Source organism: Hesperophylax consimilis, chromosome 11 (genome assembly GCF_061612785.1).
Source record: "Hesperophylax consimilis isolate HC1 chromosome 11, BYU_Hcon_1.0, whole genome shotgun sequence".
Lineage (NCBI taxonomy): Eukaryota > Metazoa > Arthropoda > Insecta > Trichoptera > Limnephilidae > Hesperophylax > Hesperophylax consimilis.
The window spans coordinates 12,192,273-12,766,880 of record NC_142846.1 but is presented as its reverse complement, the minus strand read 5'-3'; the positions used below and the strand labels follow the sequence as shown (position 1 = coordinate 12,766,880).

Here is a 574,608-nt window from a genome sequence, read left to right as displayed (position 1 = left end):
TTTATTGAAATATCTCCACAGACCGCCTGCTAACAGAGCCAGCGAGGCCGACATTTCGTATGTTAAACTGTTACTGCTTATTGTAGTAGAACTCAGCGAATGCTTTATTGTGTTCCATGCTTCCAGGAAGTTCCCGGCTTTAACATTTCACTCGCGAATGACATTTAACGTTTGACTGCGGATGACGTTAATGGTTTGTATGTTTTAAAACTTGTAATGAATGAACGTTGTGTTTGACGACCTTTTGCTACATGCGCATGTTTTTAACATCATTAAAATTAATGCGAACAAGTCTCACTCAATTCAAGCTTATCTGGTTACACGCATAAAAGTTAATCACTAACGTAATAATATATATTTCCACCACCATTTAAATTATTTCGTCACGTAATTAATTATGTTATTAAAAACGATAATAAGCAATTATTCCCGTCACTTACACCAACCTCTAATTGTGCTTTAATGAGACTTGACGAGAAACTAACTTTTAGCAGGAAATACGCGAGGCACGATCAGTTTCAGTTAAAACTGACACGGAGTAAATAGTGGAGGTATATTGCCAGCTCACTACAGGTAACGAATGTACTAACATTTTACTTACTAGGTACTGTGAGGCTAATAGCTAGTTGGATTAGTACCACCGAGTAACATAAACCAGTGTTTTTAAGACAGTAAAAGCCAAAAAGCTTCTATCTTTTTTTATTATTTCGTGACCATTTTTAAAAGCGTCTGCGTTTTATAACAGAAAATGGAGCACAGTTAAAGGATATTTACAGAATTTATCAAACAATATAATTTCGGTTAGGACGTAGTGTGAAGAGTAGTAATATTTAATTCGAATTTCATATTTTCAGAACAAATAATGAATTTATGCCGCCATTCTTAAAATAATGTTCAGTTTAGTTTCCTTCCATACAATTGATCGAGGTTTGATTTTGGCAATGACAAAGTTCGGCCACGACAATTTTTTTATAAAATAAACTTTTTTGTGTTTTTAATGTCAATATTCCCTTGCGTTTAAACACGAAATTTTAATGTAATTTATGATATTGCTGCTGGATGAAATTAATGATTTTAAACACATAACGTTACAGCTCCATCAAAAATTAATTTTTGATCAGATTCCTAATATTAGAAAAAAATATATTTAGTTGACTTATTTTACCTTGCCTTCCGTATTAGGTAAATGAAAAATTCTCATTTTAAGGTATTTCGTATACACCAAATAGAAATTAATTCGATAAAAAATGTTTAGCCATATTATGTTAGTGTCGCACTCCAGACTTTTCATTTTTTGCGATTTATAAGGTAGATCTTCGATTGAAGGAGGTGACAGATTACGCCTAAAGTACCAAGCATTTTATTTAACTCTTTATTGCTCGCCATACAATTCCATACAGGCCTGTCACACCTAAAAAGATGATGTGATATAAGCACTGTGATCTGCTAGCCAGGCTATATTTGAAAATTATGCGACCCTCTCTCCTACCTACGGCAGGAGAAGGGTCAGAACAATTTACGGAGGGCTGTAATTACACGGCTGTCATCTTTCAAAGTGACAGCTCCCATGCAAAGGAATGATATTCCGCGGCAGTCTCCCAATTGATCTGAACCCCTCTCCTGAGCAAGATTATAGGTTTGGTGTTTAATTCGTAGAACTCCATTTAATTTTTTTAAATAAATTTAAAATTAATCAAATTTAATAATGTAATAATAATTATTAAGTTCTGCAAGTATTTCTGATATTTTTACAGTTTTAAATGTGACAACTGTTTCGGCTTTTGAGGCCATTATCAAACTGTGGATATGTCCACACGGCGACGACTTATTTATATGATTTTATCTGTCCACACCCATTTCAATTTCTATAATGTTCAAAAATGATGCATTAAGAATTGGAATAACCAAAATATTTGGGAATCCAGCAGTGTTTGCACACCTGTTAAAATTAATGACCAAAGGGTTTTCTTAATTGTTGGTACGTGGGTGATTATGTTAAGGAATTATATTGTTTGGGTTTTTTGAAAATATTAAGCTGGGGAGAATAATTGATCATTTTTGTTTGATTATTAATTAGGGTTATGTTTGGATCATTAGTTCTTTTATTTATCTCTAATTGTTCTAGTAAATTTAATCTAAAACCCTTTCTTTCTATGTGTAAAGGTTTAGGCTTGTTGTTGTCGTGTCGTTTGGACGTGGTTTTTCTCCAAGAGGTGAGCTGCGAATTTTGAATCAATTTTATTATTTTTATAGGAACGCATATGTTCTTTGAATCTAGTTGAAAAGGCTCTCCCAGTCTGTCCAATATAAGATTATAGCGCTGTTATGTGCCTAAGGCCTGAATCGCTATCGATAGATTTCGGTAAACATTTTACAAAAAATAATTTGATCTCGAATGGTTGTTGCTAGGGATACAAAACTTTTTCTTGAACTTTTTTTTTTTTTGAAATAGCTTCTGAAGGATTCATTATATCTTTGTATTTTACAATGGTGCAGAATAAACAAGCGGAGAGAATTGCCGAAACAAAGATACTTAGGGGTGAACATCGCCCAACAGACATCAACTAAAGCCGTTCTTTTGTCGTCAAAATAAAGTGCCTCTCTGTTATCTTGTTCATGGAACCGTGTAACGAGTGGGCTGCGATGACTTGTAATGGCACCTACCAACTTTGACCGCAATTAGAGCCCTGTACTTAACTCTTAACTTTGAATTCGATTTCGATTATGAGATATTGGTTTATAACGTTCGATTTGTGTTGATTGTTTACATTGCAAAAATGAGAACCAGTTAGTTAAATTTTTTGGGTTGATTTGTTTTTGGCTTCCAATCGTCACTCCATTGCTAATTATAAAGCAAAATATCATAGAAGAGAGTAGGCACCTACATATTTTTTTTATTTGGCAAGGTAATTGTTTTTTACCTTTTGTAAAGGTTAAATGGGTGTTAAAAAATAATAAAAAAAAAACCTTAAAGCTCTTCCTTAGTTGAAAATTTAATTCTTTTATTCGGCTTTTGCAAGGCTTTTGTAATTCCTTTTAGCACTATTTCTGGCGGTTTTAATTTTCTGTGCTATTTTAATTTATGAAGTGAGGTTGATGTAATAAAAAAATTACAGAATGTGGGGGGGGGGGGGGTAAGAGCCAAAATTTTCGAAATTTTTATAAAGCTTAAATTCTTTGCATCTAAAGTTTATTTTGACTAGGATTGCGGTAATTTTATTCTGCAGAAAATCAGGCTAGATTTCGCAAAAATTTTCAGTATTTACATACTATTATGAAATAGATAAATGTGTTTCACCATGACCGTAGCTGTTTTATCAGATTATTAAGCAAATTCAAAAAAATGGAATTTATTAATTTGTAATCTTTTAATGTTCTGACTTCCAAATTTGTCATTTTTGACAGTTTGGTCGATTTGACCTACCCGAAGCTAAAGACTCTTTATGATGTCCATCGCATTTTTTGGTGACCTGTTTTTCTTCAGCACACCATCGGATTTACTCCAATCCCATCAGCTGCCATTCTTTAGTCATGCCATACGTCCAGGATGACCCCCTCTCAATGATAATAACTGACAGTCGACACGTCAACTACTGCTGAAGAGATAAATTAATAGAAATTTGTTGTGGGCGTATTTGTATGCCAGAAATAATGCCAATTTTATCTTCTCATTTCACATGAAATTGACCACAATTTAGCAAATTCAATGGTCTGCTGTCTGGGGCAGAAAGGTCTGATGCAAACTGTCGAAAAGAGTTTTCTTTTAAAAAATGCAATCACGAGGAGTGTGCGTGCCAGAAAAATGTCGATTTTTTCTTACTTCGGGGGAAATCGATTAAAAAAATAGTTTTTGAAATTCTTTAGTGAAGATAATATTATCAATTTAATTGGCCTTTCTAGGGTGTAGGAATTGAAAGATACTTAGATCATACCACTAATGGTTTTTGTCTTCAGTATCAATGTCAGTGTCATCTCCGAAGCAGTATATTTTTGAAAAAAAAAAAATTTTTTGAATACTTTTAACTAAATTAAAATATTTTTTTTATTTTAATATAACAGTTTGGGAGCACAGATAAATGAGACAATGACACCGTCTACAATAGTGGATACAAATCCGTTTTTCCATGGCTTCCTACCGACGCGCTAAGCATATTATCGGACACGAGCTAAACAAACTAACATTTAAGCAAAAAATACTACATTATAATCTACAAAAAGGTAGATACATTTATTCATTACTTAAATTAGATTTTCATGATAACTACTGAAAAAAAATTGCACCCTGGTAAGCTCTTTTGCTAGCACATTTTTCTTGCTGCAATTTGATCGAATAGAAAATCGAAACAAAAAACTTAGGATGGGTTGTTTCAGAAAATTTTATCAATTTATCAAATTTCAAGGTTAAAATTTAAGCATTGGGAAAGCTCTATTCGCGTTTTATTTCATTGCTTTGAAGCAACTGGCTCACAATGATAACAGAACATGACTATAACTTTCTCAGAACCTGAAAATTGACTTTGAAATCCGATGAATTGTTCAAATTCTGCGAAACAACCTGTCCTTGGTAATTGAAACAATTAAACGATGCATTTCGTAGAAACAATATAATCTGCATATTTTTGATTTGAAAATATTTGCGTTCCATCTCTTTGCTCTTGAAGTTTAATGTACTAAGCAAGTATCAAGAACCCATAAAACTATTCCGAAATAAATAATTAACTGGCACTAAATAAATAATTAACTTAATTTACTAGTGTTATTATCCATAAATGGGTGCCGACAAATTTAAGATAATTGTACTAAAATTTTCATTTAAAAATGATTTACAAAAGAAAGTTTTCTTTAAATAAATTATCGGATTTCAACTCTTTTAAGTAAGTTCCATTAATTGTTTGATTCGGATAAATTAAATTGTTAAAGTTTGCATGAAATTACACCAATCTTATTTACACATTAAACAATAAATGCTCCAGAAAAATCATCATTTTCCCGTGTTCTCGTGATTCAATAATGTTTGCTCCAACTCAACTTTAAAAATATATTTCTACTACCTGCAGTCATTTAAACTTTTAATTTGGTAACTTATTCAATGCGCGCTTACAACGGCTCCACTAATTAACATAAATCAGACACATAGATACACACACACGTTCGCATACACAACCAGATATGCACCACTTTATGAAAAAAATGTATATATTTATATTATTTCATAAGATTATGTTATTGGTACTAACCCTAGTAATTATTTATAATACCTTATAAACTGTTTACCCTCATTTTAATATGCTTCAAAAAATAAAAATAACAGAAAATAGATGAAGAAATATTGAATATAATATATTCAAATTTTTTTTTAAATCCCGAATAAAATTAAGATAATGACGGTAATATTATTTTATTTTTCTTTTACCAATAAATTTTTCACAACGATTTAAAATGTTCCGTTTTCGATTTGCCGCTCGAACGTGAATATGGCGGAATTGACGTCACGCCAGGCAACAACGGTGATGACAGCCGTCTTACTAGCCATTGGCTTTTTCTACGTCATAATAACGTTGTAGCCTACAAATATTGATATAATTTTTGGTGAATTCGTATATATTAATTAACATCTAAAATGACTACCTCACGTAGCCGTGAGGCGGGTTATAGAAAACCTCATATTACAATTTTACATTTATTTTTATTACATACTACCTGCATAAATAAATACAAATACAATATATGGGTTTTTCCAATTAGAGGTGTTATTTTATCATGTATATAAATTAAATTTTTATTTATTTTATATACATAAACACTCACTTGCCACAAACTACACATCACTTCTTATCCCTTATCACTTCTTTTATTTTATTATGTATATAAATTAAAAATGACAGCTTCAAAAGTAACGTCTACCGAAATAGCAGGATATTCAAAATAACACCTCTTATTGGAAAACCCTTTACAAAGACATTGTCATTTTATGTTGTTTATTTTATTTACTTACCTGATTTGTAAATAAATGTAAGCTGTGCATATTTTACATGTATTTAATATATGCAGGTAGTATATATTAAATACATGTTAATTAAAAATACTTAACATGTATTTTTAGTTATAGTTTAAAATTTCTTAGACTAAAGATATGTTATTATTATATTATTTCGGAATTTGCAGTTTAGCTCGTTTTTTAAATCAATAATTGAATAATTGAATCAATATGAATGAAAATTACACATTTTATTACAATAGTTACAGTCAGAAAATAAACTTAAAGTCTTACACATATTTTTAACAGTATTTATATTTTGCGAAAACACCCCATTTCAATATGCAACGTATGCGTTGAAGATCTCAGCAAATGGCTTAATTGCAATGAGAATTGTCTGGATTCCAAGTTTTGAATGATGAGGAAATAATTGAGGCGTTATCCAAATTACCGCAGAGGAACAAGACCAAGTAGACAAAGGGAATATCTACATATGAATATAGGCACTAAACATTCTAAAGCTATCCGATGCAAACTTAAATAAGAATGACATTTATTGATTTTTGTGAAAAATCACCTCAAGGCCTATATTACTGACTATTAGAAAATCTATTATTACAATTCTTTCTACATAATCTGCCAAATAATAAAAAAGATAGTCCGAAATCGTTATTGGTTTAACTGTTCCAACGAAGCGTACCAGTCACATTTCACATTTTCGTACAGAAGCCAACAACACTACTACTGCAAATATCTCACTACTAGCGCGAACACAATATATACCCGCTATGAAAAATTACTACATATTTGTCATGATTATTTGCTAACACACAAAGCGTGCTACATTAGCGTGATATAAATTATTTCAAAAACACTTTCAATTATTTTTTCATTAAACTTTTATTAATAGTCAATTACATTTTGTGAGCACGAATTTCTTGATTTCAAAATTTCTCTTCATCTCTCCACACACTTTTTCATGTTTATTATTCTGTTTGTGTTATTATTCATAACCACAGTCGTTAGTTAAGATTGAGAACTATTTGCATCTTATCGTTTAAATAAATATATTGTTGTTTGTCAAAATAAGTAATGTAACAGATTATATACATCGCGACTGGTTCATCGATCACTAATACAAAACTATATATATGTACAGTTCGATTGATCAGTGTACAGTTTTGCATGCAGAGGACATAATTAGAAACACGTGTTATTGCAGATGCTATTTAATCCTGTTGTTTATTTAAATATTTTTTTAGGAAAGCAAAATATAAATTCTGTGGGCGGTACAGATAAGAGTTTGATTATAATTTGTAATTCTAAATTTCATTCGTTCCTCGAAAAGAAACAAATTAAGGTGAAAGACTTCGAATAATGTCAATCCAATAAGAACAATGTATTAAGAAATAGGCCATACAAGAATGGTACACTTTTTTTATTATTTATTGAGTTAGTTTCTACAAAATTTGAATATAAACTGATATAAACAAGATAATATTTCATTTTGAAACTTTAAATATTTTTACAACAAACATAACATTTCTATTTAAATACATTAATTCTTCAGACTTTCAGGCATTTCATCATACATCTTTAGTCCTTTGAACATTAGGCAGTTCTGTGATTTTGATTTCTTTATATGTGGCAATCTAATTCTATTTACAGTTTCGTAATTATGAACATCTCTATTAAAAACAATTTCATCCTTAAAATATTTTGGAATTTGGTTGTTCATGACTTTATGCACAAAAATCAATACATTAAATAAGTCTCTTTTTTTATTTGAATCCAATTTAGCTGATCTCTCATTTGATTAATGCTTGCGTATTTGTCTTTTCCCAGTATACATCTCATAGCTCTATTTTGTATAACATCTAGTTTGTTCAAATTTCCGTCATTGGCCAAATATAATATACTCGTAGTAGGTATTTGGTATTTTAGGTATCTCAGGTAGGTATATTGAATTTTTGAAGATATAAAATTCCAACATGGAAAGTTTTTATACATTTAGTTCCTGAGGCTGTTCATACTGTTCATTTCAAGCCCTGATACTTAGAAAGCGCAATCTCAAAATTTAGTATTTGGCTTGTGCTTAGGTTCCATCAGCTTCCCGATATCTGATGATATTTCTGATAAAAGAATTGATTGCCTTAGACCAGTGTTTTCTGGAACACATAGTTCGAAGATGTCAAGTTGGGTCATTTCATTGATGGATTTGAACACCATCCAGCCTAGTTTGAATTGGATTCGTTTAGGACATTTGCGCCAGTAAGTTTTCGAAGGTGTTAAGAAGGTGAAGTTTGTTAATATAAAATGATATTGGTGAACTGATTTTTTATGAAAGAATAAAATGACTAGAATTAACATATCATGGTCCTAAAAGTGCAGATGATGTAGTAGATTCAAGAAAATAAATAATCAAATCTTACACCGAGCAATAATTTTCTATGGGTTAGAAAACCTTCCCTATCCAAGATGACGACAGACGTTGCCTAATAATTTAATTATTAATCACACCCAACAGCAGTCTAAAATTTGAGCTATTAATATATATTTTTATAGCTACTTTATTTACTTCTACAATTGAAAAATCTTTAAAAAAAATGTTTTCGCAATCAGCCTCGAAATATCTACATTTTTAAATTATTGAAATGTGTTTGTATGTTCAATACAATTCAATTCAAGAAAACTACGAAAAGATTGATAGGTATATAATTCAAATAAGCAGTTGAATGACTTTCGGTACTTCGGTTTTTGGTGCATATTATAATAAATACAGTATTGTAGAACATTGATTCCTTTACATAAAAAAAACTATTTTAATAAATTTTCCACATTTCTATGTATATTTCTGTGTGTAAGTAGCTCAAATAACGTAATGCTGGCGTGTCACATTAGTGTCTAAAGGAAGTTCAACCAATTTGGTAGCTATTAATTAGTAGTCATCATCTAAATTTCCAGAAAATTGTATTATTTGGACCAACTGAGGCAAGCTCGAGGTTCTAGTGCAATTTTTATTCAACAAAAATAAAATAAGGTAAGGTTTTTAAATTTTATTTGACTAAGTTTTCCCAAGCCAATCACTTTTTCTTGCTTTGAGCTACGATTTCATAAAATTAATTGAAAAAGTTATAAGTCAACTCCTTATCGACTTTCACTAAAGTATTCCTGTTTTCTGCTATTGGTTTTGATTTCTTTTAGTTTTACCAATTACTTTACATCATACGGCTTTGCACCAGAATAATTGAGCGTTGTTCTGCGAAACGAAGTTACGCCGAAAAGAATCGTGCGGAGAAATTATCTTTTTTGTGAATGTAAATTACATTTTTGTCATAAAATATGTAACATTTTTTGTCATAAAATATATTGCATGTTTTGTCATAAAGTATATTACATTTTTGTGAAAAATAAGTAATTTTTTAGTTTTCTGACTCTGCAAAAATGTTTATATATCCAAAAGGATTTTATCGTTTTATTTTTAAATTTTATGTTGCATAGGTTTCTTCGGCATCAGCAGCTGAGAAACTGTAATAATTATTATTAATAATATGATCAATTCAAATTTAATTTTTCCACCTGATTCCCCACTTTAAAATCCACTCTGATTCCATTGAAAAAAATAAATTTCTAAGATTTAATATAAAATACAACCAATTGACCAATACCTTGCAAAAGCGTATTTAAACAAAATTAATTCATTAACGCCATCTGTGAACACGTAGAATACAACGAGCGTTGCGTTTAACCTTAAGACAAATTATTTGTTTGCGCATATAAACTGAATTCTTTCGAGAAAGGGATACATATACAATATTGTACCAATGATTCAATCCATTTCTGTTGGTTAGTTTCAGTAGGTCTAATAAGGCTGTATTATATACAGCCTTATTAGACGTAATCTATCGTATCTTTAATCACCCCTTGAAGTTGGCGCAATTTACCCCTGGACACCCAGTATAACTTTAAATTATAAAGGAGATGACTTGGTTTATTTTTAGATTCAACTTTGGGTAATATAATTTTTTTTGTTTCATTAGTTTTTCTATTTCGCTGTATGAATGTTATTAATATCGTAACAAAATAAATAGTCAGTTCACTTGTAATCAACGATATAAAACGTTGTTTTATATTAACAACTACACGAAGTAATATTAATTGTACCATGTTTGCCAAAATATATTACAACTATTGCATGAAGAGCGCCAATTACAACTAGAAGTATTATTACAATGAACTATGTAATCATCAATATTAATTACAGTGAAATATGAAAGCATCAATAATAATTATTGTGGTTTCCCAATAATGGTCATTCCCACTATTATTAATACCCGTTCGGCAGCACAGCGACAACCTTCGATAACGACACGAAAACGAATGGAAGACACATAATTTTTCCCAATAACGACGTCGTTAAGGAGGCTTCGAAGCCGTTAGGCACTCGTTAATTAACGGACAATAAAACCATTTAAACTGGTTGCAGGATAATGTCTCCTAGAATTCATTTTTTATTCCACGAAATGAATATTAGTTACGGTGGAGGTAATTAGAAGATGAAGTCAAGCAGGTTTTATAAAAAAATCAAAAGCAAAACTAAATTAAAAACTTATAGTTTGACCCATAATTGTGGAAATAAATGTAGGTGCGGCAGTTGTTTAAGGCGATGCCATACGTAGTAATGCAAAATCATGTGTTTTTGGTTTGAAAATTTGGTCGCCTAGAAATGTTTTAGATGCTTTAATTAAATACTGCGAGTAGAATACATTTTGGCCTTTGAAATGATCGAGTATTTTTTAGATGAGCCCAGAAAAAAATAATGTATAAGGCCTATGAAAACTGCTTTAAAGTTCAAAATCTCCTACTTACGAAACTATTTTCGATTACGTTTTTATTGTATAATGTGGCGAATTAAGGTATTTATAAAATGATCGAAAAAAAAATTAAATATTCACGCCTGAACATCCACAAAATAAAATAAAAGGCACTTTTTGGCCATGTTTTATTCTTGCATAAATCAAAACAGGCGGATGGTGTTAAGCGGGAATTTAAACCTTATCGTCATCTACGTAAGGGTTGTTATTGATAGCGGCTTAATTTAAAATATTACACGACGTAGTGCATCGCCTTAAAATGTTGTGACAAGACTATGTTTTAAAAGTATAATAGTGTGTAATGTTGATAAATAGTTGTAGTTTCAACAGCGTTCAACAGATGTCGGAAGAGTGCGTAGATCTAATTTATTGATATTTAGTTTATGTATAAGTCACAAAAAATTACTCTACAAGCTTAACAAAATAGGAATTATAGATAATGCCAAAATGTGGATAGAAAGTTTCCTGAACTCTAGAAGTCAATATGTAAAAATAAATAACACTCTCAGTGAACCGAACACAAGTGACTTTGGAATACCACAAGGCACCATATTGGGCCCTCTTCTATTCATATTATATGTTAATAATATCTTTAAATTACCATTAACAGGAAAACTCATTTCATATGCAGATGATACTGCAATTATATTTCAAGCGAATTCATTGAATGAACTTGAAATAATTGCTAACAATGATATCAATACGTTAAAAGAATGGTTTGATAAAAACTTATTAACATTAAATATTGAAAAAACATTTTATATAATTTTTAGTATAAACAAAATAAACCCTTTTATTACATTAAATATTAAAATACATTCAAAAAAATGCATATCAAAAAAATCTACTTGCCAAAATAATGACTGTTTATCCATAGGAAATAAAAATGAAATTAAATATTTAGGTGTAATAATAGATAGTCAACTTAAGTGGAAAACTCACATAAACAATATCATAAATAGATTAAGAAAACTCATTTACATATTTATTAGTCTAAGAAATATACTTAACTTAAGAATTCTTAAAAATATTTACTACGCTCTAGCCCATTCAATAATACAGTATGGTATCGTTGCGTGGGGGGGAGCTTACAAATCATCACTTTTACCGCTGGAAATCACTCAAAGGCTGTTAATAAAAATTTTAATAAAAAAACCATCAGACTACCCAACCTTACAACTTTTCCAAGATTTTCAAGTCCCATCACTAAAAAATACATATACGAAAAATACGCTACTTCAAATCCACAAAGATCTGTATAAGAAGTCACACCATGCCATGGTTCGTGTCGAGAGCAATAGGCAAAATACAATGGGTCGCTTATGGACTCCATTAATGCATACCAGTTTTGCACAACACTATTACACGTACACTGGAGTGGTATGGTTTAATAAATTAACGACTGAGATGAGATTAGAACCGGATTTTAATAAATTTAAAAATAAAATTAACTTCACTACAATAAATAATTTAACGAATTAGAATGACGATGATATCTCACTATATTATTTTATAAATTATTGTATAAAAAAACTAAAATCTCTTCACTTTATATGTTTTTATGATTCTTTTTTTCTTCTATTTACATATGTATGTTAAGTTTTTATTATTTTCCCTTTACACACGAGTTTTAGACTCTTGTAAAGGTAAACATGTTAATTTTTATTGACATATGTTCTTACTATGTAAATTTAAACATTATACTGTATTTTATAAAATAAATAAAAATATTAAAAAAAAAAAAAAATGTATTTTTAAGATATTTCCATAGGTGTCAGTAGTAACGCCACATGACAGAGAGAACATGTCGTCTATACTCGAATAGTTACGAGTACAGCCGATGGTAGCAGATCTCCAGGCTAGCAGCTCAGTATGAGTTCCTTCTATCGTCAGAATAACTGACGTATGTCTTGCTAAATATTCATTTTAATTATTTAACGATAGCAAATAAACCCGTAAACTTTTACAGACTGAAGTATTTATTTTAAATCCCCGATCATCAAGTGTATTCCAATAAAGAGATTTAGCAGTACACTACATGGTGTAACTATTTAAAAGCACTGTCCCAAAGCATATTTATTATACGCGGTGTTTAGAAATTAGTGTTACTTTTCAAAAATAAATTTTTCTACATATTTTATAGTTTATCATATTTTTAAATTCCAATTCTTTAATTATATTACTAACTTTTTGTACGCTAGATAATAACATGAAAAGGAGTATTTTTTAACGTAAATTAAAATTAAAACTAAAACAATGTTTTAAGATAAAAAGAAGGCATGGCACGATCAAGTGAACCAGATACTTGAGTCGGGCCATATCAAGAGCGGGAATAACAGAAGAGTGTATATGAGATGATGTGTGAAATTTAATGAGGCAAGGAGTTTGTGCCAAAACAGAGATTTTTGGCGGTACATCCTCTATGCCTACGCCTGTAGGAAATACAGCGTGATGGTTAGTTAGTTAGTTATGTGGTAGAAACATTCACTAACAACTTGAAATAATGTACATTAAAATCATCAAACTTTCAATTTCGAAGACAACATAACCTCACATCTGAAGGTACATTTTTTTACTCTAAAACTGATGTTACCTGGTTTATATTGTCATAGTTATGACAATAATAATGCCGCTTTATTGTATTTTACTTTCACACTGAATGCCTGAATTACACCTGCCGAGATGCCGAGACAGTACATTCGGCCGAGTGTTCTGCTGACGTAATCAATACATTCAGTACTCGGCCTAGTGGCGAGCGAGTGATTTCTGCGAGATAGTGGATAGAAGCAAGTCCCAGTGACTCAGTCAATTAAATACCACCTTCATACTCAACTCAGCGCTTCACTCGCTCTCCACTCGATCAGTGCGATCAGCCGAGTCAGTCAATGAAATAAAAATAACTTTAAAAATAATCATTATTAGTGGGTGTATGAGGTTTTTTGCTATCAAATTTCTCTTAATTTTGTTTTTTTTTCTCAGTTGCGAAACCATGTTAACTAAACTGACTGAACTGACTTGCCCACTGTATCTTCCATTCTCTCTCTTATTTATTTATATATATATATAAGCCTAAAAAGGCTTTTACATAAAAGTGATACATTATGCAGTGTACATAGGAGAATATCTGTATTACACAGGAGATACTGATAGTAAATAGATGTAATCCGTTGTAAAGTAGGTACAAAATACACAGTTGTAAAATTGTGATTACAAGTATAATGAGAAAATATAAAGAAACATTAAAAAAAAAGAAAAAACCAAATAAAAAATACTTAATATGAAGCAATATTAGTAAAATCTTACTTTTTACGTTTTATTAAGAAATAATAAAAAAAAAAACTAAATAAAAAAAAACAACTAAATATGAAGCAATATTAGTAAAACGTAAGAGTAACATAAAGTAAAAAAAGAAATTACAACAACATTACATATAAGACAAATCATTAAAACTAATTTACCAACGCTACTCTAATTTGTAGGATTCGACAAAGTGTTTCTATAGATTATGCTTAATTCTATAAATGGAGTAAATAAATAAATCAATAGCATCCCCATACTTATTGCCCAGATCATGCATCCTATTGGTCAGTGAGTGTGTATGTATTGCAGAAGAATGTTATATTTTGTCTTGTATTCCTAGTCGGCACATGGAGTTTAATGGTGTCAACGATGGCAGGACTATCAATTAAGGTGTTAATGACTCTGTGTAACACAACCAGTTCTGAAATAATTCTCCTGTCAGACAGTGTTATTATATGCAATTGATTGATCAAACTGACATAATTAATGTATCCAATAGGAATACGGAGCTTAAAATTTACGTAGAAATTTGTACTGAACTCTTTCTTGTTAATTATTAAGAGTAGTCATACTCGTAGGTTATAGATCATTTCAAAAGAAAAATAAAACAACTATAGTAAATTTAACACACAGTGTAAAATAATTTCTAATATCAATCGTAATGTTAGCTGTTATCTCGGAAAGGACGTATTTATTTTAATTTGAACATTTCATTCCTATTTCCATATAACCCGGCTTTCGTTTTCAGGATTAACCATCCCGAACAAATTAAATAAAAGAAGATACAATTTAATTCGAAATTGGAATCCAGATAAGACGGTCGTGTTCGAAAAAAATATATTGTAAAAATGTGTTTCTCCGCAGTAATTGGAAGCATTTATTAGCTTAAATGATTTTAACTGGCAGATCTTTGAATAGCAGTAGTAGATAAAAAATATGTTTCAAATTTTCTCCAGTTTAATAACTGAATTGAAATAAAAAAAGTACTTGAATACATGTCTATTTTATTGAAGAAGAAGATAATACTAACAATTATGATAATATTAACAAGTCACATTTTTTTAAACACATTAATACTTTGTTCAAACACAATATTCTCTGTTAACTATAGCGTTCTATAATTTAATGGAATTTATTGAATATTAACTACCGACTATTATCATAGACACCTTATAATTCGACTTATGACAGGTCTTATACAAATATACAATCCTAGTATTAGTTCAACTATTGTTACACTGATATGTATTAAATGGGCTTCATTCTACGAATAACAAAACCATTCAATAAACCTTTTACACTTGAACTACTTTATATAGCATACGTAAGATCTCATCTCGAATTTGCATCTGTCATTTTGAATCCACAATACCAAACTTATATTAAACGAATTGAAAATATTCAAACAAAACTCCTGAACACCTGTTAATATATCTTATAATGCCTTAAGCGATATTGACATTTTCCACTGTATCTTTAAATAGTTTAAAATCAAATTAACCTTACTATGTACCTGGTGTCGCGAAGCTGCGACTCCACTATATATTTTAGAGGTGGTGTGATATGCCACACGCCCAAAGGACCAGTCCCAAACTACTCCGAATGATAGGTATGGGACGATATATGCATCCGACAAACCCGATGGACAGTGCAATAATCAAAGGTATAAATCTGGGCTTCTGGAGCACAAGATAAGCCCAGATTGGAATGCAGGAAAGATGGACTCACCCGTTGATGACTATCACACGTCTCCAGGAGCATTAGTTGATTTCACTTCACAAAATATATGTATATTCGCCCTGTCTGATATTAATTATCACTCCGAACTCTGATAAGCAACTGACACCACTTGTCAGATTTTACATGTGTCGCAACAATATTTTTAATATGGTGACATTTTGGGATGGGTAAAAGGGTAGGTAGGACATTTGCAGGATTTTGTATTGACATTACACTTGCCCATTAAGCCTGTGGATGCATACCTAACAATCCCGTATATATTGCGCGAACATTCTCCCGGCGTTGAAAGTACCTTCCGAAATTTTAAGTACTTTCAAATAAAGTAAAGAATTAATTGTAAAACGAAGTAAGATGAAATATAAATATTCTTATCAATACGCTATTAATATTACAAAGTTAAAACGAAAATTAAAAAAAAAATAATGAAATAAAGAAATAATAATTATTGTGTAGGCAAAGGACACAATTTTACGACTGGTCGTTTAAAGTTCCCGGAAGGGGTCCTTACGCGTGCGACACGAACCACTCCGTCTTTACCAGGGAACACCTCCTCAACAACGCCCACCGGCCAATAAAGTGGAGGCGCATCCTCTTGATGCACCAATACTATGGTACCTACTTGAATGTTATTCGCGGGACTATTCCATTTTTTTCTCATCTGCAGAGAGTGAAGATACTCTATATGCCACTTCTTCCAATAAGATTGAACGAGGTGGTCCAAAAGCTCTTTCCTTTTCAGTAGACTAATACGTTCATTAGTCAAATCATAAGCAGGTAGATTCTGAATCGGGGTAGACATCAGAAAATGAGCCGGAGTAAGAGCTTCTGGATAATGAGAACTGCTTAATAAACATAATGGCCGTGAATTAAGTACAGCCTCTATTTGTGTCAGAACTGTGAGAAGCTCTTCATAACATAAAAGTTGAGTACCCACAACCCTATACAGATGCAATTTAATGCATTTAATATTTGACTCCCATAATCCTCCAAAGTGAGGAGCGCGGGGTGGAATCGTCTTCCATTCAATTCTCCGATTGTTAAATTCATTGCGAAGAACTTCTTTAGTTAAATTTGCCTCTAAAAAATTATATAAGTCATCCAGACAATTCTTTGCGCCTATAAAATTTGTCGCATTGTCACTGTACATACACGAAACCGGTCCGCGTCTGGATAGAAAACGCTTAAATGCGTTTAAAAAATTGTCCGTGCTTAGATAGACTGATACCACTTCCATATGTATAGCCTTCGTTGTTAAACAAATAAATAGACATATATATGCCTTTTGATTTTTTACCCCACGACGCCTAGAAAGGGTTATATTTATTGGTCCGGCAAAATCTACACCCGTATGTGTAAATGCCTTTGCTTCCTGAACTCTAGCTGTAGGTAAATCTGCCATTAGTGGTATAATATTAGAAGGTGCAGTTTTAAAACAGAAATTACAAGCATGTACTCTTTTGCGTATTAGATTTCTTCCCGATAAGATCCAATAACGCTGTCTAATTATTGACATAAGGAGATGTGCACCAGTATGACAATTCACACGATGGTGAAAGTCTATAATTATATCGACAATATAATCCTGTCTTGGCAGAAGTACTGGATGTTTGTTTTCAAAAGGTATATTCGCGTTTGTTAATCTACCACCTATACGTAACAAGCCATTATGATCTAAGAACGGGTTAAGTTTTCGGATTGAAGGTGAGCATAATTTATCCCTCTGTATTAATTGTATATCGGCACTAAAATACCTATTCTGTAAAGCTTTTAATACATTCATTTCAGCAATGTTTAATTCCGTGGAACTTATAACTGTTGAGCGTGATAACTTTCGCATAAATCGTAAAATATATACCACAATTCTCAGCAGTTTTGGCCATGAGGAAATTTTTAAAGCGAGATTATATATCGGAGAATTTTCTTCTATTGACGTTATCGTAAATGTATGCGATTTTTTCAATTCCAAAGTATTCTCCTCCTCTCGTGAGGGGGAAAATCTTTCGACAGGCCACTCGGATACTGGGTTCGCAGCCCAGGGCGGACCGTGCCACCAAAGAGAATGATCGACCAGCTGAGCAGGCAGTAGTCCTCGTGATAAACAATCACTAGGATTGGTAACGCCATCTATGTGATAAAAATGTTTCGCGGGTAAATTTTCCTGAATTTCACTAACTCGATTAGCTACAAAAGTTTGCCACCGGTGCGGGGACGAGTGAATCCAAGAAAGTGCAATTTTTGAATCTGAAAAAGCAAATATATCGTTTATCGAAACGCGATTTCTATAATTATCTATAATAGATCTAACGAGTCTAGATAAAATAAGCGCAGCGCATAATTCCAATCGAGCGAGCGACACTGTTTTCAGAGGGGCCACCTTGGATTTAGAACATATCAAATTCATTGTAGTGTTGCCACCCTTATCCGTGATATGAAGATATATTACACAACCGTATGCTTTCATACTCGCATCTGCGAAGGCGATAATATTTATCGTGCAGTCCTCCTTTACTCCCAAATATCGAGGTAAATTTAAATTAGAAAGCATCTGTAATTCTTCCTTGAATTTGACATATCTATTAACAATACTTTGGGGTAGTTCCTCATCCCATCCTACTTTCTCTAACCACAGCTCTTGTAAAAGTAATTTGGCATATAAAATTACCGGAGCAACCAAACCTAATACATCGAATAAACGAGCTATTGTGGAAAGAATTGATCTTTTACATATAGTTTTTCCTCCGTCGGACATATCATAAATCGAAAACAATCAGATATCGGATCCCATTTTAATCCTAAAATGCTACATTTATCCGAAAAATCCATTGTCGCGCGGTGCGACTCTGGTAATTGGGCCAGTAAATGAGGAGAATTACTCGACCATTTGACTAATTCAAATCCTCCACACTTGAACATCGCCATTAAATCTGTAGCCAAAGTGATGCCTTCACTTATAGTATTTACAGAATATACAAAATCGTCCATATATAAATCATTAATTGCAACTTCCGCCGCTTTCGGATAACGATTTCTTTCATCGCTCGCTAGCTGCCGTATAGTTCGCATTGCTAGAAATGGTGAACAGTTCAAACCAAACGCGAGTGAATTAAATTGATAAACTCCGATTTGTTCATCTTCGTGAAATCTATAAAGAATTTTTTGATATTTACGATGGCTTTCCGTTACCATTATACGTAGATACATTTGCTTAACATCCGCGGTTAATGCTACAGCGAATAAGCGAAATTTAATTAAAAGTGTAAATAAATTAGATTGCAAATTTGGACCTGTATTCAAAGTATCATTAAGTGACAACCCTGAACTGGTCTTTGTATTTGCATCTAATACAACACGAGTTTTAGTTGTTGATTTATCTTTACGAATTACTGCGTGATGGGGAATGAAATATCCCTCATCAATATTAGATGAAGACGGAACTTCAACCCTCATATATTCCTTTTCCAGATATTCAGAAACTACTTCATTATAACTGCAATGCAATTCTGGCGACGTATTAAATTTCCGTTCTAAATATTCATATCGACGCTGCGCGACACGGCGCGAATCACCTAAATTATTAGGATCTATCTTAAACGGTAAAGATACAATATACCTTCCCGATTCATCCCGTTGGACTGACTCGAGGTACATTTTTTCACATTCTGCGTCTTCAGCACTCATCAACGACTTAATAGGCATGTCTTCCATTGTCCAAAACTTGGATAACGCATTATATAAATCTACATTGGTTATGGGGCCGAACGTCCACAAAACCTCCGGCGTACACGTAGGTATTTCACCCATTACAATATACCCGAATACTGTCTGTATAGCCGGTGGTGCATTCGTATTATGTTTAGATAAAACCTTATTCCCCAGCAGAATATATGGAAATAACTGTGCACCTAATAAGATATCAACATCGGATGGAACGTTCCAGTATTCATCCGCTAAGTTTAAACCCACTAAATGCTCACATGACTTTGTGTCAACATGTTGTGTAGGAAGCTTATCAGTTATTTTATCGACAACTAATATACTAATTTTATAAGTATCTTCTGAAACGCGGGATTTAATTTTTAACGCAACGTGTCCCAATATTGGTGTCTCTACTGAACCAACACTTTTAACTACTGAATTATTTAAAGGAATTATTTTAAGATTTAATTCATTACAAGTGTTTAAACTGATTAAATTTTGTTGCGAGGCGCAATCAATTAAACACCTTACGGTTACTTGATTATTTTTATTGTCATAAGCAAATAACTGCGCGGTTGACAGTAGTACATTCGTAGCTATATTACCCGCAGAAAAATTATTATAATGTTTATTATTACGCGCTATTAATGTAATGGCTTCGTTTTTTGATTGACTTTCAGTATTCACCGTGCTCTCAAAATGCAGAGCGGTGTGATGTCGTTTTTTACAAATTCTACAATCCGATTTAGATGGACATTTCATAGTTTTATGTTTATCGCTTAAGCAGTTTACACATAAATTATTTAATTTCACAAACTGAAAGCGAGCATTTGGTCTTAATTCGTTAAATTGTTCACATTTAAACAATTCAACATGATCAGAATGATTACATTTCTGACACCTGTTACGATTATTATTACTTGACTTCGGTTCGACCACAGCGAATGAATGCGTAACTTTGTTTTTATTATTAACAACTTTATTATCATTTTGCCCAGTTCGTTCTAGGATTTTGACATGCGACCGAATGTATTCTATTAAATCGGTATATGTAGGTATAGCTTTCTCCCTTTATAGACATTTCGAAATTTTGCACCAACTGTATATCTAATTTTTTCAGTGCAACATGTAATATTATAAAATCGGTTAGGTCATCAATACCTAATTCCTTGAGTGCAGCTATGGAAGACGCAAACCGTTCAATAAAATTATTTAACTCATTTGGGTTACTAGGTGCCAATAATTTTAAATTGATGAAGTTGAACAAACTTTAAACATTTCTTCTTTGGAGAAACGTAGAAGGGACACTGATCTGATTTGCATATTCAAGATTATCAATGGTATTACAGACTCACCTGCTTTGTTGCAACTTATCCAATTCAACATCCCTTCCCGTAGACTCCGAAATAATGAATTGCTGTTTGTCAATCAACATTCTACCAATTATGGATACCATTCTCCTTTGTCCAGAATGTCGAGACTTGTCAACTCACTGTTAAGTCAAAGCATTGAATTTTGTGGTATATGCCTAAATGACTTTCGACAGTCAATACGCAATGTCTAATTTCTAATGCCCTTTGAACCATCTTCATGCTTTGACTTATTATTATCTCCCATTCTTACTTTTATATTATTATTGTCATTGTTATTGTCTTCGCTCCTCATTTATATATGCTCTCCTTTCACTGTCATCTCTGTTTATAAAACTTATTCGTGTAATTAATATGTTGTTAATGGACTATTTGTCCGTAAATAAATAAATAATAATTAATTAATAATTAATAATTAATTTACATTTAGGCACAATCAAGTTTTAAAAATAATTCACCAAAATTTGGTAATTAAACATAACTTGATTGACTGCCGTAATATAGTACCATACTATGAATACGAACCAAATTCATTTTTAGAAAACGAATTTTATAAAATATATTATGATAAAACTATACTAACAGACCGAGCGATTAGTCATAATAGACCCGATATAGTTTTACATGACAAAATTAAAAAAATAACTTATATCATTGATGTCGCTATTCCAAATTCCTGTAACATTCAAAAATCTGTTAATGAAAAAATTAGAAAATACACAGATTTAGGAAACGAAATAAAAAGAATTTGGCATTCTCAGACTATAAAAATATTACCATTCGTTATTTCGGCTACTGGCATTATACCTAGCTCTCTCATTAAAAATTTAGGCGTATTAGATCTATCAAAAAATTTATATATAAAGATGCAAAAGTCGGTCATTTTGAATACATGTAGGATAACGAAAGATTTTTTAAATATTTATGTTGAGGGATCAGTAGGATTTATAGGCCCTGTTAGAAGTACTACCGAGCCGAACCCTCTGATATGAAAATATCTGGAGACGGTGAATTTTTTTTTCCCATTTGATCTCTGGTGAGTTGACGTGTTGTTGTTCTTGTATTGTTTTGTATTTATTTTGCTTATATAATGCACTTACATAATGTTGATTGACTAGATGATCATTTGTGGAAAAGTGAGTGGAAGGGTTAAGTTTTTCCTTTGGGGAAGATTTAACCCGGACAATTAAATCGGAAGTTTAAAAAAAAAAAAAAAAATAAAAATAAATAAATTCAAAATATTGTTCAGATAAAAGGTACCTAGCACGCGTTTGTCCTGATATTTCTTTTCGAGAGCTTCCCAAATTAAAAAATAATTTTGTTCGTTCGGAAGTATTCCCGCAAAAACTGATAACGCCTTTCCTTGGAGTTTCCCTATCAGATATTGCATCTTTTGCGACGTATTCAAATTTTGATTTGAGTGAATGTTTAATTTAAAAGCTTCATAAAATATCGACCAATTCTCTTGATTACCATCGAACGATGGCATCTCGATCGGTGGGGGTTTAATTAATGGTGAATTATTTAACTTCTGTCGATCACGTGATGAATCTTGCTTTGCTATAATGCTTTCGCGTTTAAAAACTACAAAACAGTACTTATTTTCGAATTTACTCCATAAATCGAAATTCATATTGTAATTTGAATCCTTTTTCAACTGAAGTGTATGAAATTCATCACAAAATGTGTTAAATTGTGCATAATATGTAGCTATATTAACCGTTTGTTTCAGAAAATCCTCCGAACTTCTCGTCTCCCTGTCCGCAATACTTTTCGCTTTCTCGTATAATTCATTAACACGATTATGCATCAAATTAATCTTCGATTCTACTAACTTGATTTTAATATCCTGAGTACTATCGCTAGTCGCCATGATTAATTGTATGTAGGAATTTAAACACAACAATAATTACAAATGCAACCTAGTACATACAAATTAACAAAGTATAAAGAGGAAATAATATTTATTTATAACTTTAAATATGTTAATTTTAAATACCCCGTTGGTAATCCGGCACGAAAGAACCAAAAATGGTGTCGCGAAGCTGCGACTCCACTATATATTTTAGAGGTGGTGTGATATGCCACACGCCCAAAGGACCAGTCCCAAACTACTCCGAATGATAGGTATGGGACGATATATGCATCCGACAAACCCGATGGACAGTGCAATAATCAAAGGTATAAATCTGGGCTTCTGGAGCACAAGATAAGCCCAGATTGGAATGCAGGAAAGATGGACTCACCCGTTGATGACTATCACACGTCTCCAGGAGCATTAGTTGATTTCACTTCACAAAATATATGTATATTCGCCCTGTCTGATATTAATTATCACTCCGAACTCTGATAAGCAACTGACACCACTTGTCAGATTTTACATGTGTCGCAACAATATTTTTAATATGGTGACATTTTGGGATGGGTAAAAGGGTAGGTAGGACATTTGCAGGATTTTGTATTGACATTACACTTGCCCATTAAGCCTGTGGATGCATACCTAACAATCCCGTATATATTGCGCGAACAGTACCTAAGATAAAAATATTACTTCTGTATTGTTTAGTATTCTCATTTTTCACACACACTATGTACTTTATTACTTTTAATTAATTTCTAGCTTTTATAAATATTATAAATGGAACTTAACTGGTTTAAATCATGTTCTATATTTGATGTTCAATTATTTTTTTGTAAAACTGTATGTTTCCTAAATAAACTAAAATAAAAAAATATATCTATTTCTATTGAATTATGCAATGTCTTACTGAACTTATATTAATAACTGTATTACTTAAAATAATGTTTTTGTGTACACATTTATTTATGGCGTTTGAATAAATAAATAAAAAAAATAAAACTAATACATCTAAACGAAACATAAAACTGTACAAGACATGGAAAAATAAAAGAAAACGGTCTCAACTAGGAATCGAACCCAGGATAAAGATAAGCCTAGACAGGCGTATTAAACCACTCGATCATCGTGACCGTTATCTTTTTATTTTTTGGTTTCTTGTTTTGTATCATGTTTATAAATTTATTAGTAATATATTTTTCTTCAATGATATTTCACATTGATGGGAAAAACTTTCCTATTTAATTATAAATAAACCTAAACTAATAACTAATGTGCATAATTACAATATTTTCGAAGAAATGTCACTATCGCAATGACAATTATTCACGCCGGTAGGTACAATAATATTTATTATTACGATTTGACAGCTCGTAGTACAATCCATGCTCATGCAAACTCCAGCGGTATTATAATATCCAACACGACCACCATCGTGAACCGGAAACGGAAAGTTACAAACAAATTTTGAGTCAAATAAAATACCAAACGATTGAGTTAAAAGCGGACTTCTCTACGCTCAGTCAATGAACCAGTGAGTTTTGAAAAACCAATGCCTGGACAGTTTCACTCAATGAGGAATTTGAAACAACTTTTATAATTTTTATTTTACGATAAGAGTGTTTTTGTAGTTACTTTTCATAAAATAATTATTTTATGTTTGTTAATTTGTTCCCTGAAAACAGGCTCAATTGGAAGTGATCAGGTGTCATGATAGATGCCGATATATGTCTACATTACTTCACAATGGTGCTGCAGTCGTGGTCGAATGCCGTCAGGGGATTTTTGATTTTGTTTATTTTTATTTTTATAAAAACAAAACTCTCTTACAACACAACTGCACCACCAGAACAATAACCAACGGTCAATACAAAGTACTTTCACTACATACCACGTCAGCTCAAAGATAATTTTTCTTCCTAGCTCCTAAAATCTTTAACCTTATCCCTGAAAACCTAAAAACCGTGAGTCAACCCCATTCCTTTAAAGAAACAAATTACGAAATGGATCATTACACACGGAATACATTACAACTACAATACCCATTCATTCTACACTCTTTCAATTTAATCACCTTTCAGACAAAACATACTATATCCTTATTCCCTAACTTAGCGGTATAGTATGAATATAATTAATTAGTGTGATCTGTATACTAATAATTTCTCAAATTTTTCATCTTTTCATAATTCTCTAACTTCTCCATCCTCTTCTTGCAACCCAAACTAGCTATACATCATTTTTCTTATTTATACTAAAGTAATGTATAGATTCTATGTCCGCAAACTGTAAAATTCACCCGGCATAACACAGGATCATCATAGCATGGAGGGTGAAATATCACAAAAAACCACATGTACTCTCTAAATCATGTATCAATAAAATAAATTTTCAAATCGATACAGTACACAATTGTACGCAGTAGGCACCGTAGTTTTAGAAATTTACTTTAAATTTACCTGTCTGTATTTTACCATAACAGATTGAAACAGGTTTTTATATTTTGTTTATCTTAATTCTTTGTACTGGAACACTATTTCTAAATGACTTTTCAATCAACCTAATCAATAAACGTGATAATAAAACTCAGGATTTTGTTTTGCCATAATACTTTCTATTTCAATATAAGAAGAAGGTTGCAGTAAGAGATTCTGCGTCACTCCAACCCTCTCCCAAATCTCCACTCCTAAAACATCTCACCCCTAAAAGTCTTAACCGTGGAAATCCCACCTCAATCTGTCCGAGATGAGGTCACCTTCTTTCCTTATAAATTTGGATCAGATTTCTCCAACAATTTTTGTGTAGAATTTACGCATTAAGCAATCTAAATATTCTATAGACATAGGGGTAGGTACTAACCATTGGCGCGCATAACTTTAGCTTTAAGCCCCGCATACCCAATTTCTACCGATTAGAACTCTTTAAGTTTTTAACTTCCAAAAAAAAGTTCTTTTTGATGATAATATTCACACATTTGTTCGCCGAAACGTTGATTATATGAAATTCCCACGATAGAAAAAAATCGCATAAGAAACTTCCAAAATTATTAAAAACACGTTTTATTCTGTTTTTGAATATGTTATTGGAATAAAAAAGTCATAGTGTATCTTTAAATACAATATAACGAGAGATTTCTGCTCTATTTCAAACGAGTCGTTTGAATTTTGTAAAATATTTTCAACATTTTCGCTTAATTATAAGCGCGCTCCCTCCAACATTTGTATTTACATATCTCCATTTCAAATCATCTTTGAAGGCTTACTACGGGACCAATGACCAAAGGTAGACTGTTACTGTAATACTGTAGTATTTCGATTGTATGACATTGCTTTTTTGGTGGCCTCGAACGTTGTATTTTTACATTTGATGTATTTAAAAATAGTATCTTGGGCAAGTTAGCATTTTTATTATACGTTTTTTAGCCCTATGACCCAAATGTGTTGACTATGTAATAAGATTGAGTGTGCTGAAGTAGATATTTTTGTTGATAATATAATTTATATTGATTCAGAAAAAAAATTGCTATTGTTAAATAATATGTTTCACTGATTATATTATGTATTGCTTGCGTCTCTTACTTTTCTGTAATATTTGTATTTCATATATATTTTTAATTTTTAATTTTTATTTTTATTTTTATTTTTTTTAAATTTTATCTTTATTTAGGTATATGAAAATTAATGTGTCTTTGTATGTTTATTTGTATGATAATTGAGTTTTTATAGCTGAATTGTTCTCACGTAAGTGAGATCGTCTGTAAAAACCCAGTATGAATAAATAAATAAATAAAGTTAATGGAGGTAGGTTGCTAAAAAAATGTTAAAAATTGTTAAGTAGAAATATTTCATAAGGGTAGAACGATTGATGGTAAAAAAAGTTAAAAATATGGTCCTCGATTTTTGTATTTAATATTTTTTTATTCTATATAAACAATGACGTCACAATACTTCTTGACTTGTAATTGTATCATAAAATTAAAATAAAATTTGGCAAGAAAAAAAAATCTTATATGTCGATCATTTTCATTTTAAACGATGCATGTGATTTTGTTTATATGTGTATGAACGAAATAAACGATGGGATTGGACTCACTTGAGCCGACGTCAAATGTCAGTGCCGTGCCACAAAAGAGAAACCAAAGTTTGCAAATAGCGGAGATTTAGATTGCTGAAACTTTTTATCTGTCGTTTTACCGCAAACATATAAATAAACAGAGTGATTAGACTATTTTAACAGTGAAGTTTAGTTGGCCCACTGACTTCGTAATTTGGTTGTCGCGAGCCCAGACATCTACTCTATTCGGTCTGGCAATTTCTCTAACGACGCATAAAATCTTCGGACTGAAAACAATTTAAATATTTTTAATAATTGAAAAAGTAAATAATTTGTGTGTATTAATTTGTACAAATAAAATGTTAATAAAGTGTTCACGGAGTAATTAAAACACTTTCTCAATCGCTAGCGAAGACGCTAGAGACAAAAAGTTATTTTAATACATTAAAGAGGAAGCTACAAGCCAAAAACGAATTTATTTATATATTCATTTTCGGGAAATCGACAGTTTACATTTAATCAGTTTGTACATAAGTATTATATGGTAAAATAATTACAATTATGGATTTCCTCCTTGTGATTTTACCTCTACTGAGATAGCATAATACGGAATAAGTGAATTAAATTTGTGAGAAAGGAAAATGAATTAAAGAAATTTTACAAAACAAAGATTATATAAACCGAAAAATTTAAAAAACAATACATTTTTAGCCATGGAGAGAGGTTGTAGATATAAAAAATTTCTTGGTATACCTTATATTGCAGGTAATAGGCATTAAAATCGCTTGACAAACGGAGTCCAGAAACGTTCGATTTCAAGTACAAAACTGGTTTTTATTTATTTTGTAAATAATTTTATAAGAAAGAAAAAAAGTTAATCAAATAAAACTGTCAAAGATAATCTTAGCTATAATACTGTATTTTTTAAAAGTTGTTTCCTTTATGCGTTCATATATTTCTATTGAAAAATATTTTTTTAGTAGCTTATATTTATATTTTTAATCGAGTAATTTATTATTTTATTTGTATTCTACTCAAGCGAAACGATAGGAAAACCCTCAATTTTTCTAAAGCATGTTTTCTGGTATTCATAATGTACACCAATTCGTTTTAAAGATTAATCAAAATAGTGATTTAGCATTAAGCTTGTGATGTTTTGAATATCCACATAAATAAACGATAAATAATAAACGAACGTGCTCTAAAATTTTTTTGTCTAGACTAGCAACATGGGATAGATTATAGGCCTTAAGTAAACACATTCCCACAGAAAGGGATAAAATACGGACAGTCAGTTCTTGAACGTGGATACGTTGACAGCTCCGAGAAATCAATACAAATCAGAAGTGTTGTGTGATATTACAGTTAATTAGTGAATTCAGATGGTGTTAGAAAGCTTTGTTGGTTTTTGAATTAAAGTGAAATATTATTGAACCGGTGTTTGTGTGAAGTGAAAGTGGTTCGACTCAGTGAGAATACAATTAATAATAATGACAATAATAATAATTGGATAATTTGTAGAGCACCGTTTTGTGAAAAATCACCCCAGGGGCGCTAAGGGTTGGGCGATCGCGATTATAATATAAAATGTGTTAAATTAAACGTGATTTCGTAAATGTGTAGTTCAAACTAAATTACTTGTCTTAAAAACATGAAAATAATAATAATAATGATTGCGTTTTAAAATAGAGTGAACGTATATAAAAGCAGCAAGTTTTTAATCGGTCTAGGGAGGAATTGATTTGGCGAGATCTATCCACGGAGACCGAAAGCCAGAGGATCGAACAAATTATAAACTCGGGTTCGAATCCCAACAGAGATTAGGGAGGTACAATTGTATTTACGGAATTATTTAATTACCCTTTTATATGCGTAGGGAGGGGACCAAAATTGAACAGATTGCAAGGATTTCGCTAAAATGAGGAAAGAGGCCGATAGGGAGGAGATCGAAAATTAAAGTGATTTAGCTATATAGTGTAACCAGGTAAGCTTCACGCTGAGAATGAGAGATGACTAACTGGGTGAGTTTTTTAATATTATTTATTAAATTTCAGAGGACCCTTTTAAAAGACGGATACAACCAAGGTACAGGAACTAAGTTTACGACACCTGCCGCCCAAATAATGTTATCATTAAAAGGAATGTGCTAGGCGAAATGTCAATCAGCTGTGAGCGAGAGACGAGTCAACGACCTTTTCATATGTAGGCCGATAACTTTTGTTCTAGGGGAACGCCTTGGACCGAGGGTCATAATATCGAGAATTTACCTACCTGCCGATCTGTTATTCTTTTAAAACATTACGAATCAAATCATGACGTTGTCCCTGCGGTAGGTATTGAATCGCCGACGAAACATAAAATACCTATTACAAATTAGGCCAACCAATATAAATTTGCAGTATAAAAATACCTATCTACAGGGTACCTACCACAACACTGGCGTACAATTGAAACAGCGAACACTATGAGGCCGAGAGGCGCGGTGTACAGTCAGTCAAAGGGGAAGTTTTGCTAGCGTATGACCTCCCGAATTGAAAGCGATCGGATGCAACCAGACGGAACAAAATGAAAACTTTTCTTCTGTTATTTGACTTTCTAATTTAATACCTTTCATCTATTGTTTGACTTTCTAAGTTGCGAATTGGGATGCACAAAAACAAATCTAGTGTCAAAAGAGGGAGATGGTAATCTCCGAAATAAAACTACCAACCGAACAACTTTTCTCAACAGGTACCTTTCGAGAGGTAGGCAGCCTCTTTAAATTAAATGCAAAAATCAAATCAATTATCCGTTTATACCTTACCTGAGAGGAAAGGTATTCAGTAGAAGTTACCCATACCTAATACACGAGGATGCTAGTAACCTCATAAAATAATTACTAGAACCAAATATTAAAATACAGACAGTCCTCATCCTAAATTTGGCATTTCGAGTAGACCTTACATATATCTCACACGATAATTGGCTGAATGGGTAGGCACACAACCTATCGCTAAAAGCAGGCTAAATGTCGACAAGATTGTCGTGTGTTATCTATGTTATTGACCTAGAAAGGGATGTAAATCCCCGACGACGAGGGAGTTACAACGTTTTCTAGAGGTGGCACGTAACTTAGGACCTTACGTGTCACATTTTCGCGACTAGATTCGTGACAAGGGATGTCATGGTTTTCCCCTTCTACACTCAGTAAAGTAGATTTTCCTGGAGGTGTTTGAGGTTAGGGCAATTCTGAAATTGGTGATGAGACCTGGTTTTCTTTATTCTGGCGTGACGGTTGCCGATTTGGAACAAGGGGAGACCCGGCCGGTTGTGATATCCACACACGCAGATATCGATCGCCTTGCTCAAATTATCATCCATCGGTTTTGTTTGGTAAAGAGGAGGAGCCAATCTTAACTTGAAAAAAATTTCATTTCCTTTCCTCTCCTTCCCCTCCCAAAATATATACATGGATGGCGCCGACACCTAACACCATAAATTTATCGTATGTATATCACATATATAAAATCTAACACTTTATTATATTCACATTACCCTACGATAGATAGAATCGCGTAGCCAGTTGGGGGAGCAGGCGACTTAGAAGATAAGGTTTATAAAATGGCTTTAAAACACAGCGGTAATGGATTCAACTCACTCTATCTCAAAAGAACCAAGGGATACCACACATACATAGATAACTAGGTTTCTAAACCGAGAAACAAAAAACCAACACAACGTTCGGTGAAACCTTTTTATACTGAACCGTCACGTGAAATGAGTACGTTCAAGGTCGTACGTCACGTAGACAAACTAGGATGTACACACTTGAAGGGGTGTGTAATAAGGAGAGGGACAAAGGCTTGAAAGACGGAAGGGAGGACATTCCTACCCCGGATATATATATTTTTTTTTTTAATTTTTTTATTTATTGAAACATATAAACAAGGTTACAATTTTTTTAACAATATAAACACCAATATATCAATCACTCTCCTAATAAAGCAGCTGCTTGTGTTTAGGAGAGGACAACAAAAATATTTTTACATTTGTTTAAATTAAACAAAAAATATTAGTAATAAAACAAAAAATAACACAAAAATAACAATAAAAGTAATAAAAATATAGGTTAGTTAATAAATGATTCAAAGAATTTAAAAGGCAAAAACATATTTCTAAACAATAAGTAAAGTTATGAGGTGGTACAAGAGTATTTTAATTTAATTTTTTTTTTATATTTTTCGTAGTTTTCTTCCGATCGTATATCAAGGGGTAATTTATTAAATAATTTTACACCCTTGAATATATAGTGATGTTGTGCTGTTGTGGTTCGTGCTAGTGGCACGGTTAGTCCTCCAACAGATATTATTCTTTTGCTAATATTCAATTGTGGTAAATTATTTTTACTAAAGAAATCTTTATGTATTTGTAGAAGTGCAATTTTGTCATAAATTTTTGTAAGTGGGGGAACCGGGAAATCTTGAAAAACATTTATAGTTGGGTGGTAATATGGCTTTTTTAAGATGATTTTTATTAGTATTTTTTTAATAGTTTCCAGTGGGAGTAGGGATGATTTATATGCACCCCCCCAAGCCACGATTCCATATTGTAGGACAGAGTGCGCCAATGCATAATAAATATCTTTTAGTATTTTTAATGATACAATATTTCTTAGTCTAAAAAATATATAGATTAGTTTTCTCATTCTGTCTACTGTGGAATTTATTTGACTTTTCCATTTAATGTTATTATCAATAATTATTCCAAGATATTTTATTTCTTTTTTACTACTAATGTTTATACAGTTTGAATTACAGGGTGCGAATTTAAGGAGGCAATTTCTTTCGTGAATTTTTATGTTTAGATTTACATTTGAGTTATTCCCTGTTAGGCTATAAGGTATAAAATGGGTTTTTTCGACATTCAGTGTCAATAAATTTTCGTCAAACCATAGTTTAACGATATTTATTGCATTATTAGCTGATACTACGACCTCATTCCATGAATTTCCTTCAATAGTTATAACTGTATCATCTGCGTAAGATATGATGTTTCCAATGATTGGGAGTTGAAAAAGTTCATTAACATATAATATAAAAAGTAAAGGTCCCAAAACAGTTCCTTGTGGAATTCCAAAATCTATATTTTCTATTTCACTTAATTCGTTGTTTACTTTAACCTGTTGAGTTCTTTGATAGAGATAACTTTTTAACCATGTTTTAGCTTTGCCAGTAATTCCTATATTATTTACTTTATTAATTAATTTTGAATGTGAGACACTATCAAAAGCTTTACTGAGGTCAATGAATATACTTAAGCATTTTTTGCCTCTATCTAATGTTTTGTAAATAAGCTTAGTTAATTCTGCAATTGCGTCTTGTGTGCTAAGTTTATCTCTAAAACCGTATTGACTAGGGTTAATACTTTTTTGGTTATCTGTATAATCAGTAATTTGTTTTTTTATTACTTTTTCGTGTATTTTTGCAATGTTGGATAATAAGGATATTGGGCGGTAATTGTTTACTTCTTTTGGATCTCCGGATTTATATACTGGGATTATAATGGCTTTTTTGTAGTTAGACGGGAATATTCCGTATTTATTACTTATATTAATTATATGCGTAATCGGTTTGGTTAGAAAATTGCAGTATTTTTTCAAGATTTCTGTAGTTATACCGTCGTATCCTGGCGCACTACCATTTTTAAGTGATTGTATTATGTTTTCAATATTTTTTTCTGAAGTCGGTTTAAAAATTAAAAGATTGCTATTTGTTATTTTATCTTCATGTATGTCATCAGGTTGATAATTTTGGTCAATTTTATATGCAAGTTTTTGACCGACGGTAGCGAAAAATTTGTTGAAAATATTTGCGCACATTTTTGGTTCACGGATAGCATTTATTTTAGTTCCATTATTGTTTATGACATTTATTGTAGACTTATTTTTATTATTTTTATTCATTATTTCATTTATAGTGTTCCATGTTTTTTTAGGGTTTTCTTTTGTGAGGATTATTTTCTCCCTGTAATATTTTTCTTTTGTGTCTTTGATAATTTTAATGAGTTTGTTCCGGAATATTTTGTTTTCGTTTTTTACTTGGCTATTGGTAGGGTTTTTTTTTGTGTCTATGAAAAGTTTTTCTTTTTTCCGGATAGATATGAGTAATCCTTGCGTAATCCATGGTTTGATTTGCCTTAATTTAGAACTTGGTTGATTATTTATAAAGGTTGTACAGTCTGCGATATGAGCATTTAAAGTTTCTTTAAAGAAGTTTGCGCACATGTCTGGGTTTTGGCAATTTAGTATTGAGGACCAAGATTCGTTACTTAATTTATTGTTTAATTTTATATTGTTCAATTTGGAAATTATGTTAATATTTTTTCTAGAGTCATTTAATCCTAAGTTTTTATTGAAATCATAAATAAAAATATTTGTATGGTGATCTGTTATATCATTTTTCCATATAATAGATTTAATTTTTTCTGTGTGTTTAATATTGCTCCATATGTGGTCCAGGCATGATGGCGATTGGTTTGCAAATTCTCTTGTGAAATTATTTACACATGATATAAAGTTCATTTCATTCATAGCATTTATATAATCTAATTTATTTTTACAGTGGTTATTAGGACCAATATTAATATTTAAATCACCTATTACGATACAATTTAGATGGTTTTTGTTACATAGTATTTTTTTTAATTCTTCTATAAATAAAGGTACATCAGAACTGTGTGTTCGATATATTGCGATTATATTGAATGGCATATTATTTAAAACAAAATTTTAAACAAACAGTTTGCTTTGCATATGTGTATTTCGGTAATATTGATATCAGTAAATTTTTCTTTAGCGTATACTACAATTCCACTATTTTTATTAATCTGATAATTTGTATTGTAATTTTTGTAGTTTGGGATGATTGGTATATTTATGTTTGCATGTATGTGCGCCTCGGATAGTATTATGAAATCTGGCTGTGAACATAATGTATTTAGGGATACCAAAAGTTCATCCATGTTTTTATTTATACTTCTAATGTTTAGGTGCAAGATTGTTAGTCTATTTATTATATTGTCATAGATCTTATTGCATTCACTGGCTGCTTCACATACGTATTCTTCTATATTTAGATTTTTATCAATTTCGCTTAAGTTAAAATTTTCCGTTGTATTTATTTAGGTGTGATAAAATATGTATATAAAATTCTACGAGTAAATGAATAAGTAATAATGCTCATAATTAGTGTAACACTATTCTTGCTCGATTTCAGTTCATATCTAAAATTGAAGGTTTTGATTTTTTCTATAAGATTTATTTTATGTTTAGATAATACTCGGAGACATAGTGAGTGTTTGTTTAATTGACAGCAATAATTAATTTGATTCGTTCTTCTTTTTATAATAATTACAATAAAAAATAGCGTTTGGAAGAATATATCAATAGTACAAGTGAACATATAGTGTAGAGATTTATTGCCTATAGAATATTGGCAGCATGATATATGGGTTAGTAATGTATATAATAATAATTTTGACAAATTAATATATCTATAATTAGACTTTAGTATTCTGTAATTTACTAGCATTCGATAAATGCAGTTGTGGATTGTTATTGTATTTTCTATTTTCTGGTAGGAATATACAAATGTAGAACGTAGATGTAATGAATTGTAAAAATAAACATAAAAGTGTATTAAGTAGAGATGTGTTATCATGAAGAAAATATTTAGGTTTTTTATCTTCAATATAGAGAATGATTTAAATTTTTTGGTTTTAAATACATATATCCTGACTTTAAAGTATGTAGAATGATGAAAGATTTGTCGGTTTTTTAATGTATAGACTATATTATTATTATTTTTTATAGCTTGTGGATATTCAAAAGTACATGCATATTTGTAAGACATTGAGAATAGATATGAAATATTTTTATAGACATCTTTAAAATTTATAACAATATTCCAGTTTTTGTTCCGTGAGAGCAAGTATTTTTTTGTAATATTGACAGTTCGTTTGATTATGGACATTTTTTTTTTAATTGTTAGTATCATTTTTGAATATTTCTTAGAATTTTCAGTTTTAATAGTAAGTATACTTGTTTTATATCCTGGAGATTGATAGGGAACATCATGTTTTTTTAAAGAATATATCATAGCATTATTAATTTTGTTAGTTTTTAAAATTTTGAAAGTGCAGGTACATGCATAATATATTGACAATAAACATGAGTTACTATGAAAAATATACCTTGAATCCAAATTAGTATTCAATTTTCTGTTGTGCGAATGCCAGAATTTTTTTATAATATAAACAGTTGGTTTTATCATTCGCATTATGATTGGTAGGAAATGACAGTTGAAACCTGTCATTTTGAAAAGTGCAGTTTACACACCTCGGTTGATTTGTTGAGGCACATTCTTTGAACAATTGAGCAGCTCCACAGTGCGAGCAGGAAGGCGAATTGTTTTTCTCTTTCTGGTTGCAGTTTCTTGATGTATGTCCGTAACGTAGACAGAAGTAGCATTGTATTACTGGGTAGGCGTCGCCAACCGTAACTCGCTGGTAGCCAATGTTTATTTTTTCTTTATTTAATAGAATCTTCCTGGTTGTGCTGTCTACTTCTACTATGTAGTTAGCGGTGTCATTGTATTTGTTTTTAATTATTGCTTTTATGTTAAAAATAGAATTTTTTTCTGTTTCTTGCGTTACAATTTTGATATCCTCATTTTTGTTCAAGATATCGTCAGTAAAATCTTCTTTGATAAAGTCGTTGAAAATTCCCTTGAATATCATTGTTGGTTTTTTCTTTGTTAATTCTTTGCAGTCAATATCATGTAGATCTTTAGTAATTAAAGTTTGTAGTTTTTTAGCGTCTTCTTTATTAACACAATCGATTACAATTCGATTTTGGGAGATTTTTTTAATGCCTTCAATGCATATTCCTAATTGGCTGGTTTTAAAGTGCCTTTGAATTTTATTTTGTATTTCTGTTGATGTATCTTTATTTTTTGGAGTAATTAAGATACTGTACTTGTTTTTTATATTTTTGAAGTGAAACTTCTTTAGGCGCGTAATGGATTTTCGGGGACGGAGTAAAACCGAGTCAGGATCGACACGAAAATGCGGGTACCCCCACCACCGCTCACCGTTCACTGTCCCTCTCTCACCATATGCGCTTGTTGAGGTGGGGGAGCCGCTCACGAACGTTCTCTCTCTTCTCTTCTTTCCTCTCTCTCAGACACCAGCGAACTGCGCCACGCCAAGCATCAGCTGCTTGGTTAGTATACTGCGTCGTGAGTGTAATACGAGTGAAATACGTAATTGATTGTGGTTCATACGGTTTGGTACAGAATTTCAGTGTTAAAAATGAGTAGTGACGAGATAGAGGTGATGAACACATCATTGTCATTGTAATTTCTTTGTAATTTTTAATTGTAATATTGTTATTTATGTAATATTGTATACTTGTGAATAAATTGAAAATTTTTGGAACTATACATTAATCGAACGTCATTCATCTATAAGAAAATATTAGAAAAAGCAAATCCATGCTTCGTCGTTGAATTATTTAACCTCTAATTTTCAAACTAACCTAAGAGAGAAAATAGAGATGATGAAATGAAAATAGAGAGAGAGGAATACTAGAAGTTTCACTTCTGTCTTGCGTAGGCTTGACACACCCACTTTTTTTGTTTTTTTTATATCAGCAGGTTGATTATTCTCCAGAAAGCCCATTTTGGTAGCAACAAGGCTTATATTCCCTAGCAGTTCTGTGAGTTTTGGTGACAATTTCCCCATTTGTTCTTTTGTAAACTTATTGCTTGGGTCCATTATAGTATTTTGTAAGGAATTTATGATTTGGTTTGCCGCAGAGATGAAAGAAAAGGTGTCACTGGTGTCCATGGTACTGCTTCGAAATGTAGAGCGGTAAAAGGTTTAGCGGCCCTGCGTGGACGATGTTGGTCGGCGGTCGAACGTCGTAGCACGTACACACACACAAACACAAACTGAGTTCAACACTGGCCTATTACCGAGGAATCGCTATTTATCAAATGTTTTGAGAGCAAACTTTTTTTTTCAAAAATTCGGATTTTGGTTATTACAGATGTACTAGTACAGCTTGACACTTCTTTACTACACTGCTACTGCAATTCCGTATATATTAGTGCACTATTTTTTGTCAAATACGTTTAGAATATTTACTTGTTTGATTTTAAACAGGAACGAAATTCACTGCGTGTTTCTGTACAGCGGTATTATTGTAAATATATATAGCGGTATTATTGTATATATACATAACCAAAGCCTTATGGAAAAGTTACCTATGGGACTTAAGGAAAATTTATCGTAGAAAGAAGAGAAGAAAAAGTTTGAAGTAGAAAGAGTAGATCATTACAAGCTTCGCCAAAGTTCATCTAATACGCATTTCTTTGAAAGATCAATGCAATTCATAAAATAAACATTATTTTTGTACCAAGTTCTGAAAAACTTTGGTTACCCCATTTAGAGGCAAGAGCCTTTCTTTGCCTCGCCGGGCACGCCCCTTGACAGGTGTTTCACTCAAATATTGGCTTTGTTTCCACGTGGCCTTCACAATATCGCATCAAGAACTACCCCGACTTACCTTATCGCGCGCTATCGCCAACAAGGCTGTTTACTGCTTGGTCGAATGAGGTTTATAGGTTTCATGTTATTTTATAGGATGAATCTAATTTTGTAGGTTGCATGTCATTTTACAGTGTGTATTGTTACGATTTATGTAATTTAACTGGATGCATGTTATTATATAGGATGTATGTAATTTAGCTGGATGCATGTTATTTTATACGATGTATGTAATTTCATAAAATTTTCATTTTTCATAGGATATGAATGTATGTTATTTTATGGGATGTATGTAATTTTATAGAATACTTGTTATTTTTTGGATTCATGTAATTTTATAGAATAATGGTTATTTTCTAGGATGGGTGTTATTTTATGGGATTAATGATATTTTTTTGGGTGTATTTTATAGGATGTAAGTAATTTTACAAAATGGCTATTATTTTGTAGGACGTATGTAATTTTACAGCATATGTACAATTTTACGAGATGGAGGTTATTTTATAGGATTCATAATATTTTGAAAGTTGCATGTTATTTTATAGGATGTATGTAATTTTATAGCATGTTTGCAATTTTAGAGGATGTATGTTATTTTATAGGTATTCTCTTTAAAGGTGCAGCGCAGATGATGTAGATAAAGTTATGAAGAACCAGATCAAGTGTGTCGTTAGAGCATTTTTAATGAAGATGTATCTCGAAATGTTCGAGTGCAGATATTTACGCGATACGAGTGTGAGATTTTTTAGTGTATTTTGACATACTTATAATACGAAGGAGGCTCTCAAAATGTTTGAATAGCGAGTAATGAAGTCATTAAGTACTAAAGGATTATTCTGTTCAATTTTCAACTTAAACTGCACAGATTAAAGAATAATCCTGTTCAATTTGCAACTTAACCTGCACAGATTAAAGAATAATCCTGTTCAATTTGCAACTTCACCTACACAGATTAAAGAATAATCCTGTTCAATTTGCAACTTAACCTAAATATAGTATAGTTTTAATTTTTGCGAATTAGATAAATTGTCAAAATATTAGTATTTTGATATTTGAACGTGTAATTTGGTTCATGTTTACGAGAAGTATTGGAAGTTAAGGAAGTATGTTTACGAGAGATGGAAAGGCTTATAGAGATATTGAAAGAAGGGTAAATGCATGAAACTACGTGGAGGCAAAGAAAGCAAGGCTGATGTAATAGTAATGAGTTAAATTAAGAAAGAGATGCTTAGACAGTTTGGGCATGTAGAGCGAATGAACGAAGAAAGGAGTATAAATATATGACGCGAATTTGAATTGTAGAAGAAATCGGGGAAGCCCGAGGAAGACATGGTACGATCAGGTGAACCAAATACTTAAGTCGGACCATGGAAAGAGTGAGAATAACAGAAGAGTATGTATAAGACAATATAAGAATGTGAATGAGGCAAGGTGTGTGTGCCAAGACCGAGTTGTTTGAAGGTCCGTTCTCTCTGCCTACCTCGTCAGAGAATTAGTTATATTATAGTGGCAGATTCATTTTCAATTTGTTTGCCATTTCTTGCTTAAATTTTCGAGTAATTTATTTATACTGGGTTTTTACAGACGATCTCACTTACGTGAGAAGAATCCAGTTATAAAAACTCAGTTAACACTCCCGTACCGGACGGGGGGAACACACATACACTAACGAGAGTTTTATGCTATATCTAAGTTGTTTTTTACACCACATACTCTATAATTTAGGTATTCCTAAAAAAACTATTTGGTTATCGATCTGCATTTAAAAAAAATATATTGTATTTCTAGTTTCTTAGATATTAAATAGTTTGTACAAAATTCCGGCAAAATTCCTGTCCCCTGCCCCGCACCTCAGCTTCGTAGCATCGGCTAAAATTCCCCCGTCCCCATCCCCACTCTCCGCTCTCCACCGAGAACGATCCAGCGAGCGTAAAAGACGAGCGTATTGGACCGTAAAAGTTGCATTTTATGGAAAGGGCTAACTCCCGGTCGCGTACACTGCACTTCTGGGACTTCCTTTTGCGATGCTAAAATGCTCGCTCGCTGGACTAAGATCGACCTGTCTGGCGTACATCCGGTAAATTTCTCATGTTTAGAAACATTTTTAAAATTAGGTCTGTCTTTGTTTCTCACATGGAAAATAAATCGGTCAGAAAGAGACACATATTTTGTTAACATTTTTAAGTCATTTGAAGGAACTTGAATAAAAACTAAGTACTATATGGTTAAAAAGTCTATCGCAAACTTCTGTTAAATTGTATATTGGGTTTTAGTTGCTAATTCTCTAAATTTTCGTGTTAAATAATTCTCTGTAAAAGCGGACTAGTTTCGCCCTGCTATGGGCATCTTCAGACTGGTAAGCAGTACATTTACACTTATGAAATGGTGTTTATAAATTAATATCTATTTCAGGGTTGTAAAATATTTATTCTGTACTTACAATATTAGAATTTACGTAATCAGTCGGCATGTATTTATTGCAGTTTATTACGGCATATTTACCAATGTTTTAAATTAGATCAGAAAATTCTATCGTTTCAATTAATTTGTGTGAAAACCGCACAAGAGCCGTCCTAGCCAGTGGAATTATGGCATCCCCAATTGGGGTATTTTGTGAGGCTGAAGTTAGTTGGGATAGGGAGGGGGAGGATATGGGAAAGACAAAGGTTGAAGTACATGCATATGCAAATCTAATAACCATAAAGACTTAAGTCATTTAAAGCAACTTTTGGATTCTACATGGTGGTCTTTTACTAGGGCAATACTGAAAGCATCTACCGCCCTGCAACTTGATATTATATATTTTTTCTTTCATAAATATTACAGCATCCGTTGTTGAGGGGTAAGGCTCTAGACTAGTAAACCGGTGGTCGCGGGTTCAAATCCCGGTGTGCGTAAGTAAAATTTAATAGATTACTTTGTGATATTTCACAATTTACTGACCAGAATTCATTTCGAATGTTGCTTGAAATGACTTTGACCTTGTTTGGTGACCAGATCTGAATAGCCAGGTATTTCCCCACCTCCCTCTTTCCCATCTCCTTACCCTCCCCACTACTTTTAGCCTTACAACATAACAGTAGCGGCTCGTGACTTTTGGGTCTACTAATAATTGAAATATTATCACTTAAGTACACCTAAAATTTAGAAGTTTTATTACTCCAACATACCCCATTTGGGAATGTCATAGTCTCACTGGTTCCAGATGATTAGGAGCAGTTGGGACTGTTGTGGTGTTTTCACATAGAAAAATCAAAAACAGGAATATCTGGGGTTACAGTAAAAAATAATTTACTTCACGTTTAAGTTTTAAAAATACCTTATTTTTCACTATTTCCCAAAAATTCGTTTTATCTCGAACCCCTCGACATACAAACGAACCCATTATTTATGGTAAGGCAAACACTACGATTTAACCCTAAATGTAAATATACTATATAAAATAATAAATTAGGAATTATAATCTTCACTTACATCTAAATATTCACATAATGTTCGAAATAACATCCGCACCTAGTTAAGTAGTGCTAGGTTTTTAAAACTTAAAAAATATATATTTATAAATATATCCATCATTTACGGACCACCCTGTGCAACAAACTAGCTACGCTGTAATCGCCAATCGCCAGTCGAGATTCAGAATCGAGGAGTTATGCTCGTTATCGGCCCGCCTTCCCTGTTTTGTATGGAAAAAGGCGCAATATTATCTAAATTCATTAGAATATTAACTACGACTTTATTTATGAAATTATTTTGATAATGACTTCTGAAACACTTTGAATATACTCCCCCCTAATTATTACTAATACAAATTATACAATATTATGCCATTAACATCCTTTAATAAGCAAAACAAATTGGGGTCCCTAGTGACCCCCCTTCGGATCTTATGTGATTTTTTTTTCTCCGGGACGAAAAGGTTAAATCACACGATTTTATAATAATATGGTCGCCATGTGAAGAGCAAAATATTAAGGCATGTAATAACACTAATAACTAACTGAAGTCCCCGACGATTTTCGTAGAGTTTTTTGAAATCAGATTTTGACAGTATTTTTCCACTTATTTTAAGTGTACAAAATTTCATCAATTAGTATCAAAATTCTATTTTAAGGGGTGGTAAAAAGGGATGATGTCGTTTATAGAAATCTTGTGAAGTCAGTGACCCTTCTCTTATTTTGAAGGTCAAATGTGCAAATATCATCTAATTTAAAAAAAATTATAGATTTATCGTATATCATTTTTATGTATATAAGCAAGTTTGTACTTATGTTTTGTTATGTTTTATTAAAAAAAAAATCGTAATTGGAGATAAAAATTAAAAAAATATTACAGATATTTTATCATTAAGAACTTAGATTAACTGTTACTCATTCAGTACTTAAATATTAACAGTTAGTTGTGTGCTCTGTTGCTGGCTTCTGAGAGCCCGAGGCAATTATCCGAAAGGATAAAGGATAAAAGCACACAAAAACCGAATAATTCAAAGGGTTGATTGATTTGCGCTAGTTATTCACGTCTTCTGAATGCGAAGGGATATATTGAGTTCAATTTGTTCGCTAAAAATTTGAAAAATCATTTTTAAATGTGACAACGACACAAGATTCCTAGCTGCCCAGGACGAGAGGAATTAAAAAGTATCTGTCTAATCAAACCTAGTACTTACAAAGAATAAAAATTATTTAGTATGTTCGTTTTCTTTCAAATCTGTACGTATAAAATGTAAAACTTCTTTTACATCATTTTCTATGGACAATGGTCCAGATATAGCAATATGAAAGTGAGACAAAAAATCTTGATCAAGATTTATAAAAACTAATAAAGAACAACACAAGAAGTGCCTAGTGGGTTGATTCACTTGATCTAAATAAGTACATAATCGAGGCTTAAATTTACAATACAAAGCTGTGTTTATGAAAAAAATGGAATTGCGATCTACGCTGCCAGGTGAGCGAAAGTGATACGGCTATGGGGCTAAATGATACATTTTTGTTTTCATTCAAATTTGTATGTACGATAGTGTTATTCTTTTTCATATTTATTTATTGTTCTTAAGTTAGCTCACATCGTCGTGTGTATTTTATATAAAAATTAACACTATTTTGCAAACACCAAATATATTTAAAATTTAAACATATTAAATCACAAACAAGCATCAATATTTGAGGTGGACATACATTCTTAATTACTATTTAAAATTAATTATATTTTCAATCTCAATAATTTCACTCGGGATTTTGTTGTAAATTTGGACGTCCTGGCACATCAGAAATCTAAGTGCATGATTTCTTCCTTGTGGGTAATCTAATTTGTTTTGCATTTCTTGTCCCGTGTCCGTCTATCTCGTGATTTAATTTTTTTTTCATATCCTTAGACATTATCCCTATATTTATCTTATGTATAAAAATAAATACATTCCATTTCATAGTTTTATTCTCTACCATAAAATTAAGCTCCTATAACATATCTCTTTTCCATGTGTATATTTTGCATTTCAGTATTATTCTCATTGCCTTATTATTTGCATGTTTTCATTTTATCAGTACTGCAGAGAATTTTTTTTAATAGTAATTGAAGTATAATGCAATGATTGCATTATATTATATTATCTGACATGTTACATTATTTACTGTTTCTGATTTTGACAAGAAAACATATTTTTGTTTACATTTTCTAAAACAGTATAATGTAATTTTTTTGGGAAGTTTAGCATTGCGTCTATAATGACACCTTGATATTTAATTTCTTCGACTTTTTTTATGATTTCTTCGTTTATATAAACAACTTTACATTTACCACACATAATTAGAATTTCATTATTAAAAGAATCGTGTAATCATGGCGTGCTTGTGATTATATGTTATTTAAATGAAAATACTATTTTAACACTCTTTCAATAATTTCCATATTTTTTTTGTTTGTATGAGTTATAAGGTTTCCTTGCCAAACAAGAGAGTATTTGAGTTATTTCTTTGTTGTAACAAGAGACGATAGCGAAATTGCGTCACGAACTCAAAATCTGTTTTTTTTTACTTGTCTCCGTTCAGAAATATGCCATAATTTTGTTCAGTGAATTACGGCAATTTTTTTGAAGTCACGTAAAAAATAATAATACACATCTTAAATAAGATAATTTCAATAGTACTCATCGAATAGAAACAATTTTCGCAGTTTGACAGTCTTCTTCGAAAAATGTCTTGAACAGAAGAAGTAAATAGTTTGTATGCGAACTTCAATGAACCCCAACCCATATTTTTTCACTGAAGATATTATCGTTAAGCGTTGTATATTGAATAGAGGCGTTAACCCCGAACATCGAACCGTTATGTCTTGGACTGATTTTATCTTAAGCTTAGAATTCACGTGCGGACTTTTCCGGAAGATCATGACGTTACAGGCCGAGCGACGAACATTTCTGTCTGCCGAACACGTAAAGAAATGCTCCTGTGGCACATGGACCTAAAAAGCTCAAGATTTTGAATAAATGGCACTGAAGCCAAATCTAGGGTGAGGGTTGAGAATTGCTTGGCAGCCATCTTGTATGACTACTTTTGAACTGATACGTTTGCTAAGTGGTGCATAGTGAACTATTATTATTCATTTTTTGTATTGTTAGTGCAGTTATATCGGCTTATGATTTTTTTAGTATTTGATGAGACAAAGAATGGAAAACATCATAAAAAATAAAGTTACGGCATTTCTATACATCTTCCCCTAACCCCGCGGCTTCAAATTGTTCTAGAATTGTTCCGTCCGGGGAATTTTATGTTCATGTGTGAAGTTGTGTTCAGCTGTATATGCCCTTACGTGAATACTAGGCTTTAGTTGTCCATATGTGTAAATGTGGCGTAAAATACACTTTTCTCGTTTCTTAAGGGGTAAGAATCCTGAAAATTTTTTTAATTTTCTCTTACGATGTTCCTTTTCAGCCGGTCTTAGGCTGGATATAGTGCCAAGCGTGCAGTTGGTCGACTGACGTGCGACATAGCGCTGACGAGCTGGATCGATGGTGCTCGTAACAAGCGCGTAGCGAATCGCGTGGCACTACAGTTCTTCATCTATTCCCCTACATATTACCGCAAGCGAACGACGTACGCAAAATACTATTACCAGTCTTAGCTCACGGTTTCCACATATTAAAGATTTATAAATTATAAATTGCATATTCCTATACAAAACATAAATTACAACTACCTCTTGGATAAAATGTCTCTATTGAAACTTTCAGAAAGAAGAATAAGCACAGATTTAATACAGTTACAATGAATACTACATTTTAAAATTGACTGTCCCGAATTACTTCAATGTATCAATATCCATGTTCCCAAAAAATCATGCCGACATTTTTTACCTTTTTACTTCAATAACACCAGGACACTAGCTTACCAAAATACTCCGATTCCGAGACTTCACAATCTCGGAAACAAATATTCTGATCTGGGTGATATATTTCATTTGAATCTAATCGAAAACTAATCAGTATAAATGTTGTATATTCTATCACTTTTATTCTTCTATACACAAATAGACCTATGTACCCATATAACTTCTCCGCTTCTATTTTTTTGTTTTGTTGAATCTTTTAAATTCAATTATATGCCCGAGAATTCATTTTCGCCATTATGTTTACATTCTTCTTTATTGTATTAATTTTTAAGTGTTTACTCTGATACAAAATGATTGTATTTTTTTTAAAGAAAAGCCCACTAGGGCGTGTAATAAATAAATAAATAAATATTTAAAAATAATTGTTAAATCTCTGAGTTATATACACTTATCGATTACATTAATAGTGTGGTTTTAAATAATATGGATTATTAAATTTAGAGTCCAGTTAAGAAACCAAACCACGTGATTTTTGGATTTCAAAATATGATTTCTATTATGCAAACCGCTTTTTTCAAGACGTCATAAGATTTTTATATTTTTTTATATGAAGATTGGGTATACAGCCTCGTTTAATAGTTTTTTTTTATTTTTTTTTTATTTAATATTAGAAAAAATATTTTTTTTACATAGATAAATACAGGATATTAACGAGATATAAAACAATAGAAATTATAGCCTTTCATCAACATAAAGAGACAATGCTCTTGTGTTTGGTGAGGGACATCTAGTTCAATTATGTACATGTAGTATTAAAGTAAATAAATTATTTAGAAACAACACAAGATTTAAACAATATTACTTCTAGATGTAAGTAGTGAACGTATTTTGGACTCATAATAGTTTAAGGTAATTTTTTAATTTAAGGTGAAATTCCTGAATGTTTTCGATATTTTTTAAATTTAATGGAAGGTTATTAAAATAAATTATGCCTAGATAAAGATAGGTATTTTGAATGAGCTTAGTGTTAAATTTTGGGATTTTAATAGTTTTCTGGTATCTTGCTGATGTATTGAATTGCAAGTTATGAGTATTTGACTGTATTTCTTTGTAAATTTGAAGTATTGAATTATTAAGTATTAAATTATTTCGAAAAATAATATACAAAGTACGTAATAATTATTATGACTTAAAGTTAAAATAAAATGGAGAACCAATACTGAAAAAAACTCGGAAATCAGCGAGATCAAAATTATTCTCTCCTGAAAATCGTAATAATCGTAATTTTTTCATTTTTTCTCTTCGCAGTATTACGTAAAATTGGACCTTTGTGTATTTTTTTATTCTGGACAGTTCACCTAACAATTTATTTTAATTTTCCAAATAGTTTTAACTAAGATGCGTAACAAACCCAACATAATTCAGGTCCAAACTAAAAACTTACTTTTCTAGGCTCTCATACCCTTAAAATAAATATACCTGCCTAAATATACAGTAGTATTGTTGTATTGCCTACAATATATCCCAATCACACTTTTTATTGGATTTACATTATTCGAAGCCTAGATATACTTATCAATCTGTCATACCGAGGGACCTTTGTACCGCCAAACATAAGTGTTGCTTTTCATCTCCTAAACACGCTCATTAAAGAACACTAACATAATAAATACAATAATTAATAATAGCATTTCCAATTATAAGTGCTCCCATTATGACCTCTGCGTGCGAACTGTATATCACTACCCGCAAAATGACCACAAGATCCACTGCTAAAAAAGGAAAACCGGAGGAAGATCTACATTCCGCTTCCACATCTGCTGCAGCGACGTCTTCTCCTCCACAACCACAGAGTACAATACAGCCTGTTGTGCCCAAGCTGCCAACCCAGCCAATAACATCGTATAGCGATGCCCTCGTCAACGGTAGACGACGATCTCGGCCAATCTGTAAAGGGACAGGGTCTATCGACGACAGCTTGGTCACTATTCCCAAAAACCTACATCTGCATGTATTCATGTTTCACCCGAATACCACAGAAGAAAATATATCTTCATTCTTAAAAAAGAAGAAGCCGGATTTAATTTACACTGTCGAAAAACTGGTTACGAGGCATGAACGTTATGCTGCCTTCAAAATAGGCATACCGGAAAATTACTTCCACTTTTTCCTGGACCCCACGATCTGGCCTGAAAACGTGGCCTTCAACGAATGGTCATTTCGGAGACCACGACCCCAAACTAGGACGGTCGATACGACGTCCGAAAAAGATAGACATTAGTGGAGTATACCAGAACGTTCGAAGTCTGAATAATAAAATTATCGACTTCATGACAAACGTAATGTGCCAGAAACCACTTCTGATTGCTCTTACCGAAACTTGGCTAACTTCAAGCACCTTTTCGTCGGAGCTATTCGAAAACCTATACCACGTCTACAGGAAGGATAGAGGCAGTCGCGGAGGAGGGACTCTCCTAGCCCTCCGAGCTGACAGCCACTCACACGCGGAAAGAATGGACTGCATAGAAACCCAAGGTGAAGACTTGTGGGTGAAAGTATCGCATAGAAATGTCATCATTTATATATGTGTTGTATATTTTCCTCCAAATACAACATCTGAACAGTATCAATTATTTTACGACAAAACTATAAGTGAAAGTGTAAAGTTACAATCAAAAAATATTATTATTTTCGGTGATTTTAACTTTCCCTCAGGGAAAAACCCAATTGACGTTTTCGATTACTTTTGTTCTTTTTATAATTTTACACAATTCAACACTGTTTATAACATAAATGCACACATGTTAGACCTAGTATTAAGTAATGTAAATTCTAAAAATGCTGTTATCTGCCGCCATAACTCCCCATTAGTCAAAGAGGATATTCATCACCCTTCACTTTCATTCACATTCGATTACACAACTCAATCACATATACAAACAGACACATTGCCTCCAGACATAAACATGGGTTGGATTTTCCACGAAAGCTCAGATAACACACTTAAGAATGCCTTAGAACAACATCACTGGAATCATTACGATTGCCTTGACGTAAATCTAGCTGTCGAAATGTTTTATGAACAGCTCAATAATATTTTCAACATTTGTTTTAAGAAAAGATCTACACGTATGCTCAAAGATGTTAGACAATATCCGAAATGGTTTAATGGGGAAATCATTCACCTCATACGAGAAAAAACTAAAATGCACTATCTTTGGAAAAAAACAAAATCCAAACATGCCTTAGCTAACTTTAAAACTTTGCGAAAATCAATCAAACGGTTAATTGGTCAGGCCTACACTGACTTTACACGTGAGGCCGAGAACAGTATAATAACAGACCCAACTCAATTTTGGTCTTACACTAACGATAAACGCCGCGGCTGTGACAAACTTAACCACATGGACTACAAAGACAATAAATATGATGGATCGTCTGAGATCGCCGCAGGTTTCGCACACTATTTTCAATCAGTATTTAGCGACAATATCCCCAAACTTGACATATCCTCTATAGCTTCATTGTCATTTAACTCTTTACCTGTACAAATTCATGAAATTAACGATGACGATATTATTACAGCTTTCCATAAACTAAAACCTAAATACTCCGTCGGCCCAGACTGTATTCCACCTATAATCCTCAAAAGATATTCAAGTTATTTTGTTCAACCTCTAAAACATATTTTTAACCTATCACTTCGCAAAAATATCTTTCCGGAAATGTGGAAACTAACGAAAGTAACGCCTATACATAAAAAAGGAAAAAAGTCAGAAATAGATAATTACAGACCTGTAGCTGTGTTGTCAGCACCCGCAAAACTTTTAGAAACCATAATTTATTCACAGATATATAACCAAACAAAACACGCACTCACCGAAAATCAGCACGGATTTCGTCCCACACTGTCACCTTCAACGAATCTTATGAATCTCATTACCTATATTAATAATTCATTTGAAAATTTTGTACCTGTTGATGTGATTTATACAGACTTCGAGAAAGAATTTGATAAAGTCGACCATGATATTTTATTAAAAAAATTAAGTGACATCGGATTCTCTCAGAATTTCCTCGCTTTTATGGCTAGCTACTTACGCAATCGTCGTCAGTATGTCAGTTACGGACACCATATCTCTCACGAATACAAAACTAACTCCGGGATTAACCAGGGATCGAATCTAGGACCCCTTCTCTTTCTCTTATTCATCAATGACATTGGCAACACTATAAACCACTCAAAATATCTCCTTTTTGCTGACGATATAAAACTTTTCAAAGCAATCAAAAGTTACATCGATTCCATTCTTCTGCAGAACGATCTTGATTCTCTTGTCAAATGGTCGGAACTGAACAACTTACCCTTCAGTATTCAGAAATGCAGTGTCGTTACATTTACAAGGTCCAAAGATACATTCCTGTTCCCCTACCACATTAATAAACATGAATTAACACGTAAAAATGAGATTCGAGACCTTGGCGTAATTTTTGAAGCAAATCTCTCTTTCAAATCCCATATATCTGATATTGTCTCCCGTGCCAACAAAATGCTTGGATTTGTTCTTCGTAATTCAAGATCATTTACCAACGGAATCGCAATCCGAAGAACGTATGAAGCACTTGTTCGCAGTATCTTGGAATATAGCTCCATTATTTGGGCCCCTTCTGAGCAAAACCATATTCTCGAAATAGAAAAAGTACAAAAGAGATTCATGCGTTACCTATATATGAGGGAATATATGTACTACCCTTTCCTGTATCCATCCTTATTCTTAGCAGGAATGCTCGATCTTAATACATTAGAAGCCCGCCGAAAAATATTTTTAGGAAAACATTTTTTTAAGATAATCTCTGGAACTATACATAATCCATCTATTTTGAAAGAGATTAACTTATATGTCCCAGTCAAGTATACTCGTGGAAGGTCCCATACCCTTTTTTATGCTCCAAAAGCGAGGACTTCTGCCTATCAGAACGCCCCAGTCAACAGAGCGACTGAACTGCTCAACGAGTCTGCATTGACCATCGACATTTTTAACGTAACCTACAGGCAGTTTAACAATTATCTTTTGACGTATGTCACAAAGTAGTGAAACTGACCTTTTTATGTGTTTTGCTATACTTTTTGTCTAATTTGTAATCTTCTCCATAATGTATTGGTGAATAACCGTTTTACGGAGAACATGAAAAATAAATAAATAAATAAATAAATAAATTTATCTAATAGACATAGAGAGTGATGATCTCAAGTGACCTCACTGGTAAGTATTATAATTTGGTAGGCGGGAATGGGTACCGCCGCCCTGGGAACCATTTATTGGATGACCACGGTTCTGTCTCCGACTTTGTTTTTGTTGCACATCAATGACCTTTTGACATGTGCACCGATTCATTGCTACGCGGATGACAGTACAGTTCATGATAGCTTTTTGTTTGACAAGCCCCCAAAGGGCACACAAACTCCAACGGCTCGGAGGGTTTTGAAGCAGAGAATGGACGGTTATCTCGAGAGTATTTCCTCCTGAGGTAAAAATAATTTTGTCGAATTTAATGTTTCAAAGACCCAATCCTGTCTGATTACGTCTAAAAGGGATCCAAATGATAATCTAGTCTCCTTCAACGGAAGCAATCTTCCGAACATGCCTTCCATTGATATGCTTGGTGTAACTATTAGTGACCAGCTCAGGTACGGGGGCTCCATCGAAGCCAGAGTAAAGTTGGCCTCTCAGAAGCTGGGCATACTGTACAGGGCCCGCAGATACTTTAATAATACACAACTGCTGACCCTGTACAAATCGCAAGTGCACCCTACTGTCGAATTTGGCAGCCATCTCTGGTCCGGAGCCCCTAAATACCTAAAAAAAAACCCTTGACTCTGTGCAAAAACGGGCGGTCCGTTTGATAAATTCCCCAATCTTAACAAACGGGCTGCAATCTTTAGAGCACAGGCGTCAGGTAGGTATGCTGTCCTTGTTCTATCGGTATTACGATGGAAGATGCTCTGAGGAACTAGCGTCATTGATCCCTTCGGCACCGGTGCGTAGTCGGGATACACGCCAAACGCGCGCCCAACATTTGTACACGGTTGACATTTGTCACATGAGAACGGGTCGCTTCTACGATTCGTTCTTAAGTTCAACAGCTCGGCTGTGAAACGAACTGCCGGCCTCTGTGTTTCCTCCCTCCTACATCATGGGACTCTTCAAGACCCATGTTCACTCCTTCCTCTCCACAAAAAACCCTCCATACAGCATCCCCAAAGATGACATAGGCCCTGAGGGAAATTATTTTCTTCAGGGCCTCCTGTGTGGAGTTTATAAAAAAAAAAAAAAGTATAGTCCAGTCTCTATATTGTCTACCTGTACAGAATATAAATAAATTGTAATAAATGTGAATTGGCAGCATCACGTTCGTTGATCAAATGCATTGTATATATAGTTTTGTATTAGTAATCCACGAACCCATCAGTTATGCAATCAGTTGATAATAGTTTAAAAATTGAAGAAAATATAAGCGATACCTAAATGAAAATCAGAAACAGAAAAGTCAGAAAAAGATAGGTCACATCTAGGACTTGAACCAAGGATCCTTGCCTTGCCGGGGCACCGCTCTACCAACTGAGCTTATGAAACCCTATCGGCTTCGGTCTTATTTAACTGTATCATAAATCGAATAAGAACCACCAACATTGCCTTTATTTTTCTAACCGCACATTTTTATTTGCAGCCATCTTTAATATTGTATTCAATAATTAAATATTACAATTTGAGGCATTACTCACAAAGTTATTCCAAAAAATAAAATGAAAATAGTTTATCTGGTCTAGTTATAGGATAGATCATTGTAAAAATGTACTATATATTTGTAGAGCGCCTTTGAGGTGATTTTTAACAAAAACGGGGCAATACAAATATTATTATTATTAATATTTACGAGGAATTTTTTTTTATTTTATTAAGAGCGTTCATTTCGTCACCTTATAAAAGTAAACAATTATAAAAATGAAATAAATGGAAAAATATCAAAAATTGATTTAATGTATCATTTCAAGTAAACATGATTTTTGTTTGTAGATGCCAACACTTCTGATTGAACTTGGAGATTTTGGTAAATAAAAATTCCTTGATCCAAAGATATGGATTGGGTGAACAGGAGCAAGTTTTTTAAAGTAATCATTGTTTTGAATACTCTCAACCATATGCTTCACTTATAAATAAAAATATAATCTAGATATCTACATTAGGCATCTATATGTTGATACATAGGGTATACTGACAGGTGTTCTCGTATAGAGAAGCAATATCTTTTTATAAAATTCAGGGAATTATGTTATATCATTTTTGTATAGGACGTTTTCAGACCTTGGTAGCAAAGTCTGCAAATCAGGGGTATTAAATTAAAAGAACGTGAACACTAAACAAACTTTTTTAAATAATTTTGTAACAATTATCTTTGATACTACAGTATCATTTTAAAAAGTAATTAAAAAGGTGAGATAGTCAGTTATCTACGATAACTTTTCTGAGCAATCTATCTTGGTTCTAATAATATTAAAAAGTGTATTTAAAAATTAATGTAATAAGTATTTTAAGAAGACTTAAAATACTTATTATACCCGCGCGAGAACGGACATTTGCATTTACCTATCGTCATTGGAAAAACAGGGCTGTTTTATAAGTTACCTCAAAATCTGTGCGGGACACTTTATGGAACCCTCGTTTTATGACAACACCTAAGAAAAGTCACAGCTTTTCTCGCCACGAATCTGCCCAATCTATTAATACAGATTTTCAAATTAAATCGCGTTAGGAATAGTGGCTGTAGACACTAGAGACAGTCTTTCCGCAGAAATGAGTCCACCCCATGTACCAGAGATCCCCCGTTCTATGTACGGATACTCGTTAAGGCGGTTGTCTTCCCCGCTGCAGTTTCACTGAATTTATGTAACGGCAGGGGAGAATTTTTTTTATTTTTTCTCCTTCCTTTTCTGCTCCCCGTTCCCAGCGCCTCTAACCTTACTGCCAATCTGTTCGGAGCACTGAAGAGATAAATCGATAGAAGTGTATTATGGGCATCTGGAAATATATAAAATTTTCCATACTTTTTGAAATTGTTAATTATTTTTTTAAATACCGAAATTCTTTCTTGAACGGATGATCAACTCGTTGGCCCTTAAAGGGACTTAGCATACTGACAATTTGTGCTGGAATTCCATTATACTTAAATGTGGCGCCATGTCGCACTATGCCTGCACCTAAGCCTTGGGACATCTTCGCTAGCCTGCGCCTAGGCCTCGAGAGATCTTCACCAGCCTGCGCCTAGGCCTCGAGAAATCTTCACCGGCCTGCGCCTAAGCCTTGGGACATCTTCGCCGGCCTGCACCTAGGCCTCGAGAGATCTTCGCCAGCCTGCGCCTAGGCCTCGAGAGATCTTCACCAGCCTGCGCCTAGGCCTCGAGAAATCTTCACCGGCCTGCGCCTAAGCCTTGGGACATCTTCGCCGGCCTGCACCTAGGCCTCGAGAGATCTTCGCCAGCCTGCGCCTAGGCCTCGAGAGATCTTCGCCGGCCTGCGCCTAGGTCTCGAGAAATCTTTTCCTGTCTGCGCCTACCGCGTTGCCAGCGCATGGCGATCGCATCATCTGCAGTTCAGTTCCACATCATATCCGTTTTTTTTTTCACACAGGAGCATCACAAGATCTGTGGTTTTAAGCACCAGCGATGCATTTTGCCACGCAGTCTGGCATCTACGCCATTGGGCTACCGACTTTATCGCCTTGACCACTCTGCACTACCGTTCATCTCAGTTTCGTGTCGAGCATCAGCCTAAAGGATTCGCTACCGATCATCTTCACTACAGCAACGAGCATCGGTCCAGAGTAATTCATCGTCAACCACTACTACACTGGTACACTGATTAGGACTCTGTGTACTCTTACTACTTCAATAAAGACACTGTTGTCACCCTCAAAGATATTGCAACAATTTAAAACTTTTACACTTTTCGCTTACTATTTTATTTTATTTTTAAACTTATTATAGCCATCTTCATGAAAGAGAACAAGACTCTTGTGAGGCTAAAAGACTCTTGTAAGGCTACAAGACTCTTGTGAGGCTACAAGACTCTTGTGAGGCTACAAGACTCTTGTGAGGCTACAAGACTCTTGTGAGGCTACAAGACTCTTGTGAGGATATAAGAGTGGTGCACCCTTAATGAACTGTTTCTCAACATTGAAAAATGTCAATCAATAACTTTTACCCGAATCGAAAATCCCATTAAATATCAATATAGGATCAAGACACAAAAATTAAAAATGTAACGGTTAGCTGACCACTCAGCTCTTGAGACCTGATTATTTTCGGTCATTTTTGTCAATCTAATATCTTAATTTAAGAATTGCCAATAGTATCCTTAATTGATTTCATTTTTTCTATTGCGTAGATGTAAACGTCAAGATAGTATCCATTTGCAAAACTGGTTAAAATGTTTGTTGATAAATAATAGTTTAGAAAATACAGTTTCCACCAGTTAAAATTTATCTATGTTCATTAAAAAGCAAGCAACGCATTTTTTCGGACACAATTTTAGGGCCGATGTTTATCGTTATGCAGACAAGCATATCTATGGACTGCCGGGCCATAATAAATTTAGCAGTTGATTTTTTTTTCAATTAAGTATCGTTCACATTTCTTAAAAATATCTATTCAGTGGTTCGGAGGCTCCTTGGATCGGAACTTCTGCTGTGGAAAAATAATTAAATTTCAGAAAAAATGAGAACTGACGATTTTAATAATGCAGTAGACTAAGCGACCAGCATAAAAATATATAATGCAGTTCGAAATGGTGGGGTTTATTCAGGAGGCTTAGAAATGCACAACCTTGGTAAAAGAGAGGTTAAGATCCTTGGTTCCGGATCCGGAGGTCACGTGTTCGAATCCCGGTTTGCACCCACCCCGAAAGTGGGTGTCTTTATTTGTGATGTAAATCTAGAGTTTTAATCGGAGATTGATGAAATTTTGCATAGTTGAATTTCAAACAAGAGTAAGGTCAGATTTCTAAAACACCCCCATCATCTTTTCCAGCTCCTTAAAGAATAATAAAGCCCGGACACACTGCGTAGCTACTTCATCTTGAAACTTTTATAATAATGCGTTACTTTTACTAACATTTAACAATAAATAATAATAAAACCATGTTTTGTATCTTTGCGGTACATTTCAGAGTGGTAGACTCTCAGTATAAACACACTTTAAAATCGAAACGTTGGCTTGAAAAGTTTAATCCGTATTTAGTGACTAAACCTGAGTAGCTAGATACTTCCCAACCTTTCACTTCTCTATCTCCTCCCCCTCCCTAGCTTGTTTTAGCCTCACACACACTCCAATTGAAAATGCCATAATCTAACTAGCTCAGTGAGATTGGTACTCTTCACGTATAAAAATACATCCTTATAATTAATTGATTCTAACACGAATAAAAAATAATCAAAACGAACGAGTTCAACTATGATGTTTCATGAATATAAAGTGACTGATGTTTATATTTTGGAAAGTTAAAATGTTGCTAAATATTATATTACATGAATTATTATATTAAAAGTAAAATATTTCCTTCAACTTCAAAAGGAATCCAAACAATAAAACTGACCTGATCAAGTCCCATATTGCTACGTCAGATACTGTAACAGCCTTCGAGGAAATATTATACGGGCAGGTGTTATTGTAGTTCTGTGGCGTAGCAACCGATTGAGCTACTTGCCGCCGTGAGATCCAGGCCAAGTCTTTAGAATATTCAAAACCTACCCAATACTTTTACAAAAAAAGTGGAAAAGCGAACCCATTATTATCTGCGCGTTTTTGGGTGTACGCATTGTCAAACTTTTTACATCGACTTCTATTCCTAGTTGTAATCATTATCATTTTGCATTCGGTGTCCTGCTCTGTTTCATGTTTTGTTTAAATTTTGTAAGCATTATCTTCTTTAATTTTTCACATTGATTTTATTCTTGTCGTATATGTTAAATGTTATTAGATTTTATTCTTGTCGTATATGCTAAATGTTACTACCTATCTAACTAACCACCACGCCGTTTCCGCAGGGGTAGACAGAGCGGACCGCCAAAAAACTCGGTCTTGGCACACAGTTCTTGCCTCATTCACATTCATAAATCGTCTAAATTTTGATGACAATATTTGATTGGGGGCGAAAAAGTGCTTGGTTACCATATAAAATAAAATCCCTTCATCTTACTAGCTGAATTGCGAACTTTTTAAACATTACCAATTTTATTTTTTCTTAAATTTATTTAATATTTATATATAAATATATGTATAAATTATATATATAAAATTATATATATAAATATACATAAATTACAAACAATACACAACAAAATCAACCTTTGTCTGTCCAACTGGGAAGGATTCCCGTTTCAGGACAGTCAAATTGTGTATAAAGTACATAATATTCTTACAATGGAATGGCGATGCTGTCAAAACAAATTTTGAGACCATTGTTGATTGCTGATTTATTGTTATTGTGTTGTTTTATTTGGTGTTTTTTTGTGTTTTTGTGTTTTTATTTAAAAAATTGTTGATTGCATTCGAAGTGAAAGGATGGTTTCATTATCCTTGAAAGAATCGCAAAGATGTAATTCATTACCAGGGTCAATTTGGATAACATTAGTAATTGCATTCAGAACAGATGAATGGTTTCTTTCGGGATATCACAAGTCTGAGTTTCTTTCCAGGGCATTTTGGAGAACATTTACAATTATTGTATAGTTTGAATTTCCACATTTATAAATCAGTATAAGACATATGAATCTTTTTGTACTATATTTTTAGAATTTCTTAGGTGAAATTACACATTACTAGACCAGAATATATGCCGTATGACAAATGAATTTCCAATTTAAAAATTTCTAATCTTTATTTATTAAATGGCTAGTCATTATTATACAGTAATCGAAATAAAACCGCGCAAAAGATTATTAAATTTAAATAATAACAACAATAAAGATCAAGTATTAGGAACAAAAATGACCATTTTTAAACTTAAAAAAAGTGACTTTAGATCCTTATCTCTCTTAAGTATAGAATAGCCATTTTGAAGATAAAAAATAAAATTTTACATTACGTTATCAACGCTAATATTTATTGTTTTTTCTATCTAAGTACTTAAATAAGTACTAAAAAAAAAAAAAAAATTTTAATTAAACATTTATTAGTTCATATTAGATATGTGAGTTTGTGTTAGCATGAGTTCGCTCTCGACTGTCCACATGTCCAGAAGCCAATTGCTAACCAATTTTCGCAACGCGCTAGCACTTTTCAATTTCCATGCATCGGAAATTATAATATACAATTGTATGCATTATTAAAAGTACAGAATGCTAAAGTTCCAAAATGCGGGTATTGGAGTCTCAACAGCTCACAACCGTACGAAGCCAGTGAGACTATGACGTCCCTAATTGGGGTATGTTGTAAAGCTAAATGTAATTGGTGTGGGAAGGAGATGGGAAAGAGGAAAGTGGGGAAGTACCAGGCTATTCAGATCAGTCACGAAATCTATTTTAATCCACGAATCAATTGCGAATGATGGTCTTACGCCAGGGCAATACTAAAATCTTCTCTCTGAAAAGTGCCTCAAATGAACTATATATATTTTTTCAAATGAATTTATTATGAAATAAAAAAAATAATCATAAAATTTTTCTTTTGCACGCCGGGTATCCAAGTCGAGAACCTTACCCCTCGACCACGGAGTGGTGCACTTTTGGTGACTAACAGGGGTGCCCGGTTTCATAGGGTGGAGTTTGTCAAGATCTTGGCGACGGACGCGCCTGCCAACCAACTGCAATGGCGGACACACTGACCACCGGATTCTTAACCATCCCTCATACGTTTTCCTTCACAGAACCTCCTCGTCCACCTAAACTTGAAAACACCTTCCAAACCGCATCTGAGAATTTCTGAAAAAGTAAAGGTGTATATTTTAATCATATTGGTAGATTTGATACTTAATATTAACACCAAATTGGGTTCATTGTTAATTGCAGTTTACAGCTAAACAAGAAAATTATAGTGCACTGTGCAATGTGGGTTATACTAATAATATAAGTAGTAACATAACAAATAATATAAAATAATGCATGCTGATACCGCGGAACTTTCTGGGTGATTGATTATTCCTGAAAAACTTAGTTATAACTTTTTTTTCACTAATGCCAAGATACAAATTTAAAAAATGATAAATTTCATGTTTTCGTGTGGTTTACAAAGCGTTCATACAAACACACAAATGTAACTATTATTTCTCAGCGTTCGGTCAACTGTTCTATTTTTCTGTTGAAAATAAATTATGTAGATTTTGAATTTTTTAAAATACGTTTACCTTGCGATAGTTGGAACATATTTCCAAATGTGTTTCTTGAGTGAATAATACTCTCAGTATCGACCTGGTGTGCAACAACCATTCAGAAATGAAGCGTTGGTTGACATAAAGCCGTGTTTGGTGACCAGGTCTCAATGGCCAGGTTCTTTCCTATCATTCTCTTCCCCATATCCTTGACCTCCCCACTACCTTCAGCCTGACAATATTACCCAATTGGTGATGCCATAGTCTCACTGGCTCCATACGGTTGGAAGCAGTTATGACTCTTGTGCGATATTCATATTAAAAAAATGAATTACCACTGTTACTCTTCTGCTACGCCGCCTCTCAGGTGTTATGAATAACCGCTGTAACGGCGCCTTTCAGATATCATGAATAACCGCTGTTACGGCGCCTCTCAGATGTTATGAATAACCGCTGCTATGGCGCCTCTCAGATGTTATGAATAACCGTTGCTACGCCGCCTCTCAGATATTATGAATAACCGCTTTTACGGTGCATCTCAGATGTTATGAATAACCACTGTTACGCCGCCTCTCAAATGTTATACAAACATCTGCATTACTCGCAAAAGTAAAACTACGATTACACTGGACAATTTTTGTTTAAAATTAGATTTGTTCTGTTCACAGAATTTTTTTAAAAAATATTAATCAACCCCCAAAGTTTCGCGGTATGAGCGTAGAACAGGTTGTTTTTCAGTAGATCACGATAGTACTGTATCGTGTTTGTATTACAGACATTTTTGTGTAGGAAATTATTGCCAATGTTTCAGTTTATATATCTTTCCAGGCCTTGAGTGAACCGAAAAAAAAAATTTCAGGAAATATAACAAAGAAAGTTACGAGATATCCTGTGTAGAAAACAATACTATTGCACCGCAAGATTCAATACAAAGACCTAGAAAGATGTTTCTTTACTTTTCGTCCTGCCACGGAAAAGTATTTATGTTAGTGCCATCATGTTCTTTATTGTTCCATTCTGCAATTACCTCGTCCTTTCTATTCTTTTATCCCTTGCTCTCTTAGAGCCGAGAATTTTATTTCTGCGTTGTTTATTGTTTCAAAGCAGGAGATTAATGAAACTTTATCCTAGAAGAAAGGATTCAACAAAGTATGAAAGAAAATTTGTATTTTGTTCTTGGTATTTCTATGGAGGAATACTGTTGTTTTTAAGTTTGACGTTTTGTTAACAGTCACAACTTTCTCTTAAATACTTGCATCAGAAATGGTTTTTGTTCAATTATTCCGCTAACACGATTGAAGCCATTTTAAGCATCGTTTCAATTTTGAATGGCGGTCTTACAACAGGGGGATACTGAGAGTATCTTATACTCTGGAACGTGCCAAAATTATACCATGTATTATTTTTAATGAATAAGTTGTAAAATAAAAAATAAATAAACAACCCGCGACCACCAGTTTGCTAGTCGAGAGCCTTACAAAAAAAAGTTAAGTTTGTGTAAAATTCACAAAAGAGTTTATTTCCCATTATAATTTACACAAGATAGGGCGTTTGCGCGAGGCTCAAGTCCATTTTTAATATTTACAATAATGACCATCTAACTTCAATAGGTATATTTTTTTGTTAAAGTAAGTTTTAGTGGTTAAAATAATTAACAAAGTTTTAATTTTTCGGGTCTCCTAAAAACGCATCGCATTTGTGAAAGTGACGCGTGACGTCGCCAGTCAAAAGTCTAGGTTTTTTTTCCAACCGGTGCTGTATTTTGCATGGGAGTCGATAATTTTTTATTCTTAAAATTACCTGCTTATAAAATCGTAAAAAACTATGAATAATATTAGTAAAAAATATTATATTATCAAGGTGAAAAATAGCATCCATGACAGCATCTGAAAAACAATTTACCGGTGTTTAAAAACCTGTTTCAAAACATTTTTATGAATGTGGACCAAAATTGTCAATGCTCTAAAATACCCCCAAGAGATGATTTTCAATTTATTTATTGTTATTAAGTTTAATTTGTAGAACTCCATTTTATTTTTTTATTTTTTATATATACAATAATATTATTATTGGGTTTATAAAAACAGTTTATTTTTAAACAAGTTCTGCTGTGTAATTATTACTACGCGTGACAGCTGTTTCGATTTTCAATTCTTCGTGATTTTCAATTCTTTTCAAAATCCCAACAACTTCCTTTACCTCTAAAATTAAAATAAAATCTATTGAAATTGGCATTTTATTTTTTTATTATCTAGTCATTTTCTCTTTCTTTCAGACTTTAAATATAGACTTTTTTTTTAAATTTGCTGCGAATAAAAACGAAATATAATTAGCGTTCTCACAATTATTATAAATATTATTTTTTTAAATGGTCGTGTAATCAAGAAATGCATTTTGATTTCATAACGAAAAATCTTAGAAATTCCCCACAATTTAGGGAATTCTACATGAATTGGCAAACATGATTTAGAAAATGAACACCATAGATTTTTATTTGGATTAGATTGGTTGTTATTAATCAGCAGATTAGACTTGTAATGATCTGCCCTTTTTACCTCAAACTTTTCCTTCAGTCCCGTAGGAAACTTTTCCATAAGGCTTTGGTTATGTATATCCGGGGTAGGAATATCCTCCCTGTGGTCTTTATAAGCCTTTGCTCCTCTATTTATTACACACCCCTTCAAGTGTGTACATCCTAGATTGTCTACGTGACGTACGACCTTGAACGTACTCATTTCACGTGACGGGTAAGTATAAAAAGGCTTCACCGAACGTTGTGTTGGTTTTTTGTTTCTCGGTTTAGAATCCTAGTTATGTATGTATGTGTGGTATCCCTCGGTTCTTTTGAGATAGAGTGAGTTGAATCCATTACCGCTGTGTTTTAAAACCATTTCACAAACCTTATCTTCTAAGTCGCCTGCTCCCCCAACTAGCTACGCGATTCTATCTACCGTAGGGTTATGTGAGTATAATAAAGTGTTAGATTTTATATATGTGATATACATACGATAAATTTATGGTGTTAGTTGTCGGCGCCATCCATGTATATATTTTGGGAGGGGAAGGAGAGGAAAGGAAATGAATTTTTTTCAAGCTAAGATTGACTCCTCCTCTTACCAAACAAAACTGATGGATGATAATTTGAGCAAGGCGATCGATATCTGCGTGTCTGGATATCACAACCGGCCGGGTCTCCCCTTGTTCCAAATCGGCAACCTTCACGCCAGAATAAAGAAAACCAGGTCTCATCACCAATTTCAGAATTGCCCCAATCTCAAACACCTCCAGGAAAATCTACTTTACTGAGTGTAGAAGGGGAAAACCATGACATCCCTTGTCACGAATCTAGTCGCGAAAATGTGACACGCAAGGTCCTAAGTTACGTGCCACCTCCAGAAAACGTTGTAACTCCCACGCCGTCGGGGATTTACATCCCTTTCTAGGTCAATACATAGATAACACACGACAATCTTGTCGACATTTTGCCTGCTTATTAACGATAGGTTGTGTGCCTACCCATTCAGCCAATTATCATGTGAGATATATGTAAGGTCTACTCGAAATGCCAAATTTGGGATGAGGACTGTCTGTATTTTAATATTTGGTTCCAGTATTTATTTTATGAGGTTACTAGCATCCTCGTGTATTAGGTATGGGTAACTTCTACTGAATACCTGTCCTCTCAGGTAAGGTATAAACGGATAATTGGTTTGATTTTTTGCATTTAATTTAAAGAGGCTGCCTACCTCTCGAAAGATACCTGTTGAGAAAAGTTGTTCGGTTGGTAGTTTTATTTCGGAGATTACCATCTCCCTCTTTCGACTTTAGATTTGTTTTTGTGCATCCCAATTCGTAACTTAGAAAGTCAAATAATAGATGAAAAGTATTAAATTAGAAAGTCAAATAACAGAAGAAAAGTTTTCATTTTGTTCCGTCTGGTTGCATCCGATCGCTTTCAATTTGGGACGGCATACGCTAGCAAAACTTCCCCTTTGACTGACTGTACTCCGCGCCTCTCGGCCTATATATGAAAAGGTCGTTGACTCGTCTCTCGCTCACAGCTGATTGACAATGCGTCTAGCGTATCCCTTCTTATGGGAAGATTATTTGGGTTGCAGGCGTTGCAAACTCGGTTCCTGTACCTCGGTTGTATCCTATTATTAAAAGGGTCCTCTGAAATTTAATAAATAATATAAAAAACTCACCCTGTTAGTCACCTCCAAATCCTCGTGTGAAACTTACCTGGTTACACTATATAGCTAAATCACTTTAATTTTCGACCTCCTCCCTACGCTTATAAAAGGGTAATTAAATATGCCTGTAAATAAAATTGTACCTCCCTAATCTGTTAGGATTCGAACCCACAGTTAATAATCTATTTGATTCTCTGGTTTTCGGTCTCCGTGGATAGAATGCCATCTCGCCAAATCAATAACTTAGCCCGATTAAACACTTCCTGCCTTTAAGTACATTCACTCTATTTTAAAACGCAATCAATATTTTTATTATTTTCATGTTTTTAAGACAAGCAATCTAGTTCGAACTGTATACGAAATCACGTTTAAATCAACACAACTTTATAACACAATCGCGATTGCACAACACCTGGCGCCCCTGAGGTGGGTTTTTACAAAACGGCGCTCTACAAATTATCCAATTATTATTATTGTCATTATTATTAATTGTTTTCCCACTGAGTCGAACCACTTTCACTTCACACAAACACCGGATCAATAATCTTTCACTTTAATTCAATATTCCGCAATATTCTCTAATACCATTTGAATTCAATAATTAACTGCAATTTCAAACAACACTTCTGATTTGTATCCCTTTCTCGGGGCTGTCAATCCACCCAAGTTCAAAACTCGACTGTCACTCCGGTCTCTCCTTTCCCGTGGGAATCTGTTTACTCCAGGCCTGTCTGTCAATAAATCTTCCGTCGTTGTTTAAACAAAAAATTTTTTGAGCACGTTCGTTTAATTATTTATCGTTTATTTTTGTAGATATTCAAAACATCACAGCCTCCCTTTAGTTCTAAGCCCAGCGGGTAATCTCGCTTCCTCGTGTTAGTCGATGGGATTAGAAATAACTATAGGTAATTTACGTTTCTCGAATACCTCTGTATTTATTTTTTATTTTTATTTTAATTTTTATTTTAATTCTTCCAAAATGTTGAGCGCCCCTGTTCTTCGTTTCTAACCTAGCATCTGTTTATTTTTTGGTTCCCGTGATTATCGGCTTGTTCTACTGGTGAGTTTTTTTCCGCCCTCAGCTTTTTCAAGTGGTTTTGTGTCTCTATGGGTAGAAATTCAATATGTCATGTCACACTTGTTTATTTTCGAATTTTAAACTCTGAGTTAATTGTTTAAACAGTGTTGTTTCATCTCAATACGTTATTTGTATTATGTTCGAGTGTTATTTATTTCCATGTTGATTTGTTTTTATTTTGTGTCCTCGGCTGTGATCCGATGGTTTTTTGTCCGTCTGTGTTATTTATGACTTAAACATTCTCTGCCTTTTAGATCTGGAATAAACAATAATTGTTTACAGTTATTCTAATTCTTGTGTTATAATTAATCCGATTTCGATGTTTGTTTATCCTTTGGCTTCGTTGTTTATGAACATTTTAGATGTTTTTTGTCGTCACAATGAATTCAATGTTTTCCGGGTCTGTCTGTTTATTCTATTTTGCCTTTGAAGTACGATGTCTCTGTTATCATTTTTGACGATAGGTACCATTTCTTTTGCTGTTAGTGTGAATTAATAAGGTTTATGAAATCCATTTTTCCCTCAACAACAGTAATGAACTCAAGCCAGCTTTTAAATCTATCTCTCCTGGTCTGCGGCATCAGATGTAATGTTTTCGCCTTTTCCCCATTTTCTTTTATTTTTATTTGTTTAAAACAATATAAAATTTTCTTCTCTCTTGGCTATGACCGATATTTAATTTTTTCTCTAAGGCTTTGCATATGTGTTCGCAGGGATGGAAAATTCCTCCCCTACAACACATAAGCCTCCATGAAAATTGGACCCTTTTCTTTGATATCTACAGAAAGCTACTTAAAGCTCTCTTGTACTATATATCTTCATAGACATATGTACTCAACTAATTAATACGTTATTTACGAACTTGAACGCAAATAATTTTCGTATTTATATTGTAATTAAATTCCATCAAACGTTGTGTAATTTTTTTGATTTATGATATAGGATTTTAATTACCTTCATTTTTGTGGTAACCCCCTTGGTTCTGATCGAGGTGTTGAGTTTCACAATTTAATTGGTCTTTCCATTGCAAACCTAGACTTAAATGAATTCCCTGAATGAGCTAACTTTCCTAATGTAATTATTCTGATTCCCTGCACCCTAACAAAGTCGTAGTTAAACGCTGATAAAAGATATTATACATGTTTATTTGGACAGGTAATTAAATATAACTCAAATGGTTAATTGTTAGTAAATTTGATTTTAGTAAACTCTTGTGTCAGTTTGGCGCCACTCCTTTATGATTCTGCTGCTATAAGGTACATATAAAGATTGATTTAGTAGGTTAATGTAATTAGTTAATTGCATATTTGACGAACTCGGAATAGCCCATTTGCTGGCATAATTTGGCTCCAAATCCTCCTGCAAGTAAACGAGATGATCGTGAGTCAACAAGAAATTTGCACAATCCTTTGACACGGCTCTTTGATTGATACCTAAGTTATCGCGTCCCAAAAAGCCTTCCACGTCATCATGTACTGCATTCAAGTTTCCCCTCGAGTCTCGATACCCCCAAATTCCGACCCCTCCTTGGACTACAATTTACTTAGGGCGAACCGGTTTCGTCCTATATACAATCATATACTCACGGTTGGTGTGGACTTACGGGTCGTGAATCCTCATTCCACGTTTAAGAGAAAATGCGATAGTGGTCTATAAGACCTAAAATGCAAGCTGTATGCAGGTCCGCATTCTCCAGTAAACAGTACATACGAATAAATATATGTATACATACAGTTTGGGAAAGGTTTATAACTCGCAATACGAGGCTATCTACCTCGCATCCCGAACTCGGATCTCGCGCCAAGAACTCTGCGAAGCTCTAGGTCTGGTAACCGAATATATACGTACTAATAAGGTGATACTAATAAATACTAGTAGAATAAGGTCATATTTGATAGTTTGTTTTGGAGAGCTATCGAACTCCAGGCTTTTGTTTGTTTGGTTTTGACGTTTTTATTTAAGAGAATCGCCATCTCTATTTGATTTGGTTAATGGTCTTGTTATAGGAGCGACCACTGCCTCCTATTGATGAACTGTATTTGTTTTAAATTTTACCTCCAGGGTTCAACATTAATTTTTGTTCATCCTATCCCGTGATTTTCCAATTGTTTCAAGTGGATGATTGCCACATTAGAGAGTACTCGACCCTCAAATATCTCAGGCAACTGATGGGGTTTTGTATGAGCACCCAATCAATAAAATTCAAATGTTTCGTATAATTATTCGATATAATCCTACTAGCCCGTGATTTTTCAATTGTCGATTGTGACTGATAGGTATTTGAGAGCACGCATCTTCCAGCTGTTTCGGGTAATTAATAAAAATCTATGCGACTATCTAATCAATGATATTTAAATGTTTCATGTAATTTTTTGATATAAATCTGGCTAACCCGTGATTTTTCAATTGTCGTTTGTGATTGATAAGTATTTGAGAACACGCATCTTCCTGCTGTTTCGGGTAATTAATAAAATCCTTTGTGACTAACTAATTATGGCCAAGGTCGTTTTCAAACTATGCGGTTGACCCAATTCTCCAGTGATCCTTTGTTTTGTAAACAAATAATATAAACATCTCCTGACACACTAACCTAAATGTGAGATTTGTTTATTTTAAAATTCCTTAGAAGTCATTTGTGCCTCTTTACTTTTATTGCGCACTATTTATTAAAATATTTTTAAATCCTTTATTGAAGTTAAACTATTTATTTCATTTCCCGAATTTAGTAAATTTACTAGGTTTAATTGAAGAATAAATATACATATATAAGTACACATATCTCGATTGTTAAAATTCGTTAAAAAAGATTACATATATTAATAAATAAATATAAGGTATATGATTCTACATGGTCTTGAATATTAATAAATACACATTTTCTTTTTCAATAATATAGATATGTCCTCGGGTAGGTATTAAAAATCGCTACCATTTCGATGCTTCGATTAATAAATAAAATACATATATATAATTACATTACTCATATATATATTCTTTATATACAATATTTTACTTTATATTTATAAATATATATACAAATATACAATATACATATATTAATGTGTAATTCTTTGTTTTGTTGTTTTAATTTAATATTCAATTGATATACTTCCACTTCACAGCCCTTCTGTGTCTCCTGGGACCTGAAAATTATTTATAAAAGGAAAACTCACCCACGTCAAGGTATTTCCGGTCGGGTAGTACACAACAACCTTGATGAAGAAATCCTACCTAATTAATTGTATTTTTCAACTAATTTCAAAATAAATCTTTTCGACTATTTATTCCTATTTAATTTTTTATTCTCGCTTGAATCGTATAAATTAGCTGATATTTAATTTTTCTTCCGAACGAAATCCTAATTCAGAAAACCCGTTGATTTAATAACACTTTTCTAGTTTAAGCTTTTGAATGATAACTGTTAAAATACTTTTTTCGAAATGATAGACTGATGATTAAAATTCCGGTTAAAACGACAAACACTTTTAACACTGTCGCTATACGCACGATGGATTTTAATTGAACAATTTATTAATTCTAAATTTCTTTTTATATAAATTGATAAGAAAATTTATTCCAAATTGTGCAAACTTTTAATTTACTCGACTATTAATAAATTAAATTTTTTTCTAACTGTTAATTTTAGAACAAAGATTTAAACGTTTATTATTATCGAATCCTTTTTTTTGTTTTTGTGTTTCTTTTAACCTAAGATGAAGTATTTATTACTATTATTATTATTTTTTAACCAAATTGACGTTAAATTATAATCTATTTTTAAATATCAATACGCGATCACGTTCACTTTAGATTAACGATAACAAACTCTTAAATTTAATTTGAATGTTTTCACTTTGAATGAAATAATTATTTTTAAATTTTTAATTAATTCACAATTCACTTTTTGCACTTCACTTAACACTTTTAAGCACTGAGTTTAAATTATATTTATTTTCACTGTTTAACCAAATTAAACTGATTTAACAAAACTTCACTGGTGGGGTTTTCAGAATTTAGAAACTGAATTTAAGACTTTTTACAAAACTTTCTAAGTCCAGGGACTTGTTCAGAATTTAACACTTAGATTATTTCACTAGAATTTTACCAATAGACGTAGTACTGCCATGTAACAACTTTTCAAACCCTCGGCGCGACTGTCTCCTGACTGATGTGTTCCATCTTTTATACCCCTCTCAGGTTCCAAAAGACGTATCTGAATTTCTCTTGATGCTTAATTCTATCTCCTATCAACTCGTAAATCCGAACATCCCTTCCCCTAATTTCGATCGTTCCTACATACGATCTTCTGTTGTCCGGCTTTGGGTGGCGGTCAATTTTTATCTCACGTCGCTAACTTAATAGGGTCCGAATCGGGTGAGTCTGTGTTAATCGCCCAAGCTCCCTTTGTCCTCTGTTCATACAAAAATGTAGTTAAAATCTCATGATTTTGCGTTCCTTTTTTTTCTCAATTCGCGATAGGTCCGTCCTCAATAATATATATATAGATCTCAATTTTATGCATCTCGTGCGAAAATTGTTTAAATCCATGTCGAAATCTTTACTACGCATTTTTGAATTTCGATTTGTTTAAATTCTACTTAATTTTATTGTTACTTATATGAGCTTTTCCATTTCCACCCGTACTTTCTATCTCCATGACGCAGATTTGAGTTTTTCCTTTATCTTTGAATTTTATTTTTATCCGCGACGTTTTCTTGCACAAATTCTTCTTGATTCTTATGTCATTTCTCATAACTCTTATAATTACTCATTTTCCAAGTCGTATTTATTTATTTCACGGATAAATTTGAATTGTATCACTTTTTTCCACTTGGATTATTCTTTATCTCCGTTCTTTACCCTTCCTTTTATCTTTTCTCCACTTTTCCCGATGTGTGTAGTCTGCTGGAAAATTTCATACTTCATTTATTATTAATTAATATATAGTTTTCCACACTTCCATGGGAGATATACCTAATTAGACTCTGGGATATCTGTCATTTTTATTGCCTGACCCAATCTCCGCCCAATTTTCTATCTTTCTCATACCAGAATTCACATAAAACATATGCATTAACATCTGTTTATGTTTAAAATTTTGGTACTAGACTCGTAAATTTAGTTTAATTTCAAACCTATTAATTTTAATCTCTTTTGACTAATCTAAATACTTCATAAGACCAACGTTAAAGTTAATCGCTTTTCTAATCGTTTATTACCTTAACGTAAATAAAAATCATGTTCAAATTCGGATTGTTTATCCTTCAAAATATACATGAGACCGCCAACCTTTTATCTTGTTTCGATCCCTCCGTAATATTGGGTAACTCTAATATATATCTAACCTAATAATCATGAAAAATGTCTACTTTTCCTGAATCTAATCTATCGCTATTTGTTTAGTTTTACTGTCTTCTTCTGATACTCGATTTTCACGTCCCTAGGACCTTCGTAGCAGCTAAAATCTCTGTATTTTCCTTCCATTTGGTCGCCGCACTTTTCTAAAATGTCTATTTTTTTTGCGAGATTTTCATTCAAGATTGATTTACCAATATGTCCGTTTCATCTTAAATTGATAACGATTAATTTCCATTGTTTCCAAAACTCTCAAATCTCTTTAGTACGATTTTTATCGAACATGACACCCTCCTTCTATCATAAATAATTGTACTACAGTTGAAAATTCTGCCAGTGATTTTCCTTCGCTTTTCCCGTCCTTTTTTATACTATCACGTTTATAATTTTTTTCATTGCATTTTTGTGTGTGCGCTTTACAACTTGTAAAACTTCCAAGCACCCGATTTCAATGGTTCGATACCCCATAAACGTCTCAGTTATTGTAAACATTTCCAGGAGTTTGTCACCTTGAAAGTCGATGTTGACCCTAAAGTGCGTTCACCTCTAATTTCTGTGGGAAAGAAGAAGCCATTAATTATCTTTTTTTATTGCCCGATCCACAGTTCATTCCTTTGTCTGTATTTGGTGTACGCCTCTTCGTTCACTGATTGGTTACTCAAAATTTTATAGCTCTTTGTTCAGATCTATTGGTTGACAAAATTCAATATTTGTTTTTAGGCCTAGAAAAGGGGAAGCCCTGTCTAGTCCTAGACGATTTTACGACCTCTCTGCTTTCGTCTTAGAACCTCGATATAATTTCAACTATTACAGGAGTCTACTGCAAGCAAGCTGGATCAATTCTTTCTCCGCCAGATGTCGTTAGCATGTCCGTTTTCATAAATAATTTGCATATTTTCTTGCAGCTATGGTTTATCTGTTTTTCTTTCACTGTGATTTAAAGCCTTTCATCACAGTTCCCCCCTCTGAACTCAATTTGCTGTGGCTAACGTTGTATACTACTTTAGACATCGAAATTGTGTTCAAAATGTAGTCTAGCTTTTCTCCCCCCCTCGTTCTGTTATTCCCTATCTCTCTTTCCATTCTGTTATTTCCTTTCTCCCCCCCCCTCATTCTGTTATTCCCTATCTCTCTTTCCATTCTGTTATTTCCTTTCTCCCCCCCCTCATTCTGTTATTCCCTATCTCTCTTTCCATTCTGTTATTTCCTTTCTCCCCCCCCTCATTCTGTTATTCCCTATCTCTCCTTCCATTCTGTCATTCCCTATCTCTCTTTCCATTCTGTTTGGATTGTTAACAACATTGACTTTGAATCACATTGTATTTTCTATTTTTTTCTTCGCGTAGATTTTATTTTATGGAATTTTCTCTAATTTTGATAAACTCAAAATTAATCTCTTTTTTTTTCTGGGAAAAAACACGCCCCTCGACTCGCGTGTTTAGGTGGTCCTCAACCTGGTTGGACTAAGACCTCCCTTACAATGATTCAGGTAAAGATTGTTTGCAATCTCGCGGTCTATTGACCAACTGAAGGGCGGGTGGTCTCTTGGTGTGCAAATAATTGTTTGTTTTGGTTTTGTAAGTATTATATTTTTGTGAAATGTATATCTTTGCACGACCTCACCCAATCCGACAATCAGTGGTATACATGTTTCATTTAAACTTTTCCAGCGTTTTGTTTTTTTTTTTTTTTTTTTATTCGCTAAAATTTTTTTTGTGTAATTTCTAATTGTCTTTTCATAGATCATTCAAACAAGTTGTTCTAGCCTAGGTGTTGCCCATCCTAATTTTTAAATTTCATAACTGTTCTTAACTAACCTCCAATTTTCTCATCGTTCCTGTTTCCTTTTAAATTTTTTTTTTTTTTGAAAATTTAACCTAACCATATCGTAATTTCTAATGTTCCCTTTTTATCTTTACCTAATGTCTACTCTAAATCTATAGATAACCTTATTTCAAGTTTTCAAAAAAAATTCTAACTCTATGCATTGTCAATTTAAAATCTTGTTTTATAAAACGTACCCTATCCTATTTATAATATATGTATTTTTTTTTTGTTCCTTTTGTGGGTATATAACTCCCATACGCTTTCCTTCTGTGTTCTTACTTATCTAACAAAATTTTCCTACACACTAACACACAATTTTTTTTCTTATAGAAAATCAATATTATCGAAAAAAATTTTCTCTTACTCTATTAGTAAATTAGAATATGATTGTCGCTTATTAAGAAATTTGTTCACTCAACCTTAAAGACTTAAGGACGACCCGCCCCTCGCAAACAAACTGATAGTCTAATATTTTAGTAATTTTTTCTTTCTCCCTCCCTCCTTAAATTCATATCGTATTCTAACAGATTCTTATTTGTATTTCTCAATCGTTTGTTTATTTAAAATTTCAAATATTTGTAAATTTCGCATTTTATTCGTTGATTTCCACTATCTCTAAACTCGGTTTTTGTTCCTTATTACATGTATAATATTTCGCTAGATGAATTGCGCTATAATCTCCTTTTATTTCCCGAGTTACCGGATCAATTAGCGTATACGTGTTACTATAAACTTCTGACCCAATTACATAAGGTCCATCGTAAAGCAGATTGAATTTTTTTATTTCTTTTTTGAGTAGGTTTGATTGTGTAAATTTTTTCAACTTGACCAAGGTCCCAATCTCATTAGTTATTAATCTTTTGTTGAGATTATAGTATTTCTGTCGATTTGCAGCGCTTTTCTCTAAATTTTTCCGTGCTGCTAATCTTATTTCATTTATTGTTTTCGTAGATTTTCCGCAGCCTTGAGTATACCTGTCTAAACTATAAGTTGGTGATTTCCCAAAAGCTATTTCATTAGGTGAGAACCCTGTTGAACAGTGTATCGAATTATTGTAGGTTTGTTCTATTTCTTTAAGGAAAGCCGCCCACTTGGTATGTTTTTCGTGACAATAAATACGGAAAATTCTACCTAATTCTTTATTCACGCGCTCTGTTATGTTCGGTCCGGGATTTCGTATTGAAGTATGTACGATTCGTATGCCCATCCTATTTAAGTTGCTTTCCCATTTCTTCGATGTAAATTGAGATCCGTTGTCAGTTAACAAAGCATCTATTTGTATTGTTTTATTAAAATCCTCTACACAATTTAACACGGTCTTAGTACTTGCTATCCTCAATTTATATAATTTTACAAATCTACTGAATGAATCTTGGATCACGAAAATGAATCTAACCCCTCCTATTCCTCTCGGTAAAGGTCCGTATAAATCTGCCATAGCTAATTGTCCTACTTCTTTGGTAATTATGGATTTACTCGGCCCTACAGTTGGTCGAATTTCGCGCTTCGCCAGCTGACATAGGTGACACCCTCTCACTATGCGTTTTATATCTCGGTGCATGCCTGGCCAATAATACCTATCTCCCAAAGCTGTCCCTGTTTTAAAAACTCCTCCGTGTCCAATTTCTAAATGTATCATTTTTATTAGTTCTTCAGTCAACTCTTGTGGTACTGCTAACACCGTTTTGTTTAGTCCTGTTGTGTAATATAAAGTCTTGCCTATTTTTTTGTAATTTTTCAAATACCTATTAACATCTTTTGTCGGCGGCCCAAATTTTCCCTTGCGCAAATATCCGGAAATTTCTCCCAAAAATGTGTCTTGTTTTTGTAGTTCAGTTATATTTTCTAAGTGTTTTCGAATCTATTGTCTACCTTTCACTGCAAAAGCTGCTATCTCTGGGCACGTGTTTTTCTCCTCCTGTACATTTTTTGCATCACAAGAATAACGAGATAAAATATCAGGCCCTATATTTTCCTTCCCTTTGACGTACTCTACAGTGAAGTTAAATTGATTTAAATATAAAATCCACCGTGTTAGTCGGCCACTGTACATCTTCCAGCTCTTTAAAAATGTCAATGCTTGATGATCCGTTCTAATTATTAAGTGTACTCCTCTTAAATATGTCTCAAATTTATGTAAAGCATATATTATCGCCCATAACTCTTGCTCTGACGTGGTCCATTTCAACTCCGGTCCTCTTAAAGCTTTGCTAATAAATCCAATAACGTGGTGATTCCCTTCCTCATCCAACTGATATAATTCTCCTCCTATGGCGAACCCCGAACTATCTGTCTGTAAATAATAAGTACTATTTGGGTCATGATGATGTAAAATAACTGTCTCTCAAAATAATGTTTTCACCCTCTCGAATGCGCGCTGTTCTGAGTCACCCCATCGCCAGGTTCTATTTTTCTGAAGTAAATCGCACAAAACCCGTGTTGTTTCCCCATATTTATTCGCGAATCTACGGTAATAATTACAAAGTCCAAGAAAGGCTCTAACTTGTTTTATTTTCTTGGGTACCGGAAAATTTTTTATGGCGTCAATCTTTTCCGGATCCATTTGAACTCCCAAAGGCGTTATAATATGTCCTAACATACGTACTTCTGTGAATAAAAATTGACATTTTTCGAGTTTACAAGTCATGTTTGCTTCCTTTAACCTCTCAAGCACTGCGTTTACATGTTCAAAATGATCTTCTTGACTACCACACGTATATATTATTAAATCATCTAAATAATTAGCGCAGAATTCCCTCACCCCTGGTCCTAGAATTTTGTCCATTCCTCTTGAAAAACTCCCTACTGATGTTTTTAACCCCTGCGGTAATACCTTGTATACGTAAGATTTTCCATTGTATACAAACCCAGTATACTTGCGACTTTCTGGACTGATAGGTATTTGAAAGTAAGCTGAATTTAGATCTATTGTGGTTATGAATTTTACACCATGAAAACGCTGTATAATTTCTGAAGTTAATGGTGGTTTTTCTACTTCCGCCTGCATTCTGGTGTTTAAGAATCTAGCATCTAAGAGTATCCTAACCGTCCCATCTTTTTTCAAGGTAAATGTTAGAGGACTAGAAAACTGCGTGGCCTCTCTACTGATGATTCCTAATGACTCCAATTCTCTAATTTTTTCATCAATCTTATCTCTGTAAGCAAATGGTACTGGGTAGGATCGCTTAACGAAAGGCGTCTCGTCCGTCATTCTTATTTCGTGAGTGTACAAAGTAGTTAGACCCGGTTTGTCTATAAATACATTCTTATGTTTAATTAAAATCTTTTCTAACCCTTCTTTTCCTTTTGAATCTAAATTTAACTCCGACACAAAGGTCGTTATTCTACGCTCGAGGCACGCCGTATTATTTATTTCAGGGTTTACTTCAATACTAATTATTTTTCCACTTGTGCAATTTTGATTTCTAGCCTCCTGTTTAGGTTTCCTATGAATTACGGTTGAATTTACTAACTCTATTTCCTTCTTCCCATTTCCTGTTTTTATTTTTAACTTTCTGTTTTCTCCACATTTAAATTCAGCTGTATATTCGTCTAACCAGTTGATACCCAATATAATTGGCCTAATTAACTTTGGTATTATTAAACACGGCGTATTTATTATAACATCTCCAAATCGCAACGGTACTAGAACCAACCTAGATATTCTCTGACTTTTGTGTCCTATCGCTACTTTAATCTGTATAGTCGTTACAGGCATAATAGGATAAATTGTTTGATCATTTAAATAATTTTCATAAAACTCTTGAGAAACGCACGTGATTTGACTTCCGGTATCTATTAAACAGTGAACTTCCGTGTTATCTATCTGTGCTTTGGCTTCCGGTAATAACGGTAAAGTGCTACCCTTTTCTACTTCCTCATAATCTCTGTCTTCGAAAATGTTGTTGAACCCCCTAATTTCCCTGCTTGTTTTCTCTTCGTTCACTTTCAATTGATTCCATTCATCCGTTATTTGTTGTAAGGAATTGACACATACTTCCACATCTATTTCCGCTTCCGTTCTCGTTTCTTCCGCTCCATCCTTTCGTCTTCTCACATTCCTTTCTGCTTTTATTGGAACAGTCATCCCTTGTTCATTTTTTCCCAGTCCTTTCATTGGATTCCACCCCCATTTCATCATAATCTTCAATGCAGTGTTGTGTTTTGGTGCCGGCGTCCCTCTCCCTGTGTGAGTCGTATTCATGAGGGCTAATGAATCAACCCTCGGCCGTTTCCCGAATTGTTCGCGATGACTAGCTCCTTGCCGCTTGTAGTTATTGTAGAACCTCCCTTTGAAGATGTCGTAGTTTCGGCACACTTGCTGCAGCTAGCGCCTCCTTCCACACTCTCTATTGCGTGAATTCTCTTCTTTATAGCGTGGTAACGGTCACGGTATTTGTCCTTCTTGGCGAACTCCTCCCCACTCCTTTTCTTTGTATTCCGTTCTTCCGGTGTGCAAACCATTGTATCTAGTTTTCGAAGAAACTCAGCAGCGACAATCTCATCTCCTGACTGCCCTGAAAACCATAGCGATTGAACTTCTTTAGGGTAATGTCTCATAATTTCGTCAACTACGCTTAACGGTGCTTCTGTGATTTTTAATGCTTTCGCTAAATCCCAATAATTCGCGAAATGAGTGAGCATGGATATATCTCTCTTGGCATCATATACCCCTTCTGCAAGACGACGGCGAACCTCATTCTTCTTTATGTCTCCCCAATAGGTAGCTAAAAAATCTCTTTCGAAATCCAACATTGTTTCCCATCGCTTGTTGTATAGTTTGGCCCACGTTTTTGCTTCCCCTTTCAAATTCTCCCGCACGACAATTAATGGATCTGTACGTTTCACTTTTCTAGTGTATTCTTTTATATCTTCTAAGAAACTTATGGGGTTTTGATTTCCACCGGAAAATGAAGGTCGTTCTTGCTGCGGTAGCATTTCCACTACTTGGAGAACGTTTTTCGGCGCACTATCCTCTCTTGTCACCGCCACTGTTGTTGGTCTTCCTAATTGTTTCTCAAGTTCCTGCATTTTATCAACAAGCGGTGCTAAGGCTGCTTGAATTATTGTAGTAATATCTCCGATGTTCACTGCTGACGTCCCAGCTGTAGCATTTTCCTCGATTGCCGTCACTAAAGCTTCTGCTCGTCTTCCCATTCCACGTTTTCCCACCATTTTCTTAGCTCTTCCGAGTGTTACCGGCTTATGTATCTATATTTTTTTCTTACTAAGCGACAACCTTAATATTCCTATTTTAACTTCCTTAATTATTTATATATATGTTGCCTTTCTTATTCTATTTTTTTTTTTTTCCAATTTTCTCGTTTTTCTTATTTTTTTTTTTTTTTTTTTTTTGTTTTTCTAGATTTTTTCTGTGTTTTGTCACCTGGCTGTTCCTGTAAAATTTCAAGTTCGTTTATGATTTTCACATCACTCTCTTGTATACCCTCGTCTTGTTTGATATCCGAATATGTTCCAGTCTCCCCCTCTGACTGCCTCATATTTTCAGGTGCCTTCAAATTCTCGACTTGTAACGAACTTTTTCGCGATCGTTTGAAAATTTCTCTTAGTTCATCAACTATAGGAACTGTCTCGGTGCTTACCTTCGCGTCATCGAGTTTTCTTTTCTCTGCCATATTTATTTATTGTTGAGTTCAAATCTATATTCAATTTGCAAAATTTGCAAATTCTATTATGATTTTTTTTGAAATACCTAACATGATTTTTTTTCAATACCTAACATGAATTTCTTTTCAATAGGTATATATATACACATTTATATATCCCATCATAAACATTCGTCAACGACATTAAAATCTCGAGCCAACTCTGAATTGTTTTTTTTTTTTCTTTGAAATTGAAACTCGAATTCTCAACTAACACTTTGTCTTTTCAAAACAACGTTTATTTGTTTGGCCTATACTTGAATTCTTTATCGAATCCATTGACTGGGTTCTCTGTGTCTTAAAATATGTCTTAATAGTCAACAACCTGATCCGAATGTCAACAAAATTATCATGAGTAAATCTTACGTTATTTCAACTTACCCGTTTATATGGTAAATTATATTATGTAAGATTAATCTTACCTCACAAAACAAAACATCAAATGTTTCACCCTCATTAATGTCTCTGCCGTTTATCGAGATTTGTGATCCTGACAACAAGTATCTACATTGGCGGCACGTAGCGCGACCATTTGAATCTAACACGTGGTCCTAATGATTAACTATGATGTAATACAATTACACTTTTCTATTTTGATATTGTTATTATAGATCTATCTATCACATGATATGGGTGTAATATTTCCGCTATTTATTATGTTACAACATGATCATAATAGATTACACCCCAACATCTCAAAATAATTGTTTTTCTTTTGTTTTATAATGATATTGATGTTAAACAAAAAAATTTTTTTTTTTTTTTTTTATCAATTGATATTAATCAATTTTATATTTTTCGTAATTATTATTTTTGCAAAACCAATGATATCTAGTAAGGTACATTGGGTGTTGTAAAACATTAATCAATTTAATTTGTCTAAACCTTTCTATTCTTCTAATAAATCTGTCGAATGTCTAACGATGAAATAATAATTTCTTTTCCTGACTTTGTGAATAATTTGTTAAGTACCACGGCCCGCCGCTGGTCTGTATTTTCGGATATAGATAAACAATAATTGTTTACGTTAATACTTCACGATATCCAAATGCAATGTTTATGTTATATTTGTTCCAGCTATCTCGTTTTGTGTCATTGTTTATTTAATATCGACGTTTGTTATTTAATTTTTTTGTTCCTCGGAGTGATACGTATTATTCAACGATGTTTCCGACTTTTAAAATCTCGATGTTTATCTTATCAATTTTTAGATGTTCTTTGTTGTCCCAATAAGTTCGATGTTTTTCGGGTTTGTCTGTTTATTAAACTTGCTTCATATCAACATTTCGATTCGTTCGGTGAACCCAAAACATAAACAATGTTTTTGTTTACGGAACGCATTCCTCTCGAGTGAATGACATCATTAACCTACTTCTTTCATATTGTTTATATTATCGTATGAAAGGAATTTTTACTGACTCTAAAGTTCACGGTCATTTGAATTAACACATTTTTATTTATAAGGACACTTTTTGTATTATAAGATTTATTCGTTTACTCTTTCTTTTTGGATTTATTGTTTGTTTACGTTAATCTATTATTATTTTTAAATTTTACTGTATATTTATGTAATGTCGCACTTTTCTGATGAAAATTTTTTTTTTCTAATTCTTTAATTAATTTCGTCCTATTTATTATTATTATTTTCTCCGTTTTTGCAATAGGTTGACCAATAACTTTGTTTTTTTTTTTCTCTCAAAGACTTATAAAACCTGAACCTCCTGGACACGGCTATGCAGTTGTAGTGATCTGCCCTTTTTACCTCAAACTTTTCCTTCAGTCCCGTAGGAAACTTTTCCATAAGGCTTTGGTTATGTATATCCGGGGTAGGAATATCCTCCCTGTGGTCTTTATAAGCCTTTGCTCCTCTATTTATTACACACCCCTTCAAGTGTGTACATCCTAGATTGTCTACGTGACGTACGACCTTGAACGTACTCATTTCACGTGACGGGTAAGTATAAAAAGGCTTCACCGAACGTTGTGTTGGTTTTTTTTTCTCGGTTTAGAATCCTAGTTATGTATGTATGTGTGGTATCCCTCGGTTCTTTTGAGATAGAGTGAGTTGAATCCATTACCGCTGTGTTTTAAAACCATTTCACAAACCTTATCTTCTAAGTCGCCTGCTCCCCCAACTAGCTACGCGATTCTATCTATCGTAGGGTTATGTGAGTATAATAAAGTGTTAGATTTTATATATGTGATATACATACGATAAATTTATGGTGTTAGTTGTCGGCGCCATCCATGTATATATTTTGGGAGGGGAAGGAGAGGAAAGGAAATGAATTTTTTTCAAGCTAAGATTGACTCCTCCTCTTACCAAACAAAACTGATGGATGATAATTTGAGCAAGGCGATCGATATCTGCGTGTCTGGATATCACAACCGGCCGGGTCTCCCCTTGTTCCAAATCGGCAACCTTCACGCCAGAATAAAGAAAACCAGGTCTCATCACCAATTTCAGAATTGCCCCAATCTCAAACACCTCCAGGAAAATCTACTTTACTGAGTGTAGAAGGGGAAAACCATGACATCCCTTGTCACGAATCTAGTCGCGAAAATGTGACACGCAAGGTCCTAAGTTACGTGCCACCTCCAGAAAACGTTGTAACTCCCACGCCGTCGGGGATTTACATCCCTTTCTAGGTCAATACATAGATAACACATGACAATCTTGTCGACATTTTGCCTGCTTATTAACGATAGGTTGTGTGCCTACCCATTCAGCCAATTATCATGTGAGATATATGTAAGGTCTACTCGAAATGCCAAATTTGGGATGAGGACTGTCTGTATTTTAATATTTGGTTCCAGTATTTATTTTATGAGGTTACTAGCATCCTCGTGTATTAGGTATGGGTAACTTCTACTGAATACCTGTCCTCTCAGGTAAGGTATAAACGGATAATTGGTTTGATTTTTTGCATTTAATTTAAAGAGGCTGCCTACCTCTCGAAAGATACCTGTTGAGAAAAGTTGTTCGGTTGGTAGTTTTATTTCGGAGATTACCATCTCCCTCTTTCGACTTTAGATTTGTTTTTGTGCATCCCAATTCGTAACTTAGAAAGTCAAATAATAGATGAAAAGTATTAAATTAGAAAGTCAAATAACAGAAGAAAAGTTTTCATTTTGTTCCGTCTGGTTGCATCCGATCGCTTTCAATTTGGGACGGCATACGCTAGCAAAACTTCCCCTTTGACTGACTGTACTCCGCGCCTCTCGGCCTATATATGAAAAGGTCGTTGACTCGTCTCTCGCTCACAGCTGATTGACAATGCGTCTAGCGTATCCTTTCTTATGGGAAGATTATTTGGGTTGCAGGCGTTGCAAACTCGGTTCCTGTACCTCGGTTGTATCCTATTATTAAAAGGGTCCTCTGAAATTTAATAAATAATATAAAAAAACTCACCCTGTTAGTCACCTCCAAATCCTCGTGTGAAACTTACCTGGTTACACTATATAGCTAAATCACTTTAATTTTCGACCTCCTCCCTACGCTTATAAAAGGGTAATTAAATATTCCTGTAAATAAAATTGTACCTCCCTAATCTGTTAGGATTCGAACCCACAGTTAATAATCTATTTGATTCTCTGGTTTTCGGTCTCCGTGGATAGAATGCCATCTCGCCAAATCAATAACTTAGCCCGATTAAACACTTCCTGCCTTTAAGTACATTCACTCTATTTTAAAACGCAATCAATATTTTTATTATTTTCATGTTTTTAAGACAAGCAATCTAGTTCGAACTGTATACGAAATCACGTTTAAATCAACACAACTTTATAACACAATCGCGATTGCACAACACCTGGCGCCCCTGAGGTGGGTTTTTACAAAACGGCGCTCTACAAATTATCCAATTATTATTATTGTCATTATTATTAATTGTTTTCCCACTGAGTCGAACCACTTTCACTTCACACAAACACCGGATCAATAATCTTTCACTTTAATTCAATATTCCGCAATATTCTCTAATACCATTTGAATTCAATAATTAACTGCAATTTCAAACAACACTTCTGATTTGTATCCCTTTCTCGGGGCTGTCAATCCACCCAAGTTCAAAACTCGACTGTCACTCCGGTCTCTCCTTTCCCGTGGGAATCTGTTTACTCCAGGCCTGTCTGTCAATAAATCTTCCGTCGTTGTTTAAACAAAAATTTTTTTGAGCACGTTCGTTTAATTATTTATCGTTTATTTTTGTAGATATTCAAAACATCACAGTGAAAACTGCAATAAAATAAAATAAAAATTCTTCAACTAATATGAATACTTCAAGATTGGTGACACTGTCAGATTAGGCTTATTAATAGTGACTTAGGTACTTCTTTGAATTTTTACGATGGGTCGAAATATAATTAGGGTTTCGATCATTTCTGGGAAAAATTGTCATTTAATCTGTATTGAAACCGAAAAAATTGATTTTTTATTTATTTATCGAAAATCATTTGTATGTAAAATAAAATTAAATGTAATAAATTACAATTGACGAATATTGGACAAAAAACCTCAGAGATATTTGTTTATTCGCCTCGATTGGAGAATAAATTAAACCCAGCTTCTCAGAAACTTTTCCCAGACGGCAAAAACAGACAAAAAATATGTGGCTATTAATTATTTGGGGAACAAAAACCCAGACTGAGTGGAAAAGTAAAATATGAGGTCCTGAAAAATCCTTTCTTGACCGTCTGCGCTCTCGCTACGACTTTTTTGATAACTAAAGAGGATTTCTCTGGAAATTCTAAAAGCTTAAAAGATAATATGAGATATATTTTTACCTAGTAAAGCTCACTTTGCGCCACACTTGGATATGTGCAAGTTTCAAAATGCATTGTATGCAGTAATGGTGTGAGGAATTGAACAATGCACGGAACATGGTCAAAAAGATGTCACTCAAATACAATACCCAGACCCCATAATACCCAGATGTCGTAAGTTCAATTCCTCGACTGGCTAAATTCTCCATCACGACACAAACAAATCTCCGCTTACGTGTTCATGACTTTTTGTAATTCCATATATAAATAATTCAAAATAATCACCATTATTTTCATTATTTCATTACAAAATAATCACCATTATATTCATTATTTCACCAAGTTTCATTATTTTTTCTCTAATTGCGTGTGGATTGTGGATAAGTGGATTCGTAGAAGTGTACATTTTAATTCTTCTTTGTTTAACTGTGAAGACAACGATTTCAATTTTTTTATTTTTTTTATTTTTTTATTTTTTTTATTTTTTATATATTCAATAATATTGGTTTTGGGTTTATAAAAACAGTTTATTTACAGTTTATAACTGTTTTTATAAACCCAATAACAATATTATTGAATATATAAAAAAATAAAAATTAAAATGGAGTTCTACAAATTAAACTTAATAACAATAAAAAACAACGATTTTAATTTAAAATCATCACGATGTTTCATAATTTTTTCTCAAAATCATGGATGTGTAAATTTTATTTCTTGTATGTTCAACTTCTATATTTGAATATAAAGCGTCATGTTTTCTCTTTCTAACTTTTGGGTGATATTTCTCACCATAACAGAAAGAAACAACGATTTATCTTGAAAATAATCACAATTTCATCAATTTTTCTCAAATTGCGTTTGAGTGGTTTCGTAGAGGTGTACATTTTAATTATTCTGTTTTTAACTTCTATATTTGAATATAAAGTGTGATGTTTTCTCTTTCTAGCTTTTGGATCACATTTCTCACCATAACAGAAAGAGACCCAACGATTTCTCTTGAAAATAATCACGAAATTTCATAAATTGCGTTCAAGTGGTTTTGTAGAGGTGTACATTATAATTCTTCTGTTTTTAACTCCTATATTTTAATATAAAGTGTTGTGTTTTCTCTTTCTAGCTTTTGGATCATATTTCTCACCATAACAGAAAGGGAAACAACGATTTTTATTGAAAATAATCACAAAGTTTCATCAACTTTTCTCAAATTCATAGATTTGTACATTTTAATTCTTGTGTGTTCAACTTCTATATTTGAATATAAAGCGTGTTGTATTCTCTTTCTAACTTTTGGATCATATTTCTCACCATAACAGAAAGGGAGACAATGATCTCTTTAAGATCATACTAGTTGTTAGCAAACAAATTAGCCCGAGAGATTCAGATAATGAAAGCTAGTAAATATGTATCTGAAATAAATAGTAAAGTCAAAGATTGTAATAAAGTTGTAAAATCGATACAACTGCCGAATAGCAATATTATGTACTTCAGTAAGATAGACTTATCCGATTGGCTTTTCGTCTGAATAGGAACTCGTAGGTTTTATGACTTGACTGGGATTTTATGTTTTACAACAACTTCGATTCAAAGAGTAAATATTACACAAAAAATGTTTTATTTATATATTTGGGCTTTTGTTAAAATATGAGAGAAGTTTGAAAGTAATGTCCATTATAGTTCTACTCTCGAGAAATGCACAAAAACATGTGATATTTTATGCTTTGGTTACGATTTCCAATCTTATTTTATTAAAATCACTAGATACTTCGCGGTTATTATAGATAATTTGTAACTTTTTATTGAAAATAAAATTTCCATAATATTCATTCATAGCTTAATAATAAAATATATGCAACGAGCACACGATGTATACAAAATTCACATTAAAAAAACTTCTGAACAGTTATCTAGAAATGGTTTTTTTAAAGGAGTTTTACGTTTCATTTTAAAACTATAAATTGACAATGAACATTATTATTATTATTTTTGTTTATTAAGGAAACCGACATTTGTACATGTGCATTAATTTTACGTTTAAGTTGAATATAAGATAAACCAGTTAAGTCCCATTTACAATATTTTTTATGGTTACAGGTTAGGAAGAAAATAGATATTTAAAGACATTGGTAAAGAATGAATCAAAAGAATAGACGAACAATAAAAAAAATCTTTGTAATTAAAGTACATTGTAAGGTTAACTTGTTTTTGAAAGTTTTTAGGTTACAGTGGAAAATATCTTAAGGAAGCCATATTGTAAAACATGAATAAGATATCACGAATATTACATTTTCATAACAATAATAAAAATAATAATATTGTAAAGTAAATGCGAGTTCGATTTATGCAGACAAAAATTGTGCGATGTAAATTTAACATTTTACGAGACGTATTACTTGCGATAACTTGATTAAATTATATAATATTAAACATGAAACATATGTATTTTATCTGTAAATATCTATGTCAAATATCATGTATTTATAAATAAATAAAATAAAATAATCAATTTTACCAAGGACGGTTTATTTCACATAATTTGAAGTTTTGTGAAAATTCTATTCAAGTTCTGTTATTATTTCATCATGAAACGGTTGTTTCATAGTAATTGCATAATAAGGACACTTTAGTAGGACTTTCAGAAAACTTGAATTTTGTAGAATTGTTTGAATTATGAATTCTCAAATCAATCTCTGATTTTTAATTTGTTTGGATCTTTTAAAATTTGATGACATCGTTTTAATATAAATAGATTGCACCCTTGAGATGTCTTTTAAACAGTGGAGGTGACTTTTGAAAATGCCGTGATAATAAGCTTTACCGCATACTTCCTACGGCAGATTTTAATTTATGTAGGGTTTAGTATTTTTATTGGTCTAGCAAAATCTCGCAAGGATTTGCTAATATAAAAGGAAGATAACCGTATTTTTGTCACAGAAACTAATCATTTAAACAGCTTTGATGAAAATCTTCAATACGCCTCCGTCCATTTCATGGCAAAAGTACGGGTCGAAATAAAGTTACCATTCCCCATAATATAAATTGAACAAAAATCATGAATTTTGACGGAGGTTGTTTCATCAGCAAACTTAAGTTTGTATTTTAAAGACGATATGTATCAGAACAGTTATAAATTCCAACCATCTGGTCTCATTTGCTCGCCACTTAGTTATATCGGCTAGTAGTCATCTACAGATATTTGCCACCCGCAACTTCGTTATGTTGGCAAGTAGTCATCTACAGATAATTGCAACCCGCAACTTCGTTATGTCGGCTAGTAGTCATCTACAGATAATTGCTACCCGCAACTTCGTTATGTCGGCTAGTAGTCATCTACAGATAATTGCTACCCGCAACTTCGTTATGTAGGCTAGTAGTCATCTACAGATAATTGCTACCCGCAACTTCGTTATGTAGGCTAGTAGTCATCTACAGATAATTGCTACCCGCAACTTTGTTATGTCGGCTAGTAGTCATCTACAGATAATTGCTACCCGCAACTTCGTTATGTAGGCTAGTAGTCATCTACAGATAATTGCTACCCGCAACTTTGTTATGTAGGCTAGTAGTCATCTACAGATAATTGCTACCCGCCACTTAGTTATATCGGCTAGTAGTCACCTTCTACGAATTGCTACCCGCCACTTAGTTATGTCGGCTTATAGTAATCTTCAAAGACTTGCTACCGCCACTTAGTTACGTCGGCTAGTAGTCATCTTTAAAGAATTGCTACTCGCTACTTAGTTACGTCGGCCTGTAGTCATCTACAGATAATTGCTACCCGCAACTTCGTTATGTAGGCTAGTAGTCATCTACAGATAATTGCTACCCGCAACTTTGTTATGTAGGCTAGTAGTCATCTACAGATAATTGCTACCCGCCACTTAGTTATATCGGCTAGTAGTCACCTTCTACGAATTGCTACCCGCCACTTAGTTATGTCGGCTTATAGTAATCTTCAAAGACTTGCTACCGCCACTTAGTTACGTCGGCTAGTAGTCATCTTTAAAGAATTGCTACTCGCTACTTAGTTACGTCGGCTAGTAGTCATCTTCAAAGAATTGCCACTTAACTATGTCGGCTTACTTCAAAGATTTTTACACTAAATCTGTGACGTATTTATAAGAACCGAAACCAAATTCTATATTGGTCGAACATTACAATAGAATAATCGAATAGAACAATATTTAAGGCATTACTAAAAATTATTAATCATCGTTAGCAACATTATTTTAATTAAATGATACTATGTAAATCACAAATAAATAATTAAATTATGGAATACTTTGCCCATTAGATCTGGTTTTACAACAGATTGTAATGATTTTATCGTGTCAATGTATTTGAAAAAAATGACACAAAAGTATTTTCTACTGTGGAATGAAGTGAAAAACTGAAATTTAATTATATTTTAAAAAAGACCACCCAATCAAATTGAATAGTATTTTGATTTGCAACTTGGTTGTATTATAAACCCACAGCCTCTGAACTAATCGCCAAGAAGTTTTTTGCTCTTACACTTAGGTAGACACATTTTTATTCTCTCCATTTATTTCATAATATTAACCATATGCTTCACTCCCTTTCTTTCTAACTCATAAGCTAAGCACCTCAATTATATTTTAAAGAAATTATGCACTGTACGTGCGTCTGAAAGGCTTTAAAAAGTGTTGGCCACTAAGCGTTGTCCTTCAAGAGTTAAATTATATAATATGTCATGGCGTGTCTCACGTGTGGCACCATGTAAGCCTTAAAGAAGCCAGTTGAAAGTCCATAAATTCTTGCTCTTAAAAGCACTTAGGACATTCTTTGTTTTTGAGTATTGCAGCGTAAAACTTCTCAAGTGAATTTCGCTGAAGTGCTTCCCATCGCACTGCAAGTGCGGGTACAAGCTTCTACTTCTAGTGTCCAAGCTTTTCATAATATGAAGCCATATGTTGCTAACTCTGTACGAATCGAGATCGCTCCAGTAAAGCGCTAAACTAAAGCGCTGAAATTGGGCCACGTGGAAACCCGCTGTGACATCACAGCCAAACCAGTGGTTCGGGCTTGAAAAATCTTAAACAATTATTTATTTTTCAAAAACATTGGACTTAAAAATCGCACAAAAGGTGGATCTATTTACTAATTTATTAATTTATTCCAATTACATATAATATTATATTCACTGTGGGATAAATTGCGAGACAGGTAGGCGATAGAGTTAAAAAAATGAAAGGTAGTAGGTCTCTCACACCCCAGCTGCTAGCTAGTTAAAACATATCCCTTTACTTGTACTCGGTTTAATACACGCAATAAGCCGTCTCGAAGTATTATTGAAATACTATCATGACCATACCACACAAAATAAAAATAACCAAAAATTTACATAAAAATGAAGATCAAGATAAATGATTGAATACTAAGAAATACATGGAATAAATAACAGTAATTGCAATAAATAGAAGAAAAAATAATTAACAAATAACATCATTGGAAATAAATAAAACAAAAAAAATGGAATAATTAACAGCATTGGCAATAAATAGAATAAAAATATATGGAATAAATAACAGCATTAGCAATAAGTGGAACAAAAATATACATCAGGAAGATAATGTCGTGTCAAAGTTGAGTGTTTTTTTTTGTGGTATTCTTGATTTAATGTTAAACGCGTCGTTCGTTATACTCTACGTGTTCATAGATGGCTTTAGTTTAATTAAAATAGGTTTTATGCAAGTTTTGCTTTACAATATTACGACTATTTTTATTTGCGCCCATACATACGCAATATAAATATGAATAAATATTTTTGTCCGTAAAAAACTCAATTCTTTTAAGAAGGGCATGTACGGGACGGCACTGTAGTCGCCGGCCGCACAGACGATATAGCGGGAGTGGCCGGCTGGCCGCTTCGACGCCTTGGAAGGGAAGGTCGGGAAAAAGTAGGGAGAATGTTGAAAAAATGGAAAAAATCGGGAAAAATATGGGGAAAAGGAAAAATGGGGAAAAATGTGGTTAAAAATGGGGAAAAATTAGGATAGGGAAAAATGGGGAAAAGTGTGGGAAAAGTGGGGAAAATATAGGGAAAAGGGAGAAATGGGGAAAATGTGGGAGAAAGGTATAAGGCAGGGGGGAGGAAGGTAGGGGGGAACCTGCGCCCTGACTAGGGACGCTTCGACTATTGTGAAAATGTTTTCTTCTTGATGAGCACCAGGGAGCCGGGTGAAAGGAGAAGGCCAGGTTGCAGTGAAGGTCCAGGGCAGGAGAGGCTTGAAGAAGGCAGTCAGGGGCAGTCCAGGAGAGATGTTGATGGTCCGATCGTTGCTGGCTCTCTGCCGAATTGCACAAGTTGTCCGCCTTTTAAAGGACCAACGGGCCTAGCTCTCCCTTTGTTAGCGACAAATTCCGAGAATTATTTTTGGGTTCCCGGAATTTGTCACAGGAGAGAGCGCCGTTGTTGCGTAACTTGGAAGGGGACGATTTTGACTAGGTCCCTGACTGTTCTTCAACCCACTTTGCCCGGCTCATTTTTATTCAGATACATTTTGTGAGTTTGCACATATTACAGAGAGAAAATATATTTTACAAGGCAGCTTTGCACAATATTTAATTTTGTGCAAACGGCAAGTTTTGTAAAGGAAACTGCGTTTGCACAATTTCAAACTTTCATGCAAAATTAAAGGGAGTTGGTATTTAAAAGGGGAAGATTTGCACAATATTCAATTTTGTGCAAACGGCAAGTTTTGTAAAGGAAACCGCGTCTGCACAATTTCAAATTTCATGCAAATCTTCCATGTTTTGTACAGATTTAATATAAGAAGGTATTTGGGGGGTCAAGCCTTTGTTTTTTGTCTCTAATGATGACTGCTTGACCCCGTGGTTTTATTTATTGATCAGTTTTTCATATAAGCTTTACAGTTTTACACAAGTGCAGATAAGATTACAGATTTTTATAGAGAGAATTTTGTTGCCTAAATTCGAATATGCGCAGAGGTGAGTTTGTAAAGGAACTGCCTCTGCGTAAATTCAGATTTATTAAAATTAATTTAGGTCGATGCAACAATAACATTTGGCTGTCATCAGTTGTTTTGTTTTGCTCTATCTAAAATTAATTTTTTACCATTCTTTTTTGTTTTCTGGCAAAAAAAAAGTGTAGTGTGTTGTGCCTTGAGGTTTCTTCTCCCTCCTGATCTTCCAGGAGTCACTTTTCGCTGCTGATTTCCAGATATTTATAAACTTTTTTACTTCTGTCATTTTTCATACTATTATTGTAGTTGTTTACTTTTGTGAATAATGGAGGAAGATTTCCCTCCTGGACCCCCTACAAAGCCCCCAGATCCCTCTCCAGCCCCCCAGACGGGGAAAATGTAGAAATTTCTGACAGTGATTCTGTCATCTTGACTTCGACCAAAAAAAGGAAATTTACTCCTTCTTCCCCAATAAAACTTGACTCGCCTTCGACTTCACTGTCCCCACCAGCACTTTCTCAACTTCCTCCAACAAACTTTTATTCTCCTCATTCCCGTGGCCCATTCATAGCATACGCCCAAAAAACTGAGCAAAGAAAAACCATCCACCCTCTTGAATTTGGCAAATTCCTATCAAATAGCAAGAATCTTTCAATCAAACCTGGAGGTGTAAAAGCCGAGGGTCGCTTCCGAATCTCTGTCGAATTCCTCTCAGGGCCAGCTGCCAACAGTTTCATCAAAAATATCTTCATTTCATCTAATTCAAAGTTCAAGGCATATATCCCTACTTTCAATGTCACTCGCATGGGCCTGGTCAGAGGTATCTCGACCGATCTGTCCATCGAAGAAATTCTGTCTTCACTTTCAACCCCCCAACACATTGGCAATCCCATAAAAGCCAGGAGGCTAAATTACAAGGACTCCTCTGAGGGTATAATTACCTGGAAGCCCTCCCAATCTGTTGTTATCACCTTTGAAGGTCAATCTCTTCCCTCCCATATATATTTATTCTTCAACTCATTACCAGTTGAAATGTATACATATCCCACCACTCAATGTTTCAATTGCTGCCGTTTTGGTCATACCAAAGCTGCATGCAGATCTCAACCCAGATGTTTTAAATGTGGAGAAAACCACGCAGCTGACCAATTTCCTTCTTCCTCCTCACCTAAATGTTTTAACTGCTCAGGCTCACATACAGCTATCAACACATCTTGCCCAGAACAATCTCGCCAAAAAAATATTAAAATTTCTATGGCCTCTCAGAACTTGTCTTTTCTGCAGGCTTCTAAATTATTCCCGCCTGTCAAAAAATCATTTGCTGAGGCTTTATCCAGCAACTCCTCATCCAACCCTCTTTCCTCCACTACAACAACTTCTTCTCGTTCAACTAAATTCACATACAAAAACGCTATCTCTAAACCGGCTCCTGGATACGATCAGCAACAACACAACTCACTGCTCTTAAATCCCAATGGTTCACCTCTTTCAAATGCCACAAACGGGTGTGCAAATAATTATAATCCGTCCTCAATGAACTCTCTTAAACTTTCTGAAAAACTCTCCCAAGACAATTCTTCATTTATCCAAATTCTTATTATGCTTCTAATTGACCTTATTTCTTCTCAAACTAATCTACCGTCCAACGCTGCTACTATTATTTCCACATTAAAATCATTTATTCAAAATGGCTCTTCAGGATGTCAGAATACTTCAGTGGAATAGCCGAAGTGCTATTTCTAACAAATCTGATCTCCTTAACCTATTAAATTCCAACTTTATTTCTTTGGCTGCTATCTCGGAGACTTGGTTTACTCCATCCACCCACTTTAATGTGGGAGGGTATTCCTGTCTCCGCGACGATCGCCCGGAAGGTTCGGGCGGCGGTGCTGCCCTTTTTATTAAAAAATCCATATCATTTTCCCCAATAAATAATATCAAACCCCCCAATGCTGACTTCCAAATGGTTGCAGCTAAAATAAAGGACACATCCTTTATTTCAGTCTATCTTCCCCCAACAGCCCACTTCAATAAACAAACTTGGTTGCAAATTGTAAGTCAACTAAGCCCTCCTTTCTTTATATTAGGCGATTTTAATGCCCATTCCCCCGTCTGGGGTTCTGCTTTCTCCGACCGAGATGGTCGAAGTGTGATGGATTTCCTAGATTAATCCAACCTTTTCCTTTTGAATGACGGATCTCCTACTAGGATCTCACGCCCCAGCACAAACCCCAGTGCAGTGGATCTCTCGATATGTTCTACTAGTCTGGCTTCTCTCTCCTCGTGGGTGGTGTCCCCCGACCCTTGCTCCAGTGATCATTTCCCGATCATCATTACTTATCAAACTTCTTTCCAATCGGACAAGTCTCATATTTCGACAAAGATTAAAACGAAACACACCAAATGGGATGAATTTAACTCTCATATGGACAAGTTCCTACTAAATTCACCCGTCACCGATATATTTTCCGTCAAAGATGATTATAATAACTTCAAATCAATGCTCATAACTGCAATAAATAAATCAAATCCTCCCCCTAAAACTAAATCTCTCAAAAAACTCCCTCCAACTCCCTGGTGGGATGAGGAATGTTCCAAAGTAGTAAGAATTCGGAAAGCTAAATCTCTTTCCTATCGTTACAATATGACTATGGAGAACTATCTTATATACAAAAACGCTGAATCCAATGCAAAAAGGGTATTGAGGTCAAAAAAAAGATCCGGGTGGTACAACTTTTGCAGTTCAGTATCTCCGAACACTCCAATTTCGGAAGTTTGGTCTATGATCCGAAGATTTCGATCCTCCTTCAGTTCACCATCTCCTCGAGCGTCCCATTCTAAATGGATAGATGAATTCTTGGACAAAATTGCCCCCCCTTCTGTTCCTAACTTAGATGAAATAACGCCCATCTATAATACTCCCATGTCTAATCATTGGCTAGACTCTCCATTCACCTTAATTGAGCTAAAAAATTGTTTATCAACAGTCAAGGACTCATCTCCAGGCAGAGATGGTATACCTTACAGCATAATCAAAAATAGTAATGATAATGTTCTAAACCACTTCTTAAGCATCTTAAATAAAATCTTCCAGACTGGTATAATGCCTGATGACTGGAGTTCTCAAATAATCATCCCTATTTTAAAAACAAACAAATCTCCAAATTTTGGATCCAACTACAGGCCAATCGCTCTTTCATCCACCCTCAGTAAACTTTATGAAAAATTAATTAAAAACCGATTAGAATTTTTTGTCGAGAGTAAACAGCTTCTCTCTCCATCTCAATTTGGATTTAGGAAAAAAAAATCCACTCAGGATAACCTTGCCATCATCAGCACTGATATTAATTTATCAATTTCTAAACAGGAAGTTTGTCTTGCCGTCTTTATAGATATAGAAGGCGCCTTTGACAATGTTTCCATCCCAATCCTGAAAAAAAAACTTCTAGGCCTTGGCCTTCCCCCCATGTTTGTCCAATCAATTATTAATCTATTTCTAGATAGAAAAAATTTCATCGAACTTCCAGATATTTCTCCTCAAAGTAGGTCTATTTGGAAGGGTTTACCACAAGGCGATGTATTGTCCCCCTTACTGTATAATATATACACATATGATATGCATGTCACTATTCCCCCACAAATAAAAATTATCGAGTTCGCAGATGACATAGCTTTCTTCTTATCATCCAAAATCATCCCTCTTGCCGTCAAATATCTTAACGAAGCCATGAATGCCCTTTGCACATGGCTCACGTTAAATGGTCTTGAACTTTCAATCCAAAAGACTCAGTGTGTCACCTTCTCAAACCGCCATAAAAACCCCCCCGTTCAAATTTTATTTAAAAATTCTCCAATCTCCAACGCTTCTGAAGTAAAATTTTTGGGAGTAACATTTGATAGGAAACTTAAATGGTCTTCCCATATTAATAATTTAGTTACTAAATGCGAAAAAAATTTAAATATCATCAGATCATTATCTGGCGTTTGGTGGGGAGCTCACCCTACTTGCATTAAGTTGCTTTACAATGCACTTATTCGAAGCCATCTTGACTATGCCTGCCCACTTTTTAGTACTGCCTCAAAAAATGTACTTAACAAATTAGACAAAATTCAATCTAAATCTTTGCGAATAATAACTGGAGCGATGCAATCGTCACCCATCAATTCCCTTCAAGTAGAATGTTCTGATCCTCCTCTTTATTTAAGGCGTCAACTATTTGCTGACAAATTTGTTCTTAAATGTTTAAATTCTAAATGTCATCAGGTTATCCCCAGCGTCTCGTTGTTCATTGACTCAAACCATTCATCTACAATCAGAGCTTCAACTAAACCTATTCCTGACATCTGTAAAAATTTTAAGTCTCTCTCAGAGCTCCACATCATCCAAAATGATCTACTTCCCTTATACAAACTAAAATATAGTCACGTCACCCTATCCCCAACAATATTAGAAGGGATCGGAATCTTTAAAAGTCATTCCAATCTCCCGGCCCGAACTGTCAATAATATGTTCAATGACATTATTTTATCAAAATGGCCCAACTTTTTTCTTTTATTTACTGATGGATCCAAATCTCCCGACTCTCCTAACTGTGGTATAGGTATTAACGTTTACCACAATAATTCTAATGATAGAATATTTCATTCAATTTCAAATCAATTTTCAATATTTTCAGCTGAGTGCATTGCAATAATAGAATCTCTCAAATATATAATCAAAAATAATTTTGAACATTCCCTCGTTCTCTCTGACTCTCTCAGTTCCCTCCAAAAACTTAAATCCAGTCCTCTTCTTCATCCTGATGATCATTTTGTATGCCTTATTCGAGAGATGATAGCATCCATTCAAAGCTCTGGTAAATCTGTAACTCTGATTTGGATTCCTGGACATGTTGGTGTCATGGGTAATGATATTGCGGATGCCTTGGCAAAACAAGGAGCGTCCAACCCTGTTGTTACCCTCGTAAACCACATTCCCTTATCTGACATTTTTTCCATCATCAAAGAAAGATCCCGCAATGTTTGGTCAGAGTATTGGCACATTGCTAGTCAATCCAAGGGAGCCTGCTATGCCTCAATACAAAGGACTATACCATCAAAACCGTGGTTTCAGCAATTCCCTCATTTTTCCAAAAAAGAAATTTCTTCACTCATTCGAATGAGGATCGGTCATTGTTCCGTTCCTTCCCATCTTTTTAAAATTCACGTCCTTGACTCCCCAGATTGTACATTCTGTGGTCTAGAAGTGGGAACTTTAGATCACATATTTTTTGGTTGTCCCTCTCTAAACAAATATCCTCTCTTCTATCAAGCCTTAACTAAAATTGCCTCCCCTCCATTCAACATTTCATCTCTTTTAAGTCTGAACTCGACTCCAATTTTCATTATAATTTTGAAATTTGCCTATTTAAATAAAATTAATATTTAAATTCACCTTTCAATACACCTTTCTCAATAATTTTAAATGATGGCCAAGAACACCCTTGAAGGGCCAGAAATAATGGAAAAAAAAAAAAAAATAATTTAATTCGGTGGAGGTACGTCCGGTACAATTCTCCCCCCGGTGCAGTCACGGCTGCGCCTAGCGGTCCGGACGTGTAGGTCGGCGGCGTCCTCGACGTCCGGTTCCCCTGGGCCGCTGGGGGTTGTGGCTCCCATGCGGCATCCGTGGTCCGGGTGCTGTAGAGGGCGGCGCTGGTGCTGGTGCCGGTGCGGGCGCTGGTGCTGGTGCGGGGAGGATGAGGGCGAGTTTGACAGCAGGGCGGGTGTACGTTCCTGTGGCTGTTTGGACCCGGGCTGTCCTCACTTGGCCGTCGGCAGCTGGGATGGCCTCAACTATACGTCCGCGCGGCCAGCTGTTGCGTGGCAGCGCGGGGTCTAAGATGACCACCAAATCTCCAGCTTTGAGGGGGTCAGTCGGGTGGTGCCACTTCTGTCGGGCACCCAGGGTGGGGAGGTACTCACGGAGCCACCGCCTCCAGAACATATCGGCGAGTTGTTGGCTGATACGCCACTGGCGACGGAGACATACCTCCTCCTCCTTGCTGTCGTAGAGTGACAGATGCGGGCGGTTCCCGGCAGACCCCATGAGAAAGTGATTCGGGGTGAGGGGCTCTTCGTCCCGCGGGTCGACATAGACATGAGTCAGTGGCCGATTGTTGACCACAAACTCAGCCTCTGCCAATGCTGTGCACAGGGTTTCCTCCCTTGGCGCCCTCTCCTTTAAGGTGGCGCTCAGGGCTCTTTTCACCGAGCGCACCAACCTTTCCCAGGCTCCCCCCATGTGGGGACTGAGGGGGGTGATGAAGCGCCACTCGATGCCCTTGGTAGCCATGGCGTCCGTCATCCTGTCATCCTGCTGCAGGGCTGCCGTGGCATCCCGAATCTCCGCGTCCGCACCATGGAAGTTCGTCCCGTTGTCCGAGTACAACACCTTGGGCTGTCCTCTTCGGGCGGTCATCCGTTATACGGCCATAATCGCTGAGTCGGCAGACAGCGAGACCGCTAGCTCCAGATGGATGGCGCGGGTGGAGAGGCAGGTAAACAACGCTCCATAGCGCTTCTCCCGATGTCTGCCGACGGTGACCTCCATCGGCCCGAAGTAGTCCAGTCCGCAGTGTGTAAAGGGGTGGACGTGGTGCGCCAGGCGGGTCGGCGGGAGAACCCCCATCAGTGGAGGAGAGGGCTTGCTCCGTCGTAAGCGGCAGGTGGGGCAGTCATGGCTGATTTTCCTGCTGATGGTACGGAGGCGCAGGATGAAGAAGCTGCACCGGATCTCGGCCACAGTTTTCTCCGTGCTTGGATGGTCCGCCTTTTCATGGTAGTGGCGGATCAGCAGTCAGGCGTACGGATTGGAGCCATCCAAGATCACGGGGGTCTTCGCCACGCTTGTGCTTCCAGTGAGCTCCCTCAGCCGTGAGCCCATCCGCAAAACGTCATCAGGTCCGAGGAAGGGGGCCAAACTGACGAGACGACTGGCGGCAGGTAGCGCCTGGCTGCGACGAATGGTGTGCAGGTCAGTGGAGAAAGCGTCTTCTTGGGACCTTCTCACCCATCTGCGCTCAGCCTCCGTCAGCTCGTCTGCTCGTAAGGAGCCTTCAGGGGGTCGGCTTGGGCCCGTCCGACAGCGCCTGATAAAGCGTAGCACCCACGCTGTAGCCCGGATCAACCGGCGCCATGACGAGAACCTCTCGACCAGAGGTAGGGCCTCTCCGGCTGTGGTGATGTGCCCGACGTAGTGTCGGGGCCGGGTCTCAAGGGTCTGGTCGTCTGGCTTTGTGAGGGTGCGCTCCTTTGGCCAGTCGCTCTCCGGTGTGGTGAGGAAGGCGGGGCCGTTGAACCATCTTCCTTGGAGAGACAGGTCGGGCAGCTCCAAGTCCCGGGTGCCGATGTCGGCCGGGTTCTGCTTGGTGGGGACCCACCTCCAATTGGCTATGGAGGTGAGTTCATCTATCTCGCCCAACCTGTTGGACACGAACGCAGAGTATGTGCGTGGATCGGTGCGTAACCAGCACAGCACTGTGGTCGAGTCCGTCCAGAAGATGGTTGACGCTATCTTCGCTTGGCTCTCCAACCGGATTATTCTGGCCAATCTAGCCGCCATGAGTGCGGACTGCAGCTCAAGGCGGGGTATGGATAGCGGCTTGAGAGGTGCCACCTTACATTTGCTGGCGATGAAGGTGGCTTTTAGGGTGCCCTGCACTTCCTCCACGAAGTAGGCGACGGCACAGCAAGCTTGCTCCGAGGCGTCGCAGAAGAGGTGCAGGGTCACGCTGCTTGACCTCTGTCGGAGCGACCGTCGTGGGATGGAGACGCTGCTTTCCTGGAGCAGGCTCATCCAGTCCCTCCAGCGTTCAGCGTGCTCCAAGGTGATGTGGTCGTCCCATCCAACGCTCGAACGCCACACGGCTTGCAGTAGGATCTTCGACCGTATGGTGAGGCAGGAGACGAAGCCCACCGGGTCGAAGATCTTCATGACGATGGAGAGGAGCTGCCGCTTTGTAGGCCGTGTGGCTTCCTCTAGACTGGCCGCTTCCAGGAAAGTGTAGATGAAGCGGTCGGTAGATGGGTCCCACACCAGTCCCAGGACCCTCTCGGTCTCGCTGCTCCCGCTGCTGATAGCTACCGTGGAGGTGGCGCGGTCTTCGGGGGGCACATCGGCGATGGCGTCCAGGCTGTTTGAGGCCCAGTTCGTAAGGTAAAACCCTCCCTTTGCAAGGAGGGCCCTTACGTCTCGGACTAGGGCAGCAGCTTCGCCAGGGTTGTCCACTGCGTCCAGGTAATCGTCCATGTAAAACCGTGAACGAATGGCTGCTGCGGCGGCCAGGTACTGGTGCTCGTACTGACCGGCCACCCTGTCCCGCACGTACTGGGCACTGCTAGGCGAGCAGGTAGCCCCAAACATCATGGACGCCAGCTGGTAGGTGTCCGGCTGTTGCCGGTCCGGCGACCTCCACAGGTAAAGTTGCGAAGACTGGTCCTCTTTCCTGATTTGGATCCTCAGGAACATCTCCTGGATGTCGGCGGCGATGGCTATACCGCCTTCCCGGAATCGGAGGATGTTCCCCAGGAGAGAGGACAGCAGGTCAGGGCCAGTGAGCAGTTGGTCGTTAAGTGACGTCCCTCGGCATCGGCTGGCGGCGTCGAATACAACCCTTATCTTCCCTGGCTTGTTCGGGTTGGTGACGGCGAAGTGGGGAAGATACCACTTCCGTGGGGCAGGGAGCGACGCCTCATTGGGGGAGAGGCGTCTGGCGTAGCCTTTGGCGACAAGCTGCGTCATTTTATCATTGTACGCCGCTGCCAGGGTTGCGTCCGCTGCGAGCTTTTTCTCGAGGGACTGGAGCCGCTTCAGCGCACACTGCCGGTTGTCGGGTAGTGTGGCGTCAGGGTGTCTCCACAGGAGGCCAGTTTCCCACCGCCCAGAAGGTAGGGGGCGGGTGGTTTCTGCCATTAATGCCATGGCCTTTGTGTCCATGGCATTGACTCTCGCCGCAGACGTGACGCCGAGGGAGTCGACGGCAAAGTTGGATGTTACCAACTCCCTCAGGCGGGCATCTGCAGCGGTCTCCGACTGGAGGGCCAGTGTGGTAGCTGGCCCGTCATTGCTGAGGCTCGAGCCTCCGTGGGCGATCCACCCCAAAGCGGTCCGTGACACTATTCTAGTAGTGCTATTCTCACGGACCTCTCTTGACACGATAAGGTGGGCATTATCCTGCCCGATCAAGAGTTTTGGGGTGACGCGTCTTCCAGGAACGCGCTGCTCCGGCAGGCTCAGGTCAGCTACTGTGTGGGCGGTGATGGTGAAGGTAGATTCCAATCCAGCGCCCCGGATCGTCAGCTTCACGCGTTGGGAGCGGGCGTCGGAGGTACACATCCCCTTCGCCCCGTGCAGCCGCAGACTGTGGACTGGGCCGCGTGCGCCGATCTGCGTTGCGGTGTCAGCGTCGATGAGGGTGATGGTGGATCCCTCATCCAGAAGAGCGAACGTTGACACTTCCCCGTCCGTGGGGCCCCGCAACACAACCGGCACTATTTTTAGCAGCACGCGGCTGTCCACTGTCTGGCGTCACAGGTTCACCTCCGCGACCGTCTCCCGGTGGAGCAGCCGATGATGCGGGTAGCGGCACTCACCCACACCACACCACACTGTCTCCTTGCAGTCCCTGGAGTGGTGCGCCTCCAGGCACTTGCGGCACAGATTGTTAGTGCGGACTGTCTCCCACCGGAGGGAGAGCGGTTTGGAAATAAACTCGCGGCACTCCCGAGTTCTGTGTGGCTCACCGCACTGAGCGCACGCACTTTTCACTTTGTTTTTGTTTATTGTTCTCACTATGGGTGGTGGTGGGCGGTTGGCCTTCCCCTCTGGCGGTGTGGCCACAGCGTTGGCCAGCACGTGATCCCGGCGCCCTTTGCCGGATCTCAAGGGATCCACCATCCCGCTGACCGGGATCACGCCGGCGACGCCCCTCAGAAATGCTGCCAGCTGGAGGATGGTGGACTGGGTTGTTTGCCCCAGCATCCGCAGCTCCAGCAGCCAGGCCATCCTCAATGTGCATGGCATCTTAGCAGTGATGTCGGCCAGCAGGGCGGGGTTGGTGAGGTAGCCTCCCGTCCTCAAGTCCCGCAGGGAAGCCACCAGGTTCTGGATTGTCCCGGAGAAGTCAGCAATTTCCTCCAAGGTGGCTTCGGCAGACAGGAAGGGCAGCTTCCTCACCTTGTCCAGCATAAGGTTAGCTATCGAACCCGATCCGCCGTACCGCTCCTCCAGGGTCGCAATGATTTCGGGCACGCGGTCCGGGTTCAGTAGGAGCGAGTATACGTTTTCCCTCGCCTTCCCCTTAAGCGCACGCTGCAACCGTATAAGGTTTTCGCTCAGCGTGAGCTTGCAGGTCGAGGTGGATTGCTCGTACTGTGCAATCCAGGCCGGCCATTCGAGGGGGTCGCCTGAGAATATGGGGAGGTCTTTGGCGGTGGACTGCCGGGCAATGAGGGCGGTCATCCGAAGGTCCTCCTCCACTGAGGGACGAGGGCTGTCCTGGGCGCGCATGGAGCGGATGGCGTCAGCCAGCAGGGTGCTCAGCTGTGCCAGTAACGGGTCGGCGCCTTGTTGGACCCACTCGCTGGTGTGATGGGCAGTCTCATCGGCGGTCGGCTGCGGGGGAAACAGCGGCGAGAAGCTCTGAGATGAGGCGCCAGGGTAACCGACAGGAGGTGCGCCAGGGTAGGCACCAGGATGTGCTGCAGCGGGCGCAGCAGGGGGTCCGCCAGGGCGCTCAGCAGGGTAGGCAGCGGGAGGCGCACCAAGGGGCGCGCCAGGGTGCTCGCCAGGGCAGGCGTCAGGATGCGCAGCAGCGGGCGCAGCAGGGGGCCCGCCAGGGTATTGAAGGTTACACCCACCCTGTCCCACCCCGGTATAGGTGACTTATGGTCACCCCTTCGGAGCTCTCGCATGAATCTAATTTTTTTGAATAAACGGCTCTACAAAGTACAAAATGAAGCTAGACCTTCAATGTCCCCGCATACGGTGTTAGGAAGCGGTAATGCGAGCGCTTACAGTTACTAGTCTAAGAACAACACAGAACAATAAACATCAAACAATCAGGTGAAAAGTGTCAGGCAAATAGTTGGTGGAGGGAACCCACACTCCAGTACCTGTAAACACAAAGAAGAAATAAGTGACATAATAGAGTGGCGGGGGAGTTTCGCCGAACCACGACTGGCAGTCCTGTTGAGAGATTGGTGGTGGTTGGGGCGACTGGCGCAGGTCAGGACTTCCACACCCCTTAGCCAACCACCCGGTGGAGCCCTGAAGATAAGTATGGGAAAAAGAGGGATAAACCCTAAAGAACCTAGGGGAAAGAAGCGTCAGGAGGTCGGAGGCAGGGTGGAGGTTACCCCAACCCGCACAGTCGCCCCTCTGACCACCAACGCTCCTCAGGGGTGGCGCAGGTGATTGGCGGAGTCCCCCGGTAAAAAAAAAGGAAATAAAAGAAGCTCCAGCAAGGTAATGCGGGGACGAGGCCCGTTGTCCAACCCCTATTGGGGAGAAGTAAACAATACAAGACAAACAACGGAGTTCAGTTCTAGCCTGTAAACTCGTTGCCGTTACTGAAAAAAGAAAAAAAAATACATATAAAAGAAGAGAAAAGAAAAGAGAAAAGGAAAACAATAAACAATCCAAAAGTGCCAAAAAAACAAAGTTGAAAGTGTAAAAATAAAATCTGCATAGTCTGTAAAGAGGACAGCATGTGAAGTATAAGATAACAAAAAAGTAAAACATAAGAAAAGAAAACTGAAAATAAGAAGAAAAATAAGAGACAAGTTATTTAAAAGAAATTTAAACGAAAGAAAAATCATCTGCAGCAGCTGGTACAGTAAGGAAAGAAAAATAATAAAAATAAGAAGAACAGAATAGCATAAACAATAATCGGAGATTTGTAAAAGAATTAGTCATGGAGCAGGAGCAATACACCAGGGGTTCTCAGTTATCACGCTAGTCAGCGACTCTAAGCTCAGACCATCTCTCAACCCAGATCCTAGTAAACTTCCTCAGACATTCGAAATTAACTCTGTTAGAAACAAGATCGGTGTTCCACACCGGTCTAATGGGGACATTCAGACCGTCTATCATTTCGTCTCTGGCATCCTTCAAGATCTCACAGTGCCACAGAATGTGCTCGGCCGACTGGTAAGTATTGCCACAAGCGCAATTGGGATGGGTAGACAGGGCAAGGCTGTGAAGCCTCCCCCTGAATTCCCCATGTCCTGAGAGGAGCTGCGTCATGTGATGGTCCAGTTTGAGGAAGGCCCCTTCCATTCTGAGTTTAACTGATGGGAAGAAGGAAAAGGTCCATCTTCCCATGCTCGACCTATCCCAACGGACCTGCCACTCTTTAAGCAAAAGGTCCCTCATCGTCCGAAGCAGTCCAGGGAGAGTTCCCGGTCCACCTGGTGTCAGAACGACACCAAGATGGGTTGCCGGGGATCCTCTGGAAAGTCTCTGCTTGGTTAAGACTTCCCTAATCTCCAGATCGATTGGCAAAATGCCGGCCAAAACTGGCAAAGCGTCCGAAGCAACAGTACGGTATGCGCCAGATAGTGCCAGCAAAGAAGTTCGCTGGCCCCTAGTAAGAGCGAGGAGTATAAGGCAGTTATCCAGGCGGTGCTCCCAAACAGAGGCAGCATACGAAACTTGCGCAACGTATACGCCCCTGTACAGAGCACGTAGTGCCGGACTGCGTAGTCCCCATTCAGCGGTGGAGAGTCTCCTCAGCTTTAGGAACAGCGCCTGAGCCTTGCTTGAAACATCTTTAACATGAGCCAGAAATGAGGACGATCGATCGAGTGTTACACCTAGGTACTTGACCGTGTCTGCAAATTTGATGTTGGTGTCTCCCATCCGGATGGTAGGGTTTCTTGTTCTACTGAGAGAGCCCTTCATCAGGAGACCCTTTGTCTTGTGGGGAGCGAAGGTCATCTTATTCCTCTCCCCCCATTTAAGGAGGGTGTTCAAACCATCAACAGCCTTTTCTTCAATTTCCTTTCTGCTGTTCCCCGAGACAAGATACATTTTATCATCCGCGTAGTCGATCATGATACATCCTTCAGGCAAGGGTAACCTAGAGGAGTCGTCAAAGTCAATATTCCAAAATTCAGGTCCCAGAACGGAGCCCTGAGGACAGCCCATATTTACTTCGCGTTCTATAGTAAAATCACCATAGGATATCGAGCCAGTTCGTCCCGATAGGTAGTTGTCAACCGATTTAAACAGGCGTTTTGGACAATTCCTACTTTTAACCTTTGTGCGTATCATGTCCCACCACGCGAAGTCGAAGGCACCAGTTATATCTAAGAAGATTGCTACAACATACCTCTTTGTGCAGACCTTCACCCAGTTAAGCGCAAACGAAATGGCGTGCACAGTGGATTTACCCGGGACGAAACCAAATTGAAGTTCACTGGGCGGTGATAGTGTACTGCGAAGACGCTGCCGAATAAGTAATTCCAGGATCTTACCGAGGACTGGGAGCAAGGTTATCGGGCGATAAGCCTTTACATCGGTGAGTGGTTTTCCGTTCCCTTTAGGTATAATCCTGAGCACGCCCCTCTTCCATTCAGAAGGGAAAATTCCTCTTCTCAGGCACGATTCCATCACTTGAAAGAGCTCCTCTTTAGCGTGGACCCAGACATGCTTCACTATTTCGCCGTTGAGTCTGTCATGCCCTGGTGCCTTCTTTGGACCCAAACCCTTAATTATAGCATCTATTTCAGCTCTAGTGACGGGAGTGATTCTATCCTCTTGGGCGAGGTCTCTAGGTGGAAGCCGTGCTAGATTTCTAATCTGTTTTTGGTGGTCACTTTCCCCAATTACTGACTCTACAGGGACTAACTTGCCCAAAAGTGTGTTGAGAGTAGAGGCCACGTCCACAGTCTCAGCGTCCCTCCCATCAATATTCCCAATCAAACTTGACAAAAACCGATCCGATCCCTTGCCGGATTTTTCAATTGCGCTGTGGATTTCCCACGGGTTGGCGTTGCCCACATCTTTAACCCAATTATGCCAGACAGCTCGTTTCGCAAGGAGAACCGCATGTTTGAAAGTTGCCCTGGATCTCCTGAGAGCGGCCTGAAGGGCAGCTGTCTCCTCTTCCGTACAGCTTCCCCTCCTGGACAGTCCCAAGGCCCTATAGGCTCCTTTGTAGGCCCCCTTTAGCGAAGTCAGCTCAGGTGACCACCACGGCGTTCTTATTTTCGTCTTTGGGTTTGATCTGCCCAGAGAGGAATCAGCCGCAGATACAACGGCAGAATTGAAAAAGTTCCCCAAATTGTCCGGATCATTAGCTGCTACGTGATGAAAATCCCTTAATGTATCTCGTAGCGCCTCCCCAAAGTTATCCCAATTCGCCCTGGAGGTGTTGAAATTCCAGCGACACCAACATCAAACAACAACCAACATCACTTCTTGATGAGCCCGCCAGGGTAGGCGGCAGGGTGCGCACCAGGGGCCGCACCAGGGTAGGCGGCAGGGTGCGCACCAGGGGCCGCACCAGGGTAGGCGGCAGGATGCGCACCAGGGGCCGCACCAGGGTAGGCGGCAGGGTGCGCACCAGGGGCCGCACCAGGGTAGGCGGCAGGGTGGGCACCAGGGGGCGCACCAGGGTAGGCGGCAGGATGCGCACCAGGGGCCGCACCAGGGTAGGCGGCAGGGTGCGCACCAGGGGCCGCACCAGGGTAGACGGCAGGATGCGCACCAGGGGCCGCACCAGGGAAGGCGCCCAGGTGGGTGCCAGGGGGGTCCGCCCCTGGCAGGTACTGCGTCGCGGTGGGGAGGGCTGCGAGCAGCACAGCGAGCTGCCTGCTCATTGTCCGGTTCGCCTTCCGGAGCTGCCTGACCGTGTCCTCTGTTGTGATTGAATCCTCCTCTGCATCGGAGGACGGTGCGCTGTCAGGGCCGGCAAAGTGAGTGTCAGCAGGGCTGAAAGCGCGTGGGGCGGCAGGTCCGGCAGGGTCAGGGCCGGCAGGGCCGGCAGGGTGAGGGCCGGCAGGGTGAGGGCCGGCAGGGCCGGCGGGGTGAGGGCCTGTCACCAGCTCCACGTCGGGTTGTGAATCTGGGGTGGAGGCTGAAGCCTCGCGGCCACTCCGCAGGGACGGCATCTTGGGACGTCACTGGAAGGCGTGAAGGAGTGAAGGCGTGAAGAGGCGATCCGGCTCGAAGGACCATGTACGGGACGGCACTGTAGTCGCCGGCCGCACAGACGATATAGCGGGAGTGGCCGGCTGGCCGCTTCGACGCCTTGGAAGGGAAGGTCGGGAAAAAGTAGGGAGAGTGTTGAAAAAATGGAAAAAATGGGGAAAAATATGGGGAAAAGGAAAAATGGGGAAAAATGTGGTTAAAAATGGGGAAAAATTAGGATAGGGAAAAATGGGGAAAAGTGTGGGAAAAGTGGGGAAAATATAGGGAAAAGGGAGAAATGTGGGAGAAAGGTATAAGGCAGGGGGGAGGAAGGTAGGGGGGAACCTGCGCCCTGACTAGGGACGCTTCGACTATTGTGAAAATGTTTTCTTCTTGATGAGCACCAGGGAGCCGGGTGAAAGGAGAAGGCCAGGTTGCAGTGAAGGTCCAGGGCAGGAGAGGCTTGAAGAAGGCAGTCAGGGGCAGTCCAGGAGAGATGTTGATGGTCCGATCGTTGCTGGCTCTCTGCCGAATTGCACAAGTTGTCCGCCTTTTAAAGGACCAACGGGCCTAGCTCTCCCTTTGTTAGCGACAAATTCCGAGAATTATTTTTGGGTTCCCGGAATTTGTCACAGGAGAGAGCGCCGTTGTTGCGTAACTTGGAAGGGGACGATTTTGACTAGGTCCCTGACTGTTCTTCAACCCACTTTGCCCGGCTCATTTTTATTCAGATACATTTTGTGAGTTTGCACATATTACAGAGAGAAAATATATTTTACAAGGCAGCTTTGCACAATATTTAATTTTGTGCAAACGGCAAGTTTTGTAAAGGAAACTGCGTTTGCACAATTTCAAACTTTCATGCAAAATTAAAGGGAGTTGGTATTTAAAAGGGGAAGATTTGCACAATATTCAATTTTGTGCAAACGGCAAGTTTTGTAAAGGAAACCGCGTCTGCACAATTTCAAATTTCATGCAAATCTTCCATGTTTTGTACAGATTTAATATAAGAAGGTATTTGGGGGGTCAAGCCTTTGTTTTTTGTCTCTAATGATGACTGCTTGACCCCGTGGTTTTATTTATTGATCAGTTTTTCATATAAGCTTTACAGTTTTACACAAGTGCAGATAAGATTACAGATTTTTATAGAGAGAATTTTGTTGCCTAAATTCGAATATGCGCAGAGGTGAGTTTGTAAAGGAACTGCCTCTGCGTAAATTCAGATTTATTAAAATTAATTTAATTCGGTGGAGGTACGTCCGGTACAGGGCATAAAAATATAATTTTGTATCGGCGATTCAATCCAATATTGTAAACTGTGTATGTACGGGAGCAAACAAATAATTCGTCTTATTATCGTACATAATAAAATAATTAAACTAACGCCATCTATGAACACGTAGATTATAACGAGCGTCGCATTTAACCTTAAGTCATGTCAATTAAAAAGTTTACTCTAGTTTCGTTTTAAAAAATGACAAATATCTAAAGAAGAAAAATATGAGACCTTAACAATAAGCTGCAATTCTTATAGATAGAGAATTGTATACATTATCTTAGATATTTAAAAATATTCTTAGTAAGTAAAATTGATTAAAGAAAATCAAAGTAAACATAAATTAGAATTTTTAATTTAAATAAACTGTTAAAATGTTAGACAAACTGTGTTTTTTCCAAAAATTTCTGTGCACACAAAGATATAATCTCTGAGGAATATCTTCCAATAGCAACTCTGCTCTTAAAAACTAGTTTGATAACAAAGAATCAGATTTCTTCAGTCTTAGAATGGAAACATTTCAAGAACAGATGAATGTAATTAACGCCGGGAAATATTTTATTGTTTGTTACTTTGTTGATATCAAATGCACTGTGACAAACAGGCAGCGACTTGTGACATGAAGATTTACTTTAGGTGGCTGTGTTTACATTGCTGAGTACAGTTCTGGTTCCGCTTGGGGAGGGGTTGGGGGGATGCTCTGCGGGCGGTTATGATGGGAGAGAAGGGGGAGGGAGTTGGGGTTGATGGCTGCACCCTAAGAGCCTCCGCGTAGGCTTCGCATACAGCGTCCGCCCCAAAGTGGGTTAGTTTTAAACGCCGTCGCGAGATGACACAATTCCTGTCCCATCCCTTATCCAAGAGGGGATGCACACTTTTTTTTTAATTAGATCTCTTTATCACGGAGAACTGCTGAAAACTCCATAGTAAAACAATTACCGCACTTCTGTTTTACTGTAGTGGTTGGTTCTACATAACGTTAATCGTCACTTTGTAATATGCAAAAAAATCCTAATCTTTTGTCTTTTATTGTTGGAACGGAAATTTGATGGAATTGGCTTTTACAGCTTAGGTAATGTGTATAAATCTAATATTTTCTAAATCTTCAAGCCTTGAAATGACATTACAAGCCACAAACCTCACATTCCATTAGAGCCTCTAAAGAAAAGATCATCCCGGCGTACATACACCTGATTTATCTGTCGTTGGAAAGAAAGATAAATATGTTTTTTAGTTATAATTCAGGATAAAACCTAAAAAGAAAAAAGTATTTAAATTTTTTATTGTGTGAATGGTGCAAACAGTGAAGCCACAGTTTTATTACCAATTCTCTATACTAAGGACGGGATGTTCCACAGAATTTGAACAATTCATCAAATTTCAACGTTCATTTTCGGGTTCTATGAAAGTCCTATTCAAGTTCTGTTATGATATCATTATTGGCCATTCGTTCACAGAACTTGAAAATCAACATTGAAATTCGATTCGAATTGTTCAAATTCTCTGGAACGACCCACCCTATTTGAATGTTTTTTCAAATTGTCGAATTCTTTTAAAATTGTGAATGTTTCATGTAAAAATTGAAAAAAAAGCATTTTTATATTTGCTAATAACATTTTATAACTTAAAAATATCAACGTTCATTTCAAATACAAATATAATTTTATCTATTTTCTAAGTTAGAATTTGGCCGATGATGTAACTATATATTATATAGACGTGTTGTAGAAATAACAAAGTGGCAAGCCAAAAGGAAGACAATTGTATTGCTTCGTAAGTAACTAACGTATTTCCCACTTTTGTTTTAAAGATTTGCTAGGGCAAATTCAACCGTAGGTCTGTCCAATACACCAGAGCCGCGCGTCGCATATTTTTGTGCACAGCTTCTTCACTTATGTCTTTGATAATAGATTTTTTAACCTTATAATCAATAAGTTGAAGAGATTATTAATGTTAAACTTTTGTCTGTTTTGTACACTATAAAATAAAATAATTCATAAGATCAAAATGATTGTTATATTATTTACACATCGTGAAAGATGCATTCGGTATTTATAGTCCTTTGTACTAAACATTTTGTCTAAAACAATTATAAGAAATATAATAAACTATCAGGCTTAAAACATTTTGTGTAATTGATCCATTGTTTTGATTATAAACTGACAGGTTATTGCACGTCCTGTAGTTGACCTTTCATATACAAAGTTACTCAACACTTTAATCTGTGAACATATGCTTCTAAACAATGTTGCATCAAGATAAGCCCGTGGCGACACGTAAAAGCAAATTTAAATAGTTTCGCGTCACGTTATGAAGAATATTAATATACTATAATATCTAATGGCAGATTGGTCGTTATTTTAGGAAGTTACTTGTTGCTTTTTGGACTTTGAATGATTTGTAAATACATCTAATAGATTGAATGTCAATGAAATCATAAAATAAATAATTGCGACCTTCGCTAATTTTGCAATCAAAGTGACTGGATGTTTATGAATGACGTGGTTAGTAATAAAATGCCACGCATTGCGTAAAATGGTGTGGTACCTCTAAGTTAATTGCATTAAAAAAATTAACAAACACTAGTAAAAACCTAAAAATATGATTTCATTCGTAAATACACCCAAATCAATTTATTTTTATTAGTTTATTGTTCGTCTTAGTACAGTATTCCGCGTTCGTCTTATTATTTAACTAGATATAATAGTTGCACACTATATTTTAAATTATTAATTTAAATTTGTTTTGGAATATGGATTTATTTTCAATAATGCAAACACAATCATGTTGTTTCTTTTAAAATTATTTGTTCAAATGAAGCAGATACTTTGAGATGTGGTATTATAAGTAGAATTACACAGCCCTGACCAAGCAACGGTTGGAGCGAAACCCGGTCAATATTATAAAGACAAAATAAAAGTGATGTTTACTAAGTTATTATTTTATTTTAATTTAAAATCAACTGTAAACTCTATCAAATTTGAATTTTCCGTTACATTTTATTTTATTTAACGTACTAAAATATGTTCCTTTTATACTGTTTTATATTGCGAAATGAAATTTCACTCTAAAATACCAGCGAGCACATTAAATAAATAACTGAAATACGCTCTCTAGTTCGTCGATTCGTGTAGAATGCAGAGCATTTCCTAAGCAAACAAAACGGTAGTATACCCGTTTCATCTCATCACAAAACAGGTAAAAGATGAACTTTCCTCGTAGGAAATATTTTCATAGGAAGTATATCTGGCTAGCTCAACAGTGGCAGAGTAATTATTTTTATAGCCAGAGGCGATATGATCCCATTAAAGTAGTGAATGCAGAGCGTACCGTTCTATCCACTATCCAGCCATTGCGCGGTATGACTTGCTTGGCGAAGGGCTTTTGAAAGCTTAGAGTGTCAAGCTTTTACCGCGAAACATGGCCATTTATAATGCAAATGAGAATTTCACTACTTTTGGCTTTATATTAAACGTTCGCTTAGTATTTATTACGACATAAAAAAAGTTTTATTTTTGTGCGGATTCAGGTAAAATATCATTTGTCGTGGATTGTTCAGAGCCTTATGCGAGGATAAAGAGCAGAGCCTGCACTAAGAATGCAGAGACAAAAGTTTTAAGCCCCAACAAGAACAAATAATGATTAATCCGGGGGTCACGGGTTCAAATCCCGACGTGTGAAAGAAAAATGTATTTGTTGAATTCGTGTAATTTTACCATTTACACTACCTTCAGACTAACAACATACACGCCATTGTCTAATTAGCTCCAGATGGTTGTGCCCAACCGGGTGGCGACTTTTTTTATATTACCTTACACAGGAGGCCCGAATGAAAACGATTTCTCTAAGGTTTTCATCTTGGAAGATGCTGTGTGGAGGGTATTTTTATGGAAAGGAAGGAGAAGAAGTTCTGGGAAGGAAAAAGGCATGAGGGTGAGTAGGAATCTAAGGATCAGTGTATTCAGGAGTGACTGATGAATGATCTATCCCTTCCACTGCGGCGCAAGTGAGGCATTAAAAATATCATTAAGACGATACAATACTCTAAAATAAAGCCAGAATCTTAACGACGTAAGTGAAGCGGCCGTGCACAAATATATGCGACGCGCGGTTCTGGTATATTGAACAGACCTACGCACAGTGGTCCCAAATCCCGATCTAGCTAGACAAAAATATTTTTTCATGGCATTGGACGCAAAAGGGTCACAATGCAATAAAAAAAATACTTAAAAAAATATACATTTATTTTAGCCATTGTTACAGATTTTTTAAAACAAAATTAATTACTAATAAAATGCCTATAGTATAATGGTTCGGTTAAATCATAACGAAGTACTTATTTTAAGTTATTAGTTAAAAAAATTTTTTTAGCATAATATAAGAACAAAACCGAATGACATTTTTTGTTTATGAATTACTGGCCGAGTCGCTATCGTCACTATTATTAAATGCTTATGTTCCAACATTGGCTTTGTTAACAGACTTCTGTATTTTCTTCGCTAGAACTTCTGGAATCGATAATAATTTTAAAACACCACTAGGTAAGACATCGCAATGTGTTGTTGATATTTTGGCAGCATCCCGTTTTCGATGTGACCTCAAGCTGATTTGAGTAGTATGAGAGAGTTCTTGTGGACTTCGAGAGTTTAGAAGACATTTAATTTTTCTTGTTTTGCTTTTTGACGAGCATAGACCAAATTATTTTTTTCTGGTCTACTACGTAGTCCCTCATCACGCGTCTCTACAGGATGAATAAAAACTGTGTTAAGCCATTTTGCGTGTTTAAACTTCAATTTTAAAGTACTTCCTCCTACTCCAAACCATTTTCAAAATATTAATATAAACGAAGGGATTTTTTTCTTCAGTAAACTATCCTCGAGATTTTTAAAACTGCTTTTCTTTAATAAATATTTTATATTTTCATAAACACACTGCCGTATTGCAGCACAATTCAACTTTGACGTGCCCTTTACTTCTAGAATCTCCAAAATATCCAAACGATAGATTGTAGGTAGAGGCTCTGTAAAAGACAAAAGAGCAAGTTTGAGCAAAAAAAATTTATAAGATATTATACATAAAAAATGGTTTTATATTAAACTAGTTTTGTTTGGTGGTACAAACCACTGTTACCAATTATTTGCCAAAGTTTGATTAAACTTTCAAAATCGTGTACCGATCACCTGTACCTCAAATCAGCTTGAGGTCACACCGAAAACGGGATGCTGCCAAAATATCAACAACACATTGCGATGTCTTACCTAGTGGTGTTTTAAAATTATTATCGATTCCAGAAGTTCTAGCGAAGAAAATACAGAAGTCTGTTAACAAAGCCAATGTTGGAACATAAGCATTTAATAATAGTGACGATAGCGACTCGGCCAGTAATTCATAAACAAAAAATGTCATTCGGTTTTGTTCTTATATTATGCTAAAAAAATATTTTTATGCTAAAAAAATATTTTTATGGGGGCCTCAGCACGGGTAAACAACCCAGTGAGGCCAACATTACTAAATTGAAATAAAATATTGTAAAAAAAATGTATCAACAATAAAAAAAAAAAAAAAAAAACTAATAACTTAAAATAAGTACTTCGTTATGATTTAACCGAACCATTATACTATAGGCATTTATTAGTAATTAATTTTGTTTTAAAAAATCTGTAACAATGGCTAAAATAAATGTATATTTTTTTAAGTATTTTTTTTATTGCATTGTGACTCTTTTGCGTCCAATGCCATGAAAAAATATTTTTGTCTAGCTAGATCGGGATTTGGGACCACTGTGCGGCGTGACGGATGGACGACTATGGTCGACTTTACCCAAGCAGGCCTATGATTTAATTTAATTATTTTTAATAAACGTTTTACTAGGTTTTCAAATGTTTCTAAAGAGATAAGTTACTAATTCATCGTCTTGAAAAATGAATTCTGGTGCTTATCGCTAATTTTATAGTTCAAAAACGTCTTATAAAATTTTAAAACCACTTTATATAAAACATTTTTATGATAAAGTCCTGTTTGTATTAATTTTAAATATAAATAACTTACATTTTTAAGGATCCCTCTAGAAAAATTTAATATTTTAGTAATACGTTCACCAGAAATAATTAAATGTGAGCGTCAACCAAACCCCCGTTATTAGAGTCTTATATATTTTCTCTGCCTGTAATATTTTGCTAGCGAGGTTTGTAACTTAAGAACAATGTATTTCTAAATATTGTAATCGCATTGATCTCAATCACACAGAATTGACCAAACACATAACAAAGATTCCGTTAATTTTCATTTCATATCATTATCATTAATCATATTATTTGAAAATATTATTACACTTTATGTTGGCGATAATATATTTAACCGATTCCATAATGCCAGAAACTTGGCAATGTAAACAAGACCTTGATCTAGTATTCCGCATAAAAGAGCAAGTGCGGCAGAAACATTACCCGGAAAAATTCGTAGATTTGGGTCAGATCATAGATATTTTTCGATTTAAAAAAAAAGATTAGCAAATACGAATTGCACTTAGGCAAAATAATATATATTATAATTGAATGTTTTTCACTTGTTATTTCAATGTATTTTATAAGGACAAAAAATTTATTAAAAATCTATGTTAACTCCTCAAGCTAATTTATTTATTAATTTTCGGGAAATCAACAGTTTACATTTATTCCAATTTGTACATATGTATTATATAGCCAAAATAAAACCAATTATGGATTTCCTCACTAGTGACTTCACCTCTACTGAGAAAGCATAGTAAGGAATAAGTTATTTAAATTTCTAAGAACGGAATATTATCAAAATTTATGCAAAACAAAAATTACATAAAACGAAAAATTTAGAAAACAAAATATTAATCAATATATTTATAGCCATGGATAGAGGTTGTAGATATAAATAAAATCATGATAGAAATATAAACAATAGAGACATGACATTATTCATCAACAATCAGAGAAATATTCTTTTATGGACCTCTTGTATTTGGTAAGTTTGCAACTGAAAATATCAGCCTTGGATAATACGCTATTGTAATTATTGCATAGTCTGTTCCGGCAAGAATTCTGCTTAGAGTTTATTTTGCATTGATCCACCCTGAACAGGACAGAAAAGCGTGTTGAACGCGCAGGTACATTGAAAAGAATAATAATTTGTTCGCTTTTGGGAAAAGCTGTTATGGTATCATAGAGATCGTTGTCTCCCTTACTGACATGATTAAAAATATTATCTCAACTGTATTAGAAAGAGAAAATAACACGCTTTATGTTCAAATCTAGAAGTTAACCACTGAATGATTAAAATGTACACCTCTATGAAGCCAAAAATTCCGACCAAAATTGAGAAAGACCTTGTGAATTTTTTATCATTTATTTTTATACAATAAAGTGCGATGGCAGATGTTTATAATACATACGTCTAATTTTTTTTATTATCAGAAATATTTAATTTAGTGGGTAGTTGAAAAAAATGTAAGGTAGTAAGACATTTTCCAAACTTGTTTACGTTTGCATAGAAAATTTTAATATTTAAATAATTATATGTCGTTCTCTTTATAAAATTTGGAAACGTATATTATCACCTTTCGAAAAAAGACACATTCAGAAATATTCTATTTATTTGGATTTTACTGCAGAGCGAAATACTCTCACCTTCTGACTGAATATGAGGCATGAGAGGTATTTTATTTAATTTTTTCACATTTCCAGGAGTTAGAAATCCCCACTTTTGTCCAAAAAATCTAGCGATCAGCTATATATATGTACCAATACACACATTATTTCAAGGAATCAAACATACAGAAGCGTTTAAATAAAAATCTACTTTTTTAGAAATATGGAAAATGTTTTCTAAGAAATGACGTGAATCTGCCTCTCTCTCACAAAAGGTATTCGGAATCCCTAGGCGCAGCTATAAGATACTTCCGAGACACTTATGTGATATAAACTGGACTCTAACTTTTCGCATTTCCATTTTATTTCGTGGCACATGATGAAAAGAAAGATTTCTCCTTTCCAAAAACTATTTTCGTAGCAACGAATAAAAAAGTTCGGGTCAGAGAGCAATGATCACGTATGTTTAAAGAAGAAACTCGTGTTCATGAATCCGGAATAACATTTTTTATATTATTATATTCCGGTTTTTTCGGAAAGTATGTACAAAAGAAGTGTGTTCTTAAGAACCCTTGTTCTTACAGAAAAAAAATGAGATGTGTTATATTGCCTATTGCATTAACATCACTAGAATAAATTAGTTTTATTTAAACCATCATAATTTTAGATGTAGGTTCTACATATAATTCGAAAACAGTTTATTTTACTGCCTGCCAGGATGTAAAGGTAGTTAAATAGTAATTTATTAACTTTTGACGTCGGTTTTCATTCGTGTGAATAAATGTAAGTATCAAACCAGTTTGATGATCACAGATAGTCAAAAATGAAATTCAACCAGAATTTTTTATTTTGTCTCGGTTATGGTTAGTTTGAACATAAACAACAGAAATCACAAGTTAAACAAATACTACAGATTGTTCCAACTGCTCCCAATCATTTGAAGCCAGTGAGACTATGGCATCCCCAATTGGAGTATGTTGTAAGGCTGAATGTAGTGGGGAGTGGAAAGAGATGGGTAGAGGAAGGTGGAGAAATACCAGGCTATTCAGATGTGATTACAATAATCAATCAATTAATAAACACGGTTGCACCAGGGTGATACTGAGAGTATCTTCCACTCTGGAAGTTTTATACTGGAAGATGCCGCAAATATACTACATATTATTTTTAATTAGTAAATTATGAAATATCACAAATTAATCAAATAAAATTTACTTGCGCACGCTGGATTTTAATTCGCAACCTCCAGCTTGCTAGTCTAGAGCTTTACCTCTCGATCGCGGAGGCCATCAATAACTTGGCTTAGTGTACAAACTTAAGCATTTTTAAAATTAAATTTTAGGTGACAACTCTGAACAAAAATATAACAAGACACCTAAAATAAAAAAGATAACTGTTGCAAATGGGACTCGTGCCCAGATCCTCTAGTATGGTTTTAGTATCGGAAGCAATACTCTACCATTTGAGCTACTGAGACCTAATTGAATCGGGTCATTTTGATCAATCTCATTTTTCAATTTAAAAATTACAAATATTCCATTATAATTCATATAAATTTCATTTATCATTGGAATTACTGCAAAGAGTTGGTTTTATTATTATAATTTTTTTTGTTTATTATTATTTAACAAATTTACATTTAATTTTTTTTACTGACAGAGATTTTCTTCAGTTTGAAATAAAAACAGATTTTAAATCCATGTTTACTAATTAACATCTTTTATTAAGATTATCGCTAGGATAATGCAGAATATATGAAAAGATATATAAATAGAATATATGAAGAGTAAATATTCATGCACAAATGTAGGTATCTTGAAGTCAAACTCGTGGCACCTGTTTCATTCATACAAGCGTTCAGGGAATGCCGTTTGTCCTTTTTTCAGAAGTCACCTCTGTTGAATTCCCTTACCGCCGCCGCGCCGGTTGGTTTGTAATCAAAGCTGTCTATGATGAGCAATCTCTTGATATGCGGGTCAACTAGAACTAATTATAGTGGAAATGTAATAATTATTTTGAATGCTGCACAATTATTTTTAAAAAACCATCTGAAGAAGCTACAAAGGGTAAGCAACACAACCTCATAAAACTGTTAAAATAAACTAATGAAAACGTCGTGTCAACGTTGTAATTTTTGGGTTTGAGAATGAGCTTGCCTTTGAAACCGTTAGGTAAAAAATTCTACCTAGCAATAATCATTCACGGAGAGTGTGCGCAGTAAAAAAATCCTTTAATTTTATTTTACACATAGGTCAAACACTTAATAACCTGATACTATTTGAGATTTTCACGGTCAAAAATATCATAGTAGTGTATTTTGTGGGTATTATGCCATGTTGTGTTAACTTCTTCGTTAGCCAATATTCGGACACATAATGTAATAATGTCCGAAACGTGGGCTAAAGAAGAAGATAATGCAACACAGCATAAAGCTCCCAAAATAAGTCACTACAGTTAAATAACCTTTTCATAATTTTGACCTTCACATAATGGCCATCGTGTTCACTCCACCCCTGGGCCCTATTTATCACACATTTATTTATTCTCCAGGTGTTTGCGTAGAGTGTATTCAACGCAAATTAAAACGTAACCTTCTTCCCTTTCCTTATTCCCAGAGCAAGTGTAAATATAGTAATTCCTGGTATATAACTTACAAAATACCGTGGAATAGTACAAAGTAATTATCTAAAATATATATTTTCACACAAAATAAACAAAAAAATACGTTGCCTAAACAACGGCATACCTAAGTATGCTGTTATCGCAACATATAATAAAGATACCGTATTTTTTCGGCTAAGCCATTTATTGATTTTAAAAACGAACTTTTTTATCATCCCTTAAAATGACTAGTTCCAGAAACCATGCAAAAGCGCCTCACCATAGAATATGCTTCGCAACTGACCGGCGGGTGCTATAAATTTTACTCGTTTAGGTTTATCAGTAGCAAATATATCTACATCAAGTAACCGGGGGATGTTTCCTTTCCCTAGGGATGCTTTTCTATAATAGAACTATTTTACCGTTTTATTTTCACACTACCCTCGCACAAAGTATTTTTGCTTAGTCGGGTATGTCTCCATCTTCTCGTCGTTAAATATCGCAGAAAAGAATTGAACACACTTTCCGATATATTTTCTGAATCTACGTCTTGTGAAATGACAATAATATAGTCTAGGGATTATTTTAACTGTTCAAATTAATTATTGAAAAAAATATTAGAGAATTTTACAAGAAAATTTAAGCAGAAACAGATTTTCTAGCATCTAGGACTTAGAACCCAGGACAATCGCCTTGCCAGAGCTTGTCGTATCTTTTTCTGTTTCAAATTTTTTTTTACGAATCGCTAATATTGTCTTCAATAATTGTTACAATTTTGATTTTACTCATTAAGTTATTTAAAAATAAATCTTAATCGAAGACTTGAAAAAATTTGATAGATATCGCACATTAACCTTTTCGTCCCGGAGAGAAAAAAATCACATAAGATCCGAAGGGGGGTCACTAGAGACCCCAATTTGTTTTGCTTATTAAAGGATGTTAATGGCATAATATTGTGTAATTTGTTTTAGTAATAATTAGGGGGGAGTATATTCGAAGTGTTTCAGAAGTCATTATCAAAATATTTTCATAAATAAAGTCGTAGTTAATATTCTAATGAATTTAGATAATAATGCGCCTTTTTCCATACAAAACAGGGAAGGCGGGCCGATAACGAGCATAACTCCTCGATTCTGAATGTCGACTGGCGATTGGCGATTACAGCGTAGCTAGTTTGTTGCACAGGGTGGTCCGTAAATGATGGATCTATTTATAAATACATATTTTTAAGTTTTAAAAACCTACCACTACTAAACTAGGTACGGATGTTATTTCGAATATTATGGAATATTTAGATGTTAGTGAAGGTTATAATTCCTAATTTATGATATTATGTAGTATATTTACATTTAGGGTCAAATCGTAGTGTTTGCCTTACCATAAATAATGGGTTCGTTTGTATGTCGAGGGGTTCGAAATACAACGAATTTTTCGAATATAGTGAAAAAAAAGGTATTTTTAGAACTTAAACGTGGAGTAAATTATATTTTACTGTAACCTCAGATATTCCTGTTTTTGATTTTTCTATATAAAACACCACAACAGTCCCAACTGCTCCTATCCAATCCTCTGGAACCAGTGAGACTATGGCATTCCCAAATGGGGTATGTTGGAGTGGCGGCTCGGAACTTTTAGGTGTACTAGAGTTTTTTTTATTTTTTTTATAGTGAATACCTCACAAGAGTCCCAACTGCTCCCGTCTGGAGCCAGTGAGACTATGGCATCCCCAATTGGGGGATGTTGTGAGGTTGAAGGTAAGTGGGGAAGGGAAAGAGGAAGGTGGGGAAGTACCTGGCTATTCAGATCTAGTCACTAAACACGGCTAAAGCCATTTGGAGCAACGTTTCAATTCTGAATGGTGGTCTTACACCAGGGCGATACTTTTTTATTTATTTTTTATAGTGAATACCTCACAAGAGTCCCAACTGCTCCCGTCTGGAGCCAGTGAGACTATGGCATCCCCAATTGGGGGATGTTGTGAGGCTGAAGGTAAGTGGGGAAGGGAAAGAGGAAGGTGAGGAAGTACCTGGCTATTCAGATCTAGTCACTAAACACGGCTAAAGCCATTTGGAGCAACGTTTCAATTCTGAATGGTGGTCTTACACCAGGGCTATACTGATAGTATCTTCCACTCTGGAACGTGCCGCAAATAGACTATATATTATTTTAATTAATTAATTGTGAAATAACACAAATCAATCAAATAAAATTTGAAAGAGTGATAATATTACAATTAATAGTAGACCCAAAAGTCACGAGCCGGTACTGGTATTTTGTAAGGCTAAAGGTAGTGGGGAGGGGAAGAAGATGGAGAAGCGGAAGTTGGGGAAATAGCTGGCTATTCAGTACTGGTCACCAAACAAGGTCAAAGTTATTTCAAGCAACAACCTAAATGAATTCTAGTCAGTAAATTGTGAAATATCACAAAGATTAAAATTTACTTGCGCGCACCGGGATTTGAACCCGCGACCTCCAGTTTACTAGTCTAGAGCCTTACCCTTCGACAACGGATGCTGTAATATTTATGAAAGAAAAAAATATATAATATCAAGTTGCAGGGCGGTAGATGCTTTCAGTATCGCCCTAGTGAAAGACCACCATGTAGAATCCAAACGTTGCTTGAAATGACTTAAGCCTATATGGTAACTAGATGTGAATATGCATGTACTTCCACCTTTGTCTTACCCATATCCTCCCCCTCGCCATCCCCACTATCTTCAGCCTCACAAAATACCCCAATTGGGGATGCCATAGTTCCACTGGATAGGACTGTTGGGGCTCTTGTGCGGCTTTCACACAAATTAATTAAAACCATAGAATTTTATGATCTAATTTAAAACATTGGTAAATATGCCGTAAGAAACTGCAATAAATACATGCCGACTGATTACATAAATTCTAATATTAAAAGTACAGAATAAATATTTTACAATCCTGAAATAGATATTAATTTATAAACACCATTTCATAAGTAGGTGTGAATGAACTACTTACCAGTCTGAAGATGCCCATAGCAGGGCGAAACTAGTCCGGTTTTGCAGAGAATTATTTACCACGAAAATTAAGAGAATTAGCAACTATAACCCAATATAAAATTTAACAAACGTTTGCGATAGACTTTTTAACCATATAGTACTCTGTTTTTATTCAAGTTCCTTCAAATTACTTAAAAATGTATACAAAATATGTGTCTCTTTCTGACCGATTTCTTTTCCATGTGAGAAACAGAGACAGATATAATTTTAATGTTGTCTCTAAACATGAAACATTTACCGGATGCAAGCTAGACAGGCCGATCTTTGTCCGGCAAGTGAACATTTTAGCATCGCAAAAGGAAATACCAGTAGTGCAGTGTACGCGACCGGGAGTTAGCCCTTTCCATAAAATGCAACTTTTACGGTCCAGTTCGTAGCTCGCTGGATCGTTCTCGGTGGTGAGCGGATAGTGGGGATGGGGACGGGGGAATTTTAGCCGATGCTACGAAGCTGAGGTGCGGGGCAGGGGACAGGAATTTTGCCGGAATATTTTACAAATTATTTAATATCTAAGAAACTAGAAATAAAATATATATTTTTTAAATGCAGATCGATAACCAAATAGTTTTTTTAGGATTAACTAAATTACAGAGTATGTGGTGTAAAAAACAACTTAGATATAGCATAAAACTCTCGTTAGTGTAAGTGTGTTCCCCCCGTCCGGTACGGGAGTGTTAAAATAAAAAAAGGATATATTTTTCCAAGACATTGTCTAGATTGTATTTAGTACCAGTTGAATCTTGCGATCGCACATACACAAAAAGCGAAGATTATTATGGTAGTTCTTATTCGAAGTATGATTCAGTTATATATCAATAAAGGAGATAGGGATGAAGGATTAGCTCAGTTGGTAGAGTGGCAAAGCGAGGGCACCGGGTTCAATTCCTAGTTGTGACGGTTTTATTTTTATTTTCTGTATCTTGTTATGTTTCATATTTAATCGAGAATCGTTAGTACAATCTTCTTCTTCAGTGAATAATTATTTTTTTAATTTAGATATTGTGGAGTGGCGTTAATTACCGTTTTGCGATCTTCACATGAAACTACTCATTTTTCAACTTTTGGCAATTATAAATATATTATGTTATGGAATTTGAAAAGTGGTAATCGTATTTTTCTTTCGATCAACCACTCGATCATTGTGATCTAGTAGTCTAACGTCATATTTCAAATTAAATTCAGTTCCTTGGTTCCATTCCTAGTTGTGACTATTATTTTTTTTTTTTTTTTTTGTCTTGTTCTGTTTCATTTTCCGTTTAGATTTGCAAGTATTATCTTCTTATTCAATGATATATCACAGGTGTGGCGAACCTAGGGCACGCGTGCCCGAGGTGGCACGTTTGATCATTTGGATGGCACACTAACGATTTCCAAGTTCAATTTTTTTTTTAAATTTTTAAGTTTAAAAATTTTTTTTTTTTGATTTGACCAGTTGTTTCAAAAATATCTGAACAATCGTTCATATTCTTCTTTTCTTTTCAAATGTAACAGTCATTCTGTTGATTTTTTTCAAACCAGAATTTTGTTGTTTCAACTCAAATTTAACTTATATTTATACTTAATGTTCCCCGCCGAAACTGACAATTTTTCCAGAGAAATCGATAGGAATATTTTTTTTACGCTTGCAAGATGATAGGTTTATTTATGCTTGCAACACTCACAAGTTGTTTATGGAGTTCGCTGCCTGTCAAATTTTACCGGTTTTTATTGTTCGCCGTGCGCACTGTTTTCTACAAATAACACATAAGTGCTGTTTTTATTCGTATTTTTTGTAAAAAAATGTCTAATCCGTATTCAGACATTATTTCTCAAATCAACAAAAATTTGTTGATTTGAGTTATGATTTGGAAATAATTGAAAGCGATCGATTAACGAACATAAATAATAAAAATGCAGAAGAAGAAATAATGAGAACTTGGAAAGCCATCCCAGAAATCTTTAGCGATTTCAAAAAAACTAGCGAGAGCAATATTATCAATTTTCTCTTCTACATATGCTTGTGAGTCATCATTTTCAAAAATGAATTTCATAAAATGTGATTCAAGAACGAGAATGACTGATGAATCCAGTTGGTCGTGTGTGTTACTAAAAGTGACGAAATATGATCCAGATATTAAGAATTTGTCATCGAATGTACAACAGCAACAATCTAATAATATGTACATTTATTGATTATGACTTATTTTTATGAAACTCTATTGTAATTTTTAAGCTTATGAATAAAATTTTAAAAAAAAACTTTTTTTATTTTATCTATTTGGTTAATTTTTTTTACAGCTTGGGCACGCCACACAATCTAGAATTAATATATGAGGATTTTTGGCACGCGGACCCAAAAAGGTTCGCCACACCTGATATATCACATTGATGGGTAAAACCTTTTAAATAAATTTGAAGAAAACGTTGAGAGAATAAATAATATTTTGTAGAAAATATTTTTTTTTAAATTTCTATTCAAATATTTTTGACGCGTACAAAAAACATACAATATCTGTTAAAAAGTGTGTGTTTTTTATTTGAATATTTGATCATGGCTTCGAAACCTTTATGACAGATACGAGCCCTTTTCCAGTCAGCTGTCTGAAGGGTGAAGATCGCCCTTATGGTGAAACTTCCGATACGACAGAGTGCCAAAAGAAGAAGTTTATTCAGACAGGATAACAATATTATTTTAAAATAAGAAAACATTTTGAAATTGTAAACATTTTTCGACCAGCTAAACAAGTTTTCATCTCCACAAAAAATTACCCGCTTTTCATGAAAAGTCACATTACTTTACATTGTGTCCGTCGTCTACACTGTGGCCGCTTTAACTCATGGCTGCACCACCCCATGAAACATCGGCAGGAAACGCCATCTAGCGATATCTTTTTATTCCAGCGTAAACACCATTACACCATAACTTTGCCAGCATTTAGCCATAAATAGCATCCCGTTGAGGCAGGATATTGCGTTACAGTACACATCATGTCATGTTAAACATCGATTAAATGATTTTCATAGCGGTGTGGCGATATGTTTAAGGTTTGAGTATAAGTTTAAAGTTTTATGGGTGCAAAAACTGTTTATGTTTGACCTAACAGCAGTGGTGTGCACCGAGTTTTTGATCAGGGTAGGCAACGAAGAGGAAAACAGCGAATTAAATGACAATAAAAAAACTTAACACCTTAAGTATACTAACTTATTTGGTAAGTTTTTGCTATGGACAATTAAACTGCTGGCTTTAGTCGATATTAAATTGGGTTTACAGGCACATCAAATGTTCAAAACACCGCATCATTTATGAATTTTATAAGCCAACGATACAATAATATTTTGTAAAATTACTACGTCAATAAAAGCCAACGTAATATAATCATTTATTTAGTAAAGTTGTGCTAATTAACAGAGGTACCAACAGATGGCTCTGATTGCTTAATTTGTGATTTTTACCGAAAGGCACGGCTTTTTTAGACTATCACAAACGAAACTTCCCTTAAACGCTTATTTTGCACACAAGAACATTTTTTTGTGTGGAATACTGTCCATGTTTGAATATGACATAAACGTCATTTGGCAAGCTAAGTTTCTGCTTTTGATATGAGTAGGGGGCATTCGTAGCTGGAACTTTTTATTGATTTCTATTTTTACGTGAGCGAGGAAGGGTAGCCACAATAGATTGTTACGTTTAAGTTTTTATAAAACGCTATCAAATGGAATTACTTATTTTGTATGTGTTTTTTCTTCTACAATTTTGCCCTTACACTTAAACAATGTACATAATACAGAATTACCAATATATATATATATATATACGGAATCTGATAGTATTAATACTCCAGCGTCTGGACGATGTAGGCCCTCTGATTGGTCAAATTTAAATTGTCTGTTTCGGTTAAATTCCGCTAACTTGAAAATTAAGACCCGATTTCATACTAAAATAGGATCACCAGATTTCTTCAAAAGCATCTCTTCTGATCATATAATTTTTGGATAATATCGAAGAAAATATGTTTTAGAAAGTTCACAATCCATTGTATTAATTACATTACAGTAAAAATTATAATACAATTACGTATTGAAATTTGACGTTTATCATTATTCACGCGAAAGACACATTGTTCAGTGTTGCCAGCGTATATCGATTTTCAATCAATGTAAAAAGCTTCTATAGCCAGTTAGTGTCAAGCAATGTACAATGTCAGTGTGATTTTTTAAAGTGAGATATATATATACAAATATTTAATTATAAATAATAAATATAATATATAATTATAAATCCACCATTTATAATTATATATTATAAAGCCGGCTGCAAAAATAACCAGTTCCAGTCGATGCTTAAATACGTAATTAATTATTTTTTGATATTACAACACCGACCCCATTCGCTGTCATCAGCTGTCATGTTTAATATGTGATAATTACAGAATTATTATTGAAGTGATAACCGTAGATATTTCTTTTAAAAACTATCGCTGTGAATCGCTAAAAAGAAATATTTTGTTTACAGATTATTATTTCAATTTAATTACTATGGCTAAAAGGTATGTGGACAATATTTTACCAGAATTGGTCAAATTTTGGAATGTTCGAATGAGAGGGAAATTTACCAAGCGATCGAACTGCCACATACCACAAATTTTAGCTTATCCTCCAGCACTTAACGAATGATTGACAGGAGATTGTAGTCAATCTAAAAACTTTAGGAATTTTGTTTGTCAATACAAATGCTACTAGATGTAAACAGTGCTAATAGATTTGCCTCATTTGGAGCGCAAATAGCTAATATTCCAGGTAATGGTCCATATTGTTTAAAAAAAATTTGGTTAGGTTTATCATCTGACTTCCAGAAGTATACAAGTTGCAGGTAAAATACCATCCTTTGCTCAGCTTTATCTATACGATCCTGATGAGGCTGTTAGAGTGCGTATGAGTCATCCATGTAATGCCGATTACTATAAAAATATAATGCGAATAATTGATGATTGAACTAAAAGAAGCTGTCGAGGAAGAAGAAAGACGCATTGCGGCTGAGGGTGGGCAGGTGAGAGATATACGTCTATTATTTAACACGTTCATCAGAGGTACAATGCTCCAACCAGTTCTCACGATATCGCCATGGTTTGCGTAGCAGACAGACGGGAATTGGTCATCGGGTATAGATATCGCTGTTTAACCTAAAAATGTTGAAGGACCTCAAAGGATAGCAACTTTATCAAAGCATTTAGATCCTATGGTTTTCCCACTACTATTTCCATCAGGTGAATGTGGTTGGACCCCAGGTTTTCAGCATCATGCTGATTTCTGTACTGCTCAATGTCATACTGTAACTGCTATGTAGTTTTATCCAAGTAAATTAGCAGTGCGAAGAAACATATTTAATCCAATCCATTTTGCGGGTAAACTTTTTCAACAGTATTTAATTCATGCTTACATTATTTACCAATCTGGTCGCCTAGATTACACTAGGAAAAACCAACGACACCTCAGAGTGGAATGCTATCAAGGTTTGCAAAACCATGTAAGAAATTTAGCCACTGATGAGAGGAGTATGTGCAGGTAATATAGTCATTCTTCCATCTTCATTTACTGGTGGACCACGCCATGTGAATGAACTTTATCAAGTTTCAATGGCAATGGTACGTAAATTTGGTCGTCCTATCGTCGTCATAACTTTTACATGCAATCCCAAATGGCCAGAAATACCAACCGAATTGGAACATTATCAATCGGCCGCGGACAGGCCTGATATAGTAGCCAATGTTTTCCATCTAAAAGTCAAGGAATTTATTCATGATATGACTGAGAAACATGTTTTTGGAAAGGTAATTTGTTGGGTGTATACAATTGAACAGCAAAAAAGAGGACTCCCTCATCTACATGGTGTGTTTACACTTTGCAGCCAAGATAAGTTGTATACAGCTTCTGATATTGATAATGCCGTATCTGCAGAACTACCCCATCCGAAGAACGGCTTTGTACCACATTATTTAAAAAAATAACATTCATGGACCATGTGGCGTACTTAATCCAAGGTCAGTCTGCATGGTAGACGGTAAGTGCTCTAAAAAATTCCCCAAATCATTTAAAGATGCTACTGATAATAATTCCGCAGGCTACCCAGAGTACAGGATACGTGATAATTTTTCTGAAAATCACGTTGTTCGGGATATACGTATCGACAATCGATTTGTTGTTCCATATAATGCATTCCTTAGCAAAAAATATGATGCTCATATTAAAGTTGAAATTTGTTCCTCTTTGGATAGTATTTATTTATTTATACTGGGTTTTTAGAGATGTTCTCACTTATCTATACATGATCAATCTCACTCAATTTTACTTCTGGCTTTACATTTACCCGACAGCCAATCTATTTATTTTGTAGAGGGCGGGAGGAACAGGCTCTTAGGGAAGTATCTACAAGGAACACCTCTTTAACAGCGTGGTTCCAATTAAATCTTAAAGATATTGAAGGACGCTCTATTCTGTATCAAGATGTACCAAATAACTATGTCTTTTCAGCTGGTAAAAAGTGGACGAGGCGACAGCGGGGAGGCGGCAACATCATTGATGACATACGAGAATGGACGCAGTGCATAACAGAGGCTTCATTGTATTTGATGCCTAAAATTCTTAGACATCTATTTGTTTTAATTTTAATACAATGTATCCCTTCGATCTTCGGCTTTTTTTATTTTAAGATTTTTTTCATCGTGGTGTTGCTGAAGTAACAGCTATTAATCTTTGTCTTTTAAACATACAGGATATTCTTATGAAGGAGAATTCATCTTGCAGAATGCAGGGCTTACCTGAACCTGATGAATGCAGCTTTGGACAAGTATCTGATTTTAATGTAATTTCTGAAAACACTTTAGGTGAATTGATGGCTGCCAAACTCAATGACGTACAACTTCAAGCATATAATTCTATTTTGAATAAGTTTTTTCACATGAAAATGATGACAATGAATGTTTCTTCATTCCCATCTTCCCAGGCAAAACAGGGAAAACATACCTTTACTAAACTTTAATTCACACTCTAAGACGAAAAAGTAAAAGAGTTTTATCATACTGCTTTTAATTTACCCCTCAATTTACAGGACAATACAACATGTAAGGTCACATCAAAGAATCGGAAAATTATAACGGAAGCAGATATTATAATATGGGATGAAGCACCGATGGCCCCAGGTGTAGCTTTAGAAGTAATTGAGCGTACTATACGTGATATCATGGGAAGTGATTCTGTCTTTGGTAACAAAGTTATTGTTTTGGGCGGAGACTTTCGTCAGATCCTTCCAGTGTGTCGACGTACTTCACGAGGACAATTAATTGCCGCTTGCATAAAAAGCAGCATACTTTGGTACCATTTGAAAACTTTTCAATTAAAAACAAATGTCAGAGCTTTATAAAGTGAAAATATATTTTCTAAATGGCTTTTGGACTTGGAAGATGGCAAACTTCCTTCTGTAGAAGGAACATTAGAGTCATCTGTGCTTATTCCCAATGTAAATATTTGTCAAGATATTATTCACTATATATACAGTGAGACACATACAACTCCTGATGCCTTAGTGATGAGTCAACGTACCATATTGTGCCCTAAAAATAGTCATGTTTATGCAATCAATGAGGATGTACTTCAACGGAAAGCGCCCCTGAGGTGATATCTCACAAAAGCGGTGCTATAAAAATTTCAGCTGTAACTTAATTCAAGCCAAAATCATTACGGGGAACAGAAAAGGTACAGTACATTTCATTCCTAGAATTTAAAACACTTTGTCGGATGTTACAATATAATTCAATATGTGCAGAAAACAGTTTCCAGTCAAATTAGCTTATGCAATGATCATCAATAAATCTCAAGGACAAACTTTTGAACGGGGAGGAATGTTACTTCCTGAACCAGTATTTTCTCATGGACAGTTTGAGCGCAGTCATCGTTATTTATACAAATTCTGACTGATTGGTATACGGATAATATTGTTTATAAAGAGATTTTTTCCTAATGAAAGTGTATAATATTATGTTGTAGATTGTAAAAATAAAAGTATAATAAATTGTATTTGCTTAAAAAGTTTTGTTTTTTGACTCAATTTATCCCACCTGTAAGGTTTTCCAGCCTAAGAATTAAGAGAGTTTTGGTGTATTTACTTTGACAATCGTTAGGTAAGAGCGTAATATTATTTCACCCAAATATGTAGATTTTTAGGACTTATCCCAATAAAATAATTCATAATATATTTTTAAAAAATGTAATTAGTTTGACAGTCTTTTGGTAAGAGTATATTATTTTACCAAAGTTATATGTAATATTGTAATATGTTGATATTTTTTTTATTTTCGAATTACATATAAATATTTTGCAATTTAATTTCGATTTAAAAATTAAATCATTTCGGTGGTATGGAAGAGGAAACATTTTTCTCATTGACGAGATTTATGTTGGGATGAGGGGTGTTTAATGGTTCAGAATGTCTTTCTTTTATATATCTACCTATTGATCTAATATCTACCTATTAAATGTAACTGTTAGTATCACTCAAACTGGGCGAAGCCCAACGAAGTGCCGCCCGCAGGGCCTAGCAGAAAAAACCCGCGGAGCGGGTTTTTAACTGTTAGTAATAATTAATATAATAAAATATGCACTGCCCGCTATAGAATATCGCTTAATGGATATTATAAACGATTCACTGATGAAAGAAATTATCAAAAATTCAAGGAAAACATCTTTAATAACGCCAATTCCAAAAATAATAAACGCAAAAAAATTTAAAAAATACGAATAATTGCTAGAATTTGTTGTTTAAGAGCTTAGTAAATAAATTGAAAAATATGAAATTTAAGTTAGTGAGCAATCTTGTTTTTAGAAATACATAAATTACATAAAAACAGCAATAAATAATGTAATTAATGAATGGAAAATAAGCATGGAACAAAAACAGTGTACAATAGCAGTTTTTATTGATTTTCGACGTGCTGTTGAAACAATAGACAGGAACATATTAAAATTCAAATTAAAATATAAGGGAATAGTTGGCAAAGAACTAGAATGGTCCCACAAGGATCTGTATTGGGGCCATTACTATTTATATTATATATCAACGATATAGTTCAGTGCTTAAAATACTGTTTCATCAAAATGTTTGCAGATGATATGATGATATTTTTATATTTAACGGAAAATAATTTTGAAGAAGTTATGCTCAAAATACAGTACGACCTGAATCAAATAATGGTAAAAGATAAACAAATTAAAACTAAATGTTACAAAACAGTAAAAATATGGTAGTAGGTAAAAAATTCAACCTACTCGGTAAAATAATCATACACAACAAAGAAATAGATGAAATCAAAAACTTAACAAATGACAATCGACTCAAATTCAACTCTACCTGTGAATTATTAGCTAAGAAAATGGCAAAAAATGTTAGTTATTTAAGAAGAATAAGGAATAGATTAGATGTATAGATGTAGTAAAGTATGTGTGGTAAAACCATGTATGATCGTGTGAGAAATGTGGAGATCCGCAAAAAGTGCAACGAGTAAGATTAAAAAAGGGTCGCTTAGATGGTTTGGGCATCTAGAGGCATGTGAGCGAAGAAAAGAGTGTGAATAAAGGAGGAGTGGTTGGATATATGATGCAAATGCGAATGGTAGCAGAAGTCGGGGACGCCTGAGGAAGACATGGTACAATCAAGTGAATCAGATACTCGAGTCGGGCCATGTCAAGAGTAAGAATAATAGAAGAGTATGAGACGATGTATGAATGTGAATGAGGCAAGTGAGTTGTTTGGCGGTCCGTCCTCAATGTCTACCCTGCGGGAAATGGCGTGATGGTTAGTTAGTTAGATACTTAGAAACATCTCATTTAAATTACTGCTCTAGTATTATTTTCTTGTGCAATCAAACACAGATTAAGAAATTGCGAATAATTCAAAATAGAGGCATGCGAGCAGTATTGAATTGTAGTAGGTATTCTAAGATAATTATTATGCAGAAAATACTAGGAATGTTAAGTGTTAAGACAGGGAATAATTTACAATACCATAATATTTTTATTTTAGCTAAAAAGTAAGATGATCAAGAAATACATGTAAGAATGTACATTTTAATTTCGCAATACTTGGCTACCCCACGAGAAACTGTGGAGATTTTAGACTTCCAAAAACAAATTTGTCGGGAACCCAAAATAATTTCTTTTAGGATTTAGGATTTTTAATGAATTACCTACAGATGTTAAAGAAGCTAAAAGCCTTGCTGCTTTTCATGGGTTATGCCTAAATACAATAAATAATAAGTTTTAGATGTATTGTAAAGTGTCATTAATGTCATAGAAATAAGTTGTTAAAAGGTTTATACTAGATATAAACATGTAGTTTTTTATAACTAAATAAAAACATACAAGTACAAAAAAGCGTGACTTACAGTTTAGTTTTTAATTAGGTTTATAACAATTGGACTGAAGTTTTGTTGCATGTATTTTGGGTGTACTTTTATAAAAATTGTATTTCTATTGTAGAAAATTTCATACCCGAATTTTAAATTTAAAATGGACTTTTCAGAAATAAAATAGTAATTTTTTATATGATTTATATTGTTCTCTTTTGAAAACAGATAATCTAATAAGTTAACCCATCTGGGACCTAAGGGTCAAAAGGTCTTACACAAATTCAGAATTAGCGTAGTTGGTCCATCTTCGACCGGTCAGTGGTTGAGTGGGCATAGCGCTTGGGTCTCACCCGAGCGTCGCGTGTTCGATTCCTCGGCTGGCTAAGTCCTCCATCACAACACAAGCAACATTTTCGGCTTTCTGTGATGGTAGTAGGAGATTTTCAAACATTGTTGGGTTATTCGTAACCCGGGAATGTTTGTCTTTCTTTTTAAAAAAAAAAAAAAAAAATCTATTCGATTTCTTTAATAAAACGGTATTGAACAATTCCCAACAAGCTCAGAGTGTAGATTCCAGACTTTTAATAATCTTAACAATTTTTGTAAATTTAAACACCCGATAAACTATCAAAAGCAGTTTGTCAGTCTGAATACAATATTTTGAAAAATTAAATCAAATAGAGGTAAAGCAAAAGGGCTTTATTTTAATATTTTTGTGTTCACGTGTTCCGAAGTCGTAAAACCAAAAGTTTCTTCTTGGAGAATAACCTCCCCTTTCCCCGCCCACCTTACTTTACTACGACCAAACTTTTCCACTCTCGAGGCTCGAACATAACTCAATTTCTGTCTTACAAACATCTTTACTGCTTGCCCGCTCTTCTCAGCTCTTGATCGGGGTGCATTGTTAGGAAAGAAGCAAAACCATGGCAAATACACTCCAACGCAGAGATTTAACCCCTCAGATCTATAGAAAAAAGCGAAAAATACCCACAATTAGACAATCGAAATTCGATTTCAAATACACGATGATTTTTTTTTCTGTTTTTGATAGCAAATGAATGATTTAAGATAAGGTTCAGATTGTAACGAATGGACAAATGCAATTCATAATATTGTTTTTTTCTTGTAAACAGTTTAAATTTAATTAAAAAATACGTTTAGTTAGACAAATGTACTGTAAACGGTATTATCACTCTACTGTTTTTGTTTAATATAAAAATAATTATTTTTAAATTCGGCAAACTTCACCAGATGAACCATTTGAGCGTCTATGCTAAATATTTAAATGAAAAAAGAATGCTTTGTGTACTCTCTAAATATGTTTATATTATTTGTCTAACCTTTATAGAATGAGTTTTATAAAGACGTCTCATTTGGTGATAGACAGAGCACTCTGAACGGTTAACGGTTTCTCGTTGTTCATATTATTATTACGTAAATTTGGTTAAGAATTTTAGTTTGATAAAGATCATCAATTAAATATCCTATTATTGTACTGTATTTTATGCGAGTACTTCACAAGAGTTCCTATTTACCGGAGCCGAAAATGAGTATGGCTGACTTATTATAACACTGTTAAAAACATGATTGTAATCCATAATTTTATCATATTGTACTGTGTGTAAATCTAAAGGAATAAATATAATTAAAAATCCATTGTATAATAAAGTCCACTCAGAAGATATTGGATCACATGATCATGTAGCTGTGCTTTTCCTGATATTTTTTTCCTAATGAGGAATTGCGACTATATTAAAATTTTTATAAACACGTGTTTTACCGACAGTTTATTAGTATACCTGTCAATTCATTCGTTAATGGCCTGCAGTCCAGTTTTTAACAGAAATACGAATAATTTAACCAGATTGTTAATAAATTAGTAAATTTTCAACGTGTGTAACTACGCCATTGCATCCCCTCTCTGAGAATTTTGTGAGGTTGAAGAAATTGGAGAGAGGAACACCAAAATTATTTTTTTTATCTTTCTCCTTTTCAAATTAATGGCATAATCTGTTGTGTATTTATATTTTTTCATCCTTGTCCTTTTATAATGTAATTCTGTTTTTTTCTTCCTCTGGTCTTTTATAAATTAATACTTTATTATGTTTTTTACAATCAAATATCAACACATAGTCACCCTACACATTTACTACATTATAGCCCTTCATAGTTGTCCTTAATTGTTAATTTATTCTTCTTCTTATAATTTTTGAATTTTTCAAATATCTATTGTACAAAAAATATGTACATGTGGGATTACATTAACCTCCCCACATTCTGGAGATAAAATAATAATAATAATTAATTGATTGGAATTAGCTTAGTAGGTACCACCTAGGTACCCAATTTGTAGAAACATTAATGTGATAATATTTTTCTTTATTTTATGCAGTCATTCATTATGGCTTCCAAATATTCACTCTCTTCAAATAATATATTTTTTGTAACACTAATTAAATAATTAATACTCCTCCCATAAACACGAGCTCCTGGAGTTCAACTTATGTAGTAGTAGAATAATAGTGAACAAAATATAATTTTTCACTTGTAGCAAACACTTTGTGGGAATACATAATTATAATAATTAATAACATATTGTATATATTTTTATTAACCCTGACAAAGGTTAGGGCTGAACTGAAACCGGTTTGTTATAAATATATACAATAAAGTGGTATTCCAACAAAGTAATTTTATTTATTTCTTGGAATAACTTTATTGAGTATGACCTCAAATTGTAATATTTGATTATTAAAGACAATATCAGCGCTTTCTAAACCAAAATATGATATCGCTAAAATTGTCTTCAAAAATTAAAGTTATTTTATTTAAATTATGAAAAAATATCTACATAAGTCTGCATATTGTTATCATTTGTAATGTTAAATAATTTACTTGTAATAAAAAAATACATATATATTAATCTCCGATAAATCACAAACCTTCAATCAGTATTTAATGCAGCAGCACGGCTCATAACCGGGGTTTCAAAATATTCGCACATTTCAGAACACCTTCGCAACCTTCACTGGCTCAAGTGCCTTGAAAGAATCCAGTACAAACTGTGCTGGATGGTGTTTAAATCCATCAATGAAATGGCCCCACCCTACATCTCTGAACTATGCTTCCCGGAAAACACTGGTCTGAGGCAGTCAACGCTTAGATCAGCAACATCAGCAGCTGTAGGCAGACTGATAGAACCTATGCGCAAGCCAAATACTATGTTTCGTGATCGCGCTTTCGGAGTATCTGGGCCGAAGGCTTGGAATAAACTCCCTCCGGAACTAAGATCCATAACAAGTCCAACAAAATTCAGGTCTAAACTAAAAACTTACCTTTTTAAGCTGTCGTACCCTTAAATTAAATATACCAATCCTAAGAGAAAGTCCAGTTATATTCAATTTTTCAATTAAGTCCTAAATCCTGTATCTAAATTTCGCTAATAAACAATTAGATAATGTTAATTAAGTGTTAATCTCAAATGACCTACCAGGTAAGTATTGTACTGTATATTTTCTCCATAAATAGTTAAGGCCGAATGTAGACCTGTCAAAATCAACTATTTTCGACACACAAGAACTCTGTTGTTCATTTCCAAAACAATATTTTTTCTAACTAGAATTTATTTTAAAAACGTTTGCCTGAAAACAGTAAGATGGCGGTAATGTAAATCTTCGTTATCATCGTTATAAAAGTTATGAATTTCAGTTACCAGATGGCACTATTTTTTTGTATTATTACGCATTGTAAAAAATATACCTACATTCCTCTTCCTAGCATCCCATGTTTGTATTGACATAAAAAAGATAGGGCTATGTATTTGTCTTTGAGAAAGGAATGAAGCAACCGCAAACAACGCATAACGCTGCTTGCAGTTGCTTCTTTCCTTTCGTTTCAATGTGTTTATAAATTAATACTGTCACTTTTTCATACAACATTTTACATTTTATCTTTGGTGACACCTATAGCGGAGCGGGTGGGACTTCAACACTTCTCATTTTAAGCAGCCATATAATGTTGGAGATTTATTGCTTTCCCTACTTGAGATAGACAATAGATAAGCCGCCACCATTCTCGCCTTCACCGCCGCCGTTATAGACATCTGTGGGCCATATAGCCTGTCCGTGTTTCCGTCACTGAATCGCCAAAGACCATCGCCCTTACAAGAGAATCATCTGGCGATTCCTGCAACCCCGCTGCACAACCCCCGCGTCCCTACGCCCTTGGAAGTAAGAAATCCAACTGAAGCCGCGCCCTTTGTCTTCTGTCGATACGCAGTAATATTTTCAACAGTGAAATGACGATGAAATTAAAAACCGATTTACTTAGAAAATCATCGAGTGAAGAGTGCCTCACGATGAGTACCGTTAATTTACCCCCCCCCTTCCTTTAATCATAGCTGGTTGATTTTAATTTCTTTGTAATATACAATTACATTTTTACAGCATAACATCCCTTTACTACTTTGTTTTATTGCAAATCATCGATCTTTTACCATGTTCACCAATTCATTACTACGCGGATGACAAAACAGTTCATGATAGATTTTTGTTTTACAAGCCCCCGAAGGGCACGAGGGAAGAGATTTTTTTATTAAATCTATTTTTTTAATTGTTTTATCTACCTATTCTTAATCAAGGTGTCAGATGTTTGTTTAAATAAGCAGAGCTTGGTATGTTTATTTAATTTTTAAATTTGTTTTAAACACTCGAGAATTTTTTGGCGTACAAATATGGCGTGTTTGCAAAACATCTTAGTAGTACTATTAGGTACTACCTAGAGTACTTATAGAACCTGAAAATATAGACGAGCCAATTTTGTAGAAAATCTCCAAGGACAAATAACGGTAAAAGGTCTGTGAATGTTTTTTTTTCATGACCAGATTTTTTCATTATTACTTCGACGGTCTCCGTGGTCGAGGGGTAAGGCTCTCGACAAGCAATCCGAAGGACGCGGGTTCAAATTCCGGAATGTGCAAATAAATTTTATTTGATTATTTGGTGTTATTTCACAATTTAATTAAATATAATATATAAAATATTTGCGGCACGTTCCATAGTGCAAGATACTCTCAGTATCGCCCTGGTGTAACACCACCATTCAGAATATTAAGCTAGCTTGGAATGGCTTTGGCCGTGTTTGGTGACCAGAAATGAATATCCTGGTACTTCCCCACCTTCCTCTTCCTCGTCTCATTCCCCTCACCTACCTTCAGTCTCGCAACATTCTCCAATTGGGGATAGGCCATAGTCTCACTGACTCCAGACGGGAGCGATTGAGACTCTTGTGTGGTATTCAATTCAAAAATGTACTGCTAGACGTAAAAAGTAGAAGAAAAAAATAATATAACTGGAAGTGGGTGTACAAGCGTGTCTCCTGGGCCACGGAAAAAATATCATTGTGGTCCTGCCCCATGGTTGACCTTGGTTAATCTCGGTAAACCATGGTTATCGTAATAAATATTTAGAAAAAAAAAATCTACTTATTTAGCCCTGAGGGGTTTTACATGTAGGTAGTACAATTTTAACATCATTATTTAAATTTAGACCGCAGAACGGGTATTATTTATTGAATAAGTGAATCTACCTGGCTATTCAGATTTGGTCACCAAACACGGCTAAAGCCATTTCAAGCAACGTTTCAACGAAAGATCTGTTTTTGAAAAAATAATAAAATACACAGATTTGGGAAATGAGTTCAAAAGAATTTGGCATTCTCACTATAAAAATATTACCATTTGTAATTTCGGCTACTGGCATTATACCTAGCTCTCTTATAAAAAATTTAGGCGTATTAGATCTATCAAAAAATTTATATATAAAAATGCAAAAGTCAGTCATTTTAAATACATGTAGGATTACAAAATATTATCATATATGGCTTGTAGAGCATTGACAACATGGTCAGGTTCTCTAATTTTCATACCGCGTTGAATTCGGCTATCCGCTAACTCTGGCAAAAGTGATTCGTTGAAAAACTTTGTCAGGCGTGGTAACACTTTTAGCTCAAATTCATTGTCAGGATATATTCTTATTACTTTCAGAATAAATTATAATGTCACAGAAGTCCTTTCTTGTAATGAATAATTGTCCTTGAACTTGAAATGAATAATTATGTGACTTCTTCAACACAAGTATTCCATTCTGCACGGCAACGAAGATATTATCTTCCAGAGCTGCGTCAAAAATAGTTTTGTTTCCGATTGAGGGCAGGCATTTTACTTCCGCTATACCATTCTCTCCAACCAATCCATCTGGACTTGCCCCCAAGTATGGCCATTCCTTTCTCACAAAAATACCACATGGCGACACTTTTACCTTGTATCTTTCTTCGTACAAGTCAATCGCAGTCTTTTCTTTGATTCCAAAATATTATCATATTATTAATATTTTTTTTTTTTTAAATATGGTATAATATCATATAATTTAATAATAATAATATTTTAATATAATTAAAATTATAATATATATTTGAATAATTATCATATATTATTTATTAAATTATATGATAATTATTAAAATATATATTTTAATTTTAATTATAATATATATTTTAATAATTATCATATAATTTAATAAATAATAACTTTATAATATAATCGGTTTGAAAAATAAACGATAACCAAGACTCCGACCATGATAGCGCCATCTGTTGGGATATTTAAAAGAAGCTTTTAGTTCGATGTTCTACCGTATTAAAATTTTCAAATAGGCGCCACCAGACGGCCTATTTTAAAAGTCATTTAAAAATCTAAGTATTCTTTCTTAAATTATAGTATAAAAAATATTAAATTAACTTTAAAAAATGGAAAAATATAATACCAATAATTTATCGTTTAGTTTTGTTAAATAAACGTATCCAAAGTTTTATAATCTGCATTTTAAAAACAAGAACAATTAGTGTTTATGAAAAAATAAAACTACGAACCTCTTTTATTTATTTTTTAGTTTTTTTTTCGTACGTTTAAAAAAAACCCCTTCAGGTATTTTTTGACGATATTCAGCCTTTAATAGTATTTTTTAAAACGCACGTATTACGGTCTGAAAAAGGTCATATTTTCGATTTGATTTTGATAATTACTAAGCCTATGTTAATTTTAACAATGTATAAAAAAAATTTTACTTGTTGAAAACACTATCATTATCGATTTGCTTAATAATATTATCATTATTTTAAATTAATAAACAACTACACTCGGCCTTAAGTAATAACATAGATATAAATTTACATAAATTAATATATACTTAGGGGCATTTTTGTTCCAACATTAATAAAAATATAATTAATAAACCAAAAAAAAAAAAAAAAAAAAAAAAAAAAATAGAAAATGGCAAATACAAGAGGAAAGGGAGTTATAACGGAAACCGAAGAAAAATTTAACATTGATAAAATTATACAGATTATTGAAAAAAAATTTGAATCCATGAAAAAATAAATTATATCAAAAATTGAAAAACAAACCCAGGACACTCAAAAAAGCATTGATTTTATGAGTAGTCAGTACGATGAACTAATAAAAAAACTAGAAATAACAATTCTACAAAATAAAAAAATTGAAAATGATTTTGAAAACATAAAAAAGGAACACCAGGAAAAGAATATCATTATTAAACAACTTGAAATAAAAATTTCAGACCTCGAATACAAATCTCGGTCTAATTTCTTAGAAATAGCGGGCATTCCCCAAAAAAATGGAGAGCAGCAGATGGAGATAGTAAAAAGAGTTGCGGCGGCGGCAGGAATGGAAATCCAGCACAATGATATAATTGATATAAAAAGGACACATGATAGAAGGAACAATGCGCCACCGAAACTGCTAGTGGAATTTGCGGAAAAAAAGACAAGAGACAATCTTCTTTCTTAAAGGAAAAATATTAATTATGCAGCTATAAAAGATATCTCCACCGAACCAATCTATATTGCAGAGGAATTGAGCCCATATCAAAGGGAACTGCTCTGGAAAACGAAAAAATCTGCCAATGAAAAAATGTACTCCTACGTTTGGTTCAAAGATGGAAAAATAATGACGCGAAGAATGCCAACCGAAAAAATAATTTATATAAAACATGTAGATGATATAAAAAATATTGTATAACAAAAGGGCACAAAAACGATTACGAAAAAAATATAAAAATGGCTGACATTATATTAACCTCGGAACCAAATGATCTATCGAATTTAAATAACAACTCTTTCAATATACTACACAAAAACATAAGAAGCATAAGAAAAAAATTTGATGAATTGCAAATTTTATTGAAATATTTAAAAGTTAATTTTCAAATAATAATACTTACTGAATGTTAGATAAATCATAAATACATGAAATTGGAAATTGCTGGATATACAACCTACTCAAGTTTGAATAACAAAAAACAAAACGATGGTGTAATTATATACATTAAAAACGAAATAAAAGCCGAAATTGAAGAAATTATTATCACTTATGCCAATTGTTTAAAAATTAAAATCAGTAAAGAAAAAGCTATATTAGCAATCTATCGATCGCCCTCAACAAGAAACATCGACCCATTCCTTAAATCCGTAGACAAGGAACTCTGCCTTCTTAAAGAAACGAAAAACATATTTATTATTGGAGATGTAAATATAAATATTTTAGAAAATGGACACCCTAAGCGAATTCAATATCTGCAGATGCTAGCAACCCATGGACTGGAAAGCTTAATAAATGTTCCTACTCGAAAAGTGGACAACAGTGAAAGTTGCATAGACCATATAATGAGTAAAACAAAAGACATTACTCAAACTGTTGTATTTAATTCAACTATAACCGATCATTATACAACTATGCTTTCAATAAAAATAAACAAGTCAAATAAAATGAAGAAAAAACCATTAACAACAGAAAAAACAGAAATCAACTGGAATATCATTAAACATAATCTACAATGTACCGATTGGAAAAAACTGCAAAGTATGAACAATACAAATGATGCATGGAATTATTTCATAGAACTTCTTCAGAATAACATACTATATAATACCACAAAAATTACTAAGAAAATCTCACACAAAAATGTACATATTAAACCATGGATTACACAGAATGTTATAAACTGCATAAGAAAAAGAGACGAGTTACACAAGAAACTTAAAAAAATTCCATACGATATACACATGTTAAGATACTACAAAAGATACAGAAACATTTGCAAAAAAGTTATTATGTGTACAAAAGAAACCTACTATAAGAAAAAAAATGTAGATTGTAAACAAAATCCCAGGAAAATGTGGCAAATAATAAATGAAATAACCAGTTCTAAATCTGCCAACGTTACATCAATTGACGTGCTGAATATAAACAATGTTCCCAGGACATACGCTAATAATCCTGACCAAATACTTGAATACGTCAATAATTTTTTCATAAATATAGGATCAAATCTAGCAAAGCAAGTTACAAAATGTAATGAAGATGTACAAATAAACGAACCACCTGAGCAAGGAAATCAGCTCAATTTTAAACAAATTGCAGCTGACGATATCAAAAACACAATTTCTTCTTTAAAATCAAATATTTCTTCAGGGGAGGACACAATCTCAACCAACGCAATAAAATATCTCTGTAAAGAACTTATCGAACCACTTACATACTTAGTCAACATGTCTATAACTAATAGCATATTCCCTACAGCCCTCAAAAAAGCGATTGTTATACCAATATTTAAACAAGGATGTAAAAATGACATAAACAATTACCGACCAATAAGCCTACTAAATACATTTTCAAAAATATTGGAAAGAATACTAAAAAAACAACTCTTATCCTACTTAGAAGACAATAAAAAATTATCAAAAACTCAGTATGGATTTAGGGAGAACTTAAGTACTAGTGACGCCATAGAAAAAATTACCAATATGATCACTAAAAGTTTAGACAGTGGAGAAAAAACTTTGGCAATCTTCATAGACTTACAAAAGGCTTTTGACACAATAGATCACAAAATACTTTTTTCAAAACTTTCAAAAATTGGTATGTCATGTACAACACTAAACTTACTAAAAAGCTATATGACGGAGCGTACACAGAGCGTCCAAATTAATAAGAGAAAAAGCAAACCTCTCCTAATCAACCATGGAGTACCACAAGGAAGCGTACTAGGTCCGATATTATTTTTAATATACATTAATGATATCTGTAACCTAGAAACAAGAGGAAAAATCATTGGTTTTGCTGATGACACAGTAATTTTATTTAAAGAAAAAGATTGGATAAATACCTACAAAGAAGCTGAACACGGACTTGGTCTCCTGCAAAACTGGCTTAAAAGAAACTCCCTGACGCTTAATGTCAATAAAACAAAATATCTGACATTTTCTAAAACAGCCAGAGGGCAGCCGTCAGAGGACCTTAATCTCAAATTACATTCATGCCAAGGAATTTATCAAAAAAATCAAGGCTTATCATGCCTCTGTCCCACTATAGCACACTCCAAAAGCATCAAATATCTTGGAATTGAAATTGATGATAATCTTCGTTGGAACTCACATATAGATGTTATTACAAAAAAACTAACCAGGTACATATACTTCTTTAGAAACATTCGCAATATCCTCAATATAAACGATATTAAAAAAGTATACTATGCTTTGTGTCAATCACAAATAGAGTACGGAATAACTGGATGGGGGTCTGCCTTGAGCACTCACACAGAGCGGCTCAATATAGCACAAAAAGGAGTATTAAAGACTATACTGAAAGTTCCGCTTAGAACTCCGACAGAAGAAATATTCAAAAACTTCAATGTTTACAATGTACAGAAACTATATTCAAAAAATATTTTATTTAAACTGAAAAAAAACATATCCGAATACTCCACTGCCCAACATAAATACACAACCAGGGCAAAAAGCGAAAATATCCTGATTACTCCCAGTTTGAACACATCTTTTGGACAGAGAAATAATAAATTCCATGCTATAAAATTGTTCAATGCTCTACCAAATGAAACCAAAAAAATAAACGAAATGAGTATATTTAAAACAAAAGCCAAAACATGGCTTAGAGATCAAAGTAATAATCAACTTACAAACATTATGAAGACAATGTAAAGACAATTCAAAACTAAATACAAAAATTTAAGAAAAACTACAGGCCGCCTCAGAACAGGAAACCCTAGTGAGGAGGACTGTGAAAAAAATACAAAAAAAATACTTATATTATACTTTAAACCTACATAATGTACAAATTTTGCTATTGATATTAATAAAAAAAAAAAAAAAAAAAAAGATCACTGTAGAAATGTATTATAAGTTTGTACAGCGCCCTTGAGGTGTTTTTGCACAAAAACGGCGCTATACAAGTCATCCAAGTATTATTATTATTTTTATTATATCTTATCTATCTCACATTTCTATTCCTCTTCATTTACCAGAAATTATTGGATTCGCTAAACCTCGCCAAATGGCGATCGATATGAACCGACATTTATTTCATAAATTAACTGCTGTAAAGTCATCTGATTTCAGATTCGGTTGCCACCAAAAGTGGCAAAAGTAGACGAATGCATTGTCGTCGACAACGATTCTATCTGCCGGGTTTCAGCTCGATCGGATATCAGGAAGTGGGTTAATTTCCGCCTCCAAGATTTGCATTAATTCATTACCGAAAACAATAGTGAAATTTAAATATACAAATTAAAATCAAAAATAATATATATCCTTTTTTTATATAAAATTAACATGAGTTTTGTAAATATATATTTCACCACAAGCACCCGCTAAACTGCCTAAATCAAAATAAAATGACGCATTATTTCAATATTGAACAATAAATTCATTTAATGAAACTTTTGTTCTGTTATTGACTTGTTACAAATGCTATATTGAAAATATAATTTTCTTACATAAATTTGAAAATCATACCTGCGTGTTTTGCTTCAAATTTCGATAGAGGCCGCCTTCGGTATCTTCAGCCACTTAAGAACAGAGTGGTTCCGATTTACAAGGGTGTCTATGATATAATTGAGTTTTCGCTTCGGCTAATGGAGGGTAGCAAAACGTTTCCGTTCAAGGGTAGGTTTTTTAACTGTGAAATATGCACGAAATTTGATTATTTTTTGATAGGTCTGACAAGCCCCTAAAGCATTCCTAAATAAGGGTAAGTTTATGCCACCCGCCCTTGGAATTTACACTCGATCATTCAGAATTGAAACTTGGTGAAGTGACTTTACTAAAGTCAAATCTAACCTAGTTCATTATACTTCTTCTTTTTTTCGTTGCTTCACACTCAGGTTGACGCAACTATATACATATCTCTTTAACATATGTTATTTTAACAATTACCTGTATCCGTCTGACGGATATTGCAACAATTTATTATACCTGACCAGTCTGTTATGAAAACCTGTGCAGTGTACACGTTAAGTGTTTGTTAATTCGAGTCTGTTACGGAAGCTTGTACAATGATCATAGCAGTATCCTTCCAGGCCATAAAATCGATTTGTGACAAGATGTATATCAAAGACCATGGGTAAGTCAGAATCCCTTTCCAATTCTAACTGTTAACCACAGCTCCGCAATAGTTTTGGCTCATATTGATTACAGTCAACAATCAAAACCACACACAATATTTGCGACTCCGTGTACAGTAAGCGATGTCGTATGTATATCGCAGTCCAGCAGGTACACTGCCATGAATAAAAATACTTTACACGTGGTTTTATACTGTAGTTAAAGGTTAAATAATACTTCGTGCTTATACTTATTGAAAATACCCACATTTCCGGCGAGAGACTTAATCAACCTAGTAAATCTTCTCAAGGGCATTGGTAAGTTCTAGACATGGAAAGAAGCCTGTGTTGGCGGTCTCGTGTGAAATTATACGGAACGTAGAATCCTATTTTCAGCCAGAATGTCTGATATTGATTTGAAAAGATTCAGTATATCCAGCACCGTAGATCGATAAAACCCTGTATCTATATGATATTGACAAAATCTGCTATCTATAGATAGTTAGCTAACAGTCGGTAGGCGAAAGCCGCTGCTTTTAGCGCCGGCTCCAAGATGTCAGAAAAGCTGTCAATATGCTGATTTTTTTGGATAATATCGTTCGTTATGCAAAATAACGGGCTTACAAATGAATAAAAATGAGCTAACTAAGCTCTTAGAATTGAAAGAAATCGTATACGCGATTTATAAATAGATCTAAGACGCGATCAATTGATTCCGTTCCAGCTTGGAAAAATAAAAGTCGTTAATATGACTACAGACCTTATGAACTAATTAAATCCCTCTTTAGTGTAAAAAAGTACATGTGTATGAAAGTTAATATTTCATTGTGACATCGTTAATTTATGAGTATATATTTTTTTTACTTTTACGTAGATTTTTAAGAATGTCAATAGGGTGTTTTCACAGATTTTTTAATTTTTCGAAAATGATTACCATAATGAAGGTATTTTTATGTTGATGAATACATTTTCAATGATGATTTAAAATGTGCTATTTTAGATTTGCCGCTAAAACAACGTGCTCGTGAATTCGGCGGCATTGGTGACAGCCAGTGGCGGTTTTAGCCGGTTGGAACGGTTTTAGAACTTGCGATTTTTCAAATCAATAATTATGAATGTAAATATTAATAATATTTTAGTACAATGATCTTAATCCGAAAAATAAACTTTAAACATTCCACACATTTTAACGGTATTCCTAGATTTTGAAAATACCTCATCATCAATTTGCTATATTATATAATATTATCAAGTTATCAATTTGATCGTGCTAAACCCCCTGAAACTTACAAGCCATTTGGAACCCTAAACACCATGACATACTCGTAGACTTATATTATATTTCGTGTCAATATCGGTTTGGGTATCGACGGCGCAACCGTGCTCAGGATATTGATTTTAAATCGTCGGATGTTAAGTCTATCGATCCGATATTGTTAAATTATAAATTTGTGCTGGACCCCCGTAAAGCTTATAAGCCATTTGGAATCCTAAGCTCTACAAATAGTCATAATTAATATTTTAAAATTGAAATATATATAAGCGCATATATTCTTTTGAGTGTCAACACGAGTAAATGCATAACCAACAATAATAATGGTTCTAAATCTGGAAGGATTAAGTTAAGTGCTTAAGTACTTGCATTCACAACACCGTAATCGCGTAATCATTCATTACAAATTGTGATGTCCTGGATACTAGTTTAAGAAGTTATCCATAGATACCAATAATAGTCGATTATGCAAGGTTAAAACTAAGATAAACAGATTGTAAACCCATAATCGAGGCCCAGAATAATTCCTACCGCCTGCCAATAAAGCTATAAAAGTCATTGTAATATATCAATAAATAAATGTTCAGTGTTCTGTTGACCCCGGAGTCCTTATATAAAGAGTTTGTGAGACTACCCGGAGTTACAACACAAGTATTTAGCCCAGAAGTTATGTTGGTCGAATTAGCCAATTAGCTCTAAATATTACACATTAAAAGTACGCGACAAGATAAACTTTTCATAAAACTCGAAATTTAATAGGAACGTATCGGAATCCCCATATCTCAATTAGAGCTGTGTTTTCTGTCCTACAACTAACAGAGCATTAACATTACATTTACACTAGTTTCTCTCCAAATCAACCATTTAAAAAAGATCAGTAAATGCGGTAAAAGTGTCTCACAAAAAAATAACTGAAGCAAAACGCGGCCTCTTACAATAAAATCAGCTGGTTTGATGACAGAGCAGAGTTCAAGAAATTGTATCCTAATGAGTTTTTACCAGAAAGGGCCGCCCTCCTGAAGAAAATTCAGTTTTTTTTTTCAGATATAGTTTCAGTGCTGATAAATCGGAATTTAAAATAAATACTACTTTTAAAATATTCTATCTTCCATATAAATAAAAATGTAAATTGAAATTAATAAAAAACTTAGTTTTTACCACTTTTATTGTTTATAAATACCAACATGTTTCATGAGCAACGCTCACTTCTTCAGGGTTTTAATAATACTAATTATAAATAATAGATATAGACAATGGTTTCAATAGAGAAATAATAGACATAGACAATGGTGTCATTAAAAAATAATAGACATAGACAATGGCAACAATGAAAAGATGAGAATGGATAGGGGAAAGAGAGGCAATATGGAACAAGTTACAAAGGGAATAGGTTTAATATTGGGTCATTTAAAAATAATGTTTGATTGTTAAAAATATTCAATTTTGCATTCACACTCTTTCTAATCTCTAAAATTTCTAGTTTATCCAACTGAATGCCATTGAAATTACAACGTATTAATTCTATTCCACTATTGAAGTTAAAGGTATGACTAGTTTCCAACAAATGGTTGGCAAACTCCGAGAAACTGTTACTGTTTAAAGATTTCAAATGTTCTTTAATCCTTATTTCAAAGTTTCTCGAAGTTTTACCTATATAAAAGAAACCACAATCATTACACTTCAATTTATATATTCCAGATTTTTCATTGTTAAATCTCTATCTTTATTATTTACTATGTAATTTTTAAGTTTGTTATTTGCATAAAATACAGGAAGAATTTCATTAGGTATATTTTTTGTTAAGGAATTAGAAATTTTATTATTTAAATACATAGTAAGCAAAATTGAATATTATTAAAAATCAAAAATTATTTTTAAATGACCTAATATTAAACTTATTCCTTTTGTAAATTGTTCCATATTGCCTCTCTTTCCCCTGTCCATTCTCATCTTTTCATTGTTGCCATTGTCTATGTCTATTATTTTTTAATGACACCATTGTCTATGTCTATTATTTCTCTATTGACACCATTGTCTATGTCTATTATTTATAATTAGTATTATTAAAACCCTGAAGAAGTGAGCGTTGCTCATGAAACATGTTTGTATTTATAAACAATAAAAGTGGTAAAAACTAAGTATTTTATTAATTTCTATTAAAATGGTGTCACAAAATAAGTTTGCTGTGTTAGAAGAAGTGAAAAAATGTAAATGTAAAAAGTGAATTATGTTCGTTTGTTCAAAATCTTAAATCTCCGAAAGTTCTTCATCGATTGCTTTAAAATTTTGACACAATTTTACATTCAAATACGCGTACGTTTTTATATACCTGTATTATATTGATGTCACCTGTGACAGGTAACATTACTTTTTTTGACAAACACTGTATTCACAACGTTGTTGGTCGTAAAAGTAACACGCGCTATTGTTTTATATCTGCACAGAGAGACTTAGCCACAACACCGCTTTGCGGGGTAGTGTTAGTTTCATATAAAAAATAACATTACAAGCAGGCACCATAAACAATTTTCTGCCTTAATTAATTGTATTTGGTTTCTTAGGTAACAATTTTAATACCTTTTCATGTTTATGGTAATAATTACTTAAGAAAACTCTTAATAGTTTCCTGTCAAACAGTTGTTTCAGCAATGATATGATCTCACATACATTATAAATCTACAAGAAACGTTCAAAAAGAAGACGAATATCATTTGAAAGGGAAATATGTACATACAAATGTTTGAACTTAGAGTGTTCGAGGGCGGTATGTTATATTTCGGTATAAATTCGTAATGCGGAGTAATTGTATTTTCTACTAAGTGGTGCACTACTAATTCATAAGTTTGATGCTGTGAAGATTATTCGTCGAGCATCCCCAGCGAGCTGAGAAAGGCGGTTTCTTGAGTGGCCCTAACAAGCCTTTAGGCATCTTAGCTTAAATCTCTACACAAACAAGGGCAAATAGACTGACACTTCGTAGAAATGTTATGGTTAACGAAGAAAAATTTGAATTTAATTCTAGAAAATTGAGGCTTTCTTAAGATTTTTTTTTAGATTACGTTGTCAAGTGGTAAATAAAACGAAATTTTAAAATACTTGCAACAAATTAGCAAAATAGAACTGAAAAAGCTGGTTGTTGTATAAGTACTTACCAGGTACCTAAATTAAAGTTCTGCTCGAAGTTTTTAACGACCCTTCACCCCGAATCACTGAAATTCCAGTCAAAGTATTGAGTACTGTGTTTTAATCGAAAACATATCTCTGAAAAATTGAAATAGCAGCAGGACGGTGAAATCATAAATAGGTATGTCCTTTTTCTTTTCATTAACCGTTAAGTTCAAATGTCAATTTATATTCGCTAAATAAGATCTTTTACTTGGCTGAGATGATCATTTTAATGTGTTTATAGAATAAGGAATGTAAATTAAAACGTATTATAATATTGAAGCCTAATATATACCTAATAATAATATACACCTAGTTGTTTTGCAGAAATTCAAACGTAACATTGCCATCAAATGGGCACTAAGCGACTTTTTGTTTTTTTTCGACATTTAGGTGCGTTTCAGCTTTCTATCAAATTGCAATAAGCTGACAAGCTTAATATCATGATAGTTATCCTCTTCTGCTTATCACAATTTGTTCAAAAGTTGAAACGGACTAAGGACGAATAATTTTTTTTTTGAACTTCGAAGAATTTGAACAATTCTTCAAATTCTCATTCAAGTTATGTTATAATATTATTATTATATTAAACTAGCTGCTTGACAAAGATGAAATAATAACAGAACTTGATTAGAACCTTCACAGAACTTGAATATCAACTTTGAAATTTGATGAATTGTTGAAATTTTTGAAACAACTCGTCTTAAAATCGGTATTTAACGAAAACCTTTGGCCAATTGATGACAATTTTTGTTGTTTGTTTTTGGGGTGTTTGGGGCGTTTCGGACAGCGTTGCAGTGTCCATCATCAGGGCAGATCCGGTAGATCCGAAGATGTGACAAACAAGATAAGACGAAGATAAAACAAACAACAAAAATGCTTTTGGCCGTGAGAATCTAAAAACTTACTTAATTGATGACAAAGTTATTTTTGAATTTCTGTGAAATTCAACTAACCATTGAAAAAATAATTAAATTTTAAAATTGTTTTTATTTACACTCATTAAAATGGAATTCTACCAAGAATTAGCAGTTATAAAAAGATACATTTTATGTATGCTGCACAACAGCAAATTTTTTTTTTTTTGATAATTAGCTCTTCGATTGAATCATAAATTAGGTACTTTTACGTGAATTTCGTCGCTATTGTCAAGCTTTTGTAACAAAGTCACCATTAGGTCACATTTCCACTAAAAAAAAGTTGTTATTTAATTCTGTTAATTCCATTCAAAGCTTTTATTAAAAAACCTCAATTTAAATGACAATGACATTACCAGCGGCGTAACCGCAAATGGCGTAAATGTCAGTGTGGGCTCCGCGCGCCTTGGCACACCTCCGGGTTATAAACTTCACTAATGAATAAGTTTTATACAACTTGTATTGAATGCAAGTTAAATAACTTTAACTCATTTTGCCCGCAGTAAGTACAACTCGGAGGAGTGCCAAGTCATGTTGGTAACTAATGAAATATTATTTGTAAAAGTTTCGACTTGATTTATTCATTGCAAATATATTTTTTGCCAAACCTTTTAGCGGTAAAGAAGGAAACTTTTTGCTGAATTACTCTTGCTTTGAGAATATGAATGTACGAAAAGAGTTGTGTAATGTTTTATTTGAGATTATTCTGGCTTTCAAGGTCAATGTTTTAAGTATTTAGGAAAATTTTTACATGAATTATTTCCATAAAAATCAAGGGCTTTTAGACAAACACGAAATTCGTGTCCGAGTGGTTAAGATCTTTGGCTCTGGTGCCACAGGTCGCAGGTTCAAAATCAGGAGCTGCAAAAATTAAAAAAAAAAAAAAAATTATGTGTTTTGTAACGTAATAATTAATATAAAATAATATGTATGTTTGTAGCACGTTCCACAGTGAATCACTAACTCCCTGGTAAACGAACGAAATTTGCTTGAAATGGCTTTAGCTGCATTTTTGACTAGATGTTTATAACCAGGCGCTTTCCAATTTTTCTCTATCCCATCTCCTTTCACTCGTCGCTCACTTCAGTCACACATAATACTCCACATGGGAATGACGTAGTACCCCTGGCTGTAGATAGTTAGACTTATGTGATTATGTGTTACATTTAATAAAATATTTTAATCGAACAATGTTTCAAATTTATCCCTCGCGGATATTTTGTGACTCGTACTCAAGAAGTTTGTTTCGCAAATCTCGACCAGCAATCCGGATATCGCGAGTTCGAATCACCGCCAGGGCAAGTCAATTATATTGAATTATTGAAGACAATATTAGCGATTCCTAAACGAAAATCTGAAACAGAAAAATCAAAAGAACATACGGTAAAATCTAGGACTCGTACCCAGGATTTTGGTCGCACATTAAAATAAAAATAAGATAGGTTTATTGAATCTTGCGATCATACATAAAAATAGTTGCCAATAAAAATGTGCGGTGAGGAAAATGAAGACAATGTTGGTAGTTCTTATTTGAAGTATGATACAGTTAAATATGACCGAAGGAGATAGGGTCCCATTAGCTCAGTTGGTAGAGCGGCGCCCCGGTAAGACAAGGGTCCTGGGTTCGAGTCCTAGATGTGACCTTATCTTATTCTGATTATTCTGTTTCAGATTTTCGTTTAAGAATCGCTAATATTATCTTCAATAATTAAATATTACAGTTTGAGGAAAACAATTATTTTTATTGTTTCCCAATTTGTTAACTATCAATATACAGTAATTATATTTGCGTCACATTTCAGACTGGGAGAAACAAAAAAACGCGGTTTTCACGTGAAAAGTGACAACGCTAAGATTCAATATTATACAATTTACAACATTGAATGCGAAATCGTGTATCTTTTTTGATTCTCTCCAAGCGACTGCTTTATTGGATTCTCTATTTCGAGCTATTCACTCGAAATAATTATTTCAATCGATTTCGAATCAATCACGATAACGCCCATCACTATTGCGAAATAATCACATTATCGTAATATTATTGGTATATATTTAGCCTGTGTATATTTGTGTTTACCGTATTGAACATGAAATCAGATACATATTTACTCAGTACAAATTAATACACTAAACTACTAATGCCTTGAATGTTATGATTTTGCGGCATTATTATTGGGAATAGCAACTATATATGTAGGGAAATACCAAGTTTTGTTGGAAATGTAATTCAATTGATACACAAAATTTGGAGAGAAATATAACGGATATCATGTAAAATAATATTCATAGTAAAATAATTTAGTTTTTACTAATATTACTTATCCTATGAATTGATAGGATGATTTTAAAATACTCAACTGAATTTAAATCTAGCAAGATAGAAATAAATTTTTTGAAAAGAAGCTTTTAATTATGAAATAAAGATTAAAAAATGCATTCAGTTTTGAAATATTTTTCCTCCTTCGAATTATAAATCTTTTACTTATTCAAAACATTTTTTTATATAAGGGTGCAAATCATTTGCTAACTTGATTTCAAATAAAGAAATTAAAAGATATTAAAAAACTGAAACTCACACTGAAGTTAGGAGTAATTAACTAAATAATTGCCTGTTTTCCCCTTTCTTTATATTTATTATCAGTCTATATTCACCTCTACTTTATTTAGATGTTTCTAATAACTTGACTGCCCAGTATTTAGTATGTAACAGAACCCTATATATGTACACCTACACATATAGATGATCCAGAAGTTTTCAATTGTTCCTATTAAATACAGGGTTTTCCAATAAGAGGTGTTATTTTGATATTCAATCGTAAAAGATCAATGGTTTCGTTACTTGTGTGGCACGTAGCGCCGTTTTGTTGAAAGTAAACGTTGTCCAGATCAATACCATCCAATTCCGGCCATAAAAAATCATTAATCATCTCTCGATAGCGCAATCCATTCACCGTAACTGTTGCTTCAGCCTCATTTTCAAAAAAGTAAGGTCCAATGACTCCGCCGGACCATAAACCGCAGCAAACGGTCACAGTTGAAGATAAAAAGGCTTTTTAACAATAATTTTTGGGTTTTCCGAGCCCCAGATGCGACAATTTTGCTTGTTGACGAAATCACCGAGGTAGAGATGGGCCTCATCACTCAAGATGATTTGCATTTGATTCACTCAAGTGAATTTTAATAATTTCAATGCGTTGTTGAAGTGTGTATTGTTCCATTTTTATTAATGGCGTAGTATTTACTTATCAAATGTTAAAAAATGACAGCTTCAAAAGTAACATCTACCGAAATAACGGACTATTTAAAATAACACCTCGTATTGGAAAACCCTATATATACTTACCCATTGCATAGTGTTATTCTATTTTCCTTATAATTAGTGTAACTCGCTCACCAAGCACAAGAACCAGTTTCTTTTTTGGTGAGATTGCGATTATAAATATATTTTGTACCGATATGTAATTTATACAACACCACTGAACCCACTTATATCCATATTAAATAAAAAAAATAACTACCTATTTAAGTGTATATATATTTTTTTAAATATTTTTTTACAAAAAATAATGTTTCATAATTTACAGATAATATAGTAATTATTTCACCTAATTTTAAACATAAGATGTACCACATAATGAATATATACTTGTGTGTATGAGGGATGTGTCATTTGGTTCGTTATGTTTTATGTAATATGCCAAAGTATTCAGTTTGTATAAACAGTGTGTATTTAACGTGAAGTTTAAAATCTTTGTTGTTATTTAATTTATCTTTCGGATACTTTCAGGTAATGCATTTAAAAAAAAATAACATAAAGATATTTATATTCGAATCGACCCATTGTTTTTTTTACATTTCGGTGTTGACAGTATTGACATTTGCCTGAGTAATATATTTTTTTTAAAACGTGCATTTTTATTTAGAATCTTATTTTTGAAATTTTGTAATGTAAGTATAACGTATTTAGTAGTGTGACTTTTAATTCTTTAAGCAGAAGTTTAACCATATACATTACCATATGTAATGTATATGGTTTAAATAGAAATGTTTTTAATATCATTTTTTGTGCTATATAAAGCAGTTGCGTGCGTTTTTTATAAGTTCCATTTATATATGTTGTTATAGTAGTATATAAAAAATTATAACAATATAATAATAATAACCTAACATTTACATAACGCAGTTTTGTGTTATTTCACTTCAATTACGCTTTATCTTATGACACACTTTAAAAAAGTAATTTAGTTTTAGTAGTCGTGTTCTTAAAATTAGTCCTACAGTGTACCTTAACCAATAAAGATCAAATAATATAACACAATATGTACAGTATTATGTACATATTGTGTATGTACATAAAGCGATGACAAGAGAACAAAAAATGAAAAAAAGAGCTATAGCAACCTAGCACAGTACAGTTATAACTAACATGACATAAAAATGTGCTGTACTCACTAAGCGATGATAAGAGAACAAATAATTAACCAAAATTGTGCTATTATAGCACAGGACTATAATAACTAACATGACATAAAAATGTACTGCACACACAAAGCGATGATAAGCAAATAATTAACAATAATAGTGCTTTAATAGCACAGGACAATAATAACTAATATGATATGAAAATATGCTGTACACAAAAAGTGACGATAAGAGAGCAAATAATTAACAACAATAGTGCTATTATTGCACAGGACAATAATAACTAACATGACAAAAAATGTGCTGCACACACAAAGCGATGATAAACAAATAATTAACAATAATAGTTCTATAATAGCACAGGACAATTATAACTAACATGATATAAAAATGTGCTCTACACACAAAGCGATGATAGACTAATAATTAACAACAATAGTGCTATTATAGCACAGGACAATAATAACTAACATGACAAAAAATGTGCTATGCACACAAAGCAATGATAAACAAATAATTAACAATAATAGTGCTATAATAGCACAGGACAATAATAACTAACATAATATAAAAATTTGCTCTACACACAAAGCGATGATAGACTAATAATTAACAACAATAGTGCTATTACAGCACAAAACAATAATAACTAACATGATATAAAAATGTACTGTACACACAAAGAAATGACAAGAGAACAAAAAAATAATAACAATAGTGCTATTATAGCACAAGTAAAAAGTTATATTTATCTAGTTAAGTATTGTGTGAAATTATGGAAATATTGTAGACTAAAGAAGTTAGGTAAGGTCGTTTGTCATCTTGGGTATGGGAGGATTAAATAGAAAGTAAAGACTTTTAAAAAGTTTTGCAGTGCGCACGGCCATCGGAAAGAACATTTCCAACTAAATGAAATGTAAAATGTGAATCTATGTACTCGAATCCCATCAAAAATGATGTCTGCGGAGCTGTAGAGGTATTTCCAAAGCAGTTAAAGTTGAAAAGTTGTGTTCCTTCAATCACCCGTGACGAGGTATGCCTAGCAAAAGTACATTGCAATTCGGGACTTTTACACAAGGGCGTAGCTACTACTTGAATACTTTGGGTAACCGCCTGTGGGTTTGGGCCTTAAGGGGCTTTGACACATAGCGTAACATAATGGACTCACCTGAGCTCACCAAATTTATTTATTGAAGAAAAGGAAAATATTGATTAGGTAGTATTTACATAACAGACAATGTCGTAAAATCAAATTTATCAACATAATTATTTTGATATTTATAATAAATTTAAAAAAATGGTAGACAGACAAGCTGCCATGTGGCACTTAGCGTGACTGATTTTTTTAATATTATTCAAATTCTTGCAAATTATTTTTTTTATAATGAAAATAATAAATTGATAATGTTTTTAAAAATAATATAAATTAACGTATCGTCGTGACCAACCTGAAATTCCAATTTTTTTTTTTTTTTTTTATTCGCATGCATAACCAACATACTAAACTAACTTTTTTTAAATCCCGCATTCATCGTTCACGTATATTCATAAATATGTAACAAAAGTTATGCCTAAGATCACAAATCGACCCAAATTGAAAATACCGAGAGCAACTCCTATCCCCATCCTATCTTCCTATTCCTTTTACCTTAATAGTTTTAAACTAAATAAATTTCGTATCTAAAAACAACATTAGAATTAAGAACTTTTTTGGCAACCTTGTATAATCTCCTTTGTATTAAAAATCTGTTTGTTTCTTAGAAATAAATAAACAACCTTTTCTTTGAGGATATTTTTCACTAAAAACGTTACTTTACAAATGATAATAATATTTGGATATTATAGTTATTGTTTTACAAAAATTTCTTGCCTTTTTTATTTTTTCAAATATAGACATAATCGGTATAAAAACTTAGGTAATTCGCCCTGAAAATATAATCCTGAAATTGTCATCTATCGGTAGGTACCTTTTTTTTTATTTTTTATAGTGAATACCTCACAAGAGTCCCAACTGCTCCCGTCTGGAGCCAGTGAGACTATGGCATCCCCAATTGGGGGATGTTGTGAGGTTGAAGGTAAGTGGGGAAGGGAAAGAGGAAGGTGGGGAAGTACCTGGCTATTCAGATCTAGTCACTAAACACGGCTAAAGCCATTTGGAGCAACGTTTCAATTCTGAATGGTGGTCTTACACCAGGGCGATACTGGTAGTATCTTCCACTCTGGAACGTGCCGCAAATATACTATATATTATTTTAGTAAATTAATTGTGAAATAACACAAATTAATCAAATAAAATTTATTTGCGCACGCCGGGTTCGAACCCGCGACCTTCGGAATGGCAGTCCAATGCGTTACCACTGGACTATGCCGGCCGTCAACTTAATGAAAATAATCTGACATCGCAAATTTATTTATATAATATTCTACTCCAAGCCTCGAGTCAGACTAATGAAATTATCTGTTCCAGAAAGAATTTCAATAAATTATTAAGTTTGATCCATTTCATCAAAAGCAAAGTGAATATAACCTTACTTCATGGGTACCTACTCCGAAACCTTTTCCCTTTATTGACCCCAAAACCCTTTTCTAGAGTCATACTTGGGCGGTATCAAATTTCTTTTTAAAGTACCTCCAAATCTTGTATTGATTTGAGGTGCGAAGTCGTGTTCTCTTTATTCCTCCTTCTTGGAGTAACGCTACAGACAAGTTTTTTTTTCCATCACCACAGCAAATATGCAATAATAATAATTACTAGCAGTTAAAAACCCGCCCCGCGGGTTTTTGCTGCTAGGCCCTGTGGGCGGCACTTGGTTGGGCTGCGCCCAGTTTAAGTGATATTAACAACAGTTACATTTAATAGATAGATATTAGGTCATTCACAGAGAGAGGGTGAGTATATATTGTTAAAACACGGAACAGGAAGGAGTTAATGAATAATAACATGCTCAATTTAGGCATAATAAGAATGACAGTTGTTTGAATAAATGAAATTTTACGTATTTGTGATGGATTATTTCAAATGAAACACTATTATTGACTACATGTCTACAACTGATATTAACTGTTATGGTACCTAATATAATTTGCTCATAGGAGACTTGCAGTGCTTAAATATGTGTTACAACCGTCAATGTCTATAAGTTGAATCAATATCGTATAGTTTGTCACAACAATTAAAGATAGTTACAACAAAGTTGACTGAAATAATACATTATTACATATTGATTAATTGTACCCGTGTTTATGGATAAAAGGAGGGTAATTGTGCAATGTGATTAGCAGTCGGTTTAATTAAAAGGTGTGAATTTTACTCCAACTGGTGGTAATTCTTTTCCTAAAACTGTTACTGTATCTAATAAAGTTTAAAGTTAGATTATATATACACCTTCATCAGGAGAGTAAAAATCTATATATAAAGGTAGATTATTACAATATAGCGCCCCTGAGGTGATATCTCACAAAAGCGGCGCCATGCAAATTGTCCAATTAATAAATAAATATAATGTTTACATTTTATTATGTACGTATGCATTGATATACAATGGAAATAGATAAAATAATGTTATCCGATTAAACTTTATTTTATTAAAAAACAAATAACTTTTTTAACTTCACTTTATTATATACAACCAATACATGTTTCATGAACGAAGTATACACCGAAGTCAAAAATTAAATATAGATTACAATTGGAAAAAAGAAGTGGAAGGAGGGGGGAGGGGTAAGAGTAGGCTGGGTTTATAAGAATTAGGAATTACAATATGAAAGACCAGTTAAGTGGGAAAATATTTAAAAGAGAGTTTATAAAAAAAAATTCTTGTTAATTACATCTACTTTTATAAACATGTTCTCTTATTTCTAAAATTTCGAAATTATTTATTTGTGATGCTTTATATCCTGTGTGAAGTATTTTAAGACATGAATTTTTTTTTTGCATATAACCTTAAAACAATATATTCATAAGACAAATAACATTTAATAACGGTTATTCTAATAAATTGATAGTTGAAATACTAAATAAAATAATTAAACATATTATCTTCAAACGGTATTTTTACCCTAGTTCTTAAGATATAAATAAACAATGGCGTAGAATTCTGTTTGTGGATAACGACACTTCTAAAATTATATATGTATATAAACATTCCTGGTACTATTCAACCGGCGTTTTACACTAATAACAGAATGAATAAATATATTCTTAATAATATAGATTGCGAAAATCAAACAAAAAAATCAGGAGTTTATAAACTCAATTGGGCTGGATTGTAATTTATTTTACAAAGGTAGAACCAATAGAAACTTTGAAGTCAGAACTAAAAAACATCTCAGGGTTCTAAATGGAAATAGTGAATATGAGTTTGCAAATCATCTTTTGAATCACACTTTCGATAAAAATTCAGGTCTTAAAATACTTCACTCAGGATTAAAGCATCGCAAATAAATAATTTAGAAATTTTAGAAATTAGAAAACATGTCAATATAAAATCAGATGTAATTAATAAGCAAAAAAAAAATTATAAATAATAATGAAAAATGCCATTGCAAAGTAGAACTAAACTTCCAGAAGAAATCTTATTATTAAACGCTTGATGTTCAAGTAATTTTGCATATTTAAATATACGCGCCAGTCATTTGATTCGTTTCTTCACCGCCAGAGGGGCGCTCTGTCGGCCACCTAGCCGCGATGCGTATCGGGTATCGGCCATATTGAATTAACGCGTGCATTTTTCGTCAAACGTCAAACGTAATCACGTAATTGTGGATAATTTTCACTGTAATGTAATTAATCCAATGGATTATGAACTTTCTAAGACATATTTTCTTCGATATTATCCAAAAATTGTATGAGCAGAAACGATATTTTTTAAGAAATATCGTATTACATGTGGCGATTCTATTTCAGTATGAAATCGTGTCTTAATCTTTAAAGTCTTATTTAAACACAATTTGAATTTGACCAATCACAAGGCCCACACCGTCCAGACGCTGGAGTAATAATATTATCAGATTATATTATATACCGATGATTGTTGACGATTTCCGGATCAGCTATGAGTAGTTATGCTAGTTGGTTTAAATGCCATTTTACCTTGCCCAGGGGTCCAAGATTTTGTAAGCACGCCACTCACAGTATATTAAGTTTATTCCACTGTTTGTCTGGGAGGTTCCAGGGATGCAATAGCCATAAACTGCACAACTGCAGTGTCAGCAGCGAGGGAACTTTCCGATCCTGCGCACATTACTGTATATGCACTTCCGTTCCTGAGGAGACGGGAATTCTTATCTTCGCCTATATGCAGCCCCGAACAACCTCCCGAAGTATTCGCGGCACTGAAAGACCGAAGATTTATTATTTAATAAATCTGCATGCCGAGTTTGGGTCCGTATCGCAGACTTGCGTGTTGTATTTTGCAGTGTACGGCGAAATAATAGAAAAATTGAGCAATTTTTCAACTTGTTTGAAAGCAGTAAAATCCTAGTTGGGTGTACTAGAAATAGTACTAAAATTTGTTCATTGAATCTCCAGGTAAAAGCGTAGGAAGGTAAAATATTTGATTTAGTAATACAATAAATTATCATCAACAAAATATTTTTATTCCCGTTTTACAATCGGTGACTTTTTATGAATTTGTTAATTGATTCGGCTGAGATGAAACAACGTCATACTAGTGTTGTTTTCTTTTTAAGAAAGGCAATCATTCCCGGGTAACGAACGACCTGAGAATAATTTGGAAATCTCCTGTTGCTTGTGTTGTGGTGGAGGACTAAGCCAGCTGAGGTATTGAACTCATGATTAACCGGACACGAGGTCTTGTTAATTTATTCTCAAATGTTATCAATACTCCTGTTATATAATTATGATGCTAGATTCGTTAATAGCGACCAGCTGCAAGTCCTGTACAAATTTCAAGTACGTCCAACAATTGAATTCGGGAGCCACTTCTAGGATATTTGATAAATCTATTTCACTATGTGCAAAGGAGGGCGGTCCGTCTGTTTGACAATCCGTTGTTAACAGACTGATTGTAATCTCTAATGCCCAGATGCAATGTAAATGCCGCCGACGGGAATTGAACCCGCACCTTCTCATGTCTGGTCAAGTGCTCTGGACCACTGAGCTACGCCGGCTTATTCCCAACACGTCAAATAATTCAATATGTGCTAGTACTTCAATCGAAAATTACTGCTTATTATATTTTTTCACCCGAAAACAACCAACAGTATTTTTATAGGAAAGTCTTTGTTACTGCTAAATTTCCCACTAGATGGCGTCGAGACATATTATATCTACATTTGTTGGTGAAATATTTTGACTTGTCTAATATTATTACTTTTAATGATAATGATATGAACTAATGTTTATAAGGTTTTTTTATGCATAGCACAAAGGTTAACAAATTAATATAAGAAATAATTTGTTTATAATTATTTTCTTATCCTTTGTGCTATGCGTGAAAACCCTTGTCTTATAAACTCTAAACTTTTACAAAAACTATCTAATATTGGTATAAATGGTGATGAACTTACTATTATTAGCGATTACCTGTCAAACCGAAAGCAAAGTGTGAAAATCAACAACTGCAATAGCAATCAATTACCAATTAGCTACGGCGTGCCTCAAGGAAGTGTCTTAGGTCCTACCCTGTTCTTAATATACATAAATGAATTATGTAATCTTCAAATAGATGCCAAAATTGTAAGTTTCGCTGATGATACGATTCTCCTCTTCAAATCAAGCAATTGGAATGATGTATATATAAAAGCTAACAGGGGCATAACTGTGGTTAAAAGATGGTTAAACAATAATACACTAACAATGAATGTGACCAAAACTAAATACATTGAATTTAGTATTAATCCTTCCTTAAGAAACCCAGAAAATCAAATTAAAATTTGTGCTTGCAACCTGACAAATCCGATAATATGTGATTGCCCTTATTTAGAACAGGTAACTAAAATTAAATACTTAGGTATTATTTTTGATAGCAATTTAAAGTGGAAAGAACATATAACCTCTACAGCAAACAAACTTAGAAAATTCATTTATTTTTTTAGACAAACTCGCAACTTTCTCAACCTAAGCCAGCTCAAAACAATCTACTATGCACTTTGTCAATCTTTAATAGAGTATGGTATCATAGCATGGGGAGGAGCAAACGCTGCCGCCATTGATCCAATATCTAAAGCTCAGAAACTTATAATAAAGATTATCCTCAAACTACCAATCACAAGCAGTTCGGATGAAATCTTTAGGAAAATCTGTGTTATGGACATTAGGCAACTTTATGCCAAAAACATACTAACATACCTCTTCAAACACAAAACTACTTTTGACAATATCCAAACTGCTCGTGATACTAGAACAAAAGGACATAATTTCTTACAAATCCCTTTCGCTAAAACAACTTTTGGCCAGAGAAATTTTAGATATTTTGCAACAAGGCTATATAATGCTCTCCCACTAGCCATTAGACTGAACGAATTTTTTCTGAAATATAAAACAGACATCAAATCTTGGATCATCAGCCAAGACAGATCCATGATAAATTTTTTTATAAAAATCCCTACATAAGTATGTACTCCAACTAGATGCTGATTAACAAATGTATCATTTATTATTATTATTTATTATTTTCTATCTTTTTCACAATGTCATTTAATGTAGTGAAATATTTAATGTATCAAAAAATATGTAAACATTTTTAATGTATCAAATACGTCTGTCTCGACACAGGTTTATCCTAGTGAGACAGACATCGAAAAAAAAAACCTGTAAAAGAAACTTTATATTGATAATAAAAATAAAAAATAAATAAAAAAACATTAGTTTATCATTAAAAATAATCCTTAATATAATCCAAGTGTCATCAATTTATACTGCCCTTTCTACTGCCCCTATTTTACTTCTGGGTGGCTTTTGTACAGGCAGTGGTACTCTTGTAAGGTGTCTCATACAAATGTAATATTTATACACATTTGTTTTAAACAAAATAATTAAGAAAAAGGCAAGACTCTGAACGTAATGTAAAGTTAAGTGCAACAATGGCTTCAATTATTATCAAGTACCTACATATAAAATCATACTGATACATTTTACATACACTTGAAAATAAACACACACTTAAGACTACACCTAAACTTTGCATCTTCCGTAAAGCAATTGTTAAGTTATCTGGATTGCAACTTTATATTATCAACAATGGGACGTTGGGTCAGATTTGAAACATAGCTGTGTTCACGTCAAATATTTTTTGCTATAAAATGTGTCAATAAACTTTATATCTAGTAGCAGTAAACCATGTATACATGGTTGATCAGTCATTTTCTTTTCATTAATCTCATGCAGTGCCGAACAACTCTCTGAGAAACTTTATGTAGCTCGTATAACCCGATAGCTTCGTGATAACTCGTTACCAGATTGTTCGACCGACGGTCAGGAAGTCACAGGATTTGTAAAATTATAGCGAACTTGAAACTATCAGAGAGAATTGACTACCTTTTTTATGTAATCAAGGTACGATTTCAATAACAAAAAAAAGATGTGTCCTTATCAGTGGTGGCTTTTCTAAGAAGGTCATTTGGGCAATGACCTCCCAAAAATATGGACCAATTGTTTTAATACAGAAAAAGGATTTAACAAAGTACCCGAGTATTAATTAATTTTTTATTCGTGCAGATTAGTACGTTTTTTCGATTCGTTCAGTGCCGTCTAGCGTCCAAATGAGGAGCTATTACATGTCCTACAGTGGGTCACTTAAAATTTTGTCTCAAACCAATCTCTTTTCTTTTTCTTTGCCATAGAGACAAAGGAGGTAAACACTACCATGTCTGACGTATGCTTAGAATCATACGAAATTAATTTTCAAGGTGTTTTCGGACATGACCGCGGTGAGATAGAAATATCTACGACCTAGGATTATTAAGGTATTAAAGGGATATGTCAAAAAATGTCAGTCAAAAGTTGTTTGTGTTATAAATGGTAGCTATATTGAACTTGAATATTAGTTCGCGAAATTATATTTATCGTTGCGACCTAATTTGCATGGAATAATTTAAAATGACAAATTCTATGGATATCGTATTGAAAGAAATCGCAAACAATTCATTGAATCATGACAAACGTATTAAAATAAACTGACAATTAGTTTATGTTACAATAGAGAAAAATAAATAGATTAAAGACGATATTTTAAATTGAAAAGTTATAATGTTTGTCGGTGAATTTTCGGGTGCAATAAAATGAACGTATAGGTGCTTTTGCTTTCATTGTTTACTTTTTAAATCTACTTATAAACAATGGGCTGAGGTTGGAGTTAGTAATTTAAAAACTTTTAGAAGGAAAAGATCTTTAATAAGTGTAAATAATTTGTTAAATAATCTTTAATTAAACAAAGTTGTACTATCGGCTTCAGAATATGTGAGTACCGGCAAATTAAAAGTATGTCAACATTAAAACATCTGTATTGCTCGTTAGTACGAAGCAAATTAGAATACAATTCCACCGTATGGTCACCGTACTACAAGGTCCATTCTCAATCATTAGAAAAGGTACAAAATAAATTCCTTCGGTACATTAATTTTAAAATGAAAATTCCAATCGAATTTATAAATTACAATAACTTGCTTGCTGAAACTAAACTTCTTAAATTATCTGATAGAAGAGTGTTAATTGATTTGCTATTTTTATTCAAAATTATTAAATCTTTAATTGACAGCCCTAATTTGTTGGAACTTATTTGCATTAATGTTCCTGCTAGGCAAACTCGCAGTAAAGATACTTTTAAATTTAACAAGAACCTCAACACTAATTATTCTATTTTTTCACCAATTCCTAGAATTCACAACCTTGCGAATAAATACTGTGAACTTATAGATATGTTTGGTTTTGACAATTTTGTGAGCTTTAAAAGGCAACTTATTTCGATTCTATCGGCTAATAATTAACTTTTATAGCTTTAATAATTTTATTACATCTTCTCCCATTCGAAACCTTTCAAGTAAATTATATCCATATTTGTTTGTTTTTTATTTGCTCTACTATACACTTATAATTGTATGCATATACCTACTAACTACTTTTTATACATAACACTATGTTCCATCTCAGATCTTATTATTTCTTATTCATGTCGATATTGCTAAATTCTATTAGTTTTTGCTTTTTACAGGTGCAACTCTTATTTTGTTATTTTTTTTTTTTTTTTTTTAAATCTCTGTTATAATGTTCTTTACCTCACGAGTAAGTTACACTCTAATTTATATTGGTTTATCGATTTGTTAAACTCACAATTAATACTGGGTTTAAACACACCCACTTACTTACTTTTTATGTTGAACTTTCTTTTACTTACTATTTCATGCTTGGGTATATTTTATATTGAATCCATCTTATTAGTGTTTTGCTAATTTGCACAAAATTTTATTATATGTGTTGCTTTCTTACAATTAACTCCATTTATCTTCTTATGTTCAATTATTGTAATCAATGTAAATGTATATTTTCATGTAAAAGCCCATTAGGGCGTAAATAAAATAATAAATAAAATAAAATAAATAAATAAATTAATTACATACATTGGTGTTTTTATAATATTTAATACACATTAGCAATATGTGTTAACATTTAATATTATTTTTTCGATTGACCTTCTACTTTTGGACTTCTAGATCTGCCTCTGGTCCTTATAGTTTTCAATTTCTCAGTGCCTACCCATAGAAGAAGCCTTAGACAAAAACCTTGGCCATCCTTATAAACTTAATTTATTCCTTGGCAGAATCTAGTGTTTTCATATTTATCACACGTTTAGTACCTACTATGAAATACTTGTAAAAATGCAACAATGCTAAACTCGTGTAAAAAAACCTTTACTTTGTTTCCATGCAAAGTAAAGAAAATCCATTAGCATCCAGGGGGCGAAAGATACACCATTTATCTTCATATTTCGCAAACAAAACAGTTATCATATTTCTTTTGAAAATGGCAACTTGTGACGTGATACACATTTAAGGTGGAAGTGGAACGATGGAAATAAAAGTTCTCATTTCCACTCGTTTCATTCGTTTCCACAGTTTCACACTTTCTCCTTGAATAGTCCGCACGGTTCGTGTAACATGAAATACCAACACTTCGTTAAATTGTGAATCGATCACAATTTTTCCTAGCAAACTTACCTTTTACTATATTGAAAATATTTCTATAAATAAAGACAATATTATATATGTGACAACTGCTTTAGCTTAGCGATAACGGTTTTGATTCTGGGCTGGTATCACAGTTTCGATTCCCAATAGAGTCTAAAAAAATATTTGGAATTTTTTTTTTGTAAAAATCAAAAAATTTAACACATTTGTGACTATATTAAATAATAGTCTAAAGAAATAAGTGAAAATTGACTTTCTTTTTTTAAAGGGGAGTAAAGCCCTCAACGCTATGACATTTACACTTTTCGTCCCTTGAATATAGATGGGATGAATGTAACCGAAAAGTATGTAAGTATCTATTACTCTTTAAGTCAGATTTATTTATCGATTCGTATAAACAATTGACAATTGACAATTAACAAAAAACAATTACAAATAAATTGTTGAGTTACTTTCTTGCATTATTGCTGTCACCGCATATCTCCGTTTTGATGGAAAGTTAACAATCATTCCCCAGCGGCACAATAAGTAAGGCATGATTTCCATTGCAGAACTTAAATTGACTTCAATATTTTTTTGTTTTTTATTTCTTAGTGAGCAATTCCGATGTGTTATATTACTCATTTTAGATCGGGGGGAACTTATAATGTATAGGTGGAATTAAAAGTTAGTAAGTTAATTTTACATACGTATTTTGACATCAAAATTATAAGTTTCACATACAATATAGTACAAAAATAGAAAAAAGAGAGGTTAAGTGAAACAGTACAAAACCAAGGTAGGAATTCTTAAAAATGTACTTGTCCAGTAAGACAGTAGTGAAAATAAATTTTATATGATTACAAATATAGGGAAGATTGTATGCGAACGTACTATATTTCATTAGATAGAAGTCAAGAGGAATATAATACATAGAAAACATTGTATGCGAACACACTTTATTTCATTAGACAGAAGTCATGTGGAAAATAATACAGAGAAAAGATTTTATGCGAACACACTATATTTCATTAGATAGAAGTCATGTGTAAAATAATACAGACAAAAGATTGTATGCGAACGCACTATATTTCATTTGATAGAAGTCAAGTGGAAAATAATACACAGAAAAAAATGTATGCGAATACACTATATTTCATTTGATAGAAGTCAAGTGGAAAATAATGCGGAGAACGCGCTTTATTTCATTAGATTGAAGTCAAGTGGAATATAATTCACATATTTTTATGTTTTCCTCTATTGCATAATCGTATTATTATTCAATTTATATATATTTTTTTATTTATGAAAAGTTCTGATCTGTAATTATTTCTAATGGTGACAGCAGTTTCGCCTTCTACATAAATTTTAAACTCAAAATTCCAAGTGAAAAGTTCTGACAGCAGAATTATTTCAAACCCGGTTGTATAACATAGAAAAAATTATTAACAACTTAATTGACAGCCTATCGTCGCTATTAAATTCCGTGTACCGACGAGGAACACAAGACAAAATGTAACATTTTTTGCAACACGTATACAACCAACTGTCGGTCATAATCACTAACCAATAGGATGTATGATCTATGCAAGAAGTTTGGGGGTACTATTAATATATTGACTGACTTCATTTATTGAATTGAGCGTCCATATCAGTATCGTTGTGAATCCTACAAAATATAGTAGTATACATAGTTAAGTTTTAGCGATTTGTCTTAAAGTATTGTTTGAGTTTCTGTTTTATTTATTTTACTGTTAAAATATTGTTTCATATTTAGTTAATCAGTTAAATATAACAACATGCTTTAAAAACTTTTTGTATAATTTTCTTTAGTCTTAATGTATATTCTGTTCTTATAATGCATGCAAAAGCCCAGCTGGGCGTAAAATCAAATAAAATTGTATAAAATTAATGTTTTTATTCTCCATATGACGCTCATTATCTGTAAGCTCTTTGATCATTCGAAGTTTGGATTCAGACTGTCGCGCAGTACCGTTTTTGTAGATGTCAGAATTTTTTTTCTATTAATGTTTCAACTGTTTCCCCGGGAAACATCGAAAAATGTAAAAACTAGTGCTGAGAAAAAAAGAGCTTTACTGTTTTTAAGCAAGATTTAATAAAAACACTTTCGTGATGATTTAGAAGTGTTTAAATGAGGTGAAATTGATTTATATATTTTCCGGAATTAATATGAAAACCCAATCCACCTCAACCAAGCTTAAGCTTTTCGAAAAGATTATAAAAATAAATTTAATTCCAGGATGTAGAGAGGTGAGTGTAATCCCACACGTCCCATATAGTTACACATATTGATAAAATAATATAAATTATTTTAAGAAATATAAGTAAATCTTAATAAAATAACCAACATTTACGCGAATACAGTGAATTTATAAGCGATACAAGTAAATTTAAAAATTAACAATTATGAATAATAATGTCGGGCGTGGTCTTGAGTAAGCTCGGGCACAGCGCTCACTCAGAATCAGCGCTTGGTGCTGGAAGGCTGTGGTTGCCACCTTGTTGGCGGAGGCCATTAGCTGCATTCTGGCTCCAGCGACCTAATGTTATGTCAAGCCGGTGAATCCATTCAGCCCTAGTTCCGTAAACATTGTTCATGCGCTGCTGAATCTTCTGTATCTAATATAATTCTGCAGGCGTTATTTGGAGTCATTGCATTCTGAGTCCTTCCATCGAGCAAGTTCGGTAGCGACACCACATCTCATACGTATATAGGCTAGAAGACACTATGCTGATATTTCTCTTTTGTCGCTCAATATCGCCATCGTGCAAGAGGTCTTCGCTGATGATATGCCCCAAGTATTTTATCTTCGTAGATGTATATATTCTTACCACAGTATGGTGTACGGGGAGCATCTTAACGGGATTTTTTCATGGTGAAAAAAAATCAGGTCCATCTTCTTCGGGTTTTATATCATTTTGTGCTCCTTTCCATATTTTTTACAGATATTTAGTAATAATCTCATTCCCTTGATCAACGGCGCTAGGAGAATCATGTGATTTACTCATAAATTGTTAAAAAATAGCTCGTTCTGATGTGCAGGTGAAGATAATTTGTCCATGTATATATTGAACAGGATGGGGGACATACATCCTCCTTGCTTTACTCCTGACCGCAAGTATGTTGACTGGGAGTACGTACCTACTTGCCCAGCGTAAAATGTTTCCTGTTGGGAATGATGATATATACAAAACAAAAAAAGCAAGACTAACACTCATAATGGATTTGAAGTTCTGTCCTTAAATTTACAAGTTCTACTGTTGAATAAAGAGTGGAAAAAAGATAAATTATATTTAATCATAAAGATGAATTTACTTGCAAATCGTCCTTGTTATTATATGTTCCATTTTAAATGCTCCTTAATAAAGCAGAAATGTGTATAGTATACATTATGTTTACCCATAAAAATTATGTTCATCCAAAAAGCCCATGAACGTCGAAAATTGAAATATTAATGCATGTAGTATGTACTTTAAATCTCTCTCAATCTGATCCTGGGAGTACGTTGATATGCCTAATAATTTATGACGCGTTTGCAAAGAGGGGCCGGCTGCGAGATAAATTATCTCTATGTATCTCTACGGCTACAGTGAACGCGGCTACGTCATAGTCATGGGGAGCCCCATGGCATGACATCGTAATACAGTGGATCCGGCCCAAAACTTTTATCAGGGCCCCTTCATCACGTGACTTTAGTTCTAGGTCATAACGGATGAATTGTCGGCTGCCACAGTTAAATAACTTTTAGTCTTATTCTGAACGCGAATAGCTACTAAAGACCTTAGTATAAAAGCAATTAAATACAGTGACGTGCAGTGCTATATGCTTAATGGTAGGCTGTAGGTAGTGTTTTTCAATTTCAGGTATGAATGTGGTGAACTGAATATTGGAAAACGGTGTTTTAAAAATAACCTTCCGAATAAATGAACGTACAAGATCCTTAACAAATCCATGGAAATACAGTAGTACCTACGCACGGAGAAAACATACTTGAATTTTACTAATTTATAAAGAATCTCTTAAAAAATTTCATAATTTGGTTAAAAACGGGACTGCAGGTGCTTAATAATTGATAGGTTTCATGGTAAACTTTTAGTAAAAGAGAAATTTATTATCACGATTTTCGGAACACGTGTTCATTAAAATCATAATATTTTCGCTTTTCGTCATTATGTATTATCAAGGCATGGTACAGGTGCATGATTACGTGCTCCAATATATTAGGAATGTACTCAAATTGTATCAGGAAACCGCATACAATCCCGTTTTGAATCGGATTACGAATATTTTTAATAAATCAGCAATACTCACTCTCCGTCCGGTTAAAACTTAAGGTTTTTTTTTAAATATCTTGATTTATTTTTATGGTTTGTTTTTCTTATGGTAGGCAGCAATTACTTCACGCAACTCGTTGAGGTCCTCCACACTCTTCACTTAGGGTAGGCAGTTTTAAGAAATCTAGGCTTCAATCATAGATAAAAGTTATAAATCGCCGGAAAACCGGATAACTACTGTATCCTAAAATAAATTTTTATATTTTTATCAATTTCTGTATTCCAAATTATGTTGGCTAAATACCTTATAATGAACATCTAAGTATTTCCTGGCTATCTCGGAGAGACAATTGAATTAAGCTTACGATGACGCTAATATAGGACAAGCATAATAGCTTGACAATGGCTAAAACCTAGAGCTTCTTGAAATGATTACACAAAATAATTAAAAACGATATTAAAAACGCAAATAAAATTTATAAAAATGGATTGTAGAGTCACGTGGGGTAATTGAATGCGATGGGAAAGTGTACGCGGCAATTGCGACAAATTCGTGCATGTTTCATCTACGCTTGTTCCTCAAATCTATACTGCTCTGTCTTCATAATATGCTTGTCGCCTTCAATCCGGTTGTGTACAGTGAGTCGTAGTAAAAAATAATAATTGACAGGTAAATTACTCTTGTGGTTTTCTAATTTGTTTTGCGTATTTTACTAATGGATGTTGTTGTGTAACCAATTGTGTCGGAACTCTGTGGTCCATGACCAATTTGAGTAAAATAGTGTTAGTTTCACGGACACAAAAAGGCTTTTTCAAACAGATAATTTTATTTTTGTATAATGGGGTAAGTGTACGCTGTTTTGGGGGTGCGCACACTTACCCTCACACATAATTGATTTTAAATATATGCATACTGTATCTCAATTTTTATCCTTATAGTTAAATATCACCCGAGTACGTTAACGGATAGGTCATTTTGCACACAAGAGCAGATTGAAAACAGAATGCGAACACTTTCACAACAGTGTGGGTATGCTTAACCCGCCAATGGATTAAGTATACGCAATCGAAAAGCATTTGAGCTTCTTAATACAACTTTTTGACTTATGGAACGATTGTGGTTTTAGTATGTTCGATATACCTTAATAAAAATCCTAATGTAAAAATTGCGCACGGTTATCTCACATAACTCTACATAGCGACAGTTGGGTATTTTACCGCCATTAGAATATTGCGTGGGTGATATTTTAACGCAGTTTTATCTAATAAAGCTGAGTTCAGAATAAGCGTGCTGAAAAGCCTAAACCATGATCGTCCAAAGCGTACAGTAGATTTATTAGGTACCCTCTCCGCCCTACTAGATTTATTTGCTTTGTACCGTAGGTAGCATTTAATACGAGAAAACAAAGTAATCTAAAATTTATTTCAAAAATTAATGAATTCGCGCTCTATGCTAGACAAATTTATTGATATTTATGTACTTACCCTCTTTTTAAAAAAGGATAGAGGCGAATCAATATAAACACATAAACATAAGTACGATGAAATCAATTTATTTTACATTTTTATTGTTTCTCACCCTGTCCAGTTTCAGATTTTTAGGTAAAGACTGGTACGTTTTTGTGTAATAATTGTGGAATTAGGTTTAATATTACATTATCTCATGATTTTGTAAATATCGTAGAGAGATCTAATAATATTTGAAATTTCCTCTGTACCTACCTACGGTTTGAAATGTACCTATAATATATAGAGAAGTGCTGTAGAAATCTCAAAGTGGCAAGCAAAAAGTACGTCAATTTTAGTGTTTGATTTCGTAGTTTTGGTAATAAAGTATCATGTGTCGCGTTAGGTCGTGTGCTATCTCTTTGTAAATTGTCTTAAAAAAGTGCCAAAATGCCCTTGACATCAGCAGTGATTTCGTAACGAGTATCAACAATCGCCGCCATTTTTCGACTGCCGTTGCTCTATTATGGCACCGCACTGACTTAATGACTTTACACCTCGATATCCGTCAAGCGCACAGGCCTGTATTCTATTCAGCCTAAACTTAAACACCACCCGATCCTATCGTTTATTTCGTTCATAGGCACACATGTATTTTTTAATGTCTATCTTTGTCATACCTGAAAAAAGTTTGATTAAAGAATTTACTGGAATGTTTCTTACTTGCCACATTTCATCTTAACATTCTCAGACAATAACAAGTCAAGGTGTATTGTTAGGCCTACGAGTAACAAATTTAGAAAATGTATCTTTAAAACACCAGAGCCTTAATTTTTTTCAATTTCAATCTAAATGAGACAAACTTTTGTTTAAATTTTTAAGTTTGCTTTTATTATTATTTTGTTTTAACGGTTAAAATCGTTTACTACGAGTAAACGTGATCTTAGAAGAAATAGGTAAATATAATGCATGATCAAAACAAATATCAATTTCTATATACTTTTAGTGAGTACTTTGGCTTGGCTTTGGGGAAAATTGTCAGCTCCACATTCAAAAACCGCACAAATAAAATGTGCTAATAATTTGTTTGTAGTATTTCACGTAGATTAAGTTAAAAATATACTGGCTTTGCGATATCTTCTAGGGGGGAAGATAGTCTCAGTATCTCCCTGATATAGAAATATAATGTATAATTCAGAAAATATTCATAATTCAGAAAGAAATATAATGTATAATTCAGAAAATATTCATAATTCAGAAAGAAATATAATGTATAATTCAGAAAATATTCATAATTCAGAAAGAAATATAATGTATAATTCAGAAAATATTCATAATTCAGAAAGAAATATAATGTATAATTCAGAAAATATTCATAATTCAGAAAGAAATATAATGTATAATTCAGAAAATATTCATAATTCAGAAAGAAATATCATGTATAATTCAGAAAATATGCATAATTCAGAAAGGTGCTCAATGCAATTTGGGAGAATGGTATGTGTCCCACCGCCCCTGGAACCATTTATTGGATAACCAACACCTCTGCCATAGGTAAACCCCAAGTGGCAAGCTACGTTTGGTGACTTAGCAAAGGTGCCCGGGTTCATGGGATGAGGTTTGTTTGGGTCTTAGCGGCGAACGTGTCTGTCTACCAGCTGCGTACGGGTCAGATCGGGAGAGGCCGGTTGAGGGAGAACCTTTGACTTTTCCAGCCGGACACTTTCGACCCATCGCCTTGCATCGCAGCAGGAGAGACAAATTCATACATCCGTCACTCTAGTACAGACTAACCCCGAGATACCTATCCACCTCCTATATACTTTTCTTTCTCAAAACTTCCTCTTCTTCTTTTATTAAGATAAATGTATAAATAACATAGAATGTAATTAACGTGTTTTGTGATCAAATATCTGAATGGCCAGGTAATTCTTCGATTCTATACCGAATTGAAAGAAATCTGATGTCGCCAAATCACAATAGACCTTTATAATCTTAGGCCCCAAACAGGGGAATGAAATTTATTATCTGTCAAAGAAAGAATTTAGATATTTTGAAATGTTGGATAAATTTTCCCAAAATAAAGCATAATTCTGGCACACAGGCAATAAGAATAAGCTAATAAGAAACTTCCATCGACCTTTTCAGTGTCTAATACTAACCGATAAATAATATAAACAATATCAACGCATTAAAGCTATGAAGAGAAGTTTCCACTATAAACTGAGTTACAAACAAGGTTATAAACAATAGGAATTAGTCATATATAATTTAGGAAGCTAAATATTAATCGAATCATTCTAATGTTGTACTGCTCATCAAATTTGCTTTTTCTTTCCTACACACATTCATTAAAGAACATACGTTATTAACACCAATATCAGGATTAAATAAACTCCAATGATACACGTTTCCAATTGAGTCCTCTTTGTCGGAACTGTATCTAAATTTCTCTAATAAATAATGTAATAGTGTTATTCTCAAGTGCCTTGTAAATACGGTTCTCCCTGTATATAATATACATAAATAAGATGTGTGTTTTAACCCAGCATTACGTTCATTGGTCAAATGCTTTATGCATACCGGTTTAAAATAAATAATCGTATATAATAATAGTAATAAGATAGATCATTAATAAAATTATCTAAGAATTCAAATCATCCAAGTATTATTATTATTATTAAAGGGTTGTTTTTCAACAGTTTCTGTACCCTATCACTCCAATTAGTGGGGAGGTGAATACGCCTGCACAGAATGTCTAATGCGAGCCGCAATCATCCCTTATTCCCTTTGCAAATTTACTACGCACCCCAAACACTGGATCTTCTACGACCACAGATTTTACTGAGACCAACTCGATTAATATCTCAAAAACCAGTTCGCTAGTATGTTTCCGTGGGGTAGATATTGAAATGCTTCAAAAGGTAGATACAATAATGGATAGGTTAAAAGCAAATATTTTTACAAAGGTACCTAATACTAAAATGGATTTTGAATAAAATGAATAATGATGTGTAGTTAGAACATGTTTTACATTTTATTCTACACCAATGTTTAAGACAATAGAGTACTTCGACTCGAGGCCTAGATTTATATGGTTAAAAAAATATTTTTTTTTTAATATTTTCTATACACAATTATTATACTAACCAAAAATGACATTTAAGAAAAGGTCTCTGCATTATAGAAGATAAAGATACTTTTTCAAAAAAAAAAATTTTTTTTGACGCAACTGTTAATCTTCCTTTAACATTGTCCTTGCATTTTTGCCCATTCCATTTTTACCTATCATTATCTAACTTTACCCACGTGTTTGTGTGACATTTTACAACAATAACAGTGACGGTCAGAGCAGTTTATTGATGGTGCCTGTTTGGTGAACGTCTATTTGTGATCAGTGCTGTTTTTAATATCAACTCAGGGTAGAAGGCCTGTGCAGTAAACATATTCGGTTCCCTCAGTGTGTTTCGTATCCAACCTGGATGTTATGGAAACTTGTGCATGAAATAAATCATATCTCCTATGCAGAGATGTACTTTATTTCAAATAAATCCATTTCAAATGGAAATGCAAAATGCAAAATGGGTATTTTCCATTTTGCATTTTAAATGCTTTTCTAAAAACCATTTTGCATTTTGCATTTTAAATGCTTTTCTCAATGCATTTTCCATTTTAAATGCTTTTTTGCAACATTCTTCCTACTATCTCCACTCATCTTTTTTTCATAAGCCCCAAATATCAGTCGTTCCTCAACCTCGCTATGAGAGATAATTTCCATTTGTCAAATTGCTCACTGGTAGAAGCCCTGGCAATTGAGTGATACCATTACAAAAAAATACTTTTTTTTATTGAATAAATAGTTAATACATATCAACAAACAAGTCCTGCTAAGCCAATTTAATTGGCTTGTCAACAGGTGCTTAAAGTTTAGTTTCATATAAGTACATTTTATAAGTTATAATTTACATCTTATATCTACAGAATCAACAATTTTTTCATACAATTTTTCATACATATTAAAGGAAATATTTTTTTCCGATAGCCAATTTTTCACCATATATTTAACCTTATTCATAGATTTACATTGCTTTATAGTGTCAGGTAATAAATTAAATATCTTCGGTATGTTGTATTTAAACGTTCTCTGTCCGTATTTATTATTAAATTTCGGAACTATTAACCCGTCATTGCGCGTGAATCTAGTACTGTATTTATGTTCTAATTTTTCTTTATGCTGTGGGGTAAATATATATTGAATTATGATTTTTTGCCATAGAATAGCCTTAACAGGTAAAATTTTGGCACTCTGAAACAGCAACGGTGTATTATGTCTCTGTTTAAAAATATTAGGGACGACTAGTAATTTTACAATTGCGTTTTGTACAACTTGGACTTGTTTCAGATTGGTTATACTAGTATTTCCCCATATGGTTAATCCATATCTTATAATAGATTCTGCCATTGACATATAAATTATTTTAAGTGTTTCAATTGATGGGAAAAAATTTAATGTGTACATTCTGCCAGCAATTGATCTGAGTCTTTTACAGGTTTTTTTAATATGTTTGTCCCATTTGAAAAGGCAATCTACTGTAACACCAAGATAGACATATTCTGTAACTAATTCTAAGCTTTCACATTTACAATTAGTCGGGATATTTTTATGGATGCAATTAAAATGATGAGAAATAATATTAGGATTAAATTGAAATCTGGCATTAGGTGATCTTATGTGCATAACTTTGGTTTTTTTTAGTATTTATTAATAGTCCTGCATCATGTGACCATTTACAAAGTTGATTAAACTCAATTTGCATGAGTTCAATTGCAATTTTTAGATCTTTATGTGATACCAATGCCGTATAATCTGCAAATACAAAATGTTTAACAAAAGAGAAAAGTTTTTTCATTATAGTTACATAAATTATATATAGTGTAGGTCCCAATATGGAACCTTGTGGAACTCCTGCAGATACATTCTTTGTTTTACTAAAAGTATTATTTATTTTGGTACATATTTTTCTATTTCTAAGATAATCTTTAAATAAATTTAAAACATTTCCTCTTATTCCAATTTTTTCTAAGGTTTCTAGCAGTTTTTTTAGAGTTAATTGTGTCAAAAGCTTTAGAGTTATCGATAAATAACACAATAACATGTAATTTATTATTTAATTGATTATTTATGTAATTTGAAAAATCTTGCAGTAATTTTTCAGTATTTTTTTTCTTTGAAAGCCATATTGATTTGGATCTATGATAGCGAATTTTTCAATGTAATTATTTAATTTATTTGATAAAAATTTTTCGAGAATTTTTTCTAACGCAGGTAGTATACTAATAGGCCTATAATTTCCCAGTTCAATGTGTTTTCCACCTTTAAATATTGGTCTAGTAATGCTACATTTAAATTCTTGTGGAATTTTTGCTTGCTTTATTATCGTATTGATTAAATGAGTAATTATGGCCCTAGAATTTTTATATTTCTTTTTAAATCAAACATTCTTATATTGTCAATACCTGTGCTTTTAGAGTTTTTCTTTTTTTTAACAATGTTTTCAATATCAGTTATAGTAGCTCTTGGTATAAATAAACTGTGAGGCCGTTCTTCCAGTACAATATTAGTAGCTTTGTGATTGCATTTATGTAACATGTTGCTGATGCTATCCGAGAAGTAATTCACAAAATAGAAGTAATTCACAAAATTGAATTGACTGATTCAAATACTGAACATGGGGGCATGACGCTGTAATAAAATGTTAGATAGCAGCTTCTATGTTTTTACGTTGGCAACATTTGTCCCGCGCAAATTTTTTGTGGTTCATAATCCGTAGTCGTGGCATTTTTTGATTTACCATCATGTAATATGTTTGTTCTAGATTGATGTCCATTATTAAATGACAAAACAGTTTAAAAATTCTATAATTATTTTAATTGTTTGACCTGAGAAACCATTTTGCATTTTCAATGCATTTTGAAAATAGGTATTTTGCATTTTGCATTTTAAATGCTTTTCTAAAAACCATTTTGCATTTTGCATTTTCAAATGGAAAAGTTTTGACCCATTTCCATTTTGCATTTCAAATGGTTTTGGGTACCCATTTTGCACATCTCTGCTCCTATGAGTGAAACCAACCATCATTATCTTTAAAAACCGTCAAAGGAGTAAGTCTGATTCTTTCCTTACTCCATGTTCATCATCTCCAACCATAGTTGCGTCAACTTCAAAGTTCATAATTAATATTTATATAAACATATTGTCCTTTAAAAAAATTGTGAAGGTACTAAATGTAATAGTTTTTCTTTTATAAATGTTTAACAACAAAAATTTTCGTTTGTGCAAAACGTAAAACTCACTACAAGAATAAAAAACGAAATAAATGCTCTCTTTCGAAAGAAGTCAAAATTACAGAACAGATCAGTTAAGGGCTTTCAAGAAATATCGTCCATTCGATTTACTTGTTTGTTCCATGTCTTCCTTAGGCGTTCCCGACTTTTTCTGCTATTCACTTTTGCGCTCTATTTCCTCCGTTTCTTCATTAATTTCTTCCATTACATATTAAGTTCATCAAGATTAATATTAAAAGTTCTACATTTAGTTGTTTACCCTGATGCAACATTCGTAAATGCTTCTTGTTTACCTTATCGTCGACAAGTCATATTGTGACATACCCCTCTACTAGCTGAGAGCTTCCATTTATCATACTTCAAGTTTGAGCTTTTGACCGCCGATTTATTATTGGCCGAGCGCGCCATTTATCTAGTTCTAGCCCGCTCTTTAGTTACGACATCTGATGATGGGAGATGAGCTTTATCTCGGTTTGTTTATGGCGGTATACGGCTATTTTGTACTCATAGCTTACTCAACTATTTGCCGAATGAAAAATCAATATTAGATGAAGGACTGAACAGATTTGTTTATTATGTCATATAAATTTTGCTCTTTTTCCTATCTTTACTTATCTTCTCACTTTAAGACATTTATTGTTCATAAAAATATTTTGTAGAATGCCTAAATATTAAAGAAATTAAAATATATTTATTTTTTATACTCTATACATCGTATAACGCGTGTACGCCTTCCGGAGGCATATTCACATTGTCGTGAAGCAACAGACTAACAATATATTTAAATCAACTCTAGATAAGCACCTACCTGCAAAAGAAAAGATCAATTAATTTTGCAATGCTATTGTTATTAACTGTTATTAGCATTTAATAAAAAATGTTAAAATCTTATTAAGTAAGGTTAATTAGTAATTACCTACATTGCGGTACATACTATTGCGAAATGTGGTTTTATAATGTAGAAATTTGACTATTATGAGGCATATATAGTTAACTACTCGATATGCTATCTTTAATATATATATTAAAGATAGCATGGGTTAAAATCCCATTGAAAACTTTGAATTTAAGTTGAAAGACACCGGTGTCGCGAACACAGTTCACAGTTCACAAGTTGTTTGTATATAATATATATATACAAACAACTTTTCTGTGAACTGTGTTCGGGACACCGGTGTCTTTCAACTTAAATTCAAAGTTTTCAATGGGATTTTAACCCATCTGCGTAAGGGAACTCTTTGAAGGATACGATCAGAATCGCTTGCACTAATATCGGTTTAGAAAGAACTTTTTTTTTATATATCTAGTTTCTCTCGCGGTTTTGTAAAAAAATATCTATGGTTTTCCTGAGAGGTAATTTTTTTTTAATGGCCACTGATGAAAAAAATCTCTGCAAAGAAACCCGAATAAACGACGGATTTACCTAATAAAACGGAAGTAATCGTGTTTGCATAGTTATAAAATGAGTGATGTGTTTTGGTACATAATTCATTAACGCACATGATAATGTTAGTTATTCTGGGGAATCGTCTTACAACATGAATTACTCGTATATATAAATAATAAAGTATAAAAAAAAATTTAAAAAAATTTATGCCTATATTTGAGAAAAACCCATCGAGGAAAATTTCGATAAGTTAAGTTTTTTTTTAAGTTTGCCTCCCATCTAATTGTGTTATATTGAGTAAAAGAATTTTTCATGATATCGGTTTCGAATGGTCAACAGAAGTTATAAATAAAATGAAATACTATGCAATATATTGGATTCAAAAATTTCCGATAGTCCCATTAGGAGTAGACCGATTCATCGCATTCGAAATCGTAGGGGTAGTTTCAGGTAGCAACGCGAAACCATCACTGATTTCTGTTCCGGTATTTACCCCGGGGAAAACAGTCCGGTCGAATTAGTCGGCATGACCTCGATATCCCCTGATCCCAAGTCTACCCCGAGGTGGATAGAAAGGGGACGGGGAGCCACAAGTTAGCTGTCAAATTAATCCATTAATATCATAACGTCATAATAAGTCATTTTTTAATTATGGTGTGTGATTTATTATTTTGTTACAAAATATCCAAATTCATTTAACGTATCCCTAATCATTTGAAGTAAATACTTTAGTCAAAGTAATGTAAATGTGTTTTCGTTTTAAAACTTGATCAGACAGATTATAGATTATTGAATAATATACTTAGAGTAGATTACATATTGGCCTAAGAAATAGTCGAGTATTTTTTTGAAAATTCCTTTCGTCAGCCTCAAAAAAGTTATCAGGTCCATAAAAACTGCTTTAGTGCAAAATCTCAAACTAACGAATCCTTTTTATGTTTTAAATATATTCATATATACGTCAGTCTATGCTAATGATTTAATTAATATTTTTGTTCGCAAAATAGCTTTCTGCTATCTCGAAGAACCGGCTGTATTCAGCTATTATTTTAAAAGTATAAAACATTTAGCCATAGAGTTTAGAAGACAAAAAGTGCGATGTGGGTGATATGCAATGTAAAACAAGTTCAAGAGAGGCACAACGCGTGCTAAACAAAAGGTGCTAAGTCAGTTGTGACATTGGTTTCCATTCAAATCTACATGGAAGGCATTTCTTTTTATTTGGTGGAAACCCATTATATCGAACGTAAATCACGATGTTATTGCGTTTAATGAAATGCGTCATTTGAAATAACAATTGCAGCTGAGTCGCATACCTGCGAGTTTGATGTCCGTGTTTTCCAAAATATAATAATAATATTGACAAAGGGAAGGCTATAAAAGAAATAATATTGACAAAATGAAGGAAGAACCAAAAATGCACCTGCATCGAAAGCTGTAAACATGTTTTTGCAAGCTGACGCTGACGTCACACGAACAGTTGTAGAATATATTATAAATACGTTGTTAAAAATATGTATTAATATTCAAGATTTACAACTAGTTGAAGCAACATCGCCGGTGACAATTTACCGGTTTTTTTTTTTTTTTATTTATTTATTTAATTTTTTTTTTTTTAATATATTCAATAATATTTTTATTGAGTTTATAAAAACAGTTTATTTTTAAACAAGATTTGCTGTGTAAGTTGTTTAAAAATAAACTGTTTGTATAAACCCAATAAAAATATTATTGAATATATAAAAAATAAAAAAATAAAATGGAGTTCTACAAATTAAACTTAATAACAATAAATGAATTTACCGTTCCTAAGTCTCAACTAAAAGCATTCGCTTAAGTTCCTACATCACGGAACAATCATTTTAAAGATTATAACTATGTGCAATGAGCTATTTACTGCCGGCACTCCATCAGCTGAGCCGGACACATCTCTCTCAAGATAATACAATAGTGGGGCATCTCCGTATGACGGTCTTTATAATCAAATGACCATGTCACCTTTGACGTCCAGCTGGCTACCGACTGCTGGCCACCTATGCTGAAACATAAAGGCTGTCCAATTACTGCTGCTGGTCACTGATGCTGACAACCTAAAAGCTGGCCAATTTCCGCTGGCTACCAACTGAACTAGCCACCGCTTTTGGAGTGTTGATCACTTAAAGGCTGGCCAATTCCTGCTGCTGCCGATTGCTAGTCACCGATGCTGACAACCTAAAGGCTGGCCAATTTTTGCTGGCTACCGACTAAACTACCTACCTACCAGCACGAAACACGATCACAAAATCAAATACATTTATCGTCATCTACTTACACGACCAAATTTGGAATTGACTCCTTACAATACATTGCTTATAAGCAATATAACGCATTACCTAGTAATTTAAAACTTCCGGCAACGAACAAAAAAACATTGGCAAAAGCTCTTAAAAGCTATTTCCTAAGCAGGTTCATTAATGACTAACACAATCTTTCTCTGGAACTCCATAATAACATCTGCGTTTATTTATTTTAACGTATTTTATGTATTTGTCTTGTCCTTAATCTATTGTTGTCTTTCCCGAAATGAGTTTTTATAAACTCACTGGGAATAATACATTTTAACTTTGTTATCATTTTGTAATATATTGTTATCATCTTGTAATAAAATTAAAATTAAAAAAAAACTATCGACTGATACTGACAACCTAAAGGCTGGCAAATTCCTGCTGGCTACGACTGAATTAGCCACTGATGCTGATAACCTATAGGCTGGCCAATTCCTGCTGCTGCCGATTGCTGGTCACCGATGCTGACAACCTAAAGGCTGGCCAATTTTTGCAGGCTACCGACTGAATTGGCCACTGCTGCAGCAGTCGCTTGCGCCATTTTCTGTATCGTATGGCGCGCTGATGCACAATGTGCACCAATCTAAAAGCATCGCTGAAAGCATTCCGACTGTCTCAGTTTCTATCTGTGTATTAAAACCCAGTTGTACTGAAATACATATAACTATTTCTTGTGAATTGGGTTGGCTGTAAGAAATAGGAAGTACCTAGCTACACCCCCTTTGAACGTTCTGTATACCAGTACAATACATATAATTAAAATGTGAATTTTGATTTGAATCATCTTTGTTTTATGATGGTTTAGATAAAACACCTCACGGTGTTTTACTTAAATCATTACCCAGGTTGAGGGCGGATGTGTGCCGGTGCTTATTATTTAGAGGTTTTTCTTGCACAGGCAAACACGTCCCGTTCACCAACTAAGAATTTAAAACACGAAAAACGGTACCAAAATTTATTTTTTATTGGGGATTATTAGGATCGTAATATCGGGTGTATGAGATAATGTATGAATGTGAATGAAGCAAGGAGGGTGTGCCAGGAAAAAACAAGTTAAGTCCATCCAGTTTAAAAGGAAAAGGCGTGATGGTTACGCGGAGAAAAATAAGTACGGATGATTTATCAAAATACTGTTAAAAATGTGACTGCATGCCCATTTTCTATTGAGATATTAGTCACTCAGCATATATCTGAATACTTGCTCATGCAGATGGCATTGTTTTAATAAATATAACGGACGAAATGCGAAAACCATATCATTTTTAAGAACACGTGTTCCGACTTCCCCTTGACAAATTCGTTTAATGATAGTTTTTTCTGAAACTTGTCAAATCATTCCTTAAAGAACTGCACTCCCGTTTATAACAGGAAAACGAATAATTTGGCCAGATTTTTAATAAATTAACAATATTTTATGTCATTAAGTTTTCTCAGTGTAGTTAGTTAAAATGCATTACCTTTTTTTCAATCTAGACCTTCGATCGAATCCTGGATTGTGCAATATTTTCGAGAGCATTTTTTGATCGTTCGTGTAGTTTGTGAGTGCGGGTAAACCATTTCATGTGTAATTCTGAAAAATAATAATTGCTCGTGGACTATTCTCAATACTTACGTATGAATAAAAAGCAGGAGAAAATAATTGGTTTTGAAATCTTTGTCTTTGAGACCTAATCGGCGCACGTTGGGAATTCCCTGGACAGACCGAGTAGCTAATAATTCAGAAATCGTGACAAGAATACCTAAGATGAGAGAAACTTTCCTGTCAACACTTGGAAAAAGCGCAAGTTGCAGTACTTTGGGCGTGCTACGAGAAATTAAAAGTACGACACATAATGCAGATATGTATATAATATACGAAAAAAAGTTCTGAGTGGTTTGATTTGGCTTTTGCAAAAGATTTATATGCTGGTCAAGGATTTATATATTTGTTCAAAGTTGTTCATTGTTCAATCTCTAAAATAAGAAGTATATTTTTTGCTATTTTAATTTCGCTTTTTAATATCACAAAAAATGTGAAATCTATGGGAAATTATTAATTTATAAAATAGTAAAATATTTATGCATTAAAATCGAGTAAATTTCGAACAACGATTCTTGTTTAAGCTTTTACAAGAAATATCATCAAAGAATATAATATTTTTATTGGCAGTCCTATTTAACATTAATTAATACGCAATAATTTAACAAGCCAGTAAAATCATTTTTGAAAGCTGATTTGATTAAAAATTTAAACATGTCTAAAATTATTTACATAAGAGAACGAGACTTGACAATTTTCCGACATTAAATTTTTGTTTTTTCTAAGAAACCTTTTCAAGATTTAAACGTATTCTGATTCAACTAGTGCTCCACTCAAAACGGACAGATATTAATTCCATGGGAGGGGTGATGTGACAATTCAAGCCGATGCCATTTACTCAACGTCAAAAAGGTACACTATTGTCATCGTTGATGTAATTCATACATTGTTTTTTGGAATAATGTTTCATGTCAAAACTTTTCATAATAGAGCATACTTTCATCATTATGCGAAAATAAAAAATAAAAAAATTATAAAAGAATATCATTTTACAGGGTTATAATTTTCTTCTCACACCATCAAATAACCTATTGCTAAACCTCTCACAAATAAATCTTAGAACTGGTTTGGTAATGCTAGCGATATATCACCCTGATACCCACTTCTTATTGAATGTTGGGATTATTCAATGACATTATAAAAAATCATGTCACCTTATATTCATACTAATCAAACAAAAAACGTAGAACCGCTTTTTAAAATGATAACCATTCATAAAATACTTGTTTATGAATGAAAAAGCTACAGAATTCTGAAGTATGTCCACTGGACCTAGTTCAGAAAAACCACGCACGTTGTCTCTGTAACGTATCTTCACTTTAGTCATTCTTCTAAGGTATTCATTAAATAAATTGTAAATGGAATTCTAGATTTAAAAAAATATTTTTTTGCAGAATATTTGATACAATAAAACTTGATTGCAATTTCCCTAAGAAATTGAGAAGAAAGAAGAAAGGTTTTAACCTGCTGTAATAATGAATTTATTGCATTGCATACCGAAAAATTCTATTGGTAGTATAGTTTACATAACGACTTCAGTTCAACCTAACAAAATAAGTAGGTAATAAAATTAACAGGCCTTTGGCGGACTTTTTTCGCTTTCTCAAAAAATTTCAAGCGGTGATTCTCAAGTAATATTTCAAAGAAATTTGATGCCTCGACCACTTCGGCATAATGTCTTTTTTGACCTTTATTGGGACGAGACCCCTTCAAACCTCGAAATCTGAAAAAGGTAGTGTACTTGGATTTTCAAAGCCTTGTTTACCATATTTTCTATAGTTATAATGGATATTGTTCAGGATACAATGCCAACATTATACGAAATTTAAGGAATTTCATTGCGGTCGTATCATAATAATCTTCGAGGGCGCTTCATGAAAAGTGTAAGGGAGTATTTAACAGCTTATAATATACTTTAAAAATGTACCTAAGTGGCCGCTTTTATAAAAGAAATTACATTTTTTTTTAATTGTATCATATAATTTTTGTAAAATATTGAAGGACTTTGTAGAGGAGACAAAGTTCAAGCAAAATGTTTCATGTGAACATGTTAAAAATTAATTAACATTTACTCGAATGCAAAATCCTGGTATCGTCTACTGTTAATTGCCAATGCGAATGTAAGCGCATTGGCTGTGACTGAGTTATTGGTGAAAGACATTTTTTGTATGGTGTAAAAAATTATCATTTAAAAGTATTATTTGAGGTACACAGATTTAATAAGAGATGCATCCCCAAATCGCTCAACAGACGAATACCTATTGAAAATCCAGGTATTTTTTCATCCCCAGCGATAAGGGTGTATTATTTCCATCTTATTTTCATAGCCGAATCGATTATGTGTTCTGCAAAACTTTATTGTTTGAATTCATATACATATATCCAGTTTCACATTCTTAAACAAGTCGACCCATTTAAAGTATTGCGCAGAATTCACACACGGATCCCCATTCATCTGTCCCCTGTCCGTCTGTTTACCACGGGCCGATCTGTGTGTGATTGTAGGTCCGCAACGGATCGCTTCCCGAGCATGACCTTATTCGCAATCGATGAGCATGGTGACATTCAGTGATGGTATGGGGATTTTTTTTTTAGATTTCAGAGTGAGTTTGCACGAGGTGTTTTACAAAATTTCCAGAATGCCTCAGATCCTTTCAAAAAAATTCCCAAAATTGGCTAGAGAATTTTTACAAACTAAAAAAATTTGAAACTTTCCGTAGAATTTGTGCTTTTCCCTAAAAGTTTATTTTCCACAGATCCGAATGTCCGGATGTCCACGTGGGTGCCGCCGTCAATGGATTTTCTCAGCGGACAGATCCGTCGAGCAGATACGTATGTGAATTTTGCACATTAGTGTAGTAACACTAAATTTAATAAAAAGTTTTCATTGAGAATCCAAACAACAAGAAATATTCCATTCGGTAACAAAGATAAACGTTTATAAACTTCGTCGTTTGTGTAACCTAGAATACATGAAACGCTTTGATGAAAATCACTGGATAATATAATTGAAGGATTTATGATGCTCAAAGTATTTATAAAATATTATACGTGAGGATGTAAGTCCAATTTTAAATTTGGGAGGCGGTTATGGGTACCGCAGCCCCGGGAACCATTCACGTGGTTGGAAAACCAACACTTCTGCCGTAGGTCACTCCAAGTGGTTTGCTGCGTTTGGTGACTTAGCAGGGCTGCCGGCGTTCATGGGGTGAGTATTGTATAGGTCTTTGCGGGGGATGCGCCTGCCCACCTATTGCGTGGTGGGACGGATTTGGAAAGTCTGATTGGGGTATATCTTTTTACCTATCTAGCAGGACTCTCTCGACCCATTGCCTAGTACCGCAGTGGGAGGGTTGAATTAAAAAAACCCCCACACAGCATCCCCAAAGATGACATTGGTCCTGAGGCAAATTATTTTCCTCGGAGTCTTCTATATGGAGCTTAAGTAAAAAAGAGAAAAAAATTAAATAAATTTAACAAGCCCAAAACTTAAAGAACTAAAAACCTTTCGGTTTTTCATATTTAGTAATTAGCTTAATATGATAAAATTAACGCAAAAAAGTTAGCAAAGTAAATTTGAGAATAATAGATCTGTTATCTTTTGAACTTTCTTAACTAAAGTAGTTTTTTAATCTAACACGCAAATATCACGTGCCACATCTTATGTAGAAATTAGACAGGGAGAATGCTTCAGTCGAGACACGTAGTACTAGAAATCTAAATTACTGCTAGATTTAGACATGTTCACAATTGAATGAAAGCCCAATAAAAACCACCCTTCAACCAAAATTCATCACTTGTTTACCCTTTGTCAGCGTCATCATAAAGTATTCATTTGCCCCTTTTTATTCAATCACTTTACTGACCTGAAATTTTCTTTGTGACATCCACGTTTTGGTTGCGCTATCTTTAAGGTTCATTATTGGAGGTCAAGTCACGTGGTTTGAATATATTTTAACACTGGGTCAGTAGCAAGATCTTACTTACTTCATTTCATTTAATGAAAAGGAATCGATCAAAGGCTCAGTGTCATTGACAGATGGTTAAATTGAACAAGTTTTACTACAAAGTGGTTACAAATAAACTTTTGTTTAATTTTTAAAGTTTTAAGGTTAACTTGTTAGTGTTCTAAGGCCACGAGGTTTGTTACAGTTTAACAAAGATAATAGAATTAACGATTGCACTTTGAAAGAAGCCCTTTAATTTTGCGAGTAAGGCAATGTCATCAAAGATTGTTAAATTCTGAGTTTTGAATAATTTATTTTGTTTTTCATTAAAATTTAATCCTTTCTAAATAAGAATCTTAGTGGATTTTTTTACAATATTTTTTAATGAAATGCTAAGAACTTAGTTTGATATTAAATTATGTGATGCAGTGCTTTCTTTTAAATAACATTTCTACAACACATTAATGCCATCACCAAACTTTTTTTATCTAAGGCCCTTCGTACACGAAGATACTTATAAGCTACGTGATTGTGATGCAACCACAAGTAGCCTACCGATATGCTACTCTTTAAAACTGGTTTCCGAACACGGCGCTACGTGACTCTATCGCCGAAGACCGATACAGATATCGCCGATAAATTGCGCCGTGAGAATGATATCAAATACACTTTTCTTTCCAACCTTAATCAGAACCTTCTCCGCTAAATTGACTCTAATTTAACGGGAAATCTTTTTTTAAAAGTGAAACTGCACAAGAGTCCTATATGCTCGCAACAGTCTGGAGCTAGTGTGACTATGTCATCCACAATCATGGTATTTTGTGAGACTGAAGGTATTGTGGTGTGGAAGGAGATGGGGAGGGGGAAGGTGGGGAATCACCTAGCTATTCCGATCTTGTTACCTAACATGGCCAAACCCATTTTAAACCGACTTTTCAATTCGGAATGGTAGTCTTACACCAGGGCTATACTGAGAGTATCTTGCACTCTGAAACGTGCCACAAATATAACATATATTATTTTAAATGAGTAATTTAGTAATTTGTGAAAAAACACAAATAATCAAATAAACATAGTTGCGCGCGCCGGGATTTTAACCCGCGACCTTCAGTTTGTTATTCGAGAGTCTTACCCCTCAACCACGGAGGCCGTCATTCTGTTAGTCGTATTCCGATAAATTACAGTAATATAAACATCGATCTTTTCCCACCTCCGAAACATATTTAACTTTCAAATCAAAAGTAATCGAACAGTTAAAATTGTGGTTGGACGTCATTTCTATCAAACGGGTAGTAGATACGAATACAACTAGCATAACGTGCTACCGGCATTGTTAGTAGCTTGCAACTGACGTTAAACCCGCATTCGATGCGTCGCGTCGTGTAAAAACAATAGCAAAACAGTAGGCGGATGTTCACGAGCGGCGCGTATGCTACGCGAACTAAACTCGGTTCGGTAAGTATCGTGAGTATCGTAAGTTCGTGTGCGAATGACCTAATCCTCTTTTTTTATTTTTTTTCATCTACTTCTGTTTTTAACCACATTTGTCCAAATATTATTGTCATTCTTACTGAAAAATCTCGCTTTAAGGGTTTATTTATTTATTAGTAGGTACATGTTACACGATAAATACATTTATTTAGATAAGATACATTAGAGCACCATATTAGGCAGCTGCCTGTTTCATGGTGCCCAATGGAGGAATGGTTAGTATGAATTTAAGTCTAGTTTAAACATATTTTTGTAGAATTATAAAAAAAAAAATTGAAAATTGGTAAAACGATGTTTTCAATAACTCACAAAAATTGCCAGTTTTTATAAAATAAACACAAATATATAAAGTAGTACATACATACATACACATGCATACGCAACTATAAACATACATACATGCATATATGCATATACATACATACAAAAACATACATATACTTAAATACATGTATCTTTTTCCTCACACATGTAAATAATACATACCTACACCTCTATCGGAGTACGAGAAGCAGGTTACCGACACTATCCCACTCACTCATCAAGAAATCCCCGAGCGCCTTCCTGAAACTGTTGTATTTGGCAATTGACTATTTGTTTCTATTGGTAAATTGTTGAAGATTTTAGGAGCAAGAAAATTAAATTGTGACTGAGCCATTGAGGTTCTTGTTGGTTGGAATATCTCGTGTTATAGGTTGATTAAAAAATGTTTTTTTTCGTATGTTTGAATTTGTAGTAGGAGGATAAGTGTTTGATGTATAGGGATTTTATATTGAGTGCTTTGAAGTTCTTAAATAAGTCCTTCGTGGGGTGAATGTAGTTTACTTTGTAGATTGTCCGCATTATCAATTTTTGAGCATTAATAAATGTTTCTAATATAGTTTTAGAACTTCCTACCCAGACACTATACTGTAAGATATAATTGATTGACATAGGAAAAAGTATACCGTCTTTAGTGTGTTTTTATTTAGAAGAAGGGTTGTTAATATGTTTTTTTTAATTTTTATTTGGGTTATAATAAATTTTATTCTTAATAATCAACTAATTTTACGAGACGTGTAAATCGTTTTAAATATATATACGGAACAGTGCCACTAACAACAAATTTACATATATTTATAAATAAATAATCAGTGTATGAAATCTCAGAGGGGAAAACAATAGCTTGTTAAAAGGATTTGCATAATAAATTAATGCGAAAGTTGTCAGGGCTTCACTGATTCAAAGACGAAATGAAAAATGATTCGAGAACTTTTCAAGTGTACGCCCAAATCACGTAGATACTGAAAAAGATACCTCTGACAAAGGCATTTAAAATTAGAATTGTCAATCAGTTCGATCGGTAAATAGATTTTCATAAAATATTCAACGAAGCGAAATGAACAAGTTAAGAAGACTCGTTTTATAAGGCACCTCAATGTCCGCAAGTTTGCTGGGTTCGGAAGAATATCGTAAAAAAGTTTTCGTCGAGTTAGAATATTAAAAGCAACATCACTTTCCGCTTTATTGATTTGAATAATTCATAAGAAGTCGACGCGACTCCACCAAATTATACGACTAAAGAAGACTAGACGTTACCCATTGGAAAAACGATTGTCAAGCGTTCTTTTTGATCATTTAACTGTTTATAAATTTAAATAGAAAAATATTTCGGCAAAACCTACAAATTACCTTTAAATGTTCAGAAACATGTTATTTATAGATTTTATATAAAATATTTATGGGGTTTTGTTTGTTCACTGAAAAATATTTGTACCATAGACCTTCAAACTAATTTGCGTGGAGTGCGGGAGGAGGTGTGACCGTCCCACTTTGGGTGATTTTTCAATAAATATCACCACTCGAAAACAAAATCTGCTTTCCCAATTACTATTGACTTGCCTACCAATGGACAATATCAGCGGGAACATAACACGTCAATCAGTTTAATTGTTGGCAGATGAATCATTTAAATGCGTTAAAGATCGACGACGAACTTCATTCATCCATTTAAGATATATTTCCCGCTAATGATAAAAACTAATTTTATAAACACCCTAATATAATATTACTTCCTCCCTCTTCTGGCGCTTGTAAAATTAGATTGTTTATGTTAATTTTAGTTATAAGTTTCCACATCTGTAAATATATATTTTATTAAGATAGTAGTTATAGGCCTTAATCGTAAGTCTCTAGATATGTCTCAGACGTAAGTCACTAGTTTTAAGTCAGTAGTTCTAGTGTTAACTATTTAAGAAATATATTTGTACACCGCGCTTGAGGTGATTTCTCACGAAAACAGCGCTATATAAATTAGCCAAATATTATTTTTATTACTGCTTTTTATAATTACGCGCTGCGTAAAAAACTTAACTACATAACAAAAATTACGGGTTGTTTCCAAAATTTAGTATCTTGTTGCACTATTTAGTAAGACATTTTTACAAATGTGTTTATATCATTTATCCGTCGCACTCATTTTTTGTGTCGCTACGCCATACTTCGTTTAAGAACAAATATACAGATCCGAACCTAACTTTTTGCGCGTGGTCTGTTTATTTCAATGTGCGCTCTTCGGTGGTCAATGAACGACTTATATCATAGTTTATTCAAAGCATTCTCGAATCCTTTTGGTGTCAAAAATTTGCTCACGTGGTTTACCTTCAGCTTCTAATGATAATCAGATTTAATTTTAGGGCAAGTTCATCAATTTGGATGTACCTGAATTAAACCTATTTCCTTTGTCCGGGAGTCCGGTTTCACCGTGTTTTGGATATTTTTCCAGTTACGAGTAACAACATAAGCACAAGTTGGTTAAGATTAAGTTATTTGATTTTTTTCAGTTTAAATAAAAATTTTATTGAGTACAGTTATTATGCATTGAAAACTTGAAAGTTTTTAAATACTTCGTTTATTGGAGTTCTAGTCGGAATTTTTAGAAATGTTTAGTACTCCTTTTTGGGCTTTATTGAACCGTTCTGTGTAAGTACTCTATTTTTACTGATTGACACAAAATTTGATATAATTTTTACAAGTATAATGAAATAACTTTGTTTAGACACAACACTGTTGAGTTTATACATGAACATATAAATGAGCCGGTTTCGATTATGCCTGAGTTTCATCAACTCAAAGTTTCATGAAAACGTACTAAAACTATTACAGAATTACAGTGTACACGAAAAATAGAAGAGGGAGCGAAAGTTGAAAATTCACTGGTTGATGCAACCTAGTAAATGTCAAAATGTGTATGCAACGGTATGTTTACCCAAAAAAAAATGTTTTTTTAATACCAGCAAACTGAAAGAAACAGTCAATAAACAGTAGAATTCATTACCAAAACATTTTCATTTAAAATGTTTAAACAGGAAGAGAAACTGGTTAAATAAATCCAACTTCTGTTACTGTTGAAAGCACACACTTCCAGTTATCTCAGTCACGCAAACATAATGAACGTTGTGAGTGCTCCTGTTGAAATTAAAATGAAATGCAGCATATTTACACATTTTACATTTCCTAGAATGGCAGATGCAAAATACAAGCCAGTCGCTGGTAATTATAAAAACTTTAAATAAACTTGAAGCAGTTGTAACATAATATGTAAAATGGTGCATTCAGTGAAATATTTTCCTGTTAAATGCTCATAATAAGAGTTCGAATCCAAAATGGACTATTTCCAAATAAGTCGAAAATGATACATACTCTATATAGCATTTCATGAAGTCCAGCACAGTAAAATCGATAACTTTACAATATCGGATCGATAGGCGTAATTAACTATGATTTTGTATTGATTTATTCCCGAGCACGGTAGCGCTGTCGATAGCCAGATCGATATCAATAATGCGATGAATAAGAAATCGATAAACGCTGGCAACACTGGGGATATAGTCAACGAATTTACATTGCGAAACGTCAAAAAGCTATCTAAAAATGTTAGTAAATTGACAATGTGGAATTGAAATACTAATCTAAATTTGCATTATTAGTCCATGTAAACTTTTTGACATTAATAAAGGAATTACTTAGTTAATGAGGTGTGTCTCGGTTAATGGGGTCTCCAAGCCAAAACCAATGAAGCGTCATTGGCCCGAACAGATTCACTGCGTATACGACTTTTTTCAATTCTAAGAGCTTCTTAGTTCAACTCCGTTCCTTAATTAGTCAGTGATGTTTGCATAATAAATGGGATTACTCAAAAATATTTGTACATTGGCAATTAACCGGAGCTTATCCGATGCTTTGGACGCCGCGCTATAATTTATATCTCGGCCTTCGGAGCATGTTGACTGTGATTGCAAATATCGCTGACAATAGATGATAAATTAAGTCAAAATTCTATTAAAATTAACGTGCAAGACATAAATATAACCATACTTGATCGTGCGCGAAGAATTGATTTTGTCTATTGAAAATGAGATTTTTTTCCAACGAACTACTTGCAGTAAAAATCTAAAATAATTTATTTGACTAAATTGGCTATTTCTAGTTTTTGATACTATCACTGTCGTCAGTTTTGAAAAATAACAAAGTAATTTTTTTTTTCTTAAATATTCTTGATATCCACTTGGAATGGATTTGTAATAGTACCTTTCAAATTGTATAGGTACATATTATTGAAGTGAAACTTCTTTACGCGCGTCATGCAATTTCGAGGACCGGAGTAAAACCGACTCATGACCGTCACGAAAAACCGTGATCATTTCGCTATAGGAGTCTAGCTAATATTATATACCTAGTTTAAGTCACTCTCCGAACTCAGCTTCGCGGTCTAGAGGCAGAGCGTCCGACTGTCGTCGTGAAGAACCGAGGTTCGATCCCCGTTTTAACTATTTTTTTTTCTTTTTGTGATTTTTTTAATACTAGTAAAAGTGATAAAATGCTCTCGTGCTGCGACTTTTAGATGTTTTATGATATTTTGGTCGAATACGAAATAACCGCGGTCTAGAGGCAGAGCGTTCGACACTCGTTATGCAGGACCTGGGTTCGAATCCCATATTTTTATAACTTTTAATTTTTTTTATCAACGATTTGTAATAATGTAGTAAAAAATTACATAAATTTCTTAATTTACCTTAACTTTACTTTACGGTACCTATATGATATTTTGGTCGAAATATAGCTTACAAATCGAGCCGGTAGAGTCGCTCGGTATTTTGATTAATTATTTTTATTTTGAATCATTAAAATTAGTAATCAAGGCCGATAACGCCGCGTCGCGCAAGATACCTCTCCTCGCGGTCTAGAGGCAGAGCGTTCGACACTCGTTATGCAGGACCCGGGTTTGAATCCCATATTTTTATAACTTTTAATTTTTTTATCACATGCTATTTATAAATATATCAATAGACAGAAAAAAAGAGAGAATAAAATGAAAAGAGAGAGAGAATAATACTAAAAGTTTCACTTCCGTCGTGCGTAGGCTTGCCACACACTGTATTTTTTTTACACTATCATAGATATTTGCAGTTTCTGAACAACTGTGGTTTTGGAAATAGTCACTTTTGGATTAGAACCCCGAATAATTCAGATGAGAAGTTTTAGTTTCTGTTTTGAGCGTGGAATTTCAGCACCGTAATAGGGTCGACTGCTATTGCAATATAAACGGCGAACGAACCCGGCCGTTTAAATGACGTTTTGCATATAAAATGAACAACTGCACAACACTGCGTAAAGTATCATGCAACCACCATCACAGGGTACACAGTTACAGAGTGGACGTACAGTTTTCATTGCAAGGTTTGTGCAAGGTTCACAAACTTGTCGACTTAATTCTTCAAGATCTGCAAGTTATCACAATTTAATGATGTTGTCAGCCATATTGCATCCTTGTCGCAGTTCCTTTTCACACGTTTCTACAAAATGTCAACAACCTTCCAGTAAGGTCCTGAAGATTTCAATTCTTTATTTTACTGAAAATATAAAAGTTTGCCCTCTGATCAAACGTTAGAAAACTTTGAATTAGTGGGTAGATACCTATTATCTGCCTGCCTTTTGTTGACATGTTTGTCAAACAGATGAAAAAAATAATTTTATTATTTGTTTATATTATACGTTTACTGATATATCATTGTTTTTCGTGTTTATTCTCATTCCATGTTTCAATTTATGTATTTAAGCGCCATAAAATGGCAATAAGCATACAGTGGTACACAGGATAATATTATTAATAAATTACAGATCAAGTAATGCGTTAAAGTGATACAGTTGTTAATATAAGTGCAGTGAGACAATACATAATTAAAAGATATATCTACTAGAGTAATAATAGTTGAATGAATACTTTGTTTGCATAAGACCAGACATAAATCGAGGTATGAGGTATTTATGATAATAGATAGTAATTAATAGAAAATAAATTCTATCAAGGTATAGAATGTTATAATAACAGAGAATATTTTATTTGAACAGAATATTAATAAGTATAAAAAAGTGACTTGATATCATGTATAATTTAGCAAAATATTATTGTAGAGTAATTAGTAGTGATTTTAATGCAACCTTCAAAATTAATTCTACTTGGAACAGCTCGTCAGGTTTGGCAATTTAGCTTTAATAATTCAGGGCTGTCAGCGATTTAATGATACATACTTTTGGATAAGAAATAATATTTTTTTAATGAAATAATATATATAATGGCTAACACTATAAGATATCTGGAATCAATAGTTTAGATATATTAGCTAGGTAGGTAGGTAGGTACTATTTTCTTATTTACTTGATAAACCAAGATTTCAGTATTAATGCATAATAAATTATTTAAATTCTGAGCACTGAGCATCTTTCCCGTCTTACTAACATAAATAATTCAAATAAAAAATTCTATTGCTTGAATATCATTTTCCGTTCCGGATATGTCAATATATATATGTGTGCAGTTATGTTCGTGATACTATTTGTAACAAAACAAATGATTCTATAAATTTCTACGAATAAAGCAATAATCGTTTTCCGTACATAATGAAACTACTGGGAAAATTTATCCCCCGAGGTAATTGCTTAAGTCGAGAGTACAAAAATAAGATAATATTTCAAGTAGGAGAACATTGTAAGAAATTGAGGAATGTGTACGACAGAATATTAGATAATATCACATAATGTGAAGGACTAGTATCAAAAAGGACGCAATATAAAAACAAAGGCTTATGATTTGTAGGTTATGTGCCTACTGCTATTATGATATGAAACTTATTTGAGCTCTAACGAAAATGAAAGGTTTTGGGGTTATTAATAACATTTAAATAATAATTATTATTAATCTAAGCATGAAGTGAAAAGCGGAAAATTTTTATTTGAAATAAATATCGTTATTACTTTAAAGGGAACATAAGCTTTAAAAAATTCATTTTGCATTGCAGTGGAGTTGAAATATAAATGTATTTACAGTCACGACAAAAAATAATCCTTCAATAGTATTTTTGACGCCAGCCAACATCGTATTATTTTAGTAACGGCTGGCAGAAAAAGTCAATAATTCTATCAGGAACACTCGATTGTAAGCACTTTTTCAGTATTGTCATATTTTTTATTTAATAAAAGTACATTATGTTCGTATCCACCTTTTAGTTTCAATACGGTATACATTTTTTTCTTGCATATTTATAGTATGTATTTTTTTATCCTTCACGATTTCAGAGTAATACTTGTTTTGAAAATAACAAACATTTTCAATGGTCCCCCACACTAGTGACCAAATTATTTAAAAAGAAATAATAAATCTAAAATACAATCAGTGATTTAAGCTAGTTCAGAAAAGTCGTTCTTGTACCCGAACGTGAATATTCAGTTTTAGTTATTTTGCGAATGTAAATTATAAGTAAATAACTATCACGCTGTTTCCCCGCAGGGGTAGGCAGAGAGGATGGACCGCCAAAAAAATTGTTCTTAGCACACACTTCTTGCTTCATTCACATTCATTCATCGCCTCATGGCCTGAATCATGTACCTGATTCACTTGATCGTACCATGATTTCCTCCAAGTCGCAAATCGTAAATACCCAAACCATCTAGCTACATTTCCTAATCTTACTACTTATTACTTATGTGAATTATTGTAAATTTAAAATGAATAAATTCACTAAGTAGCATAATAACTTAACAAGAATTTGATTGCTATTGTGTAGGTCTTTTAAAGGCAACAATAGTGAATTTTACTAAGAAAATATAAATTCAATTTAAAGCCAGCATGAAAATTTGCTATTGTGTAGGTCTTTTAAAGGCAACAATAGTGAATTTTACTAAGAAAATAAAAATTCAATTTAAAGCCAACATGAAAATTTGCTATTGTGTAGGTCTTTTAAAGGCAACAATAGTGAATTTTACCAAGAAAATAAAAATTCAATTTAAGGCTAGTATCAAAATTTTCTGAAAACGTATTTAATTATTATATAAGTATCCATGTGTTTCTACACTTTGTTCTAATAAACGTACCAATATAATATAGGTATTATGTAGCACATAAGATTTCTGATATCCTGAAGCAAATGAAATTATGGCGTAATCTATTGGGGAATGTCGTGAGGCTAAAATAAGCTTGGGAAGAAAAAAAGAGAAATGAAAGGGGAACGTTGGAAATTATGTGGGAATTTTGGATCTGTTTCCTGCGCATAGTAAAAAAGCTTAAACTAAAAAGTTTAAAAAAAACTTATTTGCTCGAATTTCAAACAAGTAATGACTTCTTGGTTTCCTCAATTTTTTTGTTCACGTTAATTGATATCTTTTTCGATGTTACTAGAACTATGTATGGTTTATTTTGACATTGCCACTCGTAATATATTGTAGCAATAAGATAAATAAATAATCTGATATTATTAATACTCTAGCGTCTGGACGGTGTAGGCCCTCTCATTGGTCAAATTTAAATTGTCTGTTTCAGTTAAATTCCGCTAACTTGAAAATTAAGGCACGATTTGAAAATGACACGATGCTCATATAATTTTTGGATAATATCGAAGAAAATATGTTTTAGAAAGTTGACAATCCATTGGATTCATTACATTACAGTAAAAATTATCCACAATTACGTATTAAAATTTGACGTTTATCATTATTCACGCCATATTCACGCGAAAGACAGATTGTCCAGTGTTGCCAGCGTATATGGATTTCCAATCATTGTAAAAAACTTTTATAGCCAGTTAGTGTCAAGCAATGTATGTTAATGTGAGATATATTATAATTATAAATAATAAATATAATTAAAAATCCACCATTACCACCATTTAAAGCCGGCTGCAAAAATAACCAGCTCCACTCGATACTTTACGTAATTAATTATTTTTTGATATTACAACACCGACCCCATGCGCTGTCATGTTTAATATCTAGGTAATTTCATAATTATTGACGTGCTAACCTAGAAATTTGTTTTAAAAAGTTCCTGTGAGTCACTAAGAATACATATTTTGTTTTCAGATTATTATTTCAATTTAATAACTATGGCTAAAAGGAATGTGGACAATATTTTACCAGAATTGGCCGAATTTCGGAATGTTCGAATGAGAGAGGGACGTTTACCGAGCGATCGAAGTGCCAGAAGACGAATAGAATATATGACTGATAATCAAATTGAACACAATAATTCCAGAAGGCGGTTTTCCACAGCAAATAGATGTAATGTATTCTTGAAGTGTGCTTTAATCAATAATCCAAATTATGTGCTTCCAGAACAGAATTATTTCGGCGTCATGTCAAAAGAATGTACAATCGAGCATTGCAAGGCGCTTCATTTTGAAGTTGAAAAAGGTAAACTGTTACATTCTTGCTGTCATAATGGAAAAATAATACCACAAATTTTAGCTTATCCTCCAGCACTTAACGCATTATTGACAGGAGATTGTAGTCAATCTAAAAACTTTAGGAATTTTATTCGTCAATATAACAGTGCTAATGGATTTGCCTCATTTGGAGCGCAAATAGCTAATATCCCAGGTAATGGTCCATATTGTTTAAAAATTTCTGGTGAGGTTTATCATTTGACTTCCAGAAGTATACATGTTGAAGGTGAAATACCTTCCTATGCTCAGCTTTATGTATATGATCCTGATGAGGCTGTTAGAGTGCGTATGAGTCATCCATCTAATGCCGATTGCTATCAAAATATAATGCAAATAATTGATAGCGAAATACGCCAAATAAGCCCTTATGCTCATCAGTATAAGAAACTAAAAGAAGCTGTCGAGGAAGAAGAATTACGCATTGCGGCTGACGGTGGGCAGGTGAGAGATATACGTCTATTATTTACACGTTCATCAGCTGATGACCAACGGAGGTACAATGCTCCAACCAGTTCTCACGATATCGCCATGGTATATGTAGCAGACAGAGACGGGAATTTACCATCGGGTATAGATATCGCTGTTTATCCTAAAAATGTTGAAGGACTTCAAAGGGTGGCAACTTTATCAAAGCATTTAGATCCTATGGTTTTCCCACTACTATTTCCATCAGGTGAATGTGGTTGGACCCCAGGCTTTCAGCATCATGCTGATTTCTGTACTGCTCAACGTCATACTGTAACTGCCATGCAGTTTTATGCAAGTAAATTAGCAGTGCGAAGAAACATATTTAATCCAATCCATTATGCGGGTAAACTTTTTCAACAGTATTTAATTCATGCTTACATTATTTATGAATCTGGTCGCCTAGATTACATAAGGAAAAACCAACGACAACTCAGAGTGGAATGCTACCAAGGTTTGCAAGACCATGTAAGAAATTTAGCCACTGATAGAGGAGTACGTGCAGGTAATATAGTCATTCTTCCATCTTCATTTACTGGTGGACCACGCCATATGAATAAACTTTATCAAGATTCAATGGCAATGGTACGTAAATTTGGTCGTCCTGATCTATTCATAACGTTTACATGCAATCCCAAATGGCCAGAAATACAAACCGAATTGGAACATTATCAATCGGCCGCGGACAGGCCTGATATAGTAGCCAAGGTTTTCCATCTAAAAGTCAAGGAATTTATTCATGATATGACTGAGAAACATGTTTTTGGAAAGGTAATTTGTTGGGTTTATACAATTGAACAGCAAAAAAGAGGACTCCCTCATCTACATGGCGTGTTTACACTTTGCAGCCAAGATAAGTTGTATACAGCTTCTGATATTGATAATGCCGTATCTGCAGAACTACCCCATCCGAAGAATTCGGCTTTGTACCATATTATTTTAAAAAATAACATTCATGGACCATGTGGCGTACTTAATCCAAGGTCAGTCTGCATGGTAAACGGTAAGTGCTCTAAAAAATTCCCCAAATCATTTAAAGATTCTACTGAAAATAATTCCGCAGGCTACCCAGAGTACAGGAGACGTGATAATTTTTCTGAAAATCACGTTGTTCGGGATATACGTATCGACAATCGATTTGTTGTTCCATATAATGCATACCTTAGCAAAAAATATGATGCTCATATTAATGTTGAAATTTGTTCCTCAGTGGCCAGTATTAAATATATTCATAAATATATATCTAAAGGTTTTGATTGTGCTAGAATCGAAATAAGACAAGAAGCTGGAAATTTGGAGAGTGCGGTTATTCAATATGATGAAATTAAGCAATATATCAATTGTCGATATGTAAGTGCCCCTGAAGCTGTCTGGAAAATTATGGAAAATCCTATACATGATCAATCTCACTCAATTTTACTTCTGGCTTTACATTTACCCGACAGCCAATCTGTGTATTTTGTAGAGGGGCGGGAGGAACAGGCTCTCAGGGAAGCATCTACAAGGAACACCTCTTTAACAGCGTGGTTCCAATTGAATCTTCAAGATATTGAGGGACGCTCTATTCTGTATCAAGATGTACCAAATAATTATGTCTTTTCAGCTGGTAAAAAGTGGACGAGACGACAGCGGGGAGGTGGCAAAATCATTGGACGAATACCTTCAATTTCTCCTAGAAATATAGAACTGTATCATTTACGGCTGATTCTTATAAAGGTGGCTGGAGCTACATCCTTTGAATCTTTGCGAACTGTTGATGGTAATTTACTAGCTACTTTTCGTGATGCGGCGCGTGAACTGAAGCTCATTGATGACATAGGAGAATGGACGCAGTGCATGACGGAGGCTTCATTGTATTTGATGCCTAAAACTCTTCGACATCTATTTGTTTTAATTTTAATACAATGTATCCCTTCGGACCCGTTGCAGCTGTGGAATGATTTCAACAAATGTATGTCTGAAGATTTTTTTCATCATGGTGTTGCTGAAGAAACAGCTATTAATCTTTGTCTTTTAAACATACAGGATATGCTTATGAAGGAGAATTCATCTTGCAGAATGCAGGGCTTACCTGAACCTGATGAAAGTTGCAGTTTTGGACAAGTGACTGATTTTAATGTAATTTCTGAAAACACTTTAGGTGAATTGATGGCTGCCAAACTCAATGACGAACAACTTCAAGCATATAATTCTATTTTGAATAAGTTTTTTTCAGATGAAAATGATGACAATAAATGTTTCTTCATTGATGGCCCAGGAGGAACAGGGAAAACATACCTTTACGAAACTTTAATTCACACTCTAAGAGGAAAAGGTAAAAAAGTTTTATCAGTCGCTTGGACAGGCATTGCAGCTATCTTGCTTCCAGGTGGGGTAACGTGTCATACTGCTTTTAATTTACCCCTCAGTTTACAGGACAATACATAAGGTAAGTAAGTAAGGTCACATCAAAGAACCGGAAAATTATAACAGAAGCAGATATTATAATATGGGATGAAGCACCAATGGCTCCAGGTGTAGCTTTAGAAGTAATTGAGCGTACTATACGTGATATCATGGGAAGTGATTCTGTCTTTGGTAACAAAGTTATTGTTTTGGGCGGAGACTTTCGTCAGATCCTTCCAGTGTGTCGACGTGCTTCACGAGGACAATTAATTGCCGCTTGCATAAAAAGCAGCATACTTTGGTACCATTTCAAAACTTTTCAATTAAAAACAAATGTCAGAGCTTTAGAAAGTGAAAACATATTTTCTAAATGGCTTTTGGACTTGGGAGATGGAAAACTTCCTCCCGTAGAAGGAACATTTGAGTCCTCTGTGCTTATTCCCAATGTAAATATTTGCCAAGATATTATTCAATGTATATATGGTAAGACACATACCACTGCTGATGCCTTAGTGATGAGTCAACGTACCATTTTGTGCCCCAAAAATAGTCATGTTTGTGCAATCAATGAGGATGTACTTCAACGATTAGAAGGACAAATGAAGACTTTTCATTCTGTTGATACCATCATTAATGAAGAAGGAAATTTAGATTATAACGAGCAGGCTAACTTTCCTGTTGAATATTTAAATTCTATAAACCCAAATGGCTTCCCACCACACATATTAAATCTTAAAATTGGTGCCATCATTATGTTACTTAGAAATTTATCTGTTGGTGATGGCCTTTGCAATGGAACAAGAATGGTTATTAAAAATTTCAGCTGTAACTTAATTCAAGCCGAAATCATTACGGGGAACAGAAAAGGTACAGTACATTTCATTCCTAGAATTTACTTAAACACTTTGTCTGATGTTACAATACAATTCAATATGTGCAGGAAACAGTTTCCAGTTAAATTAGCTTATGCAATGACCATTAATAAATCTCAAGGACAAACTTTTGAACGGGTTGGACTGTTACTTCCTGAACCAGTATTTTCTCATGGACAGTTGTACGTTGCCTGTTCCAGAGTACGAACGCAGTCATCGTTATTTATACAGATTATTGACGGTTCCAGACAAGGGCAAATTCTGACTGATTGGTATACGGACAATATTGTTTATAAAGAGATTTTTTCCTAATGAAAGTATATAATATTAAGTTGTAAATTGTAAAAAATAAAAGTATAATAAATTGTAGGTACTTGCTTACAATAGTTTGGTTTTTCAGGTCAATTTATCCCACATGTAAGGTTTTTCTGCCTAAGAATTTTTTCTTTGAAAAATTTTTAAGAGAGTTTTGTTGTATGAGTATTTACTTTGACAATCTTTTGGTAAGAACGTAATACTATTTCACCCAAATATGTAGATTTTTAGGAATTATCCCAATAAAATAATCCTTTATATTTAAAAAAAAAATTATTTACTTTGACAATCTTTTGGTAAGAGTTTATTATTTCAGCAAAGTTATATTTAATATTGTAATATGTTGATATTTTTTATTTCCGAATTACATATATTATATATATATATATATATATATATATATATATATATATATATATATATTTTTTTTCAATTTAACTTCGATTTAAAAATGAAATCATTTCGGTGGTATGGGAGAGGAAACATTTTTCTCATTGACGAGATTTATGTTGGGGTGAAGGGTGTTCCTCTCATTGTCCGCGCTCGGATTGATCTAATATCTACTTATTAAATGTAACTGTTGTTAGTAAACTGGGCGAAGCCCAACTAAGTGCCGCCCGCAGGGCCTAGCAGCAAAAACCCGCGGAGCGGGTTTTTAACTGCTAGTTTTATACAATTGTTCTAATTATCGTAGAAGGCAGTGACCAAGAACGCTATCCGAGTTTTTTTTTTATATATTAACTCCACACAGGAGGCCCTGAAGAAAATAATTTCCCTCAGGGCCTATGTCATCTTTGAGGATGCTGTGTGGAGGGTCTTTTTGTGGAGAGGAAAGAGTGAACATGGGTCTTGAAGAGTCCCTTGTTGTAGGAGGGAGGAAACACAGAGGCCGGCAGTTCGTTCCACAGCCGAGCTGTTGAACTTAAGAACGAATCGTAGAAGCGACCCGTTTTCATGTGACAAATGTCAACCGTGTACAAATGTTGGGCGCGCGTTTGGCGTGTATCTCGACTACGCACCGGTGCCGAAGGGATCAATGACGCTAGTTCCTCAGAGCATCTTCCATTTTAATACCGATAGAACAAGGACAGCATACCTACCTGACGCCTGTGCTCTAAAGATTGCAGTCCGTTTGTTAATATTGGGGAATATTGCGATTTGTACAGGTTGAGCAGTTGTGTACTATTAAACTATCTGCGGGCCCTGTACAGTACGCCCAGCTTCTGAGAGGCCAGCTTTACTCTGGCTTCGATGGAGCCCCCGTACCTGAGCTGGTCACTTATAGTTACACCAAGCATATCAATGGAAGGCCTGTTCGGAAGATTGCTTCCGTTGAAGGAGACTAGATTATCATTTAGATCCCTTTTAGACGTAATCAGACAGGATTGGGTCTTTGAAACATTAAATTCGACGAGATTATTTTTACCCCAGGAGGAAATACTCTCGAGATAACCGTCCATTCTCTGCTTCAAAGCCCTCCGAGCCGTTGGAGTTTGTGTTCCCTTTGGGGGCTTGTCAAATAAAAAACTATCATGAACTGTACTGTCATCCGCGTAACAATGAATCGGTGCACATTTCAAAGGGTCATTGATGTGCAACAAAAACAAAGTCGAAGACAGAACCGATCCCTGTGGGACGCCAGCATTTATAGAGTGTGAAAATCGAAATATTTATGTTTTTAATATAAATGCACACAATGCACTTTCCCTTGATGTCACAAGACGCGTCGAATTTGAATTGAGTAATGTATATCTATGAAAGATTATTATAAAGATAGATAACCTTTACATATTTACATAATACTATATGTACAGAAGAGTATCCTGGTGTGGTATTGTTTTTTTTTATAAAATATACGTTTTATTCCGAGATTTATGATATTTTTCACACTTGACCTTCAAAGAGCCATGTTGATAATGCGTTAAATAAAAAATAATAATGTCTTCCCTGGAATTTAAAAAAAAAGTACCTAAGTAATCTTATGATTTCTAAAAAAAACCTCCTTCCCCATTTCTCACACCTTAAAGAAGAAAGGCATAGGTAACACAAGTGAATTCATATAGTTATTTATGTACAATAAAAAACACATACTTTTTTTTCACCACTTTAATTTTATTTAAACTCTACCGGTTTCGGAAGAACGTTTCCTTCATCAGGAGAATATTAAAAATCAATCTACAATACAAAATATTGACATATATTTACAAAAAGATGTAGGTGTATGAGGGAGAGGTGGAAAAAATGGAAGGGCTAATTGCGGGATTTCCAGGAAGAACAGAGCAGTTAACTAGAAATATATCTAGAATCGGACTAAACGATAGATTAATTTGGTTATTCATTATACTAAATTTATTATTTAAGGATTTTCTGATTTTGAAAGCTTCTAAATTATCCAATTTTCTGCCTTTATTATTACGGTGAAGAATTTTAACCCCGGTGTCTAAGGGTTCCAAAACCGGTAGAGTTTAAATAATATTAAAGTAGTCAAAAACAGATTTATGTGTTTTTATTGTAAATTGTGACTGGTCACAAAATTAATGCTTTTTACAAGTAGTTATTTATATTTTTGATTTAGAAAACAATGCATTTCTGCAGAACGCTTAGATAGATGGGTGAAAAAATGTTTATGTGTAATGTGAAACTATAAAAAATAACAAAAAATACATTCTTTCCGCTTAGAGAAATATTTGCTGTTGAGTTTAATTTTGGGTCTAGGTCTATTTTTTAAATATTTTCCCACATTCATTACACTTTCGTACTTTTATTAATAACATAAATTAAGCTTGAAAACTAGCGGAAACATCCCGCAGTTGAACATTTTTCCACATCATTTGAAAAAGAAACGCTTGATGGAATTACATTCACGCGGAAATAAAAAAAAAACAAATATTAAAAGGATTCTACCCAATCATGGCGGCTAGCCAACAAATAAGTTGCCAATATTTTTTTATTGAAAAATAAAGCGGATAAGGTTTTATTTTCGAGGAAGTGTACTTACGAAACTCTTTACAAGGTAGTCATTTACTTATTGATTTTTATGTCATTTTATACTCACTCACCAACGGAATTGATATTCAAACTTTTTATGTTCAATTTCGTGCCGTTAACACTATTTAAGGAGATTTTCAATGACATGATATTCGCAGAATAGCGTCTACTAACAAATAGGTTTTCTTCTTCAAAATAATTGGTTTGTCAAAGCAAAAAGTTTTGGATAAGCTTAAAGTACATGGACATATTTAATAAATAAAGTTTTTAAGTACTTACTACAAAACGAAGTAATTGAAATAATGCTTAGGCGAAACATCATAACTAATATAAATGCGAAAGTGTGTTTGTTTGTCCTTCTTTCACGTCGCAACGAAGCGACCGATCGACGAGACTTTTTGCATAAGGATAGTTGAAGGACTAGGAAGTGACATAGAGTACTTTTTATCCCGAAAAAACGTTTAATTATAACATAAAATCATTTGTGCAGTAATTTATCTCTATCAGGTGATAGTTTTTATGTTCGTAGCCGGTGGAGCTATGGCAACCTCTGTCTAATTTTGTAAGAGTAGGTGAGGTAAGGAACGAAAAAAGGGAAAAGGTGGTCAGGAAGTGTCTAGATGTTCATTCCAGGTTACAAAACATAGCTTAAGCAATTTTAAGCGAGGAATATTCAATGCTTATTGAAATGCATTTAAATTATGTGATCCCCCAGCAGAAATTAAACAAATACAAAATAATAATACATAAAAGAAAAATTGTTGGCAATTTTCGTAAAATTTGGTATATTGTATACACATAGGAGTTTAAATACTAGAGCATATAATGGTGCAATCTATCTTAAGAATTATGATACTAAAACCTTCATAAGTTTATCGTTACTTTACTGATACTTTAAAAAAAATGTTTGCTAGTAAATAAATAATTTACTTGTGCAGATACATCACGTAAATACTTTTAAGCTTCCTAATTTTTTCGATGCGTGTTGTATTATTTTGCAAAATGAACTCGTTTATGAAACGTATCAAAAATTTTATGATTTAATCGCTTTCGGTGACATTTTCAAATAGAGTTTACAGATAATACTGAAATCCATATTACAGTGTGGAACACAACGGTAAAAAAAGTGCTCCCACGTCGAAAAGTGTTTCAATGAAATGAAATCCCGTAAAAAATGACAGAATATAATGTGAACGTTATTCATGCAACAAACCGTATTTTTTTTACGAACTTCCTGAAATTTGTACTCTATTTCCGTACCTTTCAATATATTCGGAATTTTGTCTGTAAATCCCATTTCCACTTCTTCTCAAATTAAATACATTTCTGTTAACTCTTCACACCACACAAACGTTGATAAAAAACATTAAGACAAATCGTTTTGTAAATCTCATAGTCACTGTAAAATAAACTGAAATACATTTTTTTGTAATTCGTGATATATGCCCACATGGTCCTCTCCAACATATTGTAAATATTTTTGAATTTGCAATTAATAGAATCAGTCTTTTTTTAATACACATGATGGCCTAGGGGAAGAGACAAGAGCTGAATAACTGGTACTTTCCCGTCTCTCCCTCCCTCATTTCCTTCTAATCCCAATACCATCGGTCTCACAACATATCCCATTTGGGGATATCATAGTCTGACCGGCTCCAGACGGTTGGGAGTCTTGTGCGGTTTTCACGCACAAAAGTGAGAGGATATAATGACTCATATATAACTCTGTGTTAGCATAAAAGAATACCTGACTTGCTTCAATCGCATACATAGGTGCTGGGCGCCTTGAGACAAACAGCGCATGGCGCTACTAAAAACCTAAAGGGCGCTATATTAGGTTAGGTATTATCAGGACCTTAGCTCTTCGGCGCCTTAGTAAATCAGCGCCCGAAGCGGACTTATCTCATACATTCTATTCCATCAATAGATAGACGTGATTTAAGCATTTGATCACTCGATGGTCATATAAATTTCTGGGAAGTCTCCAACTCTTTCTTCAATCCACTTGTTTAAACATTGCTTAACGTGTTTAAACTATCTAAGTGTTAACTTCATAAAAAGAAAGTTATATATTTGGTAGACAAATAGTTAAAATGATATCTTTACATTACACTAATAAAAGACATTGTTCCCAAATGTGCGTAACTCGAAGACTATTAGTTTTATTTTAAAAAGAGTTCTATTTTTTTTTGTACCGCCCGTACACCGACCTCGTACGCACAAGTCTCACACGGGTATTACATAGTAACCCCCCTCGGGGCTTTCCACACCAGTTAATTTTATAACAATTTTTTTTTCGGGTTATTGTTGCACCTCTGCTATAGGTGACAAGTGGTTCGCTACGTATGGTGACTTAGCAGGGGTGTCCGGGATAATTGAGTGACGTTTGTCTAGGTCTCACCTACTGCGTGGCAGGACTGGGAGATACTGGTTGAGGGAGTCCTTTTGACCTCTCCAGCATCCTTTTTGATGGATCCATACGTCAGTCACTCCTGGACACATTGAACCCCAAACTCCTACCCACTCCTCGTTCATTTTTCCTTCCCAGAACTTCACCTCTCTTTCCTCCCCTAAAAATACGTTCCATACAGCACCACAAAGATGACATAGGCTCTGAGGGGAAATTATTTTTCTCAGAGCCTCATGTGTGTTAGTAAAATTTATATTCAAAATCATAACAGATGTATGACACTTTATACCGACAACTACAAACAATTATAATTAGAGACACAATGACAGGTTCAGTTCAGGTCATATAAGTACAAAGGTGGCACGGTTCACAGTAACTGCCTTTTGACATGGCATGTTGAGTTCTGTTTCACCATTACTCTGTATTGCTAAACTTTGTGCCGAACGGAGCCAAATGTTCAATATTGCCTTTGTAGGTAAATAGGGGTCTTGCCAACCCTTGGGTTATATATATCAACTTGTCCAACTTCAAGGAATGGATAAGAGTTATTATTCATTAATTAATTTAAAGCGAAGTTTAATTTATTATCAAGGGTGTTTGGTAAATGACCTAAGACACATAACTTTCAAAGGTGGAATAAAAGATCTTTATACGAGGAATGTTCATACCTTTTTTTCCATGTTGAGCCCAAAGTTTCTAAAACATTTAATGTAAAAATGATATTAAAATACAGCTGTATTATTGTGAGATTTTTTTGGTACTATACCGTATTCCGCTTCCTCCTTCTTTATCCGAAGCTTTGGATATCGTTACGGTGTCCATTTTTAGAGCAAATGTGTAGATTTTGGTGACACGGCGTAACACCCGAAAAATAATTCACGATAATTCTGTTGGCCGTGAAAATCGCAAATCATATCTTTTAGTGCAGTGTTCAGCGTATTAGATCATCAGAGATCGTAAAATAGTCCAATTTATTTTATAGACGATTGCATCCTCAATTTTGAGTTTGCTGTAAGATTGAAGATAGGGAAGAGGAAAAAGATAAAGTAAAGCGGAAGTTTGGGAAGTAATAGACTATTCAAATCAGGTAACTTAACATGGCTTAAGCCATTTCAACAACGTTTCTATTCTGTTTTGTGGACTTTCACCAGAACCATTTGGAGAGCATCCGCCACTCTGAGAATTGTTCTAAAGTGAACAACAGCACAAGAGACCTAACTCATCCCAACCGTCTAGAGCCAGTGAGACTATGGCATCCCCAATTGAAACACGTTGTGAGAAAATAGAGATGGGAAGGAGCGGGGAAAGAGAAGGTTGAGAAGTACCTGGCTTATAGAATCTGAAATCTAAAGCCACGTTTCTAGTCTGATTGGTGGGCTTACGTCGGAGCGATACTGAGAGTATCTTTCACTCTGATTATTGCACTTATTGCTAATAGAAGATTGATGGAAGACATGGTAGAGTAAGAGGCTGAATATTATTGCTTCTAATACTGTTGACTGGTGCAAGTGCAAGAGGAAAAGGAAAAGGTTTCCCTGGTGTAAGACATTTTAAGTAAGAGAGGACACCAAAAAAAAGTACATCAGTATTTATTTTATCTCTGAATCAGTTCAATTTAACTTAAGCTTTTTTGTAATTTTCATAATATTTTTTTATCACGAATTTAAAACAGTAACGTTAGAAATATTAAGATGGTTAATGTGTAAAAAAATTCAATTTACGAAATGAGCTTTCGGAAGTTTCGCGAAGGCTTTGGAAAGCGCTCCAAATATTTCAAACTTACGCCTGTTCAAATCTCGAGGCTCGAAAATGCCATTGTATTTAAAATTTGCTGAATATTTTCACTCTGTGAATAGCTTAACTACACATAAACCTTAAAACCCTATTATGCTAAAATTCCAATGGTAGTTTCGTATATAAAAGCTCGAAGATAGGTACACGCTTACTTTGAAAGGAATTGAAAAAGTCTTCTGCAAATTTCAAATAAATAACATAATTTTATTCGGTATTTGGGTTATAAAAAAGGCTTTTTTAACTGTTTAACTTTTAAGTTTGATAAAAGAAAAATCTCCATTTTAATATCTATATAATGTGTTAATCTATGAAAAGATATATAAAAAAATTACATATTTGCATAAATTTATAGTATCATCACTCTAGGTACAATGTTTCATACTTACTGAAGAGCTTCGTATAAAGGATATATATTTTTTTTTCATTTAAGGTAAACGTATATTTACAAGATAATATTTTTATGCAAAGCACAAAGGATAACAAACTATTATAAGCAATAATTATATTATCAGCCTGAAACACAAATATAAATTGAAAAAATCTTCCGTGAAAAAATAAATGCTGCAGATAGGAATTGAACCGGTTAAAAATAAGCTGATGTACCATAGTGGTTCCATGTATCTGACCGGCAATCAGAAGATGCGGGTTCAATTCTCTCCGGCCGCATTGATTATTTCTCAGAAGATTTTTTTCAATTTATATTTGTGTATCAGGCTAAAAATCTAAGAATATAGAAATTTGGAGAAAAACAAATTATAATGCAATATTGTGTTTGATTTTAAAGCTACTATGAGAAAAGCGAGTATTGCTAATTTATAAAAAATCTTTTCAAAGTGTTCATAATCTGGTTTAAAACGAGATTGCAGGCCATTAACGAATGAATTGATAAATTTCTTGATAAACTTTTAGTACAATACGAATGTATTATTACGATGACTTAAAATGTGTTAAAATTCCTAATATTTTCGCATTTCGTCATTATATATTATCAAGGCAAATTAAGGTGCATGAACACGTGTTCCGATATATTGTGAAATTATTTAAAAAATATCAGGAAACGGCCTGCAATCATATTTTTGACCGGATTATCAATAATTTGAAGAGACTCTCAACAAAATAGAAATACTCAATTTTCTGCGTGTAAATGTATTCCCAGTCCTCGAATTCTCCCAGAAAGTATAACAACGGAATAAGTATTAAACATTGAACCCATGAAGGTACATATAGAACGTAAATACAAAATATGATGTACTTTTATCAGTAGACCTATTTGTCGTTCTCACTTGAAGGGTATTAAACACTGTACACTTGGAGGTACATATTGACCGTATATACTTTACATGATGTACTTTTATCATTGGACTTGTTTGTCGTTCTCACTTGAAAGGTATTCTAAGCCATTAAATAATTAAATATAAAAATTTTAATAATGTGAATTTATTTTAACACACCCTTAAAGAAAACATTTTTTAATTATTTTTTGGTATTTTGCTATTATTTGGACTGTGAAATGTTTCAAAATTGATTTGCCTTTTCTAGTCCTAATAACTTTTGATAAGAACTTTTTAACAAGTTTTTTTAAAAACATCACAACAAATTAAGTTGGAGCACATGTCGGCGCGTTTTTATTTCATGCTCTAAAAATCGTGTGAGGACCAGTGTAGGTTAAAACGACAGTGACCATTCTAAGAAAACTTTGAAATCCCGCAGATGAAAAGAAAAATGTGGTTCAAGTAACTGTGCTAAGCAAACAGCACTTCCGCGTGGTTTTACCAAAAACATATCATCACCAAAATATAGCGAAACCACACAGAATCTCTAATCGTTCGAGGTATCCCGCCAATGCTACGTCTAACTCTAGAGAGACTGTAGATTCGTAGCTCGTAGCAACTCAGTGAACGGCCAAATCTCGTCGTAGACGGTCGCTTCTCGATCCACAGTACGACAGACAAATAAATTCAGCGACTACGATAATATCAAATCTCGCCGCGCGGGAAGCTTTTATTATTTAAAAAGCTTCGGTAAAGTAATGTAAATTAATTTTGCCTGTGCTTTATGAGCACGTTACAATTTTTTGTCTCTTTTATGACTTTTTGTTTTCATTCTTTGTAATAAAAATAAAAAGGAGATTTTTTTATATTTAGAAAGGTCATGATTCCTGGTGTGTGTAATTCGATGACAATTGTCTCCTTTTTATGACTTGTCTGGCGCTAAAGAATTCTTCTTGCCTATTGTGTGTCATTGTTTGTTCTCAAGTTAAGATACGCTCTCGACGGATAAGTGCAAAAAAGGGTGAACTCAAATATAAATGTAGAACTTTTATTCCGTAAATTAAATATTAGGGTTGTGCTTATCTCGCGAGTTCACTCATAATGTTCCACATAATATTTGTTCTCCAATTGTGAAGGTAAACACTAATTTATTTAATTTTATAATACCCTTGTTCTATTCTATTTTATGCTATTTTCTCGGGTTGTCGACAGTCGTATTTACATTAACAGAGTTACACTCAAAAAAATTTCTAAATGAAAATACACTCTTCTCTTTATGCATTCTTTAACACAATTATCTTAAAAAAATACACCTTTATTTTATGTTTTATTCTTACCATAGAATTGTGATAATACTTAGTGCAATACCCCACGCACAGGCTTTGCCTTTGAAGATTTTTTTGTTACACGCCACATTGTAATTTTATAACTGTTCACCATGTTAATATGTTACAAAACTTTCGATTAAAAAAATAACGGTACTAGAATATTTTATAAATTATTTTTAATTCCATTAAATAAATTATATTTGATTAATTTATTTTACCATACAATTTTTTCAATTTTGTGAAAGATAGTTTTAGTATCGCCCTGTTGAAAGTCCACCGTTCAGAATCGAAAGTTATTTGTAATAAAACTTAGAAAATATTTTTGTTTTATTAAGTTTCGACACTACCGTGTCATTAACTAGCAATCTAAAAATTTAAAGCTAGTTAATGACACGGTTGTGTTGAAACCGGTAACAAAGTCAACAAAAATTTAAGTAACAAATGTACATTGGAAAATAAAACACAATAAAACAAAAATTTTTAGAAATTGTTACATAGTTAATGCCCAAGAAATACAAAAAACCTAGAAAATATAATCAAGAAATTATAAATAATAAATATTAAAGTTTTTTTACCTGAATACCTCACAGAAGTTTTTACTGCTCCCAACCATCAGGAGACAATGGCATCTTCAATTGGGGTAGGTTGGAGGCTGAAGGCAGTGGGGAAGGGAAGGAGATAAAGAACAGAAAGACGGGAAAGTACCTGTTATTCAGATCTGGTCACCAAACAGGGCTAAAAAATAGGGTTTTATTTCTGAATGATGGTCTTACACTAGGGTGATACTGAGATTGTCTTCCTCTCAGGAACGTGCCGCAAACTAAATATTATTCTAAATTAATTTTTGGAACAACACAAACTAATCAAATAAAATTTACTTGCGCACGCCGGGATTTAAACCCGCTTCCTCTGGATTGCTAGTCTAGCCTTACCCCTCGACGATGAAAACCGTCTAAATAAAATTAAAAGCAATTTATTACATTTTCCTCACGTTAAATCCTAAGGATCTATTTTCATTCACAAATATACATATTCTGGAAGAGTACCCAAAAACCTTCCCTAACGCCCGAATAAGATGATAAAATGAGCGCCACCAAAGTTACGTGTGAAATTGCCGAGTCTTTTTTTATATTTCAGCGACATCCAGATTACAACATTACGACTTTGCATTTGGACATAAAATAGAGAAATATGCAAAAAATATGGTAATTATCGCGCCAAGTTTTCAGTTCGAGCTCATCTACCCGTAAAAACTTTGGATATTAAAACATAACTTCATTAACAAACAAAAAGTTAACTTTAAGATTGGAGTTTTATAACTACTCGTGCTGTATTGCTTTCTGATGACTGCTTAAGCTAAAGTCCTTGAGAGCACGAATTTTGTTATTTTAAAACTACTTTAACATTATTTAGCACAAGCTTTCAGAAGACGTAATAATCGTGAGTAGATTTTCTCATCAACACCATACTAAAAGCTCAGTTTTTGTTAAAGGCTTTTATTCATGTAACTTTTTTGAAAATAACAATTTAAAAGTGGAGATAAAATATTTAAATATATATTCTTGATTGCGAAGTGGCATATTGGAAGGATAAAAAAAATATTTTTTTAAATCTTAACCCTTGGCGTTTGGATGCAAATTCAAATTATTAAAATATTAGTTTACAAAATATATAATGCAAAGGAAATAGCTTATGGGTATACATATTTCTTGTCTGTTCGTAGATTTAAAATAACTGTCTTTTAAAATAGTATTTTTTTCTTAGAAGATAATTTTATTTTTTGTTAATTTGTAATTTTGAAGCTCATAGAATTGAAACAAACAAAAAAATATAAAAAGCGCATCGCCAATTTGAAACGTTTCTCTAGATTTAACCTATTTTACTTCAAATAGTAGATAATTGAATGCTTACGCTATGTCAAATAATTAATATTAATAATAATTAATCATTTGCCAAGTTTATAAATTTGGCAAATAATGGCAAGCGATCGCTCAAAATGTTTTGAAAACTTGCCATAATTTGCCAAAAATTTGTAGAGTGGTTATGGGCCAATCTACTCGCACAGTAACTTTTGGGCCAGGCGTGCCATCTCATTCGCTCTCGCTATTATCAAAGCTGCACGAGGAAATGAGGATATTACGTGCCGCTGGCTCACTGCTAGCGGGTATCAAAGCACCTGGTAATGTCAGTACAACCCAAAGATATTAGTACAACCCAAGCCGTGGAGGCTGCGTTCATAGATGAATGAATAGGTTTTTTTTTATATTTTATGATAATTATTTCATGCAAACACACTAAGCCGTAAGAATTATTTGCAATGAAATTTATGAAATAATTTGTAAAACAGCTTAAAAATGACAAAATGCATGGGGTCACAGAGTCACCCCTTATGGCACCAAAATTTTTGTTGAGCATGCCGAAGGTTAATGTTTAAAAAAAAAAAAAATGCTTAAAAAAATTACTTATAAAAAGAGAATACATCTGTTGCAAAAATACCTGCAGAAGCAATATCTAATATAAAGCTCTTCAAATTTAACAAACACAAAAGCATATCACAATCCCATAAAACCCTCAATATTGAACAATAAAACTAAATAATACCCCTTTGCTCCTAATAAAACACGCTCTCGCGACAAGTGCTCTAGAAATAGTTGTAAAAAGATAGAGATACGAAAAGTATTTCACACTCCAACATCAGTATTGACTGCGGACCTAATTCAATTCGCATCCGCGTCATATTACTCCAAACAACCCTTACTATAAAGAAATGGAAATGACCGAGAATCCCCAGGGGTCGCCCTCTGTGTCAAGGCTTCTGGAGTTGTGTCGGGAATAAATTAAGCGAATAAGGCTTGCATTGTTGTCGGGCCGGGAGCTTGGAACATCCCGCTATCATTAGAGCTTCCGATTGACCCTAGATTAAAGAAGAATATAAGGCTTGATGGCAAATTACCAGTGGTCTCCAGATCTGAATTCAAGTAAGTAAATAATATTTATTAATCTTTTACAAGTTGAAGTGATCAGTCGGTGTTATAGATACTGAAAGACAGGTCGATGGAAACGATTGAAGACATGGAATAAAAATAAATTAGCATGAAAAAGAATTTTTATTCAATAGTATAAAATCACTTAACAAACTAGCAATTTGAACTCAAAAAAACTTATCGAAAAAGATCTTAAAACCCGCATGAATATTTAAGATAATTTTCTTTTCTGGTTTTATTTGCTAGGGCATTTAATGCAAACGGATATGTTATTCACACGAAATTTCAGCTACTGAAAATCTTATAAAATATTTTATGACAGTGTTTTATTTTTGGGGTATTATGCCATGTTGCGCTATCTCCTTCTTTACTCAACGTTTCGGACAACTAAGAAAGGGGTAGCGCAACACGGCGTAATACCTCAAAAATAAAACACTATAATACTTTTGTATTATTATAATAGATGTGCAAATCTTAAATAATATCTCAGCTTACGACTTTTATTTAAAGACATTTAGCAACATATAAAAGGTAAATATAATATCATCTAATGGCGCAAATGCAAAAAATGACTACCTATATTTATACAACATTATAGGAATTTAACTGCATTTAAACTTCACACAGTAAAAACTTACTGATACAAAATGTTGCAAAGTTTTTTAGAATCTCATCAAATTATTATTCGTAATCCTATTAAAAATGGGACTTAAGGCCCTTAACGAATGAATTGATAGGTTTCACATTGAACATTTAGTTAACAGATAATGTATCCGTATACATAAAAATCTTTATATCTTCGCATTTCGTAATTATATACAAAAAAAACGCAGGTGCATCAACATGTGTTCCGATTTATTCAGAAAAAACTAAAAAAATATTAGGAAACGGCCTGCTATCCCGATTATAACAGGATTTAAATAATTCGGCAATACTCATTTTCCTCCGTGAAGTTACATATTTCTATCAGCCTTACAATGTCTTGTAAAAAAAGGTCAATATTAATTTCATTTAAAAATTATAAAAAAGACTTAATTCATCATTAAGATATAAATATGACATCCAAATTCCTCTATTTTCTACACAACAAATGCACAACCATTATATTTACAAAGGGATTAAATATTTGAATAGTTTTCCGAAGAATTTAAAAAAATAACAGATATGATATTATTCAAGAAAAAAGTAAAATTATATTTAATAAAACTGAACACTCGTAACATCATAAAAAAATGCAGTAACTTCATTTAAAACCATATTTTTGTATTTCATAATGTCACCTTATTCTGAATTATCATACACTGCATAATTCTTGCAACCCAAACTAGCTTTACAGCATTTTTCTTATTTTTCTTTTTCATATTATAGTAATGTATAGATTCTGTACAAACTGAAAAATTCACCCGCCATAACATAGGGTCATCCCTAGCATGGAGGGTGAAATATCACAAAAACCATATGTACCCTCTAAATCATGTATTAATAAAATAAATAAATAATATTACTTTTTACTGCTGTACATCAAACTCAAGAGCTGGTTCTTTTCATTGGTGAAAAAATACTAAAAACATATGTTTCAATCTTTTGTTCTTATGTCATTCACTTAGTATTATTGTAACACTATTATAAATTAAAATGTTTTATATGTTATCGATTTAAAAAAAAAAAATTGTGAAAATACTTAAAAATAATATTAAAATAAAAATTGTTAGGTTCTTATATAGCTGAGTAGGTAATGCAGTAGATCAGGACAACGTTGAATTAAAATATATATACTTATTTATTATTTATAAAAATCAAAAAGTTTTAGAACCTTTTTGTGATTGTATTGAGAATTTGTTATTTCTAGGAATCCCTTAATTCCGTTAGGGGAAGTGGCAAACAACACATTTATTTTTTTTACAGAAAAATAAATATCATTTCAACATTGTCTTTGAAAAATAAAGGAATGCTCATAATGCGTTCAATGGCTGAATAAATAAATCATGCCGAAAATATATCTTCTTATCGAAAACAAGAAAACAAAAACACACTCCCGCGACTATCTCCGCATATTTCAGTATTTTTATTGACTACGTAAAATAAATATATTTAGACGCACATAAAGTAGAATTGTTCGATAATAATGCGCCGCTATTTTAAACGTATTTTTATCAATGTTTTTAAATAAAATAAATAGGCCTCTTTAAAGGTCTTCATTTAACAAAAATTTAAAAAAAATTATATTGAAATAACCTTAACGAGTGAAACCTCAAATTGTAATATTTGATCATTGAAGACAATATTGACTCATTAAAAAAGATGTGAAACAGAAAACTATTCATAAAACTTTAGATAAATAATCAGTCGCGTCTAAAAATTGAACGAAGGACCTCTGCCCCAGCACCGAAATCTTTAGGATTGTTTTCAATGATTAAATTTTAAAGTAATTCAATTTTATTGGAAGAAATTAAAATTATTTTAGTAAATTGAACACACAGAAATTGTTGTTAAAGCACGATGCGTGAAAATAAAAAAAAGGTTAACTTAACATATACGGCCTAGGTTGTCGAGGGATAAAACTAGCGGCTAGCAATTCGAAGGTCGCTTCTTCAAATCCCGGCGTGGCCAAGTAAATTTTATTATACTTTTTTGTGTTATTTCACAATGTATTCACTTAAAACAATATTTAGTATACTTGTGGCACGTTCCGGAGTGGAATATGCTCTCAGTATCGCCCATTCAGAATTGGTGACCCGACCTGAATAGTCAGGTACTGCTCCACTTTCCGTTTCCCCATCTCATTTCCCTCCCTACTACCTTCAGCTACACAACATATCCCATTTAGGGATGCTATATTCTCACTGACTCCAGACGGTTGGAAACAATTGGGACCATTCACATTAAAAAAAACTTATTTTTCTTGGGATACACTCGCTTCAATCACATTCATACCTTCTTCTACTATTAGTTTTTGCGTCATATTTATTTATTTATATATATATATATAAGCATACTTTGAGCCACATTATATACACTTTTTTTTTAATGCCATATTGTTTAATCAACCCTTAAAAACTACCCCCTCACAGCTATATACGTCTATGATGTACCGTTTAATATATATATCGATACATACATCTAGAGCATACTTTGAAGACATATTTTTATTCTGTACAGACGATAGTTTGAAGACAGTCCTCAATGTATGCGTTATATATAATTTCCCGTCGTGGTCTCAAATAATGCTTTTCACAGAGAGGTGTTTCGTGTACATAAAGCATACTTTGGACCTATGGTAAGTAGGAAACTTCCATTGGAATAATGTGTAATTATTAATATTTTTGACGCCAGATGGAACAAATAATAATATCAAATATGTAGATATTTACGCGCTGTGAATTTGGTACATTATGATAAAGTAATGTTTCGTCTTCAAGTCAAATCGAAACTTTTTCGCTGAGTTTTTCGAAAGATAAAAGAGTGAAAAATTTCATCCATCTCGAAAAAAATAATTTTCAATACTTATTGTTAATTTTAGCTTTTTTATAGGTACCAACAAACTTTTACCCATAGATAATAGAAACAAAGCGGATATGGCATGGAAGCGTGCCAACTGTCATCGAGCTTAGATCATACTGCACGGGTTGTACGTTTGGTGACTATGTAGGAGTTTAGATGCAGGGCATTGTTAAGTTATATGATGTTGGCGACACTACACACAAACTAAGAACGATTAATGGCCTATCTTCCCTGTTCCGTTACACATTTTAACTTATGTGTTGGGTAGGTACCTACATGGTTTTACCCATAGATAATAGAAACAAAGCGGATATGGCATGGAAGCTTGCCAACTGTCATCGAGCTTAGACCATACTGCACGGGTTGTACGTTTGGTGACTATGTAGGAGTGTAGATGCAGGGCATTGTAAGGTTATATGATGTTGGCGACACTACACACAAACTATCAACGATTAATGGGCTATCTTCCCTGTTCCGTTACACATTTTAACTTATGTGTTGGGTAGGTACCTACATGGTTTTACCCATAGATAATAGAAACAAAGCGGATATGGCATGGAAGCTTGCCAACTGTCATCGAGCTTAGACCATACTGCACGGGTTGTACGTTTGGTGACTATGTAGGAGTGTAGATGCAGGGCATTGTAAGGTTATATGATGTTGGCGACACTACACAGAAACTATCAACGATTAATGGCCTATCTTCCCTGTTCCGTTACACATTTTAACTTATGTGTTGGGTAGGTACCTACATGGTTTTACCCATAGATAATAGAAACAAAGCGGATATGGCATGGAAGCTTGCCAACTGTCATCGAGCTTAGACCATACTGCACGGGTTGTACGTTTGGTGACTATGTAGGAGTGTAGATGCAGGGCATTGTAAGGTTATATGATGTTGGCGACACTACACACAAACTATCAACGATTAATGGGCTATCTTCCCTGTTCCGTTACACATTTTAACTTATGTGTTGGGTAGGTACCTACATGGTTTTACCCATAGATAATAGAAACAAAGCGGATATGGCATGGAAGCTTGCCAACTGTCATCGAGCTTAGACCATACTGCACGGGTTGTACGTTTGGTGACTATGTAGGAGTGTAGATGCAGGGCATTGTAAGGTTATATGATGTTGGCGACACTACACACAAACTATCAACGATTAATGGGCTATCTTCCCTGTTCCATTACACATTTTAACTTATGTGTTGGGTAGGTACCTACATGGTTTTACCCATAGATAATAGAAACAAAGCGGATATGGCATGGAAGCTTGCCAACTGTCATCGAGCTCAGACCATACTGCACGGGTTGTACGTTTGGTGACTATGTAGGAGTGTAGATGCAGGGCATTGTAAGGTTATATGATGTTGGCGACACTACACACAAACTATCAACGATTAATGGGCTATCTTCCCTGTTCCGTTACACATTTTAACTTATGTGTTAGGTAGGTACCTAAATGGCTTTACCCATAGATAATTGAAACAAAGCAGATATGGCATGGAAGCTTGCGAACTGTCATCGAGCTTAGACCATACTGCACGGGTTGTACGTTTGGTGACTATGTAGGAGTGTAGATGCAGGGTATTGTTAGGTTATATGATGTTGGCGACACTACACACAAACTAACAACGATTAATGGCCTATCTTCGTTGTTCCGTTACACATTTTAACTTTTGTGTTAGGTAGGCACCTAGATGGTTTTACCCATAGATAAAAGTAACAAAGCAGATATGGCATTGTATTTTTTCACAATTTATCTTTAAAAATAATATAAGGTATATTTGCGATACGTTCCAGATTGGAGGGTACTCTCAGTATTGCCCTGGTGTAATACCATCATTCAGAATTGAAATTTTGATTGAAATGGCTTTAGCCGTGTTTGGTGACCAGGTACTTCCCCACCTTTCTCTTCCACATCTCCTTCCTCTCTCCAATACTTTTAGCTTTTCAACAAGCAATTTCGAGCTACCGGCATCTGTTTTTCCTCCCTCCTATAATCCGAGCCTCTTCAAGGCCCGCATTAACAAATCCCTTCCTACAGCCCCTACCTTTTTCCGCCTCACAACGCCGCCCAACCGGGTGGTGACATAGTTCCCCTATCTGTACACTGCACAGGCAGGGACGCTCTTGTGAGGTGTCACATATATGTATATAAAAACATACCCCAATTATTGTGGATGCCCTCACTGCAATCTCACTGGCTCCAGGCGGTTGGGAGCACTCGGAACTCTTGTGATGTATTCACATAAATTACTATTATACCATCGTTCTACCATAGCGACCATCTGTAAATGTATCTTTACTACGAATCAGTGATGTAAGTATCTCTATTATTCGACTCGGTTTACAAGGTGAACACCAATAAATATGCTTTTGATAAAGTTTTTCCTATCCTTTTGCTTGAGTGGAATTAACATATATTTGTTCAATTACTTTGTATCATTGTATAATTTTAAAATATAATTGTAAAATACTAAAAACTGTATTTTATCATAAGAACGCACATGAGTAACTAGAAAAACACACATAATTATGGCTAAGATTTCTGTGACAAAAATTAACTTTTTTTCTTTCTTAAAAGATGCGCCGAGGAACCAGCATCATTGATCCCTTCGGCACCTTGTCGTTTCGTTTTACCACTGGTTCTTGAGTTCAACAGCTCGGCTGTGGAACGATTTTATCAAATCAAATTTACTTGCGCACGCCGGAATTCGAATCCGCGACCTCAAAATGCGTACCCAAGGATCGTAATCTCAACCTCATACCATTAACAATATTTTGTAGTTTTTAAAATATTGCATTATTAATTTAACATGGCGATACTGAAAGTACCCATTTTCATTCTTCAACATGCCGCAAATATAGTTATTAACGTATTATTTTAAACTAATAAATATTGTGAAATTATACAAATTTATCAATTAAAATTCACAATTGCACGCCGTAATTTGAACCCGCGACCTCCGAATTCATAGCCAAGGATTGTTATCTCAATCTCAAAGTAGAAACTGGTAATAGTCATTTTTGTATTTTCTGTTTCGTTCGGGCTTTAATAATAGACATTATTTGTTTCAAAAATTGCCGCAAAAGAAACACAAATGAGATAATATTACTTTTTGAATAATAATACGGTAGTACATATATGAGGCTGGTCGGTATATACACTGCCGATGCGCGATGACCGGATGTGCAGATGTTTTTTTTACTGTTTTTTTCGTTGTTGACATTTTTTGTGTACAATTATTATTAGTTCTCAAACTGTGAAGATATTTTCGTGTGTTTTTTTAAAAATATTATTTTTTTATACTTTTAAATACACCTTCTTGAATTTCACATGCGTTTTCTTAAATTAATGTATGAATGAAGTGGAAATTCACCCATTTTCCAACATCCAATAAAGCTGAAATTCGGCAGATAGACTCGTTGTTGATTACAATGAACTGGCGGCAATCACGTGAATACACGCGGACATATTTGCATTTTTCTGAAATTGAATGACATTACAGCAGTTAATATAAATTCCAGTCCTTGGAGAGGAAGATTCAATCCTTAATCAAACCAAAAAAAATATTTTCAAATACATCTTTTGATAAAAACAGATGTTTCATATATTTAGTAGACGAACTTTTTACGGGTTGATTTTTCTATTTCAAAATACCGGAACCGTTAGGTTTATTGCTTATTAGCTGTTTAATGATTTATTTCTTATAGAAAATATACCTTACGTTTGCATTTATGGTCTAATAATGAGTTTTTATAGTATAATGAGATATATAGTAAAATAAAAACAAATATCCATGTAAGCAAGAAAGAACACGATAAAATATTCGAAGGAATAGTAGACCCGCGTTATATGCGTATAATCCAATTTTTGGTTTTGTTTTGTTTTTAATAACTAGTTCATTTAATTTGATGAAATTTTGCTGACCATATTTATTTAAATATTGTTGTTGCGCCCGCACTACGCAAATAAAATATTAAATTGCATTTTTTTTTAATTTCCAGAAGCCACACTATACTTACCAAAGATATAAGAATTTCTAATATATTTGATAAGTATAATTTCTAATATCTTTGGTAAATATAATTTCAAATAGTAGAATTTCTAATATCTTTGTAAGTATAAGTTCTAATAGTAGAGTTTCTAATATCTTTGATACCTACCTACCTCCGTTCATTCTTACCTGTTCATTTTTTACCTGATTTTGGTTTAATATACGATTTAAATAAAATTGTAACCGTTGTATAGTTCAAAAAGATAAGAGATTATTTCAAAAATTTAGAAAACAAAATATATATCCGAAGATAAGATAAAAAAGAGCTATTATAAGATTGATGCCAATTGCGGTATTTTCGTTCCTTTCCCTAATTCGTGGTTCGACTCGATAAAACTTTGCCTGTTTATACGCACCCTTTTACTATACATTGTAAAATATAATAAATGTTGGTTTTCCGTATTAAAATAAATTTCCAAAATTTAATTTTATAAAAAAAAATAATAAATTAATCAGTAATCCTTAAAGTTGGAGAATTATCGGCAGTTAAAAGTTGACGCGTTCTCGACCGCGAGTTGTCAAAAACCACCGGTAGTTAAAAAGTCCACCTGTTAAAAAGAGTTAGTTTCAGTTAGTGTTCGACGGGAGATCCCGCCTGGCGCTTTTTACTTATTGCAGATGACTACTTTATAATTTAAAAAATTACTTGCCCCGCGCAGACTAGACAAACCATACGCACGGAAACAGAAGCTCGTATGTCACTATATCAAAAAAATACGGAAGAGGTAAGAACGAAAATATTTTTAGCGTCCATTCCAGGCACAGACATAGTGTCTATGATTCCAGGCAATTTTTTGAAGAATCAACTATACTTTCCAGGACCGAAAAGCACCTTGCTTGGAAACATATTTATAAACAATGTATAAAATGTTTAGTAGGTACCTATTTATATTTTGGTGTTTTGCTTTTCTATTGCTAAACTAACTTACCAACCATCTCGCCGTTTTACCGCAGGGGTAGGCAGAGAGGGCGGACCGCAAAACAACTCGTTCTTGGCACACACTTCTTGCCTCATTCACATTCATACATACTCTTCTATTATTCTGAATCTTTACATGGCCCGACTCTAGTATCTGATTCACTCGATCGTGCCACATCTTCCTCGGGCGTCCCCGACTTCTGCTACCATTCACATTTGTATCATATATTCTCCTTACACTCCTATCTTCGCTCATTCGCTCTAATGCCCAAACCATTTAAGCGTCCATTTCTTGATTTTACTCATTACACATCAGCTTTGCGCTATTTGCGGATCTCCACATTTCTCACACGAGCATTCATGGTTTTACCACACAAACTGATTTATGTTGCAGCAGCATTAGCTTCCAAGCATTTTTTTTTAATTTATCTTTTGCAGTAATTACCACTTACTTCTGTAAACTGCAGATCGAAACATTTTTTCTTGGTGTAATGTAAATAATTTTTTCATTAATTTTTAACGTTTTTCAAATTCTTGAAATGGCCTGCCATTTAATCTATTTTTTATTTATGTTAATATTAACCCGCATAAGAGCCCCAACTGCTCCAAACCATCTGTAGCCGGTGAGACTATGAAATCCCCAATTGGGGTATGTTGCGAGGCTGATAATACTGGGGAGGGGAAGAGGAAGGTGGGGAAGTACTTGGCTATTCAGATCTGGTAACCAAATACAGTTAAAGCCATTTCAAGCCACGTTTCAAGACTGGTGGTCTTACACAAGGGTGATACTGAGAGTATTTTCCACTCTGGAAAGTTCAGAAGCCATCTGGTTTGAAAAAGATAATAAAAATACTAGAAGAGGCTACCAATAAATAATACTGTAAGCGCCATTGAGGTGATTGAATCACAGAGCGGCTATGTATTCACTGGCGAATTGTTATATTTTGAATTATAATGTCACATCACAAAGTATCTGCTTCCTATTCAAATATTTTCATTAATTACTCTTTGTAGACCTACTTATACAAAATATGATATTTTTTATTTATTTAAAATGCGATAAAAATTATTTCCTTGTCTGTCAAATCATTTTTATTTTATTTTATTTGCGTTGTAAACAATAATAATAGTAACCATAAAAATGAAGACATGAAAGTATAGGCCAGTAATTTTCAAAATAAAATCACTGTGCGCCCGTGAGCGCATTCTATAGCAACAAATTATCATAGATGAGCTTGGAACATCTTTTACGTTCTCATATTTCCGATGGCTGAATTAGAAAGTATCTAAACAGTAGCGTTTGTAATTTCGCTTCGAAAACTTACTGTGTCATTTCTTGTGAACAGTATTTTTATAGCGCCGATTTTGCGTACACCACTCTAAGGATGCTTTATATCTGACTGAGAAATATAACATAAACATAATATTTTTATAAATGCATATTAGATTTTGGCGACACTACACACAAACAAAAAAAAACAGTTTGTGGCCTATCTTCATTATTTCCGTCCATGTTTAATTTAGCTTTATTATAGGTACCTACATGGTTTTATTCATATATATTAGAAACATAAGAATAACTGTCATCGAGTATAGGCTATACTGCACAGGTTATAAGTTTGGTATATAGGGGCGAAGATGCGATTTGCATAGAATTAATATATAAGTGAACTATGTTGGCGTCACTACATACATACACTTGTATTTTTACTTCATAAGTAAAACAATTAACAAAAACAGATTGAATAGACGCGCGACAAGCCAGTACAATCAAACTAAACGTATAAGAGATCGAAACGATACTAACAAAAATACAAACAAAAAATAGATCAAAATCGTATTAGAATCCCTATTAACGGGTTGTTCCCCAGATAATTGATCCATTATGATTATCTCTATGCCCCACACACGTAATAATAATCCTATAATAAAGTTAAAAGTTGAAACTGTTGGAAGACATTCATTTCGGTGTTGAAAACATTACCCTGTTGAAATATTAAAGACATTGAAGATATATTTTGCTTGTCGTTGATAAATTTGATTGTTCCTTAGCGCTGCGTATAACGTTATATACTAAACAGTTGAAGTGCTTTCCTAAATAGATATCAAATATCAATGGCGAACAATAATCAGAGTGATTTGTGGAAGTATTTATAATCTGATGGAAAGACAAAAACTGCAAAATGTAATGTTTGTAAGCGTGCACTCTCACACAAATCAACAATTTCCAATCTAAAATGCCATTTAAAGCAAAAGCACCCGATTGAATTTTCTTTGCTTGGAGCTCATATATCCAGCGAATGTGGTCAACACGGAACCGTTTCTAAATTAAAATAATTTAAAAACAGTAATTACTAAATTATCTATAAAAATATAATAACATATGTGATGAATGAGGTTTCATCGAGTATGGAGAATTAAGCACTGAAAACAGACCTGAGCTAATAAATCATTACAAATAATCAATTATAGTTGCGTTAACGTCGGCGTTATTTTCAACAGTTGAAAATCGCTAACGATAACGACGTTGGCGTTGGATGGAATTATCGTCAACGCCCAGTACTAGACACGACCCACAAACTATTCATCGACTTTTCAACGGTTCATGGCCTGTATTTCTTGTTTCCATTTATGTGTAATTTAACTGTTTTATAGGTATTTATACAATAGAAGCAATGGAGGTATGGCATGGAAGCGTGCCGACCGTCGACGAGCGTATGCCATATGCATACTGCGCGGGTTACATTGGGTATGTAATTTTAATAATAATAATGAAAAATATTAATTATTATTTTTATTTGCAAAATTTGAAGAAGTTAATAATAATATTTGGAAAATTTCTATAGGGCCGGTTTTATGGGCAATGACCTTTGTGCACGCACAAAATGAACCTAAAAAGGCCATGTTGGCATAATAGCACATAATACTTTGTGCAGGGTTGCCGATGCAAATGCATTAAAAACCAACAATATTAGTTCAAATGTTTAAATAAAATAATTTTACAAACGAAATTCTACGAAATTAGTTTTTTTTTACCATCTAGTCATTTTCGGCTTTTTTCTTTCGTTCAGGCTTTAAAAGTAGAAATTTCTTTGAATATTTACTGCTAAAGAAAACCAAATTATACATTCTCACAATTATTGTTAATATTATTTTTAATGTTGTTGGATAATCGAGAAATGTCTAGACCCCCGCATTCTATACACAAAATATAAGTTCTTCCCGCAAAATAACCAATTCAGAAAAAACTTGAGTTGAGTTGAGAAACCGAAGAGTTTGCAACCCAGGATGTGTTTGCAATCCTCTCTACATCGGCACTGTTGCACTGGGTGTTTCCAAACATACAAAGAGATCTTCAATATGTAATTTTATTTGATTTTTTCTGTTTTTATTTTAATATTAAAATTAATAATTTTGTTAGTATTTAAAAATGTTTACTAAACTTTTACTAATGAAATGTTTTAATCATTTACAAATGTTCACGAAATATTGAGATAAGTAACCGAAACAAATAATATCTTTTATGAAATAAATTCTTATGATTTCTTTTATTATTATTATTATAAAAGCCTCATTTTATATTTTTTAGTACACAATATTTACTTTTCTTTAAAATAAAAAATAAATATTTTTAATCTAATAAGAAACTAGCATCGAGTCAAGTTCAGATTTGGTCGAAGCCGAAAAGTTAACAGTAAAAAAGGTTTACATGGCTAAATAATAAAAATTCAAACATCATAACAAAAGGGCCAAATAGAACACATTCTGTATTCATCTAAAATGTTCAGAAATGCACTGGTTTAGCAGGAAATTTTATTTTTTGTTACAAATTTAAATAAAACAAGATTTAAAATATTTTTCTTTCTTACGAACCTCGGGGTTAGGCCTATTACCAAAAGTGGTCGCATCCATTTCATTATTATTTTATTTTTAGTAATCGCTATATTAAAAACACAAGGCAAAGAATTTTATTCAAAGACCTCCTCACTGGGTATTCTTGTTCCGAGGCGGATTGCAGTATGTTGTAAGGGTGTTATGTCATGATTTAATCTAATTTGATCTAATCTACAGGTATGTTGATTTTCTCAAAAGAAACCTTCATGTTTTAGGCCATAACAATAAAAATAACTATACTTAGAATGTTTTTTTATATCCATTTACCCCCCAACTTACACAAACTCCATAAATACAAAGTACAGAAAGATAGGGGAATTTCGAGAAATAGCAAAAAGTACCTATGTTATATACTAAATTTGTACGGACCAAACAAATACACAATCTATATCGTATCTGAATGCAAAAAATACTTAAACCTCGCTCTAACACTGCGGGGAGGTGAAGTAAAGTTAGTAGATAGGATATAAGAAGCAATGAATTATTTTTAAGTGAGCTAGGTTAATATGTGAACCATCCTATAACACGTTTTAGGCGCGTGATCCATGCGTGATCGCTAGGGCTGGCTGAAAGTACCTATCTACATGTACCTACATATTTGGTTGGGACATGTAGTTACAAGTCGATGCTAAACAAATTCGGGATCGGACATTTTTACCAAATTATAGAAATGATAATATTATATTACCATAAGTACCTATTGATAGGTGCATTTCTCATGGTCCGATTGTTTCATGATTTAGAATTTAGATTATATATTTTACGACAATTTTTAGGAATGTAGTTATGTTACGAACGTTTACTAGTACCAGGTACGGGGAAGGGAAGGAGATGAGAAAGAGGAAGGTAAAGAAGTACCAGACTATTGATACATCTGGCACTATTATATTTTTAATTATAATGTCAAAACACAAAGTATCTGCTTCTTATTAAAATAGATCTATCTATGTATGTAATAATTACCCTTTAGGTATTACGGTTTTACGGGGAAATCTATATTTAATTGCTTTGTGTGAATATTTTAGATTACCTGGAGTCCCCAGCGTTGCCCGGGTATTAGTTTCCGAAATCTAATATATACTCTTGTTTTGAAGGCCAATTATTAACTGTAGAGATGCCCGCCACAACATCTGTAGAGTCAAGCCAACTTGGTATTTGGGAGGTGGGTATGGGTACCATTTATTGGATAACCAACACCTATGCCGTAGGTCACGTGGTTCGCTAAGTTTGGTGACTTAGCAGAGACACCATTGTTTAGGTCTTGGCGGCGGATGCATCTGTCGTTCTGTGTGAGGGGCCGGATTTAGAGAGACCGGTTGAAGGAGATCTATTTACCTCTCTGTTTAACTCTCTCGACCCATTGCCTTGTACCGAATTGGGAGTAATGAGTTTAAACATCTGTCACTCCTGGACACACTGACCCCCAGATTACTACCAAACAAACCCTCATACCTTTTTCCGTCCTAGATCTTCCTCTCCTAAAACGATTCATTATGAATCAACAAAAAGTTAGGTGGCAGTAATTTTTATAATACATTTGTCTATTACAATATTATTTTTATTCGTAACGAGTCATTTCAGACCGGTCAGAGGCTGAGTTGACATCGCGTCTGGTTCCTACCTAGGCTTAGTGAATTCAATTCCTCGGCTGGCTAAGTCCTCCATCATGACACAAGCAACATTTTCCGCTTACTGTGATAGTAGTGGGATATATTTAAAGATTGTTAAGTTATTCGTCACCTGGGTATGATTGTCTCTGTTTAAAATATTACGTGGGCCCCACTGTTGTACAAATCGCTAGCCAAATAGCCAAGAGCCCCAAAATAATTGAAAAGACCTTTTCCCCTGTGCAGAAAACTATCTTTAGAGCACAGCCGTGAAGTATGTGTGCTCTTATTGATCTACCGGTATTACAATGAAAGATGCTCTGAAGAACCAGCATCATTGATCTCTTCGGTACCTTCTCGTTTCGTATCTACGACTGGTTCTTGAGTTCAACAGCTCGGCTGTGGGACGATTTGCCGGCCTCTGTGTTTCCTCCCTCCTACAACATGGGTCTCTTCCAGTGCCTTGTTCAATCCTTCCTCTCAAAGATGTCATAAACCATGAGAGAAAATATTTTCCTCGGGGCCTCCTAACAAGTCTGAGCGGAGCGCATCATGGTAATAAAATATGAATCATTTTATTTATATTGCGCTGTTTTTGTGAAAGATAGGTGGTATTCAAAAAAAAAATCACTCGTCTCAATCAATCAGTCTGCTCCTAACCCTCTGGCGACACTGAAAGTAGGTACACATTTACAAATGTTCCGAAAGTGCCAGTGCAAAGTGAAAGTGCCGGAAATATATTATAGTATAGGTACCAACGTATTAAGTAAACTTAATAAACTGTTAATTACACCAATTTAGCAAATATTTTTTTCTTGCGCACGCCGTAATTTGATCCCGCGACCTCCGAATTCATAGCCAAGGATCGTAATCTAAATCTCAACGGTGAAACAATGAACAACTATTTTGTAGTTATTTAAAATATTGCATTATTCACGTAACATGGCGATACTGAAAGTACCTATCTACCATTCTTGAACTTGCCGCAAATATACCATATAGGTACTAACGTATTATTTAAACAAATAAATATTGTGAAATTATACATATTTATCAGATAAAATTTACTTGCGCACGACGTAATTTGAACCCGCGACCTCCGAATTCGTAGCCAAGGATCGTAATCTCAATCTCAACGGTGAAACAATGAAAAACTATTTTGTAGTTATTTAAAATATTGCATTATTCACGTAACATGGCGATACTGAAAGTACCTATCTACCATTCTTGAACTTGCCGCAAATATACCATATAGGTACTAACGTATTATTTAAAACTAATAAATATTGTGAAATTATAGAAACTTATCAAATAAAATTTACTTGCGCACGCCCTAATTTGAACCCGCGACCTCCTAATTCGTAGTCAAGGATCGTAATCTCAATCTCAACGGCTAAAAAAATAACAATTAATTTGTAGTTATTTAAAATATTGCATTTTTCACGTAACATGGCGATACTGAAAGTACCTATCTACCATTCTTGAACTTGCCGCAAATATACCATATAGGTACTAACGTATTATTTAAACAAATAAATATTGTGAAATTATAGAAATTTATCAAATAAAATTTACTTGCGCACGACGTAATTTAAACCCGCGACCTCCGAATTCGTAGCCAAGGATCGTAATCTCAATCTCAACGGCGAAACAATGAAAAACTATAGTTATTTAAAATATTGCATTTTTCACGTAACATGGAGATACTGAAAGTACCTATCTACCATTCTTGAACTTGCCGCAAATATACCATATAGGTACGAATGAATTATTTAAAACTAATAAATATTGTGTAATTATAGAAATTTATCAAATAAAATTTACTTGCGCACGCCCTAATTTGAACCTGCGACCTCCTAATTCGTAGTCAAGGATCGTAATCTCAATCTCAACGGCGAAAAATTTAACAACTATTTTGTAGTTATTTAAAATATTGCATTTTTTACGTAACATGTCGATACTGAAAGTACCTATCTACCATTCTTGAACTTGCCGCAAATATACCATATAGGTACGAATGAATTATTTAAAACTAATAAATATTGTGTAATTATAGAAATTTATCAAATAAAATTTACTTGCGCACGCCCTAATTTGAACCCGCGACCTCCTAATTCGTAGTCAAGGATCGTAATCTCAATCTCAACGGCTAAAAAAATAACAATTATTTTGTAGTTATTTAAAATATTGCATTTTTCACGTAACATGGCGATACTGAAAGTACCTATCTACCATTCTTGAACTTGCCGCAAATATACCATATAGGTACTAACGTATTATTTAAACAAATAAATATTGTGAAATTATAGAAATTTATCAAATAAAATTTACTTGCGCACGCCGTAATTTAAACCCGCGACCTCCGAATTCGTAGCCAAGGATCGTAATCTCAATCTCAACGGCGAAACAATGAAAAACTATAGTTATTTAAAATATTGCATTTTTCACGTAACATGGAGATACTGAAAGTACCTATCTACCATTCTTGAACTTGCCGCAAATATACCATATAGGTACGAATGAATTATTTAAAACTAATAAATATTGTGTAATTATAGAAATTTATCAAATAAAATTTACTTGCGCACGCCCTAATTTGAACCTGCGACCTCCTAATTCGTAGTCAAGGATCGTAATCTCAATCTCAACGGCGAAAAATTTAACAACTATTTTGTAGTTATTTAAAATATTGCATTTTTTACGTAACATGGCGATACTGAAAGTACCTATCTACCATTCTTGAACTTGCCGCAAATATACCATATAGGTACGAATGAATTATTTAAAACTAATAAATATTGTGTAATTATAGAAATTTATCAAATAAAATTTACTTGCGCACGCCCTAATTTGAACCCGCGACCTCCTAATTCGTAGTCAAGGATCGTAATCTCAATCTCAACGGCTAAAAAAATAACAATTATTTTGTAGTTATTTAAAATATTGCATTTTTCACGTAACATGGCGATACTGAAAGTACCTATCTACCATTCTTGAACTTGCCGCAAATATACCATATAGGTACTAACGTATTATTTAAACAAATAAATATTGTGAAATTATAGAAATTTATCAAATAAAATTTACTTGCGCACGCCGTAATTTGAACCCGCGACCTCCGAATTCGTAGCCAAGGATCGTAATCTCAATCTCAACGGCGAAACAATGAAAAACTATAGTTATTTAAAATATTGCATTTTTCACGTAACATGGAGATACTGAAAGTACCTATCTACCATTCTTGAACTTGCCGCAAATATACCATATAGGTACGAATGAATTATTTAAAACTAATAAATATTGTGTAATTATAGAAATTTATCAATTAAAATTTACTTGCGCACGCCCTAATTTGAACCCGCGACCTCCTAATTCGTAGTCAAGGATCGTAATCTCAATCTCAACGGCTAAAAAAATAACAATTATTTTGTAGTTATTTAAAATATTGCATTTTTCACGTAACATGGCGATACTGAAAGTACCTATCTACCATTCTTGAACTTGCCGCAAATATACCATATTGGTACTAACGTATTATTTAAACAAATAAATATTGTGAAATTATAGAAATGTATCAAATAAAATTTTCTTGCGCACGCCGTAATTTGAACCCACGACCTCCGAATTCGTAGCCAAGGATCGTAATCTCAATCTCAACGGCGAAACAATGAAAAACTATTTTGTAGTTATTTAAAATATTGCATTATTCACGTAACATGGAGATACTGAAAGTACCTATCTACCTACCATTCTTGAACTTGCCGCAAATATACCATATAGACTAACGTATTATTTAAACAAATAAATATTGTGAAATTATGCAAATTGCACGCCGTAATTTGAACCCGCGATTTCAGAATTATTTTTTTATAGTTATATTATTATTGCATTATTCACGTTACATGAGAGTAGGAAGTATGTACCTCTCATTATTATTTTACATACATTAATTTATACTTTTGAATAGGTAACTAGAAAAAAAACTATAAAAATAAAAAGTATAAAACTCAGTACGGGTAGTGAAGCCCACATTGTCAAAGTATGAAAATAAATTTATTTTGAAAATACATGTATCTGTAATATGATTAAAAAATATGTAAGTTTTTTTTTTATGTTTGCACAAACGTAATATGTGTAATTATTTTTATTAGATTATTTTAAAATCAGTTTTTAATACACCATCATATTATGTACGAGCATATTAATTTTATTATTATCTAATGAGAAAACATAATACCAACAATTAAATAAATAAAATATTTGCGGACACCGGGTTTAAAAATGCGACAATCTCCGACAAAAGCAAGCGAAAAAGAATACAAACATAAATTAGGTAAATAGGTACCGAGCCTTTGCTAATTCGAAAATTCACAATAGAAAATTTCAAAAATCTGAGAACGATACGATAGTGGCATCTATGGATATTTTAGTAATGTATGGCTCAAAGCATGCCTTCTGCATAATTTTAAAATTGGCTTCAATCTATGCGTTGCGTATATAATGCAAAGTGTTAGTTTGGGGACAGATACTTTGGGCCTGTCCCCAAACTATACAAATGTCCCCGAAGTATGGGCGCGCTCGAAAAACTGTCCTCATTCTATGCTTCCCACATATATATATATATATATATATATATATATATATATATATATATATATATATATATATATATATACGCCTAAAAAGGCTTTTACATAGAAGTGATACATGATGCAGTACAATAAGAGAATATGTATTATACAGGAGATATTGACAGTAAATAGATGTAATCCATTTTAAAGAAGGTAAAAAATACACACTTGTAAAATTATGATTACAAGTATAATGAGAAAATATTAAAAAATATGAAGCAATATTAGTAAAACGTAAGAGTAACATAAAGTAAAAAAGAAATTACAACAACACTACATATAAGACAAATCATTAAAACTAATTTACCAACGCTACTCTAATTTGTAGGAATCAACAAAGTGTTGGTGTAGATTATGCTTAATTCTATGTATGGAGTCAACAAATAAATCAATAGCACCCCCATACATGTTGCCCAGATCATGCATCCTATTGGTCAGTGCGTGTGTCTGATAGTTGGTCGAGTATGTATTACAGAAGAATGTTATATTTTGTCTTGTATTCCTAGTCGGCACATGTAGTTTAATAGTGGCAAGAATGGCAGGACTATCAATTAAGTTGTTAATGACTCTGTCTAACACAACCAGGTCTGAAATAATTCTCCTGTCAGACAGTGTTATTAGATGCAATTGATTCATCAAACTGACATAATTAATGTAATCAATAGGAATTCCGAGCTTAAAATTTACGTACTTAAGAAATTTGTGCTGAAGTCTTTCTATATTATTGGAGTGAACTTTATAAAAAGGGGACCAAATAGGTGAATTATACTCCAATTGACTTCTGACTAATGAAATATAGAGGGTTCTCATACAATCTATCGACTTAAAATCAGTTAAAGTTCTGCAAAGGAAGCCAAGCATCTTTAAAGTCTTATTAGTTATATAGTTGATGTGTTTTTATATATTATTTTTATTTTTATATTCCCTTTATACCATAATAATGTTAATTAATACGCGCTTACCATTGTAACAACGGTGACGGGATAAATCATCACAATGATAATACATCACATCTTTAAAAAATTATATAAAGTCATGGAAAGTGATCAAACAAAAACTTTATTAACTGGGTTAAGTAGGTTAGGTTAAAAAAAATTCATCGTTTCTAATGACTTTATATCACTTTTTAAAAGTGTGTTGAATTGTCACTGTGTTGAGTTATCATGGAACCAAAACTTTATTAACTGGGTTAACTAGGTTACGTTAGGTAAAAAAAAAAATTTTCATCGTTTCTAATGACTTTATATCACTTTTTAAAAGTGTGTTGAGTTGTCACTATCTTGAGTTATCATGGAACCGTAACAACATAGGAACAAAAACAAATTAAGAAATTCCCGTCATTTTTATTTATTTGTTTATAACTTTTAACACCTATCAATAATTTTTTTTTCAGGTTTCGATTTCATGGTTAAAATAATTTACAAGTTTTTAATTTTTTAAAGTCCGCCAAAACGATCGAAACCTTACCGGGGACGTCATTTTTTTCATATAATTTGTAAGGCGCAGTAGTATCCCGTGTGCAAGTCTAAGAAGCGCAACTTGTCATAAAATTTACCGCCTTCTTAATTCTTGCGTCTGACCAACCCGTGAGGTAGCGGTTTAAGTGCTGTCAGAATCCATGAACAATCACTTGCGGTTTTTGAGTGTGACGTTGCGGGCGTGAGTGTAAGACCATTTTACCCGTTTTTAAATGTCAATTCTACGTGTGATTATGTATAAACGTTATACTTTTTCACTCGAGTTCCTTATTAAATTCCGGCATGAATAAACTGCATAATTCAGAAAATAAGTATCGTGTTGACATCATTAATAATAATGTACTATTGATAAATAAAAAGTGTCTTGATATTTCTGTTACTACACTTGTTTCCTATTACTTTTATAATATATCCAGAATATTATTATCTATTCGTTTATATCATATCCTTATTTTTTTTAAATCAATATTTTATTATGTAGCTACCTTTCATGAATGTTTTATTTTATTGCAATTGTGTGTAATTTTTTCAAATTTATTTTATTATGAAGGTAAGTACTTTTCGTGCGTGTAATGTATTAAAATTTAATAGACCGAAAACGGCATGAATAAATAAATGAATAAACAAGCCTTTAACATGGTTACTCATATTTATAATCGCATGCGCCTCAGGAATCTCATTTCTACAATTAATTAAAAACTCAGCACTCTTCGGAATTTGTTATTTATTTCATCCGACTATAACTTTCACAGAGAGAAAATCCCCCAATCTTAGCAACTTAATCACAAATATTGACACTCTATGACATTGAATAACATTGTTTTACATTACCTGCCCATTGACTATGAGGAAAATATTTGCTCTCAGGGCCTATGTCATCTTTGTGGAAGCTGTGTGAAAGGTATTTTTAGGAAAGGAAGCATAGGAAGTTCTGTGAAGGAAAATTGTATGAATCCATCCCTCCCACTGCGGTGCAAGGAGGTCCGAGAGATTCCTGCTGGAGAGGTCAAAAGGTCTTCCTCAACCAGTCTTTCTCGATCCAGCCTGCCACGTAGTTGGTAGGCAAACGCATCCGCCAACATGACTTAGATAAACCTAAGCACGGGCACCCTTGTTAACAGCTTGGAGTGACCAATGTCAGAGTTGGTTATCCAATAAATGATTCTAGAGGAGGCGGTACCAATACCCGTATACCAAATTTAAAATCAAAACATGATTATGTGTTTTGTTATGTACGTAAACTTCTACGAACCGATTGATTGAATAAATTTCAGATATTAGAATATCTATCAACCTTTTCGAAGGTATTGATTTCATTCGTTCAAACCACCTTACGTAATTCAAGCAAGGGCAGTGTAAAGCAATTAATTTGATCCTTATGTTATAATCATTAGTATTCGCAGGTTTTGATTTTCTAAGGGGGAGTCTAAAGTATCTGAGATCAATAAATGTTTGCGTGTTCACATCTATCTCGTTTATATTTAGTGAGATGTTTTGCTCTGTTTAGAGCCTATTCATAACCATTTTTGATAAAGGGGCCAACCAAAAAGCTCTGACAACAGAGATAATATATATACGCATAAAAAACACTAATCGAAATGTAGTTTATAGCAACTCGTATGTTTTACCAGAGAAAAATATTGTTGACTCACATAAAATATTGACTGGTTTACCTAAAGACCGGCTATGTATGAGTTCTGACATATCTGATTTCAGGTGACTTCACTATGAAAGCTATCAATTGTTCGATCCTCTTTGCTAGTTATTCACTGTTGGTCAATGCTAATTAATTGGCTTTTACAACGTTGGTTACCGGGGCATTGTTTGTATCAATATCTACCATTTAGCAGATGTATAAAAAATATATATGTATTGGTTATTAAGTATTCATAAACTCTCCTAATTTACATTCAAGCTGATTTATAATAAATACATAGAGCAAAGTGCTAATTTATTTTATTTCACCCTGTTGCTTATCGGGATATTGTGCCGAGAAATTCATATTATTTAGTTATTGCTTGTGTGTATCTAGGTTTCTACTGCAGTTGTAAATTCAAAATAACGTTTCTTTTAACGTCTTCTACGTTTCCTTAAATTTATATGTGTCAATATGCGACTTTTAGAAATATAGTTTAGTATTCATAAAATTTCCTAATTAGCAGTCAAACAGTTTGAGCTCAAATACCAAGTAAATGATAAGTATATAAGACACAACAAATATCAAAAGTTCATCATCTGAATATTTTGCTGTATTATTATTTCAATAAGGCATCTAAGGATATCTCCATCTAAAGTTACTTCAACGTTTCCGGTTCATTGTAACCCTAGCTTCTCAAGTCACAGTTTCTATATTTGTTTTCTTTAAATCTCGCGAAAGCATTTGAGCGTCATCCCCGAAGAATTGCTTGCATGTATTTGTATCATTTTGAACGGCAGTTGCTCTGCGGACATCCTGAATATTTTTGTCAAAAATATTATTGAAGCCATTTTTCATATTCCATAGCAAAGGTGCTGTACCAAGCGCTTCTAAGCCAATGATTATAGCATTACATTGTTTACTAGCAAGTAAAAACCCATCATTGATAAATTATTAGAAATGAAGAGAAATTATTAGTTTGCATTTCATGGCTATTTAAGGTTGTTTATGGACATTTGTGGATATTTACCAAAATGATTGATGTTTATGGTTATTTATGGACATTTATGACTTTAATTTAGGCATATTTACAGATATTATGGATTTTTAAGGATATTTATTGATATTATTGGAAGTTTATGGATATTTCTAATATCCATGAATGTTTATGAATGTTTAATTTATGTTTTTGTGGATATTTTTGAATCCTTTCGGATATTAAAGGATTTCTTCGTTTTTTTATTTTTTTAAGGATATTTTTGAATCCTTTCGGATATTAATGGATTTTTTGTTTTTTTCATGTTCTAATCGGACAATATCAATGTGCAAAACATTTCGATGACGAACATGTCATCAAATGTATGCATTCGGACAGTTCTTTGTCAAGTTGGACAAATTGCAAAGTGCAAATTATCATCCGATGTGTTTATTCGGACAGTTCTTTGTCAAGTTGGAGAAATTGCACAGTGCAAATTATCATCCAATTTGCACATTTGGACAGTTAATTGTCAAGTTGGACAAATTTCAAAGTGCAATTTATCATCCAATTTATGCATTCGGACAGTTCTTTGTTGGACAAATTGCAAAGTGCAGATTATCATGGAATTTGTGCATTCGGACAGATTTTTTGTCATGTTGGAGAATTTAAAAAGTGCAAAATATCATCAAATTTAATTCCACGGTTAAACACGCTGTCAAATTTATTGAAATAGTAAAAGGTGTGCAGCTCTTTGTCTAATCTGGCAATAAGACAATAAAAGTGCAAACCGTCAAGGACAAAACATGGTCAAATTTATCCATTTGAAACCCGTAGATAAAGTTGCTTAGACACGTGTTCAGAATGCCAGAAGGCGTCCTTTCGCACAAAATCCGGCAATATTTGCAGAGTCAAGTGTTCACTTTTTGTTGGCCACCCAGACAAAGCTGGGGAAACCAACTCCACCAACTTAAGGCCGCTGATGAAGTACAAAACACTGGAGGCATCTTGTCGAAGAGATAGATTCCTAACCCGATTAGGACAGGATGAATCAAATGCTTTTGTATAATTACCGCAGCCTCGGGAACCATTTATTGGATAACCAAAACCTCTACCATAGGTCACCCCAAGTGGCAAGCTACCTTTGGTGATTTAGAAAGGGTGAGGCATATTCAATATGCGCCAGCTCAGCTGGGACCGGGAAAGGCTGGCTTGGAGAAACCCTTTGACCTCTCCAACTGATCGCACGACCGAACGGGAGGGATATATTTATACGTCACTCCTTGACACACTGATCATACCATTTTCCTTCCCAGAACTTCAACTCCTTAAAAAAAACTCCACACAGCATTCCCATAGACGATTTTAAAGCATTCTCCTATGGACCTTCTGTGTGGGGTTAATATAAAAAAACATACTAATAGTATAAGTTATTTGTCAAAAAATGTATCCAAAAATGCAAAAATCAGTCATTTTAAATACATGTAGGATTACGAAAGATTTTTTAAAATATTTCTATTGAGGGATCAGTAGGATTTATAGGTCCAATTAGAAGTTCTACCGAGCCGAACCCTCTGATATTAAAATATTTGCAGTCGGTGAATTATTTTCCCATTTGATCTCTGCTGATTTGACGTTTTGTTTTTGTATTTATTATGCTTATATAATACACTTGCATAATGTGGATTGACTAAATGATCATTTGTGGAAAAATGTGTAGAAGGGTTTAGTTTTTCCTGTGGGGAAGTTTAACCCGGACATAAAGTCGGAAAAATAAAAATAAGTGTTGCGCTAAGAAAGGCTGTGTCTCCAATTGCCGAAGACAGCGGATGTACCTAAGGTAAGAGAGGCCTTTTCGAAGTGATAGAAATACCGAGATTGCCAAGGGGGGAAACTTGCAAATATAATTCAATAACTATTATTAGTTTATTATTCGTGTAATTAGTTTGGCAAGCCCTGCGCCATGTTCCCTGTTGGTGTTCGGTTCAACTCGTAACGCTATCTGGGATCATTACTGTGCGGGCGGCAATTAAGTAATCGGGTCAAAAGCCTGCTTCATTAGTGGCGATAAGAAGACACTGCCACTGTTGTTTCGGGTTCTGCACTACACACGACTTTATAATTTAATTAAGTATTTTTTTTACTGAAAACCTGCTTAGTTAAAACAGGTTTTGAGAGAAGTGAAAGCAAGAGATGATAAGATTATGATCATTTATTTTGTAAGAAACAAACAGTGTATGTAATACAAAGATCCATACAGTGAGGTTAAAAGGCGTTAGCCAAAAACAATTCTCATGCCACAGTTGCTTAGAGACAAAAGATTTTTTAAACTTTTTTTTACATTAACCCAACACTGGTGATTTCTCTCAGGGCCTATGACATCTTTGGGGATGCTGTGTGAAGGATCTGTTTAAAAAAGGAAGGATATGAATTTCTGGGTCCAAGAGTGACGGATAAATGAATATATCACTCTCATTGAGGCGCAAGGCTATGAGTCTAGACTAGTTGGAGAGGTCAAAGAATCTTGCAAAACTAGCATCTCCCAATCTGGCACATCACTGAACTGGTGGGTAGGTGCATCATAGGAACAAAGTTCACCCGATGAACCCAGGCACCCCTGCTAAATCACTAAACTTATCGAACTACTTGGGGTGACCTATGACAGAGGTGTTGGTAGTACATAAGCCCGCCTCCCAAATTGAAAAACACTAATTAGTATTATTATTTTTTTGATAAATCAATGTTTTTAAGACAAGATTTTTATTTATGCATAGCACAAAGGATAACAATTATTTTTATAAGCAATAATTGTTCGCCTGAAACACTCATCCACATTGAAAAAATCTCCTGATAAAAAATACATGACGCCAACGGGACTCGAACCCGTGTCCATTCATTCATTCCACTAATTAGTATGTAAAGGTAGAGGAAGAGGAATATAAGAAAAGGATAAGGATATGCGATACTTCGATTTGTTGCATACTCATGCATAACTATTATCGAACTCGTTACTTTTGTTCGATATTTCTGAAGGATATTATTAAGAATGTCTACAATTATTTTTATAAGCAATAATTATTATCCTGAAACACTCATCCACATTGAAAAATCTCGTGATAAAAGATACATGACGCCAACGGGACTTGAACCCGTGTCCTTTCGATTTCCAGTCGACAGCTCTGACCACCGAGAATGTCTACGTTATAAAATGTTGTGCACATATACGGGGAATTGGGAATTTTTTTCTTTCGTTGGTTCTGAATGTGGTCAAATGAAAAAAAATGGTTTGACAAGAAAGTCTTTGAAATCAGGTTGATCTATTTTTTTAAATTGGTAAGCTTAGGCGAGTCCAGGTTTTATGAATTTAAATAATAAAATTTGATCAAAAATTAAACTTCGTGTTTGGCGGCAGTTGAACTTGTGGAATGAAATGAAGATTCGGTGTAATTTTTAAAGTGTAAGCTTAGTCCATAGTTAATTATTAATTACAAAAATTTCTATTATTGTAATAACTTTCGATTATTTCAAAAGGGGGTGGAAAGGATTTTGGTTTGTTGATATTAAAACATTGTCAGATTGTTCGTAACCCGGGAATATTTCAATCCTCAATTATAACAAAAAAAATTATGACAGCTTCCGAAAGATGTGAATTGTTATCAAAATTATGTGTATATAAGATGTGGAAATTTGATATGGAGATAAAAAATTGGAAAAGGAAGAAGCAGAGAAGAATTAATTTGTTCTTAAAATCTCATCAGCAAACAAAGCAAAAAGCATTACAAATAATGTTTAAGGTTTGAATTGGGGTCTTTCACTACACCGATAGAGAAAATATATCGATTTTGGATGGACGCAAAAAAATATATATTTTTTAATTATTTATATTTATTTTTTAACATACTTTTAAATACATAAACATATTTTAACGAAATGGAATCTTGGAAGAGGAAATTAAACCACTTTCCGAAATTCGATCGAGCTGAAACTCCGCAGGTAGACTCGTTATCGATGACAATATATTGTATCCAATTCGTGGCACTCACTCTCATAAATGCATTTCTTCGAAATTGGATGACATTATAAAATATTACAGCAGTTAGTACCTATACGAAATAAATCTTCGTACAATCCAATCAGGAATTAGCTTAAGTGATCTCATTTTAGTCAGTCGCTGGAGAGGAAGGTTCAATACACAGTCAAACCAAAAACATAAATTACCTGTACATATTGTTAAATACAGCTATTAATAAGAATAGTTGTATTATAGTTAAAAAAAACTGTCCCACCATTAAATCAACCATTACACACTAACGATTATAAATGCATTCACTAATTAAAGATAATATTACGCTGGAAAAAAGTGTATTCTGCATTTGCTGAAATTCCATTAAAACGCTATAAATAAGTCATTAGATTTAAAGAAATGACAAGTCAATTGAGTGTTTGTTTCTTCCCACTTCAGTTCGCAATCTTGCTTCTTTCGACCCTTAAGTTCGTCGAATACTTTTTCAGTTGAATGATTCGGGGGAGGTTTTGTCTTTGTCGATCCCCTGGCGCCTATATCCACAGTTGTTTGTTTCATCAACGATATTCTTCTTTGCATTTTGTTCGCCTCAGTACCCACGTTTATTTGTTCATTCGTTCATTGAAGATGTAATTTATTTTACAGTCAACCAGATATACATTTTTAATCTCTTTTCGGAAGGCTGTCGTTTTTCACTTTTTAGCTTATTTTTTAAAACTAATTTCAGGCAGTATTTCTTAATAAGAGATTGATTATATTTATTGTAGAGAATCAATATCTTATTGATGTTTGATTGATAAAACAATCATACACATGACTGACTCATTGGCATGGCGATTGTGATCCTCGAATTCGAATTCAAAACCCACAGAAAAGTTTATGTCTAGCCGTGTTTAGTGACCGAATCTCGTATTTGTAATCTATAAAATTCCTAGTTAAGGGGAAGCTATCAACAAAATCACTATTTTAAATTGACTTTTATTACAAATTGATTTAAATTATGAATACCAATAATATGCTTAAGCTAAATTTCCTGTTGTTTTTCTTGAGTTGAATTAAAATAAATTTGGGACTTACTTTATAAAAATTATAAATGTAAACTTCTAAATAGTAAGATTTTTTTTTTAATTAGAGAATTATGAACGCAAGAAACAATCTTGACCGGCGGTAGTTGAGTTGACATCGCGTTTGGTCCCACCCAGGTATAGTGTGCTAAATTCCTCGGCTGGCGAGTGGCTATGTCCTCCTTAACAACACACCACGCATCATTTTGCGCTTACTGTGGTGGTAGCAGGAGATTTTCAAATATTTTCAGGTTATTCGTAACTAGGGAATATTTGTCTCTCTTGATTTTAAAAAAAAACATTTAAAAAAATCGTGATGGTTTCCCTTAATAAACCTTTTCTTTCTCATAAATGTATTAATAAAAATACTTTTTCTCTAAGTCGACCATTTCTGGGTGCTTTCCAAGCGATTTTCATGCTTAAATTCAAATTAATATTCATATTCAAAAAAATATTTACTGCACAAAAATACAGAGTACAAAGGGTATAGCTTATAGGTTACATCCTATTTCTTCCAACTAACCCAACAAATACACATTATATTTCATAACCCAACAATTACATGTTAACAAATGTGTGTAAATAACAAATTAAAAAAACAAAGGTGTTTAATTTATGTAAGGTATTCATTTAAGGTGTAGTGACATTTGTTTAAGAGAAATGTTTTTAGTGATGATTCAAATTTAATTATGTCGGTTATTTGTTTGATGCTACGTGGAAGGTTGTTATATACTTTGATGGCCATGCAGTGTGGTCCTTTTTGAAAAATAGTTTTATATATTTAATTTTTTTTGTATTTTTTTTTTTTTTTACCTTTATTAGTTGTGATATAAGACACGTTAAGAAACTTCATATTTTTTGTTTGTGAATACCTCCATATACCATCAATTAAACTTCTAATTTAACCTTCTGCAATCACAACTCCCCTACAAAAGCGATATTTATTATATTAACACAACACTTAAAATTCTAGGACTTAAATGGATGTGAATTAATGAGGTTCCGTTTAATTATTCCGAGCAAGTTGATATCAATTGATGTTACGAGCGACTGGAGACGGTAGGCACTTGTCCGGGGAGCTTTGCGGGACTTAAATAGTCATTTGATAGTCGGAGGGGGTAGGTACTTGCCCGCTCCATTTGACCTTAAGGGGGGTCAATGAAATCTCACAATCCGACATTAAAAATTATTCTTTGTGGTCTTTTGGGGATCGACTAGAAAATGTGCGGTTTTGGTTGTTTGTATTTTATTTAATAGTAATAATAGTGTGAAAAATCATTTCAAGGGCGCTGTAAAATATGACTTACAAGGCTCTATTTGGCAGGCGGGAATGAGTACCGCCATCTCAGGAACCATTTATTGGATAACTAACACTCCTGCCATAGGTCACCCCATGTTCGCTACATTTGGTGACTGAGCATAAGGTGCCCGGTTTCAGGGTGAGGTTTTCTAGGCCTTGGCGGTGGATACGTTTGCGCACCTGCTGCGTGGCGGGCCGGATCGGGAGAGATTTGGAAAGAGACATTTGACCTCTCCAACTGGACTCTCTCGACCCATCGTGTTGCACCGCAGTGGGAAGGATGTATCATACGTCCGAAACCCGAAGGTTATTTTTTGACAACATCGAAAGTTCATTGCAAAATAATATCAAAAGCTTTTTGTCATACATATCCTCATTAAAATCGTCTGATGGATACCCTGCTGCAATGTTCTTCGAAGGGCGCAAATCTAACGATGCTCAGGAAATTTGTGATATGTTCTCTGAATTCTTTAAGTCAACATTTGAACCTTCCTCTATCAATGACCCAATTATTAACAGTGACCAACTTAAGGAAGTTCAGGACTCTGGACTTGCGCACATTCACACAATTAAACTAACGGAAAAAGAAGTGCAATCCAGTTTATAATCGATAGACATAAACAAGGGTGTGGGTCACGATGGAATACCGGCGTTTTTCCTTAGATCTGCTGCGTCGTCACTGTGTGTGCCGCTTACCATAATATTTGATAAATGCCTGAGTGATGGGGTTTTCCCTGATAGGTGGAAGTTGGCCTATATTATACCGGTCTACAAGGGTGACTCGCGTCAAAGAGTGGAAAACTATAGGCCAATATCCATTCTCTCGGCGATGACAATATATATCCCCAGCTTGCTTCCAAAATTACTGAACAACAACACGGGTTTGTTAAAGGCAAATCTACCATGAGTAATTTACTTATTTACTCAAATTTCTTATTTACTAGTATGTATCGAGGCCACCAGGTAGATGCAATATATTGCGATTTCAAAAAAGCTTTCGACAAGTTTGACCACCTTATTCTTACTAAAAAAATTATGTACAACGGAATTAGAGGAAATTTATTACGCTGGTTTATCTCATATTTAACAAAAAGACAACATGCCGTATCATTACGAGGACACACATCTACATGGGAACCAGTTACTTCTGGCGTGCCTCAGGGGTCAATCCTGGGTCCGCTGTTGTTTATTCTTTTTATTAACACTGTTACTAAATGTTTCGTGCATTGTTTATATCTTTTGTACGCTGATGACATAAAAATATTTGCCATTGTTCGGAATTTAAACGATTGTCTGCTCATACAAAGCGACTTAGTAAGGTTCGAAACGTTTTGCAATGAAAACAAAATTTACCTAAGTTACAATAAATGTAAACAAATAAGTTTTACTAAAAATCACAACGCTATCAAACACAATTATTGTATTGGTAATTATTTACTCGAACGCGTTTACTGTATAAGAGATCTAGGCGTACTTTTTGATTCCAAACTCCACTTCGATGCGCACATTGATAATATTGTGAATAAAGCTTACAGCATGCTAGGATTTGTCATCAGAAACAGCCTTGAATTTCGAAAACCTGAAACATATCTTCTTTTTTACCACACTCTGATCCGTTCTCAACTTGAATACTGCACCTCCATATGGAATCCAATTTACGATATCTATAAAGAAAATATTGAAAGTATTCAAAATAAATTTCTGCGATGCCTCAATTACAGAATGAGCGCACCCAAACGCGGGTACATAAGTATGCTTCCGAGTTATAACGTCTCCACTCTATCTAACCGGCGAACATACCCTGATCTCATGACTCTGTTTAAAATCTGTAACAACGTTATTGACTGTCACGACGAATTAATAAACTTCAAAGTACCACCCAGAGTAACAAGGCTTAACGTCTTATTCCACATTAGCAGGACGCGTACAAATGCTGGTGTCGGGGATCCAATCAGAAGAATGTGCGAATCATTTAATCAGAATCAAAACCTCAAGGACTCTGACTTATTTTTTGATATACGCACTACTTTTAGTAGAAAAATGAAGACTGTTTTCCTACAAAGTTCAAAGTAAACAACTTAGACATACTTCGTTTAAATAAATATATATTTTTAATTTATGTTTATCTATTAATATATATATTTTTTTGTTTTAACCTCTAAATTTATTTAAAAATAATTTGTAAATTCTTATAAGGATATTGCGCATTTCTATCATATCACTATTTGTAAAATAATATTCTAATGTATATATTTTTCCCCTATTTATACGTCAAAATATTTTTAAATGTTTTTAACTACTGTTTAAGTCAATTCGTGAGAAATATTTTGGATGCAGGTGAATTCTCTAGTTGATAATTTGTATATTCTTGTCAATTGATATCTGTATCTGTTTTTTCTCCTAAATAAAAAAAAAATAAAAAAAACATGGCTGGTTAAATTTCATATTTAAACATTAATCGTCTCATTGTAACTTAGGTATAACTACTCGCAGTTTTAACATAGTCATACAATTTAGGAGGAATCACCGCTCCGGGAAACATTTATTGGATAACCAACACCACTGCCATAGGTCACCCCAAGTGGTTCGCTACGTTTGATTTAGCCGGGATGTCAGGGTTCATGGGGTGAGAAGTCTCGGCGGTGGATTTGGAGATCGGCAGATGCAGCCAGATCGGGAGAAACTGGTTGAGGAAGACTATTTGACATCTCCGGCAGGCTCTTGCACCGCAGTGGGAGAATGGGTTCAAACGTCCGTCACTCTTGGACCCCCTAACCCTTAGATTCTTATCCACTCCTCATACCTTTTTGAACTTCTCTCCATCCTTTCTTTAAAGAGACCCTCTCACATAGGCCATGAGGAAAACTATTTTCTTGTGGAGCTAATGCAAAAACAAATTATACATAAGTAAAATGAAACGTCTATTCTAGTTTATCTACAAAAGCTTCTTATCTGTTTACAAACGTATCGGCATAACTCAGGCTCCTATTGAAACTGTAGAGTTATTAGTTTGTTTTGTTAACGTGGATACATTATGTGGAGAATACGACTGAGAAATCAAACGAATTCTGTGTTTTCATAAATTATAGAATTTCACTAAACAAGTTACTACCTAATTTGTGAATTGATGGAAAATAAGCTTTATCTCATCGACCTTAATATACTAAATTGAGCAACTAGGCAAAATATATTATTCTACAATTTATTATTTTTTTGATAAATTAATGTTTTAAAGACAAGATTTTATTTATGCATAGCACAAAGGATAATAATTATTTTTTATAAGCAATAATTGTTCGCCTGAAACACTCATCCACATTGAAAAAATCTCCTGATAAAAAATACATGTCCCGTTGGCGTCATGTATTTTTTATCAGGAGATTTTTTCAATGTGGATGAGTGTGTCCCGTTGGCGTCATGTATTTTTTATCAGGAGATTTTTTCAATGTGGATGAGTGTTTCAGGCGAACAATTATTGCTTATAAAAAATAATTGTTATTCTACAATAATAATTCTGGGTCTAACTATCAGACATACCCACCTATTTTTTGCCCTCATACACTTGGAAACAAATTCACCTCAAATATCGACACATTTAGTGTAAGTTTATCAATATATAAGACATAACTGATTTTTATGTAGCATTTAATTATTTTTTAGGAGCGATTACATTCTTTTTATTAAATTATGCCAACAATGATGAACATAATTTCGCGAACTAATATTCAAGTTTAAGTTGGCCATCGTTTATTATACAAAAAACATTTGACTTACATTGTTTCACATATCTCTCGACTACATTAATAATATTAAGTTGTAGATATCTTACCGCGGTCATGCGATCATCTAAGCATACGTCAGACATGATAGTTTTTACCTCATTTGTCTGTATAGCAATAGAGAAAGAAAGGAGATGTTTTGGGACAAAATTTAAAGTGACCCATGGTATGTTTATTAGCTTCTCATTTGGATGTTAGATGGCACTGGAACTAATCAAAAAAGCGTAGCTTTATAAATGTTTTTTTATATATTAATACTATCGCAGCATATTTTTGGTAGGTCACTGACCAAATGACCCTCATAGAAGTGCCGCCACTGTATAACTAAACGTTTAGTATTTTATTTTCTTATTATATATTGACAAAGATAATAATTAGAAAAAGTTTAAGTTGAACAAATATATTCCTGAATAAGGGATTTCCTCAACCCGACAGACTCTAAAAATTGAAACACTTTCACTCAAAATACATGTTTTTAAAATATTATAGAGGTATAAATGACCCAAAAAAATCATAAAAACGTGGTAAAAACAATGCATCTGGCAACACAGCTTTAATTCGACAGGAGGAAGTTAGAAGGGGTCCGGTTGTGTCCCGTGTCCCCGTACTGCCTATTCTTCCCCTAAAAATCTAATTACATATATTTATTTTTTTGCAATAGCATAACAAACCTAGGTAAACTAATTCCTCATCATCACAATAACTGGCAAGTTTCTAGCACTATTAGAAAGAAGAAAAAAACTTGTATACTCCCATACATCGACTTACCATGAAAAAGAAAGGTTTATCAATTTATAAATTTAACAGTACATAAAATATTTACATGTTAACATTTTGAAGAACTCTATATGGGCAAATCGGTTCGATAAATTATTGGTGTTCTACTAACTACATGAATTTGGCCAGCTTAAATGCATCATATCCGTTAGTGAGTTTACGAAACTTGCAATCGAATTTACTCCGACAAATTAGTTGCTGCACTTCATGTTTGCAAGGAAGCCTTCTGGTTTACCTACCTTAAAAGCCATCAATGCTGAAATTAATTGTTCATGTCTTATTAATAATATGTAGGATTTTTGTACTTGAGAATAAACTCAGAATTAGTTATTTCCCAAAATTCACACAACAGTAATTATGACCAAGGTTAAATCTTCGATTTGAGTAAGGTTTATCGTATTGGACTCATTTCAAATTATTTATATTTGTTATCTCGTAAGCATACTTACAAATATATAAATATATGTGATAAGTTATATACGGGTTATATTGAACTTTCATATAAAACCTGCAAAAAATAGCAAAATCGCATTTGTAAAGATAGATACTTATATTTAAGTAGTGTACCACAGGGATCTTTTTCGAACCCGCTTTTAATTTTTATTATAACGTCAAACATCAAAAACTATTTGTATTAATTTCTTATATAGTGTTTACAAATCAGTACGGTGTTTATAAATAATTGTACATTATATTGAAACAGGACGTCTTGAGGAAAATAAATTCCCTTAGGGCCTATGTTGTCTCTGGGGATGCTGTATAAAGGGTCTAGTAATAAATAATTATAATTCAGTGAAACATCAAAAATAAGCTTTTTACAGCTGAAGTGGATTTTTCATGGTTGTTCCTTGAAAGCCATTTTTTTGTAATAATAACTATTTTTTATTTGCAAAATGAAGTACTTTATTTACAGTCCTCACTAGGCATTCCTGTTCCGTTGTTACATCATGATTCTCTCATCTTCATTTTTGTTAATTTCTACAAAAAAATGTCTTCATTTTTGTTATTTGTTTTTGGGGTGTTATGCCGTGTTGCGCTAACTCCTTCTTTAGCCAACGTTTTGGACAGCATTGCAGTGTCCATCATCAGGGCAGATGTGTTATTTGAAACGTTGGCTAAAGAAGGAGTTAGCGCAACACGGCATAACACCCCAAAAACAAATAACAAAAATACTTTTGGCCGTGAAAATCTTAAATCATAAATGTCTTCATGTTTGTTGAATGTAAGTTAGGTTGATGTTACTTCATAATTTTTAAAAATGTAGCCTTTTTCTTATTACGACTCAGGGCGTTTTACTCGTTTGCAAGTGATTATATTTAAGAAGAACTTCTTTACAAATCGGTAAAAATATAACAAATTATATATTTATATTTCTTATATCACAGTATTAAACTCTACAACAAAATACCACTCACACTCAAAAACCTCAACACTTTAACATTTAAATCTGAAATAAAAAGCTGGATACTTAACATAGGAAGATCTGAAATAGAAAATTTACTGAAATCAAACACAGACTAAAACAGAATCAACTGAACTATACCAAAAACAGTACCTTACTTATTTTAAAATTACTTAAAAAATATATATATACTACATTATACTTTGTTGTAATATTAATTTCTTATAATTAAATTATAATATGTAAATGACATCCTCAGCACGGGAGATCCCAGTGAGGATATCATTATGTCTATGTGTTAATAAGAAAAGAAGACAATAAATCATTATTTTTTTTTTTTTTTTTTTTAAACTTCCGATTTAGTTGTCCGGGTTAAGTCTTCCCCAAAGGAAAAACTTAACCCTTCCACTCACTTTTCCACAAATGATCAGCTAGTCAATCAACACTATGTAAGTGCATTATATAAGTAAAATAAATACAAAACAATACAAGAACAACAACACGTCAAATCACCAGATATCAAATGGGAAAAAAAAATTCACCGTCTCCAGATATTTTCATATCAGAGGGTTCGGCTCGGTAGAACTTCTAACAGGGCCTATAAATCCTACTGATCCCTCAACATAAATATTTAAAAAATCTTTTGTTATCCTACATGTATTCAAAATGACCGACTTTTGCATCTTTATATATAAATTTTTTGATAGATCTAATACGCCTAAATTTTTAATTAGAGAGCTAGGTATAATGCCAGTAGCCGAAATAACGAATGGTAATATTTTTATAGTCTGAGAATGCCAAATTCTTTTTATTTCATTTCCTAAATCTGTGTATTTTCTTATTTTTTCACTAACAGATTTTTGAATATTACAGGAATTATTATTATTATTATTATTATTATTATTATTGTTCTATTATCATGACATCCAAAATCATTTATATAAAATGAGAAGCAATAGGTACACGTTCCTTAAAACAATGCTGATCATTGCATTTTTCTTCCACATGCCAAAAAGAATTCTGGTCCCATGTTTTGCGTTAACCATTAATCATCTATCAAATGCCAAAAACTGATCATTTGTTCAGCCTCCGATCACATATAAATGAATTGGAATTTTCAGGAATAATTTACGATTATTCTTTTATCATTATATTTGGTCCCCATTCGTATGAATTTTGGGCGTATTCCATACCCTCTTATAATTTGATAATATTTTTAGGTATGCTGAAAATTTGAATGGCTTTGTAAAAATCGTTAATTGGGTTACTTCATTCCTTTGGGGTGTTAATGAAGATACCAATTAATTTCATTGATTTGATAAAGTTGAAATAATTTTAGTTGAAAGATTTTTTTTAATTGAAGGACGAAGGAAGATGAGAAAAATTGTCTAATTAGAAATAGGCTTTTGATAAATTATAAACTTTTGTGATTCTTTTTTAAGGTACGATCAATAATATGTTTGAAGAATATTTCCCTATTTGTTGAAACGAACCTATTAATAAATACAGATTTTTTTCTGTTGTTTTTGTGATATTATTTAATTTATAACCTGGAGGTTCGATGATCACTTCCTTAAAAAATCATCGAAAACAAATACTAATATTCCAACCAATTATATATAAACACAAAATCAAAGTAAATTATGGGATGATAATAATTATTATCAGTCACGTTTTAAAATCAGAGAATAATAATTCAAATCAATTCTGGGTATAAGTTATTTGAGATCTGAAGTTCACTTCAATAGAAATTCTGTAGAAATTCATTATCCACCGCCAAGAAAAGCTGGATGTTCTGTGAAAGCTCGGATAGGTTTTGGAAAAGCTCGGATGTTTGGTTCTGTTCTAGACATTGAGATTAATGACATAAATAGGGCCCGAAGTGAGAAAAATCCGAACTTTGCAGACTAATTGAGTTGGAGTCATTTTGACGAGTTTACCGAAACAATACAGTGAACTTTACCAAGGTGAAGTCATCAAATATAAAAGCGTTAAGGGAGGTAGAAAACCACGAACCATGATAATGGAATTACGGTGGATTAATAAAGGGGAGAAAGTTCAAAAGCAAAAGCCAATAACCCACAATCACCACATTTTAGAAGAGATACAAAAAACCTTTGTGTTTTTTACCATACATATGAATTTTGTATTGTTCATGCCTATAATAAAGTTTTATGCGATTTAAATGTGTTATTTTTAAAGTAATCAAAATTTGATTTGATATATTTTAAGTGAAATCGTTAATAACTTAGCCACGCTGGATTTTTTCTAATGCCAACCAATTTGTAGCCTGCCGGTATTCATATCTTAGCTTTTTTTGATTAGTATATTAAAAAGAATTAGAAAAATGGTCATAATCATGTGGTTTTACATAAAGTACTACTTGTAAATAAATAGGACTTTAATTAGATAGATATTTACATATAAATAATTCATGGTTAATTGAGAAACACGGCTTGTTGAAATAAGTTGCCTGGAATAAATGTCAGACGGTAAAAACAAATGGTTTATTTAATCTCTTTTGCAAACATTAGTTTGTAGCATGTATTTTAAAGTATTGATCAATATCAATACTTTAAAATACAAGCTACAAACTAACTTTATCAATATCAATACTTTAAAATACATGCTACAAACTAACAAGTAGCAATTTTTGAACAAAGACAGCTATGACTCTACAATATTAACTGTTAACCAACCTGATGAAGCTAATACACCAAACGCGACCAACATTTATCGCGCTTACGTGTACATTTACGGATTGCTTCTACGACTCGTTCTTTTTCACAATACTAACGCTGTAAATAAAAACACGGTGTTTTCCTTGAGAGTCTCAAGGAAAACACTGTGTTTTTAGCTAACGCAGCAGAATAGCTCAGCTGTGAAATGATTAGCTAGCTTTTGTTTTTGCGAATCCTACAACCTCAAAAGCTCGAATAAAGTCCAAACAAGTCAAAATATTCAGAAACTAATGTTTGTCATGTCCATTACTTTCCAATGTTGTGGAAACTAAAAACTGTGTATCACGTGAAATAAGTGTGCTGGTATTATTTCCTTCTACATGTGAAACAAATAAAAAAATTATTTTTTATTTAACTTCTAGAAAGTTACATAAAGTACATCTTTATCATGAGAAATAACAAGTTTTAACATGAAAAAACTACATAATAAAAACAAAATAACAATATATATTATTTTATATCTACAACCTCTCTCCATGACTATTGTGTTGATAAATGTTTTGTTTTGTAAATTTTCACTTTCAGGTACATTGTACAAAATTATGTTTTTAGACCTCTCCGTAATTTCGTTCATTTCGTGGATTACCTCACAGATGTTGTTTTGAGATGGAATAATTTTACCTACCGCTCTACCGCTGCCGACATGCTGCCAATTGCTGCTAATATTTCTATTATGATTTGATTTATATCTACAACCTCTTTCCATGGCTATAAATGTATTGTTTTGTAAATTTTTCGTTTTATATAATCTTTTATTTTGTATAAATTTTTTTAATTCATATTCTCTCTCAGTAGAGAAAAAGTCACAAGGAGGAAATCCATAATTGGTTTATTTTGGCTCTATAATACTTATGTACAAACAGAAATAAGTGTAAGCTGTCGATTTCCCGAATTAATAAATAAATAATAAATAAATAAGAAATAAAGCTACAGCGATCAGTTAGGTTTACAGAAAAAATAAAGTTTTTTTAATTTTTAGATTAGCTCCATATGAGAGGCTCTGAGGAAAAAAATCCCTCAGGGCCCATGTCATATTGGGGATGCTGTGTGGAGGGTCTTTTAAGAAATGTAAGGAGATGATTTTCTGGGAAGGATAGAGGTATGAAGGTTGGGTAGGAATCTGGGGGTCATCGTGTCCAGGAGTGACGCTGTTCTTGTTCTTATGTCAATGGACGTACTTGGCTATGAAACATGAAACAATTTTTACTGATTTATTAATATTTTTAGTTTAAAAAAAAAACTTCAAAAACGTAATAGGAGACTAACTTTAGTTAACATTTTTCTCCCCAAATAATGTCAGGAATCACTGATTAAAAAGGTTAAGTATCTACGTCTCTTAATATCTTGTATATTAAAATCTTCTCTTATTTTGTTGGCTAACAACACAGACTTTTATGAAATATTTGTCTCTAGGGAGAAATCAAGAAAGGTGGTCTGTATTAAAACTGTTCCCAAAGTCTTAGGTGGATGAATATCACTTTATATTAAAATCAGGAGCTTTTGAAACGACATTTCTAATAAAACTTTAGAAGATAAATATTCTCACCAATCTTGGGCATTTTGAATAATTAAGTTAGCGATAGTGACAAACCGCGTAAGTTACAGGAAGCCTATTTACTTGTGGGTTCACGATGATACTTCCCTTGCTTTATTATAGTTCTCTCGACTACCATACTAGGCTGTGGATCTCGTACATAGATTAAAACGACGTAATAATTTAAGGGTTTGGGCATGTACAATTCCAACTTATCATACGTAATTAATGAATTCAATATACTCAGAAATAAAATGTTTTTCGCTTAAATTTTTCGGTTACTGGAGAATATTTTATGTTCACAATATTTTCCTATCCGAAGCAAGGATCACTTTGACACTCCAGTTTGGGAATGTTCTGAGGCACTCAAAACGCAAGCTTTCCATGTTTGCATACATTTCATATAGAAGGCCTCCGTGGTTGATTGGTTACGATCCTTGGTTACGAATCCATTATTTGCGGCTCGTTCTAGATAGACAAGGAGCATAAGGACCTATTTCAATGTCACTAATCGCAAACAAATTATGCAGCAAACTCGCCAACTCCTACTTAACATACTTTAGCAAATGAATATTCCAATGATATTGACTTTTTAATGTAACTTAAACAACTTGTTTTATGTCAAGAAATTCTCTCTGATAATTTCAGTTTATAAAAATTAAAATATAAATTTACAGTATTATCCAATTGCAAACCACTGTAATGTAAGAAATTGTTTTTTGAAACAATTTTTTATATCCCTTTTGTACAAAATTTGTATCATGTGCCCAATGTAAAAGCCCCATATGCATATAAGAAGATTTAAATATAAAAATTTAAAAGATACTTTCAGTATTATGAAAGACCGCGATTCAGAATCGAAACAAAACGGCTTTTGCGTGTTTGGTTACCAAACCTGAAGATTCAGATACTTCAAAAAAAACCTTCCTCCTCCCTATGTTCTTCCATCCCCAATACCTTTAGCCTCACAACACACCCCTATCGGAGATGCCATAGTCTCACTGGCTCTAGAAGTATGGGAACGGAACAAAATACAATTATCTTGCTTAACACCATTTGTAAAATCAAACCACATCGTAAAATCATCGTTCACTCTAACACAAAAATGATTCCCTCGTATAGAGACGCAATTTTTATTTATTTATTTTATTTATAAGTACCTACATGTTACATGATTAATTCATTTATTTAGAGAAGATGCATAAGAACACCATACTAGGCAGCAGCCTGTTTAATGGTGACCATTGGAGGATAGTTAGTTTGAATTTAAGTCTAGTGTAAACACATTTTGGTAGATAAAAATAATAGATATAAAAAATAAAATAAAATAATTTTTAAAAAATGTTTTCAATAACTAACAAAATTGCCAAAGTTTTCTATAAAATAAACACAAATATATTAAAAAAAATATTTAGTTTATCTAAAAAAAAAGACGCTGACTGGATTGCATTTAGTTCGGGTTGAATCTTGCGATCATACATAAAGATAGTTGCCAATAAAAATGTGCGGTGAAAAAAAAAAAAAAAAAAAAAATGAAGACAATTTTAGTAGTTCTCATGCGAAGTATGATACAGTTAAAAAATGACCGAGGGGAATAGGGTCCCATTAGCTCAGTTGGTAGAGCACTGTCACGGAAAGACAAGGGTCCTGGGTTCGAGTCCCAGATGTGACCGTTTCCTTTTCTGATTTTTCTGTTTCAGATTTTCGTTTAGAAATCACTAATATTGTCTTCAGTATTTACAAATATATAAATTAGTACACACGTGTACATGCGTACATACACATACATATGCACACAAATACATGTACACATACATACATGTACACATACATACATATACACATACATACATATACATGCGTATAAGCATATACATGTACATACATAGACTTACAAACATGTATCTTCTTCCTCACACATGTAAACAATACATACACCTCTATCTGAGTACGAGAAGCAGGTTACCGACACTATCACACTCACTCATCAAAAATGCATGTATAAAACTTGCGTTCACTCCATATAGAGAAAATAACTTTCGTAGGTTTTCATAACAACTCGGTCATAGATCGAGAAAAGCACTGAAAATTTTCTGTTTCTGTTGAGAATAAGAATAACAGAAGAGTACCTATGCATTAGACGATGTATGAATGTGAATGAAGTAAGGAGTGTGTATCGAGACAGAGTTGTGTGACAGTCTATCCTCTCCGCTCAACCCTGAGGGGAAACGTGAGCGTGATGGTAAGTTAGTTATTTAGTTTTTTGAGGCGGAAGAAATGGGTGATAAAAATCGGTAGGTTGAGAAATGCCTTCTTATTCAGTTCTAGTTACAAAACTTCTGAATTATGAACTTCACAAGGGTAAATAAATCTGTTTTTTATTCCTTCCAAGAATTGAAAACAAACCACTTACTTCTTTGTGGAATCTAGAACGTTATTTCGTAACCTTCGAAACGTTAACTTACACGATGTGCTTTTTCGATGTATTTTTTTGCAATTCGGTTAGGATTTTCCATAGTTATTAAAATTATTTCCTTGCCACACCATAAATACTATTTTTATAGCCTCTTCGCATGCAAACATATCTATTTACTTAATTTATTTAAATACTAAAAACATTAAAAAAATAATGTGTAAGAATTTTTTTTTGTATTCGTCACAGTTATTTTATAGTGAAAGTAAAATTATATCAATAAGGCAGTTGTACATAATACAGGCTCTGTAAATTTTTCAACAACATTGATACTTCCAAAAGATCACAACAAGTGCGCTACACTAGATTGAGTTCTTTTTTAATGTATCAGCCGGTGAATATCAGAACATCCTTTGGACAAAGAAGTTTTTCTTATAAAATATAAAAAAACTAAAGGTTCCTTGAATCTATTCAAGAAAATAGTAATAAATTCCATACTAGCTGAGAGTGGTGATTTTGGATTTTTCATGTCCTGGCGTCTATCGTGAATCACCTTAGGAGCCCCATATTCTATGTGATCCATCTGTATATGTGTTATGTGATGTATTTATTTAATTGAATATAATTTTAAAGCTGCTCATCTCGTCAAAGAAATTCCCTAGTGAGATGAGGAGTGGAAGAAAAAGATCAAAATAAATAAATATTACGTCCATTTGAAATCTGTGAGAATAATCGACCTAGTTGTTCTATCCAATAGAAAATTCAGTGATTGAAAATAATTGCTTAGGCATAGAGATTTGTGGAAAAATGGTGCGTAAAATTCATATTAGATAGTACTCATAAACGTGTTTTAAAGTGGTACATACTAAACCCAGTTATTGAGTAGATATTTAAAACGGCGTTAACGTTTCGCAGATAATATAATGTTGTTAGTGTTATATAGGTAATAAATGAAAGCGGGTCAATGGGAATTTAGGTAATTCATTACAATGTAAAATTTTTAAGAAACTATGAATATGTAAATTTTGCAATAAAATTTTATAGTTTGATTCACGAGAAATATCCGAGTGCGTATAGTACAAACTTTGCATATATAAAAATGGGTATCTATGACGTTCAAATGTACCTAGATCGCGTAACATTCTTTCTCTATGTGAATAACATATTTTTGTTCAGATTCAAAGATCAGGAAGTATTTTGCTTTTGCAATGGGTTTCTTATTCAATGGTGATATTGTAAAATATCTTACTCAATGGGGATAATGTACTAGTCTGCACAATCTATGACACTTGTAGTATACTTTGGGTTACATTCATTGAGGAACTATATACAATATAGAAATATTTCTACAAAACATGTTCGGTTGAATAGAGTTCCATGATAACTCAACACTGTGACAATTTAACACACTTTTAAAAAGTAATATAAAGTCATTAGAAACGATGAAATTTTTTTTAACCTAACCTAACCTAACCTACTTAACCCAGTTAATAAAGTTTTTGTTTCATCACTTTCCATGACTTTATATAACTTTTTAAAGATGTGATGAATTATGATTTTGATGAGTTATACGGTCACCGTTGAATAGACTATACCATTTTTTTCTCCATAAACTGGTTATACACCAAAATATCACGGAGAAGATTGAAAATTTGAGGTAAATGTAAGTGTTAATAATATGACATTAATTGGGATTCCGAATGAAACAAAGTGCTTGCCTAAGCTGACAAAAACGTAAAAAGAGCTTATTACGTATATAGTCAAGTTTATCAAAGACAAGTTAAGTACCTAAAGATATGGTATTTGGAGAATATTATAAAAAGGTCATGAGGGAATATTTTATTTTGTGACATGGGTCAAAAGATACTTCCTGAACTGTCGGTAAGTGCCGATGAAAATATCGATGGCAGTTGATTTCGGAGCTTTTGGAGCACAAAAAGTGCATAGAATCTCCACTGAGTACTTTTTAGGGCACACTAACATGTTTTAAAAGCGGTGTATTAATTATAGTTACATGGATTAAATTAAAAAGATGTTTACCTGTTTTTTATTTTTGTTATATTTTTTTTAATTTTTAATTATTTGATGGGCTTCTAAGGTGTTGATATCAAGTATTCCTGTTAAGAACAAAGATGGATACAGAAATGGATAGTATTTATATTCCCTCATACACAGGTAACGCATAAAGCTCTGTTGTAATCTAGGATATGGTTTTATTCAGAAATGGCCAAAATAATGGTGTTGTATTCCTGGGTAATGCGAACAACTGCTTCATATTTATGTTTATTACACAACTTAAATTTAATAAACAAGGTGGCCTAAGGAGGAAATTTAACATTACTGTACATTGTACAAGTAAAAAAGGTACACGATTTTTTTCCTAATTTCAACACAGGTAGTTTTTAATGATTTCTATGAAGAATAATCTTGTCTGAAAAAACAATTGATTTTCTAAAAAAATATTAACTTTTTTACTTGTACTATCATGTAGAATCACCTCTTAAAGTTACTTCATTTAACCCTCCCCGGAAACCCTGTATTTACATTATCCTAAGATGTAGGAAAAGGAAAGAATGTATAAAGAAGCGAATGAAGGAAACAGATATAAATAGGCCCGGATTAGCCAAAGGTAAGTCGGGCAAACGCTGAGAAGGTCGGCAGCGTAGCGTGGCATCGTGAAGGATTTATTGTAATATTTTTGAGATTATCGAGTGAAAGATGAGGAAGACGTGAGAGTCTTAATATGGCCTTAGTGGACAAATATGCCACCGATTATGGCAAATTATTTTTGAACAGTTTAGATGTTCTAACTAATATTATTACAGTGAGTAACTATATCTGAATAGCAAGCGTATATTTAAATAGCCAGTTTATATCTGAATAGCCAGCTTATATATGAATAGCCGGTTTATATCTGAATAGCCGGTTTATATCTGAATAGCCAGGTTATATCTGAATAGCCAGTTTATATCTGAATAGCGCGCTTAAATCTGAATAGCTAGCTTATTTCTGAATAGCGAGTTTATATCTGAAAAGACAGCTTAAAGCTGAATAGCCAGATTATATCTGAATAGACAGCTTATATCTCAAAAGCCATCCCAAACTTTTCACCCTACTCCCCTAATATAAATAAACAAGGGAAAAGACCTGGTAATCTTAAAATATGATCGGACTTCGAAAAAACGTTGTACAAAGATCGGAAAGCATTCGTTATACATACGTGAATACGTGGTAGATGAAGGAATTATAATAATATTTTAATTTGGCTGACTTTGTCTACATATTACGGCGTATAAATGTGTGTTGGTTAATACTTACACATCTAGGAAAACGGTCGAATATATCATGGCCATTCCGATCTGGTTACCAAACACGGATAAATAAAGCTTACTTACTACAGCACAAAATACATGTCCCTATAATATTATTATTTACTGGTATACACAATACTGTACCAACGACAATAATGTACTGTACACTCCGCTTCCAACCGCAAGCTAAAGCTTCCATGGAAGAGAAGTAACAAAAGCTCGCAATACGTAAAAACCTAATGTAACTTTATTTCTTTGAAAAAAAAAACCGTTTAAAGCGACTCTTATTAAGCGATTATGCGGCTATACTTAACAACCCACCACTTTGTTGGTTCAATCCTGCAACATTTGATGTAGGAGGAGGCAAAACAAATATTTTTACCTTATTCGTAACCTAGAAACGTACGTACGTCTTGTTTAAAGAAATAAATAAATTGAAATTAATACTTAGTTTTGACCACTTTTATTGTTTATAAATCCCAACATGTTTCATGAGCAACGCTAAAAAAAGTGGTAAAAACTAAGCATTTTATTAATTTCAATTAAAATGGTGCCACAAAATAAGTTTGCTGTGTTAGAAGAAATAAATAAATGTAACTATCTATCTTATTTTATCCGTTAAAGTACAGTTCAAATTCTTTCACATTAGACATAAAGGCATCTGTCTTGATGATAGCAAATAAATCCAACTCCAGCAAAATATTAGCTGTGTTTATTGTAGCGCGGAATAATCATCCATTCAAATATATGATTATAAATCAAACCTCACAACTCGTGCTGCTAAGAAGCCCTTGTGCAGAATATTGCCATCAAAATGTATGGGAAATTTCAGAAGTTGGAGATATTATAATAATTAACAATATTTTATGATAGGCATTTTGAGGCTGTCTGAAACAGTAGTAGAAGAGGCAATACATCAAAGTGCGTTATTTTTAAGATCTGTTAGCATAAATGGATTAACCCAAATTTTAATAATGCAATTAAAACCTTTCGGAAATGATTTCATAAAACTGAACAAGTTTTTAAATGCGTAGATATTATTTCACTTGTATTATAGCATTGCCTCCCAATTCGTATGAACGCGGTTAATTTATTTAAAAATCTTAAACTTGTTTGCTCTATTATTATTATGATAACCCTGTCTGCGATATTAGGTTATGCATTTGGACTGGGAAAATAATAATTTTTATAAAATATCTTACATTTTAATTAAATTCTTTGTTTTAGTTAAAAAATTATCAGAATATTTAAATTTTAAATTTCATGTTACACAGCGAGGCGCTCGAGACAGAATAACATTCCTACGGAAGCTTTCAAAATGCACTGACCAGTTCGCTCGGGCACGAATGCTTCCCAGTATGGTGAGTTCAGAAATCGTCAGTGTTTAAAATTAATTGTTCCTACAACATGAATTAATAATGAGATTATAGCAAACCTAAAATTGTTAATAAAAAAATTGTATCGTATAAACATTATTCCAATTACGTTTACATGTTTCAAATATTTATTAAATCAAATCGTCGGAATGAAAAAAAAGTATCATCAATAATAATTATTATATCACTTAATAATATATTTTTTAAATGGGACACACCACTTCTAACTTCAAGCAACTTCCTATTACAGATAAAATAAAACATATCTGCCAAATGAAACTTTGAATTTAGATCTTTCACATCTCCGTCAGTACTTTTTTGACCGACATCATGTTCGATCATCTCAGAGTTTTTAGGTCAATTTATCCCTAAAAATCTGAGAATAAATCAAGACAATCACCTATTATAACACCAGCGAATCCATCAAGTTGGATAGAGTAATCTTTTTTTGGGATATCTCTCACTTTGACCCGCCCCTATCAGTTCCCCCCCCCGCCCGACCCTCTCAACCCCACCCACCCCCATCCATGTTCAGTCGCCACTCGGCAGTTGCCACTCACCGATCCTCATAACCATCACCACGCCAGATCTCAAGAACTCATCAATCACCAACATGGGGAATTATCTCCGCCCTTGTTTGACCAGAACTATCAGCAATCCCTGTTATGTCAAATTAAGACATTGACATATTCAGTGAAATATTACGTACTAAGGCTATTAAAGGGAAATAACTAAAATGTAATTTTTTGGTAAGTACAATATCAAGCGGGTTATTTTTCTTCCTGTTTAATTTTTACTATACCTACTATATTGCAATGGATCCGTCTTTCTTAAATAACCTGATTAAATAAACAATTAGATTTAACAAACAGCCCCATTTTAAATATATTTCCATTTCCTGCACCTATGTTTACCCCCTCTCTCCTACCTAAGTCTTCCACCCCCACCAAAGTTGATGTTCTCTCTCCCTCTTCCAGCTTATTTATAAGTACCCATACACCTCTGTAATTAATTTAATATGTTTTTATTAGCACTGATGAAGGTTCGGGTTGAACTGAAACCGGTTGGTTATAAATATATACTATAAAGTGGTATTCAAACAAGTAATTTTATTTTAATTATTATAATTATGTATACCCACAAAGTGTTTGCTACAAGTGAAAAATTAATTAATTTTCGGTATGCAGACTCAAATATCAACAAATAATTGGCTACGAATCCAAATGTCACTTCTTTAAATACAGCCGTGCATAAGTAAAACATGTTAGGTTTTTTTTTTTAAATTTTATTGGACATTTTATTATAATTGCATAATGAATGAGTCTTACGAAACAGGGTTTTATTCAGTTATACATATTTTTTTAAATTTTGTTGTTATTTATTACAAATTTATTATTAATAACATACTTTCAGTATTTCTCTGGTTAAAGACTGCAATTGAGAATTAAAACTGTTTGAAACGGCTTTGGCCGTGTTTGGTGACAAGACCTGTCAGATATCACTTTTTCCAGCAACGCAACATATCAAAATTGGAGATGTCATTGTCGCATTGGCTCCAGATGGTTGGAGGCAGTTAAGATACTTGTGGGGAAATTAAAAAAAAACACAAATTTTTCTGCAAAATGTTTAGATGCGATAATAAGTCGCGGCATTATAATGTTAAGAAATTTGATTGTTTTTTAGTGGTGCATGCAAACTGCATTATGATAGATAAAATTAAAAAAATTTCAGCAAAACAATTTGAGAAAAAATCATGACACCAAAGCTCTCTTCCATAGATTTCTCTGAATGTTGATATACGTACAAAATTCCTGCACACATTAAACTGACGAATAACGATTTTCACAAAAATGAATGAAAAATTTAAATGTAAAACGTTGTCCAAAACGTTGGCTAAAGAAAGAGTTAGCGAAACACGGCATAACACCCCCAAAACAAATAACAAAAATACTTTTGGCCGTGAAAATCTTAAATCATATTTGGAAGATTTAAAGTTTATTTTTCTGATTCTGATCGTTATACTACAAACTTTAATATTTTCAATTATAATTATTGATTTTAAAATCGATCTAAAACCGCACATTCCAGTTCTAATGGTTCCAACTGGCTACAATGTCATTAGGATATAGAAACCGCCACTGGCTTGTGAGACGGCTGTCACGAAAGTTGTTCAGCTTAACAACAACGCCGCCGAATTCTCGAATAAAAACGTTCATATCGTTTTAGCGGCAAATTGAAAATGGCACATTTTAAATTGTTGCAAAAATTCATTCGTCAACATAAAAATTAAATAATAATACCTTCAATATCGTAATATTTATACGATCTTTAAAAAACCAATGAAATAAGGTATTTTAATTAGGCAATGTACTTTACGACAGATATCGTTTGCAAATCAATAATATTATTGTGGTTTACGTTATATCTTATTTTATTAAAATATTTATAAATATAATATAAGATTTATATTTTAAAATCCCACGTGCTTAACTTCAACACGTAAAAATAATGTTGACATTATCTACAAAGCGTTAGTCACAAAAGTTAAAAAAATACGCACTGGTCCTGACAACAACTACAGCCAGCAGGGGGACATTGTAACATAAATGAATAATGTTCCTGAAAACAAAGCCATACAATACAATATATGACCGCTGATATGTTATGTCCTCGTTGTATGTTTAGCTGAACTTATGTTCTGTATGGTTGGATAAACAATGGAAAAAGGGACATATGGCGCCATTTCTATGGAGTCGACAAAACAAACTTGATATATTATTATTATTACAAAAAACATAGGATCAAGTTTGTGTGACCGATCCGATTTCCCAAATCCTGCTTGAAATTGGTGGAATCCACACTTTTAACCATAGCTGGCTTCAAGTAGTAGATTTTCGATAAATTTGATCCAGGTAATGACGAAATAATTATTTTGGGATTTGTAACATCTGTCGCTGGGGAAATTGTTTCGCGTAGCAGACTCAACGCGAAAATGATAAAGCAATTAACTACTGTCAATAATGACAATATTTATATAGCAAACAACTTGCTGGACTCACCGCTATGATGAAAAATTGTAATTTTAATTAATAAATATCGGATGTATACCATTGATTAATTATATGTACATGAGACATAAAGCGCAAAAATAGGTTCCGCTTTTTTACCTTCAACTCTCTCAACGCTCTTACTAAAACTAATTAATCGGGTCTACGCGCATCCCTTATCGCGTTCTGATAGTGTAACAAATTTTGACGAGATATAAGTACGCAGTAGCGCCTCTTATTATAGTTCTATGACTTAAACCACGCTTCCGAGAGACACAAAAAATTATCTAGTTAAATGTAGCTTAGTTAAAATGTAGCTCAAACGCGAAATCTACATGTTACAAAATTGACTAAGAAAAAAAATGATTCAGAGGTATACTTAAAGTTAAAGAAACTTGTGTAAGCATTGACTTTTACTGTGTGAGATCTTAAAGCATGATTTTTTGTATGTAAGAACATACATTTAATATTTATAATAATATGTGATAAAAAAAAACATAATTTTTAGAGATACACATAATTTTTTCCACGATACATTTTTAATTGAAATATATTGTCACGTATATTCTGTGACGTAGAAAAATGTAACTCATCTTTTTGCGTGTGATAAATATAACAAGAACATGAATCTAATTATACTCAGAATTCGTGGATCGAGTCGATACTGTTTTCAGTCAGAGGGGCGAGGATTTTATCTCCTTGGTCAATGAAAGTATAAAAATAAGAACAAATGTTTCTAACAACTATTAATATATTTGGCATTTAAAACAAGGACGATAGAAAAAGAAAATAATTTACAAACGCGTGTTTTTCTGGATTGAAAGTAGCATTTTATTCCAGACGTGTTCTTCTGGATTGAAGATTGCATTCTCTTCCAGGCGTCTTTTTACAAGATTTCTTCTGCAATGAAGGTAACCAGGTCCATCTCTCGTGTCCGGGAATTATTCTCTTCCAGGCGTCTTTTTACAAGATTTCTTCTGCAATGAAGTTAACCAGGTCCATCTCTCGTGTCCGGGAATCATTCTCTTCCAGGCGTCTTTTTACAAGATTTCTTCTAAAATGAAGGTAACCAGGTCCATCTCTCGTGTCCGGGAATTATTCTCTTCCAGGCGTCTTTTTACAAGATTTCTTCTGCAATGAAGTTAACCAGGTCCATCTCTCGTGTCCGGGAATCATTCTCTTCCAGGCGTCTTTTTACAAGATTTCTTCTGCAATGAAGTTAACCAAGTCCATCTCTCGTGTCCGGGAATCAATCTCTTCCAAGCGTCTTTTTACAAGATTTCTTCTACAATGAAGGTAACCAGGTCCACCTCTCGTGTCTGGGAATCATGTGGTAATCTTTTTTCGATATTTTCTCAGCCAACTGCGTGCATTTTTTTTTTAAAGAAAGACAAACATTCCCGGATTACGAATAACCTGACAATATTTGAAAATCTCTTACTACCACCACAGTAAGCTGAAAATGTTGCTTGTGTTGTGATGGAGGACTTAACCAGCCGAGGAATCGAACACACTACGCCTGGGTGGGATCCAAGCGCGATGTCAACTCGGCCACATGATGATGATAGCATGGCTCTCGGCATAATTTCCAGGGCTTGTTTTCAACTCCGATCGTACACTAAACAAAAGAGACGGCTCGTACCAACCATATCAGCCATTTGCATCCTTTTGCCGACCCGAAAAAATAAATCCACGTCTTTCACCATCTTGCCTCTCTTTAGCCACCTCCCGCTTCCGACAGGCTCACTTTTCTATTATAGAAAAACCAGGTCATCCACATTTCTTAAAATAACTACATTAAAATACATATTCATTTTTTGATATGGCCGAGGATTTAACCTTCCTCCGCACTGACTTACTAAAATGAATGAAAACTGATATCACTTAAGCCAAATCCTAATTGAATGGTACGAAAATTTATTTTATTATATTCGAAGTTGATAGAATGCATTTTCATCGACAAAGAGTCGATCTGCCGATATTCAGTTCGATCGCATGTCGGGAAGTGGCTTAATTTTTCATTTTCAATATTCCATTTCATTCATTCATTCCTTTATTCATTCAATCAAAAAAAGTAATTCAAAATTCCAAATATGTATTTAAAAATAAATTAAATTATTATAAGCAATAATTAGTCGCCTGCAATATCAATACAAATTCAAAATATCTCCCGAGTAAAAATAAATGCCACCTACGAGAATTGAACCTGCGCCTTCTGATGTCTGATTAGACGCTCTGGACCACTGAGCCACGTCGGCTTATTTCCAACCCGCTAAATAATTCAATATGTAATAAAATTTCTAGGTTTCACTATGGACAATTTTCTTTCTCTTGAATCGCAAATTTCAAAAGCTATGAGTTCTGTTTTTTTTCCATCTAAGGCAGATAAAATCAATCAGGAGATGCCTTCCCTTTGATGGAGCAAAGTCACTCATAAATTCGTTCGTCGTCTCACGTATAGACTATTGCAATAGTGCATATGCCGGCCTACCTCAGAAACAAATCAATAGAATCCAGTCAGTTTTTAATCTAAGTATTGCCGTATAACCCCAATTCTAAGGGATCGCCTTCACTGGCTTCGATGCCCTGAAAGAATAGAGTTTAAGATCTGCTTAGTGACCTTCAAAGAATTGCAAGGAATGGCGCCAGCCTATATATCGGAACTATGTATCCGACAAAACTTAAGCAATAGACAGCTTACTCTAAGGTCAGCAGATTTAGATGTTAGTAATCGTCTAATCGAACTTTCTAGGTCAAATCGAGCTGTTTACTATAATCGTTCTTTTAGTGTAACAGGCCCTCTCATCTGGAATAGACTTCCCTCAGCTCTTACTAATCTCCAGAATTTGGCTAAATTTAAACGGGCTTTAAAAACAAAATTATTTAAAAAATCTTACCATTTATAAATTTTAACTTCTTTTAAATATTTTACAATAAGCCATATTCTAAAACTTCCGGTAATTGTTTGGTTTCGGTTGTTTCCTTATTGTACCTTTTTAAAGTGTCTGCTCAGAAAATTCTCATTTCTGAGCACAAACTGCCTCCTGTTTTATGTTATGTTTTAGTTTTAATATTCGTTTTTTGTCCTGTCCTGCTGTTATTGTTATTCTAAGTTTTGTCATCACTTTGTATAAACAGTGTATTTAGTGTTATAATATTAGATCTGTATTGGGTAAAGCACACTGTAGGAATAATTTTAAGAACCATTAATACTGAATTACCATTTTTTTTTTTAAGTTTGTTATACGAGTAGTTAAGCGCACTTGAAGTGAAATGACACTAAACTGCGCTATATAAATGCCATGTTATTATTATTATTATTATTATTATTATGTACTAGTACTTCAATCAACAATTACTGCTTATTATATTTTTTCCACCTGTAAACAACCAACTATATTTTTGTATGAAAGGCTTTGTAAGTGCTAAATTTCCCACTAGATGGCGTCGAGACATATTATATCTACATTTGTTGGTGAAATATTTTTACTTGTCAAATACCTTGTCTTATAAACATTAGTTTATCATTAAAATAATAAAAATTAATTGAACGTTTAGTTTAAATAGTTTTCCGCCACTGGTAAATTTAACATAAAATTAGGAATTACTCACTTTTGTTAAGTGAAAGCGGCCGTCAGTGTTAAAATATGAAGAATTCTCGGAAAGTGATAAAGCTTCTAATTGGTAACGTTAAACTACTCTGAAACGTGGTATAAAGTTTTAATGATGATTATGGTATTAACCCCTTTAAACCTTCTGTACTCGGGCGAGCAAACTCATTCTTGCAAAGTTATCTCGGTCAGATGAAAAACGAACTATAAAATAAATATGCTGTCTTAACAAAAAAGTTTATTCCTATTTTGTGACTTGTATTTGAAGCTTGCTATCTATTATTAGCAGTTTGGGTGAGATTTACTGAAAGTTAAAATATTTTATGGTTGTAATATGTAATTTTTAAAACTGTTCATTAAATGAAAGAAGCGTTTGTTACCAAATAAGCAATGAATGAACCCATGCAATATTTATTATAATTTATATAATATATATTCGCTGACTTTCTAGGCATTCATAAAAAGTTTGGTGCAAAGTTTTGAGGTTGTCAATTCTACTTACCTGACAACTGTATGCATTTTTAAGGTAGAAAAAATATTATTGTATTGAAATATGTTTTGTTTCACTTAATTGTGCCATTTTTTCATCGGGCGTCCTCAATTTTTTCAACCATTCACTTTCCAGTTCAAACCCCTGCGTGGGCAAGTCAATTTTATTTGATTAATTTTCGTTATTTCACGATTTACTCATTTTTATTTGATTAATTTTCGTTATTTCACGATTTACTCATTTTTATTAACAAATAGTATTTTTTCATCAAGTTCCAGAGTGGGAAATACTCTTAGTATCGCCTTGATGTAAGACCACCATTTAGAATTCAAACGTTACTTGAAATGGCTTTGGACATGTTTGGTGATCTAAATAGCCAGGTATTTCCCAACATATCTCTTTTTCATCTTCTTTACCTCACCTCGCATTCAGCCTCACAATATTCCCCAATCGGTGATACCATAGTCTCAGTTGGGACTCTCGTGCGATTTCACATAAAAAAATATAATAGAATAATAACTTTATATATATAATAGAATAATTTTTTTTAAATCGAGTTAAAATCACCATTAGCCGGTTACATTTCGTCGTTTCGCTGAGCTTTCCCAGCTATAAATCCCAAGCTTACAAGGTGTACGAGGATATTTTCTATGACTCGGGTCCGGGTTCTACCTTTGAATTTATCATATCGAATCAGAAGCGCGGCTGAGAGTCGATTGCATAATTCATATATTTTGTTGGCTTTGCTCGGGTAGTTCATTCCCAACTCCGATACAAGGATGAGGTATGCATTGACTTTTAGAATATATGCGCCCCTTCATTTCAGGCATCCTTCGTGATGGGTTTCCGGTTTTGTAAATATAGGGTAATTATTAAAATATAATAACCGTTGCTTTACCTTTCCACTCGAGTGATTTTTAGCATATTATGACAAGTTTGCAAAAACGTTTTGAGCGATCGCTTGTCATAATGTACCAAATTTGTGGAACCTAAAAATTTTGGCACATTGTGACAAAATTTATAGAACCTTAAAATTTTATACATTATGACAAACTTATAGAACCTAAAAAATTGGCACTCTATGACAAATGTATAGAACCTAAAAATTTGGCACACTATGACAAATTTACAGAACCTAAAAATTTGGCACATTAAGATAAATTTACAGAACCTAAAAATTTGGCACATTATGACAAATTTATAAAAACTAAAAATTTGGCACATTATGACAAATTTATAGAACCTAAAAATTTTGTATATTATGACAAACTTATAGAACCTAAAAAATTGGCACTCTATAACAAATGTATAGAACCTAAAAATTTGGCACACTATGACAAATTTACAGAACCTAAAAATTTGGCACATTATGACAAATTTACAGAACATAAAAATTTGGCACATTATGACAAATTTACAGAACCTAAAAATTTGGCACATTTTGACAAATTTATAAAACCTAAAAATTTGGCACACTATGACAAATTTATAGAACCTAAAAATTTTGTACATTATGATAAACTTATAGAACCTGAAAAATTGGCACTCTATGACAAATGTATAGAACCTAAAAATTTAGCACACTATGACAAATTTACCGAACCTAAAAATTTGGCACATTATGACAAATTTACAGAACCTAAAAATTTGGCACATTATGACAAATTTATAGAACCTAAAAATTTTGTTCATTTTGACAAACTTATAGAACCTAAAAAAATGGCACTCTATGACAAATGTATAGAACCTAAAAAATTTGGCACACTATGACAAATTTACAGAACCTAAAAATTTGGTACATTATGACAAATATACAGAACCTAAAAATTTGGCACATTATGACAAATTTACAGAACCTAAAAATTTGGCACATTTAAATATTATGATAAATGTGCATATATACTAGTATATAACCAAAGTCAGAAGGGTTGTTGTTGAAGTTTTATGATTTATTAATTGAACTGGAAACATCTCTACCTAACTCTAATTAAACTGTCTTTTAAAGATATTCACTATTCATAATCTGATCTTTCATAGATGGAGCTGTATGAATTAATATAAATAAAAATATGCGCCCGTACATACACAATGTGAATATGAATATATTTATTTAAGTTAACGGCACAATAGTCTCAAATGCTCCTAATCGTCTAGAGCCAGTGAGACTACGGCATCCCCGATTGCTATATGTTACGAGGCTGAATATAATGGGAAGGGGAAGGAGATGGGAAGAGGGGTGTATAAAAGTGTCTCTGGTCACCAAATACGGCTAAAGCCACTTCAAGCAATTTTTAATTTCTGAATGATAGTCTTACACCACGGAAATACTGAGAGTATCTTACACTCTAAAACGTGCCGCAAATATACAATACATAATTTGTAATAAATAAATTAGGTAATAACACGAATTGAACAAATAAAATTTACTTCTTCAATAGTTTGCAAAATTACTTTGTGGCGTCATTTTAAGTATGTGAAAATAAAATATGAGTACTTTGTAAGCCAAAACTTTGAAACATGTAGATTATTATTAATTAAAAGTGGAAAAATATTTATTAGATATAAACAAAATCTACTTGCACCCGCCGGAATGATTGCTAGTTGAGGGCTTTACCCCTTAACCACGGAGCCAGTCAAAGTGTGATGAAAAAATTAAGCTGTTTTACCAACAATTTTCCTCAAGAGTATGATTATAATTATTTTGATAATCTTACAGCCTAAATAAAGAGAGTCCCTCGATAGAAAAAAATCGAAAAGTTTGCTCCGGAAATTAAAAACACGTTTTGTTTATTGTTTATTTTATATGATATAGGCATGAAAAAATTAAGTGTATCTTTAAATAGAATTAAAGCATTTGTTGAGAGATGTTTGCTCTATTTCAAACTCGCAACACTGAGTTGAATTATAAGTTACGTGCTATTCATTAATCCCTTGCAATATGCATTAGCAAGTGTAATGGTTCACGCGGTAATGTCTGAGTCTTTCCGCTTCCTAAAGGTTTTCAAAGGTTCAACGTTCGTTCTGGCAAAGCGCAAATAGTACCTATTCAACCCGTGGTAATTTAATATCAGACAGCGGCATAGATTATCAAAGGCTGAACACAAAGTTAATGCAATTAAAAATCTGCATTTCTCTTCAGTAATTCCTTCACTAAAATGCATAAAATATTCATTCATTTTTACATTTTGTTGATTTGTATTGTTTGATGAAATAAACCGATTACTTGAGGTTACCATGAAATTTCTAGATTTTAAACAAAGTAATAAATTATAATCTAAAAATGCGAATTTCTCTGAAATTTCAATGACATTACAGGAGTTAATACACGAAAAAAGTGATTTGGCTCAGTTGGTAGAGTTGTCGACACCAGTTCCTTTTTATGAAGGTTCAATCCTGAGTCAAAACAAAAACAAAATAAAGTTTTAAAAACAAATGAAAACAGGCGTATTATTGTACTAGTAGATTATTTATTAATAAATCAATATTCAATTTATTGGAGTAATTTATTGAATATACCATCAATAAAACAATAAACAGAAAAATACACAATAATAATAAGAATAACTGGGAATAAAGCCCAGTTCCTTTCTCTTATCGATATTATACTTATAATTTTTATCGATCTCATTATTTCAATTTAAGAATTACCAATATTATTTATATCAAGACAGATGATCTGGGTTCGAACCCCAGTTCCGCAGTTTTTCTGTCTTTTTCTGATTAATTATGAATTGTGTTTTGTTAATATTATCTTCCTAAATGATTAAATAAATCAATTTACGTATTTCAAATTGTTTATATACTTAGCATTAGTTGTGTATGAAGCAAAAAAACCTTATCTCCAAAGTAAGCTCCAGTGTCATATTTTGTGTATCTTTTTTATATAAACCCCAATTTTCGTCTTTTGGAAAGGCTTTTTTTTGTTGATAAGTATGTAGCTGAGCAAATGAGCATGTAAATGAGCAAGGTTTTTTTTCTCTGGAGTTTCTAGGACGACGCAATTATTAAAATGTTTACTCAAAACATCACGATCAACATATTGGTCTTTGTAAAATCCATTCAACTTTTTTTTTTGTAAAATCCATTCAACATATTGGTTTTTGTAAAATCCATTCAACATTTAAATATTAGACAAAATGTCAAATTGATTTTTCCAAATTTTTCAATTTGCTCAGAAAAACGTTTATAGTATTAATCGCCTGGAAAATAGGGTAATAATATAAGTATTGCAAAAAGCCAGATCTGTGAAAAATTACAAAAATATCTGAATTTTTATTTAAAAATTCATTTACAATTTTTTTAAATGACACTAAAATTCAAAGAAAATACATTGAAACACATTTCACGTAGGACTATTGCACAGAGAACAGAAATATTATGTTTTATAAAATAAACTCTTTCGAGAAAACTGTTGAAATTGTGACAACGAAACATTGATAGAAAGAGAAAATGAGGTAGACGCAGATGATTTGGGAGATCCAATCACTATAGAAGAGTTTGACCTCGCACTGAAAAATCTCAAAAACGGGAAAGCACCCGGAATCGATGACGTTCCGGATGAACTAATTAAGCCAGCAGGAAAAGGAACCACAGATGCCCTGTTTAAAATGATACAAACCATGTATAAGACTGGAGAGATACCAGAGGATTTTGAGAAATGCCTAATTGTCACATTACCAAAGAAGGTAGGCACGACGAAATGTGAACAACACAGAACTCTTAGCCTAATATCCCATGCCTCAAAAATATTGACAAATATCATTCTAAAAAGAATCGAACCAAAAGTAGAGAACATCCTTTCCGGAGACCAGTATGGCTTTAGAAGATGTGTAAGAACCAGAAAAGCAATATTGTCGCTACGAATACTACTAGAAAAAAGAATAAAAAGAAACCAAAACACATTCATCGCATTCATAGACCTGGAGAAGGCTTTCGACAAAGTAGAATGGAAAAGACTCTTCGAGATTCTGAAGAGAATTGATATAAAATATAGAGATAGACGAATAATCCAGGCGCTATACAAAAATGAGGCCGCTATAATTAGATGTGACAATGAAACAAAAAAAGCCAGTATAAGACAAGGTGTGAGACAGGGATGCTCTCTGTCACTTGTTCTTTTTAATGCTTATATACAGAGTGCGATTGATGACTTGAGAGAGAGAATGAGTCACAGAAAAGGTGTAAAGATACACGGGCAAAAGGTGGATATGATAAGGTTTGCTGACGATATTGCTTTGGTTGCTGAAAGTGAAGAAGAACTGCAAGAGGCCTTAACAACCATGCAAAGCATTCTTCAAAACAACTACAACATGAAGATAAATATAGACAAAACAAAGCTGCTGACTGTAGGCCGAACGCAACATCAGATGAGAGTAGAGATGGCAGGAGTTCCACTAAAGAACACCAAGGAGTTTGTCTACCTCGGGAGAAAAATAACATGGGACGGTCGGTCTAAAGGCGAGGTTGACAGCCGTATACATCAGGCTAGGCTTGCATTCAATAAAAGGTCGAAAATAATAGAATCGAATAATATAGACCTAAAACTGAGAATACTCCTCATCAAGACCTATGTATGGAGTATCTTGATGTACGGCTGCAAAACATGGTGCCTATCCGAAAGAGATAAACGGAGACTAGAAGCTTTTGAGATGTGGTCTTATAGAAGACTGTTAGGAATTTCCTGGAGAGACCATATTACAAATGAGGAGGTTCTCCAAAGAATCGAAGGAAGAAGGCACCTGCTCAGAACCTTGTCCGAAAGGCGTGCAAGATGGATCGGCCATGTTATACGACAAGAAAGCCTCTTGCATGTCATAATGGAGGGTATGACCGAGGGGACCAACTCTAGGGGACGCCCACGCCGAGAGTACCTAGAGGACCTGCTGGTGGACGTGCGCTGCTCATCAAATGCAGAAGTCAAAAGAGCCGCACAAGACAGGGAAGAATGGAAGAGGAGATTAGATGAAATTGCTGCAAACCAATCCCAGGATTGAAACCAGAGAGAGATAATTAATACAGAACTTTTCGATATATTTAAAACCTATCCATCGTACATCAAAGCAAAAATAATTAGTTTTTTATGTAACTGATATGTTTCTGCATTATGTTTGCAAAATAAAGCTAACTTGTGTTTTATATTATGTTTGTAAAATGACAAGTATTGAACCTATATGTATTATATGTGTGTACTGATATGTTATTTTTGTGTGATGTTTTTAAATTTTTTACATGTACCTATTATTTTTGTAAAATGACAAGTATTTATGTACTAATATGGTATACGACGTTTTGTAAATTTTCGACGTGTATTATGTTGGTAAAAGCCTTATCGACGTTAAATAATAATAATAAACAAATATTGATAATTTACCTGCCTAGAAGAAATCTTTTCAATATGAATATTATATTAAGCTATTTGTCGTTGATAAACCAACGCTTAATGTTATCCATAAAATTCCACGTTAATTTCACATCTTAATATTTGCGTGCCTAATAATTCCTATTTTGATATTCGCAAAGCCAAATTAAATATTTGTACTAGCCTTAATCAATACTAAAAATAATATAACAAAATTAATAGCATTATTCAAAACTTTATCATTATTAAATAAGCAATTAACCGAAATCAGAGCTTTAAGGCGCAGCATCGAAAGGGAAATAATGAATTCGCAATAGTAATTATTTTCCTGAGACCGATGCTGAGCAATTTGAGAAATTCTCAACCCCGGTGTTTAACCCTTTCGAACCGTATATCGAAAAATACTAAGATTTTTCATAATTCTTCCTATAAATCTAAAGTGAACAGAAAAAATGACTATGGCTACATGCTATAGCCATGTAGCCATATTATGCTATTTATTTTTTAAAAATACATAAGAAAAACATTTATTGACTTTACGTAGTATTATATTAACTAGTCCATTCCACATCCTACACTACACACAGCATTCATCTTTCAGAAGGAAATGCACGAAACACAATAATATATTTTTAGAAGCCGATATTTTCCATTTGTCCTCAATTCAGTTTACTAAATTAATATTGAAAAAAATTAAATCAAATTATTAATAACGTACCCTCTCCCTTTCTGTATGTAAGAAATCTTAGTTATTTGCATTAAGGTGTTTTTATGTTTTTCTGTTAATTTAGTTTTTTTCTGTACGTAAAACGAATTTTATTTGAAAACTGGTTAATGCAAACATCTAGAATGTAATTATTCATATAAAATTTTAAAACTGTTTGTTTCCCAATAAACAAAAACTAAAATAAAAAAAACATTTTTCGTATTAAGTGAAACACATAATTTTAAACCTAATGAAGGTAGTAATAACTTCAAGGATTGTTAAAGAAACTATTCCAAAAATGTTTAAATTATTCTGCAGGGCGTTATCAAGGCTAAAAAAATAGAAAAGTGACAAAACAGAATATTCAAAATAATAGGATAGGTTAGGTTAGTGTAATGTTTTTTTTTATTGAGAGTCCAAAGGATTGTCTACAGATGTAAATCAGTTTATTTAAGTAGACACAATTATAATACTATTTATTTGATTGTCGAAACGAGAGTGATATTTTTACATTAGCTCATAACAGAAGAAAATAATTCCCCTTGGGGGTCTATGTCATCTTTGAGGATACTGTGTGGAGGAACTTTTTAAGAAAGGGAGTTGTGGGAAGGAGATATTTAGGAAGGGTGGGTAGGAATCTGGGGGTCATTATGTCTCTAGGTGACGGACGTATGAACCGATGCAAACGATGCAAGACGATGTTCCGAGAAAAACCTGCTGGAGAGGTCAGAAAGTCTCCCCGTCCCAATCAGGCCCGCCACGCAGTTGGTGAACAGATACTTCCGCCACCGAGCCCGGGCAAACCACTCGGGGTGATCTACCGTTGAGGTTTTGTTTATCCAATAGACGGTTCTCGGGGCGGCGGTACCAATTCCCGCCTCCCAAATAAAAAATATCTAAGCCACAGTACGGAAGATCTTTCTAGAGGTTAGAAATCGTTTGATCGTGTTGGAACCACCGAGCTCTAGTGAGCTACCCGCCGAGCCTTCGGCTTTACTCGGCAATCTCCGTAAACCCGAATACAAATCCTCTATTGGATTGTCGCCAACACTGGAGTTCGTTTAGGTTAGATTCGGTAATGTTTGTTCTTCTCTATTTTTCACGTTTCTTACACCTGTTCTGTTTTATCTCAAAACCATTATCAAGACTCAAATATGTTTTACTGCTATCAGTTTTAATCCACGTAGAGAAAGGGTTAACGAAATCAGACCACGTCTTTGTTCTGCAGATTCTATTATTATTCCCACACCCTCCGCAAGAAGACGGGGTGCTTTTACGACGTTTGTTGAACGTTATATCGTGTGGTTTATTAAATTAAACACATCATATCTACGGAATTATTACAGCTCGCGTCGATTTGCCGGCGCCCGGAGACGCGCGTACAAATAATGTGACACCGTAAATTCGAGGTTCAAACAATGTACTTGCCATATATTTTTCAAATCCTAGAAGTGACATAAAATCACTCAAAGCTTTAATATTACTGTTAGTTTGCTTTAAAGGTAAAATTTACTAACTGAACTTTTTAAAGCAGTATTAATGAACCTAAGTATAAATTAATAAGTATTAAGTTTGTACGCAACAGTGTGCAACACTGACATTACATAATGCGCTATCAAGCTGCGACATATTAAATAATATTAGTAGGGTTAATTGCTGTTGGTATTCGTTTTTTGACGGCTACACCAAAACCGCATTCATTTATCAAATTATTATACTGAAATACTGGCGATAAAAGGATCAAGGCGATGGATCATAAACACTTAACCACCATCTAAAAATCTGCCCTGATGATGGGCCCTGTAACGCTTCACTAAAGAATGGGGAAACGCAACATGACCAATAAAAGTAATCACTATTATCGCGTATGGTCGTGAATATCTCAAATCATATCCAAATGAACATCGTTTGAGAAGCTCAGAAGCCTTCTCTAAAAGACGGTTAGCCTCTCAAATAAGGATCTGAAGGATATTGAATCGGGTCGGAGGTGACTACCTTCGGCATTTCCGCTGAGCCTTTGGAATATATTATATGTACTTCTAGCCTTTGTAGTGCAATCGCATTCCGCAATTTTGTATTTTCAGAAATAATAAGATAGCGAACAAGTGGTCTTCGTGCAAATAACAACGTCATTCTCTCGTGTTTTCTTCGCTCCTTGTGGATTTAAATATTTGCGGACCGCCTTTTCGATGATAATTCGATATGACAGTTTTCATAAAAATACTTAAAAAATAATTAAATCAGAGAATTTTTTTTCTTTATTGTCAAATAATTGGTAGAGGCTGCAACCGTTTAAATGTATTTAAATGACAACACTGTGATGGTTAAAAAGATAAATACTTACACGGTGATTATTAGTGATATTTTCAGAAAGACGTGATATTATCTAAATTGTGTTTTAGAGTTATTTAATAATTGAACTTGGTAATTTATAATATTTTTGAAATACACATGAATGAAATTACGAACACAAAAATATTTTTTAAAGTACGAATGAGGTCATAAAATTAAACGTGGCATCAATTGAAAAGTTTGAAAAGACGCGCAGGTAATCTAAGCAAAAAATATTAATTAAAAATAGATAATTAAGACAATATTGGCGATTCTTAAACGAATATTTGAAAAAGAAAAATCAGAAAAAGATCAGATCTAGGACATGAACCCAAGACCTTGCCACACTACCAAATGAACTAATGGGACGCTAATATTATTATATTAATTTTATCATCGCACATTTTTATTGGCTACTATCTGTTTATGTATGTCCAAATATATTATCTTTTAATTTGAGTCTTGGGGAAGGTTATTAAAATATTTTTGTACCTTTGAAAGTATGTATATCTTTATATATAAATATAAATGGGTTTATATTGAGGTGAACCTGCAGACAAGCTTTGCGGGACTACCTATCTATTGTCGAAATATAAGTAATATGCTAAAAAAAAATCGCAAGATTCAACTCGAGCTAAATGCAATCTAGACAGTGTATTAGAAAAATATACCCTATTTTTATTGTTCTACATCTATTGACTTTTCTGCAAGTCTAGGATGAATATCTATTTTTGGAACAACTTAATGAGTCAAACCTTAAACTGTATTATTTATTTATTAAAGACAATATTGGCGATTCTTAAGCGAATATTCGAAATGAAAAAATGAAAATTTTAAGATGAAAATGTCAAACAATCAAGCATAAAATCACATCTATACTGACTATATTATTTTTTTGTAAAACAGCAACTAATATAACAAGTCTTAACATATTTGGACAAATTAAATTGTTAAAAAGTGGATTAAAATCATTTTCCACAAATAATATGATTAATTTCTGACGAATTTTACAGCTTTATAAATAATAGATTAAATTAGTTATTTTTGAATGCTTGGTACACTGTAAGATTCTGTAACGCGGCAAGATTAAACACGGTGCACCCTCAACGATATTGACAATAATTAAAGTTTCCCCTGCAATCCAATCCCATGTCACACAGACAGACTTCGTGAGTAAACTGAAATCCCCTAAACTTTATTGCCTGGTGAGTTCAATGTGAAATCTCGTCATTGATAAATCTAATGACGCAAGCGAAGAACGTCATAAGTCAAAAATAATAATTATATATTTATTTATCCATAATATAAGCTTTAACCCTTAGACACCTGATATTTTGTAAATATCTCAAAGCCAAATATAATACCTATTGTAAATTAAATTAAAAATAATTGACTGGCATCTACAATGTCAACATGTTGCTTAGGGATTTTCATGGACAATATAGAAATGCCTTAAGAACTTCTAAAACATAGCTCTATACACTGCACGTGATCGTAGTCATGATTTTACTTAACTGCTATTGTAGTTGGTGGTATCCTAAGAGAACCCTCCAGTCAAGTGACAAGTGGCCAATTTTAGGAAGAAGGAAGTTTTAGGAAGTCTCAGATTCAAACAGAATATCTAAGTTATGAATCACTTAAATACTCCTTCCTAGACTCTCTACTTCAATATATTATTTTTTATTTACACTCTCAATTTTCATTTATTTTATATTTTAATACCGCACAAGAGTCCTATAATTGTTCACAGCCGTCTGGAACTAGAGAATATGGCATCCCCAATTTGAAATGGTGAAGAGGGATCTGGTTAATAACCTGGTCGTTAAATACGGCTAAAAAATTTCAATTCTTAGTTGGTGGTTAGTGGTTTTTACACTAGGGCAATTCTGAGAGTATCACTCGCTTACTTTATAACAAACTTCTTAACTTTTCCTGGCAACCTCGGACTGCTGACTGAATTAAGTTTTTTTTACACGAATAGGACGCCTTGAGGAAAATAATTTCGCTAAAGGCGTGGCTTCATTTGGGGTGCATTGAGGACGGTAAGACGTTTATTAAAAGGTGTTGAGCAAATTAAAACACGAAAATCAATAGAAACATGTATTTTTGTTAGGGTTGCAGAACTGAACTATAGATTTGTTGAAGATTTATAGCATAAATCTTGAATTAAATCACGGACTTCGCAACACATTTACACTAGTTTGGTTGTTAGTGTTTAGGTCTGTTAACAGAAGCTCTGGTCAATAAAGGAACCGATCAAACACAGGGCATCTTCTATTTACAGATACTCAAACGGGACGAAGTTATATGACTAGGTACATTTTAACTATTTTGGACTGTTTGGTGTTAAAATTCGAAGAAATGGCTGATACGTGGAATGCCTTGTACTTTTGAAAGCAAGATAAGATGACTAAACTAAGTTAACAGTGCTGTAGTCTGTACATGGTCCCGTCATAATGCCTCTGATCAAATTTAGATGACTCGGATGTGTTCTGAATCCAGGAAGCGGAAACGACGTTCTTGAGAGGCATGGAGCGGGTACCTAAATTGGCCGCATGCACGTGTCCACCACCAGTGTTGTGCGGGAGGGCGAGATGCAACGGGAAACGGGGATTCTTCGGTACGTGGAACTCACTCTCGGCTCTCTCAATGTAATTTAATAACCTTCATGATGCTGCACTGATTAATGAGAATTAGTTTGAACGTGTCGAGATCGCTGTATTTGTGGCTGTGGACCCGAATGAACGGTCTGCAAGCCAGCTTTCAGTGGACCTGAAACAGGGGGTAGTAGAGAAGCGCTAGGCGTCGATTCTCCGACACCCTTTATGATATTATATCCCAGACTAGTTATTAGGAGTCTTTGATATGTCTCTAAATGCGATCAGCAAGACTATCGTATATTTTTGGCAATTTCTGATGAGCAGAATTGGTAACTATAATCAACCTTCTGTACCTATAACAAAATTTATTATTATTCTCCTTTAATTATTTGTACTGACGCTATTTTTAAAACGGGCTGCTCAACCAAAAAGGCCTTGGCCGAAGAATTCCTTCAGAATTTCAGCCATATTGGGGCTAGTCACATAAACTGGTATAATATTGCGATACATCACCGATCATCCCTTACATAGGCGGATTACCCTGTCATGGGCGTCATGTTTTTGCTCTCGGGAGAAAATAATAACAAAGTTTAACACACTGAAACGTGGGCTCAATATAAAACTTGGTTTCATTGAAATAAAGATTTTCATAAAAATAGCGATTTTTTTAATGTGAATACCGCACAAGAGTCTTAACTAATTCTAGTCGTCTGGGGTCAGTGAGACTACGGCATCCCCAGTCGGGGTATGTTGTGAGGCTGAAGGTAGCGGGGAGGGGAAGGAGATGGGGAAGCGGAAGGTGGTGAAGTACCTGGCTATTCAAATTTGTTAGTAAAAACACGGCTAAAGTCATTGCAGGCAACATTTCAATTCTGAATGGTCTTATATAGGTGATTTTTATCTTCCACTTTGGAAAGGGCCGCAAGTACACAGTTGATTATTTTAAACGAGTGAACTGTTTAATTAATCAAATAAAATTTGCTTTCGCAAACACGCGACCTCGGTATTGATAGTCGATTGCCTTACCCTTTGACCACGATATGTTATTATTCTGCCAATAATAGGCTATCAGAAGCATTTTCAATGGAAATAGCGATTAATTTTTTTGTAATATTTTTTGTAAATAATTTTATTTGTGCTTTTAGGGTGGGTAAGGTTTGAGAGGTTTACCATTGTTTCTCAAAATTAAAGAGTTTTTTTTCCATTATATCTGGCTTTCACCCTTCAAGGGTGATCTTGGCAATCATTTAAAATTATTGAGAAATGAAAGGTGAATTTAAATATTAATTTTATTTAAAGAGGCAAATTTCAAAATTATAATAAAAATTGGAGTCGAGTTCAGACTTAGAAGAGATGATATGTTGAATGGAGGGGAGGGGTTAAAGGGTTCATTTCAAGAATTTAAGCCTGATTCTTGATTAATTTAAGCACTTTCATTTTTGGATGTGAAACAAAGATACTTATTATAAGAGCTATCCAAAAACATACAGAAACTCATTGTGGACTAAAAAAATATATCCTTAGAAATAAGTGACAAAATTAACAATCAAAGGCGATCAATATAATTGAATGTATACACCAAAAAAATTATATCACCAGTAAGACACAAGGATTAGTGAAAGATCTAATGAAATCATTTCGCCATCAACGCAAATCTTTAACGAAAATCGTGATTTTGAGTGAAAAATGAAGAAATATCATTGAATTCCTATCTTTGTTGTGAAAAAATAACGTATGTGCTATTTATCTAATTTCACCTTTATTGTTAGATTATTTCTTTGCAATATTAACAAATTTAATACATTAAAAGTAATAGTTGCGTTTTATTATCAAAAAATATTTTTTTAAATGTCCTTTATACTAATTACAGAAAAAAAAACTTCTGTGGATATATTGCAGTTGCTTGATTTTCGACAAATATTTAAAATCTCGTCAAAAATTTTTCAGAGACCTTTTTCTAAATACACGAGAAATGCACATACATTTTTTTGCATTATATGGGTACTGTACCCAGTTTTAATTAAAGAGTTGTTTACAGCAGAAACACAAGACAACGTAAACCAATAAAATAAATGAGAAAACAGCCGTAACAGAGGAAATATTTTAGCAGACAGTTGTCATAAGAGTTTGTATTAAGGATTTGGAGTTAGCGATAAGAAGAAAATCAATTCTCATGAACGTATTGATTTTACTGAATTTTAACTCTCCTAAAATAAATCAAGTGATTTTGCAGCATTTTCGAAATGAGTTATTCTGATTTATAGTGTTTCCTTGGAAACGCAAATTTGTATAGCATACTGAGATAAATTTTATTACCAAACGAAATGATATCCGAATCGCATCTCTTACCACTTTTCTTTGTGATTTATTTCGACATCAACCAGAATTCTAAAATCCGATCTTCTACATCATAAACGAACCAAAAAAAATATCTTCTTGCCGTTCTGAGAAAAGTTATAGTCGAGGCTGATAAAAAAGGAACATGTAGACATGTGTAGTTATATCTCGTATCACGAGATAAAACCCCACCCTCTCCAAGTAAAATGAAGGGTTTGGTAGGTACATTTATATTAAATAATGTTCACAAGTTGTGGTTGGTAAGATATTTTCCTCAATATTTAAGGCTTATTATACAAAGCAAAGAAGTTAGATTGATGACAGATGAATTATTTGAGAGAAAGCGCAGTAGACTGAAAACACCTATTATAATATAAAAGAATCCGCAGTTTTTTTCGGGAAACATGATTTATGATACCGGTCGATGGCCGAGTTGACATCACGTTTGGGACCCACCCAGGCGTAGTGGGTTCAATTCCTCGGCTGGCTAAGTCCTCCATCACAACACAAGCAACATTTTCAGCTAAATGTGGTGGTAGTAGGAGATTTTCAGATATTGTTAAGTTATTCGTAACCCGGGAATGTTTGACTTTCTTTTTAAAAAATTAAATAATTAATTATGATGTCATTGAGGTTACGGTCACAGTTCATGAAGGAAAACTAAATAAATTTTTTTTAATTAAATTTATTATTTTTATTTATTTTGGCAGTGATCAGATGAGTGAGGCCACCAGTCGCAGTCCCGGGCCGCCATGTTCGACGCTAAGACCACATGGCTGACCGCGCCGCCGCTGTGGAACAGCTCGTGCTCGCACCCGCGCCACGTGCAAGCCGACTTCCTCGGCCAGCTGACCTTCGGCGACCTTGTGCGCGCGCTGGTCATCGTGCTCATGAGCGTGGGCATCGTCGGCGCCAATCTGCTGGTCATCTGCGTGCTCAACAGTAGGCGGTACGCCAAGTACATCGGCAGTCAGGTAACATACTATGCTATACAATCATTATTATTGTTTACAGCAGTGGACTTCCTTGTCCAGATTAACTGTGGGGACCTCACACGCACGCTGGACATTGTACTGGATATGACCTTGGACATCGTCGGCGCTAACTAAAAATTGAAACAGAAAAAGATTCAGTCGTATCTGGGATTGAACCCAGAACCTCTAGGTTAACAAATTAACTAACAATCCCAAGTTAGTTAATTTGTTAATTCCCCCAGACTAACGATAAAAGTTTCGTGTCCATTTCGAAATTCAGGGTTTTCCAATAAGAGGTGTTATTTTGAATAGCCCGCTATTTCGGTAGATGTTACTTTTGAAGCTATCATTTTTTAACATTTGACAAGTAAAAACTACGTTTTTAATAAAAACGATACACGCTTCAACAACGCATTGAAATTATTAAAATTCACTTGAGTGAATCAAATGCAAATCATCTTGAGTGTTGAGGCCCATTTCCACCTCGGTGGCTTCGTCAACAAGCAAAATTGTCGCATCTGGGGCTCGGAAAATCCAAAAGTTTATGTTGAAAAGCCTCTCAATCCCCAACGTGTGACTGTTTGGTACGGTTTATGGTCTGGCGGAGTCATTGGAACTTACTTTTTCGAAAATGAGGCTGGTGCAACAGTTACGGTGAGTGGATTGCGCTATCGAGAAATAATTAATGATTTTTTATGGCCGAAAATGGATGGTATTAATCTGGACAACGTTTACTTTCAACAAAACGGCGCTACGTGCCACACAAGCAACGAAACCATTGATCTTTTACGATTGAATATCAAAATAACACCTCTTATTGGAAACCCTGTATATACGTGTGTACCAATGATTCGAAAATAACTAGCAATAAATATCTGTCGATCAATTATACATCCATAGAACATACTAATTTCGATTGTCGGAGGAAGGGTGATGTGAAATATTCCTCCGTATTTACGCGTAATGCTTAAAGTTTAATAATCATTTAATTTTAAAATTTAGAACTGATAATTACAAGTATCAGAAAAGCGTTATATTTCATTTTAATAAATTGTTATAATAATTTTACTTTCGAAATGTGTATTTATTTTGTTCACATTTTTGGCAAACCTTAATCTTTGACAGATATAAATCTAATTATTGATTGTTAAAGTTTACTAAAGGTGTTGATTTGAATGGTAAATTGCTGGTGGTCTCTAACCATTTATTTGACAGGCAATGATTCAGAGGCAAATATTACATAAATACTTTCAGCTTTACAAATCTCGGTTTTACAAAAACTGTTTTTTTAACTACTTTAATGCTGCAAACTAAACACAAACTTTAATAATCCTTGTCGCTGTGATTCAGTTTATATAAATTAAAAGAATCAATAATAGATAATGTAATTATTACAATATTTTTTGCATGATCGGCGAGGATGGGAAAGAATGTTAAAAATTTAGTAAACATACTACCATAAGCTTTAATAATGTATTTATATTTCCCATAAAATGATATTAAATAACAGGGATTTAGTTATTAGAATGTTGTTTTTCCGTCCAAGAAAAAGGATCCTTCCTAGAAGGTAGCACTGCTTGTTTTTAGAAGGTATTAGAGGAATTTTGTATATATCTTGTTTTACAGGGTATCATAGTACGTACCCGAAGGATAAGTAAAATTCATCGATTTGCTGACCGATGATATATTTTGTCAAATAAAAAAAAATATACGTTTTTATTACACGTCGCCTGTTGACACTGTTACGCGTCGCGTGAGATCACGTGATATACGTTATCTTCCCTCTGTTACTGTGCTGCTGAAACGAGACGGAGTGCGTATCACGTGAACCGCTGGGCTGAACCCAGCTACTCAGTTGCGGCGTACGACGATATATATGTATATATTTTTTTTTTTGAAAAAAAATTTATCGGATACTAAATTGATATGAACATTTTTTGCTCTAAATATGGTCACGAACCGCTTGTTGAAGTAATTCGGGTACGTGCTGATACACCCTGTATGGTTGTAATATCATCTATTAGTCTCATAAAGCCTACTCTAACATTATTCACTTTTAATCAACTCACCACACAAGATGCAGGAATTAGAGCAGATACCTACAGTAGAGAAGATAGAAAGGTATTCTGCATTAAAATGTCAGTATTAGAAAATGCTAATTGAATTTGTTTAAATAATTTTTCGTAATATACCTACCATTAAAACTTTACGAAATAAGCCGCATAAAATGCCTCTTATTCCAATACTCAAATACCGTTGCATCTTTAAAATTCCACGCTGAATTCCAGGGGCGTACGCCAGTCTAATACATAAATTTCTTACAGCCCCGCTACCTGCTGACGTCGCTGGCGCTCAATGATCTGTTCATAGGCGTCCTGGTAGCACCAGTCGCCCTATTGCCCGCCCTCTACAAGTGCTGGCCGTACGGGGAGATATTCTGCCAGATACAGGTGAGTGCTGATACTAGTAGCAGTGGCGTGCGATACAAAAACTACCTAAAAACTAGTAAGAATTATTTTGTTGTAAGTTTATGTTGCTATTATGTTTTGCCTGGTCGATGTTAATTCCAGGTAAACAGATTACCTACTCTAAGTAATTAAATTTAATATTTATCTAAATCGTTTCATTACCTGAGATATCTGCTATTAATTTGTAATTCAAATTAAAAAAATAATTCCTACGTCACATATTCTGAGCCATGTAAAAAATTCTCCACTTTATACAGGGTTTTTGCAATAAGAGGTGTTATTTTGAATGTCCCGCTATTTTAGTTGATGTTACTTTAAAAGCTGTAATTTTTTGACATTTGACAAGTAAAAACTACGCCATTAATAAAAATTGAACGATACACGCTTCAACAACGCATTGAAATTATTAAAATTCACTTGAGTGAATCGAATGCAAATCATCTTGAGTGATGAGGCCCATTTCCACATAGGTGGCTTCGTCAACAAGCAAAATTGTCGCATCTGGGGCTCGGAAAACCCAAGAGTTATTGTTGAAAAGCCTCTCTATCCTCAACGTGTGACTGTTTGGTGCGGTTTATGGTCTGGCAGAGTCATTGGACTTTACTTTTTGGAAAATGAGGCTGGAGCAACAGTTACAGTGAATGGATTGCGCTATCGAGAGATGATAAATGTTTTTTATGGCCGGAATTGGATGGTATTGATCTGGACAACGTTTTTTTCAACAAAACGGCGCTACGTGCGACACAAGCAACGAAACCATTGACCTTTTACGATTTAATATCAAAATAACAACTCTTATTGGAAAACCCTGTATGTAAATATGTCTGTGGTTTTCAGTATATACTTTGTAATTTCCGGGGCCTATTAAATACAAAATTTATTTTAGGCTTACTACAAAGATACCTAAACAATTTTTTTTTAAATTCAGATAACGTGTCATGTATCTAGTATGCTGTAGATTAAAAAAAAACTTATTTCATAAAATATAGGTACCTATTTACGTTTACACAATTAATGCGCCGACTTTATCATGATTTTTTAAAGCATGATTTTTTAAAGTGTTTTGTCTTGTCGGGGGTTTAAGTAAACATGCAAAAAATAGATTTTTAGGGCTTAATAATTTATGCATATTTCCCAACCTTCAAATTTAACTTTGAGAAAAAATGGAACTTTAATGCATCTTTTATCATCTCCCACCACATAAAGAGTTATTTCTTGTAGTAATTATGTTGAAACCAAGAGCTGTTAATATATTTTTGAATACTAAGCGTGCAACGAAATTCGACAAGATTAATGGGTCTTTTTGTGTAAAGTAATGAGTGAACCTGGATCTTGAAAAAATCCATGTTGTAGAAGGGAGGAAACATAAAGGCCGCAAAAGTTTCCATTGTGTTGGTGTAAAATATGGTTTTAATTGAGAATTTTTTCAGTGTGTGCCGAGTGTTGACTTATAAGCAAAAAAATAATACTACTAAACATATCGTGGAAAAATGAATAATTAACGTAACCGTCCGCCACTGGCATCTAGATGCCTACTGCTATGAAATGATGGTGTGAAATAGTCTGTGAAGCCGAGTGCAACTGACACCGTGCTATTTTGTATATTGTGAGGATGGAACTGCATATTTTGAATAGAACTGCATGATTCAAATGGAACTAACTGCATGATTCGAATGGAACTGCATGATTTAAATGGAACTGCATGATTTGAATGTAACTGCGTGATTTGAATGGAGATGCATGATTTGAATGGAAATGCATGATTTGAATGGAACCCCATAATTTGAATGAAAATTGTCTGATTGAAAAGGGTGATTTTATGATCCTAAAAAAATAATGGTAAGTTTTCGTGAGGATGCTAGAAATGCATTCTAAAGAATGATGTTATTCAAAAAAATTAAAAATGTGTTCGCTGCTTTCACGATAAATTGTTTTTTATTCTGCCAAATAGTCGGTATTAGTAAGGTATATGCAGGTTATTTTTTGGTCATTTTACATTAAAGTCGTCGGAGGTACACGTCAAAACAATATTTACTTAACGCGATGCACTACGTAGCAATGCATAATCATGTGTTTTTGGTTTGAAAATTTGGTCGCCTAGAAATGTTTCAGATGCTTTAAATAAATACCGCGAGTATAATACATCTTGGCTTTTGAAAAAATCGAGTATTTTTTAGATAAGTCTTTTTATAAGCCCAGAAAAAAATAATTTATAAGGCCTATGAAAACTGCTTTAAAGTTCAAAATTTCCTACTTACGAACCCATTTTCGGTTATAGTTTTATTGTATAATGTGGAAAATTAAGTTATTTATAAAACGATCGGAAAACATTTAAATATTGGTGGCTGAACATCCACAAAATAAATTAAAAGGCTCTTTTTGGCCATGTTATTTTCTCGCCTAAATCAAAACAGCTGGATGGTGTTAAGCGGGAATTTAAGACTTATCGCCATCTACGTAAGGAGTGTTATTGATGGCGGCTCGATTCAAAATATTACACGACGTATGGCATCGCCTTTGTTCTTTTATAGTGTTTCTGTAGTGTTACCTATGTTTTTTAAAATCTGATGCACAACAGAAAGTACCCGCGCAAAGTGAATTCGTACGGTGTAATTGAATATGAATGTGCATTATTAATATTAATATTTTTTATACAATGCGTTAATATAACTATGGGTCTTTCTCGTTAAGGAAACCTTCGCCCTTGTATTGGCACATAAAATATACGTGTACTTATAAAATGATAATAAAGTGCAAAAAGAAGAAGAATGAAGTTTTTTCGCCACCTTGTTCTGAGATGATTTAAAAAAATCTTAATTTATCTTTATTCCTCGGTACTTACGTATCTGCAGTATTAGATAGAATGCAAGAAAGAAATTTTTGAAATGGAAAGATTACGTGAGTAAAATAACGATATGATTTAATTATTTTTTTTTTTAAAGAAAGATAAACATTCCCGGATTACAAATAACCTGACAATATTTGAAAATCTCCTAATTCCACCACAGTAAGCGCAACATGTTGCTTGTATTGTAATGGAGGACTTATTAACCAGCCGAGGAATTAAACACACTACGCCTGGGTGGAACCTAAGCGCGATGTCAACTCATGTTTATCAACATTCTATTTTAAATGGTGTACGTGAGTTTTATTTATGTCTCGAACAGGAGAATTTTTCAAAGGTTTGACGAGTATTTCGATACAATAATTACCACGCCAGAAAATATTTTTATAGAATGAAATCAATTTCGATTGTGAATGATTTTGTACGAACAAATGGATTCAAAAACTCAATGCAATTTGTCCGTTTTTGTTGAACAATTCAAAATTTATTCAAATACATTTAGTTTTGCCGAGTGATTTATCCCTTTGCACACAAAAACACGTGCGACATTTTCAAACAATGAAAACAATTTCCTTCCAACAAACAACATGGATTAAAAATGGGATCACTGATGCAATGAATAATTAGTATTGACAACATGCAGCCATGAAGTGAGGCGATATTCATGCACGAATTATTCGAATGCAAATCCAGGATGATCATCCCAGGAAATCCTTGCAATTCCTCAGGTTTGATTCATCGAACATTGTCTGTTAACTGGTAACCATTGGAAAAGTAGAGAAGATAGGCTTTTGCAGATTGTATGAAACATCTAACATTTTTGTCGTAGTGTTAACCGAATTTTACTCCTCATATTTTACACGTTCTATCATGGCATAAACTCGCATTCGGTAAATATTTAAACGATTATTTAATATATCGCATAAATATAAAGTTGTTACTCGTAACCATATAATGCTTCCTCCTTGTTCATGAACCAACCTAATCACACATTATATATTTCGTATTATCCTATAATATGCAATTTTTATACGCAATATTCAATTTGTACAGCAAAAACACAGTGGGCGCCTAAATTTTGCGACAAATTGAGCTCAATGTGTGATCGTTTCTCTAGCGACCCATGCATAATATTTTAAAATAAACGAAAATAATAATTTTTAATCGAAATTATAAAACTGGTCTATATAATTTGGACGATTTTTTTAAATATCCGAGGGCTGTAGCCATAAAGGCCTTACACACCTCCCTGCAATTGGAGGCGAGTTAGTGAGTGGTGAATGGCGTAAAATGGGGGTCTTCTCTACACATCTGCACCTGCCGCAGTGTGAAAGTGATCGCGCAGTAAAACGCACGTCGATCAAGATGGCGACAACGCTTTCCAGAAATCAGAAATTGGAAATAACTCTGCCGCTCCCTTTCCGACATGATATCGTGGGGTCACCAGTCCCGATTTCGGGCCGATTTGTCTACACAAGTCGTGATCCAGGAAGTGATCTATGGTACTCCCCACCTCTGCCCCGATATTACCTCCGATTGCAGGGAGGTGTGTAAGGCCTTTTTTACATAATAAGTATCCCTTCTGTATGTTAATAAAAAGTACAGTAATGTTTTTAAATTCCAAAATACGTTTTTTAGTGGGTATAAAAATTTTAAGTAACGTAAGAAAAATAGTTAAAAGTCACCAAAATCTAATTTTTTTAAATATTCAATAACATCATAAAAAACTATGTAGGACTGAAAACTAAAAAAATGTTCTGTTTTACTACAAAATAGGAGTTCTGAAAATGCATTATTTTGAGTAACGGAGACTCATCTGTATATTCTAATTCAATGATTTCAGCTCACTGTGAGTTTGAGATAAGCCGGATTTCACCAAGGATTTGTTTTTGACGTCTCCCAAGAGGATGTTCCATTATCTCCTTGCAAAGGCTCAAGTTGCAAGTGTATTCATCAAGTCGTGATCTAAGCCTCCGTCTGTGAACATATCTTATTCTGAACACCGACTTAAAGTGGGAGATTTGTTTTGTGGTTGTACCGAAAGGTAACATAATAATAGTTGCTCCAAAATAGTTTTAGCTCGTTTAGCAACTTGTGGAGTTTATCAAATTCTAGTAAAATGGTTGATGGGAAAAATACCTCTGTTATTTAGTGTTTGCTAGATGATAGAAAGTTTCTCTTTCGATTAAAGGGGAAATAAAATGTATTTACTAGGTGGAACTCGATCTGGTAAATATTTTGAAACCTGCGTATTGAATAACATGGTAATTAACAGGCATGGAGTAAATAGTAATTTGATTTAGCACAGTTGACGTCACAAAAGTGTTAAAATAATATACGAGTATCTTACCATGCCGAGTCGTTTCCGAAATAAGCTACTTTAAAATTCATAGATAAGTGATTTATAAGACATAATTGATATTGCCCAGATATTATGATCTCCACACAGTCCTGGTGCACGAATAAAAATAAATATTGCTACTTTATTAAAGAATTCTTCAAATTATTGGTAGTCCGGTTAAAATCGAGATTGCAGGCCGTTTTCTAAAAACTTTTAATAAATTCTTATATATTGGAACACGTGTTCATGAACCTGACAAAATGTAGAATATTAGTTTTTTTTTAATATATTTAATAATATTGGGTTTATAAAAGAACAATTTATTTTAAGTTCTGCTGTGTAATTATTATTACGCGTGACAGCTGTTTCGCCCTCTGAAGGCATTATCAAACTGTCTAAAAAATAAACTGTTTTTATAAACCCAATAACAATATTATTGAATATATAAAAAATTAAAATTAAAATGGAGTTCTACAAATCAAACTTGATAACAATAAAAATACTAAAATATTAGATTTTTCATGGACACGTGTTCCGACAACGTGATAATTCATTCGTTAAGGGCCTGCAATCCTGTTTTTAACCGGATTACAAATAATTTGAAGAGATTCTTAATAAATTATCAATATTCAATATTATTCATTTATTCGTTTATTATAATGTGAAAAATTATGATTTATATACAATGAGAGGCAATACATTAAAAATCGTATGGTAATGTCGAAAATTTAGTAAAAAACTTTGCCTTTTTATGTGAATACCCGATTGAGGCATGTTCTGAAGCTCAAAGGAATGAAGACCGGAAAATATGGGAGAGAGCAAGATTGGAAAGTATCTGACTATTCAGATCGGGCCACTAATCACATAACTTTAAAAAAAAAATTAAAAAACATACGAGCATGCCTCTTCAAACACAGAACTGTTTATGACAATGTCCAAACTGCTCGTGATACTAGAATCAAAGGGCAAAATCTTTTACTTATCTCTTTTGCTACAGCAATGTTAGAACTTCAAAGATATTTGAGATAGTTTACAATAAAGCTGTATGAAGCTGTGTAAAAATTGACTGTCTTGTATTTTTTTTAAATTTAGAGTTTTTTTTTAATTGCCGGCAACCCGGGCGTTTGTTAATCAATGTTATTCAACAAGTTGTGTTGTTGTTTTTGTTATAAACTGCTTAGGTTGTAATCTGCACTTGCTTTCAACACCGGATTGTCTATTAAGTCAGACACTTTACATCACCAATGTAATGTAGTTAATAAAGTTAAAATAAAAAAAACAACAACACAACGTAATACTAAAAGTCAGGATTTATTTCTGTGCAGAAATTTTGGGACTAACTACCATATATATTCCTCTTCGCTCAGAATACTAATGGATGGAAACAATTATACCAGTGGACATCTTCAATTTATCTTTAAACAAATATAAAATGTTGTTAATAAAGCAATTCAGTTATGCAGCTAAAATAAATAATATTTCTGAATATTCATATGTAAAATCAATATAGATTTTTTTTATAAATTTAGTTCAATCATTTAAGAACTTAGCCCTTTCTCCGGGCTTTATCCTTTTTAAATTTGCGATTTACTGATGTCTCGAAATTGTTTAAGAGTGGCAACCCCATTGCATTAGCACAAGAAGATGCATGCATTCAGTTAAAACATGAGCTACTTAATCTACTGTTTAAGATACCCCAGTACAATTGCGGTTATCCACAGTCCCACTTAAGTAAAGACGTCCATCAGTTTTATTTTATGATGATCCGTTGTTTCTCTTTACTTTAGTTTAGTGGTATAGTTTGTCTAACCAAAGATTAGCCACAACTGCTCTTTAAAGTTTAAATCGGTAGTTGAGGTTGCCCAACTAACTTAGAGCCAACGGAAGTACAAATTAAATTATTATCTGAAATTGCCGGTTACACAGAGTTTACTCTAATTTAAGGTTAATAGGTCCCTCATAAGAAAGATAACTATGATGGTTTATTTGTATTTATAAGGAGAAAACACAGATTCAGACAGTAATTAATAGGGAGGAATAAATCATTAACTGGACAATTCGCCTGCATTATAACTAGTAATCAAAGTTGTAAGAGGAACACATGTTTTTAGATATAAAAGAAGTAAGATAGAACTGCTTAAAGTACAAAAAACCTTTACAAAATTTAAGAGCTCTTTTATCAAAGGTTCGCAATTATCTTGCGAATTTGTTTTTTAATATCATGAGAAAAATCATTTTCCGGTAAACCAAACACAGTTACCTCCTGAAATACGTTTTTGAGACAATAGCTGCAGACTTTTTTCTGTGAAATTACTTATTGGCCATGTACGTCACGTGACTTGTGTGTTAGAATGAGGTGAAAACATTTTAATTGAATACTTACTTTTAATTTTTATAACATTTCTGAATATCTTTAAACAAGTTTGTAATTTGAAAACCTGTCACTCGATTTATCACGTAAAATGCTTTTCTATGTTTTTACACTGTTGATTTAGTACAAGTATAGCGATAAATTTCACACGAAAAACAGCGTAATGTTTCTGTGGAAAAAATGCGTTGGAAAAACGTAACCATTACCTTTGTTTTCATTTTAAAATCTAGTGGCAAAAGTGTTTTGTTTTTGCGGAAAATCGTGCCGCGTTGCCTGTGGCGCAAACGTCTAGAAATCCCAATATTTCTTTTGCCAAAATTGGAACGGGTATTTTTAGATATGACATTATCACCCGCTTAAGAAGGCTTTGTAGGCCATCTTCTTTATGCGCTGCTTTGCCGCAAATAAAGGGGATCCCCGAATCTCTTTGTTTGAAGTCTTTTCTCGAGTGCGGGTGTTTCACTGAGATTTTCTTCTCATCTGAAGTCACCTACAAGTATACCAGTATACTTGTATCAGTTCACTATACTGTATCATTTTATATCGTCCGTGTTCTGGCGGAAAACATTCACTTACTAGACTTTTATTTACTTTTGTGTATCAAAGAGTCCAATTGCTTGAAGCTAGCGGCACTCTTAAATCCCCAATATTTGGGATGTTGTGAGGGTTTGAAAAAATTGTAAAGGGAAGAAGATGATAAAGAGGATGATTAAAAGGATCCTGACTAGATCTGATCACTTAAAAATTAGAGCTATACCAAATAATACTGTCTTTTCTTTGAAACTGTAATAATTATTTTATTGTGATGGTGGTTTTTAATTAATTTTATTTGTTCTTGCCTCGTTGCAAAACAGAAAACTTTTGGCCCGTAAACAAGAAAATTATTGTTTATTTAAATAAATATATTTTATTTACTACTGGGTTAATCTATTAAAGTGTTGAATTGAGATCTGATGGGGAGAAATGCTTTTAATTATATTATCATTATAAATCTAAACATGGGCTACCTCTTTGCTGAAGTAATGAGATAGCCCTTGAAAACCCTCTTCCATCACTTTACAGCATTCACGCATTATCTAATTCAAACAGTTTCAAATTTCAGTTCAATTTCGCATTAACTCTTTCCTTTCACTTCTCTTCAGTAATCCTTTCCCAGTGAAATAAAACGCTAAATTGTTTTGTCCTCAATTATAATTATTATGGCTTGGTATTAAAATTTTATTATTAAATCAACCGTGAATGCGTATCAAAAAAATTATTATTAAATATATATTTTTAGATCTGATGACGGTGTGTTTTTCTTCGATGAAAATCCAATCATAAAATGTTTATTCCACAGGGTTGCATGTCAATACAACTTGAGCTTGGTTCCCGAGAAGTGTAGTTCATTTTACTCTTTCTTCCCCAAGGCAATACAAAATAACTTGGAAGTTATCATTTTTTCAGCACGCATTTGATATTTTAGCCGACTACAGATACTTTGATTCTACGGTCTCTACGGCTACGGGTTGCGAAACCTTGGCTAAGATGCGGGGCGGACTTGGAATAAAAACAGAGGCAAAAAATTAAGATATTTTATAATATCTCTACTGTTTTTTTAGTCGTTGGCTTTGCCCTTTGTTCATTTTTCCCTTTTTGGAATCCTAAACATCCTAAATCAATTGGACTATGGGATCCATGTTTTGTAAAACAAACTCATTGGTGAACTAGAACTTGAAAGTTCTACCTGAAAACTGATACTTTGTTGCACTTTGGAAAACAACATAGAACTTACAGAAGTAATAAAACACTGGTTATTTTTAAGAGATTCTTTCTCCAAGGACTGCTAAAACTCTGGTTTATATTTGTATAATTTTTAAATAATATAGTAAGATTAGTCTTCATAGCACCGTACAATATAGAGAACCCATATCAAAGGGACTTAACAATCCAATTTTTTAACTGATAATTTTATCGGCTTGCCAAAAATAATTTGTTATGATTAATTTAATTTAGATACTGAAGTACTGATCTTGCAACAAAAAAGTCAACACAGTATTGTGAATATATATTATAATATAAATATTTCTGATTTCTCCGAATCAAACACTAATAATCCGCAACTTTTCAACATTGTTAATACAATCCGTCACAATTCTGTACAATTTCACTTTTTCCAAACAAATTTCCGCATTTTTTCAACATAAACCGAAACCATAAATCTTACAAAAACATATCAAACAACTACAAAGCGCGGCGGTATTTTTATATACCTATGTTATTATTAATAATACTAATCTCGGTTTTGATTATGACTGTAACTCCATTTCAATGAACTCCAGAACTTGAATTTACTTTAAATTTTAAGTCTCTTTTTCAAAATTTTAACTGACTGTCAGAACAATTTAAATAAGCAGTAAAGTGGGAACCAAAACAATTTTGTTTTCAATAATTCACAATTATCCGCCGTATACTTCTCCATAGGTTTTATATCTGAACTTGTATATCAATATACATTACATCAAGTACATGTATATATGCACGCATGTATGTACTTAACGAAAATTGCTTATATCGATGCACTAAGTGACCTCTGTGCGAATCCAACCGAAGTTTTCTCTTCTAGTCTAGGTTTGTTCAAAATATATGAAATTGTGCTTTCGATGTGTTCTTGGACTTGAGTATCGCGAAATCTGCTGTTCCAGGGTTAATGAACAAATGCTCTACCAATTTATCAATAGGGAATTCTCGTGCATTTTGTAAATAATTTATTTCAATAAAGATAATTATTTTATTATGTGCCTCTTTTTTTAAATGCATTTTCAATTTTTTGTAGTTGTTTTAAAAATTGCGTGCTATTTCTGCTCTGAAAACGGCCATGCGCCATCTTGACCGCTACGTCACAAGTGCTACGTCACACCTTTGCCGCCATCGCCGCCTGTCTTGCTTGTTGCTGGTTAAACCAAGGGGATCAACGCATTGATGAATTGCATCTCCCATTATTCTCCCTTTTAAGTGTTATTCGTGGTATATTTACAATCCACATAGTTATTACTATTTATTTTACCACTTTTTGACCTAAAGTTGCAGTTAAATATTGTATTATATGTATAAAAGTAAATAAACAAATGTTTTGTGACCTAACCTACCTTACATGACATTAGCTGTCATTCATTCGCAATGGATGTAGATGTTAATAAACGGATTCCTAAGAGGTGGTGTTTTGTACCGTTGTGTACAAATACAACTGTATCTACGCCAGAGAAACACTTTGTACATGTGCCAGTTGATATCAAGAGAAGGAAAGCGTGGATTAAAGTCTATCAGAGTCTATCAAAACGAACAATTTCTTACATTAACTTGGGTTCAAATTTCAAAATTTTAAAACTAAAAATAAAGTGGTTCGTCGCGTAATTATTTTGATATGAATATTTGCACAAATTTTAGCGTCAACAAATATCACAACTTTTTTTGTAAAGAATGCAAGGCTGATGATGAAAGCAAATAAAAATTGATGCTTTAGATATGATCGTTTAGATATGTAGTGCGAATGAACAAAGAAAGGAGTGTAAAGCGAATATATGACGTGAATATGAATGGTAAAGAAGTCTGGGACGTTTGAGGAAGTCATGACACAATCAAGTGAACAAAATACTCTACCTAAAAAAAAATATAAACGTGAGATACGATGTATGAATGTGAATGAAACAAATAATGTATGTAAAGACCTAGTTTTTTTATTGGAAGCAACACAAAGTCAATCTATACTGCACAGCTATTTTGTTGCGTGTAATACGTGTAGGTCAACGCCATCATCATATCCACTCGAGGAAGATTTGCAGACGTAGCATTCTGAAATCCTTGCTCGGCCTTCGGCATCGCAAATCTAGCTAGCATGCTGCACGCACAACAATAATACGGGACAAATCGTCTCTACTAATAAACTAGGCTAAATGATAACGAATGAAATAACAAAAAGAGACCTACACGGAACTAATAAGAGAAGTCTTGATAAAGACTGTTTGTTAACAGCAAAACGGGAACGAAAATAAAGCGAGAAGATGACGGTACGATTTCCTAATGGCGAAACACAGCTAAAGCGAATAGGTTTGCAGGATCTACTCAGGCCGGTCAACCGCGACGTCATCGTTCGCCCTTGAACGCTTGACCAATCACCGGGCGTTCTTAGCTACATTGAAATATTTCGTTCGCGCCTGTTTTTAAAGTCATTATAACTTTAATAAATGATTTTTGAAAATTATAAAAACTATGTATTCTTGTGTCTGAAGTGTTTCTACATATGAATAATTAATAATAAGTGATTTTTAGGTGTGAAGAGAATTCCCTATTCAAATAGTTGCAAGTCCGTCCAGACTCTTGACATGGCCCGACCCAAATATTTGATTCACTTGGTCATGCCATGTATTTCTAGGGCGTTCCCGACTTCTGCTTCCATTCACACTTGCATCACATATTTTACTTATACTCCTTTCAGAGAAACCATCTAAGCGTCCATTTCTTGATCTTACTCATTACGCTTACATCAGCCTTACACTCTTTGCGGATCTCCACATTTCTCACACGATCATACATGGTCTTACCACACGTCCGCCCCATGTATTATTGTGTTAACCGAAGTTTTTTATCGTATTCAATCCAAAATATTTTTAAAAAAAGGCCACCGATGAGACCCCTAAATGCAAGTCATCTTTGAACATTTCTCACCTCCTTTAGAACCTATTTACGCTCGAGTGGCGATTAAATGACAAATGTATCTGCGATATATGAGCCTATCGGGAAATTCTGTGAATTCCACTCCACCCCTGTATGAGATGCAATAATGCTTGAAAGAAATTGAGGCTTCTTTGATGCGACCATATGAAGCAAGACTGCTGCGAGAGGGGAACCCGTATGGAAATTCTTTGTTCCACAATTTGGCTAATGCATATTCTCTCACCGCCATACAATGTATTATATTCTTTGATGTTGTGTGCTAAACCGAGTGAAATGCTTGGAGCTATTAAAAAAAAGATACTCTATTTTCATGAATCTGAGAGAAAAATATTAAAAACGTACCTATCTAATCGAAAATTTAATAAGTTTTTTTTTTAATTCTTCATTTTAAGCCCCCGTTAAACTGCCAAAGCAATTAGTCAGCAGGTCAATTTTACAACATTTATTAAAGCACTAAAGCACACGCATAACGTGAAGCTACAATATAGAAAATATATTAAGGCGATGCACTACGTAGTAATGCAAAACCATGTGTTTTCGGTTTGAATATTTGGTCGCTTAAAAATGTTTCAGATACTTTAATTAAATACTGCGAGTAGAATACATCTTGGTCTTTGAAATAATCGAGTATTTTTTAGATAAATCTTTTCATAAGCCCAGAAAAAAATGATGTATAAGGCCTATGAAAACGGCTTTAAAGTTCAAAATCTCCTACTTACAAACCCATTTTCGGTTATGATTTTATTGTATAATGTGGCAAATTAAGTTATTTATAATATTTATATTTCTTTATTATATTTATGCCTGAACATCCACAAAATAAAATGAAAGTCACTTTTTGACTATGTTTTTTTCTTACATAAATCAAAACAGGCGGATGGTGTTATGCGGGAATTTAAACCTTATCCCCATCTACATATGGGGTGTTATTGATAACGACTCGATTTAAAATATTAACGACGTAGTGCATCGCCTTAAGAAGAATAACATCTCAAGTGACCACAATACAAAGTCATAAAACACATGGACAGATAGATATAATACAGCAATATACTTATACGCATGCACACACTCAATATGTTTTTCGGTAACCACTTTTTCATATATTTTTTTTAGTTCACTGGTTCAATTTGATTCACTTTTTGTGTGCATTGGCTTCTTATTAAATATAGAAGGTACAAGATAAATTAATGTTCGTTGGCCGTATTTCTTAGTAATTTTTGGAATGTATTCATTTTGACTAAATCTTATGTTGTATGTGTGATCCACTGTTTTTATATATGTTAACTTTATATTTATCGGTTTCGAAAAAAGAGGTCGCGTTTTTGAAACCTGGTGTGTTATAATAAATTTTAATTCAATATGTGAATTAAGCATAAATTATGTATTAGGCCAAAGGAAATATTATCATCTCAATGCCACAATGTTTTCTAGTTTCAAAAATTTTGAAACGTCAATCAGAAAGACGATTTCAAATAAAGAGTTCAGAGTGTTATATTTTTTTTAATATGAGTATCGAACAAAGGTCCCAACCATCTGAAACCAGTGAGTCTATGTCATCCTCAATTGGGTTGATACTTACAATATTGCTCTCACCACAAACCAGTATACATACTGTAATATCTTTGATATTAATGCAAGAGCTCGCCCATAAACGACACACGTAGTAGTCTATTATGTTACCCATAGGTGGCGTTAACTGTCGAGTATCGAAGAGACCAAAGGAATAATAAACAAGGGGGGAACCTCAAGGGCGGCGTCCAGATTATTCCAATCGCCTGCCAATTAAGATATTAGAGCCAAAGTCAAAAGAGTCAAAGTGTTTTTTTGAAGCCGGAGTTTTATTAAATCAGAGTTCTCGAGATATCTCGGAGACACAACAAATTACTTTGGCCATGTTTTTTAACCAGATTTGAATAGGCAGATACTTCCCAATCTTCCTCGTTTTTCGTTTTCTTCTGCTCTCCACTCCTTTGAGCTCACCCCGAATTGGGTAGGTATATGGATATGCAACTGACTCCGGGTAGTTAAGACATCAAAAAAAAAAATCCAAAAAGTTCTGTTATTGTTTGATAACCCTACATTGACCTTAAAGTTCTACTTTTAACAAAATTACGTAGTTTTCAAAGTTTTAAACAGCGTTGAATAAAATTCAAGTTCTCTTTAAAAATCACCAAGAACTTTCAGGCAATATAATTTGGAGTTCAATTACGTGGGTTGGATGCGATGTACATATGTGATATCCTTACTCGAAACTTACGTCTAACTTCGTTAAACTTAAAGTTTCTCTACTTGCAAAGGCAACGTTAGTTTCACTGTAAAAACTGCCAACAACCGAAACGGTGGTGAGGTTCGAAGAAAGTCCAAATCATTTAATTATTGAAGACAATATTAACGATTTCTAAACGAAAATCTCAAACACAAAAATATGAAAAGGATACGGTCACACCTGGAACTCGAACCCAGGACCCTTTTCTTTCCGGGACACGCTCTACCACTGAGCTAATGGGACCCCATCCCCCTCGGTCACTTTTAACTGTATCATACTTCGAATAAGAACTACCAACATTGTCTTAATTTTTTTTCCACCGCACATTTTTATTGGCAACTATCTTTATGTATGATCGTCCCGATGTGTCCCGGAAAGACAAGGGTCCTGGGTTCGAGTCCTAGATGTGACCGTATCTTTTTTTGATTTTTCTGTTTCAGATATTCGTTTAGAAATCGCTAATATTGTCTTCAATAGTTAAATATTACAAATTGAGGTTTTTACTCAATAAAGTAATTCCGAAAAATAAATATCCGAATTATTTATTTGATGAATTACCAAAATTTTATGTGGCGTTTGAAATCTTTTGCATCGAAAATATTAATGAATTTTTGCTAAAATTTAAAAATTATCTTAGACTACTGTAAGATTCCACTGTCTGTTATTATTATTTTTTTTAATGTTTTGAAAAATATATTGAAGTGAAAATTGGTACATTGGGCCCTACAGATGACTCGATTTGGTAGATCGGTTGAATCAATCTGATACAAGTTGAACGTAAAGTTGAACCGTGTGTAGATGCGTTGTATGCGATATGGGGGTGTGACGATCAAGTTGAATAGTTTTACCACCAGAGCATCCAACCAAGTTGAATCGTCTGTAGCGCGGTTGAACCGTTGAACCAAACACTGTGTCTGCCTAGGGAGAAATCGTGCGCAGATTTTTGTGACCGAATATTCAACGAATAACAAAAAATAAAATTCATTTGTCATGCAAGACTAATTAACGTGAAGGTTCGACGGATTTATTGACATTATTTAAGGATTTAACTCACTCGTGGGATTTTACAAGCATACTCATACTCCGATAGAGATGCCAGGATCGAAGCCCTTGAAATCTTTTCGCATCGATTCAAATTTATTTAAAATAATGCAACGAATACAACCGTAAAAGCATGAAACGAATTCAACCGTAAAAGAATGCAACAAATACAACCGTAAAAGCATTCAACTAATTCAACCGTTAAAGCATGCATCGAATACAACCGTAAAAGCATGCAACGAATACAACCGTAAAAGCATTCAACTAATTCAACCGTTAAAGCATGCAACAAATACAACCGTAAAAGCATTCAACTAATTCAACCGTTAAAGCATGCATCGAATACAACCGTAAAAGCATGCATCGAATACAACCGTTAAAGCATGCTACGAATACAACCGTAAAAGCATGCAACGAATACAACCGTAAAAGCATTCAACTAATTCAACCGTTAAAGCATGCATCGAATACAACCGTAAAAGCATGCAATGAATACAACCGTAAAAGCATGCAACGCATACAACCGTAAAAGCATGCATCAAATACAACCGTAAAAAGCTAATTAGTTATTCTTTTAGTAGCATCATAATATGACTCAATTTTTATCGTTCCATGAAACATTTTTTTCCACGTTTGTCTTTATATTTCGTGTAAACACAATATGTGCGGGTCGATTCAACAGATATTTACTACCTGTAGCGGGTGAAAACAGGGGTTTTCGAAAAAATTGACGCTATCGTGGTATCGTGTTAGAGGTTTATTATTTATACTGTTAGATAACTGTACAAGAGTACGTGCCTAGAACAAGTGGAAATTGTGGCATTCCTAATAATTGGGTAATAATGAAAAGAGCAAAGATGATAAACATTCAGTTTTTTAGATCTGGTCACCAACATAGCTAACGCCATTCCAAGCAATGTTTAAATTTGTAGTCTTTCAGCCGGGTGTGTTTTTATGTGGAATGTGCAAATAAGAGTCGATGTAAGTGTTAGCACTTTAAACTCAAAAACTATAGAACAGATTTTGCTGAAATTTTCTAAGATTGTTACATTAGTACCAGGAGCGTTTAAAGAATGGTTTGAATTGTAGAAAAAGTCGAGACGCCCGTAAAAGACTTAACGCATTTTCTCTGCACTGGAATGAGGTGAACTATATTTACTAGTCATTATTTTTTTCCAAGCTGACAAAACAACTTAAGCTTGTGGCCTCTGGCTCTATTTATTAGTAATTTTTTTTTCAAGCTGACAAAATAACTTAAAGCTGTGACAACTGCCTCTATTTATTAGTCATTATTTTTCTACAAGCTGACAAAACAACTTAAAGTTGTGGCAACTGGCTCTATTTATTAGTCATTATTTTTCTACAAGCTGACAAAACAACTTAAAGTTGTGGCAACTGGCTCTATTTATTAGTAATAATTTTTCTACAAGCTGACAAAACAACTTAAAGTTGTGACAACTGGCTCTATTTATTAGTCATTATTTTTCTACAAGCTGACAAAATAACTTAAAGTTGTGGCAACTGGCTTTATTTATAAGTAATTATTTTTCTACAAGCTGACAAAATCACTTAATGTTGTGCTGACAAAATAACTTAAAGTTGTGGCAACTGGCTCTGTTTATTAGCAATTATTTTTCTGCAAGCTGACAAAATAACTTAAAGTTGTGGCAACTGGCTCTATTTATTAGTAATTATTTTTCTACAAGCCTACAAAACAACTTAAAGTTGTGGCAACTGGCTCTATTTATTAGTAATTATTTTTCTACAAGCCGACAAAACAACTTAAAGTTGTGGCAACTGGCTCTATTTATTAGCAATTATTTTTCTACAAGCCGACAAAACAACTTAAAGTTGTGGCAACTGGCTCTATTTATTAGTAATTATTTTTCTACAAACTGACAAAATAACTTAAAGGTGTGACAACTGGCTCTATTTATTAGTAATTATTTTTCTACAAGCTGACAAAATAACTTAAAGTTGTGGCAACTGGCTCTTTTTATTAGTAATTATTTTTCTACAAGCTGACAAAATAACTTAAAATTGTGGCAACTCGTTCTACTGACGAAATTATTAGGTGTTTTAAAAGTTTTTAAAAGCTCGTGAATACCAAAACCTTTAGAATATTATGATGTTAAATTTTAACAGATTTTCTTGTCGTCTCGCTTTATTTCAAATATCTGTTTATCGTTTGATGAATACCAATTGAAAATATTTGGCAGCCGAATAACCAAGAGCATTGCGTCTTTGGTTCCTTTTCTAGTCGCCTGTAAAGTTAACCTTTCAAGCTGTATGTATACAAACCCGAAACATAAAAAAATATAATTTTTTTCGACAAGGAGTCGAGAAGCAATTTCATAATGTTATAAATGGAGTGTTATCATTTGTTGAATAGTGTTTTTCAGCGCTGTTATCATCCATTTCCAACAGAGGTTGTTTCAAAAATGATACGCGTTAATACATACACGAATGACATGATAAAATACAAAGAAGAATACAACGAAGAATTTATGAATCCACTCAATTGTACACAGTAGTGAGCCTGAAAATTTTAACCAGGCTGCTTAACCGTCACACCGTTTGGAAATGGCAGATATGATTATGAGACTCTTGTGAATCTAAACGGCCATGTTTTTAATCAAGAGATGAAAATTCAAAAAGCGAATACGATTGAAATAATTTTCATAACGAAACAATTTTGAATACAGCGTACTTTACGAAGGACATGTGGAATGGAATTGGAAATAAAGTTTTTCTTAGAATTTTTTATTGCTATTGAAGTAAATAACAATTAGTATGGTATGGGTTTACTTATATTATTCATAAATTGATCGTTCACAGGTGACGATAATTTATTTATTTTAGGAAAATACACGTTTAGCCAGTTATGCTTTAAAATATTCCGTATTGTATTACACACGCAAAAATGAGTATGAAACAAGTAAAATCAGTATTGCTAGTTTATTAACAACCTCTTCAAATTATTGATAATCTGGTTTAAATCGGAATTTCAGGCCTTTTACGAATGTTTTAACATGCTTTAATACATTATACGGATAAAGCTATATATTGATATTGCTCATGTACTTCTTAGTATTGTTCTTCAAAGTACAATCCCATTAAACCGCAATTAAGCAGTTTGTCAACAAGATGTTCATGTTCAATTACATTATAACATATGTACATAATATCATTACTAATTACAATACAACTTATACTTAATATTTATCACTAACCACTGCCATAATCAATAGTATTACTAATCCAGATTATCTCTGCTTAGTAGCCATGTTTTCAGCATATATTTGAATCTCTTAGGTATTTCGCCATTTTTATATTGCTTGGTAACATGTTGAGTATTCCACGGTTCGCTGTCCGTATTTATTGTTATATTTTGGTACAAGCATTCCTTCATTTTTTGTAAACCTAGTATTGTGTTCATGTTCCAATTTCCTCCTAATATTTTAAAGCATACCAAACTTACAAAAATTGTTTTTTTCCTAAAATAATTAGTTTAACGCCATCTATGAAAGATCAGACTATGAATTATTTTAAGTATACCCTTAAAAGGTATTTTGATTCTTTTTTTTTTTCAAGTTTAAAAAATCATTTTATTTTACTTGTTTACTAAATACATTTGAAACATAACATTTTTGTGCACTTCACTAGTCGTCCCTTTTCCGCCTCGTCGCCATACAAAAGTAAAATTCAGTTATGAAATTAAATACCTTTATCTTTTGTCAACTCTCCCGTCATATAAGAAAAATATGTTTTTATAGCGTATTGAATTCTTGTTCGATTCAATTTAACCTTGCGCGAAAGAAACACAATTATACGAGAGATAAAAATGGCTAGAAAATGTTAACTGTAGATTTTATCTTCATTGACAATGGCACCGTGAATCCTAACGCACATTTCCTTTTAGCAGAACTGAATCCCAATGAATACATTTTCCTTTCAATGAATTGCCAAGTCTTGAAGACCTTTTGACAGTTGGGCACTTAAAAAACGGTCGATAGTGTTAAAAAAAGTAACTTTTTTAGATACCTTACCACTGAAAATTATTTGATTGTAGGTAAGTTTTATTTAAAAAGTTAGGTTTAAATGAAAATACCTTGATTTTAAAATTCAGGGTAAAAAGTTCTTTCAATTTTATTGAAGACATTAATTATTTCATCCGTAGTAAGCGTTCAAAAAGAAGATGTTAGTGGGAGAGCGCTAATATTAAAAACGATTATAATTAATAGACTTAAACATCTTATGAAGCATGACTTATTTAACACAAAGCAGAGCAAAGTTTTTTGAATTTTTTCAACTCAGCAAATGTAACGGGATTATCTTCAAAACAACAATATTTAAGAGCAAAAACTTAAATCGTTCAAGGAAAGAATGTTACATTTCCGTAGAAATTCTAAATGCGGGGCTTTAATGCTATTCAAAGGATATTTTTTGCTTTGCTTAAAATACAATATTATCAGATATGTATAGTTCTTACAGAATTTTTTCCCCAGCGGTACTATTTAATATAATACATATTTTTTATTTGACATGACAGTGGTTGTTGAGTTGACAAATGCATGAGTTGAATTCATTTGCTAGCTAAATCCTCATTGCACAAGTGACATCTTCCGCTATTAATGACATAAGTAGCAATTTTTAAAATACATATATCGTCGCTCTATTCGTAACTCAATAATGATTAAAATTATTTTTTTAATAAAATTTTGGCCTATAAATCAATATGTAAATATTATTTTTTTATTTTTTATTTTTTTTATTTATTTAAAACAATATGTATGACACTTTTTTATTTAACAAAATAGGTAGACCAACAAAGCTGTCACATGCCAGCTTGTCTGCAGGATCCACCGAGTCAAAATATCTTAAGTCTATGTCAACAACATTGTAAACATTGTATGATTATGTGTACATGAGTAAGTCTTATTTCTAAGTAGGTACATTTCACAGATTTTATTTTATTGCAGACATTCGCAAAATATATTTCTAACGAGTAATTGTAAATACATAATATATCTAATACACCTCACTAAAAACAAAGAGTTTGGGAATTTACATTAAAGTGTTCAAAGGTACATGGATTGATCATTTATTAACCACAGCTTTATGATTTTAGGGCAGGGTCTCTCATTATTCACAATTTGTTCATCTTCTAGTCTTAAAAAATGTGTCTAGGATTAGGTCTGTTGCAATACCGTTGTCGTCCTACTAGGGTGAGGTCTCCAAAATTATGTCCCTCGTGTCACTAACTAATTGATTTTTATTTTCACAACGACTGGCAAAAAACTGCATAAAACTATTGTAGTATTTTTTGATGTAAAACTAATTATTGTATGATTTTTAGGAGGGCCCTAAGAATTCACTTAAGTGGAAGCTACAAGACAAAAATGTGTATATTCTTGGTATACTTTATATTGTAGGTAATAGGCATTAAAATCGCTTGACAAATGGCGTCTAGAAACGTTCAATTTCAAGCACAAAACTGGTTTTTATTTATTTTGTAAATAATTTTAAAAGAAAACAAAAAAGTGAAACTGTCACAGATAATCTTAGCTATAATACTGTTTTTTTTAAGTTGTTTCCTTTATGCGTTCATACATTTCTATTGAAAAAATATTTATCTTTGTAGTTTACATTTATATTTCTTATGGAGCAATTTTTTTTTTTATTTGTATTCTACTCAAGCGAAACACGAGGAAAATCTTCAATGTATCTAAAGAATATTTTTTGGTATTCATAATGTACAGCAATTCGTTATAAAGATTAATCAAAATAGTGATTTGGCATTAAGCTTCGCCTTAAGGCAATATTTTTTCTCCTTTCGGTTAAATTGCTAGAATGATACGAATTCTCATCAATCCACGATTTAAATAGAATTTTTAATTTTAAGAAGAATTTATTCATCTTAAGGAATCCATCACTTCTCAGAAAAATGTCGATCTTTTACATCACATCGTAAAACCAAAGTAAATAACTGAAATAACGGAATATAATATATATTCACAAGAATGCGAAAGGGTATGAAGCTATGTTAAAATTGTTCAATTTCATTGTGTGTAAACAATTTTTATTCGTTGTTATCTCAGTAAGCCTAGATTTGTGAAGTTATTTCAAGTTAACCGTTTCCTCGTTATATTTAAGTAAGTTTTCTGTTTGTCTATTTGAAGTTCACCACTCGGGAAGCTCTCGAGATAGCGTTGGGGAATTTTGCATACTAACAATAATAATTCTAGAGATTCTCGGCTTTGATATAACAGATTTATGTCGCGACTTGTTCGAGGAATATTACTTATTACGAAAAGACAAAAAAGGTCTATAGCGTCTAAGATCTAAGCTGTCCTTGAGACGCCTTTATTTTTTAAAAGAATAAACATCTAGATTACTTTAAACAAATTAGAGACGTTTTGTTTTTTGATGCGCCCTGCTAGATGAATGTATCTTATTTTTTCAACATTAACTCCATTCGAGAGGCCCTGAAATATCAGGGCATATTTCATTTTTGGGGTTCTATGTGAACGGGATTTTTGAGGAAAGGAAGGAGTCTTGAAGAGACTTATGTTGTAGGAAGGAGAAAATACAGAGGCCGGCAAATCGTCTGCAGCCCAGCTGTTGAACTCAAGAATGAGTCGTAGAAATGAACTGTTCTTATGTGACAATTGTCAACCGTGTACAAATTTTGGGCGTGCGTTTGGCGGGTTTACCGACCATGGCAATGATTATTGACTAATGATACTAGTTCCTCGGAGCATCATCCATTGAAATACCGGTAGAATAAGGACAGCATTTCCACCTGACGCCTGTACTCTAAAGATTGCAATGCGTTTATTAAGATAAGGAAATCTATCAAACGGACCACCCGTTTTTGCAAAGTATTTTGGGGTTCCACACCAGAGGTGCCTGTCGAATTTAACAGTGGTGCGCTCCTGATGAGAGCATTCAATTTCGAGACGGGTATAAATACCGCCGCCACAAGAACCATTAAATGGATAACCAACACTTCTGCCATAGGTAACCACAAGTGGTTTGCTACGTTTGGTGACTTAGCAGGGGTGCCCGGGTTCATGGGGTGGGGTTTTTCTAGGTCTTCATACATTTTTCCTTCTTAGAAATGCCTCTCCTTCCTTCCCTAAAATAACCCTCTTTACAACATCCCCAAAGATGACAAAGGCTCTGACGGATATTTCCTAATGGCCTCATGTGCGGATTTAATGTAACAAAATCACTAAACAACAATATCATACTGTACCTATATAAAATTGAGGCGATTAATTTGTGGTCGAATAGATTTCAATCCCGCACCCTACAGATTGAAGGTCAAATATGTATATACTAATTTATTAAACTGCGGTAGGTCCTTTGGAGTGTCATCCTAAGCTGCGTATACACTTGCGAACCACGAATAATGGTAAAGGAACGAAACAACCGCAAACGGCACGAACTGCCACTTACGGTTAGTTCGTTCTTTTCTCATAATCCATGGTTCGACTGACGCAAATACATACGCAGCATTAGGTGACCAGTTTCTACACAATACTACAGTTACAGTTACACAAATTACAGGCAGTGGTGAATCGTGACTTTTGTGGGTACTATAGTGCTAATGTGACAAAATATTGCATTATTGATGTTGTTGTAGCTGAAAACAATCTTTAATTTTTTTTCGAAAATCGGTTTATTGTAAAATTTTCAGGAAATCCGTACGGCCAAATTAAAATATCCTGATAATCTTCATACAACAAATCAAATTTTAGAAAAAAAAAGAAAAAGTTACAACACTAATAAACAACTAGTTCCCCCAACCATCATGAGCCGCCACTGCCTACAGAACACTGTCTTCTGAAATAATTTTGTGTAATATTTTGGAACACAATAGTGTCACATACTTTGGAAAAAATATTTCCCAAAGCATCGATCACGGTAATAATTTACATCATATTATTTTGTAAATGTTACTGAACAAAGGAGAATCCTACATAATTTTCAGTCAAACTCGTTTTTGTTATAATTTGACCAAAATTTCTACGAAAATACCGGACACCTAATCATTTATGGAGAGAAATTTTTGACCTCAACTCCTCCCATAGAATCGCAATAAATCCCTAAGATGTTTTCCACATTTTTCCATTATGTTCGTACTTAAAGGGTTGAAAGGCCATATATAATTCAAAGTACTTAAACGAGAGATATAATAGCTTCTATCACGTTATCAAGATACCACGGAGTCTCGTTAGTCCAACCATAACTTTAAATTAATTCGCTACTGCTCGTATTAATAGACTCCTCCCCATAAATTATTGTCTATATCTCCCGGAATCGCGGTTACTTCAATTCATTCTTTTGCCCATTATTCTGGTGACGCAAATCTCAATACTGGTTTCGTAGAACTTACAATAACTATTCAATATATTATATAAGTATACTGTGGCGATTAATACTATATTGGTGATACGCAATATATTAGTCTCTAGTTTTTATGATAAATTTTAGATAATGATAACTGCTACATCGCTACCACACGGCAACAGTAGGCCAGTTTTAACTGTCCTAATTCAGATAGTTCTCCAAGGTTGCCGGGGAATGTTCATTATTGCACTTCGCTGTACACGTCAGAACTGTGGGTGGATTACACGGCATCCCAATGGCATAAGCTAAAAGTCGCTTACAATAATGCTTATTGCCAACTATTCCGCCCACCAAGATACTGCAGCGCCACGAAAATATTCCTGGAGGGACGAGTACACTCTTTCAAAGCGCTTCTCCGCTATCACATGGGAAGCTCATGGCGCAGACTACGGCAATCAAGTAACAAAATCATCACTGCCATGGTTGCCTGGATGGAGTCCCCTCTGATGGCCCTCTGGAGAGGGGAGATGTGCAAATACTCTCCATAAACGGCTGCTTACACTCATTTTTCTGTTTATATTTTATCTTTTTTCACTTCAATTCCGCTTTTTTTACCTATCGGAATCACTCATGTATTATTATATATTTTTTCTTAACCTAATTATGTATATTATTTCAAATATGGAATGTATTGCATTGCACTACCCCTGCATACATTATGGAATAAATTTTTATTGTTATTATTTTAAGGCATTAAACAAAAAATCAACATAATAATATAAAAATCAATTTAAAAAATAACTCTGCTAGCAGCAGACTGCCGCAGTTACTTATATTGTATGTCCGTGCAGCAGATCTGAATTTACATTAGCGATTAATATCATATATCGATTGTCACTCAGTTTTCGTAATATTTTTCAAGTCAGTCGTAAGTGTGGAGGGTCTTCAACTAGTCCAACGATGGCTACCCATATTTAGATCTTGTTGCTCTTGGCCTCAAGCAATGGCAGCCTAATTTTATCTGTTTGTCATAAAAATCTAAACTAGTAAAATCAAAATTGCTCTGACCCAGCGTGATTGTGAACAAATTACAACACTTTTACTTATGTCTAAGCCAGGAAACAAATACAGACAAAATATAATATTTGACCCATTTAAGTCCTCACTAAACCACAGTAATATCAATAGATATTGTAATTCCTCGATTACCAGGATTTAACAGAATATTTTCCTTTATAAGAAGACTTACGTTTTCCGATCATTGCACAAATCACAAATGCGTGGTCAGCACGCGACGTGGTATGCAGGGGCCAGTACCTACCCACAGGGGGGAGATAGGTTAGATACGACTACCCAGCCTCAACTCCCCTACAACCCCGTAGCCTGCTCCCCTGCCCCAAAATTACTACATATAGTATGACAGCCTTAGATTTAACCCCGCTGATAGAGTTTGTGCCAAGTTTACAAATATAATGGACCCGGAGTCAGTGTAAACTATACGCCAGGGATAGATTTATGAAGACATTTAAATAAATATTTTTGAGAAATGAACGTTAAAGATGCTCGGCACGACTTGGTTCTTGAATAATTTTATAAAAAAATCATTTTGGGCGGAATCGTGAAGAAAACAAGTTGAATAGCAGATTTTTAAAGATGTCAAAAAAATTTGCCAAAAGTGAACCAAATCTAATTCTCGATTCAATCAAGTTATTCACTTTTCTGTTAAGTTTTCAAATATTTTAACCTGCTGTTTAGATTTTCTAAGACAAGTGCCTAATTTATTTATTTATATATTTACGCCATTGGGGCTTTTACATAATAAAAGTCTTAATAAATACATTAGTGCATAAAAATTACTTTGATAATAATAGTTTAATTCAAAGTTACAAGAATGGGATACGCAACTCAATTTATTCATAAAGGCACTTTAGCTAATATAAATAAAATGTAAATATTCGTTTGTTCATAATTTTAAATCTCCGAAAGTTCTTCAATTATTGCTTATAATAATTTGTTAATGATTGACATTACACTAAAAAGTTAGTTAAAACTATATTTTGCATGCATTTTGTAAAATAACTTCGTTAAACATCTAATTATATAATTTAATTAAACCTCATTGCAGATAATTTCATTTAATTAAATTAAATTAATAAACAACAACAACCCGCAAAAAATTGGGTTTTAATTTAAAGAATATATTTTATTTTAGTAAACTAAAATAAATTACAACATTTCTTTACTATTCAATTTAAAAAATCACGTCATTTTTACCCGGGGAACCAAGGCGTCTTCATCAAATTTTTGCTTTACCCAAGTTAAGAAATATTTTCTTATAGGGTACAAACGGTAATAGAATGATGAAGGATGGCCGTAGAATTACCTAGATAATGCTGAATATTGGAATTTTACTGGGCAGAACAGAAAATAGCTCATAAACAATGCCTAAATCTGGATCTGTCCATGACACTTGTGAGAACTCAACACTTATTTCACCATCTTCAGCAGATATCCTAACGCTGCGTGATATTATTGAAAAATTGAAATGGATTTTTTTTACTCATACAATTTTATTCCAGGATAATGTTTTTTTGCGGATAGTAATAACAAAGATCAAAGTTTAATATTAAACGCACACTATCCAAAATCAGTTCTCGAAACCAAGGTCCCGTGCACATGAGCATTCTTAGTTGCTAACTTAGTTGGTAACTATTTCAAAATTTTTCAAAAAATCATCTCCATAGTGTCCTTTTTTTGTTTTTGATTTTATGGATTTTTTCGTAATCCTCCAACTAGCTAGGGCTTATTAGGGCTTAGTGCGGCTCAATTGGCTTTATTACTATTACCGTCTGATGGTTGTATTTACAAGACTGATTTTACGCAACATTCATATGTTTTATGAGGAAAAGTTCATAACTGAAAATAAAACCTCAAACAAGAAAAGAAAAAGAAAAACAATAAGTAAGATTTATTGGAAGTAAAAATTTCATTTTTTCATCATTGGGGTACTTTTTTTCAATTCGGTGGTCCTACTGCACCTATATATCTGCATATCTACCTGAAGTGAATTGCAGTTGGGAAAAAAACTGTTATAATCTTTCATTTTTTTAATAACAATCAAAATCTTAATTCCACTCCCCGCCCATGGCGACATTCTTTTGCAGTTATGCTACGAATGTAAGCACAACTATAGTGTCGCATCGCCTCACGTATGCACCTCCATATCATAATGTAGGTAATGGATTTTGATGCACGCAACTGTTGCCTGCAACTAAAAATTGTTCGTGTGCGTCTGGACTTGAAATTCAAAAGTAACAACCAACACTCTCCTCATAAAGTATTTTTACATTTTTTTTATTAGTAGTTGGGAATGTTACATATTTTTTCCTTTTTTCAGAAAAAAAAATTGCAATTAACTGTTTATTTTTTCCGGAAATTTTTCGTATACCTACTATCTAGTTTTCAGAATTTAACATCGAAAAATAATTTAAACATTCAGCAAGTTTACAAGTTTCTGGAAGATGTATGTATATTTATATATCTTCCAGAAAATCTTAAATATCCACTCTTTATGTATTTTCGGATACCAATGGCTTATTATTATTTTACTTTCGATTGCTTTGATCCTGATTCTTATTATTGTTTTTAATTTACTTGTGCTGAAATAAAACCAAAAAATTACCTAATTTTAATAATAGAAATACAATTATTGTGTGGATTGCTTATAAAAAATTCTCTGAGATAAAAAAAACTCGCCTAATATTGTTGCGATTGAGTTGCTAGTCTGGCAAATAACAGCAAGTGTTTTTTTGTCAGTTCAGAGTGTAAAACAATTAAAAGAGGACTTTTAAATTTGCCGTCGAACAACTCTTACGTTAAGTTATTATTGTGTATTGCTTAATGGTGTTATGTGTATATAAAGTGCTGATTGATAATTTTTTTTGTTAAAGACCCAATAAAACTATCAATATCTATTGAGCACCATCTATTTGCATCACATTTCAATAACACCGAAATCTAATTGGATTGAATTCGTATTTTTAATTCTCAAAGGGAAAACAGTTTAGCTCCTGTTCAAAAGAGAAGTACTCAAACAGGCGACCAATTTACTGATGACCAAATGGATGAAAGAAAATTGTTTTTTATGAAAGACTGTGAAAATCGTTTTATTTTATACTGTTGAAACGAAAATTGTAAGATTCATTTGTTGATATTGTTAATTATTTGTCGTTTCAAATAATATCTACATGTTAATAAAATAAAGGTCATCAAGGCATTTATAGAAAAGGTTATCAGCATGCGTTGAACTTTGGTTACAAACCGAAATAATTTTACTACACTACAAAAAATAAGTAAAAAAAAAAAGAACACAAACATCAAACCAGAAGTAAAGGAAAAAATGACCTTTCCGTTCCAACAAGCAACAGAGCGGCTTATCAAAAAAATATTCTCATATCTCTGTCCTAAAATATATAATAAAATCCCCTCTCAGCTGAAACTGTGTGAATTGTCATCCTTTGGTCCAAGAGTGACAAAATGGTTGTTGGATCTAGGCAGGACTGATTCCGAAATGTTACTAAAAAATGTAATTTGATAATTATTTATCACGGACGCCTTTTATGTATCTTCGTTTTAAAATACTGATTTTATCTAGTCTTAAATCCTGTATTCGTCTAGGATAACTTGAAACCTGTAAATTTGACTGTCCTAAAACGGGAATCCTCCCTATTTGGACAGTCAAAAGAATAAATAGTAATCAATGTTATAAAAAATAAAGCAGAGAAGTAAAGAAAAAAATAATACATCGGTAGTAACAATTGCAAAATTAAGGATATTATTCATGTTGATGAGTAATTTTTTTTGTAATCATGTAATGGTAATCAAAGAACCGTTGATTTTGAAAGTTAGTGAATGGATTACCACTGCACCAAGAAGAAATATGTCGCAAAGGAAAATGGGAATGACTCACCGGGTATTTTAAAGACAATTCTCATTTTCATCCTGTTAATCTTTCACAATTTTCGTTTGTGAATAGTGCACTGATTCACTTTGTATTGATAATCCGGCGGCGAAGTTCGTTAGACGATAGTTTTTTTTCTAAAGAAAGCGGCGAGGATACTGCCATGTGCGTGTGCAGTGAGAGAAGTGGCAAGATGGAAGGCAAAAGACAAGTTATTTTGAATTAAATAAATTACAAGAATGTTATATCCAAGTAAAGCGGTCATGAATATATGTGTTAGTGATAAATGTATTGTGCAAATGGCTTAGCCAATTTTTAAAAATTAAGCATATCAATGTCATTTAACATACCATTTTCTTTATTCAAATGACACATGCGTTGTATAATACTCATGTCACGTATGAATTAAAGAAATCGCCTTGTTTATCCGTCAGTATTTTGTTTGCAATATTTGTAGCTTATCGTTTCGATCATACCTAGCTTCGGTGACCGGATAAATCATCAAAATGATAATTCATCACATTTTTAAAAAGTTATATAAAGTCATGGAAAGTGATAAAACAAAAACTTTTTTAACTGAGTTAAGTAGGTTAGGTTAGGTTAAAAAAAATCTTCGTTTTTAATGACTTTAAATCACTTTTTAAATGTGTGTTGAATAATCACTGTGTTGAGTTATCATCGAACCCTAAACTTCGTCACGACAGTACATTTATAAATACTATTTTAAAATCCAAAAAAAGATTCAATTAATCTTTATATAATAAAAAAATGCTTTCCGCCCATATAACATCTTGGTAAAAATCATCTTTTAGAGCGTATGATTCTCTTTACAAGAGTTCCCAGATGTAAATCAAAAAATAGTTTTTACTGTATGTTCTACCTTAGATACCTAAATAACACAATATCATGTTTCTTTCCAGCAACTCATCGTATTTTACGTAACGTTATATGAACCGTCTAATTAGACGGTGATGAGTATATTTAAGAGCACCCAAAAGGTGAACAATCACATTAGTGATCAGCATAAATCAACTTGTTTTATTGTTATTATGAAACCAAATTTGCATGAACCCACGACAAATTTTATGTAATTTATAGCAACATATTTCGTGTTCCTTTATTGAATATTAGCGTAGAGGGCCATTTATAATGGTGTGGATAATCGAAGCATCGTCCTGATGATCACCAATTAGAATTAAAACGGATTATCCATCTACAGCGATCAGTTTTGAATAGTCAGGAACTTTTCTACCTCCCTCTTGCACATCTCCTTACCCTCCCCAATCCCATTTGACTCGCAAGATAATTCTACAGGCTTCGGCCAGATGGAACATCTGTATATTCTTGTAGAAGTCTTATGAAACATTGTAGCATGCGTACATAGCATAACGTACTAGGAAGCTGGAGCATGTAATTTATAAATAATATAAGAGTAAATACTCGATACACTGGGCGAAGGACCGATTTCAATGTCACCATTCACAGTCAAATTACGAAGCACACTCACCTACATAGTTTTAGCCAATGACGTTACAATATATCTAGATACGCTATATAAATCTCAAAGTGGCAAGTAAATTGTAGTGCTTTCGATTTCTTGGTTTTAGTACGAAACTGCCAAGTAAGTATAAGGTCGTGTGCTACCTCAAGTAAAGTGCAAATAAAAAGAGGCAAAATTACGTCTTATGTGATGAAATAATGTTTTCTTTAGTCAGCAAACACTAGTTAACACAAGAAATAATATTTCATTGTAAATATGCACAATTTAGCGCCATTAGAAAAAGTGAGAACGTAGCAACACAAAAGAATGAGAAGGACAACCTAACAGCAATATCTCGTCTCATACAGTATTGAGTGAGTGAGCGTATATTGTTATCTCAGTCACACCCGTGGTGTAGAATGTAGTATTCGACGCAAATGCAAAAACGCCGCACGCTATCATTTATTTATTTCATACCTATCCTATGCATATCTTTGTCATACACGAATGACGTTTGAATCACGAATTTACTGGACACATCATTTTTACTTGCCACATTTTATCTTGAATTAGTGAGAAAATAATTGTAACATCATTTAGCAAACGAATATAAAAATCATTTGGGGAGTTTTAAAAATAAAATTTTGGATGTTAACAACATAACTTAACAATTTTTTCTAAACATTTCAGATCAGTGTAATTATTATATATATATTTTTAAATTTGATACTATTGTAAAGCATGTGCAACGATTGTTTATTGTTAAACCTCGTGTAATAATTGTATTCATTTTATATACCCAATGTAAAATTTCCACGTTATTGCCTGTTGTATATTGGTGATGCAGCGCTGATTGCTAAAAGAATGGCAGATCTTTAGTCTATCGTGTCTAGGATGAACGAAGTATGTATGAAGAATGGATTAATGATGAATGTAAGTAAGTCTAAAGTAATAGTGTTTGAAAGAGAGAGTACGAAAACAGTGTGCAATATAGTTGTGAATGAGGAATACTTGGAGCAGGTGGATGTGTTTGTGTATTTAGGGATTATGTTTACGAGATATGGGAAGTCTGACAGAGATATTTAAAGAAGGGTAATTGCAGGTAACTCGATTAATGGAGGACTGAACGCAGTTGGCGCTAACAAAAAAATGTCCAAAGAAGCGAAGCTAGGAGTCCACAATGGAGTGCTGGTACCTACCCTGATGTACGGAAGTGAGGCATGGAACTGGCAGAGAAAGGATGAAAGTAGACTGAATGCAGTAGAAATGAGATCCCTGAGGCGCGTCTGTGGTAAAACTATGTATGATCGTGTAAGAAATATGGAGATCCGCAAAGAGTGCAAAGCTGATGTAAGCGTAATGAGTAAGATCAAGAAAGAGACGCTTAGATGGTTCGGGCAAGTAGAGCGAATGAGCGAAGAATAGAGAAAAATAAATAAAATAAACGGTATGTTTTTTAATAATAAATGTTTCATCGATTTCCTGTATTTCTCCTGTTATTACATCCAGACGATCATTACAGCAGTCTCCGTTCCATTGGCTATAATTTCAGAATTATAGCCGCGAACAAAAACGAGATATGAATCACATTTTTACGTCGACGAAAACCTCTTTTATCGTCGAATTTAATAATTAATTTGGGCGTTGAATACTATCAGGCGCCATTGACGCCGGCAAATTTGGTGCCGGTAATTCTAAGTGGTTTTATGCTCTCTACGGCGGAAGTAAGAGATCTTGCCTTTGTCAATATTCCTTGCCCCAATATTTTTTCCCGATTTAATAATGTCAAAGAGAAATAAAATAAAATAAATCAAAAAAAAATTCGACCATATTTTACCCAGAACAATACTTTTTTCATAATGGTGATAATATTATATCTCCTCAATTTTTCACGATTTTAACAGCCATTAAGCGTTGATTTATGATAATATTTTTTCAGTATGAAAATAAGCATTTTTTAAATATCCGGATAGAATTAAAATGCATTAGTTCAGCTAATAGCATTTTTCTGGCAAAATGGATACCATTGTTTCAATTTTATTCATCATTAATTTATTGAACGCTTTTCAGCTTTTCCTTTGTTTGGAACACAAGACGGGGTTTCACAAAAATTTGAACAAAGCATCAAATTTCAAAGTTAAAATTCAAGTTCTGTTACTATGATACAACCCTCGACTGGCAGCTGGTAATCCGGAGGTCGCGGGTTCAAATCCCGGCGTGCTCAAGTACATTTTATTTGAACAATATGTCTTATTTTACTAATAAATCATTTAAAATAATATTTGGTATATATAGCTTGAGAAATTCTGTGAAACAACCCGTCCTTAATGGTTTTTGATTTGGGGTTAAGCGTGAATTTATTTTATCAGACATAATATTATACCAGCGCAGACCCGTGATAAATCACGAAACATTATAAATGTAGAATTTATGAAGATGAAAAAGCTTTATACAAAAAAAAACGTTTGCCTTGATTGCTTTTACCTTTCAAATTTCATAAACTTGAATAATTATGACAACTATCCAATGACGTTATAAAATTACAAGACATGTTACATTCATATTAATCGTACAGATTAATGTAACACTGCTTGTAAAAAGGATAATCATTCAAATAATGCATATATGATCGAGCCGCTTAAGTAAGTATATCCGCTGCACCCATAAATAACCACGAGCTTTGTCTCAGTAACATATTATATTGATTTATCTAAGCTTCGTCTGTCAAAAATGTAAACAAAAAATAAGCTTTTCGAACACAAAATAAATTATCAATTCATTAAATAATTTTGGTACCAATTTTAATGCTTGTTTGATGTGACAAGTAGTTCCAATAAGTAATTTAATAGTAATACCTAAATAATAAGAATTATTATTTATTTATTCCAGAAAGTTGGGAGGTAAGTGCAATCCCCCACATTCCATAGAGAGTATAAGTACATAGTTATAACACATTTATAATTAAGAATAAAACAAAATGAAAAATAAAATAAAACAACGAAATAAATCATACGAGAATAAATATTCAACCACTTTGGTTTTTATTAAAGAGATTTGAGGGGGTTTCAATTATGGGGGGCAAACATCTTTCTCCAGCGCTCCTCGATGCTTGATCCTGGAGTCATACGGGATTCAATGATAAGGACATTTCTGGAGTTTTTGATCCTTCCCCTCAGTCCTGCCACCCTGGTTCTTATTTGAGCTGCAAATTTGGGAACTCGCCCTTCCATGAACATTGAAGAGGCACTACAGTGCCTTTGAAGTCCGAACATCATACGGAATGCATTATTATATTGCACCCAAAGCCTTTTCATGGTTCTCTTTTTGAAATTGGCCCACAGCTCGCAAGTATACAATGTAGTACAAAAAGCTGAAAAGAGTGTTTAATTCACCTGCGGACTGCAGAGTCGAAATCTTCCACTTAGCATATTACCTTAAATTCTCACTGCTGACCTCTGCCTATCGATGTCGTCATTATCCATCAAATTATTGGTTATGATGTTCTCTAAATATTTTGTAGCTTCCACATGTGAGAGGCTCACCGTTCAAAAACGCTGGGGGAATATTTGTTGGTCCTTTCCGTTGATGCATTTTCCTCCGTTAAGGCAGCCTACCCAGCATTGTTTAGCCTATGAGTTAGTTCATCCATGTATATATTAAACAATACTGGGGACAATCATCCTCCTTTTCTGATCCCACTTTTTCAGAAAAAGGGATCTGAAAAACCATTTTTCCATTTCACGAGGTTTTCCTGTTGACGGTGCAATTCGTAGTATTTTCTATGGTAAACCTCTTTCTTTAAGTTAAGTCCATAATAATGAGAGGTAGACTCGGACGAAGGCCTTACTAAGGTCCAGAAAGCACGCGTATTATGTGGTTTTTTTCTTCCTGTAGTATTCTAGCGTCCGTTTTACGCAGAATATGGCAGAGTCCGTGGAGCACTCTCTTTTAAAACCTCACAATCTGATTGTCTTTTGTTTTCAGTTGGGATCCGACTTGATCTAACTAAACCCGTTCAAATATTCTAGCTGTGGTGGTGGCGACGGATTTCGGTCTCTAGTTTTCCTGTAAAGTTATTTCTGACAGTTTATATTAGGTGGATAGCCACTCTTTACGATATCGGTGAACAGTGTTGCCAGTAGTTTCAAAATCTCAACCCTTCATGTTTGACGTGTTCGGTGCTTAAGCTATAAGGCCTGCTGTTGGTCCGGATTTCATGTTGCAATGACCATTTTTACCTTTGTTTCCAATGACTATGGGGTCAATATCATCATAATCCTAACATTCCTAACACATCGAGCTTGAGATAATTTTTTAATAAAACGGAACTTAACAAAAATGTTAATCACCCGAATTTTATTGAATACAGTAATCGCCTACCAAGGCGTCTAGTGTTTTTTTACAAATGGCGTCAAAATTTTACTCGCGCCGGGCACTGTTATTATGTTCACTTTTGATACTGTTAATATTGCGTTCAATGATTTGTTCGTTTTTTCCCCTTTTGGCTGCCTCCATGGATACGTTTATTAAGCTGTACACAGTATTCAACTGAAATAAAATTGTGTACAATAAGACGTTTTATAAATAGATTTCTTAGTAAAAAGCATATTTATAGGTAGCGGTGGTTACAGAAAATAAAATTCTTTTAAATATATTCATGCTTACAAAAGATTTTTAGATAATATTCTTAATTTTGTGCAAATCAAAGGAGCGCTTTTAATACGAGTACCCGTAAGGTGAATCAGTCACCAGTTTATCAATATATTATGTTTTCTTTAGATTATTTATACTCCGGGATCTCAAAAGAAGAGTCTGATAAGACTTTTCAAGCGACAAAATGAAAACTTTACCGAAAGCACAACAACGAATTAGTTCAACCAATTATAAATCTTGAAGTCTATCGTGTATTTTTTTCAGTATTTTGACGGAAAATGTTGCAATTCTATTAATAATTGTAAGAGATTTGACGATTGCAAAATTTCAATATAATTTCAAAATAACCAAAATTCGCTAATTTAGTTTTTAATTTTAAAAATGCCTTAATCGGTAAAAATTACTTTTCCATGTTGGACTCTGTAAACTATACCATATGAATCCACTGAAAAGTAACATTCCCAAAAAATGTGACTTGACGAGTTTTACCAAAAACCAGTCGATATAGATTCAAATCTCTTTTTTCTTTTCATATTCAAAAGTTTTTGGCCCTTTACCGAGGATTGAAAATGAGATAATTAAAGTGATTTTGATTTTTTAAATATATTTTTAAGTTTTCAGAAGTAATCTTGTAATGAGAAAAGTTTGACTGATTGCAAATGACGTGCTGGTGCGCCATTGTAATGACTTTACTAATTAGCAAAGTATATGCGGTTTTGAGCGCCATTGTATAAAGGTTTAACTATTAGATATGATTGCAATGATAAATGAATTAAAAGAGTGATAAGGTTAGCAAATATTTATTATCAAACAATCTCATTCAATTCAATAACTCAGGACCATGGGCCAGGTTTGATGAAGAAGCTCTGGCAGCATGAAATTTACAGTGTAACAAATTAAGTTCGTAAAAATGACATAGTAACACATGAGATCAACTAACCTTAGAAATAGTGTAGGGCGCCATGTAGATATGATAATATCTACAGAATAAAAGTTATTAAGGAGACAGTGTCCAGTAAAAAGGATTAACTAACTATCGCGTATCTATTTTGTCAAGAGATCACCCGCCAGATTTCACAGAAAGGTCCAATCCTGCTGCCCGTCCGCTGAGAACTGAGTTCCGCTGGTTCCGGTCAAAATCATCTGGCCACGCGTTCCAAACTTCTTCTTTTAATTTAACAACACCCGTGTGGCAGTCTAGTGTAAGTTGTTTGTGGCCAGCCGAGTTTAAGTAACAGTACTTCGGTATAAAGTTGCAGACGTGGCAAATTTAACTGTTACATAGATTGTAGAGAGTAGATATCAAAAAGAATGATAACATTTAAATACTTGCTAGTCATGTAGGAAGTAAGATATTATATAAAAATAAAAATATCTTTGAAGAAGTAATACTATAAAATATATGTGAAACAGAAACTTAACCAATTCGGCCACTGGTACTTAATTGTTTAAGATTTCTTAGTATTATCTTCTTCTTAAACGATGTATTACATTGATGCGAATAACCTTCAAAAGTAGTTTTTGAAAATACAAAATAAAAATAGATGATAAATGTATATGGTTTTCATTGATTAATTAACACCTACCTTTGGCATATTGAGCATTATATTTCTTAAAGAAGCCATCAGAAGTATTTTCATGTGTATTTTCGATTTGCAATAAAATCCAAATAAATGGAATTTTTCTTAACGTATACGAAAACTACAACACTATTTTTGAAAGGTGATTAAATAAGCCTTCATTTGACAATTTTTATCAGAAATAAAACTTATGGTTTTCAAAATTTTAATTTTTAATGCAAAAATATTTTTTTTCTTAAAGCTTTATAAAGCATTGAATTTTGTGGTATATGCCTAAATGACTTTCGACAGTCAATACGCAATGTCTAATTTCTAATGCCCTTTGAACCATCTTCATGCTTTGACTTATTATTATCTCCCATTCTTACTTTTATATTATTATTGTCATTGTTATTGTCTTCGCTCCTCATTTATATATGCTCTCCTTTCACTGTCATCTCTGTTTATAAAACTTATTCGTGTAATTAATATGTTGTTAATGGACTATTTGTCCGTAAATAAATAAATAAATAAATAAATAAATAAATAAAAAGTTTTTTGTCTTAACACTAAACTAAAAATACGAAAGGGAAAAAAACTTTTTTTTAAATTTTGATGTTTCATAACTTTAACATCATTTTTTGCCATTTCATTGTATATATAAATAAAAATTTTAATGTTCGTTTGTTCTCTGAAAGTCCTCCACCGATTGCTTTGAAATTTTAACATAATATTTCATACGAATACTGGTATGTTTAAATATATATTATCTATATTTATAGGTAAAAACATGATTTTTTGAAGAATAACTCCTGGACGTAAAACAACACGTCTATTGTTTATTTATCTACAGAGACAGACTGAGCCATAGCAATGCTTGGCGGGATACAGCTAGTATAAAAAAATTAGAGTCTTCTCAAGCGGTCGAATTTTTTTTGATAGAGGTCCACATTTAATATTATTCTATAGGTAACTAGACTATAAAGTGTAGTGTTTTCTCTTTCTAATACCGTTTAGATCATATTTCTCACTACGATAGTAAAGGAGACACAACGATTTCTATGAGACCTTACGAGCTTTTCGAAAAGCGAACAAATTGACTCTAGTAAAATAATATATAAACAGTATGAAGTTTAGTAGTAAGTGTAGTGTTTTCTCTTTCTAAAACCGTTTAGATCATATTTCTCACCACGATAGTAAAGGAGACACAACTATTTCTATGAGACCTTACGAGCTATTTCGAAAAACGAACAAATTGACTCTTATAATTTAATATGTAAACAGTAGGTACTTAAGTGTAGTATTTTCTCTTTCTAACACCGTTTAGATAATATTTTTCACTACGATAGTAAAAGAGACACAACGATTTCTATGAGACCCTATGAGCTATTTCGAAAAACGAACAAAATTACTCTAATAAAATAATATATAAACAGTAGGTAGTTGAGATTTTTCTTAACTGGCCTCGCTAGGCTAGCCTGTGTTGAGGCAGTAATTATACAAGGTAAATACGTATATTCTCTTGTACACTATATAAATGCTTTAATATATCTTCTCCGTGAAATAGTATATTATATCATCATACGTAATTTGACCGTAGATAAATAATAATGATCGAGCAAAGGGCAGCCAAAAAACTTTTATTTTGAAACTTTTGACCTGTACTGCAAGTATTTTTTACCCTATCAGTATTCTATTGAGATATCTGTCATACTCAAGTCCGTATCCGAAATGATCTGCATTGCAATTACGTGCATACATAATTATACACGTATTATTTTCATTGTTACGTGACATCGATAATCACATCGTTGCCTCAACAAAGCGTTTTCGAGAAACAATGATGCATCTGATAGTATTATTGTCCCAGCGTCTGGACGGTGTAGGCCCTCTGATTGGTCAAATTTAAATTGTCTGTTTCGGGTAACTTGAATATTAAGACACAATTCCATACTAAAATAGGATCGCCTCATAATAATACGAGATTTCTTCATAAGCATCGTTTCTGCTCATATAATTTTTGGATAATATCGAAGAAAATATGTTTTAGAAAGTTCATAATCCATTGGATTAATTACATTACAATGAAAATTTTCCACAGTTACGTGATTATGTTTGACGTTTATAAAAATTCACGCGTTTCTTCAAGATGGCCGACAGAGCGCACCTCTGGCGGTTTAAAAACGAACCAAATGCCTGGCGCGAATATTTAAATATGCAGCTAACAATACTTGACTACTTACCATTAACAAGCGTTTTATAAGAGGATTTCTTCTGGAAGCTTATCACTTTGTAATGGCATTTATCATTATTTTTTATATTTTTTTTTCTTATTAATTATATCTGATTTTATATTGGCATGTTTTCTAATTTCTAAAATTGCAAAATGATTTATTTGCGATGCTTTATATCCTGAGTGAAGTATTTTAAGACCTGAATTTTTATCGAAAGTGTGATCATTATTTAAAAGATTATTTGCAAACTCAGATTCACTATTTCCATTTATAGCCCTGCGATATTCTTTAGTTCTGACTTCAAAGTTTCTATTGGTTCTACCTTTGTAAAAGAAATTACAATCATCTCAATTGAGTTTTTAAACTCCTGTTTTTTTTGTTTGAATTTTGCTATCATTATTATTAAGAATATATTTCTTCATTGTTATTAGTGTAAAACGCCAGTTGAATGGTACCAGGATTGTTTATATATATATAATTTTAGAAGTATCGTTATCCACAAACAGAATTCTACGCCATTGTTTATTTCTATCTTTAGAAAGACCGTTTGAAGAGAATGTGTTTAATTTTTTTATTTAGTATTTCAACTATCAATTTATTAGAATAACCGTTATTAAATGCTATTTGTCTTATGAATATATTGTTTTATGGTTATATGCTATTTGTTTTTTTCAGGTCTTAAAATACTTCACGATAAATAATTTTGAAATTTTTGAAATGAGGAAACATATTAATATAAAAGCAGATATAATTAACAAGAATTTTTTTATAAACTCTCTTTTAAATATTTTCCCACTCAACTGGTCTTTCCCGTCTAACGATATTGTAATTCCTAATTATTATAAACCCAGCCTACTCTTACTCCTCCCCCCTCCTTCCACTTCTTCTTTCTGAATTGCAATCTATATTTAATTTTTGACTTCGGTGTATACACAATAAAATGTAAACATTATATTTATTTATTTATTGGACAATTTGCATAGCGCCGCTTTTGTGAGATATCACCTCAGGGGCGCTATATTGTAATAATCTACCTTTATATATAGATTTTTACTCTCCTGATGAAGGTGTATATATAATCTAGCTTTAAACTTTATTAGATACAGTAACAGTTGTAGGTAAAGAATTACCACCAGTTGGAGTAAAATTAACACCTTTTAATTAAACCGACTGCTAATGTCACCGCACAATTACCCTCCTTTTATTCATAAACACGGGTACAATTAATCAATATGTAATAATCTATTATTTAAGTCAACTTTGTTAAAACTATCTTTAATTGTGACAAACTAAACGATATTGATTCAACTTATAGACATTGACGGTTGTAACACATATTTAAGCACTGCAAGTCTCCTATGAGCTAATTATATTAGGTACGATAACAGTTAATATCAGTTGTAGACATGTAGTCAATAATAGTGTTTCATTTGAAATAATCCATCACAAATACGTAAAATTTCATTTATTCAAACAACTGTCATTCTTATTATGCGTAAATTTAGAATGTTATTATTAATTAACTCCTTCCTGTTCCGTGTTTTAACAATATATATACTCACCCTCTCTCTGTGAATGTTCTAATATATATCTATTAAATGTAACTGTTGTTAATATCTCTTAAAATGGGCGAAGCCCAAGCAAGAGCCGCCCGCAGGGCCTAGCAGAAAAAAACCCGCGGAGCGGGTTTTTAACTGCTAGTTTTGATTAATATGTCAAATCTCTGCGCGTTCGTAGGCTCGTGTTCCTTTCAAGGATATCCGATAATCCAGGGATTCACTAAAAACAATTGCGGCCATCTGTAGACTAGAGTTAATCAGCGTTTGGCTTAACCCTTTTTAATACCAGAGTTCCTCCAAAGGAACATGTACAAAATAATTAATATCTGTTGAATTTGTCAAAAAAATCACCCCGCATTTTGCGTATCGCTTGTAAAGGATATTCCTTATGGCGTCTATTTTTTATGCTAGATTGCAACCTTTATTCCAGGAAAAAATTCCGTAAATATAATGACAGAGCCAATTTTGACTGTTTTGCTAGGACGGGGTTCCATTATTTTCTTAAAGTTATCATTATATATATGCACTGTAAATTAATGTTTTTAAATTAAACAATTGTTTGTGCGATACGTTGTTTTTCCTTAGTAATAATAGAATATATAATAATAATAGAATAATACTCATAAAAAATATCCATTTTAGACCTAAAAATAATAAAAAACAAAATAGAAAAAAATATAAATGAGTAACCAAAAAAAAATTATACAACAAAAATTTAAAATTTTTTTATTTAAAATGGAATATTTATGTGGAAATAAAAGCACGGTGTTGAAAGGATTAAATCGACGTGCTATTCACTTGTTCTATCAGAGCTTTTTAATTTTTTTTACTCCTGACATTTACTCCTTTTGATTTAATACTGCTGCCATTCTTGAGATGTCACTGATTTAATCGATCAGCTGTGGAGACGTTTACAATTTATTTCTCCTTGCAATCAATTCTATCTACGGTATATATTATGGGCCTTACCAAGAAGCGTGTTTTAAGCTTTATACAGGATTTTCCAATAAGAGGTATTATTTTGATATTCAATCGTAAAAGATCAATGGTTTCGTTGTTTGTGTGGCACGTAGCGCTATCTTGTTGAAAGTAAACGTTGTCCAGATCAATACCATCCAATTTCGGCAAAAAAAATCATTAATCATCTCTTTATAGCGCAATCCATTCACCGTAACTGTTGCTCCAGCCTCATTTTCGAAAAAGTAAGGTCCAATGACTCCGCCGGACCATAAACTGCACCAAACAGTCACACGTTGAGAATAGAGAGGCTTTTCAACAATAACTCTTGGGTTTTCCGAGCCCCAGATGCGACAACTTTGCTTGTTGACGAAGCCACCGAGGTGGAAATGGGCCTCATCACTCAAGATGATTTGCATTTGATTCACTCAAGTGAATTTTAATAATTTCAATGCGTTGTTGAAGCGTGTATTGTTCCATTTTTATTAATGGTGTAGTTTTTACTTGTCAAATATTAAAAAATGACAGCTTCAAAAGTAATATCTACCGAAATAGCGGGCTATTCAAAATAACACCTCTTATTGGATAAACAACTATTAAATGTTTTTAAATCACTTCTGCTTCACTTTTTAAAAACATACTTATTATTATAAGATAGTGTCTTAATTTTTTTTTCTGAATAATGTTTAAACAAATATCTCGTTTCTAAGGAATTTTTTCGAATGTCAAAAAGTTTAATTTGTAGAAGTCCATTTTAATTTTAAATTGTTTTTACAGTTGTAATATTTTTCATACCGTGATTTAATGTAACTCCACTTTGAATAAACTTGCAATTTCGTCAAAAATTTTTCAATTTCCTTGCTCTAGGTACATCAATTATGAAATTGTGAAGCAATTTCCACCAATTGACTACTGAATTAAGTCCTTCATTATTTTTCCAGCATTCATTCCATTCTTAATGTTCTTATTAGCTCTTCTATTTTTTCAAAAACATTATCTTATATATGAGTACACAATCACCTGTTTTAATGATTCAACGAAAACTACTAATTTAATTTTACGTATATCATTACACAAATAAATTAAGCACGCTGTCTCGTGTCATCCTAGTCAATCTATTATTTACCGTTAAAAAGTTATATAAAGTCATGGAAAGTGATGAAACAAAAACTTTATTCTGGTTTAAGTGGGTTAGGTAAGGTTTGGTTTAATTTATTTTTTTTTCGTTTTTATTGACTTTATATCACTTTTTAAAGGTGTGTTGAATAGTCACTGTGTTGAGTTATCATGGAACCCCTCTCTGTATCACAGATAACTTGATGACAACTGATAACAATTTAATGTAAATACAACAGTATTTTTACTTAAATCTTCTCTGTATAACAAATAACTTGATAACAACTTGATAACAACTGATAACAATTTAGTGTAAATACAACAGTATTTTTACTTAAATCTTCTCTGTATAACAAATAACTTGATAACAACTTGATAACAACTGATAACAATTTAATGTAAATACAACAGTATTATTACTTGAATCTTCTCTGTATAACAGATAACTTGATAACAACTGATAACAATGTGATGTAAATACAACAATATTATTACATACATTTCTCCGTTATTAATGTGATGTAATTAATAAGTTGTGGATAATCAGTAGAGATCCCGAAAAACTTCCTAATAAACCTCACCCCTCCCTTCTCCCTTACCCACCGACAATTTGGGAGGCGGGTATGGGTACTGTCACCCCGGGAACCATTTATTGGATAACCAACATCTCTGCCGTAGGTCACCCAAGTGGTTCGCTACGTTTGGTTACACAGCAGGGGTGCCCGGGTTCATGGGGTGAGGTTTGTCTTGGTCTTGGCAGCGGATGCATTTACCCACCTACTGCGTGGCGGGCTGGATCGGGAGAGACTGGTTGAGGGAGAACTTTTGACCTCTCCAGCCGGACTTTTTCGACGAATCATTTTACACCGCAGTGGGAGGGATGGATCCGTACGTCCGCCACTACTGGACAGATTGATAACCAGATTCCTTCCTAAAACTTCTCCTTCATTTCCCTAAAAAGACTCTCCAAACAGCATCCTCAAAAATGACTTAGGCCCTGAGGGAAATTATTTTCCTCAGGACCTCTTGTGGATCTAATGTAAAAAAAAGTGTCGAACCCCCCTCTTAGAGTCGAACACACATGTGTGAATGCTATAGCTACACCACTATATATAAACACACACCAAGATATTTTTTGATAATTTTGTACCCTGATGATGCTTGTACTGATCGAATTCAATCGGTCGTAATACTGAAATAAATTCGTGGCTATAAACAAAGTTATTACTGTTTTATTTCATTAATATGTCCAACCATAAAAACCGCTTTCTACCAAAATATGAAATTGTATTTTGCAAGATGATTGATAACTTGAGCGTGTTTGCCATCCTTTAATAGAAAAAAGGTTAAAATAAATTAAGCTCTACGAAAATAGACACATTGTTTATATTTGTTCATAACTAATATTTGTCATTGCTTTATTCTAAATTCTTCATTTTTAATAACATTTTCTGTCATCCTGTGTGAACCAACGTTCTCTTTGTAGTCACACACGAAATGAAACTGACGCGTGTGAACTATGTGCTGTATTTCGTAGGATATATGTATTTATTAATTTGACATTATATGACATTTGTTTTTGAAGAGGCATTATTCAAGATTGACAAAGGGAAAGCTTTAGAGGACTGATCTCAAAACCGTCTGGATCCAGTGAGACTATTATACTACTATCATCTGTAATTGGGGTATGTTGTTAGGCTGAAGTTAGTAGAGAGGGGAAGGAGATGGGGAAGAAAACGGTGGAGAATTACCTGGCTAATCAGATCTAGTCACCAAAAACGGCGAAAGCCATTTCAAGCAACGTTTCGATACCGAGTGTTGGTATTACACCAGGGCTATACTGATAGTACATTCCACTCGTGCCGCAAATAGATATGCCTAATATTTTTTATAATGATTTAATCGTGAAAGAACACGTATAAATCAAATCAAATTTATATGCGCAAGCCGGGATTTCAACCTGCGACCTCCGGATTGCCAATCAAGAACCTTACCCCTCGACCACGGAGGCCGTCTTACAATATACAGGGCTTTCCAATAAGAGTTGTTATTTTGAATAGCCCGCTATTTCGGTAGATGTTACTTTTGAAGCTGTCATTTTTTGACATTTGACAAGAAGAAACTACGCTTTTAATAAAAATGGAACGATACACGCTTCAACAATGCATTGAAATTATTAAAATTCACTTGAGTGAATCAAATGCAAATCATCTTGAGTGATGAGGCCCATTTCCACCTCGGTGGCTTCGTCAACAAGCAAAATTGTCGCATCTGGGGCTCAGACAACCCAAGAATTATTGTTGAAAAGCCTTTCTATCCTCAACGTGTGACTGTTTGGTGCGGTTTATGGACCGGTGGAGTCATTGGACCTTACTTTTTCGAAAATGAGGCTGGAGCAACAGTTACGGTGAATGGATTGCGCTATCGGGTGATGATTAATGATTTTTATGGCCGAAATTGGATGGTATTGATCTGGACAACTTTTACTTTCAACAAGATTACTAGCGCTACGTGCCACACAAGCATCGAAACCATTGATCTTTTACAATTGAATATCAAAATAACACCTCTTATTGGAAAACCCTGTATATTGCGACTTAATAGTTACTTCGTACGCAGCATGAAAAATCATTTACAAGTAATTTTTATACTGTCTTTCAACCAACACCAGAAAACTGCGAAATTCTCATGTTACATACGTACTACAGTAAACCAATAAAATAATTTTTGGACATTTTTTTATAATCGCAAATTTACTTGGTGGCGTAAGTTTACTTTGTATGTACCTACTTATGTATCGTATATTTTTGCGTTTATTATATTTCATTATATGTCAATCCTGACAAAGAAACCATTGGTTTTGATACATGGTAATTAATTTGATTAAATAGTGGTCTAAAGAAAATTATTTACTTTTTTTTAACTGTTTGAATTGTTCTAAACTGTCCTGGTAAAGAGTTCATAAGAGATCTAACAATACTTATATAGTTGAATTATTCATACTTTCCGTGATAGTTTGAGCTATGACATGTAGATGGCTCTAGTGTCGACAGATCGTAGAGGTTATGGAGTTATCCGATAGATGTCGGTAGTACATACGGTTACCCTTCCAAGGTGGTTACCAAGGTAAAACGAACCGTAAGGTTTCGAGAATCCATACGATTTTGCGAGCATAATGCAGAGATCGATGGCCTCAGGCCGTTCCACATACGCATTCCTGATTATAAGAGTGTTTAGTCCAAACGAAAGACGTAGAATTCTTATACGCATATAAAAATCATGAATCATTAAATATATCCAGAAACCGGACACAACAGTGATGAAACACAATATGATAAATTAACAGGTTAGGTTAGTTTAGGTTTGTTGTCTGTTTTTTTCTTTATCGATACTCAAAGATTTTGCCATGAAAACGATATATTTATCGATGAAAATCCAAACATAATATCTCAATATCACAGTTTTACATATTTTGGCTTATAACAGCCATCTGATTTCATTGAAATATTTGTCACAAGTGATTTATTTCCTGTTATTCTATAGTAACTTATTTTTTGAGAAACTCTTCTGATTTGTTCCACATCAAATCCAATCAAATAACATATTGAATTTCGTACTCAATTACAAATTTGGGTATAACTAATTATTTGTTAGCATTTACAGCGAGATTTCTTAATAGGTGCGAACAAATAAAGGGTTCTGTTGACTCACGTAGAAAGTTGATTCAACGTCTAATTACCTTGTCAAGAGTTTTTATGGTCAAGGGTAGCAGGAAACCCTGTGAAAGGATTAGGGCTAGTTATTCTGTGAACAGGGTTTGAGCTGACGTAAACGCTTTTGGGGTGTAAAGTTTTTGTCGTGAAACTAAATTTTGACTTCCTTGCGTTAATGTGATCGGATAGATCAGATAGCGAATGATTTTAAAATTGTAAAAAATATAGTCAATTTGACTAAAATCCGTGAAATGATTTAATTTTTTCATTGCAAATTTCCATTCACAGTTGTAGTTTTTCACAGAAATTAAAATTTAACATTGTCAATAAGCATTTTACACTAGGAAGGTCCCCGTTATTGCAGATTCTATCAAATTGGGATTAGCCAAGGATATTAGAAGAACGAGATATGCTATGTTGGCCGCCGGACCGTAGCCGGAGTACTACCTAATTAGGGTACTTTGAACGATATTGGGACGTGTACACACAGAAATCTGTTCTATGTATTAGTGCGGATACCTTAGCGTAAGCGAAGGTGTGCAGTAGTATTGGTGAACAAAACCGGCGACACTCGGCAAAACAATTCCACTCAGTACGAACTGCTCATAGCACATCTCGTTCTTCTAATATCTTTGGGATTAGCTGACAAGCACAACAACAAGACAAATGTGCTATTCTGCTGATCATAATTTTATCAAAAGCTGAAACGGGCCGAGAATCAGCGTTTGACGTGGACCTTTCAAACTTCAAAAAAAATGGCACCAATTTCCCATTTGACGACAATGTTTCATTGGAATTTTTATGTAGCAGAGCCGACGGAAGAAATATTTACTTTTCGTTACATTTCGCTTGGAGGTTGGGTCTTGAAAGAGGAGAGTACTCATATGATGAAGTTGAACAAACTTTAAACATTTCTTCTTTGGAGAAACGTAGAAGGGACACTGATCTGATTTGCATATTTAAGATTATCAATGGTATTACAGACTCACCTGCTTTGTTGCAACTTATCCAATTCAACATACCTTCCCGTAGACTGCGAAATAATGAATTGCTGTTCGTCAATCAACATTCTACCAATTATGGATACCATTCTCCTTTGTCCAGAATGTCGAGACTTGTCAACTCACTGTCAAGTCAAAGCATTGAATTTTGTGGTATATGCCTAAATGACTTTCGACAGTCAATACGCAATGTCTAATTTCTAATGCCCTTTGAACCATCTTCATGCTTTGACTTATTATTATCTCCCATTCTTACTTTTATATTATTATTGTCATTGTTATTGTCTTCGCTCCTCATTTATATATGCTCTCCTTTCACTGTCATCTCTGTTTATAAAACTTATTCGTTTAATTAATATGTTGTTAATGGACTATTTGTCCGTAAATAAATAAATAACGTTAATAGTTATCAAAAATTACCAAAATATCATAAAAATATGGAACGAAATTAAAACAATTACGAAGAAATGCGAAAATTACAGATGAAATATAGTTCTTCCAAATTCATACCGTTGTTTCAATTATTTAGAATATTTTATTGTTTCTCACAACACAAATAACATAATTGAATCTGACTTAATCAAATATTCGGCTACTTTTATAATTCAATTCATTGCTTAGCTAATATTCTTCTCCTGATGAAGTATGAGAAACATTGCCAACGCAATGCAAATTAGGCAATGAATATGGAAAAATTAATTGAGTTGTACTCTAGTGTATTTCATTATTTAATTATTCCAGCGCTATTTCATATACAAATTATTCATTGAAATATCCTCAAATTCATTTACTTTTTGTTATCAAGTTTAATTTGTAGACTTCCATTTCAATTTTAAGCCTTTCTTTCGTGTATTCAATAGTATTAGTTCAATTTATTATCTAGTTCAGCTGCAACGTGTTAGGCATTATCAGATGTTTGATAATGCCTTCAGATGATAAAAAAGCTTCTACACGTAATATTAACTACACATCATCACTTTTTTATAAAATAAAATATTGTTTCAAATTAAATAAAAATATTTTTTTTTTGTTTTACGCCCAGAGGGGCTTTTACATGGATTTTAAAAACAGAATATATATAGTAAGCTATCAAAAATTATACAAAAGAAATTTAATGCATGATGTAACAGTAAACTGATAAACTGAATATAAAACAATATTAGTTAAACATGTAACAGTAACATAAAATAAATAACATAGACACAAGAACAATACTACATATACAACAAAACCCTAAAACTACATTACCGATTTGTAGGATTCAACAAGTGCAAAGTATATAGATTACCCTTAGTTCTACAAATGGACTAAATAAATGTATCAATAGTTGTTGCTGTTGCCCAGATCTGATGGTTGTGTATGTATTGCAGAAAAATGTTATATTTTGTCTTGTATTCCTAGTCGGCACATTGAATTTAATAGTGGCAACGATGGCAGGACTGTCAATTAAGTTGTTAATGAGTCCGTTTAACACCACCAGGTGAGACATAATTCTCCTATCAGACAGTGTTATTAGGTGCATTTTGAATATATAAAAGAAAAACATAATATTCTCAAATATCGAAAAAAAATATATAAAAAACGGTATTTCTCGCTGACAACTAGATTCATTCGAATCCATAAATCGAATAAAACTAACGAATTTTTACATCTTTTACTTAACAATTTCCATTTTTTTATATGCTATTATTTTTATAGATTTTTGGCAACAATAAATAATTGGACATTAAAACAAGGAAATAAATAGAAAGAAAATTTTTTAAATACCTTGGGTTGAATTTTTTAGTTCTGTCGTAAATCTATATAAATAAAAATGTAAATGTTCGTTTGTTCAAAATCTTTAATCTCCGAAAGTTCATCATCGATTGCTTTGAAAATTTGACATGACGCGCATTCGAATACGCGTGTGTTTGTTTGTACTTACTGATGGACTCGGGCAAATGTTGTCCTGCCACAGACCGCCTTCTATGTAGAGAAGTTAAAAATTGTGGGTGTATGTACGTTTGGCTGAGAAAACGGAAAAAAATTGCTTAATTTTTTTTTTTATATCTTGACAGCTAAAACAACAGCTGGAACCAGCCATACACATTCACGAAATTTCATTGAAATATGTTGGGCGATTTCAGAGATTAGCGTGTACGAACACAGTTACGCTTGATTTTTATACATTAAGAATATTTTTATTTTTTTTTACTTTATTTATTTTCATTTCTTTACACATATTAATAGATAGTATATAATAACACAATATATAATACCAAATAGTATACACAAGAAATGAAAACCCACTAAGGCACTGCCTGAGTGTGGGTAATATAAAACGATTACTATATTTCAAGTACCTTATATTATGTAGCACCTTTGAGAGAAAAAAACAGCCTCTGTTGGACGTCACAGCAACCCGTGCTATTGTTTTCCTATCTGCACAGAGAGACTGAGCCACTTTAACGCGTGGCAAGGTACAGCTAGTGTTTAGTAAAATCATAGATTGAATCAAATAATTTGGTAGTTAGTGTTGAGGATGACCTACAAAAATTTACCTTTTTGATATTTTATTCCTACGGAAGTAAATTATTAAATCTTTCAACACCGTGATAATTTATATTGAAATTTCAGGCAATAACAAATATTTACCTTTCTAAGGTGCTTAAAATTAACTAAGTATTTTTGTAAATTGTGACTCCGAGGTTATTTTTGCACCAAAAGTACATAGTATGAATTTGTATCTTCGTCGTATAATATGAGATATTGATGAAATTGGCTGCGGCTCAACTATTTTGCATAATATAACTTAGTAACTACAAGTCATGTACGAAAGGGTATATTATTTCTGTTCGACATAATTATTAATCAATTTGAACTTGGTTAGAACTTATGATATGATGGTTTTAGTTGACAAGTTGCAAGTATTGAGAATTTCATCATATTGTTGAGTGGCAAGGCTCTCGACTAGCAAGTTGGAGATCGCGGGTTCAAATCACATATTATTTTACAAATTTCTCATTAAAAATAATATAAAGTATATTTGCGGCACTTTCTATAGTGGAAGATACTCTCAGTATCGCCCTGGTGTAAGACCACAATTCACAATTAAAACTTTTCTTGAAATGGCTTTGGCCATGCTTGGTGACCAGATCTGAAGACCCAGGTACTTCCTTACCTTCCTCTTATCATCTCCTTCCCCTCTCCACTATCTTCAGCCTCACAACATAATCGGGGATACCATAGTCTCACTGACTCACTGGTTGGGGGCAGTTGGGACTCTTGTGTGGTTTCACAAAAAAAAACGTATTACAGATGTAGCTGTGAATCTTAGGTGTATTGTGTATGGCTTTCTGCCCAATTTGCCGGTCTTTATAGAGAAAATCTAAAAATAGAGAAAGCTTTGGAAAGGATTTGTGACAAAAAGTAGCTGCCTTGGAAAAAGACGAAATTTTAATTAAAAAATAACATAATATTTGTAAAAAGCTTTTGTGAGTCGAAAATGTAAATTATTTGGGATTAAATTTCTGCTTCCTCTTAAAACTTTTTTGCGAAATTTTTCTGATAGGGTTTAAAGACGTTTACGTTTGAGTCAGGTCAAAATGTTAGTTTAGCATTTCTTTGGTTGTAAAGAGCATACTTGAGTTTTCTTTTGCATGCATAGCACATTTTTAAGTCTTTTCCATTCAAAATAAACACATGCTTGGTGCAAAATGGCAACTTCGCGGTTTTTTGTTCCGGATACAGGACTTCCCCGCCCTTTGCAGCGATGCGACAAACGCAAGACAGCCACAGAGGAAAGACACTGAAAACTGAAACAGGAAGTAGTTTCAGGCGTTTCAGGGACGTGTTCATGTACTGAAAAGCTCAACAGAAAGAGAGAAATACTTTTGATAATGTTTGCGGTAGAGATAGTGACTTAAGTATGTCATCTTGGATCTGAATTGGTCTTGCGTTGATCTAAGCACTAAGTATAATTTTACAAACTAATATGCAAAATTTATCGTCATCTATATCATAGCAAATTGTTTTTATTTTTTTATTTGACATATCACAAGAGCGCCCCTGTCTGCATAGTGAAAAGATAGCGGAACTATATCGCTTACCCTGTTGCGCAACGTTGTGAGTCAAGTTAATTAGGGCTTTTGTGAAGGATTTATTTATTGAAAAACGTTCATCGTTTCACATACGAGCTGAATTATACAAAAACTAGTCGAAGAAACGACTCCTTCTTATGAATCTAACATAAACTGTAAAAGGGTATTCAATTCCAAGTACACATCCGCATAGGGTGTTAATGCTGCTAGCATCTTAAAGCAGGCTCCATCGAAATACTTTTAAAACAGACTCAGCATGCCTACTTTTCGTCTGTGCATTAGAGTTGGCAATCGGTCAGATATCAACGGATTGTCAATAAGACGGACCGCTGTCCTTTGTCGAGGGTATCGATTCTCCAATCCGGGCCGCTCGCAATCGCCGTCGAAAGTACATACATCGGTCGACACTCTTATTCTTGAGTCTTGTCGAAGGTACACACTCGCATACGCCAAACTCCAAACGTCATTATAGTTTCGATCAACGAGTGGAATGACTAAATCGAGAGTGAAGGCCCTGAATCAAGTAGGTTTATCAAGCATTTTGGGGCTCATCGTGAGGAATTTGGGAGCCCAGTGGTGTTTCCCAAATTCAGTTATTGAACTTACTTGAGATTTGTACAGGATTAGTAGCTGGTCACTATTCTGCTAGGCCTACACAAGACCAAACTTGTCAATTTTTTATGTCTTAATATTACCTACGTATGACAGATAATTTTATATTTTGACAATCAAAATGTTTTATATTTTTACGTATATTACTCCAAGCTTTTACCTTCCAACGGTACTCACATTCAGAAATTCTAAATTGAAAAATTATTGTAAAATGTAGTCTGATTAATTATTATATGTAATCATGTCCGTATTGTAAAATGTAAGCTTTTTAAAACTAAAATGTTTGTCTTTTTATAGGTGCTGTTAAAAATAAAAATAATTTAGTTTCATCAATTATAATGAATATTTTGTTTTACTTGTTTTGATGTCATAATGTCATTTATATTTAGAGCTGTAAAAACAAGAAAATACATTTAATCATGATTTAAATTGTCGTACCTACATATGTTCCAAAATTGTAATTGTATCCTCGTGCTGTAAAAAAAGAATAGAGAAACATTACTGATTCTTCAATTTAGACTCGTCTCAAAGCTTTCACGTCTAGATTATGTATTCAATGTTTGGCAACGTTTTTATTATACTTGAAAAAAAATTTACATCTTCTCTTGTTTAACTAGAATGGTTACATAAATAAAGTAATTTGATTTCATGACGAATGTTTTTTTATCATTATGTCGTGTAATGTGTGTGTTTTTTTGTATTTGCATTTTAACAATTTTGTGTTTTCGTATTATTTTTGGTTAATTTATTTAATGTGTTAGGAGAAACATAGTATTATATTAAATTATAACCCTTAAATTTCCTAAATATTTATATGTATCTCACGTTTCATCGCCTCGTTCTGTATATTATATATATATATATATATATATATATGTGGGAAGCATAGAATGAGGACAGTTTTTCGAGCGCGCCCATACTTCGGGGACATTTGTATAGTTTGGGGACAGGCCCAAAGTATCTGTCCCCAAACTAACACTTTGCATTATATACGCAACGCATAGATTGAAGCCAATTTTAAAATTATGCAGAAGGCATGCTTTGAGCCATACATTACTAAAATATCCATAGATGCCACTATCGTATCGTTCTCAGATTTTTGAAATTTTCTATTGTGAATTTTCGAATTAGCAAAGGCTCGGTACCTATTTACCTAATTTATGTTTGTATTCTTTTTCGCTTGCTTTTGTCGGAGAATGTCGCATTTTTAAACCCGGTGTCCGCATTGTTGGTATTATTTTTTCTCATTAGATAATAATAAAATTAATATGCTCGTACATAATTTGATGGTGTATTAAAAACTGATTTTAAAATAATCTAATAAAAATAATTACACATATTACGTTTGTGCAAACATTAAAAAAAAAAGTTTTTTTTTTGGTTTTAGGCATTCCACCCTGAAAAGAGTGCTTTGTGAAAAAAAAAATACTTCCATAATTTTTAATCATATTACAGATACCTGTATTTTCAAAATAAATTTATTTTCATACTTTGACAATGTGGGCTTCACTACCCGTACTGAGTTTTATACTTTTTATTTTTATAGTTTTTTTTCTTCTAGGTACCTATTCAAAAGTATAAATGTATGAAAAATAATAATGAGAGGTACATACTTCCTACTCTCATGTTACGTGAATAATGCAATAATAATATAACTATAAAAAAAGAATTCAGAAATCGCGGGTTCAAATTACGGCGTGCAATTTGCATAATTTCACAATATTTATTTGTTGAAATAATACGTTAGTACCTACCTATATGGTATAGGTATTTGCGGCAAATTCAAGAATGGTAGATAGGTACTTTCAGTATCGCCATGTTACTTGAATAATGCAATATTTTAAATAACTACAAAATAGTTGTTCATTGTTTCGCCGTTGAGATTGAGATTACGATCCTTGGCTACGAATTCGGAGGTCGCGGGTTCAAATTACGTCGTGCGCAAGTAAATTTTATTTGATAAATTTCTATAATTTCACAATACTTATTAGTTTTAAATAATTCGTTCGTACCTATATGGTATATTTGCGGCAAGTTCAAGAATGGTAGATAGGTACTTTCAGTATCGCCATGTTACGTGAATAATGCAATATTTTAAATAACTACAAAATAGTTGTTAAATTTTTCGCCGTGGAGATTGAGATTACGATCCTTGGCTACGAATTCGCAGGTCGCGGGTACAAATTACGTTGTGCGCAAGTAAATTTTATCTGATAAATTTGTATAATTTCACAATATTTATTTGTTTAAATAATCCGTTAGTACCTACCTACATGGTATATTTGCGGCAATTTCAAGAATGGTGGATAGGTACTTTCAGTATCGCCCTGTTACTTGAATAATGCAATATTTTTAATAACTAGAAAATAGTTAATAACTACAAATAACTACAAAATAGTTGTTCATTGTTTCGCCGTTGAGATTGAGATTACGATCCTTGGCTACGAATTCGGAGGTCGCGGGTTCAAATTACGTTGTGCGCAAGTAAATTTTATTTGATGAATTTGTATAATTTCACAATACTTATTAGTTTTAAATAATTCGTTCGTACCTATATGGTATATTTGCGGCAAGTTTAAGAATGGTGGATAGGTACTTTCAGTATCGCTATGTTACGTGAATAATGCAATATTTTAAATAACTACAAAATATTTGTTCATTGTTTCGCCGTTGAGATTGAGATTACGATCCTTGGCTATGAATTCGGAGGTCGCGGGTTCATATTACGTCGTGCGCAAGTATATTTTATTTGATAAATTTCTATAATTTCACAATACTTATTAGTTTTAAATAATTCGTTCGTACCTATATGGTATATTTGCGGCAAGTTCAAGAATGGTAGATAGGTACTTTCAGTATCGCCATGTTACGTGAATAATGCAATATTTTAAATAACTACAAAATAGTTGTTAAATTTTTCGCCGTTGAGATTGAGATTACGATCCTTGGCTACGAATTCGCAGGTCGCGGGTTCAAATTACGTTGTGCGCAAGTAAATTTTATCTGATAAATTTGTATAATTTCACAACATTCATTTGTTTAAATAATACGTTAGTACCTACATGGTATATTTGCGGCAATTTCAAGAATGGTGGATGGGTACTTTCAGTATCGCCCTGTTACTTGAATAATGCAATATTTTTAATAACTAGAAAATAGTTAATAACTACAAATAACTACAAAATAGTTGTTCATTGTTTCGCCGTTGAGATTGAGATTACGATCCTTGGCTATGAATTCGGAGGTCGCGGGTTCAAATTACGTCGTGCGCAAGTAAATTTTATTTGATAAATTTGTATAATTTCACAATATTTATTTGTTTAAATAATACGTTACTACCTATATGGTATATTTGCGGCAATTTCAAGAATGGTAGATAGGTACTTTCAGTATCGCCATGTTACGTAAAAAATGCAATATTTTAAATAACTACAAAATAGTTGTTAAATTTTTCGCCGTTGAGATTGAGATGACGATCCTTGACTACGAATTAGGAGGTCGCAGGTTCAAATTAGGGCGTGCGCAAGTCAATTTTATTTGATAAATTATACCAAATAATTCGTTCGTACCTATATGGTATATTTGCGGCAAGTTCAAGAATGGTAGATAGGTACTTTCAGTATCGCCATGTTACGTGAATAATGCAATATTTTAAATAACTAGAAAATAGTTGTTCATTGTTTCGCCGTTGAGATTGAGATTACGATTCTTGGCTATGAATTCGGAGGTCGCGGGTTCAAATTACGGCGTGCGCAAGAAAAAAATATTTATTATTTTTTTGGTAAACTATCTTGTATATCTTATATCTTGCGTCATGTATCTTTTATCAGGAGATTTTTCAATGTGGATGAGTGTTTCAGGCGAATAATTATTGCTTGTAAAATAAAAACAATATTTGATAAATAGGTGTAATTAACAGTTTATTAAGTTTACTTAATACGTTGGTACCTATACTATAGTATATTTTCGGCACTTTCACTTTGCATTGGCACTTTCGGAACATTTGTAAATGTGTACTTTCACTGTCGCCAGACGGTTAGGAGCAGACTCTTGAGTGATGGTAGTGGTGTTGATGTAATGGTAGATACTGCTACCCGGCTCAGAACATTAAAATCCTAGACCTCTTTAAAATCGAAAAACTTTTAATTTCATTAATTTTGTCTAAATAAATTGATTACATTTTTCAGAAAACTTATTGTTCATAGATATGTACCTAGGTACCTAGGTAACTGGGCTAAATATTGGTCGGTTACAAGATTAATTTTAATTTAATTGAAAAACATCATAGGTAGGTGGTTAATAAGTTCAAAACTTAATTCATAACAAAGTTCTCAAACGATTAGCTACGAATTCACTCCGCGATCACGTGAACATTTTAACACGTGTTACTGACGTGCTCCTGCCACCGCGCAGAAAAGAGACAGCTACCCAACAGTTTGTTCCGTAATTTGATTGAACCCTTTCCACATATTCTCGACCGGATATATCCCAGACAGCTATCGGATTACATTGAACAAATATATTTCTTTTAGGAAAGGGTTGTCACAACCAATGATAATTAAAATACATTTTTAATATTATTTTCAGTTAGTGGCCATATAAGATTATCGGTATTATCATTCTGTGAACCATCATTTCTATTTGTTGTATTTTACGGAAATCAACAGGCATAAACCAGTTTTAAAATGAAAATGTTATCCTTATCAAAACCGTAATAATTACTAGTGTTTAATTTTTTATCAAATCCTGTATTATAAAATTCTAAATAATGGCCGAGACTCGCCAGAGCTTACCAATTTAATAAAAATTCCAATTCCATCAAGATCAACCCGCCAATCCAATTTATTCCATTTGCCCACATGTAGAACAAACATTAGAAAAAAAAATCCCAATTCCTGGAATATGTACGCAATATAACAAAAAAATTCACAGCATAGACATTTTTAAAAAAATCTTCAGAAATATCGAATAGAAGAAACGCGTACGATAAATTAATACGAAAGTATGAAATGTATCGGGAGCATCTTATATCCTTATCCTATATTCCTCTCCTTTTTCTCTAACCAAACATTAATTTTAAGATATAATAAAACTCCATCTCCAAACCAATATTAGCATAAGAAACTTTTTTGGCTTGACTGCAATTCACTTGTGTGAATGGATTGCAGTCGTATTGTAGGTATTTATCTCTGTATTATATATTATGTATACTGTAAGCTGTTTGTTTCTTACAAATAAATACATATTAATTCCTTATCTCACTTATTTAAGTATCGAATAAAATAGTTAATATTTATTCAGTTGTTAGATTTGAAGAGGTTTTAATTAGGACGTTTACACAGTAATTAACTAGGTTTGAACAGCTAGGATTCGATTGTATTCTCTTTACACTCTTTTCTCCATTAATCCGTGCAATATGCCTAATCCATATAAAGCGTCCACTTCTTTATCGTGTTCATTATAATAACTTTAGTCTTGCTTGGTGACCAGATATAAATACCTAGTCAGGAACCTTTACCGCTCCATTTCCTTCTCTTCGTACCTACAGTACCTAGTACGAGTAATCGTTCGTTTCGGGACACCGACTGGATTTTGATTTGGTAGGTACCTAGATAAACAAAATACACCAGAGATTTTTCCGAAAGGCGAAATAGCGAACAATAATAATAATAATAATAATTGGATAATTTGTATAGCACCGTTTTTGTGAAAAATCACCTCAAGGGCGCTGTACAATTTATTTCCTCTAATTGTATTGTAAGAACTGTGGTAGGTATGCGGTCTATCTTCTTTGATCTTACGAATTCGAATCAATTTACAGAATGCAACATAATTATATTCCTACCTACTTTGTACATATCTTTTCATAAATTATCGTAAAGTCCAAGTAAGTAGTGACCTAGGTAGGTACCTGCCTACCGAAGTCTAAAACATCAAGATTTGATTTAACTATCGATATCAAGCATGAAACTAAATTGTTTGTTTTGTGTAGCCCTTGCCGCTGTATCTTTCTTGTGGCGTGATACATTTTAGCTATCATTGGTTAGTGGTGTTATGTGTTATGTCACACTATCGCGTAGGGATATATAATAGTGCTATTCCATGTGAGTTCGATTTATATGCAACACTTCAAAATTTTCAACACTCCTGATGGAGAAAATTAATAATGTTTGTGGTAAGGTTTGGTCGAGGGGTAAGGCTCTCAACTAGCAATCCGGAGTTGCGAGTAAATTTTATTCAATTAATTTGTCTTATTTCACAATCAATTCATTTAAATAATCTGTTGTGCACTTGCGGCGCATCGCATAGTGAAAGGCGCTCTGAGTAAAACCACCGCTCAAAATTGAAACGTTGCTTTAAATAGTTTTAGCTATATTTAGTAACAAGATCTGAATAGCCAGTTATTTTTTTTAAAGTTTTCTTGAGAAACTGTTTTTTACCTTCCATACAAATTAAATTGGTGTGGCATGGAGTTATCAAAATCACAAATAGTTATCACAAATAAATATATTTTCTTTTAAGCTATAATATAATAAAGCATTTTATTGGGTTTTGGACATTTTGAAGTCCGTTTCTACATTAAAAAATATATTATGTTGCCCTACGAAAAGTTCCGGTTTCGGAATTCGGTTTTGTTACCGAAATATACGAACATTCTTATAATATCATATCGATTGTAACATTTCGATATTTATGATATTGTGATATTTCTACAAACCATAAAAAGTGTTTTAAGGGGCGCCCACATACTTGTCTCGGCTCGGCAAGCGTCCGCAAGCGTTTGGCTTGGCTTGAATAGGCTTGCGATAGCTTGCTGCCGATCAGGCCGGGGTCCGGTTGGTATTCTGTCCACAAGGCGCGGCAAGCGTTGCTAACTTGCGCCTTGTAAATGGCAATTAACCCTGAGAAGAGTGCAACTCCGAGCTGTTTATAGTAAATATCGTAAAAATGTATAACTGGACAAACGATAATCATTTTTTTTAAATTATATCAAGCAGGGTCCTATGTATGGATTTATTAATTTAAAAACATATATAATTAATTCAAGTAAATTAGTTAATTTTTATATGAAAAGAAACAAGTCACAGAAAAATAAATAAAGTAACGGTTGAAACTGGGTCTCTCGTATATCCGGGACGAATGCATTATACCACTCTTTTTGTGTGTGAATACCGCACAAGAGTCTCAACAGCTCCAAGCCATCTGGAGCCAGTGAGACTATGGCATCCCCAATTGGGGTATGTTGTGATGCTGGAGGTAGTGGAGGAGGGGAAATAAATGAGGAAGAGGAAGGTAGGGAAGTACATAGCTATTTAGATCTGATCACTAATCACGGCTACAGCCATTTCAAGCAACTTTTCTGCTAGCGAGAGCACTTATTTTTAAGTTGTTTCTGACGATTTCAAATTTCAAAATTAACAATATTATCTTCAACTATTTTTTCCCATAGTTTTGGCAGCAATCTTTTTACATTATTTTCAAATTTCTTCTCAAATTATTAATAAAATTAATTTGTCTTTTTTTTGGGCAATTTCTTCGTTTAGCTTTTAAATAGAAATAGGAAAAATGACATCTGACACAGCTGATGTAGTTGCCTCGACGTCCGCCAAGAGCGTAGATGCCAACGTTTGGCTTGCCTACGCTTACCTAGGCTTGCGTTGCCACAAGTGTCAAGTGGCAAGTGTCTGGGCGTAGCATTCACTTTTCGTCGGGACAGTTTTTTTTCTCGAGCTTGTTGCCGTGAATTCAAGGTAAAATACTTTATTATTTTAGGTGATTTTTAAATTACTAAGAAAGCGGTGTAAGTGGTGTAAACAAAGTGATTTGTTTTTATTTAATTTGTTATTATTATTAGAAGTGAGTGCATATAATAAAGGCTTCGCATTTATCGTTCTCGATGGTAGTCAACGCGCATGGACTTGGCACGCGTGAATCGAATGTTACCTACAGGCTGTTTCAAAGTTCGTTCGTCGCTCAACAATATTAAAATATTTAGGTACTACTATTTCGGATTTCTTTCGGAAACTGCTTCCTTGAACCCATTATTAGAACCATTTAGCGCCCTTGAGGTGATCTTTCACAAAAACGGCGCTCTACAAATTATCCAATTATTTTTTTTTTTTTTATTTGCCTGTGATTAATTAAGATCGTTAATTAAGCTAGTGTGTGTCGGAGTAATGTAAGCTTAATCGATAAATACTGAAAGCATGTCTTCCGTTCGATGTTTCCTGCTTTAATTAAGACAGTTACTATTGGCAAACTGCGTTAATTGTATCATTTTGTGGAACAATAAAAGAAATCAGTTTTAATCGAATACTAAATGTTGTTTTATTAATTTAAAACCAGGAATATTTCTGTATCATTTATGAAAATGAGATGTAGTATATGCAGTTCTATTATAAAAGGTAAACAAAGTGTTTTTATTTTATTTAATGGTGTTACTAAGGTTAGGTAAAGAGATGCAACTCGGTAAAAAAACTTAAGTATTTAGAAAATAAAATTGGTATAAATAGGTATTCATCAAAATTAAAAAGTAATTATGGGAATAGAGGTAAAATCTTTTTTGTTATTTGTTTTTGGGGTGCTATGCCGTGTTGCGCTAACTCATTCTTTAGCCAACGTTTCGGACAGCATTGCAGTGTCCATCATCAGGGCAGAACCAAGAATCAAGGGCAATAAATAACACATCTGCCCTGATGATGGACACTACAATGCTGTCCGAAACGTTGGCTAAAGAAGGAGTTAGCGCAACACGGCATAACACCCCAAAAGCAAATAACAAAAATACTTTTGGCCGTGAAAATCTTAAATCATATTTGAGGTATAATCTGATTACTATAACATGACGGCCACTTTTGTCTAAATATTGACGTAAATAAACTAACGTGAAGTTGACAACACGCCGAAAATGTTAAATGCTAATGAGTATTGCCACGCTAAAAAAATCGTCACCAATATAATTCGTCAAATCTTCTTGTAAAAAATTTACAATCCGGCAGGATCAGTCCCCTCCCCAGAATAGCTAGTACGATGTTGAAGCGTCGTTTTAGGGAATATTTATGAGTAGGGCCGTAGATATATTTATTTTCAAATGTATTGACTTAATATTTAATAAACGTAATAAGTGTGCAAGGACATTTTGAGAAATAAAGGAAGTGAGAAATTAACTTTATATCTCCTAATGGAGAATTGTGATAAAAAATATTCATCTAAATGTTACACATTTAAAATTTAATGTGTTTTTGTTGCTGAAGGTAAATGCTTAATTTTTTTCTGAATGTTTAGTCGAATTACACATTTTTTGTTGAAATCATAAAAATATATATTTTCAATTCATAAACGTTTCCACTTCTTTAGTAAATCCTTTTTTGGTTTGCGAAGGATTACCACGCACAAGTTTCATCATGAAAAAGATTTACGCAAAAAAATTACTTTGCGAACTCCATATATTATACTTTTGCATCAAATATGCACTCACTCATTCAAGGCTTCGGCCAATAGTGTTATACGAAAGAACTCACACAATCACAGACCAAGTTTTACTCCCCACACAATTGGGGTATGTTTTTATATACATATATGTGACACCTCACAAGAGCGTCCCTGCCTGTGCAGTGTACCGACAGGGGAACTATGTCACCACCCGGTTGGGCGGCGTTGTGAGGCGGATTAAGGTAGGGGCTGTAGGAAGGGATTTATTAATGCAGGCCTTGAAGAGGCTCGGATTATAGGAGGGAGGAAAAACAGATGCCGGTAGCTCAAAATTGCTCGTTGTTAAGCTAAAAGTATTGGAGAGAGGAAGGAGATGTGGAAGAGAAAGGTGGGGAAGTACCTGGTCACCAAACACGGCTAAAGCCATTTCAATCAAATTTTCAATTCTGGATGATGGTATTACACCAGGGCAATACTGAGAGTACCCTCCAATCTGGAACGTATCGCAAATATACCTTATATTATTTTTAAAGATAAATTGTGAAATAATACAATGCCATATCTGCTTTGTTTCTATTATCTATGGGTAAAACCATGTAGGTGCCTACCTAACACAAAAATTTAAATTTGTAACGGAACAAGGAAGATAGGCCATTAATCGTTGTTAGTTTGTGTGTAGTGTCGCCAACATCATTTAACCTAACAATGCCCTGCATCTACACTCCTACATAGTCACCAAACGTACAACCCGTGCAGTATGGTCTAAGCTCGATGACAGTTGGCAAACTTCCATGCCATATCCGCTTTGTTTCTATTATCTATGGGTAAAACCATCTAGGTACCTACCTAACACATAAGTTAAAATGTGTACCGGAACAGGGAAGATAGGCCATTAATTGTTTTTAGTTTGTGTGTAGTGTCGCCAACATCATATAAACTTACAATGCCCTGCATCTACACTCCTACATAGTCACCAAACGTACAACCCGTGCAGTATGGTCTAAGCTCGATGACAGTTGGCACGCTTCCATGCCATATCCGCTTTGTTTCTATTATCTATGGGTAAAAGTTTGTTGGTACCTATAAAAAAGCTAAAATTAACAATAAGTATTAAAAATGTTTTTTTTCGAGATGGATGAAATTTTTCACTCTTACCTTTCGAAAAACTCAACGAAAAAGTTTCATAAAGGATTGGACTTGAAGACGAAACATTACTTTATCATAATGTACCAAATTCACAGCGCGTAAATATCTACATATTTGATATTATTATTTGTGCCATCTGGCGTCAAAAATATTAATAATTACACATTATTCCAATGGAAGTTTCCTACTTACCATAGGTCGAAAGTATGCTTTATGTACACGAAACACCTCTCTGTGAAAAGCATTGTTTGAGACCACGACGGGAAATTATATATAACGCATACATTGAGGACTGTCTTCAAACTATCGTCTGTACAGAATAAAAATATGTCTTCAAAGTATGCTCTAGATGTATGTATCGATATATATATTAAACGGTACATCATAGACGTATATAGCTGTGAGGGGGTAGTTTTTAAGGGTTGATTAAACAAAATGGCATTAAAAAAAAAGTGTATATAATGTGGCTCAAAGTATGCTTTATACAAATATATATATATATATATATATATATATATATATATATATATATATATATATATATATATAAATATATATTTTTATAAATAAATATGTTTCTTTGTTTATCCTTATTTTTTCTTATTACATTAATCCCATTTCCCTGAAAATTTTAATGTTTTCTTATTAGTGCCAGGAGTGTTTAGAAGATGATTTGAATAGTAAAAGAAGTCAGAGATGCTCTAGAAAGACTTAACGAATTATCTCTTCACTGGAAAAAGAAACAGAGTCGATTTAAAGAAGACATAAGTTTTTTAACAGTAACAATGTGGATTTCATGATACTGCATAAAGTGAATGATAGAAAAAGTCAGGGATTCTCGAGGAAGATATTATTCAAATAATTATTTGTGGTTAAATGAGAAGTAAGTTATGATCGAAGAAAGAGCTTTAAGGAGAATGTACGACTTGGAAGTGAATTGTAGAACAGGTCAAAGATAGATATGAAACAAATACTTATTACAATATCATTAATATTATTTCCACCTTAAAAATGCACCAAGTTGACAGGTAATCTAGAATTTCATTTCACACATCCTCATAACTTTACCCAAAACCATGTTAAGACCCAGAGCAACGCCGGGTAGTTAACCTTTTCTTATCTGTGGTGTGTATTTACTACACATTACTTCTAATAACTTTAATACCTAACTCTATAAATATAATAAATTCTGGGTTCAGATTTTAGGTATTCCTCCGTTATACATTTATGCACTGAAATCAAAAATAATATTTTACATAGTTTTCAAATTCAATTAAAAATCAGAGATCTTTCTTAAAAATCGGGAACAAATGGGAGTGTGCGAGGAAATGACACGCTATTGATGTCCCACTTTAATTCGCTATGCGGGAACATGAGAAATCCACACGTCCGTAGTTGTATTAAAACATTTAGACCATCGATACCTACGACCGCATAGCTGTGTGTGTGCGTCCAGCGCCCATCCAGCGCTGTCGTTAGATATAGATTCCTCGCACGTTTTTTTAGCATCTGCCGATGGTTTTTTCATGTTTTCAGCTATCAAATTACAATTATTATCACTTTTGATATAAAATATAATAAACATAAGCGATTAGCTATGAATATTCATATTTTTCCGATATTAAATCGCTTATTTTGAGATGTGTATTGACTACACAGCACCGGAAAGCGTGGATTTTTTAGCACAGTAAGGGAAAGGTTAATTATAAAATCAACGGGTTTGGATTATTTTTTAAGTCGACTAGAAGCTTACTTTTAGAGATATTAAGAACATATTCTTGAAACTTGGTTTGTTAGGATTTCAAGTATTATTTGCAGATCAATATTAATACCTTTGATATCGTTTATTATTTTTCTGCCCATTATTCCCCACTATTCCACTATTCACCACTGTTTCCCCGTATATGGTTTAGTGTATTATAGTAAAAAAGATTCATGTATATATATATATTTATTTATTTATTTATTAACGGACATCGTCCAAATTACAAAATAATAACACGAATACAGTAAAATGAAAAATACAGGAGTAGACAAAGGTACATGAAAGCAAAGACATCAGGCAGATATAATATAAGAAAATAAAGGGACAAGTCGAATCAAGTCAAGACTACGCCGTGGGTCAGGACCACAGGACACTTATAATATTCCGTCACTTGTTTAGCGACTGGCAAAAATCATTCAGACTTATCCCAAAAAAGTTAAGGTTTTGACTTGAGTTGACCAGTCTACACATTCTGGACAATGGTGAATAATATCCATAATTTGCCGAATGATGGTTGAGGAAGAGCAGTTAATTATTTTTGAATCTGTGCGAGGGGATATTGAAGTGAATGAGTTGCAGTAGAGTAGGTGAATCAATAATACCATTTATAATTTTGAAGAAGCAAATGAGGTTATTTCTTTCCCGACGGACTTCCTAAGGAGAGAGGTTTAGAGTTAGTTCAATTTCATCATATGAGTATTTATATATAAAACAAGGACATGAATAAACGTGAAAAAATAACACTAGACACGAAATATTAAATCTGCTTGCGATTGTTAGAATGGGCTGTCACATCCTTAAGGGTTTGTTTTAGAATAGCGCCACGGGGTGCCAACACAACGGAAAAATACATAAAGTGAGCTGGGTTTGCCGTTCCCGAACGCTACACATTTTTTTAGTTTAATATTCAAATGTTTATTCTGGAAAGAATTCTTGAAAATAACGAGAAGTTTTTTTTTCTAAACATTAATGCGAAATTGCTCGCGAGAGTTCCTGACTGCCATGAGCAAGCGATTCTATGGAAAATTTATTTTTGAATGTTGCGAGGCTTTTTAGAACATAGGCGTGAGGTAGGAATGCTGTTCTAATGTATAAGGTGCTCTGAGAAACTAGCGTCTAACTAGTTGAAACTAATAACCTTCAGTAGCGGTGAATAGTCGGGAAAAATGCCAAACGCGCGCTCAAATTTGTACCCGATTTCTCGTTATTGATTTTAATAGCTCGGCTGTGTTACAATTTTCCGGCCTCTGTGTTTCATCCTTCCTTCAAAAGCCATATTCACACTTTCCTCTCCTCAAATCGACCCTCCACACAGTATGTCCAAAATTTCTGTGTGAAGTACATGTATGACTGGAACTATGCATTTAATAATGAAAAACCTATATTCGAGGAAAGGAACTTTTAAAAGTTTTTTTTTAAACTATTTTTATTCGCAACTCAAAGAGGATTTATTTCGAAAAATCAAATAAACATTTATCAAACGATTTAAAACAGAAGTATGTACCTACCTATCAACAGAATAAACATTAGTTGGGTAATTTATCATAGAGCATATTGCATGGTTTTATGGATGATACGTGTCGTACGACGCATGATGGGTTTTATGGGAAAGTGTATAAATACACTAATGTATGTATATATAAACAAACTTTTTGTTCAAGTGGTTAAAAGTGGAAGGCAAAATTGAACAGAAATATACTTTTGTTAGAATAGTAGTTCTGTATTTTCGACGTTTTGCAATTTGCCTGCTCTTCGATTGGAATCTTCGCAATGTTTTTGAAAGAATTTGGTCGCTTGATGTGGAGGGCCACTAATACATATCTTATGTTTCCACAATATCTGCAATAGAGTCGCCCTAATAAGTTACTAGATATGTGCACCGTGTGTCAGAAACAGGTGGACAATAGAATCACAACATTTTTCTTACATTGGGAACTATTGCAGCGGACAATTTGCCCACTCATAGGAAAGTAAAGTTCCATTCAACACTTTAGGTGCAGGTGTGTATTATGGACTGCAATACTAGAAATATCATATATGTTGGACCTGAACAAAATATCACATGTTTTGTACATATGATATGATCATACTAATACTTTTAAATTATTTTATTTATTTTTTGGTATAACTTTATTGAGTAAACCCTCAAATTGTAATATTTAATTATTGAAGGCAATATTAGCGATTTCTAAAAAAAATCTGAAACAGAAAAATCAGAAAAGAATACGGCCACAGATACGGTCACACGGGTGCCCCGGCAAGGCAAGGGTCCTGATTGTCTTCAATAATTAAATATTACAATTTGAGGGTTTACTCAATAAAGTTATTCCAAAAAATAAATATTCAACCTTGACTTGCAGAAAAGTCAATAGATGTCGCACATTAAAATGAAAAATGATATAGGTTTATCTAAAATACGTTGTCTAGATTGCATTTAGTTCGGGTTGAATCTTGCGATCATACATTTTTTTTTTATTTTTATTGTTGATACATTTTTTTAAAATATTTCATATTTCAATTTAGTAATGTTGGCCTCACTGGGTTGTTTACCCGTGCTGAGGCCCCCATTTTATAAGTTAAGAATTTATACATTTAAAAAAAATAAAAGAAAAACAAAAAAAGATAGTTGCCAAAAAAAATGTTCGGTGAAAAAATGAAGACAATATTGGTAGTTCTTATTCGAAGTATGATACAGTTAAATGTGACCGAAGGGGATAGGGTCCCATTAGCTCAGTTAGTAGAGCGGTGCCCCGGCAAGGCAAGGGTCCTGAGTTCGAGTCGTAGATGTGACCGTATCCTTTTCTAATTTTTCTGTTTCAGATTTTACTTTGAAATTACTTAACAGAATATGATTTATAATGAGACATTTTGAGAACATTTTTAAGTTGGTAGTTTTTTGTGACTTCCTAATACTATCCATTTATGTTTGTTTGGTCTAAGAAATAAATTGGAAAGTGGTCATTTTGGAGGCTAACTAGAATTGCGGATAGCGCAATTTCTGCGTAACTTCGACTAGACCCTTGGGGCCGAAAAAAAACTTTTTGTGTTATCACGAAGTTACTTAGATAACAGTAGTTGAAGTTGGTGATTGAATACCAGATTTAAGTAAATCGAGTAACACTAAAGGAAATATAATTGATAGACGGTGGAGCTATAAAAAAAATTTGTCCGTATATTTTATGCCTTTGTATTGTAGTCAATTGAAATGTTATTCTTCTTTATCTATTTTCTATATTGTAGCTTCTCGTTATATTATATGTGCTTTAATTTTATAATCGATTGAAATTGACCTACTGACAAACTGCTTTGACAGTTTAGCGGGTGCTTAATAAATAAAAATAAAAATAAAGTTTTATGAAAAATGTTACAAACCAATTCATTAGAACTTTGCATCACTTAAAAGGGTAGCTGCTAAAAATATGGGAAAAACTAATTGAAGATGATATTATTAATCCTAAATTTGAAATATGAGATCGACAACTATGACGTATAATAATTAGGCCCCAATGGTCGAGTGGTTAAGACACTGTCCCGACAAGACCACAGATCTTGGGTTCGATTCCTAACAAAGATATTAGAAGAACGAGATATGCTATGTTGGCCGCCGGACCGTAGGCGGAGTACTACCTAATTAGGGTACTTTGAATACTATCGGGACGCGAACGCACAGAAATCTATTCTCTGTATTAGTGCGGATACCTTAGCGTAAGCGAAGGTGTGCAGTAGTATTGGTGAACAAAACCGGCGACACTGGGCAAAACAATTCCACACAGTATCAACTGCTCATAGCACATCTCGTTCATCTAATATCTTTGATTCCTAACGAAACGCCGCTTGCAGTTAATTAGTTCCTTTCTCGTAATTCGTGGTACGGTTCCCGTTTCGCTTCGCAAATTTATACGTACCCCTAGACTCAAAGTTGTAGTTGACTCAAACTCTTACCAGTCAAAAGTCGTTAATGTACGAAGAAAAATATGTTTGGCGAATTAACAAAGGATATTAAAAAGAATATATAAACAAATTTAAACTTAAATTTCTTTATGCATGTGATATGTAAGGATTGTATTAGGATATACGTAGCAATGTATCTACTTATTTAAAAATCATAAATTGATAAAAATAAATGTCATAAGACGCAATACGGTTGCATTTTTTTCTTGGAGAAACTACAGATAAATACAGTACTAAACAAAACAATACAAAAATTAACAGATTGACAGTTTTGATTGCGTGAGTGTAACTACTGTCCGCTTAACTTGAAATGGACCCTGATCTGAAAAAAAAACAGATTATATCATCCATTATTCTTTTTTTTTCACAATTTCTCCGCAATTCCCTGCGCCCTAATAAAATTCCTCAAATCCAGCCTGTCGTTGGGACCGTGCAGTTGTAGCCAAGTCTCGTCTTCACTTGTTATATATTTTAAATACGCAAGACTTCCAGAAAACCGCATTTTTCTGAAAAGAAAAATAGCCTGGCGTAAATCCTCCAGATCACTATAATTCAACCCACAAATAGTTGGCTACGATTCTCGTGTCCTAGATTCCAGTAAACTGCTTCCCTTCCCGCGTCCTACATATTGGCGAACGTAGGTACAGTCCGTCAAAAATATGTAGAAACAATGAGGAGTCTGCGATCATTTGTAGTTTAAATAGTTTTTAATTTTTGGCAATATCAAGATGGTTCAAAGGGTAAATAATTTAATTAGCTAAAACGGGCTTCCAACTAAATATGCCTCACATTGACATCATTATCGAAATTACAGGCCTTACTATGGGACAAAATGGTTAGAACATAATCACAACACAAGATTTAAAAAGAATGAAGGTATGCTTGTTCGAAAATATAACAATAAATGCGGACAGTGAATCTTTGAATATAACATGCCCAAAATGTTCAACATGTTGCCAAGTAAAAAAAATATATAAATTCCTAAATAGATTCAGATATATGCTGAAAACAAGGCTCAAAAGTAGAAATACTTTATATAATCATCACTATCAATCAAAAGTTGTTAATTATTAGCATGTAGATTTAGTGTTATTTTACACTATGTGTGCCAATAATAATTTATTTATTTATTGTTTAGGAACATTTACAGACTATTAACATGAAAAAAAATTTGTTAGATAAGCGCTGCAAAAACTGTATATGTCAACAGTCCACTTAAAAATGTTCACATCATGCACAGTTTAAGCGTCATTATACCTATGTACGAGTATTAACAAAAATATATAAACAGCAAAACATGAGCAAAGGCAAAAAAAGAGATATCAAAAACAAAACATACAGATAAATATATGATCCAAAAAACAAAAGCAACAAAAATAAAACAGAAAACAAATAGAGTAAATAAAAAAACCAACAAACATTCACAATCTATTGCTAATTTGCTTTTTAAAATAAGCGAGAAGATTTGCATATATATCTATGTAGTTACACTCAATAGAATTGTACATACGACACATTCTAGACAATGGATTGAAGTATGCAATATTGTTCTTAAATAATTCTAGATGGAATATATTCTGACTCCTAATAATAATCTGAATATCTAATAAGTAGTAAAAATATTATTTGTATTTATAATAAGTAATAATCTTATTTATACCTACATGTTTACGTTTTAATTGAACATATACATCCGATTGACAAACTGCTAAATAAAAAATATAAATAAAATAATAGTTTTTTAAAAATCGTAGTAGTTTGTGAAAGGATATGATTCTACATCACATTCTAAAGACATTTAATATCAGAATTTTTGTTAATTTTAACACACGGTGGGATAATGTTTTTTTGTATTTTTGAAATGTTCATATCAAATAATTCATATGTATTAAACGTTAAATCAGATTTAAATTATGTGGAAGAAACTTGCACTTTTAGCAATTTAAATAAAATTTTCGACCACCAGAATACTGGTTTTCGCCTAGATTATTGGCTCATATTTCAGTATGTGGGTAGGTTACTGAAATCCCACATGTCACATATTTTTTAAGAAATACAAGTCAATCCAAAAATAAAAAATAATTATGTGAATGCCACGAATTTAAAGAGGTACTAATCTAATCTTATCTAATATAATCTCATCTAATCTAATCTAAAAATAAACAATTATGACTATTTATTTCGGGCGTGGTCTTGAATGAGCTCGGGCCCAGCGTTCATTCTGGAGTGGCGCTTGGTGCTGTCAGGCTATGGTCACCACCTTGTTTTCGGAGGACACTAGCCGCATCCTGGCTCCAGTGACCCGGTGTCTCATCAGGCAGGTGAATTGATTCGGTTCTAGTCCCGTAAACATTGTCGATGCTCTGCAGTAACAAAATAAAATTCTACAGGCGTTATTGTATTGAATTCGGAGTCGTTCAATCGAACAAGTTCGGTAGTGACACCATGTCTCACACGTATATAGGCTGGTATAAAATGCATTTAAAATTGTTTTTTTAACAACTAATTGAATCAATTCCTCGGCTGGCTAAGTTCTTCCACAAGCAACATTTTCCGCTAACAGTGGTGGCAGTAGAAAATGTTCAAATATTGTCAGGTTATTCGTAATCCGGGAACGCTTGTCTTACTTAAAAAATAAAATAAAATTGTTAAGAAAAATTTTGCTACGCCTTCTGTTCAGACCAATGTCACACTGTCCATTTTGTATGTCAATCATAGCCACACATATTGGATATACAATAATTTGTTTGGAAATTGGTGTTCCTTATATTTTAATTGTATTAAATTTCTAAACTTTCTTGGACTGTACACATACGTACCATAACGTGCAAGAGTAGGTGGCGCTCCGATAGCTTTATCAGTCCCTCGCTGTTGGTTCGGTCCACCCATCGCAGATTGTGATGACGGTAAGTGCGGTGCGCCCTGTATGCTTTATTTTACTGCCTAGTAAGCTGTTCGGTATTTACAGCTCGCGACAAAGGGAGCGATTGCGATGGTCGAGTGGCCGATGCTAAAGTCAGATACAATGTTCGGGGATTTACAAATAAGCTCAACGGCGATGACAAATTTCAACATATTAAAGGCAAACATAAAATTTCCATAAGCTGCTCGTTTATAGATGTCGCAATTTTTTTTTAGGAAACAACACTTTTTTGCTTGTAATGATTTAAAATATTAGGATAAATTTTTATTTAGTTGATAGTCCAGTATTGCTAGAATTGATAAGCTTCCGAATTCCAGAACTTAATACTAGAAGTCAGGATTTATTTCAGTACAGAAATTCTGGGACTAACTACCATTTGTATTCCTCTTTGCTCAAAATACTAATGGAGGAAAACAATTATACCAAGTCAGTGAACATCTTCAATTTATCTTTAAACAAATATAAAAGGTTTTTAATGATGCAATTCAGGTATGTACTACAATAAATAATGTATATTTCTCAATATTCATATGTAAAAGCACCGAAAAAGGGCATTAATTAATAAATAAATGGCTTTTTACATGTAAAAACTCAATTCTTTCTATAAAGTAATACAAATAACTTTTCGCAAGTTGCTCTAAAATGTTTTTTTTTGTTATATATTACACACTTTACAAATATAAGGAAAAAAAGTCCCGATAAAATACTTTTTAGCAGTTTGTCTAGCGGGTTTTTACATTATAAATCTTATTACATTGAATTTACAGTTACATTTTTACAATTATTTGTATAGAACAAAAAATTAAAAATTTTATAGAAATATAGCAAAAGAAAATGATGAAAAACATGACAAACAAAAGTCTTTAGAATAATATATCATTGTAAGCTAATAATTAATTCTTTCAGTAAGACAAGTCTTCGGTAAGTTCACCAATTTTTCGTGTTGAAAAAAACAATTTTTTAAAACGTATTATTTTTTTGCGCCCGTATGTACGAAATTTGAGCACGAATAAATATTTTTTCCGTACAGAAACTCAATTATTTCAAGATAGTTACAGTAGGCTAACTATGAACGCTTAGATATAACGTACGTTATGTTTACCCCTAATGTTTAACGCAACGTTCGTTATATGATGGGTTTAATTAAATTATTTTATAAAATTACAACTTTTGCCAGTTATGTTTTACAATATTATAATATGAATAACTAGTTTGGTATGCATAATAATATATAATTCAAAAATTTAAAACGAACGTCACGTTTGCCTTTAAGGGCGAACTTAAAATTATTCATATAATACTCGTTAAAAGATGCGGCTAATTTAATTATTTTAAGAAAAAAACGCTTTTTACAAGTTATACTTTAAAATATTAAGATGATTTTTTTGTTTGCGGATGTACATACGGAATATTAATATTAATAAATAGCATCGTTCCCGTAAAAACACAATTCTTTCAAGAAAATCATTCAAATGTTGAAAACAGATTATTTTTAACAAATATATGGAACGATAATATTCTAAATATTTGCACTAAAAATCTGTAAAAATCGGTTGAAAAATCATTTATCATCGTTACCCACGTAGTATGAAGAGATTAAAAGTATTTTTTGGGTCTCGTTAAAAGAACAACGGTTAAATTTTAAGGAACTTTTTAAATACCAGTCAAAATTAACTAAACAGCTGTTTCAAGTAACTTAGATCGTTAAATATGCAAAAAATACGCTTGAGCGACGATACTCTGTATAAAAACTCTGGTTCGACAATTCTCTTGTCTAAATATCGTCTGTAAAAGAATTATATGCATTATTATTATCTTTGAACTATTTAGGCACAAACATAATTCATCTCTACATTACCAAACCGTACGATATTTAAATAATTTATGGAAAGAAAAGACTTTACTGAAATTTAATGGCATTCTGTACGCATTCCACATACGCACTCAACCGTATACTAGAATAGCTATGAACCAAAGAGAGAGTCGTAGATTTCCTACATAGAATTGTATATATAAAACTATAATATATTCTCGCTTAATGTTCTTCTCATTTGGTATTGTGAAAAGAATTAGTCAGAAAAAGATACAGCAGAATAAAATCCGACCATACCAAACTTCAATAAAGATCGCGTCAAGCGCCCTTGAGGTGATATTTAATAAAAATGGCGATATATAAATAAGCTTACTATTATCGATCCCTCCAAGGGATAGGCACTAAAGATGGTAAACCATACAACTCTATCATGGCACGAACTTTCGCTTCATCCATATTCACATGTCACTGTATTCTCTTTTTATATCAACCCTTGGCAAGACCACCAAATATAAACAAGTCATTACCCAATTTTTTTCAGAAAGAAGAATATCAAAAATAATATAATTTAACTATAGAAACTACGTAGCTCTGTTTACCTTACCAAAATTTTGTAATTTTCCTAGTATTATATTTTTCCATCTTGCATGGTGGAGTATCTAGTTTACACTGTATTTCGTTTAGACATTGTTTTTTGTTTAAGAGGTTGTGTTTTATTATGTCTTCTATTTTCTTTTTGATTTTATTATGATATTGTTTTTTTTTATTTTATTTTGTTGTGTTTATTTAGATATTCTTTGTAAAAAAATAAGAAAATAACATGTAAAAGCCCAGCCGGGCGTGAATTTAGAAATAAATAAAAATACGATTTAAGAATTTAACAATTTAATCTGCAAATATTGGGGGATGCTGGGTGGAGTATGTTTGAGGAAAGGAAAGTGTGAACCTTGGTCTCAAAGAAACCCAAGTTGTGGAAAGGAAATTATTTTACTATTTTCGTGACCGATGCAAAGCGGTGACAACAACAAATTTATATTTTCTTTATGTAATTTGTACCATGTGGCCAAAGATTGACAGCTAGCGACAGCAGCTGTTGCTAAAGAGTCTTATAACACGCAAGCAGTTGTCTTTTTTAAGGGTGTTATTATTAAGCCTCAAAATGTTAATAAGCAATGAAACTGGTACGCACATCAAATTTTTCGTTTGTGAAATTTCAAAGCGGTGTAAATTTGTCATCAACCTTTTACATCCACACTTGTGTCACGTTTTCCTGCGATAAAGCTTCCAACTTTTTTCTGTATTGATAAAAAATACATCGTTTATATTTTGACGTGAGATATTAAATCCAGAATGGTGCAAATTTGTAAAATAAAGGCGAATTTCTCAAAGTTTATGTTGTCATTAGAAAAATCTCAACAAAATTGCTTGGAATATTTTTACTTACAGTTTTTTTTAAGTGTGTGTTTGTTTAGTTCTTGCAGAACATAATATAATACGGCAATTAAAAAAATATCGCATTCCAGAAAATATTTACTTACATAAAAACGTCGCTCATTTTGAGCATATATTCAGCATAGTTGATCAATGATTCAAATTAGTTTAGGAGTTTATTTACAAAAAAGTAAATAATTGTTTTTTTAACTCTTTAATGTAATATAAAGCATAACGTTTTTTAACGCATTTTAGTGTAATTTTATCATTTCTTTTGAAACCAATTGACGAGTAATCGTAAACATTATAAGTTTTAAATTAAATTTTTTTTATTTTTTTTTTTTCTATAAGATGTACCTTACGGATCAGTCCAAAGTGCTCGATGCCAATGGGACAACAGCATTACTTTCATGCGGTTTGGGTAAATAGGTACCTCACGAATGAGTCCAAACTCCTCGATGCCAATGGGACTACAGCATCACTTTCATGCGGTTTCGGTAAATAGGTACCTCACAAATGAGTCCAAACTCCTCGATGCCAATGGGACTACAGCATCACTTTCATGCGGTTTCGGTAAGTAGGTACCTCACGAATGAGTCCAAACTGCTCGATGCCAATGGGACTACAGCATCATTTTCATGCGGTTTCGGTAAATAGGTACCTCACAAATGAGTCCAAACTCCTCGATGCCAATGGGACTACAGCATCACTTTCATGCGGTTTCGGTAAGTAGGTACCTCACGAATGAGTCCAAACTGCTCGATGCCAATGGGACTACAGCATCATTTTCATGCGGTTTCGGTAAATAGGTACCTCACAAATGAGTCCAAACTCCTCGATGCCAATGGGACTACAGCATCACTTTCATGCGGTTTCGGTAAGTAGGTACCTCACGAATGAGTCCAAACTGCTCGATGCCAATGGGACTACAGCATCATTTTCATGCGGTTTCGGTAAATAGGTACCTCACAAATGAGTCCAAACTCCTCGATGCCAATGGGACTACAGCATCACTTTCATGCGGTTTCGGTAAGTAGGTACCTCACGAATGAGTCCAAACTGCTCGATGCCAATGGGACTACAGCATCATTTTCATGCGGTTTCGGTAAATAGGTACCTCACAAATGAGTCCAAACTCCTCGATGCCAATGGGACTACAGCATCACTTTCATGCGGTTTCGGTAAGTAGGTACCTCACGAATGAGTCCAAACTGCTCGATGCCAATGGGACTACAGCATCATTTTCATGCGGTTTCGGTAAATAGGTACCTCACAAATGAGTCCAAACTCCTCGATGCCAATGGGACTACAGCATCACTTTCATGCGGTTTCGGTAAGTAGGTACCTCACGAATGAGTCCAAGCTGCTCGATGCCAATGGGACTACAGTATCACTTTCATGCGGTTTCGGTAAGTATGTAGCTCACGAATGAGTCCAAACTGCTCGATGCCAATGGGACTACAGCATCACTTTCATGCGGTTTTTTTCGTGACCGAACATACCAAATAACTTAGAAATTATCAACATTTTATATTATTTAGATTTCGTTTAACACTTTGGTACTATCAGGTCTAGGAAAACTTATATTATAGAAGAATTAAGCTGGTTCCTGAGAGAGAGAGAAATGATGTAAGAATTATTTACCGAGAGGTACGCGTGTACAAATGAACAAAGATATTGAAGACAAAGCGTATTTAAATCAATACATTGAATAAAATATTCAGATACATTTCGAAGTTGACATACTGAAAAATGATTCTTCACAGTCGAAACAATGGTGTTTTGAATATGAAGGGCATTTTTCTCTTATCTTAGGAATATTATATGAGATTTTTATTTGCTTAAATAATATTTTTTTACCAATTAGAGGAAGTCACAATAAACACAAATTGAACTGGAAAGAAGTGGGAATAAAGATTGAAAAGTATCTACCTATGTAATTATTCAGATACTGTCACTAATACCTTTCGAAAAAAATAAGGATTAAAATATGTTGTTCTATGAATATCCAGAGGTCTTGTCTAGATTATTTTCATCTCCATTGTTCCTCACTTTTCCTTTTCAATGTTTCACCTTCTAAAAATAAGAAAGAAGATTTCAAAATTCTAAAACCAGCTGCTCGTTCAGTGAGATTATTGAGTTTTTTTTCAACACATTCGTAATATTATCGTCGTTAAAAATTGGCATTCAATCAGATGGAACTGCAGTGAAGAATATTATGGCTTAAAAAATATATGTTCAAATAGATAAACAAAAGCTGACTCTCAACATACAGGATTATTTTAGATGTTACTTTTGAAGCTGAAATTTTTTGAAATTTGACAAGTAAAAACTACGCCATTAATAAAAATGGAACGATACACGCTTCAACAACGCATTGAAATTCACTTAAGTGAATCAAATGCAAATCATCTTGAGTGATGAGGCCCATTTCCACCTCGATGGCTTCGTCAACAAGCAAAATTGTCGCATCTGGGGCTAGGAAAACCCAAGAGTTATTGTTGAAAAGCCTCTTTATTCTCAACGTGTGACTGTTTGGTGAGGTTTATGGTCCGGCTGAGTCATTGGACCTTATTTTTTCAAAAACGAGGCTGGAGAAACAGTTACGGTGAATAAATTGCGCTATCGAGAGATGATTTTTTACGGTCGGAATTGGATAGTATTGATCTGGACGTTTACTTTCAACAAGACGGCGCTACGTGCCACACAAGCAACGAAACGATTGATCTTTTACGATTGAATATCAAAATAACACCTCTTATTGGAAAACCCTGTATAAGTTAAACGTAGAATTTATCAATCATCGTCATTAAAACACACAGTTTGGTTCTAGTTTTGGTAGAATTCGCCAATATGCGAGAAATTTCTAAGATTTTCAAGAATTTGATTTTGTTGTGGGGAGAATTTTTGTGGGGAAAATGCGGTGTTTGGGCAGTTTGTGATAATCCAACCATATTTAAAAAAAATAATTTACAGTTATTATAAAAACGCACTACATTTTGTTTTCATTCGTAGTAAATATAAGAAAAAGTCTATTTTTAAAGCGTAAACGAAAGAGAAAATCCGCAAATGACTAGATAATAAAAAATTACGCTTACTTCAATTAAATTCTGTTTCATTTTGGAGGTAAAGAAACTACTGGAGAATCTTAAAAATTCTTTATAGTTTGTGGGTATTTTAGAACCTATGCGCATTGACCAGAGTTGAACTCTGAGCCACATTCTCATTTGAACCGATGAATATATTAATTTAGGTTTTTAAACACCGGTAAATTGTTTATCAAGTGCGGCCATGACAAATTTTGAAAATTATTTTAAATATTGAAGCAAAATTTAACATCTAAGCATATACAGGCATTTAATACCTGTTAGAGGTTATGAAGGTCATGATTGATAACAAAAAATTCATTGTTTCGTGTTGTGGAAATATAAATAAAATTTGGGTTTAAGAAGTAGGTACATCTAAGTGCTTTAAAACTCATACATGAAATTCAAAAGAAAAAAACAATAATTCAATTTAAGGTTTTTTTTATTTTTTTTAAATTATTTTATATTTCTTGCTAGAGCAATCCCGATGAGTTACAAAACTCATTGTAGGACGAGAGGAACTTACAGATGGGAGTTAATAGGTACAATTTTACATTGGTATTTTGATTTCAAAATTATAAGTTTCACTTACGAAATAGTATAAAAATAAAAATATATCATAATAGCTGAAAGAAAAAATATTATTTTGGATTTTTTCTTGCAAGTTTTTTAAACAGTAGTTTCCTGCACTATTTACGAGTATTTCGTAAATATTGTTATATATATGCAAAAACCGTATAGGGGTATAAATAAATAAATAAATAATTATAAGTTTCACATACAAACTCTTTATCTTTATACAAATAAATCTTTATACAAATAAATATTTATACAAATATACAAATAAATCTTTATACGAATATACAAAAAAATCCTTATTCAAAATTTGTATTCTCAATATAAATAATAATCCCACAATTAACCCAATTGAATAAGCTTCAACGATCGAATAAAGTTTACGGTACATTTAAATACATTGTCGTTAAGCTGTCATCGGATAGTGGGTATATTACGAAAGTGTTACGACTTTCATGTGCGAAGCTTTATAATAAAATTGGACAGTTCAGATAATATGTACCCACTATTTCATAAAGCCCATTTGTGTCGCTAATGCACCCATTGTAAAATTCAACTAAAGTTATAAGTTTGACTTAAAAATTAACGACATTACTTTATGTTGTAAGTCGCAATAATAATGTTTGGTCGCTTTGTGACCTTAATATTAACAACAGTAGACAACAAAGGCTTTATTTTCAAAAAGGTTTCGCGGTTCATTATATAGTGCCCACATACCCGCATTTTGCGTAAATGGAAAAATGATTATATTTGTACCTTCCACAAAAATCACACAAAAGCTGATAAGAGGGATGTACTGACATTTTGTATTGTTTTGTTCGTGTTTTGTATTTTGAGAAGAATTGTTTCATGTGACCAGATAGGAGTTTACGATTTAGGGCTGGCTTGAATTGACCATCATTGCAATCTCAAAAGTATTAAATAAATTTACGCTTTCATATATCACACATTATATGATAAGATATCTGACGGGTGCAAAGTGCTTATGTTGGAGAGGGGTGTTTTGAAAACAACCCTTCATCGGTCGGTCTGTAATGATGCAAGATAGAAAAGAAGCTCGATTTTTTACGAAATCTTGTATTTTGTTTCGATATATCTATGAGGCAAGCGACAATCGAAACATAAAATATGTGAAAACCGCTCACAGTCGCAATAGTTTCTTTATAACCGGAGCCAGTGGGAATAGGGTATGTTGTAGTACAATGCAGAGAGTGGGTAAGGAAATTATCTGGCTAGTCAGATTGGGTCTCAAAATATAACGAAAGCCATTTCGGTCCTCAATGGTGGTCGTTCATCGTGGTCTAACCTATCTAGCATTACGAATAAATATAACAAAATTTTACAAGTACAGTTTCAGTCCCAAATCAACTCCTTTCTAACTAACATTTATTTTAATTGCTTACCACATTCTAGCAGTATTAACATAATCAATTTTCTCTAACTTTTTACTAGTTTTTGAAGAAGAATACTGGTACTTCGAGACGAGACAAATTTTGTTCGTGAATTCGATCATGTATAATTTCATATAAAAATCAGTAGGGATAGCAAAATATTGATACAAATTGCAAAGTGACACAAGTTACCCGGGAAGCAATCGTTTAGTCAATGTCATCCGTACGTCGCCTCCCAGGGAATTAAATTAGACGCCCAACGTCCATGCCGATTGATTAACTTGCACCGCTGACTTCGGAGGTACATGTCTACTTGCCCCCTGTCCGGACGCATGTTGCCTGGACGAACATTCGATATCCATTTCGGTATATAGCATTCTATGTCCTTGTAGGGAAGAGAATTCATGAAATGGACACTTTTTGCAACACTTTAAATGTCCTCTGCCCTGGTCTCGGTAAATGTTACGTGGAAGAACACTCGATATTTAGTTTCATGTATGGCATTCTATGTCCTTGCAGGGAAGAAATTCAATGAATTGGACAGTTTTTTCGCAGTGCCCTAAATTACATCCTCGTTGGGTAGAGTACCCATGAAATGGACACTTTTACACAGGATTCATGATATTGACTACTTGAAAAAAAGAAGAAAATATTTCCGTTTGACTTGCATTTTGCAGGTAGTAGTTATAATTAATTTTACGTACAATATTATTTGCTAATCTACCGAACTTTAATTGACGTGTCGATTTTTTTTTTCCGAAGTTAAGATCCAGTGTCCAGTTCATAGACCGTCCGATATAAGGGTATTCTCTCCTACGTCTATGGCATTCTGTGTCCTTGTAGATACCTATGGAACCTACAGTATCCTTCTATAAATGTACCTACTGATCCTTCTATATCCTTGTGCATACCTACAGAGCTCTCCATATACGTGTCTGTACAGGACCCAATCACGTCAGACGAGCAAATACACCTGACACTGCGAAATCTATGCAAATTTAAACAAGAGATTTCGGTATTCGATGAAATGAACGGGGACTATAATACTGTTGGCAATAAATTCATTTTTTATAGGAACCATGGTTTCACGGGAAAATCGTTTTATTTGATGGGAGAATTTGAATTTTTTTATTAATAAATCGTGGCAATCCTTACGACCTGAAATATATACAGATCATTCTCAATCAGCTTTTTTACTAAATTATTTAATACTATATCTAATTATAAACTTAATTAAATAACAGATTGATGTAAAACCCAATTAAATTGAACTTCCGCGTGTGGATACCGCTAATAGAAGATGTGGTAGGTGGTAAGTTTGGAAAGTACCTGGTTATTCATAATTCCTCAAAAATGGCTAAAGCCATTTCAAGCACCGCTTCGATTCTGAATGGTGATATTTGACCAGGACGATACTGAGAAAATCTACAGGTCTGGAACTCTTCAAATGTGCAATGAGTAAAAAAAAAAATCTTTATTACTTGATGGACCAAAATGTATTTCTATTTGACAATCATTTTGTTTTTGTTAGGAAGTTGAAGAACGGGACGAAAAAAATATAAAATGAACATTGTCGAACTGAAACGTGAGTCAAAATGTAAAACCCCGCATTTTGAATTTCAACCGATTTATAAAATCTATCTCTGGAACACTAGGGACGAGTTATTTCACAGAATTTCAATAATTCATTAAAATTCAAAGTTAATTTTCAAGGTCTGTAAAAATTCTGTTTTTATATCATTGTTTCAGTTGCTTCACAGAACTGACATAATAACAGAACTTGAATAGAACTGTCTTGAAAAATAACTTTGAAATTTGATGAATTGTTCGAATTCCGTGAAACAACCAACAATAATCGGCCATACTCAAACTCCGTGTACGCACCTAATATCTTTTGGCATTTACAGGATAAGGGAGCACTTTGGATATAATCGGTGAGCACTAATAACTGCTTAAGAGGAAGCTACAAGCCAAAAATGTGTATATTCTTATTATACCTTATATTGTAGGTAATAGTCATTAAAATCGCTTGACAAACGGAGTCTATAAACGTTCGATTTCAAGCACAAAACTGGTTTTTATTTATTTTGTAAATAATTTTATAAGAAAGCAAAAAAGTTAATCAAGTGAAACTGTCACAGATAATCTTAGCTATAATACTGTATTTTTTAAATTGTTTCCTTTACGCGTTCATACATTTCTATTCAAAAAATATATTTTTTAGTAGTTTAGATTTATATTTTTTAATGAGTAATTTATTTTTTTATTTGTATTCTACTCAAGCTAAACGATAGGAAAACCTATTTATCTGAGGCAAATTTTTTGATATTCATCATGTACACCAATTCGTTATAAAGATTAATCAAAATAGTGATTTAGCACTAAGGTTCGCCTTAAAATAATTTGCATGTACATCTTAGCAACTCTTACGATCGTATATTTCCATTAAACCAATAAATTTACTAATATAATTTAATAAACCACTGATTGTAAGCACTCCCTCTTAAGTCAATACTTTTAACGATACGAGAGATTACATGTCAGAATAAAAGCTCTCTAACAATGGAATAAGCGCATCAATAGAATTATTTCACAAGGTAATGCAATGCGAATAAATGCAAAATCACAGAAAATTATGCGTTTTTTGTTCGAAAATTTGATCGCTCAGAAATAAACTAAAGTGCCTAACCTAATATTGGCTTGATTTTATGGTTTTAAGTGTGATAAGGCTAGTTAACATGGTTACAATGCCTTGTGCTTAATTATAACCTAAGTGGTTGAGTTAAGTATTATTATTATTATTTTGGCAAATAATGGCGTCTCACTGTCTCTTCCGGTTTAATACTGGAGCTATTACGTAGTCGCTTTAACTTCAGCACAATTTTACAGAGGTACCTAATTAGTTTGGAAGATTTTTTGATTTTTGTTTTATGATCTATCCAACATTTCCATATAAATAAAAATCAGAAAATTATTTTTTTAATCAAATATGCTCAAAATTTGAAAATATTTGATATTGAGTTTCCCGCTACAGTAGGCAGAGGCACTATTTTTATTTATTTAACTAGCTGTACCCCACTGCTGTGGCTCAATCTATCTGTACAGGTACAGAAACAATAGCACTGTTTTAAAAAAAGCATGTTTGTCCAACAGATGGTGCTATTTTGAAAAAAACGTATTTTTATCTGTCACAGATGATATATATATATATACAATATAGGTACATAAAAACGCACGCGTATTCGAATGCAACGTTGTGACAAAATTACAAAGCAATCTGTGAAGAACTTTCTGAGATTTAAGATTTTGAACAAACGAAAATTTTTATTTTTATAGATATAAATTTTACATTACAATTTTTGTATTAATAAACAAAAAATATGTATAAACTTTAAAACAAATAAGATCAAAATGGATATTTTAAAGAAAACACAAATGAAAATATTTAAGCAATATTTACAAAGTACGATTAAAATAGGTGCAAAATTATACCCATTATAAGATAGATTCCCTTTCAAAAGAAGTCGAAATCATTACTGGATAGAGCGGTGAAGGTATTCCAAGAAATACTGACTAAATAATATGAAATGAGAGGAAAATTTATTCAAAAATAAAAAGGAGAAACGTTATATGTTTGCTTCATTGCTATTCATACATTAACTAATACTCTATTATTTTCACTCTAATATTTGGTTCACCTGATCGTGCCATGTCTCTTCCCCGTGCGTTCTCGTCTTATTTTACCATTAACTATTCTTCATACCTATACCTAATCTCCTTCGATTCCTTTCACATCCCTGTTTAGCCACGTTAAAACCTTCTAAGGCTTCATTTTAATCTTATTAACTTCGCTTACCAACCTTCCATTCTTTCCATCTCCCCAAGTGTAAAAGGTGATGCATGATTTTTTGCAACATTCGATCTACTTTCGACACGACAGTCGCTTGCCTCGCTTTCATAATTTCAAAGTTTGTATCGATACTCTCGATTCACCCAAATTCTTTTGACAGCGTTTAATATTCAAAACATCAATGATACATCCAGACTTGCTATCAATCTCACAAACTCAAGATAAAATGTGGAAAGTGAGAAACACTCTTATTTTTCCAGTAAATTCTTTATTCAAACCTTGTTCATGTACGACAAAGATAGACATTCAAAGAATATGTGCTTATCAGAAATATAAAATAGAATTTGAGTCGAATAATTCACTCTACATCACGGGTGTGACTGAGATAACAAGATACGCTTACTTGCTTACACTATAAGACATGGAAAACTGTATGGACCTACTGCTATTAGCTTGTCCTCCTTATATTTATGTGGTGCTACGTTCGCTATCTCACTTTCTCTAATCTTCCGGAAGGAATTGAAAAAAATGATATTTTTTCTTAAAATAAAATAATTTGTGTGTATTTACGAATAAAATCTTATTTCTTTGCTTTATCTGGTGTTTGCCGAGTAATGACAATGATATCTCATCACACACGAGGGCATTTTGGAACTTTTAAATGCAATTTACTTAGTTGTAGCAAATATCCTTACGCGACGCGTTGCAATTAGTACTGAAATTACGAAATCGAAAGCACTACAATTGTCTTGCTTTTAGCTTGCCACTTTGAGGTTACTACAGCGTGTCTATATGTATTGTAACGTTTATATAAAACAACGTTTAATTTAGTTACTTTATTTGTTACTCTTACTGTTATTATTTCATTATATGGTATTTACGAAAATAAATACAAAAAAAATAATCAATAGTGTTATCAAACTAAACGAACCAATATTCATTCGTGAAGCCGGCGTACAAAATAAAGGGTAATTAATTTAATTACCGCAGTTTTATTACATTACAGAGCAATTAAGACGTAACAAACTTTAGCAAATAAGTTATTAGTGGGTACCTATTCATGTAATGCTGAAAACATCGAGTTTTATGTAAATTATCTCACGTAATTGGAATATATCGGGTTAACCTTTAAAACCCTTGAATTACGTTAGATGTAACGAATAATAATTTCTAATTTATATTTCAAGAAAATAACAGAACAGAATAATAACTGGATATATTTATTGTTAGGACATTTACAGTACATTTTACTACAAGTTGAATGATTCTAAATTAAAAAATACAAAGTTAATATACTTATTAAGAATGTGTTATTAATTTTGTGGGTGTAGTAATGATAAAAAAAAATCTAAATGAAGAAGAAGGTGTTTGGAGAGTGGTAGTATTTAAAAAAATAAATTATATCATTTAGTACACGAACTGTAATTGACTATTTATAAACTTTTTAAAAGTTAAGTGCAAATAGTTATTAAGTGATTTATGGCACCAAAAAGTTTAATAAATTAGTTTTATATATTAGAAAAGAATCATGAAAAATATTTTTCATTAGCTTATTATTTTACTTATTTTTCTACTTATTTTGTCATCGGATTAGATTTTTTTTTAGTTGGTATATGCTGTGATTGTCCTTCGTTTGGTAAATGCCTTCAGAAAGCGAAAAGCCATTAAGAGAAAAAATAAACAAAAATGAACTTTTGGTATTTACCGTAGGCACAAGTGCTTGGAGCCAGTGAGGCTATAGCATCCCCACTTGGGGTATGTTTTGAGACTAAAAGGAGGTGAGCAAGAGGAAGGTTGGGAAGTATATGGCTAGTCAGATCTGGTAACTAAAACACAAAAGCCATTTGAACAAACGCAACGTTACGATTCTGATTGCTTACCCGAGACACTTGAGAATTTAAGACAATAAAACTTATTACTTTTCTTGTAACATTAAAAAAGGTATTTCATGTAAGTAAAAAAAGTAGTTTTTCTAGAATAACTAGATATTCAAAGAAATGATTTTTTAAATATCCTTAAGGTTATGTTTGCACAAACGGACAAAAATGAGTATTGCAAATTTATTAAGAAGCTCTTCAAATTTTTGGTAATCCGGTTAAAAAAGGGATTGCAGGCCACTTATTGATAATGATGAAATGAAAAAAATATTATAATTTTTATTAACACGTGTTCCGACATCGTGATTATTTATTAATCATTTACAAGTTTATCAGGAAACCTGTTACTTCATTTTACTGTTGCTTTCATACTTAAAGCCTGCTACTAACCGGAATACCAATGATTTGAATAGATTCATAATAAAGTAGCAATACTCATTTTGCTCCGTGCACAAGAGGTTAAACGTTCGTCCTGGCAATTAAAAACTCTGTGCTTCTAAAAATAATACAAAATAGTTTAATAAACCTTCCAACGATGGTTATCATAATTTGTACGATTTTCATGGAAAAATTACCTCAGTTCGCTGGAATAGAGATATTACAACATTATTACGGAAAATGGTATTTTCAATTTTCTTACGGAAAAATCATATTATTTTTTTTTTTCATGATTGCTTTAAAGTGGAATATTTGGAAAATAATTTTTTTATCATTACGCGGAAGGTCAATCAAAATCAAAAATACCAATATACCTTCAAGATTAAAAATAAAACCAAAAATAAAGGGATCTGAAATAAGAGTGAACATATATAAAAAGTGCAGCCAATGGTATTGATTAATTATTTAAGCCGTGCAACAAAGGTAAGCTTTTGTAAGCGGGCGTCATCTTTTTTTTTCCAGTTAGGTATTTTTTTATTTTATATATTATGGATTCTTTCGTAATCCTCTTACTAGCCAGGGCAGATAACTACACCCTTTCATGTGTCTAACTAACTAGTACTGCGGCTTATTTGGCCTTACTACTATTACCATCTGATGACTTTGTCATCTTCAATTTTGCTTATTTTAAAATATTTGACGCAGAATAAAAGGTCTCACTAATGAGTTAAAAAACTCAATTTTAAATACACGCTATTGAGAAACTTGTAGCACAATCGTAATCCTGGTGAAAACCTGTTGATTGTGATGACTTCCGCGACTTTGAGAAAAAATAAAAATGGTGAATGATTTATTCCAAAACCTTCAATGAAGCTGCATACATCAAATAAATAGTAAGCAATATTTGGCGCAAGCAATTCTGAATCAATTATTCGTGCAGTTACTGTGTACACAAAGGTTAAGATCGCTTTAAAAAATTTCATCGATTTTAGTATGGAGGATACCGGTGTCAAATCCATAGTCGATAGATTTTCACGTAGACCAAAAAAAAAGGTTAAATGAAACTTTTGGAGTTGGTTCTAAGCTTTGATGTATTTTTTAAAAGACATAATAGTTGATATTAACCACCTACCGAACGATGTTTTTTTTTTTAATTTGGCCTAAGAAATTCCCAAAATTACTGTAGTTATGTTGGGTATTCTTTTATTAATAAATAACTACGAAATTTGTCTGAAGCGGATTTTAATAATGTATCCGACAACAATAAATAAACTTAATGATTACAACAAAATGATTTTAAAAAATACAACAAAATGATTTACGAAAGGAAGGTTCGAGAATGTTCCAAAGCGCGTCACGTAGGCAAAATAATTCGAACTCGATTTTGCGGTTGCTGGTACTGTACTGACCATTTCGTTCACGTTGTCGCTTATCTAGGTGAAAAATAAAACATTCTCGAACATTCCAGTTGCTACAGAAACAATATTAAAAAATAAAAGAAAATCCAAGAAGCTTGTTTGGAAACTTCTAGAATAACGTTCGAGTCAATTAGTGGCGTACCACTAAATTACTTATTATATTAATTATATTAACATAAATTCTCCATCAAATGAGACGTAGATGTCATATCGTTTTCATGGTTTTAGCCATGTTTTGTGACAATATCTCAATAGTCTGGTACGTTTAGCTTGTGTCCTCTACCTCATCTTCCTCCCCTCCCAACTTCCTCATCCTCACAAATACGTAATCAACCTACATGGAAATAACATTGTAGCACTGGCTTCAAACGAATACGAGCAGTTGGGACTGTTGTGCGTTATTCATACAAAGAAGAGACTTAACACTTTTTAATGGGTCCGAACAAAACTGTTTTTGTTGGCCTTTCCCGGTTTATCCAAGGCAAGAAATGAAAGATTTGGTTGTTTCCTCAGACAATGGACCGAAAGATGCTACTTTATGTGCCTTTAATTTTCCATTGTGACTGAAGACAATAGAAAACATTTAGATGCCTTCTATTTAAATCATCTCTCTCGAAGTGCCATCAAAATAATATAATTTGCAGAATTTAATCAGATACAGCAAAGGCTGACTAGGAAATAAGCCTTCATTATCCGATATAATTAGTTTTTATTGCATTTTTTATTTGAAGAAAAATTTCTGGGGTGGCCCGTTAAAAGATTACATTGTTCAAGATTTTTATTCCAATGCTAACATCAATTTAGTGAGAACAATATTTTTTGTATTATACTATAATTTAGGGAAACCACAGTATGCAGCAAGCGAAAAAAACATTAGAAATACCCAAAAATAGGTGTAAGAAAGATATTTATCAAAAGGCTACTAGAATATGGCCAACAAATAAAAAGTATAATGATTTGATGTGACACCTCGAAAGAGCGCCCCTGTCTATACACTCTATAGACAGGTGAACTATCTCGCCACCCTGTTTATGTGACACTTCACAAGAGCGCCCCTGTCTGTACACTCTATAGACAGGGGAAATATCTCGCCACCCTGTTTATGTGACACTTCACAAGAGCGCCCCTGTCTGTACACTCTATAGACAGGTGAACTATCTCGCCACCCTGTTTATGTGACACCTCACAAGAGCGCCCCCGCCAGCACACTGTATAGACATGGGAACTATCTTGCTACCCGGTTCGACAACGCTGTGAGGCGGGTTACGGTAGAGGCTGTAGTTAAAGATTTATTAAGGTGTGTGGAAAAGGCTCGAATTACATGAAGGAAGAAAAACAGATGCCGGTAGCTTAATCCACCCACGAGCCGAATTACACAAAAAACTAGTCGAAAAAACAACACATTCACATGGAGCCAAAAGCTATTGTGAATGAGTGTCCTTCGAGTATCGGCGCACTGGCGATCAATAATGCTAGCTCATGAGGCTCTATTAAAATACCTGTATATCATTAACAGTATTCCCACATTGCGTCTGTGTAAAAAGACAATCGATCTGTTAACAACGGATTGTCAATCAGACGGACCGCCGCCAACTTTTGCACAGAATCAAATAGGTTTATTAAGTATTGTGGGGCTTCAGCCAAATGTGGTGACGAGCCTAGTATGTAAGGAGTTACTTTCAGATTATTACAGTATAGTACTTACCAAGTTATTTTTTTTAGTCTGGCTTCTTTGTGTATTATTCTCATTCACAATATTCATACCTAAATGCACTATACACTATAACACTACTACTCGCGTAATTTATTTTTTAATATTTTTGACGCGTAATTTATTTTTTTATATTTTTGTCGCGTAACTTAATTTTGCTTAACGGCAGTCAATTTGAAATATAGAATACTCCATAAACTGGGAAAATGAATTCATGGAACCATTTTCATTGGAATGGGGTAAAAGATTGAATTCGGGCTTGGAATATTTTTTCTAAGAATAATATAATCTCTCCAATTTTCTTAAGAAAATGACACAAAGAATTCTGACAAAAGAGTTATTAATCCTTTCAGAGCGAGTATTCTACCAATCGCAAGCACTTTAAATTGTGATAAGTCAGTAGAATTTCGGTTTATGTATACTGTCAATTTTTTTTATGATGATAAACTAATGTTTATAAGACTAAATAATGTTTTTTTACAGGTGAAAAAATATGATAAGCAGTAATAGTTGATTGAATTACTGTTACATATTAAATTATTTTACGGGTTGGAAATAATCAGAAGGTGCGGGTTCAATTCCCGTCGGCGGCATTTATTTTTTCTCTAGAGATATTTTCATTTTGTATAAATATTTCAGTCGACTAATTATTGCTTACAATCAGAGATGTGCTTTATTTCAAATAAATCCATTTCAAATGAAAATGCAAAATGGGTATTTTCCATTTTGCATTTTAAATGCTTTTCTAAAAACCATTTTGCATTTTGCATTTTAAATGCTTTTCTCAATGCATTTTCCATTTTAAATGCTTTTTTGCAAGATTCTTCCTACTTTCTCCACTCATCTTTTTTTCATAAGCCCCAAATATCAGTCGGTCCTCGACATCGCTATGAGAGATAATTTACATTTGTCAAGTTGCTCCCTGGTAGGAGCCCTGGCAATTGAGTGATACCATTACAAAAAATACTGATTCAAATACTGAAATTGGGGCCATGACGCTGTAATATTAAATGTTAGATAGCAGTTTCTATGTTTTTACGTTGGCAACATTAGTCCCGCGCAATTTTTTTGTGGTTTCATAATCTGTAGTCGTGGTTTTTTTTGGATTTACCATCAGGTAATATGTTTGTTCTACATTGATGTCCATTATTAAATGACAAAATTGTTTAAAAATTATATAATTATTTTGATTGTTTGACCTGAGAAACCATTTTGCATTTTCAATGCATTTTGAAAATAGATATTTTGCATTTTGCATTTGAAATGCTTTTCTAAAAACCATTTTGCATTTTGCATTTTCAAATGGAAAAGTTTTGATCCATTTCCATTTTGCATTTCAAATGATTTTGGGTAACCATTTTGCACATCTCTGCTTACAATAATATTGTGAATGTTATTTCAGTTAGCTCAATAAGTTTCTTCAAGACCGAGGATCTCTTTTTTCTTTCCACAAAATATCGTCCATACAGCATCTCGACAGATGATACAGGCCAAAGAATTCTGTTCCCCCATGATCCTCTGTGTAGAGTCAAAGACCTTCCTTATAGTAAAAAGCCTCCTCCAAACATTGGCAAAAAGAGGACAAAGCGTTACTATTTATTTTTCATTTATCAAACATAATACTATAGATTTTTTTATTATTTGATGAAAATTTTACGATGGGTATCTAACTGAATTCATCAGTACTTTTTCACAAACCCAAAACTTTTCAGAAGAAATAATGTACATATGTGCTTCTAAAATTCTTTATATTCATATATTTCGAAAGTTGCCATCGAGGTAAATCAATATTTTAGCATTTGAAGCGAAAAGATCTCTCCTCCCAAACTTCTAAAATATGGCGATTAAAAAGAGTTCTGGCAACAGCAGTAAGTTGTAGATTACCGGAACACTCGACGTTTCCTAGGGTTTTATGAACATTCAGGATTTAGCTCGGTAAGGGATGTTTGAACACAACTAAAAACCGACCAAATATGGTTAAAATACGATAGTTAAACTTCTTGCAACGATTGAGAAACGATTTTTACGTTTGGAATAATTGAATTTAAAATAAACGATAAAATCAACACATTTTCTAAGAAGCAATGTAATTAGAGTTGAAAATTAAACAAAACTTTAAACCAATAAACCATCACCGTTTCGCGAATTAGAATACTCATTTATTATTTATTTTTATTTATTTGTTACGTATTTTATTACACGTGAATGTATATTATATAGCACAGGTGAAATCCTGGCGTGAATGACATTTTTAAGGGTAAATTGATTCAGTATGTAGGTGTAGTGGAATTTATATAGTAATATAAAAACACTGCAAGTAATTTCAACAATTTTGTTTAGCTTGTCGAAAAATAACACGCCAAAAAAGTAGATAATTTATTTCAAAGCCGTCAGAGAAGCTGCAAACATCAAATAAAAAGTTTTTTCTGAAGCAATATTTAGCGCCAGCGATTCTGAACTTATGCTTTATTCAGTTCCTTTGTACATAAAGGTTAAAAATGCTTTAAAAAATTTCATCGATTTTTTGATGAAGAATATATTGTCCCATCTACAATCGATAGGTTAAATGTTTGATTTATTTTGGACTCTAAAACTCGCATAGAAGCTTTTAAATTATTGTGAACCTATTAGTCTATTTTCGGAACACCCTTTCAGAAAGTGTGCCAAATATTCAGGGTGTACCAGCGTGTACCGGAAAGACTTTCCAGAGCATATTTAGAGTTAAAAAATGGGAGTGTCATTTTTCAATCGATATCAAAAGTATAAGGTATGATAAAGTATTTCCGCTGTCTCATTAGACAGCGTTTAATTTTTAATTTTTGTTTTTTTTTTATTTTTTTTTATTTATTTCAACATTTAAATTCATTTAAATTCATTTAAATTCATAACTTAAAACTGTTTTTGAAAAATGAGCACATTTTATTATTCTCGTAAGTTTTTTTTTTTAAATTGCGGTCAGATCCTTCTAGATTTGAATATAAAGCGTGGTGTTTTCTCTTTCTTAACACCTTTTTTTTTTAAACACCTATTTTTTGACGGCCGGCATAGTCCAGTGGTAACGCATTGGACTGCCATTCCGAAGGTCGCGGGTTCGAACCCGGCGTGCGCAAATAAATTTTATTTGATTAATTTGTGTTATTTCACAATTAATTAATTAAAATAATATATAGTATATTTGCGGCACGTTCCAGAGTGGAAGATACTACCAGTATCGCCCTGGTGTAAGACCACCATTCAGAATTGAAACGTTGCTCCAAATGGCTTTAGCCGTGTTTAGTGACTAGATCTGAATAGCCAGGTACTTCCCCACCGTCCTCTTTCCCTTCCCCACTTAACTTTAGCCTCACAACATCCCCCAATTGGGGATGCCATAGTCTCACTGGCTCCAGACGGGAGCAGTTGGGACTCTTGTGAGGTATTCACTATAAAAAAATTCTCACAGAAGGGAGATACGATTTCTGTGAGACCATATGAGTTGTTCCCAATACTGAAAAAATTAGACTGAAAGGTTAGGAAAGATTTTCCAAGTCCAAATCTACTAATAAAACGCACCCTCCGTTGATATTGTTGATATTCTGTATTTGCAAATTCTTGTTCCTGGAGATTTCTCCCTGAATCGCTGATCATTTGGGTTCTGGGCACCTCATATATTAAAGAGGCCTTTAAAGCATGTATTTAAGTATAACTGCGAGAATCTGCCGAATAATGAAGGGATTTGGGACCGTTTGCACGAGTCATTGCATGTTTTATTGAATAAACATTAGAGTCGAAAGAATTAAATTACATCGAATGAGCATACTTCCTATACAACTCAAAATGTGCCTTTTATGGAGAGGATCAATTGAAATAAAATATTCGTTTAATATCCGACGCTGTTTACGAGTTTAAAAACACGTTTTACCTAACTCGTTGCACCCAAAACAACACATTGTTTTAAAGAAGGTAGTTATTAGGAATAGAAGATTCATTGTAAAAAGGTGAACTGACGTTTTTCGAAAGCATAGATTTTCAGCTTGAACATCTTCAACTCTGAAAAGAGATACAAATATACTTACTTGTAGTTATTTGAACAGTCAAAGCGCCCAAATATACTTATTTGTAGTTATGTGAACAGTCAAAGCGCCCAAATATTAGTTTCTTATAATTAAATTAATATATGTAAATGACATCCTCAGCACGGGAGATCCCAGTGAGGATATCATTATATCTATGTGCTAATAAGAAAAGAAGACAATAAATCATTATTATTATTATTATGCCTCCGTACACTCAGTGAATCAATTTTAAATTATGAAACTGCCTCTGCACAATTATTAAATCTTACAAATGACTTGTAACAAAGATATTTTAGGATTTTTTTTTTAATTGCTTCAATTTTTTTGCCATTATTTCACTGGAGTTAGGACGTACCTACTATTAATTTAATAAGGTATTTAGTCAAAGTTAGCCATCTATTCAAAGTAAGGATTGCTTCAATATTAAGGTGAATTTAGCACATTTTCACAAACAAATTTACAGAGATATGAAATGTCAAACGGTATCGTTAAAACAACTTCTCAGACAATTAAAAATTTAATCATATTTAAATGTATAGTAAGTATTACATTAGATTTAAAATTTCAGTATAGTACGAAGACACTATTAAAACATCATTATTATATTGTGACCATGAGTATAATTATTATGATAATGTACTATAAACCAACAACTAAACATCAAAAACGATCTATGTCAAAGGAAAAATGTCACTACCCCGTAAGCAAACCCTTCTCAAAAACATAACTCTAGTCACTTCAGTGACCTTATGTTATTTTCTACAGAAACACGCTTTATAAAAATCATATTTATTTAGCTTTAGAGAACTGGAAGTTTTTTAACGTACTTTACATAATATATGCCTTAAAATATATTAGTGTAGAGCGTGATATTAAAAATAATATTCTCACCCAAATTTCAGTTTTTATTTAAATACCAGTTTTACCCCGCCACGCGTTATTCTGGCTCAGTCTGTCTGTGCAGATAGCAACAATCGCGCGTGTTGCTTTTATGTCCAACAGATAGCGCTGGTCTAAAGTGAAATCAAATAAAATAGGTATATAAAAACACACTGGTATTCGAATGCATCAATGCGTAAAAATTTCAAAGCAATTGATTAAGAACTTTCCAAGAATTAAGATTTTGAACAAACGAACATTTAAATTTGTATTTACATGGATTTTTACATTAAAATTGAATGGGAAAATACAACTCTTATATTTTTCTGAATATTGCTTGGATATAAATTTTAAAAAATATATATTTTTTAGAGTATTCTTCATGAAATCTATCAATTGTGGGAGAATAAATCTATAATTAAATCAAACGAGTTTCATTTTGTATTCATCGTAATTAATAAAATTACAGCTGAAATTAAATTTGGTAATTGAGTTTTCTGGGTCACATAAAAAGTTAATGACCCCTTAAAAACCTTTGCGGCATTACCAATTAGATGAATCTGGTATCCTTTCATTTATTTGAAAGAGGTTAGAATTCTTTAGAAATTAATCTTTCTAGAAAATTTTGTTAAGAGACTCGGAAAATATACTTAAAAGAAAGGAATAAAATTATTGATGTTGAATTTGGTTTTCAACGACTTAAGGTTAAACGCAACGCTCGTTGTATTCTACGTGTTCACAGATGGCGTTAATTAATTTATTTTTAGTTTAAATACGCTTTTGCAAGGTATTGCTTTACAATATTAAGACAAATCATTTGTTTGCGCCCGTATATACGCAATATGAATATGAATCAATAGTTTTGTTCGTTTAAAGACTTAATTCTTTCGAGAAAGGCACACAAATACAATATTTTACCGATGATTCAATCCAATATTGTATTTGTATGCCTTTCTCGATAGAATTGAGTTTTTATATGGACAAAACTATTTATTTATATTTATATTGCGTATATGAGGGCGCAAACAAATAATTTGTCTTAATACTGTAAAGCAATACCTTGCAAAAGCGTATTTAAACAAAATTAATTAATTAACGCCATCTGTGAACACGTAGAATACAACGAGCGTTGCGTATACCTGTGGTGTACTCTTGGGGGAAATTCCAATAGTGTGCTATTGAAATTAGTTCCAATTTTGAGGAAGAGTGTGGAACTATGCCCTACCAACCAATTGTATATATATATGAAATTAGTTACATATGTATATCTTTTAACCATTTATTATTATTAAACGGAGCCAGTGAGACTGTGGAATCCTGAAATTGGGGTATGTTGTGTAAGAAGTGGGGATGGAAAGGATAAAGGCATAAAATTAAGAATAACACAAAAGTGCGCTGGTGTTGATGTTCGAGAAATTTCCAATGGTGTGCAATAGAAATTAGTTCTAATTTTGATGAAGAGTGTATGTATATATACACTCTTCATACTCTTAAAGTATTACCTGTGGTTTACTCTTGGGGGAAATTCCAATAGTGTGCTATTGAAATTAGTTCCAATTTTGAGGAAGAGTGTGGAACTATGCCCTTTATTTATGCAATTTTGTTTATTTTAAACCATTAGTATGGTTATAGGTTATATTGTTATGTGGTTGGGTATGTTGTGTCAAGAGAGGGGATGGGAAAGATAAAAGCATAGTATAAAGAATAACACAAGAAGTGAGAAAATAGAGGCTTTAATTTCAAATCGACACTGTTTTTGCGATATTCAAATGGGATGAAGACCTTCGATTTTATGCGAGTGTTAGTGATACTGGGCTCATGTAATTTTTTTCCATTCAAATTTGAATGGAAGGTACTTTTAGCATTATTATTTATTCTATAGAAAAGAGATAACTTTGGGAAGCACCTTACTATTCAGATCTGGCAACCAAATATGAATGCAATTTCCATGAATGCAATATGCCTTCCCATCAAAGGATTAGCCTTTTTGACTGTATCGTTTTGTTTTTATGACTGACGAAATTAATAGTTTGCTTCAAAATATACGGTTGCAGCAAAGGGTCAATATAATGTATGAAATGATTTTTAAGCGATTAAATATTCATTTCGCTTTTTTTATAAATACGCAATTTAATCGAATAACTTTTAACAGTAATGCAACTCGGTACTAAAGTCGCAATAATACATTGTTTTACTATACTTTCCATTACTTTTTTTGCTGTTTTAACTTTGCATTTGCGAGTTAGGAGCGGATCGGTGCGTTGTACAGCTTAACTGTCTGGACTTGTCTGGACGTAACTGATGACTATTGGGTCTGAAGCAGAAGATTTTAACCTCTCGAGCACGATAACAATAATAATAAAATTAGACGCTTGACGTAATTACTTGCGTTTCCACAAGTTGTATAGAAAAACAAACAATACACGTATGTATCACCATGAAAGCTTGCGTTTTTCGTCTGTTATCTTATCCGCCTTAATTGAGTACCCTGCATCAAGAGGTTAAACCTTATGGCGCAGGAAAAACTAAAACCCTTAAAGTTAGCACCAAACATTCTACTTTAATGACTAGATCTGTTTGGGGTGCAGCTTGTTCATAGGCGGGGGAAACATAACGATCTTTTTATCTCGTGAAAATCGCACCAACTTTCCGGGAAATTTTCAGATAACATTTCTTCTGTCAAATAATCGACTGAGACTTGAACGTTATTTTCTTAAGATAATATTCAAGTGGATTCCCTTCAGATTTCTATAAAGAAACGTGGAATTTTGTCAGATTTAGTTCTGACATTTACAAGTAGGTACAAAATGTTAATATGGGTGAAGTTTTTAATGTTAATGTAACTGAAGTTCCCGGCATCACCCGGGAATTATGCAAAAAATTTCGAAATCGCGAAGTATCAACACTTGGGGTGCTTTTTCGAAATCTCGAGTATATAGTGACCTTCCTCAAGTATCAAAAATATTATTTATTTTAAGCGTTCCAATATAAAAAAAGATTGTTTTTTCATGAAAAATAAACCCACATTAGGACACATTTTAATTATATATTCTAGTTTTAGTCGACGGCTTCACCCAGCCGGGTTTTTCAAGACTTTTTAGAAATCTTATACTTATTCCTTTAATTACTGACGGCTCTAGAGTTTAAATGTGCAATATTTCATAAATCTCGGAATAAAACTGTGGGTTTGTATAAAAAAATCAAATCCACACAGCCCACCCGGTGTCCGCAACAGACACTCTTTTTATATAAATAGATGGTCAGCAAGATGTTCGTGAAAATAATTAATTTGTAGTGATAGCATCGTAATTAATAACTTACAGGAGTTCAAATTATCAGTATCAGCATCCAGGAAAAAAGGTATATAATGAGTAGTGCGACTCCAGGGAAATGATATGGGAAAGTGAAAGGTCAAGAGGTACCTAGCTATTCAGATTGACAACAAACACGGCTAAAGTCATTTCAAGAGAAGCCTTGATTCTGAATGGCGATCTTTCAACGGGACGATACTGAGATAATATTCGATATTTTTACATAAATTTTATTTTAAAAGATTAAGAAAATAGTAAAATAACATTAATTTGACCATACTGGTTTTCGAATCTGCGTCGTCTTGATCGGAAGGCCAAAATCTTAATTGCTCGGCCACAGGAATCGTATAAACTAAAATAATATCAAATCAAATTCTTTATTACGAAGGCCTCCGTGGTCAGAGGTAAGGCTCTCTACTAGCAAACTGGAGATCGCGGGTTCGAATCCTGGCGTAAAATTAATTTTATTAAATTACTAATTTAAAATAGTGTATATAATAAATTTGCGGCACGTTCCAGAGCGGAAGACTCTCAGGATCGCCCTGATGTAAGGACGAATATTCAGAATTAAGAATTTTCTCTACATGGCTTAGGCCGTGTTTGGTGATCAGATCTGAATAGTCAGGTACTTCCCGACCTTCCTCTTCCCCATCTCCTTCACCTCTCTACCACCTTCAGTATCACAACATACCCCAATTGGGGTTACCATTGTCTCACTAACTCCAGACGAGAGCAGTTGAAACTCTTGTGCGGTTTCACAAAATAAATAAAAAAAAAAACAAATTCATTCTTTTTTTTGTATTTTTGCATTTTGTGCAACATTTTGACGACAAATAATAATTGACCAAAAACAATCTGTGGATAAGCTTGCGCATGGCAAGTTTTATTGCGTAAAAAGCATGAAACTTTTTTAAAGCAGGAAATTTAATTTTAATGGTCTTGTATACAATGGTGATCACGTGCGATGCATTGTTAAAACCAACTAAATTTGAAATGCATGCAGAGTTTTATTTTTGTCAATTTTATTAGAATATCTTTTTCAATGACATTTTATTGTTGTACCCTTCAATGTAATATATCATTAAAGAAGAATAATACTTATAATCTAATCGAAATGTGAAACGGAACAAAATATTGAAAAATAAAAACGTAACGGTCTTAACTAGGAAGCGAACCATGGACCTATGTCTTACGAGACGACACTTTAATCAACTCTGCCACTGGGACCTAATTATTTCACTTCATTTTTGTCGATCTAGTACATCTCGACGAGCATCATTATATAGGGTGTATCGGCACGTACCCGACAAACTTTAACCAGTTATTCCTTAGCATATTTGGAGTAAAAAATCTTATGTGCACTTTGCAGTCCGGTAACGTTTTTTTTAATAAAAAATTTATTATTCATATTTTCACCACATGTCACCACTGTTTTATCCTTTGTCAAAGTTTGAAAACCCATCTGGCAAATATTTTATTCGAATTCCGTTGAATAATGAACGTGTGTACCTGTATTGGCGCACTTTTACAATCACAACGAAATGGCACGGCACCATTCGTCTCATTTTTAAAAATTATTATTTAGTGTGTGCGAAAGAGCGAAGACGCTTTTTGACATACTTGCTTATAACAGCTGTTGAACACGAAACGCAATGCCAATGACAGTGATGTAGTGTGGAATTTTTTTTTTTTTTTTTTAATTGAAAAAAAAATGCTACCGGACAGCAAAGTGCCCATAACATTTTTTACTCCAAATGTGCTAAGGAATAGCTGGTTAAAGTTTGTCGGGTTAGTGCCGATACACTCTGTATAGCTACCCGGGTGCATCGAGAACATTTCAGACTTGTAGGTAGGAACGCCAAATGCTCGCATTGCTTCTAGAGAGTTCCTGCTACAATGCGTTTTGCATTGGCGATCGTTCCAGAGTATTCTCGTAGCATCGTAACAGTAAGATAATCACCAATTTTAAGATATTTCTATTTTTTATGTGAACACCACACAAGAGTTTCAACTTCTTCCACCCAACTGGAGCCATTCAGACTATGGCATCCCCGATTGGGGTATGTTGCGAGGCTGAAGGTAGTGGCGACTTGAATGAAATGAGGGAAAGTACCTGGCAATTCAAATCTGGTCAACAAATACGACTAAAGCCATTTCAAGCAACGTTTCAATTCTGAATGGTGATCTTACATCAAGGCGATAGTGAAAGTATCTTCCACTATGGAACATTCCTCACATATAACATCCACAATGGAACATTCCGCACATATAACTTCCACTATGAAACATTCCACACATATAACATTAGTACTGTCGCGACAGAAGACCGTATCGCATCGCTATGTCGTGTAACTCATGTAATATAATTATAAACGAGTGTCTTACGTTCATTCAAAACAAGGCAGACACTCTGGATGAGATTGCAATTAAACAAATATGCATCTCTACTTACTCTGAAGAGGAAATAAAGGAGGCGAAAACTATCCTGTTTGAAAAGCTTCCGGATAAACGTACTTTGCGGAAAGGTGGTGGCAGAATCAGCCGAGACCTCCAGGACATCCTGAGAGCATTGAAGGAGACCGATCCTGATAAGCTACCAGTGTTCGTTGCTAAACAATTGCATAAATTGCCTCCCATCAACTTCGACAGCATAGATGTGTCCAAACTCCTTAAAGAGCTCAATGCACTGAAAACGGAAATAACTCATATAAAAACCGAACTAAAAGATTCATCGACCACAAAAAATGAAGACATAAAACAAGAACTGGCACTAATAAGAGAGCAAATTGCAAATATTCAGGTTCCAAACAAACAAAGTAACTTAACTGGGAATTCGGAAGTAATTATTAACCACTTAAATGTGGGTAAGCAACAATTTCCAGATAGTAAACAAATACCGACGGGCGGCGCATCCTGCTTATCGACTGCTTCTAGTAATACAATGTCAACCACACACACAAAGACAAAGAACGAACACACTCCAAATAGTCCAGTGCAGCCGGGAATGAACTTCGCACATGCTTTAAAACAAAATAATAAACAGGTATCGCGTGACCACGGCCCGCGGCCCCGGCCTCCTGCGGAAGATGAGAGAGGATTTACATTAGTAACTAGAAAACCCAAACGTAACTTGAGAGGAAAAGCAACCTCAACGACACTGAAGTCGGCAGATTTAATTACGTCAATTTATATTTCAAGGTTTACCTTGGAAACTACCGAGGACGACGTAAAGACCTACCTTGTAGATAATGGTCTCGAAAATACCAAGATCGAAAAAATTAAGCCTTACCGTCCCACGCCATTTAACACCTTCAAACTTTCTGTAAAAGCAACTGAAGGACCGAAATACCTGGTGGAAGAACTATGGCCGGAAGGAATTGTATTCCGTAAATATATAGAATCGCGTGCATCAACCAAATATCAAAATGACAACCGATAAATTAAGAATTATTTCGATTAATTGCAGATCGGTCCGTAGCTCCGAAAAATTTATTCATGATCTCTGCGAATCATATGACATTATACTAGTGCAAGAAACGTGGCTACTGTCAACCGAGATTGAATTTTTGTCCAATATTCACCCGCATTTCAATAGCTTGGGCACCTCTGCCGTCAATATAACTAACGGTCCCCTACTAGGTAGGCCGTACGGCGGAGTTGGGATAATTTACAAGCAAAATTTAAGGGTTACCACAATCCCGATGGACAATTGTCGTGTGGCCGGAATCGAGGTGAGTCTGAATACTGAAAACTTAACCATCTACACGATCTATATGCCGACTTGCTTAACTGACAACTTTGAGGAGTTTACCAACTGCCTGGCCTCCTTACAAACGCTCATTGACGACAAAGATTATATCAATTCAATTATTATCGGAGACTTCAACGCTAATCCCGACTCACTCTTTGGAATAGAGCTTAAATCTTTCTGTCAAGAATTCGAATACATTTGTGCCGACACACAAATTTTACCTGAGAATTCTTACACATACGTCAGTGACGCGCATAGTACTACCAGGTGGTTAGACCACTGTCTAGTTACGAAAAATATTTATAAACAAATTATCGAGATGAAAATACATTACGATGTTGATTGGACTGACCATCGACCCCTCGAACTAACTTTAAATACGAATGGAATAGTAACATCGGAAGTATTTTCATCTATTTTAAGGGATCCAGCATTAAGGAATCTGAAAAATATACGTGATATTGGAATTTATAACTCATGTTCGCAAACTTATCTAGCTAAAATCAAGCCAAAAAATACATTTCGTGAGGACGGTGGCAACCCTGAACGTGCCAAAATAAAACACCTCTACGGATGTGTAGTACAAGCATTACGATACAGTGCCACTCATATATTTAGAAATACTACTACACCAAAATATAAGCAAATTTGCGGATGGAATGAATTTGTTGCAGACAAATACGAAAAATCAAGACAAGTGATGCTCACCTGGATTGATAATGGGAGACCGCACAATGGTCCCATCGCGGAGGATAGAAGGACAAAGCGTGCCGCCTTCAAAACAGCTCTAAAACAATGCCAAAAGAATTCGACACAACTCCAGATGGATAAAATAGCAGCGGACTTAGATAATCGGGACTTCAAATCATTTTGGAATAAGTCTAATAAAATGTTGAACATGCGTTCCAAAGTCTCGTGTAACATAAACGGAGAAACAAATCCTGAAGTAATTGCCAATATTTTCAAAAAACATTTCGCGACTACCACGCCGACCATCTCCTCAAACGTAACACATTTGAACGCCTATGATGACATTGACCCTATAGTTACTGCAAACATGGTGAAAACCGCCATCAAAAACATGAAATCCGGAACATCAGCAGGACATGACGGCTTAAGTACCGAACACGTTAAACATACAGGGGTAGCGATTCTAAAACTACTGGCAACATTGTTCACCGATATCATAAAGAGTGGTTATCTACCCAAAGGCATGACAAAGACAATCATAATACCGATAGTAAAATCTAAACTGACAGACATAACTTTACAGGAAAATTACAGACCGATATCCATCGCCACCGTCACCGCCAGAATATTTGAACGAGTTCTCTTAGATCAAGTCGGACCTCAATTGAAAACGAAAGATAATCAGATGGGTTTCAAAACTGAATGCTCCACAGACTCAGCCATATTCTGCGTAAAATGGACGCTGGAATACTACAGGAAGAGAAAAACAACAACTTACGCATGCTTTCTGGACCTTAGTAAGGCCTTCGACAGAGTCTACCATCCATTATTATGGACCAAACTAAAAGATAGAGGCCTACCATGGAAAGTAGTACGAATTCTCGACACATGGCACCGTCAACAAGAAAACATAGTTAAATGGAAAGATGGTTTCTCAGAGCCCTTTTTCTTAAAGAGTGGGGTCAGACAAGGAGGTTGTTTGTCCCCAGTACTGTTCAACATATATATGGATGAATTAACTCACAGGTTAAATAACGCTGGGGTAGGCTGCCATATTGGAGGAGAATGCATCAACAACGTGAGCTACGCAGACGATATGGTGCTGATGGCACCGTCAATAAGGGGACTGAGAATTCTCTTGAAGATCTGCGAAGAATATGCACTCGAAACTAACATGTTATATAACACGAAAAAAACAGCACTGCTGGTCGTCAAATACAGAGAAAGACCAAAAAAGATTCCCCCAGCATTTTTAAATGGAGAACCTCTCATAATAGTAGAAACAACGAAATATTTTGGGGCATATCATCACCAACAACTCAACGGATGACGACGACATCGACAGGCAGAGGCGAGCACTGAGCATAAAAAGTAACATGCTTAGTAGAAGATTTAGACTCTGCAACCCGAAGGTGAAAAGGACGCTATTCTTAGCTTTCTGCACTACCTTGTATACTTGCGAGCTGTGGGCCAAATTCAAAAAGCGTACCATGGAAAGGCTTCGGATTCAATATAATAATGCTTACCGCACAATGTTCGGACTTCCAAGGTACTGCAGTGCCTCCTCGATGTTCATGGAGGGGAGAGTTCCCGGCTTTTCAGCCCTAATGAGAACCAGGGTAGCAGGAACGAGAGGAAGGATCAACAACTCCAGAAACGTCCTCATTATCGAATCCCGCCAGACCTCAGGATCGAGCATCGAAAAACATTGGAGAAAAATATTGGCCCCCATAATTATCGCTCCGATATACCAATAAGCTTCCTATGATATCACTCTTCACTCTATATATTTCCTTTCACTTTTTCTAATGTTTTTTTTTTTATCATTCTTACATTTTATATTGTATTTTATTTGTACCTACTTATCTCTGTATATAACGTTGTAGTTATATTTTATGGAATGTGTGGGATTGCACTCACCTCCCCACATTCTGGAATAAACAATTATTATTATTATTATAACATCCACTATGGAACATTCCGCACATATAACTTCCACTATGGAACATACCGCACATATAACTTATATTATTTTTAATAAATAAATTTATTTGCGCACTCCGGGATTTGAACCTGCGTCCTCCGGATTGCTAGTCAAGAGCCTTGCCCCTTCAACCACGGTGGCCGTCAGTTTAATGCTGATTTTGCATTTAATTTTTTACCCTTGTTTGTATTTTCGAAATTACTATTGAGATTTTTATCGAGGGCAAAATATAATTAAGGACGAGAAAATTAAAATTCACAGTGATAACTTTCTGAATAAGTGATTTATGAAAGTCGATTTGCATTTTATTAATCAACTCAAGTTTTCGTGAGTCGTTCGTGGAAAATTATGATTACTTCGTAATTTTTTTAACGATGTTTTACAGATTTTTAGTATACTAATTTAGAATTTTAACAAGGAACAATTTTAGATTACCTTTGTCGAGAATAAGTTTTGACAGTTAGAAAGATATTTAATTAATTCTGTTTAGACATAGATAGGGTTCGATGATAAAACAGAACAATTTTTATCAAACAGATCAATTGACGGCCTCCTTGGTCAAAGGGTAACGCTCTCGACTAGCAATCGAAAAACGCGAGTTCAAATCCCGGTGTACGCAAATAAAATTTATTTGATTAATTTAAGTTTTTTCACAATTTATCATTTTTAAATAATTTAAGGTATATTTGCGGTACGAGTGGAAGATACTTTCAGTATCGCCCTAGTGTAAAAACACCATTTAGAATTCAAACATTTCTTGAAGTGGCTTTAGCAGTGTTTGGTGACCAGATCTTAATAGCCAGGTACTTTCCCACCTTCGTCTCTCCCATCTCCTTCCCCTTCTTACTACCTTCAGTCTCACATCTTACCCCAAATAGAAATGCCATGATCTTATTGGGTTCCAGAAGGTTGGGAGCAATTGACTCTCTTCCGGTATACACATAAATTCACATAAAAAATGCATTTGAGTATTTCTCGACCTTTCTAAAGCCTTCGACACAATAAATCACTCACATCTTTTTGAAAACTAGAGAACATAGGGATCACTGATAATGAACTGATATTCTTTAAAAGCTAAATGGGAAATAGAAAGCAAACTACGAAACTTAACAACATAACCAGTGAGTGTATTGATGTCAAATTCGGGGTGCCTCAAGGAAGTATTCTAGGTCCGATTCTGTTCCTAATTTACATTAATGATCTATGCCACATACAATGTGACGGAGAAATCATCAGTTTTGCGGTTGATACTGTTCTCCATATAAATGGGAATAATTGGACAGAAACATTTAAGAAAGCAGAAGATACACTAAACAGGATAAAAAATAGCTAGACTACCATTCACTTACAGTAAATGCTAATAAAACCAAATTCATCACTTTCAAAATAAAAAATACAAAAAACTCTGAAGAAAACCTTAACTTGAAAATTCATAGCCCGCATCACTTAAATGAGCATTGTAATTGTCCCTTATTAGAAAACTTTGACCATATAACGTATCTGGGTCTAAAAATAGATGGAAATTTTAAATGGACCAATCACATTAGCTATTTAGATAATAAAATTGAAAAACTAAGTTATTTTTTCAAAACTATCACGAATGTGTTCATTAAAAAATACTTAATCAAAATCTACACGGCTCTCTGCCAATCACTTTTAGAATACGGTATTATCGGATGGGGCAGTGCAAATAAAAATATACTAAATCCACTAATTAAAACTCAAAAAGCCATAATGAAAATTATATTGAAAGTTCCTGTAAGAACTAGTACTGACGAAATCTTCACCAATCTTAACATCGTGTCAATTAAACAACTTTATTCTAAAACTATACTCATTTACATTCATAAGTACAAAACCCAAGAAATAACAACAAACACGTACTATACAAACACTAGATCTCATGGTCAAAAACTTATCCAACAAATAACTGCTAATACAACTTTTGGGCAAAAAAGCTTCTTATATCATAGTATTAAACTCTACAATAAAATACAACTCTCACTCAAAAACCTGAACATTTTAACATTTAAATCTCAAATAAAAAGCTGGATACTTAATACAGGGAGCTCTGAAATAGAAAATATACTGATATCAAACACAGACTAATGCAGAATCAACTGAACTATATCAAAAAACACTATCTTACTTATTTTAAAATTATTTAAAAAAAAATATATATACTACATGATATATGTTTATAATTAAATTCATATGTAAATTTGTTGTAATATTAATTTTCTTATAATTAAATTATACACAATATGTAAATGAAATCCTCAGCACGGGATATCCCAGTGAGGATATCATTATATCTATTTGTTACAAAAAAAGATAGTAAAACACTTATTATATTATACTATATAAAAAAAGTTAAACAAAACAAAGATAAAACAGAACCATGAAGAAAAATGAAGAAATAAGGATCTAAAGTCACTTTTTATTTCAAGTTTAAAAATTGTTATTTTTATTCCTAATACTCGATTTTCATTGTTGTTATTATTTAAATTAAAACTTACGAATCTTTTGCGCGGGTTTATTTCGATTACTGAATAATAATGACTAGTCATTTAATAAATAAAGTTTCGAAATTTTAAAATAGGAAATTCATATGTCATACGGCATATATTCTGGTCTATTAATGGGTAATTTCTATCACCTAAAAGAAATATTAAAAATATAGTACTAAAGGATTCATATGTCTTATACTGATTTATAAATGTGGAAATTCTAACTATACAATTGTAAATGTTCTCTAAAATGCCCTGGAAAGAATCTCAGACTTGTGATGTCTCGAAAGAAACCATTCATCTGTTCTAAATGCAATTACTAATTTTATCCAAACTGACCCGGTATTAAATTACATCTTTGGGATTCTTTCAAGAATAATGAGACCATCCTGTCGCTTCGAATGCAATCAACAATGTTCTTAATTTGTTTTGACAGCATCGCCATTCCATTGTAAGAATATTATGTACTAAATACACGATTTGACTGTCCTAAAACGGGAATCCTCCCCAGTTGGACAGACGAAGGTTCATTTTGTATTGAATTGTTTGTAATTTATATATATATATATTTATAAAATGTATGAATAAATAACCTCACCTAGCCCAGGATTTTTTTATTTTGTTTTATAGAGAAATTCAATAATGACCACAAATATGCTTTTTTTCGTTGTTTGGTTTCTTCACTATTATTTTTTATCACTCTTGTGTTTTAACACTGTTCTGTTTTATTACTCTTCTGTTTTGACACTATTAGTTTTTATCACTATTCTGTGAAATCACTTTTCAGTTTAACCACTATTCTGTTTTATCATTATTCTGTTTTATCACTATTCTGTTTTATCACTGTTCTGTTTTATCACTATTCCGTATTATCACCTTTCTGTTTTACCATTATTTCGTTTTATCACTATTCTGTTTTATCGCTGTTCTGTTTTATCACTATTCTGGTCTATCACTGTTCTTTTTTATCACTATTCCGTTTTATCACATTTCTGTTTTATCATTATTTCACTATACAACTATTCTGTTTTATCGCTATTCGGTTTTATCTGTTTAATCACTATTGTTTATTTATCGCTCTTTTTTTATCACTGTTCTTTTTATTACTTTTCTGTTTTATCACTATTTTGTTTTATTACTATTCTTTTTTTCACTGTTCTGTTTTTCACTATTTTGTTTTATTACTATTCTGTTAAATAACTATGCCGTTTTATCCTCTATTCTGTTTTGTTTTGTTACGAATAAGATAGGTAAAAGGGATCAGTTAGCGGCGGTGTGGTTACGCATGTGCAAAATAAGTAAACGGCAAGATAATCTGTGAGAAGTATTGAAAGATACAATAATTTAAGATATTTTGTATTGCAAAGTACAAAAAAAAACACTTTTTGCGGAAATCCGTGAAACTTTTCTTGTGTAATACTTTGATATTTCACCTTGTAGTAAATAATACAAATGGGCACATTACTCATGCGAATCGGGAAACTGTTTGCTCTTGTTTGGTCCAGAATAGCATAAGGTCATTTGAATACAAATCTTTCTAGTATTATACGTTTGACAGTCGCCATGGAGCATGGAGGACTGCCAAAATTTCAAGGATAACAGCTTAACCTACAAATTATAACACATTTGCGCTACGACAATACATGATATTACATTATTGGCGGGTTTATACTTTATGTGGAGAGAACATACTGACCTATAAAATATGCTTGATTGAAATCGGAAGAAATACGTACATATTTTATCTTATATCAAGGAACTTTAGTGAAAAATATATTATACAATAAAAGATATAAATTTGTTTTAGACCACTTTAATTTTAATTACACTCTACCGGTTTCGGAAGCACCCTTCCTTCGTCAGGAGAATATGAAAACTGTTTTAATTTTCTCCTGGCGAGGGAAGGGTGCTTCCGAAACCGGTAGTGTAATTAAAATTAAAGTGGTCTAAAACAAATTTATGTATGACGAGCCACAAAGTTATGCTTACTACAAATATGAAAAATATTATAGTTTGAAAAAGATGTATTCATACGCCTAGATCAGGGGTCTCCAAACTTTTCAGCCGGAGGGCCACATTGACTAATCCAGTGAGTTCGGAGGGCCAAAACAGTTTTAATTTCTAGACACCCATATTTTCGTCCTAGGGGGGGGGGGGATAGACAATAGAATTTTCAGGGATGAAAATATAGCTTTAGATAACATATCTTTGAAGATAATTTTTTGATACTCGTTTCTCAGACCTTGATATCATTGCGAATTAAATGAAGATTTTTCAAAAAAAATCCTCTTGATATATACACCGTTTGCGCCCGTATTTTTCGCGCGATACTTGTGGACGCAATGTATTGGTGCCAAGTAACTCGCCAACGAGCATATATATTCGCACGAAAAAATTCGCGGAGTTTTCGAGCAAGGTCTTAGCCATTAGCTGTCGCGGGTCCTTGATGACACTGGTCATAAGATGTCGCGGGCCGGATGGATGACACTGGCGGGCCGGATACGGCCCGCGGGCCGTAGTTTGGAGACCCCTGGCCTAGATCAACAAACACTGATTCGAATTATATAATTATACGTAGAATTAACTAATTGTGATTTAAAAATAATTGTAAGAGACATAAACGCCCTGTAATTGGTTGGCGGGTTTTGACAGATCTTACACCGCTACCTCACGGGTCGTTCAGCCGCGTTCATGAAAAGACTTGCACACGTCATACCACTGCGATATTCAAAAGAATTCATGTTTTTTTGGATATCTTGTTGAACTATCTTCTAGATTAAGAAATAAACTAAATGGAAACACTACAGAGCTGATTTATAAAACTATAGTTGCTCCACATTTAGATTATTGCTCTACTATGTTATATTTGGCCAATGAAGGAAACTTGAACAAGCTAGATGTTATACAGAATAGAGCTATGAGATGTATACTAGGAAAAGGAAAATACGCAAGCATAGATCAAATGAGAGAACAGCTAAATTGGATTTCTATAAAAAAGAGACTATTATATAATGTGTTAATTTTTGTACATAAAATCATGAACAACCAAATGCCAAAATATTTTAAGGATGAAATTGTTTTTAATAGAGATGTTCATAATTACGAAACCAGAAATGTAAATAGGATTAGATTGCCACATATGAAAAAAACAAAATCACAGAACTGCCTAATGTACAAAGGACTAAAAATGTATGATGAAATGCCTGAAAGTCTGAAGAATGAAGGAAGAATGAATGTATTTAAAAAGAAATGTTATATTTATTGTAAAAATATGTAAAATTACAAAATGAAATATGATCTTGTTTATATTAGTTTATATTCAAATGTATAAACTAACTCAATAAATAATTTAAAAAAAAAAAAAAAAATTTAAATTCTGATTTGTTGATTTCTTACCGACCCGAGTTGGATTAACTTTTAACCGACAAAATCGAGGTACGTTTGACGTCACGCGCACCCCGTCAGATTTCGATCATTTTGGCGGGCTTTGAAAAATGCAAACTTTATAATTATTTTCAGTATGAAATCGACATTTGTAAATAAAAATACAATAAGTATTTAAGTGAACACTCAAAAACAAAACTGAAAATTTGCCTGAAATTTCTTATTACCGAACTGCTCAATTTCTTGAATAAAATAATACAATATTAAAGAAAATTGGGAATTTAAGTAAATAATCTTTTTATGTAGTTTTGACGATTTAATTCAAGGTCTTGCGGTAAAAAAAGGCGTCAAAGTTCCGGAAAAGAAATTTGTTGATGCAGCGTTTTTCCAAAATCCAGAATCTTTTCTGTCACCCAGCATAAAGGTTAAAACAATTCTAGAAGAAGAACAAACAAAGTTTACTTTAAAAGTTTCACGTCTTTGTTGAGAACTAGCCAAATACTTCTGACGCGTGTTCCGCACATTCAATCAATCACAAGGAAAAAAAAACTCCTGCCTTTGTATCGGTGGGTTAAATCCACATTTATTCCACCAGTACAATTTTACTTTGGGAAAGACAAAATTGATTTGTTTTTTTTTTTTATATCGAGATGATATTATCAATATTTCAACAAGACTCTCTAACAAAAGGTCCCGTATTTCACAATTTGGAATTCAAAGAATTTTTTGAAAATACTGTTTCGGTTCTTGAATTTGTTCCATGCGAGGTTTCTTTCCATTTTAGTCACGTGAACTTTTAACGTAGATCTAAAATACTTTTCACGTAAAAAATGATGACGGCATAAATATCACAATTTATGCTGTATTTATATAAGATATAGGTACTTCTCCTTTTACTGGTGATTTCAATTCTTTACCTATGAAAATTCTAGAATTAGCAGATTCTCTCCGAAGTATCCTGGTGAAGTGCCACGATTCAAGATCGAAACCTTTGCTTGAAATGTCTTCATCAATTTTTACAATTTTAATTCAAACAATAAATTTAACTTTTTAACCCGCTGAAACTTATACAGAAACTTATAACTTAACTTATATTGAAACCGGTTTGTAAATTTAAATATGTTTGTGGTTTAAAACAAAATTTGCATTTTATTTTATTTCTAAAAAAACTGCTTCACTTTATTTATCCAGCTTAAAATCATAGAAATACTTTGTGGCGTCATTATAATTAAATTAAAATAATATATTTTTGTATGTTCACCATTATTAAATCAACAGGATCGATATGTTTTGAAACCAATGATTTCTTCTTTTGGGTAAACATAATATATAATACTAAGGACGGGTTGTTTCGGAGAACAATCAAAATTCAATGTTTGTTTTTACAATTCATCAAATTTTAATGTTGATTTTCAAGTTCTATGAAGGATTTTTTCAAGTTCTGTTTTTATTTCAGTTCTGTCAAGCAACTAGCCTATAATGATATACTATCAGAACTTAAATAGGACTTTCACAGATCCCGAAAATGAACGTTGAAATGTGATGAATTGTTCAAATTCTCCGAAACAACCCGTCCTTAATGTCCATACTTGACTATTTTTTAATTTTCATTAGGTTCCGAAACATGTCGATCCTTTTTTGTTAAATGGTAGTGTACACAAATTTTTTGATTTTCATGTAACTAAAATATTCTATTAATCGTCCATAATAATTTTTTTCTTCTTTCGAAATATGTGTGTCTTTCAAATTCGTAATCATGATTAACCAAAACTAAATATGTATTTTTAAAAATCCTCATTTCGAATAGAAATGTATGCCATTTCACAAAATTATGTAACCCACAACAATATACTGTTAAACTGATTTTCCAGATGTACAATTATAGCCTCCTCTTCCATCTATATATATTTATATATATATTTTTTTAAAGCTTCACTTAGACCATAGGCCCATTGTGCTATCTCCCATTTTACCTCCATCCTTTAAAAACAACCCAGTCCTTTTAATAAAGTTCACCAGGGTTGTCGTTGGGTATGTGGCTATGTCTTCTGGTTGTACTGTATGTCTCCCCAGGTATCTGAGCCTAGTTCCCACCAGGGCAGGACATTGGCACAATAGGTGAATTGGAGTATTGTTTTCTACTCCCAATCTCTGCATGTGTCTCCTGAGATGGCAGTGTACCATTAGTAGTCCTACCAGTTCCCTCAGCGAGTTTATGTCCATATCGAGTAGTTTCTTGGTTCGTCTAGGGTCTGGTCCTTTTATTAGTACTTTAGATTGTCTCATTCCAGGTGCTCTCTCCCATTCTTTGCGGTGCTGGGATTCGATTCACCTATCAATATGTAATTTAATGTGGCAAGCTGCTACTCCTACGGCCGTCTCGGATCCTACAAGTGGTGCTTTCGCCGCTTTCCTTGCTAGTTCGTCAGCCCGCTCGTTGGCCTCAATACCTTTATGTCCTGGTACCCAGATTAGAGTTATTTTATTGATGGTAGCGAGTTCTGTAAGTTACTTCTCAGTGCCATTAGGGCTGCCTGGCTATCGGAACATAGGCTTATGTTTTTATTCACGTATATTCTCCTGTGCGCAGGCCAAGATGGCTTTCATCTCAGCTTGAAACACAGTACAGTGTGTTCCAAGAGGAATACTGTCCATTCCATCCATAAGCAAATGATTTAAATGGAAGAGCAGTATAAATTACATTAGCCCATTGTAAAACATGTATTATTGTGGTGTTGTATTAATATAAAATAAACTAATAAAAATTTTATTTAAAAAAAAAACAATAAAAAAATACAAATTAGAAGGCAGTGGGTTCAATTCCAATCGGTGACATGTTTTTTTCTCAGAATATTTTTTTAATTATAAAAATATTTCAGGCTAATAACTATTGTTTAAAAAAATATTTTTTTCCTTTGTGCTATGCATAAAACCTTGTCTCGTAAACATTAGTTTATCATTTTTAGTGAAAAAGTCAAACCAAAAAGTATTGCTTTCTATGAAATCGCCTAAAAAATGTATATAATGTACATGCTCGTCGTAGAATATCAGATATCTTGTAGTTGTTAAGGGCTCCAATCGAAACCTTTTGGTGTTTCAAACATCACCCATAATTTTCTAGACATTTTCAAAGAAGAAAAATCTTTCAAATCAATCACTCAGATATGAACGTTGTCGATCAATGTGCTAAAAGAAAATTTACCAGAAAAACCTCGACGGCGATGTTTATAAAATTAAATATACTGAAAATGTGAAACATTCCTGCGTAATTCGTAACGTCAATTCAAAATCAATGAAACTATTTATCGCAAGCGATAAAATAATTTGTATGAAATTTTATTATTTATTCGAAATGCGTATTTATTTGTTAAAATGTTTTACAGACGCTTAAATGAATTAATAGAGTATTGATATGTTACTGAAACATTGCCGCGGTTTCAGTAAACTAGGTTCAATGGAAATACTTTACCTTTTTAAATATATCCTTCGAATGACATTTCATAATTTTTAAAGTTCACCAACATTCAACAGGTAACTTTCTTCTTTTGAAAGGTAGATTCCAAGGCAATTTTTTGTATAAAATTTTTCAGCTTCACAAATCATACAATAATTTTAATATCCCGTGAGTTTTCTCGGGTCTGCGCTAGTTATACAAAATGTATTATCATAGTCGTCTCGTACACCTACAAGTTTTATTGAATACAATAGTTAAATTCTGTGATTCATTAAAATAAAGTTGATATTGCGATAATGTCCATCGGTTATTAATTCGCAACTCTTCTAAAAAAAGTTTTGGAATTATTCGATAAATTAAATGAGATTTTTTGGTCGTTATTAGTTAGAGTGCGCTAGTGAAGGTATACATATGTTAGAAACGCTTTGTGGCATAGACTGGAAACATGGAATTGGAGTTCAGAGCCACACACATTTAGCATTAAATAGTCTTAACTTTGACCTATTAACTTGATGCATTTATTCACAATGAATGCTTTGATCTGGCGCAAGCCACTGAAGAACTGGTCTGGTATTTCAACCAGTTTCAAGAATCTCATGGTGGTTCTCCAATGAATTTTAGCAAAATGCACATTATTTATTCTGAAACCCTGAACCGTAACGAGTACATTTTCATTTTAGTTAAGTATGAGGGTGAATATAAACTGCCAAGCTGAACCAAGACTTATATGAAAGGAACGGAGCAACCACAATGGGATGCTTCGTTCATTTCCTGTAATTTGTGGCCTGGCTTGCGCGTTTATTCTCCTGTCTGTACGCAACGTAACAAACGTGCGACTGACTTTTGTATGAGACCGCATGAAAGAGAGAAAACAATGTAGGTATGAGCGAGCAAGGTTGTCTAATAACTCTTCGTTATCACATTTCATCTGAGGTAATACATTGTGTTAATTCATCTGACCTTTAAACAGCACATAGAAAACTGAAAGAAAGAATCATTCCCTTAATTGGTGTATTTGATAGAATTCGCTAATCTTCTACCAACAGAAGTTAAGAGGGGCTTATACTTAACCCAGTCTCACCTAAATTATCAAATATAAATAAGGGGGAACACACACATTACATAACTAAACGATTTAAAAATAATGTAGAATAAAATACGTTCAAAGAATGGTTTGATAAAAACTTATTAATATTAAATATTGAAAAAATATATAATATAATTTTTAGTAGAAACAAAAAAAATCATTTTATTTCATTAAATATTAAAATATATTAAAAAATGCACATCAAAAAAATTTACTAAAATAATGAATGTTTATGCATAGCAAATAAAAATAAAATTAAATATTTAGGTGTAATAATAGATAGTAACCTTAAGTGGAAAACTCACATAAACAATATCATAAATAAATTAAGAAAACTCATTTACATATTTATTAGTCGAAGAAATATACTTAACTTAAAAATATTTACTACGCTCTAGATCTAGATCATTCAATAATACAGTGTGGTATCGTTGCATGGGGGGGAGCTTACAAATCATCACTTTTACCGCTGGAAAGCACTCAAAGGCTGTTAGTAAAAATTTTAATAAAAAAACCATCAGACTACCCAACCTCACAACTTTTCAAAGACTTTCAAGTCCCACAACTAAAAAATACATATACAAAAAATACGCTGCTTCAAATCCACAAAGATCTGTATAAGAAGTCACACCATGCCATGGTTCGTGTCGAGAGCAATAGGCAAAATACAATGGGTCGCTTATGCACTCCGTTAATGCACACCAGTTTTACACAACACTATTACATGTACACTGGAGTTGTGTGGTTTAATCAACTAACGACAGAGATGAGATTAGAACCGGACTATAATAAATTTTAAAATAAAACAAACTTCACCATCTTAAATAATTTAGCGAATTAGAATGACGATGACATCTCACTATATTATTTTATATATTAGTGTATAAAAAAACTAAAATCTCTTCACTTTATATGTTTTTATGATTTTTTTTCTTCTATTTACATATGTATGTTAAGTTTTTATTTTTATCCCTTTACACGCGAGTTTTAGAATCTTGTAAAAGTAAACATGTTTATTTTTATTTGAAATATGTTCTTACTATGTAAATTTAAATAATTATACCGTATTTTATAAAATAAATAAAAATATTTAAAAAAAAACTCTTTCAACTATAACCCAGATACCCTCACCAAGAACTATACAAAGAAATTAACTTATTGAAAATTGTATGAATATAACTTATGTCTTTTAACATACAAAATACAAACCAACTTATACACACGAATACAACATCAATACAGACAACATAACAAATTGTAAGTAAAGACGGTAAATTGTGGTATGAAACGCATAGGCCATGAGGGTTTAAATATTTACAATCTCCTTCCCAATTTTTAAGAAAATTTAAGAAAAGCTGTCCTATCTAAAGATTAGCGAACAGAATGTACGTATAGTAATTGTTAAGATGAGATGTTATGTACTATTGTATATTGTGTAAAATTATAATTGTTTTGTGTGTTAACATTATGTAGCTTATATTTAGTTGGAAAGTGAAATATCTATATTTCTTCAACTATAAAAAAATCAGTATATTGACTAATATTTCGCCATCCCAATTTCAATATAAAGACTAATGGACAAAATCATATGAGTAAAGCTTGCATAATACGATGCGGACTATTAAAATTCGATCTTATCAATTATAATGGTCGTATTAAAAATATATTTTAATATAACTATTGAACCGACAATGCCAAAAAGTATGAAAGAAAACTGACAACGATATTTGTACTACTCCAGACAAGACAATTATGTTTAAGAAGGAAATGAGATTTTTTTCTTTATTTTATCACCTCGTCAGCCCTACTCGATTATTTTACAGGATGGGTTGTTTTAAAGCTTATTATTATTAATAAATTCCGTTTGTGATTATTTGCAGGCGTTACTTCGCGGTGCACTAAGCCAACAGAGTGCAGTGATCCTGGTCTGCATGGCCATAGATCGATACGTCTGCTTACTGCACCCTGCCAGGTACCATCGCCACTCCAGCAAGAAGGTAGGTACCACCATCATTGAATTGCGGCGTATTCCTGTGTTATAGCGGCAGGCTACTACGACCTAGAACATTCTATAATTTCTGCTTACGCAGCGAAGATCGCATCTCGTACTTTCGAGAATAATAACGAAGGCAGCTAGAATATTTCCGGTTGTAATAGACGCGTGTGACCCTATATAAGTGCAGCCTCAGAAGACTACCACTCATTTCCCCCCCTCCAGGTAGCTGCGCACTTCAGACAACGAGAAAAAAAGCTCCGAACAAGAGACTTTGCACCACGGAAAAAAAAAAAATCCATTAGATATCACTACCACTCAGTTGATCGGTCAATCTCGTATAGATTGCAACCCTCCTCCGCTCCGCACCGCGCACCGCAGTAGCACGTCGTCCCATCGTGAATAACGAATTAAAGTTCCTAGTAATCATAATATGCAAAAAATATTTTCATTATTGTTGATTTACTCGCGTTAAATATATAATAACTTTTTAAATTCTTATTTCTTTTATTCCGTTTGGGAACTCATCGCCGTCATAGTCATACGACATAACAGGTTCAGCCTCTCTTCAAATAACCTTTAGATTAAACTTTAAAAATATACTGTTACAATAGCGGAATTATAATTACATTTGCAGTGAAACGCAGAAGATTCTTTTAACAGCCTTTCACTCTAGCTGTCAAATTATTGTAAAAGTTTTAATAAACATTTTAGCCTTTCCCGGTTTCTTCGAAGGCTCGATTGAATTAAGTAATTAATATTTTTTAACTGTTTAAAAACTTCTTCTTTATGAAATAATTCTTCTTCTTCCTAAATCTTTATGGAAATAATGGTACCCAATAGTAAAACAGTAGTTTTCAGAATATTCTCATTACCGCTCTATGCTGAACTACCACCATTTAAAAACTGCTCTAAATTACTTCTGCGTCAATCGCATATAGACAACACTTTCTATTTCAGACAACTATTTCTGAATAGGCAGGGTCTTCCATTATCCCTTTCATATCTCCAAATAAAGGTGACAGAGTCTTAGCTTCGAACAGTGGTATTCTGCTTATAACCACTGCAAAATAAAAAAAATCCTTCTCAATACCTCTCCCACAGCCGGTGCTTCTCAATGATGGCATATTTTTCCCTCATTTACGCAATGGCAAAAACCTAACAAAAACGGTAGATGTTTTCGGAAACATCTACCGTTTTTGTTAGGTTCGCAGAAGCAACACATTTTTCAACCCCCAGCAGGAAGGGTAGGTGCACATACGGAAGTTATAAATGGTCTGTTATTTCTTTAACTAAGACTGATGGCTGGGAGTTCTGCCGTTTCCTTTTCCTGACACTGGCTTATTTTCTTGTCTCTCCAAAGACTTTTTTCTGTGACCTTATCCTTTTTGGGCGTTGTTGTGGTATTTAAACAGTTTCAGTATGTGGTTTTTTGTTTGTAATCAGCACTAATGTGTGTTTTATTGACATTCTCATTATTTGAGGCATAACGATATTGTTTATTACTTTTTTTGACTACGGATTATACAAAATTATATGCAATAAGAAGTGAGAAATAGTAGCAAAGTTTAGAAGGGGACGTGATTTAAAGATATCATAACAGAAAATAATAGTTAAAAATATTACTTGGTAAAAAGACTAAAACATCATTTAGACTTGCATCAAAAACATTCAAGGCCTTGGCTTGAGTTGATATAATTAAATCAATCGTTGATGAATATAGTTCTTTTTTTACTAAAAATGTTATTTAATTTTTTAAATTTCTTTAATGTTTAAACTGTAGTCATTTCATTTTTATTATTTATTTTTATATTTTAAAATTATCTGCCACCTTAAAGATAAACTACCGACATGTTAAAGCCCTCTGGGCGTTAACTAAGTAAATAAATTGTCTCTTCGTGCTAGTTACATTGTTTAAACACACATACGCCTCAGAGATTGCATATTGGATGAGAAAGATGAGATCTAAATTTGCATATAGAATACTTGTAAACAAGAAATATTTTCTTAATGCGGTGACAGCGTAAGAAGGTTTAACGAATAGGTACTATAATATATTAACATGCAAGTAGGCTACGATACCAGTTGGTTTAATGCCTAGAAATACGTACATAGGAATAAATAACACTGATAACTACAATTTTAGATTTTATTGAATAATTTTCGTAAGTTTACAAATGACTAACTAAGTATAACTTACTTACTATAACATTTTATCTCGCTTAATGTGGCTCCTACAATCCATCTTGAATCTACTAATTAGTTCAGATTTTACAGTTTGTTGTAGCGCATTACAATATTTCATCCCTCTATAGATTAAACTGTATTACTTATCGGTTTTGTCCTTGTTTGGTTGTCTGATTTCACTGAACGCCTTGTGTTATGTCTGTGAATGTCCCTGTTATCTATATATTTTTTCAAGTATTTCAGTAACAGGTTGTCATTTATTTTATGTATAAATATCATCGCCATGTATAAGGTTAATTCCCTCAGCAAGCAAAACAAATTACCTTCGAATAAATTACTTTCGGAAAGAAGGTACACATAACAAATTTCTGAAAACCTTAAAATACGCCGTGTGATCACTGTGTAATTTAAAAGATACACCCTTTTCCCTTTGAACCATCTTGGGATTGCCATTTAAAGCAATTTAAACGAAATCCACGCTCTTCTGTTTACACCTCACAAAATTTTCTTACTCAACCCTTCAGGCCTACGGCATATTGACTGTTATATTTCTTATAGATGTTGTCAGAATGTCGGAGAATTTATGTGTAAATTTAATTGAATAGTATATTTATATATGTGTAAATTCAATTGAATGGTATATTTATATGTGTAAATTCAATTAAACTGTATATTTATATATGTGTAAATTCAATTCAATTGTATATTTACATATGTGTAAATTCAATTAAACTGTATATTTATATATGTGTAAATTCAATTCAATTGTATATTTACATATGTGTAAATTCAATTAAATGGGATATTTATAAATGTGTAAATTCAAATAAAAATTGGATATTTATACATAGGTCAAATTCAATTAAATGGGATATTTATATAGGTGCAAATTCAATTAAATTGGATATTTATGTATGTGTCAATTTAATCAAATGGGATATTTCTGAACGAATCCTAAAACTAAAAACTGTTTTTAAAAGGTGATGAAGTACGCTCTATCAAATGTTATTATTATAAATACATACATGGTTTTAGAAATCAAACTAGAAATAAAAATGGCTCACCTTGCGTCTTTTCATGTGAACACTGAACTGAAATTCCTTATAATAATAAAATTATTTTAAATTGAGACAAATTTACTATAAACAATACTGCCACCCCACTTTTTGTCGTTTCATATAAAAATGATTAATAAAAAACACACAAAATTTCTTTTTTTTTAATAATCTTTGGTTTCATAGAGGTGTAAATTTTAACTATTCTGCGGTTAACTAAAATTATTTGAATATAAAAATTAGTGTTTTTCTTTCTAACATCGTTTAGTTAATTTATCTAACTATAAAAGTAAGGAAGATTACTATGTGACCATATGAGCTGTTCTGAAAAGTGAATAAATTGGCTCCACAGGTAATAGCTGTTTGTTAGTAAAACCGAGCAATTTTTTTTCTAGCCTGAGGGGGATTTATAGCTAGTGGTAAATGTATTCCATTTTTCATATTTTACTGTAAGTCCTAGTGGGGTATTTAAAAAATTATACTTTTATACATTTCAAACAACCATAGGATGATCTACGTTATCTTGCCACCCTTGAGTACATCCGAAATATTTAAACAGAGCTCGTATCTGCAAGAGCATCATATTTCATCACAAAGTTTTTTTAAGAGGAAATTAGGTGAAATCTCTTCTGATAAATCTTTGTATCTCCGCTGAGCAGATGTTCGGTAAATCACTTTAAAAGTGGTAACGTTTCTGAATACAGAGTGGTTTTATGATTTCGCGCAGTTACCTAAGCGATATCCACTTGTTTAAACTTTCGCTTATTTTTTTAATAAAATGTCGCTTCAATCATTGTTAATTATTCTCAGTGGTTATTTCTTTTACCTAACATTTTTTTTAACAACAGCCTTTGCTATGCCTGTTTTCATTGTGATTTTTAAATGTCAATGAAGATGGGTATGCTGTCAAGGCGTTTTCATTTTTTCAGTACAAACGTGAAAAAGATACTTTTCAACGCATTTTGCACTTCGCTGTACACGTCAGAACTGTGGGTGGATTACACTGCATCCCGATGGCATAAGCTAAAAGTTACTTGCAATAATGCATATCGCCAACTATTCCGCCTACCGAGATACTGCAGCGCCACGCAAATGTTCCTGGAGGGACGAGTACACACTTTCAGAGCGCTTCTCCGACATCACATGGGAAGTTTATGGCGCAGACTACGCCAATCAAGTAACAAAATCATCACTGCCATGGTTGCCTGGATGGAATCCCCCTTGATGGCTCTCTGACGGATATCCAAATATCTTCCATAAACGGCTGCTTACACTCATTTTTGTAATTATCTTTTTCTTTCTTCACTTATATTCCGTTTTATTTGTACCTATCGGAATCTCCTATGTATTATTATTTATCTTACTCTAATTATGTATATTTTTTTCAAAATATGGAATGTATTGCATTGCACTACCCTTACATACATTCTGGAATAAATTGTTATTATTATTATTAAAGATTGAAAGTATTTTTATTGGCTATATTTTATTCGTTATATTGATTCAGACGTATTACTAGCAACATACCAGACTTGACTAACTACATGATAGACTGTAAGACCACAATCGGTAATAATCTCATTTAAAAACTGAAGCGAAATTGTACTACATGCAAGTTGACATAGGTAATAGGTTTATGTAGTTAACATAATATTTTTAAAGAGAGAAGAAAGAAATTGGATGGTGAAGAGCCAGATTGTAAGGTCTATCCTGACTATTTAGATCTGCTCACGTAACAAGACTAAAGCAATTATTACAAGTAACGTGATCATTCTGAATGTTGGTATTTTACCAGGGCGAAACTGAGAGATATACCTGGAGTACGCTGCCAACACGAAATTGATAATTTTACAAATTCAAACAAGAAATACTCAAGGGGATGCCATACGTAGTAATTCAAAATCATGTGTTTTTGGTTTGAAAATTTGGTCGCCTAGAAATGTTTCAGATGCCTTTGAAATAATCGAGTGTTTTTTAGATAAATCTTTTTATAAGCACATAAAAAAAATAATGTATATGGCCTATGAAAACTGCTTTAAAGTTCAAAATCTCCTACTTACGAATCCATTTTCGGTTATGATTTTATTGTATAGTGTGGCAAATTAAGTTATTTATAAAATGATCGAAAAAAAATTAAATATTTATGCCTGAACATCCACAAAATAAAATAAAAGGCACTTTTTGGCCATGTTTTTTTCTTGCATAAATCAAAACAGGCGGATGGTGTTAAGCGGGAATTTAAACCTTATCGCCATCTACGTAAGGGTTGTTATTGATAGCGGCTCAATTTAAAATATTACACGACGTAGTGCAACGCCTTAAGCCTTTCATTCTAAAAAAATGGTGCCACGTAGATCACTATTTTTTTTAAAATAATAAGTTAATTAAAAATAAATTCAGTCATTAAAAATTATCTTTCTACTAATTAAGTTTCAGCTATTAAGTTTAATTTTGAAATAATAAGTGTAGCAGAATAGCAAAAATGGCGCAGTCATTTGGCGAAATTGCCATTCTCAACTTACCCTTTTTTGTGAAGTCATATCATAACTCCCACACCCGCTTTCAATTACTTACGGCTAATGAATTTCAACCCTTGTATTTGAATTATGCTGCCAAGATTTATATCTATGTGCCATCGTTCGTTTTGATCAAACATCAAAGGTCGGCTAATTTGAAAATGCAAACCTCGATGGATCTGTAACTTTTGGATATTTTGTGTCAAATAGGGAATTAAAGTTCTTATCATATTAACAAACGATTATAATTTTTGGCATTTTTTGTTTCAATTTTTCAGATATATTGTGCATATTAAAAATATCTGCCTTTTTATGTGAGTCCCAATTGATCTCAATCGTCTGGATCCGATGAGACTGTGGCATTCCCAATTGGGATATATTATGTGAGGCTTAAGTTAGTGGGGAAGGGAAGGAGATGAGAAAGAAGAAGGAATTGAAATACCTGACTATTAAGATCTGGTCAACAAACACGGCTAAAAACTTTTCCACAATGGTGGCCCTACACCAGAGCCATACTTAAGTATCTTACAATCTGGAAAGTACCGCAAATATAGGTACTATATATTATTTTAACACAAATGTAATTGCACATGCCCTGATTTGAACCCGCTACCTCCAGATTCGTAGCCGAAAATCATAGAGATCAAGATCCACGAAGCCCGTTTTTTAATATCTGATGGATGAATTCTTTTGTAACAAATTTGACTGTCCTCGTTGTAAAATCAAAAATATTTATTTTGAATTATTTTTAAAAATTTCTCTGTAGGTACTAAACAGAATAAAAAACTATAGTTAATTTCCAACAGGTATATTTAAAAAAAAACTTTTGCGTCTTCGTTTATCAATTGCCATCAAGAATTTATTTATTTATTTAATAATAAAGAAACAAACAGGACATTGGTTGATACAATTTACAGATATTAAATATTTCGAAGTGGGCACCTATAATACGTTTCCTTGTAATGTCTCATGTGTTGTATGTATATAATCAGTAATCACCAAGGAACGTGTGTAGTGTACAGGTGTACGTGAGTACGTGTGAATGTGGGTATATGTGTATGCGAATTGAACAGTTTATAATATTATTGAAATAATGCCACTTTTAAATTTGGACAGTGAATCCGAAATGTAATATAATACCAGTGATTGCGGCATCAAAGAGAACCGACGTGATATTTACAACCCTCAGAACCGATGAAGGGGTGGCGTTCTAAGGAAAATAAACAAAGGTATTTAAATATACGAAAGGTTTAGTTATGTATTGAGTTGATAATACCCTAGGCTTGGGTCTTGATCCCAAATGCCATCTTCCTGGAAATCTAATCTACGATCCTGAGTATAATATAAATTTGTTGACCATTCGAATTCATTTTTCATCAATATTATGTAACATTTTTGGCTTTTGGCAAGATTATCTATGATACCTGATTAACTTTTCTCTTTCTTGTGAAATAAAATACAAAAAAATAAAAATCCATTTAAAAATCGTCTTAGATTCTACACCCCGTTCGCCAAGCGATTTTTATGCCTATTACCAATATTCGTGATGATATAAGGCACATACACAGTTTCGGCATGTGAATCCTCCTAACGAATAAAGGAGGGATTTCAAATGCAGTATTCAGACTATAATCTTTTGACTTTGGGTGTACTGGCATACAGAGCTCCGGGAAAAAATGGCCCCTTTCTCTTTCATAAAGAGTTAATATTCGTTCGATTACTGTAAACATGATGCAAGCAGACTATAACTTAATTTTTTTGGGATAATTCTGAATGATTTTTGCCGGTCGCTAAACAAGTGACGGAATATTATAAGTGTCCCGTGGTCTTGACCCACGGCGTAGTCTTGACTTGATTCGACTTGTCACTTTATTTTCTTATATTATATATGCCTTATGTCTTTGCTTTCATGTACCTTTGTTTAATCCTGTATTTTTCATTTTATAGTATTCGTGTTATTATTTTGTAATTTGGACGATGTCCGTTAATAAATAAATAATCGTGGCTCCATGATTTGCTGAAGAACTGTGCTAACGTTTCTGAGGTGAACACGCGACGAGGATATTCAAACATCACTTGGATAGAAATCGCTCACATAATCGTAATAATAAGCCATGATAATATACAAAATAAAGGCCGTAAACTTAATCTCGTATGTATAGTTGTTTCGCAAAAATTCACATGTGACAAAGTCATCAAATGGATAATAAGCGACATTTTGGTTTTTTTTACATTTAAAATGTCCTAAAGCTGCGTTTCAACTTTCTATACAATTATAGTAAGCTGATTAGCTTAAAAACTTAAGCTTATCAGATTAGAGTAATATACTATGATCCTTTTCTGCTCAAAATTTCAATTCTCACAATTTGTTCAAAAGCTGAAACGTACTTATAATCGGCATTTAACGGGGACCTTTCAACTATCAACAATATGGCTTTAGGAAAAATCAAACACACTTGCGGCAATAAACGACTTAATCAGTAAACTTAGAAGCAGCATTGATGGTGGAAATTATATTTTATCTATACTAATTGACCTTCAAAAAGCCTTCAATACAGTAAGCCATGACATTCTCAAGAAACTCGAGAAAATTGGTGCAGTTGGTTCTGCTCTTATTCTATTCAAATCATATCTTAGCAACAGAAAGCAATTCGTTAGCATCAATAATCAAAATAGCAACCACCTACCAATAAACTACGGAGTTCCGCAAGGATCCATACTAGGACCACTTCTGTTCCAAATTTATATAAATGATATCTCCCAATTAGATTTAAACGGTGAAATTTTTTTATATGCAGATGATACTGCAATTTTCTACTAGGGTAAAGATTTAAACATCTTACTAGAAAATGCACAGAGTGACTTAGACAAAATTAACAGTTGGCTCCAATCAAATATCCTACAATGAATGTTAAAAAAACAGGATACACGATTTTAAGCTCAACTCGTAAAATAATTCTTCCTCATGTACCCTTAAAAATTGAATATAACAACCTGCAAATCCTGATGCAGGAGAAATATCTTAGGCTGTGCATTGATAAACACCTAACTTTTAAATAGCATATTCAAGATATTAAAGATAAAATCACCCCCTTAGTTAGCGTATTTAGCCGAATATCATATCTGTTACCAAATAAAATTAAAAAAGGTCTATTTTATAGCCTCGTACACTAACATTTAAACTACTTGATTGAAATCTGGGGAAATGCATGTGAAACATATATAAATGAACTACATGTAACACAAAACAAAGTAATCAAAAAGCTATTTCATTTCAAACCTAGAACATCAACAAAAAAATTATACATGGAAACAAAATTATTAAAATGTAGAAAATTATATGAATATAATACATGTCTCCTTATTTACAGAATAAATAATAAACTCATACATACAAATACAGAACCCATCAAAACGTTCCAAGTACACACACACTTTACACGGCAACCCGATAAAATACATTTAAACACCATACATACTCATTATGGTTCAATCCATTGGTTACGAGGGGAGCAACATATATAATTGCCTCAAAGACGAAATTAAAAATGAAAAAGGGTAGGTACATTTTAAAAAAAATTGTTCAGTTTTATGCTCAATCAACAAAACAATGAAAGTGAATAATATCGTTGTGTAATATATTTATGTGTAACGTTTTTGTTATTTCTAGTTAAATAAGTGAAAAATGTAATTTTCTTTTATCTAGTTAAAAAAAAAAACAAAAAAAAAAAAAACAAAAAAAAACAACAAAACAAAAAAAAACAAAAAAAAACAAACAAACAACAAAAAAACAAAACAAAACAGCCATTTGGATATTTCTAATAATCCTAAAGCTTATTTGATAATGAAAAAAAAGTAATTTAATTCATCCGCCAGGCCAATATATGTTTGCCGAGTTCAATCAAAACATAAAAATGCATTAAAACTATCCGTAAGGAAACACCTCCTCACAAGACCTTTAATAATTTTTATTTAAACTTTACAAGGAAACTTAACACTTCACATAACCATTAAATGGTTTTCGACAATTTACTCAAAAATCAATAATTCAAAAAAAAAATAATTTGATTTTCTTTACAAGTACCTATAAAGAAGTCAAACAAACAGATCGTCTGTAAGTAGCCTCTCCAGATTTCGATAATGCCTTCAGATGGAGAGTAAATTTAGTGTTTTTTCAGTGTTTAAATAAATTAAATGATAGTTATATTATGTGTATTTTTGTAAATTAAACTGGAGTTTTACGAAAAAAAATATTAATTTGTCCCAACACTTCCACTCGACGGCCGGCATAGTCCAGTGGTAACGCATTGGACTGCCATTCCGAAGGTCGCGGGTTCGAACCCGGCGTGCGCAAATAAATTTTATTTGATTGATTTGTGTTATTTCACAATTAATTAATTAAAATAATATATAGTATATTTGCGGCACGTTCCAGAGTGGAAGATACTACCAGTATCGCCCTGGTGTAAGACCACCATTCAGAATTGAAACGTTGCTCCAAATGGCTTTAGCCGTGTTTAGTGACTAGATCTGAATAGCCAGGTACTTCCCCACCTTCCTCTTTCCCTTCCCCACTTACCTTCAGCCTCACAACATCCCCCAATTGGGGATGCCATAGTCTCACTGGCTCCAGACGGGAGCAGTTGGGACTCTTATGAGGTATTCACTATAAAAAATAAAAAAAAACTGTTCCCAACTCTCTGAAAATAAAAAAAATAAAACAAAAATAATATAAAAAACAAAAAAGTGAAAATATGGCATCCCCAATTGAGGTACATTATGAGGCTTAAAGTAGTGGCGACGGGAAGGAAATGGAAAAGAGAAAGGTAGGGAAGTTACTGGTTATTCAGATTTGGACCAAACACGGCCTAAACCGTTTCAATTCTGAATGGTGGTCTTACACCAAGGCGATATTGAAAGTATATTCCACTCTGGAACATGCAGTAAATATGTTACATATTATTTTTAATTTTTAAATTGTGAAATAACAAAAAAATAATTTTAAAAAAATTACTTGCGCCCGCCGGGGTTTGAACCCTATACCCCTCGATCACGGAGGCCGTTAAACTTGATAACAACAAGTTAATTAAACACATTGTTTGGATTATTGAGGATTATTCTCTTTAGCTTCTCAACTTCTCTGTATTCTATATATTTGTGTATATTTAAAATATAGAATAAAGAGAAGACGAGAAGTCAAAGAGAATAATCCTACAAGATCGTCGTCTGATATCACAACTTTCCAGCCTAATTCACATTTATTTAATAAAACATTTAAAGTTTCCACATTTTTAATTAGAATTTTAGTGACCTCAGTGGCCGAGCCCTAGCATTCATCGTACCCGAGTTCCTTGTTTCCTAGTCTATTAGTGTATAATTGCTTATAACAGGTCTATGGAGATTAAACTCATTCTTTCAGAAGGTACTCGGAGCTTCCTTTCACAATATTTCATATTTTCGTTCGCAGAGGGCGTGTCTTATTATGTCGTTTATTTTCATTATCCATTTATTCCGCGTGACTGGGCGATTTCTTTCATCCTTTAGATGTACGTTTTAATTTGCTTTCACAGCCGCGATTTCACCGGGTTTCGGAATCAATTTTTAACCAGTGGCATAGTCAGGGGCGAACTAGCCGGCCCCATAAAGTACCGAAAACATATTATAAGTGGGCTTAAATAATTTCCCATAAAAAATCATAATTCCTAGGCCTCTTCACTTACTAGCAAAAAATTATAAATATTATACTAAATTAGAAACTAGTTTAAGAGCATATTTCATCATCTCTGAGTAAACTGTCGATTAGGGCTACTTGCCGAAAAGCGTGTATTTTTTTGTTTATGTGAATACCGCACAAAAACTGAAAAATGGGGTATGCTGCGAGGTTGAAGGTAGTTAGGAGGGGAAGGAGATTGGGAAAAGAAAGGTAGGGAAGCTGGCTACTCAGATCTGATCAAAAAAACTCGGCTAAATATATTTCAAGCAACGTTTCAATACTGAGAGTGTATTCCACTCTGAAACGTGCCAAAAATATACTTAATTTTATTTAAAATTAATAAATTGTGAAATAACAAATTAATAAATAAAAGTTTCAGGAGCACCCCAGGATTTGAACACGCGTCCTCCGGATTGCTAGTTAAGAGCCTTAACCCGAGACCAGTTAATTATAAGTACGCAGGTATCATATGGTAAAAGTTACACGTTTAGAAGTTACTCCAGAGTTTACTGAGAGATGGTGAAATTCTCTATTAATTTTCGAATTATCGGAACTTTATTGATTCTCATGTCCAACCTAGAGAATAATGTGTTGCGCATCACAATCCACTGCTTTTCCCATTTTTACCGCTTTATATCATAAAACCAAAACCATTTTTTGAGAACAATCTCTTGGAGCTCAACTTATGGAGAAATAGAATAATAACTAAAAAAATATATATATAAGTCTGCGTATTGTTATCATCTAAGTATAATGTTATATAAAAAAAAAAATAATAAAAAAAAATTATGCAGCGATTACAGGACGACAGCTTAATACTGTTTTGTCCCAGCTCCGTATCCACTGTCCTAGTGTGAACAGTTGTTTAGAAGATAGAACAATGAACAAAGACACTGTCTTATATGTCAAATAGTAACTTAACCCCAGCACCGCGCTTGGCCGCGTTGACCGCGTTTTGACAAAATAGTAGGAAAATAGTCAGTCGCTCCGCGCGTACGAGTACGTATCTCGGCTCTAGTATGTCAGCTTAAAAATGACGCGTAAATGGAACACTATAATACTGGTACATTTTGATATAAAAAATAATATTTTTGGCGAACTTAAACATTTTGATAGCGATCCGCGTTTTAATTACATTAGAAATGTTGTATTGTTCCACAGTCTTGCGCTGCGCGGTCGAGGCTGTTCACGGATCAGGGACAGAACACGATTGTATTGTTTCCTCTATTGTCCTTGTGTGAATCCGGCATACGCGTAAAGAAATACAAGCAAACATATTTTGATAAGCGAATAATGGAAAACATAGCTCTTTCTTCTTCTGACTACATGCAAAGTTGACTGTGCAAACTGCACTGTAATTGTTTGAATATTATCTGAGATCCTGCGTACTATACAAGTTGAAAGAGAATTGTCCATCAAACGAGTGACACCATTTATCACACAAAAATAATATTTCTGAAGAAAAAAGTAGTCGTAATAATGTATCTTACCGAGACCCCTTCAGCTGCCAGTCTGTCCCTGCTCCCTGTGGGTGGAATTTAAATACTTATAAGGGTTACAGTAATTTATCATAACCAGTACACCTAAAAGATTAAATGGAGAAGTTTGTATGAGATAAAGAATGCCACGGACACCAGAATTCAATCCATCATCCTCAGGTTTACTTATTTCGTAATATACACCGTGATCCACAAAAACTGTTTAATATTTCAACGGTTTTTATTGAAACATGTTAGCAGTTATGAACTGGTATTTCGTTATGAATGAAGAGACGGTCATTAACGATGATCGTCATATTTCACCTAGTCCGTAATGATGGGGACACATCTATGGGACGGCTAATTACGGTCTACGTGGATGTCCATGCCAACACTAATAAATAGTTTAGGATCAACACTGTTTTTTTTTTCTGAATTCTAAGAATTTATTTTTATTATAATATTTTTTAAAGTAAAACTGCACAAGATTCCCAACCGTCTGGAGCCAGTGAGACTATGGCATCCCCAATCGGGGTATATTGTGAGGTGAAAGTAGTGGAAGGGGAAGGAGATGGGAAAGAGAAAAGTTGAGAAGTACTTGGGTATTCACCAAATACGGCTAAAACCATTTCAAGCAAAGTTTCAATTCTGAATGGTGTTAGTTTTTTTTTTAAGAAAGACAAACATTCTCGGATTACGAATCATCTTGACAATATTTGAAAATCTCCTACTACTACCATTGTAAGCTGAAAATGTTGCTTCTGTTATGATGGAGGACTTAGACAGCCAAGGAATTGAATACACTAAGCCTGGGTGGGATCTAAACGCGATTTCAACTCAGCCTCCGACCGGTTCAATGTAAGATAATTACATTGTAAAAACAATGTATGATAAACCGATAAAGATCCATGAATTATCTAAACATACAAAAAAATGATTATTAACGATGTTTTTTGGATACATCACATCACAAAAACTAAAATATGTGATATTTAGAACGGATTGTTTCAGAAAATTTGAAGAATTCATCAAATTTAAAACTTAATTTCCAAGTCCTATTGAAGTTCTGTTATTATGTCAACATGGATCTTGGATCATGGGTCATGGGTCACAGAATTGAATTCATAATAGAACTTTCATAGTCCTTTAAAATTACCTATGAAATTTGATGAATTGTTCAAATTCTCCGAAACAACCCGTCCTTAGTATATCATCAAAAAATCAGCCTTCCGTCACTCATAATCTAATTTGTATAAGTATTTCTGCAGAATTGTAATTGCTACATCTTTGAAAGTGCAGATTGTGTCAGGTGCCTAGGTGAAAGGATGATATTTTTTAAATGGAACGACCATAGCGATATGTTCACAAATAATATCGGGAGACTAACATATTTATTAAAGAAATTATACAAATATTTGACAAAGAGAAATTAAAAACTGTCTAGTTTGCCTTAGTCCAATCTCGACTTTCTTATAACATAGTATAATAATAATATTTGGATGATGTTTATAGCGCCGTTTTTGTGAAAAAACGCGTCAAGGGCGCTGTTCAAATACATAATATATTTCTATCAATGGACTATCATATTACTAACCATAGACTAGATAAACTATGCTGTTTGTAAGTATGCTGGCGATCATGTCCAAAGTCCAATGTAGAGACACTAAGAAAAATGCTCTTTTTAACTGGTTATTACTTTGTGACGGCATTATTGATTTTGTTGAAAATATAAATAACTTAATATCAATACAAATTGAAAAAAAAGAAAAAATATATATAATAAACAGTAGTTGTTGATTGAAGTACTGGTATATATTGAATTATTTGGCGGGTTGGAAATAAGCCGACATAGCTCAGCGGTTCAGAGCACCTGACCGGACATCAGAAGGTACGGGTTCAATCCCCGTTGGCGGCATTTATTTTTACGGAGATATTTTCAATTTGTATTGATATTTCAGTCGACCAATTATTGTACCGGTAGTAACCGTCCGCTTACATATCTTTCCATAGTATGACTTCTAGACACGCGTTGTCAGTGGTTTACGGCATTAAAATTTTACAAGTAAATGTCGTTGCCAACGTTCATATAACGTTTGTGGTTTCAAGTAGCCAACCACCCCTGTTTTACTAAATGTGAGTCCTTGCTCTTGTATTTAAAATTTTAATTAAATATTCAACATATTATTTATATCTCAATTGATATTCCGCGTTGTCATTTCAATTCCCATGATATTGCTGCAAGCTATGGTGGATCACTTCACCGGAATATGGTAAGATAAATACATGCGGTGACAATCTACGTTACATTATTGCTTCTAATTATTTGTTATCCTTTATGCTATGCACAAAACCTTGTCTTATAAACATTAGTTTATCATTAAAAAAATAACAAATAACTTGGTTTATGTCACTTTGTTTTTATATACTCAAACTGCAAAATTTACGAACGATTGTCGCTTTATCAAAAATATATATGTCAATAAAATTTTAAAAAACTTAGTTATTTTTAGGAAATATATAAAGCCATGGTTGATAACAAAATGTTTTTCTTTATATTAACTCCATACATGAAGCTCTGACATAAATAAAATACCTTAGGGCCTATGTCATTTTTGGGGATTCTGTGTAAGGCGCTGGGAGCGAAAGTCTGGCTCTCCAGCCCGGTCAAACGGGCATACACATTCCCCAACAAGGCCTGAGTCAACAAACCAATCAGTGCGGGCACCCCTGATATGACACCAAATGTGGCGAACCACTTGGAGTGACGTACTGTAGGCGTCGCGGCGGTACCCATTGGGATCTGGGATCGGAAGGTTCTAAGATCGAGTCTTAGTCGTAATATTTTTTTTATTAATCATTCTCAGATATATTAATAACGATTACAGCAAAACAATAATAACCTTTCTAGGTTGAAGTAACTTTACCTACGAAAAAACTAACCCCAAACAAAAACCCTTTTTGTTCATTATAAAAAAGGTTGTGACAAAGTAAAATAAAAACACACCAATGAGCATGGGTTCTGTGGGAAATCGTTATTTGAACCTTGAATATTTTATAAATATCCAGAAAACGTGACTCCGTGGGTAAAAGAAACGTGAGACGATAATCAAGAATGCTTTCAATACACAACCTTTTGTTTTTCTTTACTTCAAATTGAAGAAGATTGGAAAAAAGTTACTTCGGAATTTTATTTTCTCAATCCACTGAACCACCCATTATTAATACGCAATAAATATATAGATTTCAGTTTTTTCTATTGCATTTCTACTGCAATCTAATCAGAAAAATAATTATTGCAATCGTTTATCTTGTGAATTCGTTCTAGTGAAATTCTACTAATCAGAACGATGTGTTAAGTATGTATGTATGAGCTTTTGCCGTGTTTAGTGACCGGATCTGAATTGCCAGGTACTTTTTAATCCCATCTCCTTCCACCCCCTACGTCCTTCAGACTCACAACATACTCCCAATGGGGATCCTGCAGCCCAATGGCTCCTGAAAGTTGGCACTCTTGTGCGGTATTACGGTGCTATCAATATAAATATTTTCACAAGCATCTTTTTAGATTTGTAGTCGGATTTGAATTACATAATATATCCATCATTCAACTAACGTTTTTTTATTTGTAGTGATTTGTTTTTGGGGTACTATGCCGTGTTGCGCTACCTTCTTCTTTAGCCAATGTTTCATATCACATCATACCTAATTACACGCATATTATTTACATTAGCATTAACACTTACATTGCAGATTCTCTGTGGGTTCCAACAAATGAATATTTATAAATAATCAATGCATAATATTAAATATTCCAATTACATCTATTATTTCAATGATACGTTTATCTTAGTTATAGAAATAAGTAAATTTAGCTTAATTATAAGTACACAGGTGTAGATAAACTATTAACCGGGCAACTCAGGTCAGTAACAATTCAATACAGTTTTTAAAAGTGATATAATATCATGAAAATTGATGAAAAAAAACTAGACTTTGTAGGTAAGGTACAGTTTTTTTTCATCACTTTTGATGATTTTATATCACCTTTCAAATGTTTGTTGAATTGCCACTATCCTGAGTTGACATGGAACCTTTCCTCAATTTAAAGTTTTTTTTTCAAGACGGGCTGTTTCGTAGAATTTGAACAATTTATCAAATTTCAACGTTAAGTTTCAAGTTCTGTGAAAGTCCTGTTGAAGTTGAAAGACCGGTTGCTTCATAGAAACTGAAATAATAACAGAACTTTCACAGAAATTAAAAATTACTTTTGAAATTTGATGAATTGTTTAAGTTCTGTGAAAGAACCCGTACTAAGTTTAATAAAAATCTCTAGTACACATTCTTTAACAGGGCAACGGGGACAAAACAATTCAATACACTCTTAAAAAGCGATATAAAGTCATGAAAAGTAGGTTAAAAAAAAATTGGTTACTATATTTTGTGTATTTCTTGAGCATTTACTAAAAAACAATTTCTAGAAATTTTGTTTTGAAGAGTTTTATTTCAGATATACATTTGTTACTCGATTTTTATTTATTTGCTACCGATTTCGATATATCCGTGTCCTTCATATAGCAATCTAATAAACTTAAAAATTATGCAAGTGCAGAATGATTAGATTTTATTAAGTGAGGGTAGTGGGATGGTAAGAAAGGTGGGAGGAGTCAACAGAACACCGGAATATTGTCAATAAAGAAGGTTATTATTTTTTTAACTGAATTTGATATCTTAAAGTTTTATCCCACATACGAGTACTTACTTTAGAATGTAATGAATGTGACACACAGTATGTAGGTATGACTATTATAAATTCTAAAACTTGAATAAAGTACATGAACTCTGTTTACTAAATAACAACTATTCCGAGCTCGAAAATCATTTAATAGAGACAGACCATAGCTTTAACAAAGATAAAACCAACTTTAAAAATTCAAAAATGAAAACATATTTTGATTTGTGTTTTTTTTTGAAACCTTTGAAATTAGCAAAATTAATTTATTTCAAAGATGTTACGTTATACGGTAGTGAAACCATAGTAAATTCGGCTATCTGAAATAGATGAAAAAAAAAATTGATACTTTTTTTTTTCAGAGAAGTTTTTCCCTGGATGGTATTGTATAAGTGCTCTACCCTTCAAGAAAATTTATAAAAAGATTCTGAAGATTGTAATGACCTACCATCAGGTAGATATTGTGTTCGAGATCAAAACTAAAATTATTAAAACTTGCTGAAGGAAGAGGATGAGATGTAGAATAGATGAAAAAGGTCGGAAAGTAATAGGCTATTCAGAACAAATATAACTAAATCCATTTCAAGAAACTGCGCTTCTGATGGATCACAGCCGGTTCCCACGGATCAGTTTTTTTATCACACCGGAAATTTGAAAATTTGGCATTAGAAGTTGGTTGTGTACATAATCTTATGTGACTCTTCACACGGAGCGGCTGTAGGTTTATCCGCCATAGGGGATTAGGGTACAGTTATTATTATTAAATTTCCCGTGCGATAAAAAAACTGCTCCATGGGAAACGGATCTTTTTTCTTTTGACATAAGCTTTAATTTGAAAAAAGCACTAATAGGCGAGCTTGGTACGTTCAACAATTGAATTTGAGAACCACCTTTGGGCTGGAGCCTCGCAATACTTGATAAACCTATTTGATTCTGTGGAAAGGAGGGCAGTCCGTCTGATTGACAATCCATTGTTAACAGACCAATTGCCTAATCTCTAAAGAAAAGACGCAATGTGGGCATGTTGAGTATGTTCTTCGGATATTTTAATGGAGCCTGCTCTAATGAGCTAGCAGCATTGATCCCTTGTGCACCGGTGCATGTACGTGAAAATCGACGTATACGAACAGGACAACCGTTTACGGTTGACGTTAGCTTCATAAGAACGGGCCGCCTCTTCGATTTGTTTTTTTTTAAGACGGCTCAAAAGTGGAACGAGCTACCGGCATCAGGACATAGCTCCCCTGCATTTAAACTGTTCAGAGAAGAGCGCTCCTTAAGAGGTGTCACAAAAAAAATCTGTTAAAGTAAAAAGGTTTTTTTTTACTATTCTCCAAATATATGATGATGGGACATGTTTTTTTAGAAGTACAGTCGATTCGTGATTGCACGGGAAATATTGCTGTTTTTTTTTTTAATTTTTATGAACACTTGTTCCGATATCGCCACATTCGTGTTCTGTCAATTCATTAGTTAAAGGCCTGTAGTCCCGTTTTTAACCGCAATACGAATAATTTGAAGAGATTTTTAATAAATTTGCAAAATTTTATATTCGTAAGTTTTCTCCGTGTAATATTTAGCAAAAACACTCTTGTTTTAGAAAATAGCCTTTGACAGTTTTGACGACTTTCGTGGTCAATGGGTAAGACTCTAGACTAGCAAACTGGAGGACGCGGGTCGAAATCCTGGCATGCGCAATTTTATTTGATAAATTTGTGATATATCACGATTTACTCATTTAAAATAGTATTAATATATATTTTCCGAACGTTCTAGAGTTAAAATTACTTTCATTATCGCCATGGTTTAAGACCACCATTCAGAATTGAACCGTTGCTTGAAACGGTTCAGCTGTGTTTGATGACCAAATCTGAATAATTCCCACTACCTTCAACCATACAACATACCCCAATTCAGGATGCCATAGTCTCACTGGTTCCAGTCGGTGTTAAGCAGTTGGGACTCTTGTATGGTATTCAAATTTTTAAAAATAATTGAAAATATGAATGAATATAGTTCCAGGGTCAAAAAACTATTTTGCAGAGGTTTTAAAATTTGAGAAGTAAAATAAATGGGAAAAGCAATGCATCAGAGCTGTTTTATATTTATTCTTAATCTAAAATCGATAATCTGGTTCGTATATTCCTTAATAAAAACATAATATTCCGCATAAGCATGACGTCCCAACCTCAATCAGGCCAAGTTCAGGAGATTACAAGGGTGCAAAGCCAGATTTTTCGACGTCGTTTTGGCAGGGTTACTCGTTCGAGAGTTAATGATAATGTTTTTGAGCACACACAGGATTTTCCGGTACTAAATTCAGGAAGACATTAGAGAGATAAAACTATACAACAGAAATATTTCATTCAAAACGATTATGAGGAGGAATTTGGATACGACTATGAAATATTACAGTTAATATTATATTATAACATTTAACTAAAAGCTTACAGACGGAATAAAATATTCATTTGCATTTGAATAATTTGAGAAAGAACAATCCGTTGACATTTAATATAGTTCTTGTATATAATTTAGTTAAATATATATGTATATATATATACAACAAGTGATAACTTTCGAGGAAACCAAATAAAAATATATTATCAACATTCCAGATGATTGGAAAAGGTTTAAGTTTGACAAAATATGTTTTTCAATTTTAGCAGATGACAATTTTGACGGCCTCGGTGGTCTAGGGTATAGGCTCTCGACTGGAAAGCTTTAGGTCGCCGGTTCAAATCCCGGCGTGCGCAGTTAATTTTTATTTGATTAATTTGTGTTATTTCACAAAATTTCTCAATAAAAATAATATGCACTATATTTGCGGCACGTTTCAGAGTTGAAGACACTTTCCGTGTCGCCCTGATGTAATACCACCTTTCAGTATTGAAACTTTGCTTGAAATGGCTTTGGCCGTGTTTGGTAACCAGATCTGAGTAGCCAGGTACTTTCCTACTTTTCTCGCCCACATATCCTTCCCCTCCTTACTACCTTCATCCAAGCAACATGCTCCAACTGGGGATGTCATAGCCGTACCATTGAATGGTTTCACATTTAAAAAACGTACCTGAAACAGGCAATGAGCGCAATATGTGTATTTTTTTTCAAACTACCCAATCCAGCCTGCAAAAGCTGAAATATAGAACAAATATATATATTTACCACCAACACACATCTTTCAAAATGCTTATCTAATAAAAAAATTTAATTTGAAAAATTGGATTAGTTTATTAACACCGGTGTGACATAACGCCACTGCCAAATATTTAAACTTTTAATACTCTGGTGAGTCTTATCTCTGAATACGTGATGTAGGTAAGGGCAAATGAATTTAATATATTTTATACATATTAAATTATATTGATACTATGTTAGTATTTAGTTCAGATCTATAGGTAATGTATTTGTTTTCTAAATTATGTATTTATGCGACGCGGACGTGTCAACTTCAGGGGAGATCTGGTAGTTGATTGTGGAGAGAATTTGAGTCATTCCTCTTGTATTCCCATATGTTTTAAAGGTAAAAATGATGACAGGAAAACATCCTTTACGTGTTGTAATGGCGGTTATTCTAACTATTCACATTTTCTCCTTACGACTAAAATAAAAACTCGAAGGCTTTATGATTAACACACTGAACAACGACATTATTATTTACCAAAATTCTTATTTTCTCAATTTAACTGCCACAATTGATTAATTTTCATTTCACTGTAATTTATTAACAGTTGATTTATTTTCCTAATAATTTCGTAGAAAAGTAAGTAGGAAAGAAAAATCTAAAATACTATATTACTTTAATGTTTTTTCTAATTTTTTTACATTATTTTCTATTACTACGATTATAGTAGTCGAACCTACATAAAATGTTATGCTATATTATGTGATGTTATATTATAGGGTGTAATGTACTGGTGTACTGTGTAAATATTTTTTTAGCGTGAAATACACTTGAGGTCGAGAGTATCCAAATTTAACAAGTGCTTGTTAAAGATTACGAGTACTTTACTATTTTAGACAATTACAATAAATCTCTAGAAGGACTACTCTAACGGGAACGCAACTCTAAGCTCTAAGTGAGCTCCCTGCCTAGGGATCGACTAGCTTCGGCTGCACTCGGAACCATTCTTGTACAACCTACATGCTATCTCTGTCGGACGGTGCAAGTTCCGCCATCTATGAAAAACTCTTAATAATATAAACTATTTTAACTGGATAACGATAACCAAATAACAATATTACATGGGGTATCTCTTGTTATAATTATACGAGGTTTAAGGGGTAAAGTGTGATAAATAAAATACATTTGACGGCCGGCATAGTCCAGTGGTAACGCATTGGACTGCCATTCCGAAGGTCGCGGGTTCGAACCCGGCGTGCGCAAATAAATTTTATTTGATTAATTTGTGTTATTTCACAATTAATTAATTAAAATAATATATAGTATATTTGCGGCACGTTCCAGAGTGGAAGATACTACCATTATCGCCCTGGTGTAAGACCACCATTCAGAATTGAAACGTTGCTCCAAATGGCTTTAGCCGTGTTTAGTGACTAGATCTGAATAGCCAGGTACTTCCCCACCTTCCTCTTTCCCTTCCCCACTTACCTTCAGCCTCACAACATCCCCCAACTGGGGATGCCATAGTCTCACTGGCTCCAGACGGGAGCAGTTGGGACTCTTGTGAGGTATTCACTATAAAAATAAAAAAATAAAAAAAAACATTTGTCAAAGTTACTTCCGGTTTTTCGGGGGACACGGTTTATTCTGCAAATTGTAAATGACTTTCTCTGCCATCAGTAAAATTTTAGAATTTTTTACTTGAGATTCTGTAGCAACTGAAACAGAATAAATAGAATCCTACAAACATAATAAAGTATAAAAAGTTGAAACGATTTAAATGAATTTAACATCAGTGGCTAAATTTGCTGGTTTATTTATTATCCTTAACTTAATTACATGCGTATCGTGTAAGTGATAATTAAAATGAATTGTTTGTTTTTAATCCTGCATATCGCTAATGATGCAAAGTTTCCTTACAGCATCTCAGTTAAATAACAACTAAACGTGACGAAAAAGTACATTTAATTAAAACGTTATACCGGGTTATTCGATAGCTACTTGAGCTCACGAATACAGTCTACAGTGCGACCAAGCAACGACAATATTACAAAATAGTTAATGGAGGAAAGAAACTTACTTTTTTTTTTTAAATATGTCTCTTTAATTAAAAAATAAAATAATAGTAATAAATCTAAACGAAACATGAAACAGAACAAGACAGAGAAAAATAAAAAGGTAACTGTCACAACTATGAACCCAGGAATTTTGTCTTACCGGGACAGGCGTCTTAAAGTCATATTTAAAAAGGTATGGGCAGAATTAATTGCAAGATGATGATGTTAATTCTGAATTTTAAATGTGAAATCGACAAATATGATGATTTTATGGGTTGATTTTTTTTTGTCAACGCGAAAACCGTAAAAATTATCTCCGATAGGCCACTTCAACCAAGTGTGTGCTAGGCACCCTAAATAACATTAGAGAAAATAATGCGTTCTGCCAGATTTCTGCTAGGGGAAATCCAGGAAGGGACGACTTTCCTGAGTCATTTTTGGGAAGAAAATATCTGACGTGCCACTTTATTAAAATGAATGAAAAAAGTTGACGGCTAATTAGTTGAAAAAAATGCGTTATGTCAACATTTTTATTGGGAGACGATCAGATCACCTGGTAGACGATCTTGAATGTAGGATCCAAATGCGGTAAAATATCTCAGCAAATTCTTCTCTTTACGAATATATCACTCTGCCGACATTATATTGAGGAGAATCCTGCGGCAGACACAATTATTTGAGCGAAAAAATTACATTCGCCTCACGAACACGGATAACTTATCCAATTAATTGACGGGTTCACAGCAAAAATTAGAACAGCAAAATGATAAACTAGTAAAGAGGGAACCTTTATCACAATTCTGGAATTTGTTTCATTCAGATAATGAATGAGATGTTGCATTGCTAGGTGATCTTGTAGATCATCCCCCAAGTACTTGTTCCCTCTTTGCGAATTTATCTTACTGCTGACATAATTTTGGAGAGAATCCTATGGCAGACGCGATTATTTGAAGGAAAAAATGTCTTTCTTCTCACTGACACTGTTAAATTACCTGTTGAATAGGTAAGGAATAATTTAAATTTGCATCTTATATTTATATTATGCTTAATTTTTCATTTTTCATCCACAGAATTCAAAACTTGGGAAATATGTATTCGCACATAGATGTATGGAATATGTCACTGATACAATATAAACATGAAATAATCAAATCATTTATCCATGATACAAGTTCTCACTAAAGAAGTTCATTGTTAAATTTATCAACTACATCAGCAAATTAAATGTATGATTCATAGAAGCATTATAAACCATCATAATCTGTAGTATTATTTAGTTATTAAAAAAAAAGTTTTTTCATCATTAAAATTAACTTATATAAAATATTAAAATACAAATCGGAACTAGCTAATTCCCCGGTACAGCGGTTTCGTACTATGCGAAACCAATACCGTAACAATAATGTTGTGATTCTCTGATCACAGTACTTTAAATTTAGGTTTTTATTTTTCACTGAACTTTAAATTTAAATTGTTAATGCATTTCTTTTTAATTCTATTATGTATGTATATGTATATTTCATTCTCATGTTAAATTGTACTGCCTTTATGTATATATGCAAAAGCACTCTGGGCGTAAAATATGATAAATAAATAAATATAGATGGATTCAATGATGGATGGATCAAAACGAGTACTATGAGGACGTGAAAAGCAAATAAATCTAAGCAAAAATCATGTTTCGTTACAGGTCTGAACGTATGTTTTATACGCCTATGTAAGAGAAGTCACCAAACCATGTCTATGTCAACCGATAACATTTATGATGTTTTTTTCTTTCAACTAAAAACTAAAAAATTAGTCGATATTAAATAGTCAGAGTTGGGTTACGGGGTTGAGCAGTTGGTTATTTGAATCCCAGTTATGTCATGTGGATGAAAAAAATTTGGGTTTCTGAAAAAAATAAATCTTTTTTATAAGTCTAATTTTTCACTCCAAATAATGTGAGGAATGACTGGTTAAAGCAAGCCAAGTACGTCCCTCAACACTTTGTATAATTTCTTTTACCAGTCGGGTCACCGAGTATCAATTCGAGAAAATGTTGTTCACAGAAGATCAAGCCTATTAAACGCGACCTACCGTGAAAATTACTGAATAATAATAGTAACATCACAATTTCACAACGTGATACGTGAACCTACAAAACATTATAATATTATTACAAAATACCGCTTCAGTTCGCCGCCCGAGTTCATTAAAATCTATCCACTGGTTGATGTGTTTCAGTTAGAATCAATCTAACTTGAAAATTAAATTTCAGTATAAAACGTACGAATTTTACTGAATACTGAAATGGTATATTTTTTACAAAATGCAGGGGTCTCAAAGGGCAGTTAGCAAACATAGCCCAAGGGGCCCTAGAGAGGGAGAGACGAGGCTGACAGAGACGATACGTTACATCTGTACCTGGCACAAAGCTTCAAATTTAATTCATACATAAACGTAAAGTACCTACAGTGGTGCATGACAACAATATTATTGTGATGACCATAGACATATGAATATTAGTAGACCTGCCCTAAGTGATTAAAAGCGTATTATCCCCACTCCCCATACCGGTTCCATTGGAGCCGGCTGTGCTCGGGTATGGCCTCAAGTGAAATTTGAAAACGTGACTTCATCATTCTTGTGCGAACTATGGTCGAGGCATCATCGGTTCATTTTACGAAATAACACGGCAAAATGTTGACTTGTACTATGAAAACTTGTAAAAATAGATGTGAAAAAGAGAATAAACCCAATTGTCGTATTACATTCCATATATAAGCATTATTTTACTTTATTTTAAGCATATTCACATCGTATAATATGAATCAGTTGTTACTATCACATCGAGAAACGTCTGGACGCGAAACTCAAAGCTGGTTGGTTGCTGGGAAGTAAATTATGAACATTTATAAAAGTGTCTTAACTAAATACTTAAACGAAATATTCGACTCTGAAAATAGAACCGAATTTTTTTGCCGAATTTGGACTTCGCAAATTTGTTCATAACGTGGCGAGTAATTTGCGCTCCCATGTAAAAATGTCTATTCATTCAAAAGCAGATTTTACTTTTAAGAAGTAAATGGTGATATTATAATGCGAGATGCCTATTTACTGTCAGATTGATTTATTGACGAATCACAGTCAGCTTCACTCCCTTCGTTCTTCAACAGTTGATTTTACCCCTCGCCATTATCTTCTCGTCTATTAATTCCTATGTCTGTGGTGATGACGTATTATGTTTCAAGTAACCTTTTATTTTATTGAAAGCGTGTAAAATATTAATACAAATTATTTGTATAGCGCCGTTTTCTTGACAAAGTCATAACAAGGGCTCTTTATTTATTGTTTTTGTGTTTAATTCGTAGAACTTAATTTATTTTATTTTTTTCAATTTAATTAAAATCAATTTTAATAATATAATTATTAAGTTCTGCCAGTTTTTTAACAGATTATTTGACTAAAGTTTGAAAATGGCCTTGAAAGCCTGTGATGTTTTGGACATCCACAAAAATAAACGATAAATAATAAAATAACGTGCTCTAAAAAATTTTTTGTTTAAACAACGACGGAAGATTTATTGACAGACAGGCCTTGAGTAAACAGATTCCCACGGGAAAGGAGAGACCGGAGGACAGTCGAGGTTTGAACTTGGGTGGATTGACAGCCCCGAGAAAGGGATACAAATCAGAAGTGTTGTTTGAAATTGCAGTTAATTATTGAATTCAAATGGTATTAGAGAATATTGCGGAATATTGAATTAAAGTGAAAGATTATTGATCCGGTGTTTGTGTGAAGTGAAAGTGATTCGACTCAGTGGGAAAACAATTAATAATAATGACAATAATAATAATTGGATAATTTGTAGAGCGCCGTTTTGTAAAAACCCACCTCAGGGGCGCCAGGTGTTGTGCAATCGCGATTGTGTTATAAAGTTGTGTTGATTTAAACGTGATTTCGTATACAGTTCGAACTAGATTGCTTGTCTTAAAAACATGAAAATAATAAAAACATTGATTGCGTTTTAAAATAGAGTGAATGTACTTAAAGGCAGGAAGTGTTTAATCGGGCTAAGTTATTGATTTGGCGAGATGGCATTCTATCCACGGAGACCGAAAACCAGAGAATCAAATAGATTATTAACTGTGGGTTCGAATCCTAACAGATTAGGGAGGTACAATTTTATTTACAGGAATATTTAATTACCCTTTTATAAGCGTAGGGAGGAGGTCGAAAATTAAAGTGATTTAGCTATATAGTGTAACCAGGTAAGTTTCACACGAGGATTTGGAGGTGACTAACAGGGTGAGTTTTTTAATATTATTTATTAAATTTCAGAGGACCCTTTTAATAATAATAGGATACAACCGAGGTACAGGAACCGAGTTTGCAACGCCTGCAACCCAAATAATCTTCCCATAAGAAGGGATACGCTAGACGCATTGTCAATCAGCTGTGAGCGAGAGACGAGTCAACGACCTTTTCATATATAGGCCGAGAGGCGCGGAGTACAGTCAGTCAAAGGGGAAGTTTTGCTAGCGTATGCCGTCCCAAATTGAAAGCGATCGGATGCGACCAGACGGAACAAAATGAAAACTTTTCTTCTGTTATTTGACTTTCTAATTTAATACTTTTCATCTATTATTTGACTTTCTAAGTTACGAATTGGGATGCACAAAAACAAATCTAAAGTCGAAAGAGGGAGATGGTAATCTCCGAAATAAAACTACCAACCGAACAACTTTTCTCAACAGGTATCTTTCGAGAGGTAGGCAGCCTCTTTAAATTAAATGCAAAAAAATCAAACCAATTATCCGTTTATACCTTACCTGAGAGGATAGGTATTCAGTAGAAGTTACCCATACCTAATACACGAGGATGCTAGTAACCTCATAAAATAAATACTGGAACCAAATATTAAAATACAGACAGTCCTCATCCCAAATTTGGCATATCGAGTAGACCTTACATATATCTCACATGATAATTGGCTGAATGGGTAGGCACACAACCTATCGTTAATAAGCAGGCAGAATGTCGACAAGATCGTCGTGTGTTATATGTGTATTGACCTAGAAAGGGATGTAAATCCCCGACGGCGTGGGAGTTACAACGTTTTCTGGAGGTGGCACGTAACTTAGGACCTTGCGTGTCACATTTTCGCGACTAGATTCGTGATAAAGGGATGTTATGGTTTTCCCCTTCTACACTCAGTAAAGTAGTTTATCCTGGAGTTGTTTGAGATTGGGGCAATTCTGAAATTGGTGAAGAGACCTGGTTTTCTTTATTCTGGCGTGAAGGTTGCCGATTTGGAACAAGGGGAGACCCGGCCGGTTGTGATATCCAGACACGCAGATATCGATCGCCTTGCTCAAATTATCATCCATCAGTTTTGTTTGGTAAGCGGAGGAGCCAATCTTAACTTGAAAAAAATTCATTTCCTTTCCTCTCCTTCCCCTCCCAAAATATATACATGGATGGCGCCGACAACTAACACCATAAATTTATCGTATGTATATCACATATATAAAATCTAACACTTTATTATATTCACATTACCCTACGATAGGTAGAATCGAGTGGCTAGGGGGGGGTGAGCAGGCGACTTAGAAGATAAGGTTTATGAAATGGTTTTGAAAAACAGCGGTAATGGATTCAACTCACTCTATCTCAAAAGAACCAAGGGATACCACACAAAACATAAATAACTAGGTTTCTAAACCGAGAAACAAAAACCCAACACAACGTTCGGTGAAGCCTTTTTATACTGAACCGTCACGTGAAATGAGTACGTTCAAGGTCGTACGTCACGTAGACAAACTAGGATGTACACACTTGAAGGGGTGTGTAATAAAGAAAAGACGGCAGGGAGGACCTTCCTACCCCGGATATATATATAACCAAAGCCTTATGGAAAAGTTACCTACGGGACTTAAGGAAAATGTATCGTAGAAAGAAGAGAAGGAAAAGTTTGAAGTAGAAAGGCCATATCATTACATCTGATGCCGCAAACCAGGAGAGATAGATATACAAGCTGGTTTGAATTCATTACTGTTGTTGAAAAAAAAAAAAATGGATTTCATAAACCTTATTAATTCACATTAACAGCAAAAGAAATGGTACCTATCGTCAAAAATGATAACAGAGACATCGTACTTCAAAGGCAAAATAGAATAAACAGACAGACCCGGAAAACATTGAATTCATTGTGACGACAAAAAACATCTAAAATGTTCATAAACAACGAAGCCAAAGGATAAACAAACATCGAAATCGGATTAATTATAACACAAGAATAAGATAGCTGGGACAAATCTAAAATAAACATTGCATTCAGATATCGTGAAGTATATGGCATATTTTATACCGTTGATATTTGAATAAATGTAAACAATTATTGTTTATTCCAGATCTAAAAGGCAGAGAATGTTTAAGACATAAATAATAAAAGACAGACAAAACCATCGGATCACCGCCGAGGACACAAAATAAAAACAAATCAACATGAAAATAAATAACACTCGAACATAATACAAATAACGTATTGAGGTGAAACAACACTGTTTAAACAAATAACTCAGAGTTTAAAAATAAACAAGTGTGACATGACATATTGAATTTCTACCCATAGAGACACAAAACACTTGAAAAAGCTGAGGGCGGAAAAAAACTCACCAGTAGAACAAGCCGATAATCACGGGAACCAAAAAAATAAACAGATGCTAGGTTAGAAACGAAGAACAGGGGCGCTCAACATTTTGGAAGAATTAAAATAAAATTTAAAATAAAAATAAAAAAATAAATACAGAGGTATTCGAGAAACGTAAATTACCTATAGTTATTTCTAATCCCATCGACTAACACGAGGAAGCGAGATTACCCGTTGGGCTTAGAACTAAAGGGAGGCTGTGATGTTTTGGACATCCACAAAAATAAACGATAAATAATAAAATAACGTGCTCTAAAAAATTTTTTGTTTAAACAACGACGGAAGATTTATTGACAGACAGGCCTTGAGTAAACAGATTCCCACGGGAAAGGAGAGACCGGAGGACAGTCGAGGTTTGAACTTGGGTGGATTGACAGCCCCGAGAAAGGGATACAAATCAGAAGTGTTGTTTGAAATTGCAGTTAATTATTGAATTCAAATGGTATTAGAGAATATTGCGGAATATTGAATTAAAGTGAAAGATTATTGATCCGGTGTTTGTGTGAAGTGAAAGTGATTCGACTCAGTGGGAAAACAATTAATAATAATGACAATAATAATAATTGGATAATTTGTAGAGCGCCGTTTTGTAAAAACCCACCTCAGGGGCGCCAGGTGTTGTGCAATCGCGATTGTGTTATAAAGTTGTGTTGATTTAAACGTGATTTCGTATACAGTTCGAACTAGATTGCTTGTCTTAAAAACATGAAAATAATAAAAACATTGATTGCGTTTTAAAATAGAGTGAATGTACTTAAAGGCAGGAAGTGTTTAATCGGGCTAAGTTATTGATTTGGCGAGATGGCATTCTATCCACGGAGACCGAAAACCAGAGAATCAAATAGATTATTAACTGTGGGTTCGAATCCTAACAGATTAGGGAGGTACAATTTTATTTACAGGAATATTTAATTACCCTTTTATAAGCGTAGGGAGGAGGTCGAAAATTAAAGTGATTTAGCTATATAGTGTAACCAGGTAAGTTTCACACGAGGATTTGGAGGTGACTAACAGGGTGAGTTTTTTAATATTATTTATTAAATTTCAGAGGACCCTTTTAATAATAATAGGATACAACCGAGGTACAGGAACCGAGTTTGCAACGCCTGCAACCCAAATAATCTTCCCATAAGAAGGGATACGCTAGACGCATTGTCAATCAGCTGTGAGCGAGAGACGAGTCAACGACCTTTTCATATATAGGCCGAGAGGCGCGGAGTACAGTCAGTCAAAGGGGAAGTTTTGCTAGCGTATGCCGTCCCAAATTGAAAGCGATCGGATGCGACCAGACGGAACAAAATGAAAACTTTTCTTCTGTTATTTGACTTTCTAATTTAATACTTTTCATCTATTATTTGACTTTCTAAGTTACGAATTGGGATGCACAAAAACAAATCTAAAGTCGAAAGAGGGAGATGGTAATCTCCGAAATAAAACTACCAACCGAACAACTTTTCTCAACAGGTATCTTTCGAGAGGTAGGCAGCCTCTTTAAATTAAATGCAAAAAAATCAAACCAATTATCCGTTTATACCTTACCTGAGAGGATAGGTATTCAGTAGAAGTTACCCATACCTAATACACGAGGATGCTAGTAACCTCATAAAATAAATACTGGAACCAAATATTAAAATACAGACAGTCCTCATCCCAAATTTGGCATATCGAGTAGACCTTACATATATCTCACATGATAATTGGCTGAATGGGTAGGCACACAACCTATCGTTAATAAGCAGGCAGAATGTCGACAAGATCGTCGTGTGTTATATGTGTATTGACCTAGAAAGGGATGTAAATCCCCGACGGCGTGGGAGTTACAACGTTTTCTGGAGGTGGCACGTAACTTAGGACCTTGCGTGTCACATTTTCGCGACTAGATTCGTGATAAAGGGATGTTATGGTTTTCCCCTTCTACACTCAGTAAAGTAGTTTATCCTGGAGGTGTTTGAGATTGGGGCAATTCTGAAATTGGTGAAGAGACCTGGTTTTCTTTATTCTGGCGTGAAGGTTGCCGATTTGGAACAAGGGGAGACCCGGCCGGTTGTGATATCCAGACACGCAGATATCGATCGCCTTGCTCAAATTATCATCCATCAGTTTTGTTTGGTAAGCGGAGGAGCCAATCTTAACTTGAAAAAAATTCATTTCCTTTCCTCTCCTTCCCCTCCCAAAATATATACATGGATGGCGCCGACAACTAACACCATAAATTTATCGTATGTATATCACATATATAAAATCTAACACTTTATTATATTCACATTACCCTACGATAGGTAGAATCGAGTGGCTAGGGGGGGGTGAGCAGGCGACTTAGAAGATAAGGTTTATGAAATGGTTTTGAAAAACAGCGGTAATGGATTCAACTCACTCTATCTCAAAAGAACCAAGGGATACCACACAAAACATAAATAACTAGGTTTCTAAACCGAGAAACAAAAACCCAACACAACGTTCGGTGAAGCCTTTTTATACTGAACCGTCACGTGAAATGAGTACGTTCAAGGTCGTACGTCACGTAGACAAACTAGGATGTACACACTTGAAGGGGTGTGTAATAAAGAAAAGACGGCAGGGAGGACCTTCCTACCCCGGATATATATATAACCAAAGCCTTATGGAAAAGTTACCTACGGGACTTAAGGAAAATGTATCGTAGAAAGAAGAGAAGGAAAAGTTTGTCACGTCTGAAGTCCCGTTTGATGTCCCGTCTTATGAGCATGGACCCTTGTCAATCACCAGGGCTATTATGGGGCTAAAGCAAGCAGGCATAATGTGTAAAAAACATTGAAGAACCTTGTTCATGTTGTCACGTCTGATGAGCAGGTTGCGCCGGGTAGAGATTCGTCAGATGGAGTGCGAACGAGTGCGCGAGGCCATCCTCAATTAATCAGCTTCCATTTAACGTCTAACGGAACAATGATGATTCATCTTTGTGTCACTTCGACAGCATGCTTGGTAATCCAGTGTAGTCCCCAAGGAATTACGCCTCACAAATAAAACCATTTTTACTTTCAAATAACTGATTTTATATTTTAATCTCTTCGAACAATACCACTCGAACAAAGAACCGGCTGATCTCGCGCAGGAGTCAAAACGTCTGGTTTATGTTTGGTTAATTTACACGGCAAGTCTCCGAACGATCGGTTCATGGTATTTGCGTGCTCTTTTCCATTTTTGTACAATCTTAATTTTTTCCCGCAAAACGCCACGCACAACGCGGAATCGTACTCTCCCGTTTTTGTTCCCGTATTGTTCCAATCTAAATCTACCCGCGTTATTCTGCCCGCCCGTCAAACCGATCGCAGTGCAGCCACCCGAAAAACTCTCAACAAAACAATAATCGGGCACTACCCTGGCAATCCAAACTTGCACAATTCTTTTACGTTACAATTCCCCGCAACCCCCGGAAATTTTACGCCGCGAAGTGAAGTAAAATTACCTTAAAACAAAAAAAACAAAAAAAACACGCAAATACCTTTCTTTCCCGCGCATGTACATAAAAAAACAAAGCTAGTAGAAATAAATAAGTTTTTACAGAAAACCATAAAACTAAACAAGTTATAAACTAAGAAAACGAAAAGAGAAAACCAATTCGCAGATTGGTGTTGCACAATCGTTATTATTATTAATATTTACATGAGGATTGAACCTTCACTTTTATATCTCTAATATGAGATTCGCAAACACTTACTCACTTATCGAGAGACAATCTCTCTGAGACACCAGTGAGTATGGAGAACTCAAGCTCCCACTTTATTCTTTGAAGAAGAAAACAAAAACACATATATATTTTTAACAGAAAATAAATAAAGTAACTACATAAACTCTCTTTCTCTCCCTATGTTTATATAAAACAAATTTACCATTCTAAGATAAAAACTTGAAACAATAGAACTTAACAAAATAAAAATCCACCAAATCTCTAAGAGATCTTCACTAAATCAATTACAAAATTGATGTAAAAAAATGTTCAGAGCAGGGTTTACATAACTTAATGCCAAGAATTTTAGATGAGGTTTTACAATCAGAAGATAAACCTGTCTATTGTGGTTGAATCAGGGTTTACATATAAAAAATACCTAGCATATTCTCTTCGAATGAACATTGCTTGCTCAAGAAATATGACTAAGGAGGTAACCTAGATGGCATTCTAACAAAAATTTCACTTACCATATAAGCAAAGAGTCGAAATTTCTTGGACAAACAAAATATAATTGGTGTTCAACTATGTGCTTTAGATAATTGACACAGGTTAAGAGGTGTACGAGCACAATTCAAGAGATCGACACTTGTACTACAAAATTTACAGCATAACACTGGTATTAGCAATGAGATACTTATGCATATATTACTTATAACTAACCAAATTGTACTTATGACTAACAAAACTGTACAAAGACACACTCTTACGTAGCAGAGGTAAGGTGATAATATCCAGACGGAATTATTTAATAGGTAAGCACGCCAAACAGTATGTACTTCCCTTTGTTTGAAACAACACAATTTGAGAATTTCCTTAAGAAACTAAGACTTAAAAATATACATATTAAACTAAATATATTCAACCATAAAACTAGTACATTGAACAACTAAAATAGAAATTATATAATCTTGTGTATGAAAAATTGCTCAATTCTTTCACACACAAAAAAAATAAGAATCCTTCTTTCCAAGTCCCCTGGAGACTCTTTGGATACTAATAAAACTTCGATACTTGACAAAAGTATAAGAAAACTCCAATGAACTTGTGAAAAAAGGGTTCAGACCAAAGGATAATGACAACCAAACTTATGTCCACTATGCTGACGGAACGTACCAATGTGTGTGTGTGCGCGTGTGCGTAGCACTAATAAGCTCACAACAGTAAGAAGACGAATCGTCTCATTTAAAATAAAAATTACTCAAAACGTAAATAAGAATAAATCTCAGTAAAGTTTAAGTGATAATAAAGAATTAAGACCTAAACTAAATTAATGGGCGCCACTGATCACACGGATCAGAGGAAACGACATTCATTACAAACGACGTCTCCTAAAAAAAAATTCATTAGAATTTGGGAAAAAAAATATATATATATATGAGATAGTAAGAATGAGGAAATTTTGTGAAATTCTAGTCACAACCTCTTGAGGGTACCAAGCCTCAAAAGCAAGTCACTAGAAAAACACTGACGAAACAAACGGAATAGTATGCAGGGTTGGTAGTCCCGCACACCATCACGTTGGTTTATCCTGTTGTATTAATTCTGTGCTGAACTAAATGAGTTCGACCCAATCCACATTTTTCAAAAGAAATTGTGTTAAATTTATCTATGACAATATTTAGCCTATAATTGTCTTGAGGGGACAGTAGGGAAGCTGACGTGATTTTGCGAATTTCACCTATAGTATTCTCAACATCACGACCACTGTTGGCTTTTGAAAACAACTGAGGAGCGATGTCAAACTGTTTCCAAAAGTCGACTCCCAAAACAATCACAGGTGAAAGAGACGGAATAACAAAAAAGGTAATATATTTCTTAATATTATTATAAGTAACAAGTACCCGCATAGTACCAATTACATTTTGACGTACCCCATCAGCGGTGGTAACGTACGATTCTAACTTATCTAGACTAAACCCTAAACTAATAAAGAAGTTGTAAAGAGAACCGCCAAAACAACTGACAGTCGCACCACTGTCCAAAAGACCCGAAAAGACAAGATTTTGAATAGAAATATTCGCATGAGGTCTGATGTCCTGTCCAGAACTAGCCATCGGCATGCATGCGTCCATGTCACGCCCGAAGAACCGGTTACTGGAGCTATCAACTAAGGGTGATGATCTCCTGGCATCCTTGCTAGCAGGACGCAGAGGATCACACGCTAGTTTTTTGGGTTTGTGCGAGCGGAGTCATCTTTACGTTTACCAGAATTTCTCTGAGATTCAGACTTCCATAGCCTACAAAATTGTTTTGTATGACCTTGCCCCTTACAATAAAAACAATATAAAGTTTTTCTATTATTAGAAGAAGAAGATGAAGTATGAGTTGATGAAGAGGAAGTTGCTTGAGAAGAAGTGAAATGCGGTAAGGGTTTATCTACTGAGAGCTTTTCAAATCTCCTACACACATTTACCAAAGAAGTTAAGTCCTTTTCTGCAAAATATGCGATAGCCAAGGCATATTTAGGTAACAGACTATCAGAAACTAGGTCTACCAACTGTTCCTCCGTAAGTGGAACGTTTAATCTGAGATTAGTTAATTTAATGTCCTCGACGTAATCCACAACACTTTGATTAAATTTTTGTTTCATTGCAAATAAGGCTTTTAGGGCCTCTGTTTGGTTAATATAACGGTCAAAACGAGCTATGAGGTGATTTCTCAACTCAGGCCAAGATAAAGAATCTTTATAAATTGTCCGATACCAAGACAGAGCTCTCCCCTCCAGAAGATCAGCAAAGGAAATCACAACCGATGACAGTTCTAAATGACGGCATCTAGATAACTCTTCCACACGTTGTATAAAATCCCTAACATCAGAAGATCCCGAAAATTTAATACCCCAAGAATGTACGGACGTATTTGTATTTGCAGATTGATAATAATTATTATTAACTATGTTTGTAGTCTGATTCGCATTATCACTATTGCCTTCATTTTGTTGTGAAGAATCACTACCGGATTGTTTTAAGTTCTTATTATACATACGAGCCTGTTCCCGCATAGCTGACAATGTACTTTCTGGAGTGATATTCACTTCAGAAAGCATTTGTATCATCTCCTCCTTTGTAGCTCCGTTTATATTAGAAATCGCCATTTTGATTGTAATGAAAAAACAAAATTTTGAGAAATTTTTCAAAAAAAAATTATTTAAAAAAACAATACCTCTGAAATTTTAAAAAACAGTCTGGTACACTAACACGTTACCGCAAGTCGTAACAAATGTGTTCAAATTCTTTATAAGTGTATAGCTCGCATTTACAAATGTAATGACATATCAAATGATCGACAATAATAAACATTATCGCTGTCACTATGTTCAAAACAATATCAACTGACAGGTCCGTGTTACCAGTGGAATAAAACAACGGTACACGAATATCAATTCAGTAGTTAATTTAAAAAAATAAATATTTCGAGCAAATGAGCGAACGAAGCTAGTTCACGTCAAAATTGTACACCGGCTACCGAGCAAAACATCAATGTAAAGCGAACGAAGCCACAACGCAACCACAATGCACACACATAGGTACTTCGTAATGCACATCATATCTATACATTAAGCATATTATTAGAGAATTTATACATACAATTTGATACGATAGAGAGTATCACCTTGCCATAGGCTTAAATACGAGCACCTAAAGTTGTTTTAAAACTTTATTTACGTTGGAGCGCCAATGTCACGTCTGAAGTCCCGTTTGATGTCCCGTCTTATGAGCATGGACCCTTGTCAATCACCAGGGCTATTATGGGGCTAAAGCAAGCAGGCATAATGTGTAAAAAACATTGAAGAACCTTGTTCATGTTGTCACGTCTGATGAGCAGGTTGCGCCGGGTAGAGATTCGTCAGATGGAGTGCGAACGAGTGCGCGAGGCCATCCTCAATTAATCAGCTTCCATTTAACGTCTAACGGAACCATGATGATTCATCTTTGTGTCACTTCGACAGCATGCTTGGTACTCCAGTGTAGTCCCCAAGGAATTACGCCTCACAAATAAAACCATTTTTACTTTCAAATAACTGATTTTATATTTTAATCTCTTCGAACAATACCACTCGAACAAAGAACCGGCTGATCTCGCGCAGGAGTCAAAACGTCTGGTTTATGTTTGGTTAATTTACACGGCAAGTCTCCGAACGATCGGTTCATGGTATTTGCGTGCTCTTTTCCATTTTTGTACAATCTTAATTTTTTCCCGCAAAACGCCACGCACAACGCGGAATCGTACTCTCCCGTTTTTGTTCCCGTATTGTTCCAATCTAAATCTACCCGCGTTATTCTGCCCGCCCGTCAAACCGATCGCAGTGCAGCCACCCGAAAAACTCTCAACAAAACAATAATCGGGCACTACCCTGGCAATCCAAACTTGCACAATTCTTTTACGTTACAAGTTTGAAGTAGAAAGGCCATATCATTACAAGCCGAAACAGTTGTAACAATAACAAAAACCAAAAAATATTTGCAGAACTTAATAATTTTATTATTAAATTTGATTTTAATTATATTTGAAAAAAGGGGGCTCGTTAAATATTAGGTAAGTACTGCGATTGCTCGGGCCCCAGGCTCGACGATATATACCTCCCTGAACCCCCCTCTGGGCAGCCCTGTCTCCGTGCATGAGTTCGGGAGCACCCACAGGCCGAGGGCTCTGAGTTCGTGCACCAAATGATAATTTGGTAAAGATGGAACTGCAGGGGGAGGGCAGAGGGGCCCAGCAGTGGGGGAGGCATTTGCTGAAATGCTGTCCGTTAGATCCGCCCCTGACTAAATGTTGAATAACGAAAAACATATTTCTTGAGAATCAGTGCGTTTAAACGGTGTCCGAAGATAATATTCACTAGCTTCTTGATTAATTTTCTTAATTTGATTCGGCGGACGGAATATCAGATTCCTACCGTTTCCTTGCCAGAACTTCCTCTCCTTAAAAAGACCCTCCACGCAGCTTCCACAAAGATCACATAGGTCCAGGGGAAAATTATTTTCCTCAAGACCTTCTTTGTGGGGTTTATATAAAAAATTTTAAAAAATTGATGGAGTACAAGTAAAAATGATAAATAACTTTTTTCACGGTTAAATGATTTTTCCAATACAAAATATCAAACGTGCTAATATTCTTAGCCGATAAATATACCGAAAGTGAAGAGTGGCAATACCGTACACGAGAAATGACAAAGAAAACAAACTAGAAGAGCGTTCAATTTAGAAATCATTTTCGTTGATATTGACGATTTCAATAACCCCAAAAGACAACTCTTACCGAGCGAAATTAGTAACGTCGTAAATGGTATATTAATTAACAAATACTCAGACTTAAAACAGATTGTCACCGATGAATTAAAGAAAGCAGAACAAGTTGGAGCTGCCTTCATACTACTCGCCAAATAAAATAAATTTAAAAAATTACCCTATTATGTACGCGGCAGTTAAAGAAGCAGTGTATGCTTTTGAAACAAACTGGAATCAAATTCTAATATTATGATTCTAAAAGTACGCTTCAAGATATAAGTATTTACAAGAAAATCATTTACAATATTGTAAAGCAAATTGTGCAGGAAGGTGTTAACGTATGTTCGCAATGGGTTCCATCTCATGTATAAATATATCTAAATAGGAATCTGTGAGCTAACTAAAAACACGCCGTTTCTCTGCAGAGATAGACAGAGACGGACTGCCAAACACTCGGTCTTAACACACTCCTTGCCTCGTTTACATTCATACATCGTCTCATACCAACTTTTCTATTATTCTGACTTTTGACAAAGCTCGACTCAAGTATCTGATTTACTTAATCGTACAAATAAGGGCATAGCGTCCAGGACTTCGTTTACCATTCGCATAGGTCATATATGAATGTGAGAATGAAAAGAATAGAATGTAGAATTAATATGACTTGATGCCAGATCTGTTGCTGAAGCTTACTCTCAAAAAAATCGTTTAATAATTATAATAATATTTAATACGCTCTTCTGTCCTGTTCAGGGTGGATCAATGCAAAACAAACTCTAAGCGGAATTCTTGAGTGAACAGACTATGCAATAATTACAATAGCGTATTATCCAAGGTGGATATTTTCAGTTGCAAACTTACCAAATACAAGAGTCCATAAAATAATATTTCTCTGATGGTTTGCAAATAATGTTATGTCTCTCTTGTTTATATTTATTATTATGATTTGATTTATATCTATAATCTCTCTCCATGGCTACAAATGTATCGATAAATGTTTTGTTTTGTAAATTGTTCGTTTTATATTATTTTTTAATTCATATTCTGTCTCAGTAGAGGTAAAGTCACAAGGAGGAAATCCATAATTGGTTTTATTTTGACTATATAATACTTATGTACAAACTGAAATAAATGTAAACTGTCGATTTCCCGAAAATTAACAAATAAATAAATACGTGTTACGATCATTTTGAGACTTTCTCTATCAATTTCTCTATCTTTCTCTTCAAAAGGATCCCTGCACTATGGTTCACTGAAGTTAATCTGAAGAGGTTGGAAATGAGAATCATTTTTAGATTAGGATCCGGACCTGCACTAATTGGAAGAATATTGCGTTTGGTAGGCCTCTCCGATTCTCCAATGTGCCTGAAATGTGTAAAAATTGAAGATATCGAACATTCTTTAAAGAAGGACTAGAATGTTGGACATTATAATGACATTATACTAATAATTAATAATGACAAAAAAATTATAACCCTCTCATTAATTAATTTTACAACTGTTAAACAATCGTTTACGCCGCATTAATGGTTGTATATCATTAGTGCAGAATTTAAAAACGTTTATTAGTAACTCACTAAGAGTGTAAAGTTAGTATAATGACGAGACGTGATTTTTTTGATAAAAAAATACACTTCATAATCCGGTTAAAAACGGGACTGCAGACCCTTAACGGATGAATTGATAGGTTTCGATGTCGATGTCGAATCATGATATATTAAATTCTAAATGATTTAGTTGATGGTCCGGTATTGCTAGAAATTGATAAGCTTCTGGATTCCACAACGTAATACTAGAAGTCAGGATTTATTCCAGTACAGAAATTCTGGAACCAACTACCATATGTATTCCTCTTTGCCCAGAATAATAATGAAGGGAAACAATTATACCAAGTCAGTGGACATCTTCAATTTATCTTTAAACAAATATAAAATGTTGTTAATGAAGCAATTCAGTTATGTACAATAAATAATGTATATTTCTTATTATTCATATTTAAAAGCCTTGAAAAGGGGCGTTAATTAATAAGTAAATTACGTGGCGTCATTTTAATTATAACTAAATGAATCACTTTGTATACGCCTCTCTTTATTAATAATAATCTACATGTTTCAAAGCCAATGGCTTCTTTCTCGGGAAAATAAAAATTAACAAAATAATTACTGTTAATTTTCATTATCCTGACTAAGAAGCCATTGTCCTTGAAGCGTGTAGATTATCTATCTATAGAAATTAAATTGTAAATGTTAGTTTGTTCAAAATCTTGAATCTCCGATGCAACGTTGCATTCGAATACGCCTTTTTGCCTATCAATATTATATAGATTTCACCTATGACAAGTAAAAATGCGTTTCTGTTGAAGGTAAAAGTAAAACGCGCTATTGTTACTCTATTTGTACGGACAGACAGTTTTAATAAAAAGTGTTTCAGTTTCTTATTACTAAACATCTGGTCAAATAATTCGTTTTCCTTTTAAAAAACGGGACTGCAGGCCTATAACGAATGAATCAACAGATTCGTGACAAACTAGCAGTAAATTACGAATATGTTAGGAGTAAGTGCGAACACGTGTTTTAAAAAAATATAATGTTTTCGCATTTCTTCCATTATATTTACTGGAATAAGGCCACTTGCGTGAACGAGTTTTCAAATACATTCTAAATTAATAATATTTTATTAGGAAATTGGGCATGTACTCACAATTTTAACAGTATTTCGATAGATCCGTGTACATTATAATATACAAGTATGACGATAAGATTACGTTATGCTTCGCTACGAGTATATATTGCTTTTTATTTGATTAAAATACATGTTGAAGCAGCCTCCTACTTGAATTATCATGGATTAGGAGTCTATTTACGGTTTCCACCTTTGAAATCTGACAACGAAATGGGTCGGGCTGCCTAGTGATTCCAGTAGGTCTTTGAATATTTATCAGGAAAACCGAATCAGGAGTATCACTAATGGTCTTACTAATTTCATTTTTTAATTATATCGCAAATTTCTCGTTTCTGGAACAATCGTAAAAGCCTTTTTTATTAGTGGTTAGTAGTTTAGTGGACAAAAGCTGGTTCAATCCTTTGTCCTCCTTCAAGTCCTCCGTCATTGCAAAAGCAAAATTCTCCGCTTTTAATTGTGTAGTCAGAGGTTTTCACATTTTATCTGGTTATTTGTAACTTGGAAATTGTATTTCTTTCTTTAAAACTTTTTAAAATGCGTAATTTATGCGTAACTCTATTTTGCGTATCTCATGTTCCAATCTTAGTAATTATTCATTTAGAACTAAGTGTGAGTACGTATCTATCAAATATTGTGAGAATATTATTTTGTAAGAGCTCTTTTTGTAACGATATCATCAAATGTTTTTGTAAAGATATCATAAACATTCATATGAAAGTACTACAGGATTCATTGATCGAACAAACATTTTTTTTGTTTGTTTCAATGGTGGTTTTTTCTACGAAAGCTATTTATTCCAGCATTGCTTCCGATAGAAGAATATAAAGCAATCTGTTATCTAAGATACATGTTTTAATAAAAGCAAACATAATATTGACGGAAAACGAATAAGACGTTTTAAAAAGAAAATTGTACCGTTTGCAACCTGAACACTATGATTTCATACCCAACCTTGTTAAAAACCATAAAAGAAAGAAATAGAATAAAAATATTTTTTTGTATAAGTAGGTTTTAGAAATAATATGAACTCTTAAATTGAAATTACCGGCTAATTCAACATACCAATTTCAAGTCAGCATTTCAGGTGAAATAGAGAAATATAGATGACATCTACCAAGCTCCCAGACTCTCTACTCATTTACGGCTCCAAAAACTAAGATGGGCCGGACATGTGCACCGAATGCCAAGCACACGTGTACCAAAGAAGGTTCTAACAGGACACCCGGGAGGCAAACGAAAGGCGGGCAGACCTAGGCTGAGATGGGAGGACGATGTCAGGAAAGATGCCAGAGGACTACTCCATGTTGCAGATTGGAAGACGACGGCCGAGGACAGAGGGCGGTGGAGGCTCATGTTAAAGGAGGCCAAGGCTCGAAATGGGCTGTAGCGCCATTGAAGAAGAAGAAGAGAAATATAGAGATATAGTTAGAGAAATAGTTAAACCCGGTGAAATAAGACGTATTCGTTTCAGCGGTTTAAATTATGTTATATACTGTTACGTAGTTAATATTTATCCAACAATCGTTCGGGCATTCAGGCCAGCCCGATCCGAGTATAACTTTCATAATGACCACACCGTATCACTACATTGTACATTATGTACAAACCGTTATGGTACGTATACATTTGCGAACTTAAAAGCGAACCGAGCAACGAATTACGGGAAAGGAACGAAGCAACTGCAAGCGGCATTTCGCGCCGTTTGCGGTTGCTTCGTTCCTTTCTCATAAGTTAAGGTTCAGTTCGGCAGTTCGGCTCGCCTATGTATAGTGTATACGTAGCATTAGAACATTCGAGTGAAAACACATATCGCCCGCATACCCAAAATGCCGAAGCACGGCACCGGCGACATATTTTCGTCACGGCTCCGATACTCATACTGATGCAATCTGCCTTACCAAACTGTTAGTTACTTCCATCCTTCCCATAATTGAGTGCCCATTTTTAACTGTACCGAACAAAGACAGAGAGAGAGCTAATTCATTCCCGTAGCGTCCATAACGTAGGCCACCCTAACTATGTGATTTCAGCCAATATAATGATGTTCGTAAAAAAATACTTTTGTTAATGTAACCTTGAAAGAACTTTCAAGAGACCAAAGTTTGATCCACGAACCCTGACAGCCCAGGAGTCCACACCTCTACCATCTTGAGCTAGCAAAACCATGTGCGCCCCCCAGCGGGCGCCCCCAACATAACTGGCGATTGGCACTGGTACCCGACGTTTAAATATAACTAACCCTTCCGCCCTAGTTTAATATAACTAACACTACCTCATGGGGGCTCAACTACAGAGTTTTCCAATAAGAGGTGTTATTTTGATATTCAATCGTAAAATATCAATGATTTCGTTGCTTCTGTGGCAAGTAGCCCCTTGTTGAAATTAAACGTGGTCCAGATTAATACCATTCAATTCCGGCAATAAAAAATCATTAATCTTCTCTCATCATCAAGAAAGTTGCAAGCGAAAGATACGGCAATTGTATTACTTTAGATTAAATGGTTTTAAAACTAAGCCGTCACGCGCCGTGTGAGATCGTGTGCTAACTCTAACCAAATTGGGTAAATAAGTGCCAAAATGCCCCCGTGGATGATGAGAAAGTGTTTATACAGGGTTTTCCAGTAAGAGGTGTTATTTTGATATTCAATCGTAAAAGATCAATGGTTTCGTTGCTTGTGTCGCACGTAGCGCCGTTTTATTGAAAGTAAACGTTGTTCAGATCAATACCATACAATTTTGGCCGTAAAAAATCATTAATCATCTCTCGATAGCGCAATCCATTCACCGTAACTATTGCTTCAGCCTCATTTACGATAAAGTAAGGTCCAATGACTCCGCCGGACCATAAACCACACCAAACAATCATACGTTGAGGATAGAGAGGCTTTTCAACGATAATTCTTGGGTTTTCTGAGCCCCAAATGCGACAATTTTGCTTGTTGTTGAAGCTACCGAGGTGGAAACGAGGGAAAATCACTCAAGATGATTTTCATTTGATTCACTCAAGTGAATTTCAATAATTCCAATGCGTTGTTGAAGAGTGTATTGTTACATTTTTATTAATGACGTAGTTTTTACTTGTCAAATGTCAAAAAATTATAGCTTCATAAGTAACATCAACTAAAAATAAAAATAACACCTCTTATGGGAAAATCCTGTATAATAACTAACACTAGTGCCGAACGTTCAATGTGTGTACTACGAGTGCTATTATAACTAACAATACTTACGTGACCTAAATTTTCTAAAAAATCTTCGTTGAACAACCGCCATCCAAATATAAGCTAGGGCATAAATATTTTCTCAGTTGCAAAGTAGCTCGGTACCTATAATTTTGCATTATTATGCAGACCACTCCAGGGAAGTATAAGTTATAATAAACTTGGTTCCTGACGAGGTACCAAGTCTTCCCTGAAGGATAAAACCAAAACACCGTTTCACAGTATTTTCGGAATTCCTGGAGCGAAAGTTGGAGGTACGAGTAGTTCGGTGGCGCGTTCTCCTGATATAAAGCCATACTGCTGTTTGTAGATTGATGAAGTAGCTTGGACATAATGACAGAACGGATTCCAGTAGAAAGGTGACCGGATAACTCATCAAAATGACAAATCAATACTCCTATAAAAAGTGTTTTAAAGTTATGAAAAGTGATAAAAAAAATCAGGTTAAATAGGTTACATGTGTAACTATTTAAGTTTTTGTTTCATCACTTTTGATGACTTTAAATCACTCAGCAAATTTAGATGTTAGTAATGTCTAATTGAACTTTCTAGGTCAAATCGAGTTGTTTACTATGATCAATCTTTTAGTGTAACAGGCCCTCTCATCTGGAATAGACTTCCCTCAGCTCTTACTAATCTCCAGAATTTGACTGAATTTAAACGGGCTTTAAAAACCAAATTATTTAAAAAATCTTACTATTCATAAATTTTAACTTCTTTTCAATATTTTATAATAAACCAAATTCTAAAACTTCCGGTAATTTTTTGGTTTCTGTTGTCTCTTTATTGTACCTATTTAAAGTGTTCGCTCAGAAAATTTTCATTTCTGAGCATAAACTGCCTCCTGTTTTATATTATGTTTTAGTTTTAATATTCGTGTTTTGTCCTATCCTGGTGTTATTGTTATTCTTAGTTTTGTCATCACTTTGTATAAACAGTGTATTTAATGTTATAATATTTTATCTGCATTTGGGTAAGGCACACTCTAGGAATAATTTTAAGAAACACCAATACTGAATTACCATTTTTTTTAAAGTTTGTTATCCGAGTAGTTAAGCGCACTTGAAGTGAAATGACACTAAACTGCGCTATAAAAATACCATGTTATTATTATTAAAGATGTGTTAAATTGTCATTATGAGGAGTTATCATGGAACCTTTATTATTTTTAACCTGCATCTAGTTATATAAAAAGGTCATCCAAATATCAAAAAAAAAAATCGTTTTCATTCCTGAGCCCACCAAAAAATGTAATAATTTTATCATATTTTTATACATTGCCGCTTTCGTGATATATTTGTCATTTTATTAGGACATAATTACCATAAAATCATGATTTTCTTTGATTTATTGAAGTATTCGTATTTAAGATCAACCATAGGTAAGTATCTCTTTACACAAAATGAAAAGAAACTTCTTAAAACCGTAACCGATACCAAGTTTAACAGCAAAAAATGTCTATTTATTTTCGTATAACCCACTTCCATAAATCACGAATTCAATATCGTAAATCCGGAGTACAGCAGCCCGAAGAGAAAGGGCGTGTTATCTTTCCCTGTTTTCAGTCTTACTACTTGACTTCGATAATACACGTCACATTTCATTACGTGCCAAAGAAAATTGCTATGTCACCAATAAACCCATTTTTTTCCTTCCGAAATAAAATTTCCCAGGAAAAGAATATTTATAGATTTTCTATTCCGTAGATCTTTGTATATTTTGGATCAAAACTGGAAGATTGTTTCAAAGTCGCATAAATTTAAAAACTAAATCTGTATTATAATGGTCTACCTGCGCATTTGATTTTAAGTCGATTCGTGGATTAGACTCCCGTGGCTGCGATGCAAAAAAATTATTAACTTGAATGTTTGCCGTTTGTTGCACACTTTTACTGTGATGTCGTTTTATTGAGTATACTTGTATTTTTATAATCTGGGCTTTAAGAGGAACAGTTGTGTTACCTTTTTCACAGAAAACTTAAATTTGGAATGGAGGCAGAAATACTCAACCAAAGTGAAAAAAATAATAATCAAAAAATATATCAAATATCTAGTAGGTACTCACATGTGCTATTTTTTTAATTACAAAATAGAGGTCATTAAAGAATTCAATTTTTCACAATTTAAGAGGCAATTTACGAATTATTTTTGAGTTTAAATTTTGTTCCCCTCAACCGATCAGCCATCCAAGTGTATTTTTTTTAAATTCAGATTTTATTTTTAAAGAAGTCATTTAGAGCTTCCTTGATGTACGCTCTACCCAGCGGAACCAACCCATTTTCGAAAACTACATTATGCTGTTTGAAACAATTTCCAAGTTACACGCAATTTAACCCGTTCACCATGGAGTCCACATAATTCTGGTGAAATGAATTCAGCTAACCCCTTAAATATCCCCATATTTGAATTGTCAACCGGCCATAAATCGTCCAACTTTGATTTGACATATTTGTTTATCAACACCATTAATTTCGGAAGTCCACTGCTCTGTCTTTGATCTTACTTCCTTCATCTTTGTGAATTAATGCGTGGATCTTATCGTTAATAGTCCGGAAGATCTTCAACTCTAACGAACCCGGTGGACGGTAATAATTAATGGTTTGTTATAATGCAGACATAAATTCGTACGCTAGTTTTGCTGATATGTGGGTCCCATCCTATCGGAGATTACTATCTGACTGTTATGGCAGTTACTTGTTACTTTTCAAAGTGTTTTACTGACATTCATTAATTATTATTCATTATGAGGTCCTGACTAATGATTATGAAGTCAGATATTATCAATGGTGGAGAAATCAAGATGATCGTATTATGATGATAAATTTCAAATACGGCTTGGTGGCAGAGAATAAAGAGTTTTGAAGTGTCTCTAAGCCAAATCCTAAAATTTTATTTGGGTAATTATACATTTTAATATTAAGAACTATGTTTCCTGTGGGATTGGGAGATATGATAAAATTATGAGTGGCATTTAATGTTGTCAAATTTAAAGAGCATGAAAATTACATTAATGCAAATATTGATTCCTAAAGGCGTATATGTGGAAAAAAATTATAATCAGGCAATCCGTAATTTTTAAGTTTTAACCATTTTGAAGATTTAAGGATTTTTTTCAATTTATGAAGAAAAAGTTTAATAACTACAAAACATGCGGGTTTCGGTCTTTTCTAATTTCGGCGCTTACCTAGAAATTTGGTTGTAAGATATTGTCCGGAATCTAAGTTACACAATTCTAGCATAACCTCAATTGTTTTCGTCATATGTACGCAATTAAAATTTGTATCCAAAGGGGTACGAGCGTGTTGTAATTTGGAGAAACACTGAGTTAGGAGCTAGGCTTAATCATATTTATGACGTATGTCCTTTGAGATTGCCTTACATTTGTAGAGGACCATGAATCGTATAAGCAGGGCTAATCAAGTATGGGTTGGGGATTATTCAGGTTAAATACGGTCAGATTTGCGGCTACACTTGCCTTTGTTAACTCCTTAACCAAGAGTGGAAAGTAAGAGGCAGGGTTTGCGAACCCTGCGACTGCGAGCACTGATTCCATCAAATTTCAAAGCTGATTTCGTTTTATCCAAAAGATGTCATATTAATTCATCGTATCGTAAAAGGCTAGAGGCACATTTTTATCTTTTGTAATAAATACAGTTAATAAAAAAATAATATGGAGTTCGTACTTAAACTATAGGTCATGTAAAAAATGTTCACATTTTCTCTGATGCAGTAAGTCTTCCTGAAGCATCAATGTACTCGTAAGTTATTGTTGCACCCAGGGAAAGCGTGTTTTGGCCGTCGCAAGTGCAATTAAGTTTAAAATTGTCATATCTCAACCAGAATATCAGGTACCGGTAGGACACAGTTCAGAAATATATGCATAATTTAATACAAGTGCGTAATATATGCCATAAGAAGTATCCCATCAAGTATTACACCGAAATGGCTGAATCCGGAAGAGTGTCAGCAAAAACTCTCGCGTTTTATAACAATCGCCGCGAATTACAGCGATCGCAAGAACAGACGTATTATGAAGAGTTCTTACTGAGGAAGTTTATAATAAAATTAAATAATATTGTGATTTACGCTAATTTTCATGAAAACATTCACGAAGTGAGCTAATTTTAAACATCTATCAAATAATGTTTATTTCGTTCGGAACATTTTCCCAGGACGCTTTAAAAAAGTTTTTACATAATTTTGTTTATAAAATTGATATATTTTCTATTGATATTTTAATTGATATTTTTTTTATTTGCTATATTTTCAAAGATGACAAACACCATATTTCTATAAAGCATCAACAAAGAGCTTAATATTTAGAAACTTTCTTTAACAGCACTTTACTAGTAGCCTGAACAGAGTTTTTCAGCAGGCTGGGCAGTATGAAAAACAATGAATTATTATACATATACGTGGTAAGATATTTGTTTTATTTTTTCCTTCAGAGCCACAAGTTTCACGGGTGAAATAATTTACATATTTTCCCGGTAAATCACGATTAATAAGAATGACAAACGTTTTCGACTTGGCAATTGAATGGAATAAAGTCCACTACTATAAGTTGTTACCAACAGATTTCAATGGTTACCATTGTAATCATGGACCTAAAAAGCCCCGGACAGAGTATTATTAGTGCAATTTTATATAACAAGGCATTGAAGTCAAATCTAGGGTGAGGGGAAATTGCCTGGCAGCCATCTTGTATGAGTACTTTTGAACTGATTTGTATGCAAACTGGTCCAAAATGAACTATTTTTTGAGACACGGAATGGGATACGTCATTAAAAAATTTAAATAGGTTTTGGCATTGTTCATACATCTTCCCCTTAACTTCATGTTGGTTAGTGCGAAATAATAAACCTTTGATTTGAATTTTGATCTCTGTAAGAAAAGAATTTAAATATAGATTTAAATCTTTTGATAAATTAAAAGTACAAAGTGTTTGCTAAAATATTCTAGAGGTTTTGAATGCCTGATAGAGGGAAGGATTAAGGTAAACGGATCCTAAGGGAGACTTGTGGTCGTAAGTGTGATCTTACGCTCGCCTCAAGAGGATATTAACAGTGAGAGAAGATCTTGTTTAGGTGATTAAACTTGCCGCTATTTGCATTCTCCCGTATACTGATTTCCTTCTCGTAGGTGGCATTCATACATGTTAATTCTGTCATGAATAAGTAACAAGCCGACCTTTATTTCACTATCCATTTAGAAATTGTTTGCTAGTGTATTCGTTCGCATGATTTTAAATGGATTATGATTGTACTCCCATACGGGAATGATGGAACAATGTACTGTTTACCGATAAATGTGAAAGATTATTTCTAGACTTAAATTTCAATTTATATTGTGATGGCATAGTGCAAGAAAGTGATACAAGTCCGTAGCGCTGTTGTTTTCTGTTTTGCTTTAAAATCCATGACTGATGAAAAATGCCTCTACTTTTATATTACAAATTTCTCATCCATCATAACTTTAGCTTGATAACATAATTATTTTTTTCTAAAATATGACAAAAAACAACTGCGCTTGGTGAAAAAAATGGATTACCAAAAAACTATATAATTACATTCAAATTTCTACAGCAGGCGAAATGAACGTTTTTATTGAACCCAATTATAAGTTTATTTAAATCCTTTTCCTGTCACAACTTTATTTGTGTGTGTAATAATAATTTTATCATGATTTAAATCTTACCCGTATAAATATTAAAAATTACAAAACAGTTTATTTTCGTAAATAGTGTAAATTTCATGTAACTGTTAATATTTCAAATTTCAAAAACAAATTTATATCATGCGGATTATGTAAATCCGGGGTTCTAACTTCCAATATGTCACCAACATTTCTAGAGCGTTTTTTTGTTTCTCGTAACCCTTCCCATCCCCCAAACTTGCTAAGATACTAAACTAAGGTGCAGCATTCCTTCCAGGGGTGCATGCTAAGCATCAGCGTGACGGGAACCTTCTCAGTTTGCTGGTATTCGCGTTGCTGGTCCTTTCAAAGGGGACAACTACTTCAACAGTTCTAATTGTCTTTCCTGGAACTCTTTTCATCCCCTGACCTTCGCTCAGTTACTAAAATAAAGTGCAGTAATCCCTCCAGGAATACGATCTCGTCATTAGCGTGACTTGGATCCTGTCAGTGGTCTATTCTCGGTGCTGGTCCTGTCAAATAGGACTTCTATTTCAACAGTTGTAATTGTATCTTTCCTGTAACGCTTTCCATAACCTTAACCTCGCTCAGTTACTAAACTAAAGTGCAGTATTCTTTCCAGGGATGCGTGCTAATCATCAGCGTGACGTGGGTCCTGTCAGTAGCCCTGTTTGCTGTACTAGTCCTGCCAAGGGGTGGCCACTACTTCAACAATTCAGGACTGCTGGCCTGCGACCCTTTTCATACAAGAATTGCTTATAGGTAAGTACTTACAGTGAAAAGATTAAATTGCCCTAAAATACGTTTAAATTATCTAAATGATTAAAATATCGAAGAAAGATTTGATTTATTATTTTGAGAAATCGCGTTGTTGATTCAATTTAATCAAATTATTAATTTAATCTAACCGGGTTATTGTGACATTCAAGATTTAAAAAATCATTAAGAGCGGGAGAGACACAGAGAGCGGTCAGGAGTTCCGAGTTCATTAGAATGTACTGATACTATAAAGCTGGCTCTACACTCGCGCGCTACAAGTCGCGCCGTGAATTCACGCCGTGAATATACGCCGCGATCCGCGCGTGAACTGTGTCCATCCACACTCGCAAAGCTTCAGTCTTGTTCGCCCTTAACCCTTTGTCGCGGGCCAAAAAACCGACGAAAATCGGGGAATGGCGCGAAGCGCGAACGCGAAGATTGCGAAGGCGTGAACAAGATCCACACTCGCGTTTCGCGGCCTTCGCGGCTGTTCGCGCCGCGAGTGTAGAGCGCGCTTAACAACAACGCACACAGCGGGCAGTCAGACCGCGGCGGTCAAAACGGAACGTGGCGTTCTAAGAGTTCTTTTCCCGCCAAGGCAGAGAACGCCAGAACGCCGCGATGTCTGAGGTTACAAACACGGAAAAGTTCATTGAATTGGTTAGGGAAAGGAGTTTATTATACGATTTAAGTTATGGAAATTATTTATTCGTATATTTTGTTATTATTTCTAAATATTCTAATGTCTTTTCTTATCCTTAATAAATAAATACATACCTTAAAAATACAGCCAGCCTTTCTTTTGATGAAACACAGTTCCTCCAGTTAGTATTTTGTTTTTCGATATCGGGTTGTATGATGTTATAAAATTCATTAAAACTATTAATCGACATTCGAAAATAAATATAGAATTGTTGTTCATCTTTAAGTAAATCCTGAAAAATACTAGTAAATTCGCTTTGTTCTTCTCGCGTTGTGTTGATTGGGTGCACCCAATACTTCCTTTTCTTTTTAGAAGCTGCTAAGCTCCACAAGAGCAATAATTCTTCACCGGATGATGAACTTTCTAGTGACATGTTGCATATGCAAAGACCCAAACGAAACTAGAACGCGAGAATTTAACGCCGCTTGTGTGCTTTGGAACTCTTGAGCGGTCAACGGTCACTAGAACGCAGAACTCTGACCGCTCTCTGTGTGCTCCCGCTCTAAGACTCTTTGCCATAAAGTAGAGGATTGCGCAAGAAGTCAATATAAATAATTAGTAAATATAAAATACTTGGGAATTATAATTGACAGCAAATTTAAACTTAACACAAAATTTTAAATCATAACTGCAAAAATTCAAAAAAGTTAACTTCTTAATTAGGATAAAGAAAATATGAGATCTTATAACAATAGGGTAGGTTTACAACACCACTTTAGCATCCAACCTGTATTACTGCACAAGTGTAATTTTTCTGCTAAATAAAACATAAGTTAAAATAATAGAAATAGCTCAAAACTGAAACGTTAGGTTGCGGTATTGTTCTGTAGCAGATATAGTAGGATAAAACCAATGCAAAGTCAACTCAATATTCTAAGTGTATAGCAACGTATGGTCTTTAATATCCTAGTATTTTTTTATATAAGTTAAAATGTATAATCCAGATTATATGTTAAAAATTGTAAGTATTAATAGTACAGTCCATGGCTTTCCTCCCACCAAAGATTTTAGGCTTCCTAAGATTTCAGGCTTCCTAAGATTTTAGGCTTCCTAAGATTTTAGGCATCCTAAGATTTTAGGCTTCCTAATTTATTGGCAACACAATACTATCTATTAAAAAGATGTTGAAATAAACAATGAACTCCCTTTAAATGTAAATTAAACTAAAAGTCCTGCAGTTGTTCGTGGGTTATGTCTCAATATGTTGATATTATTTATATAAATATTGTAAAAAATTTTCTTATTCCCTGGAGATAGCGTAGATCCCAGGGAAACCTTAGGGCCTACGAAATAGATTAAATACACTTAATATTTCCCATACAGCAGTTACGATTTTATTTTACGTATTCATTCATACAAAAATGTTTTTCTTTTTTATTTTAACCCAAGTAATCTATGAAAATCTACATACTTCTAAATGCTTCAACATCTTCAATCTTCTCTATTTTAAGTCTTCTATTTATTAAATTTTCTATATTTTAAATCGTGCATATTTTAAATCCTCTATATTTCAAATCTCCTTTATTTTAAATCTTCTTTATTTTAAATCTTCTATATTTTAAATCCTATATATTTCAAATCTTCTATATTTTAAATCTTCTTTATTTTAAATCTTCTAATTCAAAACTGGTTAAAATTAACCTACGTGCTCCTGAATCAGACGCCTAATTCTCATGGATACATTTTTTCAATTACACTTCTGTCTCCAGTGCTGAAAGAACATAAATAAATAAGCAATTACCCACCTAACCTATCTTCAAAATTCATAAAAATTGAATTCTCTCAGAAAAAACATATATTTTTTACATGTTAGATAAGCGTGGAATTTATAAGCATGTTTAACTTTACTTTGAAGAATTTTTCTCAAGAGCGAATAAACACTAAATCAGAAATAAATTCACCTAACAGTGGAATCACAATAGCGTAACTTTTGCCTTGAAAATTACAACAAGAAATATGTTTTTCTGAGTTCCTAAACTTTATGACTAAATATTTTTTTAGAAGGTTCATCTTACTAGGAAACTTTTTAAGATTTGTCGCTGAAATGTGAATTAATATTTTATTACTTTTGTTATGAATAATAGATAAAAACTTTAAATTTCTAAGAATACTGTAAAAAAACTTTTATCCTGCGATAGTTTTGTGTGCCTCTGTTTCCCATATTTTGTTGAAAAGAGTAAGAATTTTAAGAATTCTAGCATAATTTATTTTTAATTTAAGAATTTGATTAAAAATATTTGACTTGGTTACTTACAAACTCAGTAACTTTAATAACTAAACATTTTTTTCTGTAAATTAGGCATCATTATTTATGTTTAAACACAGAATAAAATAATGAACATGCTGTAATAAAAAAAATAGTCAATTTCATTAATTTCAAAAACACATAAAAATAATTTTATTTTTAAATTTTCTGCATAAAAGCACATTTATGGTAACCGACGTTATGATCGGAAGCTTTTTTTAAATGCATGTAAAAATAACGTAACTATCATTTCATCATTTTATTTGTTTATTATTCCCCCATTATCCTTTGTCTGTTACGATGAATTTTTTACATTATCATCATATCATGATCACATTAATGTACTCGTACAACCACATTAATGTACTCGTCAGTATAAGGAACATGATAATATAACACAGAGATTAGATCATTTGCTTTGGGGTATGAACAAATCTATTTGCATCTAACAATATATTTGAATATGAAAAAAAACATGTATATTATAAGAGAATAGTGTTCCATCTCAAATATCTTTTAACGCTAAACTCCATCCCAGGATACTAGCCTGCTGCGCCTACTACTTCCCCACAACAATGGCGCTGATGTACTGCTACGGATCGGGCTTTCACGTCAACAAGCTTAGACTCAAGACCACGGAGCCGAACGGAACGGGACAGAACGGAAGTAACTTGGCATGCGTCAAGACTGCAATTGCGAGGGATTTTAAGGTGAGTGCTATTAATTAGTTAGTTTTCACGAAAATTGATGTTTTATTTTTATTTGAGATGTTCCTTGGGATAAAAGCAAAAGCGTTTTTCGACGGACTATCGGATAAATTTATGACGTCATTAGGACCGCTTGCTTACGTTGTTTATGCGATCGGGAAATTTCAAGGTTTCTTTTTTCAAAAATATTTGAACTGTTATAAATTGTTTATAACAATCGATACAATTCTTGGTCAAAATCTACAACGATTTAAATTATGTATATGTTAAATTGCTGCCAAAAGGATATGATATATAATTTTAGTAAGACATATACAGTTTGGGAGGCGGGTGTGGGTACCGCCGCCTCAGAAACCATTTATTGGATAACCAACACCTCTGCCATAGGTCACCCCATACAATTTGCAAACATATTAATAAATATTCAAAAACAAACAAACAAACCCCAAGTTATTCACTACGTTTGGTGGCTTAGCAGGGGTGCGCAGTTTCACGGGTTGGGGGAGATCTTCTGACCTATCCAACAGGTCTTTCTCAACAGGATAGATGAATTCATACATATTTCACTCCTGGGCACAGTGACCCCCAGATTCTTATACACCCCTGATACATTTTTCCTTTCGAGAACTTCCTCTCCTACTTTTCCTAAAAACATCTTCCCCACAGCATCTCAAAGATTACATAGTTCCTAGGGGAATTATTTTTCGAAAGGCCTCCTAAGTGGAGCTAATGTAACAAAAAAATATTAAAAAGACTATGGTGTACTGACTTTTGAGTATAAGACAAGAACAGGCAAAAAAAATCCATTACGAGCCAAGAAAGAAGCAATAGAGAAACAAAATGAATGAGGAGACTAGAACAGCCATGACGAGGAAGATCCACGAGCCAAAAAGAAGCAGGAAGGAACAAGAAAAACTAAAAGAACTAAGAAGAACCAAGAAAGAGCAAGAAAAGGCAAGAAAATATAGAAATATTCAAGATTGTGCAATAAAAGCCCAGAAAAGAAAGATAATTGCAACTCGAAGCAAGAAGAAGCGGGAAGCGAAAAACAAAAGCCAACGCTCAATCAATTTATTTATTCCTACCCGTCCTAAATACTAATATTGGCTCATTAGGTTGCCAAGTATACCGGTCATTTTTCCAATCCTCAGTACATGTGTTCCAAACGCTAACAAAACTGTACCCCCTGGTGTACCGGTTTCACCGGGACAGGAGTGTTCCTGGCAGGGGTGGTACAATCGTTTATATTCATAGTTTTGATTGTAGCTCCGTCTGTGTAAAACACACAGAAGTAATATTTACATGGCAGATAAAAAAAATTAAAGCAAAAACAGCTGGTGCGCGTTTATGCTGTTACTGCATCAATCTCCTCAATCGTTAGTGCCAAAAAAGAAAATACTATAATTTTATATTATATTGAGAATAAGAGAATTTTAAACACATTTTTAACAGAATCCGTTAAGGCGAAATAGGTATGCTTGACCTGAAATTTGGCATTTTTGAGGCCACTTTTAGACGTATGGACACTTTTCTAGAGAAAAACACAAATTGATTTCGAAAGATCGTTATTTTATCTAGTAAGATGTTAAATTTTGAAAACTAATATTATTTTCATACCATAATAAAGTGTTACCGTTGGACGATGCGCAGATTTGTTGCATTTTCAAATGCGAAGTTGTATTATACAACAAATATTTCAAATCATATAATAATACAGTATAAACAATCAATAAATTATCTATCATATGTATGTATAAGAATTTTTTTTTTATTTCAAATAAAATTACTAATAAATAAATCCGAGGACGCGTTTTGTGACGAAAATCCCTCAATTTGACTATTTATTTATGACCTTACAAATTGGTAAAGTTGAGATTTTTTTACAAAAATAATTTACTATGATATTATTGAAACATTAAAAATAATTTATGACCAAGAAATATATTCTTAAAGTACATAATAGTAATTAATTTCGATTCGCGTTTGTTGTTTATTCTTTGTTTGTGATTACCCCGGCTCAAGCCGAAATTTTATCATTCCCCGCTGCGACAGGGCGGCGAGCAGACGTCTATTCCACGCCAGTCTACTTGATAACATTTTAAAGAAATTCCTCGCTTAAAAATGAGGATGAAAATACTATCGGACAAAAGTTTTATAAGAAAACAAAAATTTCGTCATCAAAACGTACATGGGAGAAATATTTGCAGAAAAAAAAGGGTTAATCATATTTAATTCTCCTTGTACATTCCTACGTACTCTATATGCTACAGGGTCGTTCAAACGAATCAGTCAGAATACGCATATATTTTTTATAACATTTAGCCATAATTTTGTGTTGTTTAATTTTCAGGGAAAATAATCAACTACCAACGAATGATTGTGATTCTGAAGCAAATATTGTCTCTAAAATTCCGTCGGTATGTGTAATTTACATTAATATTATTATTATTTTATTATGTAAATAGGTAATACCTACAATATATTGTGAATCATGGATATTATGGTGACCGAAACCGTCAATATCGGGGTATTTATAAACTAGCAATTATTCCCGGCGTTACGCGAGTTACACGCACAAAACCATACCCTTGTATACATGGTGTCGGGAAACGCGTAGTATATTACTGTGACCGATTCAACTCTAATTACCGCGGTAATTATAAACAAGCATTTACTACCCGGTGTTGCGCGATTTACGCGCATGCAACATTACCACGTGTACACGGTGTCGGGAAACTCGTGGTGAAATTACGGTGACTGAAACCGCGAATATCGCGGTAATTATAAAATATCAATAATTCCCGGCATTACGCGAGTTACACGCACAAAACCATACCCTTGTATACATGGTGTCGGGAAATGCATGGTATATTACGGTGACCGATTCAACTGTAATTACCGCGATTTACTACACACGCAACACGTAGCAACAGTACCTTGTACACACGGTGTCGGGTAACTCGTGGTAAAATTTTTCCAGTCATGGATTCAACCAAAGATATTAGAAGAACCATTCAACGTTGGTATAAGTATATCTCTAGTCAAGCACAGTACTTCGAAGGAGATTAATTCCATTTCCATGGAAACTTATTTGTAATAAAATTCTGTTCTCTTATTGTTGTTTGTAATAAAATTCTCACCATATTTTTTGATGAGATCTCGTTTTGATCATACGATCGGCATCTGTGCTCACCAGATAAGAAACTGTAAAGATAACTAGATAACACAAAAAATTCAAACAAAGTAAATCCATAAATGATTATATAATCTTTAGCGAAACTAGGAAAAAATGTAAAGATCTTTCCAAACAATGTTACAAAATGTACATAACCTCTGTCGAGGACACTGTTATTTATTTAATGAATCCAATGTCGTCGGTTTTGATTCGTGATGTGCGATTCAAATCATGTTTTTGTTAAAAATTTCTATTCTATTGTCCAATTCCCTATTAAATTGGTATAATTCAACATTTTAATATTTTTAGTGTTACTTTTTGTAGTTTCATAATGTCATATTGTGAATTGAGCTTCTTGTTTTAGGAGAAAAAAAACGAGGTTATTTTGACATACTTACTTTAAGTATTAGAAATAAAACTTACAGGTAATACCTATCGTACAAACGGATAAATATGTAAAACGAGAGATTTTTTACAATCAAACTTAATGTTAATCACTTTTGTAAAACCTATGTAAAATAATTTTTTTTTTTTTAAAGTGAATAAAAATATTTAAAAATTAAAAAAAAATGTTTATTCAAATACCTACCTATTTTGTACCTACTATGTCAACGCACTGCATTTGTATTTATTTATGTTTACGCACTCCGACGTATAATTTACAAATATGTATGTAACTACTTATTAGGAAGAAAGCTACAACCGAAAATTCAAACACAATAATTGTTATTTCATCGGAACCATGCTGTAGGTTTCGACCGCCGCGCGGAGTGAACGGCTGGCAGTGGAATGAATATGGTATTTCTGTCTCGTTCTAAAAAAACGTCCGATCGCAAGACCGTCTTTAGACCAAATTCGAATTCTCGGCCGCTGGTTAATACGCCTTAATCAAAATTTGAGGAAATACCCCTTTGGATTTGTCAAAATGTGCTATTGCAAGGATTTCAAAGTTATTCTAAGCGCATCTACGAGTATATTCTGCAGCAGTAATTTCCAAATTCGGTATTCGATACCTATCACTCTTGTCTTATCTGGTTGCTGGAGCGACCGGAGCCTTAGAGCTGGGAACTGAACGCTGTTCAACGCTGAACCTTCACATATCACAAACAAGCGTCCATATTTTTGTAAAAGAAGATCAGTGTGTCATTTGTCATGTCATGTGGACATTGTCATGTGAAAATTATTTAGTAGTAGTTATTTCATCCGTACACATATGTTGCTATCCTTATCATTAAATGTGCCACATATGTTGTCCGATTAGTATAAATACAAGGTGTCTTGTATTTTTACTAATCTAATTTATGACGCAATAGGTAAATATCTTATTTAGAAAGGCAATGTTCTCGAGGCAAATGTTTTTTTTGTAAATACTTTTAGCTTCACAAATATTCCGCGATTTTTCACGGGATACTATAGTATTATATCATAACACTGTATTTTTGGTTTTTGGCTCAGATATTCAATCGAATATTTGAATTCGATAGCTGGTATAGGGGCATCTAACAACAACGTAAAACTAATGAAATAAACTAAACAACTTTCTACTATCCTATCGACAGCGAGTCAGTTTGAACCTCCGATGCTTTATGAGCTGAATTTTAAAGTTGTTAGATATTTTCAGAGAGTGTAGTTTTAAAATGGACTCTGAAGAAACAAAGTTCGTGTATCTTGATTGCGATATGTGGGCAGTGATGCTTGAGGCTACTACAAATATCTCATGGTCGAAAGTTGAAAATTGAAAATTCATTCATGTAGGTATTGTGCCTACATGAATGAACAATGTTTTACACTAAAGAAGTGGGTATTTCATCTGGCTCATTTTTTCGTTGCTAACAACATTTCCCCCCGAATATCTGTTTTATAGTGCGCAACATCTTTGAATGTATACTTTTAAAATACATATATGTACACTCTTAATAAAGAGACCTACTTGATTTATTTTCATCAGTGATTCCTGACATTATTTATAGTAAAAAATGTGTGTTAAATTTTGGTCTCCGGTGACAAAAAAATCCTTTTTAAGGCTACGTTATTCGCTCCGCCGAGTACTCCCAACCCCTCACCCTAACTTTCCAATCCCTACTAACTTTTTAATGTTTATAGTTAATAGAGGTGTTTAATATTAAAACATTTTTATAGTTATTCCAACAATCCGGTTCCTACCTAAATTGGCATCTCCTTTGTTTTTATTCCATTTCTTAAAGGGCTTACATCCGAAAAAAAAGCCTAAAGATTTGAAAAATAGATGACCAAAAGCAAGTGTCTTTTGTTTATTGATGTTAATTGCAAATTTCTCGCGCCCTCTTAATAATTATCGGAAAGTATAAATTATCAGCCCCAATAATAAATATTATATAAAAAATAATATTAAAAAAAAAAAAAAAAAAAGAGTGATAAAAAAAAACTGTTCATGTTGTGAAACAATACTAGATGTACATCTATAAACTATGGTGCCCACAGAACATTCAAGACTAACATCAAAACTTCCAATTGAAGCAACAACATTCACATATTAAAGACCTCCTCTCCCACTCCTATTTTCCTTGTGATAAACACATCTTAGTTTGTTGTTAAAAAATTACAGTCCATTCTCCGAGTACCAATGGATTCGGTACGCAACAGGAGGAATCTCCCGTTAAAGTAAGCCTGTATATTCAAGTTGTCTGACGGTAACTTAGGGTGGTGATTTTACATGATAGTACAAGTAAAAAAGATAACTTCTCTACAAATTCCAACGTTTTAATGTAGTTTTTAGCCTTTAAATTTGAATCGTTAATTGGACAACTTCTTAATATAATTTAACGCCTTTTTTTGTTTTTACGGTTGTTGTATTGGATGTTGTACACGCAAGTGTTGATTTTAATATAAACTTTATGAAAGTTATTTTTAATAGTTTTACATTGCTCCATTGATTAGATATTGAACAAACTCATTCAAAAATGTTCAAAAATCATTGCGTCATTCGATATTGCACACATACGGAATTTAAAAAAAAATTGAAATGACGAGTTGTCACAGAATTTTAACAATTCATCAAATTTTGAAAGTGATTTTCAAGTTATGTGAAGTTTCTATTCAAGTTCTTTCATCATTTTAGTTTTGTGTAATAACTTGCCAATAATGATATGATAACACAACTTGAACAGAACCTTCATAGCACTTGAAAGTCAACTTTGAAATTTGATGAATTGTTACAAATTCTGTGGAGCATGAAAAAGTATGTGACTTCTTTACACCGCTTAGTATAGCACGAGATTCGTATACTAGCATTTAAAGAAATCTATTGTTTTATCTGTTTTACGAGGTGAAAATATCACCCATGGTTTGAGGTCATTTAATAGCCCAATAAATTATTAACTTTCGGTTTTTATTGATAAAAATGAGGTCGAGAAAAACAATAGATTTTATTCGAATTCCAATTCAACGATTTGGTGAAAATGTAAGGGTTGGGGTATAAATACCCTTCGATTTGATTTGTGGTTATAGCAGTTTGAAGACATTGCAATCCCACCTTGTATTTATCAGAAAACATGAAAAACAATCCTAATGGTTACCTAGAATACATTACCTATCCACAATTTACCATAATCTAAGGTATTTTCTTACCCATATTTATTACCCATCACGTTGCTCAAAAACTCTTTACAAATTCATTTTTATTACTGTTAAAATATTGGATACAGAAGCCAAATTACTGGTCTTTTAAAAATAATATTTAACTCATTGAAGAGATACACCGAAAAAAAGAGTATTGTGGACGTATCTGTGTGCCTGAAGAAAGCTCAGCTTTTCCTACATTTTAGTGTAACAAAAATGTACAATAATAAAATACTGAATTTTTTTCTTAACCAGATTGTCGTGACTGGGGTCTATAAATAGAAAGGTTTTATTTAAATAAACTACGTCAGTTTTCTCACGATTTTGTATAGAGCACACTGCAGTTATTAAAATGTTCGGTGATTTTTACAGGTTACAATCAATTCCGAAGACGCAATTTTATAACTTTTGTTATTGTCCAAATGACAGACGACGCCAGAGATTTAATATATTATGCCGGCAAATGGGGCTACTTTGATCGTTATTGATTTTATTCTTACGATAAGTTGGAAATTGATTAGTTCTCGTACTACAATTGGACCAAATACTATACATATGCATTTAAACAGTCGTACTAAGGTGTACAAACACGTTTATATTACAATATGTTGCAAAACGTTTATTGTAATACATAATAAAAAAATTGAAGACAGTTGATCACTTTATTTTTTGGGGCTATTTTGAAATGATTTATTTCTTATCTAGCTATGTCCTATTTAAATAATAATTATGTTTGCATGGAGTTAACAGGCGTGGCAATGTCGCCCCATGAATTTCTTAGTGAAGTAACAACAAAACATGTTGCGAGATCTGAACAGGTCAAGAAAAGTTACAAGCGAAAGATACGGAAATTGTAGTACTTAGCTTATTAAGCGTGAGGTCGTGTGCTAACTCTAACCAAATTGGGTAAATAAGTGCCAAAATGCCCCCGTGGATGATGAGAAAGTGTTTATACAGGATTTTCCAGTAAGAGGTGTTATTTTGATATTCAATCGTAAAAGATCAATGGTTTCATTGCTTGTGTGGCACGTAGCGCCGTCTTATTGAAAGTAAACGTTGTCCAAATCAATATCATCCAATTCCGGCCATGAAAAATCATTAATCATCTCTCGATATCGTAATCCATTCACCATAACTGTTGCTCCAGCCTTATTTTCGAAAAAGTAAGGTCCAATGACTCCGCCGGACCATAAACCGCACCAAACAGTCACACTTTGAGGATAAAGAGGCTTTTTTACAATAACTCTTGGGTTTTCCGAGACCCAAATGTGACAATTTTGCTTGTTGACAAAGCCACCGAGGTGGAAATGGGCCTCATCACTCAAGATGATTTGCATTGATTAACTCAAGTGAAATTTAATAATTTCAATGCGTTTTTGAAGCGTGTGTCGTTCCATTTTTATTAATGACTTAGTTTTTCCTTGTCAAATGTCAAAAAATGACAGCTTTAAAAGTAACATCTACCGAAATAGCGGGCTATTCAAAATAACACCTCTTATTGAAAAACCCTGTATTACACGGCAAACACTATGAAAGCCATGGAATAACAGTTTATTCGTAAATACGGGAAATTATTTTATATTATAAATAATACAATTGTATCCCGAAGATTTAAAGTGCCATTAAAGAAAGCGAGATGTCCAAAGTAACAACACAGTATAAGGACAACCTGCTGGCAGTAGGTCATCTGTTTCCTTCAGTATTTTAATAATATCATATAAATTCTTGCACTTTTTACCTTCGCCTTTCGTCGTAATCTTGCGCTCATCTTTTTATCTGCACAGAATGTCTTGTGCAGCTTCCAATTCGTCTTCTGAGAAATACTGGATCATATTTAGACAGCGTTTAGTTCGTCTAAGACATCGATTTTTTTTTTTTGAAGAAACGTTAGAAGTTCATTTATAATTAATTTATCACTTTTTATCGTAATATTCATATTGTTTTCGTAAAAGCTGCGCACGAGCAGATCCGATCCTGGACACGAGTACGAGACTGTAAGACTAATAATGAGTTAGGTCGTAAATAAATAGGAGGCGGGTATTTTGGACGGTCGGTGCCCGAACGGTACTCAACATCGGGTTCTCAGGCCAGGCATTGTGAGTTTAATCTTAAGCTAGCTGTCATACATCATTGCACAAACAACATTTTCCGCTTACAATGGTGGTATTTTTTATGTGAATACCGTACAAGATTACCAACTACCCTCAACCATCTGGAGCCTGTGTATAAACTGAGAAAACTTACTGACATGGAATACTGTATATTTATTAAAAATCTGGTCAAATTATTCATTTTCCTGTTTAAAAAAGTACTGCAGGTCTATCGAGAATGATTTGACACATTTCATAACAAACTATCAGTAAAGCACGAATATGTTATGAGGAAGTCGGAACACGTGTTCAGAAAAATAAAAAATACCTTCGCATCGTGTCCATTACATCTATTCGGACACCTGCGTAGCCTTGTTTTCAGATATATTTTATTGGGAAATGATCACGCAGTCACATTTTAACAGTATCTTGATTAAAAAATTCGTACTCGTTTTTCTCCGTGTATAGGAAGACTATGGCTTCCCAAATTGGGGTCTTTTGTCAGGCTGCACTTAGTAGGGACCAAAAGAAGATAGGGAAAAGGAAGTTGGGGAATTATCTGGCTATTCAATCTGGTAACTAAACACGGCTTATTTCAAGCATTGTTTCAATTCTGAATAATAATGGTCTTACTCCAAGGCAATACTGAAAGTATCTTCTACTCTTAACTCTTTGAAGTACTGTGGTTTCAAAATTCGGCCACCTTGAAAATAAATAATTATGCTAAAACGGCCATCTATTGACAAGTTTTTTAAATGCCATGTGAGACATAGATTCTCTACTATTTAGTTTCCAATAGCGATAATAGGTGGCTTTGCACGGTTTGGTTATTTATGTGTTTGACAATTGCCAGCGAATTGTGGTTTTTTGTGATCTCCGACTTTAAAGTGAAATATAACGGTATGTATTTCGAATTTTTGTCCATTTCTTATGAATTCTAGTGCCCTTGTATTTCATTTGTTGAATTATCAATAAGAAATGTCTATAAATATAGTATTTTTTTGTAAAATCGAAATTTTTTGGTGGTTTTGCTTTTCGACCACCGTACTTGAGGTAATTTTTTTAGTCTTACAACATGGTTATTCTGATTTTATAATTTTACAGATACACCATGCCGAAGAAAGGTCTTCGCCAAGAAGAAATCGCAGGAATACTTTTAGAAGAGATACCTTCTGATGATGACAGTTGTTATGGGTGCTCAGACAATGAGGAAGAGGATCTACAGGAGGAGCATCTAGCAAATGTCACAGTTAGCGCCTCTTCGGACGATGATGATGATGAACTGCCTCTATCTTGTGTGAGGAATCAAATCCCGGCGTCTTCTTCATCTACCACACTCGATCACCCTATAGCAGGCACATCCAGCCCTTCTGGTTCACAATCACCATCTACTTTTGATGTTCATCTTTCGCGTACGCGTAACCGACCAGTATCGTCTTCTCCATCTGCCCAGTATAGTCCTAATATCTCAATGTCCGTTTTGTCATCCACCGCTGCTGTTCCAGGCACAACTGCATCTACACCTGTCATACCTGCGATTATAGTCGTGCCTAAATGGAGCCGTACGTTCAATACCGCCCTCCCTGGTGAATTCCGTGAAGAAACAGGACTACATAATGACTTTCTTACGATGGAAAATCCCACACCTTTGGAAATTTTTCTGAAATTTTTGACTCCTAGTTTGATTGAAAATATCTGCTTCCAGACCAATCTATACGCACAACAAGTCGGGAAAAATCACCAACCCACAACCGTTCAGGAAATTAAAAAATTCATTGCACTAAATTTAGTAATGGGAATTAAAAAATCCCCCAGTTATAGAGACTATTGGTCATCGTCCCCTGATTTACACGACCCCTATATTTCAAGATTTATGACAGTCCATAGGTTTGGCTGGCTGTTGTCAAACCTTCATCTCAACGACAATTCATTGATGCCTGCTAGAGGTCAACTTAATTTCGATAAATTATATAAAATAAGGCCTTTGTTGAACTGCTTGTCAGACACCTTTGACCGAAATTACAAGCCATCACCTACTTTGGCAATTGACGAGAGCATGGTCAAATTCAAAGGCCGCAGCACATTGAAGCAATACATGCCCAAAAAACCCATTAAAAGAGGCTATAAGATCTGGATGATGTGTGCAGAAAATGGATACAACTTAAAATTTGAAATATACACAGGAAAAATTGGTGACTACGCTGAGTCTAACTTAGGGCCAAGAGTTGTCTTAAATTTTTGTCAATCTATTCAAGGTCGTAACTACACAGTTTACTTTGATAATTATTTTAATTGCTACCCCCTACAAAAACAGCTGAAAGATATGAATATTCGCTCATGTTGAACTGTCCAATCAACCAGAAAATATTTGCCTAAGATGAAGGATGATAAAAACCTAAAAAGAGGTGAATATGACTGGTACGTGAGTGATACAGGAATTTCCATGATAAAATGGAGAGATAGAAGAGCTGTACACCTCCTTTCAAACTTTCACAACCCAAAGGATGCCATGCATGTCAACCGTAAAGAGAAAACTGGTGAGATCACAAGGGTGCCATGTCCGTTGGCTCTAAATAATTATAACAACTGCATGAATTATGTGGACAAGTTTGATCAAAAGAAGGCGGTTTACTCGATAAACAGAAAGTCTAAAAAATGGTGGCATCGTTTATTTTTCCACTTTTTAGATGCAACAATTGTAAATTCTTACATAGTTTACACAGAGCTCTGCAAGTTGGGTAAGGCTGACAAAGACAATCCATTGAGGCTCAAAGATTTCAGGAGGCAAGTTTACAGAGGACTTTTGGCTGAAGAGGAGCTGAAATGCACCAAAAAGCGTGGGTCCACATCGGAGGTGGTGGAAATTAAGAGACATAAGCCTTACGTGGACCCTGAAATACGTCTGAAAAATAGCGCCCACCGGCCAGAACATACTACTTCACGTCGTTGTGCGAATTGTAGTACAAAAGACAGGCCCATACGTTCCAACTGGATATGTTGTGTTTGCAAAGTACCCCTTTGTGTAAAAAAAGATAAAAACTGTTTTGAAAATTTCCACAATTAGTCATATAAAATGGCCTTTTTTTATTTCTAATAAACTTTTGATTTGAACCTAATATTTTTTTCCCATGTGTACTGTGGTATAAAATTTTGACCACCTCATTCCTGAAAAGCCTTCAGTCCAATTTTTTTTTAAATATTTTTTCCTCGTTATTATAAGTTACATCAATTGATTAAAAAAAAAAAAAGGTAAAAAATAAGAAAAAAAAGTTCGTACCTCAAGGAGTTAAACGTGCCGCAAATCTACTATAAGAAATTTTAGATGAATAAATTGTGAAATAACACAAATCAATCCAAAAAAACTTCGTCAGGATTTGAACCCGCTGCCTATGGATTGCTAAAAGAGAGCCTTACCCATTGACCACGGAAGACGTCAAGGACGAAATCGGACATTGTCATGTTATTCTTATCCTGGAACGTTTTGATTTATTCCTTAAAAAAAATTTACGTCATACATTGATTGGAAGACAATATAAATAATAGAATTATTACAAGAGCTTCGCTGTTCATTTAGTTATAAATTACGCATGTAAGATAGCTTGTATATAAATGAGCACCTAACCTAATTAGCCAAGTAGATGAACCATGCTCATCTCGCATAGTAATGAATAAATTAACAAGACCGTAAATCGAATTTCGCAAAAGCGAATTTTGTTAAATTAATATTTTTTTAAATCCCGGGCCGGATAATTTCATTAGACGTTGCCATCGTGTAGGGATGTCGCTTTCCACGTCTGTCTGTCCTATTTCTCGTCCTGATTCAAATTTGTGACTCCCCCTCAGCCGGATATTTGTTTTTATCAGATATTCCAATTTATGAATTTAATATGAACAAAGTCGAGCTTCTGCCAGCTATACGCTTCGCCGTTTCTATGATTTTATTACGCTTTTTCGATGCGGGTTTTATTTATTGGTAGTTAGTCAACGACAGCGATTCCGGAAAAAATAGCAGAACGTCTGTCGTAAAATAACTAAATTATTAGTATACTTTGTGCCCGTCAGTGAATTATATTATATATACCTTAGCAAATCATGGTATACAGCAGCGATGATCAATCTTTTTTGCTGGCAAGCCTACTTATCCATCATCAAAATTTTTGCAGGCCGCAGGGCGTAAAGTGCATATATATTTACATACTTAAATTTGCAGTATGTGGTGTCGCAAACCTATTTGTATTTTCTAAAGTACTGACTTTTTAATACAAACAACCTAATAACAAAGCAAAAAATTTGATACTTCCAAGGCCTAATCATTAAAGTCTTATTTATTATTTTGGTACAGTATTTTTTTCATTTCATAGTTATCCAATAATGTTGGCCTCACTGGGTGGCTTACCCGTGCTGAGGCCTTCATTTTATAATACGAAAAAATAATAAACATAATATTTTTAAAGAGAAAATAATACATTTAAAATGTGATCTTGTGTGTTTGTGAGTGATATGTGTTTTACATTTGTTTTGTGTGTTACGTGTAGGTTTTGTTATTTAATGTTTGAAATTTTGGTAATATTGTCTTTTTTGTTCTTGTTTGAATTTATTTAATTGAATTTTATTGAATCATTGTGCATCCAAAATATGATATTAAATATATGTATAGTAAATTGTATTACTTAGTCCTCCTCATTAGGGTGACCTGTGCTAAGGCGGAATTTAGTTATTCATTTCTGCTTTATTAGTTTTCTATGTCGTTTTTAATGTTTTTTTCAATAATCTCTTTCAGCCAGATTTATATCTTATTTATTTTTATTTTTAATCAGTTCCACTAGCTCTAGACGGTTTCAGTTGGGACTTTTGTATTCAGTGTATTCAGTGTATTCACATCAATTTTCCACGTGTATGGGAAAACGTGTATATAAAGATAATTTTCCTACTAATAGTTTGCTTTTAAAGAAAACTAGATTTTTATTCCAAGATTAATAAATTTCGCATATTTGACCTTGAAAACAGGAAGAAGTTCACTGTCTATGTCTATATAAGATTTTGAAAACCCACACCTCGCCCCCTTTTCCCACCCCTTAAAGCAGAATGAAGAGATTTCGTGATGAATTTTTGCACACTTGATGTTCAAAATAAAAGGGAAATTGTTGACAACATCTGATTTCAAATGGTACAAAAATTAATTTAAAATTATTTTATTTATTTATTTTAAACAAATTTAAAAAATTAAAGATTCTAACTCTGTAAAAATATGTTCCATGAAATAGGTTACTGAAATTTTCACTGAATTCTTGAGTTCATTTGGCACCGAAATTAAATTAAAGTATTTTGTGCCACATTAGCCTTGCATGCGCAAAATCCGTATATTTTGAAGGACATTCCTCGAATAAATAAATCCTTATCCTCTCATTTTACTCTGAAAATCCATCATAGAAGTCATTAACCGTCATTTTGCGAAGGCTAAACTTCCACATAATTTATTTCCCGAGAATCAACGGGGCTTCCCATTGAAATGAATGACATATCTTCCTTTAGATATTATTTTCTATGGTTCGCCTGATTTTATTCCACAGAACATTGCAAGGCAAGTTTGACACGTAGAATAGCGAAAATGACAGCGTTAAAAGTATTTCCTCTGTATAAAAATATATCTACAGCTTTGTATGTATTTGAAAGTGCTTCCATTAAAAAATATTATTAACCATGCATGGCGTTTTTTAACATGTATTGTTATAATTAGATTTTAACGTGGTAGTTAGTAATATAGAAATCAATATTTTATTAAATTTCTACAAAAAATAGTAGAATATAAACTGTTTTCTTGTAAAACACTTTTCATATAGATAGTTTTTAAAGTACAACATGGTTGAGTAATTTATGCGGGTCGAGGCATTTTTAATTCTAAAAACAGAATTGACGAGTATTTCTTTGTTATTTCTAGAAAACCGTTGACGAAATTATTCCAAACAGCACAATTTTTTCAAAATTATAAATGGAAACGCAAAATTTTTCATCAACATTATAAAAAACAAATCACCACTTTAAGACGATGCCATACGTAGTAATGCAAAATCATGTGTTTTTGGTTTGAAAATTTGGTCGCCTAGAAATCTTTCAGATGCTTTAATTAAATACTGCAAGTAGAATACATCTTGGCCTTTGAAATAATTGAGTATTTTTAAGATAAATCTTTTTATAAGCCCAGAAAAAAATAATGTATGAGGCATATGAAAACTGCTTTACTATTCAAAATCTCCTACTTACGAACCCATTTTCGGTTATGATTTTATTGTATAATGTGGCAAATTAAGTTATTAAAAAAATTAAATCTTTATTCCTGAACATCTACAAAATAAAACAAAGGCCAAGATATATTCTACTCGCAGTATTTAATTAAAGCATGTGAAACATTTCTAGGCGACCAAATTTTCAAACCAAAAACACACGATTTCTAATTACTACGTAGTGCATCGCCTTAAATAAGATTTACAGGATATCAACATTGTTTTTGAATAAATAAATAAAAATCGGATATGTTTATCTGAGACACTATCTAGGTTGCAACCCAATTTCATTAGAAACTTTGATCAATTAGTTGCAAAATGATATTGTTAATTCTGAATTTGAGATATGATATCGACAAATATGACTCTTTATAAATAGGTACCAATGGTCAAGTGGTTTAAGACGCCTGTTCCGGTAAGACAAGAGATCCTGGGTTCAATTCCTAGTTGTGACCGTTATCTTTTTATGTTTCTGTGTCTTGTTCTGTTTCATTATTCGTTTAGATTTATTAGTATTATGAAATTTTTGTCTTTGCTTTGTGATTTTTCCTCAATAATATTTAACTTTTAATGTATTCCGGCTGCAACAAAACACTTGGACTTTTAATGTTCCCAAGTTTAATCTTCCCATTAAAGTAAATGTGATAGATTTACTTTAATGGGAACTGATGGCTTAATTAGCAGGCGGTTGGAATAATATGGATGCCAACCGCCTGCTTTAATTAAATACTGCGGTTGGCATCCATATTATTCCAACCGCCTGCTAATTAAGCCATCAGTTCCCATTAAAGTAAATCTATCACATTTACTTTAATGGGAACTGATAGCTTAATTAGCAGGCGGTTGGAATAATATGGATGCCAACCATGAAGTTTTATCTACTCGTTCTCCACAATACTCGACAGTTAACGCCATCTATGGGTAACCTAATAGATTAATATTGTGCTATTTATATAAGTATATTTTGTATGCATCATTATTTAACCAAAATATTCGACATGTTTCAAAACCAACTTTTACGCAACGGTTACTTCGTTAAGATAAAAATATAATATTATTCCCCTCACTAGTAAACGTCCTTTAAATTGTAGATAACCGATATCCAACCATTTATCCTACATTAATGGTTAGTTGTCGGATGCTGTAATGCCATATTATATTAGCATGACGAAGAAACCTTTGGCATTGTTGTATTCAAAGAGATTTTTTTCTCTCGATTAAAGTTATGCCACAAAGTAAATTCGCAATTATCGAAGAAGATTTTATTATTTGGTTATTTTAAATGTATCTTGGACTGTAGCTCCGTGAAAACTTAGCATTTTCATAAAGTAATTCGTTTATTTTTTAAACGCGAGCCTACCTGCCGAACTGAACCTCAACTTCTGGAAAAGGAACGAAGCAACCGCAAATGGCGCGAAACATTCTGTTCGCGTTGTGTTCGCAAATGTATACGTACCATTACAAACTGTGGCAAGACTTTTTTTCACCCCAAATTTTTACCTCACGGAGTTACATTTTTTAACCATGGAAATTTGATATTGTGAAAAATAGACGATTAAACCCCACTTTTTCTGCTCGGGAAAATTTCTTATATTTTTTCTCAAGGTTCTGTATTTTACCGTTTATTTGTAATTCAAGCACGCTTCATATTACCGACTTCATAAAATATACGAAAAAACACAGTTTTATGAAAATATTTCCTAATTAATAATCTGAATGAAAGAGCCGCCCCAGAATGACATTGAAATGAAACAAACGAGGCATTCTTCTGTGGTGAAATATCTCCGTTACAGTCTAGTTTTAACTCAACGTTGTGAATTCACCCTTTTATAATAAACCATTATTACATTCACGGCGCAAATAAAATTATCTATTAGTTTTGTTACTAATTCCAGAAGACCAAATATTTGCTGAATTTTGTTCTTTTCAAGTTTGTAGTGTTCATTGCAAATATGTAGTACTTTCCCATTCGTACTTGCAATGAAAAACTTTGTAATTACTTTCGAATAGTTAACTGAACGAAAAATCGCAAGAAGTCTGATCTATGCCAATTTGAAAGAAACAATATATCCTAGGCCCTAAGCGGAAATTTTTGATCTGCTCAAGAAAGAACATCGACATTTCAAAATGTTTGATAAATAATATCACCAGAAGAGAAACGGGATCAAACAAAATAGTGACAACGAGAACACTTTTTAAAAGTGATTTAAGGCGATGCACTACGTCGTGGAATATTTTAAATTGAGCCGCTATTAATAACAACCCTTACGTAGGTGGCGATAAGGTTTACATTCCCGCTTAACACCATCCGCCTGTTTTGATTTATGGAAGAAAAAAACATGGCCAAAAAGTGCTTTTTATTTTATTTTGTGGATGTTCAAGCATAAATATTTAATTTTTTTAATAACTTAATTTTCCACATTACACAATAAAATCATAACCAAAAATGGGTCCGTAAGTAGGAGATTTTGAACTTTAGAGTAGTTTTCATAGGCCTTATACATAATTTTTTTCTGGGCTTATAAAAAGACTAATCTAAAAAATATTCGATTATTTCAAAGTTCAAGATGTATTCTACTCGCAGTATTTAATGAAAGTATCTGAAACATTTCTAGGCGACCAAATTTTCAAACCAAAAACACATGATTTTGCATTACTACGTATAGCATCGCCTTAAAGTCGTGAATATTGTAGAGAAAAAAAACTTGATTAGGTTAAATTTTTATTCGTGACTTTTTAAAAGTGTTCTGTTTTTTCATGGATCCCACAAGAATGGAGACTATTTTGAAGATTGTGCAAGCAATTAAAATGAGCCCAGAAAATAATGGTTGTAATATATATATATATATTTTATATATATAATAATCTTCAATAAAAATATATAAATTTGTTTTATACCACTTAAATTTTAATAACACTCGGTTCCGGTTTCGGAAGCACCTCCTTTTACTTCACTCTCCTTCGTCAGGAGAATATTAAAACTAACCTATGATACAAAATATTGACAGGTATAAAAAAAATTAGATGTTTGAGTGTTAAGTTAACAAAGGGGGAGGGGTAATTGCGGGAATTCCGGCAATAATAGAGCGGTTTACGGGAAATATATCTAGAATGGGAATAAACAATAAATTTATTTGGTTGTTCAATATACTAGCGTTATTATTTAGGAATTATTTTGGATTTCACGTGCTTCTAAATGATCTAATTTTTTGCTTTTATTATAACGGTGAAGAATTCCCTGTGTCCGTATTAAAAGTATGATTGGTGGAAATAAGATGATTGGCAAACTCTGAAAAAATGTTGTTATTTAAACTTGTTGAATGTTCCGTGATTCTAATATTTATATTTCTGGTTGTCTTACCTATGTAGAATGATGGACAATCATTGCAACATAGTTGGTAAATGCCTGAGTGGCTAAATTTATGATCTTTATTTTCAGTGTTTTTTTAATAATTTACCATATTCATATCAGTATAGAACGCGGGTTTTATACGGGGAGAAAATTTGTTTGTAGTAACTGAAGAAAAATTGGATATATATTAGATCCTACGCCATTGTAAGGGATTTGTGATTTTATTAATAAAATCACAAATCCTTTCAATGGCGAGCCACATTCAAATTATGGCGAGCTACAAAGTTAATGCTTATTGCAAATATGCATAATATCTCCTTTCATCAATTTCTTTATTATTATTTGAATACTTTATTATTACGTACTTACTTGAATAAAACCTTTCATTTGTGTAAGGCCTGAATTTAGCACGAAGCCGTGTTCAAGAAGCGAAACGACTTTGACTTATATCTGTTAAATAATAAATGTAATTTATAAACTTATCCAGCTTCCTTAAAGCTCTGGGAAGCGAACACAAAAAAAGGAAACTTATTCTTACAGTGAAAGAATCAGTGGATATTTTATGATTTATTCGGAAGGCTTAATGTCCCGGGCTGCCCGTATTTGGGGTTTTATTTGAAATGTAAAATGTCCAAAATGTCCTCTGCCGGACGTTACTAGATGCTAGAACCAAACTACTATTGACCGCTCACGACTCTCTTATAAACTAACACAGGCATTTGCAGAGCCGTAGCAGAGAGAAAGACAAAAAATAACATTTTTTGTATGCATAGAGAAAAGTGACTGAATGCTGAACAAAATGGCTGGGGCATAGATAAATGATTCACTAGATGATATCTTGGTCTTCCCACGAAAAAATCTTGGACCAAAAACCCTAGACTTAGTCGTAACAAAAACGCTTTACAAATACAGTCTCATTCACAGCATGGATGAACATTTTAACGATATAACTATGTTCATGTTTACAATGGTGGCACACGGTCAGTGGCTGAGTTGGCATCGCGTCTGAGTCTCACCCGGGCGTCGTGAGTTCAATGGTAATGCCCTTGGGAATAATCACTAGGTTAATTAACTGCTTCGCAGGAAATGTGGATATTTTCCACATGTCCTACAACGTATTTAAACGTGAAATATTATTATTCAATACATAACATTGTAAACCTAAATTTGAAACTTTTTTCTTTGTCCCACTTGTAAATGTATTTGCTATTCACTTTTTTGTAAATTTTAACTATCGATATTGCAATGTTCTGGTTTATACTGTTTTTGCAAATAAACGATAAATAAATAAATTCCTCGGCTGGCTAAATAAGTCTTCCATCAAGCAACATTTTACGCAGGATATTTTGAAATATTGTCGGGTAAGTTGTTATCGTGAAATTTTTGTCTTTCTTAAAAATATATGTGACATAGTTAAAGCCTCCAAGCCACAAAATGAAAACTTTAAAGTAAACGATATAAGGTGATACAAATTCGTAAAACTAATTTAAAATCTTGAAGTTAGTTATATTAGTTAGTTGTTTTTTAAAATTGTGATACGAATTATTCGATTTCTATTTATAATTCTGAGAGATTTGAGTAATTTTATCAGTATTAAAAATGCCCTAATCAGTAAAAATTTCTTGACCATTGTTTGAACTTATTTGAAGACTTTTTATTTAAAACATTTTCAAAATTGTGTCATGAAGGGTTTTACTAAAACACAGTCGATATATATATACAGTTTGTAACAGCACATACCCGAATAATTTTAATCAATGATTCCTGAGCATATTTGGAGTAAAAAACTAAGACATCATTTTGCTGTTCGATGATATTTTTTAAAATTAAAAACTTAAAAATATGTTTCTATCACACGTCGCCACTGATCTTACAGTTGACGCTTCCATCGTGGCGACGGTCGTCAAACTACGACCAAACTGTACTGACTATCAAAGCGGCCGGTGGACTCAATGAAAGTTGTGCGGTAGAAACGAAGTCTGCTAGAAGACTGGGTTTGCAGTAGCATTCTTGCTGGCGAGATTTTGGTTCGCGGTTTCATACCAGTAAATGACCCATCTCCCTTGCTTTCACGTTAAAAAAGTCGTGCATATTGATTATATATAGCTTATCCGACACTTCGGAGGCCTCGCTAAAAGCAGCGGCTTTTGTCTTCTGACTGTCGGAATCATATTTTGACCGTGCTTGCAAACATCGCTAACTGACCATAGATGATGGATTTCGTATTGAAATAATGCTTTATGGATTGGTATAAAATCATCCGTAGTTAGGCCTATCGATCTAATATTGTAAAATTATCAATTTCACTGTGCTTGACCCCCTGATGTTTTAGTTTAATACTGCGAGTAGAACACTTGCCATAGGAACATTGCAGTTGTCATTTGCCATAATCGACCGTTTTTTATAAGACTAGAAAAAATATAGTATCAGGCCTATAAAAAATGCTTTAAATGCTTGCCTGTAAAAAGTGCAAAATATCCTGCTAACAAATACCTGTTTCGCATGTTTGTTTATTTTACGACGTGGCAAATTAAGTACTTTAGATTAAATTAAATTATAAATTATTATTAAATCTTTTAATCATTTTACTGAGATGTATGAATTCACAACTCTGTAGTGAATACACTTTTGTTTTTATATGTATATGTTCTTTAATACATATTTAGCTTTCCGTAATACACACTATTAATTTGAATTTACCTTAATTTAATCAAAAATCATAATTTGTTGTAAACTATGTAACACAACTGTATTACTTGTTAACTACTTTTGTAAAAGCCCATTAGGGCGTAAACAAATAAATAAATTATGGTGGTAAGCATTTGAAGATTTGCGTCTGGGGTCTAGCGCAGTAAAATCGATAACTTTACAAAATCTAACGTAACTACCAATGATTTTATACCGTTTTCCCGAGCACGGTCGCGATGTTAATATCCAGACCGATGTTGATAACGTAATAAATCGGAATTGATACAGACTGGCAACACTGGCACATATCTATGAATTGACATTACGTAACGACGGGTACGTAAAAGTTAAAAAATTTAATAAATTCGCAATATCGAATTGAAATATTAACTTTAATATACATTGGATTGAATACATTTGAATATGCAGGTACTTTTTGACATCAAAAAGGACTAAAAACTTTTGTTTCTCGAAGCTGGAACAAAATCAATTGATTGCTTCTTAGATGAATTAATTAAGTAAATGGATCGTGTAAACGATTTCTTTCAGCCCTAAAAAACTTAGTTAGTTCACTCTCCATTAATTAATAAGCCAACTATTTTCCATAACGAACGACATTATCAAAAAAGTCATGTTGACAGCTTATCCAACACATGTATGCTAAAATTAGCGGCTTTTGTCTACCGACTGTCGGAATTTTGATCGTGCTCGCAAATATCGCAAACTGTTTTATCGATCGTCCGTGAAACTGACCGTCCGTGACCTTATGAAATTTACGAAAAAATAAAACATGTATTTTTTCGATATTTTTTTACATAATTCAAAACATATTTATAAGGAGCGCGTGATTTCGTTTTAATTGAACGAATTCAATTACCTCAATGTTTTATTTAAGAAGAAAGAAGACTTCAGATTTACTCTTTTATGGGATGAAATAGGACGAAATGCGACAAGTCATTGATTCAAGTTGACCTAATTTGTTGCAGTCTCTTGATTACAAGGGACCGCTCATTGGTGCGTTAAGCTTGGAATCCTTCCCGTCTTTTGATTCTACCCTAGCATATGTGAAACCGTAATAGAGTCCCAACTCCCAACTGACCTAAACCGTCTGAAGTCAGTGAGACTACGGCATCTCCAACTGGGGCACGTTGTGAGGCTGAAGGTAGTGTGGAGAAGAAGAAGATGGGGAAGAAGAGGTGGGAGATATTCAGATCTGGTCACCAAACACGGCCAAGCTATTTGAAGCGACGGTTCAATTATGAATTGTGGTCTTAGACCATGGCGACACTGAGAGTACCTTCTACTCTGGAACGTGCCGCAAATATACTGTACGTTATTTTAAATGAGTAAATTGTGAAAGAACACAAACGAAAGATCTCGGGCTTGGTAGTTGAGAGCCTTTCCTTTCCACCAAGGAGGCCGTCAATGCTGCGAGGAGTGTATTATATTCCTTTTCATTTCCCTATTGAAGTGAAACTTCTTTACGCGCGTCATGCAATTTCGAGGACCGGAGTAAAACCGACTCGAAAATGACCGTCACGAAAAACCGTGATCATTTCGCTTTTGGAGCCTAGCTAATATTATATACCTAGTTTAGGTCACCTTCCAAACTCAGCCTCGCGGTCTAGAGGCAGAGCGCTCGACTCTCGTCGTGAAGAACCGAGGTTCAATCCCCGCTTAAACTATTTTTTTATTTTTTTTTGTGATTTTTTTAATACGAGGTTACGTGATAAAATGCTCTCGTGCTGCGACTTTTAGATATTTTGACTATATGATATTTTGGTCGAATACGTAATAACCGTGGTCTAGAGGCAGAGCGTTCGATACTCGTTATGCAGGACCCGGGTTCGAATCCCATATTTTTATAACTTTTAATTTTTTTTATCAACGATTTGTAATAATGTAGTAAAAAATTACATAAATTTGTTAATTTACCTTTATTTTACTTTACGGTACCTTTATGATTTTTTGGTCGAAATATAGCTTACAAGTCGAGCCGGCAGGATCGCTCGGTATTTTGATTAATTATTTTTATTTATCAACGATTTGTAATAATGTAGTAAAAAATTACATAAATTTGTCAATTTACCTTTACTTTAATTTACGGTACCTATATGATATTTTGGTCGAAATATAGCTTACAAATCGAGCCGGTAGAGTCGTTCGGTATTTTGATTAATTATTTTTATTTTGATTCATTAACATTACTAATCAAGGCCCTATATGATATTAATTAATTCTTTTTATTACTTTACTTTACGGTACCTATATGATATTTTGGTCGAAATATAGCTTACAAATCGAGCCGGTAGAGTCGCTCGGTATTTTGATTAATTATTTTTATTTATCAACGATTTCTAATAATGTAGTAAAAAATTATATAAATTTGTTAATTTACCTTTACTTTAATTTGCGCGAGATACCTCTCCTCGCGGTCTAGAGGCAGAGCGTTCGACACTCGTTATGCAGGACCCGGGTTCGAATCCCATATTTTTATAACTTTTATTTATTTTTTATCACATGCTACTTATAAATATGCCAATAGACAGAAAAAAAGAGAAAATGAAATGAAAAGAGAGAGAGAATAATACTAAAAGTTTCACTTCCGTCGTGCGTAGGCTTGCCACACACTGTATTTTTTTGTTTTAGCTCTAAGTTGTCCTGTCTGCAAACTCTTCTCCGGACTGGACACAGTGCAAGTGGAGTGACCACAGATTTGTCGGGTTGGTATTCGTTACAAAGTACTAGGTTTTAGGTGAAGTAGTTGGCAGAGGTGCGGTTTGGAGAATCAGTACGAGCTTAGCTTTGGCAGGTGAATCGGCTACGTTAAAGGTATATATATTTGGGGTTAGTGGTTGCGTTAGACGTCGTGTAAGGTTGTAATAAAATTACAATGCAATAATTCTGGGGGGGCAGAAGACTAAATTCATAAACAAGAATTAAATTTAAATGATGCAAAACTCATTTCCTTACTAACTGTCATTTTTATCAACAAATTTCTTGAAAAATTAATTTTTATATTTTACTTTTCGCGTGAAAGCGTCTTGGTCGCACCCATATTCTTTTATTTTCTCCATGTTTTTATAATTTATATTGTTTTTCAGGTAAAATAAAACCTTTCTTCTTTAAAATAAGGTGGGAAGGACTCTGGTCTCATCTGCTTTGTCAAAATTATTAACAATATGATTGAATCATCTACTTTGTTGCAACTATAAAAAATTAACAAGTGACTTGTTCGTGAAGGACGTGTTCTTATCAGTGCTCTGAATATTAACTGTATAACAGTGTTGATATGGCGACAAGATCGACCCAAGCCTGGGAAACGGTCACCGCTGCCATTAAGGACCTCACGGACCAGATTAGTGGCCTAAAAAACATCATAACAGAGCTACATAACAAGGTTAGTGATCAATCGAACCTTATTGTTGCACAAAATACTACCGTCGCCAAACTGTCGGCGAAGATAGTTGCACTGGAAGCCGCCAGCACCTACGGCACGAGGGAGCACGCAACCAGTGGGCCGTCTACCTCGGGTAATTCTACGGAAGGATCAATCCCGATCAAGTCTTCATCTAGCGGGCCATCGGCCTTGGACGAATCGGCAGAAGGTACAAACTCATCAGCATCTCCGACAAATGAGGAATATCTCGGGAAATCTAACCCGGACGAAAAAATAAAGAAAAGGAAACCAAGAAAAAATAAAGCTAAGCCACTGAATGAACCAATCAATTCTAAACACGTTGATTATCAGAGTGAGTGGCAGGTGCAAGCACGAAAGCCGCGACATCGTACATCCCTCATAATAACGGGCACTAAAAAAGAAACGGCGTTGCGAGCAATAGAGCGAAAGCATTATATCCACGCTTGGCGCTTTAGCCTAGATACCGATAGCACACACGTGCACGCATTTCTCAAAACCATTGAACCGGACTCCGAATTTGATATTGTCTCATTGAAGGCAAAAGGGAACTACACCTCCTTCAAAATAGGTGTCCCGGAAGAAAAGAAAGATACATTCCTAGATGCCGCCAACTGGCCGGCAGGTATCGCTGTGTCTAAATTTAAATTCGTATCACCATCAAATAAAGAAGGTGGCACACAATCAGGTAAATCTTTACCTACCTAAAAATGGCAAAACTAGCGTTGAAATACCAAAATGTGCGTGGTCTAAATACGAAAATAGGTGAATTTTCGAACAACGTTATTTCACAAAATTCTGAAGTTATTGCTCTAACTGAAACATGGTTGCAAACCTCTGTATTCGACGCAGAACTGTTGTCCACCAGCCAGTACACAGTACATCGCCGGGACCGAGAGGGGCAACGAGGGGGAGGGGTACTGCTCGCAGTACGTAAACCGTTAAATTCAATAAGAGTAAGGGAGCTAGAAACAGATGGCGAACACCTCTGGGTAAAAGTCTGTAAAGATAACTTCACTGTGTTTATATGTGTAGTGTACTTCTACTGCACAGATGACAGCGAAAATAGACGTATTTTCTATGAACATTTAGACAATAAAGCCAATATATTATTAAATAAGAACATAATAATTTTGGGTGATTTTAACTTAAATAATAAACCCGAAGACGTCTTAACTGATTTTTCGTATTTCACAAACTCGAATGGACTGACGCAGTACAATAAAGTGAAGAACAGTAGCGATAACATTCTCGATCTTATCCTTAGTAATATAAATGTGTGTGACGTGATGAGAAGCGAGGAACCACTGGTGAATGAAGACCAGCATCACCCGACGCTGGACATTTCCGCGCGCCTATCAAGAGCGGTTCGGTGCAGACGAAGACCCCGCCAAAACGATCGCCGCGCCCCCCGCGGGCCCCCGCCTTCGCTCCACAATTATAATTTCCACCAATTTAATTATAAGCGAGCAAACATAGAACTGTGCAATAATATTCTTTCGCATTTTGATTGGACATTTTTGTACACCATAAAATCTGTAGACGAAGCAGTGAAATATTTAAACAATGTACTGTTTAGTATTTTTGAATTATGTATACCAAATAACAAACCCAACATCACAAACGATGTATATCCGATATGGTTCAATAAGAGCATTATAGATAAACTGAAAAGAAAGGAATCGCTCAGAAAAAGATATCTATTGCACAAAAAGCAATCCGATTATCTGATATTTTCAGCGAGTAGATCCGAGCTAAAATCTGAAATAAAATTTGCTAAAAAACAATACATGGAAAATGTTCAGAATGGGATCAAAGACGACATAAAATTTTTCTGGAACTATATTAGGTCACAAAAAGTTAACCCAACCTCACCAACATGCTTGATTGAGGAAGGCGTAACTTTTACTAACCCTAACACAATTGTAAATAAGTTTGCTGACTATTTTCATTCCGTCTATAGTCAAGTAACCCCTAAACTTGAAACCAATTTCCCAACAGCATCACCCTGGAACGTTGGAGATATCTCACTCGGATTGACCAACATCCAGGAAATAGAAACTTGTATCCGGAATCTCCGACCTGATAAGGCTACTGGTCCGGACGGTATTCCTCCTTCAATAATTATAAAAATCTCTCCAAATATCTGTGTTCCCCTTGCGTACATATTTAATCTCTGCATCATGTCTTCCACATTTCCACAGTGTTGGAAACTAACGAGGGTCAGCCCCATTCACAAAGCTGATGAAAAGACTGACGTCAGAAATTATAGACCAGTTGCAGTACTGTCAACAATTCCAAAAATTTTTGAAATGATTATCTGTGATAAAATCAGTCCACAAATCACGCCTTTCTTAAGAGGTAATCAACATGGCTTCTTACCGAAGAAATCAACGGTAACCAACTTACTCTCTTTCTCTCGACCAGTAGCACAAAGCCTAGACTGTAGGCATCAGACGGACGTAATTTACACGGACTTCGCAAAGGCATTTGACCGAGTAGATCACGATATTCTAATAAAAAAGATGCATAAAATAGGTTTTAATCAACCCTTACTGACATTTTTTGCGTCATATTTAAAAGATAGAAGTCAGTATGTAAATATAAATGGATACGACTCCCATAAGTTCGCAGCTCTGTCAGGAATTCCTCAAGGATCGAATCTCGGTCCCATGTTATTCCTCATTCTGATTGATGACATTCAGGATTGCATACGTCACAGCTCATGTCTACTATTCGCAGATGACATGAAACTGATGAAGGAAATCGAATCAGATTATGATTATTCGAAACTGCAGGCCGACCTCGATTCAATCATGATATGGTCGGTAGAAAATAAACTTAACTTCAATATTAAAAAATGCGTTGTTATGACTTATAGTCGTTCACAAAATCCGGTATTCTGCCAGTATAGAATGAATGGTGAAGTACTTACACGCGTAAACATCATCAAGGACCTTGGGGTGATCTTTGATCCTAAGCTGACATTTTCAAACCACATAGTCCAGCTTACCTCGGCTTGCTCCAAAACTCTTGGTTTTGTAATTAGAACTTGCAAACAATTCAATAACAAAGAAGCAATGACCTCCATGTTCAACGGAGTGGTCAGAAGCAAGCTGGAGTACGCCAGTACTGTCTGGATACCTTATCAACTTAAATACATAAATATGATTGAACAAATTCAAAAAAAATTCCTAAGGTATGTTTACATGCGATCATACGGAATATATCCGAAATTCATGCATCACGTGGAACTGCTAAAGGAGACAAATTACCAAAGCCTGGAGACTAGGCGTAATGCCGGACTCATGGTATTTGAATTAAAGTTACTAAAAAACCTTATCGATTGCCCATATCTCCTGTCATGCTGTGGATTATTCGTTCCTGATAAATACTGTCGAAATCGTAGCCACGACCTATTCTGTATACCGCAGGGTCGGACAGATGTCATTGCCCGACATAGCATGACAAGAGGTATGACCTTACTAAATGCCCTACCAGCGGATATAGATGTGTTTAATATCACTATACCATGTTTTAAAAAATATATGTACATGTATTGTTAGTTTTTATAAAATTGTACCATAATTGGACTTACCTGTCTGTCGTACAATAATAAAAAAAAAAAAATAAAAAAAAATAAAAAAAACTAATTATTTTCAATATCTCTTCCCTTCGTCTTATCTTCTTCAAATTATGGATACCATTCACCGATGTCTGAAATGGCCAGACTTGTCAACTTACGTCACGACCTTTAATTTTTCGGTGCAAGTCTTAATGATTATTGTCACTATCCAGTTTACCCGAGTAATATTTTGTATTGATGTGGCAGAAGTCGTGAACTCCGTCAAAACCTTGTTCCTGTATTGAATTAACATTATCTTTATTATTTTTGTACCCTATTTTTGTCATGCCTGTATTTTGTTTAAATATCTCATTGTATTCATTTCGTGTAATACATAATGTGTTGTAATTGGACATGGTCCGTTAACAAATAAATAAATGTATTCCTAAAATATTTTCTTCAACGTCTTATATTATAATGATGGATGTGTTAAATTTTTAATGGTTAAAAATAATATTTTTACTAATATTTAATTTAATGCTACTCAACGGAAACGATCCCTTCTATTTCTTCTTTTATCACGAAGGACCAAAAAATTATTAATGGTATTCAAATCAAGCCAAGTGATCCGAATAAAACCTTTCAATATTCTCTGAACAATGCAAGAAATCACTGTTTTTTTTTTCATTTAGGGGATGATTTAAGCCCGTCATAAATCTCCCAACGCATTTTAAAATAATTCGTATGAATAATTTATCGCCTCCGTCCCTCTGATCGCGCCTCCGAGTGCATGTTATGACTTTCTGGCCGAGTCCATCTCTGTCGCTCCCTCACTGAAATTATCTGTATGATTTATTGTTCGGAACGAGAAAAAAAGGCTTTATTTTCGTGTGACCCTGCGGTGACGTCATGCCGAAAACGGAAACGGAACGCCGCGCCAAGGTTTTCGCTACAATTATCACGGATCTGAACCGAATTGTGTTTGCACACAAAGAGTCTCCGGAACTAGGCTTGGGGTGGGGGTGGGGCGGGAAGGGGACCACGAAATATGGTTAATATAATAACGGGTTACGACTAACCGCTTGTCTGGACTTCAATGGTACCTAATATTAGCCTTATGCAGCTCTAGAATGTATAATGAATACCGTCAACCCTCTATACTATTTAAAATCCCATAAAGTATCGGTTTTGTGTGCAGCTTGGCAATCAACTGTGGAAATTTGAATACTGAATTTGACAGTTGGGTAGGAAAAACAACATATTTATGTGACTTTTTATGACTTAAAAAGCTGTTTTAATCAATAAAAATTGAATTCTACCATGAATATTGTAGTTTCAAAATAAATACAATTTTTTTTTACTTAATAATACAGAATCCCATAAAATCCCGGCTCAACTGCGTAGATCACGCTGACCACCACGCTACATGGGCCACGATCCCATAAACTCTCGGCAAAACTGCGTAAACCTCCACGCTACATGGGCCACGATCCCATAAAGTCTCAGTTCAACTGCGTAGACCACTACGCTACATAGGGCACGATCCCATAAAGTCACGGCTCAACTGCATAGACCACCACGCTACATAGGGCACGATCCCATAAAGTCCCGGCTCAACTCCATAGACCACCACGCTACATAGGCCATGATCCCATAAAGTCCCGGCTCAACTTCGTAGACCACCACGCTACATAGACCATTCATGCTACATGGAACACCCATATGTAAAAATAAGTACCTTGAAAAGCTTTCATAATGGAAACTAACAATGAATCGCAAAATCAAAGTAATACATGTTTATTTGAATTAAAATTCGATCACTAACTACTAATGTTAAATTTCGACAAAATAATCAACCATGTATGTGCGATTAACAGTATAAATTTCATTTTAATCGCTTAAATTTATGCATCACGTCTACTTTGTGGGTTAACTGTAAAGTTTTTGATGAGCTTATCTTTTAAGCCACTTTGTCCAGTTTACATTAAGAAGTACAAATAATCTGATAAATATATGTCATAAACTTTAATAAGACATTAAGAATGCTTATAAAATTTATGTTTATGGTTTTACATTCTTAACGATTTCATTAAATTTTAGGTTTATTTCAACCTGAAAACAAAAATATGAAACAGACTTCGAAGTATTTATTTTATAAACGTAAATGTTGGACAAAAGATAAGGGATTCATTAAAATTTTATTATCCAGGAAACTAAAAAGACTTTCCGGTGCGAAAGAACAAAGAAAACCCACGTTTAGTTTGGTTCCGTAGACTGGTATAACAGATAATTTTAATAACCGACGCCTCCTTTAATTCTTTGTGTGCTGAGATTTTATTTTATCTTTCCAAATGCCGACACATCAATTCAAATAAGCAACACTGCTTACTGCTTTTTAAAATTTTAAATACTATTTTTTCCTACTAGTGCAGTTCAAGTTTACATGTTATTTTTTTTATTTTATTTAATTACATTTAAGATGCCAGAAAATTTACATACATGGATGTTTTAATACATATAAATAATAAAAATGATAATAATAATACCAAAAATAGTAACAAAATATTAGTAAAAAATAATTTGCCTACTGATGACCCATTCTTCTTTTTCTTTCGTATGGTGGGGGGGTCAGAGGGGGACATCTAGGTCTGCGAGCCATTCTAAGGCCTCTGGCATCGCCATGTGAACCTCATCAATCCCGCCGGGGAATGAATGGAGCGGGCATTCGTTGACCACATGTTCGGTGGTCTAAACCGCACCGCATTCACACATCGCCGACTCTTTAAGGCCCTATCTGGGCATCATGTGGGCACAGCGGCGGACTATTGATGGCGGACCATGTTTTGCGAGGCAATGAGACCCAGGCTGTCTCTCGGTGGGGTCCTGTATGAGATGGGCATTTTCCACATTGGCAGTTTGCCACTCAAGTTCTCACCTATCTTCTGGGGTGAGAGGTAATCGGAGGAGCCTCTCTCCTTCCGCCCAGAAGGGCTTTCGGGACTTTAAGCGGCATGCCGGGTGGGAGGCTACATCTTCGTGCAATGAGAGAGTCATTGATTTGGTAGGTACAATATTGTCACCTGTACCTACTGATGAGATACTTATTTATTATTGTCACCTGTATCTATTGACGAGACACTATTGTCACCCTTACCTACTGATGAGACATTGATTTGGTAGGTATAATATTGTCACCTATACCTACTGTTGAGACCATAGACATATGAATATTCATATGTCTGTGGTTGAGACAGTAATTTTATAGGTACAATTATTGCCTTTCTCTAAATAAAGGGCTTCATCACAAATATCAGCTCGATATGATTAAAGGTAAAACATTTTAAGTGTTATAATTTCTTAATTTTCGCGTTACAGGAAGAAATATCTTGTATTTGTGTTGTAGGCTTTAATATTGAAAATGTATTTCATCCTCCTTGTTAATTTCCTTTATGGTGTGTGGATATTAAATTGGGATAAAATATTTTGTGTATCAGCTGATGCATTTATAATTTTATGTATAAGCAATAAATCAGAAAGTTTACGTATGGCTGTCAGAGAGGTCGATAGTGCAATGTCATTTTGAAAGTATATTTTTCAAATATTATTTGTTGATTTCTACACAAACCTTTTATTTGTTCTACTTTTAGTTTTAATTAACGGCCGGCATAGTCCAGTGGTAACGCATTGGACTGCCATTCCGAAGGTCGCGGGTTCGAACCCGGCGTGCGCAAATAAATTTTATTTGATTAATTTGTGTTATTTCACAATTAATTAATTAAAATAATATATAGTATATTTGCGGCACGTTCCAGAGTGGAAGATACTACCAGTATCGCCCTGGTGTAAGACCACCATTCAGAATTGAAACGTTGCTCCAAATGGCTTTAGCCGTGTTTAGTGACTAGATCTGAATAGCCAGGTACTTCCCCACCTTCCTCTTTCCCTTCCCCACTTACCTTCAGCCTCACAACATCCCCCAATTGGGGATGCCATAGTCTCACTGGCTCCAGACGGGAGCAGTTGGGACTCTTGTGAGGTATTCACTATAAAAAAAAAAAAAAAAAAAAAAAAAAATTGAAAACATTTAAGAATAAGCTTCTGAATTAGGGCATGCATTTTTTAAAGGTCATACGTATAATGTTTTATGGCCGTTTGAATATGTTGAGATAGGTGCCCCAATTATACCTCGGTCCACTTCAATCGCTTGGGGTGAGTGGTTTATTTATGCGCTTGGGTGTTCTTGGAGAGGTTGGATGTGTACATAATTTATTTCGAATTGTTATTTATTCACATTTTATTTTGATATGATGTGATATTATTTTTATATTTTACTCGTTAAAATAAAACATATTCATCAAATAAAATTCTTGGGTTTCTTTGTGCCGCAAGTAAAAAATCATTTTGTGAAGTCATTTTCCGTTGCACCCACGACAACCTCCCTGAAAAATCAGTGCGCTTTATTGACTGGTTTGGAGCGGCCATGAATGGTGATGTGAAAAACATTACGTCTCTTATAATGTTATAATATAGTCATTTTTAATTGTATGTAGTAACAGATACGATAATCGGCTAAATACATTAATTAAGGGGTTGATTTTATCTTTAATATATTGAATATGCTGTTTAAATGTTAAGTGTTTATCAATACACAGCCCAAGATATTTTTTTCCTGTACCAGGATTTGCAGGTTGTTAAATTCAATTTTTAAGGTTACATGAGGAGGAATGATTTTACGGGTTGAGCTTAAAATCATGTATCCTCTTTTTTAACATTCATAGTTAGGATATTTGATTGGAGCCGACTGTTATTTTTTCTAGGTATCTCTGGGCATTTTCTAGTAGTAATCTTTACTCCAGTAGAAAATTTCAGTATCTGCATTTAAATAAAATTTCCGCTTTTAAATCTAATTGGGAGATATGGAACAGCGATGGTCCTGCTATGGATTTTACAATTTCCACGTTTACCAGCTGTCTGTTGTTCAGAAGATGTCGTCATTAATATATTCCAGAAAATCGCAATTAAAAATAAGGGCCATAAAGATAAGTTACCGACACCGAATTTTTATTTTTCTGTCAAATTATTTTTCAGAGCCGTAACGATTATTCAAAATAAGTACCGCATTATTTCCAGGACAATTATTATTATCACAAAACACGTATAAAAATTAAAGAAATAATGTACTACATTTTGAGGAGAAAACTTTTCAGTTTATTGCTAATTCATTGCTTTAAAGAGGATATACGAGTTTCCTTTACAGTACTACAATATGCCAAGGTCTTTGGAGTTGGATCCTTTGTTTCAAAAATATTATTTCAAATAATAAAGTGTGTGATTTATTACCAACAACATCAAGGCTTTCTGTTTTAATTCCTTTTCAAGGATCCTGAAGAAATACTCAGGGTCTGGAATGTGAAATGATTTTACTTCATCGAGGGCATATAATATATTCATAAGAGGGTTGTTTTATTTTCCCAACCCTTTCATCGACGTAACTTTAATTAAAATTTTTGCAATATCTTGGGAATTAGTTGCGAGGCATGTTAATATATGTTTGTAGTATTGAAAAACGTTGTTTCGTGTAAGATTTGTAACAAGGTGTGTGTGCATCACTTTACTTACATCACCTTTAAGTACCTACACATTGTCATTTTGCTATTGGTCAAATTGACAGCCCTGGAATTCTGACTTAGAGAGTTGCCAAACCTGAGGGAGCAAGGATCTGTGATTTACATTGGAAGCAGTCGCCATTCTTTGATCATCAACCAGAGTGGCGGGCATTTTCTCTTGGCTGAGGTTCGACGCCAATTCGCCAATTTTTGCGACCATCAGCTTTGCATATGCAGCATTGACTATTGGATTGATGGAATCGGATGGCATCTGCCGATCCTCATTGGTTAAGAGGGACCCTTTTGGAGACCAGCAGCGTGAAACTGTTTTGCATTGGACTACAAAATTATTTTTTGGATAAATTATAAACTGGAAGTTGCTGTGAAGAACCGGAATCTACTACTTCGCATCAAGAACGAACTGGTATCACACATTCATTTTACCTGTTCAAGCCCTTTGCCAGACAGATTATATAGTAGGATGCTAATTAATTTCTTTTTTATTATGTCTTTTTTGTGGTAATACATTTTTAGTATTCTTAAATATTTTTTTTATTTCTAGATAATAAACCCATTCTTAATTTTATTTGTTGCCACTTAATCGCAAGGTAACAACGTTAGTAAATACATTTTTAGTATATATTTACCTACATACTAAAAGAAGACAACATAATTGAAAGATGTATACATGTTTAGGGTGTTTATTTATTTACAATGTAAAAATAATTCAATGTATTTGTACTTATTAATTTTATTTTGGTAATTTGTACATTTAAGTTTTCAAATTACTAATTAATTTGTTACATATAAATATACTATTATACGATTATTATTTATTATACTTTCTCGAGACCTTTGATACCTTGAACTTTTTAAATCATCTTTTTTTCACAATTTATTCGTTTAAAAAGCAATCGGTGAAGATCTTTTGGATATTTAAGATTTTGAACAAACGAATATTCACATTTTTATTTATAAAGATTTTCGCTTACGCCTATTAATTATGATCATTTTTTTAGATAAGCGCGCTCCCCCTAAAATTTGTATTTACAAGCTTTAAGTACTCGTACACAAATCATCAATTTTCAGTAGATAACCAACGAAGTGTGCCAAGACTTGCGGCTTCCTTATATGTATTATATCTTACGTGTGTATGTGTACAATACAAGTAATTAATTCAGATTCGACGTTTATTATCTGTTCATCATTTTGAAGTCACAATATTTTTCACTGGAGTTCCTTATTCGAGGATTCTTTATTCCTTACTAAACATTCACGAATATGTATATTCTAGCGGAGATGGTGTGTTATGAATCGTGCAAATAGAGTTTAGGACGAATAAAGCATACTTATGAGTGTGTGTATGAATATGAATACAACTCCGGCAGCTTTTTGTTTTGTATTTGCCTACTTATTGTTGATAGCGAAAAGGAAACAACAAGATGAAAAAATACGGATAAAGAACGATATTAAAAAAGTTAAATAACTACAAAATTAACTTTCAAGTGTTATAACATGTTTGAACATGCTTTTTAATGTAAATACTCTCAATAGTCCCAACTTTTCGTAACCGTCTGGAGCCAGTAGGACTATGGCATCTAGTCAACAAACACCAGTTCTGAATTGTGATCTTTCAACTTGGCAATACTGAGAGTATCTTCCAGTCTGGAACGTGCCGCAAATACCCTACAATTGAATCATTTTTTAACTCTTGACAAGCCAAGATGCCAAACAAAACGTCTGTAACAAAGTGGGTATTCCGACGACCCCATGCATTTTTCTGTCTTATGGGCTTTTAAACTATAGAAATCCAAATTATTCAGTCAATTATTAATTGTAACTTATGTATTTGCGCAGAAATACATAAAAAATACTAAAATGATATGTCTATAGTATTTAAGAGGAAATTACAAGCCAAAAATGTGTTTATTCTTGGTATACCTTATATTGTAGGTAATAGGCATTAAAATCACTTGACAAACTGAGTCTAGAAACGTTCAATTTCAAGCACAAAACTGGTTTTTATTTATATTGTAAATAATTTTATAACAAAACAAAAAATTAAATCAAGTGAAACTGTCACAGATAATTTTAGCTATAATACTGTAATTTTTAAAAAGTTGTTTCCTTTTCCAGTTCGTACATTTCTATTGAAAAAAAAAATTTGTTTAGTAGTTTACATTTACATTTTTTATTGAGTAATTTATTTATTTATTTGTATTCTACTCAACCAAAACGATAGGAAAACCTTCAATTTATCTAAAACATATTTTTTGGTATTCATGATGTACACCAATTGGTTATAAAAATTAATCAAAATAGTGATTTAGCACTAAGCTTCGCCTTAAGCAATGCAAGATAGTGAAATAAAATTAAAGCATTACAATTTTGTAAGTACAATGTTACAACATCTGAACTTTGGTTGCAATATCTATGATAATAAGTAACGATATTTTTAATATTTTTATTTTGTTCTTCTTGCACTAGTATGGCCTCCGTGATCGAGGGGTAAGGCTCTAGACTAGCAAGATGGATGTCGTGAGTTCAAATCCCGGCGTCCGCAAGTAAAGTTTATTCGATTAACTGATATTATTTCACAAATAATTCATTACAAATAATATATAGTACATTTGCGGCACGTTCAGTGGAAGATGAAGATACTCTCAGTGTCGCCTTGATTTAAGACCACCATTCAGAATTAAAATGTTGCTTTAAATGGCTTTGGCCATGACGGTGAACAGATCTGAAGATCTAGGTACTTCCTTATCTTTATTTACCCTATCTCCTTCCCCTTGCCATTTACCTTCAGTCTCACAACATACCCCAGTAAGGGGATGCCATAGTCTCACAAAAATATATCACAAGCATAATCGTAAGCGTTATCTTTTCTTGTATCAACAGTTTCTTCCCGAAGTCCAAGAAATGTAACTTGGAGACTTGCAGTCCTTTTAGATATGATTTCGTTGCAAAGGATGCTTATTATCTGCTCTCACGAAAGCCTTCTAAGCTCTATTCATAGAGCCTCCAGTGCGCGGATGCGGATGTCATGAATATACGAAATAAGCTTCTTTCTCAAGACCAATTGGAATATATGCTCGCCGGTATTTCTCCGGCCTTTCCTTCATTTCCGCTTCCTACTTTCAAAGAGATTACCGCCAATGAGTACACCATCCTCACTGACTTCAACCGTTGACTAGGTCATGCAATAATGAATTTTGCGCTGAAGTCTGATAAAAACAAAATATTAAAAATACATTAATAAGGAAAACCAGTCAACTTTGTAAAAATATTTTTTTGCGTAACACAAAAACAATTAATTTGAAGTAAGCACTTATGTTTAAGGCAGAAATACAAAATATTTTTTTAAACGTTGTTTTTAGATTCTTCGAAAACGGGTCTGATTTCAATTTGGAAAGCGGGTATGGGTACCGCTGCCTCGGGAACCATTCATTGGATATCCAACACCCCTGCCATAGTTCACCCCAAATATTTCGCTACGTTTGGTGACTTAGCAGGGGTGCCGAATTCACGTAGTGAGATTTGTTCATGTCTTGATGGTGGATGCGTCTACCCACCAACTACTCTACGCTTTGCATCACAGTGGGAAGGATGGATTCATACATTACCCTTGGACACTCACCGCCAGATTTCCAACTACCACTCGTATCTTTTTCCGTCCCAGAATTTACTCTCTTTCCTTCTCTTTAAAAGAACCTGCACACAGCATCCCAAAAATTACACAATTCCCGAGAAAAACAATCTCGCCCCATTCCTCGCAATAGCACTAATATAGGATGACGTAGTGGGCGTTTTGTCCATTGGTTTTATTCAAACAATTTTCAAATTATTTCTGAAAAAACAAATTAAATCTAACTTTTTGTAAATTTTCATTTTTACGGTTTTGATTAGTTAATGTGTTCGTTATGACACAATGATTTTAAAATCTTCCTCTCCAAATCCCAGCAATATTTTTTTATTTTGTATAAAAGGTTTTGGCTTACGAAAAGCTTTCACTCAGCACTGAAAATTTCCTAATAATTCAATCACATATCATCGTTAACTTATGCCATATTATAAATCTTGGAATTGTTATGGAAGGGGAATTAGTAAGCTGTTGAATAGATTGAGAGGAATATTAATGATCAGATCGCTCTCGGCAAATTAGTTTATAATCAACACGTCACGATGATTCAATTGATTCAAAGCTTCGTCCTTATTAGACTTCTTGATTGGAATAAATTATTAATCAATTCGAGGAAACGATTTCTGTATTAATACCACTTATCTTATAATCCAATAAGGGTAGTTTATCTATTCACAAAAACAGTTCAGTTGTGTAGTTATTATTACGCGTAACAGATGTTTCGCCTTCTGAGGGCATTATCAAACCGTCATTTTATCATCATTATAAGGGCATTATCAACGTGTTATAATGATTACGAAATGATGGTTTGATAAAGCCCTCAGAATGCGAAACAACCGTCATTTGTCATCATTATAAGGACATTATCAAACTGTTATAATAATGACGAAATAACGGTTTGATAATGCACTCAGAAGGGGAAACAACCGTCATTTTGTCATAATTATAAAGGCATTATCAAACTGTTATAATGATGACGAAATGACGGTTTGATAATGCCCTCAGAAGGTGAAACAACCGTCATTTTGTCATCATTATAAGCCCTCAGAATGCGAAACAACCGTCATTTGTCATCATTATAAGGGCATTATCAAACTGTTATAATGATGACGAAATGACGGTTTGATAATGCCCTCAGAAGGTGAAACAACCGTCATTTTGTCATCATTATAAGAGCATTATCAAACTGTTATAATGATGACGAAATGACGGTTTGATAATGCCCTCAGAAGGTGAAACAACCGTCATTTTTTCATCATTATAAGGGCATTATCAAAGTGTTATAATGATGACAAAATGACGGTTTGATAATGCCCTCAGAAAGCGAAATAGTTGTTACGCGTAATAATAATTAGACAGTAGAACTTGTTCACAAATAAACTTTTTTTTTGTAAAATGAATAATAACATTATCCTTCCCCCAGATATGAAGCGAATACAAAATTTGAATAATTAAAAATCAAGAATAAAAAATCTGACTGATAGAGATGAATGCAAAAACTCATAGAAAACTAATAAAACAGAAATGAATAAGTCTAGTCCACATCAGCACAGGTCACCCTAGTGAGGAGGACTAAGAAATACAACTTACTATTCATATATTTAACATTATATTTTGTATGTACAATGTTTAAATAGTCGCTTAAATAAAATAAAAATTAATTCTAAAAATATTTAAAAAATATTATTGAATTTATTATAAAAGCTGGAGTTCTACAAATTAAACTTGATAACAATAAACGCTTAAAAATCTTATTACAAAATCACTACTTTTGCATATATGAGAAGTTTGCACTGTTTAAGTGGAGTCATTTTTGTAAAAAAAAACACCAAGGGATTAAAAAATGATACATAGAGAGCAATCAAGATGGTATTAATTTGCAACACTTTGAGCATTGTCTCACGAGATAATGTCACAACTGTCAGATACATTCCAACATGCATTACGGTCTTAGGTTGCACTATTCCATGAAATTATTAGCCATGTACACAAAACAAAAAGTATACAGGGTGTTAAGAGATGTACTTGACTTACCTTAACAAGTGGTCCCTACATTATTTGGAGTAAAGATTGTAAATTAAATTTTGGTCTCCGGGGAAGTTTTTTAATTATTATTTTTTTGGTAAACTAATGTTTTAAGACAAGGTTTTTTATGCATAGCACAAAGGGTAACAATTATTTTACAAGCAATAATTATTCGCCTGAAACATGTATCTTTGGCGTCATGTATCTTGCCTGGCGTCATGTATCTTTTATCAGGAGATTTTTCAATGTGGATGAGTGTTTCAGGCGAATAATTATTGCTTGTAAAATAATTGTTAAGTTTTTTAATGTTTATTTTCCACAAAAACATAGAATATCAGTAGGAATTGGATAGTCACCGGTGTTGACAGGTGGAAGTATTTTTTTTTAAATTTTTGAAATAACAACATCAATAATGTCACCGGAGACAAAAAATTAATTTTTTTAACAATTTACTTCAAATAATGTGAGAAATCACTGGTCAAAGTAAGTAAAGTGGGTCCCTTAACACCCTGTATAGACATTACCCGAAGAAAATCTCTTGTCCCAATACATACAGCTTTTTTCATGCGCAATTTTCCCGGAATAACTTTTTTTTCAGGAATTTTTTTTCAGATGGATAGGATAACGGAATGATCCTTGCTTCTTTATTAACTAAACAAAGAAGCAACTAAACAAATCCATTGTAAGCAGAGCACCGACTCTGAAAGATGAGAATAACTCAACATAAATATACATACCTAAACTTAAGCTGTGTCTGTATCATACCAAGCTAAAATTTATTTATTTTTAATCAAAATATATTGTATATGTACAACAATACGTGTTTGTACGCTGAGTTTTTTAAATTACTAAATATAGACTTAACATGATGCACATTGTCTATTTCTAAATGACGGCGCATAGTTTTAATTCCCAGCGACGATTACATCTCCGGTGGTATCTACGTCGCCAAAAACCAAACTGGAGCCAATTAAATTAATTGTTTTTTTTTTCATGTTTTTCTCATCTCGCTTTATTAATTTTGCGAATAATTATTACATTTAATAAAATTTATATTTTCTGAATAGATATGCGTTCTTCCAAAAGAAGTCACAATATTTTCATTGGAATTTCTCATTTCCATTAACTTGCTTTTCTGGGTAATTCTTTAGTCTATGATTCTGCCTATAAACCTTTGATTAATATTCCCCTTTCAAATTATATAAATCTGTTGGTGAATCATTCAATGATCTCGTGTTTCATTCTACCACGTTGAATGGCAAATATGTAATTATTAATTCAGTTAATTATTAGAGGGTCTAATTAAATAAAAAAGACAGATTTTTACATTTACATATAAGGGAGGACCTGTTCCGGCCGCTAATACATCAATTTCAATAAGAAACATCCAAAATGAAGGAAGTATTTACAAAGTTTTGTGAATAAGGCAATGAGTAATTTTAAAACATAAGGATGACCACAATTCAAAAATATCAGTCGATAATTCACAAATAGGATGGATACTGTGACATTTTATTTTATATTCAGGAAGCCCTGAGAGTAGCCACAGGGGCTACGTATTTTAATGTATTGTACCTCTTAAGGGGATGCCGTACGTAGTAATTCAAAATCATGTGTTTTTGGTTTGAAAATTTGGTCACCTAGAAATGATTCAGATGCTTTCATTAAATACTGCGAGTAGAATACATCTTGGCCTTTGAAATGATCGAGTATTTTTTAGATAAGTCTTTTTATAAGCCCAGAAAAAAATAATGTATAAGGCCTATGAAAACTGCTTTAAAGTTCAAAATCTCCCACTTACGAATCCATTTTCGGTTATGATTTTATTGTATAATGTGGCAAATTAAGTTATTTATAAAATGATCAAAAAAAAATATTTATCCCTGAACATCCACAAAATAAAATAAAAGGCACTTTTTGGCCATGTTTTTTTCTTGCATAAATCAAAACAGGCAGATGGTGTTAAGCGGGAATTTAAACCTTATCGCCATCTACGTAAGGGTTGTTATTGATAGCGGCTCAATTTAAAATATTACACGACGTAGTGCATCGCCTTAAGACTCTCCTACCTGGTACCAGTGGGACAATCGCATCTCTGTTTTAGAAATATTTTGAGGCTGATGTGAGTAAGGGAGGGGAGGTTGCGGTAAAAAGGTTGACAAGTGCCTGTCTTATCATATTTATTTATTTATAAAGGAAAATAAGATGAAGTTCTGGGAAGGTAAAAGGTATGAGGGTTGGGTAGAAAGGATCAGCGTGTCTAGGAGTGACGGACATATGAATATAACCCTCGAGGCGATGGGTAAAGAGACCAGCCTGAGAGGTCTAAAGGTCTCGCCAAACTAACCCTCTCTCGATCTAGCACGCTACACAGCTGGTGGGCAAGCACATCCTGAACACATCCCACCCGATAAACCGGGCACTCCTGATAAACCACCAAACGTAGCGAACCACTTGGGGTAACCTAGTGGCAACCTAACCTTATAACCTTATTATACCTCTATTATCATATCAAAGATGCATAAAATAAAAATTGTCGAGTAATACCATACCATCATAATGATTATGTACTTCAGATTAAAAACTACTAGTACTCGATAGGTAGAAGCTGATATCAGTGCATTATATATCATAGCCATCATAGGTACTATGTAAAACTTTATCGGGCTGTCAAGCAGTGTCGCACATTATTATTATACACGCGATTCTCCCGGTAGATTTACGTAAATTATTACTTTTGTTTCCTTTTCATTTATAAGAATATATATTTTATTCCTTTCATTTTCTAATAGTACCTATATACCTATCTAATATCTTTTATTTTATTTTTTACAAACTCTTAATGCCTTTAAGACATTTTATAAGCACTTCATTCTTCCTTATATTACTTTTTTGTATATTATTACATGTAATTTCTTACTTTGACTTATTACAATACAACAGATTGCTAGTTATATTATATTTATATCTCTTTTTTTCATACTTTTAACCTTACTTAATATTTACTGATTATATCATTATACTTTTTCATTACATTTATATTGTTGCATTCCATATGTTGCTGTACTATTCTATGTAAATTGGTATGTGAATGGCACATGTTGTGGCGTATATGTGAAATAAATAAATAAATGAGGAGCCAGTGGAATATGCCATCTCGAATTGAGAAATGTTTTGAGACTGATGTGAGTCATGAAGGGAAGGATGTGGTTAGTTGACAAGTACCTGGCTAATCATAATTATTGATCTTTATCTCTGGAAGATCAACCATTCTACCAAAAATACAACCAATAAAATATTTTTGTCATTATGTAAAGAAATGAACATATTGATATACCTTTAACATCGTAGAAGAACGCTGAAAAATATTTTAGGTGAAATTTTTTTTTAACTAATCTCTGGAACTATACCTAATCCAACTATTTTGAAAAAGGTTAACTTATATGTTCCTAACAAGTATACTAGTGGGAAATCCAAAGCATTTTTTCTACTCCATAAGCGAGGACTTCTGCCTATCACAACGCGTCAATCAAAAAAGCGACTCAACTGCTTCTGCATTGACCATCGACATTTTCAACGTCACTTACAGACAGTTATGTCGAAAAATAACAAAAATGCCCCCCCCTTGACCATTTATACTTACATGTACCTCAAATTTCAATCTTCTCCGTATTATATTAGTGAATAAACCAATCAACGCAGTTGTGTCTCAACTATAGTCCAGTGAGACTGCGGCATCCTTAATTGGGGTTTGTTATGAAGCAGAATGTAATGAGGAGGAGAAGGAGATGGAGAGAGGTAGGTGGGGAATTACCTGGTTAATCAAATCTGGTCACCAAACACGGCTAAAGCCATTTCAAGCAACGTTTCAATTCCTAATGGTGATAAAAAAAATTAAAAAAACAATACAAAAACACAAACATATAAACAAAGAAAAAAAAACAAAAACAAAAAAACGAAAAAAAAAACAAAAACCAAAAAAAACAAAAACAAAAACACAAACATAAACAAAAAAAAACAAATACACAAACATAAACAAAAAAAACATAAACAAATACAAAACAAAAACCGAAAAAAAACTATAATTTAATAAGAAGACTGCCTATATTTAAAAAAAAAATCAAACTGACGCTCGTGATATCCTCGAGAACAACACTACACTCTTTTATGTACTATATTTTTATTTATTTAGTTCGCAACTGAAAATGTCCGTTTTAGTCATTATTATATACTAGGTCAATAAACACGGCTAAAGCCATATATTTGAGAATACCATCTGAGAAGTATATGAAAATTTCATCAAAGAGAGGAATAAACGAACCTTTCTTGAAGAGACCCATGTGGTTTACGAAAGGATAAAATTAGGGTGCAAAACATATAATTTGTTACCCTAACATTTTTTTAAGAAAATGCGTCAAATATTCACTGAAATAAATATAAAATGTTTTGAAATCTCCACCAAGCTGCGTAGTTACTTCCAGTGTATCAAAAAAAAAAACAAAATACTTTTAACATGATAAAATCAAAAGTACTTGAGTTCGATAGGTACTTAACGCGCCCCAGTGCCCTGATCCGGCGGTAAACAGAATAATACTTTCACCGGCAAATATGAAAATATATCCGACCTTTTGAGTTTCGATACTCAATCGTATGAAAATTGCGATTCTATAGATATAAGCCACAAAGAATAGACTGTAATACCAACCAACTGGGTTCCTTCAATTCAATGGAATTATTCGCGCGAAAAGGAGGCTTTCATATTTCCTTCCACATCCACATCGATTTAATATAGGCCCATTGTTTGAATCCGTATGAAACGAATGTCCAAAAATGAATTCAAGGAATGCCGATGAAATGATTTTTCTCGATCCGATGAACGCCAAGTACTTTTTTAATTTAAATTTGGAATAGTATTTAGAACCATTAAATCATTTTATTATTTATTTTGAATGATTGCTTAATAAAAACGAATTTTAAAAGCTCTTCTTAAATACCAAAGGAATCGAACCAATCAAAAAAAGGCAAGGAAAAAAATTAAACCTGATTTTTCGTTCTTCTTTTGAAATCAATTTTCACAAACAATGGACTTAACGAGTGGTTTTTTTACATTATTTGTGTACCTGATTGTCACTTCAACTCGATACAAAACAAACATTTTTGAAAGAAGCATTGATTTTTCGTTGGTAAATTGAAACCCACCCACGAGTATGTACTCGGAGAAAAATAAATATTGTTAATTTATTTAAAAAAATCTCTTCAAATAATTAAAAGGTTTCCTGATAAACGTGTTCAAACACGTGTTAATGTGAAATGTACAATAAATTTGAAGAGATTTTTATAAGATTTTTTAAGCAATACTCAGTTTTCTCTGTGTATGGCTGTATGGTTGGGATTATTAAAATTCTGGCACATTTTTTTATCGAACCGACGATCGTGGACATCTTTGGTGTTTTAACGGTTCACTTTAAACGACTATCCTCGGTCCGTTTCAGCTTTTGATCAAATCGTGATCAGTCCTCAAAAATAACGTCATTACATAATATAAAGGTGACAATATCTAAAAAACCAGGCGTTCTAAATCTTCTCTTGCATCTCATCTCTTTCATAGATGGCGGTAATTTAATTATTTTATGAAAAAACATTTTTAATAAGTTATGCTTTAAAATATTAAGATGAATTATTTATTTGCGTCCGTACATACTCAATATGAATATGATTAAATGTTTTTGATTTAATTGATTCAAGAAAGGTATGCAAATGCAATATGGGATTGAAGAACCGATAAATGAAAGAGTATATTATGAATTCCTTTGCGTATACCCTTAAAATATTTTTCAGCAATCAATAATATTTCTTCACCAATATCACCCCTTAGTTAGGTACCTCCATAGCCTACTTATTTTCTACCCTCTACGCGTTTTGTCTTTGGAGTCTCGCGTGTTTTATCGACGAATATTATCATTTTCACTGGCTGATAAACCAACCAACCAACCCAACTTACCGTTTTATTATGTCTTTCCAGCTCGACGCACAGGAGCGACTCCTCAGCACTAATGCGTCCAGAACCATGGCAGCCATATCATTAGGATTTATTGTGGTGGTCACTCCTGCTACCATCCAAGAAGTTGTGGCAGCCTGTACCGGATGCAAGGTATGTCACGAACAACTACCTCTAATTGGTTGGATCATCGGGAACATCAAAGTCTGTGAGACAGTATCTACAGGCGAAGTCCTGTGGACCTCATCTCATTGTAGATAATACTATAATCATGCTGATGAAATAAATACCACCACAATTTGAAATCACTTAAGACCTCACATTCAGATTTTCTAACAACATAATATAATATACTTCCATCGAACAAGCTCTTAAAAACATACTTTTAAAAGTATCTTTATTTATTAACCATTAGAGTTGAAAAGAAATCATATGAAATTCCCACGATAGAAAAAAAATCGCAAAGTATGTTACAAAAATTATGAAAACATTTAACGTATGAATTCGTAGTATTTCGTTAAATGTTACTTACGACATTTGTCGAGCGATTTTACTATATTGTAAATAAGTCGTGTGTTATTAAATATTTTTACAACAGTCGCTTGCGCCTATTAATTATATTAATTTTTTTTATATTAGCGCTCTCCCTCCAACTTCATATTTACATATCTCTATTTCAAACCTTAATCTTTAGTAAACTTCTTTTCTTTCCCATCTCTTTTCCTTTCCCTTTCTCTTTAGCCTCACATAACATACCCCAACTGGGGTTACCATAGTCCTACTGGTTCCGGACAGCCATGAATGAAACGCACCTTCATTGACTATGTGTTTTAGACACCAACTGTACAATATGCGGGCCCAGTGGCTGTCAGAGATTCTCATCCTGTTGATGAAGGACAAGACACGAGGCAGGGAAAACTCACAGTCAAAAATTATTTTACCACACGGAGAAATCATTTAAACAGCATTCATTCTAGTTACTTCGTCCTATGCCAGTTCCATGCCCCACTGCTATAAATATGGTAGGGTTGGTATCAACACATCATTTGCATAGTCGTTGTTTAGATTAGAAGAAACATTCAGTCCCTGGAGAAAGGCCACAAATCACGATTGAAAGTTTGAGCAACTTTAAGCCAATTAATGACTTTTGGTACAGCCAATTAATACCTATCTTCTTACTCTTTATCACCCCCTGTTATATTCTGACATAATTACCTAGCAATATACTGAGGCGTCGTAGAAGACAGACTTAATAAGAGATTCTGTAATTATAAACTAAAAAAAATCTGTTAAAATATTATTATACAAGTAGGCACTTTATCGCTTGTCTGATTTTGTGACACAATCGTTCCAATTATGAAAATGTCACAAGAGTTATAGTTATACAGACAGACAACCGAAAATAGTATGTTTGATAATTTGTTATTTTTCTTATAGGTTCCTCCAATGCTTGACTTCATCGTGACCTGGCTAGCGCTGAGCAATAGCTTCTGGAATCCCTTTCTCTACTGGCTCCTCAACAACAACTTCCGCAGGATCAGCTCTGAACTCGTTTATTCTGGGGTAATACTTTATTTTTATAAAATTTAAATAATTAAAAATCGATAAATTTTGCTATTGGAAAATCCGCCCATTCTCTCCATAAAAATTCTGTAATCCAAATAATAAAGTGGACGTGGTTCTATAGAGAACGCCAAATATATTTCAATCTATGTTTAAACTAATGTATTAAAAGCTGTTTCTACATTCTGCCTTAACCCTTCAGGCTAATTTGTTGGGTTTTGGGAACAACAGTTATTACTCGTAGGTTAAATTTGTTCGCTTGTGGGGACCGCTCATATGGTCTCATAGAAATCGTTATATCTCCTTTACTCTTATGGTGAGAAATGTGATCTAAACGGTGTTAGAAAGTAAAAATACCACGCTTTACATTAAAATCAAGAATTTGTCCAAAAATGAATTAAAATGTGCACCTCTACGAATCCAAAGGTTCCGACCACAATTTGAGAGATATTTATGAAATTTTTTATTAATTATTTTCATACGAAATTACAAAAAAGTCACCATGCAAATTATTAATTTATAAAAAAGGTTTATAGGTTCGTATGTCCAAAATCTTAAATCTCCAAATGTTCTTCACCGATTGCTTTGAAATTTTGACACAACTTTACATTTAAAATATGCATGTGTTTATATGCCTTTATTATATAGATTCACCTGCGACAGGTAAACACGTGCTGTTTTTTTATCAGCGCTATCTGTCGGATGTTAAAGCAACACGCGCTTTTGTTTCTATATCTGCACAGACATACTGAGCCACATTAACTCGTGGCATGGCAAAGTAGTTAATAAATGAATATACATTGGAGATATAATTATTGGATATAATTTTTAGGCTCATTTTATTATTTCGATTACGAATCTGCAGATTTTATAAACGTATGAAAAGTAATGAGAGGTAAAATTATTAATTATTGAAAGTTTTAAAAAATCATACATTTTTACCTATACAAAAGCATCGAACAAAATATTTCAAGTTGAAACGCAGTTGTATCTCAAAGCCGGCAATATTCTCAGTTATCCATGTGTTTTCTTTGCCAAATCAAAGACTTTTTTTAATTATAAAGATTTTTCTTTATAATTCCTTCATCACTGGTTCAATTGTCCTGATATAATCCAGTTTGAGCTTTGCTGAGTGGTATTTAAGCAATTACTGAGATGACCCCGACCTACTTCTTGGAACAGCGCAATCCTGGAGAAACCAATTCAGTGCAATCAACTCTAAGATCAGCGTGAAAAAATACACTTTTGGAAGGTTGAAGGAGCTAAAGCGAACTTTCGGAGAGTCTAACTCATAAAGCTTGCAATAAACTGTACAATAAAGTGAATTAAGACTGATTAAAAATTCAACAACGAAATTGAATATTAATATTCGGCCAGTTGTTTGTATAAATAAATAATGAAAATGAGTCTTATTTACGACTAGTTCGTAGAACAGATATGTGCCTAAATTCAACGAACAAATTGAATCTCCTGTAATTATTTGTTGAAACAATTTAAAACTTTTTAACACTTATTTTATTTTTACTGTTAATATCATTAGAAATAATCCGGAAAACTAAAGACATAAATCCTATCTTTGTAATAAAATAAAAACAGAAGCCATATTCATTTATTATCTCCAATGTAAAATATGTATCATTTTAAAAGTCTTACATTACAAGTTCTTTATGTACCTATTTTTATAATGGAATTCCACAACGAATTGTCAAATTTAAAAATAAATATGTTGAATCTCTTGTTATTTATTTTTTCGTATTAGACACTTTCAAAGCCCGCGCTCTATAAATATAATACAGTTTATACTAAAATCTGTTAATCAAATAGAAAATACAAACAGATAAAGCTTTGAAAATGTTAGGAGTCAGATTGAGTACAGCTCAACGGTGTGGAATCCAATTTTGCTATTCATTCATCTACGATTGAAATAATTCAAAAGAAAAACTTAAGATTTATTACCCTTAAAATGGGTATTACTAGGAAATGTGTCGAATATGATTATCTACTGTGTCAACAAAATATAGTAAAATTTTCCGAATATAGTATATTTCATAATAAGTCATTTAATATAAATGCATAAATTCAATAATTGACAGCCCTGAACTACACCCGGCGTCACAAAAATCGCACATCTTCGAAAATAAGTTTCACGCAGTTTCAGTTTCCCCGAGCCAATAGATCTAGTCCGAACAGTATTGATATTTATTAAAATTGTATTTAACGACCTCTTTTCATATAATAGTTTTATTTCATAAACGATATAAAATTTTCCTAGTACGGGACGTTAAAAAATGTTGCGCATACTCTTTACATGTGCCACAGCTTGTGTCATCTTTAAAGGAGCAGTTTAAGTCAAATGTGGGTCATTCACTATCCGAACGTTTAATAAGACACATGTGAGTAATGAAAATAACCTCTTAAGAGGAAACTACAAGCCAAAAATGTGCACATTCATGGTATACCTTATATCGTAGGTAATAGGCATTAAAATCGCTTGACAAAATGAGTCTAAAAACGTCCGATTTCAAGCAAAAAACTGGTTTTTATTTATTTTGTAAATAATTTAAAAAGAAAGCAAAAAAGTTTAGCAAATGAAACTGTCACAGATAATCTTAGCTATAATACTGTATTTTTTAAAAGTTGTTTTCTTTATGCGTTCATACATTTCAATTGAAAAAATATTTTTTTAGTACCTACTTTGCGTTTATATTTTTTATTTGTATTCTACTCAAGCGAAACGATAGGAAAACCTTCAATTTATCTAAAGCATATTTTTTGGTATTCATAATGTACACCAATTCGTTATAAAGATTAATAAAAATAGTGATTTGGCACTAAGCTTCGCCTTAAAGTGGACACCACTGCTGACGAAGCCGCTCAAGTGGTGGCACTACTAAAATCATGGATTCGACAGTGTGATGTTGCTCGGCAACTAAACTTACGCCGTTTTGCCATCTGACGGGTTTTCAAGAGACTGGTTGCTCCGCCCGAAGGCCGAGATTGGGGCGACGACGCGGCACATCCGAAAGAAACGATCGCTTTAATGTCTCATAAAATTTTACAATAGGTACGATTTTTGTGATGCCGAGTGTATAATACTATTCCTAATCTATTTTCCATCTTTATTTATTTATTTATTTAACGCCCAGAGGGCTTTTACATGTAGGTGGTACAATTTTAATGACAGTTTTGAAACATAAGAAAGAAATAATAAATATAAAATTACATTAAAAAATAATATATGCAAGAAACAAAATTAAAAATAACAAGAACATAAATTAAAAAATTCAGCCATTTGACTGGTTTCCAAAAATATAACTTCCATTTAGGAATAGTGTTGAAATAAGTCTTTTACGTAATCCACAAAATTCGCAAAGTTAATATTAAATATATCGACATCACCTAAGTATTGGTTTCCCATAGTGTGAAACCGTTGTATTGGGGAGTTCGCAATGTAATTGCGCTTATGTGTGTTGCAGTGGAATAGTGTATTTTGTCGTGTTATTATTATGAGTATTCGTAAGTTTATGAGTTGCAGAAGTTCGCAACAGTCGAATTTAGAGTTAAGAATTTTTAATAAAAAAGTTAAGTCGTTTATTTTACGCCTGTCTTCCAACGTGTGTATTTTTAGAGTATTTAATAAGAAATGATATTGTAAGTCTTCAAGTGGGATATTTAATTTGAACTTTATAAAACGTAGAATTTTTTTTTGTATTCGCTCAATGTTATTAATGTGAATTTTGTAAGAGGGATAATCTTGCACTATGTTTTGTTATTGTGATATTACACCCATTTAGATGTTCTTTGTGTTATAAAAGAAAACTTTTAAAAGCCCAGCTGACCGTGAAATTTAAAAAAATCATTTCTTCAATTCAATCAAAGGTTTTTTTTTATTTCACAACTTCGTAAATCGCCCAAGATCATATTATAAATTTGCCAAGTTATATTATTATTAACGTAATTTACGTTAAGTTTAACCAACTAAAATAGTGTTTGCAAAATCACTCTCTAAATTTATCTAATTTTGAACGAATTTCACAAAAGTTTAATCTATAGTTAAGTAATTAACTCGAGAATGCCGGTGATTAAACACCGCTAAATGTTTCATGCAAAATTTCCACAGGAACGTTCCTAATTTAGAAGTTGAAAAGGTTTTAGAATCTCCCAAATTCATTGAATTAAACGCTCCGTGCTCCGTCCTCGGTTTTAGAAGTATTTCTTTGAACAGTAAAGTGATTCCCTGGCCAAATACTATGGAAATTAATTAATTCGTATATGGTCGAATTTAGCTTTGATCCAAATAAATTCTTGTATTTAAATAAACAATTAACTATCTGACCGAAACCAGTGGTACGTATGCACCACCGATGATTAAGAATATTAGGTAGAGAAAGGAATTGAGTGGATAAAATTCAAGGAAAACACAAGTTTGTATATCGGTACCCATTTTAGGAAAACCAAAACACTTTTAATGTAAAAAGTAAGTTTCTTAAGTTGTTTTAATATTGTTAACGAGAAATTATGTTTGAAACGCCTGTTAAAAGGAAACAGGAAGAGAGATACATATATACATACATGTTTGGTTATGTAAGATACATTTTCTTTATGTATTTTCATAATACGGAATATCTTGTTTGTTCCTGTGTGTTTTCTCAGTATTTTCATCCGGGTTACCATTCTTTTTCGCCCTTTTCCCTAAACCGCAATTTTCCATGAAGGAATCCTCTATTCTTATGGAAACGAAATTTTTCGATAAGTCTTCCCATTTTTAGTTCCTCTTTAACAATATTGAAAATCAGTTGATCGCGACGTAGTGTAAATTGTTGGTTTCATATCGAAAACTATCGCATTACTAACGTGGCGTATAATATGTTTTCGGAGCGATGTGTGTCGAAACGAAAAATTGCGGTTATATTTTGAAAACTCTTTCAGTTCGCTCATAAATTCATTCATTATGAACTAGAATATAAGATGAAATTTAGAAAATGCAAGCTGAAGAGCAAATAGGACGTTGTTACTTCAAATTTTTATTTTAGTTTTTGTAACATATTTAAATGAAAGTTTCTTGTGAATTTCAGTTCTGCTGCAAGCGTGAGCCAGAACTTCCCCTGGAGAAGTCCTCGGGCTGTTGCAACTCCCTGTCCTCGGAGCCCCCTGCACCCCCGCATAAACCAGACCTGGAAGGACTATCCGAGAAGTACTGGGGAGAGATTCTCGAGAGAACTGTCTCCTCCACCAGCCTGCACGCCCTACAAAAGGTCTACCATGGACCTAAAAGAGATTCATCTCTCAAATGCAATGGATCCATCAAAAACTACAAATCTGACTCCATCAAATCAATCCACGAATATCCGAGACATTACGACAACTACCATCCTAGAGAATTCCACCACTACAACACGGGATCAGACTTTCGAATCGACGTATACGGAAACCCTGTCGAGTGCAGATACAATAAACCAGAACTTAGACTGTTTGAAAACCATTCAGAGTTAAGACTAGGCGAAGCTAGATCAAATTTGAGCTTGGACGAGATAAGCTTGAACAAATGTAACCGTCACTTCAACGATTCATGAGATTGGGACAAAAAACCAACTCTGTACTACAAAACCAACAGCCTTGATAGGCGAACCAGAACGAAGAAGTTAGACAAATGCTTCAAATGGCGCTTTGACGATGCTATTGCAAACGAAGACTCTATAGTAGTAGATGGAACCACAGTAGAGTTTCACACAAACGATCCAGGAATTCTCAGTCAAGACTTTGACCGAATTCGTGGATTTGATCAAAGGCATTCTACTGAAAATGAATACTACGAGGATGAAGATGATCTCGGTTGTATTGAGATCGACCATGCTGACGATTGTTCGTATTTCGGACCGGTGTACGAGTCTCAGTTAAATGGTGCTCAGCAAATGGAAGAATGTTTCGAGGATCGAGTGGGAAGAGAGTCTGATCATACAGGGCACAAACCGTTTTTCAAAACTCCTTCTTTAACAATACGCGAGCTGGAAGTTATAAGAGAAAGCTCCCAAAGCTCCAGTGAAAATGATATCACGTTTACAAGATAAGCCACATTTAAAGATAAATAGTTATTTCCGGTAATCAACGTAGAGAATAATATGTGACGTACAAGGAGAGGGGCTTTTTTAAAATACACCACAAAACTACTATTTTCTTCTACTATTTGTTCAGAATAATTAATTTGCTTTAAAAGTGTTGTAATAAGAAACAATGATAAAATTTAAAAACAAACGTCTCACAAATTTGGATTACTGTATGTTTTTAGAATTGCTTCATAAAAAGCCTAGATAACCAATGAGGTAAGAATAAAATATTATATTAACTTGATAGGTAGGTAGGAACCTACAACAATTACGATAACATTATGGAATGCGATTAAATTCATAAATATGCCGCTTTCACCAAACTAAAATGAGCAAACTTGAAGACGAAATTTTTTTAAACTTTTTCACTATGCTTTTGCGTAATTCCAAGAAATAAAAAAGGATTTTTATTTTTATAACTTATTAAAGCAATAAATTTATGAAATTAACATTTTTTTAATAAGCATATTTAATTTGTTTTTGTTGTGACACTGTATTTAACCTTTTACATTTTAAAGTATATTTTTTTTTTATTTTAAACAAAACGCATTCCATTTTGCTCTCAGAGAAAAAATATTCCAGTTAAACTATAGGATTTTAATTCTAAGCGATCGCTCAGTATGATTGGTGAAAGCGGACAAAACACATACATTATTTTCCCTCAACTTAGCCTATCAATTCTGTATTTACTAATAAGTGACTTGTAAATATATAGTTTTAAATTGTAAACTTTCCTTCATACTAGCGACAAAATTCTCTGGAAAATAAATCGAAATGAGAGAATTAATCGAAGCTCGAAACTAAAAATCGAAAATGCAGCTCCGATACACCAAGACGGCTCCCTCATGGGCCGGTAAAGTAAAGTCATAAAGCAGTCCTGTAAAACGCTGCGCAGAAAATTTCCACAATTTCCAAAAACCGTTACTAAACTTTAACTAAAATAACTTTTCTACGCAGGGTCTTACAGCATTAGGTTCATGTTAATTTCTTACCTGCCCATGGGGGAGCCGCCTAGCGAAAAAACTTTTTAAATCGATTTCTGTATTTCAATTTATAATTTATATTCAATAAATATGATTTCTAATAAAATTTTATATTTTTGCTTTCCGATGCAGCTAGGAATCATAAAGATATATCTGGTCTAATCTGTCTGTCTGTCTGTCACTATCTAATCTGACCCTATTCCTCCGGTCATATTTAAGTGTATCATACTTCGAATAAGAATTACCAACATTACCATTAATTTTCTTAACGCATATTTTACTGGATGCTATCTTTATATTTGATCACAAGGTTATTCCCGAACTAAATGCAGTCGAGATAGTGTCTTAGATAAATATATTTTATTTGAATGTGCGACATCTATTGACTTTTATGCTAAGTCTGAGGATGAATATTTTTTTTAAATTTTGAGATAACTTATCGAGTAAAATCTCAAATTGTAATATTTAATCATCAAAGACAATATTAACAGAAAAAGTTTTAATTTTGGGGACTCAGTTATCTCATCTTCTGTTTATAAATTACAATACCGATATAACTTTTACAAAAATTTAGTTGCTGGTATGGAGGGTCGTTAAGTGATCCATTGCAATGAACATTTGCGTTCATATTGCAGAGGAAGCACAATTTATCTGTGATTGTCTAAGATGTTTAAATTTTTAATTTAGACAAAAAATACATCGTAGTCCACTCTAAGTGGGGATAAGCACAAACGTTGTACGAAGTATAGTTAGTTTAATTTACATAATTTACTGTCATTACTCGTAAGTTGAAATCGTAGACTTTTAGCACTTAAGTGTTGTAAATAATAATTCGAAAATACTATCAGACAAATAAAACTTTATTGTTGAAATATGTTATTGTTTTCTTTCCTTTGTATTCATCTTAGTGATATAACTTTAACAAAGCAATAGAATAATTTAAGATAAAATTTCCATATACTTTTTAGTTTGTAATAAAATCGATTTGTAACCAAGACAGGGTCTGGATAAACATATCCCAGGCCCTATTTAGCATTCATGTTAATAACATTTTACATCACAGATCACTTATTGTTATATATGATGAAAGTAGATTGAATGCTGTTGAAATGAGATCCCGGAGGCGTATGTGTGGTAAAACCATGTTTGATCGTGTGAGGAATGTGGAGATCCGCAAAGAGTGCAAGGCTGATGTAAGCGTAATGAGTAAGATTAAGAAAGGGACGCATAGATGGTTTGGGCATGTAGAGCGAATGAGCGAAGATAGGAGTGTAAGGAGGATATATGATGCAAATGCGAATGGTAGCAGAAGTCGGGGACGCCCGAGGAAGACATGGCACGATCAAGTGAATCAGATACTCGAGTCGGGCCATGTCAAGAGTCAGAATAATAGAAGAGTATGTATGAGACGATGTATGAATGTGAATGAGGCAAGGAGTGTGTGCCAAGACCGAGATGTTTGGCGGTCCGTCCTCTCTGCCTACCCCTGCGGGGCAACGGCGTGATGGTTAGTTAGTTTAGTTAGTTATCACTTATTTTTGGTTCTCTGGTTCGCAGTTTGCGTTAAATAAGAAAAGCAAAAACTTTCAAAGCAATCAATAGTGAACAACCAATTTTAGTGCAATAACTATTAAATTTCACTCTTTCCACTTCCGTTGCCTGAAATACATGTTTTTTAAATAATTTATGCATATTAATCATGTCTCGTTTACCGGTATATTTACCGTCCGGTACATAGAATAAGGAACCCGTAGGCGTACTGCCTCCTATTGAACCAAAAGCTCCTAGATCTAGAAGATTTTAACACGTAAAAGGAAATACGCAACCCACAACACTCGTAACATCAGTTAAACCAGTCCATGACATAATTCTCCATCGTATTTTGCGTCAGAAAATAATATTTTAGCAAAGAATGACTGAAGCGACACCTGCCTACGTAATATTTAACTAACCGTAGAAACATACCTACCAAAGCAGATCGTAAGCTTTGTGAATTTTACAATAGATGTCATGCCCTTGCAAAAAATTAACTAAATAAAATATTCTCTCGTTGGTCAGTTTCACCTGGTCACCTGGAGATATACTGTGATTCTATCTTGTAGTAAAAAGTACACAAAATCTGTTCTAATCATTGGTGTATTATATTTAGATGAGACATGAAACGAAAATATAGGTTCCCCTTTTTTTACCTCCAATTGACCTACAACGCTCCCTATAATCTAACTATAACTACCGAATCTGGTCTACGCCCCCTCTTATCGCGTTATAATAGTGGAACACGTTCCGACAAGACATTAGAATGCACTAGCGCCTCTAATTGTACAGATTATTATACTATTCAACACACGTTCAAAAAGTTATATAAAGTCATTAAAAACGAAGAAAAAAAAAATTAAACCTCACCTAACTTAACCTAACCTACTTAACCCAGTTAATAAAGTTTTTGTTTCATCACTTTCCATGACTTATAACTTTTTAAAGATGTGTTGAATTATCATTTTGATGATTTATCCGGTCACCGGATATATATACACGGGGACTCCATTGCAAATAATTTTAAAAACAAACCTAAAATACATATTTTTCCAACAACCATTATTATAAATTCATTATGAAAGAGAAAGGGGCCTATTCGGACCGGAGCTCTGTATGGCAATATATCAAAAGTCAAAAACTATTATACAAAAGGGATAATCTCTCCTAATTTGCATTGTCCATTGATATTTTTTTTCCATTTGGTTGAGGAGGTTCGGAGAAGTTGGTTACTTATTAATTTAGTTTGTGTTGAATGGCATAGATGGCTCTGCACCTCGTCAAAATATTATTACATCTATTTTGGCTACTCTGCAGGTAATTATTTTTTTTTATTTAACTTAAATTGATAGTGTATATACTAGCAGTTCTCGCGTCCAAAAATTATGCTTCTATGTTTATCTTATTTGATAAATCAAAACCATAACTTCCTCTAAAATCACTAGATTTGTAAGAAGGTAGGTACTTAAATACCTAGGTACTTACCTGCTTTATTGTATCGTATGTAATTTTTTGTAAAGCAACGTCACTATTTCAATTTAATTTTATAATTTTTTTCAGTTAGGTACCTACCATAATATTAAAAAAATTCGAACAAGGAAGTCCAAATAAATGCAACTGTTTTATGTTTGAAAACTAAAATATTTACTGATCCATTAAACCGGCCACCATATTGAAACGGAAACGGAACGTACAAACAAATTTACAGATGAAATGTAAAACGATCTCAGTCAACGAGGATGGGTATTATTCCCAATGACCTCGGATGAAATACTAAAAGCCCTTGGTTTGTCCAAAATAGTATAATTAATACAGGCGTGAAAATTTCTCCCCTCAAAACGCATAGTCTGAAAAGTCTTTGTTTTATTTTTTATCATACTTCCCGCCAATACACATTCAATAAACAAACCAAAAATCAGCAAATAAGATTTTTTTTACTAGTTTAATAATAATAGTTTATTCCAGAAAAATACACAAAACTTTAAAACGTTTTTTGGTTTGACTTTGAGGATTGTACCTTCCTTCCCTGGGACAACCGCCAACGATCGGGTGTGACCGACATTTATTTCGTATGTTAATTGCTGTAATGTCGTACAATTTCAGAGAAATGTATGTATGTCCGCGTGTGTGTACGTGATTGCCACTAAAATTTGATAGAATGCATTGTCATCAGCATAGTTTCAGCTCGATCGAATGTCGGTAAGGGAGTAAATTTCTGTTTCCAAAGTTTGCATTGAATCATTACCGAAAACAAAAGTAAAATTCAAATATATGTATTTTATTAAAATAGTGTTACATGCTCATAATTCGTCAATTTTACAAAATATCTACCGACGAAAATTGCAATTAATTTTAATAAACTACCAAAAATCTTGTACAGGGTTTTCCATTAAGAGGTGTTATTTTGATATTCAATCGTAAAAGATCAATGATTTCGTTGCTTGTATGGCACGTAGCGCCGTCTTGTTGAAAGTAAACGTTGTCCAAATCAATACCATCCAATTTCAGCCATAAAAAATCATTGATCATCTCTCGATAGCGCAATCCATTCACCGCAACTGTTGCTCCAGCCTCATTTTCTAAAAAGTAAGGTCCAATGACTCCGCTGGACCATAAACCGCACCAAACAGTCACATGTTGAGGATAGAAAGGCTTTTCAACAATAACTCTTGGGTTTTCCGAGCCCCAGATGCGACAATTTTGCTTGTTGACGAAGCCACCGAGGTGGAAATGGGCTTCATCACTCCAGATGATTTGCATTTGATTCACTCAAGTGAATTTTAATAATTTCAATGCGTTGTTGAAGCGTGTATCGTTCCATTTTTATTAATTTCGTAGTTTTTACTTGTCAAATGTCAAAAAATGACAGCTTCAAAAGTAACATCTACCAAAATGGCGGGCTATTCAAAATAACACCTCTTATTGGAAAACCCAATAAAATTAATAAAGCCCTACACGTTGCCAAAAGCAGCCCACACATGGGGTAGAAAAATCAAACCCTCAGGTAACTTGTAACCCAGTTCGCGAGAGAAAGACATTAATTTTTCTCTACCTCGTTAAAAAACTATCGATTCTAAAAAAACAGGACCGACCCCTGGCGCTAGTATAAACTTCAAGGGCCTGGTATGAGGTATTGGGTGTTATTAGCGACTTTGCTCCTTGGGTCCTTGACAAAACGGCTCTCGAAGCGGACTGCTCAAATTGCGCCTGAATACAAAGTCTAACCAAATGTAGGAACTTTGAAAACATACATTAACAACCATTTTTTCGGTCACAATCTAGAATAACAGATTAATCGACATTATAACGACGATGTTCTAAATTGACATGAATGACGCACCATTACTAAGAGGTTTTTTGTCTTGTCTGGCAGTATTTTTCCGGCCGTTATTGTAAAAACAATAAAGAAAAATAGAAATAATACAGATTAAATAATATAATATGTATCTATGCATGGTACAAAGTTGTTTTCAACGAATAGGCACTTAAAAAAAACCACAAGTATCTACTATTGGTGGTTTAGTCAACATGTTTTAAAAGTCTTAGTTTCCAGTAAAAGTCGGTGTACTCCAATCATAGAGCTACAATTATAGGCGCTACTGCGTACTTATATCTCCTCGAAACTTGTTGATTAGAACTTGACTATTAGAACGTTAGTTTTAGTTAAGATCGTTGGGAGAGTTGGTGGTCGTTGAAGGTAAAAAAGCGGAACCTATTTTTTTCGCATCATGTCTTAGCTAAATATAATACATCAATGACCCCAGTGCTATTTTTGTAATAATGCACTTACCTAATGGTGAACTTTGTATCAATAACATGTAAATTTTATTTTATGATTATTACATTAGTCAAGTATGTTTTTCTGTGAAATTATTGGAGATATTCTTCACAGACAACGAACAACCGTAGAGTATTTTTGGGATATATATATCTCATTCTGATACGGTCTCATAAAAGTTATCTCATTTCATTAAGGTGAGAAATATGATTTAAATAGTGTTAAAAAGAGAGAATGAAAGTTAAATCAGGATCCGCTGGAACTGTAGTTTGCTGAAGAGCTGTAAACAAATAATATCATAAAACCATTGTTTAAAAAATATATTTTTTATCTTATTTCATTACTCGTACCCTTGTCCTATTTGAATGGGGGACCCTCTGCACAACCTCTGGATATGCTACTTCTCTACTGGATGTCTTCCTTCTAGAATAAAATAATAAAACATGTATTCATAATACACAACACCATTACAATACACACATCATTATGTAAACCCATACCTCTTAGAAGGCACCTTAAGGCGATGCACTACGTCGTGTAATATTTTAAATCGAGCCGCTATCAATAACATCCCTTACGTAGATAAGTAGATAGTGCATCGGCATAAATACAGCATTTTTAATTACTAAATAAACACCTTGATTATTATATTTTATTTTCAATTTGTTATTTCATTTCATAATAACGCTTTCTTGAAAATGGTAAAATGGCAGACCGTTGAAAAATCATGAAATCTGGATATACCTGTTCTTTACCGCTTGTATGAATTCTTCAAACATCAGTTCTAATTTTGAAAATAACGAATCAAAATAATTTTCTATTAAAATATTATAAGTATCACAGGGTTCCATGATAACTCAACACAGTGACAATTCAACATACTTTTAAAAGGTGATATAAAGTCATTAGAAACGATGAAAAAAAAATTTAAACCTAACCTAACCTACATAACACAGTTAATAAATTATTTTTTTCATCACTTTCCACGACTTTATATAACTTTTTAAAGATGTGATGAATTATAATTTTGAGGATTTATCACCGTATCAAAAGTACTTGATCGGTTGTCTAAATTTTCAACACACAGTTTCAATTTTGAAAATGACACTTAATTTCATAACAATTCGAACAAGACTAACAGATAAATGTTCGATAAATGCTTAAATTAGGACATATGGCCAGTGTTGCCAACTCAACTACTTCAAAATATGCTAGAATGATGGGAAAAATATGCCAGAAATATGCTAAATTCCTTTAATAAATGCCAAAAAAGCTAACATAAATTTAACTTAGAAATAAAATCAGTGAAATAAAATATCAATATCTTCATCTTCTTCTTCTTCATTAACAGCAGCTGATGTGGAAGGCTGAGAGACGGAGTCGTAACTTTCTTTGGTCCCAATGCAGCATAGTACTTCTTCAGGAACAGTGTAAGAATAACAGCACTTTCCTGCTCTCTTTAGGCCAAATCTCACGTACAAAATGGCATTCAGGGTTCTCACCGCCAAACGATTTCGGAGTATTGTTTTGACCAGACTCATTAGGCTAAATACACGTTCAATGTCCGCATTTGAATGCGGCAATGTAAAATAGACATTGCAAACTGACATAAATCACCGAAGGGGTTATTATTAGCTGCATCTTTATATTGCATGACATCATTCCAAAACTCTACAGTGGAAGTCAAGGATTCCCATTTAATGTGAACTATGTTTCTCCATTGAGACACCAGTGTTTCAATCGTAGGTTCATTTAGTCGGAACTCTTGGGCTATTTTTACAACGGATGGTTTTACTACTTTTAAAGTATCTTGGACTGAAAACATGGATATCATCTGAAGGGTTTCCATATTGAGTGGTAATCTCGAACGTAGTTCTGTCACAAGTTTTAGTGTGAAGTTAGTACAACGTTAACGTAAATGGCTTACTACATCAGGCTCAAGATTATACTCTTGTATTTTATTCTCAAAAGCATATCCCGATATCATTTTTGTTAGTTAAAAAATTGGTTTTTATTATTTTCATGTTTCTGTAAAAATAAGCCAAAAAAATATGCTATATGCTAAAAGCATAATAGTTATGCTAAACATGGAGTAATTATGCCAAATTTAGCATATAATATGCTAACTTGGCAACACTGCATATGGCGTATCTGACCTTTTAAATTAAAAAATATATATATTTCGTAAGAATACTAAACATTTATTGTGTACATAAATTCCAAAGTTACTTACCTTAATTTTTTTAAGTAGATACCAGTTTTAAAAAAAAAACTTATTATTGATTCTTCTGTACAGTTGGCATTTTTTCACATACCAACCTGTTCAAAAAATTACTTTGTTTCCACATCCCACAAAGGCCTGTGGTTTTACACAACTACTGTGCAGAAACATAACCTTAATAAGTTGGTGATTCTACATCAAGGATAATATTATGCAAATAATCGTGAAACGATTACGTACTTTAAAAAATGTTAATCTTCTATCAATGTCTTGCCTTATATCTATGGTCTTGTCAAAAAAACAATTTTAATTACGTTATGTCAATGATTGGTAGTAACAAAAATAGAAATAATATAAAAACTTGTTTTGTTTTTGATTTTTTGATTAGGTGTAGAATATACAGATGTTAAATATTGCATAGATGGTAACATAGACATTCAAATTAATAGAAGGTCCAATCAGGGAAAGGGGAACAAACCAAGTTGAGAGGAGAGCGGGAGACGGTGTGGCTGTCCCACTTTTAGTAGTTTGTCAATAAATTAATGCGACAGTATACAAGTAACTCGCATTGTGATATTACCACTTGCTTACCATGGTCCTTGAGAATAAAATCTACTTACAAATTACTAGTCCTTTTTACAATGGCGCTCAAATTGCTGGCTGCGTAAATACTTAACTACAAATCCCAAATCGGATAAACAAAAGTTCTGACTTGTTTCCAAAATTTTAGTATTTGCTATTTAGTTGGACAGTTATGTTGTTAGACACTTTTACAAATGCGATATAATTTACGCTAATCTACGCTAGGCGATTCGTTTGAACGAACATTATGATACTGCGCAGAAAAGTCACACGATTTACAGCGCTGCAAGCCTTTGGCTTACTTTTGCGAACTTCACTTTCTTCACGTTCTGGTTATTTCAATATGCGCTTTTCAACGGTCGATGTACGGCTGATGTCATTCAATTTAAAACATTCTCGAACCCTCCTGGAGCCAAAAATATGGTCACGTGGTTTGTCTCCAGCTCGTCGAAGTGATACCCAGATTTGATGTTAGGGCATCTATTAATTTGGATGTATATGGTTGGTACCCATGATATGTTTCATTATAATGTGATGGGTACATTGAGTACTTACTTAGAGATGTGTATGTGTGAGTGTATCTGTAGATAATATTTACTATACACTATAAATATTCCGGGTAGTCTATCAATTCCTGGCCCTTTTTTTAATATCTATGCTTGACAGGTTTTAAAGGTGACGTATTTTTGTTTATTTTGATTGAGGATATTGATATGTTGTTAAGAGTAACGTGTGTTAGAAGTTCATTTGAAAAAACTATCGAGAAATAATCAGCAAACAAGTTTGTAACTACTTTGTTGTCGTTTGATGTTTTGGAATGAAGGGTTTTTTTTTCAACACAGTGGAAGATTTATCTGCGTCATAACTTATAACACCTTTTTTAACATTGTTTTGCAAAATCTAATTCCACCTAGATATATTCCAAATATACCTTGGTGTCAAGGTGGTGTAATTAAGACTATAATATAGTTCTTTTGTCTTTCGGAAGTATTGCAAAAGATTCATAATTGAGTGGATTATTTTAGCGTTTCCTGGCACGAAAAACTTTAATTTTTCGTTGTATTTAATTAAAGCCGCCGAATAAAATGTTCAAATTTAAATTGATCTGGTTACTTTCTTTGGAACCAGCACATCTATTAAAGCTATTTGTCAACGATCGAAGATCAACCACTATTTCTGAACACATCTTCGACATTACTTTCATAGTTAATTTTATTAAGGCCCCGTAGTAAGCGTTCAAAGATAGTTTAAAAGGGAGATATGTAAATATTAATGTTAAACAGAGCGCGCTAATATTAAAAAACGATAATAATTAGGCGTAAACGGTGAAAATGTTTAATAAAACATGATTCATTAGAAACACAGCGAAAATCTCTCGACAAATGATTTAATTGCATTTAAAGGCACACTGTAAATTTTTTCATGCGAAAATCATATTAAATAACTGAACAGAACGTGTTTTAAATCATTTTCAGAGCTTACTTTGCGATTTTTTTCTATCGAGGGAATTTCATATAATTAACGTTTCGACATAACAATTGCATAGATAATTGCACCAGTCGGTGGCCGAGTTGACATCGCGTTTGGGTTCCACCCAGGCGAGTGTGTTCAATTCCTCGGCTGGCTAAGTCCTCCATCACAACACAAGCAACATTTTCCGCTTACTGTGGTGGTAGTAGGAGATTTTCAAATATTGTCAGGTTATTCATAACCCGGGAATGTTTGTCTTTCTTTTAAATAAAATAAATAAATAAAATAAATATCTTCAAAAATAACATGGTACTTAAAAGCTTAAAGAGTGAACGAGAAACTTTTTCAGTAGAAATTTTGTAGCGAGCTTAAACAATTTGACCAGGTGTCTGGGGTTTTAGGAAGGTAGTAAGGAAGGAATATTAAGTAAGATACATCTTCGAGAAAGGAGAGTCGACAGCAGAGACGATTTGTGTGGAGAGTAAAAAACACAACATCTAGAATTCGTCCGTGGCAATCAGAAATTGAATTCTAATGTGCTAATTTAGAGAACGAAAGGTAACTCTAAGGAGGATGAAGTCATAAAGATCAATATTGTGGGGTTGACATGTATAAATGTTGTTCAGTTCCAACTGACGTTTGGCGTATTCTAATCGTCTACCACTTTTATCGTTTTGATAAAACTGAGATAACGGAAAAACGTTTTTTAATGCTAATTTACTAACAAGCGAATCATAAGACTTAATGGCAAATTTACAAACGAGAGAATTCTGAAAAATTGTTGTAAGGTCATTTGCAAAGTCTTCACAGTTCTTGTGAAATAGTATTGTTCCGTTATAGATAAGATAATAAGGTTTGTTCAAGGACTTATCCATAGGTTTTTCACAATGGCCAAATTCTTGTAAAGGTTTTACGACATCTGAGATTCAATCGAAGATAAAAGCAGTAAGCCGAAAAAAGGCGATGCAGCTCAGGTAAGCTTGCAAAAGATATAATGTCTGTAGATTTGTTTCCTTTCCTAATTTTAATTTATTTTGAACATCTTAAAATCTCTCAGCTGCCTCCGAGAAAAATGTTCAACATTAGAAATTTAGCAAAATATGTGGAAACCGATAGAAAAAACATTTACATAAAATGCTAGAGTAACAGAGCATACACTGTTATGCAAACCTTTCATTCAATGTATTTTATAGTTTACAATTTACACAAAATAAAAGAGTAACAGAGCATCCAGTTATGCAAAACTTTCATTCAATGTATTTGCGAATTATAGTGTACAATTTTCGATTGAATCTTATACTAGATATCGTAACATTTTTGCTCGCTAGTATAGAGTGCCTTTAATGGAAAATTATGCGCTTTAAATTGATAAACCAATAGCTGGTATAACAGATTGATATATACTCTCAGTATCACCCTGGTGAAAGACCGCTAATCAGAATTGAAAAGTTGCTTTAAATGGCTTTACCAGTGTTTTGTAACCAGATACTTTCCAACTTTTTCTTTTTTACTTATTTATTTATTTAACTCCCAGAGGGCTTTTACATGTATGTGGTACAATTTTGATGACAGACAATTTGGAAACATGAGAAAGAAATAATAAAAATAAAATTAAATTAAAAAATATACGCAAGAAACAAAAAGAACAAGAACATAAATTAAAAAATACAGCAATTTGACTGGTTTATAAAAATACAACTTCCATTTAGGAATAGTGTTGAAATAAATCTTTTTCCCATCTCCTCGCCCTTTGGAAAAGGGATTCAGCTTCACAACATACATTATACCCTAATAATTGGGGATGCCATAGTCCCAATGGCTCCGAAGAGTTGGGAATCTTGTACGGTATTCACATGAAAAAATACGTTAGTTAATGAGCAATTAAAAGTTATTATAAAAGGTTATGTTGAACTAATAACGATTAGAAACAAAATATTGAAAGACCCCAATTATATTACTTCGATTATTACCAATACATTTCTTAATATATTAAAATCACTAAGATTAGGTATCTACCAAATAATTTGTTCAAAACAGAAAAACACTAAGGGAGGGTTTTTTCACGGAGTTTAAACAATTCGTCAAATTTCAAAGTTGATTATAAAGTTCTGTGAAGGTTTAATTAAAATTCTGTTATTGTTTCAGTTTTGTGAAACAACAGGCCAATAATGATTTAATAACAGAACTAGAATAGAACATTCACAGAACTATTAAATCAACATTGCAATTGATGAATTTTTCAAATTCGGTGAAACAACCTATCAGGATTTTCAGAATTGAAAACACTGGAAAAACATCAAGGCACTAAGCATTTCAAGAAATAATTTATTTATGGAGACGAATAAAACATATATTTATGTAACTAAGTGTAATAATAATTAACTTTACTGGTGTATACATTACAAAACAATTAAGAATAGTGTATATCATTAGTCAAATGGCTACATAAATTGAGAAAAATGCCCATAAAGCCATATTGAAAATTATTCTGAAAGTACCTCTAAAAACCAGCACTGATGAAATCTTCAACAATCTTATCATCATGTCAATTAAACAACTCTATTCTAAAACAATACTCCTTCACAATCATAAAAACAAAACCAAGAACTAACCACTAACACGTGTATTGGAAACACTAGATCTCAGGGTCAGAAACAAATATAACATTTGGGCAAAAAAACTACCCATACTATTGTACTCTTTGAACTAATCCATACTCTTTGATTGTACTAAACCCTACAACAAAACCCCACTTTCAATAAAAAACAAGAACATTACCTTAATGCCAAATCACTATTTTGATTAATCTTTATAACGGTGTCCATTATGAATACCAAAAAATGTGCTTTAGATAAATTGTAGGTTCCATCGCTTCGCTTGAGTAGAATACAAATAAAAAAATATATTACTCAATAAAAAATATAAATGCAAACTACTAAAAATTTTTTTTCAATAGAAATGTATGAACGCGTAAATGAAACAACTTTTAAAAATACAGTATTATAGCTAAGATTATCTGTCAAAGTTTCACTTGTTTAACTTTTTTGGTTTCTTATAAAATTATTTACAAAATAAATAAAAACCAGTTTTTTGCTTGAAATCAAACGTTTCTAGACTCTGTTTGTCAAGCGATTTTAATGCCTATTACCTACGATATAAGGTATACCCAGAAAATACACTTTTCTGGCTTGTAGCTTCCTCTTAATCTGAAATAAATAAATAAAAAACTGGATAAAAAAACATTTGCTGTCTTACGCATAAAGATTCCCTGATACGCCGCTGCAGCGCTGGTGTAGCTACACGGTGAGTAAGGCCGTATACTGTTCGGGTTAAAATATTTACTCATAATAATATTCATGCAAGATTTTTTCAGACTGGTACCACTTTGTTCCAATCCTCAAAAACACGGTCATTTTTGCTTTTCGCGTTTAGTTGCTTCAAAACTTTCCGCATTTGCTTCAGTAAATCGATATGTTGATTTGAAATATTTTTCTGATAGTGCTACCTTTATCAAATCAATCAAATTTTTAACAAAGTCCGCGATCTCCGTATTAATACCATAGTAATACGTCCCTAATCCTGATGGTCAGGCGGCTTAAAAATCTGTCTTAACGTTTTCTACTAATCTCTTCTTATCCCTCCGTATTTTCTATTATGAGTATGACGGTTGGAGATCAGAAATAGAAAATATACTTACACCAAATCTATTTACATCTAAGCACCAAATAAAGACTGAAACCAAAAACACTCAACTGCACTAAAAACACCACGTAATATATTTATAATTACTTCATAATGCTACATAATATATTTAAAATTACTTCCTATTATTCATAGGTACTACAAAATTTTAATATTATGTAATTGAAATCCAAGATGAGGATATCATTATCTCTACTTGTTACAAAAAAGGAAGATAATAACATTTATTATTTTTATCATAGTATTGGTGGGAATAAGGCATGGGTGGGGAGGAATGTAGATGGAAAAGAGGGAAGTTGCGAAGTATCAAAACACGGTTAAAGCAATTTCTAGCAACGTTGGCCTAAAATGAACCACACACTTAAACAAACTCAAAGACAGAATGAGGAAACTAACATACATCTTTAGATGTCTATGGCCCGGTATGTCAGTTGATTTTAAGCTCGGTTTGGTTGAAATAGGTCGCAAGGCTTATCACCAGTATTACACGAGGAACTAGAGTATATTTCCTTACGTGAGTATAATCGTCGACTTACAAAACCCGCTCTGGAAATTTCTACTGGTTCTGATAAACTCACAATAAGTGCTTAAAGTAAATTGAAAGTGTTTACTTTATTTAAATTATTCAAAAAAATTCGCTAAATATCAAAAGAATAATTTATAATTAATTATGTTGATGTTTAGCATATAAGATATATTTTATGTTTATATTCAAAGTGTTCCAAACAGTTTTTCGTGACATCTACATATTTCCGAAAAATTCCGGAGTGGGTTTGCAAGTCAACGACATTTTCATGATTTTTGCTGTCATCGAGATTTCTCGATCTTTCAGAATGTCAAGGATGGCAATTTATTTCATGAACCTAAAATATTTTTAGGCAGGTCAATTTTTTAAGAGTTGATTTTCGATAAAGTTCCCCATTTGAATCAGCATGGTGCTATATGCGAGGATACTAGATAAAGTTCCCCATTTGAATCAGCATGGTGCTATATGCGAGGATACTAGATAAAGTTCCCCATTTGAATCAGCATGGTGCTATATGCGAGGATACTAGATAAAGTTCCCCATTTGAATCAGCATGGTGCTATATGCGAGGATACTAGATAAAGTTCCCCATTTGAATCAGCATGGTGCTATATGCGAGGATACTAGATAAAGTTCCCCATTTGAATCAGCATGGTGCTATATGCGAGGATACTAGATAAAGTTCCCCATTTGAATCAGCATGGTGCTATATGCGAGGATACTAGATAAAGTTCCCCATTTGAATCAGCATGGTGCTATATGCGAGGATACTAGATAAAGTTCCCCATTTGAATCAGCATGGTGCTATATGCGAGGATACTAGATAAAGTTCCCCATTTGAATCAGCATGGTGCTATATGCGAGGATACTAGATAAAGTTCCCCATTTGAATCAGCATGGTGCTATATGCGAGGATACTAGATAAAGTTCCCCATTTGAATCAGCATGGTGCTATATGCGAGGATACTAGATAAAGTTCCCCATTTGAATCAGCATGGTGCTATATGCGAGGATACTAGATAAAGTTCCCCATTTGAATTAGCATGATGCTATATGCTAGGATACCAGATAAAGTTCCCCACTTGAATCAGCATGGTGCTATATGCTAGGATACTAGATAAAGTTCCCCAGGTGAATCAGCATGGTGCTATATGCGAGGATTCTAGATAACGTCCCCCTCTCGAATCAGCATTGTTCTATATGCGAGGATACAGTATAAAGTTCCCCAGGTGAATCAGCATTGTGCTATATGCAAGGATACTAGATAAAGTTCCCCATTTGAATCAGCATGGTGCTATATGAGAGGATACTAGATAAAGTTCCCCACTTGACTCAGCAAGGTGCTATATGCGAGAATACCTGGTTCAATACAAGTTCCCCACTTGAAGCAGCTTGGTGCCATATGCGAGGATACTAGATAAAGTTCCCCTCTCGAATCAACATGGTGCTATATGCTAACCCCTTGAAATGGAATTTTGTTTCTTATTCAAAACATAAGGAAAATGACTGCATGTATCGGATTTTGAAAACAGTTTGACAAATAAAAAATGTAGGGTACTACCGACTCATGTGTGCTGATGTGATTTGTTCCCAAACAGAATAGGAAAAGCAAAACAAGGTTTAGGTATGTATGCGTTGCGTATGTAGTACTAATATGGTGGAAACATATCTTTTATTTATTTATAAGAATGCAGCAATTATATAATAAAACAATATTGTTCCAAGATCTTTGCACCGCAAATCATAATGTCCTCTTTTTAAAGTATTATATTAATTATATTTTAAAGCAATTTTTTTTTATGTTCACGTGTTAAACTCTATAAAAAATTACATTTGAAATTTGTAGACTAACACAGAGATGCTCAACCTTTTTAGCTGAATGGACAATTTAACATTTTTTACATAAGCCACACGCAGAAGGACCTGAAAATTATTTCCCAAAATTCATCTTTGCGATGCTGTGTGGAGGGTTTTTTAAGGCAAGGAAAGAGATCTGGGATGGAAAAGGGTTTGAGTGGTGGTTAATGATGTACCGGTTGATAGATCAAACCAATAAATGAATGCTGATGATTTTTTTGTTATTTATTTTTGGGGTGTTATGCCGTGTTGCGCTAACTCCTTCTTTAGCCAACGTTTCGGACAGCATTGCAGTGTCCATCATCAGGACAGATGTGTTATTTTTTAATGCTGTCCGAAACGTTGGCTAAAGAAGGAGTTAGCGCAACACGGCATAACACCCCAAAAACAAATAACAATAATACTTTTGGCCGTGAAAATCTTAAATCAATGCTGATGATGTTTATTTATCCAAATAGGTCTCATGAAAATACGGCCCGTGATCCGCGGGTTATGCATCCCTGGTTGACCAGGTTGCAAATATAAAAGCAGGAATTAATATTCACTTGTCCTCTTTGGAAAAAAATATATCTTTTAATAATTTTACAAATACACAGTCATAATATCGGGTGTCGTGGTAGATACCATTTATAAACTGTTAAAAAGGAATTTAAAAATTTTTTTCGTGACCCCCGCACAACTGCTCCCCGGATCCAGTGCGACTATGGCATTCCTAATTGGGGTATGTTGTGTGGATGAAGGGATAGGGAAAGAGAAGTTAATGGATGAGAGGAAGTTGAGAAGTACATCTGGTCACAGAACACTCCTAAAACCATTTCAAACAACGATCTGAATGGACTCTCACCAGAGCGATTCTGAGAGTAGATAGCCACAATAAATACTTTTATATATTTAACCACCTCTGTCTAAACTATTTTATTTAACTATAAAATTCTACATTTTATGTATAGCTTAATATCTAGTAACTTTAGTCTTAGGATTAACCTGGCGGGAAAACTGACAATTACTAGACTGGTAGTTTTTCAACAGTGATGAAACACATAATACATCTACTCTACTACTCGACGAGTAGCGCTAATTGGCAGCGTACTCAGAGGTGATCAGATAATCATAAAACGGATATATTATTGACTTTGAAACACCCGGTTCTATTTATAACATATTTATACAATTTTTCAAGATATAAATGCAGGTTTTTTTTTTAAATTCAAATTAAATGAAAATAATCAAGTTTGTTTCCACCGCTATTTTTTTTAAATTTTGTTATTGACTGACTGATTGTATTATGGTCGCTCTCCATTTTCACGAAATTTAAACATACACAACACATATTTACACTTTGAATCATCACCTTGAGATTGATTAATTTTGCCCCTCGATAATCAATATATAAATATAAAGCCGCTAAAACTCAAAAACGAGTCCCGGTACGATCAAGGGATTTATATGGTGTGGGTGCACTCTATCACCCATCCATGAAGAAGGTTCCCGTTTTTACGAGAAGTGCGTGCCTTTGAAGATATAAGGGCTGGAAGTTTCGCCCTCTAAAAATGTCTAGAACAGTCCAGAACATTCAAGAGTATTCGAGAGCATTCCACAACATCCCGTATCATTCTGGAATGTTGTGGAATGTTCGGGATTAGTCTAGAACTTTTGGGAACATCCCGGAACATCCCAGATCATAATGAACTAAAAACGGGATTACAGGCCGTTTTACTGATAAATTAGTTGATTCGTAATCATGAGAATACATTGGAATCTCTAAATAGTATAAAACAAAATCACTATCGGCGTCTGTCTGTTTGTGCGCTTAGCTCTTCTAAACTACGCAACCGAGTTTGAAAAGATTTTTACTAGCATTTAGAGAATTTATTCCGGTAGGTTTATGTATATATAATACATGGATATTATTTTTATTGAAAGTAGAGAATAGTCGAGCAACGCCGGGTAAATAGATAAAAATAATTTGTATTATTGAAATAATCGTCATTTCGCACGAAACGTATTATTATGTTGAATATACTTTGTCAACAACCGGTTTCGTTTACATCAAACTAGTATCCCCCGGTCAATATTATTTTCTGATGTTGGGCGATAATATAAATAAATTTGTGATTCACACGAAAATATTTTTTTCTCCTTAGAAAAGGTCGAATATCAAAGTGCATTTTACATTTTTTTGCGAATGCTAATAAAAACATTTGAACTGTATAATTGTGTTATTCGTGTATCGTCAACATCTATTTTAAAGCTTAATTATCAAAATAATATTAAAATAAAATACATTTGGAAAAAAACACATAAAAAAGTTGTTGTTTAAAGACGGTATAAAATTATATTAATTTGTATGTTGAATTACGTCTGTAGTTTTTCTAATAAGACTTAGAATACTGTTCACAAATTACCTTTCAAACATTATTATATTTTTGTATTTACTTTCTCCTCCATAAACACGACCTTCTGGAGCTCACCTTCTGCAGTAGTAGAATAATTAGGAAACAAATATTTATTTTGCATACTGTTATAATTTGAAACCTTGTATTATTTTGTAATAAATATAATAAAAATAGCATTCGGTGGTGTAGTAGGCCACTTGCATGTATTTTATAATGACTTATAAAAATAAGGATAAATGTTTAGATTACGAAGATGTAAAAAAAAATGAATTTCATTGTTTTTTTTAATAATAAAATAACCAAATCCGTTTTTAAGTCGTGACTATGTAAAATGTCCGGTTAACGATTTTCTTTATTTATTTCTATAAAATTCCACATATACATTTTTTAAATATAGCAAAAGTAAAACTTCCTTTTACTTTTTAAGTTGATGAGGCTGAACTTGAACAAAATATTTAATGTTAAATCTGAAAGTTGGACAAAATCACATCAAAATCATCAAACAAATTGTTAAACATTTGGATTAAGTAAAGCTGTTATGTCTAACGGACGTTGAACATTATAATGATCAATAAGATGGAAAAATATATTAATTGAGTAGGCCTCGTTATTCACCTCTGCCATTCACGTGGAATTCGTCTTTTTTATATTGATTTATTGGCCTTTTTTTAAGTCGAATTCTTCAATTATCTCTGGTCCTTCTGGTTTATAAAAATAATTCGATTCTGTGGATTGAAATTTAAAAAAAAATCGCCAGGAATGTCTTAGAAATAATTAGAAAAATTGTAATGCAAGTGGTCTATTGGTGACTTACTTATATTGCTTAAAAATCATTAATATTGTCAAGAAAATTTTATTATAACTTTGGTTCCCTAATTACTATTGACTTGAGTCGTTGAGCCTGAAAGTGTTTTGCAATTACAGCGCCAAAAGCAAGAAAAATAAATTTAAAATGAGCTAAATATACAGTCATTTTATCATTTAATTTCTAATAATGACCCTTTATCGGGGCGATAAAGAAAGTTGCTTTCACTTTGACACTAGAAAACAGGTTTGGGAAATTTATACCTTTAGCCACTAAAACAGATTATGTAAACCCGCATTTAATTAGAGCGGTCATACTGGATGACTTGTGCTTATATTGCTTAGCCTTGGTAATTGCTTGGCAAGTATTGTCGCAATGTCTTATGTGTATGTGTATGAGAAATTAAATAACAACATATGAACACCTAAATTTTGAAAAAAAAAATGGTTTTCGTTTAACAGACGAAATGTGTAATTGTTTTATTTGTATTCCGATGAAGGATTCTCTGTAAAAGTTAAGAGTCATTAACCCTATCAGTACCGAAGCACATTCGCGACTCTGTTTTTTTTTACATTTCTGCCGCGTGAGGTCGTTTATGGTTTTTTCATGGTTAACAGCATGACCCTGCAACAACTCATTAGCTTAATTTTTTCCTCTTTTCTTTCTTCCTTACTTCCAACAGTTTACTTGCTTCCTGTTTTTACAAGGTCAAAATTATCTCATTCCACTCCTTAGAAAGCAGTTCCGCAACCCCAAAGATTATGAAATAAGACTATGACAAAGACTATGCGTTGCTTTTAATGAAAATGTCGATGACTAGAAGCCGTATGTACGAATAAAGGTAGAAAAACACTGGGTCGACGAACGCTACACAAGCAACGCATCAAGATGTCTGATTACATTAAATATGATCCAGAAACACACTCGTCACACGCAACGCAAACCCACGCAAATCTGCCATGTCCAGATCGATGTGGAACGTATAAAGATGGAGGGGGTGGCGTCACGCCTCCAGCGAATTGATTTCACATCTATGAGCGGTATTATCTATGTATCTACTGTTATGTTTGGTATATATATGGTTATTTGTTTTGTCAGTTGGCTTAATATAATAAACTAAGTTTCCTAATTTTTTTAAATATTTTTTTCATTTATATATTTATATTGTTATTGGGTTTATAAAAACAGTTTATTTTTAAACAAGTTCTGCTGTGTAATTATTATTACGCGTGACAGCTGTTTCGCCCTCTGAAGGCATTATCAAACTGTCTGTTTCCAAACTTTATTTTAATATTACTTTAATATTACTGAATTTATAAAAAATTAAAATTAAAATGGAGTTCTACAAATTAAACTTGAAAACAATAAATAAGTTTCTTAAGTTTTCGTTTTCTGAATCATACGAAGACATGACAAAGCTGCGAATTGCATCTGCCGACAAGTGAAATACATAAACAATGAACAATAAATCAACCGAAGCGCCTGCACGCTTCGTACTTAAAACTTGAAGAGTCACGTGGTCACACGCGTTGCGTGTGTAGAACCAGTGTGCACGTTGACCTGGGAAAGTACATAGTAATGCGTATATCGCATACGTTGACCAAGTGAGTTTCCATCTTAAAGGACATAATGAATAATAGGACGGGATGAAAGAAAATAATCGATGACTTTTCAGAGTTTTTTTTTTAATGTGTTTATTCAGTTTTTTTTATTTGTACAATATTTTATCTTACTTAAATCCTACAAAACTGATCAATCAGTTTGATTGTAAGAAATCTCTCACTTTTCCTATTTATTTGTTTACAATAATATATTTAAATCTCAACTTGATATCTTGATGCGTAATACATAATATTTACTTAATAGTATATATCTAATATAAAAATACTTACTAATTATTATAATGCTTATGATCATAATGTACGATAGTAATTGTTTTATTTTTAACAATGGTTAATAGTTCTAGGTATTTTTCATAATATTATTTGTTTTTGATATTATTTGGTTTTCACAGATCTAGGTATTTATCCTCAATACTATTTGTTTTCATGTTTCACGGAGGTAGAACGATCTAATTTTCGTTTTGATTTTTGAATAAGATGTCTCATTTTTAATATCTTCAGGTAATGTGTTAAATAATTCCGGAATTGTGAAATTTGTTGAAATTTTACTTGAAATGGCTTTAGTCATGTTAGGTGACCGCATCTGAATTGCCAATTATCTACTTCCACAACTTCCTCTTCCCCGATTCCTCCCTCTCCCTACTACCTTCAGCTTTACAATATGCCTCTATTATTTGGGATGCCTTAGTCCGACTGGATTTGGACTCCTATGTAATGTTCAGATATATAAGACTCAAAAATTTAAATACCAACATTTCAAAGCTTTAACATACGATTTTCCAACAGATTCAAATTTTTTACTTCGTGTATTCCGAAATAATGGTTTACGGAGATACCTTTTTGATTTATTTTTTTCTTATTAAAGAAAGAAAAACATTCCCGGGTTACCATTGATGATTTAGTCTATGCGGGTTACGGATAACCTGGTAATAATCTATACCTAAATCTCTACATGTTGTTTGTGTCATGTAGGAGGAGCTAGCCGATGAATTGAACCCAAGACGCCTTGGTGGGACCCGGACGAGATACCAACTCAGTCACTGGCATACAATGTCTTGATTTTAAGCATCGAAATGTGTTATGGCATTTTTTATATGAATATTCATAGTTAATATGTACATAATATAATTTTAAAAAAACTAACTACGGATATGACATTAAGAAAGTTTACAAAGACAACAAAAAATTATTCGGGAAGTGGCTAAATAAATTCTGTCAATTAGTTAAAAGACAGGATCCTTGATTTGAAATACACTTCAATGGATTTATGCATAATCATCGGCTCCTTGATTATGATTTTTTGGCTTGAGGCATTATTATTTCGGCCTCGACTTCAGTGCGATAATGTCAAATGGATATAATAAAAGTATGACTCGCTTTACAGGTGAAATAACCTGATATGCCTTGAGGTGTCTTGTACAATTCCAAAAGTAAAACAAATTTTCCAATTTCAATTAACGGTTATTAGTTGAACGTAAGTAAGTATTAATTGAAAAAAAAATAACGCAAGAATACCTACCTACTCGTGCGTATGTACCAGAGGAGAGGAGTATTTATCGTACCCAGTAAAAGTACCGGGTATTTTCATGCGGTACTTTGTACTTGTTACAAATCTCCAAAATACCAAGTAGGTATTACAGGTATTACAGGTATTATTACCCTACAGGGTTTTCAAATAAGAGGTGTTATTTTGATGTTCAATCGTAAAAGATCAATGGTTTCGTTGCTTGTGTGGCACGTAGCGCCGTCTTGTTGAAAGTAAACGTTGTCCAGATCTATACCATCCAATTCCGGCCATAAAAAATCATTAATCATCTCTCGATAGCGCAATCGATTCACCGTAACTGTTGCTCCAGCCTCATTTTCAAAAAATTAAGGTCCAATGACTCCGCCGGACCATAAACCGCACCAAACAGTCACACGTTGAGGGATAGAGAGGCTTTTCAACAATAACTCTTGGGTTTTCCGAGCCCCAGATGCGACAATTTTGCTTGTTGACGGAGGTGGAAATGGGCCTCATCACTCAAAATGATTTGCATTTTATTCACTCAAGTGAATTTTAATAATTTCAATGCGTTGTTGAAGCGTGTATCGTTCCATTTTTATTAATGGTGTAGTTTTTACTTGTCAAATATCAAAAAATGACAGCTTCAGAAGTAAGGTCTACCGAAATAGTTATTTAAAATAACACCTCTTATTGGAAAACCCTGTATTTGTAAATTCACAGGTCTAGAAGTAAAAAATACCTGTAACAACATACTCATAAGTATTTTATACTGGGACTGAGTATTTATAACTTTTCGTCCCCAGTCACCATACACTAAAATCCCCAGGTAGGTTCAAAATCCCTGGGAGTATTTTTAACAGGTATTTTTTTGTACCTGTACTTACTGTACCCAGTAAATTATTTGGAAAAGTACGCACAGGACCCACCTCTAGTATGTAAAATGACTCTTATTTATTTTAATGTTAATACTGCACGAGGTGGGATTATGTCATCCTAATGTACCTTAAGGTACGTTGTGAGGTTGAAATGTGAAGAGGATTGTGTTCAGTAACCACATCAATGACCTTTTGACATGTGCACCGATTCATTGTTACGCGGATGACAGTACAGTTCATGATAGCTGTTTGTTTGACAAGCCCCCAAAGGGCACACAAACTCCAACGGCTCGAGGGGCTTTAAAGCAGAGAATGGACGGTTATCTCGAGAGTATTTCCTACTGGGGTAAAAATAATCTCGTCGAATTTAATGTTTCAAAGACCCGATCCTGTCTGATTACGTCTAAAAGGGATCCAAATGATAATTTAGTCTCCTTCAACGAAAGCAATCTTCCGAACAGGCCTTCCATTGATATGCTTGGTGTAACTATAAGTGACCAGCTCAGGTACGGGGGCTCCATCGAAGCCAGAGTAAAGCTGGCCTCTCAGAAGCTGGGCGTACTGTACAGGGCCCGCAGATACTTTAATAGTAAACAACTGCTCACTCTGTACAAATCGCAAGTGCTCCCTACTTTCGAATTTGGCAGCCATCTCTGGTCCGGAGCCCCAAAATACCTGAAAAAAACCCTTGACACTGCAAAAACGGGCGGTCCGTTTGATAGATTCCCCAATCTTAACAAACGGACTGCAATCTTTAGAGCACAGGCGTCAGGTAGGTATGCTGTCCTTGTTCAATCGGTATTACAATGGAAGATGCTCTGAGGAACTAGCGTCATTGATCCCTTCGGCACCGGTGCGTAGTCGGGATACACGCCAAACGCGCACTCAACATTTGTACACGGTTGACATTTGTCACATGAGAACGGGTCAACAGCTCGGATAAGTTCAACAGCTCGGCTGTGGAACGAACTGCCGGCCTCTGTGTTTCCTCCCTCCTACGACATGGGACTCTTCAAGACCCATGTTCACTCCTTCCTCTCCACAAAAAGACCCTCCACACAGCATCCCCAAAGATGACATAGGCCCTGGGGGGAAATTATTTTCTTCAGGGCCTCTTGTGTGGAGTTAATATAAAAAATAAAAATAAAAGATCTGAACAGCAGGTTTTCTTTCCCATTTCCTTCCCCTTCCCACTACCTTCAGAACATACCGCAATAGGGGAAGCCATATTCTCACTGGCTCCAGGTTGGGAGCAATTGGGACTCGTGTGCAATATTTAAAATAAAAAAATAAACCAACATTAAAACAATTATGGACACAACGAATATCTTTCCACTAAAAATGTTTAATTCAGTAAATATTTCATTTCTATTCATATTTAAGTATGGGAAAATTTTCAAAGATTCTGATAAACATTCTATATTCATTATAAAGATATTAACAAAATTTAGATAGATCGGAACATAATTAAAGTATATTACACATAGAAGTAGTAGATTGTCATTTCATTTGTTGTTTATCATTTTACTCATCTTGTCTCTCATTTACTTTATTCTTCATCGCTTAAATACCACCATTCAGAATCGAAATGTTGCTTGAAATGGCTTTGGCCGTGTTTGGTGACCAGATCTGAATAGCTAGGTGCTTCAGCTTCATAGCGCTATAGCTTCACTGTATTCAGATGGTTGAGAGCAGTTGGAACTATTGTGCTGTGTCACATAAAAAAGCATTAAAATCCAACAATAAAACTGCGGTTATCTCAAAATAGTCGGTTTGTACATTCTACCGTGTGTTATAGATATTTTTTACTATTCGTTACAAGCACCCGCTAAACTGCCAAAGCATTTTGTCAGCAGGTCAATTTCACAATATGAATTATTTAAATAAAGCACACAGAATAAAAGAAGCCACAATATAGAAAATAGATAAAGAAGAATAACATTTCAAGTCACTACAATACAAACAAAGGCAAAAAATATATAGACACAGTCCACATACATAAATTCAAAGACACAATTTTCATATTTATTCAGTTGCATACAATCAATGAAAACTAATGTATTTATAAATTATATTAAGATAAAAAAAATCTTGATCAACTTTAAAAAAAAACTTTTAGTTAAGTGTTTCAAGTTGATTTGCTTTTGACATCCATTGGCGTATTAATAAATATATGATTTACAAGATAAGTGGAAGTTCGTTGGTAGTATGTTTTAGTATTATTTTTTGACACCAGCAAAAGAAATTTGAAGATAAATAAAAAAGATAATAAAAATGTTCAATATAGTGTGATTATCACCACCTGTGAGGTATAATTTATTAGCAGCAGACACATACCTGGACGGATGATGAACCTCGTGCTGGCACTGTTGGTGGACTCTCTCGCTGCAGCAGCTAGTCCAGTTTCTTCACCACCTGGGATCCTTGCTGCAAATTCTCCATCTTCTATCATCGTGTCACCTGTTCCTGTACTTCATTTTACTTAACTTTCTTTTTGTAATATTTATATTATTATATTATATTATATTATAGTAAATTTCTGAACAAACTTCGTTGTTGATATGCTCCATAATAAATTTATTACGCAGACTTATTTGTGAAATATTCAAATATTCAAATTATAAATGAAAAATTAAAGTTTAATACTCATTCGTAACTGAAAAGCATTAGACTAAGGCCCATTGTCCACACAGTCGTCTTTTGTAGGATGCATGTAACCTACAAATGAAGATATGCGTATTTTGCATATTTGTTATGTCCACGCTGCTTCATGCAATAGTCAGTCACGTTACAAAACGTCTCAGTTTTCTTTCAACTAGCATCGAGAAAGCACGTCTTTTGTTGTGAAAATGTCAAGTGATGACGATGAAGTGATTATACCATACAATTTTATTAGAAGACGACAAAACAGGCGAAGAAAGTACTGGATTCATCCATACATCGAAATAAATATAAATTGTAGATTTTTTGTTGCTGCCAGAGAGTTATCAGAAGATGAATCTGTATTTCAATCATTTTACCGAATGACTAAACATACGTACCAAAATTTATTCTCTACTGTTGGAACACTGATACAAAGACAAAATACTGCAATGCGGTCGATCGAGTAGTGACATGTTGCCACGCGCACCGTATTACGAACGCATGACGAACGCATGACGAGCGGCTGACGTGACGTTGCCGCTTCGTGGACACAGATTTCATTGTTTCTACGCATGATGCAAGCATTCGTCTTGCAATCGTCAATTGACGAAAGCGTGCGTATGATGTGCGGTTACGTGGACAATGGGCCTTAGGCAGCCCGTAGACGAGAGACTTTAGTTGCGGTAACTACTTCGTCTAAGTAATATAAAGCATTAGAGAACAAGAAGATTTGAAAAATGAACAGAGAATCTATTAGTATTATTAGTAAAGTCTAAGGGCGGGTCGTTTCGTAGAATTTGAACAATTCATCAAATTTCAATGTTCATTTTGGGGTTCTGTGATAGTCCTATTCAAGTTCTGTTATTATATCATTATAGGCTAGATGCTGGACAGAACTGAAATAATAACAGAACTTGAAAAAATCTTTCACAGAATTTGTAAATCAACTTTGAAATTTGAACAAATCTTCAAATTTCAAAGTTAATTTTCAAGTTCTGTGAAGTTTCTATTCATGTTATGTTGTTATTTCAGTTTTGTGAAACAACTGGTCAATAATTATATAAGAACAGAATTTGAATAGAACCATTCACAAAACATGAAAATTAACTTTTAAATTTGAAGAATTGTTCAAATTCTGAACAACAACTCGACCTTAGTTTTAACTTATGTATGGGTACCAAATACTTGGAGAAAATATGGTGAAGTGTGTAAAATTTGAATTTGGAACAGTCTTCGAAGACTTTAGATATAATCGTCCATGGCAACTCCATACAGCCTAATGTACGCCCGCAACTGTTGCAACGCAACTGCCTTCGCAACTACAGTCTCTTGTCTGCGGCCGCCCTTAATTACATATTTGCATGCCCTATGCATACTCACAAAGAAAAATCTATATTTAATAAATTACCAGAAAAAATCAGAAGACTTATATTTTTATATTATAAAACACAAATATTGAGCTATGTCAAGTAATATTAAGACATCATTAATAAAAAAACTGTTTTCACTAATTCCACCTGAAAATTATACAAGTATGTCTATAATATTCTACTTATCTTCCATAATGTTTTTTTCTTCTTTCTAATTTTTTATTTCTATTTTCTTCTTTATAATTTTTTTTTATCATTTTCACAATGTCATTTAATGTAATGAAATATTATATGTATCAAAAAATATTATATGTATCAAAAAATATGTAAACATTAATGAATTGAATTAATTAATTAATTAATTAATTAATCATTAATGAACATGAATTATGTATCAAATACGTCTGTCTCGACACAGGTTTATCCTAGTGAGACAGACATCGAAAAAAAACCTGTAAAAAAACTTTATATTGATAATAAAAAAATAAAAAATAAAAATACATACATAAGTAATTCTTTTAATTACTTTATTCAATTATATTCATATCTTCTTCAAAGACTTTTAATGGAAGGTAGAATAAATCTTAGGATATAAAATAATCTTTTTAAATCTTAAGATATAAAATAACTTTTCTTTTTAACTCATTTTGAAGTTGTCACTAAATATTCATTCAGACTTTTAAAAAGTCATGTTATTCTACATAAATAAAAACCGGATATGTTTATCCGAGACACTATTTAGGTTAAAAATAAATTTTATTAAAAAAAATTTCCTTTTAAAAAGGTAGATGCCAAAAATATGGGGAAAAATTAGTTGCAAGATGCTTTTATTAATTCTGAATATGAAATAAAAGATCGACAAATATGACATTTATAAAGAGTTCCCAATGGTCAAGTGGTTAACACGCTGTCCCGGAAAGACAAGAGTTCCTGGGTTCGATTCGATTGCTAGTTTTGACCGTTATCTTTTTATTTACTTTTTCATGTTTCCTTTAAATTTATTAGTATTATTTTCTTCTTTAATGAATTTATTACAATTAGAATTTCTCCAAATACACACAAATAACATCTCCATTACCTAAAAGTCGTCTACATGCCCGGATCCATAAAAAGATAATAGTTTCCACCAATTTAATGTTTTTTTTCATATGAAAACAAAGTGTAATAGTTTCGTCAACCGTTTTCCTTGTGCGATTTACAAATAAAATTATCAAGGCAAAATACAAAGGTCAACTTCTATAATGTGATAGAGGAAAATTAGATCTTTTAAGGCGATGCCATACGTAGTAATGCAAAATCATGTGTTTTTGGTTTGAAAATTTGGATGCTTTAATTAAATACTGCGAGTAGAATACATCTTGGCCTTTGAAATAATCGAGTATTTTAGATAAGTCTTTTTATAAGCCCAGAAAAAAATAATGTAAAGGCCTATGAAAACTGCTTTAAAGTTCAAAATCTCCTACTTATGAACCCATTTTCGGTAATGATTTTATTGTATAATGTGGCAAATTGTGATCGAAAAAAAATTAAATATTTATGTCTGAACATCCACAAAATAAAATAAAAGGCACTTTTTGGCTATGTTTTTTTCTTGCATAAATCAAAACAGGCGGATGGTGTTAAGCGGGAATTTAAACCTTATCGCCATCTACGTAAGGGTTGTTATTGATAGCGGCTCAATTTAAAATACTACACGACGTAGTGCAACGCCTTAACAAGGAAATGGGTCTAAAACACCACGTGAATTACCGCACGGGAAAGTACTACAAACACAGACATAGGAATTAATAGACGAGAAGATAATGGCGAGGGGTAAAATCAACTGTTGAAGAACGAAGGGAGTGAAGCTGACTGTGATTCGTCAATAAATCAATCTGACAGTAAATAGGCATCTCGCATTATAATATCACCATTTACTTCTTAAAAGTAAAATCTGCTTTTGAATGAATAGACATTTTTACATGGGAGCGCAAATTACTCGCCACGTTATGAACAAATTTGCGAAGTCCAAATTCGGCAAAAAAATTCGGCTCTATTTTCAGAGTCGAATATTTCGTTTGAGTATTTAGTTAAGACACTTTTATAAATGTTCATAATTTACTTCCCAGCAACCAACCAGCTTTGTGTTTCGCGTCCAGACGTTTCTCGATGTGATAGTAACAACTGATTCATATTATACGATGTGAATATGCTTAAAATAAAGTAAAATAATGCTTATATATGGAATGTAATACGACAATTGGGTTTATTCTCTTTTTCACATCTATTTTTACAAGTTTTCATAGTACAAGTCAACATTTTGCCGTGTTATTTCGTAAAATGAACCGATGATGCCTCGACCATAGTTCGCACAAGAATGATGACGTCACGTTTTCAAATTTCACTTGAGGCCATACGCGAGCACAGCCGGCTCCAATGGAACCGGTATGGGGAGTGGGGATAATACGCTTTTAATCACTTAGGGCAGGTCTACTAATATTCATATGTCTATGACTACAAATAATTCAGAACAGAGGCGTTCGGCATTGACTAATAATTATAATTCTATTGGCCGTGAAAATCTCAAATCATATCCAAAAATCGGATATGTTAATGTAAGTTACAAATTATTTTTTTTTATTTCGTAATTATTCAAAAAGATAGCAGCCAAGCATGTGGGAAAAAGAAGTTGAAGATAGTTTCGTTAATTCTGAATTTGAAATTTGAGATCGACAAAAATTACGTTAGAAAAAATCACAGTGACCGAATGGATAAAGGCGTTTTCCTAGTAAGATAGAGATCCTGGAGTCGATTCCCAGTTGCGACCGTTAACAATTATTTTTTTCTTTGTCTTGTTCTATTTCATGTTTCATTTAGATTTATTAACATATCTTATTCTTCAATGATTAACTAAATGAAAGTTTAAGTATCGAAATGCGTAGGTTATAAAACATTTATTCTTGTTTCATAATATATTATTATGCGGATGAGTGTTTGTGCAACTAACCAGTTTTGCAGGTGGCAATCAGGTTACAGCACTGTTTAACCCTTCTAGATAGACGGCAAGCCTGTTCTAGGGTGGCATGTCAGATTTTATTAAGGCCCGGTATATCAGTAGATTTTAAGTTCGGTTTGGTTGGAATGTCAAGCTTAGCACGGATTTTAAAATTATCCGTATATAGGTCGCAAGCCTAGATATCAGAAATATTACAAGTGTTGTCTATGATTTTAATAGAGGAAAGTGTTTGCTTTTTCTCTGTAAAATCAAACTACTGTCTACGTAGGTGGTTTATCTGTGCTCGAACTTTCAAAATGACAACGACAGCTGTTTTTTTAGCAGGTGTAATTTACGACTCCATTTTTGATAAAGTTCCAGACATATTCCTACACTTGATCGTGCCATGTCTTTATCGGGCATCCCCAACTTCTTTCACCGTCACAATATATTTTACTTCACTCGCTTCAAAACAGCGTAAAGATAGCAGCAAGAAAGCTGAGAAGCCGATTCTTATATTAAGAATATCACAAATATCTTGAGCACCGGGTATACAGTAAAAATTTGCAGTACCTATTCTTTATTAAGTATTTTTGTCTTTCTACTCTTGTTTTCTAGTAAGTAATACCCACATATTTTGAAATCTGGTAATTATTCTTGTCTTCTAGCTAAGCAATATCCAGATATTTTGAAATCTAGTAATTATTCTTGTCTTACTACTCTTATTGTCTTCTAGATAAGTAATAACCACATATTTTGAAATCTGGTAATTATTCTTGTCTTTCTACTCTTGTCTTCTAGATAAGTAATACCTACATATTTTGAGTTAACTGAAGTTTCTTCTACAATTCGTAATTTTTGTATTAGTACAATCCACAATCTACCTACCAATAATATGAAAAAAAATCACCCTAATGACTCAACGGTCGTATTTAGCAATAAGTTCAGCTAAGTTTTGTAATAGAGTGTTGGGGCAATACTTGGTCATATTTAAAATGAGGTTTCTAAGTTAAAACATTTTACTAATAAATGTATGTAATAAAAAAACTTACAGTGTTCAAAATGTTAAGTTCATTCGTTGCCAATATTTAGAAATATGCTGTCTAAATAAAACTAAATTACAAAATAAAAGAAAAATTAATTGTTTAATACAGTATTATTTTATTTTTTCATCGCTAAGATGTGAACTTTTACTTGGCACACATCATTTTGAGAGTTGAACGCTTAGCGATAAACGATGAAATCTTAATCAGGACGTCTTCCTTGCGGGGGCATGCTCTGCCCACTGAGCTAGTTCGACCGTATCATCATTTTTAATAGTTATTTTACTTCGATTGAGAGCTACCAACATTATCTTTGTTTTCTTAACGCATTTTTTTGGCTTCTATCTCTGACTATGATTGTATGAATGTATTGTAAGTTTTACCAAGTTTTTTTTAATTAACCCCACACTGGAGGCCCTGAGGAAAATAATTTCCCCACGGTGCCTATATCATCTTTGGGGATGCAGTGTGAAGGGTCATTTTAAGGAAAGGAAGGAGATGAAGGAAAAAGGTATAAGGGATGGGTAGGAATCTAAGATTCCGTCTGTCCAGGAGTAACAGACATATGATCTATTCCTCACGATGCGGTGCAAGACGATGAGTCAAAGAGACCACTTGGAGATGTCATAGGGTCTTCCCAAACCAGCCTCACCCGATCAGGTGCATCCTGAACACACCTCAACCGATAAACTTATGGCAAAGGTGTTTTTTTATCAAATAAAACCCGCCTCCTAAATTGAAAACTTGTTCCACAATATAAAAATATGGATTAAATTTTAGCTGCACGTTTTGAACATCTGAGCAAAAATTGAGCTGAGTCGCGTCAAGAAAAAAACAAGGGAAAATAAAAGTTTTATTAATAGTAACAACGCATTTTCGTAACATAAAGAAAATTATGCTAGAGATTTGCATTAATGAGAAAAGAGACTATTGGCCTTCGAAATATTCCAAGAACTCAACACAATCTCAATTGTTGATAATATATAATGACAGGATTTTGTTGATATACGAGTAGAATGACAGAAAATGTAATATTTTTATGAACACGTTCCAACTTTTATTTCAATTAAACGCCCATAGGGCTTTTACATGAAATGCAATTTTTTTAAATAGGTACAATAAAAATCAAGAGTTTACATAATATATAAGAATATACAGACTACATAAAATATAAGATTTAACAATGCATAGGTTAACAAAATATAGGTAACAGGAAACATAAGAGTTTACGAAACGTAGGTAAAATGGAATTTAAGTATATGCATAGACATATGAATATTAGTAGACCTGCCCTAAGTGATTAAAAGCGTATTATCCCCACTCCCCATACCGGTTCCATTGGAGCCGGCTGTGCTCGCGTATGGCCTCAAGTGAAATTTGAAAACGTGACGTCATCATTCTTGTGCGAACTATGGTCGAGGCATCATCGGTTCATTTTACGAAATAACACAGCAAAATGTTGACTTGTGATATGAAAACTTGTAAAAATAGATGTGAAAAAGAGAATAAACCCAATTGTCGTATTACATTCCATAAATAAGCATTTTTTTACTTTATTTTAAGCTTATTCACACCGTATTATATGGATCAGTTGTAGAAACATGTCTGGACGCGAAACACAAAGCTAGTTGGTTACTGGGAAGTAAATTATGAACATTTATAAAAGTGTCTTAACTAAATACTTAAACGAAATATTCGACTCTGAAAATAGAAGCGATTTTTTTTGCCGAATTTGGACTTCGCAAATTTGTTCATAACGTGGCTAGTAATTTGCGCTCCCATGTAAAAATGTCTATTCATTCAAAAGCAGATTTTACTTTTAAGAAGTAAATGGTGATATTATAATGCGAAATGCCTATTTACTGTCAGATTGATTTATTGACGAATCGCAGCCAGCCTTACCCCCTTCGTTCTTCAACAGTTGATTTTACCCCTCGCCATTATCTTCTCGTCTATTAATTCCTATGTCTGTGAGTATATGAAATAAAAATAGATGATCTGCCAATATCCTCCAAATCAATTGAATAAAAAAGTATGAAATTATTGTTCACATTAGCCTATAAACTATGTAACTTTAATTAACAATCTCTATTACGCAATATTAGGATAAGAATCGACAAAAGGTCTAATAGAAAAACATTTATATCAATGTAAACATTCTATTAAACTGAGTTTAAATTTTGACACGGATTGGCAGCGGTAAACATCGATTGAACTATACTTATTACCAAGTCTGTGTAATCTTTGAATAGGAGAGTTTACGAAATAATTGTAAGCAGATTTTAGAACATTACACAGGGCATTCAGTCGAGTGTCCCGTAACGAAATAACGCTTGTTAAATCAATGGCGTCCAGTATGCCATTCGATATTTTGAATAGGCATACCATATCAGTCACTGTGCGGCTTGATGATAAGTCAGTTAAGTTTATCAAGTTCATTACAAAGTTATAATTAAGATCTTCGATTGGAATTCCGAATTTAATTTTAAATTAATGAATCTCAGGAACTTGTTGCAGCACTCTCTCAATTTTTAGTTTGTGAATCTTATAAAATGGAGCCCAGATTGTTGAATTATACTCTAGATTACTTCTCACCAAACCATTGAATATCAATTTAAAGGAGTTAATTAATTTAAAATCTTAATGACACTACATTGGTATATTACTAAAAGCTTAATCAGGAAATCTATCAATTCATTACGATTACGAATAATTTGAAATGATTCTAAATAAATTAGAAATAATTTTTATCAGAATTTTTTCTCCTTGCACCAACCTTACCAAATGCCAACTGCGTCTATGTCCCGCTTGTGTGTATTGTGATTGCCACCAAGAATGAAATTCTTGTTATGTATTTAAAAAGCATGTTATGATTCGATTTTTAGTTTAATAAATAATCGTATTTTCCGATAATTGCAGCGGTTAGTACTGAAAAGATATTAAAAGCTAATATCTTTAAATTTTTAAGATTCTACAATCCTCTCAATATAAAATCAATAAGAACCTCCATTGATATCTATATTGCCCCAAGTAGGCACAGGCAAACTTGCATTGGCAGTGATAATGAATTTTATATGGTAAAACACGTAAGCAACAGAGCTTGCTTATATTATCATATCCTAATAAATAATATAATTCAAAGTGATACTTAGACGACATCCGCGTGAAAACATTTAAATGTTTATCCAAACTTACTTGAGATTTTTGTGTATCGCAGTTTCCTTAGTGTCATTATGTTAATATCAATTGAATTGTTTATCCTTAACAGCAAGAAAGAGTTAATTGCAAGTTAAAGCTTTATCAAATTTTAAGTATCTGTTAACTCGGATCAGCGACATAGCATTTACTAGGTACGCCCATGGTTTATTAATTTGTTTTTGACTCGAATTCGGCATAAGAAATGAGAAGATAATGAGTAATGTAAAAGGAAAGGTACATTGCTAAAGCTTTCAAGAAAAGTTTCGATTCTGAACGGTGGTCTTTCACCAAGGCGATACTGAGAGTATCTACCGCTCTGGAATGAGATGTAAATATATTGTATATAATATAATATGTTAATGTTGTACATAATATAATATAATATAATTATAATATGTTATATTGTTGTTGTTATATTGTTATGTTATTATTTCGCATTAGTCAGAAGTACACTGGAATATGCATCGCCTATTTGGAATCCACAATATAAACTTTACATAGATAGTATAGAACGTATCCAAAACAAATTTATAAAATATATTACCTACAAATTCAACAATAACTTTGAGTGTACTTTTGAAACTTTGCAGCGAAGACGAGCAGTAGCTGACTCAATATTTAAACACAGAATTTTAAACAATGACATTGACTGTACCGAACTTCTGTCGCTTATTAACTTTAACATACCTTTGAGACGTACACGACATACAGTACTACTCCACACGCTTAATTATGAAATAAATGCAGCATCTAATTTGCCAATCAACCGAGCTCTTCATACTCTAAATAATATTTGTCTTAACTCTAACATTGACATTTTTTCGGATTCACTGCCCAAATTCAAACGTGGGATTATGTCAATAATTTAAACTATTCAATGCGCATACATACAGACACACGCACACACACACACACACACACACACACCACATAAATTACACACGTCACACACACACCTATAAACTACACACGTCTCCTGGTAATTAAGAAATAAACATACCACTTACATTGCAGCAGACATTACAAGGAAACATATCATAGGTACCCAACATCAAATATCTCATTCCTGTATATTGTTTCATCTCTGTAAATCATGTACTGTTTGTTTCTATAGTATAAAATAAAATTTTAAAAAAAACAAAAAAAACAAAAAAAAAATGTATGGTGGTCGTCATAGACATCCGAATTAATAGTTTAGCCCATCAGGCAAAAGGGAACTAACCAAGTTGCGAACAGCGGGAAGGTGGTGTGACTGTCTCCCTTCCTGTTATTTGTCAACAAATGAGCTTGACAGTGTACAGGCAACTTGCATTTTAATTGTACTATTTAGTCATCTAAAATAAAACCTGTTGAGAATTACTAGTCCTTTTGTCAATGGCGTGCAAATTGCTGACTGCTTGCAACATTACTTTACTTTACTACCCACGTACAGGCTTAGCCTTTGTGATTTTTTTTTGTTTTGACGTATTTTTTTTATATTTCCTTGTATTTTTGTATTTTCAACTTTTCCATTGTAAAAAAAAAAACAATTAAAAAAATCTCTTTTTTGAAACCATTTAGTTAGGCACTTATACAAATGTGTCATAATTTTACTCATCTCAGTTATTTTAGCGTTGCTAAGCAAGAAGATATGTAGGCGGGTCGGTAAAAAACGAACATTCAGACCCTGCGCAGAAAAGTACCAAGAACTGCGCTACAAACCATTGGCTTACTTCAGCAGACTTTTTGCTTTAATGCGCATTTTTGTTATTTCAATGTGTGGTCAACGTACGTCTGATGTAGTTTATTCAAGCATTCTTGGACCCCTTCTGATGCAAAAAATATGGTCAAGTGGTTTGCCTCTTAACTCGTTGAAATGATACCCAGATTTTATGTCAGAGCAAGTCTCTCAATTTAGATTTCTATGGTGGCCGTCGTATATCTTGAATGGCAATTATTATAATTTTGCTTACTTTCATTGATTTTAAATCAAAAATTATCTTAGTTGAATTGCCAGTTAGCGAAATGTCATATAATCATTTATTTAATGATTTCAATAAAAATAAATCTTTACATTATTTTAAAATATAAAAATAAATCATTAACTGGCAGAATCTATAGACTGGTTCCACTCCACAGAAACCGGGTTACTACGTGTTTTGTCGGACATAACTACTGCCATTGAGTCGGGTAAACTGGCACTTCTTTCAGTCTTGGACATGAGTGCTGCATTTGACACGATTGACCATGACTTTCTTATTAAACGATTAGATGAATCATTTGGTTTAAACTGTGATGTTAAGACCTGGCTGACATCGTACCTGGACAACCGTTTACAAGCCGTAAAAGTAGGAAAAAACCAATCAAATTATGCAACCCTTTCATCTGGAGTACCCCAAGGGTCCGTTCTGGGCCCACTACTCTTCATCCTCTTCACAAATGATGTCGCTAAAATAATAGAATCATTCGGCCTTCTATCTCACTGCTACGCTGATGACCAGCAAGTTTATTTTTATTGCTTACCAGAAGAAATAAACAGTCTAAAAATTCGTATAACTGAGTGTATAGAAGCAATTACTCGCTGGATGACCTCAAATAGATTGAAACTGAATCCCACAAAGACTGAGTTTCTGTGGACTGCTACAAGCAGACGTCAGCATAACATTGAAAACTCCCCAATAACCATTTCCGGAAGTGACATCACTCCAAAAACGTGCATCAAATTACTGGGTGTCAATCTGGACGCTAATTTTTCCCTTAAAACTCAGGTGAACAGAACTCTAAGCACGGGGTTCTTTCAATTAAGGCAAATTAAATCAGTGCGGAGAAACCTGCCAACAGAGGCGACTTAATTGCTAGTCAATTCCTATGTTGTTTCACGTCTAGATTATTGCAACGGAATATATGCAAGTCTCCCTAAATGTCAAATCAACAAATTACAATCCGTTTTCAACGCCGCGGCAAGGCTTATCACCGGAGTATCTAAATACTCCCACATTTCAGAGCATCTCAAAAATCTGCACTGGCTCAAATGTCCGGAAAGAATCCAGTTCAAGGTATGCTGGATGGTATTTAAGTCACTTAACGGAATGGCTCCGGCTTATTTATCAGAATTGTGTATTCCAGAAGATTCCAATTCCCGACAGTCAACCCTTAGGTCAGCAACGTCATCAGCTATCGGAAGGTTGAAGGAACCAAAGCGCACACCAGATACTAAGTTCGGTGAGCGTGCTTTTGCCGTGTCAGGACCTAAAGCCTGGAATGGACTGCCACATGATTTGAGAATGATCGCAGACTCGACAGAATTTAGGTCTAAACTTAAAACGCACCTTTTCAGACAGTCGTATCCATAATTTCAGAAACCTCCACTTTCACAGTTGACGGCAATTTAAATTTAAATTAACAAAATGTAAAAAATACTAAAAAAAAAATAAAATAAATAAAAATAATAATTAAAAATAAATAAATAAAAATGATAACAATTAACAATTTGTAGGCTTTTAAGACAGTTAAAATACATTTAAATTAAAATAAAAACTATAGCAGACTTAAGATCATGCGACGACCAGTGTTTTTTGATATAGTGTCCTCTGCGTGCAGTTCTATCTTTTATAAACATAAACTTTTTAATATAAGTGTGTTTGTTGGAAGTGACTTGCCAGGTAAGTATGTTTTGGTATCTTTTCTAAATAACAAATGTAGATCCTAGGAAATAAATTGTACAGCGCCCTTGAGGTGATTTTTCACAAAAACGGCGCTCTACAAATCAACAAAACTAATCGGTCAGATAGAACCAAATGAACTTGAACTTTGAGTAATACATAATATCATTAACTAAGTTTTTATGAGCAGAATCTTATAAAAGAAAATAATGTAACAATAAGTTTAAGGCGATGCCATACGTAGTAATGCAAAATCATGTGTTTTTGGTTTGAAAATTTGGTCGCCTAGAAATATTTCAGATGCTTTAATTAAATACTGCGAGTAGAATACATCTTGGCCTTTGAAATAATCGAGTGTTTTTAAGATAAGTCTTTTTATAAGCCCAGAAAAAAATAATGTAAAGGCCTATGAAAACTGCTTTAAAGTTTAAAATCTCCTACTTACGAACCCATTTTCGGTTATGATTTTATTGTATAATGTGGCAAATTAAGTTATTTATAAAATGATCAAAAAAAATATTTATGCCTGAACATCCACAAAATAAAATAAAAGACACTTTTTGGCTGTTAAGCGGGAATTTAAACCTTATCGCCATCATTTTCCACAGGCAGGGACCTAAATATTACATGACGTAGTGCATCGCCTTAAGTAATTTTCATATTACAAATATTACCAGTGGTTAGTTACCCGGATTCACCAGAGCATTTACATTTTTTTAAATTGAATGACAATTATCATGGTGTTGTGTTTTATTTTTGAAAGCCAACCTACAAATAGGCTTCTCTATAATAAACCCGTTGGAAAGTCTAAACTTAGGTTACTGGATAGCCGACCTCTGGACGCAGGTTCAAATCCCGTTAATTTTACTTTTATTTATAATGTGCTTATTTAAAATAATACATAGTATATTTGCGGCACGTTCAAGCGTGGAATATACTCTTCGTATCGCCTTGGTGTAAGATCAACATTTAAAATTGAAATGTTACTTGAATGTGTTTGGCCGTGTTTGGTAACCAGATCTGAATAGCCAGGTACTTCACCACCTTCGTCTTTCCCATCCTCTTCTCAGTGGCTCAAGACGGTAGAGAACATTTGAGTCACTTATTAAAAAACGAATTACAGGAGAAGGCATCCAAGACTCATTTTTTGTACCATAAATGAATATTTCAAATGGTCAAACCTCACAAACTGAAAATATTGTTGATTGCAGATAATTCGCGACAGCGAAATACACATAATGATTATACATGTTCGATGTATTAAAATAAATATGTATTAATTAATTAACATTTGGATTAAATTACCTAACTAGTTTGAGGAAACAAGTTCGCAATATTAATTGGAATTACGTGACATTGCAATAACTTCCGTATAAAATTATTTTAATAAAAAATGTCAAAATAAACTCCGCAAAAAATCGTTTTCAAGAAACGCCGTAGCACAGTTGGTAAATGCTTACCTCATGGGTAGGGAATGCAATCCCGGTATACCGGGATCCCGAAATACCGAGATCCCGCAGACATTTTGCGGGATTAATCTCGGTCGAAAATTTTGCGGGATCCCGCTGGACTGGCGGGATTTCAGAGAAGCTTCTACAACTGCATTGACGTCAGGTCTTCCACATCGGCTCATTGTGAACCTCAACCATCAACAAATAAAATCACTGACCATTTTTCAAGCGAAAACAATACCGTCGAAAAGAGGGTATCACGAATGGTGTCTAAAGATGGTTTACCATTCCGAGTTTTCTGTACCTCGTCGGATTTGCGAGATCTTTTTAAAGCCGGGGGTTTTAACTTACCAACATCGTCTAATTCAATCAAATTAATGGTTATGAATTACGGCAAGACACTAAAAATGATGGTTATTCAAGATCTTTTAAAGCTGAAAGAGAGCAACTACAGATTTACCCTCACTTACTCTAAATTACTTCGAAACGGTGGATTAAAAGGCACATACCTTCAATTCACTTACAATGCGCTAATGACTATTGTGCCAACCAGCTGGCTACCTTGTGTCCAATATAAGAAGCCGTTTATCAGATGACACAATTAATACTTTAACTTTTTTACGAAGCTATTTCCAAAATAATTTTTAATTAAACTTATGATGCTCATTGTCCAAGAATATTGTTTATCGTGTGAACGTTATTATTTAAATTTAGGTTTCAGTTCAATTTCAGTTTCAGTGCCGGCAATCCGGGCGTTTATTTTATTTTCATTTGTGTACATAGATTTCTTTTACCCACCTCACTAGACAAAGTCTGTTCCGAGGCGGGTATGTTATGTAAATTTATGTCTTATCTTATTCATCGCCAATTTATGACTTAAACTTTAACTATGTCTAACTATAGGTATACCTATTAATTAATCATTTGAAATGTCCCAAAGAACTTGTTTTATTATAGGTATAAATTTAAAAGTCTAAAAACAAGGTTGGTAGATCGAGGTATTAGGTCTTTATTATACGATTGATTAGATATCTAAGTCCACTCTGCTGGATCCCGCAAATACCTGGATCCAGCGGGACTAAGATTATTCAGTCCCGCAAATACCTGGATTGACATTTTCTTGCGGGATTGCATTCCCTACTCACGGGTAAAAAAAAGTTACTGAGTTTGAGCCTTGGTAGCAATCTTACTTAATCGTTTTTCTTTTCTGTGTCTTTTTCTATTTTACATTGGTTGAATATTATTATTTTTAAAATTCTTAAATATATGTTATCAACGTTGGTCACTCGTCGCTTGTAGAAATAAATTAAGGTTAAAATATTTTTTTTTTCAATAAAGATAGATATTAAGTGCGATGTTTGCTACAATGGTCAGTCAGCCAATGTGCGTTATTTGATCGATGTTCTATTATTTCAAAAGAGTGAAGGTAAAGTTGCATAATGAATACAAGGAATGTAAGGAAGGCTATTTATTGTAATGTCACCGGGCGTAATCAAAAACAACTTAAATTAAACCGCATCCTTTGTGTTACTAAAAGGTAAGCTAGTTCCTCACGCTCGGTCTTGCTCGATGGTTTTACACTCATACCAACATGTCAGACACTTGTACATTTTTGCTCGTTTCTTTTTTGTTCGTTATCGAGCGATGTGAGAAAGATTTAAGGGCCGTAGTTCTTGTTCGATGTTCGATGAAAATTTACGATTTGACTGAACGTCTTGATTGCTTATCTGTTGTGTCTTGTATAGAGCTGATCGAGCATGTGGATGCAAAGACGAACATGTTTGCAAGTCAACACGTTCGATCATATTTGAATAATAATATTGGACAATTTGTATAGCGCCGCTTTTGTAAGATATCACTTCGGGGGCGCTTTACAGTTGATGCAGGTATTACAAAAAATTTAAATATTACAAAAATAAAGTGAATTTAAGTCAAGTAAAATGAAGAACAGGAACAGGTGACATTAAGATAGAAGATGGAGACTCTGCAGCAAGAATCTTAGGTGGTGAAGAAACTGTACCAGCTGCTGCAGCGAGAGAGGCCACCAACAGTGCCAGCACGAGGTTCGTCATCCGTCCAGGTATGTGTCTGCTGCTAATAAAGCGCTGACACAATATCCTCACATAGATAACAGACCTTGGCAGCACCGCTGTGATGTTCAACAAAGATAAAAGAAGGAGACTCTGCAGCAAGAATCCTAGGTGATGAATAAACTGGACCAGCTGCTGTACGTGTTTACATACATACTATAGATTTACCCAATAATTGGCCCTTCATACAGCGACCGATTTCTAGAAAAAATATTTTGGAAACAGAGATTCTTTTATCTTCAATTGAATTTTCTTCAGATTTCACGAAAATTTTACAAAAATTCGCTAATGCGGGAGGTCGGTAGAGAGAAAGCTATTATATTCCCTTTTTAAAGGTAATGTAATACTTAAAATGACCATCTGATCTATTTTATATCGATGATCGGGGCTTTACACCTCACATATTTATTAAATAACAAGTTACCTGTTTTTGCAATCGACGGAAAATAAGAACAAAGCTATAAAACTAGTTTGTAAAGCGGGGGCAGTTCAAATTCAGACAACCAAAAATCAACTTAGTCTCAAATCTTTCCGACGATGCTTTCGGAAGAAAAAAAATGTTACAACATAAGAAATATTACAACATAACATTGTGTATTGTAGTAAATCATCATAGCGTAACATAGAAAACATCGTTGTTCGTGGTGAAATATCACAATATAACGTTAAAAAAATCGTGTATTGTGGTGAAACATCATATCGTAACATTCAATACAACGTGTTTCGTAGAGAAATATTACAACATAGCATTGAAAACATCGTGTTTTATAGTGAAACATCAAATCGTACTATTGAAAACATATAAATGTTTATTAAATATTACGATGAAAGTATGCTTTTGATATATGATTGTGCAGGTATTTTGTCAATGTTTAATTAATTCACCAGCTCCTACATCAAAAACTTTAAAACTTTTGTTGGTTTACGCAATACACGGCCTACCTACGTGGTCGACGGATAAGGCTCTCGAATACCAACCCGGAGGTCGATTTGCGTTATTTCGCAATTTAATTTCACTTCCGCGTTTCATTGTGGAAGATACTATCAGTATCACCTTTGTGTAAGACAACCATTCAGTAGCTTGAAATGACTTTAGCCATGTTTGGTGATCAGATCTAAATAGCCAGGTACTTCCCCACCTTTTTCCTCCCCATCTCCTTCCCCTCCCCATTAACTTCAGCCTTACAAAATTGGGGTAAATTGGGGATGCAATAGTCTCCAGGCTATGAGCTGCTGGGAGCAATTGGGACACTTGTGCGGTATCCACATTAAAAAAAATATGTTATATAATTTTTCTAGCAAATAAAAACATGTCTGAAATCAATCAAAGGAATAGTAAGAACTTTTCATATATTGTCAGGTTATTAGTAACCTAGTTAATATTAACATAATTCTCGTAACAATTTTGTGCTATAGAAAACAGGTCATTCTAGACCTCCCTTACCAAGGGACGCCTAAGAATGTGACATAGCTACCCTGCTCCATAATCGAGAACTCGTTCAAACCGGTATAAATCCACTCGGAGTTTATTGAACGGTTGAATCTGAACGCCACTTGCAGTTTTAATGTTTTAGTTGTCGCTTCGTTTACACATAAATAGGTGTAACCCTGAAAATAATTTCATTATCGTTTAGTCCATAGTGGGACTCTAGTGCGAATTGGCTAATAGCTATCGTTACCTTTTATATTATAAGACATTAAACCGAACAAATTATTTCAGAATTCGTCACAAAAGATTTAAAATGAATAAATTAATTTCCATTTGTTTGTCGTTGGTGCTTTTGGCGCTTTTTGTTGATAGCATCAGTGGTTCATTACGTAAGTACTGTTAATATTTTATAATTTATTTTTCTCTTATTTTATCTGGTTAGGATACTTATTTAATGTTTAAACTCTTCCTCTTTTTAAATTCATATTAATGAAATTGTAAATGTAGCAAAAGCTATATAAGGATTGCTGAAAATATGTGTATTACTTGCAAAAAGTTACTTACACTATCGTAGCTGTGAGAAAATACTATGAATAAATCATTTTTTATTATGTATTTTATTTTTATTGTGTTACTTTTCCAATGTAATTTATTATTTCACATTTAAACAACAATGATTTTTGTTGGACTTCCATATACTTTTAAGCCTTATTCTGCTGCAAAATCCCAATCTTCACAAAGTTCTTTCAAATGACATAATTTTTTTATTAAAAAATACAACACCTGACGGAAAATTCAATAGTAATAATAATACTTTCTTTTAAAGCTGTTTTTTTTTTTATTTTACCTAAATTTAAATTGCAATGTTGAAGGCTCGGATAGTGTTGTACATGTATATAGATATAATAAAAAAACATCCAAAATGACGTAGGACGAAATTAAATTCAAAAAATGGTTCCATGCTCAACACAGTGAATATTCAACACACCTTTAAAAAGTGATATAAAGTCATTAAAAACGATGAAATAAAATTGACCTTACCTAACCTAACCTAACCTACTTAACCCAGTTAATAAAGTTTTTGCTTCATCACTTTCCATGACTTTATATAACTTTTTAAAGATGTGATGAATTATCATTTTGATGATTTATCCGGTCACCGAAAAATATACCTTGTGTTTGCTCCTCGTTACTACACCATCAGTTGATTCTTGGAAGAATCTCTTTTCATTGACGCGATCTTCATTGCTGCCTGATTTTTTTTAGTTTGTTTTGTTCTGCGTATCCTAAATATCAGTAAATATCTCAACTTTTTTGCTGATAGGAGGTTTATTTAATTTCTTATGAATTGCATTTATATCAGTTCGTCAAGTATAAGATATTCAATGAAAAATGTTATTAACTTAATGTTTGATTTTTAATTTTTAAAAAGAAAGACAAACATTTCCGGGTTACGAATAACCTGACAATATTTGAAAATCTCCTACTACCACCACAGTAAGCTGAAAATGTTGCTTGTGTTGTGATGGAGGACTTAACCAGCCGAGGAATTGAACACACTACGCCTGGGTGGGACCCAAACGCGATGTCAACTCGGCCACCGACCGGTCGGTATTATTTTCAGTATTGTCTATTCAGAATGAAAACTTTGGCGTTGCTTAAAAATATTTTGGCTTTCATGTCGCCAGAAATAATACTTGGCCAACTCTTACTCTAACCCGTTACCAACTTACTTCTGCCAATCTACTTCCCCTCAGCATTTTTCGTCATTCTTATAAACATTCCTCAGATTCGGCATGTCATAGTCAAACTAGATCTGGGCAGTTTGAACTCTTGGGTGATATCAAGTAATAATAATGTGTTTATTTCAACGTACTCAATGGTTTTTTTCATTTTCCAGCCGACTACATCAAGGCCTGCTCCAGATCAGACCCCAAACTGAACGAGTGCGCCCTGAAAGTTGCGAAGGATTCTGCGAAGAGATTTGCAAAGGGCGACTCTTCCAGAGGAATCCCATCACTGGACCCCATCAGGGTCAAAGAGATCAAAACTCTTGGTGCCAACTCTGGACCAAACCAATTGAAGATCACACTCACAGATAATGTGCTCACTGGACCATCCAATCTGGAAGTTACAAAAATGGTGTAAGTATTCAATTATTATATTTGAATAATATCTGATTTAACGCTTTTATTCCCCACTTGTTAGACTGTGAGATAACTGTATCTATAACGTAAATATCTGAAAATTTAATGACCCTTTGAGTTGTGGGCTTGATTCTACCACCGCTCATAAAGTTTATTTTAGTTTGAAAGGTCACTGTGTCACAGTGTTGTGTTGTTGTTTAATCGTTGTGGTGGGTCTTCAAAAAAAAATAGCTGACGCATCATGAGGAAAATGTGTAACCCAACAATGTAAAGTGCTTAAGACACTGTAAACAGAAAAACTAAAATATTTTACAATCGCAAAAGCGTCTACGGCATTTTTTTTTCATTAGTTATACATTTAATTTCTGTAAGAGTTATCAGTTGTCAACTTGTCATTACTTACTAACTACAAATAATTGTTGCAATGGGTTTCGACTACTATCTACATGTTTTCAAACACAAATTTTGAAATTAGCTGATCTACCAAAAACAAGTTTATTCAAAAATATTAATTACCATCTTTTATATTTTGTAATTCACGATTCAGGCAAAATTAGATACAATTGTTTACAGAATTATTCTCCAATGGATGAGTTAAAAAAATGTTTTTATGGGTTTGTCATATTGAAAATTTCTTCGTCATGCTAAGATATTTGAAATTTGTATTTATTTTTTCGGAATAACTTTATTGAGTAAAACCTCAAATTGTAATATTTAAATATTGAAGACAATATTAGTGATTTCTAAACGAAAATCTGAAACAGAAAAATCAGAAAAGGAAACGGTCACATCTGGGACTTTTTTTCCTTTTCTGATTTTTCTGTTTCAGATTTTCGTTTAGAAATCACTAATATTATCTTCAATATTGAAATTTGTATGTTTATCTTAGGTTGAATTGGTTTTAATTCCAATCACGTTTAATAAAGTCACTTGATTGTTTTGTATAGTTATGGTAACCTAACACATCCGCTATTTTATTTAATATTCTTGCCAGTTTACAACTATAGACTGAAGTTTTTATTTTCATAGAAAGGTTAAGTTGTTAAACTCAGGTCTTTTAGGTTCCCTTTATATTAATTTTCTGTCAGCTGATGATGCCAGACAAATGTAACAGAGACAGAGTGCGTCCAATTTGAATTTCATAATGATGATGAAACACATTCTTGTATTAGAAATTTAAGGCCTGTTTAGCCAGAATTTTGGATCACGAAACACACCCACATCGCATTTCATGTGCACTTCACTCTACCTACAAAGCCAACTGAAGGCAACACCACTAGAGTTTTGTAATCACTTTACTTAAATTCACTAATTATTAAACTTGCATGTACCTGTGGTCTAACTAATTAAATTTCCCCAAACTAATGTCCCCGGTATCTCTCAAAACTTGATATTACATAACTCGGTAACCGTTATTGTAGGAGTTGTGCAATATACTCTGAGTGCAATATATTGTACAGTGTTGAGAATTCATTACTCAAGTGCAGTTTCCAAACTAGATTGTTATATACAATATTTTATGTGCCTATTATTATTGTAATATGCAATATGTTATGTTCCAATTATTATTTTAATATGCAATATGTTATGTGCCTATTATTATGGTAAAATACAATATGTTATGTGCCTATTATTATTGTAATTCTGAACTTTCGATGCAGTTGGTGAAATTAATTGTTTACAAATAATCGTCATTTAAGAAACATGTTTCCTGTATTAGAGCACGCATTTGAAAAAGATTTGAACATTGGGTATCCCGTAATTTAGTAGTTTGAAATAGTTCTTAATGATACTTTGGATTTAAACTTCTTTTATTCTAAAAATATCTAGTATCTACTGTGAGGTTTTTGTGAAGTTTATGGGGGCTTCGGTAGTAACTAAATAACTTTATAAAACAAATATGATTACTACAAAAAAAAACAACAGCTAACTAGAACTAAAAATTCGATTCAACGAATTGTTTTTATATTTATTAAAGGTAACCATATATTTACAAGACAAGGTTTTAAGCAAAGCACAACAAATTATCATAAGCAATTATTATTATCCTGAAATTAATTATATATTTTTTTCCGGAAGATTTTTTCAATTTATATTTTTGTTTCAGGCTAATTGCTTATAATAATTGTTTTCAGTCTATTTCATCGTATATATTCTAGGATTCATAAAATTTACCTTACTACGTTCATAATTAAGTAGTATTTAAAGCGTTATATTTTCTAACAAAGAAAAACATTCTCAGGTTGCGATTAACCTTACAAAATTTGTATCCATCGGATTAGCTAGCAGAGGTTTAAACCCGCCATAACCAGATTATTGGCATCATTATTAATACGTTTTATTTCAAATACGCAACGAGTTGGCGGCATTGTACGCACGTGTTCCTCGTTTTTTGCAATGTAATTAAAACACATTGGCGGCATATTATTACTCGACCAAAAAAATCAATACCAGAAACCGGAATTCGATCCACGTGTAGTCATTAATAACGCAGGTTTTAATGCCGGAACTTCGAGGACAGCGACCATGAGTAAAAATTTAAATAATTTTCGCTTTTCTTACAATTACAATTGGAACCTTGTTCCACGGTGATCGCATAAGTTAGAAGTACCACTGAGACCCTGTATTCTTAAAATACCTGAAAAGTACATTAATGTTTTTAAAAAAATTTATCCATTTTCATTCATCTGTCTATTTATATAAAGAGTTAATAGCGACCTGCCGGATTGTACCAGATTAAAAATAATTTAAAGAGATTCTTAATAAATTAGCAATGCTCATTTTTTTCCGTGCATATTCACGGTTATTATGTTATTACTTATTACATTGAAAGTCTTGCAGTAAATTTATGAAAATTGGCGTGGTCCTAAATTAGAGCCCTGGGTTACTCCAGAAAGCACAAACAATGACTTTACAGGGAATATTTGTTATAATAGACTGCTTGTTATATACCATCAAAGTCAAACTACATAGTAAAAATAGCGCGCTAAGGGTGACTTTTAACAAAAACGGCGCTATACAAATTATCCAATCATTATTATTAAGATTAACTCTTATTACAGAGGAATTTTTGTAATAATTACGATTTGTCTAGTTTTCCAAAAAAATAAATATTATAATAATTATAATTATGTATACCCACAAAGTGTTTGCTACAAGTGAAAAAAAATATATATATTGTTTGTCATAGTTAAAACGAATTTAACGTTCAATAAAATTTCTTTGAAGCGACTATTTAGTGTCATGTATTATTAATTAGACACTCATTAATTGGTGATTCAACTTAAGTGTTTCCTGGAGCTATATGCTAATATATTGTTCTATCCGGTTAATTGATATTGACGCTTGTTATTGTCGATTGTTAATATTTGTCCACAATATATTTTCATCAGAAACCTGTTATTATAAGTCAAGTGCAAACGAGTTTTTAAATTAGTTTGTAAGTCATTTTATTTTGAACTCTGTAGAATTTTAAATGTAAGGAAATATTAAAATAAAAACATTATTAATCTGTTCGATTATTTGACAGACAGGCAAAGACACATTTTGTGTAATCATTCCAATTTTTGATAATCTACATCACATCTAAAGAACATAAAATACCAAGACTTATTTAAATTAACGTCACACAGCAGGCCCCGAGGAAAGTAATTTCCCTCAGGTCCTGTCATCTTTGGGGTGTTGTGTGGTGGGTCGTTTTGAGGAAGAAGTACTGAACACAGGTCTTGAAGAGACCCATGTTGTAGGAGGGAGGAAGCAGGGGTCGATGAACCGTTATACAGCCGAGCTGTTGAACTCAAGAACGAGACGTAGAAACGACCAGTTTTCAAGTGACAAATGTCAACCGTGTACAAATGTTGGGCGTGCGTTCGGCGTATTTCTCCACTATACACTGGTGCCGGGGATCAATGACGCTAGTTCCTCGGAGCATCTTCCATTGAATTACCGGTATAACAATGACGTCAGACAAGCAGTACTGGTGCGTGCACAAATAACAATATGTACATATATTTATAATTGTAAAAAATTCTTAGATTCTTGAATAAATTTTAAAAGCGCTGAACATTGCCTACATTAAGTAAGCTGAAAATATCTGCGAAAAATACAGTAAAATATGATTATTCAGGAAAATGTAGCACACGTTTGAGTAAACAAGAAGAACATTTGAATAATGTATTCAATAACACAAATCATCCATTAACTAAGATGATTTTTAGAAATATTTCATTTGCACGTATTGTAAATATGAGACGAGGTGTTAATTGATTGAAAACTGTATTTGCATTCTTGATAAATCTTGGTAATGTGACAAGCCAAAAATGACGTACGACAAATACGGAGAACACAGCGACACACATCGACCTCTTTTACAGGACAAATTTAATAATGTATTGTCATGAAACCTCAAGCGTACAAAAATTTAACAATGTACATATTTAAATGAAACCTTGAGCGTAGACAAATTTAATAATATACGTATTGCCATGAAACCTAAAGCGTACACAAATTTAATAATGTACATATTGCCATGAAACCTCGAGCGTACACAATTTAATAATGTACATTTTGCCATGAAACCTCGAGCGTACACAAATTTAATAATGTACATACTGCCATGAAACCTCTAGCGAACATAAATTTAAACATATTGATGGCAATTGAATATTCATACTATTAGTTTTAATGTTGAACATTTTTCTAAGTGGTTTCAATATTTTTTCAATATAATATTAGTTTGAAGGGAGTTGGCCCCTTTTTACAATACAATAGGAAAACTGAAAATAAATTAAGTTGAATGGTTAGGTTATATGTAATTATTTTTTATTAAATTTTGCTGAAGGGACAGGTAGTGAGGATGGGAAGAGGGAGGTGGGGAAATTTCTGGCTATTCAAATCTGGTCACTAAACATTGCTAAAGAAATTTCAAGCAACTTTTCTATTCTAAATAGTGGTCTTTTACCAGGGCGAAACTGAAAGCGTCTACCACTCTGAAAAGTGTCGAAAAATCTCAAAAAATATTTATATATAAATTTTCGTACGTCGAGTTCCTGAATCCGCGATCTCTGGAACCGTAAAGAAGTTTGAATAATCAATTCATTTTTAAAAATAAACAATGAAATACACCAATCATTGAAACTCAGCACTCAAACTCCAAACAGTCAACTCAAAAATCAGCCAAATTCCATAATAATTTATGATAAGTACAAATAGACAAATATTTGTGTTCAGCCGACGGATTTCAAGCAAATTTTCCTTATTTTCAGGCTCGACCCGAAGAAACAGAAGGTAGCTGTGCATTTCTTCGGGGACATTCTCCTTGAGGCCAAGTACACCATGACCGGTCGCATTCTCATTATCCCTCTCGATGGTAGCGGCAGAGCTCGCATCAACTTACGTAAGTTCAACCGTGATCTTGAAATCTTATTAACTCTCTTTGATTACCTGTATATATTTCTCATCGTCTAGAACTGGTTACTCATTTAACTTCTGCCATTCGCAATAATCGACTACCTCTTCAACTATTTGCTCGGATTTGGTATGTGCCTTAATTTAGTCGCTGTTATATTAAGGTTATATAAATCCAAATTCCGTGGATATTTTTTGACAATTCATTCGATTCCAGATAAATTCTCTGTTTTTAACGTATTTCAAAATGAAATACTGTTTTGAAAGCAGATGGAAAACTCTTTCTGATTTGAATATTATAAATCGAAATCCGAAATTAAGAATATTAAAATTTTGATCGCAAACATAGATAAAGTCGCTTGCCTATGGTTTTTTTTAAATATATTACCACTTTACACAAAACTGAAAAATATATTTAATTAGACAAACGTATTTAAAAGTTATGGTCAGTTCACATTTTGAATTATATATGAATATTTATTAAAAAATTAGCTGTCAAATATTTTTCAAATGCAAAATTTGTTACATGTAATTATTATAAAACTTTCCGGAGGGTCTATAGTAAATTTTTGCATTAAAACTAAACGCGGAATATTCTCCCTTTCTAACCCTGTTTAAATCATACATTTCATGTAATACACAATGAGACAGCATAACGTTTACGAGACCGTATGTATCTTTTAAAAAGACTCTACGGGTGTTCGTTCGTTATAAAAAATACCTAGCAAAATTGCCCAAGTGGAATTTGTCTGATTTTCCGCATGGAATAATTGGGTAATGGGGTAATTGCATGGAGTAATACCGTTTAAAATGTATATTATTTAAAGTTCATCTTTCTGATTCTGATAGTAGTTTTGGCGTAGTAAACGCAACAAATTACATATTAACTTCATTTAGTGTAGTATTTTCACACAGTTATGAAATAAATAATGCTTGTAGGACTATTGCGAAGACATCGGAAGAGAATGAATTGTGGAATCGGGAAAATCGTAGGTGGAAAGTTAACTTCGACAGGATCTGCTATCGGCGGACCTAGTGACGTCACAGCCCATTCTGCGGAAATATCGCTTTAGCGAAATTCTAAAATATACATGTGATAAATTTGTTTAAAACTTCTTCTCCATAAAGAACAGGCACTTCTTTTACAGCTAAGCGATAACCTTCCTAAGTTTTTTTTGACCAACCAGTTGTAATCCTATTTACATATTGGTTTTTTATGGACGTTTTTCACTCACCGCACTTTTTATGCACTGTATTTACATTGAAAGTAAATGATTGGAAAAAATCTTTTTTTTTGTAGGTGACATCAAGCTACAATACCTGTTTGACTTCGATGTGGTGAAGGGAAAAGATGGAAAGGACTACCTCAAGATGAAAAATGATGATCTCAAGTACGACATTGGAAAGGCTAATTTCAAATTGGACAACCTCTTCAATGGCGACAAAGTGTTGGGTAAGTTGTATAATTCAACGCAAAGCGCACTTAACTGAAAATTTTAATAATTATCTATGTTCGATTTTAAAAAACGCTATTAATTCATCTTGATAATAATAAAGCCATTTCAATCAAATTTTCAAATCTGAATGATGGTCTTTCACCAAGACGATACTGAGAGTATCTACCTCTAAGTAACAGATGGTCACTCGTTCATTGCTCTCTCAAAGTTAGCACATTAAACGTATTATGTTAATAGTAATCAAATTATTTGTGAAAGAAGGACTAATCTGTTAAATGAATACAACAAAGCGAAAAAGAGTAATTTTTAAAACATAAATCAAAACAAAATTACAGTTCAATGGTGTAAAACATTACAAAAAGAGAAATCCCTGGTAGTACGCAGGGGCAAGGGCTAACCACACCCAAAAAGGGGAGGTCAACGGCAACACATTTATAAGTTTTAAATTAACTCACACAACCAGGATAACAAAGCCTTAACAAACAAAAATGTATATCACTCTGAACATATAATTGTCTTGTCTACTTCAGGTGAAACCACGAACAGGCTGCTCAACGACCAGTGGCGTGACATCGTAGGAGAGCTGGCCCCGCCGATAGTCAAGGAAGTGAGGGTCGCAGCCAAGAAGACCGTCCAAACATTCCTGTCTCAGGTCGCATACAACGAACTTCTGCTGCCATAAGTTCTGCGAATTACTTTTACCATTATAGTAGCCGTTAGAACGATGTGTTTACCCCTGTGCTTATGCTATATTAAAACATTGAAAATGAGTCAAAAACTGGTGTTGATGAAATGATATTAATTTAAAAGCTTGAAAGATTAACAAAAAGTTATTGATTTTGTAGATCAAATTCCTTGTCAGTTCATAATTATTTCCATTCGCTTGAAAATTTTTTTTTTTATTAATTTTGGACTGGAACTAAAATGATTATACCGTTTATAAATTATTTTTTAAAAAAGCTTATGGTAAAATTCGTTACAGCAACTAAGTTATTTGTGTAAGATTTTGTTTAAGATAGTAAGTATTGTTACCCTAATAAATAAATATGAAAATCAAAAAACTTTTTTAATGATAGACTTTTTTTTATTGTTACTAGCTCAAGTCCCTGGCTTTTCCCGGGCTTTGCGCAGAGTTTTTCGAAATATAATTTAAAGAGTGACTTTCCTCTTGTTTTGAAGGTTGAGTATGCAAAATTTTATCAATCTTGAAATAAAATGGTAGATTTGTATAAAAAATCAAACAAACGATGTCTTCCCGCCCACCACAGACATTCATCTCTACATAAATAGAAGATATATAGACTTAGTTAACTTTTCTAAACAAACAAAATAAAACTTAACGAAACAATATGTGTGAGTTAGATGGAAGCTCGTTACACCAACACTATTATCCGCTCTACAGGAAATTTTCGCCAAGAAGATTGTGTGTTACTGTTGCTACTTCACGAAACACACCAAAATATTTATATTTCACCATTAATTAATTCATTTATTGGACAATTTGTAAAGGGCCGCTTTTGTGAGATATCACCTAAGGGACGCTTTATCGTAGTACATGAAGTTTATTTAATTATTTATTTTTATTGATACATGATTTAGACTAATTTAGAGAGTACTTGTGGTTTTTTGTGATATTTCACCCTCCATGCTAGGGATGACCCTGTGTTATTGCGGGTGAATTTTACAGATTGCGGACATAGAATCTATACATTACTTATGAAAAAGAAAAATAAGCAAAAAGATGTATAGCTAGTTTGAGTTGCAAGAAAAGAATGGTGAAGTTAGAGAATGATAAGAAGTTGGGTTCATAAGTTAGATTTTTGACTTTTCAATATTTATTTTTGACATTAAACATTGTCAATATTTTTGGTAGGTCCTTTTTCAATTGTCTTTGATTTTTTTATTCGATATTTGTAAATTTTTCATGTTTTTGATGTCGGAACATTTCTTTTGGGAAAATTGATCGGAAAATAGGTCGGGAAAATCACAAAATCGCACCTATGAAGTTTGAAAATTTCCCAAGAAATTTGAAAATCTGAAACTTAAAATGGGTTTGGGAATTTACATAATTATTTTTTTGGTATTTTGTGATGTTTGGAATTTATCAATGTTGGGAAAAAAAAATCTGTTAAAAAAGTATTAATTACATTTTACCAATTCCCAATATTACAAATAGTACAAAAAGGCGGTCGTAATAAAATTATGCTCACCAAAGAATTTTGTGCACAGTGCGACATCTGTGAGACAACTTAGAAATGATCTTTCAATTGGGTACCTATCTTAAAAAGCTTTACATTGTTCCTTGCGTTGTTTCTTAACGAATCGTGCAAGCAAAAATATAACTATCTTATTAATGTTCTCACATATTATCAAATCATAATAGTTAGATAAATATTTTTCTTGCGCTAAATAAAATAATAATCTCGTGATTCTAGTATTTTTTAAGCAAAAACTTTATCATTATGCAACACTTTCTTCAGGGTATTGGCCATGCACTACGTAGTAATGCAAAATCGTGTGTTTTGGTTTGAAAATTTGGTCGCCTAGAAATGTTTCAGATGCTTTAATTAAATAATGCGAGTAGAATACATCTTGGCCTTTGAAATAATCTAGTATTTTTTAGATAAATCTTTTTATAAGCCCAGAAAAAAAATAATGTATAAGGCCTATGAAAACTGCTTTAAAGTTCAAAATCTCCTACTTACGAACCCATTTTCGGCTATGATTGTATTGTATAATGTGGCAAATTATGTTATTTATAAAATGATCGGAAAAATATATATTTATCCCTGAACATCCACAAAATAAAATAAAAGGCACTTTTTGGCCATGTTTTTTTCTTGCATAAATCAAAACAGGCGGATGGTGTTATGCGGGAATTTAAGCCTTACCGCCATCTACGTAAGGGCTGTTATTGATAGCGGTAGACTCGATTTAAAATATTACACGACTTAGTGCATCGCCTTAAGAGAATTTTTTTGTTCGCGCCCATACACGCGCATTATGAATATGAATAAATAGTTAAGTTCGTTGAAAAACTTAATTCTTTGTATGGAATCATCTGCACAATATTGTATTTGTATGCCTTTCTTGAAAGAAATGAGTTTTTTACGGACAAAACTGTTTATTCATATTCAAATTACGTATGTACGGGCGCAAACAAATAATTTGTCTTAACTTTGTAAAGCAATACCTTTGTAGGTATATATAATACAATGCATTGCCAGCGAGTATTTTAATAAAATTAATGAATTAGAGCCATCTATGAACACGAAGAATACAACGAACTTCTCGTTTAACCTTAAATAGAACTATTTACTATGTTTATGGATGCACAAGGTAGGAACAACAAAAAAGAAGTAGCTACTGGAACTAATAAAATTGAATTATTTATTGTAATAATGCAGAGAGTGGGGTTAATTTATTCTTATTTTTGATGCTGTAGTCATCGTCTGCGAATCGTTAGTTAGTTAATAGTTACTGACGCGGAGTTAGTAATAAACCTGAGCGGTCTCTTGGACTGATCTCCGAAGGGCGGAGCTCCGTATAGTCCTTACAGCCTCCTGGTCGGAAGTCTGGCTGCAACTCCCGAGGGTGGAGGTGAGGAGCTTCCTGGTCGGAAGACTCACAGCCACTGCTAATAGTGCAGCTTCCTGGGCAGAAGTCTAGCAGCCGCTCGTCTGGTGTGGGGATGAGGAGCTTCCTGATCGGAATTCTCGCAGCAACTACTCCTGAGAGGGCAACTTCTTGGTTTGCAAGTCTGGCAGCAACTCCAGAAGATGGAGATGAGGAGCTTCTTGGTGTGGCGAAGCGGTATTTAGATATATTTAAATTTAGCCGGGCTACATACGTTACTTTTAAATTTACAATAATATACTTATATCTAAATTGAGTTATTTTGTTAAATATTTAAATCGCTCTAGTCTGCATAATTCTATCCACGAAACTTCTCCCAAGGTTGCCTCGGTCAGTTCAGCCTGGTTGTAGGGGTAGGTTTTATTGTACTGTGCCATAGACATATGAATATTAGTAGACCTGCCCTAAGTGATTAAAAGCGTATTATCCCCACTCCCCATACCGGTTCCATTGGAGCCGGCTGTGCTCGCGTATGGCCTCAAGTGAAATTTGAAAACGTGACGTCATCATTCTTGTGCGAACTATGGTCGAGGCATCATCGGTTCATTTTACGAAATAACACGGCAAAATGTTGACTTGTACTATGAAAACTTGTAAAAATAGATGTGAAAAAGAGAATAAACCCAATTGTCGTATTACATTCCATATATAAGCATTATTTTACTTTATTTTAAGCATATTCACATCGTATAATATAGATCAGTTTTAGAAACATATACTATCACATCGAGAAACGTCTGGACGCGAAACACAAAGCTGGTTGGTTGCTGGGAAGTAAATTATGAACATTTATAAAAGTGTCTTAACTAAATACTTAAACGAATATTGACTTATATTTGACTCGGAAAATACAACCGAATTTTTTTGCCGAATTTGGACTTCGCAAATTTGTTCATAACGTGGCGAGTAATTTGCGCTCCCATGTAAAAATGTCTATTCATTCAAAAGCAGGTTTTACTTTTAAGAAGTAAATGGTGATATTATAATGCGAGATGCTTATTTACTGTCAGATTGATTTATTGACGAATCACAGTCAGCCTTACTCCCTTCGTTCTTCAACAGTTGATTTTACCCCTCGCCATTATCTTCTCGTCTATTAATTCCTATGTCTGTGTACTGTGCCTATTGTCTGGTTTCGGCGTTCCCAGTATTTTTGCGTTTACCTTTGTTCAACTGCCGACAAGAAAGGTAGGTTTCTAGCTTTCTAATTTTATGAGGGTTTTTGCTTCGTCCATATAATTAACTCTGGGCCATTTGTATGGCCGTAACATTCCTCTGCTGGCAAATTTACCAGGAAATAAGGTGGCACATGTTTAAAGTTAAGAGGAAGCCATAAGCCAAAAATGTGTATATTCTTGGTATACCCTATATTGTGGGAATGGGCATTAAAATCGGTTGACAAACGGAGTCTAGAAACGTTCGATTTCAAGCACAAAACTGGTTTTTAAAGTCGTTTCCTTTACGCGTTCATACATTTCTATTGAACAAATAATTTTTTAGTAGTTAACATTTATATTTTTATTGTGTAGTTTATTTTGTATTCGTATTCTACTCAAGCGAAACGATAGGAAAACCTTCAATTTATCTAAAACAAATTTTTTGGTATTCATAATGTACACCAATTCGTTATTAAGATTAATCAAAATAGTGATTTAGCAGCTTCGCCTTAAGTTGTTCTGTGAATTTATGGGATTTACGAAAAACGCTGCCTCTATCCGCAGCTACTTCTCCCGCTGAACTCCTAGCGATTAAATCAATTCATCATTCGATTCTTTTGATGTTTCGATTAAAATATTTCGATCAAGTAAATGTTTCGACTACACAGTCCGAGATAATCGTTTTGAAACGTCGTCAAACAAGGATTCGATTATGTCAAAAAAAATGATCTACACCACAGCTGTCACGTCATTGGTCAGAATTCAGTCAAAAACGTAAATCGATTCCAAACTCCGAAAAACGTTTAAAATATCTCGGATTGCTTGGCAAACGAGATTTTATTCCCACACATTGGCACATTGTGTAACCTACTATCTAATACGATTTGAAATCCACTGGGAACTAGGACTACGTAATTATTCCTTACTAATTGTCGAATGTTTAATTGTGATATTATCTACCAACTGAAGAAGCTATGAGTACCTATGTAAAAATATTTTTGGTTGGGATTTACGACGCCCGTGCATTTATAGTGTGTAAAAAATGGAATTCTGACTTATTCTGAAGGTTATTACTAATCTTTTTTTTAGTTAAAAGGAAAGACAAACATTTTCAGGTTACGGATAACCTGACAATATTTGAAAATCTCCTACTAACACCACATTATGCGGAAAATGTTGCTTGTGTTGTGATGGAGGACTTAGCCAGCCAAGGAATTGAACACACTACGCCTGGGTGGAACCCAAACGCGATGTCAACTCAGCTACCGATCGGTGTTATATTATTGATAATTTTTATAGCGCCGTTTTTGTAAAAAATCACCTACAGGGCGCAAAGAATTTTAAGGTTATGTATGTGAAAGATGCAATCGGCCCGATATATAAATATTACATTCGGTATTGTTTTAGTGTGTTTTATGTCCGTGGGGTTGAAATATTTTCATTATTTCTTCTATTGAAGAATGATTTCACGGAATAATGAGAAATATGATGATATTTCAAACCTGAAGTAGGAATATTCAAGTACCTACATATTATTTCCTTATAATTGGAATTAGGTGCGAAACTTGTTTGTAATATTATTCAGTTTAAATTTAGATATAGAACGCTTTCAAATTCGCAGTCATTCACATAATTATAATATACTAGCAGTTAAAAACCCGCTCCGCGGGTTTTTGCTGAAAGGCCCTGCGGGCGGCACTTGGTTGGGCTGCGCCCAGTTTAAGTGATATTAACAACAGTTACATTTAATAGATAGATATTAGGTCATTCACAGAGAGAGGGTGAGTATATATTGTTAAAACACGGAACAGGAAGGAGTTAATTAATAATAACATGCTCAATTTAGGCATAATAAGAATGACAGTTGTTTGAATAAATGAAATTTTACGTATTTTTGATGGATTATTTCAAATGAAACACTATTATTGACTACATGTCTACAACTGATATTAACTGTTATGGTACCTAATATAATTTGCTCATAGGAGACTTGCAGTGCTTAAATATGTGTTACAACCGTCAATGTCTATAAGTTGAATCAATATCGTATAGTTTGTCACAACAATTAAAGATAGTTACAACAAAGTTGACTGAAATAATACATTATTACATATTGATTAATTGTACCCGTGTTTATGGATAAAAGGAGGGTAATGGTGCAATGTGATTAGCAGTCGGTTTAATTAAAAGGTGTGAATTTTACTCCAACTGGTGGTAATTCTTTTCCTAAAACTGTTACTGTATCTAATAAAGTTTAAAGTTAGATTATATATACACCTTCATCAGGAGAGTAAAAATCTATATATAAAGGTAGATTATTACAATATAGCGCCCCTGAGGTAATATCTCACAAAAGCGGCGCCATGCAAATTGTCCAATTAATAAATAAATATAATGTTTACATTTTATTATGTACGTATGCATTGATATACAATGGAAATAGATAAAATAATGTTATCCGATTAAACTTTATTTTATTAAAAAACAAATAACTTTTTTAACTTCACTTTATTATATACAACCAATACATGTTTCATGAACGAAGTATACACCGAAGTCAAAAATTAAATATAGATTACAATTGGAAAAAAGAAGTGGAAGGAGGGGGGAGGGGTAAGAGTAGGCTGGGTTTATAAGAATTATGAATTACAATATGAAAGACCAGTTAAGTGGGAAAATATTTAAAAGAGAGTTTATAAAAAAAAATTCTTGTTAATTACATCTACTTTTATAAACATGTTCTCTTATTTCTAAAATTTCGAAATTATTTATTTGTGATGCTTTATATCCTGTGTGAAGTATTTTAAGACCTGAAATTTTTTTTTGCATATAACCATAAAACAATATATTCATAAGACAAATAACATTTAATTACGGTTATTCTAATAAATTGATAGTTGAAATACTAAATAAAATAATTAAACATATTATCTTCAAACGGTATTTTTACCCTAGTTCTTAAGATATAAATAAACAATGGCGTAGAATTCTGTTTGTGGATAACGACACTTCTAAAATGATATATATAAACATTCCTGGTACTATTCAACCGGCGTTTTACACTAATAACAGAATGAATAAATATATTCTTAATAATATAGATTGCGAAAATCAAACAAAAAAATCAGGAGTTTATAAACTCAATTGGGCTGGATTTGTAATTTATTTTACAAAGGTAGAACCAATAGAAACTTTGAAGTCAGAACTAAAAAATATCTCAGGGTTCTAAATAGAAATAGTGAATATGAGTTTGCAAATCATCTTTTGAATCACACTTTCGATAAAAATTCAGGTCTTAAAATACTTCACTCAGGATTAAAGCATCGCAAATAAATAATTTAGAAATTTTAGAAATTAGAAAACATGTCAATATAAAATCAGATGTAATTAATAAGCAAAAAAAAATTATAAATAATAATGAAAAATGCCATTGCAAAGTAGAACTAAACTTCCAGAAGAAATCTTATTATTAAATGCTTGATGTTCAAGTAATTTTGCATATTTAAATATACGCGCCAGTCATTTGATTCGTTTCTTCACCGCCAGAGGGGCGCTCTGTCGGCCACCTAGCCGCGATGCGTATCGGGAATCGGCCATATTGAATTAACGCCTGCTTTTTTCGTCAAACGTCAAACGTAATCACGTAATTGTGGATAATTTTCACTGTAATGTAATTAATCCAATGGATTATGAACTTTCTAAGACATATTTTCTTCGATATTATCCAAAAATTGTATGAGCAGAAACGATATTTTTTAAGAAATATCGTATTACATGTGGCGATTCTATTTCAGTATGAAATGGTGTCTTAATCTTTAAAGTCTTATTTAAACACAATTTGAATTTGACCAATCACAGGGCCTACACCGTCCAGACGCTGGAGTAATAATATTATCAGATTACGATATATCCGCAAGTAAGCAATAAACATCATTGCCAGTATGAAAACATTGGTTTAACCCAGTTTTTGCAAATGAAGTACTTACCTACCAAAATGCCAAACGAATATGCCATACTTTGTCTGTGTTCAAATATTTCGATCGTGTAAATTTTTAGATCCTGCTCATCACCAGTTAATGAGCATGTTTGTCCCATGGATAAAGTAATGTTTGTTTATATATCTCTGGTAGGAGCCCGGGCTGGATAAGCTGGGTGTTACCATTACTAAAAATTACTGATGTAGCGCCCGTATATAGGGAAATAATATTTTTACAATGGCAATATTAATACTGTGTTTTCTGTCACTTTGACATTCATTCGAATTTCTATTCTTTTCACAAGGGGTGATTGGTTTATTTATGCACAAGGGTATGTTGTGAGTGGTTTGTTTATGGGTATTTCGTGCTTTCACTGTCGTTTTCGCCGTTCCTGCGTCTCGTAGCCAGCGTTTGAATTAATATTAGTAAATGGTGAAGAATTAATTTTCTTCCCAATATTAAAGCCTAGAATAATACTGCATTGTTAATCAATATGTGCTCTGTAGAACGTGAGTTGTTATTGCATCCAGAGCTTCTTTCAAAAGAAGCCTTGATTCACATTTTACTCGAGGTAAGTCAACACGTTGGACACATTACGACAAATGGTCATCATTTTTACAGCGTTTTAGATTTATTAGTTAATTATTAAATTGTAAATTATCTCAAGGTCCTTCTTAATGAAAATAATCATGTTGAAAACATTACGACCGGTGTTGAACTCGTTTTTCTAGTTATATAGACTTAATTGTTTATGTTTGTATTTTGAATGTCTTTTTAATTAATTATAAATAAAACAATTACTTTTCTTTTAGTTACATTTAGTTGTATCTAAATACAATGCTGTTTTGTGCCTTAATTTACGTTTCTGTCTTTACATTATAGATTTGCTTGCACCAAAATACATGCTTTTTCGATACATTGATTTAAATCTCGAATAGCAAATTTAATATTTTGTAGCTAAACCGTATTTATGATTCGGGTAAAGTTTTTTTTGTAGCTAAACCGTATTTATGATTCGGGTAAAGTTTTTTTTGTAGCTAAACCGTATTTATCATTCGGGTAAAGTTGCCGAGTTGATGCCCATCTCCTTTAAATAGTTGTTTTCAGTCAAAACTACTAGATTTTAACTCAATTACTACTAGAAATAACTATTTATGTGATGGGAGATGGTAAAATATACATTAAAGTTAAATTTGAAGGTTAGGAAATATGCGTAAATGATTAAAATAAACCCAACTAACGACCTAAAAACCGATTTTGTGCATGTTTACTTAAACCCAGACTTAAATAGTTGTCTCCATTAGATATTCAAGTTGAAATCAAGTGTTGTTTTTTTAAAGAGCCTTTGCGTGCAGCGGAATTCTACAAGTAATTAATTTAAAAAAAACCATGTGTGCAGCGAAATTCGAAAACCTTACCATGATTTGTAGTTGTCATGCTTTAAATATAATACTTATTTTATTGCAATGTTTTCCCCAATGGGTTTTCCCATGCTAAGGAATTAATTTTACATTGGGTAGGATTTTATAGACAAGTTTGTTTTTTTTCTAAATTTGTATTGTTTTTTAGTTGTGCTAATTGTTTTATTTAATATCTTATCAGTAACGCGTCTCCCAGATTTATTTTATTTATCAATGTGTTGGTATTTGTAATGTTTTTGTAACAGCGTTGTATATTGTAAAGTTTTGCCTTTAAATGGGTGCCTTACCTCTATTTAATGAATTGTATTATTTATTACGTATCTCAATCATACTAAACTTTTAATTTGCTGTTAATCGTAAGTTAAAGTTATTTATTGGTTCTGCCCACTGACATTACAATATATGACATGCTGTAGAAATCTCAAAGTGCAAGCAAAAAGTACTTCAATTGTAGTGCTTTCGATTTCGTAGTTTTTAGTACTTAACAGTCATGCATACTTGTCAAACACTAGTAAAAGCCAAGGAATAACATTTCATTTGTAAATACATGCAAATTACTTATTTAGAAGTAATACAGTTATTTCCCGTCCCAAGATTTTACGTTATAATATATATAATTATTTTATCTTTATTTTATGGAGGTCTGGGTGCGCTACAGCCAAATTACCAAGTCATTGCCATCGCCAACTAAACTTCACTTTTAAATAGTCCAACCACTCTGTTTATTTATATGCTTGTGGTAAAACAACACACAAATCAGCAGTAACAACAAGTATCAACAACAATCGTCGTTATTAGCAAACTGTCGTTGCTCTAATATGGCACAGCACTAAAATAAACCATTTGACACCTCAAAATTCATCAGGAGCCCGTACCCCAGTCGGGCTTGGGGTAGTATTCAAAGCATTTTTTTAATGAAAAAAAGGCCGCCTGGTCTTATCGTTTATCGCATTCATACACATATATTTTCTTAATGTCTATCTTTTTCATACATGAACAACGGTTGAATTAACACTGGAAACATTATGAGTGTTTCTTACTTACCACATTTTATCTTAATTCTGTGAGACAAAAACAAGTATATACAACAGCATAGCATGACAAGGAGTCTAAAATATATTATTGTTAATTATTTAAAGTTGTGTAAATTATGTCATGTGTATTCAAATACGATTATGTAAATCTGTAATGCACATTAAATAATTTTGTTGGAATTGTGGGAATATAACGCACTTTTAGTGTGTGTTTTATGTCAATGTACCTATACAATCTCAATTAAAACAACTATTACTAATAAACCCACAAACAGTTCTCCAACTCGTCATGGAAGGAGATTTTAAATGATCGGTTCTTTGTGTTAAATCAGCGATTTATCAATACTTTGCGTATTACAATGGTGACTCGATAGTCGACCTAGCTAGGAGCTGGCTAAATGAGATCTCAAAACACCAAGTTTGTCTGGGAGCATTCTAACTGGTCCTGGCGACAACTGGCTACTAGCTGCCATCTTGCGGACTTCCAAGCAAGCTCTATGAATGCATCTAGAAGCTCTTATTTCCATTTATTATTATAACACTTTTGCTCTTATTTTTCAGAGGAAAATAAAGATTTGCGACATCGGGACAATGCCCAGAGAAAGATTGGTTGAAGTATTCAATCAATTTTGCTTACCTCGAACTCAGAGGAAGTGCAAGGAGACAGGCCGAAGCAAGACTTTTCATAAACAGCAAGAAGAAAGAACCAACCATCCATCCAAAACATCTTGTGAAAATTATCATCAATCTTCTACAATGAATGGAATTCTCCAACACCAGGCCGTTGAAAGAATCAAACCTCCCATTGACAACTTTGGTTTTGCTAATAAAACGCTGACTTTTGTAACTTCTAACATTTCTGTCTTTGAGAATGATGATGACATGACACAGAGCAACAAACGGAAACATACTCAGGTAAAACATTTAATTAGATTGGGGATTTATTTCATAACAAAGTTTTATAAAAATGGTCCTTCCCATAAAAAATGATAAGATTATGTAACCACCTAATATACATACAATGGTGTGCTATTTGATGTTGACAGCTTCAATTATTGTAATCTGAACAAAGATAAAACTGCACGAGCGATTAAATTGTTGAAAATTTTAGATTTAAAACAAAATCTGTATATAAAACAGATGTCATTTAAATTCATATCTAATACACTGATTTAAGGTAACACTGTATTATGAAGGATTTGAATAAAATTTTGACCATGCTATATTTTAAATTATTAAAATATGCTATATTTTCTTGTGGTTTCGAAAATATAGTATGTATGTATTATTTTTAACATAATTTGAGGTTGATTGATCTGTTCCAATCATTGATGTATTATATGTATTTAGATTGGATGCAAAATATCAAAGCAAAAAAATTGATTCCACTTAGATGGGGATAAAGTCACCTCAACGTTTTTCAATTACTTTAGTTGACCTGTAACCATCGACCATGGTTGACATGTGATATATCAAAATGATGTAGGAAAGGATCGAACAATGGGATTGAGTTAAGGAAAGGACGGACGCGGTGGCATCAGTTGGAACAGATGAAAGCGGTAGTACTAGTAACAATGACCGCTGTACTGCACTTTTGCTTGGCGAAAGTGCGCAACCTGGTCCTCTATGCACTGCTCTCGCTCCTCGTGGTGTAACCCGCACGATGTAGCGCCTCTAATTGCATAACTCTGCGATCCCAATCTAATCATACTCTTTATTTTTCCAGAACTTTTCGAGCACCGATCAACCCCAAGCAAAGAAGCACAGACTGATCCAGTGGCCGTAAACTATTGTTTTTTTAATTGTAAATAGGCAATGCTTTGTTATTTTACCACTGAATCATTAATTGTCATTATTTTGTTATAGTATAAGCCTGCATAATATGTTTTAATGCATTATTATCATTAGTTTTATACTATGTATAACTGTGCATAATATGTTTAATCCATTATCATTAGTTATATAGTATAACTGTGCATAATATGTTTTAATGCATTATTATCATTAGTTTTATACTATAACTGTACATAATATGTTTAATGCATTATCATTAGTTATATAGTATAACTGTGCATAATATGTTTTAATGCATTATTATCATTAGTTTTATACTATAACTGTACATAATATGTTTAATGCATTATCATTAGTTATATAGTATAACTGTGCATAATATGTTTTAATGCATTATTATCATTAGTTTTATACTATAACTGTACATAATATGTTTAATGCATTATCATTAGTTATATAGTATAACTGTGCATAATATGTTTTAATGCATTATTATCATTAGTTTTATACTATAACTGTACATAATATGTTTAATGCATTATCATTAGTTATATAGTATAACTGTGCATAATATGTTTTAATGCATTATTATCATTAGTTTTATACTATAACTGTACATAATATGTTTAATGCATTATTATCATTAGTTTTATACTATAACTGTACATAATATGTTTAATGCATTATCATTAGTTATATAGTATAACTGTGCATAATATGTTTTAATGCATTATTATCATTAGTTTTATACTATAACTGTACATAATATGTTTAATGCATTATCATTAGTTATATAGTATAACTGTGCATAATATGTTTTAATGCATTATTATCATTAGTTTTATACTATAACTGTACATAATATGTTTAATGCATTATCATTAGTTATATAGTATAACTGTGCATAATATGTTTTAATGCATTATTATCATTAGTTTTATACTATAACTGTACATAATATGTTTAATGCATTATCATTAGTTATATAGTATAACTGTGCATAATATGTTTTAATGCATTATTATCATTAGTTTTATACTATAACTGTACATAATATGTTTAATGCATTATTATCATTAGTTTTATACTATAACTGTACATAATATGTTTAATGCATTATCATTAGTTATATAGTATAACTGTGCATAATATGTTTTAATGCATTATTATCATTAGTTTTATACTATAACTGTACATAATATGTTTAATGCATTATCATTAGTTATATAGTATAACTGTGCATAATATGTTTTAATGCATTATTATCATTAGTTTTATACTATAACTGTACATAATATGTTTAATGCATTATCATTAGTTTTATACTATAACTGTGCATAATATGTTATGCATTATTATCATTATTTTTATACTATAACTGTGCATAATATGTTTTAATGCGTTATTATCATTAGTTTTATACTATAACTGTGCATAATATGTTTTAATGCGTTATTATCATTAGTTATATAGTATAACTGTGCATAATATGTTTTAATGTGTTATTATCATTAGTTATAAAGTGTAACTGTGCATAATATGTATTAATGCACTATTATCATTAGTTATAAAGTGTAACTGTGCATAATATGTATTAATGCACTATTATCATTAGTTTTATAGTATATCAGTGTATAATATGTTTTAATGCATTATTATCATTAGTTTTATAGTATAACTGTGCATAATATGTTTTAATGCATTGTTATCATATTTGAATATTTTCTATGTGCTTAAGTTCTGCTATGTGGGTGATTTAATTATTTCTTGTGACAGTGGTTCTAATGCCCTTCTAAGACATAAAGTATTCACAAATAAATAATATTGTGTTACAAGTAATCTGAAAGTAATAATACTCCTATAACTTTAAAAGGAGAATTAAGTATAATTTTAAGGTTCTTGATTATTTTAGTAAATATCCTAGCAATTTTCCTATAATTAGGAATGACAGTCAAATGCACAGATATATTTTAGTTCACTTACCAGTATTTTGTTATTTTATTGCATTAAATAATGATTTCTTATTATTATTGTTCTGCAAAATGAAGCTTACTTACTGATGGGCCTCTGTCGCGTGGATCATTTCGGTCGTTATTATAGTTTAATTATTTAGAACCATTGAATTTTTTGTGTCACTTGAGATACAATTTCTCAAGTGCGCTTGATTTATTTTTTGTTTCTTGTGTATATCACGCGCTTACTTTACAAGGTTAGTTATATCATGGTATTCACCTTATAAGGTTAGTGACCTTTTGTAAGGTGAATATAAAATTATGTATTGGATTAACTTACTAGAAATATTATGTCGTATTTGTTAAAACCGAAAAAAGTCGTATTATGTATATATTATTACTATAATATTTACATTCTTCAAGATAATTGTGAATGATTTTAGTAACTACATAGGTAAAAAATAATTTTATTTAGTGACGTGTGCAACAATTCAAATTATTTTTTGTTACTTTTTAACCTAATAAAACAAATATTTTTATACTTTGCGGGTAAATAAGATTAGTAATTATTTCGAAGAGAGTAATGAATACCTCATATGCTAGGTTTAATAGCATTTTTAATGATTGCATTAATTATTTCATCACAATGTATCTCAATAATTGAGATACAGTATTATTTTCATGTCATACGATTTTATGTAAATAACAATATATGATTTTGTCGAATAACTGATTGAGCTAAAAGACTACATTCTGTTTGTACTTATGAACATGAAGTGTAAATATGAACATGAAGTGTAAATATGAACATGAAGTGTAAATATGAACATGAAGTGTGAATATGAACATGAAGTGTAAATATGAACATGAAGTGTGAATCAAAGATGTAAGAAAAGCCACATTTTATAAATTGATTGATATTTATTCCTTTACATGTTTATTTATGCCTTTAACAATTGACTAACAATAATCATAATTTTATTCAGACATCGTAATTTTTTCCATTCTGAATATTGTCCTGAATATAATACAAGCGGGTATGTATTGAGTATGTATTGTTGTTTTAATAAATCTATTTGATTATATGGCTCAGATAACTTGCACTCAATCGTCTATTTATCCCTTTTCATACAGACAGGTACCCAATTATATTTTAAACAATATAATAATTTTAACTTTTGGCCATAACTTTCTCATTAAAACTGACAAATAAATAAATCTTAATGTTCTACAGTCACAATAAAAAAATCTCTTAAGATCGCAGTGGCAACGTAAGCACACATTCCGAATGCGACAATAATATTTGAAATTGCTAATACACAACACATTTAAACATTTTAGTTACAAAAATAACAACAAATTTTAGTTTTTTTTTTTTTTTAAAGATATTCTGAATATAAACATTTAAATTCTAATATAAATTACTTACGGGGTAAACCTGTTACCTGCTATTTTAATGTACAAGTCATAACATCCAACAAAGCTATAAACATTACATTAAAAG

At 33.6% G+C, this 574,608-nt stretch overlaps 5 protein-coding genes and 1 long non-coding RNA gene across 6 annotated transcripts; 4 read left to right on the top strand and 2 right to left on the bottom strand.

The window, feature by feature from the left end:
- Nucleotides 1–93,550: 93,550 nt before the first annotated feature.
- On the bottom strand, nt 93,551–94,429 carry LOC149419806 (uncharacterized). The gene has a single exon (XM_089637546.1). It carries the CDS (start codon nt 94,427–94,429, stop codon nt 93,551–93,553), a length of 879 nt encoding a protein of 292 aa, XP_089493672.1.
- A 3-nt stretch (nt 94,430–94,432) lies between these two features.
- Nucleotides 94,433–103,125, bottom strand: LOC149419805 (uncharacterized). Its single transcript, XM_089637544.1, has 7 exons — nt 102,723–103,125; nt 101,343–102,015; nt 100,689–100,892; nt 98,674–98,869; nt 97,603–98,623; nt 94,818–97,500; nt 94,433–94,766 (listed from the first exon to the last, which is right to left on the bottom strand). The coding sequence occupies exons 1-7, from the start codon at nt 103,123–103,125 to the stop codon at nt 94,433–94,435; spliced, it is 5,514 nt and encodes a 1,837-aa protein (XP_089493670.1).
- A 104,482-nt stretch (nt 103,126–207,607) lies between these two features.
- LOC149419803 (trace amine-associated receptor 1) lies at nt 207,608–505,213 on the top strand. The gene is made up of 9 exons (XM_089637037.1): nt 207,608–207,628; nt 279,423–279,686; nt 282,011–282,136; nt 397,749–397,865; nt 448,531–448,670; nt 452,154–452,325; nt 497,785–497,913; nt 499,198–499,323; nt 504,399–505,213. Exons 2-9 carry the CDS (start codon nt 279,465–279,467, stop codon nt 504,894–504,896), a joined length of 1,530 nt encoding a protein of 509 aa, XP_089493163.1. The 5' UTR covers nt 207,608–207,628; nt 279,423–279,464; the 3' UTR covers nt 504,897–505,213.
- On the top strand, nt 462,035–462,608 carry LOC149419804 (uncharacterized). Its single transcript, XR_016302763.1, has 2 exons — nt 462,035–462,084; nt 462,289–462,608. It is a non-coding gene; the product is annotated as an uncharacterized LOC149419804 (long non-coding RNA).
- Nucleotides 505,214–549,336: 44,123 nt separating the features above from the next.
- On the top strand, nt 549,337–559,180 carry LOC149419802 (protein takeout-like). The gene is made up of 5 exons (XM_089637036.1): nt 549,337–549,512; nt 551,024–551,267; nt 556,535–556,665; nt 557,977–558,129; nt 558,664–559,180. Exons 1-5 carry the CDS (start codon nt 549,437–549,439, stop codon nt 558,813–558,815), a joined length of 756 nt encoding a protein of 251 aa, XP_089493162.1. The 5' UTR covers nt 549,337–549,436; the 3' UTR covers nt 558,816–559,180.
- An 8,026-nt stretch (nt 559,181–567,206) lies between these two features.
- LOC149419801 (uncharacterized) lies at nt 567,207–571,379 on the top strand. Its single transcript, XM_089637035.1, has 3 exons — nt 567,207–567,474; nt 569,920–570,273; nt 571,085–571,379. Exons 1-3 carry the CDS (start codon nt 567,397–567,399, stop codon nt 571,142–571,144), a joined length of 492 nt encoding a protein of 163 aa, XP_089493161.1. The 5' UTR covers nt 567,207–567,396; the 3' UTR covers nt 571,145–571,379.
- Nucleotides 571,380–574,608: the final 3,229 nt, after the last annotated feature.

Coding starts and splice junctions, on each gene's coding strand:
- LOC149419803 (XM_089637037.1), top strand. CDS start 279,465: ATGTTCGACGCTAAGACCACATGGCTGACCGCGCCGCCGCTGTGGAAC. Junction 282,137..397,748: donor AGATATTCTGCCAGATACAG/GTGAGTGCTGAT, acceptor GATTATTTGCAG/GCGTTACTTCGCGGTGCACT. Junction 397,866..448,530: donor ATCGCCACTCCAGCAAGAAG/GTAGGTACCACC, acceptor TATTCTTTCCAG/GGATGCGTGCTAATCATCAG.
- LOC149419802 (XM_089637036.1), top strand. CDS start 549,437: ATGAATAAATTAATTTCCATTTGTTTGTCGTTGGTGCTTTTGGCGCTT. Junction 549,513..551,023: donor TAGCATCAGTGGTTCATTAC/GTAAGTACTGTT, acceptor TTCATTTTCCAG/CCGACTACATCAAGGCCTGC. Junction 558,130..558,663: donor CAATGGCGACAAAGTGTTGG/GTAAGTTGTATA, acceptor TGTCTACTTCAG/GTGAAACCACGAACAGGCTG.
- LOC149419801 (XM_089637035.1), top strand. CDS start 567,397: ATGTGCTCTGTAGAACGTGAGTTGTTATTGCATCCAGAGCTTCTTTCA. Junction 567,475..569,919: donor TGATTCACATTTTACTCGAG/GTAAGTCAACAC, acceptor CTTATTTTTCAG/AGGAAAATAAAGATTTGCGA. Junction 570,274..571,084: donor ACAAACGGAAACATACTCAG/GTAAAACATTTA, acceptor TTATTTTTCCAG/AACTTTTCGAGCACCGATCA.
- LOC149419805 (XM_089637544.1), bottom strand. CDS start 103,125: ATGCCGTCCCTGCGGAGTGGCCGCGAGGCTTCAGCCTCCACCCCAGAT. Junction 98,624..98,673: donor CCCTGGCGCACCTCCTGTCG/GTTACCCTGGCG, acceptor TTTCCCCCGCAG/CCGACCGCCGATGAGACTGC. Junction 97,501..97,602: donor GACAGTGTGGTGTGGTGTGG/GTGAGTGCCGCT, acceptor TGCTAAAAATAG/TGCCGGTTGTGTTGCGGGGC.
- LOC149419806 (XM_089637546.1), bottom strand. CDS start 94,429: ATGACCGCCCGAAGAGGACAGCCCAAGGTGTTGTACTCGGACAACGGG.